This window comes from Dunckerocampus dactyliophorus, chromosome 4 (assembly GCF_027744805.1).
Source record: "Dunckerocampus dactyliophorus isolate RoL2022-P2 chromosome 4, RoL_Ddac_1.1, whole genome shotgun sequence".
Classification (NCBI taxonomy): domain Eukaryota; kingdom Metazoa; phylum Chordata; class Actinopteri; order Syngnathiformes; family Syngnathidae; genus Dunckerocampus; species Dunckerocampus dactyliophorus.
The window spans coordinates 19047646-19624361 of record NC_072822.1 but is presented as its reverse complement, the minus strand read 5'-3'; the positions used below and the strand labels follow the sequence as shown (position 1 = coordinate 19624361).

The window sequence follows — 576716 nt, the reverse complement described above, 5'->3', positions numbered from 1 at the left end:
TAGGTGTTTCTCTAAGAACAGACATGGCCAAACTACAGCCCGTACATTTTTTAAATCCAGTCTGCCTGGCGTTTCCAATTTTTTTTTCTAAACCTTCTACATTGAAGCCGTAGTCCGCACTGGCATTTGCAGTGCTATTATTACATTAAGCTAAGTCTTGAACTATGAAAAGCGAGAGGCTCTGCCTTTTCTAGTGATGTAAGGGTCATTATGGTAATCAGAGGGACTACGCAGCAGCTCCAGGAAAACCAGGCTTTGATAGAAAGCAGAGTGGGGGAGAGTCTGTGTACAGAGCAGCTCAAGACCATGTGACAGAAGAGGGTCAAAGAAGCAGGCTTTCTACGACAAAGTTCTGCAGAAAAGTGCTATTTTATATTTTATTGTTCTTTTTAACGTGTGTGCGTGTGTGTGTGTGTTTCGCCGTGTTGTCGCTTTTTTGCTGTGTTTTTGCTCGATTACAAAACGTGTCGAGGAGGTCGTCTGGGACGGAAACAACGTTCACATACTACTTGATATTCAATGTTTTATAGTTAATAATTCATATCCTTTATTCATGTACATTTTGGGTGTCTTATTCAGTAAAAACCTGTAACATTAAGTTCCGTTTTTGAGGTGGTGTGTCATTATACGCATTTTAGCATGCAGTAAGGCAAAACAAGTGCTCCTGAAAAAAGGGAACCAAGTACTGTACAGTATATACAGCAGATGTATGATATGCTTCCAACTTTGTGAATCAGACGAACTTGGATGAGTTTTCTCACCCCCGTGCACATGGGCAGAACATGCACATGCACATGTTCCAACAATTCAGACCTGGATCTCCACACTGTGAGGCTGACATGCTAACAATAAGGCCACTGTACGGCCCAGTTTTGTGTTTTATTTTTATTTCCATTGAATTTCTATATCAGATTGTGACCAAGGTTTGGCAAGGTGTTGATTAAAGTGTTTCATAATCATTCTCAGATGTAATTTTTTTGAGAAATTGATAAGGGCAAGCATTGATAAATCATGCAAATTACAGTGAATCATTAATGAAGAAAAAAAAATGGCATGCACACATCAATGCACAAAACAAAATCTCAGGTGTAAGGTTGACCTTATGACAAATTAGAGACAATTGTTTGCAAATTATTATTATTATTATTATTATTATTATTATTATACTGCAAATGTGTTTTACCCTTCCTTAAATAATACAAAACAATCGTGTATAGTCATGTCCTGGCTACTGTTACTTACTTCAGTTGTGGGGAACCGCCCACGGCCGGGTTGTCCTGGCTGGGCTTTTGTGGGGGCTGTGGCTTTTGTTGCAGTGGGGGACGTCCTCCTGGAGCTCCCTGCCCTTGGCTTGCAGGTCGTGGCTGCTGGGTGGTGGCCCCACCAGGGCGACCCTGCTGGCCAGGAGGCCTCTGCTGACCCCCTTGTGACTGCTGTCTTGGGGGCTGGGAAGGTCTCTGTTGTGGAGGTTTCTGACCAGCCCCTCCTGGATGAGGTCTCTGTTGTTGCTGGGTGACAGACTGCTGCCTCTGAGCTTGAGGGGAGCCTCCCTGGTTTCGCTGAGGAGCTCCTTGACCTGCGGGTCCTTGATTGCCCTTGACCTGGGAGCTCGGCTCAGCACTGCCCGGGCTGGCTGCAGGTTGCTGAGCCTGTGAAGGAGGTTGGCCCTGAGGCTGATGACGCTGTTGAGAGGGGGAAACTTGCTGAGGACCACCTGAGGAAAAAGAGTACGGTAATCACACTGCATCACGTTGACTATTGGCTGCAAATTGAAATGAGAAAAAGATGCTCTGCACAAAAACAAAATGATTGCGCAATGTCTCAGCTCTCAAGTCGAGCTGACACTTTAGACTTCAAGGGCAAATCGTGATCCGGTTACGGTGCAGCTCACATAAAACTCCACAAATAGCCACAGGCAACTTGGGCCTCACTAGGATAGGCAGATGGGACAAGCTCAATAATGTACTTGTTTGAAACATTTGAAAATAAAAATACATAAATAAAAACTTCAATTGTAAACACATAAATAATTAACTTATTTACCAAAAAGCTCTGACCACATACAATAATTCGCAGGGATTATAATAAGGATGTGTTCTTAAATGCAAATTCAAACTAATTTGTTAACTTTATTTAAAATGTATTTTTCTGGATTTATTATACATTGTCTCTCTGTTACAATAAACATACTACAGAGGGGGTAAACTTATTAAATCAGCAGGGGATCGAATACATATTTTCACCACTGTATATATGTTGTACTCCTTGGAGTGCCTTTAATTTCCCTCATTTGAGAACCGGTGTTATAAAGGTACCAAATGTGGTTTCTTTGCCCAATCAAGGACAACAACAGAGTCAACAATTTAGGACCAATTTCATAATTATTTGAGCTGAATTTATTTTATAATATAAAATATCTATTCATAAAAGTCAGTCACTATTTTTCAAACAATTCTTTGAGTGAAAACACCATTTTATTTGTCTACATTTGATTTGTTATCTGGCCACTGGTTGGCATAACTATAATAACGATCCAAAATAAGCACAGCAGACTCTTTTTAAGTGACACAAAATAAAAGATGTTATGCTTTTGTTCTTACCCTGGGGCGGGGGCCGCTGTTGAGACTGTGGAACTCTGGGTTGGGAGACCGGCTGAGGAGACACTGCTTTCTACAGAGCAAACAGAAAAAAACGTAACAACAATAAATATCATCAATGGCTGCAGATAGCAGTTTAAATGTGAATAGCATTGCCCTATAGGCGCCATGCTTCCTAGCAGGGCAACAGCTAATCTTAATGCTGTGTTCACATTTTCCACTGACACAAACATATCCCCTAAGGAAAAGCTTCAGTGGAGCAAGACCTGGCTCATATGCCCACAGGGCCTGTGGTGTGTAATAACCATCAGTTAAAAAATGTATGTGACATGAGATTGCCGGCAGTAAAAGCATGTGCGAGGTTCATCAAACCAGGACACTGGAATGACGTTGCAAACACACTGCTCTTCCAAATAATTAAATAAAAGAAGGAAGTTTAATAAAAGATATGCATGTCCAATTGAAGATCCCAGACTTCATGAAGAAAATATAACCCTATTGTGCATTTTTAATATACAAAATATATTAATATTTGATTAATCATGCAATTAACTTAATGTATTCATGTGCAGTCTATACATGTTTCCTCAAAGTGTGTACATGTGCCTGAATGTGTAATGTGCCTATGTAATACTCCGTTTGGATTGCTTGTGCACCTGTGCTGCTGTGGTGCGGCTTGTGGAATAGCTGGAAGCAGGTGGACCAGTCTGGTTCATCTTCAAAACCACCAGTTCCGCAATCTGGGCGCGATCCTCATCCAGCTGGTCACCGATCAGCGGCATTGAACAGTCATCCACCTAAGAAAAACAACATGACAGCGCATTCATTTCTCACTGTACTTGTGATGACTCAATTATGCTGCACTCCAGTACCTCTATAATGTAGTCGTTGCCATCTTTGCCATGAAGAGCTTCCACAGCGCAGATATCTAAACCTCCAAAGATGTCGGCACAAGTGTCCACCCACATTCTGTACCTGTGATTAAACAGACAGATCAGTGCTGAAAGAAACTTATAATATAGGACATACAGTCTTGCAAAAGTTATACTTACTTGTCGGACATGGCCACTTGCTCAAGCATCGATGAGCCAGTGTTGGTTTTCCAGTTGCCAGAAATGGATGTTCTCCTGGTTATCATAATAAAAGTATGTGACTGTTTGCATTCTGAGCAGCGATGTCACAGACAGTACCTACACAATGACTTACATATAAGCTTTATAATTTTCACCAATCTTCTGGATGCGGACGTCATACTTGGCATCAATAAAGGGCTCCGATGTGGCGTATGTCTTGGTCAGCGCCACAACGCTGGCAATATCTTGAAAGTCGTATTGATTGTCCACTTTAACCTATGGTAAGAAAAGAGTACAAACGTAAACTTGTGTTGTAATATAATGTGTGGGTATGAGTAATGCCGATCTACCTTTCCCATTCCTGAGTGAGCATGGCCCATCTTTACCACTACAGGAAACCGAGAGGAAGTAATCTATAAAAGGAATGCAAATTAATTATTTCAATCTCTCAGGAGGCACCAGAGTGGGGCATGCAACACACCTCTTGTGTTTCAGTAAGGACTATCATTATAAAATAACCCAAAAAATCCAGTTTGTACGCGACACAGAAACTCAAATTAACCCAAAACTCAGCCTACTATAAAATAAATAACAAGCCCAGAAAATGAGATTGGTATCAGGTGGTACAGGAAATGGAATATTACGTGGAGGTTATTTGCAGAGATGACCCATCTCTGTACCTTGACGGTTTGTTTAGCATGGAGTCTGCTAGTGCTGGTTGAAGGTGGAGTACAAAGACAAGCAAGTAAGCTGAAGTCAAACCTCACCATTTCCTTGTGGTTTGGATAATAAATCTGCTCAATCAGTGGGAATTCTTCTGGGCCGAGCTGCTTGTGTAGTCTAGACATTTGTGCAAACTACAAAACAACAAAGTCATCTACATGTATTTCAGCATTGGACAATAAGGCTTGGGAATAGGAAACAACATACCACCCACGGTTTGTCACAGAAATTGTAGACGGAGTGTAAAGAGTTGACACTTGGCAGTCCTGCGTACTGCAGGCCAATCACTAAGTTCCTGTGGTCTCCATTCTTGTCCATGCTGAAGGCGTGCTGTCTGATCAGCACAAAGTCTGGCTTAAAGGATCTGGGCCGCAAGACATTAACAAAACGTTACGATGAATGCAAATACTGGAGTTATCACACATGTGGTGAGAAAATACACTATATTGACAAAAGCATTGAGACAAATCTTTTAATTGATTACATCGCATCAGCGCTTGGCTTTGACCTCTAACTTCCCCTTGAATTGCAATCATTTCTTTTGCCATGATATTTAGGGCAATACGGTACATCCATGCACATTCAAAATTTAGCAGTCACAACCCTGCAAACTTGCAGATTTATGTTAAAATATATATAGCTATATATATCCAAAAATAAGCCATTTTTTCCACTGAGAACAAATTTTATTCACCCTAAGTCAGTCAGAATTTACAAATACGTGATAATACAGGTAAAATGTGCAGCATACATGTACCACTGTTAAAAAAGCCCACAATTTTTACATATTTATGTCTTTAAGCTTCACTGATAATGTTTCTCCGTCAGGCGTTGAGATTTTGGACAGGGATTAGCAGGGATTTATTGTATCATCACGCCTTGTCAAGGCATCTTCCTTGCAGCACTCCTTTTTTACCTGTATACAATGCCATCAAACCACTTTCTATTTAAGTTACCCCCCAAAAAACTAATTACAGTCCCCCCCCCCCCCCCCGCCACATTGCGGCTCAAATTTCGCTGCTTTACACTATCGCAGTTTTTCAAACATATAATAATCAATAAATCATGCTGTTTCATGCTCGAATACGACCTATTCCTGCCTTATTTTTCAAGTATCTGAGCATACACAAAAACCACTTCAGCATTCCATTCGGTCTGATTATATCTACTATATTGGGCAATATGAATGTAAAGGTGACTATATGGGTTTTATTTAATGTCTAGGATTTTATTTCATGTTTAGAGGGCTCTGATAATGTTAAAAATGCATTTAGAAGATCGGAAACGGGGTTTCTCTATCATAACTGCAAAAATATTCAATTTATTAATAAGGATTCCTACTTTGTGGAAATTCACTTATCACGGTCATGTGTGGTCTCAATTAACTGCGATAAAAAAGGATTGCTGAATTTACAATTTAAAGCAGAGAAAAGATGTTGGCACATGCAAGGGAGTGCCCAACTGCAAATAGGCGTAATGTATTATAATATGAAAAGAGTTTGGGAAAGGTCCTTCTCTGTTCCAGCATGGCTGTGCCCCAGCGTGCAAAGCAAGGAAGGTCCATACAGGCATGTTTGGATGACTGTGGTGCGAACAAGCTTGACCCTCATAAATGTTCTTCTGCATGATCCCTAGAGTCACAGAACGATTCTTTCCCAGCAGAGCAGGCCCTAATTTTCTTGCATTTATGTGTCATGAACAGGGTTGCCAATACTTCCATTCATCCAGTGTCTATCAACATAGGTGGAGACCTGTCTGCCTCTTACTTTCTGCAGCCACCATAAATACGTACTCCACTTACTTAGTAACCTTATGGCCATTTCTAATCGCATCAATGTTGACTGTGTAGGTGCCTGAGGAGTCAGCCACCAGGTTGATTTCGGAAAATTCCGCCTAAAAAAGACAATGAGAGGATTTATGCCCACGCGACACTTCGTATATAATCACAGTGACTGGATGGGGTTGACGGTGACAAACACACGCAGACCAATTCTGCATCAGTGAGACAGAACAGGGTGCAGTCATAAAATGTCAGACAGCCTCTGAAGTATGTTCTTCGTGTTAGAGGCCACAGGGGAAATGATGGAAAAGAAACATTAAAGCTGGGGACAGAATTAGACGACAAAGAATACGCCTGAGGGAGACAGAGAGATTATTTAGCTGTACATGAAGGTGCATCACAACTTTTTGAATATGTCTCTCATAGTCAGGATGTCAGGAATAGTTCTTCAATGTGGAATAAACAGAATCCAGAGTTGCCATGCAGTGGGCTATTGGTGCACACTGAGAAAGCTCTTTTTAGTTACTTGAAGAAATCCCACAATAAGATCATTTCATCTAACATACTGATTCAATGCATTCTCATGACAGCATATAGAAATAGGCTAATTTTGACAAGTGTTTAATGAAGCTCTTACATGATCTCTCAGACAAAGAGCATGATGTGAAGCCTACCTGTTCAACTTTGATGTCATATTCACCATGGACCTTTCTTCCACGGAAAACTCTCACCCTGCAGGTGAAACAAACAAGGAGAGGAATACAACTACTATTACTTTCCCACACAAACATTATGCTCATGTGATGAATTTTGCTTGTGTCGATTACTGCCTTTTTGTCTGATCAATGGGCAAAAGTGGAAACTCCTCCGTTTTAGTGAACTCTATGACTCTCGGGCTCCGAGAACTCCAGGGAGTGGTCTTCTTGCGGGCCAGAATCAGGGCTAAACACGGTCAGGCTCCATTTCAGTTTTATGCTGTTAAAATCTGGCACAGTCTTCTAGAAGATGTGAGGCAGGCCTCACCTTTGACCGTGATCAAATCCAGCTGTGAATATGACAACTGAAAGTATTTTATCTGCACTCTTTACTTTTAATTCTTAATTACTTGTATTTTTTTATGGAATGATTTTATATTTTATGGAATGATTTTATGGAAGCCGCACGGTATATGAGTGGTTAGCATATTGGTCACACAGTCAGGAGATCGGGAAGACCTGGGTTTGAATCTCCGCTTGGGCATCTCTATGTTGTAGCTTGTCGTTGTCGTGTAGTCAGGCAATACGATAACAATGACGTCACCGTCCCACCTCCGCCTCGTCGCCGTCACGTGACCAGAACTGAGCTTTGACAACAAGAAACATAATATCTGAATATATGGACAGACGTAACTCACCCCAGTTGATATTCTCCTCATATTTTGTTGTTTTATACTCCATAATGACTCGCAGAAGTAATCCCACTTCCCGTAAATCGACATGAGCTTGAAAAGTGGAAGACGACGGACTTATGCACATGCGTTCTTTCTTTTTCTATGGTTTGGTGTGTCCCGTGGTTCCGTCCGTGTGTTTGTTCACTACACGCTACACGTAGGTGTGCCTTTTGTATTACATCGTTTTCATTCGTTGTATGGACACGACTTTTTTTTCAAGCCGCCTTAGTGATGTGTCATGTGCAAAAGAGCCGGCTCTAAAAGCCAGTGCTTTGTAGTGAATCAGAAGAGCAGATGCCCATTGATATTGATTTTTTTTTTTTTTTTGCACATTCTGCTCTGCTCACTTGAGAACGGGGCAGGGCTTTGTTTTAATGTGCATGCAGCCAATCACACATGAAGGTTCTCGATCATACCAGAGAGACTCTTGGAAAAAAACTGGACAGATACCCTCAGAAAGTACAATTCACATCAGCCCATCCAAGCTGAAGTATCGAACTTTTCTTAATGCCAACATGCACAAGACTTTTGGTTATACTTTGTAGAGTTTGGTTCAGTTTTTGTAATGGAACAAATACGCACAATGCTGCAACTGCAAGGCCTCTTATAAAAACACTAAATGCAAAATGACATATCAACACAGAAACCTTTCGTATTTGCTAAGTTAGGCAAAAACATGAGGCTACAAATGACACTATAAATAAAAGCCAAAAGAGCTGAACTTCACTATAGCATATGCTGGCACCTCGACACAGGACGACAAAAAAATAGTGTAAGATTTAATAAAAGAATATGCTGGACGACAATTAAATAAATTGTCCATAGGTATGAATGTGAGTGTGAATGGTTGTTTGTCTATATGTGCCCTGCGATTGGCTGGCGACCAGTCCAGGGTGTACCCCGCCTCTCACCCAAAGTCAGCTGAGATCGGAAGCACACCCGTGACCCTCGTGAGGACAAAGCAGGATAGAAGATGGTTGGATGGACAATTAAATAACAAGCTGCGTGCCGAAAATGGCCCCCCGCCAGCATTTTGGACACACCTGTTATACAGTGTACGTTTACCTGCAGCTTTAATGCAAATGTGGAAATGGACTACCCTGTATATTAAACGCTAACTGGCTACTTTAGATAGTCCTTCAGTTGCACTTTGAAGTCCAAAGGGGTTGGACAAATTGATTCTTTTTTGCCATTGGTTGATAGAAGGAATCCCTGTGATCCACAGCTTTTCCAAACACGGATGAATCATACGACCTTCCATCTACCCACGTCTGTGTCTAGACTCGGTTGTACTCTTACCAGTCGGTCTGCATGTCGTCGACCACAAGGAGGATCTTAGCACTGCTGGTGACCCCCGCCCGGTCGGCAGCCTCGGATAACGTGGCGGCGGCAGCGGCCGTGGTTTGCTTGACAGCATTGGAGATGGACGAGAAGAAGCCGGAGCCTCCGCCTGCGGACTGCTGCTGGGTGGCGGGCTGGCGCCTCTCCGACGGCCCCGGAGACACTGCGGGACTCGGCTGCTGCTGAGGCGTGGGCTCGGCGCGCTGCAGGTCGCCCATGTAGCCATTTGGCAGGTTGGACATGAAATTACTGTCCGAAAGTCGTCGACGAAGGTAGTTCATGATAGAGCTCTGGAGTGGAAAAGATGACAGAAAAAAGACCGCCCACTGGATGGTTCTTACAAGTTGTTTCCATATGCAGACACCGAAAAAAATATGGATTGCTGCTTGATTATTCGCAAATATATAATTAAATAGCGACTAAAGGGGAATGATTGTGCATGAAATTGATGCGCCTCAATATGGATTCAAATGAAGGCAAGTACTCAGATTTGTGTGAAATCTAATAAAAAATACGGTCACTGTCTGCGTTTACTCAATGAAGCCACTTGTAATGTAATTCATGAAAATGAACGATGAAGCCTACCTGGGAGTGTGTCCTAAGTGATCCGCCCTAAAACGATGTAATGGCTTATAATATCACACAGTGAAGTCCACAACCGTGCATATATTATATTTGACACGCTTGTCCTCTAAGGTCGTTCATCAGTGAAATATAAAGTCCTTCCTGCTTCACCACCGTGGCCCCTGCGTCCTTACCCTCCAGTCACAGTTTTTCCCTTTGCCCTGCGTCACCACCGAGCATCCTGAGGAGGGGGTGGGTAGCCTGCAAGAAGGGACTTGAGTCAAGTTCCACAGGCGAGGGTGGCACATTTCCGGTCGTTGCTTCTAATGAAAGCAGACGATGATAAGGCAGAATGTGTTTTTTGCGTCTTAATGTTATCGGAATATGATTATATGGTTGGTTCAGTGTGGATTTATTTAGTCAGAAAGCTACACAGATATAACAGAGGTTAATTAAAAGAGCTTAATTTGCAATAAGATATATGTGAATTGGAAGCACTTCCGGTGTAGCATATGGCGTGTATTTGTATCTTGACAGACATCTGTGCAGAGTCAAGTGGTGCTGAGGAGAGCTGTAAAAGGGGCGTCGCGCTCTGTCAGACATTATGCCTCCTGTTGCCCCAACAAGCACGTCGCATGTGGATGTTGGTTTTATGTTGCAGTAGGCTACAGTGGCATTTAGCCATAGAGCCATACACACACCTCCGTTTGCCTTCAGAAAATGCAAACTCACAAATAAGACCGAATATAAGAGATGTTGATGTAAGGTTTACAACCATAAGACAATACCCTAACAGTGTAAATAGTAGAAGGTGGTGCATGATGTAATGCAGAACTACAGCACTCCGAATTACTCTGTGCTACCATTACTTAACACTGTCGTAAAAGCAGATTTTACAGCTGTTATATGAGATAGATTTGTGTTTACATTTTTACCTAACGACATGGCTTGTTGTGAGTATAACATGAATAATGTATTGAGGCAAAATCTGATGGCATGAAGCCAATAAATGTATTTTGATGCCAATCTGTTCAATGTGTGCTGGCTAATGTGCACCATGTTGGAAATGCTCTTTGTTGTTGCAAACCCACTGTAACTTCACGATCAAAAGGATATTTGTGTTGAAGATGAAGAAAATGTTGTGGGTTAACCTTCATTTTCCATCGCTTTTCCTGTTCAGTTTCAGGCGTATGCTTCAATTTTATCCAAAGTACGGCCCGGGGGGCATTTTCAGCCCACAGTTGCTTTTTTCAATTGGCCCTTTGCAAATTGTAAAAATAAAATGTGTGCATTATTAACACAGTGCTTCCCATACATTACAGCTTATTTGTGACGGGCCGCCACAAATACATTTGGCGTTACCTGTCCACCCTTGCTCATAAACACATTATAATGGGACTGTATGCTGGTTAACACACCTCATACGCACCTGGTCTGCCAGAGAATAAGAAGATATAGCAGAAGAAATCAGTGTTACCAACTTGTCGCTATATTTAGCAGGTAATCAGACCCTTGTAAATACATTTATTCAAAAAATCAACTAGAAATAATAGTGAAGAGACTTTTATAGACTAAAACAGAGCAACTGTTATGCTCTGTGTCTGTCGCTCGGCTGCCGCCTGTCTGCCTTATTGTTGCAGTGCAACGCTGTGCTGCCGAAGCGGAGCCACCGGGTCACACCTGCAACTAATTACTCACCTGGTCTTTTTAAAGCATGGCGGCAGCGCTCACCAGTTGCTAGATTGTACCTCAAGCCTGGCCTGCGCACTGCTTCTTACCTCATCCTGTACCCCTGCTTTCTGGCTTTCAACCATGTGTATTTTTGTGAGTAACACTCCTGCTTTGGTGTCTCCAGCAGCGTCTTGGTTTTTTGTGCTACAGCTATTGTGTTTCCTGCTAGGCTTTTCCAGCAGTGAATTGTGTTCTTTCTCTTTGTATTTTTTCCTGTCAGCCTTTTGCTGCCAGTGTTTTTTGTTCCTTACCTGTTGGACTTTATATTTTGTTCACTTTTACCTTCTTGTGAGGACATCCTATTTGTATTATACATTTTTTTTTGTCATTTATCGGATCGTGTCTTCTCTTCATTGGGTTCCACACACACTGGCTAGCGCCAGTCTTGACACTCTCAAAAGGGTGAGATGTCTCCTGAGATTTAAATGGTTTAGAGTAAATCAGGTATGGATGTGTGTGTTCAAGTTAAAGAACACGGCTGTGTGTCTTCTATTTGATGGATTTATTCAGCTGTGGCAGTGTCAGAGGAAGTTGCGTTATAGGTAGGATGTCCGATATTGGCTTTTTTGCCAACTCTCAATTTCCGATTCCGATATTAAACGATACAGTGTATGTGTAACATCACATCTTTTTCTTTAGTAAAATTGTTCTCAAGTAACAATACTCTTAAATGAGTACAGTTGTTTTGTTGGCTACTTCACCCGTCCCTGAGTAGATAATTAATGTATTACATATTTTATGAGAATACATTTGTTTTCTTGTGCCTTGATTTATTTTTGGAAATATTTATTTTTAGTTAAAGGGTTATTGTTTAAAATACATGACTTTGCTGAATATTTTCATAACTTTCATGTACTTATTTTATATTTTATTGCATTAAAACTACTATATCAAACTACTATCTCTAAATCAAAGTTCTTATCTTAGCCATCTTAGAAGATCAAATGCATTGTTTTTGGTGCCAAACTGTTTCCCAAGTATATTAGTGCGCGTGTGAATTTATAAACGAGAGGCTTTAACTTAAATTTCTTTGTAGAAAGGCGCATTATGAAAGTAAATACATTTACTTGTATTCACTTAAAGCGGAGCCTTGCCACATCCAGCATGGCGGCGACATTGACGCAAGGCTCGGTGCTCAATGCTGCGTCTACTTGAATGATTTTGACAACAGCACTTCCTGTTTCCCAGCGTGCTTTGCTGTCCTGTTGTAAATGGCTGAAATGCTTTTGAAATGGTACGAAAATCTAAATTTGGAATGAAAATGGGAGCCGTTTGGAATCTGAAGCTCAACTGAAATGCTGTGGAAATATGCTAAAATGTAGAATAAAAGTAAGAGTAGTTTGAGCTCAACTCTGGAATTGAAATAACAATCTGAGACAGGAACCAACCACTCTACCAGCTGAGCGATTCAACTCTTACAATCTCACCAGAATGGGTGCAGTAGCACCAGAGTGATTCAGTAGTGGAAAATGTGAAACACCAGCTTGAGTGGGTATTTAAATTTTCAACATTTATTTTATATTATTCATTTTCAATATTAAATTACACAAAATGTGGGAATACTTTGAAAAGTCTGAATTGGTAGCAACAGTGTGTGTGTGTGTGTGTGTGTGTGTGTGTGTGTGTGTGTGTGTGTGTGTGTGTGTGTGTGTGTATGTGTAGAGTGAACTGAAGAAAAAGCTGACATGTACTATCATTGTTAATCAAGTGCTGGCTTGAAGTTAGATGGTTGCAATTAGAAATCAAAGTTATCAAACAGAATTTACGGTCTTCTCAGTTAAACTGTTGCCCCTATTTAGTCAACAGGTGTTGGTGATTGGAGGACAGTGACATCTATCTGTACCATGTTATCATGTATCACGCTGCGTTATCATGCTGCACACTGCCTATGCTGAATAAAGCTGTGATATGCATGATAGCGCTGCGTTATGCTGTATAACGCTACATTATTACATTATACAGTACACATCCACAACACTCATTATTCACACTCCTACCGTCAGGCAGACGCTACAGGAGTTTGAAGTCCAGGACCACAAGGCTGACAAACAGCTTTTACCCACAGGCCATCAGGCTCCTCAACGAAGCACTCACACACGCCGCACGCAACACACGCACACACTCATAGCACTTTATTTATTTATTTGTATTATTTATTTGTATTAATGTCTCTTCTGTTGTTGTTGCTTAATTTATTGGTATTTATGTTTATGTGTTTATGTTTCTTATGTTCTTATTCTTTCATTTGTTTTCTTTCTTTCTTGGGAGAATGAACAGAATAAGATTTTCATTGCATAGTATAACTGCTGTTGTACTATGCACATGACAATAAAACTCTCTTGAATCTTGAATTATTATGCATCACTGCGATGCAAGCTGCAAGCTTATACAGCATATCGCAGCGTTATACATAACTCAGCGTTATACAGCATAATGCAGCGATACACATGGCCGCATTATACAGCATATTGCAGCGTTATACATAACGAAGCGTTATACAGCATATTGCACCGTTATACAGGATAATGCAGCGTTATACAGCATATCGCAGCGTTATACATATTGTAGCATTATACAGCATATCGCAGCATTACAGTATACATGATAACGCGTTATACAGCATATCGCAGCATTATACATAACGCAGCTTTATCCAACATATGGCAGCGTTATACAGCATATCGCAGCGTTATACATGATAACGCAGCGATGTACAGCATATCGCAGCGTTATACATAACAGCATAATATAGCATAAAGCAGTGTCATACATGATAACGTTATTCAGCATAACGCAGTGTTATACAGCATAACGCAGCGTTTTAACGCAGCGTTACACAGCATTGTTATTGATTATTTATGGTTTGATCAGATAGCATGTATGGACCTACATTGGATTGGTTTTAGCATCTCTAATCTTACAAAAGTCCAAGTGCAATGCAATGCTCCGTAGATCAGCTCAATATTGTAGGATTTTCTCTTGATAAAACACATTCTGAGCCCATTTTTCCCTGCTTCATTTAAAATGTTCCCTGGTGTTGACTTAAAGTGCTCATGACATCAAGAAATGTTTGAGCGGATTTAAACAAAAAATCGAAATTGGGCATCATACCCTTATAAACGTTTTTGTCACGCCACTGCCACCTGCTAAGTGAATACTTTGTTTTTCAAACTTTGTGTCATGAGCACTTTAAGGCCTAATTGAATGAAAACGTATCTTTACAGTAAGAACATAATATTTCAAAATATTTAGATAAATCTTTTTAACTCAGTTTACGCTCACATGAAATTGTGCAGATATACTTGTACTTCATATGGCCAACACTGAATATACACGGTGTGATGCTATTGCAAAGAGTGTCGAAGGAGGGCGATGTTGAGCTAAATGTTAACCAACATCTTGCCTGTGTCACTTCAGGGTATGAATGAGCAACACTTTGTCATGTTGCTCAGCAACTGACTAAATAGAGTATAATGGTCATATATCACAATATAATGTTATTCTTTAGACTCAAATGCTATAAACTATCTGTTTGTGTTCAACTCACACATTTGTTGGTCATTTTCTTTCTGTGGTCAAAAGCCTGTGGATAAGCAATGAGGCACTGTGCAATGATGTGTGCGTGTATGGGCAGGTTGCAGGAGGGCTTGGAGCTCAGGTGGGCTCAGGGCTCGAAAAAATGCAGTTTGGTGAGATTGCAGTCCACAGCGGAGGGGAGGGGGTGTGCAGCTGCTGCAGGCAACAAACGCCACCCTTCACTTTCTTCAAGCCCCTAGGGGAAATGGAAAGAGATTCACGAGAAAGGTGTCATTTCTACCCAAGAAGGTGCTGTGAATGCTTGCATTATGACATTTTAGAGCAAATGCTCCATTCCCAGTCCTGATCTTGTGCTTGCATTCCTCCAGCAGGACAACAACACAGTGTAATGGAGACCCTTTGATTGGCTCTCGCAGGAGCCAATCGGCATGCAGGGAATGTGTCCCGGGGAAGCCTCATCCTCCGTTTGCACTCACCTGATACGTTACCTGTCTGTGAGCTCAGACCCAGAATCTCATTACCTTTTCCATTAGAATCCACAACTGAGGCTCATTGTGTCCCGCAGGCTGTAGCAGTCAAGGTGTTCCTCTCATTGGACTGCACTTGGACAAAGGCAGGCAACCATGGCTGTGACCAACTTCCACTACATTACACGCATGAGCAGTGGCTTCAAGGTCTACATTTTAGAAGGTAAGTTTGACTCTTTTTTTTTTTTTTTTTTCTTATGAGATCCTTCGCTCAATGTAAAAGGTTGTGATGTATCAGTTTAACATTATGAGCACAGACTTTGTCAAAATGTTATCCTGTTACAGCATTATCACTGATAAATATTCATAGACATCATACCACATAAAAATAATTATGATTACTATCTAAGGAAATGGACAACAATTATTTTCAAATCCACAAGATAAGTTGATGACTTCTGTTGTCACTTATAACATGTGCTGTGTTCCTGATTAACCTTCATTAAAAGAACAAATAAAAGGGTCAGGCACCATTCCCTTCCTAACGGGGAAAAATATCCATGCCCGAGGCAGTAGAAAATCAGCATAGGTGTGGTTAGACCTGCCCCCACCTTCATCCACAATGCCACTGCATGTGAGGGAGTAGCTCACAGGTGTAGGAGATGTTGATTATACCAAAAGAGCACTGAACAGGCGTGGGGACTCTGAACAGCCTTTTATTCCATGCAAAATAGATCATCCTCCATTGTGTTTGAATCAACAAGCTTGTGCTCAGCTAAATGTATGATTTGCATTCAATGACTGGAGTCATCCTGTCAATGTGAGTTTGAACGTGTTAACTGAACGGAACGTCTAAACAATGGACTTGAGACTTACAGTTCTCAATACACAAGCGATGAGCTCAAAACAAAAAACACTGACAAACTCATTTTTGCGATATAACTGCATCATTTATCAGCTATAGTGTTCAAACTTGTTAAACTGCAAATATTCCATCAGTGAAATAATCTGTGTACCCAAAATTGTAGATCTCCTTCAAAACAAAATGTGTTGATGCCCCTTTTGAAGACATGACTGGGACAACTGCCAACATTAAGCCGAAAAACATCATTTACCGTTAGCATTGAATCAGCTGTGTCGTGTTATAACCCTCACGGATCAGGTTGATCGAGTTCTGCAACTTAACGGAGTTTATGATTAACGGTGAGTCCGGGGGGGGGAGGGGACGACAACAACTTTTTCACACGAGTATAGTCAGTCATGCGTCTCAGTGTCATGGATCAAAACAATCCTTCCTTACTCCCAAGTCAAATGATGAGTCTCATGTTTGACCTTTTATTTCATTACGCTCCTATTTGTTTTAGCAAATGAAAACAAAATATCAGGCATAAGTTAGAACAGACTCATACCTGTCAACCCTCCCGTTTCCGAGGGAAACTTTGCTCAAAATTTTTGCTCATCTTTCCCAACACCCTGTGGTTTTTAATAGTTTCCCATATTTTAACTTTCGTGAAAAAAAATCCTCTCGGATACTGCCAGAGCAGCACAGCTTCCGGGCCGCTCTGCAACCCTAACCCTAACCCCAACCCCAACCCCAAGCCCAACCCTAACCCAACACATCCTGCTGTAGTCTGTAAAATAAAAGTAAAATAACATGGCTGAACCACAGTGGGCAGTCATGCCTTAACGCCAGCACCCAAGGGGTTAGAAAATTTTTGTCTCAGGAAATTTCCAAAAAATGGCCCTTATTTTCAAGTGATAGGTATGAGCAAGCTCCCATTCTTATTCTACTCTTTTTTTTTTTTTTTTTTTTTTTCTCTTCAGGTCAGCCTCACCTGAGGAGTGAAGACCGATACAGACATATGACAAATGAACGAGCTCGAACCCCAGCAGTGTATCCTGTCAAACGCAAGCGCAGCCATGAAAGATGTCTAACTTTGGAGGAACGGTTGGTGTCATAGTTGGATTCAGGCACATGCTTTTATTTAAACATTTCTTACCATAATGTAACCTTTTTTTCATCTACTGTATTTCAGGCGAGAGCGGGTGTTGAGCAGAAGCAATGGTAAAGCTGCCCAGACATCAGCGCCTGCACCGGCACCAGTACCAGTACCAGCAGCAGCAATGTTTAACAGCCCTCGAAGTCCCACATCAACTTGGAGCCCAACTCCCAGTCCCACCAGCCCTCTGCCCACTCATGTGTACTACGCCCCAGTCATGGATGAACCTCTTGCCCTCATCAAGAAACCAAGAAAGGATTCAGAGAGCACAGAGGACAAGATTAAAAACACCCCCACCACTCAGATTCAGGTAATGGTTTGGAAAAATACAAGACACCATCCTAATTTCATGAGTAATGTCATGTAGGATGTTACAGTGTTAGTACAGGTTGTTTCTTTGTAGCGTCAGTGTTGCTCCAGGCTACTCACCATTGTGGTACATCGGCCGCATGTATTCAATCCAGCTGTACACATGCAGGCCCGAGCTTGTCTACGCTATGCAATCCAGCAAGATTCGGGAAGAAAATGTGAGCAATGGAGGGAAGGAATGCCATCAACAAGACCAAACAGACTGCTCCCTTTTTGACCTGTTTATGCCACCACACACTGCTGGCGAGATCTGGCCTCCGATGGGCAAACCAGTTAAAGCAGTTTTCACATCATTTTGTTTTCGCATTGATGCCGTACACTATTTCATGCTGATATTTATGCATTGCAGCAACAACAAAGATATGAGTGTGTTTGTGTAACAAAGCTGAAATGCTAAATAAATTCAAGATGTTAACACATGGCAGAATTTCAATTTTGTGGAGTTTTAGAGTTGAATGGTTATAAAGGCAGAATTTAAAAATTAACCTCCTTTTTTTTATATGTATATTTTCAGATGCGTCCCTCCGTGATCACTTGTGTGTCCTCATTAAGAAACCCCACCTCCAGATCTGATGTTGACCACAGCCAGTCATCAGGTCCATCTCACACTTTTAAAAGCACATCTTCACTCGCTGATGGTGCACCACAATACATAATCCCCTCTTATTAACCCACTGGAGGCTCTATGTTAAACATTTCTTCTCTTCTTTTCTAATTTCAGTGATCTCCAAATGCAACTACGATCATGTGGTCGAGGAACATTTCCAGAGGAGTCTCGGAGCGAATTACCAGAAAGCTCACTCCCAGCAGCTCTCCATCAGCGTGTCGGTCGATGACCACTTCGCCAAGGCCTTGGGAGATAAGTGGCTACAGATTAAGTCCAAGTCTTCCTCCTGCTCCTCCACACCCCCCAGCAGTCCAAGCATTACTCACTCCCCAGCCTACAGGCAAAGCCCACATCCGTCCCATAAAGAATCCACAAGCAACTCGTCGCCGACCTCCAGCCACTGGTCCGTCAATTGACTTAAAAATGACCTACGACCCTTGGCGGAGAATTGACTTATCATTTCACTGTCTGCCGCACTGCTTGTTGACCGAATGGGCACTTTTTAGGGGTGATGTCAGATTGGACCACCGTGTGTCTTCACAGGTGCAGACAATTGTAGCATCAACTGAGATCATCTTGTCTTGTTACATTTCTTTCCTCAGCTTACCAATAATATCTGAGATAGATGCTGTTAGAATTAAAGAACCAGCCAAATATTCCTTTACATTTCCTATTTGCATTTCATTGTATGATATTTATATTAATTTCACCTTTACAGTTTATCTGGCAGGTGTCTATATTTGTTGTATATTATCGTGACACTTTTTATGCAAAAGATAGACCTTGAAAGGCTTTGGAAAGTTTGGAAAAAATAAAAATGTAAAACAAATTTTTTTTTTTGTTATTTCCACGAACCCTCACATACCTTGGAGGAATGAACTCATGGACGGCTTATAAAAACTGGGTAGGGCTGTGCACCAGACAAGCTCATTTGGGAAGTGAGTCAGTGTGCGTCTGCAGCACATCCGGTGCACACAGGGTATTTTACATAGGCAGCCGTTGCCACACACCAAGTAGAAATTAAACTGATACATGAGCAACACATTTGGGAATTTTTCCTGTAAGTTTAAGGGAATGTAGGTTGCATGTTACAGCACGCGCAAGGCCTTGTGTTTTGACATTCCTGTCTCCTGAGAAAATGACTATGAGATCCTACAGATCCTGTTTGGCAAGGGATAGGAGGGAGGGAAGAGGGGGAGAAAGGGTTGGGTTTGAGAACCAGCCGCGTACTTCAGTTGCTTATTTGCATGCCCTGTCTTGCCTACCCTTAAATATAATGGCATTCCTAAAGTGTACTGTGATCAAATTTGTCTTTAATTCAATTTATTTAGTCAAAGAAGTGGAGATGCTGTGTGTGTGGATGGGACAAATGTTTTACATTAAATGTGTGTGTGTGTATGTATGTGTGTTTAACTCCACTGGGCAGTCTATTGCATAAAAGGACATCGCTTTTGCTCCTCCAACATCTCCCATAAGCATCTAGGGACTGAACTGAAGACTGTTCGTCTTCACCTCGTGCTAAACTGGTATTTCCACTTGGAACATTACTGTAGTTGGTCTTCAGGGAGTGAAAATGAGCTCTGACGCCATCTACAGACGATTGAATTAATAGCAGCAATTGACATAGCTCAAACCACAACCATAATAACATACACATTATTAAACTAATAACACCCTGACAGTGTCAGTCAAAAGCACGCTTCGTTGTCACTGTGAAGGTACTTGAGTAGGATTCTGCAGCTATACCTAATGCCGTGTCTTCCAATCCAATAACAAAAACAGCGTATATAATTACAGTACTATCTATAAATATACACACAATTTAAACTAATTAAATGAGCTACTGTCACCCGCACACAAAATGATGTAGCCATGAGAAGGACAGAGGACAATATTCTCACGGCAACTGAAAAACACATACTCCTTGTATTGTCAATGAGCAACAGCAGAGGATTACAATTCACCACACCCCGAATACAACAAAAAACAATGTTTAACTGTGTATATAGTGGCAGTAGCAATTATAGTGTAAGCATGTAAAACCTCACCAGGAAAGTTTGACCTCTTTGTCCATTATTATATCAACACATTTAGCATTCAACGGGAAAACGTTTTCTATGGCGTTTTCTATGGCGTTTGGCGGAGTTTACGCCATAGTTCCCTCGAGATTGTCATTTACATCGTAAATATTAGTCCTACATTTATTTTATCTACATATTTAGATTCCATCAGCATGAAAACATTGCGTTAACAATTGGATTCGTAATGATATCAATATAGTTCAGTAGTTATTCACAAAAATCGTATTTTCCGTAATGACGGTTTTCTTCTGGATGTAGCTCCATAGCTTATGAAGATACAGCAAATCCATTGGCCCACTCCAGATTCCACAGTGTTTGTGGCTGTATATAATGGTGTTTGTTGCAATTATAGCTTCATTTGTTGTCTTCCTGTGATAAAAATTCCCAAGGTCCCCTATTTTTATTTCATATTATGGATCATAGTATCATAGAATTATTCCATTATCTGGATCAGTCTTTGTTATTTTGTAGAACCTGTTGGAAACTTGTCCCGGATCCAGACGGTGATCCGGATCACGCCCAATTAAGCTTCTTCCAATTCCTGAAAATTTCATCCAAATCCTTTCAGAACTTTTCATGTTATTTTGAACATAAACAAAGAAAAAAACAACAATTTTTTTTTAAATATATTTTTTTAATAATTGCATATTTTTTGGTATTTTCTGAACCTTTCCTCTCTATATGGTGCCCCTGCACAAAACCCTCCCCTTCTTTCTTCTATATGCCTGACTCACTTATTAAACACATAGAAATTATACATAAGTTTCAGTTTTGCATCTCACAGTAAGTATGTGCGTTCAAGCGCCGCTGAACAAAGTGCGAAATCTCAACACTTAAAAACATTATGACTGATGTGTGAAGACATAAACATGTCAGTAAGTACAGTCAAATAGAGTTGAGCCAAAACCTGTATATAACCACAGATGTTGATTTTGCATGTGTTTGTTTAATTTGCCAAACCACTATGCAGATACAATACAGAGCCAGATAATGCTCCAGCAACGACAATTCCCTATCATTACTGAATAAGTAAGGTTGTTCAGTATGACACCGAAAGCCCTCTTAAATGACCTTGAATACAAATGGGAAAAAGTGTCCATCTTGAAAAACACATTCATTAGAAGAGGTCACATCCTTTGTATGCAGAAAGGTCAAACTATTCCAAATTTGGTTCATCATTTGTGTGCTGACACATCCAGACTGCCTTGTCCAACAGGTGCTAAATAAATGAGTAATAAGGAGGAAGCCATCAGCAGATTTGGAGGCAATGTAGCATTTCGGAAACAAGTCCATTCTGCTGACACTTTTCTCAGTAAGGACTCATCTGTGAGGGAATAACAGGTTGAAGAATAACACATTTTGTGAGGGCATGGTTACACCTATACAGTACATACTACACATGAAGTATACAGAAAACTGCTTAGTCTATAGTAGTTCAGTTGGCATTGGATAGACATTCTGATGAAAAAGAGGAAAAAACGTAATCAATCATAATTTTTGGTATCATTCATCATGGACTTGAAAGTCTTCGTCATTGTGGGCCCTGTAATGATTAATTTTTCAGTAAGTAATGATAATACAACAAATTACAACAAAATGGACAATTACAACAAATGCACAATTTGGAGTGTTCATTTACACAGGGTCATAATAAGACACATACATACAAGGCCAAGCCCTATTAACCTCTTGATAGTGAACATGATTTACGACAGCTGATAGTATCTCTTTGGCAGCACAAGAATCCGCCAATACACCAAACAATGGGAAATGAAACAATGAAACAACAGGAACCAATGGGATTGACACAAATTAGGAAAGTCGCCATTTCTAAACAATTTGCAGATTTCCATGCCTGCACAAAGTGCAGATTCAGATTCACCTCACAGGGTACGGTAAGGTCAACATTTTTCTATCCTACAATCGCTTAATGTCTGAAAGCTTATTCCTTAACATTCAAAGTTACCAGTGTGCTTGAATGCCTCAACACATGAACAGTGCAGTGCTCAGTTGATTAGAGACAGACACGGTGTTGTTCATCATTCTGTGTGAGTCATATGAACAAACATATATGTCAGCCTGTGTGAGTATTTGTTTGCCACTTCCACTGGTCTTCCAGACTAGTGCTTACGAGTGAGTGATTGTTTATGTTTTTGTCACGTTATTAGATAAATATTGATTCTGAACTGCTCCAGATGATGTTGTAGTGCAGAGGTTTGGAGTTGTTTGGAGACAATATTTGAAGATAAAGGGTTATTGGATTTGTTGCTTTGGTAATAATGGCATTCATCCCTGATTCTCTCATGCCACTGACTGGTATTTTGTGTTTTTGGTATTTCATGAATGCTTTGTATAACTGTGACATGACAGCTGTGGTATTACAGTAAGAGATGGCTTTGGTGCCTTAAGTCCCCACTGAAGGCCCACGTATGAAATGCACAGCCCGCCACTGGTGGCTACAATAAGCATTTGATCGAGGTAAAACTTGCTAAGGGACATTTAAGAAAGTATTATATACTGTATTATACTATTATATACTGTATGTACAGTATATATTGTAATTAAATCTGTTAGAATATTTTCTGACCTTGTTTAAATTTGAAAAAAATTAAAACAGCTCCGACTTGTGCACCCATTTGTTTTTAAAAAGGATTGAGGAAGTACATTGTATAATCATTCCACCCTTGAAAAAGAATAATTCAAATAAAGCATTAAGAGCCCAAAATGTATATGACTTTCATTCCCATGACCTGAACTGCACAGGTATACAGCTACTTGACTTAGAGCCATGATAAAATTCTAAGTACACTTTAGGGAGAGTTTGCCATCAACATAACCTGAAAACCAAATATAATAGCCATTACAAAATGCAGTACATTTAAAGAAATTAAAATATATATATATAATTATGAGATTTATGCTTTTCATACAACTTCTGATCTTCCATGAAGACCACTGTAATTATGTTCCCATGGCAACAAAGAAGTTGATCATTATCTGTAAGTCTCATGACCAGAATGAAAAGGCGTGGAGTCAACCTGCTGAATATAAAAAGTGTACACCTTCTCACACTGTAGGCTGGGCCACTCACAGGCACAGCTGGTGTTCCAGCAGCACTTAGCATTCAGCTCATTGAGGCTGCTTGGTTCCTAACAGTGGGACACACAACAAAGAACTGAGAGAGACTTTCACTTCTGGCACAAATGTGAGTACCAACTGTTTTTTCCCACTATTCACATGTGCCCACTTTCTTGTCTTTCTGCCATCACGTTCCTCCATTTGTGTTATGCAAGAACAGCTAAGGCGATTAAAATGTCACTATTTTCTACTGTCATGGTAACTTTGTTCATGAAGACTGACTGCTGGCAACTCTGAAAAGACCAATTATTCTCCTTTTTGATGTTTTGAAGCACATCTATTGTTGGCGTGATTCCAATACTATCACTATTACATAACTGTCACTGAGAAAATGATACAAGAAAGGCTATATTGACTTGTTTGCTAATTTACAACACTGTACTGTTATAAACCCCCTATCAAATGTTGATAACAAAAAAGTACACAAAAGAGGATGTCATCTGATGTGTGCTTCTGGGCACAATGGTTGCTTTATAGCCTTTATCAAGCAAACTTCGCACATTTCTGCTTCATTCCTCATATTTTTGCAGGAAAGTATGAAATTTAGGCGGGTTCAACTAGTCCCACCCAAACTGTTCAGACAGATAACATTGCAGTTAGGCTTTAACATTGTAATGACAATGACATGAACGCTTCTTCAAACATCACTTACCTCTTAAATCATACCTGGAATACCAAAATGTCATACCATTGGACTGTTCACAAAGGTATTCATCATAAATCTGAAAACTAGGATTTATGGCTCTTCTTTTGAAATTATTGTTGAATAACTCATGCACGTCTATTTTGCAGCACATCTCACCGCAGGTTTGCTGTGACAATGAATGTCGTTCTCCGCATCCTGATACCCTCACACCTGAATTTGAAGCCTGCAGACAAGCCATGCATACCAAGATAGTCTTACATTTTCATTGATTCACTTTTATAATTTCATAATTTGTCAGAAACATTTCCTCAGATTAAAAATTCATTTGCAAGATGGATTCCACCACGCTAGCGGCCCTTGCCGCCGCCAGCACCACAGTGGCTCTGGCCTCTCAGTCGGACATGTCCGCCCACTTGTGGCTTTTGGTGCTGGGCTTTGTAATCGCCTTCATCCTGGCCTTCTCCGTGGGGGCCAACGATGTGGCCAACTCCTTCGGTACCGCAGTCGGCTCTGGGGTGGTTTCCTTGCGGCAGGCCTGCATCCTGGCTACCGTCTTTGAGACTGCGGGTTCAGTCCTGCTGGGGGCCAAAGTCAGTGAGACCATCCGAAAGGGCATCATCGACGTCCAAATGTACAATGGCTCTGAACATGTCCTGATGGCAGGGTCGATAAGTGCAATGTGTGGTAAGTAGTCAAATTGATAGTCTACTTCCTATGGTCTTAAACCAAGCCTTTTTCCAGACTTTGAGCACAGGCCATGCCCTACTTTTACAGGCTCTGCTGTGTGGCAGCTGGCTGCATCATTCCTGAGGCTCCCCATTTCTGGAACTCACTGTATTGTTGGAGCGACAATAGGTTATTCTCTGGTAGCCAGAGGTCACCATGGGGTCAAATGGGTGGAGCTTCTCCGCATTGGTAAGTATACTGTATGTGGTTTTTAAAGTATGTGAAATGCACATGTGAAATAAAACTGACGGTGAATATTGTTTGTTGCCGTCTAAAGTGGCCTCCTGGTTCCTGTCACCGATGTTGTCTGGTGCATTGTCAGGAATTCTCTTTTACTTTGTTCGCAAATTCATTCTTAACAAGGTAAGGCAACTCTTTTGCAGGTTACTAAGTGACGTGTAAACTCAATGCTGATATACCGTATTGACCATAATATAAGACGACCCTGTTTTTGGAATAACTACTAGTAGATTGCAATACCAAAGGATACATATTTCCTCGCTGCTTGACAGTTGTTTCATGACTTCTGATCAACATTACAGTTCATTACAGATCTCCCTCACTCTATCGTGGTTTTTCAAAAATTAATTATTTAATATATGATTGCTGTTTTGTGGTTGACTTTGGCCCATTAGTAGTCAAAAAATATTGAAAGACAAGTCTTATGTAGTATTCTGTTTATTAGGCGTTAGTAATGAAATAAAACATTGATGAGACATGACATTACATTGGATTACCTTCACACTGCATGCAGTCAGCCATGGTATGTTGGACATGATAGAGTGAAAAAAGGTTCTCCTCCCATTCTGTGTGGAAATGGTAAGTTTTTGGCTTCTTACTTTGTCCTTCTTCCCCACTCTGTTTGAAACCCTTTCTTAAGTTTAGAGTAAATAAATTGGAGGCTAACTATTAAGTCTTTAGCATGCTATGCTTAAAGCCGTGGCCGTCTCTTGTGTCTTGTGTGTGATCCCGTAGCCTGCGCATTAGCAAAGTGGTGTAAACAAAGAATGACAGGAGTGTAAATGTGACTGTAGTGGTGTTATTTCATGTCTACAGGGCTCTAATAATAGTAAACATTTATAAAGTCATAAACAGGTTTTGTATTCTCTATCTACGAAAATATTCCATTTATTAATACTGAATCCTACTTCGCAGAAATTCTTATCACAATCAGGTCTGGAACCAATTAACAGTGATAAACGAAGGACAACTGTATTGAAAAACTATCATCATAACTCTTCTTCTTAAACTTCAACTCCTAACTTTTTTTGAGAGGGTGTCTGTGTTATGGTTGCATCTCTCCTGTCACTGGTGTGTGTGAATGACAGGAAGAAAAACAATGAGGCAATTAGGGAAAAGTTGTTTGCCGCCCCCTGCTGGTTTGCATGTATTATCTCTAGACCCCGACTATATGACGGGCGTTCTTTTTCAGACTTTTTGCTCAGGAAAAAATGCTTATATTCTGGTCAATACGGTAAATGTATGAATGAGATGGGGTTTTTGTATGAAAAGCAACATTAAACTCTGAATAAACACCATTAATTGACGTTTATTGTAAGTGGTTCACTTTCTTTTCATGTATTACACATATGTGGCCTTTTTGGCAGGCTGACCCGTTGCCCAATGGCCTCCGCGCTCTTCCATTGTTCTACGCCATCACTATGGGCATCAACCTGTTCTCCATTATGTTTACAGGAGCGCCACGTGAGTGATACTACACACCACACACTACCGCAATTCCTCTTTTAACTCGAGTGCGTCAAAGGAGACACTAAGAACAATGACTAAAAACAAGGGCACCTTTGGATGGATTTTGTAGCTGTTTATTATTACCTATTAAGTCTCGTATCTGGCCCCAGAATTAAAAAATATATAGAAATTTTCTCCATTCTCCACTCACTGAGAGAACACCCTCAGGGAGGAATCCAACATTCCTACACAGCTAACAGCGCCATTAAACCGGCAAATAGCAGCAACGAGATCGTCAGGTTACCAAACTATTATAATGAAAAGAGGGCTGGCTATGGCGTTTAATGTGATCAGGTCTGACTTGGCACTGTGAACCAAGCTACAGCTCTGATCGTATAGATATCAAATGCCTTATACAGTAGTAGGAAATAATCATCAGGAAGGAGCATAGAATGTTACACACCATAACTCCTGCTCTGCATAAATAAAGAGTAGTGGCCCCTGTTTACTTTGACATCCTATCTCATTCGCTATCCCCTGCACACGTCAAATTTCTAATGCACTCTATCTCTACGTGCAGTCGATACGTTTTTTGGTCACATGCTTTTTAAAGATGGCTACACCCATACAGCTTTTACAGCACTATTGCCACAGTTTCTAGTTAATTTTCTGCGAGACTACAACGCTGTAGATAAGCAAAGGAATATCTATTTTTGTCAAATCCGCATCTGATGCACATATTTCTCAAAGTGAATCTCTAAAAACACAAGCCATGTTTACAATAAGAATGTGATCTAACTGAAAGTGGAAAAAAAGCTTATCAGGGGGTTGGTGTCTCTTGTCACTATGTGTGTACTTGAACTGATATTGTTTGTCAGTAAGAACAGGCTGTCCAAACAAGGACAGTGCTACATTGTTACTTATGAGTAAAAAATAGTCATAAATGAATTCTAAAATGTCTAAATTAACAAAAGTGCATTACTGTAGTACAAATTATATACTCTAATTTATCTGTTCTGTCAAATCATGCAAGACATGATTTAAAATACAGACTATAGTTAGCTGGGCCATGCAACTCTGCCTTTATGAGTCAATGTATTCATTTTCTACCACCTATGCTGTTCACAAGACGCTGGAGCCTACCCCGGCTGACTTTGGGCAAGTGGCAAGGTACACACCAGTCAATCACAGGGTACATACAGTATAGACAAACAACCATTCCAATGCACACACATATGCTTGATGTATGTTTTTGGACTGTGGGATGCCTGTCTGTCTTTTATGTGACAGCGTTGTTTGTGAGTAGCGGTTGACTTATGTGCTGTGTTTCTTTATGCATAGTGTTGGGTTTTGACAGAGTGCCATGGTGGGGTACAGTTTGCATCGCGGTGGGCTGTGGTGTCATCACAGCATTGGTTGTTTGGTTTGTTGTCTGTCCGCGCCTCAAGAACAAAATCAAACGTGAGTACCGGTACATATTTTCTATGAAACACAAAGGACTGTATTTTGTTTAGACGTTCTTTTACTATGTCTGAGCCTGAAGACCTCTTGTGTGGTTCTTGAGAAGAAGAAACAGGTCCTGCTCCCTGTGAGACTCCTCTGATGGAGAAGAACGCTGAACCACGTGGTCAAGCAATGACCGTGTCAATACCCTGTCCTCCCCAACCTCAGACCCATCCAGAAAGCAGTCAGAATGTTGCTTTCAAACTTGGAGGCTCAGAGGAGGCTGATTTAGACATGGAGACCAAAGACCTGGATGTCAGTACTGGTGAGAAAAGACATAAATACAAATACATTCAGATGAACTAGAAGAAAGTTGACCTATGCTGATTTATTTTTACAGGACTAAATGGCACCGTTGGTCCAATGATGATCACAGACCCTCACAGCGGACGGTCGCACGCAATCCACAAAGACTCAGGTCTCTACAAAGACTTGCTTCACAAGCTCCACATGGCCAAAGTGGGTGACTGTATTGGTGACAGTGACACTGAGGAGCGGCCCATCCGGAGAAACAACAGCTACACCTCCTACACCATGGCCATCTACGGCATCCAGGGAGAGCCCAAGAATAAAGATGCGGATGACTGGAGGAGGAGGTCCAGAATGGGCAGCTACAGCAGCTACAGCTCAGCAATGACTAGAGGAAGCTCATTCAAGGATGCAAGTGTGACGCAGCAGGCTGCTTGGGAGCATCCTCCTGAAGAAGATGAGCTGGAGCTCGACCAGCCAGCTGTTTCGTCCCTTTTTCAGTTCCTCCAGATACTAACAGCATGCTTTGGCTCTTTTGCTCATGGTGGGAATGATGTCAGGTAAGATGTTGATACAACATGGAAATATTGGTACACGCCCTGAAAACTGTGATACAGTGTTGTCCAAAGGGCAGTCGGGGTCCATTTGCGGTCTGGTGCACATTGTCGAAATAAATTAAACACAAAAAAACATCAAAAATAGGGAAAATGTAAAGAGAAAAGGCTGAAATGTTGATACTAAAAACACAAGACTTTGTCTATAAGTATATCTAACTAAATGTGTACAATACAGTGCAACCTTGGATAACATCATGCATTCGCTCCAGAAGGTCCAACTCTAAACAAACCAGATGCTAACAGAATCAGTTTGTCGCCTAAGAAATAAATACGTTTTCATAAGTAAATCCCCAAAAAAAAGAGGTTCTACTGTATAATTAAATAAATAATGATTTTTCAGTATGCTGCCCTCAGTAGAAAAAGTTTGCTGTAAGTTGTCTGTAATACATTCTCTTGCCGATTTCTAGTTGGAATGTACGAAAGCACACAGACAACAAAAAGCCTACATCCGCGGCTGGTCACCAACCCTATGCAAAAGTACCAGCAAAATAATCTGTCAACCAGCCATTTTGGCAAGACAAATGCTCTTGTTCTTTTAGCAGATTATTGTTGCTTATTTTGATAATTATATCTCGGAATTTAGTACATGCTGTATTACTTAAGATAAGTAATTTGGTCTAACATAAAAAGTAACCAGCAAGATAACAAATACATGTTGATTAATCTTGCTTAGGTTTCAGTTTTTGATTCTAAGGTACAATGAAATGTATCAAACATGTTTAAAAAAATATATATATATTCCTAACCACAGTGCCATCTTTTGGATGTAATAGGGAACTACTCCATTTGCCTCTAATGTAAAATCAGCATCGTGTGAAAGTGATTTGAATTGATTCACTCCACATTTTCTTCTATAGCAATGCTATCGGTCCACTTGTCGCCCTCTGGCTTCTATATGAGAGCAGTTCCGTGGATTCCAATGCACCCACACCTATCTGGCTACTGCTTTATGGCGGAGTAGGCATTTGCATGGGGCTCTGGGTGTGGGGCCGCAGGGTCATCCAGACCATGGGCAAAGACCTTACTCCCATTACACCCTCTAGGTATGACACAGAAATACTCTGCTGCCACACACCTATACTGTGACACAGTTAACGCATATTTTATTCCGTTACAGTGGCTTCAGCATCGAGCTGGCCTCCGCCCTCACAGTTGTTGTAGCATCAAATGTTGGGCTTCCTGTCAGCACAACACACTGCAAGGTAATGGAATTACTGAATATGAAAAGTAAGCTGTTATGAACTCTCTTATCATGTTGACACAGGTGGGATCCGTAATCGCTGTGGGATGGCTGCGCTCAAGAAAATCGGTGGACTGGCGTCTGTTCAGGAACATATTTATTGCCTGGTTTGTCACTGTTCCGATCTCAGGCCTCATCAGTGCTGCCATCATGGCTCTCTTTGTGTACGTCATTCTGTGAGCAGAATCCTGCCGCTGCATTATTACATCAATGGATGATCAACCACTAGCACTATTTGTTGATGAGAAAGTTATTCGTAGTATGTTAGTAATGTCTCTACTGTAATTTTGTGCTTAAAACCAAGCAGAACTGTCAAAGATCCAGAAGTCTGTTGTCCCTTGTAATATAATTTTGTACGTGTAGATTTTAAATATGTATAAAATTATTAAATAAATACATTCAGAATGCTGTATGACAAAACAACCACTTCTTAACTCGATTAGGTTAATTTGTGTTCTTATTGAATTGATGTGAAATGTATTATATTCAGACAAACTTTTTAAGTAATATTGAGTGGAAATTTTACCTTGACGTGCTTCGACTGGGCCGCACTGTGGCCGAGGGGTTAGCAGTCTGGAGATCTGGAAGACCTGGGTTCGAATCGCCGTTGGGCATCTCTGTGTGGAGTTTGCATGTTCTCCCCGTGCGTGCGTGGGTTTTCTCCGGGTACTCCGGTTTCCTCCTACATTCCAAAAAATGCATGTTAGGTTAATTGGCGACTCTAAATTGACCGTAGATATGAATGTGAAGGTGAATGTTTGGTTGTCTGCAGTATATGGTATATATATATTGGTTGGCGACTAGTCCAGGGTGTACCCATAGGCTAGTGAGGATAAGCGGCATAGAAAACAGATGGATGTTTCGACTGTCATCTGCAGTCTTCTTCAGAAAGGTCAGACGTGGCGCTTATCAGCTGTACTTCCTAGACTTGGCCAACTGGGTGAATGTGACAGGTCCACCTGGTTGTCAAAAACAAGGAAAACAGAGTAACGAAAAAAAGAAAAACAAAAACCTGAAATAAAAAACAAAGATGTCATACCCTTACCACACATCAGGGGAAGAACAGACCCAATACAAGAGAAAAAACACAGCCTAAACACAGCAGTAACACCATATATGAACTAGGGTTGTCAATCAATCGAAATATTTAATCGTGGTTAATCACATTTTGTCCATACAGTAGTTAACTTATAATTAATCACAGTTAATCGCAGATAGAAAGATGTTTTTTCTATAATAAGTGTTTGAAAGATCATTTTAATACATCAACATTTCGTTTTTGATTCCGCGATCAACACAATTCAGCTTCCTGTGGCATTGCCAGTACTGTAAGTGCATTTCTGCAGCATTACACAACCCGTACCAGCAACGCACTCGGTTTTAGGCATGTGCAGAACACTTCTACTTCCGTCCGGACTATTTTTCGGCAGTCATGTGCTGGGCAAGCCGATTTGTACAATTACGCATGTGGAATCTACGTCATTGTAAACTTTCCTGCTTCACACTGCTTGCACCGGGACTCGAACACAAGACCTTTGTAATGGGAGACGAGAGCGCTGACCACACGGCCAAAAGCCCGGACTGTCGACCACATGTTCAAGGCAGAGGGAGTGAGGTTTACCAACATAGACTTGTGCAGCCTCACAGGTGACGAAGCGCTGTCATAAAAAAGTTGAGAAAGAAAGAAGTGACGTAGGTCTCACGCATGCGTTCAACTGATTGCGTTTCCAGTGCGGATTGCGTAGTGACATGTATCGACAATATGGCTGTCCTACAGAAAGTGGAACAATAAAAGACATAATTTCACAATAAAACACAACTTATGTGATTTCTTACAACACACTTCTTCTTCTTACGTTAAATTAATACATTAATACAGGGGCATTCAATGTGCGGCCATTGCAGATCACGGCTTGTTTTTTATTGTCCCATGGCACATTGTAGAACTAAAATTAAACATAAAAATTACAAAACAATGGAGCAAGAAGGCACAATGTAAAAAAGAAACCACTGAAATGTAGATACTAATAATGTAATAATATAATAATAATAAAACAATAATAATAATAACAATATAATAATTTAACTACAAAAATAACGTTTTTTAGCCTTTTTAAGACATTAAAAAATATATATAAATATATCAAAGTGGTCCCCGTATCCTTTGATTTTTCAGTTTGCAGCCTCCGGTGGAAAACGTTGGACACCGCTGGAAGGGGAACTGGGACAAATAAAGATTTTACATAGCTTTGGATGACACATGAAATATGATGTAGACAAGTGCTCATAGATGCATACAAAATATGTTAACAGTCTTTAACTTCACTCTCGATATCGCAATATGGACGTTAGGATTTAAAGCCACGTGACTGATCACGTGACTGTTGTCTCTGCATGTGTTTTTCAAAATGCCCACTAGATGATGCTGCTGTAGCAATTAGCCAACATACTAGTCTATAACCTTCATAAGAGCATGTAATATAACAAGAGCAAGAGTCAAATCTTCTTTTTCATATAATGATCACCTGATTGACACACAAACACCAATAGCAAATGCAACACTTTCAAAGAAAGCAGCTCGATTCCAAGCAAAATGGGTCAAGGCAAGGAATTAACAAATTGGCAAGCAGTGCTGTTCTTTCCCTTTTGGCGTCAATAGTCATGTTCATAGCAAGCAAAAGTGGGGGTAACATCTCAAGCAAATTGGTTATAGCCTCACTGACTCCATGTTTCCCTTGCAAGAACATTATCTCAACATCAGGTGGTATTTTTTTCTACATGCGCGTCATCAGACTTCAAGTAATCACAGTTTAAGACAGTGAGGTGAGCTGTACCTGGCGGATATGACCTTTCATTTTCAACCGTCATATATTACGATCACCTTTTTCATTCTAAATTAAATTGTCATGCATTTTTATTTCTTTCGTAGTATCTCAAATCACTTCACTGCACAGAAGACCTCACATTACCCCAACAGTGTCCAAACTTTTTCCACCGAGGGCTGAATGCAAAAAAAATGAAGGATACAGGAGCCATTTTGATACATTTAATGCATTAAATATGTTATAACCAGTCCAATGCTGGTCAATAAATGCTTCAGCAGTGATTCTCAGCCACTGTGGTGAAGCACATCAGTCGGCTCTGGGGGATCATCAAGTGTGCTGAGGGCAATTATCTTAAATGGGTTGCTCTATAATATTGTAAAATTATGGCCAACTATTTCGGACAAAGATTTAACGAAAAATCTCCCTTTTAATTCTGCCTCTTCAAATGTTTTATCTGGACATGCAGCTCATGTCTTTAAAGAGGGACATCCCTCAGGTTCATGAACTTGCTTCACTTCTCCCATGCAGTTGTTGGGGTTTGCGTGTGTTTTGGCATTTGCAGCCTTTTTCTTGCAGCTGTTTTTGATTTTGCAGGGCGATTGTATAATTTTTAATTTGCAGCATTTTGTGGTGTTTCCGAGTTTTTGGTGCGTTTTGTGGTCTTTGGAGAGTTTGGACTTTGTTGCGCTATTGGCCCTATGAGCCACCTTAAAAATATATGTACCTTACTCATTGAAGGTTGGCAAACACTGTGTGAGGCTATATCTGAACAAAAGGTCAACATCGTAGAGTGAATTAATTGAGTTAGATGATTTAATTTAATTTTAATAATATGTCAAGGGTCAATAAAAAAAACATGCTGTGGACTGAAAATGGTCCCAGAGCCGCATTTGGACATCACAGCATTAACCCCATATTAAAGTTGCACACATCTTTTACAGTTGTTCTAGACCTCATCCATATTTTTTGTGAAAATAATAACTCCCAAACGGCACTATTTTGTCTCACATGCACCTCAACCCAATAAAATGGACCAGAATGAGTCCATCGAAAGAAAAAAAACCGCCAGTGCTTTTATTCTGAAATTAAACATCGGAAGTTGACGTATCTTACTAAATTGCAATTGACGACTTGGATGGTTTTCAGCCACTCACCATACAGGTGCGCTGGAACATTGGACGTGTTAATTGTTTGAAGCAAACACCGTGTGTTTACCCTTTGAATATGTTAGCATGTTAGACTTGATTGGCACCTTCTCACGTCCTCACAGCAGTCTAACTGGGACGCGAAGGCACTTAAATACGACGGAGCAACAAACTGGTGAAACAAACGGCAATAAGCGACGGCTCTGTTTTCTGCGTTCACGTTAGACGGTTGTTGCGGCGTGCGGCTGCAGAAGACGGGGTTGGGTTTTTTTTTGTTTTGTTTTTTTTATGTTTTACATCGAGGGAATTAACACGTGTGAAGACTCGGGTTCTTTGGAATCTTTTTCAGTCCTCCACTCCCGTTTTATCCATGAGATTTTCGACTAGTAAAATGTAGCCTCTGCCTGACAGATGTGAGGCATCACATCTGCAACCTACAGGTCTGTATGACACCATCAATTCAAACATGGTGACGATGCATGCGAAATGAGCTGAATATGTGTAACAGCAGTTTGCGATAAGATTGTAATTACATGGACTTGGCAAGGTGATATTCTCTCATTGTGATAGCATCAATCACCCCACTCCCACCTGAAAAGCATCACCATTTTCCCCCTTGAAACAGCTGACACACTGGATGTGTGACCACATCCAATAAGCTGATGCATTGATTACAAGCTACACGGTGCTACAGTGTCATGTCTGAGAAAGACATAACTCAACATTTCTTCACCAGTGCACCTTTGTCATTTCTACAGCGGGCACCCCCTCTGTTTACCTGCTCCTGAGGAGGACGGACGCTGCTGCAGCTGCAGCTCCTCACCAACATCTGCCACCTCAGACCCAAGAGGCTTCTGTTTGGATGATCAAGGAGTAGGCAACCTGCTACATGAAGTACCTTGGAGACCATGACTCTTGCAAAGCTCCCTGCTTGAAAGCACAGCACTGAAGTCACTCACATAACCTTTTTTTTTTTTTTAATCCATGGCACTGACGACGATGGTGATGATGAGATTCTAGGGTGATATTTGACTGACGGGTGGTTTTCAGTCTAGCCTGTAAGGGACGATGGCTCGCCCCGGACCAGGCTTGCTGCTGCCGGTTAATGGGCTGGGCTACCCTCCTCAAAACCTGGCCAGAGTGGTGGTCTGGGAGTGGTTGAATGAACACGGCCGCTGGAGGCCCTACAGCGCCGCAGTTTGCCACCATATTGAGAACATCTTGAAGGGGGATTCCCGAGGAACTGTCGTTCTGGGCCAGGTGGATGGCCAGCTCTCTCCTTACATCATTGATCTGCAGTCCATGCATCAGTTTCGACAGGATACAGGTAAGCGACTCATGCGTTACACGCAATATCGGTCATAATCCAGTCGTATTTTTGGTGTATAAATATGCGTATAAAGTGAAGCCTCTCACACAATGTTAGCTAAAAGTCAATGAATGTGGTCACACCTCTCGCTCGCTGGCCAGGTCGAGTTGGCACTGCTGCCCTGGCTCGCCTGCGGACGGGGAGCGTGAGGAGGAAGCGTCAGCTGTCATACCAACGACAGTTTGAGATGCAGCTTGTTCGTTGTCGTTTAGAAATTAGATTGTATCTTAGTGTGAATTTTTAAAAATGGATCCTATAGCCCTACTGGGGTTATTTAATGTGTTGATAATTCATGCTCCTCAAAGTGGCGCCCTTAATGTAAAATTAAAGTGTAGAAGAAGGAAGTCGAAAATGTTGGAGTGTGGAGAGAACTTCGAAGCAAATAAAAGCTGCGTAGTCAACTTAAAAATGTAATATGCAAGTACAGTATGCTGTTATCTCAGTAGTCAATCAGTGATAGTACTTGCCAGTTAGTGATAGATGGTTGTTGGGCCTTCATTTCCCTAATAAGCACACGTTTACTCCTGAGATGTACAATGTTTATTATATTATTGTATTGTATTATTATATTATGAGTAGGGCAAGCTTAAAAACATATTTGTGTTGTCTTAATTGTTACTATATTTAAAGAGATTCACATATGCATGTGTGATTTTTAATATGATCTAATATATTGATTTTTGCAGAATCCTTGATGGTCATCCCTCCCCACTTCGCAGTTAGAGTTTTGCGCTTTCCCTCTATCGTGGTTTTAAAAAAAATAAATGAACAAATCGTGCTGTTTTGTGGTTGAATACGGATTAGATAAGATGGATAGATATGCAGCTTGAAGCAAATTTAAATTTTTTTGCCTAAATTAATCATTTTCAAGCATAAAAATTGCTTAAGTAACAAATGCAAATAGAAGGCATTCAGAAGACCCAATAAAAAAACGCCATGAATGATATGTAGTATTCTACAATTCACTAGGCGCCAGTAATGTTGGGTGAGACACACAAACGCCAGACTTGATCGCAGAGCCACAGGATTCTATTACAGGTTTGAATTATCTCACAATGATCCCTAATAAAAACCCGGGCTTCTGCTGCTGCAAACTGAAATTTTCAACTCTGAACCCCTGACGTCACTTCCTGTCCACCTGCCACTCAGCTCGCTTAGGGAAGACATTTACAGCAATACTTACAAACACAAGTATTATTTACTTTTATGTCTACTATATTGGGTAATACGAGTGTGAAGGTAACTATAGGGGTGTTATTTCATGTCTTGAGGGCTCTAATGTTAAAAACGGTATTTAGAAGGTGGTAAACAGGTTTTGTATGCTCCAGCTACGAAAATATAAAATTTATCAATAATTTATAAACATCTTATTTTGCGGAAATTCACTTATCACGGTCAGGGCTGCAATGAGGGATTACTGTGATGCCATTTTCTTTGTGAAAAAATGATGTTGTTTAATTCAGAAGAGTCACCCAATCCTGTGACCCTGTTGAGGATAAAGTCTAGAAAACAGATTGATAGGCTGGTAGATGGTGTGGCCCGCCTACAGTTGTTGAAAATTACAATGTGGATCTATAATTAGGAGAAACATGCTTCCTCTGCAACTGATGTCACATCATCTCTCTTTGGGACTGATTAAAACCGAGCCAGCCTTGATGTGTTAGCCACACAAGTCTTATGTAGTATTCGAGGGAATAAATGAGAGTCCTGAATGTCCCAGCCTGCTTTGGGACTCCAGCTGAGCTGGGAGCATCCACACGACATGAGCCGCCCAGATGAAAAGGTGCAGCAATCATTTATTCATTCAGGAGCATAGCTGGCATGCCACAACCTTGCTGAAGGGCACCCTGTCAGAGGGGAAGTGCATTCATCAAGTAAAATGGGTCTTGTAGCTCAGAACAAAGGTCTCTTTTTCAGGATGTTGAATTCAAGAAATTTAGTTTGAAGTGGACATAAGAATGCAATTTTATTTATATATACAATTACTGTTTGAACTCTACTCTTTCCATTTGCTTTGCTTTGTTTACTTTAATGTGTGAATTTTGGCTCTGTTTGAAAGGCAGTGTACTGTGCGTCATTTAAAAGAGGTTGAAGAGAAACATGACACGAGGCACACCACGTTACTTGTTTGTCTGTGCGTGTGTGTGTGTGTGTGCGCGCACGCACGCGCTCATTTTGCTGCTGTCCCAGCATCGGTTACGTGTAGTAAAGCAAGCTTTGTTTTTATGTTGAAAATGAAGCAGGGTAAGTGATTCTCTCTTGCCGATGATTTAATGATATTGCATAACATCAGAGGAGCGATACAAAGAGACCCACATGCGATGTACACAAGGTGACCTCACTGTGCATTGATCTGTACTACTTGTATGTACATTTTCATTGAGTCATTTATGGTTGCTTTAAGTTTTTCTGCACAAGAGCTATGTTTAGAATGAACATAATTCTCAGTACAGTTCTTTACCACAAACGACAGCTACATTAATAAACATGGACTGTGACTAGGGATGGGAATTGATAAGCTTTTTACGATTCTGATTCTATTTTCGATTCTGCTTAATGTTAGTGTACCAATTCTCATATCGATTCTTATTTGGAAAAAAAGAACAGGCAGGTTGATTAAAATCAACATGTTTAGTTTAGAAGTAAAATGACCTTACAAACTTTTTTTTTTTTATGTTGCCCATCATCCACCATCATTATGTGAAAAATGAGCACACGTCTTTCCTTTTTCTTTGCGTTCTAAAGAGAGAAAAACAATTGGCATGAGGGAGCTAACAATGCACATCATGAGACACACCTATTTTCACTATAAAACCCTCCAACAACATTTTATGGTTTTATATACAGTGCATGTTGTGACCGTGCAGTAACGGGTACATTCATGATAACATGTAATACTTACATCATTTTTTCGTATTTTGATCATTTTAAACATTATCAGAACTAGTGCTATTTCAGTCAGCAACTGCAGCATGTCAAGCGTGTGTCTGTTTGCTACTACTAATCATGGCAGACTTTGTGAAAGCCGCCGACGTCGACTACTTTTGGGCAAATGAGGATCCAGAACCTTATCTTTTTGAGCCTGAATACACTGAGGATGAGATACAGGTTTTAGAAGCATGACTTAGTGGCGTAAATGTGGAGCTTCCCAAGCCATGCCGATAGAAATGGAGTGTTTATGCTGCACTGAGTGGCAAACAGTGTTATGGATGGAAATGCTTCGTGTATATGGCGAGGAGGACATTGCTGCAACACATTGCATCACAACGAATGAAGAGTTGTTTGCGCTAACAAACCCCCGCAGGGATAGAAACTTTTTTCCACCCAGCCAAAATAAACTGGAAAAAACGGCCCAGACAAGCTGGACCACACGGACAACTGTCCATCGAGTAAGTCACCATGATATTGATTCTGATACATGGAGCACATAGCATAATGGTATCACAACACAGTCCATCTAGCTGTGGATGAACAAAACATGGAATGTGGGCTATTACTTTACAGATAATTTTGTTGTCTATTTGTAGTTGTTCATATGCGTGTTCTTGTTTCCCAGTCAGTACATACAGATTAGTTTCCTATAGCATTGTTTTGGAGTGGGCTCGCTACCTCTCGTTAGTTCGGTAGTGGTGTGAGGCGCTGCTTCACTAGTCCGGAAAAATAGTTCTTTCTTAGCGGCTACAATAACAGTGTCGCTGTAGCTTGGTTTATATACAGCACAAGAAAGCAGCACAAGAAAGCAAAGAAAAGGGTCATGTTTAACATAAGGATTGTGGATGATGGGAAAAATCCCAAACAAAGTAGTTTTCCTTATGAGGCCCACAGCCTAGGGGTACCAGAGTGGTCCTCAGAAGAAAATATTTGTTTTGAAAATAAATATAAAATAATAAATAAATTGAAGAAAAATGTAATAAATAGAACACATCAACCTAACGTAAAATGGATGCAAGCCTTTTACCACAAACTGAGGCTACATTCACACTGCAGATCAATTCCGATTATTTTGCTCATATGTGACCTGTATCAGATTTTTTTTTTTTTCAAAATGCCACCCAGGCCTCTTTCGTATGTACAGTAGATATACAGTATATCTGATATGCATCCGATGCTTACGAGTTGTGGAAAGGTTCTCACAGATCTAGACAAAAGTTATTTTTGTCATTGGAAAAATTATTTTAAAAATCTGTGCCTGTGAAGCGGCTCATGTCTGTGTCCCACCACTCCCGGCTTCGACATTCACCCACATGGTACTCGGAACAGATGTCTCACACTGCCATAACCAAAAGTCTTGCCCTCTGTCTTCTAAACATCCTACGCAAAATAATTTAACATTTTGACTCCAGTTGCACAAAATCATTGAAATTGTCAAATGTGCAAATGGGGTAATGTTTACTTCTGTAATCACAGCACTGTATGTGACGTTTAGTGTGCATGCACGTTATTTCCCACATGCATTGCATTCACATTACAAAATACATTACAAATACAAGTGAAATTCTTTTGGTAATTGGGGGCAGCATGGTGGTAGAGTGGTTGTCTTGCAAACTGAAGGTTGCGGGTTTGATCCACCGTCCTCCAGTGATCATGTCAAAGTATCCTTGGGCAAGATACTGAATCCCAGTTGCTCCTGATGCTGCGTCATCAGTAGGTAATAGGGGTGTAACGGTACACTAAAATGTCATTTCGGTTCAGTTTCTTTAAGTGCTCGGTTTGATTTATTTTCAGTGCAGAAAAAAATTACTTTAAAATGCTTTTATTTGAAAAAATACATAAAAAATATATATTTTTTTAATGAATAAAAGCGACCCATTTGGGTGATATTTCAAATTAGAATGAGTTTAGAAAAATAATAAAATAAACTGTCGAATTTAAACAATTTTTTAAACATAGTGGCGAAATGTAATGGAGAGTTGAAGTTAAATAGCTCTCTGTTGCGCGTGAAGTCCAACCATCTGTCGTGAGTGAAATAGTGGACACGTGATAGCTCACTGACAACATCACTTTTAGCTTTTTCATAAAGTGCTGGTATAACTTTCTGGCTAAAGTGAGGACGTGATGGTATTAACAACTTTAATCATATACAGTCAAGGAAAAACTGACTAGACCACCCTTGTTTCTTCAGTTTATTGATCCACTGTAATGTCTGGGACAACTTATTTGGACAAATATAATGATAACAAATACAGGTATAGCTCATAAGAGTTTAATTTAAGAGCTGATATCTAGCAACTTCCTTGGTTTTCTTGATAATAACCAAAATCACTTAAGTTCTTACATCAGGGGTGTCAAAGTCATGCCATGGAGGGCCGAGACAATGCAAGTTTTCTTTCCAGCCGGTCACTAAAGCAGGTGATTTTAATGATCAACACCTTCGGTTTGAGAGAAGGAGCTCTTCAATTAAATCACCTGCTGTAGAAACTTACTTCATGCTTGCGGTAGGGAAGTGAATGAGGTATCAAATTAAAATTCAACTCATGTTTCATCAGATAGTTAATCACAGACATGATTTTACATATTTCAACATTTTATAACATTCCTAACATATGTGCGCTGCAAAACTTCTGTCAGTGTCTTCTTGCTAGTTGCTGCAGCGTTCTTTCAAATGGCTGCTCTGACCAGGAGGATTATTAGCCCCAAAAAAGCCCCTGCTTCCATCAGCCCGTACAGGTGAGAAAGTTTCAACACCTAATTGAAGATACCATAACACACTGATTTGCTGAAGAATGTGCATAGAGTCCCTCATTGGGTGCAAAGTGCAGGTTTGGATGGCACTATTTGTTGTTGTTGTTATTATTATTATTATTATTATTATTATTATAAATAATTAATCATGGCAGGCTATACCCCCCTCGGTTTATCCTGATTTTTATATTGCATTTTTAACTCACTTTTTGTATTCTGATCATTTATTCTCAAGTATCTCAGCATTATTAATAATTTATGCCTGATTCCCTTACAGAAAACTTCACCTGCACTGTCCATTATCCAAGTATTTATTTCACAGTCACACCGGTTGAATTTTTGGCTAAAAAGTTACTGAATTGATTCGAATTGTGTCATTCTAAATGAACCAATATCGTCCTTAAATTGTATCGGTAACCACGAATTGTGATACGAATCGAATCGTTATTAAAATGAATCATTACACACCCCTACCCTATAATGTAGACTGTTTCCATATAACACTTGAAACTGCATAACTGCTTAACCACATAAAACCTTGAGGATGTTTAACATTAGAGGAAACCTTGAACACCAGTCTGAACTTTACCACCTTTTTTCAGCTTTTAAAAAAATGTTCTTAGCTTGTTAAACTAATTGTATGTCCGTATGGCTGTCAGGCAGTGTGTCGTGGATCCAGATTTGTTGACAAGTGCAGGCACAAAGCAGCACACGTCTACATTGGCAACAAGATGAGCCACACTGCCGTTTGTCAGCCATTAGCACGGCACTGAGGCCTGACATTTATCACCCCTCGTTGTGCTGTTCTGTGTGTTACCTTCCCCCTCGCCTGGTATAAACCTTTCACGTGAAGGCCTGATAGACAGCAGCCAGGTCACCTGCTCTAGTCCTCTTTGTTCTCTTGTGCACGCACCACCCATGTCCTTACATTTGGCTGAGCTACTGTCACACCAGAGCCATTGATCTGAGCGTCTATGATGCTTTCCCAATGTAGCGAGAGCTGATTGGACCGGGTATTGACTTTTGGGTCTCAAGCTTGTGGAGAAGTAGTGAACCCGATGATCTCACCCAATGAGGTTGTTTTTAAGTGGTTTCCTGCAATCCTGTGGTTTCTAAAGGCACTCCTGAGGGTTTGAACTGGGCAGAGTTGCTCCATTTAATGAGATTGTGGCTGTGGTTCATCCCAGATGTTGTGGCAGGGCCCCTTGTCTGTGAAGCATCTGTATTTAGATGCCATGTGCATACACAAGCCACAAAGTTTTCTCTGTACCAGTTGTTATGAAGAAGACTTGCCTTTGGTACAATCCCCCCCCCCCAGTGCTTCATATACAGTCGTAGCTTAGAGGCTTTTGTATAGTGTAGATGAATATCTGACTGAAGGCAGCTTTTGGCTCCCAGCCAAGCAGAATTGATCTGTTCTTCTCCCCGGAGGGATGCTTAAACCTCCAAACACTCGTGTAGACTGATCCCCTTTCACTACCCCCACACCCACCTGCAGAACACATGAGCATATCTACCACATTCATCATGTACCCGCTTTCATGGCCTCTATTTCACAACAGTTATTGCGTTTGCTTCCTGACTTTGTCCTTGCCCTGATGCAGAAGTGACACAAAACACCAAGACAAGCAAGTGTGCACTTAGAAATGCCTGTTAATTTGGCAGGGTGGAGCTAGAGAAAGGTGCGGGATTTTAAGGCTCTCCCAAATGCAATTATGTCCTGGCAGTAAGGGATAGGGTAATGAAAAGTGGTCTGAGAAGGACGTTCCAAAACGGCGCACTAGAATAGGCAGCTACAACTGTCATACAAATAGCCTGTAGAAAATACATAAATATAGACACTGGATTAAAAGTCATCTGTGATTTTTACTGAAATAAAAGATTACATTTTTCATTCCAAAATTCCAATCTAACTTGCGGACACTAGATTTTATCGGGGTTACGTACCACAAATCCGGGTAATCGAGACACCCATAAAATATCTATTTTTTACACACTCAAGCCTGGATTATGCAGCTGTGTCAAGGTGCCACCATACACCACTCGCTCCTCCCCCTTCAGACCCTCCTGCTATCTTGATGTGGACGTTCTCCTCTAATTTCGGACCAACATTTGCAATAAAAGTGACTGCTGTAATTATTAGATTTGATTCAGCTACAGTAACACGTTGTGTCTTTGTGCCATTGTTCACTCGCGAGCAACACAGTTAACAAGCTAAATGCATAGAAGCATAATCCAGCCTTAAAGGGATAGTTCAGATTTTTTGACATGAAGTTGTATGACATCCCCAACAGTGACTTACCCCCCACTTGGTCCTATGAGCCCAGTTCTGTTCGGATTTTGGTGATGAGAAACGAATTTCCGGTTAGTTGCTGGGGGCTGCTTAAGTAAGGAGTTTGGCTTCTCAAAACAAGATGCATTCAAAAGACACATTCGCATAACAAAAATGCCTCCTCGAAAAAAATCAAACATCACAAATCGCTCGGCTTTACTTTCTCTGACGTCGTATTAATGCACGCTATCGGCTGTCCATTGTTCTGTATTTGATGAGCCGCCATGAGTGCCGCAGTCATCTTGTTTACGCATGTGTTCCACAGCGGATAAAGATGGCAGCGTCGCAGCAGTCTTCATCACATCAGAGTTAGTGTGAATGACATGTATTTTTTGTGGACAATTTTGTGCGTTATTTATTTATATATATATATTTCTTAATTTTTGCCATAACTTCATAAGCTTCAGCGTCAGAGGTGGCATTAAATGTGCTGCCTGTTCGGTACTGCAATGACGATGCTAGAGCTAGTGAACTATACTACTATATCCAACCCTCTTTATACTTAGCCATGACTGCTCATTGTCAATAGCTTCTCTGAGATTGCGTGTATGTGCACACTCACTACGGGCATGTGCCTGTACACGAGCCACGACAATCTTTAACACCCCTCCCCCTTTTCGGGCCGCACGGCAAATCTCACTCAGTTTAATCTGTAATTGTGAAGAATATAGACATTTTTTTCACACTGTTCTCTGAAACCACTGTTTATATTTTTGGTGTTATATTTTTTTTGGGTGAAAAAAAAGTGCAGTTTGGAGTTAAGGGGGGGGTAGCATCATTTTAAAATGTTGCCAAGTGTCTTTTGCTAAATGAAAGTTATTTATTTAGTTATTTATTTCTTTTTCATGTTTTATGTTATGTATATTTCTATGTTTGTGTTACTTATCATTGTAAGCTTATAACACACGCCAAACACGCCATGTTTGTGGAGTGTGGTGCAGCAGGACTTGGCATAGATTTTAAATGCATCACTTTGACGGCTCAGGCTGACTGTATGAGAAGGGAGCTCATGCCACTTCTGTGAAGTTCATGTTGCTGGAAATAATCCAGTCTAAACTCCATTAAGGTCTTTATTGTTTGTCCAATATCCTTCACATGAGAAAGACAATGCAGTCCTTTCATGGTTAATAAAACAAACTTTCTGCAAAGGCAAGAAATGTACTTGATTTAAATAAATTAACTCCAGTATAATTACGTTTATCTATCCCAATAACAGCAATTCTTTCACTTCTGATGTTGATGCTGTGGGAAACCTTATGACCTTTTAGAAAGCTATAGAACATAGTTGCTTTGTATGTCCTGTGACTCTATGTAAATTGCTAAGGTGTTAGCATGATTATTGCACAATTGTGAGGACTTTTTTTCTCCTAATTACTGTGATAAAACTAGGAAAGAAGCTCCCACGACTGCTGTGCCTTGCTAAGAAGAAGCAGTTGTGACTTCTAACTTGCTGAGCACAGTGCTGCAGATGATTGAGGAAGGCTGTGTTTTCTTTTCCTTTTTTTTTTTTTTTCCCCCATGTAGCCCATATATGTAGTCAATGTTCGGTGGCACTATTTTGGTGATCTGTGTGTGGAAGCAATTTAAAAGGGGGGGAAAAAAAAGTCAATGTACATGCCAAAGGTCAGGTGCTGCATGCATCAGCACTGCTTGTGTCAGAAAACGGAAGAATGAGCAAAGAGACACTTCAACATAAACAAACCTTCACTTAGTAGCACTTTTTATTCAATGCGTGCATGCGTCTCTGAATTTGTTCAGGTAGACAAATTACTTTGCTTCTCACTTTTAAAGGTTTTTTTTTAAATTGCATGATTAAGGCAGGGCCTTTAGCAGAATCTAAATGATGCTTAGCCAAAGCAGTGCCAATGTGTCACTGTAGCCCCAACCTGGCTGGCTGGATTCCACTGGGACAGGACATGCTTGGGAGCGATGCTGTGTGGAGGAGAGGAGGGGGGTGGTGAGGAGAAAAAATGAACAGGTGGGGGCGTTCACCTGATGGAAAGCGACAGCGAGGGAGGTATAGTGACACAGTCAAGCTGTGCATGTTTGCCTGCTCTTAAACTCCCAAACATGAGCATCTCTTCAAAATGTCATTTCAATGCGTTCGTTGTCGATACATTGGCAATGTATTAGAGCTGCAACAACTAATTAAATTAACCAACAGCTATTTTGGTATTCAATTTCCAGTAAATATCCTCTGATTTCAAATGCCTCAAACATGAATATTTAAAAAATGTCTTATTCACCCATGAAAGCAGATTTACTGTGTTTTAGTCAAAACAAGATATTCACACACACTATCTTTGACGTTGGAAACGTTTGGACTTTTCGGACTTTCTAAAGCTGTTCTGGTGGGCTGCTTGGGACTGCCACCACTGTGTCGTGCGTCTGCTATTTTTTATTTTTTTATGACAAATAATGTTAATATGACTTAATTTATTTATTAACTTATTTAATGTTTTTTAAGAACAAGCAGAACATGAACCAACAACATTGCAAAACTGTTGATTTAATGGCAAAGGTGCTGAGAGCACTTAAGTGAGTTTAAAATGTTGAGCCTCTTTTTGTTATCTGACCAATGACACGTGTGCTCTTGTTTGACGTAAGGATTGTGGATGATGGGAAAAATTCCATCTGGTGGTAGCGATGCTAACTTACTTTTTTAAAGTGTCACTTAGTCATGCTTATAGCTTGTCTTGCAAACAGTAGATGTGTGTCTGGGTTGTTCAACAAACGTAGTGTGTCCAGCTTTAGTATTGTAAGGAGACAATACTAATACTGTGTGACTATTAGTACAAAAGTACACATTGTACTATTTGAAACAAACCTACATTTAAATTTATGCCTGCTTTAGAGTAAGACTAATGCATGGGAAATGAATAGTTCAATAATATGTATTTTTTGTTAAAAATAACACAATTAACAAAATAAAATAATTTCAATATTTTTATCATAGAAATGTGTCCTGTATAAAGAGTATAAATTAGAGTCCAGGGTGTGTCCAACTTGCAGCGCTAGTAAACTATTATAGTTTAATAGCTATTAATCGCTATTAAATCTGCTTGGACAAAAAGAAAGGAGAGGCGAGCTATTTTATGTGACTGCCAACATTTAATTGTAATTTATTTACAAAGTACATCTCCACTCAGTGTGCTCATTTGTCATTAAATACAGGCGTCATGTTTGAATAGAACGCTTATCACGCCACTAAGACGTGGAGCAAATATTCAGCTGGTGAACTACAGTACCTGTTGGCGAGCCCTGTGATAGCATCATTGTCTAAAGCTGGACACACTACGTTTGTTGAACAACCCAGACACACATCTGTTTACAAGACAAGCTATAAGTATTCTAACAAGAGAGCAAGATTAAGTGACACTTTATAAAGTAAGTTAGCATGAATGTGATAGCCAATTGTAGCTCGCCCGTGATCTCGCTCGCTACCGCTAGATGGAATTTTGCCCATCATCCACAATCCTTACGTGAAACAAGAGCACACATGTCTTTTAAAGAGAGAAAAACCGTTAGCAGCTCGCAATGAATGTTATGGGGCACACCTATTTTAACCATAAAGCCCTCTAAAAAAGTCAGTTATGTAAATAGAACATTTGTTGGCCTTTTTTGGAGTTGTTTTGTTATGTGCATTGTTAGCTCCCACATGCTGGGTTTTTTTTTTTAGCTGTTTTTCTCTCTTTAGAACGTGCAGAAAAGAAAAACGTGAGGTCATGTTTCACATAAGGATTGTGGATTATAGGCAATCATTCCAAAACGTGCAGATTTCCATTAACAAGCTTTGAACTCAGTTCCAGATTCTTCAGATTTACAAGAAAGGAGGCTTTATTCTGACAAATGTCCCTGTCAGAAACGACATGACGAGTTTACATCAAAGCATATGGGCTATTTTCTATAGAAAGCAGATGTTTGCGGTGTCCCATGGAGGGCGTGTTTTGGATCAACAGAAGTGCGAGGTCTGACATTTTACAGAAATCATCATTTGACTGAAACCAGAGAGCCACATTCACACAACTCCGCCAGCAATTCTGGGGAGCTGAGAGCATGTCACGTTCTGTTTTGCTCTCTCTCTCCCACTCTCGGGCCGCGACAGCACAGTGGCAGCATCATAAATTGCTAAATCCCAAATTAAAGCCCAAGGTGCTTTTGAGAAAGTGTCATTGGCCCGGTGTGCGCTCTCGCAATGGGCATTTCACACATGCTAGAAACATATGAAAAACCAGTGTGCACTGTGCCTCAGTGTTGGCTCATCGAGCAGCAAGCAGTGCTGGCTGTCACAGTTATTAGTGCTGAAATTCTAATCATCAAATGAGGGTCTTATGTAAAACTGCCAGAGATGCAAAATGAACACTTTCATTAGTCGGACTAAACATGGCGCTAGACATGTTTTTTGAGTGACAAGGCATTTAGGTGTATGGTAAATGGTCTTTCACTTGTATAGCGCTTTTCCACCTCCAAGGTACTCAAAGCGCGTTGACACTGCTAGCACATTTACCTACTGATGACTGGGAGTTCAGTATCTTGCCCAAGGACACTTCGACACGAGGACGGAGGATCGAACCCGCAACCTTCATGTTGGGAGACGACCACTCGACCGCCTCAGCCATGCCGTGAATACATGCATGTGCATCACACCTTCACATTTCCTCACATGCAGGAGCATGTCTAGTTTGATTGTTTGCATTTTCAGCACTCAGCTGAATATCAATGTGACTCCATCGCGTTTTATTATTAACAACTAGGATTTATAACACTGGCACCTCAAGGTGAGTTTTCAAGGCTGAAATTGTTATTGCATCACTTTTTTTCCTATTCAAAGCGTTCACAAATACATTTTTAATACACAAAGTGAAAACTGACAATGCAAAGGGACTTAATGAAGTGTTATTTATTTATTTTTTTAAATCTTACCACATTCTGCTGGTCTAGATCTGAGCATTTGGCATCGCTAATTGTGGGCATCTCCGATACCTCAGGAAGAATAATTAATAATACAATAAACCCTCACCACTTTGTGGTTCAAATTTCGTGGCTTCACGCAATCACGTTTTTTTTTCAAAAATATATTTGTTTCATGGTTGAATACGGCCTATTACTCGAAACTTGTGCACATTTAAGCAAATGCCTCGCCAAATGCCTAAATGAAGCATTTTCAAGCATAAAAATGACTAAATGAACTAAAAAAAACTAAAGTCATTTGGAAGACTTCTTCAAAGACGCTGTGAACGACTAGTATTCTACCCTGGTCATTAGGGGTCAGTAATGTTGATGGCCAGAACAACAGGCTTTTACTACAGGTTTGAACTATCTCACAACAGGCACAATAATCCCTAATAAAAAACAGAGCTACTGTTGCGTCATTTTAGTAACATCATAATAAAGAAATATTTAAAAAAAAAAAATTGAAATCTTAGGACCAGTTGAAAAATTGCTGGAATTTGCATTTTGCACATTTGGATCTTAATGAGGTTTTAAGTAGACCTACAATATGCAAAAGCAAGAAGGGGGAGTGAGACAAAAAAATTTGGAGCTTGTAATTTAAAAAAATAAATAAATAAAAGAAATGGGTTGTTTATCACCTGTTCAAAAGTTTAAGACCACAGGCTATAAAAGCCAAAATCTGCTCAAAATTTTCATTTTCTGTCAAGCATTCACACTGTCATGTCCTCCTGATGGCTAAAGCTAAGAAGCTTTCTCTTTTTGAACGTGGTGGGATTGTGGAGCTGCATAAGTAAGGCATTCTACATTTTTTGAAAAACCCTGAGAATAATAGAACAAAAAAGTCAAGTGGTAGACCCAAAAAAATCACACCTGCGATGAGCCAGAGGATCCAATTTAAGGCTCTTACTGGTGCCGACTGCAGCGCAATAACCATCAGACGGCATCTGTGGGAAAAAGGTTTCAAAAACAAAAAATGAATTCAAAGACCTAGTCTCCTTCAACGCCACAAAACTGTCAGTTTAGACTTTGCCAGGGAGCATCAAACATGGGACATTGAAAGGTGGAAAAAAAGTTTCATTCTCTGATGAGAAAAAATGTAACCTTGACGGTCCAAATGGCTTCCAACATTACTGGCATGACAAGGAGATCCCACCTGAGATGTTTTCTACCCGGCACAGTGGAGGGGGGGTCCATAATGATCTGGGGTGCTTTTTCATTCAGTGGAACACTGGAGCTTCAGGTGGTGCAGGGTGATCAAACGGATGCAGATGTTGCAGCGAGCATCCCTCATGACTGACGGCCCTCGTCTGTGTGGTAACAGCTGGGTTTTCCAACAGGACAACGCTGCAGTTCACAATGTTCGCTTGACCAAGGACTTCTTCAGGGAGAATAACATCACTCTTTTGGACCATCCTGCATGTTCCCCTCATTTAAATCCCATAGAGAACATTTGGGCGTTTATAAAAATGGCCATCAGTTCCAGACAGTTGATGCCCTTCGTGAAGCCATCTTCACCACTTGGAGCAATGTTCAAGCATGCCCAAAGCAATTTTTGAAGTGATTAACAAGAACAGTGGAGCTACTCATTTCTGAGTTCTACTGGGAACATTTTTTGTTCTGGTTTGGAGAGTTTTTGATTTTTTAATCAATGGTCCTTAACTTTTGATCAGGTGATAAACAACCTATTTCAGTTTTTTTTTGTTTTTTGTTTAAATTACAAGCTCCAAATTTTTTTTTGTCTCACTCCCCCTTCTTGCTTTTGCATATTGTAGCTCTACTTAAAACCTCATTAAAATCCAAATGTGCAAAATGCAAATTCTAGCAATTTTTCAACTGGTGCTAAGATTTTGACTTTGTCAACTGGTGCGACTCAAACCACCTGCACCTCAACACCACCAAGACCAGGGAAATGGATGTGGATTTTGGAATAAACAGGACACACCCAGTACCTGTTCTCATTAAAGATGACCGTGTAAAGGTGGTTCACACCTACAAATACCTGGGAGTGCATCTGGATGATAAACTGGTCTGGACTACAAACATACTGTAGATGCCTGTGCAGGAAAGGGCAGAGCCTTATGTACTTCCTCAGAAGGCTGGCGTTCTTCAATGCAAGAAACTGATACAGATCTTCTACCAGACTGCAGTAGCTAGTGCCCTCCTGTATGCAGTAGTGTGCTGGGGGAGCAGCCTCAGAAGGACGCCACGCGCCTGGACAAACTGGTGAAAAAGGCAGGCACTGTCATTGGCACTGAGCTGTACAGCCTGACATCTGTGGCAGAGTCAAGGACACTGAGGAGGCTCCTTTCCATCATGGACAACCAGCATCATCCAATGTTTCAGTGGCAGATTACTATCACTGCCCTGCTCCACCGAAAGACTGAGCAGATCATTCCTCCCCCACGCCATGTGGCTTTTCAACAGAACAGAGGAGGAGCAATAAAAACACACACAGGACTGTACTTATTATCATTATTATGTATTTATTATGTATGTATTGTTGCACAACAAATTTGATGTGATCTGTTCTGTATATATTCTATTTTTTCTTTTTCTTATCTCATGTCTTGCCTTGGTTGTTTTATTTTAGGATTAAGTGATTAAGTTCATGATGATATTTTTGCAGAGCTGCTGGAAAAGCTGGACAATAATAAAGTATCTATCATCATTATGTACATGGGTTGGTTTACAAAATATCCAAGAGGTGCTTGCATCCTTTCATTTTTCAGTATGTGGCTCTTGGTGGAAAAAGTTAGGACACCCCTGTTAACTAATGCATCTGAAGAGCAAGGTAGTTTAACTTAACTGTTTCAACTCATCTGCCTCGCTCAGGATATAGCCAACGGACAAAGACAGAGCACAGAATAAGCTAAATTTACATTTTACATTTTACATCAAAAGGTCAAATGCTGCTGTTTTCATGCAGAGATTAAGTCCTTGTGAATACGAACTGCTCTGTAAGGCTTTTTTTTCATGCAATCCATTAAATCATCAACTTATTTTTAAAATATGGCCTTCCAGAACTATTCAAGAATATTGCATTCATCTCCAGAGGTGTTGAATGGTAGCCCTTTATGTTTGCTTTGTGTAGGGGGCGGCTTTTACAATAGAGTCTAACATTGACACAACAGACAAACAAGCCCATTAAGCAAATGGAGTGTAATCAAGCTAATCATGGCATGTAATACTTTGTTGTGTGTTCCAAAACACCATTACTTGGCAAGGCTGAAGTCGCTGCTGGGAGGCACTCAGAGAAATGGTGTGTGGGGGTGGTACACTGCCTTAGGCCCAATTAATTCCACCGACTGTAGAGCTATAGAAATTGAATTTCAAAGTTGACCCTCATCTGTTCAAGACTAGTTCCCAGAAGTCTTAAATGATTTATTAAGGAAATGTGTGCAATGATTCTACTCTGGAAACCTTTTTTTCTTCTTTTTAAAGATACATTTTTAAAACCCACATCAGTCATAATGCAAATCTCAAAGAATTCATAGTCCAGCACTTTTGTCTCTTCTCGTCACAGCAACAGAGCTGAGGATAATTGAACATTTGATTTTTGAATTACGCAATTCCTTTTTGTGTTCCAGCCTTACTGGACAGCATCTGTGTGTCATTTGTTACGCAACGTTGATTGTCAAGAACAATGACTTTGAATTGGTTCCAGATGCAAGCCTTTAGCCTCAACTACCATGAGTTTGTGTCCTTTGTTACACTCGGCTGATTTTTGTCATAGCAAAAAATGTGCACGCAAGCGTGCTAAACGGTCATAAATAAAGCTGTCAATCGGAGCTGTAATCATTGTTAATTTAAGTTGGTGTGCTTGCACTTGTGATTCCTCAGGGAAAATGTATATTAGCAACTAATTGGGAGAGTAGACCGTATTCTACATCTAACGATGTTTGCTTCTTCCATAAGTCAATTTGAATGCAAGACTCATCACCAAGCGGTGAGGTCTCATGCTCTTTGACCTCTTGCTCAACGGGGCTTTTTACTTGCTGATCCAACAGACTGTTTCCTGTGATAAGACATGACAGCCATGATGCGGTCATAAATGATTGTCTCAGCAAAATAATTTACTGCCTGCTGCCCATGGCAATCAGCATGAATCTCTTTTTATGTGTCACATGTTGTTATATGCTGTCAGGACTTGCAGTCTTTCCGTATGAAGTGGTGATGTCATTGAAGTTAGCATCCTTGCTTGATATGTGCACGTATACCTTGCTGACATTACTTTTAAAATCCAATCCTATAACAAGGTTGTATATTTCATCTCACAGGCCATAACTGCAGGAGCTGTTCCTCAGTCTCCTATGACATTGCACTCCTATCAGTCAGCTTTGTGCAGAGCAGGCAAGATGGTGATGGTGTGTCATCTTGCTGTGTGAGGTCTGACATGAAATATTGTGATTTCACATGCAGGCAAAATCCAGAGTAGCCAGAGTCCTAGGAGAAAACAGAATATTACCTCATTTACGTGGTGTTATGCAGTTCTACATGAATTCATAAACATCACTTTTTGATGCTTATGTATTGGATTCGTTACATTATGCCTGTTGGCCACACAGTCAGGACATCTGGAAGATCTGGGTTCGAATCATCTCTGTGTGGAGTTTGCATGTTCTCCCTGTGTGTGGCTTCCTCACACATTCCGAAAACATGCATGTTAGGTTAATTGGAGACTCTAAATTGCCCATAGGTATGAATGTGAATGTGAATGGTTGTTTGTCTATATGTGCCCTGCGATTGGCTGGCGACCAGTCTCGCCCAAAGTCAGCTGGGATAGACTCCAGCATACCCCTGCGGCCCTAACGAGGACACGTGGCAGAGAAAATGGATGGATTGTGGATGGATGCCTTGTCTGTGAACTTGTGTGTGGCTGTGTGCAGAGAGTACATGTCCGTGTAGACGTTACAATAAGCTCTTTATCCATAATGATGGTCGCGAGAGTCAAGCACCTAAGACAAGTGCGGCCAACGTTGAGCACATAGTGTATTTTTTCATGGTGCACCGCACTGTAAATAGTTTTTGACTGAGTCTTGTTTCCGGACCAAAATTACATTTTTAGCGATGTAACACCGTCTGCTGTAAACCGAAGCCCACCTGTATTCCTAGATAACATACAGTATATACTGTATCTCTTATTTGCCATGTAATGCTAGCCTGATTGGCAGGAGCTGTTGTATTTGTATTAGTTCTGAAGGTTTTAGTTGTTTGGTTGAAATTTCTGTTGCGTAATATACGGTACATATACTAAACCTACTTATTGATTGTTAATTTGGTGACACTGACTGGAGTGGCGGCGGAATTAAAGACCTGCTTGTGTCGAATCCAAGTCATCAGTTGGCTGAAGTCTGGGCAGAGAAAAAAAATATTGTGTGAGATAATAAAGCCTCAGCCTCTGTGCAGAAGCAAGGAGATATACAAATCGACATTTACCAAAAAGTGTCAAAAGTTCTGTTTTAAGTGGGAAAAGTTTAGCTAACAGGACTGTTGTAAAACGTGTTGATGTGACTACAACCAAGAAACCATTTAACTGTGACAATGGCGACGTAGCTGCTACAGCACCAACTGCACATATGTGTGTTTCACTGTCCCCCGATGAGGCAATGGCGTGATGGCATGCTTGCAAGGTTTCAGCCGGACGTAATGTGGCTGTAGCGGCGTGAAAATGATGCCACGGTGCAGCAAAACGCAAATATGCAAGCGATGTGCTTTCAGCCACGCTCAGCTCCTCAACACGCGTCTCTTCTTGGCGTTCATGCAGGTAGACCAGCACATGTGCGTGTACCCACACACAGTGAGTCAGCGAGTGGCGAGGACAGTCACGACATCCACAAAGTCAGAAGGTTGTTTCAGGGTCTGGTGCATGGCTGCACTACTGGAGGCGGCACATTAACAAACCACTGCTTCTTTGTTGTTGTTGTTGTTGTTGTTTAAACCAGTCATGCTCAACTAGTGGGTCTTGACCCAGAAGTTTTCAGTGGCTCGACGATCCTGCCAAAAATAATATGTTAATGACCCGGTGTCCCTGAATGCACCTTGCGTCTGTGCTATTCGCTTGCTACGCTACCACAAGGTGCGTGCCATGTTTATGGGCGACTTGGCCAAGCATGAGCAGGAAGAGAAGGACATTGAGTGTGAACTTAACGTGCCGTCTGTCCGACACACAGCTAGATTGCCTTTATATCTGCTGGAGAAGAGTGCGCTATAAAGAGACGAGCGTCTCACCGCTCCAGCTCACGTTGTCTTGCGTGGGGAATTCCGCCCACAAAGACTCGCAGGTACAGTTTCATGCGCAGTTCAATATATTGACCCAGGCAAAGGGGTGGTCTACAGAAGAAATGGACCTCCTCCATTTGTCCATGATTATTAAACTTACCTGCCAAGTTAATCAGAAAAAAGTTACATTTGTTTATTTTGAATTGTACTTTTTGTTTATCTGAGGAGTTGAATTAGAGCAACTGGACAAGGTTGACGTTCTTAAAGGTGTTTCATCTCTCATCCAGGTCTAAGTCCAGGTCATTCAACCCCTCTGATACAACATGTACTGAAAACCTTTACACACTTTGTTCGAATAGTTTTTGAATTTGTAGATCAAAATGTATTGTTCCTCAAGGGTGTACCTTGCCTGGCGCCCTAACCCAGCTGGGATAGGCTTCAGCATAGTGACTCGAGTGGGGATAAGCGGCATAGAAGATGAATGTATTGTTCCTGAGCAGGAAGAGAGCGGGACAAAGAATGCTTCCAACACGTTAAAGGTAGCGCCCTCTATGCACACCTGCGTCATTGTTGCAAGCAGACCCTTTAAATACAAGATATTTAAGACGTTTTAGTTGAAAAATGTTTGCAATTTGGTTCGCTGCTTGTCATGAAGGGATGATGGTGGGTCCTGCAGCCAAACCAGTTGAGAACCGCTGGTTTAAACCACAGTACCTTGCAAATAAATGGCATGCCTTTCCTTTTCTGTGTGGTGTGTACGAGTTGAAAAAGCAGGGGATGTCTTCAGGTTAAGCCTCTTTTTTTCCCTCCTTTTTTTTTTGGCAGATAAATGCATTAGTAAGAGCCTTTCTACTGCAGTGTTCACTTTCTAGGCTTGGGCCAAAGAAAGACATCCTTTTTTTAATTTTTTTTTTTTTTTTTTTATTATTGTTCCTTGGCACAAATCCTCCACCTATCATGGGCCTCCTCCAGTATTCTTCCTTCCTCAAATGTCTCCCTTTCCTCCAGCTCTGCATGTTTCCTGTACTTTCTAACACTATTCGTCTTTCTTGCCTTTCCTACTCCCCCCCCCCACCTCCTCTTTCTTACCCTTTCTGTCAACCACAGCCAAGGCTTTGGCTTTGTGCATTCGTCATGTTTGCCAACAAAGACACAATAGAGCTTGAGGGGAATCCAAGAGGCAGCTCACTACTGTAGTACATTGCAAAGAGCTGCAAATGAATGTGACATGTCTCAGCATAGAAAATGAGCTTTAATGTGCGATTCTGTGAGAGAAGAGGCGCAGTGCTGTGATATTGAAACCTACAATGCTGTTAAAGCAGCTTAATGCCGACTGTCATCCTCATTATTATGGTCTCTGATCTCGCCTTGGTTGTTAATGAGCAGCTAAATGCTCTCACAGAACATTTTGGTTGCACAGGTATTTCAGCAGCTTATGAGTGGAAGAACTTAAACTCCTCAGTGGTATGTGTTTCAGTGCCACCCACTGTTGTACAGTGTCAAATTTGTTTGGGCCAGATGTATGTGTGTGATGTATTTTTAACTGCTTGGCAGCATTCCGTTTGGATTTATTTGCAGTTTTTGGAAAGAGCTTTCTTCTCCCCCTGTGCTGCACTGTTGGGTTTATGTGCAAACCTCTAATGGGTTTCAGTTATTTTATTTCCTCTCAACTCCATAAATTATTAGCACATTTATCATCTGCATTTGACTATGCATATGTTCTTTTGTGTGTGTGATGTTCTGCATCTTACACATGAAATGATGGGCAAGAATGGTGACTGTGACTGAGTGTTTTTTTTTTTTTTTTTACTATAGTTTGAGATCCGCATAATAAAGTAAGAATGAGATATTCTTTGCCCAAAGAAATGCAGTGTCTGTCACTGTCTGTGAGCGCGCATTCATTTTATTTAAAACCGAAATATACCCACACTGGGGCTGTGGCATTTGCCTTAGAAACCATACGCTAACAATTCATGTTAGCGTATTCTTGCTCAAGAGGCTAACTTGACGCGAGCTAGCACTCACTAGTAGCGCCACCGCCACTACTGGAACAAAGAAGCTGAATGACTGAGAGGTGGGTTCACTCTCTCCGTTCATTCCACTGTAGCACCAATGCACACAGGCAGATGTCGAGTGAACCCTCTTGTCATCCTGCCTATGTGGTAAACGGAGACAAAGAAAACAAACACGCAGGCATGCACATGTCAATTTATCAAGGCCGACAAAATTATCGACCGTTTTTTTCCCCTTATTGTTCGATTAATTGATTTAGCGATTATCGTGTATCATTGTGTTTATCAAACATGTAGCCTGGCGCCCCGGCCAATTTTTATTTTTTTTTTTAATTCGATGCGGCCCGTGAGTCAAAAACTTTGCCCACCTCTGCTTTAGAAACTTGTTGCAAGTCAGTGAGGCTTTGTTTCCCCTCAAGAACTCTGTCTGAAGTGACATTTTTATAAAATTGTCTTTTTTTTTTTTTTCTTCTGTGCCCAAAGTCAAGTTGAAGCTCCTTTTTAAATACAGTGTTTTTAACCTGATGGATATGGGTGTGAGGAAGCATCGGCAGGAAAAGTATTCTTTTGAATTTTGGACAACATGGTTTAACATTACACAAAATCAATCTGCTTTCGAGTAAGCACCTTATTTGGGGTTTTAGTGTAAATTTAGTTCAAAAAAGATAGGAAAGCTCCACAAACTTCATCTTGTTGTGATAATTTCACATAAAACTATGCATGGTTTCAATATCAATCCATGATAGAAAAGATAAGGGGCTCTAATGAAGGCAGAACTTTCCTTTCCTTCTTTTCTATACTGCTTGTCTTCATTGGGGTAATGGGTGACTTCCGTCAACAGGCTGTGTAGACCCTGGACTGTTCACCAGTCAATCATAAAGCGCGTACATGTTTGATTAACGACCATTCACACTCACATTCACTCCTATGGGTAATTTAGAGCCTATAATTACCAGCCTAACTCGTATGTTTTGGGGATGTGGGAGGAAACTGAAGTATAAGGAGAAAACCAACCTTTATCACCGGGAGATCATGTCAACTCTACATAGACATACAGTACATATTGCAACAGAGATTCAAACAGGAATTATCTGTGTGTGGCAGCCATGCTAACCACTAGACCATCTTGCTTCCAGGGCAAAACTATTGATAACATAAGTGAAATGTTAGTTGCATGTCATTTTGTCTAAAGTGCCTTTGATTAATTGGTGTACCACAAGTTGAAATATTGTACCCCTCACACTGCATTGAGCTGGATGCCGCTGAACATGGTCTCCTCCCGTATGAAAGAGAAAATGCTGCCCCACGCTTTAGTCGGCTTAATGCGACCTCTGAGAAATTGGAGGGGTTAAGGATATATCATAAAGCTTATGATTGTGGCGCCTCTCAGCTGCCTTCTCTCTCACGGCGACTGTGACAGGAAGTGTATTAACTAGGTGATACCGACCTAACTCACTGTCAGACTTTTGCCCTCTGTCCAAGAGTTGAGCATTGTGTGGAGCGAGTGGAAAATGTGAGGAACGACTCAGCAAGACAGTGCTGGTGCACAGCCAAGAGAGACGGTGGAATGGGAATGTTAAGGAGTCTGCTGCTGGCACCTGAGCTCAGGGAAAGGACGAGTGGAAACATTCACACATACAGTACTATCTATGATCCTCCCCACTGTATAGCCTCAGGCACAGCTTCCATTACAACAGTTACATTTCATGTTTTATGCGATGGCAACTCGAATGCACTCTCAATTTCCATTAGGTGTGTTTACATCACATAACAAACATTTTCAGAAATGATTTATTACTTATTGTGAGCAGTGATGCAAATCCATTGAGTCTCGGGTTGGGACAAATTGGTATTGCCATGTTTTGTATTGTTAGCTCTTGCAGTACAGTATTGATATGCCAACATCCAGTATCAAGGCTGCTGCTGTCTGGCATCCAGCTGTATTGTTCATTAGTTGGGCTGTTTAATGTGATATGGATCGCTGTTCTGTAGGGGTGTCACAAGATCTTGCAAGATTAAAACATGACAAGATTTCTCGTTCAGAAAAAAAAATGTCTTGTGGGCAGTAGGCCTAGGATAATAACAAATGAATGTATCACACAATAAATGGAAATGAAGTCGATATTTCTGCCAGCTTCAATACATTGCATGTGCATGTGTGTCTCCATCCTCCAAACAGGCAGAAATAGGGTTCACTCTGTGCATTGGTTTCAGCCCCTTGGCGCATTGGTTCCATAGAACGGCAATGAACTGAGTGAACCCTTTTGTCAGTCATACAGTCTTTGTCTCGGTGGGTGGAGGCATACACAGAGTACAGAAAAGTGTAACATTGTAGAAATTAAATTAGTAGATTGCAATATATTGTAATTTTTTTTACTGTACTATTCTTAAAAGTAATGTTAAAATCTCGTCTCGTTTCGTTCTTGCAGGCCCAATCTCATGTATCGTCTTGTCTCATCAACAAGTGTCTTGTGACACCACTACTGTTCTGTCACTGCATATCTAAACAACCAGTGAAAAATTAAAATTCACTTGTAAAAGGGATGATGACAGCTGCTGAGTCCCAGACTACACAGGAAATGTCATCATACGGTCGTTACCTTTCAGTCACATTGAACACAAAAAAAGACAACAAATTTCTATGTACACTATAGACAAAAATACATATTTTCAATGAATCAATCATTGCCACATTATAAACAACCTCTAGCACGCAACTCTGACTGGGCCAAAGCAGTAACACATGGTATTGGAGTTTTTATAACCACAAGATCACGTCCATATTCAGTTGTTGAGAGCGCTGGCTTTAAGTACACCCTTGTTTCTCCAGTTTCTTGTTCATTTTAATGACTAATACAACTAAAGGTACCCTTTGTTTGGATAAATATAACAATAACAAAAATAGCTCTTAAGAGTTACATTTTTTTGGCAGTACAACGCTATAGCTATTCATGTCAGAACTTAAGCGATGTTGTTGAACCTCGCTACGAAATACCATCACGTCCTCACTTTAGCCAGAGTTATACCAAGTTATACCAGCACTTTATGAAAAAACTAAAAGTTATGTCAACGAGCTATCATATGTCCGCTATTTCACTTACGACAGATGGTTGGACTTCACGTGCAACAGAGAGCTATTTAACTGTAACTGTCCATTACATTTCGCCACAATGTTTAAACAATTGTTCGAATACAACTGTTTATTTTATTATTTTTCTATAAAAAATTTTTTATTTGAAATATCACCCAAATGGGTCCCTTTTTTATTAAAAAAAAAAAAAAGTTCTGTTTGCATTTTTTTAATAAAATAATTTAAAGTCATTTTTTCTGCCTTTTCTGTACTGAAAATTAACGGAAATGACATTTTTGTGTATCGTTACACCCCTAGTCAGTATCGGTTATTGACATTTATGAATCGATTGGCAATGTCCGCATCGCGATGCATCTAAGAATCGATTATTTCCCCCACCGCTATTTGACACTCATTGCCCGCATTGTTCAGGCATACAGTAGGCTGCGATGCGTTTGCGGTGCGTTCACGTTGCATTCACAACTAGTTCACAGAAATGATCCATGCCACAAATTTGGAACATTTCAAAATGTTCTTGGCACACTGGCACAGGTTATACATTTTTCACACCTGTTTACGACCAATTGGCACAACAATGAGGGGACAAAATGTGCAAGTGTAAACGAGGCGTATGACTGATTTTGGTGCGGAAGTACTTAAACCCTGACCTCAACCCCATCAAAGACATTTAGGATGAACTACTGTAGAGCCAAGCCCTCTCAGACTGGAAGCTGGTAGAGCTGCATATGGGGTTACCCACCATATTGTCTTCCACTGGTCACTTCCTGTAATGGCCAGCTGTCCCTATATATTTCTCCATATAGCTCGCATAAACTGTACAGCATCTGCTTTCACTTCTTGCTGCAGGCGTCTGAGGACAGTCAAGGGTGTTGCAGTTAAATTTTTCTTGTCCAGCCATTCAGGAGTCATTTGGTCACTTCCAGAGGGAAACCAAACTTTTAGGAATGGAGACACACATGGCCTGCCGCAGCAAACAAACACACACAAGCTTTCCTCTAGCTGAGCTATGGAAGGGCAGCAAAGAGCTGCCTGAAACCTCCTGGCTCTGAGTGACAGTGGGGTTCAAGTCCCTCTTTTGGACCAGACAAGGCAATACATCACACTGTTAGCTCCAGCTGGATAGCGATTACACTGGTGTGCAAGGACAACTGGAGGACACTGAGGGCAGCAGGAAAGAAGGCTACTAAAATCACACAGACCCAGTAAGGAAGTGGACACTTTTTCTCAGTGTCCTGTTCCTGAAAGGGCACAGAGGGTCGCTGAGAACATCAACAACTGTGGACCTTTTGGCCGAGCAAGTGAACGCAACTTTAAATTACAGCAGATTGCATCAGACTACTGGTAGTTGGCCTTTGGCACCGTTGCTCGAAAAGAATCGTATTTTTTTATTATTCAGTTTCACTTTCCACAGATATGTAAGACCTTTTTATCTGCAGGAACACACATCCATGCAAACAGTTACCACATCATTCAAGCTTTATTTCAAATGTAGAACAATGAAATGAGTGAGAGAGAGTGCAGGTGTTTGTAAAGCAGCTTGCAGAGTAAGGTGTGTTGTGAGTGAATGTTTGTTTCACTGAAGCACTAAATGAAATTAGCCATACGAATGAGCTCTTGAAGCAGAGACTGAATGTCACATTACGATTTCTGCTGATGAATTTCTTCTCTGTAGGCCCATACCTGGTTGTTTAAAGGAATTTTTTTTGTAGTATTTATACTCATTGCTTCCTTGAATATAATCCCACCTCACTATTATCACTGTGATTCTTAGACAAACAATTTACCCATGTGGGAAAGGAGCGGTGTCTGGATACGCTTGCTGACATGTTGAACTGAAGATTTTCCAAGTGACTACAATAAGTGCAGGATTTCCCCTAGGATATTTTGAAGCTGTGGTGTTTGGCTGCATGGGAGGGCGGACTGCCGCTGCTGTGTCGTGCCGCTGCTGCATAATTTTTTTTTTTTTGATTATGATAAATAACAATTTTTATGACTTACTTATTAACTTAATGTTTTTCAACGACCAGCAGAACGTGAATCGAGAACATTGCAAATCTGTTAATTTAATGGCAAAGTTACTGAGAGCACTTAGAGAGTCTAAAATGCCAAGCCTCCTATTGTGACGTGACCTAGTCAGTCAAATAGTACCAGGACTAGTACAAAAGTACAAAATGTTGTACTGTTTGACACAAACCTAAATTTAATTTGATACCTATTTTCGAGTAATAAGAATACATGGGAAACTAATACTTCAACAATATATTTAGTTCAAAATAATTAACAATTAAAACAAGATTAAATATTTTTGTTATAGAAAAGTGTCTGGTATGAACGGTATAAATTCACAGTCCAGGGTTATGATAGCACAGGTGTATCCAACTTGCAGCGCTATTAAAGCCACTTTGATAAAAAGGAAGGAGAGGTGAGCTATTTGTGTTTTATGTGATTGCCAACATTTAAATTGTACTTTATTTACAAAGCATATCTCCACTTGGTGTGCTCGTTTGTCATTAAATACAGACATCATGTTTTAATAGAACACTATTAAAAAAACAAAACAAATGCGAAGCAATTATTCTTTGGTGAACGACTCAACATCAGCTGGTGAGCTACTGCTAGCTTACGAGCTACCTGTTGGAGACCCTTGTGATAGTGTCACTTTCTTCAAGCTGGCCACACTGAACAACTTATACACACACCGAGTGTTTTGAAGACAAGCCATAAGTATTATAATGATAAGAGAGCAAGATTAAGTGACACTAACTTAGCTAAACTAACTTAGCATGTATCCCATGAACGTGCTAGACACTTCACTCACCCATGGGACGAAAACGAGCTAGCTAGCTGCCGCCAAAGAGGCAGTGAGAGCCAGCCATAGTGTAAACAAAGATGCCAGAAAGTCAAATGAGATTGAAACGTGAGCAATCACACACGTTGGCATAGATAGGCTTAGCCTATGACAAGCTGTCGTCAATTGATTCCACAATTTACGGACCATTTGTCATTCCCACGATAACAAGAAACAAAGTGAACATCAACACAAGACTGGATGCGTACTTTTATCTGGTTGCGCATATGCATGTGCATGTTTATGAAAATAAAGAGCAGTGACACCCTTATATTTTAAAATGTTTTCAAACTAATTGTGGTCAATATGTGCGTAAATAATAATGTATATATTAGGGATGAGCGAGTACACCACTATCTGTATCTGTTCACCCTTCTAAATGATCTGTACCCGGAGTGGGCGGGGAATAAACCGGAAGTGGGCATAGTTTAACCAGATTTTTTTTTAAATGACGTTTTAAATTTTTTTTTTTAATGATCAGAGTGAAGTTGGTAATTTATGCAAACAGGGAAATCTGTCAGCCTTGTTCACTGTATTTTTATCAAAAGCAGCGCGTTCAATACTAAAAGCAATGTTTTCCAACTGATTTCATATCACCAGACAAATTTGAAGCAAGCACACAAAAAAGAAGCACAGGCAGTGACCGACTTAACACGAGCTGTTTACAGCTCTGTCTTGTCAAATGCACCGCGTATGTAAGATAACAAGTCTACCAAGTAACTTTAAATATCATACAAACCGATAAGCAGCAGCGAGCCCTTATTCAGGCACCGTGAGCGAGCATTGAATGAGCGTGCGCACAGGGAGCTGTCATGAGCGCACGCAGGGAGCAGCAAATTCAGACATCATAAGCATGAGGAGAGTGGTCTTTTATGCACTCCGAGTATTTTTACGGACGTCAATTTTGGGCTAATGTGACTCTAGGCGAGTCTGTCTAGGGCGGAGCGGTCGCTGTGTGTGACTAGCCAATAACAGAGCGTGAAGAGTGAATACATTGTTACATAGTTACCCAATGAGGACTTTCCGTCATCACGATTACGGATAATCACGAGCCATACTCGTTTCATGCTCGTACTCTGCAAAAATGCATTATCCGTAAAGGCTAGTCTTCTAAAACGAATATTCGGCTCATCCCTATTTTAAAAAAAAAAAAATCATTTTTAACTTGTGGTGGCTTTTATTTTGTTGATACCACCTCGATAGCACGATCAATTACATGTAGCGAAACCCTGTAGTGTGTTTTATAATGGAGGTGCAGGTTCATGGCTGTCAGCAGTGGGACTAAGGTGCTTGGAGTTCTACAAAGTAGAGACAGAGAAAGCAGAGGACTATGGTTATGTCAGGTTTCCTGAATATTTGATCTCCCCAGAGATTTTTCTGCCATTGTGCAACCTTGTATGTGATGACCTAGGTGAAATAACTCTTGAACCACTGAATTAATGTGACAATCACTTCCGTATGCATTGACATTTATTACAATTTAATCTTAAACAGCTGCTCACATTGCTGTCTCAGCACTTATTAACGTCTTAATTGGATTAACCCGAGTCTGGATTGAGGTTGGAATGAATGGCAAGGTCAATAGCAATAACCAAATTTACTGGATCGGATAGAAGGCTTGAATGTTAATCTTTCTGAAAAACTACAGTATATGTGCCTCATGTTGAAGTGACTACATTTATTTTAAATTTGCGAGCGCCTTAAAGGTTACCCACGACACACATACTGGGGATGTGTAGAGCACCTTCCCACATGCATGTTAACAGGTTCCAAAACTTTGTAGGCTGCACGGAACTTGAGCAATTAAATTTGAAAGTTGGTGGGCTTCATCAACTCTGTGTAGAGCTGTGACATCATACGAGGAGCGATTCAATTTAAAAATAACGGATCGCAATGGCACAGCATACCGGAAGCAAACCATAATTATAGTGAGGATGGTTTTGTCTGACGCCAATTTTTTTTTGTCAACTATGAAGAAAAAATGTCTCTGACTGATAACGCAACAGAAATTGTCCCTTTCGGCGGCTGGGAATCATGTATACAGTCGTATCAGTGTGAACCGGAGATAGTTGAGTGACATTAGTGTCTGTAACTGTTTACATTTTACCCACTATAGTTAAATAAATAAATGCCACTAGCGTAGCATTTGAAATGCCCTCTTCATACACATGCATGAAATATTGAAATTAGCATTTTAAAAATGCTTTTTATGTGAGTTAGAGGTACTTTCTTCAGGGACTATTTTGTCAAAAATGTACAGTTACAGTACAGTACATTTAAACTGCCAATGACAACAAACTTATTTAATTTAGCCAACATTTTAGAATTCAAAACACAAAATTACACTGCTTTACTTAGTCTAGATCTGTTTCGCTTTTCAACAGTGCCTCAACTTGCATTTTATGCCAAAAATGTTTGCTATTTCCTGACTATTTGTGTGTTTAGAATTTTGGATGACCTTTTAAGGAGACAGGTACTGAGTTCCATTGCACAAGAGGATATGGTGTATTTGTATGTTAAGTGATAATTATTTATTATTAACTGTGATAAGAGAATTTCAGCGTAGTAGGATTCCTTTTTTACAAATTGAATATTTTCCTGGTTATGGCATACAGTAGAAAACCTGTTTACGACCATCTAAATATGTTTTTTTTACATTAGAGCCCTCAAGACATGAACTAACTCCCATATAGGCAACTTTATATTTGTGTTACCCAATATAGTAGACACAATCAGAGAAAATAAGCCGTTTAAGACGTGTGTGTCGCAGTATATGTGTTCTGTGTGGAGGACAGGAAGTGACGTTGAAGGTTCAAAGTTGAGGTTTAGCTTGTTGTGGGTTATGGCCGCAACAGTAACCCTTGTTGTTGTTGTTGTTAGAATTATTATTAAGGTTATGTTATGATTGTACCTGCAATAAAAGGATGTTCTTCCAGGGATCAAGCTTGGTGTTTGTCTCATAGAACCTAGTGAGCAACGTAGAATACTACACTCACAATTTGAATGCGTCTTCTGAATGCCTTATATTTGTATTTAAAATGCTTAATTTAGGCAAATAGGTGGTATTCAACCACAAAACGGCATGATTTATTAATATATGTTTGAAAAACCTTGATAGAGTGAAGCCGCGAAATTCGAACCGCGATGTGGCGAGGGACGACCGTGTACATTGTACAGCGAAATTATAATTCTTTTTTCAGACTCGGGTTTAAACTTTTGTACAAAGTTTCACTTAATTTAGTTTTATTTTTAATCTTTGGGTGTTACTAAAGCTGTGTGTTTTGGAAGTTTTTAAATAAAAAGCAGGATTGCATAACATGAGTCATGTTGTGGACTTTCATTTTTTGCCCAGCTTGAACCTGGGGTTTTTTAATGTCTGTTAAGCATATTACAGGCATACCAATCTATATCTAGAAAGGAAAGAAGAAGGTTGCCATTGCTAACTGTAATCATTGGTAGGCTTTCCACAAAGTTTTTTTTTTCCTTCTAAATGTTAAAATAATCCAAATTGCACCATTTTAACATTCTTACACCTCAGTCTCCACAAAAGGAGCTGAGGTTATAATTTCATAGACGTCTCGTAGTTTGTTGGTAAGATTACACACAATACCCTTTTCACAGAGCCCTGTCGGTGGGTGGGCCGTGGGTCAAAGAAGAAACATTTTGGTTTGGATCCAGGTTTTTTGTTGTTTTTATTGATGTTGCAACAAATGTAAGTATTGTAATGTCCTATTTCTGTTCTTTTTCTTGGGTTTTCAGGCACCATGAGACCAGTGCAGAGGAACTTTTATGAACCGTCCTCTGCCCCTGGGAAAGGCGTGGTCTGGGAGTGGGAGAATGACAATAGCTCGTGGACACCATATGACATGGAGATCTGTGTGACCATCCAGAACGCCTATGAGAAACAGCACCCCTGGTTGGATCTGACCTCTCTGGGCTTCTGCTACCTCATCGACTTTAACAGCATGTCTCAAACAAACAAGCAGAGCCAGCGCAAACGACGCCTTCGGAGACGCATGGATCTTGCTTACCCGCTCATCATGGGTTCAATCCCCAAGTCGCAGTCTTGGCCTGTGGGAGCCAGCTCTGGCCAGCCCTGCTCCTGCCAGCAATGCATCCTGGTAAACAGCACGAGAGCTGCATCGAATGCAATCCTTGCCTCTCAGCGACGGAAGCTCTACGGTGGGGCGGTGGGCAGTACGGGTGCAACTGGAACCCTGACGGCAGTGCGACAGAGTAACACCTTTGCTGGAACCTCCCTCTGGTCTCCAAACTCCTCTGGGACCAATAATATCAGTGCAGGAGGTGGGCAAGCCAAAGGTGAACAGGTGCAGGTACCGCTATCCCCAGCCAACTTCCCATGTTCTCCTGTGATATCATCCCATGGCCACGCCAACGCCAACACCCACGCCATCAATGGCCAGAACAACCTGAACCGACCAGGCACTCAGCGCATCTCTATGGCCACTCCCAGAGGAACCATCCCACCAGGGTAATCTTTGTTACGATACTATTGTGTTTCTCTATATTCTCTGTGGTGATATCCAACTACAGTATTGTAGTTAAAATGCTGGTCAGTGGTTATCCAGAAAATGCCTGAAGTCCTGCTGGAGAATCGCATGTGTGTTTATTGGACATGGTTGTTGCGGCGTAATGAACTCAGGGTTTCCTCTAGGATTTTTTGAAGCTGTGGTGGTGGGCTGCATGGGAGGCCGATGTTGTGCCGCCTCTGTGTCGCTATGGCAGCAATTTTTGTAACATACTTAAATTTACTGTCTGTAATAATGTCAACATTAGGGATGTTTTCATGGGCTTGAACAAGAAATGCAGTAATTAACTTGAAATACAGTAGCTTTCTCTCTGCCTTTTCCTCTCCTTGTCTGTCAAGTGCCAACACGGCAAACGGGCGTTTTTCAAAATAAAGCATAGTGAAACGTTTATGATATTTGATATTATTTCAAACTAATTGTGGTCAATATGTAAATAATACGCTATAGTAGGGCTGGGTGATATGGACCAAAACTCATATCCTCATATATTTAGGTTGAGTATTGATATACGATGTACATCCCGGTATTTTTTAAGTGAAGTGAGTTTAGACAAAATCAAAGCCAAATATGCGTGTCAAGTTGTTTTAATTCAAATAAATACTTAACATGAAGATGTTTTGGAAATGTTAAAGCTTAATGCAAGATGCACATAAAAAAATCTTATCTGAAAATAGCCTCTAAAATAAAGTAGGCCATTCTCTTTTTGAAATAAGTAATGAAAAATTAAAATATTAAAATATAATCTTTTTTAGAACAAACCTTTCGCTATGCTCAAATCCTCAGCTAATAACAAAGAACAAATTATGGAGTGCCCAGTTTAAGAGTAAATTTTAAAATTTCAGCAACTCAAAAATACTTTAAATTGAATAGTATTTTTTAGGTAAACATTTTTAGAAGACACGTCCTTATTTTGTGCCAGCAACCTGTCCACTGCATCAAGCTTAGCAACTGTCTGTCTAGCTTCCTTGTACTGTATTTGTAGTCGAGCTTGTTGTGCTAAATAATTGTGACTGCGAAGCTCGCTGGACATGGTTTTCAGCAGGTTTTTAAAGCCGTTTTTTTCGACTGTTGCAAAAGGGACCATATTTTAGCAACGTGATCGGACACCTCTTTATAGTAGCACACCACTTTGCTTTTCCTTTATGAGGAACACAACAGGAGTGTGTATTGGAGTTTGTGCCAAGTTTTAAGGTGGTGAAAAAGATTTTTTTTTATGCTCTGAATTCAAAGAACCTCCACATTACTGAGCTAGCGCTTATTCCTTGCTGCCCTCCTCCCTCCTGCATGCAGGGATGAGGGAGATACAGCGCAAATCTAGTCTATATCGATATCAACTATATGGTTGGTTTTATATGGGGACAATATGCAAATATTATAAATATTTGTCCAAAACTTGAGAAAAAGATCCCAAAATTCTGGAACAGGATGAAACTATAGACAGGAACACTAATTCAATGTTCCTCACTGATGTGACAAGAAGGAAATAATTGACATTGTTAATAAATGTAATCTCTCTCTCTCTCTCTCTCTCTCTCTCTCTCTCTCTCTCTCTCTCTCTCGATAGATAGATAGATAGATAGATGCTGCATTATATAACAAGATGGAAGTTGCATTGCATTATTATAGTCAGGAAGTACTGCAGCTTTCTTTTGCTTCTCCTTTGAACTAATTTGTCACTATCACACTGTACTGTTGCCTCACGGGATGTGTAAGTGGGTGATGTCATTTGTGGACTTTCTGGATTCATTAGCGGCATGTCTGTTTTGTTTGATCAGTGGTTCTAGGGTAGGCCGTGGAGACCTCTTAGTCATGGAGGTCAGGATCCGCAGGAACAAATGAATAATAGATTAATAGAAAAATTAGGGTTTGAGCTGAGTGTTTTGACCAATTCAGTGGAAGGATGCATAGTGTGTGTCTTGTGGAAACACATACATGCACGAGGGATGTTCTGATCGATTGGCCACCGATCAATATTGTCCGATTTCCATGAAAAAGCACGTGATCGGCATATACAGATAAACGCATTTCAACGTCGATCACAAAAGCCGATCACCTCTGGCTCGCACTATTGCAGCATGCAGCCTGTAGAGATCATCCCCCGCCCGCTTTCCTTCACATCGCGCAGGCGTGCCAAACCGAAAACAAACACGTCTGCCGTGTGGAACTTACCTGCCGTTTGTGAGAATGATATAAATTTTGCACCCTGCAAAACATGCCATGAAAAATATCTCACTATTGTAGCACGTTAAAAAGCTTTAATTTAATACGGCATTTGAAGAAAAAACACTTGACATGTGAGTTTTCGAGGCTCATGATGTGATCACCAGTCAAACGGCAGATAATGTAGCCAAAACGCTGGACAACACTCGCCCCTTTGTGCATGACAGCCAGAAGTCTAATGCAAATAACCCAAAAAATGATTGAATTCATTGGACTAGATGACCAGCCTCTCTCAGCAGTGGAAGATACTGGGTTTGCCGATTGCTCTCACTTGGAGCCCCGCTGCATGATACCTGTAAGTGCTGCTAGAACGCCATCAAACTATGTACTCTCACATTCAAACTCTTTAAAAAGAAGGCGTTTCAAGATTCAAGGGTTTTATTGTCATATGCATAGTAAAACAGGCAGTTATGCTTGCAATGAAATTCTTATTCTGTTCATACTCCCAAGAAAAGAAAGAAAACACAAGAAAGAATAAGAACATAAGAAACATTAATACCAATAAATTAAGCAACAACAACAGAAGAGACATTAATACAGATAAATAATACAAATAAATGAATAAATAAGTAAATAAATAAAAGTGCTATGAGTGTGTGCGTGTGTTGCATGCGGCGTGTGTGAGTGCTTTGTTGAGAAGCCTGATGGCCTGTGGGTAAAAGCTGTTTGCCAGCCTTGTGGTCCTGGACTTCAAACTCCTGTAGCGTCTGCCTGATGGTAGGAGTGTGAATAATGAGTGTTGTGGATGTGTGCTGTCCTTGATGAGGTTGTTTGTTCTTCGTAGGACTCTAGTTTTATAAATGTCTTGCAGTGAGGGGAGGGCTGCCCCAACAATGTTCTGTGAGGTCTTGATCATCCGCTGGAGTGCCTTCCTATCACGTGTTGTACAGTTACCGTACCAAACAGTGATGGAGACGGTAAGGACACTTTCGATGGTGCATCTGTAGAAGCAACTAAGATTTTGGTGGACATGCCAAATTTCCTCAGTCTCCTCAGGAAGTACTCATCTGTAAGTTTCACAAGTGATCAATGTTCTCTTGAAAAAGTAAGTCTAAATTTAAAGTGATTTTATGGTGCCCTTTTTTATATCGTATAGCCAATAGCAGGGGTGCAACCAGGAATTTTGGGCCCCATGGAGGGGGAAAAAAAAAATCACGTTGGGCATTTACGTATCATGGGGTGTTGCTTCTTTAAGAATTCAGTGAACGCTAAGGTATCGGGACCTTTTTCACCTTGTAACACTTTGGACAGAGAGCTTGAGAGAAAAGTCTGAGGTTAGGCAGAGTACATCAGTTCTCAGCCGAGTGGCTTGACATACAGGATGCATGAGGTTTACGTACCCTCAGCAGCACGCTTGCACGTGTGCACAAACACAATCTGAAAAACTCCCTCGCACTTTCTCACTTGAGGGAGGCATACGGATTTCAGGAACCTACACTGAATGCAAGACATCAGATCTTTTTTGTTTTGTTTTTGCCCACACCCAAATATAGAAACAGTTTCGCAGCTTTGCACATATCCATGTTAGATCAAATTATACTGTGATCATTTAATAAAAAAATATGGTATACACTCATATTATTATGGTCTATTAGGTACAGATATTAGGAGCTCACTTCAAATGCCTGAATTCCATTGACTGAATTCAGGCATATGCAGTACATGAATATCTTTGAAGAGTCACAATATGCTGGGGATCCTAATTAGTGTTATTTGGCCTTAGCGGAGGTCTGTGCTTGATGGGTGGCAGAAACCTACACAGAATCTTATGACATCAGATCTGTTTTTTGGTCACAGCCGAATCTAGAAACGTAGATACATGGAACTCGTGGTTTGTTTACATGAGTCCATACTTTAAAGATATCCAAGTTACATTAGCGTGCACATGATTTATGAGAACGTCCTTGAAATAATTGAAATTAAATCATTCTTTTGGTGGTAAATGTGTGTAATAGGATTCAATAAAAAAAAAAAAATCCTGCCACAGCAACGCAGCAGCGGCACAGCATAGCCTCCCATGCAGCCCACCACCACAGCTTCAAAAAACCCTAGAGGAAACCAAGAAGCGTATGTTTTGACCTGGACACGCCGCACTAGATGATGACGTCACTAAGCGTTACTGCTACTTGACCGTAAACTACCAGGCGTACAAAACGTCCTTACTTTGCATATTGTCCCCATAAATGTCACTTAAAAGGAGTTTCAAATAACGACAGACGAGTTAAATATGAATACTGAATGAAGTGAATTACCTGACCAAAAGGCATCACAGACTGAATTTCTTTTTTGAGCAAGTATCTTTGTTGAGTGTTTATCATTAAAAGTGCTAAACACACATTGATGTAGTTGGATCGTAGGAATATAAATTGATGCATCGATGTAGTGAATGAATCTTTCCACCCCTACTGAATTATATTGGATTTTCTCTGATTTACACTGATGGTGGTGCTGAAGTTTTCAGTATGTCTTAACTCGACAAGGCCAAGCTCTATTAATTTCTTGCTGGTGATGATGATTGACTGCAGCTGATAGTTTCTCTTTGGCAGCGTAAAATTTGTAGGATTAGCACTCATTGAATCGACCAATACGAAGAACAATGGAAAGGTCCCAGGAAACTTAGTGAAGATCTAAGAAAAGTCTTTTGGAGTCATTTCTATAAACCTGCAAATCGATTCCAACAATTGTACATATGTTCAAGTTATTTGGATGTGACTACAAGCTTCCGCTGTGGAACACACATAAACACGATGGCCACGGCGCTCCATCGTGGAAGTAGATGCAAGCGTCTTCGTCGCATACACAAGAACGGAGAAGCGACAGTGCGCAGGGATAAAGTGGGAGAGAGATATAACACTGAGCGATTTGTGAGGTCTGATTTTTGTTGTAGTATTTTTGTGTTGCAAATGTATTACTCTTTGGAACGCATATTGGTTTGAGAAGCCAAACTCCTTACTTGCGAAACCCCAGCGACTACCTGGAACTACGTTCTTCATCACCGAAATCCGACCAGACCAGTTTAGGAGACCAAATGGGGGGTGAGACACTGTTGGACTACACTGCTGATGGGGATGTCATACAATTTCATATAAAAAAAAATCCAAACTGTCCCTTTAACCTGCATATCATTGGATGCGTGATGAATACAATTCAACAGAAAAATGGATACTCTCCACAAAATCCCTTTAGCCAAATTGTACTTTTGAGGTTGGATGTAAAACAGACTAATCTGGGCCAAAGTGTGGAAAGCCTTGTAGTTGTTACTTGTGCATTATAAAGTGTTGTACTTGTAATCCCCTGTCTAAATAGTGGGGTGTTGCGCTTGTTTCTTTCTCGGGCTATTCTCATCAATATGCAATTGATTAAGTTCCCTCCATACACTAGCACAAGCCACCCTTTCCTAGCAAGGTGTAACATAGCCTGTGTTTTTTGCCACAGTCCTCAGAGAATAATGGAGTTTCCCTCAGGGATGGATGGATGTTCCTAGTCTGCACATAAAGAGGAACAGCGACCTTCTGGTCCTGACCTGACAGGCCAATAATTAATAAGCTGTTATGGGCTACAACTGCAGGCCTGAATTTATCACCTAATTGTACAAGGTCAGCATTTGATGAGACCACCAGAGGGATTTGTTTGTTGTTGTTTTTTTTACCGCACATAGAAAATTGTTTCATGCGAACATGCAGCGGGTTAGAGTTCAAGTTGCAAAGGAGATGTACAGATTGGATCGAAGAGACGAACGAGACAAAGAGGGAAAGCTAAGGTGGTCAGAGGTGGTTGGGTTCAGCTCGGTTGACTGAATGGGCCTAGGTCAGAAGTAGGGGTGCAACGGTAATGTATTTGTATTCTGATTTTTTATTACGGAGCCTTTGGTTCGGTACCGAGGCCTAGCAAATTCTCACGTGGTAAACATTACAAGAGAAAAAAGGGAAGTGTTTCTTGCATCATGTGCCGCGGAGTGGAGATCCAGACATGCAGGGCACATCTACAAGCCTGGAGAGTGCGCGTTACCGCTGGCCGTGAAAGGCGAAGAGTGGAACTACCAAAATTGTTTTAAAATGGTAAATATTTAAATATTCAAATACACATCTAACACAGGAAATATGTCTTATTTTTCACGGTGCAAATAACAAGATTAATGTGTTTTGGTGTCATGAGCACTTTAAGGCCTTAATAATTTCGGTTCTACTGTACTTGGATACTTTTATTTTAAAATCTTATTCATTTTTTTTTTATTAAGAATTTTACAGTTTTCAGCGTATTCTTTATGTACAGTGTGCACAGAAATTTGGGTGATTCAGCACTGGTAGACTACAAGGAAGTGACATCATAAATCTCAGTGCCCAAGGCCAGACAGGCTCACTTCCTGCTGAGGTGTACATCTAAAGCAAAAAGATAAGCGCCAGAGTGCAGTTTTACAAAATGATGAGCTGCAGTGCAGTGCTGCAAGAGACAGTTCGTCCTGACTTAGTAAGAATAAACAACATAGATGTGTTTGATGCTTGCTTCAGTCTAGCGCACAATGATCATGGTTGGCTGCTGTATGTAATGTTTTGCAGGTTTAGAAATCACAACGTATGCAGCTCTTTTGTCACATTGCATATTTATGATGTAATATTCTCTGAGGCTCATTGTGTGACCTTTGTTTCAAGTGGATTGCAATGAAGATGAAAAGCAACCCTAATTAAAGTTACAAGCTCTCTGCACTGTAGGCTCCGAGAAGTTTGTGCACAGTGTGCACAATGAGCTTTTTCTCTGCTGATGTAAATTATTTGTTTGATCACTGTACTCTCTGTGAACACATAAGATTATACACCCACTCCTGGTGGGTTTTTGATCTAATTTAGGCCTAAGTGCATGTTTTAGTGAACGAGGACCTCTCCAAGGGCTTCAACCTTAAATTCATTTATGTTGAACTGAATATTCTGTTTGAGCTGCATCAGTTTCCTCCAGCATGCTTTTTCTGACTCATGTTTGTTAAAGTGTGTAACTTCCTCAACTTGACAGTAGCTTAAACACATCACTTTCCGGACAGACAGAAGAGCTGACACAAGCATCTCGTGTCTGACATACAATCTGTGGACAAATGTATTAGTACATCTGGCCTGCGCACACACAGGAAGTGAAAATGTGAAAAATGCCGGCATTTATATTATTGTCCAGTATTTCATGTATTATTCATACACTACTATTTATTTAGTTATTGTATATATACTATTTTATATAGCTCTTTTACTATATACTTCATTCAGACTATGAGGTGGCTCTATCTGGCTTTTTCGAGCAGGAAAAAAAAGTATGGTACAGCAGGTCCTGGTCTTTGGTCAACTGCTGTGCTACAGTATCAACAGGACGCAGCAGCCTCAGTGGGGCTCTGTGCTTTTTTATTTTTTTATTTTTATTTTTTTTACCCTCAGCTTTCTGAAGACCTTCTGCTGGCACAGCAACAGAGGCTCGCACTTACATCAAAGCGGTCAGTTGATGCGGATTTATGAATCCCTCATGGTCAAAGAGCTGAGAGATTTAAAAGTTTGTGCTGGTGTGGGGTGGATGAAGTGAGCCACACCACCTTTTACGCATGGATGCTTCCATCAATGGATTTACAGTTGCTTCTTGAAGGTTGTTTTTTCTTTTTTCTTCATCTTCATCAAGAAGTTGGTATTCTTAACGTAAGGTTTTCTGTTCTTAAAGGAAAACTGCACTTTTTTTTTTTTTTTGCCCATCATCCACAATCCTTATGTGCTACATAAACACATACAGTGGTGTGTAAAAGCATACTGTTCCTGACTTCTTATGTTTTGCATGGTTGTCACTCTTAAATGTTTCAGATCATTAAAGAAATGTAAATATTAGCCATAGTCAATAACAACACTAATGAACACAAAATGCAGTCTTGAAACTTATTAATGGAGGAAAAAAATCCAAACCTACATGGCCCCTGTGTGGAAAAAGTGCCCCCTGCAGTGAGCGCCATTATCCACAAACGGTGAAAACATGGAACAATGGTGAACCTCCCCAGGAGTAGGGGTGGGAATCTCTGGCCACTTCACGATTCAATGTGATTATGATTCAGAGGCCAACTCATTTTAAAGCTCGCATAGATGTTGTCCCCATTTTGGGCAGAACTCATGATGGGCAAATGTAGGTGTTCTAACTGGCTTAAAAAAACCCACATATATAAAGACTGGTTGGCTAAAGATTCCAAATGGACACACACAAGCTTCATTTAGCTTTGTGTGTCTTTTGACATCTGCAACATGGAGATGGCTGCGGTTTTGAGTTACGTGCAGGGGAAAGAGCACCTCTGGTTGCCACCTCCTCTGTTGCAGTTTTTTGACTCCGTTTTTGACTCAACCCAGTGTGAGACCAAGTCCGACCAATTCATCTTGGTTTCGTCTTGGTCTGTATGAGCTGCATTACCTATCTATCATCTCTTGGAAATAATATGATGACATGATGGCATACGTATTCACAATAGGGGTGTATTGATATCACACATTGTGCCGATCTCAGGGCGAAAAAAAAAAAGCATCGGATTATATCGGCCTACATCTAAAATCTCAGATACTGGCACTCCAATACATGAAATCTATTCCAGATTCTGCCCCAGCACGTCCAGCCCACACGATCAAAATGGGCCACCACAAGTAAATTAATTTATGGGAAACACTGAGTGTTTCTTGTGTCTCTAGCTGAGGGCAAATAGCTGCTGCTGTTTCACTTGTGCACTATGCTCGAAGGACACTTGCATAGTTCATGTTACAAATGGTGCAAAAAAGTGAACAGTGACTATAGGATACTGTATTTTGTACATCTTCAGAAAAAATCACTCTTTTGGTGCTTTTGTATCCTTGATAGACTTTTTATAGGTTAGGAACATTTATTTTTTTAGTAAAGAAAAGCCTATGGAGTACAGTTGTCTTGTAATCATTGGGCTCTGTTCATCAAGTTGTGTCCATGATCATTTATTTGAATGTTTTCTTTTTTTTGGAGGATTCCTGCTCTCCCAGTCAAGAACCTGACTGGATCTGGACCAGTGCACCCAGCTCTAGCAGGTTAGATTGCAACTAAAATAGTACATTTTGTGGTAAATGGGCAATTGCAAAGCCACTCACAAACGTTGTTCACTTCCTCCATGTGTGTATTTGTGTTTGTTTGTGTGTGTGTTGTACATATGCATCAGGTATGACCGGTATCCTGATGTGCGCTGTAGGTCTGCCTGTTTGCCTGACTCGAGCACCAAAGCCCATTCTGCACCCACCACCCATCAGCAAGAGCGATATGAAGCCTGTGCCTGGGATCAACGGTATGCGCCGCAAGACAAAGAAAAAGCACCTGAGGAAAGGTAAGATGGAGGCAAGCACAGTAGGACAGTTGCAGGTTGGGGCATCCACGGGAGGAAAAACGTACCATCAAGATGCCTTTTCTGTCTGATTAATGGGTAAAGGTCTTGTAACAACTTTGTAATGGTTGCATGACATGCACGCTGAACAAGGCAGACAACTAACTTTTCTTGTCATCAGCTGGTCTGAGAGCAGCGGTTCTGTGGGTCTGAATGAAAACGGGTCGATGGAAGCCATGGAAACTGTGGTCCTCCCAAGGGAATCTTTGTCCTAATTGATCAGTGAGGCTTCCATCCCTATCCCACGCTGCACTCGCCCTCTTAGTCAGCCCTTTAGACTTCACCATTCTATACTGTACAATACCAGTACTATATTTGTTTTTTACCACCATCTCAATTTTGACAGTATTGGAATTTTGCCGAACACGTCAACGGGTCTTCATGGACCAAGGAAGAACCCATTACATTTTTTATGTTGTTCATCTTAAGTTATGTTTGCAAGGTTTACACAGTTTCCCTAAAACCAAAACATTGTATCCCTCTTCACTGTGCCTCAGTTTGTAGTGAGGGTTGGGTCTTTCAACAGGACAACGCTGCTCAATCTACACATAGCCAGCGGCCATTTGATGCCACTGCACAGATGTGAAGTTTCATCTTTGAGCCTTTATCTCGCAGATGCCATCTTATCGGTATTGGGCTGCAGTCAACATCAGTAAGAGCCTTAATTTAGATAAACAATCAGCCTGTCTTCACGGACACCTTCAGAGCAGGTGACATTTTTTTTGGCCTACCACTCGACTTTTTGTCGATAATTTTAAGAAATTTAAAATCTGTCTTACTGCATCCAACCTCAGTATCAGTGGTGCATTGCAAGAGGGATTGCTTGTGTAGTTCAACAATCCTGCCGCCTTCAAAGACAGAAAGCCTTTTTGCCTTTGCCATCAGGAGGTCATGACGGTGTGAATGCCTGGCCGAAAATGACACAAAGACCAGATTTTAGCGCAAACGTTTGATCCTCCAGTGCTTGTTTGCATTTTGATGCTATACTTAGAGTCTGGTTACAACCCACCAGTGCAAAATCCAAATCCTTAAGATTTTGTTCAGGAGTGCATTGTCTCCCATATCTTGGCTACATCACCACAACATCTGTACGTGTGTCTTGGGAAACAAAACATCAGATAATCAGTGATTTATTGACTGTGTATCTCGAGGAGGCAGGCAGGGTGGTGCAGTGTTTATCTATTTATTCCAAGAACCATTTATGTCAGATAACCGGGAGCAACAGTATGTTTGTGTGCTCATCTTGTAAAGTTGTGCTTTTTGCTTGTTTGTGACACTCGCTCCCATTCCTTTGTTCACATCTTGCTGCTCCCTGTCCCTCTGTTTGCCAGCTGAACTGAATAAAGAAACACCCTGGGGGGGAAATAGCCTCCCTGTAAGCGCATCAGGGGTCTAAGCAGTGGGTGTACACTTAGCCATGCTCCACTAGTTGCATACACACACGCACACACACCACGCAGGGATTATCAGAGAATTCATGCTAGATAGTTATGCACTAGTCAAAATGTGACTTCTTTTTCACAGTGGAACTTCAGGTTTTGATGCCACTGAGGCTGTGCATGACGTCACGCAAGAATTTCACATACAGTATCTCGCTAAATATTGCCAAATATGAGATGACCTTATTTCATGAGACATCAGATGAGTAAGCATCTGTCTTCTGCCTTAGCTTATTTTATATGTTAGTTTTTTTGAGTGCACAATGCCACCACAGACGGGTACCATTCTTGGCGAAGATTAGCAATGTGAGAAAGCAGTGTGCACAGTATAGGGACCGCCATTTATTTGGTTTTAAAGGAAAACTGAACTTAGTAAAAATTTTCATCATCCACAATCCTTATGTGAGACATGAACACACGTCTTTCTCTTTTTTCTGTACGTTCTAAAGATTTAAAAAGAGACGGCTCATTACTGCACGTAATGGGACACACCTATGCCGCCTACAAAGACCACTATTAAAACACCTCCAACAAGGTTTTTTGGTTTTATATACTGTACATGCTGTAACCACGTAGTAACAGGTACACTCATGGTAACATGTAATATTTACAGTATTTTGTTTTGGTCCTTTTAAGTATTACCGGAACTTCCTTTCTGGGCGCATTGATTTCCCATCGCAACATAGAAACAAACACCTACACCTAGCATTAACTTTGCCAGACTCAAAAATAAAAACCTCAGCTCCAATATGTAGCGTTACCTATCGGTAATGGCCTGAGGCGCTGAGAGTGCAGCACTGACGCGCCGTGGGTGAGTGTGTGTTGAAGCTAGCTCGTGTGGTAAGGTATCAATATACCAGTGACGTAGTTCAATTGGTCTAACAATGTTAATAATGATAATGGCAATGTTGCTGTAGCTTGGTTAATATGTACATCACATGTGTAAAAGGAGCGTTGTTGGCGCTTTTTGGAGTTTTCTTCAGAAGTCTTTATAGGCGGAATAAGTGTTTCCCATTTATGTGCATACATCAGCAAACTCAACCTTCCTCCTCTGCCCACACACACACACACACACACACACACACATACACACAGAGTCACGTTCATGGCTTCATGGCATGTCGGAAAATCACAAAACTGTAACACTACACATACTGCCAGGTTCCTACAGTATCCTTGAGCATGTTAGAGAATCTGCTCTTGTGAAAGTGACAGTCATAACAAAGAAGCGTAGTGTTCTCTTTTTTCCTTTTTCATTTACGGTAATTGTTGGATTTACTGTTTTTTACTGTATTTTATGTCCTTAATGTGTTCTATGTAGACACTGCAATATGTACTTACTGTAAATGTGCTGGTACGGAGTGGATGCCGATGAAGTTGTTGTCCTTTAAAGATTTAAGCATTATTTCATTATTTTAAAACTGCCATCCGGTGAGTCAGCTTCCCTTTTCTCATAATTGGTGTTTATTTATTTATCTTTTGTGTGACAAGGGAAGACCCCAGAGGATGTGGTCAGAAGATACACTGAGAAAATTAAAGTGGTGCCAGATGAGGTAAGACACACACACACACACACACACACACACACACAGGCATTATAAGGATGTGAAAATATGAAAAAATACACAGTTATGGAGCATGACGGCTAAAGCGTTGGGTTTGGCTGGTGTAGGACTGTACCATCTGCATGGAGAGGCTGGTCATGGCGTCAGGCTATGAAGGCGTCCTGCAGCACAAAGGCATCAAGCCAGAGCTGGTGGGCAAACTTGGCAAGTGCGGCCATATGTACCATCTGCTGTGCCTGGTGGCCATGTACAACAATGGCAATAAGGTGGGTAAAAGCTTGCGAGCCAGCCGTCATGATGTCACTCTCTAGGCTCGCATTACAAACTCGCTGTCTTTCGGCTTGACTGAGCTACATGGTACTGGCATATGATCCGGCGCCACAATTGTTCTATACAATTGGGGATCACTTATTAGATCACTGGTATCCATCTTGACAGCCCGGTGTTCGGACTTGGAGGAAAACTGCTATGAATTCTGCTCATTGTGGCGCACTTGCCTGAAATATTAACAGCAACCCAAAAAGCACATGAATGTGAAGAATCATCAATGACATTGAATTACTATTAAAACACACACAAACTATAACAATAAGATTTCAAAGGAGAAGTTGCAAAAGTTGTTATATTCAGTAATCCCTCATTTATCGCAGTTAATTGGTTGCAGACTCAACTGTGACAAGTGAATTTCCGCAAAGTAGGATTCCTTATTTATAAATGGAATGTTTTCGTAGTTATAGCATAGAAAACCTGTTTGCAGCCTTGTAAATGTTTTTTAACATTGTTAGAGCCTTCTATAGTCACCTTTACTTTCGTAATACCCAATATATTAACTGTAAATTCTAGACTATAAGACATTAACTACTTTCACGTGCTTTGAACACTGCGGCTTAAACAAGGATGCTGCTAATTTATGGCTAATAGAACTACACTTCTCATGATACTTACAGTGCAGATTCAGGTAGTTCAAGTAGTGAATTGAAGTAGTGAAGTATATCTCATTATAAAGTCTGATGGAGCGATTGTTTTGATCTCAGTGTAGAATTACTAGACAAGTGTATTCTATACTGTACATGTACCAATTTTTTCTTTCTCTTTTTTTTTTCCTCTTTAAAATTGGAGGGTATTGAGGTGCTGAGGTGAGGTGATGGTGATGAGGTGCCAATTGCATTCAGGAGTTCTCAATAGTCCAAAATTTACAGCGTTAGACATAAATAAATAAGACATAACGTAGACTCGCACACTGGGAGAGTTCTTTGGCACTGGCACAGGTTACACATACTTTACACCTGTTAACGACCAATTTACTCATTGGCACGCCATTGCCGCGCAAAATTGTGTACCTGCGGGCACCGAGCGCGTGCAAGTGTAAACGAGGCTTTTGAATGCTTCTTCTGAATGCCTTATATTTGTTTGTTTTTTTTCATTTAGCTATTTTTATTATTGAAAAATGCTTAATTTTTCTGCTAATAAGCCCTTGGCAACCACAGAACAGCGATAATTTATTATTTCATTTTGAAAAACCGTGAGAGTGAAGCTATAAAATTTGAAACGGGAAGTGGCGAGGGACGCCTGGATTTATATTTATATATAAACTTGCAGTAGTTTGCCAAAAAAAAAAACAACAAAACAAAATCCATTGTAATAGTTCAACCCCAACAATATTACAAAGCATCACTAGTTGTTATAATATTGCAAGTGTGTACATTTTGCAAATGTAATTTCAGAAAAGGTGAAAAGCCAGTCACACAAAGCTAAGCAAGCACAGAGCATTGGTTTAAAAAAAAAAAAATAAATAAAAAAAAAAACATTTCTGATACATACTGAATTTCTTTGTGACCTGCTGCACGTAAGCAGCCACAAGCGTGTCATTATATAGAATGATAGGGTCTGATTAGAGGCCACCTTAGGCTCAGCCTTGAATCCTGTCTAAACTGCAATAGCTCCAGCTCACATAATACTTGAAATATAGCAACGATGATAATGTGGCAATCATATTCTCACTCATAAGTGCATGAATTTCACCCAAGCAGGATGGTAGTCTCCAGTGCCCAACATGCAAGACCATCTATGGGGAGAAAACAGGCACTCAGCCCCCTGGGAAAATGGAGTACCACATCATCCCTCACTGCCTGCCCGGCTACCCAGACTCCAAGACCATTCGCATCGTCTATGACATTCCTGCCGGTGTCCAGGTTGGAATGATCAGACTTCACTAATCTGTCTTGCTTTTCGTGCTGTGATCCACTGGCTTTCTTTTGCAAAGTGTAAGCTTTACTGCTTCTGCTGTATCCGCTTAAGTTTGATGATTCCTGCAGCAAGGTGAGCCATGTAAGTCGTCTCACAATACCGCTTAGTACCCTAAATTAAAACAATTTTCAGAGGCAAAGAAGGATAAAATTGTCAATCTGCAGCTGATTTGGAATAATCCATTACTCATTTTGTGATGTTAGAGAAATGGTATGTAGTGTAGAACAGTGTAGTGTAGAAGGCTGCTGCCTATTTCATCCTGACTCCCAAGTGGAGTTATAAAATCATCAAATGACCTTTTTTTAACCAGGAGAGCAGGCTCAGTCTCCCAAAGGCGACAGCACTGCTCAGTTGTCACGTCAACGCTGTGCGATGTAGCCACATGCTACATGGAAGCTTTCAGCTATGACAAGGGTGTCCAAATGCGGTCTGTGGGTGACTTTTTTTTTTTTTGTCCAGCAACTTGTTTTTTATTAGCAATTGGCATGCGCTATAAAAAAAAAAAGTAATATTAATTATATGTTATTAGATTTTTACTCCAGTGCCTCTGCACACCCCTCACCCCTCCCCCCGGTGGTGCAATGGGACTTTGGCTATCACTGTTCTGCTGCCGCTAATGTTTGGTCTCTACTTGCTACCTCAGCAGACAGACAACAGATTTTCAATAAAGGCTCCAGTTGAATTCTCTGTGACATTCAACAAACGAAATGCATGCAAACAAATGTATTTGCTCTATGCTAATTTACATTATTACGTTATTGCCAATGTCTCACCACTCCTGGCTCAAACATTCACCCTAACACACCTTGTAACAGATGTGGCAGCAAGTTGTCTACGAATTTCCATAGCCAAAATTCTTGCCCTCTTTCTTCTGAATGCTCTACATGGAATCATTTGGTTGAGAAAATATTGACTACCGTTGCACAAAATCCTTGAAATTGCCACAAACGTGTTAAGGAGAGCACGCTGGTAATGTGAGGATCGAAATATTGATACTTCCGATACCAGCTCTTCATGCTCTAAAGCCAATTCTGAAATCACAATAGTGATACTTTTGATACATCAGATATGATTTTGTCCTGTGTTTTTTCTGATGTTGTATATTAGCTTGGCTTTATTGTAAATCGCTCCACTACTTCAATACACTTCATGGTTTAAAATAAGTCAATAAATTACTATGATCTCTTGTACTCTTTATGCTCTGATTTGAAATAATGTACACTACTTATTAGCACATTAGGTGAATTTACACATGGTATCGGATTGGTATCGCCGATACCAGCCTGAATTTTACCAAGGCCTCAAGCTGAAACCAACTTGGGTTCTGCAGCAGGACAATGATCCAAGACACACTGATATTTAAATTTGATCTGAAACATTTAAGTGTGGCAAACATGCAAAGAAATCAGAAAGGGGGGCAAACACTTTTTCACATCACTGTAGCCTAGCATGTATTGACCAACATCTTCAATGCACGAAGTTTGTCAAATTTTTGTGTATGCGGCCCTCGGTGGAGAAGGTTTGGACACCCCTGATCTATATTGTAAAGGCACCTTTTCTCTCGAACCACAGGGCCACTCCACCAGTGTTTGGAGCTACGCTTATAATAATTGGTATTTTTAGATGCATTATGTAATAAGTGATTTCATCCATATTTTGGTTCCAAGAAAAATGTTATCCTCCATAAACATGGCAAATGACAACCTGATGTGATCATAGCGGCAGGTGTCTGAACATTTAAAATGAGATTGGCTTCCAAATGTGCAGTCTTGGTCAGATCTGAATGAAACATGTTTTGATATTACATCTTACAGCTCTGATACACATTTAAGATTTCAGTCATAAATGTACGGGTTGCCACCCAATTTTAACATGAACATCCTTATCCTCATCGTTAAAAAAACTACCAAGCACCTTAATGGGACAATATGTAAGTTAAGCATGAGTCATTTGCATATATCATAGTGAACATTTACATTGTAATTTTAATAGATGATTGTTTATGATCATTTCAGACCAATGAGCACCCCAACCCTGGGAAAAAGTTCAGTGCCAGAGGTTTCCCTCGTCAGTGTTACCTGCCAGACAACGAGAAGGGTAGGAAGGTAAGAGCCACCTCCAAAAAAGCTGTACAGCTATTTCCAATAACTTGCTGGTACATTGTGCTTTGTCAGAAGAGTCCATGGTTAATACACATGTTATTTGGCACTAATACAAATGTAGTTGTGTTCTGTCTAAAATACTCACAGCCATCTTAAAGGGTCCTCTCCTACATTTGCAACTTTTCACATTTATGTATATGTTTAAAATATTGCACACTTGTTCAACATGTGCTCTCCAGAAGTATCGGAACAGTGAAGTCAATTCCTTTATTTTTCCTGTAGACTGAAAACATTTGGGTATGACATCATAAGATGATTACGAGACCCAAGAGCAACATTTCAGCTTTAATTTCCAAGATCGGATGCACATCTTAGAACATGACACCTTTAGTTTGAATCCACCCATTTTTGATGTGAACAAACGTATTGGAACATGTGACTGACAAGTGTCTTTTCTTCCCAGGTGTGTCCTCTTACATTGCTTATGCAATCAATAAATAGCACTGAATGTCTACACTCAGTGTCAGAATGGGTAGGATAGGTTTAGCCTGTATAGCCTGCATTTAGAGGTGGACACAACATCAAAATCAGAGAGCTGTCTCTTGGTGGAAATACAAGCTGAGAGAAGATGGAAAGAACTAAAGCGCTGGTGGCCAAGGAAAACATCAGTGGTTGATGACAAAAATGGTGAGAGCTGGAAAGAAAACTGTTGGAATGAGGAGTGAAGGTATCGCTATCTACCTCTTCACAGAAGACTTCATGAACAAAAGCTCAGTGGCTACACCAGAAGATGCAAACCACTCTTTATTGAGAAGAATAGGAAGGCCAGGCTGGAATTTACCAAAAAGTACAGAGATGAACCTAAACAATTGTGAGACAAAGGTTTTATGGCCCGATTCAATTTTTCAGGCTAATTTCTGTACTAGCTCTGAATCCGACCAATCGGAGTAGGCGTGGTCTGGGATGGAGGCTGCCTAATCCGAGCGTGTCGGCCAAAAGGAAACTAATGCAGATTGACCCTGTGCGCAACTTGAGATGTATGGAGTATTTAATAAAAATAAACTTACTATAGTACTGGGCTCTAATATCATTTTACAGGCCCATTAAACGAGAAGGATAGGGACCCTTTAAGCACAATAACAGGACATTAATTTGTTTGTAATGTGTGTTTTGTCTGTCCACTACCAACACTTCTCCTCCTCTGCGCCCCCAGGTACTCAAGCTGCTGATCACGGCCTGGGACCGGCGCCTCATCTTTACCATCGGGACGTCCAGCACCACAGGCGAGTCAGACACCGTGGTGTGGAACGAGATCCACCATAAGACCGAATTTGGCTCCAACCTGACAGGCCACGGCTACCCGGATCCCAACTACCTGGACAACGTCTTGACAGAGCTGTCAGCCCAGGGAGTCGGCGAGGACAACCTAAAGGACTGAAAGGCTCCTGAGCAGTTGATATGCAGGAACACAAACCATCACGCTCCACTGTCTCCTCGGTATACGCTGGATGAGGGGCCAACATGCAGCCCCGCTACTCTTTCTCCTCCATACGAGACCCTGTACAAGTGGTGGCAAACTATTAGACTGCTTGATCTTTTTATTTTGATGATCTTTAGCGTTAAGCCTGGAGCATGCTGTGCCCTCAGAGGCTTGAGACACATGCTCAGTGTCTGTCCTGATGCCAGCAAATATGTCAGTGGCCTCTTTTTAGAGTCAAAACGAAGCATCTGCACTTGTAACGCAACAAGGCGGCGTGATGGGGCCAGATTTCATGGCCCCAGCAAAATTGCATAATGAATGTTGAGTGAATTGCTGCAATAAGATGAGGTGCCAATGAAGGACAGTCACCTCTCCATTTTTTTCTAAAACATCTAATATTGCAACACATGTTGAGACTTTTTTAGTTTTTTTGAAGGAGAGGTGTTGGCTCGAGGTTGTGCCCCATCTCTGCGATAAGGGCTAAAAGAAAGTGTAGTGCATGTACTAGATTCCAGTGGACAAAGGCTTTAAAATTGTAATATTTGCTAATAAATGTACGTGGTGGTGTTAATCTTGTGGGCTGCCTCTGAGACGGGCCGTGAAATGAATAGCCCAGCAGATATTTGGATGCTTATGAAGATATGTTGGACGTGCCATTGCTACAGTTCAAGGTTAACCTCATTTGTTTTGTCGACACCTTGATGACGCTAAACTCTGAACAAAAAGCCTCGCGTTATCATTCTCCCCGTTGGAGGAATTTGGAGCCTCGGGTCTATCCGTCATGCTGCTGTGCATGAAGGATGGGGAGTTTGTGCATCGAGGTGCTAAGAGGTTGGAGTTTTCACCTCGGAGATCCATCTCGTGAATGTGAAACTCTCCTCTTGGGAGCAGAGATGCATTGTATTTGACCAAAATGTGCTTGGTTGATGTCCAAATGCTTTATTGCAGGCTGTAGATGCACCAACAGGAACCCTCACCCCCCCAAAGATGTTATGCCCAAGAGCTAAAGTCTTTTGAAGATCCATGTTGAGGTATCTTTTTTTATATACTGTATATATATATATACACATATATATATATACACATATATATATACACATATATATATACATATATATATATATATATATATATACACATATACATATATATATATATATATATATATATATATAACTTTGAGAGGAAAGCTAGGTCAGCGCTGCATATTTTTCCCTGGAATGCGTCTGATCAGCTTTAATTAGCGGGGATGTTGATGTAAAGTTGTTGCGGGCTTCATTTCAGACAGAATCGCAGTCTTCCATAGCAAATTGAGGCAGCATTTATGTTGAAATTGCATTGGAAACATTTGTGTTTCTAAATCAACTTGCAGTGCTTTGAAATATAAGCTGTTATTTACAAAGGTGGTATACCCTACAATTCAAGCTCTGTTTGGAAGTATGGTGTGTGTGTGTGTGTGTGTGTGTGTGTGTGTGTGTGTGTGTGTGTGTGTGTATATCATTTATTTTTATACTCTTCTGTATAAAAGAACACAGACTTGGCCACATATCTACACCAAGACCGATGTCAACATGATTCTGTTGAATGATCTCTGACATGTTAATGATGTCTAATATAACAGGTAGTTAGCGTATGCTACTCATGTAGAATGTGTGTAGTTGACTCTAATAAATGTTGTCAATGTACCTTTCATTAGCCGGGGAGCTTAACGAGCATGAGATGTCATTCTCCCCAAAAGGGTCGGTGTTTCACTTGGCTTGAACACATGGGGGCAATATTAGCTGGGCGGGATCATTTACATTTTTGAATGACAACCTGGTTTTTCTTTTGCTTATATTGCCACACATGTAATATGACCAAGTCTCGTCTGTCTTCGTGTTATGCTGTGAGTGGTATATGCAAATGAGCAATGTTTAACTTTGCTTGCACCCGTGTGCTAATCACGGAGGAGCACTGCAGCTGCTGCTGGACACTCCAAAATCAATACAGCCTGTTGCCATGTTGTCAACTGCAGCCAGCACAGTGCGAGTGCCGTGGCAGTGTTGTCTTGTATTGCTAATATAACATTAGAGAGGTCACCTTGGATGGCCAGTGCGTTCTGATCTTTTGTGGTTCTCTTTTCAGAAAACCTATGTCTGCTTTTTCACTGGATTTTTAACATCTTTAGGCTTTTAATGGAGGGTGTACAAATTGTCTGCAGAGATTTATTGTTAGCACTCTACTGGTAGCAAGTCTCAACCAATCCTCTACCTTATTTCAGGGATTATTGTTTTAATGTCTAAGGAAGAGCCCTATACGTTTCGAATGATGTTGGTCGTGTCAGCACATTTCAGTGCTCGACCGGCCGCAATGTTCAGCCCATCTTTTGGAGGAAAGGTAGACCACCAGGTATTGGATGCCATTACATTTTGAAAGTGATTATAATGTTGCTTTATTGGTAAGATTAAGCAGTGGAACTTAAGTCGATCCTATTTCTGTCGCCAACCTGTCTGTTGACTTTCTCATCAAGACCCGGTCCACCGTGTTATTATTAAAAGTATATGCTTAGTTTATTTTTCAGACAACTTTTTTTTTAGGTATATTAAATGGTGTTTTACCTTGATATGTTTTGGAAAGCTCAGAGGATGGCTGTAGGTGATGGTCGAAACATGCCAATGTAAAACACCATCGAATATACCGAAAAGGAAAAAGTTGTCTGAATATAAAAAAACTAAACGTATATTCAATAAGAAGACAAAATGAATCATTATTAAAAAGTGTCCACGTAAGCTCATGTAAGTCATCATGCATGGTCGACCGCTTTTGTTGACATAAAATAGGAGTAAAAGGAGTCATTTTTATAACAAAATGGGTTTATGTTCACGTGTTATATTATCAAGGGGACATATAAAAATGGGAAGTCCACATTTAAAGTTTAGAACTGAAGAAGCCTTTTGGATTAAAGGTAAAACGTTTTCAACCAACAAGAAGCGTCCAGCTGTCTCGATTCAACCTTGGACCTGGATGACGGGGAATTTTCACAGACATGTTGAATGATCAACTTCTGCATTATCGCTAAGCTTGTTAAACAACAAAGTAAGTACGGTCTACTTACACAGCATTAAAACGTGCACACAGTGACTTCCTGTTCAGTGTAAAATAAGCATCAAATAGAAGCATGACGGTATTTAACCATACATTTTTTTTTCTAGATTGTTGGTCATCAGAAGACAAATATGCGCACGTACGAAAGCTTTAGAAATTACCGCTGCAGCTCTGTTTGATAAGAGCGTAAAATATTGTAATGTCGGAGGAATGTCAACGAGGCATCATGAGTCTACAAAACAGCACACTATAGCTGCTCGAACTAGCAGGCCAACACCAGTGCCCCCAATAGCTTAATCAATGAATCACAGCTCAGAACTATACACAATACTCCCGTCGCTACAATATCTTGTGAAAACGGAAGAATCCAAATAAAAATATTCCCAAATGGAGGAAAACTGCTGTAGGTTCAAAATCCTTTATGTCCCCTTCGGCATTCGCAAGTAAGTGTGCAAGCAATGGTTAGCATCGATTTTGATTTCGACTGTTTCGACATCCGCTTACGTTGACATCAGTCGGGAGGCCATTGAGATAAGTGGGTTTCACATGTACAGTGTCCTAAATTGGACGATACCTGGTGGGATGCATTGTAGTCCTCTACGACTGTGCATTTCAACTTAGTGAGTGGCAGTTGGTCAGACCCACACTATGTCTGGAGTAACTGCGCTGAAAGATCAGAACCTCATCGCGGTTTTCTTCTTGTAGTCATTAAAGGTCATACAGCGTGCTGTGCTTATTCCTTGTGGCATATCTTAGGTCATACATGGATTTTGCATCAGCCTTTGCAACCTTCAAGCGTCTTCGCTTTCTCAATGTGTTGAAACAAAGGGAATTATCGTTTGGTCCAAAGTGGAGCACTGGGTCTCCTCTTGCTTGCTCTCGACACGTGTCCTCATTCCCACTGAAGGACACAGCTCTTGTGTCTCTATATGCAAAAGTCTTTCTAATTAAACCTTTTCTAGCTGATGAGAAACAGGTCATTACATTTCAAAAAGGCTTGAGGAAAGAATAATAGCTGTAAATGTAGACGTATGCTACATGGAGATTTGCTGGTTATGAATGACCCCACCTGCCTCCCTTTTCATGTGTTCACATCTTCCACAATGGCCAAGAATAACAATGCAAGTTTATTTATGATCTGACGTCCAACTTTCTGGCACGTATTGAATCTGAAAGACAGTGAAAATGAGTTGTTTCCTCCACTTTCCGCGGCCCTTTTGGAACTATCAGGGACTTTTCCATGTCGAGATCCTTCCTGAACATTCTGTCGGCCCTTTAGACTTTCAGGTGTGTACAGACTTCTATGAAAAGGTGGTTTATGAGAGCGCATTGGTGTTTATGCAATTTACTATTTTTGACATGTGAAAGGCAATTTGTTTGTAGCAAGGTGTTTTCTCCTCGTGTGTACAACTAACAAAAGAAGACATACTATAGGTGTTGAAAAGCATATATTTTTGAGGTATTTTCTGATCAATGATTGTCTTAATATAACCTTTTCCATTGGATTAGAACGTGAAGATGACTCAACATTGTGTAGTATTTCCAGTTGTAATCCCACGTCCTAAACGTTGACTGCAAAGTGTTTCAAGTATAAACATTTAGTGTGTCCCTTTGTACGTCGTCGTCTGTTTGAGTGTGTACTGAGTGTGCATCACGTCTTTAGTGTTCTCCTGGAGATGCATGCTAACCAAAGCGGGAGCCGCCCTTAACGGCAAAGGTCAACAAGATGATGGACTCGTATTTTTAACACGGCGGTCTGCATCTTGCCTCAAAACTCCTTTTCATTTTTTTTTTTTTTTTTGTTTTTTTTTTAGTCGAGTGTGGAAGACCAACAGCGTTTAGCTGTTTTTTGGTTGTTTTTTTTTTTTTTTCCCCCACTCTTGACGTGTTCAGCCTTTGGACTTTTATTGAGAAAACGAGTCACCAACTGCAATCGGCTAAAAGCTAAATAGAGACTCTGATTTGACTATAAAGGGCTTCTTAATCCTGGTCAGTCTTTATTGAATCGTGATGACCTTGTTGCATGTTTGTGTCTTTCCTGTAGACAAATATTGACAAATAAATGTGCCCTCAACAGGGATGACCTTTGGCACTTTGGCCTTGTTTTTCTTGCTTTTAACACCAACATTCCCGCATCTTATGTAGATTTATGGGTGCTTTATTGGTCATTTTGTGTCTGACTATTGTACTGTGTATGCGTTTGAAAAGTCTGTGGGACCGGGGGTGTCCAAACTTTTTCCAGTGAGGGCTGCATACAGGAAAATTGAAGGATGTGGGGGGGCACTTCGATATATTTTGTATAATTAAATTCAGTGTATTCACGACCCTGCAAAAATTAAACATTTTGGTAAAAAATAAAAATTCTCTCTGCAGAGAAATCAGTAATTTATAAATATGTAACAATACAGGGGAAATGTACACCATACATGTACTACTTACAAAGATCACCATTTTTACATGTTTATGTCTTATAATATATATATTTTTTTTTTTTCTTGGTCAAGTGTTGAGATTTCGCACTTTGTTCAGCAGTCCCACACAGCTGTGTGCTCTGGGACGCAAAAATCTGTTTGGCTATGGAAGCACAAGCTTCAACAGTCATTCAGGCCACAACTTGCAGCGAGGTGAACACAAGTTCATATATAATCATGACTGGAATCTGCGTGGATTGTGTAGACAGGGCTTGGAGAAGTACCATCTCACTGGTGTCCAAACGCATACAGAAAAATCAAAGGATGCGGGGGGCCCCGCTCTAGCACTAGCCTGCCGACCAGGCTAAAGGCTACACCATGACTCCAATTCCATCTGTTCATCCATCATCTTACATTATCATTCATTAGTGGTGAGTTCCTTTACATTTTCTTTTTGCCTTCCGGCTCAGCTCTCTCTTCACCGCGACAGTCCGATACAGGGACCGCATTACTGCAGACGCTGCGCCGATCCGTCTGTCGACCTCACACTCCATCCTTCCCTCACTTGAGAACAAGACCTTGAGATACTTGAACTTCTCCACCTGGGTCAGGACCTCACTCCTAAGGCCCCCAAACCGGACCCTCTTCATGCCGTGGCTGCACCTTGAAATTGTCCATGAAAATGATGAACAGAGTCGTTGACAAAGGGCAGCCTTGACGGAGGCCGGGCTCCTGCTGTGATTGTACAAGCACCGAATGGCACGTAGTAGCGCACCACCAATCCCGTACTCGCGGAGCAGCCCCCCAGAGGACACCGTGAGGGCCACGGTCTAATGCCTTTTTCAATTCTACAAAGCACATGAAGACCGATTGGGCAAACTCCCACCCTTGCAAGGGTGTAGAGCTGGTCCAGTGTTCCACGACCAGGACAAAAAACACATTGCACCTCCTAACCGAGGTTCGACTAACGGCCACACCCTTCTCTCCAGCACCCTGGATTAGACGTTCCCAGTTAGGCTGAGGAGTGTGATCCCCCTAACCCCAGCCCGAAGAAGCCACACGGGATTCCCCCCCATAGACCCACCACCTGCAGGGGCAAGCATAAGGGTCCGGTGTAACGTGATCAGGGTGACGATCGAGGGCGGGCGCCTGGGCGACCTGGTCTTCGGCAGCCAAATGTGGAGCGAGCCATGTGTCAAAAATAGACATTTTTATGGGTGCACCAATTACAGTACCTGTGGTTTTTTGCCAATCCCCGGTGCATCCCAGGAAAAGCAGGGATCTACAGTACCTCCTTAATAATGAATTAATTATATTTTTAGAACATGCCGAGAGCTAATAATAAATGAGCTGCGGGCCTAAAATGGACTTTGGACACCCCTGCTGTCTCAAATTGGTCACATGTGAGAGGCAGACGTGTAGGGTGGATGAGTCTGCTGCATCACTGCAGGTGGATCAGCTCTCACTAGCATTGAAATACAAACATGGAAGTTCAATTACATGAAATCATAGTAGTGTGTAATAGACACGGTACTTGCTCGAGAAGGGTGACGTGTTCAGTTTACAATCATTCCATCATGTTGAATGAAGTAAAAAAAAAAAGTTTTTCCGTCGCAAGTTAATGGTGTCTTTCATGACATGCCTTCACCTTATGAAGAGGTGAATCTTTTTAAACATGTGAAGACAGTTCAGACCAAATAGTTCACCTTTTGCCTGAAATAATCATTTGATGATCTACCACGTGTACGAGGATGAACGTGTCTTCTTCACTGTCAGAAATTAAACACTCGGTGTGTTGGAAGTGTTCCCAAAATAATGCGCTTGTGTTGAATTCACAGCTAACAGTTCACTTGAAACAGCGTATGCAGTCATACTGTATCAAAATAAAAGCGCGCATCACATTTTGTATCCCTTGTGATCGCCGTGAATGTTTGCGGTGTCGTAAGTCTGGGGGAAAAAAAACGCAACGCGAAAATACGAACGCTCAACTACTGATTGTCATTCTGCTAATATTCTACAGCACATGAATGTACTATTTAAAAAGGTAAATATTACCCACTGACTAGACAATGCATCCTCAAGCACAAGGATGCCAATTCCTAACATTTGGTTGCTGATAGCACCAAACAGAAGTTTAGTTTAGTCACAAAAGGCCCAACATTTACACAACCGTAAATTAGTACTTGTGCATGGTGTGGCACATTCATATGATGATCACTTCTGGTCAAATTGAACCAATGGCAAAAAGCAATATACTTGTATTAAAAAAAAAAAAGTGAAGCTCACATTACAAGAAGCGTTTGCATAAAATGTGTGATACGGTGGGTGTCCTGTACAAAATGTCCAAATATAAAAGCTTCTTTTCACATTTGACCACAAGAGGTTGCAGGCCATGCGACACGTAACAAAACATGAAATCCCTTTCAGAAATTGTCTGCTGCATTGTTCAAGTCAGTGGCACTCACAGAATACAAAGCATGGCCTACATAGTGGGGAAAAAAACACTACAAAGGACGCACCCTGCATCCATTTTTCCTCCATCACCACCCCCAAGTGACACTGGTGCCTGAGAAAGATTCATGGGAATCCCTGCCCCAGTCCGGTCTAAGCGTTCACAATCACACTGGTGGAGGAGTCCTCTTCTCTGGGCTGGAAGCTTGCGTGAGCCTCTTCTAGATCCTCAATCACCGCTAAGAGGCGAGAAGCAAGGCCCTGACCCGGCTTCACTTGGTTACATTCTGCACCATCTACAGTGGAAGAACATGTACAACATTGGAACATTTACAGTCGCTTTGCACAAGAAGAGACTCCTTAGATCACCTGGGTTGATGTCAGAGTTGTCGGCCATTTGATCTGCATCAGCCTCTGGAAGATGTTTTTTCCTGTGGGAATATCATGACATCACAACCCTTCCTAAGGGACATTCATTACTTCAACTGTGTGCAACACCGCCCTCTACTGTCTACTCAGGGTACTGCACCCACACTGGCTTCTAGGTGGACCACTGACCTTAGTTTGTCTCTCCCCTGGAGAAGCTGCTTGTAAATGGTCTGAGTCTCTACATCGGGATCAAGGGGGTCACTCCAGTCCCCCAGAGTCACAGCTGAGTGGGTTCTACTGCAGCCTGGAGCTGGAAAACAAGCACACGACAAAACTACTACATTATGTGGACATGTCTGTATCACTTCAGTCATCATTCAGGGGTTGGACAAGCAAAATTAGAAGGCCAAAACACTTGAAACAAGTAAAATAGCATCAGTTATGTTTTTTGCTGATTATTTTTGCTTAGTGTGAGTAACATACCTCACATTGTAGTAGAAATGACCTGAAGTAAGGCAAATAGTCTAACATACTGAAGGCGATACAGGGAGTGTACTGTCTGAGGGACTTGTAGGAGAAAAGATATGATAGCAGGCCAAGCAGGGATTTGTAATTTGAATGTTTTCATATTTTTTTGACTGGAGTTTATCTATCTCAGAGTTCCGTTTTTACAGTGTGTGTATTGGAAGTAAACGACATGGGATTACCAGCGCGGTCCGTCTGCAGACAGCACGTCCACTTGCCACCCCGATATGTCCCTGGATGGAAGGAGGGCAGCATGCGCTCATTGTAGATGCTGACTTTCCTGATGGCCGACAGCCACTGGTTCAACTCATTCACATTCTGCGCAGACGCATTCACACCAAAAACAAATAACCTTTAGTGGTGAAGGTTAATTACGGTGGTGGTAGTGTTTGTCCCCTCCCTGATTTTTTGCATGTTTCAGATCATCAAACAAATTTAGGTGATCGCCGTTAAAAAAAGCATGCTAATTCACGGAAATCGGCCGATACTGATCGGTGGCCGATCGATCGGAGCACCCCTACTTTATTCCCATAATATTTTGACTTTATTAATAACATAACTTTTGCTCCAAGCTAATTTTCCAAAAATGTTAACTTTCTTTTGTTTATATTAAAGAAGTAACTTTTATAAAATATGTCTATGCTACTAAAATGACATTTTTCCTCATAATATTCCAAGTTTATTCTTGTTTTTGCCTCGTTAGAATACTACTTTTTCTCTTAGTATGCTGACTTTATTCTTGTAAAATTACTGGGGTTTTTTCATTTCTGCTGTTTTCTCTAATCTCTCCAACTATTTCCAATTTATTCTTGTAAATTTTCTTCTCATAATTTTGACTTTATTCCCAAAATATTTCGACTTTATTCTCGTAATATTATAACTTTGTCCACAACTTAATTTTCCAAAAATTACAACTTTATTCATTGGTTTTTTTTTGTTTTTCATAATATTACAACTTTTAAAAAAATTAACAAATTTTTTTAATATTTCAACTTTATGCTACTAAAATGACATTTTCAGCATAATATTCCGATGTTCTGGGCCTTCACAACGTTCTCCTAAAATTACTATTTTTTTCTCTTATGTATGTTGACTTGATTCTTGTAAAAGTACGGCTGATTTTTGCATTTTTTTGGTTGTTGTTAAATTCTATCTTTAAAATGTGCCGCGGGCCAATAAAAAACAGCCCTGGGCTGCACTTTGGACATCCCTGATGCAAGGAATCAGTGCTAACCAGTCATCCACTTTGCCGCCCATGATTGGATATACAGTACAACAGTCTGGTGGAGGTAGCAAATGTGCACCTTGCACTGGATGTACATGGTGTGCAGCTGCCCATCATCGTCCTGGGTGATGACCTGCATTACATTCTGCTGCTGGAAGGCGTTTTCGTCCACCCTCTCCACCACGCACACACAATGAATGGGCAATGAGGAGCGCACCTGCAACAATTGAGCCACAAACCACAGCACCAATTAAGATGAGCAGCTGATGGCAACGTGTGTTCAGGTTTGAGTGAAATAAAAATGGTCACAGCAAATCAGTCAAGCAAACTGTTATTTTTGTAGGAAGTGTGTGAGAAAAGGATGTTGTGAAGATCAGATCAGCTCGGCAGCGAAGGACTTTTAAGTGTAAATCAGACGCTTGACGCACTGAGACTGGAGAGCTCTAACGTGGAGGAAAAGGGCCAACACATTGTTTACAATCTGATTTGCAATGTTAGCATGAATATCCACTACCTTCAATTAACCCTGGCCTTTATTCCAGTCACACAAAGCGGAGACTGGCTCAAAGAGAACGCTTTCTACCGCTCTCTTCTCTGACAGGCTCTGGCTGGTGAATGAGAGGAGATCATTATCACAAGGTTAGGCACCACATGGTTATAACGCTAATGATGATCTCACAAGGAGGGCAACACAAATCCATTCAAAGCCAGCTGAGGATGATTCAAATGGTTCCAAGCTGCTAAATGTCCTAAAAGTGTCAGCCAGTCATCATCAGAAGCCACACCTCCTCCTGTGTTAGGGTGTGGTCCTTTCATAACATTTCATTTGTTTTTACTCTAGTTTGACTTTAATCAATCCAGTTACATGCCTCATTGAATGACTTAAAAACAGAAAACAACCCTTTATAGGGCATTCATTAAAACACAGTGGAACTTCCACATTGGAATGCTCCAAAATGTACAAATTGGACTTAGTGCCCTCAAAGAGTGAGTAGTTTTACTATTATTAAGTGGTTCCCGTCTCTCATAAAGTACTTGTATAACAGTTATGGAACAGATTGTATTCAACTCTGAAAGTTCCACTTACTTTTTAATTTTAACCCGATTCAGCAAAACATTCTTCTTCCTCCTAATGGGGGCTGCAGGGTTTGGACCCCATTTAAATGACCAAATACCGCATGTATTCAGCCTGGTAAAAGGTTGTAGCTGACTAAAAGATAAAATAAACATCATACGCACCCTGAAAGGTGGATGCAAAGGTCTCCTTTATTGAGCCGTTACCTACCTGCCAATCAGGTGCCTTGGCGTAAGATAGGGTCTCACTCGTTAACCAGAAGTAGCGTTTCTTGAAGGCAAAGCGAGATAGAAGTTGAGCTCCTTCAGCCTTGTGTTTGTGGAGGTAACCTTCTTTGACGATGACTGAGGGGAGGAACACAGCCCTCTGTGGCATTTCAGACACTGCAGAGAAGAAGACAAAATTATCAAACCATGTCATACACACCTTATGGACTTATGTATAGGAACACCTGGCCATCACACCTGCAGTAAAAGGGAATAGTCTGCTGGGTTGGGGCACATTTTCCCAGGAGAACACCAGCGAATTGCTAGAAATCGCTAGTAATTGAGACGCCCATAAAAATGTCTATTTTTAACACACGGATCACGCCTGCTCCCTCCAAACTCTTTTGCTAGCTTAACGCTGACCTCCTCCGATTTCAGATCAACATTTGCAATAAGAGTGACTCCAGAACCCTCCCCCGTCTCTCTTCAATATGCCTCAAACACTTATTAAACACATTTGAAGTATAAAATGTGTAGTACTCGCCACTCATGAACAATATTGTTAAGAAGATCCATGAACAGACCATCAACAGTTGGAATCGTGCAGAAGGAGGACAAAACACGATAAGTCAAACGGGAAAAATGTTTGTCAGCACCAGCAAGCGTGGCACGTGTCACTCTCTGCCAACTCATGAGCTGCATCGCCTCTTTTCTATGCTGATTAATATTTCACCACTGGGCTACATGTTGTTGAACCCTCCTGTTATGTCAGGAAGTTAGAAAAAAAAATGAAAATCTAAAATCTACAAATCTAAGACAACAGCTTGGATAAAGATAGGTCCTCTGAATATTTCTCAGTTTATGGCCAAGCGTCTCAATTTTGTACACCACCCTATGTAAAAATATATAATGTTATATTTAGAGTATAAAATGTTATGTGAAAACAGTTGTTCAATTATTATTTCTGGGATTTTGCAATGTTCATGATGTTGATGAGGTTTCTTCAACATGAGTTACCAATGTCATGATCGATGTCAATCAACTTGTCGAGGAAGTCCTTGACAGAGGCCACACTGCGAAGGATGATGGGATGGAGAGGCGCCATCCACTGCTCTTTTCCATGACCTAACTGAAGGCCCAGGTTCCCCACACTTTGTAATGCCTTTGTAACGACAACAATAAATGCACAATGTTTATTCACATTTAATGATACCAAGATGCTCAATGTGACCTCAATTTGACCTGCCTGCTCAATAAGAGCAACCGTATAGCATATATCTCAAAGTCACATATCAAAAAGCGTCCCTGTGGTCAAGCATGCAGTGAGGCCCTTTGTCCATGCCCCATCTGGCCGTGGGAGAGGAGGAAGTCTGTCTGCCCCCTCTCTGATGCTGTCTTTGAACCACACTGCTTGCTGCACATACACATGTAAAAATAGCCCTTCCCTTTCATGGCAAAAGGCCCATGGCAACAGCACTTCAGCACCATGGACAGTGGCCATGAAGGCCACACGGGACCAAGGCTGCATTTCACTTGTGCCTCTGACACCCTTTCTTATGTTTACCGTTTGTGTTATACTGTACTCAGGTGGCATTCATCAGCTTCAGCTTCAGCTTTGTCTCTCCTGGACGAATGTAAAGTCTGCACATGAATGACTGATGCGTGAGTGTGTAAGTGTGATGTAAATGATACCTTGGCCAGCAGTAACAGTGTCCTGCTTGTACGTGTATCAGCGTGCTGGTCCCTCAGCTGGAACAGTTTAGGTGTGAGGATTGCAGGAGCAAAAAAACGTAGGAAAAAAAATCCACTGATGGCGAGATATTTCACATCCTGTTCAACATAAGGTGAAGATAGCAAGCGTTACTGAATTGCAAATTTATACCTGGGCTCTCGCATGTGATAATATTTCACATGGCACGTTTTCATTCGCTGCACACTGACCTCATTTTCAGGTTCAGCAAACTGCTCCTCAACACGCTTGTGCAGCTGTTTGAAGGCCACTCTCATGACAGGAGGGCATTGCTCAACCGAGCCCACGATTGATTCAATGATCCTGCTTAAGTAGCTTTGCAGCATCTCCACACTGCTGTCCCGCACCTCTGCCTCTGACACTGCACCTTTAAATGAAATCCGTCTTCCCAGAGAACAAGGCACTTATCAAAGGACTCTGTCCAAGACGGTTTGCAATCATGACTATGGATTGGCATTAGGCAACATTTCCTAGATCGGCACATACGAGACTATTCTCAACTCCCGTTTCCGTTTCCGTGCAGCAGAATAACACTATCACAGCGCTACATCACTGCAAGAGCACCTATAACAGTACTGATTATATAGCTGCTAAATGTGGGAGCATCCTGCTCGCAATAGTTTCTACACATATGATCCCAGCCTTTCAGTATTTGGTTTATGGTGTCTGGAGAGATTTATAGACAGGGAGTGGAGACATTAAATAAAATGACAGCAGGCACAGCTACTGCACAAGTACAGGATCCTGGATCTCCCTCCATGTCATAGATTGACATCTCAGGGGGCTCATAGCAGTTGCCAGGCAACAGCCATCCCCATTCTCACATTCTTTTTATATTATTTTATTCTCAGATTCATGTAATGCTTTCAAGAGGGAAGTGTAAAGGATGTGGCACTTTCCTATTGCCGCATTTTTGGTTTTGTACATTTTCACACATAAATTCATGTATACAGTATATCGGTATCCAACAATTCAACGTAATATATAACAATTGCCTTTCTGGATATGATTTGATGTGCCGTAGGTCAGATTTACCTTGTGTGGTTCAGGTCAATCTTACACGGGTCCAGTTCAATGTACTTCTTCTCATCAAAGATGCGGTTGATGATGGGCTTCAGTACTTCATGTAAATACAGCATGCCAACAGCCTGAGAACAATGTCATTTTTTTTTTTAATGGTCGTTTACATCCAGCAGGGAATGTTGCCATTTTGATCAAATGATACAGTAACATACAGAAATATACTGTACTCTATATTTCTATTAAATACACTACTTTTAAATTGATGGACTATAATTGAGTGGTTTAAAAAAAACACACAACTCACCTTCATGAACTGCTCCATGGCTTTGGAAGCAAGAGAGTTGGAGCGGAAAAGAGTGTTTGGATCAGCTAGACAAAATAAAAAACAAATTATTCACACATTATAATACAATTAGTGGGATTATGTGTTATTATGTGCAACATTTTCCCATGTCACTAAAGGATTTTGTCGTGTTTTTTGTCAGTAGTTTGTCACTGCCGCTGCATTTTTGAGCAACTGAAAGAGGATCCGTTGCAGATTTTAATAGGAGCAAGATGATTTCATGGGATAATAGTTTTTTATTCACACAAGGCTACCAATTATTCCTGATTTAAACAAGCATCTGGATCGCCACTGACGTTTCTTACCAAGTGCTATGATGGTCATGCAGCCCTCAAAAACTATCATGTAGGTGTGCAATGAAATGTGTCGCATTGAATGCTGTATATTCCAGACAAACAAGTTACCGATATGCTCCTGCTGAGTTGCCATGGAAACTTTGGCAAGATGCTCATTATCTCAAACTAAACAAACAGCACACAAACACCAGAGCCCAACTCTGTGTGAACTATACACGGTCATGTGATGCGGAGGCAGAAGCATGACTAACACAGACTAGAGAGGGAGTCTTTGGCATAGATGGTTGTAAATTTAAATTTTCCTTCAGACCATGACAGTAGCACGTAGTGGTCTGAAAATCAATTTATAGGTAAACAGCAACAACCTACCAAGAGGCTTTGGAGAGTGGAAGTAGTAGGCGTATCCCAAACTCTGACTAACATCAATACTGACTCATAGAGACCAAGATAGGTCTAACACACGTGTTGTATTTTGCCATCCCAAGTCCAAAAATCAAAGATAAAGCCAATTTAGCTCAGTAAAGTGTATCATTTTTTGTAGAATATCAAAATAACTGATCTATACATAGTAATCCCTCGTTTATTGTGGTTAATTGGTTCCAGACCTGATCGTGATAAGTGAATTTCCGCAAAGTAGGATTCCTTATTTATAAATGGAATATTCTCGTAGTTAGAGCATAGAAAACCTGTTTACGACCTTGTAAATATGACTTTGAACATTATTAGAGCCCTGAGACACAAACTAACACCCTATAGCAGTGGTTGTCAATTATTTTCTGTCATGCCCCCACTGGGGGACAGAAATGTATTAACGCACCCCCCCATTTTGAAATGCTACTGTCAAACTGCTAATATCTATTTATTTATCCGTACTGTACAGACTAAACTTGAAACTGTAACCTGCGAAATGCAACAAAATGGAGAGCAGTGAAGCATACAAGCATATTTAAGAGTCACATTGTACGACAAATTCACACATAGTGGCAGGTCTGCACTAATATTGAAAGTCCTACAATAATAAGAGTCACTTAGCCATTTAAGACATAAATAACACTTACGCTCATGTGTGCTGCTATGAATATGTGGGAAGTAGAGTTACTGTAGTAGCGGACAGAAAGTGACGTCGGAGTTTCAGAGTTGAGTTTCATGTTGCCATGGGTTCCGGCCGCAACAGTTGCGTGTGTATTTATTAGGGATTATTGTGTCTGTTGTGAGATAATTCAAACCTGCAATTAAAGTCTGTTGTTAAAGGCAATCAAGTCTTGTACTAATCAAGGCTAGCTTAAATATGCATGTGTGAAAACCGTGATGAAGCCGCAAAATTCGAACTGCAAAGTGGCGAGGCACGACTGTAGTAACATTTTCTTTCACACGGCCGTCACCAACACTGAGGTTCCCGAGATCTGGACGTCTGTTGGTTTTCCTCTGAGGCAAACGCTTGCTTCATGTGTGTATATGAATGGACAGACATACTGTATGTGCAATGTGAAAAACAACGTCAAAATTGAAAAAGTACATCATTCCAGTTAGACTGTGTACCACTACGATACAAGACGTTACAGCTCATCTCAATGAAGCATTCTATTAACAGTTCAAAAGAAAGTTATTGTGGTCACATGCAGCTTTCGAAAGAATTCACTCAAAGAGTGAGAGAGTTTATCGTTGTGAAACTGAACTTCAGCATGTTGAGCTGTTTTCACTTGTTTCTGCTTCCATCTTACTTGTGTGGTTGACCTCCCGGGTGTTTAGATAATCTAAGAAAGGAACCACCAGGCCTTGACCCAAGTAGATCTTCACCAAGGTCATGGCCACGTCTTGTCGGCTCTCAACTGTGGTCACCTCCTCCAGCATGGTCAGCGCACTGCTGTCCTCCACCTGGGGAGAAGAAGGCTTATGTTACGGTGATGTGGCAAAATAATTTTTTTAAAAAGGGAAATAGAAAAATCTCCTGACATGAGCATTTATTGCACATGTACACAGTACTTGAGTATCTGCTTTAAAAAGAAGACACTGACCTCAGCAGGGGAGATGACTGACTCAACCAAAAGGTCAATGAGGGGCTGATAGTACATAGATGGCAAAATCTGATCCTCAACCAAACGCACCTTCAGACGCAGTGCTCCCAACTTGCCACTGAACACAGACAAGAAATGAATAGCAGGGCTGATATGTCAATTTTGTGAACGTCATAGCACAGAGGGTTTAGGAAAATCTATGGCACTTAATTTAGTAGCACGGTATTTTCTGGTCAAGAAAAAGTAAATCTGATCATACAATACAACAATACTCATGCTCACACGTTATTTCCTTACTCTACTAATATGAATGTTGGCTTCTGTTATGATTGTGCACTGTGATGCTTTGCAGTTTGATACTATTATTTTGCAGTTTGCTTGGTCTTCCTTTCTTGCATTTAATTTTTTTATTACAGTCGTCACTTGCCACATCGCCGTTCGAATTTTCATGGCTCGATCACAGTATTTTCAAAATACGGTATACGGTATGAATTAATAAATCATGCTGTTTCGCGGTTTAATTCAGCCTGTCAGCAAAAATATATGCATATTTAAGCAAATTGTACATAATGTTTGGCCGAGTGGTTAGCATGTTGGCCACACAGTCAGGAAAAGACGGGAAGACCTGGGTTCGAATCTCCACTTGGGCATTTCTGTGTGGAGTTTGCATGTTCTCCCCGTGCATGCGTGGGTTTTCTCTGGTTACTCCGGTTTCATTCACATTCCAAAAACATGCATGTTAGGTTAATTGGTGACTCTAAATTGTCCATAGGTATGAATGTGAGTGGGAATGGTTGTTTGTCTATATGTGCCCTGCGATTGGCTGGCGACCAGTCCAGGGTGTACCCCGCCTCTCACCCGAAGTCAGCTGGGATAGGCTCCAGTATACTCCCGCGACCCTAGTTAGGATAAGCGGCATAGAAAATGGATCGATTAGTTTTGACGTGTTTAGTCGTGTTTTTAATGAGATTCCGCCATGATTGAGCGGCCAGTTTGCGTGGGGAAATACTTAATACGTTCCCTCTTCTCACGATGAAATAATTTCATCCACGTCACTTTCCACGAGATTCCCCGTTTATAACAGTAGATTACATTTTTATTGGCCAATTTCCTCGATTCCGTTAACGCAGAAATCATAGGGCCCTACTCTCTTCAACGCAATAGTAATTGACCGTCCATAATATAAACAACAAGCAGTTACAGCGGCACTTCCCATGACACAGCACGGAACTACCACTGTAGCTGTGGAGCTGTGTCCAACGTCCAACATGGACAACTTCAACTTCCAACTTCACCACGGTAGACCGCGCACATGTCTGCATGGTAGTGTTGCGTTTTCTTCTTCTTGCGAGTGGCGGGAGTCGAGAGGCAACCGGCTTTAAAGGCGCATTACCGTACCTACCATGCTGGAGTGTGGCCCACTTACGGACATTATACGGCAACCGGATCGTGGCGGAATCCAAGCTTCAAAAAACAGCGGATTGGCAATCCTGAAGATTGCATCGGGCCATCCCTACTAACAACTTACATCACAGTCTAGCAAAGGAACCCGTTTGCAGTATGCTGTCCAATGGGAATGTTTAAAGATAATGACCCCAAAAGGCTATCATTCATCAAAGTGTGACAGAGATCAAACAAGCGCACCAATAATCCTCACCCCACATCCACCTCATTGTTTCCCAAGGGTAGCAAACGAAACCAGCTGTCTAACAGAGAGGTCTTACGCAAACAAGCAAAAGGGATTTCCACCTGCGAACAAAAAGACTGATCAGACTCATACAATGAACATGTGAGATGTGTAATATCATAATATCACAACATATCCTCACCTTTCCCAGGAAGTCATTTTTTCCCACCATGTCCCAGTCCCAGACCTCCACAACAATAGCCCCCTCCTCACTGAGCTCCTGAGGATCCAAGTCCAGCTCCAGGGTCTCTCCCCAGTGAGGGAAACGGGTTTTCTTAATAATCTGAAAACCAGAGGGTGTGTCTGATTTAACCTCATGTCCCTTTCATTTCTGCTGCACATGAATAACAAGAGCTCACCGAGGTCTCTGCACTGTGGTTGTTGTAAATAACTCTTGCAAATGGATCGGAGGTTCCAGAAATGTCTCTAGGAGCCAGGTCTCTGTAATGTCACATGACCAAAAGACAGAAATGTTGATGCATCAAACAAACTGATATTACCAGTTCTCGTCACATGCAGAAAGAAAGTAAACATTTCATTTGACCTCATTCTTTCAAACAAATTCCACTTCACTAGGACAGGATGGAATAACACTGTCAAGCCCTGAGTGATGTGCTCATTAGCGCCCTGTCTGAGAGGGCGAGTGTGGAGGAGACCCACAGATGGGGCAGTGAGAGGTGTGATTGTGGGCAGATGACTCAGGCGGGAAGAATGGAGGCCTACAGCGTGACGATTATTAGATTTTAGCACAAGAATGACATTCCCTGAGAAAAGGACATAATGAAAAAAAGATGTCGCAGCCCTCAGAAGGGAAGCCTTTAATGACAGTTCTCCCCAGAAAACACAGCTCATACAATACCTGGCTTCAACGACATCACATCGCAGGACAATCTTCTCTGTGTGCTTCAACAGCTGAAGACTCAGGTGGATCTCCCCCTGGACTTCTTCATCAGGATCGAGCCTTGTCAGGTTTATCCAACTGTCCAGCCCTATGAATTCACCACAGAGAGTTATGATAGCAAGATATAAGACAATAGCCATGATATATTCAATTAACTGCCTTCAAAGTACCTAACTTCTACAGATTTGAGGTATGTTTTATATACCAATAATGCCAAAAAGACAACAAGCATAGCATTAGGAGAGGGCGGCAATTAAACACAAAATAAAGCGTTAAATGTATCTGTTGTTTTCATTACATTTTCAAAAGTCTACATAAGATGGTACATAAGATGGTTTTAATGTAACAGATTTCTGTGAAGGCGATAACTGATCACTATCAGTGAATCGCAAGCATTGAAGACCATGCCAGGACACCTTCAGGTGAGTTTGGAATGCACCCCGAATAAACTGTATATGTAATATTATACTACATAAGCATGTAGTTTATAGTGCATGGGCTGGCACTGAATACTCTGTAATACTTTACAGATACTTTGATTGCCTATTCGTAGTTCTTCATATGCTTGTTCTTATTTCCCAGTCAGTACAGATTGGTGTCCCATCGCATTGTTTTGGAGTGGGCTTGGGTAACTCTCGGTAGTGGCGTGAGGCGTTGCATCACTACGCCAGAAAAATAATTCTTCTTCATGTTAGCTGCTACAATAACAATGTCGCTGTAGCTTTGTTTATATACAGGTCAGTTATGTAAATAGGACATTCTTAGAAATGTTTAAGAGCTTTGAACATTGTTAGAAGTGTTTAAGAGCTTTACTGTAAAGTCGAAATAGTTGTGTCCCGTTACGTGCATTGTTAGCTCCCACATGCTAGCTGTTTCTTAGCTGTTTTTCTGTCTTTAGAACGCACAGAAAAGAGAAAGACGTGTGTGGTCGTGTTTCACATAAGGACTGTGGATGATGGGCAAAATTCCCCACAAAGTTCAGTTTTCCTTTAACCAGACATTGTCAGTAATCACAATTGTTAGAGTAAGCAATATGTCCATGAGCATGCGAGTTAGTCAAATCACTGTACTTTAGTAGTGCATTATTCACACATTCAACCAAAATACTCATTCCCGTGCTTGTCATGATCCCTGTGTAGTATGACTCATATTACAAATACACTATAGACCCAAAAGTATTAATTCATCCATCAAGAATTGGACAAGATTACTTATTTCGACCTGAATCTTAATTCTTAATCTTACCGATACATTTTGAACAATTGTATGCTTCCAACTTTGTGGGAATAGTTTGGAGAAGGCCCTTTTCTCTTCCGTCATGACTGTGCCCTAGTGCCCAACCATTTCCATAAAGGCATGCTCAAGGCCATCAAAGATACTTGTGATGAACTATAACAACCAGCAGGGTTCAAGGGTCCAACATCGTTGACCTTTGACATCACAAATATTCTTCTGGCTGAATGAGCAGAAATTCCCACACTCTAACATCTTGTACAAAGTCTTCTTAGTAGATTAAAAGCTGTTATAGCAGAAAAGTAGGTACCAAATATCAATGTTTTCTTGCATTTTCCCTTCCTGTAGGTGTCCAAAAGCATTGTCTACAGTATAGTTCAATAACATGCAGTACAATTGGGAAATTGTATGAACAATGCACAATAAAATGAAAATATTCACACGCACATGCAATGCAATTCAAAATGACAATGATTCTTTTTACCTAACAAGCTGCATCATAAACAAATAGGGGTGTAACCATTCATCCACTACATCGATGTATCGATTTATATTCCTATGATCCAACTGTTCTGCAAGTTGCCATTCCAGACGACATATATCGATCTAACATTGTTTCAAAGGTAATCAATCGATTGAATCAATACTAGAAGATCAAGCATTGGATTTAAGCATGGCAGGCTTTATATGAATGTGTGTTTTTCTAGCACTTATAATGAGAAAGACATTAAACGTTACTCGTGTAACATCTTGATTTGGCGTAAAGGTGATTAGTCATGCCTGTTGCGTGGGGCGCACGGATGACGTCATGTAAAGGGCAGCTGTTGTGTTTACTAGGTGTTACTGTGTGGTTGGTACATGTGCAGTTGAATAAACGGAGATGACACGTCCTTTCCAAAGAGCACAAGTTTGTGAGTTTTTTGTCCTGTAAAGAGTCACTGTAGATGCCCTACACCTTGGACGCTACACTCAATTCAGTCTGCCTGTGATGTCATCACCACGCTTTATACTGGATATCTACTTAAAGTATATACCGTACTTTATATAGTGTTGGACCACATCGAGTCATACGAGTGCTTCAAAAGTCCAACTTTAAGCCTTTCAAACTCATGGATTGAAGCTTCAGGACAAGATAAAAGGTATGTAGGATATAACTTCACTTTGATAGCTATCTCTAGATGAAATTTCGTAAAAATCTGATGGTGCAAAATCACTATTTCCCATTCTGAAATTTGCTCTAACTTCTTCAATACTTGGGGTAGAGAAGTGAATGATCAAATTATCAAATTAATGTTCAAGTCATGTTTTATCAGATAGAATTAATCACAGACTTGATTTAATTCAATCAATGTTAATTGAACCTGAAGTGTTGGTTGCACTTCATTCAAATAAAATGTGAATGCATTTGCCATTAATTGTTGCTTATTTGTTGGTTTATATCCATAATTAATTTGTGCCTGATTCCCTTACCAAACACAACGGGAAACTTCACCTGCACTGTCCAGTGTCCAGGTATTTATTTCACAGTCAGGCTGGTTGAATTTTTGGCTAAAAAGTTACTGAATCAATTTAAAGCTACTGAATCCTTTTGGATTGTATCGTTCTAAATGAACCAATGTCGTCCTTGAGCCATATCGTCAACCACAAATCGTGATACGAATCGAATCATTATTAAAACAAATCGTTACACCACCGCAAACAAACCGTACCGTTTTACTCAAGGACACACGCTGAACCGTCATTGGTATGACAGCCAACACTTCCTGCTCACTCTCCCCGTCCCCCAGTGAGCCTCACCAGCCGGGGCGAGTCACCTCCACTACTACTACTACACAGTGACGGCGCAATCGCATTGATGAATTTACTTTTCATTTGACTTGTCTTTATTATGTGCATGATTGCACTGTCAAGTGAGCAAGTATGCCATGTTTTTGACTAGATACATTTTTTATAATGTATTTTTATTCATTTCTATTAAAAAAGTCCCCCCCGTCAATGGTCCTTCCGGATCCTCCCATGGCAAATGTTAGAAAGACCATTGGAATGTCTTTAAAACAAATCAATACTGTACAATGAGCAGTTTAATAATAATGAGAATAATATATACATATATATATATATTTTTTTTTTAAAGGTTTCTTTTAAAAACATACAACATAGCCCATAGCCTAACATGGTGTGTATGTGTGTGTACACCCGAGCGTGTGGAAGAAGTCGTCCCAGACAACTCGAACCATGATTCACATTTTTTTGCGGAATCATGCATGAACAACACATTCAACACAACAAACACAATCAAAATATGGTGTGATTTATAATACAGTTATAAGAGGTTATTGCTTTCTGTGTAAACACGGCCACTGAGTGTGTTTTTTAAGTTTGCAAAATGAGCAAGAGCATACACAAGAAACAACATTCCCAGAGGCTTGGTTTAAAAAAGGCGCACGCTTTGACTCATGACTCCTGTCATGTAAATCTATATCCATCTAACCTCAGAGCTGGTGTCATGCACTGCTCGCCCTGCCCTTCCATGTACAGGAGGCTTACCTTTAGCTTGAGAGCCGATGGCTTCTTTGGTGAGCGAAATCTTTCCAATAACATCATCATGGCTGTAGAAGAAGATGAAGTTTCATCAGATAAGATCAAGTTAAGAAGTGGTACAGTTGGAAACTTATGGTGACGTGATTAAGTGGTGAGACAACCTTTGGACTGGTAACTGTCTGCATGATGTTTGTTTATTCTGAGCCTTCTTTCCAAAACATGCAACTGTACATGAGGCTTTAACCTGACTACATGAGTTGATGAGCCAAGTGAAGCAAACACTGAAGTCTTACAGGAACCACATGGGACACATGGGATGCTGACATAATTTTGACGTAATGACTTTACCCAATCGTATCCTCATCCATGACATGGAAGGAGAGGGAATGGAAACCCATTGGGAGATGCAGCGTGTACTCTTCACCCCAAAAAGGATTAAGATTTTTCCACACAGTAGCAGTCCTGAAAAGAGAGGTTACACTTGCTTGCCAGCTAGCAAATTTACATCACTATGCACTTGTGCCACCATAATAACCAAAATGCATATAACTGGAGTCACTTTGAATATGGCAGCAGTATGTATTATTTCTACTTATATTAGAATAAAGACAAATCTACAATCTACGAACTTAATAGTTCTAATTAGGTAATGCGTCATCCAAATCCAAATAAAAACAAAACACTGCATCGGAAGACTCCATAAGCAGTAATATATATATATAAAAAAGACTTTCATAAGAGAGGGATGCATTATTGGGTAAAGTCAACAGCATCACTCATGAGTTAGGAGTGAGTGTTTGCAGTGAATCATTGTGTCACTTCTCAGATTCTTCCAGATGGAACAATTACCACTGAGTTCATAACGTGTCCTTGTCCAAACCCACTGCAGATTCATAATCAGAATCTTCTTTGGAAAAAAAAGCCAATGCTTTGGGCTCGGAGAAGATAAATGACAAAAGTGCATCTTCAGCTACTGGAGCTGCATGCAACTATTGATGCATCCTCTCCATGGTTACCTACGGTCTTAAAGGCCAGACCAGTATCAGGTTCTCTGTGTAGAAGGGGCCACACTGTACCCGCCACCACCTTGATCACTCTCCTCTGTCTGGCTTACAAGTGTGCAGAATAGCAGGTGTAAAAAGTAGATAAATATTGGTAATATCTCAAGTGCAGGTGAACAGCAGATAAATGAAACTCACCTGGCCACAATTTCATTATCAACTTTCACTATGCAGTATGGATCACTGGTTCCAGACCTTTAACATGGGAAGAAAAATATATGACAGACTATACATGAATTAAATATGATGCTGACTATGGACAGTCTTGACTTTCTATCGCTTTCTATTTATTTTACTAGGCAACAATAAGCAAGAATGTCAAATATAAGAAGAACTTTTCTAAATTGAAGAAAACTGACAACTACCCTTTTATTCAGTTAAGATAACACAAAACCACCTGCCCTGGAACCTATGCACAAATTACTTACACGTCTTTGGCTGGGAGGTTCCTGCCCTCGACAATGCGAAAATATAAGGATGTATTTTTGGCCATTTTGCCGGTGACAAAGCTATGAATCCAATGCTCCAATGCGCGATGCCCTTGTCAAAATGTTTGCTCCTGCATCGTTTTCATCTCGCTGAACCTTGAGAGCATGTCACGCACACGCACGCCCCGCCAGTAGCGGCAGCGCGCGACACGGGTGAGGTAGCCTGCGGGGTCGCAGCGCGGGCGTCGGCTCGGTAGGGTCTTAAAACTGCCCGGTTTTTATTGGCTCTCCTGATTACCTTCACCACCACCAAATAAACAAAAACAAATATTTAGACTCGTGCTTCTGATACCATTGTGACAGTATTTTTTCACCAGGGTAAGCGAATTCACATAAAGTGTATTCTTGTGCCACCTGGCGAATTCACGGAGCCACTACATGTTTATTTTGACTTTACATGCAGGCATCTACAAGGGCAGCTCAGCGACACGCTGGGGTCTTCTTTTGAGCCTGTCAGAGCTAACATGTCTAGCAAGTGTAACGACTAACACACATACCGCACAGTTTCTAAAATAATTTTCCCCATACCGAGTAGAATATATGGTTATAGTGTTCTCACCTATCATACATTTTATCCAGAAAATAGCTCATTGAGTTGAAGTGTTACTTAGTCGCATGTATTTGATATAATTTCGATGATGGAGGGCTATCCTGTAGTTACAGACGGTGACTCTACCAAACAGCAACAGCGGCATTACTACCTCTTGTCAGAGTTACAAACTCTGGTCAAAGATTTACCAAGGTACTGTCACTTCAAGAATGTGTGTATAGGCGTGCTATGTTGACTGCTTTCATTAACAACTGATTCAGTGTTGTCTGATGCTATTTGTATTGTTTTCATTGGTAGCTCCTTCCAGCAACGCCTGTCCTACAGTACACTCGGTGACCTTGCTTTGGCTCTCATAGATGGGACTGTTTATGAGATAGTGCAGGGCCTCTTGGATATTCAACATCTGACAGAGAAAAATCTGTACAACCAGAGACAAAAGTTGCATTGTGAACACCAAGGTTGGTTCTCAATTAGAATATGTACATCAAAGAATGCCATCTTGCTGACAGTTATAACATTTTTATATCACATTTTGTATTTGTAAAATGTGAATTTTTACATGTCTTGTACAATTTTTGCATGCAGCCCTCAAGCAAGATCTCATAAGGAAGCACAAGGATGCCCTGCTATCATGCAAGTCTCACAACCTTGCGCTCCTCAAATCAACTCAGCAAGCTGAGCTAGAGGTAACGAGAATTTTTGGATAACGCGATATATAGCCCCATTATTCCCTCCTTTTGTAATAAAGTATTTTCTTAAAGGCGTTGGAAATTCGTGTACGAGAAGAACAAATAATGATGGATAAGAAGATTGTGGTGGAAATTGATCAAAAAGTGATAGACCAACAGAATACTTTGGAGAAGGCTGGAGTTCCTGGATTTTATATCACCACTAATCCCCAGGTTAGCAGGGTAATGCAGCTTGATAGCTAGAAGGAACATTAAGGATTATTCAGTGATTGAAATAAATATGGAAAGTGTCTGAAGCATATCCTAACTTAAGTCTCTTTGTGTTTATGTCAGGAGCTGACAATGCAGATGAACCTTCTGGAGTTGATCCTGAAGCTTCAACAGAAGGAGTCCCAGGCTGGACTTTTATGACAATGAGGCACAAATCAGTTATAACGATATATAACGATATATTTGTATATTACAGTTTATGTTGGATGCAACATTACGCATTTCAAATAATTATAAAACATCTTCAACTCTACAACAATCAATGAATGTTTACCCCTCGCAAAGGTGTTTGTCAACTACTGTGCATAATGTCCCTTCAAAACGCTGCTTGAAAATATGTCAATACATCAGTAAGACATGGATTTTAGTTGTTGTAGAAGTCAGCCCTTCTACCCCAGATCAGTGTAGCTTTTGTTTCTGTACTACAATTTCCTGGTGACTTTAGAGAGGCCTCAATTTACAAAGGGTGAGTGTGACGATGCCTGTTTTGTTTTGATTGATTTGATGGCATATTTATTTTCATAATAATATTGCGATACACTTTTTGCACATCTTTTGGTAAAAATCAGTTTTATGTTAAGTTATGGTACAGATTGAACCAACTTGAATAAATATTTTTGATACCCTTAAACACAGTGTATTGTTTTTGTCTTTTAAATGCTTGTTGTCAGTGGTATGTGTCTAGGACACAAAATCATTGCAACATTTTTTAAAAGTATGTTTCAGGACAGTTTTTTTCCAGGATGCTTTGCTACTATCCTTTGTAGCCTCTCATATTACAATAAGTGAGAATGAAAAATATATAACCTTGGTAGCCTAAATGTTACTTTTTGTTTTGTTTAAAATGCATTTAAAGATCTAATACCAGATACACCAAGCATTACAAATCTTAGGAGTCTACTAAAACTACTTAAATTGGGTTAAGACAGGGGTCACCAACGTTTTTCCTTGTGAGAGCTACTTTTACAAAATGAAAATGGCCAAGAGCTACTCATTTTTGTAACATTTCTTTTCAGAGCTTATTTTAAACCCAAACAAAGCGAATATGCTTGTTTTACCAGAACATTAACAAAATGCTGGTGTCCACAACTCACATTTTGTATTTCAGAATGCATTTCTTTCTACTGTTCTTTCAACTGAAAACCTGAATGAATGAAAACCTGAATGAAAAGCATGCTTGCGGGCACCTCATGTGGTTGTCGGGGGCTACCTGGTGCCTGCGGACACCACGTTGGTGACCCCTGGGTTAATAACTGTCCAACACATTTTTAAGAAATGGAAGGACAGTGGGGAAACGTTGCACAGTGGTTGGATACAAGGTCTTGACAAAGAATTAATGCAACTCCGGACGACCTACAATCTTTGTCCTGTGATTTATTATAATTATAAACATGATCAACAAATTAAAGGCAGAATTAAAAAAAAATCAAAATGATTTTTAAAAAAATCATTCAATGACCTTGAACATGTTCAAGTAAAAAAGTATTGATATCGAATCGATACCAGAATTTGCACAATCGCCCAAACTACTCTTTGATGAGTGTGGCCGGGGCCATGTGGTCATGGCCTTTAGCGGTAACTGGCCCTTTAAGACGCGTGTCATGATGGCTTTTAGTCTTCCACGCTCATCCTGCTTCCTCCATCACTGCTCGATTCACTCAAGCACCCTCCCACTGAATATAACACCTGCAGGCGCAGATGGAAAACAATGAACTGCAGCGGTAAATTGATTTTTTTTTTTAAATATTTACCAACATTTGTAATCTTACAAAAGCGCTATGATATTATCGGCTTTATGTAACTCGCATGTTGCAGGACAGCTCGTTTCCACCCAGGAGTAAGCTTACCTATAAGATCCGTCTCCACCTTGTTGTTAAATATTAATTTTCAATTAAAACGACGTTTTTGTTGTTCTTGTGCAAACCATGTCATGGATATGCGCGCATATGAAATGATGTGTATCAGTTGTCGTGGCGATGACAGATATCTTACTTGCATCAGTGACGCGTTACGTAATTAAACTGTTTTCGTCGAGAGTAGGAAGAGAACGTTACATGCAGAAGGCTTTGTGGTAATATTCTGTGGTCAAATAAATGTGGACGAAAAGATACACTGTATATGATCAGTTTTTATTGCATGATAGTATATAAGCTTGATGACGTGGCCTATCGTAGCATAGCCACATATGTTAGGGTGGCTCGCTCGTCGTTTGTTTTTAATAACGTCACAATGTTATTATCCCAGTTTTTTAGCACAACATTCAGGCCTCATATCAGCTGCCAGGTGATGAACTAGTCCCTTTAGACCCATGGGTGTGTCAGCCGCTTCCCCATACAGTTCAAATGATAGCTCTTGAGAAACAATGAACCAAACCATATACAGTAGACAATACTAGGTCTATTTTACGTTGGCTTGAGCCATGAAAAGCCCCTTATCCCACCCATTCTTATAGCTGAAACGTTTACGGAAGTAATAATACAAGTTGTTGTTTACACAGTGACATCCTGTTCAGTACAAAGTAAGCTTCAAAACAAAAGGATGCCATTATTAAACTGGACTGTACCACGCTGGGCGGACGTTTCGTGTCATTGATTTTTGTTTAAGCAAAGGTAAAGATCCTGAAGTCGCCAATGGGTTTTTATTTGTTAGAACACGACTACATTAGCATCCAGTTTTTCACCTATGAAATTGTAAGTTGATGTCAGGATTTGTTACTGTTATGTAAAATGTACCTGTGTTCACTAGGAGAATAAAATGTGGTGGCTCAGTGTTTAGATAACTAACTAATAAATAATATCCTGAGGACATAGGAAAGGAAAGGTAGGGAGTCTTCGAGGAAAGACAATGAAGGAAAAGATAGTGTGCAAAATAAAGTCCTGATAAACACTCTTCCAATAATGACTTAAGTAATGAAGTTTGATAAAAGCTCTTCCAATAATGACTTAAGTAATGAAGTCTGATAAAAGCTCTTCCAATAATGACTTAAGTAATGAAGTCTGATAAAAGCTCTTCAAATAATGAATTAAGTAATGAAGGCAATGTTGGTGAGTGGTAAAAGTTTAGGCTTGCACATTCTTGGATACACACCTACTGGCTACACTCCTATCTGTAATCCACAAAAACAACAAAGTTGTAATATAACTTCCCACGTGAACCTGTCGTCAACATATGTAGCTTTTGATTGGGCTTGTGCTCTGTGCTGTTCCAGGTCAGCTTATTAGGATGATAATGGATCAAGTGTGACGACTTCACCCTCCTGCCCAGTTGGCCTACCTAACTCTGTAACTATGGCAACTTGTCAGAGGGGCTGCGCACCAGCTGTGCGCTTTTGCCAGAGGCTAAACCGACTCAAGACACTTGATGACGACATGATGGCCACATCACTGAAACGCTGTCTCTCCACCCTGGACCTGACGCTGTTGGGTGTTGGCGGCATGGTGGGCTCTGGGCTCTATGTCCTGACAGGCACGGTGGCTAAAGACATGGTCGGACCTGCTGTCATTGTATCCTTCATTTTTGCAGGTATTGCCTCTTTGTTGGCAGCCTTTTGCTACGCAGAGTTTGGAGCGCGCATTCCCAAAACAGGATCAGCCTACATGTTTACTTATGTCTCTGTGGGAGAGGTCTGGGCCTTTCTGATTGGTTGGAATGTCATCCTGGAAAATATGATTGGAGGTGCTGCTGTGGCGCGAGCATGGAGTGGATATCTGGACTCCATTTTTAACCACACCATCCAGAACTTTACTGAAACCCACATAATGCGGTGGGATGTGCCCTTCCTTGCCCATTACCCAGACCTACTTGCTGCAGGAATTCTGGTGGTTGCCTCTCTTTTTATTTCCTTCGGCGTTCAAGTGTCCTCTTACCTCAATCATATTTTTTCCACCATCAGTATGTGTATCTTAGCTTTCATCCTGGTCTTCGGATTTATACTGGCAGAACCAGCAAATTGGAGTCAAAAGGAAGGAGGTTTTGCCCCTTTTGGATGGTCTGGAATCTTGGCTGGCTCCGCCACCTGCTTCTACGCATTTGTAGGTTTTGATGTGATTGCATCCTCAAGTGAGGAGGCCAAAAATCCCCAGAAGGCTGTACCCATTGCCACAGCAATATCCCTTGGACTGGCAGCAGCAGCCTACATCCTGGTGTCCACAGTGCTCACATTAATGGTTCCCTGGCATACTCTGGACCCCAACTCAGCTCTGGCAGATGCCTTTTTCCGTCGAGGTTACAGTTGGGCTGGGGTTATTGTGGCTGTGGGTTCCATCTGCGGTGAGTCAATATGTAGTACTACTACAAGTACTTTTCACTTAACAGAGATACTGACTTTCTAGTGCAATGCAGTGGAACCTCTAAGGTACCTAAATAAAACCTTTTATTAATGGTACAGGCAATGTTGAAGTAAGATGAAGTCTAAAATATATAGCATATAGTATTTCACACCTGTCTGTTTTGGGCCAGATTTTGAATCGTCCTCCATTTTGAATCGTCCTCCATTATACCTGGGGCGACCATTCAAACTTTGGCCCATAACAGACAGGAGTGGAATGCCTTTGTTGCCGTCCTACATGCCAGACGGCATTGCGGGCATAAGTGAGTGAGTGACGAAAGTGTAAAATAAAGTTAATCCCTGTTGACTGTAAACCGTAAAACTATTTACTCATCCTGTAATAGTGAGTGACGGACAAGTTGACAAAGGGAGATTACTGTTTGTGTGTTATTGTTGTCTTAGCACATACAGTATACAGTATACTTAGCAACCAGTACAGAGACATGAGTACAGTGGAAGCGCGGTTTTTGTATTCCCCGGTTTTGGTAGGATTTGGTTTCCAACAAAACTTGTTGCTAAGACTGTGGTTTTCAGACATTGTCTCGGTTATAGTAGGACCAAACAACGCGTCTAACAAACAAGTCGAGTGCCCAAACGTGGCATTCACGCGTTGGTGACTCAGCCTCTGTGAAGAATGGATAGTGGTTCTTTTAGAGCTGGGACACAACAGATTCAAGGCCAGGGAGTCATTTTTATTATGTGTGTGTTTGGGTGGTTTATTTGTTCATAGAACGCATACAGAAGAATGACCAACTCGTATCTGTCCCCTTCCTTCCTCCTAATAGTCACAGTACGCCGATAGCTGATGAGGTGTTGTGAGTGCTAGACGAATCTGTGGGTTTTTTTTATGTACGGCGGCAAAAAACTTGCACTATTGCATTCAAGAAAGAACTCGCAGCAAAGTATGAAGGTAGCGTCTGCTACAATAGGACTGTAATGTAAAGGTAGGAACCTCTAACATAGGTTGCAGGAGGAACGGTTTAAGAGAGACGTAACAGAAGGAGAGCCGGGACTGTGTTTATGTTTGTACCTACTGCTGAACTTTAAGTTCAAGTGCGCACGTATACAGACCTAACCATCCACTCTTTAAAGTTACATTTGTAAGACTAGAGCAGGGGTGTCAAACTCGTGCCATGGAGGGCCGAGACACTGTAGGTTTTCTTTCCAGCCAGTCACTAAAGCAGGTGATTTTAATGATCACCTTCAGTTTGAGGGAAGGAGCTCATCAATTAAATCACCTGCTGAAGAAACTGGTTTGTGAGAAAACCTGCAGCGTCTCGGCCCTCCACGAGTTTGACACATGTGGACTAGAGGCTCTGCCGTCCCCTCCCTTCCTCCCTCCACTCATCACCGTGTTCACTAACAAGTCTTCAATAAAGATAAAAGTGATGTTTAATGTTGAGACAGTATATCAATTTCATTCGTCATTGATATGTATTTAGTTTTAGTTTCTGTATGTATAACTATATTTATTCTCTGTATAATGTGTTTAGTGGTCATAATGTGTTTTGTGTTTGGAACAGAATAATTGGATTTACCAAAATAAATGAATTTCTGCGAAATAGGAGTCAATATTAATAAATCCTTTCTCAAGTTCATGTTTGCTAATGGCTTTCTGTCCCCCTTCTAGCCATGAACACTGTGCTGCTGTGTAATCTCTTCTCCCTCCCTCGGATTGTGTACGCGATGGCAGAAGATGGATTGTTCTTCAAAATCTTTGCACGAGTCAATCCTATCACCAAAGTCCCCGTCAATGCTATTCTGGTTTTTGGATTCCTCATGGCCACCCTGGCTCTCATCTTTGACCTGGAGGCTTTGGTTCAGTTCTTGTCCATTGGGACCCTTCTGGCCTACACCTTTGTGGCTGCCAGCGTCATCGTTCTTCGCTTCCAGCCGGAGAAAACCAGCTCCAAAGGGACTTCATCCACATCTCCAAACACTAATGCGGAACCTTCTCCTGCCCCGTCAGAATGTCAGAACATATCAGAGGACAGTGGTGAGCTGAAACAGTATGAGTCCTTCTCTGACAAGCTCCAGTTGGTAGAGAGGCAGAAGACAAGGGAGCGCAGAGGAGTGGGCCAGCTGAGGGCCTACTGGGAACCTTATCTGGGCAGGCTGCTTGGCAACTGTGAGCCCGGCGAGGTGGTGGCCCTGTGTGTGCTGGGTCTGATCGTGAGCTCGGTGTCCTTTTGTGCTGTGGTGGTATTCGGAACCAACCAGATGCAGCTGCCACAATGGAGCTTTGCCACTCTGCTGGTGATTTTCAGCCTTGCTTATGTTATTTGCATGGGACTCATATGGGTTCATGAACCACAGACTAACGCCAAAACATTCCAGGTAAGCTCCATTTATCATGTAGTTTGGCACACAGGCATTACAGTATATTTAAATAAATACAATAATTTATACAAATGATATGTATACCTCTGCATACACTTTGTGCGCAAAATGACATAAGGTCTTAGGCCCTCTTTGAATCACCCATTAATATCAGTGTGGCAGGTGTAGAACTTTTATTTATTTATTATTTTTTTAGGTACCCGTGGTTCCGTTGATACCAGGGGCCAGTATCCCCATTAATGTGTTCCTTATGATGAAGCTCAGCCCTCTAACCTGGATTAGGTTCACTGTATGGATTGCCATAGGTAAGTGGATACCTTCTGTTTTTATTTTATTACTGTTCGGACCACATTCTTGTACAACACCACAACATTGAATATATAGTCTCTTGCTCTCAAGAAGCGCTTTTTCTATCGGAGTGTTATGCTAAAAAATATTTTGTCACAACTCAGGAATCACTAAATACCTTAAATCTGTGTGTGTGTTTTTTATTAGCCCTCAGCATATTCTAAATTACAATTGAACAAGAAAATTTCAAAAAAAACAACAGCAAAAATGGAAAAAAGAGCAGTAATTGTAACAAGAATAAAGATAAAATATTAGGAGAATTAAAGTCATAATGTTAAGAGGAAAAATGTCTAAGTTGAAATACTAAAGTATGTCATTTTTGGAAAATTAGGTTGGTTAAAAGTTATAATATTATGATAAAGTCAAAATATTATGACAATAAAGTCACAATATTACAAGATACAGTAAAAGGTACGGGAAGAAAGTCTTGCCTGGGCTGTTCTTCAAATCCAGGCAGTGCTGGCCTTGCTCTCCCTCCGGTTGTCTTCTTGAGAGGCATCTTGTAGCAGTGTTGTTCGTTCGCTGACAATTTGGCAAATGCCGGGACTAGGCACGCTTTTCGCACTGCCGAGTGCGTGAAATCAATCTAGATTATGCTAGTGGCAAGAAGATTATGTATGCCAGGAATTTTCAACATTTCAAAATGTTCTTTACGGACTGGCACAGAGCCCTGCACAGTTTATACATACTTCACATGAGTTGACGACAAATTTACTCATTGCCACATTGTGGGGACAGAGTTTGCGCAAGTGGCTTTAATCTTACAAACATGACATGTAACATACGTTGACTTAAATCAAAAAGTTCATGTTTTCATGGCTTTGCAGGTCTCTTGGTGTATTTTGGCTATGGGATTTGGCACAGTAAAGAGGGCATGAGGGAGCTGCAGCCGAAAGACATGGCTGCCCGGTACGTCGTGCTCCCCAGCGGCAGCCTTGTAGAAACCATGGAGTCTGTCCAGCCCGATGCACCATTGGACGCCTCGGCACCTCAGGTGAAACCTTCAACTGCCCTGACAACTGAGGAGTATTCCGAAAGGAGGTGATGTGTAACCAGACAAACTGCCTGCTGTCTACTATCCTTATCACTGTTTATACACTTTGTATGTCACACCTGACTGGCCTGCTGCTGGTGTCTGTACACATCGTTCTGCAAGTTTAAGCACACCAACGGATGGGGTGTAAATCCTCTCTTATTGTGAAGTTCATTTGTATACTGTATCTTGTAATACTTCAATGCAAAGTAGAGCGCTTTCTTACGAACCTGCATCTCTTTTGTCACATATTTCAAAACAATATGAGGTTGTAGGTTATGTGCTGTGAGGGTGCTTTTTCTGTGACAACGTTTTGTTATAACCTTTGACACTATTTTGGATAAAGTTGGGAACTTTAACATCAAACCAAAAATATCATGTTGAGTATAATCAGCAATTATGTGTTAAATATTTTTAGTCGGTCAGAGATTTTTTATTATTTTCCATAACATCTTCATTAAACCTCAAGAGGAATTAAAGGCTCAAAGAATGTGGATCTTTATGGTACATTCCAACTGGTTTGAATTTCGTGGATTCTCACAAATTCTTTAACTTCAGATGATAAACGGTTTGTTTATATTTATATTAGAATTCATTTTGATTCCTATTATTACTTTTTTGGGTCTGTTCATGAATTAGTGCTGTTTTACACCAACTTTTCCCTGAAAGAGGAACACTTCGGTGCTTCACTTTAATCTCCTAAATCTCATCCCATGACCCTGATCTCTTTTGTGTCACAATGAGTTTATTTCTTCATGCACTGCTAAATAGCACTCATTTCTCTTGCTACTAACATACTTACAGATATCGAAGCACAGAGGTTAATCAGCCTGTTTAACGTCATACATCAAAACTGATTTTAGATACAAGGCGAGCACAAATTGACTGATATTAAATGTTTGCAAGGGGAAAATTCCCAGACGGTCGGTTGTGCTAAACTGCTTTGTCTGTAATCCAAGCTAATGTGCAGCAGTTTGACCTCTGCTCCAGATGTCTCCTTATATACATTCCCACAATCTAGTATCTGATGTATACTCTATTTGTTTTCACTTCTTGTCTGCGTTTGAAACCGATGGCCTTAAACATATAAATCAAGGAAGCTTGATTTGTAAAGTTGAAGTGGCCAGGGTGTATATGATCGTTGTACTGCACAATAGATTGTATACTGCAGCTATAGCATGTTACATTACAATACAATCCTGGAAGAGAATGTAAAAGGTATGGCTTTGGATGGAGGCCACATAGAATTTGCACACTATTTTACAACCCGTTTTCCATGCTTGTTTTTGTTTTTGTTGCACCCAAAAGCACAGACATTATTCTAATCCTTTCCAATGGTGTTGCTCCTGCACATTACAGTCTCCATTTGTCGATTCTGTCTGTATGAAAGTGCTGTGTCCTATATGTGAAATAAATGTTTTGAAGCAGTATTTATACAAATCTTCTTGAATAATATTGATGCAGTATGCAGTAGCTACTTTGATACACTCGTGATCAACATTTTAAGAGCAGTCGAAAAAAAATTACAAGAATTTACACTTTGCACTGTTGGATCTTAAGGAGGTTCTAAGTAGAGATTCAAAATGAAAGAAGAAGAAATGGGAGTGAGACTGCCATGTTCCGCAGGTCAGGAGCGAACACTTCCTGTCCTGGGCTCTTATTTTGGCGGGCTGTACGTCCTGTTGGGAGGAAGAGGCAGCTGGAGGGCCAAGCACGTGACAGAGACAAAAAAAAAATAATTTTGAGTAAGCAATTCATTGCAAACAAACAAACTGAAATAGGCTGTTCATCAGCTGATCAAACGTTTAAAACCATAGCTAAAAAAAAAACCCTGAAACTTCCCTAAAATAGAAATAAAACTCAGTAATGAGTACCTGCACCTTTCTTGTTAAATCACCATAAAAATTGGTTTGGGTATGCTTGATACCGGTGTTTCCAGTAGGCTAGTGGAAATGTTGCTGCAGGTGGTGAAGAGGGCATCCACTGTTTGGAATTTATGTCCATTTTTTATAAACCTACGTTTCCATCCATCCCCAAATGTTCTCAATTGGATTTAGATCAGGGGAACACGCAGGATGGTCCAAAAGAGTGAGGTTATTCCTCTGAAGAAGTCCGTTGTCAGGCAAGCATTGTGAACTGCAGCGTTGTCCTGTTGAAAAACCCAGTCATTACCACACAGACGAGGGCCTTCAGTCATGAGGGATGCCCCCTGCAACATCTCCACATAGCCAGCTGCCGTTTGACACCCCAACACAACCTGAAGCTCCATTGTTCCATTGAAGGAAAAAGCATGATGGTGCCCCCTCCACTGTGCCGTGTGGTGAACAACTCATGTGGGATGCCAGTAACGTTGGAAGCCATCAAGACCATCATAGGGTGCATCAAAAAATACAATTTTTGAATTTTGATATGGCTGGGTGCTAAAAGTGTTCCAATATATGTTTTAACACGACATGCAAAATATTTTTCCAATAAATGAAGGTTTAGGGGTGCCAGCTCACATGTGTTTCTGTAGATAAAAAGGGGCAACAGTGCTAACCGGTCACCATAGAACTCTGACGTTAAAAAAAAACAAAAAAACTGCACTTCAGGAATACTGAGGAGATATTTATATTTTTGTGTTGGGTATGTATACTCTCATTACAAATATGTACGCAGTTGTTTCTTTGTGTATTGAAATACTTACAGTGAAATTTAGTCATATTTCGAGGTTTTTGGTGCTCGTTACATCTAAGATTAGCGTGCTAGCAACAGTTTGCTAGCCACAGTTAGCCAGCTCTGTTAGCTAAGCTATTAAGCTTATCACCAACAGTATTTCAGAGTAGGCAATATCATGTTCAGAGTATTCAAATAACATTTTAAATAAAGGTTTATTTGTCAGTGAAGCTAGTTACTCTGGTAGTGATGTTACTGTAATTGTAATGATGAAGTTAGGCTATGTAGAGCTTAGATTTGAGGCTTACGCATGCATGGTACATCATAATTGAGTGATATTAGGTATGCTATGATATGATTGTAAACCCTATCCTTGTCCTTGTATCCTTTCTTTGTATTCTCAGGCACTCTACAACACAACAAGCCCCAGGATTCAGCTAAGATGCTGCCCTCACCTACTGGTCCCAGCCAGACCCAGTGTGGTCTTTGGTGTGGGCCCGAGCATCACCAGTGAGGATGGCGGCATCACTGGCGCCAAGCTGGCAAGTGGTTGCCAGATCTTGAGATGCATGCTTGTCAAGCAACCTGGTGCAAATGGAGGATTGTCACAGTTTGAGGCAGCCAAGGTCGTCCTGGAGCAGGTGCGGCCATTTTACAAGAAGGCCAACATCCCAATGGTGAGCGATAAACGTGCATGCCACAAGATGGTAGAGTTGGTCAGTTCCAACAACAAACTGCGGAAGATCCCCGAGGTCGATCGCTTCAGTAAGACAGGCAGGCAAAGTATAAAAAAGAGTTCGAGGAGATGACTGCAATGGCCAGCATGGTGATGGATTATGATGAGGAGCCATTTGAGGATGCTGATAGAGATAACACAGTCTGTCCACCATCTGAGAATGCACCATCCCACAGGCATAAGAAGACTGGAACAAGTTTCTTTGCTCCATATGACATCCTTAGCCGACCAAGGGTTGTGTCACTGGCTGCAAGGTTGAAGGTGTCTCCGATGCAACATGCTGCCTTCACATGCGGCCTGATCGCAGAGTCAGGCGGTAATTGTGCAAGTGTCTCAAATAGTCCGTCATACCTTACAAACTGTTTCCTTGTATATGCATGCGCAGTAGTGCTAGGTGGCAGAATTCGATGAAGGCACACGTGTCGTCATTCCACCAGTACGGCCGCGCGGTTGTCGTCATTGTCGGTCAACATATTACTCAGGTTGAGGGTCATTAAATGTGGAGATGGGTTATATTAAATAGAATGAAATGTAGAATGTCAAAGATCAGTAAACTTGATCTTAAAACAGCAAACGTTATTAATGCCAGTGAGGTCATTTACAAATTACAATGTACATGTTATATTTACACAGCATGTACTGTAATAACAACACAGGGTGAGAAGCACTGTCATGCAGGAGAAACTCGCAGTAGAACCGCTGCTCCTTCGCATTGAGCGGATCCAGGTGAGGTGGCTCGGACATCTGGTAAAGATGCATCCTAGAAGGGGAAGTGTTCATGGCACGTCCGACCGGTAGGAGACCTCCGGCAAGACCAAGGACATGTTGGAGAGACTATGTCTCTCAACGTCGCGGGATCCGCCTTGAGGAGCTGGACGAAACAGCCAAGTCTGGGCTTCTCTGCTTAGGCTGCTGCCCTGCAGCCTGACCTCAGATAAGTGGAAGATGATGGATGCATGGTAAAAACAACACACAATTTGAGAGGCTCCACAGTTGGAGGTTCAAGTCTGTTTGGGAGTTGGTCTTCTGCTCGTTTAGTCCAAAGATGTTTTTTTTGGTCTCAGGCCACATTCTTGTCAGCCATGTTTTTACCAACTTTTACCACAGAACTCACTTCAAGTAGAGGTTCATTCATTTCCATTTTCATTTTTTTCTCTGTTTGATGCTCCTGGTTTGAGGTAAATAAGAGCTCTTGTGTGTCAAAGCAGTAGAACTGATGTTGAGATGGAGGTTTTGAAGGTTCACACAGGAGGGGTAGACACGATCTGCTGCATGAGTCTCCCTACCATGAGCATCTCTTGCGCTACCTCCTTTGTCACCCATCCATGAAGCACTTCTGGTCTTTCTGCTGCTGGAGAGGAGAAATTGAACAGTAGCAGAAACACTGCATGATGATGAATCATTTATTAACAACATGGAACAGAATGGAGCATGACTCAAGTGAATGAAGTAATACTCACAATGGACTCCATTGCATCTGTGTAAGGTGCTCTAGTTGTTTTTCCACCAGTGTGCTGGCCAAAGAGTGGCTACATGTCTGCGGAGGTGAGCTGTCCTGTTTAATAGTTTTATTAAATTAGAACAAAGCACAACACCACCTAAGAGTACTTCTTTCTAATCAATTTGTAGTGCAAGGCTAGGGACACCCCACATTACATTCACCACAAAGACAGTGAATAGAACAGTACAGTACAGTGTAATACATTCACACTGCACATACTGTAGTATGAATGTACAGTTGTCTTTTTTTTGCCTCACGAAACTTTGTGGGTTAAGGTGCACCTACTACTACAACTACATTGTCTCTCTCTCTCTGTCTCTCTCTCTCTCTCTCTCTCTCTGTCTGTAAATTTAGAAGAAAAAATTTGTAATATTACAAGAATAAATTCGTAATATTACGTGTCATCCTGTCATAGGGAAAAGAGAGCATAGCTCTTCAGGAAGGAAGGAAACTTTCCTCTTGCTTCAGGCAACACCATCTCCAAACGGTGAATGCACATGTCCAACTGTTCATTGTTTCAGTAATTTTATACAACTTGCTGTTGTCTAACAAGGAGCTAAACTATTAAATTTATAACAGGTGTGTAAATTACCTTTCAGTAGTGTGATCTCTACAAATATGGGATCAGGACAATCCATCAAGCATATTCAGTACTAGTTTTACAAAAATGCATTAACGTTACCTTAACAGCATTGGGTTGTGTTGCCTCCCTCAATTTCACAAGGCTGCTGTGAAGGGTAGCATTCTCCTTCTCTAGGACTCGAATGCGTATGTAGTTTGCCTGTCTCTGTTGCTCCATATCCAAAAGCACGTTCCCTGTACCTTTAAGAAACCACATGATATCATTCAACCAAACCTAAATTGATTATTCACAAGATTCACATTACAGTGGATCCCCACACATTCGCGATTCAGCATTCACCCCGCAAATTGGCAGACTTTTGGTAGAATAATAATGGTAAATGTACAGCATACATGTTCCACTGTTAGAAAGTCCGCAGTTTTTACATGTTTATGTCTTTATGCCTCACTAATAATGTTTTTCGTCAAGCACTTTGTTCGGCCGTCCTTGTACGCACCATAGCTGTGTGCTGTGAGACTCAAAAGTTTGTTTGGCTACAGAAGCACCAGCTTCCGAACACAAGTTAATATATTATCGTAAAGTTGAAGCAGTGTGGCTTATGTAGAGGCGGCTTGGAGAAACGGCTTCTGTAGCCTGCTAGTCTCTAACACTAACCCGACATCGTGCCTCCAATTCCATTTGTTCATCTATCATCTTACATTATCATTCATTGGTTGTGAGTACCTATACATTTTATACTTTGAATGTGTTAAATAAGTGTTTGAGGCATTTAGGGCTTAAACCTGAATTATGTCACGGGTGAACAATGGTAACTGAACAGGGTGCAGGAGCTGAATTGAATCTAATAATTACAACAGTCACTTTTATTGTAAATGTTGATCTGAAATTGGAGAACAACATCAATGTCAAGCTAGCAGGCGGGTTGGAAGAGGGGGAGTGATTCGTGTGTCAAACACAGACATTGTTATGGGCATATTAATGACTTGCGTTTTTCCGCCATTCCCTGTTGGGCCCGGAACATAATACCTGCATATCTACAGTACTGTATACTTTTCCCTATAGGTGCAAGAGATCATCATCTTGTACATTGCAAAGATGGACTAATGAGATAAGTGCATACTCTGTGGTTGGGTGTGTGCCAGGGGGCTGAGCTCAGGGAAAGCCACCAGCAACCTCTCCCTGTCCTTCAAGGATTTCACACTTTCCTTAAGGGTAGTCACAGTGCTCTTGAATTCGTCTAAGTGTGTTTCTAGTGCCTGCTTTTCACTTTGGAGCTGTGAACAAATATCCTGAACAGAGAGGACACCACACATTCATATTGGGTAAAACAAAGGTGATGAATTGAGGGTGCTCTTTAAAAAAATACCTGATGTGAAGTGATTTGCACTTGTAGTTGTTCATTAACCTCTGACATCTGTTGAAGTTGATTGTGGAGGTTGAGCTCACTTTCCTCCCTCTGTCCCAACCGCCTTTGCAGGTCCTCACATTCTTCATCGAGAGCATAAAGTCTCTGCAGCAAAGATGTCTGCTTTGTTTCCATTGACTGTACAATGAAACAATAACAGTGCAAACATTGAGCTATTTAAAAACTTTACTGGTCTGACCGTCAAGTTGTGCAGAAGAAAACGAGGTGTGTCTTACCTCCTGGTGATGACATGCACTGTGGTATTTGGCCTTCTCTTTCTCCAGAAGTAGTTCAGTTACAGAGATTTGACTTTCTAACTGCTGGATCCTCTGATGTAGTTCCGAACAGACCTTTTCTCCTACTTGCAACATCTTCAATTTCTCCTGGAGAGCATTTCGTTCACATTCTGAAAAGAAAGTATTACTGAATCATGTTGTGATTAATATCATTGGATATTGTGAGGAAAACACACCAAGAGCTTGCAGTCCATCTTGCTGTATTGCTATTTTGTCTTCCAGACTGGAATTGTACTTCTTTAGGGATGCATATTCTGAAAATAAATGAACCTACTCATATGTAAATGTTTCCCCATTGCATTTATTTGATTTGTGATGTTACCTCACCTCTCCTAAGTTGTTGATACTCCTCTGATAGCCTTTCCTCTGTTTCTTTCATGGTTGCCTGTGCTTTCTTTAACAAAAGCTCCATCTGAAGAACTGTGGATTTATGTTTTTCCACTTCTCCCTTTAGTTCCTTTTCTGCACTTTCCATGTCATATCGTAATTTGATCTGCTCTGCTTCTGCTGCTGCTAGTTTGTTTGTAAGAGGATCTACTGTATTTCGGACCTGCTGTACATGTTTTGCGAGTCGTCGCATATCTCTGAGCTGCTCGCTGGCCCACTGAGCAACATCACCCGATGACATTTGCCCCTTGTCCACAGTGTCCTCCACAGCAATTAAGAGTTGCTGTAAAGAGGACGGCAGGCCCTCACCTTGAAGAAGTTCTACCAATGCATTGCCTGTCTTTCTAATAGTAGACTGCACTTGATGACATGCACCGCAGGGAGCAGAGGCTGATTCAATAGTCTGGGAGCTTATATTGCAGGTGTGAACTTTGGGATTGTATAGGAGGCTGTGAATATCACTGGAGGGTGCCTCATCTGCTGGCAAAAACTTGATGGAGCTCGTTGAAGACCAGGCAGAAAAGTCATTGATGCTGCTCTCGTTCCGTAACTTCATTTGTGGTGATGTTGATGTTACACATTCATCCCAATCCAACATCTCTGTTTTTAACTTGTTTTCCATGCACCTCACCTGGCAAAAATTAAAAAATTAAGATACATATGAGTTTTTCACATTTCAAAAACCTTGTGAGAATACAAAACCGTGTCTACCTTCATGTCTGCAAACTCAACTAAATGTCTCCAGTATTTTTTGACAACAAGACCAACTGACATGCAGTCTTTCTGATGGTGTTGTTGCTTTTTCTTCTTAGTGCTCAGTTGCACAACGTACGCACTGGAGGCTTGAAGAAGAAGTAGTAGTCTTGTTTGGAGAAAAGGAAAGGGTGTGTTATGGTTAGATTTATTTTGAACATGCATACAAGGTTACATTAGTGCACATCACATATCAGTGTAACGATTAAGCATGTCCAAAAGGAGTAGGAAAAAGCAGAGCTTCTTCTTCTTCTGTGTTATATTGTACATCTATACCAGGGGTGTCCAAACTTTTATCAGCGAGGGCCGCATATGGTCAAATTTAAGGATACTGGGGCCACTTTGATATTTTACATTTTGTAAACCAACCCATGTTGATAAGCTAACAAGTTATATCTATTTAAAGAAAGAAAAAACAGCCTGCATCTCAGCTTTGAGTTATAGGTGACAGTATATTATTACTTTTTGTCCACTGCTCGTTTTTACATGTTTGCTCTTGTTTTTCAATTTTACAAATATTTCAACTGTAATTTTTTTTCAGAACACTGTGACTTTATTCCCATAATATTTTGACTTTATTCTCATAATATCACAAGTTTTTCTCAACCTAATTTTCCAAAAATTGCAAATTAATTCTTTGTTTTGTTACTATCCATCCATGCATTTTCTATGCTGCTTATCCTCATTAGGGTCACGGGGGAATGTTGGAGCCTATCCCAGCTGACTTTGGGGAAGAGGCTGTTTTGTTACTAATATTGCAAAAATTATTGCCGAAATTATTGTGAAAATTATTTTCTCCCCTCATAGTACTGCGACATTATGCTTGTAAAATGTACTGTTTGTAATGTTACAATTTTTACATTAATATAATGACTTTATTATAATATTTCTACTTTATTCTAAGAAAATTACTGCTCTTTTTTCATTTTTGTTTTTGTTAGTTTTCTTGTTTAATTGTATTTTTACAATGCCGAGGGCCAATTAAAAAAAATTAGCCATGGGCCACACTTTGGACACACCTGGTCTATACCATTGACCTCATTGGATGTATTTTAGGGGTGGCTTGAACCTCCCTAAAAATTCCAATGCACCACTATAATTAGCTTGATTTTTTCCTTTTAGAAATTAGTTCCCATGACTTAACTCCATTGACGACGTCTCTGGCCGTACAAATATTTACAAATGTGCTGTAAAGCTGTAATTACCTGTCGATCACCAGCTCCAGTAAAACGACGTGAGAATGCTGGTTAAATTCATCCTCTCCGTCCATAAAGTCATACTGCTCCAGATCCAAATCGAGATTGCTTGACAGTTTGTCCGGAAATTTCCACGAGAAAACGCGCACCTGACCAGTTGTTGAAAACACGTCCAGAATGGCAACTTGGAGGTCGGCGACATCTTTCTGGAGACTTTCTATACAGTCCTTGCGACCTAGTAACTGAGACATTTTCAACATTTACCGTGCGATAGTTGCTTGTTGATACCTCAGCTCCTTGGTAACATTGGTGTTAGGCACTCCCAGTCCCACAGTTCTTTGCGGCATGTGTCCGGAAGTTATACGCCGCCATTGACGGAGGGTCATCGAAGGTACCACGCAGTAAGTTTTCAACCACCAAATTTGTTTTAACATATATTTATGAAATACCTGATTGCATATGCATCCACTTAAAGCCATACACTGTCCAAATCTATTTTTCAGGTTTGGCTTTAGGTCAATAAAAAGACGCAGTCATGCCGCCTGGCCCTGTTCAAATTGTTCAGCCGGAGCTCAACAAGGTAACGATACCAGTGCTAGTTAGCCGATGTAAGCTAGCTAGCCAGCTGGCTAACCTACTGTAAGAATTTATACAATTTATAATTCATGTTGTCTGTATCAACAACAATAGGGATAATTGTTTACGATTAATTTGTTATCCAAGTAATTTACCAATAATTCTACGTCGATTAGCATAAATTGTTTTAAGGCTACCGCCATTCTTTCGCTGTTTGGCAGAATTAACATTACCGCTGTTTATTCATCATCTGTAATGTATCGTATTTCTTTCTTTAAGGTGTGTTTTGACTGCGACCTGTAGTACCTTTCATGATTAAAAAAAAAAGTATATGTGCTTCCGTGCGATATTGGCTATTGCTCAGGCCCACTACATGAATCACACTTGCAATGAAATCTGATACTAAAGTTGATAATATCTGTCAGAGATGTATTAGGGACACCTTGATGCTCCAGATATATAGGCATTATTAGATGTCATAATAGTTCTCTTGTCAGACTTTACGGGCGAGTGTGTGGTGAAGCTAGTAGCTAGCCCGTGTGGAGTGCCAAGGTTTCAATACATGAGTAACGTAGTTTGATCTGCGTCACTATGTTAATAATAATCATAATAACAATGTGTCTGTCGCTTGGTTAATATGTATGTCACATTATATGTAAATAGAGCATTGTTAGTACTTTTTGGAGTTTTTTTCAGAAGGCTTTATTGGCGGAATAAGTGTTCCCCATTATGTGCATTCTGATATGCGTCTTTTTAGCTGTTTTTTTCCCCTTTAGAACGCACAGAAAAGATGTGTTCATGTCGCACATAAGGACTGGTGATGATAGGCAAAATTTAAAAAAAAATGTGCAGTTTTCTTAAAAAACACATGAAATATTAACGTTGCTATAATAATGTAATGCTTTTCTTCTTTCATTGTTAATTTTGTTGACACAAATATAATTCTGTTCTACAGAATGATGCAACAGAAGAAACCCCAGCCACTAAACCCATCGTTGGCATTATATACCCACCACCAGAGGTCCGAAACATTGTCGACAAAACAGCCAGCTTTGTCGCCAGGTTGGTTTGTAGTTATAAGTAAAATGTACTTATATTGTTTACATGTGTATTTGTATTTAAAAAATATCTTCATAATGCTTAATAAAGTTTTGTCAATTTTCAGGAATGGGCCGGAATTCGAAGCAAGAATTAGACAGAATGAAATCAACAATCCAAAGTTTAATTTCCTCAACCCAAACGACCCATACCATGCTTATTACCGACACAAGGTCAATGAGTTCAAGGAAGGTAAAGCCCTGGAACCATCTGCAGCTGTGCCTAAGGTTATGCAGCAGACCATGCAGCAGACCCAGCAACTTCCTCAGAAAGTAGGACATTGTTTTTCAAGGGTTTCTTATATTAGTTTGCCAATTAAAGATATAAAACAAATATCATTTCATGTTGGTTATTTTGCTTGTCCAAAGGTGCAGGCAATCCAGGAGGTACCCAAAGAACCACCTCCAGAGTATGAGTTTATTGCTGATCCTCCATCGATCGCTGCATTTGATCTGGATGTTGTCAAACTTACCGCCCAGTTTGTTGCCCGCAATGGCCGCCAGTTCCTTACTCAGCTCATGCAAAAAGAACAGAGGAACTACCAGTTTGATTTTCTACGGCCCCAACACAGTCTTTTCAACTACTTCACAAAATTAGTTGAACAATATACAAAGGTGGAAAAAATGTTGCCTCTTTTTCCTCTATATCTATTTTGACTGTATGATTTTCATGCAAAATTAATTTGTGTTGTCCGTTGACTTGTAGATTCTAATACCTCCCAAAGGCCTGTTGATAAAGCTGAAGAAAGAGGCAGAGAATCCCAAAGATGTTATGGACCAGGTAAACAATGACTGTTTCACAAATTAGTGTTTCTCAGCTTGGGTTTATAAATCAGTGTTTCCCCTCTGCACAACAACCAGGTAAGGTACCGTGTTGAATGGGCAAAGCACCAGGAGCGTGAAAGAAGGAAGGAAGAGGAAGAAAGAGAGAAGGAACGAGTCGCTTATGCTCAAATCGACTGGCATGACTTTGTTGTGGTCGAGACAGTGGATTTCCAGCCTAATGAGCAAGGTAATGCAGTACAATCATTATGTTTAACTCTTAGCATAGAGCAAAAAAACTGAACTGAATGGAATTTGTTACTGAATATTGACCTTTGGATATGTTTTTTTGAAGGCCACTTCCCCCCACCAACGACACCAGAGGAGCTTGGTGCCCGCATCCTAATCCAAGAGCGTTATGAGAAGTATGGTGAGAGTGAGGAGGTTGAAATGGAGGTCGAAAGTGATGATGAGAATGATGAACGGGAGGTACGAAATGCAGGCCACGCCATACAACCTGATCAAGACACACAGGTTCAGGACATGGATGAGGTAAGAGGATGCTCAAAAGAATTGGGTCTTGGCAATTAGTAGGGATGTCCGATCTTTGCATAAAAATTAGATACCAGATCATATCGGTATTGTTTCTTTTGCTGATAATGATATAGTAAGTAATGAACAACAAAGAACAACAAGCTCAGTGTGTTCGCGGTGTGGAATTATTTCCTAGTTTGGCCTTCGGATGGTAAATATGCCTATTTGCAATGACTGTAAAGTGTTACATTTTGCTATTTGCGCATAATGCGGTTCCACCTACTGCAAATTGTTGCGTTGACTACTACTACTGAGAAACAGGTACAGCTGCACGGGCTGTGTTATAACTGCAAAGCAGCTGCACATAGCACCAAACATACAGAAACATACATACCTGTACTTACAGAAGAGCAAAATACGAGCATAAAACAGGAAACATAAAAACGAAGGAAAACAAAGCTAGTGGAACATGACATAAAGCAAGGTAGTGATACAGCTTCCTTCAAGACTTCTGATCTAATAACACACCTAAGGAAGAATCACCCGGAGTCACACACTTCGCTTTTTTTTTTTTATACCTTGCATTTTTGTCTATCGAGACCATCACATTTTGCACTAACAGTGTTTTATTTGTAAACATCACAGTAAAAGAAGCATAATGTGTTTATAACATGAAATCAGTTTGAGGGAGGTGCTGCTTCCTATTCAGTATAGGTTGGTAATGAAGTACTGGACAACATCGGTAGTTGGTAGTTGTATAAGAAGCAATCTTTTGCCAATATTGTTTATTATGGAAAAAGAACCATGGGGCTGTAACAATATATTTGTCAATCTTTCATCCTAGGGATCTGATGATGATGATGAAGGCATGAAAGCACCACTGCCACCCAGCAACCCAATGCCACCCCCGCTACCCCCAACCCCAGACCAAGTTATTATTCGTAAAGATTACGATCCAAAAGGTAACATTTGTTGCTGTTTATACGCTCTCACTAGCTTGCCACTACTAAATTTCACAAATTATTAAGTGTATGTTGATCTGTTGCTATCATTTCATCAGCTTCCAAGCCTCCAGCTCCAATTGCAATTTCTGATGAGTATCTAATCTCGCCTATTACTGGTGAGAAGATCCCAGCTAGTAAAATACCAGAGCACATGCGTATTGGTCTGCTGGATCCGCGCTGGCTGGAACAAAGGGACCGTAGCATCAGAGACAGGCAGACTGAAGATGAAGTTTATGCTCCTGGTTTGGATATTGATAGCAGCCTGAAACAACTGGCTGAGAGGCGTACTGATATCTTTGGTGTGGAGGAGACAGCCATTGGTAAGAAGATTGGAGAAGAAGAAATTCAGAAGCCAGAGGAGAAGGTGAGTACAGTTATGGTCTTGTATCAGAAAGGCAACATGTTTGTTCTTTTTCATCGTTTTTCTTTGTTGCTTTCTCTTCAGGTTACCTGGGATGGCCATTCTGGAAGCATGGCACGCACCCAGCAAGCAGCACAAGCTAACATCACCCTCCAAGAGCAGATTGAAGCTATTCACAAAGCCAAAGGGCTGGTGGGAGAGGATGACAATAAGGAGAAAATCGGTCCAAGCAAGCCCAGTGAAACTCACCACCTGCCTCCCATTCCATCATCTGCACCCAGTTTGCCTAAGCCCACCCCTCCAATCACAGCACTGCCTCGCCCCCCCACCACTGTATGATGTGTATACAAATGGAAGGTTTATCAAACAAAAGACAGTTGTTGCTTTACAACAGTCCAACATGTCTGTTTGCAGGTGGGCCCTCCAGTGCGTACAACTCTTTTGTCAGCTGTACCAGTAATTCCAAGGCCCCCAGTGGCCCCTGTGGTCCGCCTGGCTCCAGGACAAGTTATAGCACCAATGCCTCCCATGATTCCTGCTCCTCGCATCAATGTGGTTCCCATGCCACCATCGGCACCTCACATGATGGCTCCCAGACCACCTCCCATGGTCGTTCCAGCTAGTAAGATATATCTTTCTTACACATGTATTAATCTCCCTGCTGCTAAGATAGTGACTTGAACTGTGTAAAGTAAATGTTCCCCTCGTTGCATTCTAGCATTTGTTCCTGCTCCACCGGTACCACAACCCCCAAATATAGCTCCGGCACCACCATCCCATCCACCGCCACCTCATGAGGATGAGCCACACAACAAGAAGATGAAGACCGAGGACAACCTTATTCCAGAGGTGGAATTTCTTCGACGAAACAAGGTCAGTGAGAGTGGTGATACTCTGTTTTTAGTTATATTGCTTTATACTTAACATGCAGACACCCCAGAAACTGTTACCCCTAAAGTTCATAAATACAACGTTAGATGCACAAGATAGTAAATGACAGCTACACAATTATCAATATGAATGGTACACATTTTAAAATGTATTTATTTGATTATGTTTGTGTTACTCCTACTTTTCATCAGTAAGTCGTCCTTCGTAACAATACACATCCCTACACTATGGGGGGAATATAGTAAGAATATGTTAAGGCAGTCCCAAATTCAGACTTTAATTGTTGTATTGTTTATTTCAAGGGTCCGGTGGCAGTTAAAGTCCAGGTCCCCAACATGCAGGACAAGTCGGAATGGAAGCTAAATGGCCAAGTGCTCAATTTCACTGTCCCACTCATCGACCAGGTAATCCATACACTCCTTTTTATCTTGAATTATTTTTTAAAAAGTGCCTTCTTACCACTTATGTGTCATTTCTCAAAAGGTGTCTGTTATTAAAGTCAAAATCCATGAAGCTACAGGCATGCCGGCGGGAAAGCAGAAGCTACAGTTTGAGGTAAAGTCATGCTTGAATTTAGGGTAATAAACTACATTCTATAATATATAGTTGCAATATAATTCAGGCATCATCCTTATTGGCCCAAATGTAAATACTGTATGAGTGAGTGACTAATGGTCTTTATTTCTATCTTTAGGGCATTTTCATCAAAGATTCTAACTCTCTGGCTTATTACAACATGAACAATGGATCAGTCATTCACTTGGCATTGAAAGAGAGAGGTGGAAGAAAGAAGTGAACAAACCATCTGAAAAGATCTATGTTCAAGCATTTTTTTGTTGTTTTACTTTATCTTGTCAAGATTTAATTTTCAGCATAGTTGTAGTTTTAGTCCATATTGTGTAGAGCTTGTTTACATATCCATTGTCATGTAATCTAATTGAAAGTGTTGTTGTAAATCACTGACTCAATTCGGTTGCTCAATAGTGCTTTTTCATTAAATAAAGCTGGTGGGAAACGGTATGAACTGGTCAGTAACATCAATATGTGTGTAAATAATAATAGTTTGGTAAATGTATGAAGTACCAAAAAAAAAAAAACATTTTCCAAACACAAATTGTCGTAAACAAAGTAGCCACTAGGTGTATCACAACCATTTCAATCCACAGACTGTAATCACAGCACCGCTGCACAGGACTGCTGGTCGAAGCAGAATTTACTGTGCGATGACAGGACATAGAGCTCAGCCATCACTGTTAGAAGTTGACATGTTTAACTTTGTAGTCGGTTAGTTTCTGGCAATGAATTCCAATATATCATTACTGGACTGTGGAGGCCACGTAGAAACACTCGGAGCGCGATTTCGAAGCTGTTAATGTAAGTTTGCGTTAGCTTCCAAGCCAGCTAGCTAACCTTAAAGCTTTTTTTTTCCCGTTGAAGTTGCATGGTTCGGTTGTATAATTTGATTTGTGGTCGCGTGACGCCCGTTTATGATTAGATGGGGGGAAGCTTCAGTTACATACAGAAAGAATGGCGTCGGGGATGTTTGCCTCGATATTATGTGCTTAAGGAGCAGTTTTGACTTGGGCTTGTCAACAGACTCGCTGGCGTTGGCTAACCTCGGTAGCCTGTTAGCCGCCTAAGCTAGCATGGCCAACACGGAGAACGGTCGTCACTCCGTGGACTCAAGGAGCATCAGGACCATCAGTAGCAGCCGCATCGACGACGAAAGCTCGCTGGGCTCCGACTCCGAGATCAATGGCTTCACCACCGACAGACAAACTGATAAATACGGATTTATTGGTGGAGCTCAGCAGTACACGGAGGCTTCGTAAGTTTTGAGTTTAATTTCTACCTAACAGTTCTGTCCTTTTATAGACTATCTAATGTATAATTTGAGGTAGCCCAAGTAAAGCTGTTTTGAAAGCATAAATGACAGCAGAGTAGGGAAAATATGGATATCTGAAAATGGGTGTGCTATCTGGAAGGCAGTCTGCGAGCTGCGTGGCACAATGCGGTTTATTATACTCCGTGTTTGCCTCGCTCCAAAACAATATAAGCACTTTGTGGAGTCCATTTCCGTCTTCATTCAGTTATTGCACCGTTTTTTTTTTAGGAAAAACTATTCTGTTCAGTGAGTCTGAAGTGGCTTTAAACGCAAAGAATGTAATTTTACAGGGTACATTACATTACTATACTCAACTACGGTGGCCGATGGAGGCCAACACGGATGCAAAACCAAAAACTGAAAAAAAAATGCTGCGAATGCCAAAAACACACAAATCACCAAATGACAAGGTAAATTTGTCTTTGTGAAACACATTCTCATTCTAAGACTAACATTAGCCACTTCAATCAGCTGTAACCAACATTTTTTTTTATTATGGCCAAGTAGTTTGACAAAAGAAATACCTTTTCATTCTTGCTCTTCAAAAGTCAGACAACTTTCAGCAGGGGATGCTAATCATGTTTTTAAAGATGACGCTCCCTCAGGTTTGGCTCCTCAGGTAGCCTGGCAACTTCTGTTTTGTTCCTTCAATTTGCAGGATTTCTATCATGCAGTTGTTTTTGGCATTTGGAGCCTTTGTCTTTTGCATGTGTGTTTTATCCGGCAGCGTTTATGTGATTTAAATATTTGCTGTGGATTATGGTGTTATTGCATAATTTGTGTGTTTGGAGCGTTTGGCTATTGCTGCGTGTTTGCCACTGAATGCCACCATACTTTTCAGCAGAAGTTGTATGAATAAACTTCTTTTTGTCTACCAATTGCCACAGTTTTGCAGATTCAGATTTCTCAGAGTTATCCTGAAGCTGCACTGTAGATTTCAGAAATGTTATTTTTCATGATGCACATGTTCCAATAAGACTTTGTAAATAGGGAGTCACCTAGAAATAGCCCCTTTTGAGGCAACGTAAACCTTCAATTACATGCTTTGCTGATGAGATAATTGCATAGATTAAAAAGCATCAGACCTCACTGGTAATGTTACGTTAGAGTTGTCTTCATTTTCCTTTTAAGTCGAAGCGTTTTATGTGGGTGTCTATTTTGGTGTAGAAGACTGTAAATACTGTTCTTGAGTTGTAGAAAAGACAGCAAATACTGCAAGTCTTCAAGTTTTACCAAAGTTTATTCTGACATGTTTTATTGTCTACTTCAAACAAGCCTTCAGTTGTTAAACTGGCTGCCACACTTGAGCAATTACCCCAAATTCAGCTGTGAAATAAAAATGTCACAATTGCAGTTCCTTTTGCTTTTAACAGACATCTCTGAATGTTTACACTTTACAACTGACAATTACCTAATGCTTACATCAAACCTTTTATAGTTCTGTTTGTTGAACCAAGTAACATGTGTTTACATAGCGTGAACTAATTTATTCTCTCTCTTCATGTGTACCTCCAGAGCTCTGGATGTGCCTCCAGCAGTGCTGAGGCAAAGGGAAGTGAAGTGGCTGGATATGCTCAATCACTGGGACAAGTGGATGATCAAGAGACACAATAAGGTCAGGCCTTAGTGTTAACTATATAACGCAACATGCAATGTTGTTTGCACTTTGCACAGGTTCAACCCTTTAGGTATGACTTGCTTCTGCACAGCTGTTATCTTCAACACCATCATCTCCAGTCATTTTTGTGCAACAGTTTATTCATTCATTGCAAAAAGCCTGTATATAGCTATATTTTGTTGTCATTGCACTCAACAATACATTCAGCCCATGTTTTAGTATTAGTATTATTTAGTGTTAGTATTATTAAAGGGTTTGTGTGTCACAGCAGGATACTGCATTTTTTTCAGTTTATTGTTTCATGTAATAATATGAAACAGGTTCACATTGTCCGGTACAGTACATGTAATTGATCGTGGCGGTGCGCCACTACAAAATAAACGCCGCCAAACCTTAAAATTAGGTTTTATTTTCAACTTGAAAACAATGTAAAGTAATATATTGTATGAATCTATATATGTTCTATACAGATACCTTTGTAGCATATTATTTATTCACATATTGAACACAGTTAGTTTGAAAACCATTTAAAATATCATTAAAGTGTTTCACTGTGCGTTATTTTGATAAGCATGCACCGGAATCGCCTGTCTGCCTGGCTGGCAGTTGCACATGTGACCAGATACGCGACACGTCTTGTGTTGACTTTCACTTTGTTCCTTGTTATCGGGAGAATGAACAATAGCCCGTAAAATGTGTACTCAATTGACGACAGCTTGTGACATACTAAGCCTATCCATGCCCGCGTGTGTGATCGCTCACATTCCAATCTCATTCCACTTTCTGGCATTTTTGTTGACATGCCTGGCTGGTGGCATCTAGCTAGCTCGTTTTTGCTGAGCTACGAGCATCATCACAGCTTACTTTTTGAAAGTGTCACTTAACAATCTTGCTCTCTTGTTATCGTTATAATACATATGGCATGTTGTCAAAACACTAGTTGTGTGTCACTAGTTGTGCAACAAAAACACGCCGTGTGTACAGCTTTAGACAGTGGCGCTATCACAGGGTCTCCAACAGGTAGCTCTTATGCTAGCAGTAGCTCACCAGCTGATCTTGAGTAGTTCACCAAAGAATATTTGCTTCACCTCTTACTATTTTTATAAGTCTTCTATTCAAACATGACACCTGTATTTAATGACAAATGAGCACACTGACTAGAGATGTGTTTTATAAATAAAGTGCAATTCAAATGTCGGCAGTGCTCTCAGCAACTTTGCCATTAAATCAACAGTTTTGCAATGTTCCCGGCTCATGTTCTGCTAGTTGTTACAAATAAATAAATATTTGTTAAATTAAAATTTGTTATATAAAAAAAAAATGCAGATGCTGCAGCGGAACAACACAGCGTCGGGAGCCCGACCTCCCATGCAGCCTCCCACCACAGCTTCAAAAAACCCTAGGGGAAACCCTGTTAATGGTTGAGAAAACTGTAAGAACTGCAGTGTTTCCCACAGGACAACAATCTTAACTGTGGCGTTGGGTGGGGGCGCAGAAGACATCGTCGTCAAATTTGCATAATTGGCCATGGTGTAAAACTCCGGCCAGAGGGGCGATTTTCAAAAATCCAGTCCAATAAACTAAGTATTCGTCCTACATATCTTATTTCAGCCGGCTGTTGAGACCCTTTGAACTTGAGCTTTACTTTTGTCCACTTGCAATCGCTATGATTTAAATTAATTTGCTACCAAATCGAAAGGGAAAGTTGAACAAACATGATAAAGCAGTATGCAAAGCACAAAAATATAAGCAGCGATAAAGCCTAATTTTCAGGGGAATCTACACTCTGTCATCCTGACAAGCACATACATTGACAGGTTTTCACAAACCAAGTACAACAGTTTGTTACGTACACCATATTGAACGCTAACCAAGCGGGTGAACAAGCGGGTGCCAAGGCAAAATTTTAGCAAAAATTTTGGATGTTAATGGGAAAACGCACAAATTCGAGGTGCCACTGTATTATGTAGTATTCAGGTCACTAGGTGTCAGTGATGTTACATTGATGAGACATTTCTTTACATTACAGTACCTTAGTTTGCAGCCATGGATCCTTGCAGTCCGACATGACATAGTGAAAAAAAGTTCTCCTCCCATTCCATGTGGTAGTGGTACGTTTTTGTTTTTTTACTTTGTCCTTCTCGACTCAGTTTCAAACCTATTCTTAAGTTTAAAATAAATAAATTGGAGGCAACTAGTTAGCTTGGTAGCTTGCTATTATAAAAGTAGCGGCTCTTTCTTGTGTCACTGCAAAGATCCGGTAGCCTGCATATCAGCGGTGTGCAATATGGTGCAAACAAAGCTAGCAGTATTGTCAGTTTGCATATATGTATCCCAGATTCATGTTAACTTGGCTGTCTTGTATGTCACTCAAGTGACAAACATCATAGTGAGGATGGCTGTCAATATATATATTTTTTTATGCCATGCGATCGACCCACATTACGTACAAGATACTACTACTACAACAAGAAGGTAATGCTAACGGTGAGTTATGTTACTTAATGTTAATGTAAAAAACTGTTTTTAGAAGGTCATGAACAGGTTTTCTATGCTCTAACTGTGAAAGTATCCCATTTATTAATATTGAATTCTACTTTGTGGAAATTCACCTATCGTGGTGAGGGCTGGAACCAATTAACTGCGATAAACAAGGGACGGCTGTAGTGCCAAATCTGTGGTGGTCCATATTTATTTGTGGGAGGCCACCACAAATAAATGAATTTATGGGAAACACTGAACTGTAAAACGTCTCCGCTAGGTACACTAACATCACTGTTACAACCTTTTTATTTCATTACTACTGGTAGGATAGGTAGATATTTCATTTAAGAAAATTGTATACCATTACCAACATCTACAGGCAGATTAATTATCTTCGAAGTTCAATTAATTGATCCTAAAAAAGTCATAATTTCAAATCATTTTTCTGTTTGTTTCAAACAAAATCATCATTTAGTGCTTTTTTTTTACTCTGAATAGTGCAGGCCTTTACTTAATCAAGGGCCAGATGGTTTGGTTTGGTTTGGTTTGGTTTGGTGAAGTTTATTTGAACATGAAGGTTACAATGGAATACATCTCATGAATCATTCTTTCACAGTTCCACATGTCCAAAAGGAGTAGGAAGAAGCCCGTGCTTTGCTGGTTGTATACGACACTAAGCAATTTAACACAGAGCTGCAACTTTACATCATTCCCATGAGTCAGCAGCAAGGCAGGACTTGACCTATCCCTTCTTTTTTACAGTACCCATCATGTGACAAAAAATACAGTGTCATATTCAGGGTGGAGCTCAAGTGATTTAATATGAAACTGGTAGGACAACATGCTGGTCAAACTGTGTGTGTGTTTTCCTAGTGCCAAGACAAAAGTGGATTGAACTGAACAATGGGTTAATTTGCTTATTGTGTAGCTGCTCATGGTTCACCTGCTCACATGCCGCCAATATCAGGAAGTAAAGGTCACACAACACAACTGTGTTCTCCTTTTTAAAGATATGTGTGTTAGTAGACTTTTAATACATGCAGTTTTAGAAGGTCAACCATTTTATTATGTCAACACTGATTTATGCATGGTAATAAGCACAAACTGCACAAGTAATGTGCAGGTTTGATTTTGTACTTTAACAACAGGTCTTTCTGATTGGTGAAATATTCTTTTTTTTTTTTTTTTTTTTTTTTAAACACCTATTGCGTACACTTTTGTCTTGTGGTTTGCTTTATTTTGTGACTCTGTTTTTCTCTTGGGTAAAGGTGAGGCTTCGTTGCCAAAAAGGAGTTCCTCCTTCCTTGCGAGGCCGTGCATGGCTCTACCTTTCAGGGGGGAAGGGAAAGAAAGAGCAGAACCAAGGAAAGTTTCAGGTCAGGGATGTTCTTGTTCCACTTCCTACTCAAAGCTCCCATTCATGTTATGGTTTGGACTCATTTCAAGGTAATTTGAAAGTGTTTCAGAAAGTATTGTATTGTTGTACAGTAATGCTCTATTAATGTTAACCTATATAGGTCTTCCATGCTCTAACTACGAAAATGTTCCATTAATAAAGAATGAATCCTACATCTTAGAAATCCACTTATCATGGTCGGGTCTGGAACCAATAACGGCGATAAACGAGAGATTACTGTATGATACCTTAATGCAGTTATTCCTTGGTAAATGTTGGTGAATAGTCTCATTCATCCAGGTCATTGTGTTCTCAGGGCATTGACTCAGTCACAACAGGACTTCCTTGGTAAATCTCACTCTAGAAAAAAGTTTTGAAGTCACTTTCACGTGTTCCATTCTAGGAGTTGGATAGCCAGCCAGGCGACCCCAAATGGCAGGATGTGATTGAAAAAGACCTCCATCGACAGTTCCCATTTCATGAGATGTTTGTGTCACGAGGAGGACACGGGTAAGCTCTCTAACCAGATGGGAAATGACATCCATAACAGTTGGATGTATGATTCTAAATACTCTTGTGTATCTGTACACAGGCAGAAGGACCTTTTCCGTGTTTTGAAGGCCTACACTCTATACAGACCCGAGGAGGGATACTGTCAGGCACAGGCTCCCATTGCTGCTGTGTTACTCATGCACATGCCGGCTGAGGTACATCACTCCCACACTTCACCACCAAACACTTGCACTCAGTATCGTTTTTATAGGAATGTGCTGTCAGTGTTTTTTGTTGATATTGCACAGCTCAGATTTAGTGTGACCTTGATACAATTTAAGCTTAATAGCAGAAACAAATGATGTCATCTTCATACAAAATCACTTTGCTTTGGGAGCTCCAGTACTCAGAATCAAATCTTAGTGTTCTTCATCTACTGCTCTTTTCTGGACACAAGAGACACTGGTAGCCTAGGAGACCATCTTGCCCTTTACCAGCTGCCGCCCCAACACTCAAAAGTTTAGATACATCCTTAACTTCTCACTTCCACTGGATTGTTTTTTGACAGCTCCAAATGTTGATGAACTTAAATTGCAGCTATTCTCATTTCTTGTTCACATTTTTTTTGTAGACCAATGTGACCCTCTTTGTTTTTTTTGTTTTGATAGGATAATCCACAGCGCTTTTTTTTTTTCCATTTCTGCTTTATATTTTGTTCTACATACACGTTATCATGTAAAAGCAGTTTTTAGTGATTGAGCAGAATGTGTGACTATGCATTCATCACCTGTAACTAGATGTCCAATTGCAGGATCTAATGAAATTCTATTCAGAATGTATATTTATATATAGGGCCATGACAAGGGCAAACTATAACTACCATTAATAAGCTTATCGTTAAATGAGTGTCTCTCTGGCGTACAAGACAGTGTGGAGTCTTCACTATGAATACAGATAAATAAATGGATTCAAACCACAAACCTGTTTCCCACAGGATGCCTTCTGGGGGTTGGTGCAAATTTGTGAGAAGTACCTTCCTGGCTACTACAGCCCAGGCCTGGTGAGAAACACTGCAAGCATAACAGAGAAATATGCTAGTGGCTAGTACAATTACACTGAAGCAACAGTACATTTTGCAGCACATCCAGTAGTTTGGTACAAATAAGTATGATACAAAAAACATAATTGGTACGCATAAGTATGATACAAAGAACATAATTGTGTAACAGTCATGTGGTTATAACGAGAAACCATTTGGGTGAATAATCCTACGTTTAGATTTCTCGTAAAGCCGTCACTGTTGTCCTTTGACATTATTCATCTCAAGTGGAAACAAGATATACTGGTAGGAAAGATGATGTTATGTAATCGCCACTGTCATGCTAAAGCTTGCTGCAACATGATGCGTTTGGACTGGTTTATAACGGTGCAACAGTTTCAGGCAGGCCAAATCACGTTTGATTCATTTGATTCCCTTGTTAATGCCTTTTATGTTTGTCTCTTAGGAAGCTATACAGTTAGATGGAGAGATCCTATTTGCTCTGCTTCGACGCGTCTCCCCACTAGCCTACCGTCATCTGGAGAAACACAAGATTGACCCCATCCTCTACATGACTGAATGGTTTATGTGCGCCTTCTCCAGAACGCTGCCATGGTCTTCAGTGCTGCGTGTCTGGGACATGTTCCTTTGTGACGGTAATTCTTGATTTTGTTTTGTGAATCCAAATGATATCGGACAGAGGTGCTCACACTTTTTCAACCTGCGAGCTCCTTTTAAAAATGACTCAAGTCTCAAAGCTCTCCCTCCTTCCCTCCTCATACATTGACGCTACGTGTGTAAGGTTTATGGAGGGTCACTCGTGAAATTGAGATGGATACTTTATCGTCCTGTGCAACGACAGCGACAGCAGGGTTAGCAAATGTCGAGAATGGTGGCTTCTCGTCGTGTCTTGGTTGTTTCATGAAATGTTTTTTGCCCTTATGATGGACAATCTTAATAATGGCATTTTCCGAATTACATATTTAAATGACTAGTAGTAGTTCTGAAGTATAGGAGATGTCACGAGATTGGAACATGACCACACCAGGCATCATGGGAAATGTTGTTTTTAGCCACATATTTGCCGCACGGGTATAAGCCGCAGGGTTCAAAGTTTAAGACAAAAGTAGCGGCTTATACTCCGGATTTTACGGTAATAAAAGTATATATTATCTGTGCTGATATCGGATTGATATTGGTATCGGTCGATATTCAAGGCTGCAATTTTGGAATCAGATCAGAAGTAAAAAAGTTGTATCTGGACACCCTTATTGCAAATGTTGATCCAAAATCAGGGAATGTCAACCTAGCAGAATGGGCGACTAAATTACTTGTGGTTTTTCTTTTTTAGTATTCGCTGGTGGTCCCAGAACATAATCCCCCCAAAAGCTACGATCTACTGTATCCTACAAAATAATTTTTAACAGGTTCCACCCTAAAGTCACTTGTTCTTCTCACAGGTGTGAAAATAATCTTTCGAGTGGGCTTGGTGCTACTAAAGTGCATGCTGGGTAGTCGTGAAAAGCTGAAGGCCTGCCAGGGCCAGTATGAAACCATGGAGCTTCTCCGAACCATACTGCCTCGATACATGCAGGAGGGCTTCCTTGTTCGAGAGGTAAGAACAGCAATATGGCAGATGGTATAAATAAGATTTGGCCTACTATTAAGTCCATGCAATCCAAACAAATGGGGGTCATGCTTCTGTTTCACACATTCATTGTTAAGTTTTCACTGGAACTTTCAGCCAGTGAGTTCTGACTAGCTACTAGTGATGTTTCACTGGTTCAAGATTCAAGAGAGTTTTATTGTCATATGCATAATAAAACAGCAGTTATACTATGCAATGAAAATCTTATTCTGTTCATTCTCCCAAGAAAAGAAAGAAAACACAAGAAAAAGAATAAGAACATAAGAAACATAAACACATAAACATATATACCAATAAATTAAGCAACAACAACAGAAGAGACATTAATACAAGTAAATAATACAAATAAATAAATAAAGTGCTATGAGTGTGTGCGTGTGTTGCGTGCGGTGTGTGTGAGTGCTTCGTTGAGAAGCCTGATGGCCTGAGGGTAAAAGCTGTTTGCCAGCCTTGTGGTCCTGGACTTCAAACTCCTGTAGCGTCTGCCTGACGGTAGGAGTGTGAATAATGAGTGTTGTGTGTTCTGCGTAGGACTCTAGATTTATAAATGTCTTGCAGTGAGGGGAGGGCTGCCCCAACAATGCATGACCAATAAGCTGTCATGCAAGCTTTTAATATGCAACATACGGCGTCTCCATTGCATCATGCATTTTGCATGATGCACTAATATATCACACACATATGCAGTGGTAATGAATTTGCACAGCAATAATTACATTTTGCTCTTTAGAAAAAAGGTTTGTGCATTTATGTCAGGAGTATGTCTGTTTAATAAAAAGAAATACAGCATCTGTACTTGTAACAACACAATATTTCACTTTTTTAACAGTGGGGAGTTTCATGTAAAGCTGGGTATTTAGCACTAGTTATTTACTGTCTTTCTCTTGTACTATAATACGATTTAGGAATACTGTAAATGTCATGCAGCATCTCCTGCAGGGCAGAAGCTCACAGGCTTTAGTTTATCATTCTTAGTGAAGTGATGGACTAGAGAGAATAAGGGGTGTTCATATCCAAAAAGGCTCACCCAGTTTTTATACTGCTGCTGTGAGTGTCCACCCTTATAATAAGCCGTCTATGTGACTTGACAACTGGTGACCCTGCCAGAGGCCTTTGGCATTCACTTGAAGTTACAAAGTTTAACACAAAGGCCATACATGGAAAGAACTTGCTGTGTTTCCTGGGAAGGGTTGGTCTACCCCTCACAAATGCTCTCAATGATTCAGTTGTGTCTGAATCACGTGTCTTCCTGGCACAGATCCTGGAGGTGCCAATTACGGCGCGGGATGTGGAAAGGGAGCATCACACCCAGCTCAAGCGCTGGAAGAAGAACCACGGAGAGCTCAATTTCAAATCTCCCCCGAGGATGCACGGCGCCCGTCTCATCATGTTGGCTGACCCGCCGAGGCGCCAGGACCTGCAGCAGCACCCCACTATTTTAGTGGAGGAGGTGGAGCTCAGCCAACAGCTAAAGAATGCGCAGAAAAGCAAAAAGAAAAGTCTGAAGAAGTCCCAGCTCCCCGAGGAGATCCCAAACCCTTATCCTCTTCCCAGTGCTACACCACCACCACCTGCTTATCCACCAGCCCCACCTCCAATTCTAAGCAAGCACCCAGAGACTGTGCCACAGACACATCCACTTCAGCAGGGGCACATGCTTCCTGCAGAGGTCCCCCCTGCCAAAGAGACTCCCCTTCAACGATCTACACAAAGCCTTAGCAGCACAGAGCAAGATACCTACCTGTAACTCTGAAGCTGTGTGTGTGTGCGTGCGTGCGTGCGTGAGTGTGTGTGTGCGTGCGTGTGTGCACGCGCGTATAAAAAGCACCAGCATCCTTCAGCTAATGACCAGCCATGGATGAGTGCTGGACTCATCTTTTAGCATGAAGTGTACAACTACCATGCAAAACTGTCACTTTCCTCTTGACTGGTGCTGTGTGATGCTCTCTTCTCCAAACATATCCACAGTATGTCCTCTCCAGGGGACAGTTGTCACCGACTTCCTGGGAGACTGTCACCACTTTTTGGTGTTTGGGAACAAACAATTGCCAAAGCTAATCTGTTTCATGTCCACTCAGATCCAACACTACTGTGGTATTTTTGAAACTGAAATCCTGTAGGAGTGAGTAACCTTGAATGGTTTTCACAAAGGGGGCAACCTGGTAGCTGCCGTTCCTTCTCTAGTCCCTGTTTGTGAAACTTAACACATCCAAGTTGGGAGACAATATTTATCTTTTCAACACTTTTTTTTGTAGTCTTGCATTTACATTCAAATCTGTCTCAGTATTGTACATCTGTTGATTTTTCCATCAGTTACTCATTCTGTATTCTGTGTCACGAAAGCCTTGCTGATGTACAAATTGCCTTCTGTCCTTCCAAGACTTAAGTGTTCTTTGAAGTGATCCACTTAAAACCACACTCACTGTGCCATGTTCTGCAGCTTCGGAGCAGCAGAAGTTGACTTTACCAAGAAACTTAGCAACAAGAGCACCGCACAAACATTCTTGTCATCTTAACAGCTAATCAGCCTTAACATGCTTGCTTGCCAAATGCTAATCAGTATACTGTAAGTAATGACTTCATGCATGCATTTCCTGGCACAACTTAGACATTTTATAATGGTGCTGACCTTCGTTTTGGGATTGCTTCGAAATTCTCCACTTGGAGCATTTTTTTTTAATCTTGCTGAAAATCCCAATGCAGATCGAGCTGTTGTAGGCTTTCATTTGTACAATAATTGTGATTTCAAGCCTTCCTGGTGGGTTTGAAGCCATTTTTGGTTTCTTTCTTCAACTTTGGTTTGGTATATAAACTTGAACAATCTTTTTTTTTTTTTTTTGGATGCTTTTACAAAGCGACAGGACAGGATGTTTCTTTTCCACAGTAGTTTTCCCTGTCTCTTCTACTACAGACACATTTTGCTTTTGTTCCATGAACTTAACATTCATTATGTAGAACTGACAGGATATTTTGTGATGAAATCTTTTATTTTAGTGTGTGTAATGCAAAGCAATCAGAAATGTCATTTCTACATTTTCTACTTTGTATCAACTTTATGACACTAGGGGGATAAAAGCATGGATGTCACGGAGTGGGCAACAATCATATGTACTATAAATAAATCTCTTTGTGAAAGATATTCTGAATATTTTATATTTTACTTTCCTTACAATGACGTGTGGTCATTGAAAAACAAATAACCTAAAATAAATATAAATATTTGTCCATTTAACTGTTGAAAATGTATTGTCTGCCTCATTCCGATCGTTTTTTCACATTTTCTAAAGTGAAACTCGCTTCATTTGCACATTTCCTCATCAAATACAGGGCAGAAATGTGAGATGAGACTGCGGCGGATCTCTCCTCTTGGCTTAAGTGTGCGAGTTGATCCTACCGTCTGAGTGCGCATTTCTGTTTGTCCACGTCGCCAATAATAACGTTGAAATGACATTTATTATACACCACGACTTTCTACAGCCCGTGTAATGCCACGTTAATGTGTGACATCATTCTTGCAAAGCAACAAAATACAGAGAAATGTAATACCCTGCGGCACTGCAGTACTCCACCTCACCGTGAATGAAGGGAGGCGTGGTTGAGCTGGAAGGTGCGTGCCCCTGCCGTCCTTCTATAGAGAGGATAACCCTGTGCTAAGCTTTTTGTTTTTACTTTACTGAAATACACAAACAGTAGCATCAGCTAGAGTCAGCAACAAGTCAAATGCATTCAATATTTTTATACTCTGCTGAATGAATGAATTTGACTGCCAAGATGGAGGATTATACATCCAATATCAACAGAAAGGGATCAACAAAGTAACAGCTTTTTTCTGGAGAAGGTTAAGGTGCATGTGCTTCATATGTAGATAAAAGGTAAGCCCACAAATGTTTTGCAGGTTATAAAAAAAAATAATAATAAATGGGACTAAGAAGTATTTTAAAGTGAATTATCCTCATCTTTTCTTGTTATCCTCTAAAGAAAAACCAGCATTAACATTTAAAAAAGGAGTCTGTGCACCTCACTGCTTCCTTAGTTTAGATTATAAAACAGACGTAAATGACAACCAAGAGACACCAAGAATCACATTGTTGTTTTTTTTTTTTTTTAATAAAATGTTGTTTAAAGCTATTTGAAAACATCTCTTTGACGTCAGTAGAGTTTTTTTTAACCAATAATGTAGCCGGAGTTGCACTTTTTGGTTAGGCGCCATGTCTTGTTTTTACCAGCAGATGGCGCAGCGTAGTCGCTACTGAAACTTAGCCTTGGGTGTTTGATGTGCGCAAACATTAAATATTATTTTTCCAAAAAATATATACAGTATGTACGAGTAAAGCTTTACTTGCGAGTCAAGAGCAACAAAAAGCTCAACAACAACATCAAACATTGGTTTTAAAACCAAATATTTGCATCCTGATTATCTTGATCACAGCCTTACGCTTAACTGGTTTAACATCCCGGTAGGTGCTCCTTATCCAAAGATATGTTTGTTTTTCTGAGAGGTGCATTTCCAAGCATGCCGTTTTACAGCAGTTGAGACAAGATGTACACCGGCTGACAGGTGAGTGTACTCATTATTCTCTTTACTTTTAGAAAAAAAAACACAGATTGTATGTGTATTTTTATTCTATTTTAACTTTAGTGATCAAGAATGATGCGGTGTGATGTTTACTTTAATAAATGGAGCCCTTGCATCATGAAGGAAGTGCACCGTGTCAAATGTGTCATCTCAGATACTGCTCATCCTTATACTGAAACATTAATGTTTGTGTGTGTGTGTGTGTTCATTTGTTGCACAAGTATTTGACCTTTCAACACCAAGAGGCTCTGTCCCTCATGAGGTCAATCCTTGTGTCTTTAAACTAACGACAGCCTTCAATTCTTGTCTTAATTCACTGTTTGAATAAGTCCAACAGCCATTTTCTCCACTTAGAGGTGTGGGGCACTTAGTGTGCTGCCCCAGGCTACAAAGAGTTCACTGCAAGTTGCCACCGTGGTCTTCTAGGTAAGTCGTTTCTAATTGTCCGGCTCGGCGTGAGTTGCAGCTGTTGACCTCTGACCTATGGGGCTCAGGTTACAAGAGATTTCCGAGAAACGGCAGCGAATTCCACAATCATTTTTTGCTTCCATCGTGTTGACAAACTCCTGTTTTCTCATGGCGTCCTTCCACTCCGGCCATCACGGTGTGTGTTTGCCTTGTGTCGGCGCGTGGCACCGCAACAGTTAACGTCGGGCAGCCCCAGAGGAATGCATGCACCGTCACGCTTTGCCCCTTTGCATGGGACACCTGGCGCTCTTTCAGTGCCACCGTGGAATTTACATGTCAAAGGGAGAAGGCTCTCTCTGTGCTCCAGAGATGATCTGATTTATCTCTTCATCAACGGAAATATATCCTTCGAGTGGGCCATCCCTGCCTCCCGTCTTCGGCCAATAGACCTCGGAGAGGGAGCAGTCAAAAGAGAGACTTGTGATGCTCCGTGTGATCCCAGACCTAACGGACCGCTGTCACAATGCTTGATTCATGTGATGCAAGGGACGATCTCAGTGTGTAAAAGCACTGTTATGTTTGGGGGCTTGCAGCTCAGGTATCCCGTCGGCCGCTTTTGAACGAGCACGACAGGTTGAAGTTACAAACATAGTGCATGTGAGCGCTGTCTAGCAGAGGGAATACCAAGTTATTTATTACCCCAAGGGGGAAACATTTGTCTTTGTGAAATAAGAATGAAGATAAGATCTGAACCGTGAGAGCCGGGGAGGATCTTTGAATCATCCCAAATCTGCTGCAAAAGGAAATGTCAGTACTTTTATATTCCCTCACAGTGTCTTTATCAGGTACTATGGAGTACATATTACTTCCAGTATATTCATTGTACACAACCACCAGCAGTAGTGCACACACATCCTCTTGCAAATTTGCACATTTTTTCTCTGAAAATAGGCTGTTTTTATCCGCAGAAAACACCTTTCATTCACATTCAACTCGGTAATCATTTATAGATGCGATAATACAGGCAAAATGTTAAAAAAAAAACAAAATTCTTACATGTTTTATGTATTTATGCTTCACTGATAATGTTTTTTCGGCAAGCGTTGAGATTTTGCGCTTTATTCGGCGGTTCTTGAATGCACCGTAGGTGCTGCGAGACCCAAAAGTGAAACGTATATATAACAATCCAGCCTCAAGACTTGTAGCGAGGAGAACACAAGTTAATATGTGATCATGAATCCATCCATTTTCCCAGCTGACTTGGGGCGAGAGGCGGGGTACACCCTGCACATATACTGTAGACAAACAACCATTCATGCAGGAAACCGGCGTACCAGAGAAAACATGCAAACTCCACACAGAGATGCCCAACAGAGATTCAAACCCAGATCTCCTGACTGTGTGGCCAACATGCTAACCACTAGGCCACCGTGCGGGCCATTGGCATGCATCTTTACTGGAATTACAACAGGCAATATGTTGATGTGGCTTGGAGCAACCCCTTATCCGACGACCCAGCAGCCTGCAGAGCAGAGCAGAAGAGCCTCGTGCTGCCGCTAGCCGCTTCAGAGTGAGGTGGAGGCGGCCCCGTAACAGACGTAAACTCGGTTGTCGTTCGAGCCCGTGACTCCAGTTCATATGTTCTCTTGATCATCTTCCATTATCATTCAGCAGTGGTGAGTACTCGAACATGCGTTGAATATGTGTGTGAGGCATATTTAGGGCTTAAACCTGGATTATGCATTTAGCTTGTTAGCTTCCGCCACTAGTGAACGATGGCAATTGAAGAGAGAAGGGGAGGGCTCTGGAGCTGAATCTGATATAACAATCACTTTGATTGCAAATGGGACTGTTTGGAGCGGCAGGATTGAACCGTGTGGCAAAAATGGGCATTTTTATGGGTTCTTCCCACAGATAATGTGGGCAGATTTACTGCAAACATAGCGTCCGTTTCACACGCGAACAACATCTTGTTGTTTGTCCTTGCGACCAGCGTGTTTAAACATTTCTCTTGCATTTCTGCATGAAAACATGACATCTCTGTTCACATGACTATATCTCCTTATCAATATCCATGTGCTTTATCTGGCTGCCTCAAACAGAGACTGTACTGTGACATGTTTCTTTTATGTTTAAGTCTGGAGCAGTAATTCCAAATGGAACCTTTGAAATGTAGTTTTAGCACCTGCGATGTTTCCACTGTGTTGCTTCGCTTCCATTTATGGTCTACAAATGGCCGCACATATGGCTCGTGGATGGTAAATTTAACGTAGAATAACAACCTAAGATTCTCATGGGTGCATTCAGCAGAGTACTTTAAATGTCATCATGGCTCTCTGTTCGCTTATTCCCAGTAGAGACGTGCTGCCTGGATTAGAATGTTGTTGGAAAAGATGCTTGATTTTTATTGTTGCAGTTCATTTCAAGCAATAAACAGATCAGCTTTATTTATGTTGCCATAACACAGGCGTGTCCAAAGTGTGGCCGGTGGCTGTTTTTTATTGGCCCTCAGCACGTAGATAAAAATAAATGAAACAAGTTAGCTGCAAAAAAAAACAGAAAAAATGGAAAAAAGAGCAGTAATTGTAAGAAAAAGACATAATATTGATACCTAAGAATAAAGAATACAAGAATAAAGTCAAAATATTTTGAAAAAAAAATGTAATTTTTGAAATATTAAAGAAAAAAGATGTGGTGATGTTATGAGAAACAAACAAAACCGTTAATGAAGTTGTGATTTTTTGGGGTGGAAAATTGGGTGGGAAAAAGTTATAATATTGCAAAAATAAAATCAAAGTATTATTTTAAAAAAACATAATGTTAGAAGCATAAAGTGGAAATATTAAAGCAAAAAGATGTCCTAATATTATGAGAAACAAATAAATAAAGTTGAAAATTTGGGGGGGAAAATTAGGTTAGGAAAATGTTATCATGTTATAAGAGTAAAGTCAAAATATTATAAAGAAAAATGTGTAATTTTAGAAGCATAAATTTGAAATATTAAAGATAGACGTCTTAATATTATGAGAAACAGACAAAACCATGAATAAAGTTGTTATAATATTTATAGTTATAATATTACAAGAGTAAAGTCAAAACACTATGAAGAGAAATATTTCATTTTAGAAGCATTAAGTTGAAATGTTAAAGAAAAAATGGGTCATAATATCATAACCAAAAGAAAGAATAAAGTTGCATTTGTTTGGGAAAACCAGTTAGGGTTAGCAACCAGTTTTTGCTCTACGTGGAAAAAGTATGGACACCACTGCCTTAACACATAATTTAAAAAAAGGTCTTATGTATTAAGAGTAGTCATTTTTATGTCTTATATAACTTTGTATGATTTTGTATGATGAAAAAAGTGTTACCTTATGGAGAAAAACAACACAATCTTTGCAGAGAATTTGTTCCAGTTCTAAAGAGCCACACCCTTTACGCTTGTGCGTGTGCGTGTGCGTGTGCGTGAGCAGCAAGAAGGCAGACGAGGCAGAGTAAATGTGCAGGCTAATTACGTGCTCGATGCCGTGCCTGGAGGATATTTTCTCTCCAAAAGATGGGCGTGTGGGGGTTTATGTGTGTTGCACACCTGCACTGCTCCTTGAGGACTTTTAGGCATTTCATTTCATCTCCGTCAGTGCACCCCCATCCGCCCCACTCTCCCTATCATCCCTCTGACCTCTTAGCTCTCCACACCTCCTGCCTCAGCAGTGCCAGAGGCAAACACGCAACCGTGCCTGGAGGTCTCATCAAGTAAATGAAGCGTAAGCAGCCGACACCTATTACCTGACACCCGCCAAGGCTAAATGGCCTTTGCCTGACACATGTAGTATTTCTCAAAAGATGAGGCGAACTAAGCCCTAATTCACACATGACAGTCCAAACTCTCAGTGGACACGAGGGACATATTTTGCCTTTACAAACCTTTTACAGTAGATCCTCACTTTTCACCAGGGTTATCTTCCGGGACAACCAGCAAATGGGAAAAAACCACAAGTACTTGATATGCCCGTAAAAATGTCTATTTTTGACACACGGCTCGCCCCACCATCCTCCATACCCTTGTCCTCGCTTGACGTGATGTTTTACTTAGATCAATATTTGCAATAAAAGTGACTGAGTCATTGCTAATTACACTTACACTACAGAACCCTTACAGAACCCTGCCCTTCTCTCTGTTAACTCGCAACCCAATCCAGGTTTAAGCCCTAAATATGCCTCACACTCTTATTAAAGGCGTGTAAAGTATATCATATGTAGGTACTCAACACTAATGAATGATAACGCACGACAGTGGTCACCCACTTTTTTGAGATCCCTTGTCTAGGCCGTGAACCTAGACGAGCCATTTCCATACATGTGCCAGCGGTTTCAGTTGTTTTTGCACTCCTGAATGGGAGTACTTTTAAAATGGATTTCTTAAAAAGTTGATAGTTTTTACTTGTGTGCTCTCAGGTAAACTTCCCCTGGAGGGAAGGCTGGATTCATAAGTGTTTATTTTAATGTCTGTAGTGATTGACGTGGCTGTGTTTGCATTCACTCGACTCTTGCAACACCCACCTCAAATAAAGTTCTCCAAATAAAATTCTGCCGAGGGCCCTGCTTCCATCAGTCTTTCTTCGATCTTTGATCTCTCCAAATGCAACTGGTGGCTAGGCAGGTTTTTTTCCAGGTTGAGCATTGTCGTAAGAGTCGGTGTCCTCAAAGCTGTTGCTCGAGTGGTGTTCTATTTGGCCTCTGTATGGTCGGAGGCCGGCATGTCCAAAGTGTCACCCGGGGGCCATTTGCGGCACATGGTTGTTTTTTTTTATTGGCCCACGGCATGTTCTAAAAATAGAATTTAACAAGAAAAAAAAAAAAACAACAACAGCAAAAATGGAAAAATTCTGCAGTAATTTTACAAGAATAAAGTGTAAATATTAGGAGAAAAAAGACGTGGCAATATTATGAGAAACAAACAAAACCATGAAATTTAACAAGAAAAAAAGAATAACACCGTAGTATGAGGAAAAATAACATCATTTTGCAAGCAATAAGTTAAAATATTAAAGAAAAAAAGACATGGCAATATTATGAGAAACAAACAAAACCATGAATAAAGAAAAATAAGGTTGGAGAAAAAGTTCTAATGTTACAAGAAAAAGTCAAAATATTAAGAGAAAAATATCGTATTCTAAGGGGGGAAAACGTCGCAATTTTACAAGAATAAACAAAAATAATGTTATTTTAGTAACATATTGTTGAAATATAAAATAAGTTGTAATATTATGAGAAACAAACAACTAAACACAGTTTAAATTTTTTGGAAAATTAGGTTGCGGAAAAGTTATAAAATTATGGGAATAAAGTCAAAATATTATTCCGATAAAGCCATAATGTTACGAGACGAACATTTACAAAGCTTATTTAAGACGGAAGTTGACATATTTGGAAAATTGAGTTCATAAAAAGTTCATGCTAATAATAAGCTTGTTAACCTACCGTGTGTCACAAAGCTGACATGCAGTTTTTTTTATATATCAATAACTTGTTAGCATATCTACAGTACATATGTTGGTTTGCAAAATATCAAAGTGGCCCTTGCATCCTTTCATTTTTCAGCATTTGGCCCTTGGTGGAAAAAGTTCGGACACCCCAGGTCTAAGGAGTCTGGTCCTCAACTACTCCATATGAAAAGTGCCCACAATGTTGTTGTGATTTGTCTCTATATATTAATAACATGAAATAAGTCCGCTCTCTGCCGGCTCCAGCCCTCCTGCGCGTTGAACAGCGCTGATAATGACGAACTAACATGTGGCCAGGTAGAGAATTAGCCTATAAATGGTTCTCTCCGGGTGTTTGTTTACTCCAGTGTGAGCCTGCGGAGGCTCCAGGCCGGTGGGTGATGAGTAACAGACACAGATGGTGGGCATCAGCAAGCAGGTTGGCGGCAGATTAGCCGCCTCTTGTGTCTTTGCAGTAGCCCCCTTCCACTGAGCCCCCGAGGAGTGGCTGTCTGTAACTCTACTCGCTTTGGCAAGCCTCATGTGTTGATGGAGCCCAACCATGGGCTTATCTCGCCTCATTCCACCACTGCTGGTCCAAGCGAGGTGAGGAGGGGATGGCCTTCTTGAGGAAAACATACTTGTTTTTCTACATTTTGCCTTATCTGTAAAACATTTATAGTATTCCTCTGCGTGCTTCGTTATTCATGGGCCAACTTCCATCCGCTAACCCTTAGTGTGTAGGAGTGTGCCACCTCCATGGGGATATGTTGGTAATCTCCTCTTCCCATGTATAGAAAATGCAGACAGTGCATATTTGACCATGATGCCATGTTGGTGGCGCACTGGACAGGAAGCCTAGTTTAAGCAGTGGAGATCAGAGGTCAGCCAGATGCAATGTAGAGGGCTCAGGTGGGAGGGGGACCGGGCAGGTTAGTGTTCAGGGCCCTGTTTATTTTATAAACAGTGAGAGAAGATTAGTACTGGAGCCAGACTCCCCCCCACATCACCTCCACCATATGGGGAGGATGTCCTCTGTGTGAGGAGGCTCTCAGCAAGCCATTGTGTTCTTTCACTTGGCATCACCACTAATGATGAGATAATGTACATGTGGACCTCGGGATGTGGACGTGTCTCCACTACTTCCATTGTGGGCACGACTGGCTATTGAATGAGTGTGTGAGCGGCGCCTTGCAGGTTTTGACTCATTACTGGCGTTGGCACACGCAGGCCGTCGTCGCCGCTTAAAAACAGGAAATGGAATGACCCACCACGCTCTCCTCCAAACTCAGCGCCAGTTTAACAAATCGTGCTTAAAGATGTTGATGTGCGGCTTGTCTTCTGAAGACTTATAGGCCCTTCCTGCCATTGTTTGGGGCTTTTGTCAGATACGTGGCAGTAAAGTCTCTTTGATGACTCTCACTGTCGACGCTCGGCTGGACCGATGACCGTCTCTCTGCACATTGGAGGATTTACGTAAACATGCGGCTATTTGATGGTTTGTGCTTTCATTAGCGTAACAGGAATGCATATTTTAGGAAGAGAGGCTCCAACCCACCAGCATGACTCACCAAACAGTAATTGTTTTGCTGATTTGTCCCCCTGCTAGAAAACAGCCACTTGCAAATTCTTTGTAGCACATTGTGTTGTGATGCTATTTTTAACTCTCTATACCATCCTCTTAAAAGATCAGATGTCTCATCCAAATGCACCATTTTGTCTCATGGGTGTTAAAAGAAGACTCGAGTTTCACTGACTCACGGTTGCTCAAAGAGGACTCCAGTTTCACTGACTCATGGGTGTTCAAAGAAGATTTGAGTTTCACCAACTCACGGCTGCTCAAAGACGACTCCAGTTTCACTGACTCACGGTTGCTCAAAGAGGACTCGAGTTTCACTGACTCATGGGTGCTCAAAGAGGACTCAAGTTTCACTGACTCACGGTTGCTCGAAAAGGACTGCAGTTTCACTGACTCATGGGTGTTGAAAGAAGACTTGATTTTCACCAACTCACGGGTGCTCAAAAAGGACTCGTTTTTCACCGACTCAATGGTGCTCAAAGAGAACTCCAGTTTCACTGACTCGTGGGTGCTCAAAGAAGACTTGAGTTTCACTGATTCACAGGTGCTCATTGAAGACTCGAGTTTCACTAACAGGTTGACAGAGACTCGAGCTTCACTGACTCACGGGTGCAGCTTGTTGAGCATGGAGTACCTGATTCACTGGGGGGCTTGTGTGGCACATGTGTGAGATTCTGCGTCTGCACTTTGTGACTCAAGAGTGACTCAAGAGTGACTCAAGCGAATAAGAACTTGAGTCAGTAAAAGGAATAAAATTTCCTATCACTGCTACGCCAGGGGTCGGGTACCTTTAAAAAGAGCCATTTGGCCTCCTCTTCGGCTTCTGCCATACTAGCAGCTGTTGTTGAGTTTGGAGCGTTCATCAGCTTCTTGAAAGCATGTTTGGTCTGCTCAATCTCCCATAATAGCTCCGAAATGGCTCTCTTACGCCCATCTGCAAACGAAGATTGCATTTTTGTTGTGATAAACACATAACAGATAACAAAAAGAAAATGGTCAAAATGCTGGATGTCCTCTATTGCTGCTGATACAGTTAGCACCATCCTGCTTACACACCCTCACTCTGAAAACATAAGACAATAAGATCATATGTCTTCATGCTGAACCAAACTTGATGGAAACATGGCTAAAGTACAGAACGAGGCGGACTTTGGCTTTCCTGGTGTTACCATTAGGGTTAGAGCTGAAATGGTATCCAGTGTGTGAGCACAGTGAGCGTTATGTCTTGAGAGCTGCATGCACAGAGACTTCACCTCCAGGCTGAGGTGTGATTAAGGAGGTTCAGGATGTGTTGAGACCCCTGTTTTAAGTTATAGCCAGTGGGCTGGTTTGGTTTGTGGAATATGGCTTGATTTTATACTCTGGATTATGACTCACAAAGATTGATCGTTAAATAAGTCTATTTTAAGTACTCTCTGGAAGTGCATATTTCATTAGCACGCCTTTTATGCCAAATATATGAACTAGTCTTTGTATGCACTCTCAATGCAGCCAATGTTTCTTTATGTCAGAGCAAAAGCATTGTGGTTTATAGAAGGATTAGGCTGTAGAGCAAGAACTACACTGTTGGAGGAGAGTCAATCCCCCAAACTACCCTCTTATCTGAATGTTATAAATTCATCACACATCATGGTAAATTGTATAAACACTATAAAACCCTTATTCATACCAAGAGACGATGTGTTTCAAAACACGTACGAAAGAATTATATTTAAGGTGATTATTCATTTCCATGAATGCCCGTATGGAAATTCCAGTTGGGTTTTCGATATTAATGGCTGACATCTTTGACTTTTATATGCACTACATGATGAAAATAAACCTCCTTCGAGGACCTAATAGCTTAAATCAAACCATAGACCTATTACCAAAGCACATGCATGGAGTTCAGGTTTGTTTGTGTATTCGTAAGAACTCATTTTTGCTTGTATATCATTTTTTCACTTAAATGTAACCCTGACACTACAGCTGCTTGGGATCTGTTCTTTAGACAAATGTAACAGTCTTATTGCTACAGATGACTATAAAGTCATATTCCTTAATAACACAGTTACACATAACCATATGGCTTTGAATTGTTTTATTATGTATTTACAGAAAATACTACATACAATTACTGAATTATACAGTGAAACCTTTTCTTAATTATCACACAAGTGTACTAATAATTGAAAAACTGTTCATCACAAAAATTCCTAAAACACCAGTGAAACCGTTTCCCACTGGATCGCAATGTATTTGTGTCAGTCGTCGGTTTGGGCGGCCCAATGACGTCATCGTCTAATTTGGCTAATTACCCATGAAGCGTTTACATGTGCTGAATTTTGTGGCCGGTTTTTCAAAAATATATTAATTAATTAATCCATCCATTTTCTATGCAGCTTATCCTCATTAGGGTTTGTGGGGGTATGCCAATTAACCTAACATGCATGTTTTTGGAATGCGGGAAAAAAACGGAGTACCCGGAGAAAACCCACGCACGCACGGGGAGAACACAGCAGAGATTCGAACCCAGGTGTTCCCGATCTCCTGACTGTGTGGCCAACATGCTAACCACTCGGCCGTGGTTGAATATGTCCCATTATTAGTAAAAGAAAATATGCATATTGAAGCAAATAAAAAAAAAAAATTGCCTAAGCATTTTCGATCATAAAACTGGCTAAACGAACTAAAATGCAAATACATGACATTCAGAGGAGGCATTCAAAGACGCTGTGAATGATATGAAGTATTAAACACAGGTCACTAATCCCTAATAAAAATCCCTAAATAAACTACTGTTGCGGCCGCAACCCATGCCAAGCTAAAACTCAACTCTGAACCCCCGATGTCACTTCCTGTCCACCTGCTACTCCGTTTAAAACATTCATAACAACACAATTTATGTCTGAAATGGCTTATTTACTCTTATTATGTCTACTATATTGGGTAATATGAGTCTAAAGGTGACTGTGGGGGTGTTAATTCATGTCTGGAAGGCTCAAATCATGTTAAAAAACTGTATTTAGAAGGTTGTAACCAGGTTTTCTATGCTATAACTACAAAAATATTCCATTTATAAATAAGGTATCCTACTTCTCGGAAATTCCCTTATCGACTTATCGGTCGTGTCTGCAACCAATTGACCGCAATAAATGAGGGATTACTGTAATTGTAATGGACGCTGTAGGAGAGAAGAATAACGTGGGAGACAAAAAGTGACTGAAAAACTTGGAAAGCACAACAAATTTCTTTAGAACTGTCAACTATGGCCCCACAGCAGCACCTGCTGCTCGTTGAGAAGAGCAATACTTGCTTTCATGTCAGAGTCTTTGTGAGAAAGCCTTTTTCAAGTCTTTTTTTATTGACAATGTTTTTCATCAAGCATTATGATTTAGCATTTTGTTCAGCGGTCCTTGAACACTCCACAGTTATGTGCCATGAGGCACAGAAGTGGGACCTATACTGTACATAACTTTCCCCGACACTGGCACAGCTTACTAAATTGACCAAATTGAAGACATGCCTGTTCTTTTACTTGAACACACACACGCGTACATGTAAACCAGTTCAATCCCAGGAGACGTCTAAATGGATTTGCGTGTGATGATGCTTGAGGATAAGCGGCATAGAAGATGGATGGATGGATGATGATGCTGGAGTCGTACTGATGTCAATTATTCGCCTTTTGTCACAATCTTCTTTACACCCCTTGATGAGAAAAAGCTTTTAAAAAATCCAAAGAAAGAGCAAAAACAAACAACATGTTTGTGATATGATGGCGGTTTGATGTCAGTGTTTTGTGCGGCTTCACATGGATATTTTTTTGAACATTTGTGTCAAATTCTGAATCGTACGACTTGAGGATCGTTCAACTCTATAGCTTCCACTCACAAGGTGAAAGCCTGAGGCTGTAGAGGAATTATGTTGGGATGGCGTGCGAGCGGCGCCGGACATGGAGATTAGAACGGAGAGGAGAGCAAGGTGGCGCTGCCAGTGATAACACCAGGAAAGATTATAGAGGAAAGGATGTTTCCTGTGAGTGTTCCCACCGCTAAAATGATCTTCTGTTGACGCTTTTGGATTTATATGAGGCTAACATATTGATGTAGAGTAAACGCATGCAGGTGCTTCTTCATCTGGTCTGCTGAGATCCGGTTGTGTGTCACATCCAGCCAAGAGTGACAATGACTCAGACGGTCCTTGTCCCTCTCCTGATGATATTCACTATTGTCCTCATGTTCCGCTTATCTCAAGATGAGCTCATGTTATTCAGCTTCAGCCTGTCCAGATGTCACAGGTGCTCCCGAATGCTCTAAAAATGAGCTGCTCAGATGTCTCACCGCTAACTTCTGGGGGGCAAAATTTCATCTGAAGCTGCGGCGCACAGAAGAAAGTTTGTTTGCTTTGGCCGTGTTCTCAAACTGTTGGTTCCAGTCGAGAGAAAAAGCACGGCCCGGATGACTTCTCATCACACTCACCCGACCAGTGGCTGGCTCACTTGGTCATGGACGTGTAATTAGATGACAAAGGGCCCCTAGTTGCTGCACATATTGATGGCTGACAGGTGAGCGTAGAATTATTGATCAAAGAAGGAGGCCCCAGGAAAGGGGAGTGCGGTGAAACAGGTCCGCTAGAGATGCTTGGCGTGTGAACAACAGGTGGCAAACATCTTGCAGGCTCAACTGGAGCTTCTGTGAGTAATTAGACCGTAAAAGAGAACTTACCACCCAAGAAAAAGCGCCTGTGGGAAGTTAAAGTTGTTAAAGTTTAGAATGAAATCAAATTGAAATGCTCATTATTTGCCAATAAAAGGGGTGGAACAGGTTCTCGATAGATGTTAATAGAGATGATTTAACAAGGAAAACCACATTCAGAACTTTAATTTGGAGCCAGATGGTGCCAATATATAAACCAATGTGATAGTTTTCTAGTATACATTATTGTACAGCGGAGCCAGGCAACATAAACTAATGATTAAAGTTAGCAAAGCTGTGCAGGAAGAGAGTGGGTCGTGGTTGTTCTGATCTGAGCCTCTCCTACTGAGCAGCACACGACAATTACACAAAAATATAGTGGAACCTTTAACGGTGAATGCAGTCTGTAACAGCACGCTGGTCAGATTCTGTTGTCAAAGGTCAGATGAAAACCAAAATATACAAAAACTCAAGCAATTTTTATAAATGAATAAATATAAATAAATGCAATGATTTCATTCCAGACATCCATAACTGTTAAGAAAAACAAAATGCAAAATAATGCAAACAATGCAAAATAATTAATGGATAGATGAACATGAAACATAATTTTTAGACTCTTGATGGCGAAGACGGCAAGAACCGGAAAGGGAGCAGGAGAGGGGAACGCCATCTTTGTATGCAATGAGTTCTTTCTTGAATTTGATCTTCTTATCTATCAAATTGCTGACACTTGCAACTTTCTTTGGCAGGTTATTTGGTAGTCACACGCAATAAAAAAAATGCACGGACAATGAATTAGCAGGGCCTAGGGTGCTTTGTTTATAGTTCTACGATAATGAAGACATTCGTAAAAACAAACACCGTAAACCAGGGGTGTCCAAAGTGCGGTTCAGGGGCCATTTTTGGCCGCAGCTTGTTTTTTGTTCCTTGTAGTGAGCTGTATTATTAGATATTACACTAATTTGCTTTGTCACCGATAACACAAAGCTTACTGTAATTTGCGGCGTATAAGACACACCGGTGTTTAAGCCACACCCACAAAATTTTGTCTGTGAGGACCTGGCAGCTTTTTATTTGACAGGAGCCAATCATGAGCTATGAGAAAACTCACAACGAGCTTATCAACCCACTGGAAATCGCAGGAGGTCATTAGTCAATATAACAGTCTCACTCACGATGTCGTCTTAGATGGTAGACTAAATTCATCACACAGCAACTTAACACTCAAAGGTAGCTAATATACAGGACAAGTACCAATTTGAGTTTAAAATAAAAACAGCAACTTTTTAAACTTCTTCCCATAATGCAAATAAGCATGTTAGGTAATTGGAGACTCTACAGGTATGAACGTGAGTGTGAATGGTTGTTTGTCTATATGTGCCCTGCGATTGGCTGGCGACCAGTCCAGGGTGTACCCTGCCTCTCGCAGTCAGCTGGGATAGGCTCCAGCATATCCCCGCGACCCTAGTGAGGATAAGCGGCATTGAAAATGGATGGATGGATGGATGTTTGTCTAGTCATATTTTTGCTTTTTTTTTTGTCCTGCCCAGTCAATGGGTCAGAAGATAGTATTGTTGATCTAAATGCCCTTACCTGCTAAACAGATTTGCTCTGTCAGGGAAAAGTGTAAGATACTCTTCCCCTGGTATATACATTTTTATCTGACTTCATTTGATGTTTTGTTGTCATGTAAATTTGGGGCGGCCGGTCCGGAGCAGGAGGGGATAGAAAAGGAAAGAAAAGCGCACAAAGGGGGGAGTGCAACGTTGTTATTGCAACGACAATAAGAAAACAACAGGAACAAACAGCACTACATCAGCAAATGTCTATGACGGCTATAAAGATTAGAATGGAGAAGAGAAAATCATATGAAGAGCCAGAGTGATCATGCTGAATTGAAACAGTCCAACATGTTAGTGGTAATAATAGTAATGAAAATATTAACCATGATAGTTCTATGATAGTCATGATGATAGTCATATTTTTTCATTGTACTTTTCTTAAAATTAATGTTAAAATCTCATCCCCCAATCTCATGCATCGTCTCGTCTCATCAGTTAGACGTCTCGTGACACCCCTACTCCTTATCATTAACGTCTTTGAATGCATCTTCTGAATGCCTTATGTTTGTGTTTGACTAAATGTAGTCATATTTATGCTTAAAAATGTTTCATTTATGCAAGAACATTTGCTTAAATATGCAAATTTATGACTAATAAATGACCGAGAAAAAGCATAATTTATTTATTGATGTATTTTTTTTAAAACCGTGACAGAGTAAAGCATGTGAAACGAAGTGGCGAGGGATGACTGTACATCATATTATAGCTAAAAGTAGCAAAATAATGAATTTAAAAAATAAGATGCGAGAAGTGCGGCATTTTGTGTGGAACCTGTCCTGTCCATACTAAGTTGTAATTGTATAGTGTGCGATGAAATCTACCTGAGAACCGTCCACACATTAGGACGGTGCATGGCCAAGTTGACTGTAGTAGTATCACACTGTGCTGCTAACACCTGTGTCTTTCCTATTTATTGTTTTACAATGTCAGAATGACTGCCGTCTAGAGAGTGTCTAATGTCCCATTCAGCCATGCTTACCTTGACTGTGGGCTCCCCATCTGGTGTAAAACAGTACAACCTATATTATCACTCTCGCTAAATTGGAAAAATAAACACATTTCCTCGTCTTTCTATTGAGAGACTGCAGTGAGTTACTGAAGCTAATGAAGCAGAGAGCAAGCCAAAGGTCATGACATGCTCTCTGTAACTATCAGTGTCATGTTTCTATCTGGCAGAGGTAAGGAGACAAGGCTTCCCTAATTGAAAACAACCATTATTGTAAAGCTGCCTGTTTTGTGGTCAGCTGCATTAATACAATGCAATGAGCTCATGGAGACAAATGTTGCTTTATAGAACATCCAGGACCACGATATGATTTCTTTTATTTGATTTTAGAGCAAAAAGTGCTCTTTATTTAGCTGTGTCATCTGATTCATCGATGAAATGATTCATTTAATTTATGAATTGAGTGTTCTTTCACACTTATTGGTCTTCAGCATTAACCAAAGTAGACCCAAAGACGTCTGGTACACATTCATCACCTAGCAGTGGTGTCTGTTAGGTGCTGAAAATATCCGACACCAAGTAAATAAAGAATAGCATCAGTATTGCCGATACCAGTAGTGATACTGATACCTTTTACATGAAATTTCCCCAGAACATTGAATGTTTTTGTGATTTTTGCCTTGAATTTGTTGATCCTGATTATAATCAGAATAAAACACAGGACAAACAAAAGTCAAACATAAACATCAACAAACGTATAGTATGTGAACAATTTTACAATATATAAATACAACAAAATAACACGACGTAAATGATATATCAATAAAATAGTCAAATGATTCCCTTGTTCTCTTTTATTGAATACATTGTTAAATAAAATACATTGCTAAATAAAATACAAATTTATTATTCGCTCTCTTTCAAACCCTTTTGATTTTTACGACGTAAATGATATAGCAATAAAATAATAAAATAATCAAATGATTCCCTTATTCTCTTTTATTGAATAAATTTTTTGCTAAATAAAATGAAAATAAGAAATTATATACAAATTTATTATTCGCTCTCTTTCAAACCCTTTGGATTTTGTTCCCCCCAAAAGCTCTCCTGTGTCCAACAACGCACTCCCAGAGTTTGTAAACCGTATAGCAACATATATCTATCATTATGAACGCAACAAAAGAAAACAGATATTGGTGAAAACATAAAAGAGAGCTAATCTACACTAAAGAAAACATCACGCTTGTATCGATCCTGTAGACACTATCCTTGATATTGATACTGATGTTCATATAAGTATGTGCACTTCACTGAGCAAGATGTGTAAACTACAGTAGCTCATTGCAGTATGACTAATCGAGTGTTGGTTGCATAGATGTGGGGGTAGCTGCAGCGCACATGTTAGTGCTTTGTAAGGAGGCCTGGACCCAGATGGTGTGGTGGAGGTGATCCAGCTGTGGTCTCACGTCTATCCTCTTTAGACATGTGAGATGGAGTCCCTCCTGTGGCCTGTCTTCTTCACATGTACCTCCGATACCACAAGAAAAACAGGCGTGGGTTGATCTGGGAGCCTCCATTGCTTTTGAGTGGAGGTGAGAATGATGCATAAAAGCGGAAGGGAAATAAGCTTGTTTCTATTTTTCCTTCTTCTTGTGGTATTACTAAAACTAAAATGAATACCCACCCTTAACTTTGATGACGAGTGATGAATTTGCAGAGGGAGCATTACAGTTTCTGCTTGGGAAGTGAGTCTTTTCACATCAAGACTAAATGCAGCTCAGTCTGCGTTCTTCTCCTCTTGGCCGCCATGCTCGCATTCCACAGCTGTATAGCGACAGGCCTCCCTAGAACAGTAAAGAAATGGATATTGGATATAATTGGATGAATATTGAAGAATATTGAAGTCGCTACACTCCTTTTTTTTTGCAAAAAAGAACATTCCACAGAGAAAACAGTTATAATCTCTGTCAATGTTTTGTGATAGTCTAATTTATTCAGTGTGTCTGCAGTCTTTATGTCTGTAGATGAAAGCTTGCAGCGTCTTCATCTCTTTCTGCTTTTATGTGGGTAAACCATGCGTGTAGAACGTCACACACATTTGGCCCATTTCATGACGTCAATCATGTGTACTAATGTTCCACAGATTTTGTTTTCCTCCTCAGATGTTCACTTACCATCCAGAAGAGGATCTCAGACATGCATTGTGAGTTGTTCACAAACCCATAAAGAAAAGATATATATAAATATTATAAGTTTGTAGCTCTTTTGTGTGAAACGTGTACTCAGAAAAATATATGAGAAATGATTATCTTGTATGAAAAAAACGCAAAAGTGGCCACTTTCAAGAATAAGCCTTATATGATGCCCAATATATGAAACCTAAACTGAAGGTGACTGAAAGTTTTTTCTATTTCTTTTCCATATGGGAAGATACTGTGCGGTGTATCACTTTGTACGGTAACATTTGTGACTTTGGTTATACTTTAGGTCGGACAGCAGTTTTTTAACTCTACAAATCGGCCTTACTATGCTCCTTTCGGCTCCAAGCGGCAATAAATTCCTACCACCTGGAAAGCAAAGATAGACTTTTAGAAGCTTAAAGAGATATGTGTTATCCAAACGCAAAGGCAGATATTAAACTTACATTGACCAGGTGGACAGACATTAATGATGATGGATGACGCTCCAGAACTGCCTGATGTAATCCATCTGTTTGCCAACTGTTCTCTCGCCATAACAACAATAATGGTTTCATCAAGTAGTACAGTTTAAGTCTTGGTGTTTCTCACTGTAGTTTTTACTTTTACTTCAGTGGTGGCACTAGCTCAGTCCGTAAGGTCTTGGGCGTCGGAACTGGACAGTCCTGTTTGTTCCCCACAAAAAGAAATTGCAACTACCTTTAGTTGTTGGAGAGATGCTACTCTGCTAGCTGACCAGCATGCCTGCATGTGTGTGTCCTGTTTATCTGGAGTGCATCAACTTGACCGAAGTGTACCGTTCACTACCTTTGACCCTGGATATTGGTGTACTGAACTGGTGGAAAATTAGGTGGATTAGAAGAGAAAATTTGGCCAAGTAGTGTGCCTCCACCCACTGAACCTACACAACACAATAGACTGACATCTCAGCTTTGTGATATACAGGTAGGTGAAAAAGCGTATTATTAGTGTAAACTTCGCTATTTTGCTGTTTTTTTTCTTTATGGTTGGGCTTCAAGTCTCGAGCATCGATGAGAACCGGGTTTAACGTTGCGATTCTCCCGGGATTGTTCACATTTTGACTGTTGACTTTTTCTTTACAACTACTTGTACTTCAGCTTTGTTCTTGTAAATTTTCTTCTCGTAATTATGACTTTATTCCACAACATTTTGACTTCTCTGAATTCTCGTAACATTGTAACTTTTTCCCCAACCTCATTTTCCAAAAATTCCAAATGTATTAGTTGTTTTGTTGTTTCTCATAATATTATGACTTTTTAAAAAATGACATCTTTCTTCTTTAATATTTCAATTTTATGCTACTATTTTTCCTCATAGTATTATGATGTTATTTTCATAATATTACGACTATTTCTCATTAGATTACATCTTTTTCCTTTTGACTTAATTCTTCTCATTCGGATTTTTCTATATTTGCTGTTGCTCTTTTTTTTTCCAGTTTTCTTGTAAAATTATATTTTTAGAGTGTGCCGCGGGCCAATAAAAAAAAAAGACTGCAAATAAAGTATCCAAAGTGCGGCCTCCAGGGTGTGAAGTAAAGCATGCAGCATGAATATACATGCAGCACAGTGACATTTGAATTTCCCCCTGGATAAAAATTCATTAACTTCTTTTCTACGACTTATCCTGTTCACGGTCACAGGTGAGCAACAGCCTGTTCTCCTGTACACAATTTAGGGCCTCCAGTCAACCTGACATGCTTGTTTTTGAACTATGGGTGAAAACCAGAGTACCCACAGTGGCCCCACGCAAGTTTAGGCAGAACATGCAAACGCCAAACTGAGATTAAAACCCAGCACTTTCTTGCTATGAGGCAGACTTGCATCGTGCTGCCATGCATTATATTATGAAATATCCTGTGTTCATAAGAATTAAGTGGACAAACATGAATGATCCACCTTGCAGTATTGCATCTAACCCCTCGGCCTCACCTTCACCCTTTTCACCTCCATTACTGCTCCCATTCTCCCCTTGTGAAAACAGGAAGAGGGCGTGTTTGGAGAAGCAGAGTCAAGCCGTCCACCACTCACTGACCGTATGTGTGTGGGTGAGCGTGCGCGCGCGTGTGTGTGTGTGCATGCCAGTATAATTGCTTTCAGGGCATAATGCAGCCTCCGAGTGCACCACGCTTGTTTCTGCAGTACCTGCCCCTGGGCACTGTGCCCCAAAACATCTTGAGCTTTGTGAATTTGACATGTTACCTGAAATGTGCTCAGGCATGTGGATCTTACACATGCAAGGTGGGAGCAAACTGTCCAATCGCTCACATGAATATTTTTAACTTGTTGACTATCATGTCTTTCACTAAGTAGCTCCACGGGGGGTTTTCCTGTGGTCTAACAAGAGCTTCTGCACTGTTGGGTTTTGCAGGAATGTGCAGCAACGTAGGCTGCTACCGGCCTGGTAAGGCCCCCTCCCCTCCCAGTGGGTGCTGTCATGTCAGCTGTGGCATCTTGCTGCTGAGCTTGAGTCCCACCGGGTGGTGGTCAGGGGCCAGCGTCAGGTCACTCCGCTGGTCACATGGCCGCCTCTCACACAACGCACCGCAGCCAGTGTCCATACGATGTGACAACCCACGCCTGTGCAACAATAGAAAAGAGGGACGGGACATTCTCCATATTCACTACTGTTGGAACGCATTTGTCTGGGCCATTATTGAGAATCTGGAGGGTTTTCTTTTGTGATTCCGACTGGTGTAACTGCAGATAAGCCATCAAAATTGTACACAATTTCCACACGGGTTGGTATGCACATAAGTAGTTTTATCACAGCAAATTAACTTTGTACTACTGCATTTTTTGTGAGTAAATGACCGAGCTTGGTAGCTAATTGCATGCTGTCGGTATTTTGTGTGATAAGATGTTCCTCAGTGGGCGTACCTCCCTGTCTGCCCCATGGTGCTTGTTAGCTGTGGAATTTGGTGGGTCTGTTGGTGCGAAATGGAGGTCAGATAGAGGCTGAAATGGAATGAGAGATCTGTGCACATTTTTCCAGAGGCAATGGACTGCAATGGCGATAGCGGTAGTGAGAATGCATGGAGTTGATCTGCTGCAACAGCTGTCTGAAACTTCAGTGGCCCTCATTAATGGCAGACGGCGGCTGTATGGAAGAAAGGAAATCTCCACATCTGCCTTTGAGCTTTGCTGGATGTGATCTAAAGTCTGCCTGCTGGAGCATCCCCCGAACAATACCAGCAGCAACAGCCAAGCTATTAACAGAACCGTCCTCTACTAGATCCACACTCACTGTCACTGCAGTAATTGTTCCTGTGAAATTTATTATGAAGACTATAAATCCTGCTAAGAAAACCTCTTATTCTCTCCCTTATGCACTGCAGCTGGGAAGAACCCGAGTCTTGTGTCCCTTTGTTGGACTAGTCAAAATGTTTGCTCTGATGACTACGGAGACAGTCTTTTACTACATTTTTAACCGAAAACAGCAGGGGAAATGTATTGTGATGGACCCTGAAAGCATTTGAAAATGTACCTGGAATTATTCGAAAATATTCCAGCATATGTCAACACCTTTGAAAATGGGAGAAGGAAAGAACGCATGTTAAATGTTCAGTCACCAACAATGACCCATGGAACACATCGTTGTACAGGTCGGTGTTTGTTTCGTGCAATTCTGACAACGGTGTAGAATTGATTGTTAATGAATTCCATCTTGAAGGAACTGAGGCAAACTGGAGTGCAGTGCTCAGCAGAGGCGCTTTGATTTGTGCTCATAAAATGTGTTTGTGGTCTAAAGAAGAACAAGCAGACTGCAGCGAAGGCCGACCTCCAGGCTGATCAATAAAACACTGGCACGGAAACAGGAGTTCAGAACATTCAGATTGTTTCATCCCATTAGAAATAATTTTTAAAAATGAAATTGATTGATGAATTGAGTGAGAATGGCCCCCGTTGTCGTCAAAGGGAATGCAGCCAAGTACATGTCCTTATTCCGAACCCACTCATGCTGTGTGCCAACGAAGACTATTCATAATCAGCTTTTCGATACATGTGCAGTCGTCCCTCGCCACATCGCAGTTCGAACTCTATCACGATTCTTCAAAAATATTAAAATTAATTAATTAATGACGATCTTTTGTGGTTAAATACAGCATATGACTAAAAAAGTAAGAGCAAATTTTTTTTGTTTCCCAAATGAAGCATTTTCAAGCATAAAAATGGCTGAATGAACTAAAATACACATATAACACATTAAGAAGACGCATTCAAATTGTGATATGCAGTATTCCACACTGGTCACTACATGTCAGTAGGTGAAACATACAGACTCGATAACCGGACAAGCAGGCTTTATAATAACACGGGCTACTGTTGTGGCTGTAATCCAGGTAAACTCAACTCTGAACCCCCAACTTCACTTCCTGTCTACACATCCGGAACACATTTATTGCAACACACAAGTTTAATGATGTCTTAAACTGCTTATTTTTTCTGATTATGCCTACTGAGTAATGCCAGTTTACAGGTGAATACTACAATATTATTATAATAAGAATATTATATATCATGCCCAGAGGTCTCTAATAATGTTAAAACCCGTATTTAGAAGGTCGTAAACAGGTTTTCTATGATCTAACTCCAAAAATATTCCATTTGTAAAGAAGGAATCCTACTTTTCGGATCATGGTTGGGTCTGAAACAAATTAACCACGATAAATGTACATGTCCATATTGTCAACTATTGGCCAGCCATGCGTGTTTACTGTGTTCTCACTTGTTTTTTGTGTTAACCAGGATTGTTTTTGGCAATATTGTAATCTGTACATGTAACTTGTTTTTAAAAGTAAAGTAAAAGTAAAAAAGTAACTATTTTTACTAGATTGTTATCGTGTAAACTTACCTGTTTAAAGACATAATGGCATCCTCCCAGCCATTTCCTCCTACTGTTTTCACATTTCCCACCTTTTCTGATTGACCTCATTCAGACGCTCCTTGAAAGGTGAGAGGTCACAACAGAGGAATGGAAATTATCGCCTGTAGTGATTGTGATGGAGTCCTGCTGACCCCGGCATTGTCTAAAGCCCACTCAGGTTCAGTCCACTGTCAGTTGAAGTAAATGGTCAGTGGTGCGCCATCACTTAATGCACTGGGAATGTACTTTGTGCTTCGGTAAAATTGCATGCCTGCCGGGGACACTTCAATCTTTCTGTCTTTGTCAATGATAGTAATAATCATGACCACTAATACAGCAGATCCCCACTTTTTGTAGGAGTTATATCCAAAAACCAATGGTGTAAATCCGCAAGTAATTAATCCGCCCATAAAATGTTTTATTTTTGACACACGGCTCGCTCCCGCCCTCCAAAACCTCCTGCAAGATTGACGTTGACATCTCCGATTTCGCATCGACATTTGCAATAAAGGTGACTGTTCCAGAACCCCCTAGCGTTTTTGACTCGGAACATACAGCTAACTTAGGTAAATGCTAAATGCACAATCCAGGTTTAAGCCCTAGATACGCCTCATGCACTTATTAAACGCATTTTCAATTATAAATGTACAGGCACTCACTGCTCGTGAACGATAATGAAAGATGATTGCTGAACAGATGGGATCAGAGTCACAGCGTAGGAGCTATAGTTTACAGTTACAGTACATTTATTCTATTTATAGTTCAATTCTGAGTCGCACAGCACCTATGGTGCATTCAAGGATCGCAGAACAAAGTGAGAATTCACAACACTTGACGAAAAAACATTAACAGTAAAGCATAAAGACATGATTTTCACGTATTTAGAAATTATTACCAACTTAGGGTGAATGAGATGTGTTTTCTGTGGCCTATTGTGTGGCCTTAAAACCGCCTATTTTGGAGGGACAAAAATACATTAAAATTTATATTTTTTTACCAAAAATCTGCGAATTTGCAGGGCTAACTACTTTTTTTTTTTTTTTTTTTTTTTCACCTGTCCTGTCCAGCCTTTAAAGCAGATAGAATTGTAGATCTAAATGCTAACTACTAAATGCAGGGCTAACTACTTATACAATAGTTATTCAAAAATAATATATATAATAATATAAGACATTATTGTTTGGCCTTTGTAGAGGTGTGCATATGTGATTCTGTTTTACAAATTTGCCCTTCTGCACTTGTGTCATGGATTTTAATGTCTGTATATAAGCGCGAATATCTGCTGTATAATGTGTTTTGAAAGAGCAATCATAATGGCTTTCTTAGCGTGCAAGCCCAATTTATCACCTCTGAGGTTTGATTGGAAGGGAAGGAAAGCAGCCTCCTGTCCAGAGACCAAACTGCAATGACAGCAAGACCAGCTTTGTTGTTAAATGAAATCGTTCCTGTTTGTAAATTCTCCCTCGCTATTTTTAATGGAAGATCACCAGTGCCAGCACAGGAGCAGCACTCCCTGTTAATGTAAGGTTACACCCTTGGTAACATCTATCCACAAACAATGTCCATGCAGCACAATAGACCCGGCAGACCGTGACACAGTTTCTCAGAGGCCATCGTTCACAGTTTGGCCTTCCAGTTGACACTATTGAGTTCAGTCTCCAGACCTTGTGTGATTTCCGCCACCCGCTCAAGGAGGATGCCTCACTACTTCCTGTTTATATTGGAGACCAAAGAAAGTTTAGGTGGACCGAGGAGGAGAAACTGCTTTAGCACAAAAGGAGCAGCAATCTGTTTGTAGACGGCAGCCCTGTGGGTGCTGCACCCAGGAGAAAAGCTACACTGCATGATAGAACAACCTCCTGGCTGGAGATGATGAAGACTCATGACATGCTTGTTAAAAAAAACCCTCTGACCTCTGTGAGGCTTCAGGAAGTTTAGTAAATGTTCAAAAACAACACAATTTTAAAGATTGCTAATAGTCCAAATGTAAACGTAACTGTTGCTGTGTTCCACATTGAGTGTAACAATTTTTTTAAATTTATCTCTACCAATAGCAATGGCTGCTTTTTGGTTAAGGGTCAGTTTTTAACTAAAAAAAGGACAAAAACTGTTGTTTGTGGCTACTCGTTTATACTTTAACAGGGTTTCTGAGATTGAAAATACAAGTTTGAAATTGAGTATAAAACACTGAACTCGAAACTGAAACCAGCGAAACAAAATGGAGAGCAGTGAAGCATACAAGCGTATTCAACACTCAAATTGCATGCTGAGTGCTGAGTACTACAAATTCATACACGTTGGCAGTTCTGCACTAATAACAAAAGTTCTCCATGCCTCTCACGCCACCCTGACAGTTCACCGCGACCCCCGCCCTACTATTTGAGAAGCACTGGGCTAAAAGGTGTGAATGCATGTATGAATGGTTGTTTGTTTGTATGTGCTCGGAGATTGATGCGTTACCAGTCCAGGGCGTAGTTTTCTATAAAGTTTTATTTTCATGACTTAAGACATGTATGCGTACTATATATGTAAAACGTCAACCTGAAATTTGTCAACTGGTACCAGCAAGTTTCCTTAGCGTATGCATGCACTACTAATTAATTTATTAATTAGTTGACACATTTAAATCTCTTTTTTCCTACTCTATATTTCGCTTGCCATAAGCACAGACTGGGTTTTTTTGGTCCTTGTTGTCCAGGGTAAAAGTGGCATGGGTGCAGACTTTGTTTCTATGGGATGGCTTTTGTGGACATCTGACCAATGCCCACTTCTCTGCTCCGAGGAGGTCTGACTGATGGATGGCCTCTAATCTGCAGCAGACAGACCTGCCACAGGAAGCAGCTCCCCATCACGTTTACGGAAACCAGTCCTCTAGAGACATGCTGATTGCCATGGAGGATGAGGGGGAGTGGGAGGACAAAACAATTGCGCTCTGATTTTCAACAAACTCTTAGTTAATTGTAAATTTACTGCGTGGTTCCACCAAATAGTATCACTTGTAGTCCAGTAGTTGGACCAACTGCAATCAAATGCAAAAATGATTAGATACATTGTGCTGATGTTCCAATGCTGGCCATGCAAAATCCCTACAACATTTTGGAAAAGATGGAACGATAGTTTGCACTGTATATATCACCTATAACCTATCAACTATATGGAGATTTTTTGAGCAGGCAAAGAAGTTCATTCCCCACAATACACCTGACTGAAAGAATGTAACTGTTACACGTAGCAATCCAGTATCCTATGAGATCCAAAACAAACGCTCGATCAAATATTCTCCCTTTACAGAGCTGATAATGCTCATATTTCATGACTGGGGGTGGAACTATTCGTTTTAATAACAATTTCATATCACGATTCGTGGTTGCCAATACAATTCAAGGACGATCTTGGGTCATTTAGAATAACTTTACTTTAAATCGATTCAGTAACTTTTTAGCCAAAAATTCAACCCGTGTGACTGTGGAATAAATACCTGGATACTGCACAGTGCAGGTGAAGTTTCCTAGATTCCTGTTGTTTTCTGTTAGGGGATCAGGTATATTAACATGGTATGTTAATATATGGTATATTCATTATGGATATAAACTAACAAGTAAACAACAATTAATGGCAAATGCATTCACATTTTATTTGAATAAAGTAAAACCAACACTTCAGGTTGTATTAACAGGAGGTAAACCTGTTCTGCTCTCATTTTCAATATTCAACAGAGTCAACAGAGTATCCATTTACATTTTTTTGATCATCAAAAAGTCCAGTAATGACAATCCAGTAAAAAACATTTGGATAGTCTTTTTCATGACTCGCACACACATCTCCACCCTTTCATTTGATCAATAATCAGCATCTGTCCTGTCAGATTTCGTTAGGTGCCTCATGTCTTGGCCTTTGGGCTTTCTTACATTGACAGGTGAGGCCCCATTTTGGACCACCACCCCCCAGCTCGCGTCAGGACGAGCAAGGCGATGAGTCGCCAGTCACTCTGCTTATGAATAGACGGGTCTGCCTGTCATGTTGGAATGTTGAAAGCTGTTTGCCTTTTTCAGGTCCGTGAAAGCAGGTCACTCTATAGTGTGGAAGCTGGAGATTATCCCTGAAAAGAGACTGGGTGTTGTCCTTTCTCTCCTATCCATCCCCCATCTTGTCATCCTTTGTGGCCTTGATCTTGCTTCTCATACAGCCTCCTGGCTTCACTTGCATGTTTAAGAGGAATGTCAATGCTTATTAATGGCTTATTTTTCCCAAAAGAAGGTGACCATGGGACGTTTATTTTCTGCATCATGGCTGTATGAGTGCATGTGTGTGTTTGCAGGCTTGTGAACAGCAGATCAGGTTTAGACTTGCCCTCTAAGCCCTAATGCTAAAAAGCCCTCGGGCTTGTATCCAGCTCAACCTTCTGTTGAGAAAGCTGTCAGTTTCACAAAAAAATAACTTCAGCCAGGTTCTGCTCAATTTACAAGTAAAATAGACCAAACGTTAGCTGACAGTACAATACAAGGCAACGGCTGATCTTTCTGGAGGAGCCTGTAGAGCAGGGGTCATGCGCAAGGCCGCCCCTGGTTGATGAAGATGTACCACCCTAAACAAAGTCCAACAAAGACAGGAAGGGCTGAGCCACTGAACCTTATACCCAAGCCAAATCCTCCCTACCACAGTTAGAGGGTCTGAGTGGTGTGTGATGGGTAAGGAAGATTGTTTTTCCTGTTGTAGAAGTTATTCTCAGAGGATTGCTCATGTGAAAGCACAGGCTAGAACGTAAACAACCTGACCCAACAGCCCGACCATCTTAAAATGGTCTCACATTTGAATGCTTTATGGGTGGAGAACACTAGTGTCAGATATTTTATGGTTCTGGAGGGACAACTTGGAAGAAATAGTTAAGAGCATGCGTGAGCATCCTGGCCGTTATAGTCTCCTTGCATGCACTGGCTTTTAACATGGGAAAGGTTAACTTTTATTATTGATGTGTGATTTAGTGCCAGCCGCAGGTCAAAGTTTTATGTTGTTGAACACTTGACTACATTAGTCTCAGTAGACATTGGTGCTCTGTGCTTTTGGCACTAAACGTTACTGCAAACCAAATACGGACAATCTCGGTTTCTGAGTCAAACATGATTCTTGAAGATGTTACAGACGAAAGCAAAGGAAGTGACAGAGAAAGTATTGATAGACACTAATGTTGGAGATGAAATTCTCCACAACCTACTAAAGGTCAAATGACCACTTCGGAAAATTCATTAAGCCAATTTCACCTCCCCCTTACGTGTTCGTTAATCTCCAGTTATGAGTAGGAAAGAAGACTCACACACCAAATTAGATTTATAAAATGTATTGAAAAATATATCAGACAGAATAATTTCGCAGTTACAGAGTTACGGACCCCGTCTCATGCACCGGTTCCCTGCTCCTCCAGCTGAATGAGAGAGCGTGCCCCGATCGATCGTCCCATCTGCCGTAACATTGCCCCGGATTCCTTGACATAGTAGGGTGACGCCAACAGGTGAAAGTGCCGAGTTGTTTTTACTCCATTCTGGACCATGTCTGGCTGTTGACCCTGGCTGGTGCAAGCTGTTTATGCATTGATATCTTTTATGCTCCCTCTTCCCCTTTCACCTATTTAAACCAATGTTCATCTGTTCAGATGACAGCGTAATAAAGCATCATTTCTATAAACTACTTGTAATCACTCACTAAGTTAGTGGATTAATTGAATAACACTTGTATCTATACTGTACTTATTTTAAGGCACTCAACAATAATTCAATCAGTAAACATCAATGTAAGCAGTTATTCTAAAAACTACATGTAATAATTACTTAGCCACTCAGTAAATTACATTTTTGTCTACACTAAGTATGTCTTTTTATTAATGATCTTTTGTGCAATGCTAATAGGTTCATAAGAGGCTACACTAAACTGATTGTTGTGAACGTTAGCATCCTATGATGCGAATGTTTGCGATGTTTCATGTGTTTGCGTCCCCACAGAGTCACACAGAGTCTGACAGTTTATTATAACTTTATCCTGACACATCAACAGCAGCACAACTCCAACACAAAACACAAGATCCAACACAAAATGCGTATCGCTGCTGCGCCTGACCACTCAAAACATAATGTGACTCATGTTGGTGTTTGTAAACTACTGGAAGGTTTTTAGTGTGTGTGTAAAAGCCTGCTAGCGTGGCTGAAGGCGATATACTGTAGCTCAGACAGACTAAACCCTGGTCTTAGTGTTAGGTTTAAACCGTGCACGATTTGTTACAGATAAAAGTAAAAAGTGAAACTGAATCATTGCTCGGCTGTAGTGAATATGCCTGCCCACAGCAGGATATGGAGATTGTCTTTCAAAATAGTTCCTCCAGATTGCTTCACAGCTAGCTGGCCATATGGTCAGCATATATTATGAGTGAGATGTGAACCATATCTCGTACAGTGTGATGTACATGTATATGCAGTACAGTATCACACTTGAACAGTACATAGGTCCATAAATGATAAACTATATGAACGGAAGTATTTGAGAATTGGCCATACGGCGGTGTTCCCTAACTTTGTAGCTATAACTGCCCCAAAAGAACATTTTTTGAGGTGATAGGTCACTGAAGTTGCCTCACATCATTACACCGTCTCTGTTCTACTTCATTCCAAAGGTGTTTCTGTTTCAGGGCGTCTAGTCACTTCCACACCAAACTTTGTATGGACATTGTTTGCACTGGGGCACGGTCATATATCTAATGCAGTGATGATGTCCATCATCTGTTCAGTAGATTATAGGAATTATACACCAGCCACCAAACATCTCTGCAAGAACTTATTCAACATCCCAGCAGCTCAGGGATTAGAGCACATGCTGAATTAGTCTGTGGTCACCCTCCAAAATCTTATCATAAAGTTAGAATTGCTGTCTCTATTTATTATTGATGCAAGACGTCTCCTTAAATCCCTCTAGCTGTGTTTTCAAGCCCTACGTCCCATAACGAGGGAGTGCGACAGCATGTGCCGAGTCACGAAGATGTGGATCAGTCCATTTCAGAGGCTGAAATAGCACACAGCTCTGTACAAATATTTTCTTAGAGTCCCAGCTTCATTTTGGAGGCGGTTAGCAAGGTTCACAAGACTGACACACGGCTTTGACATTGACTCTGTGCCTGTTTTGGGATCGTTAAAGGCCAATTTGTCAGCATTCACCACCAGGGAGACGGTGAGATGTGTTTCAAGGGGCCTCACATCTGGACCTTTCTGTGTTTTAACAGTGTCCTGCTTTCCCTTTTAGAAACCTAAAATACTTGTGTAATGGGAAGGCCACGTTCCACAGCCCCTTCATGCGCAATCCTACCCTGGTCACCTGGTCACATCGTGTCATAACAATCCCTAATGTCACTATCAGCTGATAAGAGAGGTTTGGTGCCGGTAAGATTGAACATGAGTTGTACAGTAAGAAGTGGTGCAATCTTGTGTGGCAAACAGTCACTGCAAAGGCGATTTGATTATAGGAAATGGACTGCGTGGAAACTTTGAATGTGTTTTCAGTCTGTCTGGGTGATAGCAACAGCAAAACAGATGCCAAAACAATTAGATGGAGTCAGAGGATGTTTTCACTTCCACACCACACCACACTACCACCATACACACACAGACACACTCTGATTGCACATCAAAGTTGTCAACAGAGTGTAAAAGTTGATTTTATTGTTTGCTCCCTAAAGCAGTTGTCAGAGGCCGGGGCCTTGGCCTCTGTCTGTAGACATGCTGAGAGGCCAGACAGCCTCAGAATAGAGCAGCCCACCCGCTATGGGGCACAATGTCAAGGCTCTGGCTAGCTCAGCTCTTATAATGCCTGCTTCAATGAGACAACTCAACTTTCATATCATCTCAAAACTTTCATCTTTCGCAACCCTGCTTGTCCCGCATGATGAAGAAAGTGGACGGCACACTGTCAGGCAGAATACACAAACACACACACGCGCACACACACACACACACACACAAACACAGTTTGTTTGCCGGAGTGGGACAGGGCCAGGCTAGTCTCAGAGGTGACTGATTTACAGTTTGTTGCTGTCTGTCAAACAGCTGACAGATGGGAAACATCACAGCCCTTGACACAGCGTCACCCCTGTGAGACTCTTGAAGTTTCCAGCAGTGACAAAATACGGTGCTGTCTTTCTCCAAGACATTGGCCCATTCATCCAACTTTTCTCATTTACCTGGTATTTTGAAAAACCTTGACAAATTTCCACCGACTTTACCCAGGTAAAAAACGTTTCCCCTCCGAGTACCCAGTGGGTATTTTCAGAATCCCAGGCACTTTTCAGGAACTTTGAGGTACAGTGGAAACGCAACCCACACAGATTACCAAGAGTTATCTTACGTTTCTGATAATAAAAGTTCCTGGGTTGAGATCAGGGTTCTCAAGTTCTTCCACATCATACTCATCCAATCACATTTCGTGCACTGAGGGATAAAAAAGATCCTTCCCCAAACTGGTCCCACAAAGTTGGACGTTTTTCCAATATATGACTGAGAGGAACCCAGAGGTCCAACCTAACCCCTGATTGGTTCATAAAAGCAAGAGTGCATATACTGAAGCTCCTTATCTGCCATCACATCCCCTGGGTGTAACTTGGGCTGTTTTTACTTTATTATAAATACTCTGCAATATTTCTGGAAGATCCATGTCACAAGACCTCATTTTAGCTGCTTTTTAAAGTTTTCTCTGGCAGAGCTTTACATGCCATAAACCTATCTGCGCTTTTAGTCTGCTGCAAAGAAAGCAGCTGTGTAAATCATTTCAAAGTGTCACTGAGAAAGGAAAACATATAAAGGACACAAGTTTGCTTAAATTCATATTTGTGGTTTGGCTCAGGTGTTGGCTTCTGGTCTTTCTCAGTGTCAGTCAGCTCTGTGACAACTCGTCCATTCTTGCCCTGAAGGAAATCATTGCATTTACAGACCAAAGCTGCGGTCACATATTGGGAGACTTTTTCGGGGGTTGGAAATTCTAAGGAGCACCTGGTGTTCACATGGCCCCCTGTTCAGGGCTTTACCTTGACTTCTTCTCAGGCTTGGGATGTTAGGGTACATTTAAAAAACCAAAGAATCACAACTGGGGCATGAAGTTCTCATTGATCATACAATCCAGATGCTTCCTGTCTGAGCAGAATAAGCACATACTTTTACAAAAAGAGTTCAGCAATATTTATTTCTGTGGGTCCCCAAAATGTGTCCCCTGCAAATGTGTAGATTTATGGTAACATTTTTCTCCAAAAATGAGCAGGTTTTTTTCCACAGAAAAGGCATCTTATTCATCATAATTTATAAATACGTGATTATACACATATAATGTGCAGCATATATATACTACTGTTAGAAAGCCCACCGTTTGTTTTTTTTCATTTTTATGGCCCTCTCAGTTGCTCCCATTTTTTTGCCATTCGCGGGTTGTCTTGTAAGACTTAACGAGATATTAAAGCAATATCAAGTATTATATCAGTATTACAGACGTGCACACAATGTCAGTAACAGTGTTGATGTGAGTGAAGCCCAATCTTCCCCTAATTGAGCCACATGGTTTTTGTTTTGTCATGAGATTTAAGGCCAAATGGAGTCAGGTTCCCGCAGGTCTCCTGAGGTGGGAGGGCCCAGCCGGAGTCTAGCAGAGCCTTGAGATCCCAGCAGTCCCCGGCCTCTAATCCCTGTCATTAACTCAGCCTCCCCAGCAGCAACTACCCTGTCATCAGCTTCAACACTGTCCCTTTGTCCCTGTCTTTCTTCCCCAACATCCTCTCTTTCATTTGACTCATCTGCCGCTTCTTTATTTTCTCCCGTGTTACTGTTTCCTACTTTTTCTACATCGTTTCCTTCCAGGTCTTCCCCTTCACCCCACACATCTCCTGTGAGGCACCTCAACAACACGCTCCAAAACGTGTGTTGTATGTACATCTGTGTACTGTTATTTCTTGTCTTTCTGGCTTGTCCTACTATAAACACCTGTAAAACACAAGTGCCGAGGACAAACTGTCCTATTATAAGACATCCTGTGGTGCTCACTGTTGAGTCTATTGATTCACACATAGGCGCATATATCAGGGAGAGGACGGGCACGGGGGTGGCCGGGGTCCCCGAGTGCAGAGAAGGGAAACACCTTGTGACCCTCTTGCCCCTGGCCGAGCTACCATGGGTGCAGAACAACAAGGATGGATGGACGCTGCAGTTATTGCAGCAAAAAAGAGAAAGTGCACACTTTGAAGTGCTCAGAGTTGAAAGGTCACAAGAAAAAAAATACATACCTCTTGTAGCAAGTCAACAAGGAAGAAAGACACATATTAGATCAACAGTCATGGTAAAAACAAAAACCAGCTCTTAAACTGTGTTGTTTGTATTTTCATGTGGACGTTAAGCACATTTGTCTCCCGACATGTGGACAGTAACAGTGTTCCTCGGAAAATGGTGTGTGAATGCTGAGAGATGTTGTTGCAAAGCTGAAATAAAATGTTTAATGCATCACACAGGCATCTCCGGATGACCATCATCGTCTGACATGCAGTGGAATGAGCTGACCCGTCTATGTCAAACAACTCGTAAAGTCCCAGTCCGCTGAATTATTACAGTAGATCCCCGCTTAGACCACCCGCAAATGGGAAGGAGAAATGTGTGTTTTTGACACACTGCTCGCTCCGCCTCCCACTCCGGCTAGGTTGACAGTGAGGTTCTCCTCTGATTTTGGTTCAACATTTGTAAGAAGAGCAACTGCAGAACCCTACCCTTCTCTTTTTCATTATGCTTCACACTAAACACATTTTAAAGTTTAAAATGTATCAGTATTCACCTCTAATGAATGATAATCTAAGATGATCCATGAACAGATGGAGTCTGAGTCATGTTGTAGAAGTTTTGCAGCTCACAGCAACTATGGCGAGTTCAAGGACAGCCAGACAAAATGCCAAATCTCAACGCTTGACAAAAAAACATTATCAGTAAAGCATAACAACTAGGGATGTCCAATAATATCGGCCTACCGATATTATCCACAGTCCACAGTCTGGAAATATGTCCAAGTTTCGCCTTTTGTAAATATGCAATTTGCAGTGATTGTAAAGCTCTTCAAAGGGGGAGTAAGGTGTCTGATTTTTTGGTCCAGGAAGCAGAAATGATCAATTTAAATGGAGTGGCCAAGTGCTAATTGAGGTAAAAATATTGGTGTGCATTACAGATGACCTCAAGTTTAAGACTAGGACCAACGTGACAATAGCCTGTGTAGGACCTTTACCGTTTTTATTAGGTGATGCCTAATTGTTATTGCGCTGAAAACGCGTACGCACATTAGTACAAGTTATTAGACACAACAAGAAAGGCAGCAGTGCAGGTTAACAAGAGGCTCTGCCAATCAGCAAATATTGGTGCATGCACATGTAAGGGTGTGCCGCTGGCTCCGCGGCACGCCAGTGTGACTTGGTCTGACACAGCAGAGTCGGCACTTAGCAGGCTCATGTGAACGGTCCGTGGCTGTGACTCCAATCAGGATTCAAGCCTAGCTGAAAGACAAATCAGAGCAGCGTGAATGATTGTTATTTTCATCTGATAGAAAGTGTTCAGCAGGCGCAGAATGTGCACGTCGTTACCAGCTTGATTCAAGTGGCACTGCTCTGTGACCCTGGACCCCCATGCAACCTCTGACCTATGTGAATGATTTGTGGGCGCTCATTGGCCACAAATCACATACAGGGGAGTGCGTGCACCACAAACAAGTCTGACTTCAAACAATCCATACAGCAGTTATTTTATCTGCTTCTCTGATCAGACTGGAGTTTACATGCAGGTAATATAAATGTTGGCCATAATTGAATATAGATGAATACTACCAACTTATAATATACTTATAATAGTCTTTGCAGCAGCGCTATGGTCAATGCAGCTATAGCAAATGACGTACACTAATGGCAGACTCTTGTCATTTGGAAAGAAAAGTGAGTAAATCCTCACTCCCAGATAAAAAAACCACACTCCCACTGGTGTAAAACTGACCTGTGGATCAGCAGCAGGACCTTATCTGACCACCTATCGGGGCTATGATTAACAAGTAAGGAGGTCTTCAGAAGATATTCAAGACAACGGCCTAATCTGACCATCTGTTTCTTATCTTCTTGCTTTTATTTTTGAAATCTGCAAATTTATTTGTCCAAGGGATGCGAGCAGCAGGCGGCCAATCCTCTCCCTGGGGAGGGAGGTTGAGGTGGGACCCACCTGGTGGGTGGCTGCTTGTGGCCGTTATTGCGTGACAGAAAATGGAATCATTTCTCAAATGAGACCATAGGACAGGGGTGTCCAAAGTGCAGACCGGGGGCTATTTGTGGCCCACAGCTGTTTTTTCACGGCCCACAGCGCATTGTAAAAGTATAACTGAACAAGAACACTAAAAAACAACAGCAGAAAAAGATAAATCAGCAGTAATAAAGAAATAAAGGAATAAATAGGAATAAACAGGAATAAAGTCAAACTATTAAGACCAAAAAGTTGTATTCTAACAGGAAAAAAGTCACAATATTATGAGGAAAAATGTCATTTTAGTAGCATAGAGCAGGAATAAATAAAAAAATGTTTTTTTTTTCCAAGTCGTAATATTATGAAAAACAAACAAAATAAAGTTGTTGGCTATTTTAGAAAATTAGGTTAGGGAAAAAGTCGGGAAGAAAATTTACAAAAAGAAGTTGAAATATTTGGAAAATTTTAAAAACAACTGCAAAAATGTGGGAAAAAAAGAGCTAAGACCAACATTCATATTAATAATTGGCTTTTTCACCTACATCACAAAGCTGAGATGCAATTTTTTCTTGAAATATATCAAACTTCTTAGCATATCTACATGTGTTGGCTTAGAAAATATCAAAGCGGCCCTTGCATCCTCTCATTTTTCACTACGTGGCCCTCAGTTGAAAAAGTTTGGACACCCTGGCATAGAATTTGTGCTTTCTATATTACATTATTATGACCTCAAAACGTCTGTGACCATCAATCTATGTTGATAAAACAAAGACTGAGAATAAAGTCCTGTGCAAATGACTCATTGGCTGCTTACATCAGGGGCGGAGTTACCATTAGCCAAACACAGGTCTAGGGCCCTGAGATTTCCAGGGACCCCCAAACGTCTCATAAACCCTCTTGGAGAAAAATGAAGCGGAGTTACCCCAGTAGAATGAAGAAGACAAGGCAAGAGGAAAACAGCTTTTGTCAAACAACCGAAAGTGTCAACGTTTTTCACAGTCACAACAATCGTAGACACACAACGAGGATAATGCAGTAAGGATGATGCATTCAATCAAATTAATTATTATTGAGATATGTTATTAGTAGGGATGTCTGATAATATCGGGTGATGAATACAAGTGATGACATGCTCCACACAGCAACAATCTTGCTAGCTCAACATGCCCGCGGCGTGGAATTATTTCCAAGTTTCGCCTTTGTATAGTAAATATGCAATGTGCAATGAAAGTTCTGGTTATGCAAGAGGGCAGTAAGGCATCAACCCTGGCATGCTGAATAAGCATGCCAGGGTGTATTCATACACAGGGTGTATTCATACACAGCTGCTTGCAGCTTCCCAAATTGTATCACTGCTTGCATTATTTAATTGAATTCTTATTTGTGAATCTATTAAGACTAACCTGTCTTGCTTGTTGGTAGTAAGAGAACACGTCATTTTTGTTGACTATTGGTGGACTTCTTGAATGACTTATGTTGAGACGTAATGTTTAAAAAAACTGACACTTTTTCTATAACTTAAATTGCATACTGCAGTATTTGTCTTAGTTTGCACAATGAGTGTTTATTTGTGAAATGCATCCAGTGGCATCACAGTAAAAGCAGCATAATGTGTTCATTACATGAGATGTGACCTGACATTAGTTTGAGGAAGGAGCTGCTGCCTATATCGGCATCCACTGATGTCATTTAAAAATACTGCTGGACAATATATCAGTATATTGGTCTGTTTTGTTCAGATAGCTTAGCATATATTGACATACATGGGATTGGATTTAGCATCTTTAATGTATGAATGTGGCCCTGCATCCTTCAATATTTTTCTGTACAGCCCTCGCTGGAAAACGTTTGTGGACACCTCTGATGACAAGGGTTTAAAAAGCACATCAAAACCACAGTGTCAACGTGAAGTTTCCTTTTGTTTTTGTTTCCAACCTTTGTGTTTGTGTGCTCTTTTCTTATGGAAATCAAACCCCAGACTTGACAATTCAATTCACACACATCCTGTTGACGTTTAATCTAATCTTCAAACACTTTGCCATTCTACCTGCAATGACATCACTTTGCAATATTTCCTATAATTTCAGGCTTGCTGTCGTCTGTGCACAATATTTATATATATATATATATATATATATATTTTTGCATCACTTACTGGCAAACGTCTTCCTATTACCACTTTTAACAAGCGACTAATTGGTCTTATTGTAATGGAAAAGACCAGCACAGGAAAAGTCAAGACATGTTCTGCTCAGGTGCAGAATCACCCGCAAGACTGAACATCTTCAACATAAAGTTGTCCAATACTAGTTTAAAGCTTATTTTTCAACATTACGTATGTTGTTTAATTAAAATGGTGATTAAAGTTAATGATCTACAAAATGATTTGTACAAAATAGTACTAAAGTAAGATCGTTTGTGGAGTTTAGTTCCTATTCCTAAATTATTTATTGTAGGAGAAAGCTGAAGAATTAGCATATGACATGAAAGGGCTGACTCAATTAACTTACTGTAAACTACTGCAAGTTTATAAACAAATAAATAATTCCCAATCATTTTGGCAATGTTAATCCAAAATCCAAATTACTTTTTGAGTGTTTGGGGAGCAAAAACACAATCCAGATCTGGTTTGACCTGCCTGAACAAGAAGAACATATTCCTCAGAGAACGAGGGAGGGCTGTAAGATGTTTTACTGCAGAAGGGGGAGGGGAGGAGAGGAGTGTTGGTGTGTGTGTGTGTGTGTGGGGGTCATCTTGGGGGGGCATGGGGGTGTGTGTGTGGGGTGGGTGGGGGGCTGGGTTTAAAAAGGCAGCCAGCCGCCAACAGTCACTCACACACAAGTGTCCCTCTCCTCCGATTGCTGGCAGCAGGACATCCAGCTCCTGTTGTGTTTGCTTCATCTCAGAGGCCTTTAGGACCTGTGCAGGACTTGTACTTTCCAAGGGGATTTTTGCAGCATGGAGACCCCCACTGCGGAATACATCGATAACTATGAGTACTATGACTACAATGAGACAGTGTGTGACTTCTCAGAGTGGGAACCCTCATATTCCCTCATCCCTGTCCTCTACATGCTCATCTTCATCCTGGGCCTGTCGGGGAACGGCGTGGTCATCTTTACCGTCTGGAGGTCCAAATCCAAACGTCGGGCGGCAGACGTCTACATCGGAAACCTGGCGCTGGCTGACCTCACCTTTGTGGTGACCCTTCCTCTGTGGGCCGTGTACACAGCTCTAGGCTACCACTGGCCCTTCGGCGTGGCTCTGTGCAAGATCAGCAGCTACGTGGTGTTAGTCAACATGTACGCCAGCGTCTTCTGCCTCACCTGCCTCAGCTTTGACCGCTATCTGGCCATCGTGCACTCTCTGTCCAGCAGCAGACTGAGGTCGAGGGGCACCATGCTGGCCTCACTGGGCGCAATATGGCTGCTGTCCGGCCTGCTGGCTGTGCCCACGCTGCTCTTCCGCACCACAGTGAACGACCAGAACAGCAACCGGACCACTTGTGCTATGGACTTCAGCCTGGTGACCATCAACCAGAGGCACGAGTACCTCTGGATCGCAGGACTCAGTCTGTCTTCCTCGGCTCTGGGCTTTCTCCTTCCCTTCCTGGCCATGACCATCTTCTACTGCTTCATTGGCTGCACCGTCACACGCCATTTCAACAACCTGCGCAAGGAGGACCAAAAGAAGAAAAGGCTGCTGAAGATCATCACCACACTGGTGGTGGTGTTTGCCATCTGCTGGACACCCTTCCACGTCTTGAAGAGCATGGATGCCCTCTCCTACCTGAACATGGCACCCAACTCCTGCGGCTTCCTGCGCTTCCTGCTGTTAGCTCACCCGTACGCCACCTGCTTGGCCTACGTCAACAGCTGCCTCAACCCGTTCTTGTATGCATTCTTCGACCTGCGCTTTCGCTCACAGTGCCTGTGCCTGCTCAACCTGAAGAAGGCAATGCACGGCCACATGAGCTCCATGTCATCCACACTGAGTGCCCAGACTCAGAAGTCGGAGATTCAGTCTCTGGCCACCAAGGTGTAGAGAGGAAGGCCGAGCACATTGAGGGACCGACCCAGCTCCAACCACTGGAACACTTGTCGGAAAAAAATACAAACTTTACGTGTCCCTTGCCCAACGCTGGTAAGACGAGAAGATGAACTTTGACTTGCTCCCACTCGTGGACTTGGAAGGCTGGAGCCAGCTGGCTGAGCTCCTTCGCTGCGTTCGTCCTTACTTTTCTCAAACTGTCATTTGAAAGAGGACGTAGTAATGAGCTGTTTGAATGGTGAAAAAAATATAACACTGGATGAAATTAAAAAGGTGTACAGTATTTTCTTACCACAGCATTTCTCCAGAAGTCTTACTGTTTTGTTTTAGAAGCACTTGTTCTGAATTAAAAGTCACGAAAAAGAAATAAGAGGAGCAAAGGTGTTGCAGCTTAATGATATAGTTTTTGCAGGGGGCGGAGGGGGGTGCAGTGCGACAGATGGCAGTTGACAAATGTTGTTGTTGGGGAACAGGAGTGGAAGGGGTGGGTGCTTCTTAAGGTGTCCACAGCACTGAAGGGGGCATCAATTTGTATATATTTTATTTTTGACATCACTGTAACTAACTACTGTATTAAAGATGTGTTCTATGAAACCAACATCTCTCATTCATTGAGTGTTACTCACTTTCCCAGAAAACTGCAGAACAAAATGTAGTCATTCAAAGTTTCATTAAACATGGAGTTTCACATCAGTTTCATGACACCATCCTCTTATTTGGATGGTAAGCATCTCCAGAGGGTTCAAGCTTTGTTATGAATGCCTTGCAGTTGCTTTACACCTTCAGACTAATAGATCTCTAATCTCTATTGTTTCACAGTCAGTATCCAGACTGTAACCAGATTATGCAAAGGACGGGCCATCCTGAACGTGTGTATTCAGTGCTCACCTGTGACTTCCATCACAAGGGGCTCTAACTTGGATGGGGCAATATACTCAAATACCTTTAGTATATCCATCAGAAAACATTTTATAACTATTTTTATCCACACTTATTTTTTTTAATGGATTCAACAAAAATATATAAAAAAAAAAAAAACATAAATCAATATATTTAGTAAATCAATTGGAAAGGATGTTATCTCCAAAAACATTAAATTAAAAATTTGTATCCACATTTTTTTTTTTTATGTTTTGAAGAAATGGATGAAAACAAAAATGAAATAAAACATTTTAGATGGGGCAGTATATTCAAAAACATTTAGTAAATCAAACTGGATGGATGGATTTTTATTCACATTGTTTTATTTTAAAAAAGAGAAAAAATGGATTAAACGTAAAAGAAATAAAACATTTTAGATGGGACAATACATTCAAATATATTTGGTGAATCAGTTGAAAAGGATGCATCCGCAGATACATTCTTATTAACTATTTTGCCCACATTTTGATTTTTATCTAAAACATTTTAGACGGGGCAATATATTTAAATACTTTTAATATATCGATTAAAAAGAATGTATCTCCAAAAAAAAATTCTAACATTTTTTTCCACACGTTTTTATTTTAAACAAAGAGAAAAATAGATTAAACAAAAATAAAATTAAAAACTTAATCAGTAGAAAACCAGGTAATTAATTAATGCTTTAATTAAGTTGCTGAGACAGATGAGTGTTTATAGACACTGGGAAGGGAGGAAGTGGGACTCATCCTGGCAGAAGCTGAGCCACTGAACAAGTCAATATTTGTCTGTGGTGACAAGAGATAGCAGTTAGAGCGGTTGTTGGGGTGCAGGGGCAGGGCGGGGCAGGCTGACGAGAGAGGGTGGGGGATTCACACATGGGAACGCAGGAACTCAGCAAAGGAGAACTTCGGGGGGAACAGCTACACACCTGTGTGTCTTGCATCACATCTGAAGTCAGCAACATGTGCATGCAACTGTCAAGTCCAATCATTCATCTGGTCTTTGGTGCATGATTGCTCACATGTTACGTATTTGTACTTCCTGGTCAAGGCGGCGGTGGATGTTGAAATCTCACATTGTCCACTCACTTGAAGGCCTTTTGGTTTGGGATTTATGAGCGCACTGCCATATCACAAGTTTAAAGGCAAACAAACTCCAAACACAGGGTTTTACAGCACCCTTAAACAATATTACCATGAGAAAGCCCTCATGTGGTTCATATTTACACTTCACAGCCAATATCATATCAAGTGTGAGGCCTTGGGGGAGAGGGCGGAGCCAATCATGCAGGCAGGACAGGATGAACTTGATGTTGTTGTTAGCGGGATAAGCTGGACTCGCAACTTGTCTGATGCTGTTAGCCTCGTGAGTTTAATTTGGGCTAAGTCACCCAGAAGACCAGCTGACCCAAGCACTGTGGAAGGGGTGGAGGGGAGGGGAGCAGGGTATAAGGGAAATGGCCCTGCTCAGAAAAACAACAGTTGTATGCTACAGAAAACACTTAAATGTTGTCTATGCATGTGTGTGGTCTCAGCGTGTGTGGGAGAACAATCCCAACACTCTGTGATGGAGTTCATCTGTTCAAGATGATTAGTTCAATTTCAATTTGGAGGTATTACTTCAAGCCAGGGAGTTTTCCTCAATGTTTTTTTGTTATTTAACAAGATTACATTGAAACTAGTTAAGTACTTTTCATGAAACGTGCCAGAGTAGGGCCAAAGAAGGAATTCCATTTATTCACATCAATATTTCAGGAATAACATATTTCACCCTGCTCCTAAATCTATGATCAATCATTCATTACATATTAACATTGGTTTCAAATGTGCAGGAACATCTCCTTGATGACATCATGTGAGAATATGCTCAGTTTCCAAAGACTGATTGCATACATACTGTATACATTTCTGCCTACGTGGTACTGCAGTTACATCCATGTGACCTAAAGATGTTTCCACGACAATCACACGTCATAATATCCAATACGTACGATACATTCTCTTTTATTAATAGCAACAAAACACACTTTCAGGCATGTCTGAGCATGTTTGAATGGACAATGAAGGTGTCCTATGGCTGTCAATACAAGTACATATACTGTTCAGTCGTCAGCTGGGACAGGCCCCAGCACACCCCCACGATGCTGGTGAGGACAATCGGTATAGAAAATGGATGGATGGATGCAGTGAAATAATCAGTATGTAGTGTCTTACTAGTATTGTACTAGTATTTTTCATGACTGTAAATTATTGTAGCACCCTTATAAGTTTTATAATTTTGAGACAAATTGTCAATGACTTATAAACAATGAGTTGCTAAATCCCACCCAAAGACTTTTGGGTTGATGGTGACCATATTTGTCAACCATGTATTTTACACACATGTACTTGTCAGTCCCTAAAGGTTTGTAGAACAAATTGAGCCGTGTGAGAAATTTCAAGTCAATCGGTCAAACTTTGGCGTTTAATGATAGCGCCATCTTGTGGTGTATCATTAAGAAAAATGAAAACACAGGCAACAGTAGGGGTGCATGTTTTGCAACTGCTTTTTGTGCAGTTCTTCAGGAGTAGAAGAGTCAGCCTGTGGGGTGTCTTTAAGTTACTGTTACAGTTACTGTTATGAAAGTAATGTGATGAGCACTTCTTGGCTGTACATTTGCGTCAGCAGTGCAGCTAATGAGTTGTTAATAGTTTTTGGACAGCAGCAGAGAATGTGGAGGCCAGTGTGTGAGAGTTTGACTAAACAAACGCACGCAGGTGCCTGCTCCTGTTGTCGTCATGTGCGTTGTCACAGCCCAAATGGGCCTTGTGAACTGTGCGACCAAAACACAACCGTTTGCCTCTCCTCAGATCTCCCTGCTGTTCTATCCCACCCAAGCAGCACCAAATGCACCCTTTGTGAGCGTGTGTGTGTGTGTTAATATGCACATGGACACTAAGATCTGATACATTCCGCAGGCTGTCAACACTAACCCGACTTTCTCTGTAGCGTTCGTCCACCTGTTGCCAGAACACACGCACATGCAGACACAATTAGCACCTCATTCCTCCAGTTTAGTTTGGGCTTATATGTAACTAAATGTGTAATTAAGTTTCATTAAAGCTTAGTTGTTGTCATCATTTAGCTCACAATTGAGGGAAATCCCTTTCTTGATTAAGGATCATCCATTTTGTAGTTTATCCACCATATTATAATGTGACATAATATTATCATTATCATTATACTCTATTAACTCTACCATTACACGTCTTTATCCTTTTCTTTTATTATTAAAAAAATGCTAAACTGGTACACATTGAACACAGGAAGTGAACAAATTATTAGTCATTGCTGTCACATGGAGAAGGGGTAAGATTAAAATAAGATCTGCTTCTGCCTACTCCTTTTCGGACATGCTGAATTATGAAAGATTCCATGTAACCTTGTTATGCATGCTCAAAATAAACTAAACTATTAACATTACCATTTGGGGTTTGGACCAGTTTAAAGAATGTACATTTAGATAATTTTGTCATCAGCTGTTGTTTTGTCAGAGGAGACTGCTTCTGCTCAGCGAGGGACTGACACCTTGTGATGAGTAACTGTCCAAGGGATTAAGACTCACAATGTACAGTTAATAACATAAAGTGTCTTAGCAGGGGGTCTGGGAGAGGGGGTCCAGTGGCAGTCTAGACAATAGAGCATCTCATCCACCAAAACAAGTGCTCCCATCCTGATGCAGACCCCTCAAAATAACATTTTCTATCCGTCATAACCGAACCTCTTCATCCTAGGGCCGCCATTTTTCCAGTTTTCCTCAGGCAGTCTACAAATTATTATGTATATGTTTAAGCATCATTGCCTTATTGCATTATTGCCTAAACTCTACCATTTGTTGAATGGTAGTCTTTACTCAAGTAGTTGATGTAGTTGATACTTACATTGTGCATTGGAATAAAGCAGAGTGACTGTTGAGCTCCACAACCGTCCCCTTCTCTCTCCAATTGCCATTGTTCACTCACGACACAATCCATGTTTAAGCTCTAAATATACCTCACACACTTATTAATCCACATTTTAAAATATAAAATAGGTAATCACCACGAATGAATGACAGGGAGTCACGGTGTAGCCGGTCACAGCACACAACTATGGTGTGTTCAGGGATCGCCGAACAAAGTGTGAAATCTCAATGCTTCATGAAAAAACATTATCAGTGAAGCATAAGGACATAAACATGTTTTACGGTGGTAAATGTACAGTATGTTGTACATTTTACCTGTATTAACACATATTTACAAGTACCACCGCCTTATGGTGAATTAAATGTGTTTTAAATGACATATTTTCAGAGAGAGAAAAGAATCTATACATATTTGAAATGCAGTTATTGGAAAGTGAGACCAACTATGGTTGGACTATGCTGCATGTGCAAATTCGCACCCTTTTGCAAAGCTTGTCTGTTGACCTTGAAGCCACTTATCACCATTTATCTTCACACACTTTCCTGTTGATTGTATCAATTAATAGCGGTGACTGCTATTCTTGACATCTTTGAAACCAAAAGCAAAATTGCTGCAAATCTTATCAATACTGTATACTCAGGTAATAGGGTCCGGTACATGTCTAATCATGCCTTAAAAACAGCCTTCTCACGAGCACACAAATATACATACCACCTTCCTTTTTCCCATTCGATGGCAACGCAAGGCTACCACATCTGCTTGAGAATCACAGAAATCAACACTTCCATAAAAAGAGTTTAGGTCTCAAGAATAGCTGAGGAACGTGAAGCATTAGCATCAGTTTTAATGGTAACTTAGCTTTTTGTGGGCAGGAAATCAGGCTTTTCAAATAATCTAAGTGGTCCCCTCCTATCATTGTCATTCAGGGTAAGGATCACTCCACCCGTTGGAGTGATAAGTGGTTCTACATTAGGATTGTCAGATGATTTATGATGACAAATGTAACTAAATATACATTCTAGAGTATCTCCTTCCCACTGGGGTCATTTGTTAGCACTTTAGAACTCAACATGGGCTAAAAATGGCATCTTTCTTGATTTTTTTTCCTAAAAGATTCATTGTCTATAGACAAGAATCATCACAAGAATTTGAGCTGTAAGAAAGGTGACAACGACCGCAACATTAGGCACAGAAACCACATTTCAGGGAGTAGAAGAAGCAGCTACCATGAGATGCAGGACTAGTTTGTGACAAAATGCCAAGTTGTTTCATAAAGAGTGTAAAGTGTGTAATCGCACTCATTCTTTTTAAATAAACAAATGTAGACAAGCCAATTTGAGGATGCATAATCAAGAATTATTACTACATGCAAGAAGCAACATCCTGCAAACTATATTATTTGATTAGTATTATTGGACCCTGATTGCACATATATCATGCAGTATATAATGCATTCATAATGCTATAATTGGATTGTTTTAGGTTAAATGTTCTGCCATCTCTTTGAAGGAGAGCCCACAGAGGCGCTGCATGGTAATGAGCAGAGCTGCTGGTTATCATTTAGGCCAGAGATGTTGCTTCCGAAGACAGAAATGGCTTGGCCAGACCTGAATGTGCTGCCCTTGCGTCTCTTCCGGATACGGTTGCTCTCTGGGCTCATCATCCCTTAGGACACAAAGATCCTCTTCACGCACTTCTCTATCCAGCCCATTGTGGGCCTTGCTTGCTCCAGGCCTAAATGCAGCTTCTGTCACTATAGCTGGCCCTAAAGCCAGTTCAGCTGCTGGGTGGTGCATTCAGTGCTCAGGTCTCCATGTTAAATCACCAGAGGTTAATAAGGCTGGATTAACTTTTCAGCATAAACTATCCTGAGCTTTAATGGATGTATTATGACCACTCATGCATTGGCAGGTAAATGTAGTATGTCTGTTTCAAATATCATATTAAGGGTCTTTGCATATTCGGGAATAGTGAGGAAAATATACATCTAAGAATTTTGTAGGTTGAAATCAGTGGTATTATTTATTCGACAAGAGAAGAAAGAAAGCAAGGTCCATCCGTGCATCTACATGAAGTCAAAAGGTGAATGTGATCTACTTACGCCAACAATCTGCTGCCACCTGGTGGTAATAGAGGAGATATACATCAACATTGTTTTTTTGAGAGGTCTTTGTGAAAATGAAAGAAAATATGGAATTCTGGGATAGACATTTTGAAGTGTCTGTTTGAATTTTTGTCCAGAGGTCACGCAAGAAGGTGTTTGATGGGTTTGAGGTCAAGGCTCTCAAGTAAGCACAGTCATGCTGGAACAGACGTCCCACAAAGTCGAAAGCATACAATGGGCCAAAATGTCTTAATAATTATTATGATTCAAAGAGAACTACAAAAAAAAGCTGATTGAGAGGCGTGCCCCAGCACTCAAAACACAAAAAGATGAGCGTCTTTGTTAACAATAATAAATAATAAAAGGTCAAAGGAGGCTACAGATTATTATTTAGGTTAGATATTGTAAGTGTGTCAGTAAACAGAGACTTCTTCACAATAACTACTTATAGATGTTTTCCCATGACATGGCCTTTCATTGCCTATCAAGGGTCAAGATCTGTACCCTATTTCTATTTAGATCTCTATTCTATGTCACACGATACGACTCATGTCGCCTGGCTCTATTACTGTATATTGGTGTGTCTTAGGTCAATGGTAATCAGATCATACAGGGAGGTAAAATGAATGTAATAGTTCTCACACTTTCTAAGGACTGGCGTGAATGTCAAATCTGTGGACATGCACCAGAAATTACCCTAAAATTCAATTTGCAGCTAGCAGGTCTGGCAAGTGTCAATTTTTTTCAACAGTGACAAGGTGTAATCTGCAGGGGCCCCCTCTTGGACTGGAATAAAGCCCGTTTCATAGGTGCGCTATTTTTCGTTTTGATATCTTCGCTGTTGGGTCATTTATAGTGTACTGCGGTAATTTCCCAACCGCTTTGTCGTGGTACATTAAACGTTAGGAAACACTGGTGTAGTGGTTCACATGGCTGACTTTCATACAGCCAGCATGGGACTGATTCCCACTCGATGACCACAGGTGTGACTGTGAGTGTGAATACTTGTTTGTCTATACATGCCGCGGTGCAGTATGTCTTGGGCCCAGTCTGCTTTTCTGGTAAAAGCTGGCGCCATTTTCAACTTTTGGTATTGTTTCTACATTTTTTTACAACTTAGAAGGCTACAAAAGATAGATCTGTCTTCAGAATGTCCAAATAATATTATCTTACCACTTACGTTTCCCACAAAGTGCTCATTATTGTTTCATTATTGTTCTTTTCTTTGTCTCGATGAAAAACATTTGTATTTTGTTTAATAAAACCGACTGCATTACGAAAGATGGAAGACATTTTAATTTAGATCAGATTTTTATTGATTTTTTATGCACTACATCACTAACTCCAAAATAATAATGTACAGTATGTCTTAATATCAGATGGCAAAGCAGATAGTTACACTTACATGCTAACACAGCATCAAAGAGTTATTTCAGTTGTTTGTTTGTTGTTATTTCAACGCCATTGCATGGACTGCTATCTCGTCAGTTGCATACTTTAGGTTTTGACCTGACGCTCCTAATCTGGTGCAATGGTGGGCAAGTGGGTGGGAGGGGCTTGCGACTCTGGTAAGACCTGCTCCCTGTTGAAGAGACCACCGGACCTGTCAGCAAAATTCGAGAGTTTTCCCTTTTTGAAGAGGTCAGAGTCTCTGATTTGGCACGGGGGCCAACAATGACAGACACACAAGTCTTGGGGATGATGGTGGTCATGGTCCGGGTCAGGGCCCGCCCTCTCCTGGACAAAGTCGTTGCTGAAGGCTTCTGTTTCTTGTCGGGACCTTTTCCCTCTTGTTCTTTGAGCGTGGCCCTCTGCAGCTTACATTCCAAGTCTTTCAGGGCACTGTCAGTGTAGGCTTGCAGCTCTTTACGCGCCTGTGAAATCTGCTCTTCAAGCTCATCTTTTAGAGACTTTTTGGTGTCTTCAAGCTTCTTTTCAAAAATAGCACACAACATATCCTCTTTGGGATCTGATTCATCCTTGCGCTCATCTTTTTCTTTCATGTCGTCACTCATGACCTCCTCCAAAGACTGTCTGTCTTTGAGTCGGTTCACCAGCTCTAGTATGCTGCTTTTCGATGTCCTCACGCCCACTTGTGATCGGATCTGGCAGCGTACCTGCTGGAAAACAGACTGCACTTTTGCCTGCATCTCCTTGTCTGCAGTATCGCATTCATCCACATTTTCCATATCCGGAATTAATGTGTTGCTCCGCTCCGGCGCCCTTCCTGCTTCTTGCTGCTCTTCATTATTTATCTGTATCTGTGGATACATCTCAGCTGATGGTTCACTCATGTCTCTTTTAAGGATGTTAGGCGTTTACCAGTTGTTCTACTATGATATGACTACTGTTGGCTTGGGAGGAGTCGAACTGTTATTATTCCCTAGGGAGGCTGAACACTCAGGGATTTGTCACTACAGTCTAGTGTAATGCAATATGTATTAAGATGAATTAAATAGACATTAAGTGTCAGTTTAATTAGAATTATAAAAGCTAAAACACGTTCCATGTATCATTGTGTAATGATTCCTTCCATAATGTAATGTTGCTTCACCTGAATGTACAGTTGTGAAGTGTTGCGTCCCATGACAACAGATGGCCTCCTGGTAACAACGGGAAAAACAAAGATCCCGAGGGACTTTGGTAAGAGAACGCTAAGGCAGTTCAGTGGTGGTTTCTGTATGGTTTGTGTTTGGAATCAACAGAAATATTGGTTCAATCATGGGTTTGTTTTAAATGAACACAAGTAAGTACATATTGTATTAAGTCTGCCTTGGGTTTAGTGTCTTCCTCCCTTCTCAGTTCTTGATGGATGCTTTGCATAATTCAGAAGGATTTATTCGGATTTTTAATAATTACTGTTTGACTTCAAGGATGGGAAAACCTGGCTTTGCTATTTACATTTTTACTGTTTTTTTTCTTCTCACGCAGAACAGATACAGTGCATAGGGCCCCACAATTCATGGAGCCCCATTTTGCATGCAGGCTTGCATTCTCAGCAAACGTGTAAACTCTGTGCATCGCTGTCCGCACCAAGTCTGCCCAAGGCAGCAAAGGCAAAAAAAGAGACGTAGCCACAATGATTAACAGCATACTGCTAGCAGCCCTCACCTGTCAATCAGTCCCTCGTAGTGCAGCTTTTACCTTTCAAAACGGATGTTGTGGGTTTGATCCTGGCCCTGAACAGTTTTTTTTTATTATTTTGTAGTTATTTTGCACAAAAAATAATTTCTTGAACAAATTACTCCCCATGTATTTTGTATTACTCCAAAACATGCTTCTAACTAAATTCACATTGAAGTCGAATACTGTGGTATGAAAATGCTCTCCCAGCAATCCAGCTCACCCCTACGCGTTCTTCTCTCGTTGCCTGTCTCGCTGCTGAAACTAATTGCAGCATTGGAAATCGGGAACTATACTGGCTGTCATTCTGGCTCTTGGCTGGAGGGATACATTCAGCCTTTCGATGTTTCCACAACAACCTCTCCTAGATCTGCTTTGCTGAAAGGATCAACTGCCACAGCTGATCTTGTTTCTTGGCCATTTTAATTTCAACTTTACATACACCGGAGTCCTGCAATGGCAAACCCAAAGCTCTGATTAGGATGTTCTACCTGCCAGAGACTCACAGTACAAGGAACTTCTACACTCGCCCTCCGTTATTGTTGGTTCTCTATACAGTGGGAGGTGGAGAGGTGTGTGGAAGGCGGAGCCAAGAGCCTGCCATTTCCTGATGCTGTCCTCTTCACTGGCTGTTTGTTGTTCTCCTCATCTTTGCACCAGAGTGCTGGTGTGAGGCCCACCATTCCTGCCATCCCAGCACAGGTTGCACCTTATTCCTCCTGAAACAAAGGTCCTAGTGGCCCACCTTATCAAAGGACACCAAGGCGTTCGGTGCTGCCTACTCTGCCTGGATCCGGAGCAAGACCTCTAATCAGCCTCCTCCCTAGTCACATATATCCCTAGACTTCATTACTGGACAGTCCTGTTCTAAGGCCTATTCTTACTATCATGGATAGGTTTTCTAAGCTTCCACCATAGAGACCACCAATCTACTTGTCAAGCAATGTTTTCCTTCTCATTTTCGACATTTTCCTGTTGCATGTGTTTTATGTTGTTTGTGTGTTTTTGGTTTTAGATCATCTCTGTGTTTGGAACGTTTGGACGTAACTGCACGTTGACAGAATGTTACAATGAGCACTATATGAGCACTATATGAGCACTATATGCTTTGTACGGAGGAGTGAGCTGACAGAGAGCCAATGAGAGTCCTGAAAGGGTGAGCCTCCTCTCCCCGCTAAACACTACCATATGGACTTCTAGAAAAGCTTAGCAGTAATTCTAAACCTGTGTGTGTCTACAGACTTTTTTATGCAAACCTTCCACACACATAATATACTTGGCTCATTCGATTTTTACCTTGTTATTATTATTTTATTATTATATTTATCAGTGTCAGACTGACACAATGTGGTGGTGAAGCAATCAGCAAAATTTGTTTTGGATGAGCTCTTACTTGCATGTGGACTTTTGTCGACTCTTAATAAGACGATTCTCAGTTTCTCATCAGTCCAATGGGTAACTAGTGTGTGTTGACATGATTTCCATTGTCATCATTGTGTAACATAGAGTGTACCACTTAACATCAGCACTCTTCCTCATCTCCACTCCTCCTCCTCTCAATCTCCTCCTCACTTTCTGGGCATAGGTTTAAAAAGGTTCAAGTCAGCTAACTTAAATTCACAAGTTCATCCTGACAACCTGGAAAAACATGGTGAGTGATTTGAGATTATTTTGGATTATTCATTGTATTTACCCACAACTGGTCACACAGTTGCTTTATTTTGCTATTTCATTAATAGACTGGAATTTTGATTTTCTTTTTGTTTGCAGACAACATACACTGACAAAGGCGAGAAGGTAAGGAAATGCATTGTGCATTTTATTCTTAATGTTCTTTATATAACATTTATGAACCAGTGTGGAGTTTATCTATTTAATTATATATTTAAAGGACTTGCACTTAGAGTTACCATTATGTTTCATTGTGTCTAGCATGAGCTGGGACAGTTCCTCTGCTTTGATCACTTGACATTCTGGGTTGGGAATGCAAAACAGGTATGTCATATTGGGTCCGTTTTTATTGGCTCAGTGTAGTGGGGAATCTTTCTTAGGCATACTTGTTTTGTTCTTTGTGCATTCATTTGCCCATTCATATGTCAATTGTGATGGTAATGTTACATATTGAAAAAGTTTTGTTTCACCAATCTCTGTGTTTTAACTATTTTTGGGACCCACTTTTCACACAGCTAAATAGGTATACAGCATCACTATTGGCTCTCTCAAGGGGTGGTGGGGGGGACCCAGCAGCATAGAATTTCCGTCATCATTATCAATCTCACCTACCACCGGAAGATGGCGCAATATGTCCGTTGAAAATCAGCTACTGTATTTGCAATTTTTTCTTGTAAAAGACAATGTTAAGCACAAATCTTCTTTCTTTCAACAGGCAGCATCATATTACTGCAACAAGCTAGGATTTGAGCCATTGGCTTACCAGGGCTTGGAGACAGGCAATCGAGACGTGGTGTCCCATGCAGTCAAACAAGGAAAGGTAGAGACTTGGAAGCACGCCATCACTCCTGGAAAATAATGAAAATAGAATTAATTTCATTCAATTCGTCTCCACAAAAGTACACCCGTTAGTTGAATTTATGCTGTCCACTGTTTTTTTTAAATTGTGAACACAAGTAAAGGGATTAAATAAAAAAAAAAAAATAATAATAATCATAAGTGTACTTTGTGTCCACAGATCATATTTGTGTTCTCATCTGCCTTGAATCCTGGAAACAAAGGTACAACAACTGGCTTTGTATGGGATCACAAATACACAATTATGAAGACTCGTCATAATTATATATGTATATTGTATCCATGTTAACACGAGTCAACTGATTTGGTTTTAATTAATGTCTGACGTTTTTATGCATCTTTTAATCGTACTGTAATGAGATGCTGCCACGACAAGCTATTTTTTGCAAAACAAAGAAGTTACATTTCACAATGACAAATAAACTTAGTAACTGTTGAGCAAGCTACGTTAACGATGGACATAGTTTTAACTGTGCCCTTTTCACAATGTGTCAGAAATGGGGGCTCATTTAGTCAAGCATGGGGATGGAGTGAAGGATATTGCATTTGCAGTGGAGAATTGTGACTTCTTAGTGCAGGTAACGCAACATTCTTTTGCAAGGGCATTTATGACTAATTTACTGAATACTCACCTCACTGATATTTTGCAGAAAGCCAAAGAGCAAGGAGCAGTAATTGTCAAAGAGCCCTACAATCTGGAGGACAAGCACGGGAAAGTCAGACTTGCTGTGCTGCAAACAGTAAGAGAACAGTCATTCATTAGGTTAAATGTTTAAAAACTCTTGCCCAACATGATACATTTGCTTGTTCTGCAACAGTATGGCGACACCACACACACATTTGTGGAAAGGACAGGATACAGTGGTCTCTTTCTGCCTGGCTTCCAACCGCCTCAATTTAAGGACCCCTCCTTAGCCAAATTGTCAGTATGAGTATGTTATTGCAGTGGTGATGGACACATAATATGATCAGATGTGTGAAATGCTTGCTTGTCTTCGTTTTCACTACAGACCTGAGGGAAAACTGAACTTCATTGATCACGTTGTAGGAAACCAACCAGATGATGAAATGGTTACAGTGGTGGAATGGTAAGTGATGACTTTAAATAAAGGTGTTTTTAGAGGCTAACTTGTGGTTGTAGAATTATACTTTCAGATCTACAATGGCTAGAACTTGTTTTAGAGATCAGCGTGACTTGGAATTTCTTTTATGGGCCTCCGGTGGCTCTCCACATCTGGACCATGTTTAGCCTGTAAAGAAAGGCAGTTCTCTAAATGAAGCTGATGATTGGCTGATCCAGTAAGGAGGTGGTGCCGCAGAGGGATGCAGGTTCTGAGGCATTAAAAGTTCATGAGGGCAGTCAAAATGACTCATGTGTCATTCAAGTAGCAGCCACGGTGGAACTCTGGACAGTTTGAAGACAGAACCAAAAATACATTCATAATGTGTTTGGGCTGACCTCTTTTACCCCCTTTAACACCCAAAAGGTACCAGAAGAACCTCCTCTTTCACCGCTTTTGGTCAGTAGATGACAAACAGCTGCAGACAGAGTTCAGTGCTCTTCGTTCCATTGTGGTGGCCAACTATGAAGAGACTGTAAAGATGCCCATTAACGAGCCTGCCATGGGCAAGAGAAAGTCTCAAATCCAGGTCTGATTTATGAAAGTGGTCGATATAGAACCAAAATGAATTCATTATTGCATGTTCTTGTAACTTACAGGAGTATGTAGAGTACTATGGAGGTCCAGGAGTGCAGCACATTGCCATGAACACGTCAGATATTATCACAGCAGTGAGTTCATAAAAACTGAATTTCATTCCCTAGAAAACTGGGGAAAAAAATTATTTGAATGAAATTTTTGCAGATTATCAACCTAAAAGAGCGTGGAACAGAGTTTATGTCTGTGCCAGACACCTACTACGACCAACTGAGGGAGAAGTTAAAACACTCCAAGGTGAAAATTGCAGAGGACCTGGATGTCCTGCAGGTAGGACAAAACATTTGGGGAAACTCCTTACATGTTAGCCAACAATCTGACCAGAAGGAAGTGTTACATTATCGATCCAGGAGCTGAAGATCCTGGTGGACTATGATGACAATGGCTACTTACTTCAGATCTTCACCAAGCCAGTTCAGGACCGCCCCACTGTCTTCTTGGAAGTCATTCAGAGACATAATCACGAGGTTAGCACAATTTTGGCTATATGGGCAGTATTGTAACTCAGTATTACTTATTCCTTATTAGTAGTACATATTGAAATGGCAAACCTTCCATTTACTCACAGCTAAGATACATTATCTTTGACCTACAGGGTTTCGGTGCAGGAAACTTCAAGTCTCTTTTTGAAGCCATTGAAGCAGACCAACAAGCCAGAGGAAATCTGACCATACTGACACCCAATGTGTGACCAAGAGCATGTGATCCATCAACAAACAATATGTTAGTAGTTAAAAGTGCTTTACTTTTTGAGCATATTATACAAGTATGGTCGCGCGGTGGCTAAGTGGTTAGCATGGAAACCTAAAAATCAGTGTTTCCATGTTCTCCCTGTGCTTGTGTGGGTTTCTCTATGTACTCTGGCTTCCTCCCACATTGCCCAACTAGAGACTCGAAATACTCCATAGGTGTGAATGTGAGTGTGAATGGTTGTCTATATGTGCCCTGTGATTGACTCGCTACCAGTCCACGGTGTAGCCCACCTCTCACCCAAAGTCAGCTGAGACAGAGTCCAGCTCACCCGTGACTCCAATGAGGACAAACTGTAAAGTAAATGAATGAACAACTGATTCTGGTACTTTTTGATCTCATGTTTTCTTCTAATACAGTGTTGTGTTTCTTTTACATCTCTGTGGTTAAAACAATTTAAAACCTGAAACAACTGAAAAATATCACTGAGTCTAGACTCAAGGAAAACACAACTGAAAACGGTGTGTTATCATTTTGACAATAAGGCCAACACATCATTCAGTTATGAAGCTACATACATACAGTACATACTGTGGTTTACAGCCAAACATGCCTTTATAATGTATGACCAAAAAGACAGCTTTTACATAATTAAATAATTTACAAAAGTCAGGAGTACTCATCAACACGTATTACACAATAGCTTATACTGTAAGTGCTGGTCAGAATAGTCTATTAGATCCTGATTGGTGTAGCTCTCATCTTTTTTTTTTAAGTCCAGTGAGCGCCTGCACTTGTCTAAATATTACTTAAAAAGTACATCTTCAGTGGCTGTGTTTATTTTGTACAGTACCTCAGGCAACGTGTGCTCCTCTCTAAGATACAAGCAGGACACTCTGGCTGTGATTAGTTCAAAGAGCCCCGACAGCTTTCAACTCCACACAGACAAGGAATCTTTGTGTCCTCAATGGGAAACTTGTAGTCGTACGTAATTTCTTCGTTGATGCCAATCGGCTGACGCGAGTAAATCACTATCTTCTTCTGAGACTCTACGGTGATGATCTTTGCATAGCAATTGGGCTGTAGGACAAATATACATAATTTTGGAATGAAGTTACACAATATTTAAAATCTAATGGAACTTCACAAACACAGCAGTAGCAAGTCGTACTCACATTACAGCTGTGGTTGATGAATCTGGCTAAATTCCCACATTTAGTGGCGTCAATGATGGTGTCTTGATCGACCCGAAACAAATAGCTGCTTCCAATACCCTGCTCTTCATATCTGTGCTCTCTCATGTCAGCGATGTTCTGAGGAGAAAGACAACACACAAATTAATTTCCTGACAGTGTTGTTAAAATCAAAATCATGGAAGGTCCTCAGTACACTCAGGAGTGACAGATAAACAGCAACGGGACACGTTCATAACTAATAACCAGTCTGTGTTATTAAATGCAACATGGCTATTTGTAGTTGGGGTTTGTACATTTATTGTGTCTCACCTGTCTGATAATTTGGCCTACATATTCAATCACCATTTCATCAGCTGCTATATGCTCCATGGCAAAGAGACCCCAATTGTGGATGTGACTTTGACCGAAGCGAATCCTCTTCTTTCTGAACTGAAAGATAAAAATATAAACACTACCATAAGGAGGTCAATATGCAAAACCTACATTGTGATTCCCAACTCACTGCATCTGTTAAATCCTCTTTTACCAATTAACACATCACATTCATTTATATATTATTAACTACATAATTACAACAAATAAATAGCCAGTGATGTCACAGGTAGTGAAGCCTGTTATACCATTTGGGATAATCTTTGACTGCACAAAAGATGTATCTTGTTTCACTGCTTCCTGTTAGGATCAGGATCATGCTTCATCCAAATTGTTTGTGTGTGTCACCATCCGCTCACTAACCTTGAGCTGGTTAAACTTGACCAGGTCACTGTCACAGCCGAACGATGACAGCAGACGACGCTGTTCCGACCTGAAGTCCGATCCAGCACGAAGTAAGGTGGGCTGTGTCGAAAGACCTTGCTGGGACACGACACACACTTATGTTACTACAGTCAGAGCGGCTGGCCCACAAGGCAACATAGGCAGCTGCTAAGCAAGCCGTGGCCTCCAGAGGGCGCCAAAAACGGAAGTTAGTTATTACTAGGAACTCTTAAAATGTAAAAGTTCACATTGATTCAAATGAAAAGCAATGCTCAATTGGTATTAATTTTTGTACATAGTTCATGCATTTAATTGTAAATAGGTCACTTTTAAATAGCTCTTGTATACAGTTACTGCATCGTGTAAATTTAGCTTATATAGAGTGTATTGTGCACAATCTGTGTGGTTACTTAAAGTGTTTGATATTGATTGTTGTATTGTAATTTATTGCTATCATTATTTATTCACATATATAGGATTTTTGTTTTGGGGGGCATTTTCATCGTATTTCAGATTTTTTATTTATTTGTAATTTGTTAACCATGTAAATTGGATGACTGTCTCGTATAAACATACATGCCTGTAGAGCGTGCACATATACAAAACCAATCTCAGAGAAGCGACGGACAATTTGATTTGGAGTTCTTGTGTGGTTATGATAGGCTATACATTCAATGATTGTGAACATAAGCAGCTAAAGTTTGCCAAATCGCTGATAACAAACATAACTAAGACGCGTCTGTGTGTTATGTGGGGAGTGACTTACAATGTCGGAGCGGAATATACACATTTGAAAGTTAGAGCCCGATGCAGTACCTAACCAAGGCACATAGCACCTTTAATACCTGAGAGATTGCAGAAGGAAGCTCAGTGCTTCTGGCTTTGTTGAGGTATTCAAGTTTATCCCTCCAGTGGATTTTGTAAAAGCCTTCACTGCGGGCTGAACCTGTTTTGTGGTTATGCTGCCATAATTGGAGTCCTTCATTCTTCTCTCTAACTTTAGTCAGTGAGTAGCAGTTAAGTGTGCCAAACACAAAAATTGAACTATGACAAATCTACTAAAATCTTGTATGTGTAAACTAGAGACAACATACAAAAGGAAAATTACGAAATAATTACTTCATGCTCACAAGAACTTTGAAGAATAAAAGGATATGTGGATGGGGAATCCAGAGGGTGTCACTTAGCCAGCTGCAACCATCATCCTCCTCTTGTAGCCTTTCATAAGTGCACTGCAGCAGCCTCGCATCCTCTTCATCCAGACCGTCCTTCCATACACTCTGAAGTATCCTGCTCTGCTGATGCACTGAATTCCACCTAGGAGACCGATTGCAAGAGAAGCGGCGCTTCCTCCAACCCCTTTTTCGTTTGTTCCACAGTTTACGCCTCACTTTTGTGTCTCTCCAATTTCCCTCATTGAGAAGACCCGGCATGTTCTCCAATCCTTGGAGGGGTATCGCTCTCACACCTAACGAGGTTCGCACTCCACTGCCATCAGATGAAGAGTCAGAGAGGCTACATGAAGATGATGTTCCAAGAAATTTGTCATCTAAAAGGGGTTGTGAGGTATTCACTATTTGAGTCGTTTGCCTGTGTACTGCAGCTCTTCGTGGCACAAAAATATCTCTCCCTGGAGTCTTTGGTGCCGATAAAAATGGATTGCTAATTGATGAATTAGACAATGGGTTTCTAAACTGTGGGTATGTTGGACTGGTATTCTCTGGTGCAAGTTCCTCGCATTCTGCTGTGCCTGGGCCCCCAACCTTATTATTACACCGCCATGGACTTGTGTCTTCTCTACCTGGGGTTTTGGGTGTTTCCTGGAATAACAAGGCTGCTGTCATCGATGACGACAGATGGAACTCGCTGTTGGTTAGCAAGAGGTCATCTGCTGAGTCTTCATTTCCCAAGTGAACTCCTGTGCCCTTGCCTGGTGTTTGTGGTCGTTCGACTTCCTCAGCGGCTGGAGATGTTGGTTTACTTCTGATCCCAAGGTCAGGGTCACTGTCAATCATGCTGCCAGTGGGAGTGAGAGGTCTCATGATGTTCTCTGGAGACCCCAAGGCCCATTCATGGCCCTCCATCTCTGCATCAAGTTCAAGATCAACTAATGCAAAAATGATTGACAACAGCACATCATACAAATGCATGTTGATATCATTAATTACTTCAATCTGCAGACAAATTACCTGGAAGGCCAATAGGTGACTGGGGCTCTAACTCGTGAGATCCAGTGGTATGCAGCCCCATTATTACATCTTGTTGGTGCATGCAATGGTTCACCTCTGCTTCCTCGCTATTATCTGACCACTCCTCTAGGATCAGTTCCAGCTGAGTGCCAGGAGTGAGGGGGGCTGAAGGAGTTACAGGGGGCTCAAGCTCCATGGTCTCCTCATCTGATGATAGTACAACACATTTGTCAACTTCACTGTTCATTATATAGTCTTCCATATCGTCATCTTCAGTGTACGGTGAATCCTCATAGCTCTCTGAGGTACAAGAGTCTGAGGAGTCTAAGTTGGACAAGCAGTCACTTTCCTCTGAAGAGCTGCACTCTGAGTATGTCTCTACAAAGACACAACAAAAATAGGTCAACTTACTGATCGCAAGGCATTCATTTGTGAGCCATCAGCATGCATTAAACATACCACTGCTACAGTACAGCACTTCAGAAGAAGCCTGAGACAAGTCTTCCCCCTGCTTGTGTTTTTCCAGTTTCTCTTTCTCTTCTTTATTGTTGGCAAGATCTTTTCTGTCAAACTGATGTACAGAAACATTATCGTCAATAACCTCTGTTAGCATTTGTTCAGATGAACATTTGTACAAAGCAAACAATACCCTTGCTGTTTTGTTTTGTAACTGCTCTTCTGAATGTATGCAATCGTTCCCTTTTACACACTACATGGACAAAACTCTTGGGACACATTTCTTCATCCTTTGATTAATCAATCACGTTTTGAACTCGACACACATGAGTTCACCCGTAATCTTAATTATTCTCTTCTGGACAATCTCCTCTCTTCCTACACTGTGAGATACTTTTAAGGAAGGCCCTTTTCTGTTCCAGCATTACTGTGCACAGCTACACTAAGCAAAGTCTATAAAAACATGCTGGATGAGTTTGGTGTGGAAGACTTTGAGAACACTGATTTCAAGCCCAGAAGCAGATCAAGGACTGTGAACCAGCAGGCTCTCTCTTGGGTCCAAATTCAGTGACCTCTGACCTCACAAACGTTCTTCTAAATCAATGTTACTTTCATTGACAAATCATTTTGTTATAGTTTTCGTCAACGAACGTACATTACAAAAACTACGACAAAATTAATGGACGTTTTTTTCGACAACTAAAAATGAGATGAAAATGTTGACAGACATGAAATCCAATTATACGTAACTAATTTTGTCTTTTAGATGGTAGGTCTGTTGTTCATTTACATGCGTCTATGAACACACCACGACCGGAAGGAAGTGTCTCTTCTTTGTCGAGACTGACTTATTAACATCACTAAGGTTATGAGTACAACTCCTGGTCACATTAGGTATTACAGTCAGTTTAACTGCTTTAACATATGAAAAACTATTTCAATGTTTCTTAATTTCAGGTAAAGTAATATATTCATAACAATAACACATTAAGGTCAGTGCAAAATTAATGACTTATTGATACAGTAATTGACAGCAGGTCAAATTTTAATGATACATTGTATTATTGACATGCTTTGCAGGTTGTGTAAATAAAGGTAGTTTCAAGGAAATGTTAAAGATGCCTTAACCTTTATACTTTATATTTCAGTTGATACGATATTACATTTTAGTCAAAAGACTATGACTCAAACTAAATTAAAACCTGCAAGTCAAAATTAACACTGTTAAATGAAGTTGACCAAAATTCCCCCAGACACACTCCAAAATCTTGTAAATAAAGTCTTGCAGAAAGAGTGGAAGCTGTTACTATTTATAGCACCTTGGGTTTTCCACAAACTATAACATTGTATTCATATAGCTTTGCTCCTTTGCATACACTTGCTTTTGTAAACAAAAAACAATAACCAAGTACAGTAATCAATTAATTTATAGTTACTTTTCATGCAACTCTTATATTTACCATATTGTGGATATTATCAACTATGGGCCCAGTTGGTTCGTCTTTGTCTTCTATACTTTGCCTTTCCTCCTCTTGATGTGCTTCATGGTCTCTATCTCCATCATCATCATCACTATCAAGCTCAAGAGGTCTTGCATGTCTGTGTTTACGTTTCTCACATGTTGGTTTCACCATAATGTCCCCTTCAGTCCTACCTAAAAACACATGGAACACAAACAACATATCAAGAAAGGTACTAAACATGGTAGTTGAATTAACTGAACTTACCAGAATGTTCACTTTCTATTGCTTCTGATATTTCAGGATTGACTTCTCTTTTCTTCTTTACCTGCATTGCAAAACATTTAATGATCAGTTCTTGTGTTTTTCGGTTTTCAGTTCCAATACAAATCTTATGTTGCTTACCTTGAATGAGGGGAGTGGAGGTTTTTTGCGCTCACCAGTAATGTCATTCAAAGGATTTCTAAGTTGTTTTTTCTTATCCACCAAAGGCAAAATTCGTATCTTTGGTAGAACAAAAATTCATAATAGTGAGTCAAGCAAGAGGTGTATCCCTAACCAAAGTGGCAAAAGACACCACTGACGATGAAAGGGAAAATAAGGATGAAACAGTTACCTTTGCTTTCTTCTCTTGATTGTCCCACCAGTATTCAAACACCTTAAATGCAACGCCCTCAATCATTCTACGAGTGATGTCCTTCTTGATGATGGACTTCAGTTCATCCATGAGCACATCTAAAACTTTTTCAACTGTTGCTTTATGAGGGTTTTCCCTCATATGTGGGTAGTCTGGTGGGGGCATTGAAGGATTGAAACAAGGGAAAGGTGGAGCAATCCAGGGTGGTGCACAAGGCCGTAAGGAGACACTTCTAAGCCTTGGTGAATTGCCCTTGTCCAAGTCACTTGGAGGTTGGAGGGATAAGGGGTATGTGTGCACAGAGGGTGACACCAAAGGAGCTGGGGGTACCAGGAAATTAGGAGGTGGTAGAATTGAGGCTGGGCGTATGCAGATGTTGTTGTGATGGCCTGGAGGCAGGATCCAGCCTGGAGGTGGAATGGGAATTATTCCATTTGGGAGGCGAGGTGGGGCAGGAGGAAAAGAAGGAATGGGGAAAGGTACAGGCGGACATGGTGGACAGAATCTGTCAGATTCAATGGCAGATGGAGGTTTGGACTGGTGAGTGTTACAGGGAGCCTGAGGAAGAGTTGCTGTCAAAAATTCGGAAGGTCCTTTGTCTTCATTTGATAAGTGAAGCTCCTGAAAGAGACAAGATTTGTGTGAACTGACAACTTAAGCAAGAGAATACACTGACTAAATATAACCCCTACTTTTGCTCGTGCGATATAAAGAGAAGTATTACCTTGGAACATGATGCCTGATGCCTTCCTGCATGTGTCTTACTGTTTATACCCTCCATTCCTTCAGACTCGGTGATATCTAATGCAGAGGGAGACTCTGTATAATTTTGGGAAGTAAGAAAGAAAACAGCTTGGGAAGTTTCATCATCTTCAGGAAACGGTGTTGGACTGACATCTTCCAAAGAAAAGTATGGGGATGAACAGGGTGAAGTTGGGCTGTCTTCAGCGTACACATCAGCCTTCAAGGTATTCCCAAGGAAACTGTCTGAACTTTGGCTGTTTGTCAACAAACTTTGAATGCGGGAGTCCAAAGTCTCTGCCTCTGGTTGGGGGTTTCTTGGGATACAGGTCTCAAGTGACTGAGGCAACTCTGCTCTGCTGGTTTGTGTGTCAGGTGGGATGATCGCTTCTGTCTGCTTGTTGGCTAAATCAACGCTCAAGATGCTCAAAGAGTTTATATGTGAAGCTTTTGAGGTAGTGCCAAACACATTCCTGGACTCTGCACCAGGGGATAGAAGTTGAACGGAATGTTTTTTGTCACTGCGACCAGATGTATTTCTATTGTCAGTCCATTGTGGAAGCCCCTGCCTGCTGCTTTGGGTAAACAGCGGCAAGGAAGGTTGGGGTTGGCGGTGCTTCAAAATAAACTTTACCTCAGAGACATCACCAAATCCCTCCCGAAACCTTGACAATTTACGACAGCAAAGCTCTCTTCTGAATGATTTGTGAATACTGTAAGTCGGGGGTTCGCCCTGTAGGATTGGAGTGCCCTGAAGACTGGAATAACATGAGTCCTGGGAGAGGGGAGTAGCAGACAAGCAGGGAGTATGCGGGGTTCCCTGTGAATAGGGCGTCAGCCCAAAGCTACAAGGCGTATCCTGACAAATACTGGAATAAGCTGTGTCGAGAGAGAGCGGGGTGGTGATGCTGTTTGGGCTCCCTTGTCCCTGTGTGGCTGCATTACACTGTAAGAAATGGGTAAATAAGATTTTTAAAAATCCGCAATGTTATCCTTAAAGATAATGTAGATAAATAACATAAAATCTTGGGATGTAATCTGCAGATTACCAGTAAATTGTCGATTAAGTTTTGGAGACTTTGCTCACTGCTGCCCACTGGTAGGGTCCGCAGAGTGTAGAGGTCACTATAGAGGAGCTGGAGGTAGCGCAGCCTGTTTTCACCTATGTAGTGATAAACAGTGGATCACCATCACATCACAAACATACAGTAGTAGCATTTATTCTTTCTGACATAAAACATACAAACCACTTCTTACATTACCTTTCGGATCAATTTCCACATGAATGATGTTGCCCATCACTGACGTTTGATTGAGGTGAAGAACAGAGTCCTTTGCAGCACTCACAGTGTCAAAAACAACTTTAGCGATGCCTAAATGCTTCTTGTTCTTTGGGTTGTAGAAAATCTCCACTTCTTCAGTGTTGCCATATTTCATACACATATTAGTCAGGAAGTCCTTGCTTACATTGTCATTCAATCTGGAAAATGTCACTTCTTTGGGAGGAATAGGGCCAACATAGCACTCATCTATCTAAAAGGACACATGTGAACAACACCACGTGTTACTATCACGTGTAAGATGTTTATTATGACTAATTATGCTGTCATAAAACTACCTTAAATCTAGGAACTACCAGGTCAGTCTGGATGCATTTGCTCCACAGGCGGCAGATGCGTGGATCCTTCACTGACTCCACTGGAAACAAGCCTATGTCGTCAACCTGAAGTGCAAAACGTCCGTTATATGTTTGTTTGTGGCGAACAAGTGAACTATTATGAATAAAAATTAATGTTGTATAGCGCTCACGGGTATATTAAAGTAGTGCCCATCGTAGCGGTACACTTTGTACAGTCCTTTTGTCAGAGCAGGATCAATCATCAACTTGCAGCTTCTCCAGGGCTGATGTGGCGAGTCTCTCTCCAAAACTTGTTTTTCGCTTTCCATTACGTTCGTGAAAACCTGCAAATATTATAAATACATAACACGAGCTGTTATTTGGATGAGGATAATTAGCGGGTAGCTAGTTCTAGCGATACACGCCCCAACAGGTGATGCGCTGATACTGGGATTTTTCACAAGATTACCACTTGATACATAAAAACGACACCTTCCAAATAGAGTATATTAACAGGCTTACCTAAACAGGCATTTTATCCCTTGATGGACCAGCATTCTTTTTCGGTCGTAAAATTTTTCGGTAGCTTTTCCGTTGCCCAGGTTGTTACAGATCCATCCGCCAAGAGTACTGTACATCTGTCATGTAGGCGGAGGAGTACACTAACTTGGAGGTGCTAAAAGGTCCTCTAAAGTCAAAGGCACACTATAGGCCACTATAATAGACACACTTGAAAAAGAATTGAAGATAACTTTATTGTCACTATTACAAGAGCAATGAATATCATTTCAGCATCTCTTCAGATTTAGCAGCATTCAAGATAAAAATATAAGATCGAAAACACACAATTATTTACAAGTTGAGAATATAATTATCTAATAACAACCAGTATATTGTCAGATTGTAGTTCGCAGTGTAGAATTTGCACTGCATCATACTGAGACGGGTAATAACTTAAATGACCCTGTAGTTAGATTAGTTAACCATAATATTAGATATTATATTACTATAATATTAACACTTCCATATGAGTTATAGTCTAAGTATTTGTGAGTATTATGGGAGTATTATATCTTCATACAAATTCAACAGGTTTTACAGGTGATTTTTGTAGCTACGTCAATTTGTTGAGCCCCCAAAAGTACAATTAACTAAACATTAAAAGCCATATAGTTATCCATCCATCCATCCATTTTCTATACCGCTTAGTTATGTTATTCATTAATACCGTAACGCTGAACTGTAAATGACATTTGTGGCGGCCCCTATAGGTTGTGCTCAGAATGCTTTGAAAGCTAGGCTAGCACACATGTAATGCAGATGAGGTACCTATGTATCCTCCTAGTGTTATAATCATTAGACAAATGGTCAATAACAAATAATGAGTGACTATGGGTTGCCCCCATGCCCCTGCAAATATATTTTGGTAGATCGCGGCCGTGTTATTCAACCAATCTTGCTCAAATTTTACAGACAAGTGCTTGTCAGTCCCCTAAAGGTGTGTACCATTTTTTTCCCATTTGACCTAACACCCTGAAGTTATAGTGGGTGTTTTGTAGAGGGCATTGAGCTGTTTAAAAAAAAAAATTCAGGTCATCCAACTTATGGGGTTTTAATAACAGTGCCACAATGTGGTTTATTTGTCTCAAAATTAATAGCAAAAGCAACACAGCAGGAGTGTATGTTTTGCCAATTTTTTGTGCAGGAGGTTCAGGAGCAGCTAACACAAACAAATTAGGACATCCCTTAGTAGTATGCAATGCAAATACAACATATTCTTATATGATAATAACATTATGAGGTGGAAGTGTAATTTTCCTCTAAAGACTATGGTCCTCTGCAGTGAGCCATTTACAGCCTTGAATATGTATGACAGCAGATGGAATAGAGTTCTGCAGAGTGTCTTCAGCGGGCTGCATTTTCTGTTTATCTCTGGATCAGTACAGAATATACAATGGCAGGAGCACGGATTTAAAGCACAGACAAGCCAGAAAGAATCTGAAGCAAACAGAACACACATCAACAGGAAAACATCATGTTGTTTTTGAACACTGCATGCAAATGAATGGTAACTCTGGACAGAAATAAATGTTGGGACATCACAGAAGCTTGTAGAAACTATGCCACGACAAATACATAATCAAAGCTAAAAAAAAGTCCAAATAAATATTAACGTGCTACCATGCCCAAATATGTTGACTTTATGGCTATAGTTTATAAATATGAGAGCCCCATCAGACGGCAGTCAGAGAAAACATGAACCAAAAACAGTCAAAAAGGAAATGTATTTTTGTTGTGGATTTTTTCATGATTGATTCCATTAGCATGTCTCTGGACATATGTTCTTTTAATGCAATTTTTAAAATATGTGCTGGTGTATGCAGGTATGAAAGTACCAATTCAGCTTAGTTAACTCCAAATGTGTTTAATTAAGAAATTGGCAACAAAAAAAACCCTGGTAAACCAAATAAGCTGCAGTGTCATCATACACAGTAATATATGTATTCAATTCTGTATATACACAACACAGTTGAATAAATAAACCACACATCAACTTAAGGAACAGGGCAATGTTCAGTTTGAAAGAAGGCGCATTAGTTGGGCTGAGAGGCTCTTTATCCACTTGATACAATAAGTGATTTTTATAATTGCATATATGTACTGTATATTTCATTTGAGCATAATCAAAGGCGTTGCACCCACACAAAAAACAGAATCAAAACACACAAAAAATAGCATCAAAACACTGTAACACAATTCAACAACAAACTCATACAACAGTTCCACGACATTGCTAATATGTGGCACGTAAGCATGCTGAAGCATGTAAACAAAAAACTACACATTAGAAACATTTCCAACGAACAAGCATGACTTTTTTTTCTTCTGGCTATGATGTTGGGTATCATTAACGATCAGACGTTTTTGATTCATTTGAATAATAAACTATTTGGATTACGAATTTTAGAAAAAGTAAAAAAAAAATTAAAAAGTGCTGCAAAGTATACATTGCTCAGTGAAATGAAGACAAGTCTTACTCAAAATAACGTACTCGATGAGACTGCATTACATTGAACCCTCCACAAGGTCACGACTTGCTCTGTAATTGTCTTTTTGGGTTGACTTTTAAAACTGTGCTTCAAATATAATTTATAAAACAATAATGTGTGTTGGTAAATCAGGTTTGATTTTGTAACATTTATACTGACATTTAAGGAACAATAAAAATGAAAAATACTAATTCCACCCACCATGAGATATTAAGTAACACATTGATACACCATCAACAGCAGTGGTGTGCTGTCAGGGCCAGCAAAGCATTCTCTGCTGGCCTAAACACTATCAGAAGCACTGAACTACAACTTAAATTCTAGTATTTGTTCCATGAAATTGAATAAACGCATTCCCCAGTCTATTATCTTCATTTTGTAGCATGTCTCTTGGCTGCACTGCTTCCAGTACGTGAATGCATATGTTCAATTTTTTTTTTGTCCAATCAGATTGTATTGTCAATCTGCCCACTGAATAATTTTTTGTGCACTTCACAATAAAAATGTTTGCTTGCAATGAAACTTTACACCACCATATTGATTACTTTCTACTTTTAACCAGGAGAAATTCATTATTAGTATATTAGTCGTTGTGAGGATCCTTCTATTTTGCACATTTTAATGTTTCACCAAGCTGCCAGCCCTTGCTCCAAAGTTAGAACAGTCCAGGTATTTTCCATTTGTGGTGCTTTAGCTGTCGGCATTCATAGCCTCCTTGAGATTTGGCCTTCATCTCATTTCACTTCTTTGTCAGGTATCACCTGTGTCAATTTGCAGACTTCACAACCTTTCCACCTTGGCAGAGGTCTTCACTCTACTGAGCTTACTTTTCCAATAGCATGAGCCATATGAAGCTATGTTGCTTTTTTACTCTTAAAACGTTTTGAAACTTTTTAAAATCCATGCAATCCTGTTTCTTTCATTAAAACAGTATTACATTGACTATAAACAATGCTCACTAATGTGGATGTGAAGTCCTTCCATGGGGTTTTGTAGACATGTTCAAACTCATAACAGGTTCCTATCAAAGCTACAGAAATAATTCAGCATGACCCAGGACTGAAAGGATTTTCCTACTAATTAATATTCACAGAAATGTGAGAATTCAGTGCTCAAAAGATGAAAATAACCAAAAAAGCCTTGTCCTTTAACTAAAAGCATTGGTGAATCTCCCAAGCTCTTGCAACTTCCAAACAAGCAAACCAATCAAGCAAAATGGCCTGCGGCCTTCAGCTCATCATTTTCCGTCCTGTGGTCCAGTTGGTTCTGCAGCCGAATGACCTGCTCCAGCTCTCGGATCTGCCGGTCCGTTTTGTGACTGACGAGTGTGCGGTAAAAGTGAACAGCGAACATAATAAAAACCACTCCAAAAGGCACCATGATGCAAGTGGAAGCGATGGCTGCAGCTTTGCCAGAACTTATGGTGCCGTTGTTTTCCGTGTTGCTTGTAAGGGGTAAGAACTTGACCCAGCAGAGCAGCATCACCTCTGTGAGGAAGAGGAGGGTGCCAATGACAGTGGAAAAAGCCCAGGCCAGTTCTATGTGGCGGTGCATACGCTCATGTGGAGACTCATTCACTGAGTTGAGGTTGTGAACATTGCTAACAGCCTCAAGATTAGGGAGGATGCAGGTGCTGATCATGAGCGCAAAGAGGTGTACTGCTACTAGCACTGTGGTGCAAGCACTGAATGCTATCAGCAACCCTGGAGGATATGTATAATCGCTTTCCAGTTGAACCTCCACCATGGCAACCTGGTTAAAAAAAAATACATCACATGAGACGACTGGAACCACAGTACAGTCTTCAATCACTTGAGTCTTCAGTAAGTGAAAAACATGCTCTATTGCAGGGGTCACCAACGTTTTTTCTTGTGAGAGCTACTTTTAGAAAATGAAAATGGCCACGAGAAATAAATATATATACACATATATATATGTAAAGACTTCCTCTAAAGACTATTAGAATAGAAATATATATATACATATATATATATATATAAATCCCCAAAATAGGCAATTTTTTCAGGAGAAAGCACATCTCATTCAACTAAGTCGGCAATAATTTATAAATAAGCCATTATCACATTAAAAGTACAGCATACATGCAGCACTGTTAAAAAAAAAACTCACAATTTTTACGTTTATGTCTTTATGCTTCACTGATAGTTTTTTGTCAAGTGTTGGGATAAGCCTATACTAGGGTTGTCCAAAATGCAGCCACAGTTAATTTCTTATTGGACTGTGACATATGGTAAAAATACAATTACAAACAACAACAAAATAGGAAAAAGGCATAATGCAAAGAGAAATAGTCAAATTCTTAATACTAATAACACAAAGCTGTCACACCAGCTGTTTTTTTCTTTCAATTTATATAACTTATTAGCATAGTCCAGGGGCGGCTAACAGCGGCCCCTGGACCTCATGCGGCTCTTCAGCCTCCTTGTTGTAGCTCCCTTCACAATGCTCAAAAAAATGATTAACTTAAGAGCGTTTTTTAAAAAAAGACTTTATAAATATCTGCCCTTTTGTAAGACAGGCTGAGCTCTGACTGGTGATTGGATGAGCGCGAGGAAGGGTGGGGGAAACGGTGTTTGGGTGCTTGCGTTCGTTGAGACATGACAGAGATACACTATATTACCAAAAGCATTTGCTCATCCAAATGATCAGAATCAGGTCTCCTAATCACTTGGCCTGGCCGGAGGTGTATCAAATCAAGCACCTCGGCATGCAGACTGTTTTGACAAACATTTGTAAAAGAATGGTTAGCTCTCAGGAGCTCAGTGAATTCCAGCGTGGAACTGTCATAGGATGCCACCTGTGCAACAAATCCAGTCGTGAAATTTCCTCGCTCCTAAATATTCCACAGTCAACTGTCAGCTTTAATATAAGAAAATGGAAGAGTTTGGGAACAACAGCAACTCAGCCACGAAGTAGTAGGCCATGTACTGTAAACTGCGCCTCAACAGATGCTGGGGCGCCTAGTGCAAAGAGGTCGCCGACTTTCTGCACAGTCAATTGCTACAGAGCTCCAAACTTCATGTGGCCTTCAGATTAGCCCAAGTACAGTACACAGAGAGCTTCATGGAATGGGTTTCCATGGCCAAGCAGCTGCATCCAAGCCATACATCACCAAGTGCAATGCAAAGCGCCGGATGCAGTGGTGTAAAGCACGCCGCCACTGGACTATAGAGCAGTGGAGACACGTTCTCTGGAGTGATGAATCACGCTTTTCCATCTGGCAATGTGATGGACGAGTCTGGGCTTGGAGGTTGCCAGAGAACGGTACATTTCAAACTGCATTGTGCCAAGTGTGAAATTTGGTGGAGGAGGAATTATGGTGTGGGGTTGTTTTTCAGGGGTTAGTTCTGAAAAGTTCAAGTTAGTTCCAGTGAAGGGAACTTTGAATGCTTCAGGATACCAAAACATTTTGGACAATTCCATGCTCCCAACCTTGTGGGAACAGTTTGGAGCAGGCCCCTTCCTCTTCCTCTGCACAAAGCAAGGTCCGTAAAGACATGGATGACAGAGTCTGGTGTGGATGAACTTGACTGGCCTGCACAGAGTCCTGACCTGAACCCGATAGAACACCTTTGGGATGAACTGGAGCGGAGACTGAGAGCCAGGCCTTCTCGAACCAACATCAGTGTGTGACCTCACCAATGCGCTTTTGGAAGAATGGTAAAAAATTCCTATAAACACACTCCTCAACCTTGTCGACAGCCTTCCCAGAAGAGTTGAAGCTGTAATAGCTGCAAAAGTTGGACCGACATCATATTGAACCGTATGGGTTAGGAATGGGATGGCACTTAATTTCATATGTGAGTCAGGGCAGGTGAGCAAATACTTTTGGCAATATAGTGTACCTTTCCCCCCCGCGGTAAGCTAGCAATAAATATATACACCCAAAAGAGGAACATGTCAGAAGAAAACAGAATTTTCAGTTAAAATTAATTATATAGAATAAATGAATAGTAATTTTATTCTACACAGACAGATTCCTTTGTCTTCTCTTCAACGATGCTGGCTTACCTGTATGCATTATATGTGGCGAGAAATTAGCAAACAACAAAAAAAGACTTTCTGAAGAGTAGTCATTTATTACAAAGTAGACCTCCATGTGCAACAGTGATTAAGCGTTAAATCGAGCAGCGTTAAGTCAAACAGCGAGTCAGCGAGCTATAGTAACAGGTTGTTAATTCACTGTGCTGCACATTTCTTAAGACGTCATCTAGTGAAGTTTAACATACTATCACAACTCTACCAGTTGGCATCCATTACACATCCACACTGAACTTTTGTTTGTTATAACTGGTAAAATTAAGATTAGGATTAAAACCTTTAAAAAACTGTATAAAGTGTTATGTTTTGTGGCTCCAGACTCCTTTTTTTTGTAGGCGAGGGGACAACATGGCTGTTTTGCTCGTAAAGGCTGCCGACCCCTGGCATAGTCCATTGGTGTGAGCCTTTGTTCACAAATTGGGAAAATGTGGGCACACCAGGCATATACTATTTTTTTGGCAGTACAACGCTATAGCGTAAGAACTTGTGATTTTGGTTGTTATCAAGAAAACCACGGAGGTTGCTAGATATCAGCTCTTAAATTAAACTATTCTGAGCTTTATTTGTTATCATCATTATATTTGTCCAAACAAATGTACCTTTAGATGTACCAGGCATTAAAATGGATCAGTAAATTGAAGAAACAAGGGTGGTCTAATATTTTTGGCTGTATATGAGTATTTAAACAAGTTTGTTAAAATAAGGAAACATGCAAGGAAACTACATTATATTCATGCACATAAAATACAAGATAAATGTATGTTTTAAATAAATGTGCTTGCTACTGTACAATTCACAAAGGCATTTACTCCCTTACTTATTGCTTATACGTATTACTCCCTTATGAGCTTGTCATTAAAAAAAAAGATCAGCGTATGGCAAGATAATTCAAGACTCGTGTGGAATGAAACCGTGTTGTGTTCACATGCACTTCTGCTTATGGTGAAACTTGTGAAACCAAGTGACGAAACAACTGCACTTGGCTTGGGCACCGCATTTTGTATTGCAATGTAATTGTTATTCAATTCAAAAATGCCTCCAGTGTTCACCCAAAAAACACTTGCTAGAGTACAATATTTAGGCCTGCAGAATGACAAGACCTTGAAAGCAGTTGTGTGCGTCACAGTCTAAGTGGAGTGGATCCACTTTGGTCCTCCAGGTAGAAAAGAAGAAATGAACTTACCATTGCGAATCCGGACAAAAGAGCTGAAGTGCGGCTAGTAGCTTTCAGTTTGGCCCGACTCAAGTACAATTTTCTCCATGACAGAGCCTGCAACGAGTGCTCGTTCAAACTCATTGCGAAAGTTGCGGAAGCTTTGTTTGGGGAAGAGTTCTTCTACTCCTTTGTGTCGATAAAAGCAAGCAGTGAAGAGCGCTATAGCTCTGCAGGAAGCACGTCCTGTCGAACAAGAGTTTGCTAAACGAGGAACAAAACGAGGTCGAGCTATCACAACATGTTAAAACTTTCCTGCAACAGCTGACTGTCAGAAACATGAGATACCCAGTCGGGGGTAGGCGGGTCGCTCCATATCGGTCACATCGATACCAAGGGTGGTATCAGCGCATACCTGTCAACATGGCATTTGAAAGTAAGAGAAATTTTTAAAAAAGGGAATTTCTGGTTTTGCTCCCCTTAAGGGCGTTGATGAAATGATCTTTGTCTTGTGTTATATTCTGATCCAAGGTATGATCAACAAACTAAAAACAAAACCATTCGATTATCTTGAATAATTGCAAGTAAGAAGTATCGGTACCAGTATCGGTTTTGGAACTCTGACCCTGCGTATACTTGGTATCGAATTGATATTAAAATTTGCAGTATCTCCCACCCCTCATAACCACGATTTAAAGCGTGCACAGTTGCACCAGAACGCCCCCTTGCGTCCGGACGGTGCAACATCAACCATCTGAGAAAAGTTCGAATTTTATGTCTGTGAATGACATGAACTAATCAGACTTGCATAAATGCAACAGAATCACATAATAATAGCTGCATCACAAATAATTATTAATTTGCAAATAATACTAATTGCAGTTTGGATCGACAATGCCAGAGGGACATTCATTCAATATATTTATTAATGTGGCTGTAGTATGCAGCAGTGTAAAAATTTGCTCTTCATCATATTCAAAGCTGGTTTTACTATTTTGCCCTGCAGTTAAATAAAGCAAGCAAATATTTGAAACAGTTCTCAGTATGATGCAGTGCAGTATTATGTCACTGCAAAGTACAACGAGAATAATAAACATATGTAAAACATCTATGCAAAGCATGTATTATCATCTATGTAAATGCAGCATTGTTTTGTTACCGCTATGTAGACTAGGTAAATGTGGTGAATTAAATGTCCAGTGAGTATTGAGCAAAAAAGGTCAGGAGCAAATCGGTTCCAAGATTTCACAATTAGGGACCCAATCTCAGACGAGACGAGACAAGATTAAATCTTGTCTCGTCTCGTTCTTAGACCCAATCTCATTTATCATTTCATCTCGTGTACTGTCTCGTCATCACTTTATGAGAACTAGGAAGAGTGCAGCTCTAATAATACTTTTCCTAACCTTACTTTTAGGAAAAGTACAATGAAAAAATATTTTAAAAATATGACAATATATTGCAGTTTACTAATTTAATTTCTACTACTTTAAACTCTTCTGCACACTATGTGTGTATGGTACCTGCCCCGCCTCCACCCACTGAGACAAAGAGACTGTATGACTGACAAATCTCCCTTCGTTCATGCCGTTGTTCTACGGAGCAAACACACCAAGGTGCTGAAACCAATGCAGTTAAGCCTCTTCCTGCTGTTTGGAGGTGGAGACGAGAAAAACCACTACGCATGCACATGGCAATATATTGAGGCAATAAATTATCAAGTTCAGCAATAATTATTTTTTAGCTCAGGATAACAAAATTAACAGAATAAAGTAGGACAAATAAATATTTTTATTAAATGTCCTGCTTAACTTTAAAAAGTATAAATTCAGTGTCCAGGTTGCAGGTTCTCTAACTTTCATCACTATTAGAGCTGTCAACTATTAGTGTTTTTTTACTGGCAACATTGAAATTGTACACTACTTTATTTACCAAGCAGAGCTCCACCCAAACAGTGTCTTTATGCTATTTTGTGTACATTTGTCCTTATGTAAAGGCATAAAGTCTGAATTCAACAGTTATAATTTTAAAAAGTACTACGAGTTAATGCAAAAATTCTTTGTGAGCTACTCAAAATCAGCCTGTGAGATAGGAGACCACTGTCAAAGTATCACCATCATAAGGCTGGACACACTTTGTATTTATGTTAATTAAACAACCACACACAAATAGTGTCTTGAGTGCAAGACATAATTAGTATAATGAGAGTAAAGTTGTTCAGTGACACTTGAAAAAGTTTGTACGTACCCCATGAGCGTGATATCCACTTGTGGCTTCCCTGTGGGACAAAAATGAGCTCTGAACTAACCGCATTGCTTGTTTGTTTTAAAAACAAAATGTCACTGTGGCAAACAGTAACATCTGGAGTCCAAAGATCAGAAGCTAGAAAGACAACGCTAGCTAGCTAGCCAGCTGCCGCTAATGAAAAGTACAGCCAGTGACAGCTAGACAAAGCATGTAAACAAAGATGCAAGAATAGTTAACCGAAGATAGGTTTGGTAAGGGAGTGATAAAACACGCTGGCATTGATTGGTTTAGCCTGCGTCAAGCTCAATACGAGACATGCCATTTTGTTGGCAACCCTACGTCACACAGCAGACATGTAGGATTTGCTGCTGTACGCGATCGTTTTTTGTGATCGGCTTTGAAAGGCTTTTATCGGCATACGCCGATCACATGTTTTTTTTAACGGAAATTGGCCGATATTGATCAGTGGCTGATCAATCGGAGTATCACTAGTCCTTAGTGAATCAGTGAACAGCGAGGAAAACTGGTTGGAAGTTGCACTGATTACCTTTGATCTTGGATATCACAAGCATCATTGACATGATTTCATCAGTTATGATCTGATAAACACAAATTACTGCTAAAAAAACTGCACGGACACTGACTTCTGACTGTGTGTCCTTAGGAACAAGTAGTACATTTGATGTCTATACGTATTCAATATAGTCTTGCTGACAGGGGATATGTCGCCTGTAGACAACTTGCCACATCCTAATGCTGAAGTGTCACAACTGTCACTAAGATGACACAGGCTGACAGTGACACTTGTTTTCTCACCTTGACGTTCCTGTGATCCTGTGTCTTTCTTCTGCAGTGTTGGATTCCACCCCAAGTATTAATGAGGTTTTAATTCAGATTAAAATGAGGCTAATTATAGGTGTTATTGATGTATTCCAAAGAATAAGGAAGACCTGACAAAAGCCAAAGCTGATATCACTGAAGTACATCATAGAGGCCAGAAAACTCACAAAATAGAAACACCATAAAGGTATCCTGTCACAACTGTAATGTAATAAGTAATGGAAGAGACATACTTCAGTGAATTAATTAAAAGCAACATTGTGGTGGCCATTGTTTGGGCCTTACTCTGCAATAATGCTAAGCAATGTGCTCATCTGCTTCTGTCTTTTTTCATTTTCCAAAACCGCCTTCAAGTAGTTTTTTGAAAACAGCATCTGTGTTTTGCCCGTGGGCTATATTACACCTGAGCCAGATTAGATGTGCACATTTCACAATCACCAAGTTGGCCTCAAAGGCAAAAACCACAATCATTCAGTGATCTTCAAGCATGGCCAAGTCAATCTGTGTCTATAGCAGTATCAGCTATACTAAGCCCTGTATTTACTTCGTATTAGGATCGATACCAAAATTTGTAATATCGACCACCTGTTTGGTATATTGGTGGAATTTGCTGCTGTTTGCTTAATTCTTGTATTGAAATAAGATTACATAAAACAGAGTTTGAAAATGACTATCTCTTAAGTGATTCAAATAACATTCATCGACCCATGCACATGAAAGGCCAAGGGGTGCGGTTACATAAATCATAACGTGTGGTTGGAAAGAACTATCTTTTGTTAGGTCGCTGTCTTTATTTCCTCGTTCATGCTACTCATGCTACGTTCACGCCCCTCGGTTACGCTGTTAGGGTCGTTTCATCGTAAATTGTTCAGATTTGGTTGGTGCATATCTTCACTAGCGTAAAGTTTTAGGTACATATGCTAGGTGTAATTACTTTTTGGAACATTTTATGTTATCGTTTTTTAAAAGTGGCGGCCGTGGTCATCGGTGATTCCGACGTTTCGGTCGCGTCTTGAACTCAACCTAATGCACTCTGCCAGCTGGCTGCATGTCGGCGAGATGGAAAGGAGGAGGGAGGAGGAGCCGGGAGGGGGGAGTGAGCTGTGTTCTCGCCAGTCGTGTTCAGCCATGTTAGATTTTTCTGCTTTTCGCCAACGATGAACGAGGAGCCATGGCCTTGTCATTAAGCGGAGACGATGAGGAATATGATTCAGAGTCCGAACAGGTCAGAGCTTCTTATTTAACCACTATCGTTATGTGATTTTTTTTTTACAATAATTGAAGCATAAATCTAATTTATATTTTAGCTGAGCGTTGTTTTCCCTCAATTAACGCTCTATCCACAAGCTTCACCTCGCTACCATGACGAATTGAAAGGAGAAATAGGTGTTCAGATTCGTTATGTGTGGGTTATATTTACTTGTACGCGTAATACCAACCGTTTAAGTGCGTTTTAGATGAAAGGAACCCGTTCGAAACACGGTGTCCTCTATGGTCACCGTTTTATCTGCTGCCACTGACCCATTTCGCACTGTCCACCTCTGAAAACAACACACAAGTTGGGTGACATAAAGAGTCACATGTCAATGGAACCCCGACGAATTGCTGCTGCTATTACTGTCTGTTTCTTTCTTCGATTTGTTGTTATTCACGTTTCCTCTGGAAAACTATGCATTTCCTAACACTTCCTTAAGTTGCACTGTCTTATAAGAAGGCATCAAGCCAAATGTTCAGAAAGCTGGGGCCATAGAGGGGGATGGGGAGAAGGAACAATGAAGTGTGTCTCCTTCTGTTGCATGTAGAACATTGGTCCAAATACAACCAAGTGACCCATTGGGCACAAGAACAAGTATACCCCCCCCCCCCCCCCCCAACACACACACACACACACACACACACACACACACACACACATGATTCCATGATACACTGGAAGGAACATTACTGGTGAAGTGGTACTACTGGAACTGTGGAACATTACTGGTGAGGTGTTACTACTGGAAGTGTGGTACTGTATGGGGACAAAGGTCATGTGTCCATAGAGCATCCATGGTTTTTATTAGTTATTCTTTCTCCCTTTTATAAAGCAGGTGAAATGTGTTACAGCATGTGTTTTACATAATGCACAATAAATACCCCTAAGGTAGGAATGCACTGTTTATTGCCAGATTCCATACTAAGCATGTTTGTGTGTTTACATCTTGGACATAGCTCACATGTAACATGTAATTTAACATGTCCATGCTGTTAATACAAAGTACATCTGTCTACTCATAAGGAAATTACTAACTTGTGTGAGTCATGTACAGTATGAGTGTGTATAGTATTGTAACCACAATTTGCAAATGCTTTTGGCAATCCATCTTCTATGAGGGTCGCGGGGGTATGCTGGAGCCTATCCCAGCTGACTTTGGGCAAGAGGAGGGGTACACCCTGGACAATCATCCACACTCACATTCATACATACCTATAGACAATTTAGTCGCCAATTAACCTGATATGCATATTTTTGGCATACTCGATTTCTCAGGGTTTCACGCATGCACGGGAAGAACATGCAAACTCCACACAGATGCCCAAACGGAGATTAGAACCCAGGTCTTCCCGATCTCCTGACTGTGTGGCCAACATGCTAACCACTTGGCCACCGTGCGGCCTTTTTTTTTGGCAATCCAAAATACATAAGACATGAATTGAGCATTTAAAAGATGGTTGATGCATAATAACAAACAACAATCCTTTTCACTGTGAGCAACATGGGATTTCATCACATCAATGTAATTTGACATCTAGTAAATGCTGTAATCTTCTGACGATTGACATGTCACCGAAGAATCGTCTGACTTAAGAAAAACAATTTTAAGTGAGCTAATTATTTTGTTCAAAGTGTAGTATTTTAAAACAATGTGGATGATTACTCAATAAGCAGGGATGCAAATAGAGCATTTGGTTTTAGTGTATCCTTTTTAAGAGTAATGATATTTGGGATAATTAATGTTTTCTCTCTCCCTACACAACACCCATGTACAGTGAGTTATATCACCTTCTCTGTTATGCACCATTGTCCCCCTGGTGTTAAGTGCAAGTATACGCGAGAAGCAGATGATGGGCCTTGTGACCTCGTTCCTCTTAAATCCACACTTAAGCAAAGTCAGAAGATCGCTTAAAATATTGGCCATTCTGTTGGTCATCGGCGTCCCCAAATTCTCAGCATAATAATGCAGATCTTTTGTAAAGACAGCTGATAACCTGCTTTTGAAGATCAGGATCGGATGCATTTCTGCATATCTAGAACGACAAAAGAAATAATGTGGTGACGGTTGTGGCAAACCTTGGAGCTTCATCCCTTCACAAAACGATGTCAGATGAATTGAAAGTTTGCTATTTGCAATACTAAACACTTTGATACATACAAACTTTTATATTCTGCCGATTTTCAACATATCAGAGCCACAAATCATTTCAATATGACACAGTGCACACCACACCTACTATGACCTCAGTTGTAAATATATAATAGAACATTGGCTTCCCAAGTGTGTGAAGAGAAATATCATAAAAAGTGTCTATGGTATTGGATGACAGTGTATTGTACAGGTGTACACAAACTATCCTAACTTCTCCTGAGGGCAAATAGGGAGTGTTTCTGTTACATGAAGGAACATGTTGTTCATTTAAGATAATCAGGGCAACATAAATAAGCCGACTGAAGCAGGACCGGCTTTTGCTGTCTTCCTACGACATGCCACCTAAACACAATGCTTTTTTTGTCGTTAGCCTGGAATGTCTTGACTGGTGGGTCAGCTGACAAGACATCTTTTTGGCTCAGCTCTTTTTCTCTGTCGGGAATTTGGATTGCTGTTGGCCACAGATAAAATGCAGCGACTCGTAACTTGCTAACCTGCTCAACCAATTTAACGTCCCATTGTTATACAGGAGGCTGTCAACAAAATCAGATGAGTGACAATGACGTAGCGACCAATAAACCACTGCTGTATGGGGAAGTATCTGCTTTCCCAGGCTTTTAAATGTCACTTGTTGTCAAAGAGTTGCCATTATGTTTGTAATAGTAGTTATACAACAATAGGTGAATGCTCACTGTAAAACAAACCTCTGCAATATCATTTTTCACGCATCCCCTGCAGTCCTTAAAAATCATATCCACTAGCAGAAAGGCGAGCGTGTTGCCTAGGTAACGTCTCCAGTTGGAATAAGGATCTCTGTAATGCCCTGTGATTTGTCATTTTTTTTCCCAGTGATTTACCATCCCTCCACAGCAACCACAGCGGTATTAAAAGGGATGAGAGAAATCCACATTATACTTGAGTGGTGTGTGTCATGATTTAGTCACCATTCTGCTTTTTGTTAATGTTATTTGTTTTGATGAGTCACTTAACCTGAGTGTAATTCATCATCCTGCCAAGAGGATCATAGCAGTCTCTTTCCCTTGGAGACTAAAATGCAGAATAATGGCAACAAAGAGTTAATTTTGAATGAGATTTTAATATTCGGCAGATGTATTTATAATCCTGCATTGTGTTACACTCTTGCAGCAGCGCGCAGCCAATCGTCCAAAGCCCAAGATGGCGACACCGTCGGCTGTTAAGCTGCCGTCCAGTCGTAGCTCGTCAGGAGCCAGACGGAGGAGAACGCGTTGCCGAAAGTGTGAGGCGTGCATGCGGACCGAGTGTGGGGAGTGTCACTTCTGCAAGGACATGAAGAAGTTTGGGGGTCCAGGCCGCATGAAACAGTCCTGCATTATGAGACAATGCATAGCGGTGAGTCAGCAGTTTTTTATTGTAATCGGAGAGGTAACACTGACAGTGTGGCAGTTGTGTGACATACTCAACAGCAGATTCCTCTATTAATAAGTCACAATAGTGTGAATAATACATGCAAGACATACAGAATTCCTATTCACAAAAAGAAGAATTCAAACATTTTTAAGTAAAATAATTTTTCTGCTCTCTGCGCTTTTTCCATGCAGCCCGTTCTGCCTCACACAGCAGTGTGTGTAGTGTGTAAGGAGGCTGGGAAGGAGGATACGTTGGAGGAAGAGGAGGACAAGTTCAACTTCATGCTAATGGAATGTTCCATCTGCAATGAAATTGTCCATCCCAACTGCCTCAAGGTAACAAACAAACCTGTGAAAGGCAGCTCCTTAGTCAGATCACTCATCTGATGACTCATTAGTTTCAGTTAGTCGTATGCCAGGAATGCCAGGTCATTGTAACATTATGGGAGTGACTCTGCACTTTTGAATTAAGGCGCTTGAGCAAGAACATCATTTTTAACCTGAGTGTGACATCATCCAGTGCTTCATCACATCACATGGCCAACTGTATCACAACAAAACTGAAATTGTGTGTGAAGGCGTGAAAATGTCACAGTATGATAGTTTAGTGAAACGAATCCAACCACACCCTGATTGTAATTTGTATATAAACACAACAGGTTGTTGCTAATATAGGCATGGTCAAACCAGTTCAACAACCAGTGTGGTCCTTTTACAGTGTGCTCCCACTTTGGTATCACTGACAGTTTCATATCTAACATGACAGTCTAGACCTCACCCACTTGTCTTTTTACAATGTGCTTTGTCAACTTGCACATTAAGTTTGGCTGAGGTTTAACTGTCAAACAGACACCACAGTCACTTCAACTTCCTTTGTGGTGCTTGCATCAAAGCAAACTTTACACTAGGGCAGCAACTAATTATTTTCTTACTCGATTAATTTGAAGCTTGTTTTGATTAATCAAGTTAGCAGTTAGGTCCTAGACGGACCAAATCGATAAGCCAATCAGACTGCAAACTATGGCATGGCTACTATGAATGATAATAAACGTAATATGGAAGTGGCAGTGTGCTAGGCATTATCGGAAGTACACATTAAGTGCTTTACACACACTTTAAACCCTGCAACCCGACCTAGCTTGGTGTTCCCAGCATCAGCGAGTGACATGTGGCTGTTTATTGATCGGCGTTAAACAGCTGCCGTGCGTGTTAATATCCAAGCAGAAGCTGTAGTAATTCTACATTTGATCTAAGTTACTAGATTTATCGGACCAAAACAGCTTGATGTTCGGACTGCACCCTTAATCACCATTACCATTAATCGTCATGAACATTAATAATGGCAGCACCAGGTCTGCTCAGAGCAGGTGACCGACTACCGTGCACCATGGCAACCACAGCAGGTGGCTCTCTCCGCTCTATACTCTGGTTCTCCTGACCTGCAAAGTGGCACCGGGGCTGCGTGGAGCACGTGTCCGACATGAAGGCTTAACGTGGCGACCATAACACACCTCATATGTAGACGAGATCCGCGTTAACAATTGAGCAACTAGGGGTGTGCATTAAAAGTGAAATCAGGAAGTGTTTCTTGCATCATGCATTTATTCGGTAATGAAATACAAGCGGTCCACAAAGGTGAAGTATCTGCCACGCAGGATCTCCACCTCTGAGAAGCAGATGCACTCTCCTTCACCTAGCACAGTGCTTCTCAGATAGTGGAGTGAACTGTCAGGGGGTGTGTTAAGGGCAGGGAGTATTTTCAATGTTACTGCAGACATGCCGACATGTACAAATTTATTGTACTCAACATGCACTCTGGAATACGCTTGTATCCTGCACAGCTCACCATTTTGTTGCATTTTCCTGGTTTCAGTTTCGAGTTGAGTCAGTACAGTACAAATGGATACTATCAATTTCTCAATAGTATTTCAAATCTGGGGGCGTGAAAACATTTCTGTCATGCCAAAAAATAGAATCACTGACCTAGCAGCACCTGCCTTCCCGGTGAAAAATGCAATGATGTCCAAAGTGTGGCCTAGGGGCCATCTGTGGAACATGGCTCATGGCAGACACAAAATAAGATAATAATAACCCACTAGGTTCCAAAATAGCCCGCAATAAGTGAAATCCGTGAAGTAGCCAACTTTATTTGTTTACAGTTATATATGTTTTAAGGCTGTAAACTCCTAAAAATGCACATTATACACTTTTCTCAGACAGGCATTAACATTTTCTCACATTTTAAACACTCTCAAAGTTCAAATTTTAATGATCAATTTTAATGATCAATGTAATAGGTTGGACACAATTCATTAATTGACTCGCGCTTATTCACTCCTCTGACCATGATTCGTCCTGTAACGTTTTTGTATCCTTGTTAAAACCTATTGTTCCTGCCGTCGTCCTTCTCGTCCTACTCCTTGAACCGAAGATCAATTTAACCGGTAAGCTGCCTCTTCTATTGTTTATTGGCGGTTAGCAAGCAGCTCACGCAGTTAGCTAGTTTGCTAGCGACAGCATGAAGGAGATTGAGTGACTGACATTGTCTACAACCAATCAGGACGCAGAAGACAATGGGCGGGTTCTACCTTAGCCAATAAGGACTATTGTGGCTCTATAATTAGTCGGTTATTGTCTACTGTGGGTTCCTAATATGCTCGTACAGACACATAAACACACTGAGATGATGTGGAGTTGCACACGTCTTCAACATGAGTGTACAACACCCTCTACTGGTAGCAGTTTTAAATACAATAACAGACACATACAACAGAGCACCGATAGATCACTCTAATACAACACAAGGACGCACAACACAATGTGTGTTCATACGCCGTTCAAAAAAATATGCACTTAACTCTTTCAATGCCAAAGAAGTCTACTGACGTCTTTTCAAAAAGTAACTGACTGCCAAAGACGTCTATTGACGTCTATTGCCTTTTTTTGCGGGAGATCCAGATCAAAGTCTTACTCATCTTGTGTGTGAATTTCTGACTTGTAGGCAATGTATTTCTGTTCCAGTAGGGGGCAACAGTTCTACAGTATTTTCCTCCAACCGACAGCGACAGCTTCTCTATGAAGAAGACGGATTTTGGGTTGAGAGAGGAAAATGGCGAAACACAATCAGAAAAAAAATAGGGGCAGCTAACAAGTTTCTTTAGATGGGTTCAATGTTTATGTAGTCCTAAAACTCAATATTCTGTGGGTCTTGAAAGTTCAGCAAAAATGCCCAAAAACTCTGGCAGTATGGAGCTCTCTGCTCTGAACATGGCTGGAAGGCAGTGACTTAAAAAAATCTGTGAAACTGCGAACTCGCAGGTGAACCGCGATGTAGCGAGGGGTACACTGTATTGCATTATTCTGATTTATTCAAATTTTTTATTACTATCATTACAGTAATTTATTTGGTCTCAAAAAATGTAGAGAATAATATCCTTTAGCGTCAATTTGACTATAATAAACATTCTTGGTTAAATAAAAACGTTTGTTTGTCCAGTCATTTTTTTAAATTGTACTTTTCTTAAAATTAATGTTAAAATCTTGTGTTGCGGACCCAATTTCATGTATCGTCTCGTGAGTTGGGTGTCTCGTGACACCCCTATTACCAATTAATTGCATAATTGATCAATCATTGATTCATCGATTAATTGTTGCAGCTCTACTTTACGCAGAACTCTGTTGAACCTTTTTGTTGTTGTTTTTAATGTGAATGTTCTCAGGTGAGCGATGCATCTGGCGTAGTGAATGACGAGCTGCCAAACTGCTGGGAGTGTCCTAAGTGCAACCATGCTGGCAAGAGTGGAAAAGTGAGTACAAATATGTGGGAGGCTTTCCATTATGAAACACTGAGATGAAATATGAGATGATTCTTAGGTCAGGTATTTTCTCTGTTATACTGTCAAAGAAGAGTTGCTTGGTTTGAGCTCTGTGGAATATACATCAGGCTATATCCACACAAACACACATACCCCCACCCCACCCCATGCGGAACGTCCTCTCAGTATGTTTAAAACCAGCAATGTTATTTTTGCCTTGGCACAAATGAAATTATACTTATCTAGTATGGAAATGATGGCGCATATGTCATCTTTATCCTGGCCAGCGTTGTCCAGAAGCTCTTTTTTTAAGGACAATAACATACGTTTGTGTGTGGACGAAAGGCCAAAACGCATAGAAAATAGGCGTGTAAAAAACAAAATCTGTATTGGTGTGGAGCCTCTTTAATAAAGCACTACTACTATCTGTGTTTAAGACCAATTTAGTATATTTAAGCTGTCTTTCGGCGGGACGATAGGCTAAAGGTATAAAGTTGTCTCGCACTTTTCGTCCCTTTTGGTATTAAAGCAAAAACGGGGTCCAGGGTTCAAGTACGCCTCCAACCTCCCTGGCTCTCTGCTGAGGGAACAAAAGCCTGTGAAGGAGGATGGGGACATGTCTGCATCATTCAAAAGGAGACCTGATAGAGAAGAGGTGCCCCGGCAGCGACCTGAGGAGGCTCTCCTTCGGCAGCCACCACTGCTGTCCCCCAGCAGTGTGCCCCGACCAAGGCTTGAGGACAAGCTGAGGAAAAAGAGGAAGCTCTTTGAGGATGAAGAGGAAGAAGACCTCAGAGCGAGAAAGAAGGTCCGTGTCAGTCTGAAATCCAAACATCACATACAAGGAACATTAAAAGCCTAACAATGTTTTGCACCAATGTTAATAATTTACTAGCAAATATGTCAGATGCAGTGTGCAGGGAGTTTACTCCAATTAATTTCTGTTCTTTTTCTGTAGGAAAGGTCAGACAACCCTTGTTTTTCTAAACTCTTGCAGCAGATTAAAACTGAAGAGGAAGATGCGTATGAGGATGAGGATGAAGATGGAAGGGAACTTAATTTCCGCAGTTTTGGGGAGAGAAACGGGCGCCTGGGTGGTGCTGAAGACTTGGCGGATGACAGAGACTTGAAGAACGAGCTTTTAAATCCTTCTCTCAAAACGCCTGTTATGGACAGCGATCAGTCGCACTGCAGCTCTCCCCAAGCTGGCCCCAGCAGCGAGGGCGGAAGCGAGACCCAGGAGAAAGGTCCTCGACCCAAAGCTCGCCGTAAACGCCGTGTACCTAACAGGGAACTAAGCAGAGAGCTGAGCAAAGCACTGAACCAGGAAATTCTGAAGACTGAGGACTGCCTGGCCAATGAGAACCGCCAGCCACTCAAGGTGGAGCCAGAGTATGAAAACGAAGAACCCAAGAGGTTGTTCCGTAACAGCAGTGACCTGGGCGAGCAGAGGCCCCACCTCAAGACCAAAGAGATGAATGGGACCCCCTGGGAATTGCGCCACTTCTACCCAAGTCAGATCACTCCGCTGGGCTTCAACAGGAGCACGCCAACCACCCGACCCGTGCCTCCACGCTCACCACCCAAGTGTGTCCAAATGGAGCGGCATGTCATTCGGCCCCCGCCAATAAGCCCGCCTCCGGACAGACTGCCCCTGAAAGATGGGAAAATGCATGCCCTCCAGCGTGAGGTTTGGATGAAGATCTTTAACCATCTCACACATAAGGAACTCTGCTGCTGCATGAGAGTGTGCAAGACCTGGAACAGATGGTAAGGGCAACACGCTTAGCTAAGAAAGCAATTAATTAAGCATGTTTAATTTAGGAAGAGTCCTTGTTCTGTCTATGTTGCAAGTAGGGGTGTGGCGATACAACTTTTTCACTTCCGATCCAAAACAATATTACAGCCTTGAATATCATTCGATACTGATACGAATCTGATATCAGCACAGCTCGTACATATTTTTATGACTTATTTTGTAGTGTGGAATGTTACAAAAGCTTGATCAAGTTGTATTACACACAGAGAACAATAATCAGCAGTAAGTATGAGAAAAACGGACCCATTTACTTCTTTATGCATCTGGGATATAGTTTTATCCACGAGGTTTGAGATGCTCAATTGTGTTTTGCATTTAAACCCGACTTGACTTTACTCACCTCCAACAGGGCCTGGTCATCTTTTATGTTATCGCTAATGACTTCTTGTTGTGCCGTGTGACTTTAGTTGTATTGAACTTCTCCGGTTCTGTGCCACCATGGGAAACTTGTGCATGGCAAGTTTTGTAACGACTATCAGACTTTCATGAAAAATACACACTGCCAACACCGCTCCTACTCCATGCTTAACACGTTAGCACCCGCTGTGATCATGTGGGCTCTATCCGGTGGCTGCTGGATAGACGTGCTGGGGTGGAGTCTGGAATCGACTTCTTTTTTGGAGTGCCAATATCGGAGATTCGCAGGCCAGTATTATCTGATACTTGTTTTGTTTTTTTTGCTGATATCGCCCCGATATCAATATCGAATCGATACACTGCTAGTTGCAATTAATGTCATCAAGTGTTACCGTCACACCTACCAACATCTGTACAGCAAAATAGAGCTGTACAGTTCACTATGGTAAGTGGTTGGTAACTGAAAGGGAGGAATGAAATGTTTGTGAAAAACTAACAGCAGAGTAAATCTCAACAATAGAAAACATGATTAATTATTTTTGAGCAGCTTGTGAGATGCAAGACCAGCTCCCTCACACCACATACAAAGCCAACTGTCTGGTTCTGCTGTACAGGTGCTGTGATAAAAGACTGTGGACCAAGATTGATCTCAACCGCTGTACCTCAATCACTCCCCTCATGCTAAGTGGGATTATTCGTCGACAGCCACTCTCCTTGGACCTCAGCTGGACCAACATTTCCAAGAAACAATTAAGCTGGCTTATTAACAGATTGCCAGGTAACAAAATGAGGTCTATTCTCTTGATTTGACTCTGCTTCAGTGTGTTAAAAGTGCTGCTGTGTCTGTCAGGACTGCGAGTGTTAAAGTTATCAGGGTGTTCGTGGGCAGCCGTATCTGCGCTATGCACCTCCAGCTGCCCGCTACTACGAACACTGGACGTCCAGTGGGTGGAGGGGCTCAAAGATGCACAGATGAGGGACCTCCTATCACCTCCTACAGATAATAGGCCAGGTAACTCAAGTGATCAAAATCGCCTGTTTTCATGAAAGAAGGATCTAGTTTGATCATCTAATAGAGATCAAATCCATGTTTTATTCCTTTAAAATTAAGCAAATTGATCTTGTGACAGAGTGAAATGGATTTGTCTCAGTGATTATTTATGGCTTAGCTGAATTGAAATATTTTGTGTGATACCGACGGACAGGCCAGCTGGATAACCGTTGCAAGTTGAGGAATGTGGAGGACCTGCGTCTGGCGGGTTTGGACATCACCGACACGTCCCTACGTCTCATCAGCCGCCAGATGCCTCTGCTGTCCCGGCTTGACCTGAGCTACTGTAACCACGTCAACGACCAGTCAGTCAACCTGCTGACGGCGGCGGGGACCACCACTCGAGACTCGCTCACAGAAATCAACCTGTCAGGTAATGACAGCAATTGTGTCATACAAAGCAGTCAACACTTGTTAGACAAAGGTTTTGGACAGAACCTTTTAGTCATTGAATTTCGATTCAGACATATTTCTAAAGTCCAACTGAAGTTGTTGTAAAAGAGCTCACTGTATTGGAATGGGATGCAAAAACAAATAAAAAAGTCGTCCCATCTAAATAGTCCACGATCCTCTGTAAGGGTTATTATTGCAAAGCGCAACTGTAGTGTCAGGCCATGTAAAGTTACTGAGCAGAGTAACTGCTAACTGCAGAGGTCCACACCTCCTCTGGCATTAAGCTCAGCATACAAATGTGTGCCTGGAACTTCATGTGACAGTTCTCCATGGCATTGGATATGCTAGCCAGCTTTATGGTGCAATGCAAAATGCCACAAGGAGTGGTGTAAATCACACAAGTGGAAATATGTTCTGTGAAGTGATTAAAAGTGATTAGAAGTTGTTCTTATTTGACAAATCTGTCTGTGGGAACTTTGGCGGAGAAATGGAAAATGCTGTCAACTTGTTTTCCTTGGATTGGTCGGGCTCCTTGTTTCCAGCGAAAGCATATCTTAGTTTTCAATCGTAAGACATTTTGGACAATTTTCAAGTTTTCAACTTTGTGGGAACCTTTTCTTTTCTTGACATGACTTTTCTTCATGACAAGCCCAGTATTCATATTAGGATACATAAACCCTTTCCAGCAGAGATTGTGAGTCAACATCTGTAACCAATGACCTGACCTCACAAATGTCTGAATGAATGAACTTGTACAGTCTTGTTATACTTTATGGGAGACTACATATTATGGTTTCCCAGTGTTTTAGATTACTCGCTAAATATTAGGGGTGTTGCACGATCTCGTGACATTAAGACATGACAAAATTTCTCGTTCCGAAAAAAAGTCTCGTGGGCAATAAGTTTGGGAAAATAACAAATTAATTAACCCCACAATAAACGAGAATGAACTTGATAACTTTGCTGGACTCGATATATTGCCATGTGCATGCGTGTCTGTTTTCCCCGTCTCTCACCTCCAAACAGTGTATTGGGGCGTTTGTTCCATAGAACAACGGCATACACGGAGTGAGCCTTTTTAATAATAATGGATTAGAATTTATATTACCCATTATTCCAGTCACACACTGGTGGTGGTAATCTACATCTGTATCCACAGCTGCCCTGGGGTAGTCTGACGGAAACATGGCTGCCAATTCACGCCTACGGCCTCTCCGACAACCACCAAACATTGATTCACACACCAGTGTGGGCAGCACTGGAGGCAGAGGTGAAGCGTCTTACCCAGGGACACAACAATGTGGAGGGAGCGAGGCTCAAACCGCCAACCTTCCGGTTTCTGGACAGCCTGCTCTACCTCCAGAGCCGCTGCCGCCCTTTTGTCAGTCATACAGTCTCTTTGTCTCGGTGGGTGGAGCCGGGCTGGTAGCATACAAACAAAGTGCAGAAGAGTGTAACGTAGTACAAATTATATTACTTGACTGTAAAATATTTTCATAGATTTTTAAATATTTTTTTCATTGTACTTAAAAGTAAAGTTAAAATCTTGTCTCGTTCTCGTATACCAGTGGTTGGCGACCTGCGACTCCCACGCCGAGATTTGTCTTTTTTTTTTTTTAAACACTGGAGCAGAGGAAATGTGCATTTTCAAAAAGAGTATGAAATATCCGACTCACCGCAAGTCCGTGAATGCATCTACACTGTGTTCTGACTGCTGATTGGATGAGCAAGGGAAGGCGGAGGAGGGCCAATGTGATAATGACATACAAAAAAGACGTCTTGAGTGTGCGATCCCCACGGTAAGCTATCCATAACCTATGAATTTGTCCCTAAAAAGAAACATGTCAGAAGAAAATAGAGTTTAATTCTGAATTCACATATTTCTTTCCCTTGACTGCCAATGATGCTGGCTTACCCACCAGTGTACTTGAAATGCACCGAGAAATTAGTAAAGAACAGAAAATGTAACGTTGAAAGACATTTTTAAAACAAGCAATCAGCTCTTTCTGAAAATTACCCAACTGCAGATGGGCGTAAGGGAGCAATTTTGGAACTACTGCGGAAGGTTGAGCAGAGCAAACATACTTTCAAGAAGTGGATGAAGGCTCCACGGTCAACCACAGCTGCTAGTGTTGTAGCTGACTCGCTGCACTGGAGATTGTAAGGAGGAGGAAGCCCTTCACAGATGGAGAATACATGAAAGAGTTGTTCGTAAAAATATCACAGTATCTATTCTACGAATGAAAAAAAACAAAGAAATTATTCAGAAAATTATTCAGAAATGCTCCTCCCTGTAAAGACAGTCAAGAGCAGGACTAATAAATAGAATGGTAACAAACATCAGCAGTAGGCAAACTGATGACATGAATTCAGTGCAAGCATATTGAATTACCTGTGATGAGTCAAGTGATGGAAAGGATATTGAGCAGACTGCACTGATATGCAGATAAGTGAACTCTTGATGGGTTTTTTTGTGTTAAGGTTGGCTACGTTTTCTTTTCATTTGACACAAATACGGTGAAAAAGCCTACATAGTTAAGTGTTTAAATTATTTCAAAGTAAGCCTAAAAATGCCGTTTGTACTTCTGTTAGTTGAATTCTGTGTTATAACAGTTAAAAGTTTATAAGCTGTGCCATGTTTTGCAGCTCCAGACCATTTGTCTTTACTGGAAGAGGAGGCAAAATGGGTCTTTTGATGCCGACCCCTGTCGTGTATTGTCTTGTCTCATGAACTGGACTATGAAATATAGTGGCGAAGATGGCAACACTGGTCCCTCCTGTTACGTCTTTGCATTTTATTTCTATGGCAAACAAGGTGCGTTGTGCGTTTATGAGCAAGGACGAACAAGTAGTGCCAATATATTTGTGGCGGTCGCCCAATGTATGGGAAGCACTTTTAATGCCAATGGATTTGGAGTACGACTCCATAAAAGCTTCTCCAGTTAGTTGTGGAATTCAGAGAGAATATTCTGAAATAAGAATCTTGTATTTTCTTTGCAAAGAGGTCAGAAGAAGAACAGTACAAAGTGTTAAAGCAGTCTGATAAAAGAAAAAGCTTTAACATGGGTTGTTGTAGACGTCTAATCATTAGTGTGTGTTGCTGTAATTATGTGTGTTTCATTTTAATGAGCTAGTGGAAGTTTGATCAAGGCCTGGTCACACAGAATAAATGAACAACATACTGTAACAAATCAACTGAGATGAAAGTGAAGTGAAATGCAATATAAAATGATGAGTAATGTATAACAAGTGAATACTACATAGAACTTGTATTAGTCAATGTCTTTCCATGACATGGTGTACTGTGTAGGGCACCCTATAAATAGTGTCGTTCTCTCTAGTTCTCATGACAACCACAACAGAGAGAACATTTAGTACAAATGTATGAGACTATTTTGCTGCTTTTTCATGCATACTGTACATATTCAGTAATTGTTGTTCTTTCTTTGCTGTTGTAGTTTGTAACCGGGTCACAGATCATTCCCTGAACTTTTTCAAGCGTTGTGGGAGCATCTGCCAGATCGACCTTCGCTTTTGCAAGCAGGTGACCAAGACGGCATGTGAGAGGTTTATCGCCGAGATGTCGGTGAGCGTCCCATTTAGACTGAACGAGGACAAACTGCTGCAAAAAGCCAGCTAGTTCACAATGACCAAATGGATTGGAAGACGATTTGCACTTATTGGGAATATTTTTGGGGGCCTACGGTAGATCTGGAAATGGATGTCAGTTAAAGGAACCAACAGACAGAAACTGGACTAGCATGTGTTTGTGTTAAGATTGTATTTCTATAAAATGTGTTGTTTGTAACTCATGAGTTGGTGGTTTTAATTTTTGCTCCTTTTAATATTTGAAAGCAGTATTTTTTATAAAAACATGAGTTTGGCGTGTGTCCACTCCGGCACCCAGCCATGCTCCAGCTTGATCTTTCTCACTGGGGCCCAAAATCTGTTTGACATGAGGACACTTAACATCATTCTAAAAAAAGAATATGTATAGTACATATAATACATTCAATTTAAGTTATGATAAAGTTCCTGGATATGAAAGATGTATTTTAAAAATGGTGTCTAAAGCTTGTCATCAATTACTTTTTTTTGTTGTGGTTGATGGTATTGCCTGACATTTACACATTTATTTATTTTTTACTTCAGTTTGTATTTATTCATGTGTGGAGCAACTAGTCTTCGGAGCAACTAGTTTTCGAAATAACTTATCGGCAGAGTTGGATCAAATATTTTATCCAAAGTTGTTTGATAGTTACAAGTGTATCGGTTAAGCCAAGTAGCTGGAAGTTGACAAACACATTTAGCACAGATTTAACATGATACAGTGAAAGCTACATATCTTGTTCTGCACACAGGTTCCAAGAAGCAAATATCTACATCACCAGTGTAAATAACTCACATTTAAATGACTCCATGCAGTCGGTGTTGTTTTTTGGGATGTCTTGTGCTGTGATCGGGTGAATGTGATCATGTTTATATTTGTAAATTCACTCAGTACTAATATGCATTAAAATACATGCATTTGTACCATCTAGTTGTCTTATTTTTCTGCCATTTAACAACAAATGTGCTGATTGGATACATTCATTAATAACACTTTTCCAAAAACAGACTTTAATTAAAATCTTTATTAAAATAAAACGTTCAACAGTCCCAAATACAAAGACAAAACCTTTCACACAATGGTTGCCCCTCTAAAGGAAAAGTGCCACCTGCTGTGATGCAGTTGTAATAGCAGCATTTGTGACATTTGTGCAGGTAAAGTTCAAAACTGAATGCAGTGAAAATGGAATTTTGTGAGGTAAAAAGATAGGAAGAATGTTGGATAAAGATGTTCTGGTGCAAGAGGGACAAACCAGATTAAACTCCACCTAACAAGAAAAACCCAATAGTAAACAATTCCAATCCAAGGGACATTTCAATCATTTTACTTTACACAAGTTAAATGAAATGGAAAAAAATATAGATTTTTACATCTCATATGCATTAATAATGTACATTAGCAAGTCATACTTTCTATATATCAACATGTATATCTTTGAATTGTTCAGTTCATTAGACCAACAGCAAATAAAAAAATAATAGACACTTCATTCCACTTCTGACAGTAAACCAAAATAAAAAACATTCAGATTATATCCAGCTGGACTAGAAAACTGTGAGGATGTTTAGATGAGTTTAGCACCAAATTTTGTCTCCAGTGTAGAGACAACAGAGGCGACGAAGTATTGCTGTAATGACAGACCTTATGTTATCACTGCAGTAATGCATTTTGACAAAATAAGTGCATACAGATTTTAACTGGCATTCATCAAGTTAGTGGCCTGCACGACACAAAGTGAGTATTCAATAATTAGTAAACATGCCATTCCAGTCTCCTCTACTGTTCAGAAACCGATGAGTGAGCAAAGCTTACTGCTAAATAGTCACAAAGCCACCCACTAGTGGAAGAATGTGATGGGTTAGAATTCTCGCCCACTGTTTGGCACCTTTTGCGTACCCTCTTGTCAGTGTGTGTCCATCCTTGGTTGTTACTAAGATATGTAGTCACTTGCAGTGATTATGAAAAGAGGAGCTCTATCTACATGTCACAAGACTTAACATTCATTTGGTGGGAAAACAAGGAAACTTCTGGATAAAGAAAGAGATATGTTTACCTCAGGAATGACTGGAGGGAAGTATCCTAACTGGCAAAAGTAAAGAATACTAAAAATGAGGAAATCCAACCGTGATAAAGAAAAAAATTCATTTGAGGATGAGAGTTGCATGGTTGATTTAAGGTACCGTCTGAGTCTGAACTGCTTTGTCGAAGTTGTGAGGTTGCAGGGCTGCATTAAGACTTGAAGACATGCACGGCCCTCACGACGTACTGCCTGCAGATGGGGCACTCGCTCATCCTCTTGCCACACTTGGTGCAGGTCACCATGTGGCCGCACTCAAGCAGAACACAGTCGATCACGGCGTCCATGCAGATCCTACACAGGTTCTCGTCGTGGAACATCATGGGACCCTTCTCACCATCTACAAAGAAAACAATGAAAGGAGATATTTGTGAGTTGTTTTTGTGGTTGCTGTTGCTATCTTGTTTGACTAGAATGGCAATGGTCATTTTGGTGGGTGCTGAAAAATTAAAAGCTCATTTATAAGAATACTGAAAATAAATCCAACACATACAGTAGAGTAGAACAGTGGTTCCCAAACCTTTTAGGATCACGTATACCTTCAGACATTTGACCTGAATCCATGTACACCATACTCCTGGACACTGAAAACATAAACCTTTTTATCTTACGTTGAAATACTTAACATAAATAATTGGTTAATTCATTTTATAGTACTTCCGAGTCAAAAAATGTGTATTTTACATGGTCACATTTGGATCAAGTCTGACATGAGCACTGATAAATAGATAAGTAATCATCCTACATAACTTTTACCTCAGTCTGTTGTTGGCATTCTTCTGTTTCAATGGGTTGAATTTAAGCTTCACTTTTTTGTCCACTCACGATGGCCATGGTTTAAGTCTGCATATTCATTTACTACCAAAATGAAGTGGAACGTTTAACAATCATGATAAAGTACAAAAAGTAGTACAAAAATACACACAACCAACGATAAAGCCTCATTTTTGGGGGAATCCCCATTCACAGTGAAGTGAGGTTTTCACTGCTGCGCCGTGCGGCCCGTGGAACACCAAAATCTTCAAGATTAAACACTCTTAATGCACAAAATATATTTAAAAAATCATCAAACTTACTTATTTGTTCATATGATGCAAACAGAGCAATGAACTTCATGCTCCGTCTTTCTGCTCCGTTTTCCTTGTGGGCCTAACACTCACAATTACGAGTGTGCCTGAATGCCTTCACAGTGCAAAGCACACAGTCAGAGCAGGAGACAAAGCATGAAGTTCTTCATTGCTGTGTGAATTATATGAACAAATAACACACACTGAAAACCTGTCTTGTGCGTGTCAGGATGAGGGAGTGGGGAGTCCCCCGAAAATGAGGCTTTATCGTTGGTTGTGTGCATTTTTGTACTTTGCATACTGCTTTGTTAAACCTTCCCTTTCAATTTGGTATCAAATTAATATGCAGACTTAAATTATAAGCGATTGCAAGCAGACAAAAGTTAAGCTTTAAAAGTTCAATCATTCAAACGGAAGGATCACAACATCCAGCTGAAATAAAAGATATGTTATCAATTTATCAGTGCTCATGTAAAACTTATATCAAAATTTGACCATGCAAAATACAACATTTTTGAACCAGAATGACTTACTTACCATAAAATTAATCATGTTCAATATTTCAAGTTAATAACGATTTGAAAAAATGCTTAAGTGTGCAGGACTCGGGGGTACATGGCTTCAAGTCAAATGTCTGAAGGGGTCCGCAAATGTGAAAAGTTTGGGAACCACTGGAGTAGAACACTGGAGCTGCCCCCTGTTGGCTACATTAAATAAAACATCTTTAAAGCTGTTTGGTGTCATACCTGTCAAACCTTTTCTTTTACCTGGGAAACTCCTGTATTTTGTCCGTCTTTCCTGGTGCCCTCCCGTTTTAATAGTTTCCTGTATTTTAACATTCATGAAAAAAAAATCCTCTCCAGTACTGGCGGAGGGCACAGCTTCCCGCTCACCCAGCATACCAGAATTTCCCTTATTTGACGGAAAATATCCCTTGTTTCAAATGCAAATGTTGACAGGTATGTTTGGTGTTGAGAAGATCATGTTGAGGTTTCTAAGACAACTGTGAAGCAGTGACTGAAAACAGGCAATAAACGTACACTGCAGTTCACGATATGATTAGCTTTGTAGATGCTAACATGGTGACCAATGTTTCATGATGGACCATCACGGTAAATCACATTATGCCACATGCAGGAATTTCACATGGAGGGATGTTGTGATAATACACAGAAATGGGTTTTCTAATAATAATAATGAGGAGGAGGGCAATAGATGCGGTTTATAGGATGACACTGACCACGATTAGTAAATGACCTTACCTCCAATGGCCCCATTGCAGATAGGAGAGGGGAAGGCCACCACTTTAGTGTGGGAGGAGAAATTTGAGCATCATTTAGAAAAAAAACCTCAGCTGAAAGACCCCGTTTGTGTAGAAGCTTTAGTTTTGAATTAGTAATACAACAGTGTACTGTATCTCACATGAAGGCACACTCACACGGGTGCTTACCTTTGGTTACAGTACTGCTCACATTTTCCACTGTAAGAAATAAAAAAAAAAAAAAAAGAAAAAAGAACCAGATGTAACATTCAGCAAAAATCTAAATAATATCCACACTTTTTAAAATTGTGCTTGGGGTGGGTTTTCATTTGGATCAATGGTACAGCTACAAATAGTATTCTATTCATGGACGTATATGCATAATGCATTATATGAAGTAAGACAACTAATGGATGGTGTATTGAGCTCATACAATAATGCTAGTGTCACCATGCTGCTGCAGCAGTCATGTGTTGCAAAAATTCAAGGACACACATTGTCAGTCAAATCTAATTATATTGTGTGTGTTTTAGTGTTAAAAATAAACAGAAAAGGGCTTATTCTGAGTAACCAAAGAAATACCCACATGATTTCCTGTTCTCCTCGGTTTCTCTGTAGAGTCTGCTGACTCGCTCTACCAGCTCCCACTTCTCGCAGCACCCTGAATAGTTGACAAAGTTTCTAGCCAGGATCTCCTTCAGCTGCCTGACAGAGAGTCCTTCAATGTCCCTCAAACTGGAGATGTCCGACAGAGATGCTCTGAGCCTACGGCGCGTCTGAGGACTCGTCTGTAGTGGCAAAACAGTACAAGAAAAGCACATGAGCTGCAGCATGTGTTGCAGTAAAAGACCTCTATTGTTTTCATATGAGCGTCAAGCCACATCCTGCACAAGTCTCAAAAAACAAAACAAAACTGTTTGCATTAAGATTAGCAAGAAACCATGCACCATTACCTCAGGTGTGTTATCACTCGGATCCAAGTTTAGGAGCGACACCGATGTTGCATCACCTATGTCCTGCATCAGAACAAAGAGCAGATATTCAGATTATGCCATAAAGCAGACAGCACACTGATTAAGTATTAGTCATTCTTAAGCAGGATAGTAATACCTGGGGTACAACAAAGGCTGGCTCCTTCCATTCATAGAAAAGCTTACTGGTCCCTCAAGCAGTCCAAGTTCACATATTAATAATGAGACTTGACAGCTCAGAGCTCAAGCTCAGCCTCTTTATCTTCATTCACTGCTTTCAACTTAGCTGGCTTACACCACCAAGAACAAAAAGGTCATAACAGCAATTGTTACCTGTCAAAAAGGTGATATCATTGCAAGCAACAGCATGGCAACAGTTTTTAAAACAGAATCCATGTGATAACTAAATACATTTTTAAAAATCCCCACCTTTATAATGGGGGAAATGTTTCAAAAAACATCAAAATTTAAATTCATTTTGTAGGGATGCACGGTATTGTTTTTTCAAGCAATAACTTCTCAATGTTTCTCATGATTGATACCGATAACTTTTTACATGTATATCTATTATTTTTTAAGTTTAGCTTCAACTGTAGTTTGTGCAAACATGGAGGTAAGAACGACTCAAACAAAGTTGGACTTGACAAACTACACCTGTGCATTTGTTCTTACCAAATATCATGACATTACTACTATTAAAAAAAGCATAAAAAAAAATAGCGGCAGCTCAGAAGTACAAACCGTGGCTCCAAGGGCAGGGTTTCCGCTACATGTAATAGATTGTGGCACACAACCACGGCAAAATAAAAGCCACCACACCTTAAAAATTAGTTTTTACGTGAAACACTAAAGTTATCATACAGCAACTTAACACTCAAACGGTATACCTAACAAATATGCAGAGATGTACCAATAAAAGATTTAAATGAAAAAGAATTATTTAAAAGTTTTCTCATAATGCCTTGCATCTGAGCAAAGCATTTCATTGAAGGACAAGTGGCATAGAGGGAGGGAGCGAGGCATGGATGGGTGGATGGATGGATGGCGCGGCAGGCACCAATGAATGCTTTGCTCAGATGCAATGCATTATGGGAAAACTTTAAAATAGTTGTTTTTTCCCCCATTTTAAACTCGTATTGGTACTTGTTTGTATATATCATAGGTATTCCTTTGAGTGTTAAGTTACTGTGTGATGAGTTTAGTGTTCTTTGATGATACCGTGAGTCAGACTGTTATATTGAGTAATGACCTCCTGCAATTTCCAATGAGTTGACAATCTAGTCGTGAGTGCAGTGGTAGCTCATGGTTGGCTCCTGCCAAAGAAGTCTCGCTCACGACACAGTATTTAAATGATTAGTCGTAGTTATGAAGTAAAGGAGATGTCACAAGATTAAAATTGTGCTATAAGTTAGCCGCTGTATAAGCCACAAGGTTCAAAGTTTAAGAAAAAAGTAGCTTGTACATCGAAGATTATGGTAGTTTGAAGTAAAATATCAAATCTCAAATATCTGTCCATCTTCTATGCCGCTTATCCTATATGCTGGAGCCTATCCCAGCAGACTTCGGGCGAGAGGCGGGGTACAACTGGTCTTCAGCCAATCGCAGGGCACAAATAGACAATCAACCATTCGCACTCACATTCATACCTATGGAAAATTTAGTCTGCAATTAACCTAACATGCATGTTTTTGGAATGTGGAAGGAAACCAGAGTACCCGGAGAAAACCCACACACACACGGGGAGAACATGCAAACTCCACACAGAGATTCGAACCGAGATCTCCTGACTGTGTGGCCAACATGCTAACCGCATTAAACTTAAATATATAAAAAATAATTAGTCTGGCTCCCTTTCAGCCTACCACCACAGCTTCAAAAAATCCTAGGAGAAACCCTGAAGGGGTTTACTAGCAGAGAAATGGTATCTTCAGCGATGGGCTAGTCATCCAGCACCATAATTTCCATGATGAAATCACAAATCGCATTAGCCTTAGGGTCGTCTCTGGCAAACTTTTTTTCCACTTTTCAAACGCTGCAGCAATTGGAACAAGCCTCGGGCCCCAGGCGTTGTAGCGATGCTGGCGATTCACATGGCTGATGAGGTTTGATGCGTTGAAGCTCCATGTCCGCCCACCCCACCCCACCTCAAACGCAGAATGGCTGCAGAACATTTGGTGAAATGTCTCTCTGAAGCAGTGCGTCCCACGCGATCGACAACACCACTTGCAGTCCTGCGGGAAACACTGCTGCTTCACATCCCCAATTAATTTCCAATTATCCTTCATTGATCAAGATATGACTTATTCCAGAATCATCTGCTCAACGCAATGAGGTCATACAAAGAAACACATCGCCCCATGCTTCTGTTATTAATTCAACTTTGGCAAAGATCTGTGTTGAATGCTATTCTAAATGTCATTTATTGATTTGGCTAGTGCCAAATCTTTACCCTTCACAGAGGTCTGCCCTTTCTCTTGTATTTGTTAAATGAGAAGTTATTTAAAAAATGTAAAAAAGGGATCGATGTGCTGACCTGGTTGGTATCAGAACTATCACTCCTGCTGAGAGGCTCCTCTTGAGAGGCAGCGAGGGTGGACAGCTCCGAGGCAGACTGTGTGGTAGAAGGGGTTGGTGTATACATGGAACGTGAGTGGAGGCTACTTGTGTCAGGCTCATCCTCTCCTTCACTGCCTTGGTGACAGAGCACCAGGTCCACCAGGTCTTCTTTTTCCCTGCAAGTGTCCGTCGGGACATTGTGGAGCAGCAAGTATTGTCGCAGGTCCCTGACCCTTAGACGCATGAGCCGCGGCCGCTGGAAGGAAGTTGCCTTCAGCAAATGACACGTGGCACAGATGCGCACATTCTCCAGGAGCACAGAGCACAGAGAGCAGAAGCTCTTCTTGCAGTCACAGCAGATGTGCTGGAAAAAAAGAGACAGGAGAAAACAACATTTTAGAAATTGTACATACAGTTGCAGTCAGAAGTTTACATACACTCATCATAGGCAGTGTTTCCCATACATTCATTTATTTGTAGCGGGCTGCCACAAATACATTTGGCCCTACATGTGCGTCCTTGCTCGGAAACACATTATAAAAAACAACCGTCTATGACTGTAGCTTGTAGTTACAACTCCATACAGTAGATGGCATCGTAACTCTGCTTCTTAACACACCTCATATACACCTGGTCTGCCAGAGAATAAGATGGACAGATCAGTGTTGCTAACTTAGCATCTTTTTAGCAAGTATTCAGACCCCTCTAGATTCTGTTTCTCAAAAAAAGAGACAACCAACAAATCTAGGGACTTTTTCTGGTCTTATTGGACACTTTTGGAGACTAACAAGGAAGCATGTATTGCTCTTCTCAACGCTGCTGTGTCCCTCCCATCTAAATCACTCACAGGTGGCTCAGTCTTGCTTATAACATAAAAAAACAAACAAAATGAAGCAATATAAGAAAGTTAATTTGTATTTCTAAATTTTCATGTTTTTTGCCCACTTTGTCTACCACAACATCCATAATATTACACACATGCATCATGACCAATTATGCAAATTAGATAATGAAGTCATCATATCACTGTGGGAACATCTCTGTGTGGAGTTTACATGTTCTACGTGTGTTTTCGTGTGTTTTCTCCAGGTACTCCTGGTTCCTCCCAAACTTGCATTTTAAGTTACTTGGAGACTCTCAATTGCCCATAGGTGTGAGCGTGAATGTGAATGGTTGTTTGTCTACATGTTTCCTTTGATTGGCTGACAACCGGTCCAGGGTCTGCCTGGATAGGCTCCAACTCACCCATAATCCTAATGAGGACAATTGCTATAAAAAAAAGGGATGTATATGGATAGCTGGTTAGATTATTTATTTGAACCATTCTTTCTTTAGAGTGTAATAATTATACGTACATTTTCAATGATTGACAAGATTCGGGTGCACAAGTTTTCATGTGTAGTATTTTTAACATATTTTAACAATTTAACATTTACACAGAGTCAGACGTATACATACATGATAAAATATATACATATATCAGCACTACTATTGAAATCACTTAGCAAGTTTCACCTTGGCCAGACGCTTGTAGCCATCAACAATTTTGCCCCTAAAAATGAGGAAAAAAATCCTAAATAAATTCAAACTTGTGTTCCCAATTGTTGTTGTTGTTGTTGTTTTGTTTTTTTTTTAAACATTGAAACTGTACAGTACATTGCATAGCCATTCCACCCTGGAAAAAAACAAATAATTAAGGGCCTGAAATGAATATGACATTTATGCCCATGATGAGTCTATGTAAACTTCTGAACTGTACACGGCCTTCAATGAAAGGGCTGGTGTCAAAAAATATATATAAATATTACCAAAAAACATCTTATTAGTAAACTGCAATTGGAACAACTTTTTTTTTTTTTTTTATAAATAACATCCGAAAGGCATATCTAATTAACCACTCAGAAAAGTGCTGTTCTGCTCAAGCTCTCTAGGCACACTGAAAGCAGGTTGCACGTTTCTTTTAGGTGACCAAGATCAAAAAGTAATAAATGCATGGGTGGGGATTCATTTGGTACTGAGTGCGACAAGCTTGGGGTCTTGACAGAATGAGACCCTCTGCCATACATGAACATGAGCACTCTGTGAGGATGAGATCACACTGCCAGCATGTTCCAGCATCTGTCTCAGAAGTCCGCTGGGAATGCACTGTGCTTGCTGAGACGAGATTACCTATACTGTGCAGGTGAGCAAATCAAGTGCTCCTTTTTTCTCCTGCCTATACTCCGGTTCTCCTGGCCTCCGTAGCACACCGGCTGCTCGGACCATGTGTCCAAATAAAGTGGACTTTGCTGGGCCACAGCAGGTGGCTCCCTCCGCTTTATACTCGGTTTCTCCAGGTAGTAGTGATGTGGTAGTAATGTCATGACATTTTAATAAGCAAATTAACAGGTACAGTTGGTCAAATCCAAATTTGTTTGAGTCCTTAACTCCAGGTGTGCACAAACTACAGTTCAATCTAAATAAATAAGCAGATATACTGTAAAAAAGGTTATCGGTACCATATCGGTCTTGAAAAGCAGAAAGTTATTGGTTTGAAAAATAGATATTGTGCATCTAGGCCTGTCACGACAATCGATAAATCAATTAAAAAAACAAAGTTGAACAAACTTTTGTCTCGTCAGACCACACAATATTTACCCAAAGGTCTTGGGGATCATCAAGATGTTTTCTGGCAAAATTGAGAACAGCCTTCATGTTCTTTTTGTTCAGCAGTGGTTTTTGTCTTGGGACTCTGCCATGCAGGCCGTTTTTGCCCAGTGTCTTTCTTATGGTGGAGTCATGAACAATGACCTTAACTGAGGCAAGTGAGGCCTGCAGTTCTTTGGACGTTGTTGTGGGGTCTTTTGCGACCTTGTGGATGAGTCTTCGCTGCACTCTTGGGGTAATTTTAGTTGGCCGGCCACTCCTGGGAAGGTTCACCACTGATCCATGTTTTCGCCATTTGTGGATTATAGCTCGCATTGTGGTTCACTGGAGTCCCAAAGCTTGAGAAATGGCTTTATAACCTTTTCCAGACCAATAGATCTCAATTACTTTCTTTCTGGGATAGGGACATATAGGTTTGGATTTTTTCCCCCCCTTAATAATAAAAAGTTTCATTTAAAAACTGCATTTTGTTTTCAGTTGCATTGTCATTGACTAATATAATTTTTTTTTATGATTTAAACATTTAAATGTGACAAACATTCATAAAAATAAATGAGGAAGGGGGCAAACACTTTTTCCACACCACTGTATACACACACGCACACATTTAAAGACAAAGCTTTGTGTTATTACTGGTTGTTGGTGTCAACATTTCAGCTTTTTCCTCATTGTTCCTTTTGCTCTATTGGCGTTCACTGGCACCTCCAGCCGGGCTTTGTGGACTGCGCTCAGGGCTGGGTGCGTGCCTGGAGAGCGGTGAGGTGTAGTGGCATGTTCCATGGTCAAAATGCGTGTCTGATGGTCACTCTCTGGGAGGGGAGGGCACTGATGTGATAATGCATTTATTTTTCCGAATATTTTCGCAATTGTAGCGGAGAACTACGACTGTATGTGATTTAAGCAAATTGGCTGGAGCACCTCATCCACACAGCTGCTCCGATCACAGAGCCAGACGGAACGTTCAAGGGATTTATTAATACACAGATTTTCATTCAACTGCCTGATTTGGCATTGATATAATGTCTGGTATCTTTTATCACCAACACAGACAGAAATAAACATATATGTGAATTTCAACAACAGCTGCCCAGATGGCTCGGATGTAGAGGTGCAACGATTAATCGATTATCCAATTAATCAAAAACTATTTTGGTAATCGATTAATCATTTCATTTAAAAATGTACTCTAAATATACTGATTTCAGCCTCTCAGTTGTGACTTTTTTAAAATTTCCATAGTCATCCATGAAAGCAGACCTATAATCTTTGCATTTCAGGCAAAACAGGATAGTTACATCAGCTTTGGAAAAGAACAATCGACATTTCTGCCTCTTTCTGATATCTTTTAAAGCAAACCCCTGAAGAACATTCCCATGCAAAGTATGGGATTTATCCACTTGTACTTGTGCATAGGAAAATGCATACATCTATGCACAACTCTTACTATGCGTACACATCAAACCTAGTGGTAGAAGAGTGAAACTAAAAATAGCTATGGCTGTGCCTGTCCAACGCAGGCCATATCATCTTGCTACGTGCTTCACAACTTGACCATCAAACAAGGCACCGCCCCTCCCCCAGAACAGATGAGCCGATGCCAAACACAAAGCCTGCCTCTAAAGTTTATTTGTTATTTCTTCTTTTGTTATTGGTGATGCTCATGTAGCAGTCTGTGCCAGTGACTTGTTGATTTGGAGTAAAGAGTTTGTGAAGTTTGTCAGTTTTTTTTTTTTATACTTCTCTACTTCAATTTCAGCGTCTGAGAAATTCCTCTTCCTTGCCGTCTTTGCTATGATTTTGGGGAGGGGAAAAGTCCATTCGTGCATTCTTAAAGGGAGTGCTGCTAAGAGGCGGAAATTAAAAATGTGCTTTTTTTTTTTTAATACAATTCATCGATTAATCGAAAAAATAATCGACCAATCAATCAATTATTAAAACAATTGTTAGTTGTAGCCCTACTCGGATGAGCTATTGGTTCTAACAAGGACCCTCAGTTGCCCTGCAAGGTGTCTGGCGTAAAAAAAAACAAAGTCCACCCTGAACAGTGCCTGCGCTAAATATAAACGTATAATGAGGGAATTTACAACTATGACAGACCAGGCAAGTCCCAAAGCTCGACTGGTCGATCACAATCGTCGAGTTGGCGACCACTGGTCTGGGGCCAAACCAATTACTGGATTAATCAAAACAACAAGAAAATAATTGTTAGTGGCAGCCCTAGTACAGTCTAAAAGGTATTTTGTGTCTTCTCTAGTACTGTCTTAAAAATATTGTTTTCCATCATCTTAATTTTGAAATGCTTTCCCATCCATCCATCCAGTCTTCTATACATCCTGTTCAGGGTCACAAGGAAGCAGAGCCTATCCCAGCTGCAGATTACACCAAAGTACAGGGCACACACGCACACACACATGGGCAAGATGGCTGCATGGAAGTCATCCAAGTAAACCACTATACAATCAATGACTGTTGGAAATGATTTTTTTTTTTTTTTTTTTAAGAAAAGCGGGTCTACCATGATGTCTTCCAAAAATAATGTTCAAAACTGCACAGACAAGCTGTAATATGTCTGTAATTTAATATGCTTCCTGTTCACAACCACTAAGTAAATAAACCAGTACAGGCATGGAGCCAGTACCTACCTTCCTCCTGAAGACTGAGAAGGCCAGACCACAAGACTTGCACACAAGGCTGGGACTCCCTGAGCTGGTCGGCGGGTATGTGGAATATCCCGCACTGGGGGCAAACCTGAAGGGGCCAGCACCGGTCCCAAACCCTGGTTGCTGACCTCTGACAGCTCCAGTACCCATAACTTCATTCAGCAGACCACAGCATGAAGCCCACACGGACGAAGCCCCTGCCTGACATATACAAAGGAAGCACATTGTTAGCTTTTCCTGTACTAAAATGCGTTTTTCTGACATGAAGGACTATGGGTGCATTCACACTTGTGGTCCGTACCAGAGATACTTGGCGTGCACTTGAGTGTCATTCAGTTAGTGTTTACGTTAGTATTTTTCTCAGCAGATATTTTTGAATGCATTCACACTTGACCAAACGAACCGTTCTAGCAGAGCCAGCGGATAAAGTCCCTTCTAACTGGACCAAAAATGACAACGCACCCAAATGAAAGCATCCTATAACAATACGCGTCAGTGACATTAAGCAAACAATCACATGATTCATACTTGTTAATTATAGATTAAATAACTTAAAGCCCTGAGTTAAATTAGCCCAACAGACTAGAAGGGCTAGCAGCTCACAAGCCAACCAAGATCAGATAAATATTTACTTTTGGATTAGTAAAACAAGTAACGTTTCCAAACAATGAAAGTACACATATTCGTGGACAGAATATCGATATTTTACGCTTAACGTCAGTGGCAAGATACAACTGTGACAAACATTACATTCGCACGGACTAATATCAGTAACATTGCCACCGATACCAAGAGCTCGGTTTACATTGCTAACGCTAGCTAGCAACCTCCTGGTAAACGTCTAAGCAGGAAGCGAAGCTTTAAATGACACATAGGTTACATGAAAATGCACCTTCATTGCAGCTCCGGCGTGTCTACTGACAATGGAGCAGTTGACAATGTATTCATTGCAAGATGGAGCGTCTCTTGGTAAGATGAAGTGACGGGAAGCTTCTTGACGTGATTAAAGCAGCGACAGAGAGACGAGGATTCTTTCCTCGTTTTCTGTACACGGGAAGAGGACACAACTTTATAGTTCTTTATCGCCACCTACTGGGTGAATACAATCAAATACATACTGTACTGTAATGAAATAATACCAAAAAGTAATTGCAATTCTAAAAGACGAGCAGTAAGCATATGATTGAAATCATAATATTCTATTTAATTAATTCAGGACCATCATCATGATAACATTTAATAGCTCGGTTGTCCTACATTGTCCCGTATACATTATTTTGTTTTTAAGTTTGAATATGTTTAAAAATGGCAATGGTATTAAACGTTCAGCATTCTCAAAACATAACAAGTGTCAATGTTTGACTCTCAGGATTCAGACAAGAGGATTAGTTTGAATGTCTTGTTCTCAACAATTTTTTGTCAGCATTCACGCAATAATATAGAGGAGACTGCACACCCTTGTCATAAGTCTCAAACCCTGATGAAAATGTCAGGTAGACTCTGATTACTGTTTTTTTTGCAAATTAACATGTTGTCATATCATACATACATACATACATACATACATACATACATACAGTATTATTATTGTATTTATTATTTATTGTATACTGTATAGGCTCATACACATAATACATCTAAACTTGTTTGCCAACTTTGTACTTTCGACTTTTGTATTTTGAGTTTAGTAAAAAAAAAAAAAAAGGATTCATGAAGAATATGTAGATCAACATATCATTCTATGGACTAATTAACATTTACTGCTGGGGTGTTCAAACGTTTCCTGCCAAGGGCCACATATTGAAAAATCAAAGGATGCATTGGGGCCACTTTGATATTTTGTAGATATTTTTAAAATTTTGCAAAAATGCAAAAAAAAAAGTTATACAGTATATGAAAACAATTATTGTTATTATTAGCTATAAATGTCAACATTTCTTTACATTGTGCCTTTTTGCCATTTCCCCATTGTCACTGTTTTTTTTTTTTTGTTTTTTTTTTTACATTTTTTTCATTTTAATTTAATTTCAACAGGGTGCCAATAAAACATAAGCACAGGCCGTAAATGGTGCCTTGGCCATACTTTGGACAACACTGATTTACTGTTATCGCCCTCAGTCGCCATCATTTTCAAAGTCTCTCAAAATGGACTTAAAGCGGCCACCCTCTGTTTTAAACGCTGAAATCAAAAGAGCTATATCAGACAGGGGCAGAGGCCACTCTTTGGTGATTTTTTATTACAGTTTTTCCATTTGAGTTTTTCGTTATTTATTTTTTAGTCATTGTTATCCATTCATTATAATTTGCACAGACTGCTACCTCGCAGTTTTATTATTTTTTTAAATCATTTATTGTGTTTTGTTTTTACATTTTTTTATTACATTTTCACCTGCACGCATACCTTTTATTGTATCTATATTTTATTATTCTCGAGATTGTATCAGTCTAGCTATCTAACCTTTTTGCTTCTTTTTTTAATACAAAAACTTTATTCACAGTCAACATGGCAAGACAAGAAAGATCACTGAATATATTCATATAGGGACATAGGAGCAACCATATTACAAAAATAAAAAGCATATAGAAGAAGAAGAGAACAAAAGAAACAAAAACAATAGACAAGAGGTAGACATAAAATGAGTACAGAGTATGGTCTTTATCAGTTTGAGGGATATCAGATACAATTTATAGTCATTTTTAAAGGCAATTATGTTTGGGAGAGCAAGTAGCTATCTAAACTAGTGATGTGTCGGTCGCGAACGAATCGGCTCTAAGAACCAGCTATTTGAAATGAACAACAGGAGCCGCCTCGCGTCGACGGGAGCAGATTCGTTTTTTCCTCGTTTTTTTTCTGTTAAAGGCAATGTCATTAGTCAAGATGTGTGGCTGCTTCTCTGTTTCCACACTGAGCAGGGGGAGGGGCAGGGTCAAACACACGCTGCTGTGCTCTTATCGCCGATTCGTTTGTGAGAAATTTGCATGAAGATATTTGACCTATTTTGACTTAATTTGTCTACTGAGATGGGTCTTTGTTTTTTGTATTTTATTTATAATATAACATTGTATATATAACATTATTAGCTGCTCATTGAGGTTTAAATAAATTAATTTAAATAATAAACATTTTGATATAATGCGTCTGTGTAGGCTCTCAGTCGTACAGGAGTTGTCCATCGAGGAAAAGGCTTCTTGAGACGTCATCTGTACTTCTGTGAAGAAGGTGTCGGACGTTTCGCTCCTCATCCGAAGAGCTTCGTCAGCTGACGAAGCTCTTCGTCCGACACCTTCTTCACAGAAGTACAGATGACGTCTCAAGAAGCCTTTTCCTCGATTTTGATATAATGTATTTTTACTTTAGTAATTAATTTTACACAATACACATAATCTGGTAATAAATCGATTTAAAACAAAAAAATTTGAGGAGCCACTTGGGAGCCGAAAGAGTCGGCTCTTTTTAGTGAGCCGGACCAATTACCGGCTCTCTAAAATGAGCCGAAATTTCCATCACCAATTTAAACTTGAAGCGCCACCGTCCCCTTCTGATGACGTGGAAGACCGCTTCTGTTTTTAAGTTTGAGCGCGCGCGCGTGTCGCCTAGGCGAAATCAGTGAAAGTGCTGTGTTTGTGTCGCGTGTAATGATGGAAGCTGACAGCTGTGTTCCCAGTTGGATGGTCATGTATGAGGATGAGTCTGTGGATATTTGCTATAAAAATGGGACACGTTTACAATTTTCCCCGTGTGGTTGCGAGTTCATGCTTGTAAAAGGCACAGACCCTTCTGGACATCCTCTACAGACTCCCGCGAGAGCTAGACAGAGAACCAGGTTCACCATCAGCGCCTACAAAGTAAAAGCTTGTTTTAAAATTATACCTGTTGTTTTTATGAAATGGCGTTAGTCCCTAAAGCGTTGTCATCCATAGGACCTGATAATAGCTGCACTGGCATTCAGGAATAAGTATGCCAGTCGGCCATATCTGCCAGAGGAGCTCATCCCTGTTGGTCAAAAACAGGTACCATGACTTACTGTGTCCGATCATGTCAGAATTTCTATCCACGTTTTTGTGTACTGATTCCAATACATACTTTCTCCACCTGCATAGCCTTTGTTTAATATTAACGTAGATGTACAGTGGCCCAAGTGGTCGTCCTGCGAGGCAGAGTTGGGACCTGGTGGTGAGACCACCATCAGGTCAGAGGACAAACGGACTGTGTTGATGCTGGCGCCGTCAGGGGAAGAGTTCTCTGTGGAGTTTTTATGTAGGCTCAGCCAACCTCTTCATCAGCAACCACAGCATTTGAGCAGAGATTCTGAATGCAGCCCAGATAGTCGACCGCAGCACACAAGCAGCTTGACCCGTAGGACTGTAGACTGCTTGCAAAGCCCCAGTGATGACACCCCAGATGTTCATCATGGGAAAGGAAAGAGAAGGGATGAGTCAGTTCGGGCGAGGTCATGTTCTCCTCAAATGATGATGACCGAGTCTCAGGTAGGGTGTTTACCTATGCTAACCATTTTCATTGTTGTGTTTGTGTGCAATGTCTACATTTTTTGATAGATAAGGCTATTTCTTTTAAATTCACCACAGAAAGAGGATATCGCACTTGTCACTTATACAGTATTATTTTGTAAACTTATTACATTTTTTCCAAAATAAATTCTTAATTTACATACCCATCTATAGCTGTTAAGGTCCCAGATTCATAGCTGTTCACTTACTGATTTCAAAATGGACAAATGTTTTTCCCTAGGTGGAGGTCTGTGCTCTGTGAGATATTTGAGTGCAGCTTTGATACTGTACAGTATTTTACTTGGCTTGTTTTTTCAGCCAGAGGGGAAGTACCAGTGTACCACACTCATCCAACATCACTCCTGCCATGTAGTTGAACCCACTTGGCATTATCCTCTCTCCTTGGCCCGCCGTCACTGGACAGCTCGTCTCTCCAACCCTGTTGATGGCGCAACAGAGCGAACCAGACATTCAAACCAGACAGATGAAATTCTGAACACATCAAACTTGGATAGTGAGAGAAAGTCTCTCCTCCCTCCAGCTCTACCTCTTACCTGTCCATCCCCTCACTGGCACAGGTTTACTGTTAAGATGTCTTGAGTTTGAAATATTAATTCTATTTCACTTCTTCCTCTTTTATTGATTTGTGCATCTCTTTTTTTAAGCTGGAGGTTTCAAGACCCAGTGGCCGAAAAGGAACAATCCAATCAGCCCTTTCCAACAGAGCTGGTGAAAGTGATCTGGCATCAAGGCGTGACCTACAGGTGGGCAGAAATTTGAAGTTGCCCAAAAAAAATGAAATGCTTTGCAGGTGCTTTCAAATGATGTGACTCCAGTTATTTTAATATTTGTTACATTTTTCTTAATCTCTTCCCTCTTGACGAAATGCTTTCAGTTGAACAAATACAATAATTTTCTCTAAAGTCCTGTAAACATGTAGAAGTATATGTACAGGGTGTCCATAAAGTCTCTTTGCAATTTAACACATATATTATAAAAGGAAATTAATGGACAAATCATAATTGTTTTCTTTTTGTATTTTTTTAAATTGTAAAGAGACTTTATGAACACCCTGTATATAAATATAAAATACAGTGGAACCTCAGTATTTGTTCGCTTCGGTTTTCATAGGATTCGGTTTCCCACGTAAATTATTGCTACAAATATGTCTCTGTTTTTGTACAGCGTCACAACTTTGTTTCCGTCGCCTTTCCTTCCTCCTTTCAAGCACACGTGCGTGAGTTTGAGAGGAATCTGTGCTTTTTAAAAAATATTTAAAATGGCTGCAAAAAAAGCCACTGTGCGGCCCAGTGGTTAGCATGTTTGCCACAGTCAGGAGATCTGGAAGATCTGGCTTTAAATCTCCATTAGACACCTCTGTGTGGAGTTTGCACGTTCTTCGCGTGCATGGATTTTCTCTGGGTACTCCGGCCTCCTCCCACATTTCATTTGGCGACTAAATATTCCATAGCTATGAAAGTGAGTGGTATGAATGGTTGTCTATATGTGGCGACCAGTCCAGGGTGTACGACCAAAGTCAGCTGGGATAGGCTCCAGCATACCCTGCGACCCTAGTGAGGACAAGCGACGTAGAACAGTAATGAATGCAAAAAAAGTTGCAAGTGCCAGAACTTTGATAAAAAAAAGAAGAAGTATGACGATAATGTCTGTTACAATAAGATTCAAGGTATCAAGGTTCCATAGCTAACACAGGTTCCAGGGGAAATGTTTAACAGAGACACATAGCAAATATTGAGCTGGGCCAGTGTGTGTAACGATTGTGTAATGATTTACAGTAAACTTAAAGTGATATGGCTCTAACATCCACTCTTTAAAGTTAAGTTTGGAACAGACTAGAGTGAAACAGGATTCGCGTGGCTCTTCTGTCCCTTCCCCTCTCCTCCCTCCACTAATCTCTGTGTTTGCCCGTTTTCAGTGAAGGTGACGTCATGTTAAATGTTCATTTATCCATTTCATTTGTCATTTATAGGTATTTTGCGTTGTTTTCTGCATGTCAAAGTGTAATTATTTTGGGTGTCTGAAACGAATGAATTGGATTTACAATTTTTCTTATGGGAAAAATGTATTCGGTTTTCGTATGTTTAGGATTTCGTCTCATCTTTTGTAACGGATTAGTGATGAAATCCAAGGTTCCACTTCATATTAGACTCATTGCTCGTGTCCAGTGACATTTCTATGCGTTTATCACGCATATGAATGACATTCACATTCTTTATTGGCATTTTATGTATGATTGCTATGGAAATTGAGACTCTATGTTTGTATTTTAACTTAAATTTCCTATGAGAGGCCCTCAAACACACACTCATGCCAACTGCTGTATCCTAACTTGCGCTTATATCTTTTGTGTAGGATACTGGGCAAAGATGTCTCGATCATCGAGGTCTTGCCAGGTGATGGATCTGTCATCCGGTCTAATGGAGTCCTCAGCATGTACTTTACTCATTACAAGCCAGATTGTCATTCAACGCAGGCAAATGTCAGCATTGTATTTTGGATCTATTGTATATTTCCACTATTTATTTATATGGGATCTTAACATGGTGTTTAACCTTAATTTTATGTCTTCATTAAAGGTCAAAGAGGTAACATATCACCTTAATAGCCTACCACCTGACATACCTGGACAGTTGTATTCAATTTGCTCTGTTGTGAGTTGCGCAAGCAGGTAAGCTGATGCATTAGTCTGATAATGTTGCTGCATTGATTCCACGTCTCTCCTACTTTCACAAGGATTCTTGCAAACTACAATGAGGCTAAAACATCATTGATGCTCTCTGCCACACCCAGCTGCTTGTTGCAGGTGAAGATTTTGATGCTTCTTGTACATTATAATGCACAGTGCACACCCTTGTTAATTCATGTTATTTTTTTAATAGGAGAGCGTCTTCTCCAAACTAACAATGCTTGAAGGAAATCCTTCACCTGTTGGACAGCATAAGAATGACATAGAGGCACAAGAAACTTGGTGAGTTGATTATCTTCTCGTATTATTACATCAAAGTATGTTTTAAATCTTATTGTTTCTTTAACGTTGTTGCTTCTTCACACTCACCTCAGGTCAGACTTTGCTGCTGCAGAGCTTGCAAAGATAAAACCATTCAACTGTATCTTTCAGCAATTAAATACTGGTAAAAGAAGGCACGGGCATCCCATATCTGTGTTATTTTCAATGTTAAAGGGATATTTCGGATTTCTTGACATTAAGTTGTCCACTGTGTTTGCATGCGCGGATGAAGACCGCTGTGATGCTAACTCTCGCATTGCAGCGGTCTTCATCCGTGCATGTAAACACTGGAACACATACACATCAATGGACAAGCGGCAGCGAGCAGTGATACGAACAGAGAGAAAATAAAGCCGAGCAATTGACTTTTTTGTGGGCAGTGGTTTTGTGATGCAAATGTATTACTCTTCTGAACACATATTGTTTTGAGAAGCAAAACGCTTAACTTAAGAGACCCCAGCAACTAGCAGGAACTACTTTCCTCCAAAACGAAAACCGACCATAACTCTGCTCACGAGACGAGTTGGGGGGGAAAACTCACTGTTGATGCACAACACTGCTGATGGGAATGTCGTGCCACTTCATGTCAAAAATCCAAACAATCCCTACAGTGAAACCTTGGTTAGCATCCGCCCCATGTTTTGCCACAGTGCCACATGCCACAGTTTTGCCTCGGTTTGCGTGAATTCTCTATTTAGCATACATTATGGTGCTCGTCTTGTTGTGTTGTTAATTAATTAATTATTATTATTTTTTAAATTAAAAAAACATCTTTCCTTGTTAGCATTCTGTTAGCGAGCTACCAAGATGCCAACCGAAACCGAAGGTCAGCGACGTTACAGCACCCATCCATGATGTCATCAGTGGTTGGCGCCCAAAACGCAACCTCATAGTTTTATAATTATAGTTTTACATGCATAAAACAATTCTGAATGCATATAAATGACAAATGGAAGGGATCAATTAACATCTAATGTTACTTTTACCTTCACTGACTGACTTCATTCACTGTTCTCAAAGTCACGATGTGGCAGCAAGATCAACCACCACCACCTTCCTGTTTTTCCATGAGTTATTTCTTGAATTCAATAGTGTGTCTCGCCTTGTATGTCAAAACGCTGGCACTTGCAACTTTCTTTGGCTCCATTTTGAGTTACTGGGTTGAGAAACACTACTAAATTCAAGAAATAACTCATGGCAAAACAGGAGGAAGGTTGATCGTGCTGCATCGTGTTATTGGAGGCAGTCACGTCAAGAATCACGTCTTCAATGAAGGTAAAAGTAACCTTAAATGTTCATTTATTCCTTTCATTCATCATTTTTATGCATTTATAATAGTTTTAAGCATTTAAAATTAAAACTATAACAATTTGGTATAATAGTAGAATAGTTTTATACATGTAAAATTAAAACTATAAAAATGTGTGTGTTAACATTTTTGGCTTTCTGGAATGGATTAATTGGATTTACGTGATTTCTTATGGGAAATTGTTTCGGTTAGAGTCAGACATGGCACAAATTCATGACGCTAACCAAGGTTCTACTGTATTTTTTTATCTGTGTAATTCCAACTTCATAATGTGAAAATATGTACTTTAACTTGATGTGCTCAGTTCTGCTGGAAAACAGCAACTTGCAAGGAAGAAAGGCAAAAGGATGTGCACAAAACGGCTTGTCTGGAATCCCTTCTGAACCTGTGAGTGAGGGCAGCGTTGCAGAAGCTCTTCAGAGGACCTCCGCTGCCATCCAGGACATCGATGCTTTTATAACTACAGCCAAACAGACTTGAAGAAGCATGATGTTTGAGTTATGGGACTTCAAAGACATATTTTGTTTTTGTTCAAGTGACTAAAATAAATCAAATAAAAGAAATAAGTATTTAATTTATGTTGGCCTGCGTTGTCCCCGTTGTAGATTGTTTTTCCCCTTCAAATGACCCTTTTATAACCAACAGCTGATGAATGTTTACACACTTAGCAAACTTATAGTATGTTGTAGTTTTGGTTTTCTGTTCCTAGAAATATGCAAAATTATGCATTGGGTTGATTTTATTTATTTATCTGAGTGCCTTGCCCCACACTACTGCTACACATCAGTGAAAAATGTAAAATGACCAAACAATTGTAACTGTTGTATGTTCATGTTTTTATTTTTTTATTGTATATATTATTGGCTTGATTGCTGTATAAACTTATTTTAAATTATTGTATTGTGTATAATGGTCCTGTGGTTGATATTCCTATGATTCATAAAGTGTTAGACGAATTAATAAACACCTGTCAACAATTAACAAATACTTTCATTTATTGAGAATTTTATTCAGTATCTGAGCAAGTCAAATAAATTATATTAAGTGGGAAACGATATATCGACTTTATGTGACACTGAGGTGGAGTGTAAGCTACATTTCAAGTTGCATTTGAACTGGTCACGTTCTTTCTTCACAAACCCAAACTGTCACTAGGTCGGATTCACAGTTGGAGCCTTGACAACGTTTCAATGGGGATTAAGCCGGATTCATCTGATCCCAAATCTGTGAGACGTTATGTTGTGGCAACCCCGTTGTTTGTTTTCTCGCGAGAAGCCACGAAGTTTCCGGTGTTGTGGATGTTCCTGGAAACATGGCGGCCAGCTTCCGCGGCCGTCCTATCCGGAGTCTTCGGATGCGAGGTAAGCATGAAAAAGCCGACTCGGTGCTTTCTTTGTTATTGGGATATTGCAAATATAGATATTCTCAGGCAACTGATGACCTCGGCGTCTTCACTCTCAATGCTCGCGGTGTGTGTTTTTGACAGGTCGGAATGACAGCGGGGAAGAGAACGTACCGCTGGATCTGACCAGAGGTAAGTCTTGTTCACATCACACTGAAAGCGATTATTGTTCAGTATGGATGGGGACATGTTTTTGTTCCAAATACAAGCCATGCAAAGCCGAAGACAATATAGGGCACTTGTCATTTTCTCCTTTATGGCATTTAGTTTGTTTGTCGTTCTGTTTAGAGTAACAACATTACAAGACACATCAGAATAACAGGCGTTCGTAAGCTAACTAACTAGCTGAGTTAGCGTTAGCTAGCTGCCACAGCTAACCACCCATGACGACATTGTTTTGATTGAGAGTCTGCAGGATAGGCTGTTAGTAATTCAAACAGCCGTAATTGTTGCTGGTCTACCTTGTGAAATTCGCTTTTAATATTGACAGTTGAGCAGCATTCTAACAGCACATGGTGTACAGAGGAGATCTGGTGCTACGGCGTATTGTAGAAATGCACAGGGTCTTCTTTACACACCCTCTCTGGTTGTTTACATTCTACATACAGTATAATCTTTAGTTTTACTCCATAAATATGTATATTGTTATGCTTGCAACTTCAATTTATACTGAATGCACACAGTACAAATCAATTTCTAACACTTTGTTGTTAGCACGACTGTCTGTTGTGATTGGAGATGGCCAGCTAATGTATACTGGATGGGAAAATCAACCAAAAATGTATTTGGGCAGCTTGACACGCTTTACAGTTCTACGCTATCTTCAAACTCAACGGCTAATAATTGTTGAAAAGCTTTGAAAATACATTCTACCTGTTAAGATTGTTGAGATTTGCTGCAAATTATCCAATATGTTATAAATGGTTCGGTATAGTGTCTTTGTTTCGGGCATTAAGGAACATCACAAGGTTATATTTGCACAATTCAGCATGTCTGAAAAAGAGTAAGAAGAAACAGATCTTATTTAATCCTACCCATTTCTCACATCTGTTTCTGATAATTAATTTCCATCATATCTTTTGTTGACACTTACAATATTACAACATTTCATGGATGGATCATAATTGAACGGTGTTGCATAGCAATGTAAGGTTTTTTGTGGCACTAGCAATTAGATTCAAGTCTGAAGTCTACCTAAACCACAAGACTCTGAACCTCTATTATGGTCCCCTTAAATATGAGGTGATTCATACATACTTGCACATATTTTCTTCTGTTGAAATATTGCTATTGTCCTTTTAATTTATCATCAGAGCCCAAAACGTTATGTTGTTTTACCTCGTCCTCGTATGAGTTCCTTTTGTAGACCGTGTTGTAAGTCGAGTTTTGGTGTAAATCTGTGGTGTAAATCAATGTTCACACACCGCATGAAGGCCATACAATACAGTAAGTACAGGTCTTTCTACCGTCTTAAAATATTTTCTAAGGCTGGTCTGGAAGGATAACCTCCTCTTCCTCTAAGAGATCTCCTTGTGCACAGAATCCATGACCCTTCTAGCATTCATTAGCATTTAATAGTCTTTATCTTTCACTTTGGTCGTGACAGTTGAACGGTTTTAAAGAGCGATCAATATTGGCGGGCGTTTCTCCTCTCTCTGAGCTTTTTATGATGTTCATTTTCACTTCCATGGTGATGGCGTTCCTTTTTTGGCACACTGCTGCTTGGCATAATGCCCTTGTACCGGCGTGCTGTAACTAGTTCTTGAGCGAGTCTCGTGTTTATGGACCAAGATAATTAATTTAATTAATTTAAATTATTTTTTATTAATTTATGGGAGGGCATTTGTAACCACGAAACGTTGTAGCATGGAATGTCATAAACAGAGACCTACCTGTACTGTATCCCTCTTAACATCCATCTAGTTGTTGTTTTGAGCACAATAGGATTTCTCTGACAAAATTTAAGGATTTCATTTTGGTTTTGTGATAGTTAGCTCATGAGCCTTATATGCTCACTCATTCAGCAAAGTCATGCAGCCGTTTCTTATTGTTAAATAACTTACCATTTTAGATCTACATACTGGTAACATCTTGCAATATTTATATTTCTAATTTTTGCTCAAATAGCAGATTGCTAGTAATCCATGGTGTACCCTAAATTATCTGGAAAAGACCCTATACTGTAAGTGGTGTAGGAAGGGGGATGGGCCTCACTTCTTAGCTCCGATTTGAGGTAAAGCTGTCTTGGCATTTAATTGACATTACAGTAAGCATAAAGTAGACAAATGACCTGAAAACAAAAAGCCTTTCCCTTCTCAGGCTTGTCTTTTAGTGTCTAGACTTTGTGTACACTGTACATGCAATACAAGGTTTTACCTTCCTGCAACATTTCAATTACAGTTCACTGACTGATATTATGACATTACAGTGGCCCAATACTGGTATTAGTTACATTGTATTTTTTTTCTTTGACCTGCAGAACCGTCAGAGAACTTGAGAGAAATCCTTCAGAATGTGGCCAAACCACATGGAGTCAGTAACATGCGTAAACTTGGCCACCTGAACAACTTTGTCAAGGTAATGCTCTCAACTCTTTTCATTCTGTTGTAGTAGTGGAGTAACACAATGCATTGTAATGTAGAATTGGCTCATGAGTTTGCGTTAAATATATATGCTACTAAATTGTGTATTTGTCAGAAAAGTAACATTCGTTGCCATTGTGTGTGAGATGACAGCAGAGGTTTCCACGGCTGTCTAATCAGAAGACTTAATCATTGTCCCACTTAAAACGCAGGACTGGTGATCAACTGATTTTTGAAGAGCTTCAGATGCTTTTCCTTTGTTTGAATGTTGTAGTATCTAATAAAAATATCGTCAAGATTCTCAGTTCTTTAAAAAAAAAAAAAAAAAGAAAAACAGATTAACAATAACAGAAAAGCCAAGTTCAAAAGGACAACGTGGAATGCCTTGAATAGGTTGAATTCATAGAACTGGCCATTTCACCAATCCAAGCAAATAGTTTCTTTGAAACATTTGCTGTTATTTGTTGAGTGAGTCCCTTCTTTAAAATCTCATTCGAATGCCAGTTGAGGACATATTTTGACTGCGCCCGGAATAGGTTGAAGGCTGAGTGAGCGTCTTGATTTGTGAGTTTGTAATAGATCTTATTAATTGTGTTGTTTACAACAAGGCAGGGGTACATCTTCCATGGCTGTCTGAATGTTTTTCTGTTGCTTCTGTTTCCTTAAAAGGGTTCTAGGACAGTGAGAGTGACCTAATCCCCCCGGAGAGTGTCACATGCCCCTTTCGCGGTCTCTTCTCCCCTCCTCCTGCCTGCTTGGGCTCTGACATCAGAACTGGTTCAAAACAGCTCCCTTCTCGTCACCTCTCTGATTCCTCATCCCATCCTATCCCGCTACAGATTTCCTCCCATTCCTTTTCGAGACAATAGTGCTGCTTTTGCTTTTGGAGATATTTGTTGAGCTCCAAAGAAAGGTTTCACTGGAAAAATGACATGTCCAATTTACTTACAAGCTGTAAAGGAGTAGGTAGATAGTGCTGGATATCTCATGGGCCATTGTCTCATATCGTCTGTATCTGTGCAGTCAGTGATATCAGTGCTATCTGTATATACAATTTTGATTTACTAACTTTTATGTTATTTTGGAAATTAGCTTGGCCATCTATGTGCTGTTTCTACTGATGAAAGGGGCATAAAAGGGCTTATCCCTAATTCTAGCCTTCATCGATGAACAATGAAAGCAAATTGGTGCAAAGAAATTGATGCTGTTTGCCCTTTGGGAAGCTTTTTGTTTGGGTCTTGCAGATTACAATTCATTATGCTTATGCCAAATACTGTTTAGATGTGAGATGGTACGCGAATGCCAAAGTGACAGCGCTATTTGTTACTGATAATAAACCGCATGTTCTCTCTGTGTTTTAGCTCCTCTGCAGCATCGGTCATCATGAGGAAATTTTTGGGTTTACATATGAAGAAATCATTGTTTGGTGAGTGCTTCCTTATCTGACCCTTATAATTATTTTAAATGGATGGGAAAATAAAATGATGCATTTTGTTTCTTTTTGTTTTGAATATACTGATATACTAGCAAAATTACTTACATTTTTTTTTTTTTTTTTTTTTTGCCATTTGGACTGTTTTAATTCCCAGTCTGCGACTAGCTTTACTTAATGAGGCTAAGGAAGTGCGTGCTGCAGGATTGCGGGCACTCCGCTACCTCATTCGAGACACCATTATACTGCAGAAGGTCATCAGACTACAAGTGGATTATTTGATAGCCAGGTGAGACTACTGAATTTAATGTAATAATGCATTTATTGATGAATGGTGGGGTGGGGGTTGTTGCTTTTACCACCTTCCCTCATCCTTCACTTGATAGTTTCAAATGATGGTTCATGCATGTTTTCTCCGACTGTGTGCCTGTGTTAAAAAGACAGTGTTGTTTGTTTGTTTAGGTGCATTGACATCCAGCAGAGCAACGAAGGGGAAAGGACTCAAGCTCTAAGACTAGTCAGAAAGGTAGATTTAGCCTCTGGTCTTCCACAAGCATCCTGTATGTAATGAATTTGTAGGGTTGCTGTCATGTCGCTGGAGGAATGTGACTCCTGCACTTACTATGCAGCCTTCTGCCAGCTTATTACCATCACAAAGATCACTGGGTTAGCAACAATGTCAGTGCGTGGATGATCTGCGCATTCTCCGGTCAAGGCTATTTATGGCTCTTTCTGCACTTTACCGTAAACCTTCTCCACGCATACACACTTACATGCACATACACAGCTCTGTACTTAGGGAGGGTTTGCCGGGCTTAGATGACACCATGTGATGTAGACATTTTTCTGGTACTTCAGATTTGAAAATTCACATGAAACCATCAAACCACATTATCTTGTTTCCCAAAAACAATTTTACACTTGAAAGTGACAAAACATTTGTTCCACCTTTTTGTACCACTCTTTTTCCTCTGTAGATCATTACTGTCAATGCAATGCTCTTCCCCACCTCTGTTGCAAACTCTCTTATTGCTGTGGGGACTGATGGACTACAAGAGAGAGACCGAATGGTCCGTGCAGCCATTGCCATCATTTGTGAGCTAGGTATGGACTTGTGTATCGCACATGTAAAACAGGCAATAGTTTCAAAAGTGCCTACTAGAAGATGAAAACTTTGTAAATGCCCGATTAACTAAAATGACTATGTGCTTTGAATTTCCTGCGGGATAATAAAAGTATCTACCTGGCTACAGTGCATATTTGCATATTTGTTGTTTTCCATAGCCCTGAAGAACCCAGAGGTAGTTGCCAAGCGGGGAGGCCTCAGCACTATCTTGAAGAGTGTGATTGACTGTCAGCTGAGTCGCATCAATGAAGCTCTGATTACCACCATACTACATCTTCTCAACCACCCACGTACCCGTCAATACGTGCGCATCGATGTAGAGTTAGAGGTAAACCAACGCACATACACAAATAAAACAAACACACCCTTCAGGAGAGGTAAATGAGCCAGTGTGGTGGGTGTCAGGATTAACATCTCACCACGGTCCAACTAACTACATGGATGTCACATGACACCAGTCCAGGATGCCAGAGGATTTGTATGAACTTTTGAGAGGGATTCCACTTAATTTCTGAGAACAAGTAAATAGTTAAGTTGGTAGAGGGTCAGCAAGTTTGCATGATCTTTTACAGTTGTTTTCTGTGTGTGTTCTGTCCTCTAGCAAATCCTCGCGCCTTTCACAGATTTTCACTACCGTCACAACGCAGACATGGCTGACGGGCAACTCAAGTGAGTGAATGTGTGTGCATTATGAAGGAGAAACAAAAACTTTGTATTGTGACCTTTCTGTTTATTGTTGTTATGGTCTTATCTTGGTCACTGGTGTGATGTGTTGAAAGGTTTGTGACACAGCCCTTACTGTAAATCAGGCAATGACCATTAAAATCCCTTGAAGTTGTTCTGAAAGATATTTAATTCCTTCTCCTGATTGACCAGGATTTGTTTAGCTCTGCTGTTGTTCACGTTTGCTCTTGTATTCAAAGTTTTGTTAGCATTCAGAATGATGTTTTGTGTGCAGAACATGATTTTTTGTTTTAATGAGTGTATGAATATGTGATGCAGAGAGGACAAAGAAGCACGTTTCTTATCGAGTAGAATGGCCATAGTGGCAGCTTTCCGCTCTTGGTCGGGTAAGCCCTCTGATGACATTAAAATTTACATAGGCTAAAATTGCACATTAATGTATTTACTTGTTTTAAAGTTGCTGCTTTTGAATCATTTTTTTTTCTTAACAGGGATTATCAACCTATGCAAGGCTGGAAATTCCGGAATCCAATCTTTAATTGGTTTACTTTGCATACCAAATATGGAAGTTAGGGTGAGTATTGCACAACTGCAAACATTACAATACAGTATGTTCTGAAGTAAATATTTGATATCAACCTTTGTTAAGCACCTGTGTGATTTTGTTCATTGTCATTTGCGAAGCTAGTATTTTTATCCGTGGATGGAGCACCCCAAAAATATTTTCAAACAGACTACATTATGAGTTTTTACATTGGCAGCCATGACACTGACAGATCAAAGATTTACAGATCCTGTTTGCTTATGAAAATTGATAAACCATTTCCTGTCTTCATTGACGGTATAATGAACTCTACTTACTTGATGGCTGCCTCCTGGAATTTGAATCAATAAATTACATAGCAGTAACATTGCTGTTTTGGAGGCATATTTTAATCCTTTTAAAATGTTAAAATGTTCTGTGTGCTATATATTTTGCAGAAAGGCTTGTTGGAGGTGTTATATGAGATATTCAGACTTCCTGTGCCCATTGTAACTCAAGACTTCACTGAGGCTCTTTTAAGTGTTGGTAAGTAACCTTTTGTAGTGATCGTCTTATACCTATCTTTTACCTATGGTGGAAGTTGAGCAGGAACACATTTGCAGGGTTCCTACTCAAGTATGGAAAGTATGGAATTTGAGTTTCTAAATTTCCAGGTCTGGAAAAGTATGGAGTATGGAAAATACTTGTATTTCCAAAACTGTTACCACTGTTCTATTTTTTAAAAGATAAAATTATGAATAACTAAAAAACAAAAGCTTGCTAGGACAGCTAACATGCTTGTGTGAGAGCACACAATTGCTGACGCATCCCGGAAAACATTTGGGAAGATTGACAAGTTGAATGGGCGGCCCTCTGCTCTAATCCTCCTGCAACCCTTTGTATGAGCTACATTACCTAGCCAATATCTCCTGGAAATGATATGGTGACATTTACATGACACTAGGGCTGCAACTAATGATTATTTTGTTAGTCGATTAATCTGAAGCTTGTTGTTTTGATTAATGGACTAATCAGTTAAGCCCTAGACAAGGGGGTCGACAACCTTTATTTACTATCAAAAGAACCATTTTATCTGCTCTTTCAGTAAAGAAAAGTCTCTAGCCTCAAAACATTACACATCTATCATATAAAGTTTGAAAAGGTTTCAAGTTTTTAAAATTTTACCTGTTCCAACAACAGAATTCAACTAGCGACATCTGTAAAGTCACAAAGGACTTGAAATTGGTATTATTTGCAGATGATACAACCGCATGGTGTTGTGGAAATAGCACACAGGAACTAATTAAAAAAAAAATCACAGAGGAATTAACTATGCTACAATGATGGTTCAATAATAATAGACTATCCCTAATAGATAATAATATGAACTGGAAATCTCACATTAAAAATATACAACATAAAGTGGTTAGAAATACCTCAATACTGAATAAAACAAAATTTGTTGTAGACCAGAAAGCACTTCATACTCTCTACTGCTCTCTGGTATCTAGGGTAATAGCTATAAAAGTACACTGCACTCACGAACTGTGCTACAAAAATGTCAGTTAGGATGATCCATAATGCTGCTGACAGGGAACGTACAAACCCGTTATTCCTAAAATCACAATTATTAAAATTTGCTGATCTGATAAACTACCAGACAGCTAAAATGATGCATAAATCAAACAGTAACATGTTACCCAAAAACGTAAAAAAATTCTTCTCAACAAGAGAGGAGAAATATGATTTTAGGAAAAAATAAACCTAAAACACTTACATGCACGAACAACGCTAAAAACCTTCAGCATTTCTGTGTGTGGCATCAAATTATGGAACGGATTGTGTAAGCAACTCAAACAATGCACTAAAATGAGCGAATTCAAGAAACAGTACAAGCAGTTGATGTTTAAAAAGTACAAGGAAGAAGACACCTGAACCACTGTACATATACAATGCTATGTCTAACCAGTCTTACATTGACGATTAACTCTTCATTTCTGGTGAGTACATTGTCTGTGCTCACTCATTGTCAAAATGTGTCTCTGTTAATTATTTCATCAGCTATTATCAATTTATTAGCATCATTAAGTCGGTTGTACATTGAACAAGTGTATTGCAACTGATGTGAAATGGATGAGGGGTAGGATTTAAATAAGCTTTGCTTCTTCCTACTCCTTTTTGGACATGCAGAACTGTGAATTGTGTTATGTGTTGTGCAGTGTAATTTGTGCGCATGTTCAAGATTAATTAAACCATTACCAATGACTAGGTGGGGCAAAGAGTAGTCTAACTGGGTAGGACAGCCCTAGTCTGATACAAATAGGTCTGCTTTCATGGATAATTAAGGAAATTTAAAATATTCACATTAGAAAGGCTGAAATCAGAGGATATGTACATTTTTAAATCAAACCACTTTTTTGGGAATTTTGCCCATCATCCACAATCCTTACACACAAATCTTTCTCTTTTCTGTGTTTTCTGAAGACATAAAAAGAGGCAGGTAATTAAGGCACATAATGGGACACACCTATTTCACCTAGAAAGTCCGCAGTTTTAAAACACCTTCAAACACCTCCAAAAAGGTTTTATGGTTTTATATAAATGCTGTAACCATGTAGTAACAGGCAAATTCATGATAACATATAATACTTACAGTATTTTGCCAAGTCTTGGTCATTTTAAGCATGACCGGAACGTGGAACTGTCTAGGTGCATTGATTTCACATACGTAGCAACATAGAAACAAATGCTACACCTAGCTTTAACTTATCCAAACTCAAAAACACAGCAGCAGTGGTGGCAGCTCCGATATTTAGCCTTACCTTTCAGTAGTGGCCTGAGGCATTGTGAGCGCAGCACTGATGCGCCGTGTGTGTGGTGAAGCTAGCTGGCTCGTAGCTCACCAGTGTGGTGTGGCGAGCTGTCACGCCAGTAACATAGTTCTTCGGTGTAACAATGTTAATAACAATAATAATAACAATGTTGCTGTAGGTTGGTTAATATGTCGGTTGTTGGTGGGTTTTAAAAGTTTTTTCAGAAGGCTTTATAGGTGGAATATGTGCGTCCCATTACATGCATTCTTATCTGCCTCTTTTTAGCTGTTTTTACAGTATATCTTTAGAATGCTCAGAAAGGAGAGACGTGTTCATGTCTCACATAAGGATTGTGGATGATGGGCAAAATTAAAAAAAATTAAAAAGTGCAGTTTTCCTTTAAGATGAAGTATGTCCATATTTTAGACACTGTACAATTCATTCTTTTAAATTCTTCTCTCTCAGACCCTGCCAGGTTCCAAGATACATGGAGACTCTCTGATGGGTTTGTTGCTGCTGAGGCCAAACTTGTTCTGCCCCATCGGGCTCGCTCACGGTAAGAGACAGCCTTATAAAAAGCAGATTTTTTTGTGCTAAGATGTCTAAGCCTTCATATAAATCATTATGTTTTTTTTTCCTATCTCTTTTTTTTTTTTTAATTTATTTATTTTTTTTTTTAACAGACCCGATTTGATGGACAACTACTTAGCATTTGTGCTGTCTGCTTTCATCACCAGTGGGCTGCTAGAGGTGAGCCATTGTTTTGGGAATAATAGCATATATAATCCATTCATAGTTGTCCATGTATTTGCAACAGTGCTATTTGTTAAAATTGATAAAGTTATGATATATTCCTTTTTTTTCACAGAGATTAAGTGCCGTTCAAAACAGTTAACAGTTTCCTTTGAGTTGACTTATTGATAGAACATTAATGTTTTGTTGAATAAATGTTGTGGTACATATCTTTGATATACAGTAACCACTGATTTATCATGGGTAGTTGCTTCCAGACCTGACTGTGATAAGTGAATTTTCGCGAGGTAGGATACCTAATTGATAAATAGAATATTTTCCTATTTAGAGCATAGAAAACATGTTTATGACCTCCTAAATACAATTTTTAAGATTTTGAGTCCTTTATACATTAAATAACACCCCTATGGTCACCTTTACCTGTATTATCCAATATGGTTGGCATAATAACACAAAATAAGACATCCATCCATCCATCCATTTTCTATACCGCTTCATCCTCATTAGGGTCGCGGGGGCATGCTGGAGCCTATCCCAGCTGACTTCGGGCGACAGGCGGGGTACACCCTGGACTGGTCGCCAGCCAATCGCAGGGCACAAAATAAGACATATTAGACATAAATAAGAGATAACTTAGACTCACACGTTAGCTTTGGGAGAGTTTTCTGGACCGCGTACTTCCTGTGGTGGCTATTGTCTTATCAATGCAACATTACTGACACCTAGTGACCACTGTCGAATAATATATATTACATCTTTGGATGCGTAGTCTGAATGCCTAATTTAGGCCAAGAATATGTAAAATTTGCTTAAATATGCATATTTATGACTAATGGGCCATAATCAACCATGAAACAGCAATAATTAATTTATTAATTAATTTTGAAAACGTGATTGAGCGAAGCCACAAAGTGGCAAGGGACGACTGTAGAATGAATTGCAATTTACCTGGTGGAGATATGCTGTGGTTGTCTACCACCATGTGTTTCTAGTTTTTGTGGTTCATCTCATCCCTGCATACTTATTGATTTTCTACATGGCAAAATTCACTTTGGTTCAAATGCATTATTGTTGTTGAGGTTATTCCAGGGTTTGAAAAAACCTTTGAATGTTGTGATTAAACCATATCCCCTCATCTCATTTCAGGGTCTTGTAGAAGTGGTGACAAGCAATGATGATCAGCTTGCAGTCAGAGCTACCATCATCTTGGGCGAGCTTCTGCACATGGTAATATAAAAGAGTCTATATTCCTAAGTTGGTAATAGCTGTTTGTCTCTACAGACAGTTTTGTAAATACACAATACTACATTGTATGTATATATATATATATATATATATACACACACACACACATATATATATAAAATCAAGGCTTTTCCCTCCACCTGTGTCGCCTATGTTTAGGCAAACACCATCCTTCCACACACTCACAGTCACCACCTGCACTGCCTACCAACCCTTATCAACATGGCTGCCTCCTTTGACATCCCACAGGAAAAACGGCTGTGAGTGCATTCATACTTTCAACGCACTCTTGTGACAGTGAACTGGACTCAAATCATGATTCAAGATAATCATTTCTTTCAGTCGGGCAAGTGCAGCTGTCAACAATCTGAAGCGTTTCCATGAGAGAAAGAAGAAAGGTCTGAAACCACACAGCCTCTATCTGGACCACATTATCCGCAAGTCTGTGTCCTCACACAGCCGCAGAGAGTCACACTCTCGTGTACAAAGGGACATCTATGTCATTAAGGTAATCTGCTCATAGATGTTCATCTCCCCCTTTACCGCAGTGACACATTGTGTGGGTTCTAACAAACGGAAGTGCTGTAGTACTTGACTGGAGATTAAGGTCAAATGATCATGCAGTAAAGCTAATGTCTGCCACCTGCTAAACTTTTTATTTTTTATTTTTATTTTTTTATAACATTTAGCTAAGTATACCATAGTTTTTTTTTTTTTTTTTTTACTATTTCAGAATTCTGACAAACCACAGTTGAAGTCTTTGTGCTTTATTTATACAGGCAGATACTGTATCTAAAATAAATCAATAATTTCTGTTTTTCCCTGTGTTTAGGACACAGAGGAAGCACTGATGATGAACTTGAGAGACAGTCACATTCTCAACCACAAGCAGAACCTAGAGTGGAACTGGTTACTTATTGGAACTATCCTTAAGGTCAGGCAACCATCATGTTGCACCACAGACTTTATCTCTCCAACGCACACACGCTGTTTTCATTTTTGGATCTGAATAGTATTTAAATTTACTTCTTATCCTCCTAGTGGCCACACGTTAATCTCAGGAATAACAAAGACGAACAGATGCACAAGTGAGACCTCTTTACAACATATAAATCATCAGACATGGCTATGTACCTCTGGTTCTGACAACTGCACTTGTTATTGAATGTGATGCAGGTTTGTGCGGCGGCTGCTGTACTTTTACAAGCCCAGCAGTAAATTGTACGCAGGGCTGGCATTGGATCACCTTAAAGCGAGACAACTCACTGTGGTTGGCTGCCAATTTGTTGAGTTCCTCATGGACTCAGATGAGGTTAGGAGAATGCAGAAATAATCATTATTTCCATTTTTAGGGTTCTTATGTGCTTTTCTAACTTGCCTATGCTATTGGATATCTCTTTGTCTTTTGGCTTATACTATTTTTCTAGGATGGCCAGGGTTACCTGGAGGACCTGGTGAGGGATATGGTATTATGGCTGTCTTCTTCTGCAGGCCTAAAGTCTGAACGCTGCCTGCAGAGTAACGGCCTGCTCACCACACTTAGCCAACACTACTTTCTCTTCCTGGGGACACTCTCTGCACACCCTCAGGGAGTCAAACTATTGGAGAAATGTGGCCTGTTTCAGTGGTGAGTGTATAGGAACAGCCTCACAGCTTTTCTGAGCTTTCCAATCTACCCAAGTTTACATAGCTTTGTTGAACATTTTATGTTCTGTTGTGCTGTTTTTGCAGCCTGCTGAATCTGTGCTCAGTGAAGAACCAAGATGCTGTGCTGAAACTTGCTGTAGCCACACTGGACTACAGCAGAGATGGTCTGGCAAGAGTAATCCTCTCCAAGATACTCACCGCTGCTACTGATGTAAGGCAACAAGATAAACACACAACCTCACACATCCTCACTGACAAGACTGTGATGAAGACGGACAGTGGGCAGTTTGTTTTTTGTTGCTAATTAAAGATTACCTTTCGTACTTTCTGGTATGTGGGTTCAGTCCCAACTTAGAAACATGTAAAAATAACAAAACATTGTATACGTTGGCAAAACATTAAAAAAAAATAAAATAAAAAAAATTCTGTAATTTTAATTATTCCCTTTGTCCTCACCCATGTTTATTTTTGGAGCAGACCTGCAGACTGTATGCCACCAAGCATCTCCGTGTACTGCTGCGAGCCGGTGTGGAGTTCTTTAGCAGCTGGGGCATGGAGCTGCTGGTCACACAGCTCCACGACCATAGCAAAGCTGTGTCCATGGAGGCCCTCGACATTCTGGATGAGGCCTGTGAGGACAAGGTAACCACAGAGAGAGAGAGACACTTCACAAGCATAGTTTCAAATAGTAAACTATCACGCCATACATTATTATTTGAGGCAATGAATGGTCAGTGGTGTTTAATCAGTCAGTCATCGTAGCATCACTCCCTCTGCCAGAAAGCTGATATTTTAGTCCTAAAAAAGGCTTTTTACCAAACATTGGACTGTTTTGTCGTGTTTGGCAGGCCAATCTTCATGCGCTAATTCAGTTGAAACCAGCTTTGTCCCACCTGGGTGACAAAGGCCTCTTGCTGCTCCTCAGGTTAGTGATTCCTTTATGTCCAGAGGTTTCATTGACAAACTCACAAACAAACGTTTTATGTCGACTGCAGGTTCCTGTCCATACCTAAAGGTTTCTCTTACCTCAACGAGAGGGGTTATGTCAGCAAACAGCTTGATAAATGGCAGAAGGTACAAGACAGTGCTTTCTTGAAGTTGATCTATTTTGCTGTTATACCATTTAACAACCAGATCCTTTAATAAAGTGTTAAACTGCATTGCAAGACAAGAATACATGCCTTTTGAATTGCAGGAATACAACTTAAAATACGTGGACCTGATTGAGGAGCAGCTCAATGAAGCACTAACAACCTATCGCAAACCTGTTGATGGGGATAACTATGTCAGACGCAGCAACCAAAGGCGAGAGGCTGGTTTCACAATTAATCTCCAGCTTAAATCGACTTCAGTCTAATTTCACTGATTTGTCTCCAGGTTACAAAGACCAAATGTCTATCTCCCTGTGCACTTGTATGGTCAGCTAGTCCATGATAAGACAGGCTGCCATCTGTTGGAGGCTCAGGTAACTGCACTGCACTGGAATGGAATTTTAAGCTGCAGCACGTTGCCTTTTCCGATTTAGCATATCTGTTTTGGGGTGCAGTACTTGTTCATGCAGATTTATTATCTAACCTTAGTTAATCACTTTTCTTTGTCTGTCTTCAGAGTATAGTTCCTGACCTCAGCTACACGGTTCGCTCCCCGATGCTGGACACCTGGGAGGGCATCAAACAGCTGAAGGCTGCTCTTTGGGCTCTGGTGAGCAATACTATTTATCAGTCAATGTATTTTAGGAATGGCTTCTGTACTTTCATTTTACAAGCTTATTGATGCTAATACTCAAAGTCCTGGGCACAGCATGCAAACAGCTTCAGTGACACATCTTTTAAAGAATACTAAAAGGCTATATTTATTTTTATTCAATATTTTAGCAAATGTAAACATATGTTTGAGATCTTTCATCGTAATTACATATGCCTGAAACTAATGTCTGGAATGGTATTTGTTGTTTTATTTTAATTCCATTCAGGGCAACATTGGCTCCTCAAACTGGGGCCTGAATCTCCTCCATGAGGAGAATGTCATCCCTGACATCCTTGCATTAGCTCAGCAGTGTGAGGTGTTGTCAGTACGAGGGTAAGGCCTAACAGTGAGCTGTATTATTATTTTTATTTATTATTATTATTATTATATAGTATATTATCATAACAGTGCTTTATTTCGTCTAAAAAAATGTAAATATCTTTGAGCGTCAATTTGTGGAACAGTAAACATTTCAAAACGCACCTGCATTTTGCAAAGTCAGTGTGTCCAGTCATATATTTTCATTGTACTATTCTTAAAATTAATAGTAAAATCTTGTCTCGTTCTCGTGGACCCTATCTCTTGCATCGTCTCGTCCTGTGATTTAATTGTAAATTAAAAATAAGAATTATAAAGCTTTCACTAAATCTGCCAACCTCACATTCCATCTTCAGTTTCAAAGCTTTTATCCAATTCTTGACATTTTGAAGCATCAAAAGGCAATGAGAAAAAATTATTACATTTGTTTTTATTCGGCTGCATTTTTTGATATTGTAAAATAAGTTGTGAAAACCATATGCAATAATTGTCTTAATTTGTTGACAGTCCAATGTTGATCATTGAAAGTTGATCATAATATCACCTTTTTTTTGTCACTTGAATTTTTATTGACATTTTTTAATTTTATTTTCCATTATTCCATTTCCGTTGCTCAGTTCCAGTGTTCATTATATGTTTGGTCGCTGTTTGAATGTAAACATTGCCCATTTAGTCCATTTGTCATCGAACTGGGTCTCCTGTAGTCGTAGGCGGTGTGTCAGCCTTTCCGTCACGTAAATTTCCTCTACTTTCGCAGTCCACTGTTCCTGTGTAGGGGTATCCTCCCTCATAATACCTCCTTTTATATATTTCTATCATCTTTGCTATCAAAAAATGTGTATGTATGATAGTTTTTGCTGACCCTCTGTACTCTGTGTGTGTATTAACAATCTGTTTGTATCCTCAGTACATGTGTTTATGTGCTGGGAGTGATCTCCAAGACCAGGCAGGGTTGTGAGCTGCTAAAGCAGTATGGTTGGGATGCAGTCAGACACAGTCGCAGGACGTTGTGGCCAGTCACTCCAGATGAAGTCGAAACACAGCTAACCTCAGAACTCTCGTCGGTGCCAAGCACGCTCAGTCTCAACTCTGAATCCACCAGCTCCCGCCATAACAGTGAGAGCGAGTCTCAACCAAGTGCGTAGGACTAATTTATTATTATTTCCACTGTTGATTGTTGGAAGATTAGATTAGTTTAGATTTATTGGTCCCCAAGGGGAAATACGTCTTCACTGACTTAATATTACAGAAACAACATTTCAAAACAACAAAGCACATCGCATACCACAACAGTAACAACATACAATCAACATGACAGTAACAACAACAACAGCAGTACAGTAACAGGCTGGACAGAGAGATCAGCGGTGTCTGCTATTCAGGGCTCTGGCTGCAGGGATCAGGCTTTTCCCAACGGGCCCTCCTGAACTTAATTGTTCTGCGATAGTGGGATGAGGTATTGATGCAGTGGGTGGGTGATATCCTGTGCTATGTTCTTTGCTATGCAAAAGATGGACCTGTTGTTTAATTATATTTTATAATTATTATATTATTATTATGATTACAATTATACCTATACCTATCCTTTTCTTTGCACTGTCAGACATGTACATACTGGACGATGACAAGTGTGATCTTCTGGACCAGTCAGATGAGGCGCCATTCTATGTACACTCCAAGCCTGTCAAAGACCGCAGCCCCTTCACGATCCTGGCCTCCACACGCTTTGTTCGTGCACGCTTCCTCAACTCCCTGTCTCTTCCAAGCAAGAAGCTGCGTTCCACTAGTGATCCCAAGACCCCCACAGGCTCCCGCACCCCAACTGAACTCAAGACCGGAGGTATGAGGCGTAACCGGACAGTGACAGAGCCCTCCGTTTACAGCCCAAACCAGAGTGATGTCTTCACCACTGTGTTCAATGGCAGAGGAATGCCAAAGAGTCCTACTGTCAGCCTGGAGACGTCATTTGTAGGGACCAGAGGGGGATCTGAAGAGCATCTTGTGGATGGAAGGCTGGCAAGGGGAGGAGGATCAGGGCTGGGACTCAGTGGCCTTGGAGGTCACATGGAGCATCCCAGTCGAGAGCGAGAGCAGAGCAGTCGAGAGCGTCTAACAGGAGGAGACGGTGGTTCCTCGTCGAGCGGCGGTAATGTGGGAGGCGGAGGAGGCGGTGGGGGAGGCACGCAGTTCAAAAGCCGCAGTCAGAGCTTTAACACGGACACCACAACCAGCGGCATCAGCTCAATGAGCTCTAGCCCATCCAGGGAAACTGTTGGGAACCCTGAACATTCCGAACCTGAACCGGATTCTTCTGACTGTGTTAGCCTCAACACAGTTGTATCAGCGAAGACTGTCAAAACCCTGTCCCCCTTGGCTCCCCAGGCTCAGACCAACCACATGTCTGCATCTAAGTCCTCCACTGTCTCTTTGGTACCTCCCGGCTCCTCGCACACACTCCCTAGGCGAGCTCAGTCTCTGAAGTCCCCCTCAGTGACCACCATCAAGAGTCTGGCTGACTGCAGCTTCATGTATACCAGCCCAAGAGATGCTCTGGGCTACGCCACCCTGAAGCGGCTGCAACAGCAGAGGATACACCCGTCTTTGTCCCACAGTGAAGCACTGGCTTCACCTGCAAAAGATGTGCTCTTTACAGACACCATCACCATGAAGACTGGTAGCTTGGACTCTAGGCTAACACCTCGCAGGTAAGTCCTTGCTTTGGGGATTATGTAGCAGCAAATACTACATTAACATTTATTAAACTATTACCGTTTGCTCGTGATGGGATGATTTGGCAGCAAAGCACACAATTTGAGGCGTCACAAAAAGGGGCTGGGCTTGACCTTTTGTTCTCCCTGAATTATATTTATTAATCTTAGTGACATTACGTACTTCCAACTGGGGGACAGTTTGGCAAAGGTCTTTTCTTCCAACAAGACAAAAACAGTAAAGTCCATGAGTATGATATAGACATATTTGATAGCCCTGACCTCAGCCCCATCATACACCTTTGAAACAAAGATTATGAGCCAGTGAGTCCTCTCTTGTTTATCGATGCCCACTGAAGTCACAAACATTCTTCTGGGTGAATAGACATGAATTTCCCCAGATGCACTCCAAAAGCTTATAGAAAGTCTTTCAAGAAGAGTGGAAACCATTCTAGCTGCAAAATAGGGGAGCAGCTGCATTTTTTCTCCTATTTTCAAGCAATGTGGTGATGGCCAGGTGTCTCAATACTGTTGTCCATAAAGCATGAATCTTTAAGGGGAGGATGTAAATGGAAATTTCTAAATACATCACCAGTCACGGGTCTGTTTGTGTTTCGTGGACATTCTGCTGTGTCTATCAGGATATCAGATAGGAGATGTACCTGCCCAGACTCCAGCATCTTAAGTCCTTACCGCAGACTATCCAGAACACTGGTGCCACGGTGGGTGGACCTAGCCAGTGTCTTCCTTTAGTAGATATGTAGAAACTAGTGCAAGTCTAGTATCAACACAATATGTCCTTGCTGCTTGTACTGTCCTGTGTGTGTCTTTGCCTACGGGGGTGTCACCAGTGCGTTGACCCCTGTAGAGCTATAGTGAGTAAGTCCCTTGTAGGTTGTCGTGTTGCTGGTTGCTGGATGTTAACCACTGAGCATATTTACATAAAGCGTGCTGTCCAATGAACCAGTTTTGTATCTGTTAAATAGAATGCAAGAGCATTTCACAACAATTTATTCATTTCTATGAACTCTGCCATAGTCATAATACATTCACAGTAAGTGTTCCAGCAGCTGCTACTACACACAAGAGACGCACAGCAATGCCCCAATCAACCCTTATTTTTCTGCTGTGTTTTCACTCTTATCAAATGTTCCGCTTTTACCACCTGTCTTGTCCTGCAGCCTAGTATGTTGAGTCTTCAACTAGCTCTGAATGTCCTCTTAAATGTTAGATGCCTTTGAAATAGGTTTGGGCGATAATTTTTATATATCGTTATAATATGACATACCTGTTGGAGACCCTTGTGATAGTGTCACTTCTTAAAGCTGGACACACTACGTGTTTATGTTGAACAACTTGGACACACAACTAGTGTTTTGAAGGCTAGCCATAAGTATTAGAATGATAACGAGAGCAAAATTATTAAGTGACAGTTGAAAAAAGAAAGTTAGCATGTACACCATGAATGTGATAGCCACTTGTAGCTTGCCCGAGGGACAAAAACTAGCTAGCTAGCTGCAAAGAGGCAGTGAGAGCCAGGCAAAATGTGTAAACAAAGATGCCAGAAAGTCGAATGATATTGAAACGTGAGCGATCACACACGTTGGTATAGATAGGCTTCGGCATTGACAAGCTGTTGTCAATTGACTCCACATTTTACGGACTAGTTTTCATTCTCACATTAATAAAGAATAAAGTGAACATCAACACAAGACAGGACTTGTACTTTTATCAGGTCACACATACGCAAGTGCCATCAGGGCAGACAGGGGATTCCTGTGCATGTTATATGAAAATAAAGCGCAGTGAAATATTTTTGCTATTTAAAATTGTAATCAAACTAATTGTGGTCAATATGTGCATAAATAATCAACTATATGTGTATCCATATAGCATATCCATTCATACAATGTATTACTTAACATTATTTTCACATAAAAAAAACCTTAAAAACTAATTTTTAAGGCGTGTGGCGGCTTTTATTTTGTCATGACGGTGCACCACAATCAATTACATGTAACGGAAACCCTGGTTTTACATGCATAAAACAATTCTAAATACATATAAATGACGTATGAAAGGGATAGATTAACATTTAAGGTTACTTCTACCTTCATTGAAGATGTGACTGTTCCCAAAGACATTATGTGGAAGCGAGATCAAAACCTTCCTCTTCAACTCCACCTTCCTGTTTTGTCATGAGTTATTTCTTGAATTCAATATGGTGTTTCTCACCTTTATCAAAATGGTGGAACTTTCTTTGAGTCCATCTTGGGTTATTGAGGTGAGAAACACTATTGAATTCAACAAATAACTCATGGCAAAACAACGTGGTGGTGGTGGTTGATCTCGCTGCCGCATTGTGTTTTTGGGGACATTCAAATGAAGAATCTTCTTCAGTGAAGGTAAAACTAACCTTAAATATTCATTTATCCCCTTCATTCATCATTTATATGTATTTATATGCATTTGTAATTGTTTTCTGCATGTAAAACTATTAAAAACGTGTTTTGTGTTCATTCTTTCGGCTTTCTGGAATGCATTAATTGGATTTATTTATTTATTATGTTTATATATTTATATTTATTACACTTGCTTACTTAAGTCGCTAAGTTTGCAACAGTCATCCTTCCTGCTGTGTCTTCTTATTCTCTGGCAGAGACTGTGCATCACAATGTGTTTGTGAGCGAGGGTGAACAGTAACGCCATTGTATTTGTGGCGGGCCTCAAATGAATGTATGGGAGATACCGCACTACCTGCCGTTGAGTAAATACATACGAGCCTGGGCAACTATATGAGGAATACAATAACAGTACTTTTGTTGTGTTGAATCTTGTCTTTTCCTCCATTAGAAACGTAAGTCGTCTTTCTGCGCTTACATTTTAAAGCTTTTTGTATTTTATATTTATGTACTGTATAATCATCACATGATGTCAACATGCAAAATATCTTGTATATGACAGCATGCTGCGTTCTGACGGTTTTTGAGTGCTTTTGTCCAACATCTTTGTCACTCTCTTGTCACTAAGACTCTGTCTATGCTTTTATCTTCCATTTGTGCTGCTGTTCCCCTTGCATTCCTTTTTTGTCCCAGTCTCTCCCCCCAGATCCTCTCACGCACCTCTCCTCTTGCCCTCCCTAGGTTTCTGAAGGCCCTCAGCTTTGCCTCTCTCGATAAAGAGGAACTCCTCAGCCCCATCAACCAGAGCACCCTTCAGCGCTGCTCATCAGTGCGCTCCATGGTCTCTAGCGTCACCTATGGGTGCAGTGATGACTACATCGGCCTCGCATTGCCAGTGGACATCAATGATATGTTCCATATCAGAGACACAGCGTACTTTCAACAGAGGATCAGTCCACCATCAGAGGAGAGGAAACGCTTCCTCTTTGGCGACGGAGATGGTAAAAGTTGCTTTTTGCCTGAAAGAAAAGACAAATATGTGATGTTTTGAATCTACCAAGTTGCCAATACACCAAGCGGTTATCAGATAGATTGACTGAGTTCCTTCCGTCATCACTCCCTCTGTAGGCGATCGTCCTGCGGTACCAATACTGAAGCAACAGTTCAGTATCTCAGAGCTCATCGTGAATCGGGGCGACTGCCCGAACCACACAGTGGACTCAGATGAGACGGGACTGCAGGATCACACGGAGGAGAACTGCCTCTACTGTGTAGGAGCCATTGTCCTCGGATATCCTGCACAGCCACCTAGCAACAGCACACGGCCTCGAACAGGTCAGCATCCATCAACACTTATTCAGAAATAGTTGTCCCTCGCTACATCGCGATTCGAACATTGCTCCCTCACTCTATCACAGTTTTTTTTTTTATCAATTCACTATTAAATGACTGCTGTATTGGGGTTGGCTATGAACTATTATTAGTCAAAGACAAGTAGTCACAGCAACCCCCTTATGGACTTGGGCCCCCTCAAGAACCACGTACATCCTACAGCCACGAGCCAGTCATGATAGACAGTGATCTTAAACTTAATAAACAAATCAATGCCGTTGTAAAATCTTGCTTTTAACATCTTCGGCTTTTATCTAAAATCAGATCATTTTTATCTTTGCAACATTTTGAAGAAGTCATGCATGCTTCTATTTCGTCACGTCTGGACTACTGTAATGCACTTTACTCTGGAATAAGCCACAGTGCACTCTCTCGCTTACATTAAGTCTGCAGCACGGCTTTTAACAGCAACCAAAAAAAGGGAGCACATCACCCCAATTCTAGCCTCCCTGCTGGCTGCCTGTACGTTTTAGAATTGATTTTATTGTTTTATTTTTAAGCTGTTGAATGGACTTGCCCCTCAATACATCACGGACCTCACCCAAGTTTACACTCCAGCGCGCTCTTTGAGGTTCGAAGGCCAGCTCCAACTAGTGGTGCCTAAAATGAGACTTAAGACCAGAGGAGACCGGGCTTTTTTGTAGTCGGCCCCAAGCTGTGGAACACTCTCCCTCATGTAAAAACAGCCCCCACAGTTGAGTGCTTTAAGTCTCGTCTCAAAGCCTGCTTTTATTTTCTGGCTTGTAGCTCGCAGTGAGTTGTGTGGTCCTGTGTCTTTTATTGCTTTCTTTTTAGTTTTTGTTTGGTTTTACTCATCTTGGTTTTTATTTGTTTGTTTATTTTTTTTAATCTATTTTATTTACTGTTTTTATAGTAAATGTTATTGTTTTTATTTGATTTATGAGCTTTTATTGTATGAATTTATACTTCTAATTATTTATTGTTTTACTCGTTTTAATTTGTGCAACACTTATCACGGTCGGGTCTGGAACCAATTAAACGCAATAAACAAGGCTTGTGTATAACCTTCTTATTCCAGACTATGTGGACTTTCCGTCCTGGGGAGGCCAGAGCGGCCATCGTCTGGAGGTGATGCCTCAGTCCAAGTACTCTGGTGTGTCCGGTTGCAGCGACGCCGCCGTGTCACAAGGCTCCATCTGTGGCACGCCCACGGCGAGTGACATAGTCATCGGTGAGAATGCGATCAAGCACAAGGCGTTGGAAAGCAGGATGTGTCACATACTATGTTATTAATATGTGGTACTCTGTAGACGGCAAGGCCATATCAGAGGACGGGCCAGCCTCGCGTGTCCTGCTGAGGAAGGAGGTGCTTCGCCTCATTATCAACCTCAGCTCATCTGTCGGGACCAAAGGCCACGAAACAGGACTTCTCACGTAATTGTTGCTTGTTTACTCTCCATGCTTGATTGTTTGTACTTCCCTTCTTTAAAGCATGTCAATTTTTCTCTTCAGGATAAAGGAGAAGTTTGCATATGCCTTTGATGACATCTGCCTGTACTCCGAGGTGTCCCACCTCTTGGCCCACTGTATGTTTCGCCTGACCTCCAGACGTTTCATACAGGAGCTTTTCCAGGATGTACAGTTCATGCCAGTAAGACTTTTCCGCCTTTTCATCGCCTCTCTCAAATGTCTTACTGTTTGTAGATGCAATGGTAATATTTTTTATTTTTTATTTTAGATGTACGAGGAGGCAGAGGCAATCCTGATCAAGCTACCAAAATCTGTTGAACTAGATGGGGAGCCTCCTGCAGAATCCTGATCATCATCCTCCCCTCTGTGTATCCCCTGATCACGCCACCCTACACACTATGACCCATGAAGAACTGAAGGGGTGGGAGAACGTTTGGCGTGTTTCTGTTGCTCAAAACAGTACAAGTAGCCGAGGAAGCGATGGGGGAGGAGGAGGAAGGAACATCATTCGCCGTTCTTCCAGCAAACAGGAGCTGGAAATGAAGAAGATCAGTATCTTGTGTTTTTCCCAACACGCCTAATGCTGTTTGTGTTTTTTTTAATGGGCGAAAAAGAGGAGCAGTTGAACCAAATACTGTGTTCAGATGGGGTCGGCAATCATGAGTAACACTCAATAATACGTCACAATAACAAACTGGCTCAAAAGGACAAAGGACTCATGCTGTTTCAAAAGAAAAAAAGATTCTATTGCCATTTTCTCTCCTTGCAGCGGTTGTGACATATTGTCTACCCAGTGATTCCTCACATCATGCGTGCTTTTCTCCTTCTGAAACAAAACACTAAAAAGGGTCCTGCTGTTTTGGGGTTTGTTTTTTTTTAAACGTATCTGGAGCATTGTTTGTGTTTCACATCCCACTTGCCGTCTGATCTGTACTTTCCTTTTCTATTTCTTGTATCTCAGACAATCAAGCATCTGTACTATTGTGTCATCTTCAGCGCTATACAGTATACGCCACCCTTACGCAGTACATGGGGAGAATAGCATGTTATTTTATGCTAGTTATTACCATCCTTAATGTTTTTCTTCAGCCGTTGCATTGTTGGTAAGCATGAGTTTTCTGGTCAGGGGCGTGTTGATCTTGGCTTGACATTGTGTAGAATGACTTATGACAGATTTAGCACCTCCTGCCTTCTTACCTCTGTGCTTCACTTTGTCTGCATGTGTAACACGCATGGGCCAAGTTGTCACCTTAACTTTTTTTTTTTTTTTTTTTTTAAAGATAGGTTGCCATTAAATGCTGCCATTACATTGTCGGAGTAGAAATACCCTAGACTCTTGTTTCCACAATGCATTATCACTGTCAGTGGCTGAGATGGAAGAGGAGGGAAGGGGAAATGATCCGGACAAGGTTTCCATGGAGACAGGATGCGACTCATCTCTCTTTCCATTGGCTTGTTTTTTGCTCTAATGCTGCTACACAAATGGACTCATAGAGAGATGATTCATAGATCGGCTGAGTGATGCCAGATCCGATCTATTTATTATATGTCTGTACCATAGAGTGAGCTCAACCAGAGAAGAAAAAAAAATTATTTATATTTTTCCTCAAGACTGTATTATAATTTAATAAGGTTTTTTTTGCCTGAATTGTGGTTTCCCCTGTATATTGTGTACAGTATGTTTTGGGGGGCATTGATGACCTAAAGAAACATACGATCCTATCAAAGGGATGCATTGTTAATAAAAACAAAAATTTAAACATATTTGTTTCAGTTCTTGAACCTGAACTGTAGTGTGACTTTTTTTTTTTTTAATCTGCCATGACCAGGAAATAGATATTTATTCAGTATAACTTCCAACATAAATACAGATTGTATCCGATATCTCCAAACACAATCTTTCATAAATGAGCCAACAGCTATGGTGCAAAAGTATACATTTCTACCTCTCAAAGCCGAGAGAGTGTGTCAGTATATCATAATTAAAAGATCCTGCAACCCAGGTTTAAAAGTGCCAAGTCCAACTCAGTTTTTGCAAAAATGCTGGAGTGTGTTCATTTACTTAAAAACAGTGCTAATATTGCGTACATACACAAGATATTACATTCAATAAAAAGTAGAAAATTCAAGAATATTTGTCCACTTGCTGTCCTGACAAATATATTCATTAGTGTCCACTAGTGTAAAGAGAAAATTGCACAACTGTGACTTGTGTTCTGTTCATCTTTTCCACCTGTGATTGAGGTGCATAGGCAGGTTAATTACTTCCAGTTGGAGACAAAGATGAGCCCCCCTATAGGTTTGTCCATCTCCACATCTCCACATCTCCAGTTCGCTATTGAGGTATTTACTCATCTGAGCTTAAAACCCTCTGTTTAGTTCTTCAGCTCAGATGTTGTCAATTCTCTCCTACTTGTGTTCCATAATGTCCATTGGGCCGTTGGTGTCCACAGGAGCCTTAGTGGTCTTGGAGTGTACCTGCTCCTTAGTCTCATTGTCTTGGTAGCTCATGTTGTCATAAAATTGTCTCATGTTGCTTCTCAGCTCCAGCTCCTGGCGAGCTTTTGCTTTCCCTTGTTGGATTTGCAGCAGCACTGCTTTATTCACACCAGGTCCTGCATCAAGCAACACATGAGGAATGAGTGCACTCATCAGTTTGTACAACACCAATGGTCACGAAGAAAACAGGAGACACACCGAAGTAGCTCAACACCACGGGGAGGAAGATGAGTCCATGAGCCATCCCCAAAAGTGTAATGACCAGGTTGAGGCGGAAGAAGAAGATCTGGATGAGTTGGGCTTTGGCAAAAGCCAACACCAGAATGCCGGGTAGGTTGGTCATGGCAACACCAGCAAACACCTTCAGGGTTCAAAGCAAACACGGTAAGACTGTGGTGGATACATACATTCTCAGCAATTGGCGAATTTCTGGTATAAAAATTATTTATCTTTTCTCTGAAAATACCTTTACCATATATCATTTACTGTAAGTCAGTATGAAATTGATAAATATGTGATAATACAGGTAAAATGTACAGCATACATGTACTAGTACATGTACTAGTGTTACAAAGCCCACAATTTTTACATATTCATGTCTATGCTTCACTGATGTTTTTTGTGTCGAGATTTTGCACTTTGTTCAGCGGTCCTTAGTTGTGTCCACACCATAGTTGTGTGCTGAGAAGCAAAAGTGAAACTTATATAGTACAGTAAGTAATACCTCGTTTATCTCAGTTCATTGGTTCCAGACCCAACTGTGATAAGTGAATTCCTGCAAAGTAGGAGGATTCCTTAGTGGAATATTTTTGTAGTTAGATCATAGAAAAGTTTTTATGACCTTCTAAATATTGTTTTTAACATTATTAGAGCCCTCTAGACATGAAATAACACCCCTATAGTCACATTTACACTTGTATTGCCCAATATAGTAGGCATAATAAGAATAAATAAGCTATTTAAGACATAAATAAGACTCTCACTTGTGTGTGTTATATAAATGTGTTACATAAATGTGCCATATATGTGCGTCTTTGAGTGCATGTTTTGAATGCCTTATATTTGTATTTTACTCCATTTAGCCATTTTTATGTTTGAAAATGCTTAATCTAGGAAAAAAATACATAAAATGTGCTTCAATATGCATATGTTTGACTAATAATCAGCCATATTCAACCACAAAACAGCATGATTAATTAATGAACACATTTTTGAAAACAGCAAAATTGTTCTAAATCGTCAAAGTAGCGAGGGATGACGGCATACGACGTTCTCAGACACTGCTACAACTTAATAAATCCACCAAATAGAATACAAAGTGCTGTGTTAATGGTGAGTACCTATTCATTTTATACTTCCATTATTTTATGCTTTAAATGTGTTTAATAAGTGTGTGTTGCATATTTAGGCCTTAAATATGGATTGTGTCACGAGTGAACAGTGGCAACTAAAGAGAAAAGGGTAGGGTTCTGGAGTTGAATCTAATATAATAATTATAACAGTGGCTTTTATTACAAATCTAAAACTGGAGGGCAACATCAACACCGAGAAAGCAGGAGGGCTTGGAGGGGGGGAGGGAGCCGTGTGTCAAAAATGATTACGGCCACCTTCATAACTCAGTGAAAAACAAGAATCTACTGCATTCCACAAATTCAACTTACTGCACTGCCCATGTTGGCTGTCGCCTCCTTTGCTCGCTCCACACGGGTGGGCTTTGTGCTGAGTGCAAACGATCTTGTCATGTGGGACACAAACTCCACAGAGATACCCACCGCCTGCAAGCAATTGAATTCAAGACGTGACTGACCTAGATTTTAAGGCGTGCTCTCACTGAATACCAAAAAAGAAATGAATGAGTGAATATTGTACATCACAAAGTAATGACTCTCATGAACTCATTTCATAGAGGCCAAAATGCCAAGGAAAGAAATACACTGGGGACTATAATGCTGGTTAATACAGTATACATCACAGTATATCATAGCAATCTTCTAATGCCATGCAAATATGGCCCCTAGAGGCCAAAGCAGCCTGGTTGGGAGTTTATGAGGATGACATCATTCATCTATCTCATGAATAATTAATTAATTCTATTTTTAAAATATGCCAAAGGAAACATCTCTGTGTGGATTTTGCATGTTCCCCCTGAGCGTGGTTTTTTTCCGGGTACGCCGGTTTCCTCCCACATTCCAAAAACATGCATGTTAGGTTAATTGGTGACTCTAAATTGCCCATAGGTATGAATGTGAGTGTGAATGGTTGTTTGTCTATATGTGCGCTGCGATTGGCTGGCGACCAGTCCAGGGTGAACCCGGCCTCTCGCCCAAAGTCAGCTGGGATAGGCTCCAGCATACCCGCGACCCTAGTGAGGATAAGCGGCATAGAAAATAGATGGATGGGTGGAATATGCCAAGGGCCAACAGGAAATGAGCTGAAGTCCGAAAATCGCACACTTGCACTTACACGTACAACCCTGGATTAAGGCTGGTTTAGGATGTGTCATGAGGTGCCATGCACATACCGTAACCAGGTTGATAAGGGCAACTGCATTGTAATGGATGTCCCAGAGTGTCATGACCCCGACAGTGTCCACGGTGATCATGATGATGGTGATGAGGTTGAGCAGACCCGAGCGCAGGTCCAAGCCCAGCAGCAGACAGCACACCACAAACGTTGGCAGCAGACACAGTGAGATGTTAAAGAGGCCCTCGGGTACGATAGTCAGGTATTGCTCATAGAACACATTGGTCACCCTGGTAGGAGGACATTGCGGAACAGTGTCAAGAAGAAAGTAGGGCAGTGCACCAACACATCCAGCAGATGGCACTGTGGTGTCTTTCCAACATGTCTTTAATTGTAGATACAGTGTAGTAGTTCAGCTGTCTATAACTACTTGTATAACTATTTCTCACATTTGTTATAATGTTGCTTTTGTAGAAATGAGTATTTATGTGACTTTGTGGTCTGTTTCCAACTAAAAACAATAAATACACTGTCCTGATGCCTGTTTGTTTGTGCAACAACAATGTTTTGGAGCCTTAGAGTTTGAGAGTGTCTAATTAGCCCTGGGTCAAACAACGCTGGCTGTAAGCAACCTCCTGATGTAGTTTTATTAACTCCACACAATGGCAGCAGCCGCACTTGAAGTCAGTGCATCTACTTCTACCTGTGCCTCAAAATGTTGATTGTGTTACTCATCTGCTGGTATGAAACTCATACGTGTTACACTTGCTTTACTGTTGTTTACAATGGACTCATCAGCAGTATTAGTACTGACTGAGCAGTTTGCTCATTACTGATATTACAACATTGGTTCTGTTGCTGCTGAGTGGTGCAATATACTTATTAATAAATGACCATCACCTTTCCACTTCCTCATGCACTCCAAATCATGCTTAAAGTCTAAAAATGAAGAGAAATAACAGCTTCTCTACAACTATTACCTGCTTCCAATTAGCGTGCTCTTTGCGGTTTAGGTAAATATTTTTCATTCCTATGGTACTGTGGTTTGTAACCCTCCATTTTTTTCATATAACAAGGTGAGTGATTGACAAAGAGTAAAAGCTCTTACGTGTAAGGGAAGACTTCAAAGTCTGGAGAGGTTCCTGGCACCTTCCTCATGCTGTCAGTGATGTCTTGAGCCAGTTCTCTGGCTTTCAGTAATGCTGCAGTGAACTCCTGAGAGTTGGTCAGAGGCGTGTGGTAAGCCATGAAGCGAGAAGCTGGGTGCGCAGGCAGAAAAGTTCCATCACTCCCAAATGTCTTTGAGAAAATGGTGTGAATTTCTAAAAGTCTCACCAATAATTTCTCCATTTTCGTCTTTCACCACAGCTGTGTCATAGGCTCCTAGTCCACTTTATTATGGAAGAAGCACAGATTATGAGCATGCGGTCATTGGCATTGTGGTATGTTTGTGTGGACAACACCCACCCTTTGGGGCACTGCAGGTCAGGCCTGTTCCCCAGGAAGTTAGGTAGAAAGCGATTGAACTGTTCCACGGTGGGCCTGAGGACACCGTTTGGGGGGTTGGCCATACACTTGCGTGCACAGAGGAAAGCAGCTATGACAGGACATGTGGGTGATTAGAAAGTCCTAAAATCGACATGCTTTGCCATATACTGTATCTCAGCAGCGATTCTCACATTCGTTTGCAGGACAGAACTTTCCAAAATTTTGACCATAGGTGTAGAGTCTACAACATTTCGATCCAGGATTCAGCCAGTCGATGAAATCATCCACCCAGGAGTTTGAGGAAATGCCCAAATAGGATCTACAGACCACATAATAACAAGACTAATCATTCATAATGATTGGCGATATACTGAAACATTTTACATTTTACAGATGAATGTCATTTACAATGAGGACTGAATCATTTTGAGTGCAAATGCATGTTCGGTTAAAACACATTACAATGAGGAACATAATGCGGTTACACTTGAACAACTCTAACAGATCTGACTAGAAAAATTCTCACGGACATTTTTAATGGGCCTGCCACATGTTTTAAGACCGAATTTTTAAACTATTTAGCGGAAAATGCAAACAATGCTAACTTTCTGCAATGTTCAATGCAACCTGTGTGGATACATTGTGATAACATGGGCACATCTCTTGCTACAATAAATGGTTGTTCAAGTGCTAAATCTCAATGTGATACACAAAAACACTCAAATGCTAAAGCTTAGCAAGAGAGGTACTGTGTACGTAAAGTCCCGAAACAAAAATTCTAAAATGCTAAAGCAAGCGCCAGAAGTGCAGTTCTATGGTGATTTTGCTTCATGCCATGTAAATCAATTTCATGTATGCAATTTCATTTTGTGCAGTTTCAATGGGGCTGCATTGCACTCATCGCTGGTGTACAGCAGCGTGTGGCTGCGTTGCACCGCATGCAGGCCCATAATAATATCACAACATTCATTTGCTAAGACCTCCCTGTGGCAATATACTGCGATACAATAAGGAAAAGGACAACCGCACGTTTTGAACATACAGTATGTTTCTCATCACAATCAGTGAGAGGTGACCTTTATCAGCTAATAGCAGATGACATAACTGACATTCTGATTATCAGATCCGACTGTGAGGGTGTGAAAGGTGCTACAATGATATGAGCAGGTTCAAGGATCTGTCAGGGAAAAAAGAAGATAACTGAAGGCAGACATCTACCAGTCATGTGTTGCACCGAGGGAGGGTATTGAAGAACTCACAAATCAGGGTGATTGGTGGCGTACTGAATCTTCTGGGTCATGGAAAACTGGTCGCAGCCCACACTGGAACACACCGCATTCATGCCCGCCTTGGTAGTAAAATCGAAGCCACGTCTTGTCACAAAATAAACGGGGACTCCTACTTCCAAATATTTGTATAGGTACTTGAAATAATCCAGCATATAAGAGCCCTGCGACAGAAGAAAACATATTTGTAAGGTCTCATTAAGACAGCAATGAGAATGAGTATGCATGATGGACTGACCTTGGGCATGGCCAGCTCCTGATCCAGACCGACGGTCACATTGAACATGAGGTATAGAGAACCGCTGAACATGAAGAAGAACACCAACATCTGGAGAGAAGGTGGGCCATAACGCCTTTAGAACATAGTGAACTTACAGTACGGTTTAAGAATAATGGATCTGTCGTACCACTAGGAATCTAATGTAACGGTTCAGCAGTACAGGGGCGTAATATTTCCTCATGAGGGGTAGCAGGAAGCCCTCGTTGGGCTTGTTGGACCTCTGGGTCGTTACGGTGGTGCAGCAGAACAGCTCACATCGGTTGTTGTCTTGGCGCCGGGCATCCAGCGACAGGAGGGCCACAAAGGCTGTCATCTGGAGCACAAAGTCCATGAGCACAGCCAGAGCGGCGTATAAAGCAAAGGACTTCACTGCAGGCATGGTGGACAGAGCGCCTTGGGGACAAAACAACACAACACATTGGACGCAAACTATACACTCAGAACGTTAGTCATTACGCTTAACAATGGTAGAAGCATTTACATTCTACAAGTCTTAATTGCGCTTGTGTACCGAATGTCATCATTGTACAAGTGTACCTAATGTTGTGACCAATGAGTGAAAAATAGTAGTAGTAGTAGTAGTACTTTATTAATCCCACAGTTATTTTATAACCCAAAAATGGGTTATAAAATAAAATCAAAAAAGGTTTACTTGCTGCAATGTACAGTATATACTGTAAATGAATTGTATTTAAATGTATTATGGTAAAAGTGTGTGATGATGACAGGCATCACATATAAAAGAGAAAAAATATGCATATTCAGAGATTTTTCTAATTTATCTTTCAAATGCATAACTTTTTTGTTACTTTTTTCCACATACTAGTGGCGTGCAGATGTAATTCCATCGCTTGAAACATTTTCTTAAGTAAAGATCGCTAAATATGAACGTTTAGGGCATACACCAGAGATGCAGTGCGCTCAGTACACTGAGTTGGATGGGAAGTTTTGTTTGTCAGCATGTTGCCAATACAATGGTTGCAGAAACATTTATTATACACCACGACTTTGTACAGTTTAATGTCTTTAATGTAAGTGTGCCATACGCTGAGGCATTGCAGTACTCCAACTCACCAGCCACAAAACTCACCGTATACCCATTCCAATACCCACTATTACTTGAAGACTCTCTAAAAAATGTGGTCAAAAGGTCCTTGCCTAGAAAGAAGCAGACGGACTCAGAGAGACTGCAAAGGAGCATGCTGGGAGCCACGTTCCCAAGCACACGGCCAATCTGCTGCTCTCTCTTCTCTCCGGGCCTCCGGACATCTCTCTGGCAGAAGGTAAAACCCCCCAATGTTATTGCAGACGTTGTAGAAAACAATAAACAAACATTAGATTGTAGATCCACTGTACGGAAAAGATAGACACCTGGTATTCCAGAACAAAGATGAAGATGTTGTCAGCTCCAACCGCGAGCACCAGGAAAGGCACGACCTGCAGTATGACCAGTGAGGACGGAATGCCGATCCAGGAGTAGAAGCCCATGGAGGCCAACACTGACCATGCAACCACCAAGATCCCCCCCAGACCAACCAGGAACTTTGAGTCCACCTATAAAAGACAAGGGTGAAAGGAAAAATTGTGAACTTACTCTTTTCTTGATGTCACATGTTCTGTATTGCATAAGCAACTTAATGGCCAATACTGAAACGCTATGCGAGCATGCAGATGTTTGCAGAGATAAGCACTATATGGCTGACACGTTATGTCATAATGTGGTCGGGGCAGGGGTATCCAAAGTTTGGCCTGTGGCTGTTTTAAAGGATTAAAGAATATAATTTGACAAAAAAAGTAAAAAACAAACAAACAACAACAGCATGAATGGAAAAATCAGCAGTACATTTTCAAGAATAAAGTCAAAATATTGAGAGAAAAAACTAATCTAATGAGAAAAAGTTGTAGTTTTATGAGAATAACGTAATATTATGAGGAAAAATTTGTAGCATAAAGTTGAAACAAAGAAAAACATGTTTTTTTGTGTGTTTTTTTCAAGTTGTAAAAATATGAGAAACAAACAAAACAACAAATAAAGTAGTAATTTTTTGGAAAAATTGAAAAATTGGAAAAAGAAAGTTATAATGTTACAAGAACAAAGATAAAATATTATGGGAGTAAAGACAAGAACATTTACAAGAAGAAAGTTGAAATAGTTGGAAAATTTAAAAAACAACAACTGCAGAAATGGAAAATATTAAGTGAAAAAGTCGTATTCCAATGAGAAAAAAGTGGCAATTTTACAAGAATAAACTTGTAATATAATGAGGAAAAATAATGTAATTTTAGTAGCATAGAGGTGAAATAGTAAAGAAAAAAATATATATATTTTTTCAGTCACAGTGTCAAAATCCCAAATGTATTAAAATGCCAAAATTTGAGTATGTGCCACAATACTCAACTTTGGCAATGTTCAAATCCAGGCTGAAAACAACTGTGCATATGACAATTGAAAGTATTCTATCTGCACTCTTCAATTTTAAATCATTTTTATTTTTTTGTTTTATGGAATTTTATGTAATGATTTTAGAATAATTTTATGTTTTATGGATTGATTTTATGAAGTGATTTTCCCCTTCTTTTCTGCCAAGCACCTTGAATTACCTTGCCCTGCCTTGCCTATTAAGAGAAATAAACAAAACAAAATAAAATTACTATTTTAGGTTGGGGGAAAAAGTTATAAAATGGGAATAAAGTCAAAGTATTATATTTTGTCATATTTTGAAAAGAAAATTCATGAGGCTTATTTTGGGGCGGCATGGCTCAGGTGGTAGCGTGGCGTGGCCTCCCAACCTGAAGGTCCCGTGATCGTGTTGAAGTGTCCTTGGGAAAGATACTAAACCCCCAGTTGCTCCTGATGCTGCGTCATCAGCAGGTAAGTGTGCTAGCAGTGTCAAAGCGCTTTGAATGCCTTGGAGGTGGAAAAGCGCTAAACAAGTAAAAGACCATTTACCATTTATTTACGAAGAGAGTTGAAATATTTTGAAAATTAAAAATAGCAACAGCAAAAATGGGGAAAAAAGAGAAATGACCAAAGTTCATATGAATAATACACTTATTCACCTATGATATATATCTATGATACCTGTATATACTGTACATATACAGTACATACATGTAGAAGCACATCTACATGTGTTGGTTTACAAAATATCAAAGTGACCCTTGCATTTTCTACTTTTTCAGTATGTGGCCCTCCATGGGAAAAGTTTGAACACCCCTGATACATAGCATAAGGACTGCTTTCGAATACAGTTGATTCTGCAATGTTTAGATGAAGAGTCTCGGTGAATGTCTGCATTGCGTGATAATGAGGTTAGCCAGATCTTACCAGTATGCGTCTCCATGATGAGTACTCCCCAAGTGCAACAGCGATGTACACAAAGATTACAGCATAGCTGATCATGAAGATGGGAATGTCCTCTGCGGTTGTGCGATTAATCTCATCCTCCAGGGACCTCTGTGTATATTAACACATGTGGTTTGAAGATGAAAGTGAGTGGAAATAATAATGAGATAGTGTAATATTGATCCATAAAGATCTCCACAAGCTTTGATATTCTACTGGAACATTAGCTTTAGTGACTTTGGTGTCCGTGATGTGCCATACCTCGGCCATGTATGCAAATGTGAAGTTGGCAGCAGGGTCTCTCTGGTAGTCTTGGACAATTTTCAGATACTCTTTCTCCCACTGCATGGCCACGTTAAATTTGACGTGAGTTCGTGGATAGTTGTTGAGGGAGAAAGTCAAGATGAAGGCCTCTGCATTGGTGTAGTCATCACCTGGGAGGAGCAATGTTAGGAAATGTCCTAAGTCTATTGTTTTTTCAATATGCATGAGATCCGATCCAAAAACTACAGGAAAATAGCAGTTTGCTTGAGGGCTGTGTGGCACATCAGATCTGTAACTCTAAGGGCAAGTCCACTTGTTTGGGGGTGGGTGACATGTGGATGATGTGATGTGTGGGCCAGCGTCAACAACGCAGGATTTTACAAGCAGTGCAAAAGGGGCTAGAGCTGTAACAGAAAGCGCAACTCGCAAAAAAACGAGAAATGTGATTTTTAACAGCCGAGAATCACTTCTCCAGCCTCGCAAGTGTTTTGCATGTCACACTTGTCATGCGGGAATCCATGTCGCTGTTTGAATGTGCATATCGTTATAGCAATACCCCACTTAGCTGGGTTCTGTGTGAAAGGCACCAACAAATAAATGTTCTGACACGGCACTTGTGCAGGATCTGTATGAAAGAGGCTAGTGTCATGGAAGAAGGTAGAAGAAGGAAACCTGCGTCCAACTCTGTTCTAGTGATGGGGAACTCCATTCCTTTTAGTGACTCAAGTTCTTATGAGTCACTCACTGAAGTGCATGTGCAGAAACTTGCACATGCGCAACAAGTTGCACCTGTGAGCCACTGAAATTCCAGTCTCCATCGAGCACTTGTGAATCAGTAAAAATCACGGGCTGAGAGAATGAATCGTTGCTTTTGTTGAGTCTGTGATGCAGCTCAGGCAGGAAGGGGAAAAGAGAATTGATTCGGTCTGTTGCTTTTCTGTCGGGTGCTAATACATTTACACAAAAGCAGCTAACAGTTGCACAATTACTGACATGTTAACTGGTCTCTCACCCTGGTAGCCTCCTACGGCCAGGAAGGGAAAGACTGGAGCTCCATAGTCAGCCATGCAGCTCATTCCTAAATCAGTGATGTCTTTGAAGGACAGAGGCGAGCTTGAGAGGACATAGACAAGAAAAGTCTCTGAGCAAATGATTTTGCAATGTTCAGTGTCGTTCATGAGGAGGAGTGCTTACTTGAGGCAGTATATGAGGTGGTCCCTCCAGTCCACTTCTTTGGTGACCCCCAGCTCTGTCATGTTCACCTTTGCATGGATGTTATCAAGGCTGTTCTGGAAGTATTGCGGCAGGCTGTTGACTGCACAGTCAGTCTGGGTTGAGTTGTTCGGGTTGAGCGGTGCGAAACACACATCCTTCAGACTTGCTGTGCGGTTCAGGTCCTCTGACCAGAACTCAATGTTCTAGAAAAATTTGATTGAGGATTTAACTGTGTGGAGAAGTTTGGAAATGCTTGAAAGATGTCGTAATGGTTCTGTGGACCTTACTTGTATTCTTTTCTGGAGCTGCAGCAGTTCAATGATGAGATCTTTAGATACAAGGCCGCTAAAGTTCTGCGACCCGAAGAGCAAAGAGTCGTAAACGTGTCCTTTTCTCCCCGGTGCTGTCAAGATCAGCTGGTTGGTTCTGAAGAATGGGCCGAAGTGCTTGTCATGGAAGTCCTTCTCCTGACGGGCTCGGCTGTTGGGAGCCGACCACAGCTCCACTGGGTCAGTGGTGAGTTCAAGCCACATGAGGCCAGTAGAGAACGCAGCAACAATGACGGCCGACACCAGGAGAACCTTAAATGAGGACGACACATAAAGGACTCAGACTACCTCATGTGACAACCAAGTTGTATGCGTACAAATCTATGTGAAACACTGCATCCAGAATTTAAATATAAACTATTGGTAAACACTTCAGACAAAAAGACATTTGCTTTACGTTTCAAAATGTCATTATGGTCAACTCAATCCGGAACATATACTGTACTTTGATCTGGTCGCACATGCGTGAGGAGAAGAAAAATTCACTCGCAATGTCTCATATTTTAGTTGCAAAATACGACCATTTAATCACAGTCTGAAGCCCTGTTAGCATATTTTCCATTAAACTATATGGAGTGACACATGTGTGATGCCACGATGTGGTATATATTCGTACATTTTTCACAACATCCATCCATTTTCTATACCGCTTCTCCTCATTAGGGTCGCGGGGGCATGCTGGAGCCTATCCCAGCTGACTTCGGGCGACAGGCGGGGTACACCCTGGACTGGTCGCCAGCCAATCGCAGGGCACATATAGACAAACAACCATTCACACTCACATTCATACCTATGGACAATTTAGAGTCACCAATTAACCTAACATGCATGTTTTTGGATGTGGGAGGAAACCGGAGTACCCGGGGAAAACCCACACGCACACGGGGAGAACATGCAAACTCCACACAGAAATGCCCAGGGGAGAATCGAACCCACGTCTTCCCGATCTCCAAGCTGTTACTGTGTTGGCCAACGTGCTAACCACTAGACCACCGTGCGGCCTTTTTCACAACATGTGTTGATGAAAATATCTTTTTCTGTTTGCCTGAAATCTTTGTCCTGTGTTTTATTCTGATATGTTATTATTACTATTATTTTATTATCATGATCCAGAAATTAAAGGCAAAATCACAAAATCATTCAATGAGCTTGAAAAATGTTCAAGTAAAAAGTATAAGCAATACTGGCCCTGTAGTTACTTGGTATGGGATTGATACCAAAATTTGCAATATCGCCATCATGTAATGTTAAGTCATGATGGAGGAGTTCACCCCATCACAGAATCAAAATGGTACATTCCCATCTGTCAATTTCTAATGTACAGTATAGCATCATCTTCCATGAACCAGAAAGTGGCCTGCTAACATATGGACCGACAAACTACTTATTATTATTAATCATTGTCTTTACTTGGCTGAATATAAACCATTCATCCATCCATTTTCTATCTGAGTTGGAGCCTATCCCAACCGACAGAAGACACAAACACAGGGCACATAATCACCCATGATTCCACCACACTTTTCTCATTTACCAGGGATTTTGAAAAACCTTGGCGCGTTTCACCAAATGTACGGTACCTAGAATTAACCATATGGGCGAAAGTAAAAAACTTTCATTTGAAAAAGTACACTGCAGAGAGGGAGGTCTTTTCAGAAACCCAAGTACTTGTGAGGGGGAAAACGCAAACCACACAGATTACCAAGAATGATTTTACCTGCGTAGTTCCAGGTAATAAAGGTCTTGAAAGGCTGTTGGAAAAAAGGCTACTAGCAGCTATACTAGGGCTATACTAGCAGCGCCCCATAGTACAACATATAGCCTCCATTTTAACAGTATGAGTTACCAAATAGTTCCTTAGCCAATAAAAGGTTAAAGTAACATTTGTGAATGTAATATTAATTGTAGAAACTAACCGTGAGGGGATAAGTGGCCATGAATGTCCCCCACGTCTGAAACACAGAGCTGAGGAAGGTCTGAGCGGCCATACTGTTCCTGTCGGCGCATGTCACCTCTGAAGGATCAATGACCCGCTGAGTCACATCATTACTGTTCTGGTCTTGGTTCTTGCTCTTTCTCTTTCCTCTGTCCTCATCCTGCTTCTTCTGGGACTTCACAAGACAAGAGACCAACAGGAAGAAGAGGAAGGCAAATATCAGGAGGCAGAATAAGATGACAGAAATGACAAGGAAGCCGTCTGTGCCCAAAAGTCTGAAGGGTCCCGGTGGGAGTCGGGGCGGCGGAACAATAGGACACGACTCTTTGCAGTCCTGACACGAGCACGCTTGACCTCCAGAGGGGGTGATCTCGTTACACTTCAAGGCTTGTCCACTGTAAGGAATCACACCCTCAGGTACTCCCTCTAGTTCTGCCTGCTTTATGAGTCTGAAGTCGATGTCCAGCGGAGCCAGGCCGTTACTCGTATCTCCCTGAAAGTCGTACCAGCGCTGGGGGGTGCACAGCTTGGCGCCGTAGCGGCCACACATAGTACCGATGGCGAAGCCTCCCGTGGCAGGGATCCTGACACTCTGACATGACTGGAAGGCCGCATCTGCAAAGCTGGTGGAGAGGTAAGCCTGGTACGCCACCACGGCCTCTTTGGTCTTCCCCATGTAAGTAACATTCATGACTTTTGTGACCTTGACTGACTGGCTCTGGTTTGGACTGCAGGTGTTGATGCAGTGCAGGTGGGCAAAGTTTTCAGCACATGAAGGGCAGCGCACCAGCAGAGGCTTGGATAGACCCAAACTCTTTTCCAGGGACGACAGCTGCTTGATGGAGCAACAGGCAAATGTGTTGCCCACTCCTTTGTCTAACATGGGACACACCTGCAGATGAAAAGCCTTATTAATACATGCACACAAAAGTGGACCCATGTGATAGAGCCACGTTTCATGTCTCACTGCAGACCTGTTTGAGTTTCCTGTAGTGCTCCCCTGTCAGCTCCCGAGCACGGCTGTAATTCAAACAGGGGACAATAGGGGTGATGAGGGTGCCCCCCACTGAAGGGTTCTTGCCACACTCCTCATAGAAAGCACAGTACCCGGCCTCATGCTGGGCCTGTGACAGCATCTGCACAGTCACAAACACAATCTGAATGAGTATGACTGAAAACAACTCTGCGTGTGCCACAGAGGTTTTTTGTGCTGAATATCTAAACACGGACCAGAATCGGTTCTCACATTTTAGAAGCACTGATCCTACGATTGGAACTTGATTGTTCTGTTGAACGCATTTAATAGAACATACACAGTGTAGTATCAAACAGAATGCCTGGTGGGGTACGTTGTGGTGTCTACATCCACGCTTTTCTACTTCTACTGCACTTTTTGACATCACCTTACCAGGGTCTCTGCATGTTTCAACAAGTCAAATTTAAGACTCTTTTTAAGGCCATAATAATCACATTTTTGAATTTAAATTGTAATTATTGGATTCAAACCTTACCGCAGACACCTTATACAAATTTTCTTTTAACAGTTACTATTACAAGCAAAAGAACCCGATGGACATTTGCAGCTAGAAACAAGATTTAATAAGGGCCACCGTGTTGTATGTCTCTTTACTCATCCAATAAACATATTAGCAGGTTATCATGACTTTGTGGCAGCTGATAATGTCTGCGCCCAGAGATTATCAGCCTTAATATTGCTTATGATGAATATGGAAATGTCAAGGTCAATGACTTCAGGCTAATCTTGTTAACATGAATGACTTGCCTTTATAATTCCTGGAATCAATATTCATATGAAATATTGTGTTTAGGATTATATTGTGTGTTAATTGTCCAGCAGCTGCTATGTTCTAAAGCTGAATTTTGTACCACACTCGACCATCAAATGTATTTTTTCCTGCCAGAACACACTCAATAAATACATATTCAAATACTATCTCAATAAAATCAATCAATAAAATAATGATAATATGCATGTTTATTTATATTACATGTATGTTAACTACCATCCATATGAAGTGGATTTTATGAAAAAGCTTACTTATACACAGGTCTCTCAGTCAAGTTTGTGAAACTGTAAGCAGAGGAGCATGAGAAAATGATATTACTTTATAGATATTACTTTACTGATAAAGATAGCCTCACCGTGCAAGTCAGAAAAGTGATCAGGGCTGCCAAACGACACATGACTTTTGGTGTTTCAGCACAGAATAGTCCTCAGGCACACTCAAAGTCTATCAATCACTGCTGCTGCTGCATTTCAACGTCCACTGTCGGGGAAGTTGTCCTTTCTGTCCTGTCGCCCCCTCAGCCCGTCTAACGGCTCAGTGCTGGCGATGCACAAACAACGTCCTATGATGTCACACCTTATCTGGTCTGATGCAGAGCTTGGCCAATGGCGGCTATGGATGATCAATTTCTATGAGTGATCATTAACTTGGATGGTACTTGATAGGGTTGCCAGGGAGGTGCAAAGCATGGGAGAAACTGTAATGGCAACCACACCCTGTTGTGCTGCATATCCTCTTCACCTCAATCACACCTGAACTGGTGGACTACCTTTCTGCAATTACGGGGATATCAAATATAATCAGAATACATCCTGGATGAATAATAGATGCGTGTGGACAGATCACAACATTATACTTAGACCGGGGGTGTCCTAACCTTTTCCGATGAGGGCCACATACAGAAAAGACACTAAAACCTCTCCACTGTAGGTCAAGATATGCTAAGCTGTTAAATGTATTTAGGAATGATTATTGTTAGTGTCTGCTCCAAATCCTCCTAATGTGTCATGTTTAATTCTATGTATAGAATATTCTCTTGGGGCTGCAAATGTCCACCCCTGCTTTAGACCGGCCAATTGCATGATGGTGATTCTGTGTGATCAATTGTGAGAAATAGCTATCTTTCCCTCCGCACAACAAAAGTGCTACATCATACAAAACAAGACGGTAGCAAGCAGCCATGCCAAGTCAGTATTATTTATCACTACCGGGATCGCATCCTCCAATCAAAGATTATATCTGTTATTGACATTGTTATCACATGTCAAGGTCAAAGCCCAGATAAAAGTGAAGACTCGAAGCTCCACTGTTGCAAGCGCAATAGGAGCAAAGGTGCGCACGTATTTGGAAGGATGATAAAAAAGAGATGGTAGAAAAAGACAAGAAAAAAAAAGCACTCCTCTTTTCTCATTTAGGTACAGAGAATTCACTGCACAGGGCATCATTTTTCAATGTGACAAACACTTATCCAAATGTGCTATCAGCATCGTCATGTGGCCTTGACAGGATGGTAACGTTAAAAAACATGTTTTATGCTGAATTTTTATGTTTTTTTTTAACAAACACTATACATAACATTTCTACCAGCCACACTTGTTTATGTACGTGTTTGGATTGATAAATATATATATACAGTATATATGTATATAGTAGTTTATAGTTGTCTTAAAACTCTATAGTCACTGGTGTTTTTAATATGTCAAAAAGCCAAACAAGATATAAAATATGAAAAACACCTCTTAGTGTATGATATGTGACTTTTATTCCTACTATTTTGGAGAAAAAAGACAAGGGATGAAGAGACACAAAGCTATCTAATCAACACTCAGATTATACTGTTGCCATGACAACCAACACCATGTAACAGAAAAAAAGTAAAAATTAAAGATCGATGAATCCCAATGAATAAATAACTGGATTTGATTTGATTTTATTTACAATTTGATTATATTGAATATTATATTTTAATTGTATTAAAATTGTCATTTGGTATTTTTACTGCACAATTTGTCACTGACAAGGTAATAAATGGCAGTTAATTTTCTTAAATCCACTTTTGATGTCATATTTATCAGGCGCCTAAAATGATTTTCTGTTCTACAGAATAACTTTAAACTAAAATTGAAAAAAAAAAAATACAGTGTACAGTCATGGCCAAAAATTACGTGAGTGACTTAAATTTTGTGTTTCAATTACTGGGCAGCCTCAGTATTTTTAAGGAAAACATTTTACGTGTCTGTTATATCCTGAAAAAACAAACAATTCTTGCAGGGATCACAAACATGACAAATGACGCAATACAGGATTAAATATGACAAACAAGTTGTGAGGTTCAAAACGTGTGTGCTATTTTTAAAAATATTTCTAAAATGTACAGGATATTTACGACACTTTTATCATTGGATTGGTCATTGTAGCAAAGGCTTTCTCGTGTATTACATGCTTTTTAGATTTTTTTAAATCAGCCTTTGCATAATGCATTAAGATGAAAAGTGAATTTAATTTTGTAACTTCTACTAAAACTGTGCAGCGTCTGAAGTTCCATAATACATGATAAATTAGTAAAAATCAGCATGAGAATGTGAGATTTATGGAAGAATAGTGTATTTTGGCATCAATCCTCCAAATGAGAAAATGTCTTCTTTTTAAAACAATGCAGTTCCCCAGATTGTGTAAATTTCACATTTAGATAACGCTTACTTCCCCTTGTTTACAATCTCATTCATGATTTTTCCAGCGGGGTCTTCTATGCATTTTGTTAGTCAACTTTGACAAAGCAGCAACGAGATGACACTGAATTATCTGCAGTTTCCATCAAATCGGTCATGTCTGCCAGGCAGAGTTCCACATTTTTGGAAAAAAAAATGGTGTGCAAGCCTAATGGTTTTAGTGGTTGTCTCACCTGACTTCTGAACAGGCAGTGTTGGTTCACTTCCCACTCAGTGAAGGTGTGAATGGTTGTCTGTCTACAGGGGTCACCAACGTTTCTCCTTGTGAGAGCTGCTTTTACAAAATGAAAATGGCCAAGAGCTACTCATTTTTGTAACATTTCTTTTCAGAGCTTATTTTAAACCCAAACAAAGCGAATATGCTTGTTTTACCAGAACATGAACAAAATGCTGGCGTCCACAACTCACATTTTGTATTTCAGAATGCATTTCTTTCTACTGTTCTTTCATTATTAACTGAAAACCTGAATGAAAAGCAGGCTTGCGGGCACCACATGTGGTCGTGGGGGGCTACCTGGTGCCCACGGTCACCACGTTGGTGACCCCTGGTCTACAGTATGTGTTCTGTGATTGACTGGTGAGTAGTCCAGGGTCTACCTCGCCTCTTGCCTGTAGCCAGCTGTGATAGGCCTCAGCCTCCGAAAACCCTGCATACGATAACAGGTAGAAAGCAGATGAATGGATGGAGGTGTGTAAGCTTGTATTTACTGCTTTTTCTTACTGTATACTTGAGTCCCATAATATTGCTGTCCAATAAAAAGCATATACTCCATCTAAAAGTTAATCTCAATTGAACACATTCAAGGCACACATTAGTGACTCATAGATTCCCCTCAACTGACACACCTTAGGGAACACCAGTCATTATTTGATAAGTTTCCTGCTACAATGCTTCCTAATACGGAGTGTAGACGCCTCCTGATCAATGGTAGCTGTAATTATTAATCGCACACAAAGTAGAAAGCAGAAAATATATATATACAGCTATTTTTATCAGTCCACAACTGTAATTTCCCTCTCATGACTTCAATCTACAACCCACATTGTTAGTTTTATTTTCATATTGCCGTCACTTGTGCCATTCTGGACCTGTAAATGATTAATCAGGGCCTCAGTGAAATCAATACATTAGTCAGTAATCCTAACCCAGCTCACTGCAGTGCATTTTATTTTTTTACAAGAAAGAATAGAGTATGTGTCCCGTGACTAATGGGTGTACCTCGCCTCTTGCCCCAGCCTCCCAAGACCGTGAGAGTTATATATATATATTTTTTAACATTGAATACAACTAAATGCATAAGTTTTTAAGCAAGACTAGCAATTTCAGAATAACCCCATGAATTCATTATTTTTTAAAAACGTTCTACTGAAGCCACCCAATAAATAAAATACCTTTAATGCGACTTCTGGTGCTGCATGGTTTTGCACCATACTCCATAGCTTTCTTTTTGCCATCTTCTTCACAAGGCTCTGCCGAATTACCTAGGTGACTATTTGATCATAGGACAGCTGGCATTGGCTCTGGCCATCTGAATTGCAGTAGAAAATGGATTGATGGATGGAAAAAAATGTATAAGTTTTATATTTTGAATGTTATTTTTAACACTGTGATTTCTGTCATGTTTTACTTTTAAATGTCAGCAAAAAAAATATTTTTTATTGTGTTAAGAGCCACATCTGGCTCCCGAGCCATAGGTTCCCTACCCCTGGGATAACAGGTAGAAAGCAATGAATGGATGAAGGTGTGCAAGTAAGCTTGTATTTACAGTTTTTTTACTTACCGTCTTTGAATCCCATCATACTGCTGTCCAATAAAAAGCATAATTTCATTTTAAAGTTCGTCCCTACTGAACACATTGAAGACACATTGATGACTGTTTCCCCTCAACTGACACACCTTAGGGAATACCAGTCATTATTTGATAAGATTCCTCCTACAATGCCTCATAATCTGGTGTGTAGATGCTTTCTGATCACTGGTGTCTGTAATTAGTAATTGCACACAAAGTGAAAAGCAGAAAATATATTTTTACCAGCCAACACCTGTAATCCCCCTCTAATGATGACTATGACAATCTACAACCTACATTAAGTTGTGTCATCCTGTGAATGATTAATCAGTGGCTCAGTGAAATCAATACATTAGTAATACTAACTCAGCTGACTCCAGTCCATTTTATCTATTTATTATTATTCTTTTTTTGTTTTGTTTTTTTACAAGAAAGAGAAACCTTGAGTCTCAAGCGAGATCCTTTCTTGGGGAATTTAATACAGAAAATTCCACAAGACAAGGAGTCATTTTCTATCAATGAAAAAAAGTAAGAAAGTAACCCATGCCAAAAATGGAGTTTGGAGAAATAATTTCTAAAAACATCAAAAGCACAACAACACAAGGAAAAATAAAGATACATGCCACTTTTTAAACAAAAGTAACTCTTGATGCGTGTGAACTTCAAAAAAACTAAAGTTGAGTATGCAAATTGGAAAAAGGATGTGATTTAAAATCTGCGCTGCTTGTTAGGTACATAGTCTCCAGGTCCAGGGAGGCCTCTGGGGAAGCCGCCCTGGCCTCCGGGCATGTTGTTGTTGCCTGGGCCCGCCATGAGAGCATTGTTGTCTGCACCCATGCCAGAGGAGCCCATGTGCATCCTCATGTCTTGCTCTCTATTCTCTGGGAAGTTGCTTCTGAAGCCCTCCTGCTGCCGCTTCATCATCTCTTCATTGCGCATCCTCATCTCCTCTTCCCTCCGCCGGCGCTCCTCCTCCTGCCGGAGCTCGGCCTGCTTCCTCTTCTGCACCTCTTGGCTGTGGAGCTCTTCCATCCTGCGCAGCTCCTCCTGGCGCCTCAGCAGATCTTGTCTCATCAGCATCACCTGATGCTCATGTCGGGCTGCCTCCATCTCCGCCTCCAGCTTCTCCTGAGCCTCCTTCATGTTGCGGTCCACCATTTCATACTGTTGCTTCTCCATCTCCATCAGGGCTTTCCAGCGCATGGCGTACTCGTACTCAAAGGTGCCCGGCTGAGCAAATCGGGGCGGCTGCTCACGCTCTTTGTGGTACTGCTGGTTTTTGTTGATGAGCTTCTCTGTCAGACCCTCCTCATCGTCTAACTGCTCCATGGGCTCCACAGTAATAGGCCGAGGGAAGGCAGTGAGCAAATAGGCGCTGTCTTGACATTTGTCCAAAGCCTTTCTTGCAGCTGGCTTGGAGGTGTACTCCACTATTCCCTTCCCACTGGGCCTCCCTCTGTCATCCACGATGATCACAGCTCGCTCAATCTGCCCAAAGACTGAGAAGGCCTCCTCCAGGAGCTCATTGGACACAAACTCGGGTAGATTTTTGACAGACAGAGCAGCGCCGTGTGTTGCAAACCTAATCCGAATGGGTCTCCCTCTGAAGAGGGTGTCATCCAGCTCAGCTCTGGCTATCTCAGCAATGATCCTGGTCTCCAGGCGGATGAAGCCGAAGCCCCTTTCTTTGTTGACAAAGATCTCGGAAGCCTTGCCGTACTTTGCAAACATCTTTTCAATGTCCTCCTCTGTGACTCCGGTAGGCAGGTTTCCTACAAAAAGCCTGCTACGCTGGGTGAAGGTTTTCTCGCCGGGCTTCCTGAAGCTTTGCAGGTCCAGAGTTAAGGCCTCGTTAGGGCGTGTAGCATCGCTAGGCTCCTGGCCATTTGTATTTCCTCCCTGGTCGCCGTGCCCAGACTGACGGTGTGCACCATGATTCTGCTGGAAGCCCCTGTTTCCTTGCATTTTTTTGTACTATAATTAAAAACCGAGTCGAAAATTCACTCAAATCTCTTTGTAGAGAACGGCGTGCTGAGACTTGAAAATGGCGAGTGTGACTATTGAGGCAACGGTATTGTGACGTCAAAACAACGCGACGGATATATTTGAATGGAGGACGTAAAGATATTGAGATTGAGGAAAATATGACCGTTTCATGTAAAATATATTTACATGTGCTCATTAAATAAAAATCATGTTAAGCCGATGTTATAATTGTTTTTGTTTGAAGCATACACCGCCTTTCGAGAATGTGTTTTTTTCCTTTCTTCTTATGTAGCTCTCGTGAGATCACACATGAGCCCGGAAACACATCCTAATGGAGATGTTTGAAACAGAAGAGTGTCTTCAGTTACGCCACCATACTAAATAGTGGGTTGCAGCGGGTTATTGTTGTACGGCGATTTGCAGAGTGGTATAGAACTGTACTTGAGCATACGGAGAGATGGATTAGTTTATAATTATTAAAGGCAAGGGCTACTACAAGACCACATTCATACATAACAACCTATAAAAACATTGCCATATCTAATCGGGAATTTCCAGTGGTTTATCGGTCAACGAAGCTAACGTCACTTTTTAATCTATCGGTCGCAGTGAGGGTTACTCTTTCACTGTGACAGAACATCTTTGGCAGAGCGGGGATTTCGCGGGAAGTAGTTGTAAATGCGCAGTTTGAAAAAACATTTGATGAACACTTTTAACATTTAATTTAACTCTTGGTGTTTGAAGCAACCATTTAAAGAGGACCAGGTAAGTAAGGGCGTTGAATGCTAACGTAACCTTCGTGGTCATATTTGGAAGCCTTAATTTTTCATTTGGCTAACCTCGCTGCTGCCTTGCTAATAATTTGCCATAACCTTCGTGATGCGTAGATAGGATCATCATGTTCTCCGATCTGAGCGCTCCAAGAGACGGCTCCTCTCTACTATGCCGCCCAGCAGAGGACCAGGCCCCCGTGTTTGAGAGGTCTTCCCCGGCCTACAGCTCCCACTCTGAGCGCTTTGGAGTCGGGGATCGCAGCTTCAATCGCCAGTATGCTCATATTTATGCAGCACGACTCATGCAGATGACACCTTTGCTCACTGAAAAAGCCCAACAAAAGTGGGGTAAGAATGCACGTGAATGTGCTCAAATTTACGGTATGTATTTAGTGTTATAAAATAAATCTGTTTTGTGTGTAGGATCGGATGTACTCGTCCGGAAACTGTGTGATCTTCAGACAGGAGAACAGTGTTGCATTGTGGGAACGTTGTTCAAGCGGATGGACTTGCAGCCATCCATTCTAAAAGAGATCAGTGAGGAGGTTAGTGCATTTCAGTTTCACTAGTTCCAACCAAGGGTTAATTGTAAGATAGTTGGGTGTGTTTTTCAGCACAACCTGCTGCCCCATCCTCCCCGAGCTAAATATGTCAGTGACACTGACGAGCTGATCCTGGAGGACGAGCTCCAGAGAATCAAACTGGAAGGCAAAATTGAGAGAGATAAGTGTGTGACAGGTGAGAGGATTGTTAGACATGGAAAAATGGACTGCATGCAAATAAGTGATAACTATTGCATGCAGGTAGCGTCATTGCAGTATTTGGAGCAGAGAGAAATGATGGCAAGTTCACGGTGGAGGACTTCTGCACAGCTGATCTTCCTTTGCAGACTGTAAGACCTGCTCTCAGCACAGATAGGTATACTGAGACACACACACACACACACACACACACACACACACATACGAAACAGTCATCCTGGTAGCTTCTAATGTCTTGTACCACAAATGTCCATCCTTTCCCTTTCCCTGTGTAGATTCGTGCTGCTGGTCTCAGGGCTCGGTCTCGGCAGTAGTCATGCTGACAGCATGCTAGGACTACAGCTGCTGGTTGACATGGTAACGGGTCAGCTCGGTGACCAGGGGGAGCAGAGTGTGGCAGCAACAATCTCAAGGGTGTTGATGGCGGGAAACCTCCTAAGTGAAAGCACACAGGATAAGGATGCCTCAACCAAGGTGAGCTGCACATATGTCCTACCCATGTAGGCTGCAGGTTGAGTAACCAGTGATCACTTCACTGTGACATGCCTATAAGCCCTTAAACGCAACACGATATACAAATGAAAACTCCTCTCTGGGAGGAATCAAGTACAATAGGCCCTGGCAGTTTAAACAGTTTGAACAACTCTGAATTCAACCAGAAAATGAGAGGAAAGTCAGGTCTAATAGTTAGACCAAGGGTGTCCAAACTTTTCCACCGAGGGTCACATACTGGAAATCAAAGGATGCCGGGGGGCACTTAAAGACAAAGCTGATTTATTTTTGAGTCTGTAGTGGTCCATTCAGTACCCAACGCATATGCACATGTTTGCATACATACATACGTTTAAATACACGAAACAAAATCAATATTATTTGAGATCATAGTAAGACTTTTTCCAGTATTCCCTCCCCTTATGTGTGGTGCAACTCAGCAAAAATGTCATTTCCTCCATATTGTATTTTTCCCCATTCAACGATTGTTGGCTGTTCATTTGACAATCATTTTTTAGTTATTGTTTTCTTACTACCAGTCAGTCATATCTGCAATAAATATATATCCCCCTTCATCTGGTATATTTCCCAAGTATATAACCACAAAAGTAGAATTGATATTGATTCTGATGATTTATCTAATTGCAGAAATAACATCTGCCAAATACGAGGAGGTGATTGAACAATTGTGTTGCATACATGCTTGTCCAGTCTTCTTCAGTTAGCTTTATATTTGCATCTTTTTCCCACCTACTGTACTTTTGACATACTGTATAGAGAGGCTGTTCCCTTCTTGTATGGAAGAATACATTGTAGAAATCATTTTTTTAATTAGTTTTGCCATAAATAATATTGACAAAGACATGCACGTATTTCCTCACTATTTTTACTATTTTTTTCAAAATAGGTTCTTAGCTGTAGGTATCTGTAAAAATCATGTTTCTCTAAATCAGGGGTCACCAACGTTTTTCCTTGTGAGAGCGACTTTTACAAAATGAAAATGGCCAAGAGCTACTCATTTTTGTAACATTTCTTTTCAGAGCTTATTTTAAACCCAAACAAAGCGAATATGCTTGTTTTACCAGAACATTAACAAAATGCTGGTGTCCACAACTCACATTTTGTATTTCAGAATGCATTTCTTTCTAGTGTTCTTTCATTATTAACTGAAAACTTGAATGAAAAGCAGGCTTGCGTGCACCTCATGTGGTCGTGGGGGGCTACCTGGTGCCCGCAGGCACCACTTTAGTGACCCCTGCTCTAAATGAGTTTCTGTAAGTTGTTGAAAGGTATTCACCACCTCCCGGGTACTTTTACCATATTTGCTGTATTTGGTTTAATTTTATTTCTACAATGTCCTGTGGGCCAATAAGAAAACAAGCTGCGGGCTGCAAATGGCCACTTTGGACATGCCTGAGTTAGCCAAAAACCCAGAACCTGAACGAAAACAGGATGAGAGGGGACTAGTCAATGCCCGCTCCCTCACCTCGATCCCTCACCTTGATCTGAAAGTGTTTTTGGTATGTTTGTACACTTTCACAAGGACATTAGTGACGATAATACAATGGTAATGACTCACGAGGACGATGGAACTAAAAAATGAATTAAATGTAAGGTTCTTCAAACTTCCTGAAACTTACATGACACTTAACTATGTTATAATTAGGGCTGGAAATCTTAGGGTATATTTTGCAGCATATTTTAACCAGAGTACAAACAGCAGCAATACTTGTACATAGAAAATTACAGTGTTTTGGTTTGGTTTAATTTTATTTGAACATGCATGCAAGTTACAATGGAATACATCACATGATTCAATTCACATCCTACCCCTCAATCCATTCCACATCTTGTGCAGTACATATTATTCACTTCCTGTATTCCATATGTGTTTTTTAATGCATAGAATAATGATGGGGTAATGTAACCTAAGTGCAACTTAAGTGTAATCAGGATTTTATTTTAGGTGTCTGACAAACAGTGACACTATTTTGAACTCATTCAGAGAAAACAACATCTCATGTCTCTCAAGTAGATCAAATCTGTTAAATAGAAGCGTAACAAAAATAAATATTTAGTGTATTATAGTAGTAGTGATGTAACCACCTAAAACAGGGGTGTCAAACTCATTTTCATTGAGGGCCACATCGCAGTTATGGCTGCCCTCAGAGGGCCACTTGTAACTGTCACTTTTTATGAATGTAAATATGAATATAACCTCATAATATTATTACACAGTTGCTCATGCATTAGATTATTATATTTTTACAAACAAATTGATGGATAACATGCTTCGAAATGAGAAGGGAAGTGAGAATGTCATGGTGACAAGCAGACATTCAAGTATTTGTTTTTGAAAAATGCTTGGAATATTTTGCTGCATGATTAGATAATACTGACGTTTAGAAGAACCGCATGCAGTACAAATTTTCTGTCAAAAGGACAGATCAAATACATTTAGAAGGGCAAAGGTGAAGTGCATCATTGACATGCATTATTCCAAGGGTTTCGCGGGCCGCATAAAATGTTGTGGCGGGCCACATCTGGCCCCCGGGCCTTGTGTTTGACACCTGTGACCTAAAAGATACAGAGACCGACCTGGATGAGGTTGAGCAGCATGAGGATGATTTTGACAGTAAAAGACGTAAACTAAACACGTTTCTTAAGTGAGCAGCACATTTAGCATTTCAATGGAGAAATCAACATTTCTCTTGCTAGACACAGTTTTCTCTTGAGAGCGTTGTGGCGAACGAGGTGCCTGTGTTTATTGTTGCCTGTGGGTGTCATATTTTCGTGAGACACATCTTAGAGCCTGTTAAGTCCTTATCCAGCTTTGTCCAATCCAAACTATTAAAGCCAAAGTGAGCCCACACGTTTGATTTCAACTATGCTGGTAGATCTCTCCGTTGAACTTCACTGCCCGAGTCTGCCGTAGTGCAGCATTTGTTTGTTTTTTTCTTCATCTGTGACTTCCGCACTATTTTATAGATTTTTTAATTTTCTCCTAGATGACAAAATGGTGACTCAACTCACTGAGCAGGAATTGTGAAAGAAGTTCATAGCGGCTATATTTTAATAAAAAGCAAAACAAAAAAAACCAAAAACAATACAAGGCGAGAGCGTATCGATAATCCATACGGTTAAATATCACGTTTAATATATTGATTTTTTTTTTTTTACACTACTAGTTACAATATTACTCATGTACTCATGTAAATGACATGCATTTAAAAGCTTTATGGTAGCCAAGTGGATATAGTGGGCATATTTTATTTCCTTTTATTTGGAGGAAACTGAATCTGAATAAACTGAAGGTCGAGCCATGAACATATTGGTTCAACCTTGGCCGATGACCTCACTTATGACCTATAGGTGGCAGTAATATCCATGGCTTGTGTGGATGACAAGTTTTACAATGATAAAACTTATATATAAAAAGCCTCTATCCCCTGTTCTGATCTGCTGGTAGTAAATGCTTACTGTGCAAACACAGCAATGCTTTAATGTGCTCTGTTGGGTTTAAGTTTGGCAGTGATAACAATGTCAACAACAGTAAATTAACTAAAAATGAATGCTACTTTGAATGTAACTTTCTGTTTTGTGCGTGAGTGAAGGCCAAATACCTGACAAAGAAGACTCAAGCTGGCAGTGTGGAGGCCATCCGCTTGTTGGATGAGCTGCTGCTACAGCTTGTGGTGAGCCTTCCTACGTCCCCTCCACCTTCTTTTAGTTACAACTCATTGTTGTGCAAATTAAGCATGAAATTGCATGTTTGTCAACAAGTGTGAGCGCAGATTAACGTCACTCCTGTCCTGCTAGACATCGGTCCCAGTGGATGTGATGCCCGGCCAGTGCGACCCCACCAACTACACGCTGCCTCAGCAGCCTCTGCACCGCTGCATGTTCCCCTTGTCCTCAGTCTACCCCACACTGCAGCTGTCCTCTAACCCGTACCAGGCCACTGTGGATGGAGTGAGGTGAGGAACAAAACACAAACATTGGTTAGACAATTGCTTCAAAGCCTTGTGTTTGCTTCCATTCAGGTTTCTGGGCACCTCGGGTCAGAATGTCAGCGACATTGAGCAGTACAGCAGCATGAACAGTCACCTGGAGATCCTGGAGGAAACACTGCGACTGCGCCACCTCGCTCCAACAGCACCGGATACCCTCGGTGAATCCTGCGCTCTGTTGCAATTTAGATCAGTGGGCCCCACATTTCTTTGCCCACGGACTGGCTCGTGTGGTGTCAAACCCCTGACATACGGTGTGCTGGCAGATCGTATAATAATCTAATGTAGTACTCTAATACTATTGTCATTTAGCTATGTATAAAACAAAGTAATTATCCAGCCATCCATCCCTTTTTATATACTGCCAGTCCTGGAGGCTATCCCAGCTGTCTTCGGCGTGAGGTGGGGTGCACCACATCAAATTAAAACCACAAACTGAATACTGTTGGGTATGGCAACGCACCTTCAGTACCATTGTGGAAAGTTCTGGGTAGTTCATATTCAATTTTAATTCGAAAATATCCCCCTGCACACAGCGCACACACAAATGGTTTGGTTTTGGCTCATTAACACGGACATGACGAGCAACATGATCGCCCAACTTTGACCCTGATGTGATATCAGTGAAATATAATTACAGTACGTAGCTATATAAAAAAAGTATATATATTTAAAAAAGTGTGTTTTCACAGTAAATGTCTTTTTATTAAAGGCACTGTTAGCAACTGGCACAGAATTACACGGTGCATGTGTGTGTTACCTGGAGCAGCAACACATTCAAAAGTTAGCGTACTTTAGGCAGCCGCGTAACTTGCAAACTGTTCCTTTTTAAAATAAAAAAAATTTAATAAATGTAATTTATTAAATAAATATTTGGAAGTTTGCCTTCAAAGGTTGATGGAGGGTGATTATGATGATGATGATGCCAAACCAGTTTCTAATCATTTCTACCCCATCTGTGTGTTTTCAGGTTGTTACCCATTTTATATGAAAGATCCATTCATCTTGGAAGAGTGTCCCCATGTTTACTTTAGTGGAAACGCCCCCGCCTTTGACTCAAAGCTTCTTACAGGTCTGTATTTGAAAATGAGCTCATTTGCTTCTGGAAAAAAGTATTTTAGTTCATCATTATAACTAGCTTCTGTGTATGTACATTATATTCATCATTCAGTTTTAAGTATACAAAAGGATTTGCCTTTTCACTGCTAATTCAGTGTATAAAACACTCTTCATCCTCTGGCATCACCAGGTCCTGATGGCCAAGAAGTCCTCTTGGTCACCGTCCCAAAGTTCAGCAGCACCCAAACAGCATGCCTTGTCAACTTACGCACTCTTGCATGTGAGCCAGTCAGTTTCTCTGCCTTTTCCGCTGGCGATGACGAGGAGAGCGAGATGAACATCAGCCACTGAGGGTTCCGTATACCATAAGACCTTTTAAAATTGGCAAGCATATTCAGTCGGTGAGACAGCATTATACAAGGTTTACTTGGTAATATGACATCTGCATCCTTTAAAGATGCGTTAGAAGTGGCTGACATTTGAAAATATATTCCTTACACATGCTGTATGTATGAGGAGCCGCTTTCAGACTTCAGTTAATGTAAAGCACAGTATTTTGTTTTGTGAAGACAGTGTAAATAATTACATCTGGTGTAAAAACAAATCTTTTTTTTAATGTGCATCTGCAATAAAATTCATGTATAAAAAGACTTAATATTGTGTCAGAGAGATCCAGCATGAACAATCCAACTGAAAAAGATGCTTAATTTTCAGTGAAGAATTTTCAAGTGTTACAGTATACAATTATTAAAGTTAAAGAAAGTTACAGACGTGACTGAAAATTGTTTTACATTAGACACAAAAGCCATGTTCAAACCAAGCAGTACAGTTTGTCACTTTGGGGCAGTACAATCTTCTTTTTGCATGTTCTTTGCAAAGAATTGGTGAAGGGCAAGGTTGGATACCAACAGATGTGATATGGTGCGCTACAATAATGGTCGGTTAGACACTTAATCGTAGCTAAATATATAAAAAATACTCTGGAATAAGTATGAATGCTCTTAGCACACAGCACCGTACTGTGATATGTTTGTTGAATTCATTGACGGGTTACACTGTGTGGCTATGATGTCACACTGTTCTCTTAGCTGTCATTGCCATCGTGCCTACAAACACGTGGTGGAAAGTAAACAACCAACCAAATTATGGCTTACTATTCTAAATTGTACAATACTGTACTGTTTGGTTGAGCCAGCTTTCTGGATTGTTGTAGTTATGAGAATATGACGCTGATGAATGCAGTGAGTGGTTTAATAGTCATCAATCTTGTACTCATAGTTGTAATCCAGGGTGGAGTCTGTGAAGGCTCCAGGCACTGACGATTGTCCCTCCCCAAATAGCCATGAGTCATACCAGGATGTGGTAATCTCTGGCGTTGTGGGAATTGTGGTAGTTGTTGGTGGTAAGGTGGTTGTCGTCGTTGTCGTTGTCGTTGTCGTTGATCTTAACCTCATTAATTTCTGCTGCCGAAGACGCCGAATACGAGCAATTTTGAGTCTCCTCTGCTGTTCCTTGCTTAGTGGTGAATTTGGTGGGTTCCCATTGTTTCCGTTAACCACTCGTCCATTGCCGTTGACAACTATGGGGGGCGGGACTCTGGTGTTGCCATGGCTGACCAGGCGGATTGGCTTGTTGCCATGGAGAGCCAGAATCTGTGGGCAAATGTCACAAAACGTCTCTTCATCTGAGTCCAAAATATACTCAGTTGTTGTGTTGTCAAATGATGACATCATTGCCTCACCTGTTTAATGCGGTCCCAGTTGGACTTGGCCAAGTTGAAGCTGCAGGTGGTCGCCCCTGCCTGGTAACCCACTACACACATTTTGGTCAGTGAGGAGAAGCCATCCGCTTTTGCCGTCACACGGTACTCGCCAGGGTTCAGCAGCCGCCAGTAGTCACCAGTTGGAGCTACAGAGCAAAACACAGGTTGGCTTCAAACACGGGGGGGATTTGGCAGTCACACGGTAAATTGTGCATTTGACCTGACCCGTGGTGACGTCATGGTTTATCCCCTCTACAGACACAGTGGCGTTTGCAATAGGGTTGCCCTGCTGATCCTTTACAATGCCTCGAATGCCACGGTGAACCTAAGCACAGCAATGAAATAACAGTTAAATGACTGATACGAGGTTGGCAGGTCAACCTACAATAAGAACGCTTAAGCAGATTACATGATCTTTATTTCCGTTTCAGTAGATTGTAAGTGTGTGTGCATCTGACCTGCTCCATAAAGATAAGCATGGCCTCTCTGTTCTTCTCCCACTCACGCTGAAGCTCACTCTCATGAGGGAACTTATCACAGCCCAGGAAAACGGACAGCTCCAAGCAGTTGGTGTGCAGGTAGCTGAAGTCATTCATGCCTGTGGAGAGAGATATGCCTTAAAGCCACAGAGCTTGAGTGCTTTGGGCATATCATAGAGGGGTCCAGTAAAGAGCCAATGAACCTACTGGTCTCTACTCACTTCCGGTGACTGGCTTCCATTTGGCCCGGTTGATGATGCCATGTGCTCCTGAAGTGATGTCTCCATGGCAGGACCCGTGGTAGTTATGTGTCATGGTCAGATGTGTGGAGGCGTAGGACACGGCCAACCATCTGAAGAGGGATTCATCTGGGATCTCTCTTTGCTCATCTTCGGGCTCAGCGTAATGGTAGCCACCACTTCTCTCTCTGTCGTCCTCTTCTTCCTCCCTATGACCATAACCCTGGTTGTAGCTGGGATCATAGCCATGCTCGTATCCTTGGTTGTGGTCATAGCCGTGTCCATGATCGTAACCTTGATCGTAGCCGTGACCGTGATCGTAGCCGTGACCGCGATCGTAGCCGTGACCGCGATCGTAGCCGTGATCGCGATCGTAGCTCTGGCTGTGATCGTAGCCGTGACCCCTCCACTCCTCATGCTCTGGATATCCTCTGTCTCTCCAGTCTTGTTCCGGCTCCTCACGGTATCCGTGTCCCCATTCTGTCACATCAAAGCCCTCTTCTTCATACCTGCGTGAAAGAATTTAAATAAGGAGGACTGATTCAGGACAAAAAAAGTTGTATGAGCAAGAGGCGTAAGGTCATACTGTCTCTTCTTGCGGCTGTGCGGCTTGTTCTCAGCAGGCTTGTTGACACGTAAACTGTCATAAGGATACGCCACAAATGACTCGCCACCCTGAAAGTTTGCGCCCAGCACAAACGGGTGGCTTTCCATCCAGGAGATGATGGACCTGGTTTCTACAGCAATCTGGGCTCAAACAGAAGGACCCAAACACACACACCAGTGACGTGTTTATATCAGGACACTACCTCCATGTAGAAGGAAACCACGACGCCTTACCGAGCTGTTGGACACAAAGTGTTCAGGAATAGCAATATGGTGGTTGGGGGCTAGTTTGGGCACCATGCCCCTTTCTTCGGTATCCCAAAGGATGCTGTTCAGATCAGGAAAATTCTGGAAAATGTCAAATCCCAGGTTGGTAAAGTGACCAGTGGTCCATCCACTCAACTCTGAGCCCTGCAAGGAGGAGAAAGAAGTGGGGCGCATGCAGCCAAATTACTCACCACTCACATTTCCTCATCCTTTTTAAGATGTATTTTTCAAACTCACAGCTTCAAATGCTTCTTCATGTCCATCAGGGTTGAGCGAGGGCACCAAGTGGATGCGTATTCCGTCCACCAGCCGCTGAGCTCGAGGGTTGCGGTCCCTGTATTCCTTGCACAGGTACTGCATGAGAAGCAGTATCATTTCCCGGCCCACTGCCTCGTTACCATGGAGGCCTGCTGTGAAGCGGAACTCTGGCTCACCTGCAGAGATTGCCAAACAAGACTGTATAGTGTTTTATCAACAATAAACGGATTGGTGATAATCTGTACGAACAGGAAACAAAAGGGAGCACCATAGATTTAACCTGATATGTTGGTTTCGTAACTTGTAACTCTAGTGTCTTACACAGTCTCACCTATTTCATGCTCTGTGGGATTGCCAGAGATCACCATGGCCATGATGTCCAGTCCTTTGGAGCTCCTGCCCAGGCTGTAGACGCTGGTGATGTTAGGACACTCTTCGTGCACTGACTTCATTAGCTGAACAGAAAATAAAAAGCCATGCTCAGCAGGCTCAATGTTGTATGTTTTTATTTCACTGAAAAAGATACTCACTGCCGCCATTTCTGAGTAGCTGTGATGCTTAAACTGCAGGTAATCTACTGGAGTGACTTCATTTTGCCTGTATTGGACAACATCTGGGTCTGCTTGTGACAGGGTTATGTATGTTATGTGTACTATATATCCTTGTATATGCTTCCCTTTGTGTGTGAGTCTCACCAGGCAAGGGGCAGCCTAGAATCTCCAGTCTCATACACAGAGTACCGTTCCAGCTTTGAGGGATGATTCTGATGTAACGGGCCACTACTGGCTCTGCCAGCTGGTTCATGACTGGAGTGTCCTTGTCACTGTTTCCAAAGAACAGCTGTACAGAGAAGAAGAGGGAGAACATAAAGCGGAAGCGCTCTGGAGAGTCGCATCCTTTTAGGCGAGCTCACCCAGTCGGCATATCCATCGTGGATGGTGGTCCACTCTCTGCTGTCATTGCTGAAAGCCAGGAAGTATGATGTCACAAAGTCACTCCTGCAATGACACAAGGGAAGTTTTTCAATTCAAGGAGACACAATGGGAGACATGCGTGTTTTCATGCGTTATTTGTGTCTTACTCATTCAGGGAGTCCCGACCCTGAGTTATGATTGCAGTGAACTCGGTCTCCCTGCGAGTGTCAATCTCAAACCAGTGGACTTTGTCCTCTGTGTTGGCGCACCATGCTCCACCTCGAGCGTTATCTTCATCATCAGAGCCCTAGAGGCCAAGAAACAGGTCACATTACGACAGCCGTGGTAATAAAACACAGAAGAAAATAAAAAGCATTCTCATTACTAAACTACAAGTATTACAAACTGTAACTAATACCGTGTGTCAGGGGTGTCCAAACCTTCCCCAAAGAGGGACACATACTGAAAAATGAAAGGCTGTAAGTGTCATATTGTATAACCCAACACATGCTAAGAAGCATTTTTTTCCATTTTTGCTGTTTTCTTTTAAACTTTTTTCAAATATTTCTTCTTAAATTATCATTATAAATGTTCTTTTTATTATTATTATTAAAAATAATAGTATTGCATCTTGTTAGATTAAGAGTGCAGGTGTGTTACACTCAAGTGTATTGCAATTAGTTTTTTACTTGATATTCCTTGATGTCAAAAGTACAAAATGTCACTTGCATAAGTGTAACCACAGCAAAAAGTTTCCCAGTGTGCTAGAAAATATCCACTTATTGAGTCTGCCGTTACTTCTTTTGCAGCATGTGTCTCGATGACTGGGCGGCTAGAGTGTGTTTCCAGACGTCAGTGTGTGTAAGTGATGCCTGTGCTGGTGTGTTCGGCCTGATTGATGCGTACCTGCATGTTGAGGCGTGCCCTCTGAGGGGCAAAACCATACTGAGACATAGAGGAAGCGGAAAGCTGATCTGCCTCAATCCTATGGGACTCCATGCCCAGGGGAGGACATTCTGACACACACAACACAGGAAAGAATTGTCATATGTGAAAAAGCAAAGCCTCCGAGATGTTTTCCAGATTGTGGACAGCCTTTGACTTACTCTTGGGCTCTTTGTACACACGTGGTCTGTTCCTGGCACGCTCCTCAGCCTCCTTCAGTCTCTGTGCTCTCTCTGGCAGAGGTCAGAAAAACAGTCTTTATGCAAAATAAATTCACCATTGGCTCCTAAACGTCCCCTGTCTTTCGTAATCCAGAATCCATCATGGGAAGTCATTATTGTTGCAAGTTATCCATCCCAAAAATCCTCATGAGGAGAAGAAAGCGCTTGAAATAACAATAGGAATCTTGAATACACTCCCAGTTCTAGTGTGCTGTGGTGACACTTACATCATTGACATTATTATTAATCCTCCTCCTTCCTGAACATGTTAGAATAGGGTTTTTCACGGGAATTTTTTTATTATTGTTCTGTTTTCTGTTGCCCTTATTAATGCACTATAGTTACTAACTTGGATGATAAAAATAATATTTAACAATAACAATTGTATTTTTTTTCATTAGTAATTTCTCACACTTTATCCTAATAGTGTCCCCAATGAGCTGGAGACAATCCCAGCTGACAGGGCTATGTTTTTATATAACAATAATAATAATAATAATCCATTAGATTTATTATAAGCACCTTCCACAACACACATAAACATCTTACATGGGTTAAAATGACCAAATGTCTATTACCACAGAGTGAACATTTAGAATTTCTTCATTAAGAAAAAGAAGGTTCATTAAGAATTGATGCATTGCGTAAAACTGTTAATTATTTGCCTTTTCAAAACAGTGTGCACTACTGGCTGCAACCAGCAGAGGTGCTGTTGATTCAGTCTGTTGCAGTCTTGAAAAAAATAACATGATGCCAGCTATGGAAAAGTACACTATGGCACAATCCCAATTAATCTAATCAACAAATATCAGTAATCAGGGCAGAATTCTATTGTATTATATCTATTATATTATTTTATTTTCTAAAATTTGCCATAAAATTTTATGTAAAGCGCCTATCTATTTTCCCTCTTTCCTTTTTTTGAAAACCAGATTTTATTCTTCTTTATCCTTTCTTGGTGCAGCTACTGAGCACGGTCAGCAGCAGTGACTGCTCTCAGAGAGGACCAAACCATTTCATGCACATATAGGGGGTTGGCCAGTCAATATGGGTGTTTACTTTTTGGTCAACGTGCATATTTAACTTGTACTGCCAAAAACAAGTTAAAAACAGAGATTGTTCTCAACCCAGGCAGCAAAATCATATTAAAATATTTACCTACTTTTTTGGGGGCCTCATCAGTCAGTGGCCCTTGGAGTCGTCCTAACCTTTCCCCTCCCCATGATTACGCATCCTTTTTTTTTCTTTCATGCCTCAGGCTGACTTGGTGCTCTATGCCTCATGGCAGAGATGCACATCCTTTGCGCTTTTGCCGAGAATGTGCCCACTAATGCAAAATGGGAGCCCATATGGATCGTGTGGCCCTAAGCACAGCATGTATTCTGCGTGTAGGGAGGGGCGCCACTGTCAATAGTCAATTTAAGGGTACATAAAATAGTAAACAACACTCAATCAAGGAAATGTGGTGGAATTGCCATCATGTGTGTCAATTTGTTGTTGTTGCGTTAATGGTAAAAATATTAGTGTAGATACACATAAGAATTACTGCCAAGTGAGCTAATATTGCTGACTTATCAAAAGCCACCAAACCACCATCTAAGCTCAGCGCACTCCGATGTCATGTGGTGAGCTAGTGAGGAAGGCTTTTGGTATTGTAGTGCACATTTGCATAGCGGGAAATCACATCTGTCTTCTCTTACGTGCGAAATGTGATCCAGTGGGAGGGAACATGCTGTTATCTGTTATTACTTTTGCACTTATGTCGTAGGCCACGTTCACTCTGGCAAGCACACTATCATATGTAATGTCGTCCGGCATGGTGGTGCAGCACGCTGATTAATCTTTTTTTTTTTAAAGGATTTAGAATGAAATAAAAGTTCCCAGCTTTGCTGTCTTACCCCTGTCTTCCCTCTCTCTTTCTTTGCGTGCTCTCTCTCGTTCTTTCTCCATCCATTTGTCATCAGTTTCACCTTCTTTCCTCCCTGCAGACAATAAGAAAATGGAGGATAATTAGGTTTTGTATGGCTGTGTATGCCATTAGGCGTTGCAAACTGTAAAGGAAGGGTGACACCATTTAAACCCATTTGGAAAGTTGCTGTCTAGACTTGACGTGAAACACTTGGTTATGGAAAGTGTGTGTGTGTGTGTGTGTGTGTGTGTGTGTGTTCACATACTCATTCCGTATTCGTCGTACTCATCATACCATGTCTCCTCAAAAGGTGGATCACTTGTAGGCTCCTCTGCATAAAAAAACAAAGTGGTAAACATGGCGTTTATGGGATGGCACGGTTTATTTTGCTGTGTTTTACGGGATGGTGCTATCTGTTCGTAACAATGTAGACACCATCCAAGCCATTTCAGAGTTCAATCTTCCATTTCATTTTACAGGAATGATAACAAAGTTTCGATCTGACCGCAGACTTAAGAAAGCCCCAACAAAAAACACACCACCATGGAAAGTTTGCGCTGTGAAGTGTGCACCCACCCCCTCCTGTCTGGAAAGTAGGACAGACTCACTATAATGTTATTCCCATGTGCTGAATTAGTCATTATTTCTCACATGCTCTCATCCTTGCAGCACAGATGGAGGAGGTGTTGGATACATTTGCATGGACAGTCTCCTTGTGCGTCTAATTATAACGCGGACGTGCTGATTGACGAGCTTCATCTCACTTCACCTCTTGCGTGTTTGAGTGACAGCAGTTACCTGTGAGAGTTTCTACTTTGATCTCTGGGCTGACTTCTTCGCCATCTGGGAATGGAACTTTTTCTGGCACCTCGACTGCATCGAGAAAAGATTAGGTCAGGAATTAATCACGTCCAAGAAGCTCTTGCAAAACAAGAGTAGAGTTATATATTGAATTGGAACAACTAGTTTAGTTTTCATGTACTGAGTAGTGATATACTAATCTCCCAAATACTTGCACATACATATCATTAAAAATTGCAACTAAGTATACACTTGAATTATATCCAGAGAAAACTGGCATATCTGAACTTTTCCCCACACATTTTGTCATATTAGAGTTGCAACAGCACATATTAGACACACTCAGACAACAGTAGCAGTCATGATCATAATAGATTACAGTTGTAAAAGTCATATATTTACTGTACAATATAAAGGGATCTTATAGTCTACTCAGGATACCCGGTGTAGAGTCATAGTACCGTCAAACCTTGGTTTTCATACACCCCAGTTTTCATATGATTCGTTGTTTGTTGAAAATGTTTGCCAAAATGTTGTCTCAGTTTTTGTCTTGCATTTAATAAACTAGCCCGTTTGCTAGGAATGAGCGAGTACACTACTATCTGTATCTGTATCTGTATCTGTATCTGTATCTGTATCTGTATCTGTTCACCCATCTAAAGGATCTGTATCCCTATCTGTACTCGGAGTGGGCGTGGTTTAACCGGAAATGGGTGGGGCTTAAATCTGTCCATTATTTTAAGTCTGAAATTGACATGGATTGATCAGAAGTTGCTATATTTATTGTTTATTATTCAGCTATATGTGTACTGTGTACGTGTGCAAGTGATATGTAAGACTATCATTTAATTATTTTTTGATGATCTGTGTGAAGTTGGTGATTCATGCAAACATCCAGTGATGGCAAACAGGAAAATAATCTGTCAGACTTGTTCACGGTAGTTTTCTCAAAAGCACTGCGTTCAGTACTATGAGCAAAGTTTTCCAACTGACTTTATATCACCAGCCAAATTACAAGCAAGCAGATTAAAAAAAACAACACTGGCAGTGCCCGACGCAACACGAGCCGTTTACAGCTCTGTCTGGGCAAATGCACTGCATATTCCTCTCTCTGGCTGTAGGGAGTCTGTCTGGGGAGGGGTGGTCGCTGTGTGTGACTGGCCTATCACAGAGCGTGGAGAGTGAATACATAAGTAGTGACCCAAAGAGGATTTTCCGTCATCACGATTACGGATAATGACGAGCTGTACTCGTTTCACGCTCGTACTCGCCAAAAAGGCATTATCCGTAACGGGTACTTGTCTAAAACGAGTATCCGGCTCATCGTTACCATTTACCCTGTACTGTGTTGTTGCGTGAAATGAAGCTCTCAAACAAACGTTAATTGGATTTACATTACAGTTGAACCTTGGTTAGCGTTGAGGAAAAGGCTTCTTGAGATGTCTTGAGACGTCCAAAGAGCTTCGTCACCGAGCTCAGTTCGCTGACGAAGGAGGAGCGAAACGTCCGACACCTTCTTCACAGAAGTACAGATGACGTCTCAAGAAGCCTTTTGGACAACTCCAACTCCAACTCGACAACTCCTGTACGACTGAGAGCCGACACAGACGCTTTGTTCTTGAAAGGCCGACTCTAACCAAAACGGTTGCTAACCAAATAAATTCTTCCCATAAGAATGAATGTAAATCCAATAAATTTGTTACAATATATTGATAAAGATGGTGAGAAACACCATTTTGAATTCAAGAAATAACTCATGACAAAACAGGAAGATGGTGTCCGTGCGGTGTCTTGCTGCCACATCATGTCTTTGGGAACAGTCAGTGAAGGCCTTCACTGAAGGTGAAAATAACCTTAAATGTTCATTCATCATTTACTGTATATGCATTTACATTTGTTTTATGACTGTGCAACTATCATTGTAAAACTATAAAAACATGTTTGTATAACATTCAGCCACTGATAACATCATAGACGGGCGACGTCCCGGTTGCCTTTTTGTTAGCAAGCTATGCTTAACACGGACGTTTGAGATAAAAATACATTAAGAACACAATTGGACTCACGCAGTGTATTGCTAACACAACAAAATGTGCGCCACATTGCCTGCTAACCGGAAAATGTACTTAAACAAAGGGAAAATGTTGGTGTAAAGTTAACTGACAAACACGCTAACCGGGGTGGACGCTAACCGAGGTTCCACTGTATTTCATATGGGAAAAATTGGCTCGGTTTCAGTTTTCGTCTGATTTTTTGGAACAAATTAATAACATAAAGATACCACTGTAAGCCTACTACTTGATGTAAATTTAGGATTTATACTTCAACTCTACTGGAGTTTTCTTTGTAAATAATGTGAATGCTAATGAATAATAACACTACTGCAGTGAAAATAATGGAAAACATGCTGTAAAACAAACAGGTGACATCCAAGCATATCAGTTCAGTCAACTCACACACAAACTAGGGTTCATTGACCAAACCTCCAGGTTAACCCTTTATAAGGCACCGATAGTCACAAGAAGGAAATGCTATTTGAATCTACTTTTATTTTACGATATTCAATTTTAATTTTTCAATTTATTTTCTTCGCAGGTCGGCCGGGATAAGTTACATCATTCTACTGCGGTATACTGAGGCGTGTGGGGTGCATTTCAAGTGTCTTTGACCAGATATGGTTCTTATTGCTTACAAGTTTGAATGTCAATGTACAGAAAGGTGGATGTGACAACTATTCAGTTTGATCTCACATTCTTCCCCTGAAGGGCTAACTTATCACTATGCACATCCTCAATGTAGACATGCATGTACACGATACTGGAGTGCAGATAATTGGAAAGCCAGTCAGGGTTTGGTGTTCAAGTGCACATTTAAAGCATCCACCTGTTTACTATACTGTAGGGTCGGGGACAAAGACACACCCTAAAATAAATCAAATAATTGACACAACCATCTACCTGCACTTAACTTACAGGTAAACTACTGTAGCGTATAGAGGTTTTTTGGTCCATATTTGAAAATGATAGTCCTGACTGCTACAGTCTATAACCCCCTGCATTCACACCCTGCAAACCTCTTAGGGATGGATCCTGGTAATGTTTACAGAGCCATTCTTTAGTCACTAATAGCTGTTAAAAGTACAGTATATGAAGGGAAGACTCCACCCTTCTTTAAATCGAGCCTTCTTATTAATCAACAGTAAAGTTCAATGGCTTAGAAGTACAGTAAGTGATGCCAACAACAGTACCCTTCATTTTGTTGTCAACAATGTACTTGTAAGGTTCCGTGTTTCACTACTTTGACAACCTTGCTCCACAAACATATACAAAGTGCAATCATCTGCCAAATCAAACGAGAATCAAGAAGAAAGAAAACATAAGACATACATGTGGCATCCCAGTAATCACCGTCATCTGTCGCAGTCTTCCCATCAACCTTCGTGGCAGCGGATGTTGGATCCACTTCTTTCCAGTAGATGTCATAGTCATCGGTCTCTGGAGGGGATGGGTCTTTGTCCTCTGGTTTCCAGTACTCTTCATCTATATCGGTCACTGGAGGGGATGGGTCTTTGTCTTCCGGTTTCCAGTATTCTTCTTCAGTGTCCGTCACTGAAGTGTATGGGTCTTTCTCCACCGGTTTCCAGTACTCTTCATCTGTGTCCGTCACTGGAGTGTAGGGATCTTTCTCGTCTGGTTTCCAGTACTCTTCATCTGTGTCCGTCACTGGAGTGTAGGGATCTTTCTCGTCTGGTTTCCAGGACTCTTCATCTGTGTCCGTCACGGGATTGTATGGGTCTTTCTCTTCTGGTTTCCAATACTCTTTGTCAGTGTCTGTCTCTGGAGGTGATGTTTCTTTCTCCACTGGTTTCCAGTCGACATTGTAATCTTCTGTCACTGAAGCGACTGGATCTTCCTCTTCTGGCTTCCAGTAGTCATATGGAGAATCTGTGATCTCTGACTCTGGCTTTGATGGAGTAGGATCAGCATCCCAGTAGTCTTCATCCGGTTTCCAGTAATCGCTGTCTGACAGGAGAAAACATGGAGAGGCTTGTCTATATGATATACATAATATATTGTCTAAAATATTAAAATATATTGTTGAAAATTTATGAGAAAAAAGTTGTAAATTTAGGAAAATAAAGTTGTAAATTTACGAGAAAAAAGTCGTAATATTAACATTGCCCGAGGCCAAAGGTCCCCTTTTCATAGCAGTGTCAGGCAATGCCTGTTATGAGGGTGTATTCAAATAATCAGAGATTTTGAGAATAAAGTCGTAAACAACAAACAACAACAAAAAACTCGTAATATTATGAGAGTAAAGTCATACATTTATGACAAAAATCATGTGTCTTTATGCTACAGGCATTGCCTGAGACAGCTATGAAAAGGGAGGACTTATGTGAACTTTGGCTGTGGGCACGTGGAGGGGATGGGGTAGGGAAGGCGTAAGTGAGAAGGGCTAGACATGCTAATGTAAATGCTAAATGCTCAACTGCTCTGTTTTGCTGCCACGTTATAAAAAAAAAGCTTGCCTGACACGATGACACGTAATATTACGACTTTACTGTTGTAAATTTACGACTTTATTTTCCTAATGTTACGACTTTTTTCTTGTAAATTTACGACTTCATTCTCGTAAATTAATAACTTTATTCTTGTAAATTTCCAGCTTTATTCTCATAAATTTATGACTATATTCTCAAAATCCCAGATTTTTTTTTTTTCCTTGTGGCCCGAATACTCCGTTGCACAATATAAACAAGGTCGTTAGTGGTGACTCTTCATTTGCTGCTTGAGTACTTTTTGTGTATCATCAGATGAGAAACCCAAAACCACAAATTATGTCTGAATAAAACATGCATATCCATTCATTTGATATACTGCTTCTCCTGCTAGTGGCTGGCAAGTTTAATGTCAAGCGCACACCAGCTACATAAAAATTTCGCTATATGAACCACGACACAACACTACCAATGGAAAAAATGTGCACATGCATACCATTGGGAGTTCAAAGTGATTTCAAAAGGTCCAAATTCACCCCTATTTTCCCCAAATTCCTGGTAAAAGTACACAGTACCTCACATAAGTGAGCATACCCCTCACGATATTTTATATCTTTTCATGGAATAACACTGCACAAATGACAGTTTGGGTTTTTTGACTTGTGCATTTTTAAGAACGCACATTTGTAGTGCAAACCCTTGTACCCTTAACAGTCCTGCTTTTGTAGCCTTGACACTTCACCCTTTGGCAACTTACGCACATCTTCCAGTATGTCTTACAAACAGTTCTAATAACTGTTAGACTTGTTGTCTTGTTGTGTCCTCTAATTATCCCCTTCACATATCTTCAATAGTCCGGTTTAGTTCAAATCAGAATAATGTTATTGATGTTTAGATCTGGATGGTGTTAACTTACCAATGTCGGGGTAAGCGTAGTCCGTGTAAGGCTCTGGCTCTGTGGGCGCTTCAGTCGGGGGAGCTGAAGGCAGCACAGACACAAAGTCAACAGCCTTGACATTTACACACTTCCAAGTACAAACTTGTCTCCTGCAGTCTCACCTGTTGTGGTGGGTGGAAGCGTTGTGGTCGTTGTTGTTTGTCTGTCCTTCTTCCTCCCCTTCTTGTCACTTTTGGGCTTCTTGGTGGCATAAGGGTCTTTAGGCTCTTTGTTCTTTTTCTTGTCCTTTTTCTTCTTTTTGCCCTCCTCCGGTGCTCTCTTCACTCGCCCTAAATTCCCTGTTTATATACAGTGGAACCTTGGTTAGTGTCATTAATTCTTTCCAGAAGGCCAAAAATGTTAACACAAAACACGTTTTTATAGTTTTACATGCCAAAACTATTTGAAATGCATATCAATACATGTAAATGATGACTGAAAGAGATAAATGAACATTTAAGGTTGCTTTTACCTTCCTTGAAGACATAACTGTTCCCAAAAACATGATGTAGCAGCAAGATCGAAATCGACACCACCTTCCTGTTTTGTCATGAGTTACTCACTCAGTGACCCAACATGGAACCAAACAAAGTTGCAATTTTGATAAAAAAAAGGTGAGAAACACTATTGAATTCAAAAACTAACTCATGACAAAACATGAAGGTGGTGTCCATGTTGATCTCGCTGCTTCATCGTGTCTTCGGGAACAGATCTGTTTTCAATGAAGTTAAAAGTAATATAATAATACACATTTATCCCTTTCATTCATCATTTATATGCATTTAGAATTGTTCTATATACATAAAACTATAATTGTAAGACTAATATAACATGTTTTGTGTTAACATTTTCGAATCAATCGCTGATGACATCATAGACGAGAGGCAAAGCTAACTTCTGGTTCCCGTTCCCATGAACGAGCAAGCTAATAGGATGCAAACAAGGATGTCTTGTGTTAAAAATACATGACAAGATGCGTTCCATGTTGTACGCTAACCTGAGAATGTATGCAAACCGAGGCAAAAGTTTTGGCGTAAATTTTCCATGTTAACCGGGGTGTACGCTAACAGAGGTTCCACTGCATATGAATATATCGTTTTCATTATGTAACTAATTGAGAGACTAAACAGACGCCAAAGGAATAGTCTAATTCAATCCTTCATGGGAATTAGACTCATTAGAATCATTTCTTTTCAACAATGTTAAAATAGAACTCTAAACAGCTACAGCCATTTCAGTGTAAAGGTTCATCACTGTTTGCACTGGTGGCTGGATGGGGTCTTCAGACAGTTCCCTGGAAACATTTTCCATGAAGCACACAGTTTTTAATCACAAAAATCCCTCCAGTTTTTCAATAAACACATCACCAGCACCTTGGTGACATCCTTCCCGCTGAAAGGTACACCCATTAGTGGGATACATTAAGCACCTACTTGGGACTGATGCGTATTACATGTGGCTGACGTTATCCCCTTTCTTCTTCCATCCTGCGCTGTGAGTATTTAGCAACAGCAACAGGAACTTAAATCTGTAAGATAGTCTTCTTCTCTTGTCCAATCTGAGCCAAAGAAATTCACCCATCTTTTTCACTTTTCAAAGTGTCTAAGTCCAGACACTATAAACTTCACAACTGATACACATTTTGCATATACCTGTACATGCAAAAATTGGCGTATGCCAGCCACGCCCACCGATGTGATGTAGGACAGAGAGCCAGCCAGCAGGAAATTTCACAAGTGAGTCATTACTCTGTATTGAATATAAAATCTGTATTGAGAGGATACACTTTCAAAGTTACTGACCTGCCTCTGCTGTGGCCTCACTGCCGGTGCTCTCCCCTCGGCCTACCTCACTTTGACGCTCATCCTGAAGCAGATCTCCTTCTCCCTTGTCTCCGTTGCCCTGCAAGAGGGAAACGATCCCCCCGGCGCTCTCCCCTTGCCTGGGGGTCAGCAGGCAGCAGAGGGCCAGCAGAGCCACAGACACAAGCACAGTCTGACTCCTCATGCTGGCAGCAGAAATCCTTTGAGTTTGCTTTGGAGTTCCTCCAATCACAATCTTGATGCAGCGTATCACAAGTTTTATATGAAAGCTTTTCTTCTTGTGTGTCCTGATCCAGCAGAGGAGCCCCAGTGTCGGTCAGGCTCAGACTGGGCTAGACCCAGCAAGAGTGGGAGGGGGGTGTAGGGATGGACGGGGGGTGAAGGAGGCGGCTTAAGCAGAGACACTGGTGAGTTAGACCGTAAAGCGAATGAAAAGCTTCTGCTTCTAACTGCCTGCAGTTTTGGTCTGCTGGAAAAACCACGAGTGACCACAGGAGTCACTTGAATGACGAGTCACAACAGGTGCAGGGCGAGGGTTGGGGCGAGGGTTGGGGCGGCAGGCAAGGCTGCGTTTTAGGATGACGCTTTTTTTGGATTCAACCATGGAGAGCAGTCACCCAACAGAGAGGACTGACTTGTGGGTCATTGAATTCCACAGGAGGAAGGGGAGAATTGAGGGAGAGGGAGAAGCATTAAGTGGGATGATAGGGGAGTGTGTTTGTGCGTGTGTGTGTGTGTGCGTGTGTGTGTGTGTGTGTGTTTTAACAAAACCATAAATCAGCAAACATCAGAGCAGGGATTGAAAATAAATGAAAACAGGCACACATTCTTTTTCAGTGCAGGACGTTTTCTTCAAAGTGCAACAAGAGCTCTCGCAGCGCTGCAGCATTGTTTGAAGACAGCATTGTCACCTTTTAGAATGTGTTGTTTTCTTTGCCCTCAGCCACTCGGCGACCTCCTCTAGTCCACGTCTGTCATACAATAGTAGACTTCACGTGTGACACCTACAGCTAGTCTTCGTGAGTCTTTCCTTTCCATGGAAATGTTGGAGGTGAAAATGGAGGAAAATAGGGATATGGTCCCATGTTTGGAGCTAGAACTACTCTATGTATTTTATGAGGAGACTTTGTACAAGAGTTTGGAATGTGTGTGGGGGGGGGGTGAATTTGTGTCCAGAACGTTTATGACGTCAGCGGTCACTGATATTGGACCCAAACTCAAAGAATGTGTTATCACCAGGAGTGGGTGGGACTGCAAATTCTGGTTCCTATCCAGTACCAAGTAAATACCCGGCCAGTGTTGTCCATACTGACACCTGGCATTGTTTAGTCCTCTTCAGCTTAAAGGATTTTTCACTGTCAAAGTTGTTCCTTCATTTGTTTCTCATGTGAAAGCTAATATAGAATTTTTAGTCTTTTCCTTACAAAATCACAGGTGTACTTTGATGTGCCTGAACAAAGCCCATTTTGCACATTTTTGTGTGCCATGTTAGTAAGATGCTTTTCTCAGTCTTTTTGTTTTGATATTTGTTCAATAATGAATTACTCTTCAACAAAGTTCCCTATAGTAAGTATACAGAGGGAAAATCACAACCATTTATAGCAGCTTTCGCTTTCTCCTTCAATTTTATTGCAACAAGCACCTTAAAAAACAATGCATAAACTACGAAAACAGGCATCTCAAAAAAGGCCCGTGTGAACCCGGAATGACTGGTAAATTGCTGTCAGTGTTTAAGAATGTGCTGTGCACTTGAGTTCAGTATGCAAATGAAGCATATTTTGTTAGATTTGTGGATATCCAGTGCTTTTTGGGTTTAGGCTTACAAACAACATGTAAAACACTGATAAATAAAAAAAAATCACAAGCGGCTGCAATGTTACTGAAAACAAGCCTCAAAACATTGCAACTTTTGCTATAACTTTGTGAAAAAGCTGCCGGTTTGTATCAATACTAACGATATTTGGATCAATTATATCGTTGTGGGTTGGGAAAGTTGCTGTTTTGCGGTTGAATGTGGCCTATTATTAGTGAAAAATATGCACATTGAATCAAATTGTATGTATTTTTTACCTAAATTCAGCATTTGCAAGAATAAAAATGGCTAAATGAACTAAAATTCAAATAATAAACCGTTGTGAAGATATGCAGTATTCTACACTGGCCACTAGGTGTCAGTAATGTTACTGTAATGTTCGTTGAAACATACAGACTTAATCGCCAGAACGACAGGCTTTTATTGCAGGTTTGAATGATCTCACAACTGGTACAATAATCCTGAATAAAAATCCCGAATAAAAACACGGGCTGCAGTTGCTGCAGTAAACCTCACCAAGCTAAAACTCAACTCTGAACGCCCGACGTCACTTCCTGTCCGCCCATAGCTCCCCCAGGGAACACGTTTATAGCAACACACACCACCTCGAGTCTTATTTACGTCTTAAATGGCTTACTTTCTCTTATTATGTCTACTATATTGGGTAATACCAGTGTTAAGGTGACTATAGGGGTGTTATTTCATGTCTAGAGGGCTCTAATAATGTTAAAAATCCTTTTTAGGAGGTTGTGAACAGGTTTTCTATGTTCTGACTACGAAAATATTACATTTATAAATAAGAAACCCTACTTTGCATTCATTCATCACGGTTGGGTCTGGAACAAATTAACGGCAATAAACGATGGATTACTCTATTTTGGAGTAATTATTGTAGTGTTCAGCTTGTATCGGAGTACAGATTTACTATTCAGTGAAAATGAGTCAACACAGCCATTACGGTCTAAATAGCTGGCGGTTTTCCAACATAACGAACCCAAACACACCTCCAGATGCCCTGCTGAGGAAGGTGAAGGTGATGGAGTGGCCAAGTATGTCTTCTCCAGACCTGAACCCAAATGAGCATCTATGGGACATCCTCAAGCGGAAGGTGGAGGGGTACAAGGTGTCTAGCATCCACCATTTTTGTGATGTCATTATGGAGGAGTCGGAGAGGATTCCACAACCTGTGGAATTCACCTTTGGTGAATTCCATTCCGAAGAGGATTAAGGCAGTGCAAGATAACAATGGTGCTCACACTAAATGTTCACACTTGTGTTGCCAGCTATTTAGACAATAATGGCTGTGCGTTGACTCATTTTCATCCATCCATCCATCCATCCATCCATCCATCCATCCATCCATGCCATTTATCCTCACTAGCTTCGCGGGGGTATGCTGGAGCCTATCCCAGCTGACTTCTGGTGAGAGGCGGGGTACACCTTGGACTGGTCACCAGTCAATTGCAGGACTCCTTTTCAGTGGATAGTAAATCCATACTGCTATACAAGCTGTACACTGACTACTCTAATTTGATCCAAATTGCATTCCTTTAGTATTGTCCCTTGAAAAGATATAAAGTAATAAAAGGGTTGCTGAAATGTGAGATACTATAGCAGACCTGTATGAGAGGCAATAATGTCCATAAAGTGAGTCACTTTAGAGGAATATGATCACATCAGCACAGTAAATATGTTAGCAAGTGCTTCACATTCCCATTTCTGCCCATTTGGTGAATAAAAGTACATTATTGTCTCTCCTACAGCTCCAATTCAGTTGCTCCTCAACTACGCCAACTTTCGCATCTAAGTTGATACTTTTCAAAGGGATTTAAATATATAGCACGACACATTACAGAAAATAGTAGCCTGCTGCAACCGAAGCAAACAATCAAAGCAGCTGCATCCAGACAATGTGATGAAAACTACCATAGAGACGGAAAAATAACTTTTTTAAAGTTTAAAACACTCTGAATTACACCTGACCATTTTCAGTGGACTGAAAATGGCCCTGGATTTGCTTTTTTGAAGGCCTTACATGTCCTTTTTGTCTTCCATAGAAGTTGTTTTGACCCATAAGAACAAAACAAATAAAACAATACATAAGTTCCGGCTTTGCTGATGTTATTGCTGCTGCATGCTTACTGTGTCACATACTTTTAGGAGTCGCTGTGCTCTTTGCCAAAATACCAGAATCCTAATGGATCATCATTTAACTGTGCAAAGTTCTCCAAAAGTGAGAGACGTGTGAGAGTGTACGATGAGCATGGGCACTGAGTGGTGCGGTGAGCGTTGCACGGCGTCTCGAGTGGAGCGTCAGCATCCAGTGGGCAGGAAACAATGACATCAGGGAGAGAGAAGGAGGGGGGTTGGGGGTGGGAGGACGGCAGTATGAGTGAGAGAAAAATGCTGTAATCCAGCAGGCTCACTAGGTGCAAATGGAAACAGGTCTACAAACCTCCATCTCGTATTGCTCTGTCAATTCACTGTGGATGCAAAGATGCACTCGTGCGGCATACATGAATGATCGATATCATCACTAATACACGTGAGTCTGTTATGCATCATGTGCATTCAAGGCTAGAAATAAAATACATGTGTAGAAATCATACAAATGACAGCAATAAAAAGTAGTTTACTTTGACTGAGATGATAAATGCCTGAAATATTTTTCCATGGTGTGTGTGCAGTGATTCAGCAGGTCCACCACAGCACAGTCATCTGGTTCTGTGGGGGCTGCAGCCTGATGAAGCACAGATGTAGAGTGGAAGCACTGCACAGCAGCAAGATTCCTTTGGAGGCGTCCCAACTTCATTGACCCTGCACCAAAATCACCCCCTCTTCTCAGATTCGTCGTGAAACGGTACTGAACGGGAGGCCATGGAAATGCATTAGAAGTACCCTTACGGCGTGCTTTAGTGATGTCTGACAGATTTATTTCCCTGATGAGAGAGTGAAAACCCTTGAACTGTGGCTGAGACCTGAAAGTGTGTTGAAACAGCAACATATCAGTGCAGCTGCATAATGATCCTCAGGAACTTACAAGGGTCACGCCACAGGTCAAAGTCTGTTTTGTAAAGAACAATGCAGGGCAGCCTTAAAACTTACCTTTCAAACAGCTTGTAAAATACTGGATTTATTATATTTGACTATAGTAGTCAAATATTGATGCAGTGCATCAATCACAATACAACAATCACAAATATATATTTATTGTAAAATGAATATATTTCAGTGTCAATCAAAACTGAGCATTATTATCTTTCGAAACACAATATTGTTGATACATCTTTTGCATAAGATGCCATTCCAATGTTTACAGAACAGTACATTTTATTTGTGGCACTAGCATATTGTGCCCTCTGGTGCTTGGATTGGAGCATTGAAGAAGCCTGTTACGACCATTTTAAGTCCAGTTCAGGGGGCCAAGCTGTGGTTTAACATTTATGTCTGCAAATTTCCTTGACCAAACTTTCGTTTTTTGACTTATCAACGTACAATTTCAAACAGCAAAACATTATGTAGATTTTTTTTTTCCTGCATTCATTGTGAGTGGCGTTTTAAAGAATCTGCATTCATCACAACTAATGAGCTTTAGAATGCTTGCTGTCTTTTGAGACCAAATTGATTTTAGATACACCCCTCATATGTAACATTTTCTCATAAATCCTGTGTGCTCGGTAGATTTGAATTGTATTTTTTTTTTTTTTTTTTTTTTTACAAATTTCTGGAAAAGTATCATTCTTTGGAAAAGTATTAGTCCTTCCCCGCTTTTCCTGGGTGATACGTTCCAGGGCCACCAGCAAATGGCGAAAAACAAATAAATCATAATTATATGCCCACAAAAATGTCTATTTTTGACACACGACTTGCTCCCCCGGCCTCCAAATCCTTCCTGTTTGCTTGATGTTGACAATCTCCTCCGATTTTGGATAAACATTCCCAATAAAAGTAATTGTTGTACAACAATCCCTTGCCACTTTGCGGGTTCACTGTCACGGTTATGTTAATTAATAAATCATCTCTTTTTTGTGGTTGAATACGTACTATTAGTCAAAATATATGCATGTTTAAGCAAATTGTACACATTTTCTTCCCGAATTCAAGCATTTTTAAGTATGAGAACGATTAAATGAACTGAAATGCAAATATAAGGCATTCAGATGACACATTCAAAGACGTGATGATATGTAGTATTCTCCAGTTGCCACTAGGTGGCAGTAATGTTACATTGATGGGACGTGAGAAGTATAGTATTATACTGTAGTGTACGGAACAGGAAGTAAAAAAAGAACAACAAAAAGAAACTCTGCCAATGCTAAAGTGTGAGCCTATATTATGTCTTATTTTGTCTTATTATGTATACTGTATTGTGTAATAGAAGTATAAAGGTGACTTTGGAGTATTATTTATGTCTAGAGGGCTCTGATAATGTTAAAAAAATATCTAGAAGGTTGTAAACAGGTGGCCTGTGAGTTACTGAAAACAGAAATATGAAATATGTACATGTTGGCAACCTTGGGTCTTGGGAGACCATCGGAACGCACATCCTGGAGCATCAATCAAGTTATCATTGGCAACACTGGGCATGGCTAAAAAGTCAGATGTATGAGTGACAATTCTTCTGGCGCCGCAAACAGACAGTTAATGATTAGGGGAGCTTCTTCAGCCCCTTCGTCTTTCTCGCTGGGCTTCCGGTTGCTGGGCATGTGACTCTCCAAAACTGTAGAGACGGGTATTGACTGTCGATCTTTAGCCATGACCTCCCATGTGCTTGTGTTGATGCCTAGGGCCTTCAAGTCCCTCTCACAGACATCTTTGTAGCGCAGTCGTGGTCTACTGGTGCGTTTTTTGCCTTGTGTTAGCTCTCCATATTGGATGTCTTTACGGATCCTGCCATCATCCATACGTACAAGGTGACCAAGCCAACGCATGCGTCGTTTCTTCAGCAGGCTGCATATGCTAGGAATTCCGGTCCTCTGCGGAACAGTGGTGTTTGCTATTCTGTCTTGCCACTTGATGATTAAAATACGTCGTAGACAACGCATGTGGAATGTGTTGAGCTTGTGTCCCTGCGGCGCATATGTTGTCCAGGATTCGCTGCCATATACTGTAGCGGGGTGCTCAAAACACAGGGACTGAAGACTTGAATATTTGTATGTTCTGACAGTTTATCATTAGTCCATACTCTTTTTTCCAGTCTGACCATGGTGGTAAAGCTTTGCCTATCCCTTCTATAGCTCAATGTGGAGATGTGTCAGAGATGGTGGAACCCAGGTACACAAAGTCCAGTACAACGAACGACAGCCAGTACGTGCTTGAAGATGCAGATGTTGGAATGAGACTCTGCACCCGATGTCTGTGTTTCGTGTGGAAAATAGCGGCCTATTTTAGACTTAGACTTTATTGACCCACAAGGGAAATTGCTTGGTTACAGGAGCTCAATTGCAAAATAAAATAAAATATTTACAAATAGTGCCTAGAATGATGTGGTATGGTAAAAACAAGTAAATTTACACTTTTAATTAGGTGGTGAATTATATTTTACAGAGAGGTGAGGTACTGTAGAGCTGGATGGCATGTGGAATGAAGTCCTGTAGCGTTTGCTGTGGGAACGGAACTGGAGTCTGTTGAACATTTTTAACAAAAATCTGCAAATTGTGCGGAGCCATGAGTGCTGAACCGTGAACATGGAGGGATGCACTTTTCGCAGCAAAAATCACAAAAACGCACTTTCATTTTAAACAGCATTTATTTAGCTTTCTCCATACAACACATTTAATGTACAACAGCACATACTGTATTCTGAAATAACTCTCAGTATAAAATAGGGCGTCTACAATCAATTACAGTCATAAAATGCTCTGAGGGACATGACAAAAACAGACGGCATAACAGCTTCATACAGTATAAAGCGCAGGGTGTTGAGAGACGTGATTGTATTTGCTGAGCCACTGCTGGATCGTAAGCAGAACTTTAGACCGCACCTCCTCTCAGAGCATCTGAGAGCCTGCAAAAAACCCGTTTGTTTCTTTTCTCTCTTCTTATAGGTTTTGCAACTGAGAATTTGAAAGCAAAAATATGATCTAGGACAGCTGCTGTAGAATATATCGTTTGGTTACACTTACTCTGCCTCGGTTGGATACTTGCTATACACCATGACCAAAGCATACAGTATAACAGCCTTAGCCTTACAATCATATGGTGAGCAGTTTGTAGCTCTAAAGACTTGAATTGTTTCTCAGTGTTAACTTAAAAACACAGCTAATTATACACCACTGTCACTGAAGCCACAAGAAAACCAGCTCATTCCAACATGGTCAATATAAGTCAATTAAAAGTTGACTAAAAAGTGCTACTTTTTGTACATTTGTAGATGTGTACCAGAGTGCGTATGGGCCCGTATAGCGCTCATACTGTAAATGTCTAGTACACACATAACAAGGACCTGCTGCTTGGATAAGTTGCCACTATGTAGTGCTTTGGCTGCGGAATATACATTATATGAGTCCAATTGGTGAGAGAGAAGGTCAGAGTACAAGAGAACATAGAAATAGTTACGGTGAGGCCAAATGAACAGGAGAGAGAAAGGAGAGATTTGTCTCAAGTCTTGAGGTAAGCAGAGTGTTTTAGTATAATGCCCTACAATCATACATCTTACAATCATTATTCTCTATATACAAACTTCCTGATTTACATACACTGCACTGCTCCTCAGCTTCAAATACAAGAAAACCAAAGCGCGCAATCAGTGTGGTGCAATGTTTGGAGCGAGGAGGTTGAGGAGAAGAACCTGACTGGATGAGGTGGCCGCTAATGAACAGTATGGCTCCTGAAGGTGTCTGTTTCTTTTGCATACGACCCATAGCTTATCTACAACAGTGCAAAGTTCCTCATCAGTCGCACGACACTTGCAAACGATTGGCCAAACTGCGTTCCATGAAGAATGGAGATGTCCTGGTAACAACGTGAGTAGGTCAGTAGTTGTGACCTGCCTGAGGTCAGCGGTCTACTACCATGCAAGAATGGAGGTGGCTACTGTGGCACTGAGGCTGAAAGCAAACAAAAGCAGTAGGCGAGCACTTGAGCTTACATGATTATATGTGATGTAGGCACCATTATTACCGTTACCTTCTTAGAAGACAAAGTTGAGCTCATTTACTGTACATGTCAAGCCATCTCCAAAAGCGCCGATCAACAGCTGCGCTGCCTAATGTGTATTTACAGAGGGATGAACTATGAATGTGCTATAGGTATAAAGGTTTGCGCACTCATTGACACGACAGACCAATGGCGACATGACATCAACAAGCTTTACCAAGGAGGAAGAGGAGGCTATAGGATGCTACAGTACTAGTGCTACCTGAACATGCTACAGATTGAGACCATAACCATGGGAGACACTTTCACACAAGCACAAAGCACGAACCTGCTTTGCTGAGGAGTCCTAACCCATTCTTGGCTCATGCCATGTTTTTATTTATAGAATTTGATTTAAGTTCCAATTTTTAGTACCACCTTAAATCCATGAAAGTACCATTTTTGCAGCTTGATCAAGTACTTCGTAAAGCTGGCTTATATTGTGTGGAGGGAAGCACCCCATCCCTATTCACTTCCTGTCGTACAAGACACACGCAATCACACATGCACACTTTGTATGGGAGGTCATTTATTCTGCCTTTAAGAGGCTAAGCCGGACAACTCAACCACTGCCAAATGCCCTCACCACACATTACAAGTTTGTTAACTTGCACAAGCACACAAGCCCTGAAGTTAGGTCACACAGCACTGACATTTTGATTATCATCGAGAGCTGGAATTGCATACTGTCCCAAACATCTCCTCCAGGAGAAGCGCACCTCATCAATGTCAGCTCAGTCATTTCAACACACACACACACACACGCACACATGCACACTTTACAAGCCAAAAACAATACCATCACATGCTCACTAATGGAATGTCCACAAAGCTTATATTAGACCTTCAACTTAAGTCATATCGAGCTTTCATGGTGAAAAGCTGAGTATTGGTTTAGGACTCTAAAATCTGTACTTCATTCAAATTCTATAAAAAAACAAAAACAACAACAACAACAACAACAAAAAAAACAGAAACAGACAAAAGTTTTTTTGACCAAATGAAAACAGCTTTTTTGTCACTTGAAAATGATGGACCTGTAGACCTATTCCATCAGACCTAGACAGTCTGTTGTCTCTGGACTGGGATGTCCTTTCTTTTTTGACAGATCCTGAATCACACGAATAAAGACTGCAATGACAAGCTAATGTGAAGCCACTTCCCTGCTCAAAGGTTCCTGCTTGTGACCTATTGTGCTGCCATTTTGACCCTGTGAATAGCGCTGACAATATGCCTGATGTCCTTCCGTTGCATCACAGATGGGTTGTAGAGTGCAAGTGAGTCTCTTTGAAATGCCAACACAAGCAAGCTGAGGTCCACAACTGCAAACAGGTGGAGTTGTGACCACAAGAACATGGCAGCTATTCATTTAGCTACTTAATTCTCAGAAAAGTGCAATCATTCACTTTCTTGATTTGTGAAAACATTTTTTCCTGACAGTTGACTGTTCTGTGCTAAAATAAATAATTAAAATAATATAGCTCTGCCCCCCCCACTCCTCGGAAAAAAAAGAAAAGTGCAGCACCCCAGCATCACAGGAAGGGGGGACATGTTGAAAAGATTGGTAGCAGGGTTGAGTGTTCTTCAGCTAGCTCTCTGGGAGGAAGTTACACACTCACACTTAACAGATACAGTACACACACACATACAGCACCCTCACATACACCGACTCTAGCTTAGATGAGTCTGGCGTTGCCCTCCATGTCAGAGGTTAGATCACACACTCCTGTAAAATGCATCTCCTTTTCCTTGCTTCCCTGGGCTGTCGCAACTTTGGCCACTCGCTCTCCCAGGTTGGGAGAAGGCTGCTGAGCATGTGGCTCTGGCGACATCCCACGGGGTATTCCAACTGCCCGCCTCTCTTTCAGGAAGACCTCTAGTCGGCGAAGCATCTGCTTGGGGTTCTTTTTGGCGAACAGCTCCACTTCTGAAAGGTTAGAATGCACACCGACTGAGACTCACGTTGAGAGGACAAGCTGTAAAATAACCGTGTGAGCAGTCTGCACCATTTATACGGACAACACGTACTGGGAAGTTGTTGTGTTTTTCTTTACAGAGACAAATTAAATGCATTGATAAATGATAATCCCAGTTAGTATAGATGAGATATAACACTTTAAAAGCTGGATATCGCCTAGCACCAGAGCAAATCTACTGCTTATGCTTTAATATTGTTGTTAGATGGTCAATGTAGTGGGAAAGTTGCACACTTGTTATGCAATTCTGGGCAAGCAAGATGATGCAGTTTTACTTACCTTTTAGTACAAAGCCAGAGTCAGCAATAGTTTTCTGTTGGGTCTTCCACAGTTGGTACAGGTGCAGATATGTGGCCACATAAAACTCATTCAACACACCAACCACTTGTTGACGACGATTGCACTCCCTGGTGATGTCAAAGGCAAAGAAAAAGGTTTACATGGCTGATGTGCTATGGGTTAGGATGAAGAAAAAGAAATGGAAGACTCACTTGGACAAGGCCTCTTCTCGGAGTACTTGAAGAGCAATGCGGGTCATGTTGATTGACATCACACTAAATGGAAAGTTCTAGGAATGCATAGACACAACAAACCTTACAAATCTTTGCAAAAACTAGAAAACAACGTTCTTACAGTGTGTCCTATACATTCATTTCTTTGTGGCGGCTTGTTTCGGACATAGAAAAAAACGGCAAAAAAAAGGGAGACAGAAGAACGTTAGGGCACGGAATTGGCCAATAAAAATGGAATCTACTGTTAAATACGGAACTGGAGGTGAAAAACAGAATTAAAAATAAAAAAACGGAATTTGGGAAAAAATAAAACTGATTTCATAGAACCCAAAAAGTTCATTTGCAGTTGTAAACATACTTGTTTTACTTGTTGTGCTTTTTTTTTTAACTCACTTTTTAAAAAATGCGTTGTGGACAAATATGCAAATTTGACAACCATTCCCCACCCTGCCACAAGTAGCTTGCAGTCCTGTGGGAAAAGCTACTGACAATGTATCCCACCAGACATTTTTCAGATTTTCTCATCCAGTGCAATATCTAAATGGATGAAACACCCCTACAGAACCCTACTGGGGAAGTTAGTAGGTGACCATTTTACCATTTCTTCAACCCTTTGACAAAAATGTAATAAATCCTTAAAAATCATTTTTGTCACATATTGACAATTAAGTTTGTACAAAAATGTGGCATGTGAATGTCCAAAACAAAACTGATATGTGTTCTGTTGCACACAAAAGATATGGATCTCCTCTAAGTCACATGCATCACAATTGAAAACAAATACTTGGTTACATCTGCCAAGCACAGCGAAAAGCGCAAGCACAGAGGTTGTTTATGCCAACGTTTATCTGCTTGTTTGTTTGTGTTCAAAATAACTGATAAAGATTTTCAGGAATGGTCGAAAATGGGATATGGAAGAACTGATTAAATTTTGGGGGTGATCCGGATCACTGTCGGGATCCAGGAATTTTTTTTTTAACATTGCAAGATAGGACCATTTTCGGCATTTGTGCATATAACTCCACAAAAAATGGTCATAGCACTTGGGGAAAAAAAATACAGAATAAGTTTCCAACAGGTTCTACAAAATATCAACGACTGATCAAGATAGTGGAATAATTCCAGATGCTATGATCCAGAATATGAACAAATAGGGGACCTTTGGAATTGTCATCATAGGATGACAACAAATGAATCTATAAACATGAAACAAACACCATTATATATAGCCAAGACACTATGGAATCTGGAGTGGGCCAATGGATTTGTTGGATCTTCAAAAGCTATGGAGCTAGATCCAGAAGAAAACCGCCATTACAGAAAATGCCATTAACTACTGAACTAATATTGATATCATTATGAATCAAATTGCAAATGGTATTTTTGCATGGTCAAGGAATCTAAATATGTAGATAGAATAAATGTAGGACTAATATTTATGGTGTAAATAACAATATATAATAACAATAACAATATATAAACTATGGTCTGCGGTTTTCTAGTTTCATATTTATTAAGATGGGCATTAGGGCAGATAGTATTGTTGTATTGTCTCAAGGCACAGAGGGGCAGGGGACCCTGGTCGCAGACCCACAACCCAGAGAACACGGACCGCTAGGGAGCATGAAAACACGAGGCCAGCCCCCTCACCCCACCACAACGGTCGGAAAACCCCAGCAAGGCAGACAAAAGAGCAGGCAAGGGGTAAAGCCAGCAAGTGAGCAAGTGGGCAGATGAATGGTCGAGCAGCAAGGCAACCCACCACGCCGGCCGACACCCGCCGGGCAGCAAATCCCCGGAAAGGGAGTGCCGCGCCCGAGACCAGCAGCTGAGCAGCCACTGGGCCCCACCAGCCACCGGATACCAAACCGTTCTCCCTCCCCCAGAACCAACCGCGCACCGCCTGCCCATCGGAGTGACAACCCCGACAAGCCCGCAGCCAGATCGGGGAAAGGCAAAGACTCGGAAAACAGCCCAGCGAAAAACACAAAGACAGGTGGCAACAAACACCCATGCACCCAGCAGAGCACCACAACCCCCGACACACTGCCACTGCAGCCACTGCAACGCAGCATCCCCAAGATCAAGATCAAGATCAAGAGAGTTTTATTGTCATGTGCATAGTAAAACAGCAGTTATACCATGCAATGAAAATCTTATTCTGTTCATTCTCCCAAGAAAAGAAAGAAAACAAATGAAAGAATAAGAACATAAACATAAACACATAAACATATATACCAATAAATTAAGCAACAACAGAAGAGACATTAATACAAGTAAATAATACAAATAAATAAATAAATAAAGTGCTATGAGTGTGTGCGTGTGTTGCGTGCGGCGTGTGCGAGTGCTTCGTTGAGGAGCCTGATGGCCTGTGGGTAAAAGCTGTTTGCCAGCCTTGTGGTCCTGGACTTCAAACTCCTGTAGCGTCTGCCTGACGGTAGGAGTGTGAATAATGAGTGTTGTGGATGTGTGCTGTCCTTGATGAGGTTGTGTGTTCTGCGTAGGACTCTGGTTTTATAAATGTCTTGCAGTGAGGGGAGGGCTGCCCCAACAATGTTCTGTGAGGTCTTGATCACCCGCTGGAGTGCCTTCCTATCACGTGTTGTACAGTTACCGTACCAAACAGTGATGGAGGCGGTAAGGACACTTTCGATAGTGCATCTGTAGAAGCAACTCAGGATTGTGGTGGGCATGCCAAATGTCCTCAGTCTTCTCAGGAAGTACAGTCTCCTTTGGGACTTCTTCATAATTTGTTGGGTGTTGTGAGACCAGGTGAGGTCCTCGCTGATGTGTGTGCCAAGGAACTTGAAGGTTTTCACCCTCTCCACCTCAGTCTCATCAATAAACAGGGGTCTATGTGGCTCCTTTTCCCTTGTTCTTGGGTCAATGATCATCTCTTTAGTCTTATCTGTATTGAGAAGGAGATCGTTATCACGACACCAAGCTATGAGGTCCGCCACCTCTCTTCTGTATGATGTTTCAACACCACCAGTGATCAGGCCAATGACTGTAGTATCATCCGCAAATTTAATGATGCTGGTGTTGTTCTGGGAGGCCACGCAATCGTAGGTGAAGAGCGTGTAGAGGAGTGGACTCAGCACACACCCCTGTGGGGTCCCAGTGCTCACAATTCTAGACACTTTTGAACAGCGGCAGGGTTCACCATGAACTTTCATTTAGCCTCTCAGACTTTGCCTTTCTTCTGCGCCGGGAGAACGCAGCAGCCTGCGGACCTGGTGAGCTTAATACCCGGCGAGCAAAGCATCCGAGGCGTAAACGAGGCAAGCGAGCCGGCCTGCATGCTAGGCTAAAAGCTAGAGCGACGAGGCCACCGCTACTAAGCCTGCTGCTAGCCAACGTCCGCTCTCTTGAAAACAAGATGGACGAACTACGAGCAAGGATTACAGCTCAACGTGAGATCAGGGAATGCTGTGTCCTCACCTTCACAGAAACCTGGCTGACGGAGGATATACCGGACTCGGCGATCCAGTTGGAATCATTTGCTGCTTACCGGGGAGATCGGACTTTAGCGTCTGGTAAACACAGAGGTGGCGGCGTCTGTGTTTACGTAAACAAACGGTGGTGCACAGACGTACAGACGATGGAAAAGCACTGCTCGCAGGACATTGAGCTGCTGATGGTGAAATGCAGACCTTTTTATTTGCCTCGTGAGTTTAGCGCTGTGTATTTAACTGCTGTTTACATCCCACCACGAGCTAACACTGCTAATGCACTAGGCCTCCTGCATGACATCATTGATAAACACGAGACCAAACACCCAGACGCTGTATTTATTATATCTGGCGATTTCAACCACTGTAACCTCAGGACTGTCCTCCCCAAATATTACCAGCATGTGAGCTTTCCCACAAGGGAAAATAACATCCTGGACCAAGTCTACTGCAACATGAAAGGTGCTTTGAAGGCTGTTCCAAGACCCCACTTTGGAAAGGCTGACCACATCTCTATATTCCTTTATCCAACATACAGACAACTTCTTAAAAAAGCTCCCCCTGTAAGTACAGCAGTTAAAGTGTGGAATGAAGAAACTGATCAAGTACTTCAGGACTGCTTTGGCTGCACAAACTGGGATGTGTTTAAAACTGCAGCAGGGAGGGAAGATTGTACTGTTGATTTGGATGAATATGCTTCTGCTGTTACTGGCTACATTAGCACATGCATAGAGACTGTTACCACCACCAAGTATTACAGAAAATACCCTAACCAAAAACAGTGGATGAACTGTGATGTAAGGGCTAAGCTACGTGCTCGTTCGACTGCATTTGTCATGGGCACCACTGATGACTACAAAAAGGCCAGATATGACCTGAGGAGGTCCATACGGGAGGCCAAAAGACAGTACAGACAGAAGCTGGAGGGCTACTATTCCACCTCAGACCCTCGGCGCATGTGGGCGGGGCTCCAGCACATCACAGACTATCGACAGCAGAGTAGCGTAGCCACGTCCAGCCAAACCACACTTCCAGATGAGCTGAACGAGTTCTATGCCCGCTTTGACACCCAAACTCCTGATGAGCAGAGAGGGTGGCTGAACCTGGGGAGCACACAGGACTCACCTCTCATGGTGACATCAGCTGATGTGCGCAGGGTTCTAAACAAAACAAACCCACGAAAAGCAGCAGGGCCAGACAACATCTCAGGACGTGCACTTCGGGTTTGCTCATCAGAGCTAGCTGATGTGCTTGCTGACATATTTAACCTGTCGCTTGCACAAGCATCTGTACCGACATGCTTTAAGTCCACCACCATAGTGCCCGTACCCAAGAAGAGCAACGTGACCTGCTTGAATGACTATCGCCCTATAGCACTCACTCCTATTGTTATGAAGTGCTTTGAAAGAATAGTCATGACCCACATCAAAAAGAGCATCCCGGCGGCAACTGTGGACCCTCTACAGTTTGCATATCGCCAGAACCGGTCCACGGATGATGCAGTCAACACTGCCATCCACACAGCCCTTTCTCACCTACAGGGCCAGGACACATACGTCAGAATGCTATTTATAGACTATAGCTCTGCTTTTAATACAGTCTGCCCCCACAAACTCACAAATAAGCTCCTCACACTTGGCCTGTCTCCCTCCTTCTGTAACTGGGTGTTTAACTTTCTCACAGGCAGGCCCCAGTCAGTCAGAGTCCACAATCGCACATCCCCCAAGCCACCACAGCGCCATGCAGGCTGCCAGCAGCATGGACCCCACCCCCTGGAGACTGCCGGAACCAACCCCAAGTGCACAGAAGTACCCACGTCCCAGGTTGGTCAAAGCGAAGCGCCGCAAACCGCACCCCTGGATAAAGCCCCAGCATCAACCGGCTATCACTGTTAACCCCAACCACAATAGCCCTCAGTAGTATCAGTATCAATCAAAACATATATTGGAAACGGCTAGTCCTAAGAAGTGTAATGTGAGGCAGTGATACCTGAGTAGGGTGTTGAGATAACTTGTAGATATCTCGAGCCAATGGCAGAGTCTCTGGGTCCATCACAAAGTACAGAGTGTGCATAAGTCCCAGGAAACCAGTGCCACGCAGGTCAGTGGCTGGGTCTGTACCTAGAATTATACAGATGCTGCTTTAAATACCTGTTCCCTGGATGTTAAATGAAGTGCAGTATTGAGGCATTTTACCCTGAAAGCCAATGTTTTCCCAGTGCGTCCCATAACGAGGACAGTCGAGCCTGCAGCCGATGAGCCTTTTATAAATGGTTTGGAGAACTCGCATGTGGACTGTCTGACTGTTGTCCACGTGGCCTATAGTAAACATACGCCAGCATGTAAGGTCTGTGGTTACCAATTTAACCTAAGAATGACTGCACAAACAGGAATGATTAACACATGCTCACATTGCGCAATGGCAAAGACAAGATCTCGCTCCTCCAGGAGTTCCCTATGCAGTCGAGGGGGTCCAAACAGAAAGTGTGTGATAGCAGCGAGACCTGTCCTGCGAATAGTTGGCTGGATGTTCTTCTAAAAATGAGTATGAAGACAAAACAAACAATCTATTGTATTTACCGCAACACACAGAGCTATCAAACAACAGTTTATCTCAATACTTATTCTAATTTATATAGGTCTTTTCATTTACAACACCACTTATCCTGTTGGGGGAGCTTGAGTCTATCCCAGCTAACTTCGAGTGAAAGGCAAATTACTGGTTGCCAATCACAAGGCACATGCTAGTATAAACAACTCATCCATAGAGTCGTCAATTAACATAACATGCATGTTTTTGGAATGTGGGAGGAAACCGGAAGTATAATTCATTCACACTCAAAAAGTCACTGAGTGGGCACGTAACCCACACTGGCAGCACTTACGTCATCCAAGTGAACCACTACAATATTGGTAAGTTTTTTTTCTGAATAAATCTAAAGTCTTCAATTTATACATTCTGCATCACAGTAAGTGTACAACCCTGTGAAAATATAGGGATAATCCAAAATATCCTTAAAGCTTAGAAATATTAGAGAAATTGTCAATGACCTACAGTATGGTTACTTAGTCTCACCCATGCCCCAGCAAAGATGTGTCCGTTAGTCCGTTAAAAAGGTGTGTACCAAATTTCTTGGTGATTTGGCTTAACACTTTAAAGTATCAGTGGCTATTGAGTTGTGTTAAAAATCTTAACTCAATCTGAGTTAGGAGGTCAAACTTTGGGGTTTGAGAACAGTGCCACCATGTGGTGTATTTGTTGGTGCATGTTTGGCCAGACTTTGCTCCTTATGTATGCAGTGGTTTAAGAGTAGAGCTGTAGAGTAGGGAAACAAATGCCTACGTCATGGAAAAATTGAAGATTACAGCACAAACTACGTTTAGTATTTAATACCAGCTCCACACTTGCTGTGTTTTTCAGATGAGGTTCATCGGGTGTAGTTTCACCTAAAAAGGTGGAGCCATTACAAATATATTTTTATCAGTTGCTTACAAGCAAGTCCCCGAGATCTGTAGTCTGGAAGTACTGTAGGGCTTCATTGAAAGAGATGAGTGGCGTAGGGTTCGAGTCCTCAGTGATAGCTGTGAGATTTTTGACAAAGTATTTCATTTAGCTTGCCATATTCCAGACATCAATGCATTGATGCAAACGGATTAAACTGTGTGATGCCTCTGACCTGGTTGGATGTTCTCCAAAGCTTCCCACTCCTGTCTGGCCTTTTCCAACTCCACATTTTCATCTGTGGAGATACACACACACGCACAAAAGTGAGAGGTAATAAAATATTGCCACTGACCGTATAGTCTAACGCACTCCTCACACAACAGTCATACTCCCTGTCTGAAGGACTGTATGATTCAGAGGCCCTAAGCTTTCTCCAAACCAACAACCTATATCCCAGAGGGTGTGTTATCCGCACAGCAGCCAGGTATCTAGGATACATTAGCCATTTCCTGTGGGAAGAATATATTAAACAAAAGAGTGTGTGCGAGTGTGTTACCTGCAGGTTTAGGCTGGTCCCCTCCTGCTGCTAGACTTTGCAGGAGACCATTCTGCTTCAGTGCTGAAATCTGAACACAAGTGCACCAACAGTCACCTTCCATGTAAAAATTATTCTTTTTTTTTTTAATGTGATTATAGTGATTATGATTTCGTTTGCTAAAATCTAAATGAACAGGACTTAAGCACTTAAACACTTAAACAGTCGTAATTTAGATCAGGACCAAAAAATACGGAGTTTGTGCATACCCACTTATCACAAAGCTTTTTTGATGCAACTGGACCCCTGCTATCAGCCCTGCCGACGTGTGTGCAGGCAATTAAGGAATGCAGCGCCAAGTTGGTTTGATGTATTATGGGACATAGCACCGCAGTCAGTAGAAAATAAACACATCTCTGTCCTGTCCTCACTACATTTTGGGATGGGGTCGATCCAATCCAGTATCGGTATCGGGTTCGGATACAGTATCGGTATCGGGTTCGGATACCAGCGTAATTCACATATTGGAAATGCAGATCCATGAGCCACATCTGTGCTTCAATGTTGTCAGCAAGCGCACCAAAAAAGTATCAGTAAACATAGCTGTCTCCACACATGCACTGCAGCTGTCCTACTCACTCCTGCGAATTTGGATCGGTGCATCCCTAAAGCCTAGGTCATAACCGGTCGTACGGGCTCCTACGGCCGGTCTACGTGCAAAAATCCGCAAGAAACGCATGACAGGCGCGCATGTGATGTGCTGATTTTTTAAATGTTTTTTTCAGGTTGCAAGACAAACTTCCGCACCTTGTACGTCTTTGTGTGTCGTCCGTACGGCCAACGTATGTCTTTCGTACATTTTGCTGGTGTCAGGTTTGGGCAAAATGTAATTTTTTTCGTACACCGCACTTGCGGACCCGTATGTGAGTCGTGCGCCACACATACGTAATTAGTGCGGCCAACGCACGTTCAGATATTTTGTATGTCCTCCAGGCATGTCGAGATCTTACTCCTTCATGGTCACCACAACTACATTCTCCATACATTAAGTACATTGCAAAGTGAGCTGCGTAGTCTTTCTGCAGAGTGACTTGCAGTCTGCATCCCTCGACAGGTTAGTGTCAAAGATATGGATACCTTTTTTTTTTTTTTTTACACTTGTAAGAGTCAGGAATGTTAAAATTATGAAAACATTGCCAGTAGAGTTAAAAAAGCTTTTAAGAATTTCTATTTCTTGCAGGAAAAATCATCTTGAAATATGAATAAATTGGACGTTGACCAACAAACGACAAGGACTATGATCAAACTTAGGGGTTCCCACTCTGATAAGTTCTTCTGATGGCGCTTTCACCATCACACAAATCAAGTACCGTTTGTACTATCCTGCTTTGAAACAGTAATGAACACTGTAATGTAAATTACCGGCAGGGATGTGAGGGGAGCATTGCCGTTGGTGTGGTCTTTGACATTATGACTGATAATCAATCCATTCATGATCTGGAAAAAAAAATAAAAAAAATATTAGCAGTTTTAGACAAAGATATAGCCACAAAAGACGGGTCTACAAGAGAATGCATCATGGCACAGTACTCACAGGCTTTTGGTTCAAGTGTCCAATGGTAGCCGCTTCTGATGGTTCATGAGACAAACCATTGTGGCCCTAAGAGGAAGAGGTGGCGCAACACACAGCAGGTGTTTATGAAACAAGTTACAAATAGAGCAAGAGCTGTTTTTGAGAACTTATGTATAGCTCATTAAAGCAAGATACCAGTTCATCCAATTGTTGACTAAAGAAAAAATATACAGGATAGTAGCGGAGGCCAGAGGAAAAAGGAAAGTTACAATGAGAAACCAAGCTGAGGATAAGAAGTGCTTTGTCAGCTGCCGCCATGGTAACGCAACAAGTGAGCCAGACCAGAGATTACAGCTAAAGCAGTGGAGAGAGCTGTTGACCTTAGGTCTTAAATTAAACACATGTGGCTGAACTGCTTACAATAAATGAGCTCTTAATTGTTTGACATAAAAAAATTGCAGTGCAAGAAGGAAAAATGTCCCTGGTAAGAGGGACAAAACAGTCTTGATTTTCTTTGAGCAGTCCAAATAAAAGGTGAGATATTATTTGGAAGGCCATATGTATTACCTCAAGGTGGAAAGTGACATCAGTGTCTTCTTCCATTGCATATGAGAGTGTTGGCTGGCGAGCGTCTTCCTGATTGTGGCCTCTAAAGGCTTGTGAAATCCTGGACTGAGATGGGCCGGAAAGCTGCTACAAAGACTAGCATGGTTTCTTTAGTCATGTGTAGTGACTGCTTTAGCTCTTTTCTTCCTCACATACATAAAATGTCCACGGTCACATTAGACTTCACCAAGCTGGCAACAGATATCCAGGTAGTGCACATCTCTTTTTTCCCTTGGAATAGCAACGATTATTATTTCTCCTCCAAAAGTCTAACCTTGAGTGTGCACACAGAGGAATGTGCAGATATCAGTCTACCGCCTAGAGGAAATGGCACGTTTCCCGGAACCCTCCCTACTTCCTCCCCTTCGCAGATCTGCTTGGCCAGTGGGTTTGCTCCTCATCACCATCAGAGGTGCCCAGAAGCTGGATAATGACATCGCTTTTCAGGCTTGAGCTCTCCTCATAACAGACACTTCCTTACTTTGACTCTCAAGACGGATCCAATAAGGACTCAGAGCTAGCCGTACACTTTAATTGACTTGCAACAAAACTGTGTTGTCTTCAGCGTTGTGTGAAACAATGACACGTCCAGTAAGAAGTGCAGGTGTCCACTAGAAGTTGGATCTTGGGTGGGCTTCTTTTTTGCCAGAAGGAGGGGGGTCTCACATGCATTCAAATCTGCAACGTAAAGTTAGAAAAATTTCACTTAATGATAACTGAGATTTGTTATAGCTCAAGGCAATATTCTTTGACAAAGGCTGATGGTGGTAAAGTTGTAATGTATGCATAATGAGGCATATCGCACACCTGTAACGTGATATCAATTACCAGAGACATCATTCAAGAACTTTTACAATAAATACTTACACCACCACTGCTGAAATAAAAGTAAAAAAAAAAGACAATAGACAATAAAACGATACTGTATAATAGCCCGGTTAACAGTTAAATTAAAATAACTGTGTCAAGACAGGATGATAAAGCGTACAGCAGAAATTGACAGATGAAACGTCGACACAGTTCAGTAGCTGACAGCTAGCTTGTAACCAGCAAGCTAGCAATATGTCAGCTAGCAACCCCGCAGGCACAAAGACGCAGGTACAGCTTCATCTCCTGCAACGGAAGCCGTTGTCGTAATACTTCAGAAGAGAGCTGTCCATTATCACAGTGCATAGCAAAATTGAATCATGACATGAAAAGTATGTGCAGGAGTGCTTGAAACCGCCTAGCTATCACAAGAAAGGCCAGCTGTCAGGCTAACTTAAGGGCTAACTGTAGCTCTATGGAACTGAAACGGGGATGCAGTCTGAATCCAAATCCCAAATGCAAGAAAATGTCATTTGTTCTCTAGGTTACATTAAGACGCAACAAAAAAGCGCACAGTGCACTCTGCCAGTTCCCATTATGTAGTATGACAAATTTAAAAGTACCTCAGTTTCTGATTGTTTCTCCCTCCAATCTCAGCTTCCCTTCCCCCGTCCAGTGGCCACTGTAAGTGCAATGCATCATGGGAATTGTTGTTTCCTGTCGCGCTCTGAATTCATTACGTCATTGGTCTCTGATCTTTTTTATGCTGGCTCTGATGGCGTGTTCCTTTTTAGAACACACGTTTCTGCACACTTCAGAGTAAAAAAAAGTAATTTTCCCAGGCCGAAGCTATTTGTCAGAATGTTGCAAATATGGATGTATATTATGGTAAACAGGTGTACCTCAATAAATTCGAATCATACTGTACAAAAGGTATTTTGATTCCGTTTAGACTGAGACCAACTGAAGGCTCAGGAAGTTTTTGCAGTTAATTTGCTGAATATGGTGCAAATCATATTGAGCTTTATGACAATTTTTCTAATTTCATGAGATACTGATCCAAATTTGGTATTTTTATTAGCTGTAAACCCAGGTGTGTCCAAAGACATTTTGCTACCAGCGGCTCATTTCTTTATTGGCTCGTGGTACAGTGTAGAAAAAAAAAGAAACAAACAAAACCAGCAAAAATTGGGAAAATCGAGCAAAAAGCCACAATGTGAAGAGAAAAGGCTGAAATGTTGATACTAATAACTAATAATAAGACACTCTGTCTTTATAAAAATACGTTTTTATTTTAGCCTTTTAAAAAAATGAATGTGATGGATGTGCTTTTTTTTTGCACAGTACAATTCAACAATTCAATATACGGTATATTATGTTTAAAAACAACGTTAGTTCGGAGCGAAAAAGCCCTGAAATGCATTGTAAATTAAAAAAAAAACACAAAACCAGCTAAAGCTGAATAATGAAAAACATCAATGAAAGTTGCACAATTAATAATGAAGACCTAACATTTACCGACCAGTCCACGGTGTACCGTACCTCTTGCCTGAAGTCAGCTAGGATAGGTTCCAACTAATGAGGACAAGCGAAAATAGATGGACCTATATAACAGTTTTCCAGATGTCTATGGAAGTTTATTGGTAATTAAAACCCCAAACTCATTTGTTTCTGCTTTTTCAGCTTTTGTAAAAAATTACAGTACCACTTTACAAATAATTATTTTGTATATTTTTGGTGAATATATGCTGTAGCCACAAGCCTAATGGGCTTTAAACAGTTTGGATCAATTGGTCGCATGCAAAAAGCTGCAAGGTCATACAAGTGTCCATTAGTTGATTTGCTGTCAGGGTTGAAATCCATTCTTACTTGATCATCTGAGAGAATGCGCGACTGGCTTTGACAAACACCTGTGCTCTCTGGCAGGCTGTCAGTCTGAAAAGCTATTAAGGAGCAGCAGCCCGTCATTTTTTTTAAATAGAATTGGATCTCTCCCCTTGCAGGTGAAGAAGAGTGCGTGCAAAATTACACTGCACATCTTCTGCAATGGTGCTGGCCTTTGTAACCAGCTTTGTAAGTACGGTATTTAACTTCAATGTGAAGGAGGATTACTGAATGTTCTTTTAGCATTTAAAAGTAATCATTCTCCTTGGTGCTTTTTGCTTCTCTGACAGCACAATAAAATCAAGCAACCATAAATAATTCTTTATTCACATGGCAGCCATTGTAATGCAATGCAAGTGCACAATATCAATAAATAAAGTACTGCAATAAAATTTCACTGCAGCGTAATGGGCATTACCCAAAATGTTATCCCTTTGAAACAATGCGTTTATTAAACTTAAGACATTGGCGTGGTTCAATGTGAATGGACATGATGGAAATAGTCAACGTATGATTGGTGTCAGAGCTGCAAAATCTCAGGGAAAGATTGCCTATTAAGTAATAGCAACACACATTTGTAAACTGAAACAACATGTATTCTCAGACTAGTCATCTAATCTCCCTAATACCTCACATTGTGTATTATTACTATGATCATAGAGCGTGTATGATTTTTCATACATGATACATGAAGCAATTCTCTTCTGCCAGTACTGAGGCATGCCGTGTCAGCAGGCGTGAGCCATCTCCACAGAAACATGAGTGGCCATCCTTTGCCTGAGGTGGTTGGCAAAGTCCACCTGGGTCTGAGAGAGCACTTTATTGATGATGGTCTTTGGGATCCAGCCCTGCACATAACAAACACAAGACATTCTCACTGGAAAGAAATCAAAAGCTATGAAACAAGCAGGAAAGACTGCTGTCTACCTTTAAATCTATGTTGAGTAACCAGGTGAACTTGGTCTTATTCGGGTCTTCACTGCTGGGCTTCATAACTATACAAGTGGGCCCATTCTCCGCCCTGGCAAATACAAATGTGGTCAGTTAAAGCAACAATGCATAATGGTGCAAGTCATTAACTCGCCCAGTCATTCCTCACCGGACCACACCGCTCTGTTCTGGCATCTTGGGGTGCTGAGTGGACATTCCAGCCAGGAAACAGGAGGAGCCGCGGCGTTTGGCACAGCGAACACTGACAAAGTCCCGAGGCCCTACAACGTTGCCAGGTGTGTCTCCAGCTATCTCGTGGGTCACCATTGTGTCCTGGCCGATCTTTTGAAGGATCTGTTGGATGGGAAATTTTAGCACACCCTCTCTCAGTGAAAGGAGATCCAGAATTATTGCAGAAGCATAGCAAGCTTACCTTGACCTGCTTCACATTTGGGTTCCACTCCCCCATCTGCTCCATGTTTCCCACCAGCTCTTCATAAAGACTGTCTGGATGTTGCTCAAGCACCACTTCGAGCCGGAACACTTTACCAATGTCAGGCAAGACTTTACTCAGGACTTTGTCTCCATTTGCCTGAGGAGCATCACAAGCAAGTCACTTTATTAATTTTCTTTCATTCTTTATATTATACTAAAACTTATCCTGTTCAGAGCCACGGGTGAGCTGCAGGGTACACCCTGAATATGGGACCAGTCAATCACAGGCAGGGGCATAGTACCAAATTTTTGACCCCACCATAGCACCCCCACCACCTCCCATACAGACACACTGTAGTCTATCCTCAAGTTGTTTTAGTATTGTTTGTGAAATGTGTGGTGTTAAGCTTGAGGTTACAGTATTGGGATACCACACACAACCACACAAGACTCACCGGTCAGTCAGATTTGACTTTCAAAAGAAATGCAAACAGGTTTCAATATTACAACTCTGCATCAATAAACAATAAACATCAATAAAATACTACATACTACAAATTGTACAACTAACCTTTCTCTGAAAAAAACTTAGTAAGCATTTGGCTGCCGGCTTGTAGCTTTCATTCCCTCTGCTGTCTCTCCTTTCTCTTCTGGCAGCCAGATTTTTTCTTTGAGGGGAACATCATGCTGTGTCACCCAGAGCAGTGTGTACGAATGCGTCGCTTAGCAACAGGCTGTAATAGCAACCCTTAAAAACAACCTTTCGTGATTCCTACCATGTGTAATGAACCGTTCTGCGTTTTTGCAAGGTGGGTGTAAGTAGCCTCAGACAGTTTTAATTTGATTAAAGCAACCTTATTATTCAACTTTCACAGCAAAATGTAAACATTTATGATGTTGTTTTTTTATAACTAACATTTAAATGAAAGAAATAAAATCTTCAAAACAGATCGGGAAGACCCGGGTTCGAATCTCCGTTGGGCATTTCTGTGTGGAGTTTGCATGTTCTCCCCGTGTGTGTGTGGGTTTTCTCCGGGTACTCTGGTTTCCTCCCACATTCCAAAAACATGCATGTTAGGTTAACTGGCGACTCTAAATTGTCCATAGGTATGAATGTAAGTGTGAATGGTTGTTTGTCTATACTGTATGTGCCCTGCGATTGGCTGGCGACTAGTCCAGGGTGTAGTCCCCTCTCGCCCATAAATCAGCATACCCACGTGACCCTAATGAGAATAAGCGGCATAGAAAATGGATGGATGGATCTTCAAACCTTTACAAAAGCCCAGAGTTTTTTCTAGTACTTCAGCCAATCGTCACTGATTAGCTGTGCGGTTTCCGTATCGTACTCACAGCAACAGTTTCAACGGTCCAGCCCTCCTGCTCACCGAGGATGCTGATAGCCTTCTGCAGTGCATTTTCACCTTGCTTCACATAGGACATTTCCTCCTCACTGTATCCATCCTCCCTAATCTGAGAACCTTAGAGCAAACATTTATTCAAATTTAAAGCAGTTAGCTTGAGCTCTAGTGACAGCATTAAATAACTCACTAAGAAGGGAACTTCGTCTGCGGACTTGGCTGATCCAGTTACTCTGGCCTGGACCCACAAGTCGGTCCAGCTCATGGTGAATAGCCACAATAGCATTCTTTCTTAGACCTTGAGATGGATGCACAAAAACCCAAATGACAGCAACATTTTTTTATTTCAAAGCAGAGTTTTACGAAGAAAGCATGTATTTTATAAGCATAACAAGAGAAAAGTGTTAGCCTGTGAATTCCCTCACTCACCTCTCATGTTCCTCATGTGGCGGTAGGAGATGCCAGCACACAGTTTAAAGGTCGCAGGGAGCATTTTTGCTTGAAGAGAAAAAAAACTATAAGAGTAAATATATCACAATATTGATATGATATTCAAGTTTGTCAAATGTAACTGAGTTGACAACAGTGTTGTCAAGAGGACTTGGATTTCTGACTGTGGATGTCTGACTCAGCCTGTATATATACATATTTTGCCCACAAGGCCACTGCGCTATCACCACAAAGATAAACACACACACACACATCACCTCACTCTTTGCCAAGGTTGCCTGTACACGATGAGCATTTCTTCAACTCTCACACGTTGTTAGATAACGTCCAGTGCCCAAAGCCCACCGGATTGCTCAGAGAGGTCAGTGGGGGAGTGACTCATCATATCCCTTCACGGTATGAAACTGTCCAAACATTTGGGGGAAAAGTCTGTGGTTGGTTTGGCTCTTTTCCGGCTAACCTTCATCATAACTGATATGTTGCCCTGAGCTACACGCACTTGTCACTTGTAATTGATGGTGAGCCATTAACCCTGACGTTCTCTGCGTATCTGACACTTCATTACCTTGATACACTGTGGACAAAAGTCTAACACAGCAAAAATCTATGAATAAACTAATAAATCAGGTATTATTACATAATAAAACACATGACAAAGATTTTAGGTAAACAAAAAAAATATCAACACAACACTTTGAGGGTTTATAAATACAACAATATAAAACAATGTAACAATATCAACAAAACGGTATTTCCTGATTACATGTTTGTACATACAAGTGTTTGAGCAAAGTCATTAGTATAAAATAACTAAACTAAAGCAAAAACTACTATTAAATTTCATTCAAATCCCAAACCCTGCTATCTCCAATGATTTATTCCCTTACTTTGTAAATAATATAACACAAACCACACAGATATATCGCGCTTGTATTGATCCGATACCGATACTGCCCTGGTAGTTCACTGCTTAACCAACCCACTTTATACATTGAGGTTGAGGTTGGAGTATTGTTGAAGTGGAAGCCTGTTCCATCATGTCACTTCACGTTACTAACATCTTGATGAGTCTGCTGTAGCCTTCCCATCTGTGCGGCTGAATCATGCTCTGAATAAAGAATGCCCAGTGGCGCGCTGTTTTGTCAAGCATCTCACATGTTTTGACAACCTTGTTCGGCCCTGCGAGCAAAAGCAAAACTATCTAACAGTAATATTGCCGCAAAGGTTTGCTCGTCAACACTGCACATAGGAACAGCAATGGAAAAGAGAGGCGAGTCATCTGATGAGTGTACGAGAAGATGCACAATAAATCAGGAATGTTGTACTAAATCCCAATGAAAAACCGGAATCCCCTTGGCCTATAACCTGGTGTCACACCAACTGGATTGTTGGGATTACCCATCAGTCTCTGTGGCCTTCTGCAGGGAGTTTCTCACTGAAAATGGAAACAAAAAGGGTCAAACCTGTATCAAAACCATTATTCAGTCAAAAACACTCATTAGCATCGCATGTCTTATCCAAACGTGTATTTGTAATTGTCTTAATCTTATGTGTATTTGGGTGGGAAATTTGAGTCTTTGCTGATCACATTAAATGCAAATGGGGAAGATAACATTGGTGGTTTCAAAGCACTTATTTTTCGGTTATTTCCTACACCGTTCACGGGTGAGCTGAAGCCTATCCCATCTGGCTTTAGGCAATAGGCAGGGTACGTCTCGGACTGGTCAGCAGCCTGTCGCAGGGTACACGTAGAGAAACAACCATTCATACTCACAGTCACACCTCGGGACAATTTTGAGTCTCTAGTGAATCGAAAATACATATTTTTGGAATGTTGAAGGAAGACTGAGAAAACCCATTCGTCCACCGTGCAGCCTGGTGTTGGTGGTTTTACCCACAAAAGTGATGAATGTATGCTGCAGTATTCTGCTGATGAAATATCTGAAATCAAGATCAGACACGCAGTTGTCCCTCGCCACTTTGCCGTGGTTTGTGGGTTCACTCTATGATGGTTTTTCAAAAATATATTAATTAATAAATTAGGTTTTATGGTTGAATACGGTTTGTTATCAAGGTTTGTTATAAGTGCCATATAAAATGGATGGATGATTGGTTGAATACGGTCTATTATTAGTCAAAACATATGCATAATTAAGCAAATGTTACATATTTTTTGCCTAAATGAAGCATTTTCAAGCATAAAAATGGCTAAATGAACTAAAATACGAATATAAGTTATTCAGAAGATGCAAAGATGTTGATGTAGTATTCTACACTAGTCACATTAGTCACTAGGTGTCAGTAATGTTATTGTAATGTTCGGAGACACACACACCCACCAGACTACGTAGATGGCCAAAACAACAGGCTTTTATTGCAGGTTTGAATGATCTCACAACAGGCATAATAATCCTTGATAAAAAATCCCTAATAAAAACACAGGCTGCTGTTGGGAGCGTAACCCACGGTAAACTGAAACTCAACTCTGAATCCCTGATGTCATTTCCTGTCCGCCACTCACTCTGCTTCCCTAGGGAACACATTTATCGCAACACACACAGGCACGAGTCTTATTTGTGTCTGAAATTGGTTATTTACTGTTATTATGTCAACTATATGTGGCAATATGAGTGCAAATGTGACTATCGGGGTGTTATTTATGTCCAGAGGGCAGTAATAATGTTAAAAACCATATTTAGAAAGTCGTTGTATGCTGTAACTACAAATTCAATTTATAAATAAGGATTTATTTGTATTTTTGTACTTATAAACAATAGATGCCAGCCTGCATGGCTGTGCAAGAGTACCTTGGTAAAACTCACTCTCTGACATCTTATGAGTCGTGCTGGACATCGAGTTGACAGTTCGGGCTTTTGGCTCAATGGCGAGTGCCCTCAACTCTCATTCTGCAGACCATAGGTCAGGGCAGGGCAAAATGCGGGGCTGGCTGGACCAAGCAATTCTTACTCCTTTTTTTGATGTGTTTGGAAAGTATTGTTTTCAAAATTTTGATTTGTGTTGTGCCTTGTACCATTCTAATATGTTTAAAATAAAACCTTCATTCATTCATTTATACTATGCAACACAATCGAAGTTTAAGTACTAAATGTGCCTCACACACTTGTTAAAATGTATATTATATTATAAATGTATATTACCATAGTATTTTACCATTGCATCACAGTCTGGGCCTCACATCAAGTTCATGCACTAAGGTTGAAATGTCATTCTATGCTAAAAATGATCAACACTGATCAGTCATTACAACTTACAAACATGAAAGAGATGAGCGCTGAGATAATCATTACTGATAAATATACTGTACAAATATGCACCTCTTATTGTCTACTCCTGTGGTGTCCAAAGTGCGGCCTATAATTTCACACACACACAAAAAAAACCCAACAGCAAAAATGAAAAAAACAGCAGTAGTTTTACACGAATAAAGTCAAAATATTAAGAGAAAAAAATTGTAATCTAATGGGAAAAAGTCATCATTTAAGAAAATAACGACATATTAAGACAAAAAATAATGTGCCTTTAGTAGCATAATGTTGAAATATTAAATAAAGATGTTTTAATTATTATGAGAAACAAACAAAAATAAAGTTGTAATTTGTAGAAAATTAGGTTATGTTAAAAGTTATGTTACAAGAATAAGTCAAAATATTATGGGAATAAAGTCACAATTACGAGAAGAAAGATCAAAGTTTAAGTAGTTGGAAAATGTAATTAAACAACAGAAGAAATGGGAAAAAAACAGCTCTAATTTTACCTTTAATAAAGGTAAAATTAAAAGGTAGTAGCAGTTACAATATTAAAGAAAAACTAAATTATTTTAAGTAATATTGTAAAAAACAAACAAAATAAAGCTGTAATTTTTGGAAAATTTGGTTGGGTAAAAGCTATTATACGGGAATAAAGTCAAAATATTATTGGAATAAAGCCCAAACCCCCCCCCCCCCAGAAAACCCCAGCAAAAAAAGGCGCAAAGACCAAAGTTCATACTAATAAAACGCTTTTTTTTTTTTTTTAACCTCCTCTATATCACAAAACTAAGATGCAGTTTTTCCTAGAAATATATAACTTCTTAGCACACGGTTTGGCCCTCGCATCTTTTCATTTTTTAGTATGTGGCCCTCAACTGAAAAAGTTTGGACACCTCTGGTCTACTTCTACTGTACATACTTAATGGATGAATAGGAAACGACGTCGAGTGAAGAGACGGGCATACAGGAGAGTACTCAAACTAAAGCACAAATTTTATTGGGCCATGAAAGACACAGTGGGTTTGGCTTTCACATGCACTCAGCACACCTTCCGCACAAACTTCCTCTCTTCTTGTGTATTGTATTGACTACTCCACGAATGTTCCCCAGTGACACAAACATGAGTATGACAGTCAGAGAACACACAAAGTTGTCGGGGAGATTATGCAAACGAGGCACTTCAGTCTGATTTTTCTTGTTTTTATATGACATATAGTGAGGGTCAGGCTTGCAGGATAGGTACATTTCTTCACAGACGTTCCAAAAAAACACAATAACATTCTTAAAAAATAAGACAACGAGGTGAAGCTCGTCTTTTTAAACTGGCTTTTCTGCTGCAGGAAGGCCACTTTATCTTTGAGTTGTGAGTTTCTTCCAGCGTCTTCCTCTTCTGGACTTAAATGACGTGGACCAGATAAATAAAAATGCTAGTAATATATCAACCATTCATAGTGAACATCCTCATTGAGTCTTGAAAATATTACAAGAGGAAGGGCCTTTAGACAGCATGAGACATTTTAAACATGTCAAGGAACAAAACAGAAAAACCAGTACTTGTAACAATTATGCAGCAATATTATTGAAATGGAAAAGGCATAGAAGGAGCAAGAACACTTACATTTCAGACGTTGTAATTCAACTGTAGAAAATACAATGCAATGGCAATACCGATATAATAATGTGCCTTAATAAGGAGGTAAAACTTTCATTTTGGCGACCAAAAAAACAGCATGACATTATTTTAAATTGTGCAACATTTAAGTCAGGCTGAGTGCATGTGTTCCTCTCCACTTCATGGGGACTGTGCAGGAAAAAAAAAAAAAATCAACAACAAAACAAAATATTTCAAATTCTGTACAGCATATTCTTTTTTTTTTTGTCAAATATAAAGTGACACTGTAAACTGAGGGAGACGTCTGTGTTGCATGGTATACAATAACATCAGTGGAATGAGGTATGCAGAAGCAAAGGGATACAGCTGTCCATACTTATACTTTGTCCATGCAATGACAACACAACACCATTCTCACAATGCTGTCTGACACATGTCTGTATGTGTGCTATATGATAACGCCTGCAGGCTTGTATATAGAGAGAATGTATGTATTCATCTGAGCACATAATGATCCCACGTGGTTCTAAATGACGACTTCAGACCACTAAATAAACATGACAACAGTATCACAAAAATGAACTGTAATCTTTGGCCTGAGTGTACGCGAGGCGATGTCCATTATGTGCTGAGGTCACGGACGAGGCGGTCTGTTCTGAATGTTTAGGAGTGATTTGAGGTAAGACAGGAGGAAACACAAAGAAGGTATCATGAGTGATATACAGATGGTGACAGTATAGATAGAAAGCTATTGGTACAAGATACAGGCCAGAACCTAAAGAACTTTTTTGGAGAAAAGAAAAAGGAAACATCACTGAGACCCACTTCTCTATTTCGTGTGATGGGTCTACTGTATATTATACGGTGGATCCCCTGAATATGCTTCTTTTTTTATCCTTTAACGCTTCCATCAACACAAGTTGCTCCATTCTGTAGTCCAACAATCCTGAGGATAAGGGGGTTTGTCCAAATATTTCCAGATGTCTACGACCACCTCACTAAGAAAAATGGCCCGGGTTTCTGGGCCCGGTCAATCCCCCATTATGGGCTGGCCGGTTAGACTTTAGACAGGCTGTCTCAGGCCCCAGCTGTGAACCAATCACCAGAAGGGAAGCCCTCTGAGCTCCTTCGCTTTGCATGTATGGCTCCCACGCTGTCACTGCACCACTAGGGGGCAGAGTTGGACATGGAGTCCACAGAGTTTACGCTGGAAGACTGCACACGGCTGTGGGAAATAGGCACCTCTGGGTGCTAAAGCAGCCGAAGAAAAGATGTGTTTGAGTTAGAATTACTTTTTTAAAAATCATCAAATGCCCAACTGATTGTGTTTACTCACGTGCCTCCTGAAGATCCTGTCGAGCAAGCTGCGTCTTGGTGGCTCTGGAGGTTGACTCCAGTCAAGGTCTGGAGGTCTTGCCCCTTGAGGGCCGAACACATTCAAATCTCTGAAACACTCCGTTTCTATCATCTGGAAAAGAGATCTTTGACCTTACGCAAACATTGCTTCCATTGTTGATGACATACAGGATAATATCCTATGCTTTGACATCACAAATGAAGAAACAACAGATGTTTTAAAAGAGAAAATTAAAAAAATAAAACTTTAGCAAGAGAGCTGTTCCTGAAAATGACACGTACTGCACAAAGTATTTTTATTAAAAAATTGTCTGTTAAGGCAGAGACGCTTACCTCATTCTGCCATGGGATGGAAACACTGCCTGTAGCAAATTTGGAGTAGAAGTCATTGTCAGTTTGGTCCAAATTCACTCCCTTGACTGTGGAGAACTGCTCAATGTCCAGCACGTCCTTACAGTACACTGCCCGAGGCTGCAAGAGGCCGATGGTCATGAAACGCATGCGACCAAGCAAACACAGGTTTTACTTCAGCTCAGGGAAAAATTGCTTTTGAATGTTGTTTTAAAAGCCCTTAATCTCACTGGCCAAAACATTAGGTACACCTTCAACATCGGTATCAAGGCATCTTGCTACAAAGACAATCATACTGAATAAGTATACTGCACTGTTAGGGTCAGTTAAACTACAGAACAGTAAATACACATAAACATTAAATACAACTGTCCACTCAGCCGCGAATGCACGTAACAGAGTGTCGTATGCCATGACGCAGAAAGTCCACCATGATGGGAAGCAAGTGTGCTGGGTGAAGCTAGGCGCACAACAGTGTGCAATGTATTCACTAGCTCTGAGCTGAGTGTAAAATAAAGTTATGGCCTACATGTAGATGTCGATACAAAACCTGAGCAGCAGGTGAAAGACACTTTTTCTATCTTTGTTTTACCTTTTTCCTTCCTTACAGTGCAACCAACACTTACAATTAACATACAAAATAACATTTTATCACATTTTAGGTAAAAAAAAATCAATGTATTTAGCTTTTTATTTTTTTAGAAAATGTTTTACCCCAAACCGCTATTGAAAATGCACTATAATTTTGGACACAACATTTTATACACAGACAATAGACCATACACAGATGAAATTGTCAGGGAAACAATCACCATAGATTTACTCTATTGACCCGAAAGCGTCGGTAGGACAACACATGGCATCATTAATTACCATTCCAATAAACCATTAATAACTATTCCAGTAAGTTGATTAAAAAAATCTGGTATTTTTTTCATGACCAAAGTACTTACATTATGTGGATAAATAACTTGAAGTATTTACACAAAGCAAAATTTATTTCATACATGATAAGACTATAGCCTAAACCAGTGGTTCCAAAACTTTTCACAATAGTGTACCCCTTCAGACATCTGACTGGAAGTCATGTACCCCCTACTCCTGCACACTTAAAAAACATAAACCACACAATGAAATGTAATTATATATTATTAAATATATATTACGACATTATATTACAAAAATCATAGCCTATGTGTTTCAACTGCACACATAGGCTACTCATTTCAAACGGAGAGGATTTTAGAGGGGTACGATATTTCCTGGCAGTTTTGTCTTCTGTTTGGTGAATTTATTTGCATTTGTATGTGTATTGAGTATTTAAGTGGTGACAAGCTGTGGTAAGATGTGGTGAACTGTGATCTTTCTGTTCTTTTGCTGTGCTTTGTCTGCAACAACATGGAAATAATCAGTACAATGCAACTAATGTTACACGTGAAGGTAGTAATTATAAATAATTATGAAAACAAAGGTACATAACTACAGAAATCAATTAGGAATTTAATTCAATACGAGGCTTATTACTGAGCCAAATGGACATATGAGCAGATACAGTATGAGATTATGCACCAAGCGAAAATGCACAGCAGCACAGAGCTAACATTATAACCTCACCTCTGTGCATTTATGCACAGCATTAACATCTGTGAACAAGGACGAGGTGAAAAGAAGAATAGAAAATACGTACACGTCTGTCTGTGTGTAGCGTTGTCCTACACCTAAGTCTCAATCTGTGTCACACACGGTGTGTTCAAGGACCCCAGAACAAAGTGGATGCAACGCCCGAAGAAGACACATTATTTGTGAAAGCATAAATTTACTTATGCATGCAAAATAGTCAGTGCATCCAGTCAACAAACAAATGGCAGGCTCATACAGCTAACAGCAAACAGCAAACGCACTCATTAGTCACAGCGACACGTAAGACCAGCTCTCATTTAGCACACAATATCAATGATTTAGAAAAATCATCAAGATTAAACACTTTTAATGCACAAGGTCATCATCAATTTCGACTTTGCTCACCTAACGCTTAACTTTAAGCTACATTGTGTGGGTCTACACTTTGAGTCTTGGCCACTGTCCTGTTTAATTACAACTACCAGTGTTAGAAATCTGCAAAGTTTTTATCATACATACCTGTCTTTGGGAAACCTGAAACATGCCAAATCTGGTCTTTTGGACCGACCGTTAGCGCAGGTAATGGCTGAACAGTGTGGGGAGTACATGTTCACAATGCAATGTTTCTAAATTTCTGCTTCGCATCATGGCGGGCAAACGTGCGCAGGGCGTACTACGACAGTGGATGTCAAGTAACTAGTCTTATCTTTTACAATCACTTGTACTGGCATTCAACAAGACATTTAGATGCAGTATATCAATATATCAAAGTACTCACATCAGGCACAAACGGAGGCTCCACTATTCCAGCCTCTAGCCTTTTGAAGTTGATATTTTTGAAGAAGGAGTGGGCCTTGACGCCTGGTGCTCTGTCGCCCTGGCAGCACAGCCTCTGCTTTGGGTCTTTGGTGAGCAGCTAGTTCAGTTAGAAGCAGCGATTAATCTCTACATTATTATTATTATGGTAAACCGCTTACCATCAACTCCTCACCCTTCTACAGATGTCCTTGGTGTCCTCTGTAAACTTGTCATTGTACTCCTCCTCTTCCTCCTGCACTCTCCTCTCCACCTCCTCCCGCTTCACACGCTCTTTGCGGGCACGGAAGGGCGATCGCCCAGCCGTCATCTCATATATGAGGCAGCCCAGCCCCCACCAATCAGGACTCATCCCGTACTTTTCATTGTTGATCACCTCTGGAGCTAGACAGAAAGAAACCAAATGTCCACTGAAGACCTTGCATGAGAGAATGGAGATGTAGATGATATTAAGACTTACCCATGTAGCCTACTGTCCCCACCCTTCCTCTGATTAGCTCCCCTTCAGGCACTTTAATGGCAAGGCCCAGGTCAGAAATACGGATGTGTCCTACGGTACAATAACAATAATGGACCTTGAGGAAACTAGCACTTTATCACGATAAACAACATTTAGGAAAAAACATCGCACTGTATCTACAGCCCTGAAGGTTTTAAACGACATCATTGAAGCACTAGATTTAAAGAAAGTGTGTGTAGCATTATTGCTTGACTTATCAAAGGCATTTGACACCGTCAATCACAATATCCTAACTGATACATTGCACAAAGTGGGCTTATCTGAGCATGCAGTTTCTTGGTTCAGAAATGATCGGGTAGATCACAGTGGGTCCAGATGGCAGAATCCTCATCAACATTTTTGAGGATTTCAAAGGAGGTACCACAAGTGTCAGTGCCATGCCCCATTTTGTTTTTAATCTATGTAAATGATCTTTGCAATAATTTGTCAGATGCTCTTTATCATTTTTATGCAGGCGACACAAAAATGTATTGCTTTGCATAGCCTGTTGTACAAGCTGTCACTATCTTACAGTCGGCCTTTGATGTTGTTCAGGCCCATCTGCAAAGGTTGAACACCAAGAAGAGGGCTACTATGCAGTCCAAAACGCTCCCTGTCTTAACCTCTCAAGGTACAGCCATTGAGCTGGTCTCGTCCTACAAGTACCTGGGTTTCCATATCACATGTTTCCATGTCTAACTTTTAAGTACCATATTTCAAGCCTAGTTTCTAAACTTAAGATCAAATTGGTCTTGACTTTTGGAATGGACCTTGCTTCTCTTTTGGAGCCAGGAAACGCCGCAGCATCTTTTCTTCCACTTGACTATGGTGATATACTGTATATGCATGCTCCAGTCACATATCCACATTCTGTGGACGTTGTGCATCATTGTGTTTTGATGGTTGTCACTGGATGCAAAAATTTGACCCAGTATAGCACTTTGTATAAAAAAGCTGAATGGTCATCCCTGTCTGAAAGGAGATCCACTCATTTGCTGAGTTTTATTTACAAAGCTCTACTTGAGACGGTCCCATCCTTGCTAGGAACCATGGACATTACTGGTTACGATACACTGGCTTTTTTACTCAGACTGTTCCTCGTGTTTTCACAGAACTGGGGAAAAAGGCATTTGGTTTCGCCCCTTCCTTTGCATGGAACTCTCTGCAAGATGAATTAAAATTGTTGGACCTGATCCCCCTTGATAACTTAAAATTCTTTAAACTAAGGAACTCAAAGGCATTGGACACTGTCACTGTTTTTAAATCAGATGCTGCACTTCTTTTAACTGATCCCTGATAATTTTACTTTTTTTTTAAAAATATGTAACTATTGTTATTTATTTGTATTAGTGCTTCTACTTGAAATTTTGCAGCCTCTTGGCCAGGTCGCTTTTGAAAAAGAGATTCTATATCTCAATAAGCTTCAACTAGTTAAATAAAGGTTTAAAAAAAAAGACAACCCATACAAACCAAATACAAACTATTACCATTTAAATTAAAGGCAAAAGTCCACTCACTTTCAATTTTATTGCCTGTAACTTGCCAGATATTTATTATTTTGTTAACTGTCAAACTGCTGTGAAAGCTTTCATTAAAGCCTAAATGACTCGGGCTGGCATTAAATTGTACCTATTCTACAGCAAAACCAAAAATCTGCTTCAAAACTCACCATTGTCGTCTAGCAGAATGTTCTCTGGCTTCAAATCTCTGCAAAAAAATAATTGAAACTCCACATTAATCAGTTTGCTTGATTTAAATGAGTTAAATTGTTTAGCTTGATACCTGTAGACAATAGATTCCCTGTGGAGATGCCTGAGACCACAGCAGATCTGAGCAGCATAAAACTGGACCCTGTCTTTCTCAAAACCCGGTGTGCCCATATTGTAAATGTGGAACTTCAGGTCTCCTCCATTCATGATAGTCAGCACTAGACACAGAGCGTCTTTGGTCTCGTATGCATACGCTAAGCTCACCTAATAACCAGGAGAATGTTAAACAGTGAGAAAAACTGTAGCAAAAATGATCCGCAAAGGTTGAATCTTCTTGTTTGTTGGAGACGTTTCACCATTCATCCAAAGGCTTCTTCGGTTCTAAAATTGTAGGTATGGTGTGTCCCCTAGGGTTGGTCATGATAGGGTTGCTGTGGTGTTTGTTTGTTGCACGACCGCTCTGATAACAAATAGCTCGTTTGCCTGACTGGTGGCAAAACAACTCGTTAGTGGTCACTCTTCTCGTGGGATGAGACAATTTTGGGGAGAGATGTTGGAACATTATTGGAAGCAGACAATGACACAAACCTCCTCCTGTTTAGACGGGGTCTTTTTATTTTGAGGAACTTTATGAGGAACTTTCCTATTTATCCTGCTAGTTGGAAATACTCCCATGTTTCCACCAAAATCTACCCAGGTAAAAAATTTCCTCTAGTGGGGGAAAAAGTTCGTCTGAGCCACTAGGTCCATCCATGCTCCATCCATTTTCTATGTCGTTTGTCCTCACTAGGATTGCGGAGATATGCTGGATCCTATCCCAGATGATGTTGAGCGAGAGGCAGGGTACACCCTGGACTGGTCGTAGCCACTGACAAATGCTGATCGGCTGAACACACATATAGTGTCTCTACTCAGCCGCCATGTTTAAATGAGTATGCGATTGCAAACTTGTTAATATTCATTTTTACAAGCTTTGTGTTGATACGCGAAGCTATGAGAAGTGGATGGACTCTTTTGAACGTATTTACAGAGGAATATATCCTGCGTAATTTTCAGACAGCAACTCAAAACAATCAAGTCTGTGGAAGAATAGGCGACAAGCTGGTAGGTCTAAATGTAGGATAAATGCCCACACAAAGTGGTGAAAAGCTGAAGAAACTAAAGCAAGATTGTAAGAAGATGAAGAACAGTCGCAGTATGTCCAACCACTGTATTACTGGAACAACTGCTGCAACAATGTACTCAGTGAGCTCGTTGCTTGAAGATCTGTGGCGAAATGTAATGAAGGTAAACCATATTAAATATTCACAGATGAAATGGACCATAAGGACTCATCTGACACTCATGAAATCATTGTTCACTGAGAGGACGTCTTTCTGACTATGTTGGACACTGGATGTGGACACTTGTTAAGAAAACCCTAACCCTGCACTGACTTTTTGTAAAACCCAGACCACTTTGCTTTTTCTTGTTTTGAATATTTTTACTTTCTATTTTATTTACTGACATTGTTGTCCTCAAAGGAAAGTCTTTTGTTTTTGAGATTTAAATGAACTTCTGCTCTGAATATGAAGAAACTGCTCTCCTATGTTGTGCCAAGTGTTTGTACAAGGGTTGCTTGGTCTCTCCAATGTAGGGGTTATTGCACTCTTCACTACACTGCATAAATAACATGCAGAGTTTGCGTCTCTGGATTTTGTTTCGCTGATAAATCATCCACGTAGGGGAACACCACATTTCGTCTTCTGTTTCTATCCTAAGGCTCGGGTGTAGTGGCCTTCTCTCCTTCTCCCAGGGGATTTGAAAAAGACCCAATTAGGATACCCACAGTTACAAAGAGCATTCCTGAGCATTCTGTCTACATTGGAGAGAGCAAGCACCCCTTATACAAATGTACATAGGAGAGCAGTTTCTTCGAGCCCAGAGTCAGCAGTTCATTTGCATCTCAAAAAGAAGGAACATTCCTTTGAGGACAACGATGTCCAAATTCAACAACATCCCAACATCTTTACTCCAAATTTGTCTCATCCCACGTTGTTTTGCCACCAGCCAGATGAACAACCTATTGTTATATAGTACGGCCGTTCGCCAGCCACGCCGAGCCACAATAACAAAAACCCTACTGTGACCACTCGAGGGGACACACCCACTGGGAACATAAATAGAGAAACTTCACACCTTTTAGAACTGAAGAAGCCTTTTGGACAAAACATCTTCAACAAACAAGAAGCATCCAGTTGCCTCGATTCAACCTGTGTGGATTACCATTACCTGGATGATTTAGAATTATGGATGTCCGATAATATCGGGCCACCGATATTATCGGCCCGATATTGGCATAGAAATGTGATACTGGTATATATAGTTTTTATCCTGATAATGAAAACCTATTTTTAAAAAATGTTGTAGAGATGGACATTTTAATGTTCACAAGGCCAGGATGACACCACAGTTTGTTCACGTACAGTGCAAGCCCACCTCCTTTGCGCTTTCCACTCTCTTGTGTTCCTGTCCGTTTTGACTGCTCTGAAGTCGGCTAGCTTCATGTTAGCATCTGGGATATCTGGGATATCTAGGTGTTCAGTGAAGCACAAATAAGCTGCACTCCCTGAAGGTCTTGACGTTCTTGCCAGCTCATTGATATTGCCCGGTAGTGAAGTCACTTTTCCCATGATAATAGAAGGTACTAAAGGCTTGAATCTCCATGTCATTGCTAGCCGCTTGACTTTCATGTTATCCCCGGCTCTGCTGCCTCGATATCAATGGGTAGACAGGGAATCATACCGATGCGAGATGATGCTCTCATGACACGTAAAAATGTGCTTGAAAAACAAACAGATAGACATATCGGTATCGGTATTGATATCGGAGTCGGAAAATAGAGTTGGACAATTTTGGCATATCGGTTATAGGCAAAAAAGCCAATATCGGACATCCCTACGTAGAATCTACACAGACATTACAAAATGATGCACTGATGATTTTAAGTGTTTACTCACAACAAATCTACTGTTAACTTTCTCTAGGATCTGCTTTTCATTGAGTGCCATTGACTCTCCTTTCCTCTTCTTGATCCTCTTTTTCTCCAGCTTTTTGCAGGCATACATCTTTCCTGTTGCTCGAACTTGGCAGGCGCACACCTGAGATGAACAAAGCGGCATCACACATTATTTACAATAAAACTCACAATAAATTGATAGTGAATATATCATCAGTACACTACATGGACAAATGTATTGAGACACCCATTCATCAGCTTTTTCATTAATCAGGACTTGCACTAGAGCTCTAAGTTCCCACAGAATTTTAATTATTCATGTTACAAAGACATTTTTGACAATTGTGGGAACAGTTTAGGGAAAGCCCCACTGGACAAACTAGATCAAATTAGATTGTATATTGTGAACCAGACCTTCTCACTCAGGCCCAACATCAGTTACCTCTGACCTCACAAATGTTCTTCTGGATGAGTCGAAAATAAAACATACAGATACACTCCAAAATCTTCAGACATTCTCTCCAGAAAATTCAAAGCTATTATTTTGTCCATTTTCATGTCTTGCCCACATAGCGTATCACAAAGTAGTATCTCTCACCTCTCCAAATCCTCCCTTCCCGAGCACTCTGTACTGTCTGAAAGTGTCTTTAGTGATTGGTTGCCTGACAAAACACAGACACAGGAAAGGCCATTAATACATGCTCATATGCAGTATTATTGATTAGGCCAGAGATATTATCTGCTAAACTCAATACCATCCTGAGTCTGTTTCCTGTGCACAGGGTGGGGCCTCTTGCGTGCAATTTTACTTTCCAGAGACGGATATTATCAAGGATGCTCTGAGAGCCTGCCGTTTACTTCTAGCTACATCTGATTATCAGAGATGTTCGTGCCAAGAGTGATCAGCTCCTTTGAGAAGCCCCCACAAGTCCTGTTTTCCAATTATTAGCTCTTGCCTTCTAAAACTGCTTGTTGTATGTTATACTTTACCAATAAAAGAATATAACTGTGTATAATGCTAACCACCTCATTATTTCAAGTACTGTGCAAAAGCCTAATCAGTAGGGGTGTCACGAGACGACATGATACAGGAGATTGGGTCTACGAGAACGAGACAAGGCGAGATTTTAACATTACTTTTAAGAAAAGTACAATGAAATATATGACAATATATTGTAATCTACGAATTTAATTTCTACTATGTTACACGCTTCTGCATTGTGTGTATGCTACCGACCACACCACCACCACTAAGGCCCTATGATTTGACGTTGACGGAATCACGTAATTGTCCAATAAAAACGGATTCTACTGTTAAATGTGGAATTGTGCGGAAAGTGACATGTGAATGAAATGATGTCATCGTGAGAAGAGTTAGGAAAGTTCATGTGGGGAAGTATTTCCCCGCCGGGTCACTCAATCATTGCAAAATCTCATCACAAACACTACTAAACATGTCGAAATGGCGGCGAAAAATCTTGGAAACTCCTCTGTTATGGAGCGTGAATGGAAGTTAGCAGGGTTAGCACAGCGTGCTAGTGCAGCTGTGTGTGTGTGTGTGCACGACTCAGGCTGAATGAGTACATTTTCACCGTGTTGTGTTTCACCGCTTTAATGTAAGGACTATTTTATAATATAAGGACCATTTTACAATGTCCACTGACGACGTGCAGGTTCTGAGTGAAAAAAGACAAAAGGCACGTTTATTCTTGCACCCAGCTGTTATCAACCGTCAATTGCCATTCTCAACACACACAATACACTTCTAGCCTTGAAAATAAGAGTGCTCTTTGTCACATTTGTCTAATTGTGTAAACAAAATAAGGGTGTCATAAAAATATCTTACATTACTAACGTGATTGGAATTACATCTGTTACTACATCTTCCTTAATCACAAACATGGCCATTAAAGTTTGTTGAAGACTTTGTAGCAATATATGCTGAGGCTGACATCCATCCATCCATCCATCCATCCATCCAATTTCTATGCTGCTATCCTCATTTGCGTTGTGGGGTATGCTGGAGCCTATCCCAGCAGACTTTGGGTGAGAGGCGGGGTACACCCTGGACCGATTGCCAGCCATTCACACTCACATTCATACCTATGGACAATTTAGAGTCGCCAATTAACTCTGAGGCTGACATCCCATTACAAAAGTTAGCCAACCTACACCAATTTCTCAATTACTGGACAAAAGGGCCAATGATGTACTGCATCAATACATCATTGGCCCCTTTGGCCAAGACAAAGAGATGCTGCTCTTCATGCCGCTGTTCTATGGAACATACACGTCAAGGTGCTGAAACCAATGCACAGAGTGAACTCTCCTCCTGCCTGTTTGGAGGCAAGAGACAAGGAAAACAGACATGCATGCACATGATAGTATATCGAGGCCGGCAAAATTATCAAGTTAATTTTAATTTATTATGTGATTAATTTATTTACATCATCCCAGGCCGAGTGCCCACGAGACTTTTTTTTGTCTGAACCAGAAATCTTGTCACGTTTTAATATTGCAAAATCTTGTGACATGAGATGTTGTGACACCCCTATTTATTAGGCACCATTACATGTGTTTTTTGCAATGTTATGACGGCTGTATACAATGGATCCCTGCACATTTGTGATCCCGCATTCATATTCCTGCAAATATGCAGATATTTTGACAAACAATTATTATTTTTATTAAATTAAAAATTTAATATTATTAGGCTCCAGAACACCCCCGCGAGACTAATGAGGATAATTGGCCCAGAAAATTTATGGATGGATGAATTTCATATTATATTATATAATTTTTTTCACTGAAAAATAGGCTTTTTTTTGAAGAAAAATACACACGTCTGGTTGTCAAAATTTTTTTTATGGATGCATCAATTCCAACAATTTTTTCGCCATTATCTGGTGGTCTGGGATTATAACCCCCACAAAAAGCAGGGATCTGCTGTATTCCTAAAATTTCATCCAGTAGAATGCTGTTAACTACAGGTGCATCGATTACAATTTTCTGGCCAATCACCAATCTTTGAAAAGCCTGACCTTCCGTTTCTGATTTTGGCCAATACCAATGTTTTTATTATTAGAACTGACAGCATACACCTTCACCGTTTCAATTTTGTTGAAAAACATTGAACAATACCTGTAAAACAATACAAACTTGTTTTAACTGCACATGAGGTAGTTCTCTCAAATTGCTGAAAATTGCTGTCCAAACTACTAAGTTATATCAGTTCCTTTGGTCTTTTATTTTTCACATTTTAAATACAAACAAAACTTGCACAACAGCTTACACTGCAGACCTCATTTGAGCCTCTTATCAAAAATAAAGTGCATAGCGACCGAAAACGCCTGGTGCTCAATGCCATGAACTCCATAATTTTACTTCCTTTTACGGAGGTAGATAAGATAAGATTGGTGGATAAGATCGGTTTCATACGAAAGCATCGGCTGATCCCCCAAAATTAGGGAAAGCTGTGCCGATCGATTGGCTGGCCAATCGGTGCACGTTTACTGTTAACGTTAGTTGGGGTGGACAGTTCCATTGATGGCATAGTGATTCCAACAGTAAAATAAGTTCCTGTATGCACATCTTTATCTATTATAGCCCTCACTAAAAAAGTAGAGTTGAGCGTAAATCTGTATTTTACATTTGGTGTGATCCTGCTAAATGCGAGTGGTGACCTTAAAACTTTTGCACAGTACTGTATTATTTGATTTTTAAATTACATGTTGATATTGTTGAAGGTTAAATATTATTATTTTTTAATTAATTGAACAAAGAAGAGGAATGTGACACCACATACATAAGATAACAGTGGCTATTTATGATGAGACAGGTGCTAGTGCCATTCAACTACAACAGGTAATGAAACTGACAACGGAAAACAAAAGATTGTGTATTGCACTGAACCAAACTGTACTCTATAATGGTTACACTGCTGAATGGTGATCTATTGAGTTCTATATGCAATGTCAGCACTCTTAATGCCTACTCTGCAAGTTTGATGCTGAATAGAATACAACTGCTAAAGGCTAAGTGGAGTTGACTTCAATTTCTGGTTAGAATAGCCAATGGAAAAAAAAACACAGCACCATAACTATTTTAAATTATATATTCTTTTAATTCAGTTTGTAAAAAAATTACACCTGAGAGATTATGAAGCATTACATAAGAATAATGTTGCTACATTTTGGTTTTATGTGGAAAAAATGTTAAACCTAAGAAGTTTACCCTCCGATTGAGATTTTGCCCACTCAAATGCTGTGACTTTTGCGAGTATATGCGACTGACCTCTCCAGCATCTTCCATTGCAGGAAACGGTCAAAGTACATGCTATTCTCAAAGTCTGCGAATGGAGCGCCGCTCAGGTAATCGTGGACGGCCCTGGTCCCAAAATACAATACAGTAACAAGTCAGCAAATAACAATTACACTACACGCAGGCATGATGTGAGAGGGTGAGGAAAAACCAGGTGAAAGGAAGTAAAGACGGACAGGTCACTCACTTGCGGCAGTTGCTGAAGATCTCCTTACATGGACTGAGCTCCAGGTTCTCTCTGCACTGATCTGCAAAGACCTCCACTATGTCGACTCGTTGAAGTGACTACAGGACACAGGACAACATAAATGCATATACATCAGTCTTTATCAACGCACACACTCAACAGGACATTATTCATCTACACCATCATTTGTAGCAATCCATCCATCCATCCATTTTCTGTACCACTTTTCCTCACTAGGGTTGTGGGTATTCTGGAGCCTACATGTGTAACAATGTTTGTTGTAAATAAAAACATCCCTACAGGAAAAATTTCATGTGCCTTGCGTTAAAGAAAAGACAAACAGACAATGGTCACTGAAATAACTTGAACCTGACCAAAGTGTCACTGAAAATTAACTAATGAATATCAGACGCCGTCATGTGACTAGAAGTGAGCTGTGACGATAAGCCAACATAATACCTGTTTGTTGTAAATAAAAACATCCCTACAGGAAAAATTTCATGTGTAACACATTTGACCACTCCCACCAAAAATGTGATTAAAAATTAGGTTCATATTAGTTTAGTTTTTTCTGCCGATAATGAGTGATGACTCCACACATCAACAAGCATGCTATCTCAGTGTGTTCGCGGTGTGTTCATTGCAATTTGCAATCAAATCACTGGTTTTACAAGGGGGAGTAAGTCATTTTCCTTTAATATTTCTAATCTAACATGTTTTGTTCATGCTGCACTCATGCGTGATATGCTGAATAAACCCAGTTTATAATTTCCTGCCAACATTAGTCCAGCGTTTCATACTCTGCACTTTACTTTGGTCTTATATGGATGTTTGTGCCACATGCAAATATGCAGCTTTCCAAATTGTATCATTGCCAGCATTATTTAATTGGATTCTTATTTGTTAAGACTAACCTGTCTTACTTTTATTTTATTTTTTATTTATTATAGCTGACTATTGGTCATGACTTCTTTTTAAATTAGTTTTGTTGAGACAAAACGTTGGCACTTGGCACTTTTTGAAATAACCTATAATGCAGTATTTATGTAATTTGCACAAACAGTGTTTATTTGTGAAATGTAACGAGTGGCATCACAGTAAAAGAAGCATAATGTGTTCATTCATTACACCTGACAGTAGTTTGAGGGAAGAGCTGCTGCCTTTATCGGTATCATAATGAAGCGCTGGACAATATTGATATATCGGATATCCAATAGCCAATATTGAGCATCTCTAATGGTAACAGGTGGAAATATACTCACTTGTTTGGAAAGAAAGTTCTTGATAATCTGGTCCCCTCTGCTTTTTCTTTTTTCATCAGGCGTCACCTCGTAATCCTCCTGTATGACATAATAACATTAATATCTATCATCCAACATTACCAGTCTCTTGATGAACCTGTAAAAAAAAAAATCACTAATTTATAAAAAATACAACTACACATACTGGTCCAGGATTATTGTTGGTCTCTGTGTTTGCCTGATAGTGCTAAAGAGGCGAGACCACGACCAAGGCTACAAAGTAATATGGAAATCAGCCATGCAGGAATGTTTGTGTAATCCCATTGGCACACACACACATTTTTTTTTAATTAAGGGACAGCAGAAGCTCATTCTGTAAGGACTTGGGTTAGAAGTTTTGCCTTGGGAAGAGAGGCTGACAGCTTGAAGTTAAGACAAAAAAAGGACAAAAAACATTGGACATTGGGATTGTTTATTGCTGGGGAGGTACCAATTCCAAGTTGCCCTGAAGCAAGGCACCCAGCCATTTCTGCACCATTTCATTTGTGAAATCCCTTCATTTATATCTCTCTGTTGTCCGCAAAGCTGTCAGACCTGTTTGCGCATCTTTGTAGATTTTGGATGTGTATTAAATGCAACTCGATAAATCAATTTCTCTGTAAAATGTGTTGAATAAATATTACCATTGTTCTCCAAAAGGTCCTCAAATGCTTCTTTTGATGGACACTCATGAAAGGCTGGATGTAATCATTGCCATTAAACTGATTACCAAAATAAAACTTGGCAAGTTATGTCACAGTTGATAAATTGTTTTAATGAAGCTATTTAATGCATCATAACCAGAGAGTCTTGTGAGTAGAGATGATTAGATTCTTCAATTATTGGTTTCTCAGATGTGTGAGTGAATTTTAGGATTTAATATCTTTGAATTTTGTGCTGGTTAACTGAAATAATGTTACCCAAATTAGGTGTATAAATTAAATACATACTTATCAATAAGCAACATTAAATTCATAGTAGTTGCGATGTATGTATCATGTTCATGTAAAAGCTCTCAAAGGAAATTTGCATTGATGAAATGATTATACAGGCCTGTCAAAGAATACACAGTCTGACATGAACATGGCATAATGAAACTGCAGCAAAACACCTATCATCATCATTAAACCGATATAAGCCAATGAAACTGTCAATGAAAAATACACATAAACGGACAAAATGTCAGGTACACCAACCCAATACAAGGACTGTGTCAAAAAACAGACATTTTCAGTTTTGATTGATTAGACTGGTATTAATATATGTTTATTTTTGTGGTTGTAGTTTGCAGCTGTGTAAAACCGTGAATCATACTGACACTCATAATGTTTCTAATATTTTGGTTGTTTCTACTATTTTGGTTGAGCGACACTTGGACAGAACAGTTGAGAGCCTTGCGTTAAAGAAAAGACAAACAGACAATGGTCACTGAAATAACTTGAACCTGACCAAAGTGTCACTGAAAATTAACTAATGAATATCAGACGCCGTCATGTGACTAGAAGCGAGCTGTGACAATAAGCCAACATAATACCTAAATATTTGGACGGGCATAACTCACCCAAGTCAACATTCTCCTCATATTTTGTTGTCGTATACTCCTTAATAAGTCGCAGAAGTAATTCCACTTCTCGTAAGTCCTTGAAAAGCGGAAGGCGACAGATTTTGTCTTTCTTTTTCTATGGTTTGGTGTGTCACGTGGTTCCGCTGGCGTGTTTGTTCACAGCTCCACACATAGGTGTGCCTTGTGTGTTACATCATTTTCACTCAGTGATTTGTTCCCGTCTGGATGCAACTATTTACTAATCCGGCACTGTATGGACGTAACTTTTTTTCAACCCATCGAAAAAAAATTACAAAGGAACGTTCCGATGTGGACAGTTTGACAAGTGCAGAAATCCCTCGCCACTTCGCTCTTCGAATTTCATGGCTTCACTCTGTCATAGTTTTTCAAAACTATATTAATTAATAGACCATGCTGTTTTGTGGTTAAATACAGCCGATTATTCGTCAAAAATGTCCCGACATCATATACGTATACCATAATAAACACATAAAAAAACACATAAAAAATCTTCAACACTTTCAATCTCCTAAAATCAGCCAATGCTTTTGTCTCCTTTCAGAACTCTGGTGAAGTAGCTGATCCTTAGTAATTCCACTATCTGTAACTGACTAAATGTGTTACTGTCACTCTCACATAAACATATGGTGCGCTTGACTATGTGTGTGAACATATGTCGGCATTCACACCGACAGGTATGGCTGTTAAAAGCTGCACATATTGGGTGTCTCAAAGACATGACAAGCACTATGCCACATTTCCGAGGGAGCACTTTTAACTTTCACAAAAAAAAAAAAGGATGGAGGGCAACAAGGCGCCCAGGCGGCACACTAGCTTGACTCTTTCTATCAGTGCCTTTTTCCCCCCAACAAGGCCCTGTGTTGCCTGGCGACCACACAGAAAACACGGCAGGATTCCTCGAGGTCCTGGAGTGTCACAGCGTGTCACACCAGCGTCACCAGCTTTCCACTATAAAACACACACACACACACACACACACACACACACACACACACACACGCACGCGCACATATACATACAGTACATACACACATAAGCCTGGAGATTTAGGCTTTAAAAAGCAGCAGCAGCGTTACTGACACTTCAGAACAAGGCGGAAAGGACATACGGCTTGCTCAGTATATACTATGTATATGCACTCACTCTCTGAATTATTCTGTACACAGCGTTTACTCTCAACATTATCAACATGCTATATTAGGAACACTTCATGGAACATTTATTACAACGACTGATACTACTTTCATTTCCTCTACCTAATAAATTGGCAGTGAGTGTGCCCAAGATATATAACCTCAATCATTTGGCTAGACCATACCTCAACCTGACGTCAACGTCATTCTACAGTGTAATCATTTACATTGTAGGGACTCGGCCAAATGGAAAAGGTGCCCCTTTACCCTTTGGGCAGCAGGGGTGGGGGATCCAGCACGCATGCACAAAATGCACGCGCCCTTTCTCGTGGAACCCCTGAGCACATTCCTTCCTCTGTCGCACAAACTGGAAAAGCTTTCGTTCCCTCTCTCTCTCTCTCGTACAAATTGCCCTGCTCATGCTTTTTTACAGCTTTATTGCTCCATATGAAGAAACCAAAACAATCCTTGTCACACGTCTCACTAATTTCCTTCTAAGATGAATAATTAATTAAACAGTAATCTACTAAGCATGCTTATTTGTGTCTTTTAGTCACTTGAGGCAAACACCAGCATGGTTGTAATCACTCAGGTCTTCTTTGTTCTCAGTCAAGTGCATTTGCTTGTGGCCTGTGTAGAATCATCTACAACATGATTTTGGTATGACTGCATTTATAGTGGCTTGATTGCAGTTGTTACTGCTAAGGGTGGCCCAACCAGTTATTAGGTTTAGGGGGCAATCACTTTGTCACACAGGGCCACGTCGGTTTGCATTTGTTTACTCCCTTAATAATAAAAACTTTCATTTAAAAACTGTATCTTGTGTTCAGTTTTGTTGTCACTGAATATTATTTAAATTTGTTTGATGATCACAAACATTTAAGTACGACAAACATAAAAAAAAAATGAAAACACAGGAAAAGGGCCAACCACTGCATGTGTGTATATGCGGAGTGTATGTTGGAAATGGATGGTGTGTTGTGGGAAACAATGCTGCCCTTTCTGTGTGGTCACATGGCCACAAAGATATTCTGGGCATAGATAAAGACTTAAACGTGTCATGTAGGAGGTATTCAATCTCGACGCAAACAGAGGGGTGTCTGTAGCGTAGTGGCGTAAACAACATGTTTTTTTAGCTCCTTTTTATTAATTCAGGATTTGAAGGAAAGTCACACAAAAATATAGATGCATATAATACAAGGAGGGTTATGTGATATGCAGTTGCTGTTGGTTGCCAGGCAACCTTTCAACGATGACAACACTCCAGGAAGTCACTGCATCCCAAAAAGCAATAGTTGGGAATGCCAATAAAAATCCTAAGTGTCGCATTTGGTCCCCCTTGTTGTTACTCTTGAGCTACACAGCTGCTGGGTGTAACTTCATTTTTTATTGTTAACACATTGAAAATCAAAATCAAAATTTAAGTGGTTAATTATTACATGGGAAAAAAGAAAGCTGATGTTTCCCACATTTCACAGGGTTATTGAGGGAGGGGTTGTAGTAAGAAGAAGCTCCACTCTATGTATGTGTGTGTGTGTGCATGTGTGTGTATGTGTGTACCATTGCGTCCAGGAGCTGGATGCAGCGTTGCAGTTTGGGCCTGGTCTCACAGTAAAGACGGAAGAGCTGCCTTCCGATAGGTTGCTTCTCACATATGCTGACATAGTCCTTCACAACTAAGAGAAACACGATACATTAAAATGCAGACAGATACACTTTGGTGACACTTAAAGGGACTGTATGCAGCAACTTTCCCAGCTGCCCAAGGGGCACTCGCGTTCGAACGCACTGCAAGCATTATATCCTTCCCCTTGCTGCTGTGAGTACATAAACCACGGCCACGTAACATGTGCACTACCTATGTATCGTAGGTTGGCAGTTAATGATAGTGATTTAGCTGCAGCCCAGGGGTGTCCAAGGTGTGGCCCGGGGGCAATTTGCAGCCTGTGGCTGTTTTTTTTATTGGCCTGCAGCACATTCTAAAAATATTATTTAACAAGAAAACTAAAAATGGAAAAATAAGCGGTAATTTTTCAAGAATAAGGTCAAAATATTAAGAGAAAAAAGTTGTACTATAATGAGAGAGATGTCATGCTCTACTGTGACATGTCGGCCTTTTCTTTATGACTGTATTGTTAGTAGAGCCTTTTGTGACTTGGTAGCGCTCCGTGCTGCTCAGTGTTGTGGTGTGTCACTCAGATGCTGGTTTTGCTGAGGTGGGCGGAGCCACTGGATGAGCGCAGCTGCTTCCCATCAGCACTTCCATTTATGCTCCTCAGCTGCTGCAGGAAGGCGTAGAAGTACGTATTCCTCCGTTTGGATGCTTCTGACGACGCTTCGTGTCAGCCGACTCGCTAGTCATTTACCTTAGTGTCCTTGTTGTAATTTTATCATGTGCTAGCCTTCCTACCTGCTCACCCAGTGGCCCGCCTGTCTCTCAGGTAGTTTTTAGTTCCTCTTTTTGAACTCCGCTTGTTCCCTTTTTATCGCGGTGCATTCGGACTCTTATTTTGCACCATAGCTTTGAGTTGCTGTGTTTTTGGTTGCACAAGTGTTCAGTAAAACTTTTATTGTTACCTGGAAGTGTCTTGCCTCTGCATATGGGGATCCACATTAGAACTTCCACACACCAGGCATGACAGAATACTCCTACCAACTGCATGGATCACGTAGAGCAGGAGCAATTTCAGTTGGCCCTCAAGGCCCAGCGCCAGATGCTCAATCACCACGACCAGGCTTTGGAGAACCTTGCAACCCTGGTACGGAAGATGCATGCCCACCTGACAGGCCCTTCTGCGCCTGCGCAATACTCCTGCTGGCGACGGGTACACCTGTTCTTCTGCAAACAAGCCCTCCTCAATGGGAGCCCAATCTACCCCACCCTGCAAGGTATGAGGGGGACTTTGGAGGGTGCATACCTTTTTTACATCACTGTCTCCTGGTCTTCAACCAGCGGCCCCACACCTATTCCGCCAAAGTAGCATACATGATTGGCTTGTTATCGAGCCTCACCGCCAAGTGGGCTATGTTGGTATGGGAGAGCAAGCCAGAACTTCTTGCGTGTTCGATCACCCAGTGAGGGAGTGAGAGGCGGGGCTGCAGCTTTTGGCTGTGCGCCACGGCTCCGGCTCGGTCGCAGATCATTCCATCTCGTTCCGCATCCTGGCAGTGGAGAGCAGCTGGGATGAAAAAGCCCTCCGCTGCATGTTCTTGGCCAGCCTCAGTTTTCGTATGCAGGACGAGTTGGCCGCCCATGATGAGACCAGGACGCTCGAGGAGCTTATTTCCCCTTCTATCCGGCTGGACAATCATGTGGGAGCGAGTCCGACAACAGCGGGCGTGGCCGCTCCACTTGACCAACCTACCTTCACCTTGTCGCCAGGAGTTCCATCCACGCACCCTTTCCTCTTACTGTCGGGAAATCATCACGAGTCCATCAGTTTTTTCATGATGCCTTTCCGTTCAGCTCCCGTGTTGTTTGGTCTTCCTTGGCTGCACTACCATAGTCCGTCTATAGATCGGTCCACCTTTAAAATTAGTAATTGGAGCATTTTTTGTCATTCGCACTGCTGAGGCTCGGCTTCACCTTCCATCACACTCTTCAACACTTCCTCACCCATTCCTGCTGACCTCTCTCTTGTTCCCAAAGTATATCACTCTCTCTGTGAAGTGTTCTGTAAGGATCGAGCCATGACATAGATCCCCCCTTCCCTCAAGACGCACCCGGTGTTTCATGTGTCTCGTCTGAAGCCAGTCGCAGCCAGCCACCTTTGTCCGCCGCCAGTGCCTCCTCCCCCTGGGATAGGGGTGTGCAGTACCTCATCCACTGGGAGGGGTACGGCCCGAAGGACCGTTCTTGGGTCTCTCGGTCGCTCATCCTTGATCTCACCCTCCTTTCTGATTCCTACCGAAAGTTCCCCGACAAACCAGGTAGTCGGCCAGGACAAAAGAGTTGTGTTTCCATGAGAATAATAATTATATATAATAATATTATGAGGAGTAGCAAAAAGGTGAAGTATTCAAGAAATAAGATGTTTTTTAAAGTCGTGATCTGAACCAATCAAAATTTTGTCATTAAAGTTGTAATTTTAGGAAAATTAGGTTGGGGAAAAAGTCATAAAACTGCGAGAAGAACATTTATGAAGATTATTCAAAAAAGAAGTTGAAATATTTGAAAATTAAAAAAAAAAAACAGCACCAAAAATGGGAAAAAAGAACAAAGACCAAAGTTCACAAAGCTGAGATACAGTTTTTTCTTGAAATACTGTATGTAGTACCTGTATATAACTTCTTAGCATATCTACATGTGTGGGTTTAAAAAATATCAAAGTGACCCTTGCATCCTTTCATTTTTCGGTAAGTGGCCCTCAGTGGCAAAAGTACAGACGCTCCAGTACAGCCATTGTAACAACAGCATGAATGCAAATCGTCAATTGCCAGCTGCATACAGTCCCTTTAAAGGAGCGTACACGCACACACACACATCAACCGTACCAATGCTGTTGCCCAGCTCAGTGCACTGACTTATGTGGGGGAAGCGAAGGATCTCCTTCCATTTTTTGCTCCTCCCTTTCCGCTTTCCTCCTCCACCTGCAGCAAGAACAAAATAAAGATGTGATCATTTTGTAAAAGAAAGTTTATCTTTCTCAGCAGAGTGCAAATGAAGGCCTCATGGCCACAAGCAGAGGAAGAAAACAAGAGGGAGGTGGGGTGGGGCTGTTGCAGGCTCTTCGCTGAATGAAATCATAGTCTTAGCGTGTATATATAATTCATAGATTACGTCGTACTTCCACTCTCATCTCTCTACTGGTTTTTTCTCAGTAGCTTTTCTCAGAGTGGATCTGTGTGTGTTTAAAGTGTGTGATTGTGTGTGTCTATGTAGACAGAAAGCCCATTCTGACCTTCTCATTTCCCATCAGAGTCCAAAACATGACTGCCAGACTGGATTCCACTGCTGTGAATAATCAAGCATCTGCTTCCTCCCGCATCAAAAACTCAAACCATTTTCATCCACTTCTATTTGTTCTTTAAAGACGCCACAGTGCTTTATTAAGGCAATATTATTGATTAATCCATGGCTTAATCATGCCCTTCACACTTAAACGTGACTTTCCAGCTCAGTGTAGTCATCCAAGCCTTGTTAACATCACGTCTGTCATTCCCTACAGAGAATGGCATAATCGTGACTGCTTTTTATCCATCCCAGCTGTTGTGTCCCATGTCATGTTTGTCTGCTTTATTGATTTATATCCTCTCTCACGAACTGACAAGAGATTTCCTTAAACTGCTAAGCACAGTGGAAAACGGCTGCGAGCGTCTCGACCACTGTGAGAGGCCATATTGCCAGCATGAGAACAGGAAAAGCAATGACAAGCAAACATCTTTAAGTAATAAGCCTGGAATGTAAGCAGCACCACGTCATGCTGGAGCCTCTGAGGGAAAGCTTCAGCACTTTTGTCTTCACATTACCGCCTCATCCTTCCCTCCACTGCTGTTCCACTTCAACTGTAACTCCTTTGTTACCTCCATCACGGAGGTTATGTTTTCATTGGCACAGCTCTGTTTGTGTGCAAGTATCTGTCTAAAGAGCTTGATAAATCCACAATGTGTAGAAAAGATTCTGCCAATATTAACTCATTCACTACCAAAGACGTAGTTATAAGGTTTTTCTAAACCCAAACGCCCAATCCCAACAATGTATTTATACGTCTTCTACGTTGTTTTGCACGAGAGGCTAAAAGAGGTGATGACGCAACTCCCCACTAACAGATTTGCCAATTTTAAGCCATAAAAAAAATGGCCCCTCGGTGGCAGAAGTGCATTTGATAAGAGCTTGGCAGAGACCATGTGGATGGAAGAAACACACATGACAGGAAGGAGGAAGTGGGAGAGCAGGGAGGAGAGCAGTGTGCTGAAGTTTATGCATTGTAGGGAAATTTTAACACATGCACACACACACACACACGCACGCGCACACTTAGTTCAGCTCCAAATATGAAATTTTAACAAAATCATTTTTTACAAAATTTTAAATAGTTCATGGTGCTATATTTGTAAATAAATTATTTTGATGTAAAAAAAAAAAATTTTTGCGTTATGTTGTGGTATACTTGTTTAGATAGTTGAGCTGTCACAAAAGCAAAAAATATTTGTCTCAAAGTGAAAGTTATGCTTCAAATGTATCTTTTCACGAAAAGCTGGTTTTCTCCCTTTTCTAGTTGGAAACTAGTTCCTGTTGGATATTTTCCTGAAACTCACCTATGTTCTACTGATGATTACTAAAAGAACAGAAGAATGTAGAAAAAACATTTCTGATGAAAGACGTGCGTCTAATCTTTGTTTTGGTAGGTTCCATGTTTATATAACCATAGAACACAATATTCTGTGTGCCTTGAAAGATCAGCCAAAATCTCCTAAAAGGATTGTCTTTCGAAAAATGGCTGTGATTGTATGAGTCAACATCAAATTTTGTTGACAATCCACACAATATCAAAAATTGTGTTCCAGTTGGATAAAATTAAGTATGCGCCTGCGAGGTCAGAAGACGTAATGTCAAACCATGTTAGACCCAGATCTGATCAATATCAGGCATTTGACAGCAATTTACACCCCATTAAGTATGTGTAGCATGAAGTATGTGCTTACATGCAATCCGAAATGTATTCACAGTGCTTCACTTTTTCAATATTTTGTTATGTTATAGCCTTTTTCCAAAATTGATTTAATTGTTTTTTTCCCTCAAAATTCTTGACACAATACCCCATAATGACAACATGGAAAAGTTTTTTTTTTTATGTTTGTTTTATTATAAAGGGTGTATCAAACAAAGTAGACTCCAAAAAATAGCCATAAAAGTTACAATTGGATATTTTCATGAAACTTCTTTATTTGCATATATTGGTATGTTGGCATCATCCTTTGGTCCATACCAAAATTTATTGCATAATTGCATGCATGACTGAGCATAGGCCCATTTTCCGGTGGGCAAAAAAATACATTTCCTACAAAAAATTAAAGGGTTAAAATTTAAGGAAAAAGTTGTTCTTCTACGCCGCAATACCCAGATTAACCCTTTCACGCTATTTGCACAGGGGTAATGGATGTAAGTTTTTGTCAACTTAGTCCTCGACATGACCTCCATTTCTTTGGATGCACAGTTCTCCTCCGCCGCATGTCCCCAGACCCTCCGAAGGACGTTAACTTCAGATTTGGTTCGCTGTTCAATGTCGTCAAGGTCATGTGGTGGTGTCACATACACTTTTGATTTGAGATGGCCCCACAGAAACTGGGCGTTTCAAAGCAATAACATGGTCACCAAAAAGCTCTGTCAGCCGATCAGTAAACAGTTCTCCTCCAGTGTGGTGGAGCACATTCTTGGGCCCACTAAGCACGTGCCAACCTACCATTTCCTTGAAGACGAAAAAGCGGCATTCCTCTGAGAGTCATTCAACATTCGGATATAATCGGAAAAAGTACGGTCCAACAATTAAACCATTTCTGACAGGACCATTCTTGTTGGAATAATCGCAGCGTGGAAGAACAAAAATTCTCATTTTGTATTACAGTTTATGACTTTTCCTTAAATTTTAACCCTTTAATTTTTTTGAGGAATTTTTTTAGGCCTGTATTCAGCCATGCATGAAATTATGCAGTACATTTTGGTATGGACCGAAGGATGATGGCCATTCCAACATATTGTATGCAAATAAATATGTTATAAAATATAACATAATAATACAAAATATTATATTAAATATGGGTGGTTGCGCCGCACGGTGGTCTAGTGGTTAGCACGTTGGCCAACACAGTAACAGTCTGGAGATCGGGAAGACCTGGGTTCGATTCTCCCTTGGGCATTTCTGTGTGGAGTTTGCATGTTCTACCGTGTGCGCGTGGGTTTTCTCCGGGTACTCCGGCTTCCTCCCACCTTCCAAAAACATGCAGGTGAGGTTAATTGGTGACTCTAAATTGTCCATAGGTATGAATGTGAGAGTGAATGGTTGTTTGTCTATATGTGCCCTGCGATTGGCTGGCGACCAGTCCAGGGTGTACCCCGTCTGTCGCCCGAAGTCAGCTGGGATAGGCTCCAGCATGCCCCCGCGACCCTAATGAGGAGAAGCGGTATAGAAAATGGATGGATGGATGGGTGGTTGCCATGTTGGCCACCCAGTCAGGAGATCTGGAAGATCTGGGTTTGAATCTCCGCTGGACATCTCTGTGTGGAGTTTGCTGTGCGTGCGTTGGTTTTCTGCGGGTACTCCGGGTTCCTTCTACATTCCAAACATATGCATGTTAGGTTAATTGGCGACTCTAAATTGGCCATGGGTATGAATGTGGCCAGTATGTACTCCGGCAAGCAGTCTAGGGTGTACCCTGCCTCTCGCCCAAAGTCAGCTGGGATAGGCTCCAGCATACACTTGCAACCTTAGTGAGGACAAGTATAGTGAGAGCACAGAAAATATTGGAAGGCCTGGAAATATAATAATAATGTAAAAAAAATACTAAGAAATCAAACGTGCATAAGTCAGCCTCAAGACTTTTCAAATACAATTTCACATACTTGGCACACTTATCTTTGAGCACTTTCGCCCATTCCTCTTTGAAGCATTGCTAAAGTTCCATTGCTAAAGTTCCATCCATTATATTAGATGGGAAAAGTCTGTGTACAGAGATGTTTAATCACATGACTCAAGTCTGGGCTCTCGCTAGGCCACTCGAGGACATTCACAGAATTGTCCTGACGCCACTCCTTTAAGATCCTGGCTGTGTGCCTAGGATCGTTGTCCTGCTGAAAGATGAACCGTCGACCCAGTCTGAGGTCAAGAGCACTCTGGAGCAGATTTTTAACCAGGATGTCTCTGTACATTGCTGCATTCATCTTTGCCCCTATGTTGACGAGTCTCTTCCCCAAAAAACATACCCACTTCATGATGCTTCTACCACCATGCTTCACTGTAGGGACGGTATTGACCAGGCTATGAGCGGTGCTTGTTTTGCTCCACATATGATGCCTGGAATTCATGCAAATGACTTCAATCTTTGTCTCATCAGAGACAAGAGAACTTAGTTTTTCATGTTCTGAGAGTCCTTCAGGTGCCTTTTGGCAAACTCAGGTTGCCATCTTACTTTTATGAAGATAAGGTTTCCGTCTGTCCACTCTACCATACAGGCTTGATTAGTGGATTGCTGAAGAGATGGTTGTCCTTCTGGAAGGTTCTCCTCGCTCCATAGAGCAGGGGCCTCCGGAGCCGGATGCGGCTTTTCAGCCTCCTTCGCCGAGCGCTGTAATTTTTTTTTAACACCGAAGTAGGGAAAATGTGCATTTTCGAAAAGAATATAATATATCCGACTCACTGCAAGTCCGTGAATGCATCTAGACTGCATTCTGACTGCTGATTGGATGAGCAAGGGAGGGGAAGGTAGGCTCACTGGAGATGAAAAAAGTGAGGGACTTTGCAAGTTACTGCACAGTAAACTATAACTATATAATTAACGAGAGCATAGCACTATGTTTTATAATGAGAAGCGCACTGTAGCTATATGCTCAAAAGCAAACGCTGAGGTGGTGACTCAGGGAGATGCAGATAGCGGGAGCTGACTGTGCACTGACCGCTTGTGAATGCTGTGAGGTGAGGCGGACCTCTTTCACTTTTACGTCTCCAAATATCAGTACTTACATTTGTCGCTAGCTTTTGGGAAAATAAGTCGCCGAGAGGGTTTGGAAAGTCACCAGATTTTGCGAGAAAATGGCCAAGTTGGCAACACTGGGCTTCACAGGAGATCAGAAGGAGGGGAAAGCCGTTCACAGATGGAGAATACGTGAAAGAATCGTTCATAAAAATATCAGAGCATCTATTCTCCCAATTAAACATAAACAAGATATGATTCAGAAAATGAAAGGATGCCTCTCTCTGCAAAGACAGTCAAGGATAGCACAAATAGAATGGTTATTGATGACAATTCAGTGCAGGCATAAACGCTATCGAGCAAACAACACTCTACACTTATTACTAAAGAACGGAAAAATGTAGAACTTTTTTTTTTCTGATGAAAGACGTGTGCCTAATCTTTGTTTTGGTAGGTTCCATGTTTATATAGCCATAGAACACAATATTCTGTGTGCCTTGAAAGAAGAAGCGTCTTTTGAAAAATGGCTGTGATCGAATGAGTCAACATCAAATTTTGTTAACAATCCACACAATATCAAACTTTTAGCCTGTACTGTACCTGTATGTAAAAAGTGGGAAAGTTTCTTCAAGGCACACACACTGTCAGAAACAGGAGTGGACAAACACAGGGCATTAGCATTGAAGCTACAGACACACAAAACTTTATCATCTCAGTAGGGCTTACTAAAGCACTTTTAAACTGTCCAAATTCCAGCGTACATTTTGGGCACCACATTCAAATACACTATTGTGGGACCTCTAAGACTTAGAATTAAGAATTAGACGAAAGAATACCTAGACTAACAATTCTTAGTTTAATAATGGACTTTTGAACGCGATTTTATGGCTCACATTTCCCCATCAAAAGAAAGCTGTGCTCCCAACAGTGTGGGAAAAGTTTGGGGAGGGCTTGCAGCATGACTGTGCCACAGTGCAAAGCTTTGATGTCGACAATTTTGTGATAAACCAGAACATACAATTAAATATAATAATACAATCATAAAATAGCAGCGACATACTCCAAAATCTTCCAAAAAACTTCTTCCCAGAAAAGCACGAGTTATTACAGGTACAAAATCTCCATGAAAAAATCTCCAAAATCTCTATGAGGAGGACTGTGACTTGGTCGAAATTGACCCAATGCGGTAGAATGTTTGGCACACATAGTACTACTGCTATATTAGAAGCAAACATTTTCCTTTTGCAAAAATGCCGTGTTGATGCATGTCTAATGCCACCTCGACGCTTGCACGAATTTTGCCTCTGTATTGTCCCGCAATTTGCCGCGGAAATGCGTGCCATTTAGATGTTATGCCTGAAAAGTGTAAAGACTCGTTTGCATTCTGTTTATGCATAAGTTACGTACATCGTACACAATTCGTGACCAAAAATGGTGAGCATTGACACGAAATGCCACACTACCGCACAACTTATGTATACATTAGTCAAGGACGGTGTACGACATGGTACGCACAACACATTTTTGGGGATTTTTTAAATTGGTAATATTCAATATTTTGAAAATGAATTAATAAATATAAAAGCACCCAAACTAATTGTGCGTATATTTCTAACTTTACTGCAGTATGAATCTAAAAGCATTTGCGCGTGGATTAGAATGTATTTGTATGTGGATCTGCAAGGTGGAATATTAGTGCCAAAAGTCACATGACACTTTTTTTGCAGTTGTAGAATATATATATATATATATATATATATATATATATATATATATATATATATTACTTTTTCTTTCATAGTTGAATTGTTTTGTACTTGAAGGATTTGTTTCTACTAAAAAGATATTTTTTGTTATTGAAGAAATATGTTCCTTTGTATGTGTAAAACACGCTATATTTGTTTCTGAAGCAGGATGTGTTTGTTTGATAGGTGCATTTCTTATTTGCAAAACAAAACGCATTAGTTTGAGAATTATGTTTTGTACTTGCAAACCACACTGAATTTGTTTGTGAATCTTCGGGTGTGAGTAAAACGTGTGTTTGTTTTGGCATGATTTTAACTCCATACTCACGCAAGTGGCGCAAAGATTATGTGTGCCAAAAATGTTTAACATTTAAAAATTTTCTTTGCACACTGGCACGGAACCCCGCACAGTTTACACATACTTCACACCACAAATTTACTCATTGGCACGCAACATTGCGTACCACTGCGGGGACAAAGTTTGTGCAAGTGTCAAGGTGGTTTAAGTAGAAGTGTTCTTTGTAGAGGACCCAGCTTCACCAGAGTAGACACACAGAGAGAAGAGGTCATATGTCCCCAGACAAACACCAGGCTTGAATGTATTAATAACCCAAGTCGAAATATCCCCTAAGAGAATCATTAACTCCCAGCACCTGCTCCTCATCAACATTGCTGTAGACTCCATAAGCTATAAGCAGTCAGGCTCCCCGATTTAAGCCGGTGGAAAACAGTTAATATATAAAGCTATGTTCCACATCTGCGTGTCATACTGTATTCCTGTGTGGTCCAATAATTTAATTTCCTCCAGTGAAAACATGACATCTGCACAGTGAACACTCAGTCAAACCCACACTCAGTCAATCCCCACTGCGGCCACCGATATACAAATGAAGCTACTGCAGGGCGATTTTGGAAACTATCAACCGAATGACTTCATGTGGCAGGTCAAGACCATGTTCAAATAATTGTAGTAAACATGGGTCACACATTTGTGGCAATCAGCTGTTACACATTGGCATGTTTGAATCTGTATCCAATCTCTCCGTTCTAAACACAAATCTTTTGCCCACTTTTCAAACAAAATTTATTAACCTCACTGAAGGCCTCCACAAACTTGTCAACTTTGAGTCCGTATTGTGAATGTTCTGCTTTCGTCATGTCTTAAGGCTCAACGACCTCATTTGCTGCTTCGAGTGAAAGGACAAGTGAAATTAATGTCACATGTCAACTGCTCCTTGGGCCTGGTACAAAGATCCCCATAAATCAGTTGTTCCATGCTCTATAGTCTTTTAACCTGATGAAGTGGTGAAAGAAATGTATCTCTAGGCCAAAAAGGTATTTCTCCTTCCTTATTTTATTCTTTGGAAATGTGGAACAAACTACCGTACTCGATTGTGTCGTCATTCTCACAAAGACACAAATATGCATTTATTATTATATTGTATTATATGCAATTGTTCAACCTCATTTAACAGATTCATCTGCCTGTGCCTAATTTGTGGTTTCCTGTTACTCAAAAGGAGTGCAAATTCCATTTTGCATTGTCGTCTACACCCTGAAGGGGAAATATTCAGGCAGGATACAACAAATCAGATCAAGAAGGTTGTGTGTAAAGGGATGGTTACTATCACCACAAACTGATAAATGAAAGACATACATACATCTTAATTCACACACTCAGTTGGGTAGGATTGCTTGACAAAGCTGTTTAATCATGTGAAAACATCTATGTAAACATGCATGTAAAGGCCATGTCCTCTATGAACCATTTTGTCCTTGCTCCCAGCATCTACTTATTTACTTTGTCTATTAAACAGAGCTCATGCTCTCAGGGCCCATCACTTACACAGGAGCTGAAATACAAACTGCACTGAGGCGTTGCTGCACACAGGAACATGTCAGTCTAATTTGTTCCATGCGGGCTGTGTGGTCACTGCCCTTTATTTATGTTCCTCCTTAACAGCTCTGACATCATCAAGGCATGTCAAGTCGAGTAAAAATAAGGTTAAAGAGGGAACGACATCCTCCTGGCGCAACACCAGGAGGTTAACAGCATCCAAAATACGGATGTGTGCAACTGTGTGAGTGTGTGTGTGTGTGTGTATGCGTGCATGTGCATGTGTGTGACGGAGTTGCTCCATAATCGGCTGGAGGTGACACACATGACTGCACACACAGCATCACATACACGGACCTACTCCGGTTCCTGCTTAACATTTTATTAGTAGTTTTTCTTTTGCATCGAGGGTGCACACTCGATGTCTCTGACATTCGTTTCTGGTTCCAACAAACTATAAGCATTCAAACTTAGCACATTCGCGGCATCCGGATTCAAACAGGGAACACGTCACCAGATACCTTATGTTTATTTGGTGGTGTTGTGTTTTTTCTTGTCCTGGTGGGAGGGACTTGGGGTTTAGAAGGAAACCTCTTCCATGCATTAGAGTAGGAGTAGGTTGATGGACTTGGTGAGAGTTGCAAGAGCTGGTATTGCATTATAAAAAGGTAATGTCAGTCCTAATACACTGTAAATGAAGTCCTGTTTTTTTCATCTGTGTAAATACTTTGCACTTCCACAATTTTTATATATTTTTTTTCTTTTTGTAAATTTTTCCACTGCCTTGAGAGCACAATCTTCCCTAAAAGTTATCTTTTTGACTCCACCATTGTTTTTCCCCACTGGACAGAGGGGCTTGCCGTAGAACCCCGCTACAGTGTGTGCATGCACATAATTGTAATGTCACCTTTCTTTTACAATGTCCTTATGCTCGATTTTAACCAACTCCAGCAGAACTGTAGGCCTCATCAACAAATTGAAATACATCCCTGCTCGACTGTGGTGTTCAAAACTGCCGACACACAAACTAATCCACACCATTAGCCAGGTGGGGGGGGGGGGCACTGAGCACACATCCTGTACATACAATTATGCACATACACACCACATACTGTATACACCCATCAGAAGCCATCTCTACTTTCTTAGCAGACAATACCACAACTACATCTGGCAAACGCTTAGCAGACACGTCATTACTTGCACAATTCTGCCCAAATCCTCTCACTATGATGCAGTGCAGCTCGCCACCACTGCACAAAACAAAGACAATAACAAACATATTGTTAACTTAGAACTTCTTAACCAAAACAAAACATTATCTTACTAATCATTGTGACACAGCTCTTGACACAGCAAGACTGGTTAGATGTGCACAGTGGTTCAGGTGTCTTCTTCCTTGTACACTAGGTCCCCAACTTACGAATACAATTGCTTCCATACGACCATTCGATTTGTTCTTAAGTCGGAAAAAAGGTAATATTACCAATTATATAGGTACTACATGTACGTGTATACATATACAGTATATGCGTATGTATGTAAATATGAGTTTGGATGTAGTTGTAATATTAAACAAGGATAATTAATGAAAAAAACAATAATAAAAATGATATAATAATACGTAATGATAAATGATATTTATTATTTATTTATTTATTTATAGTGGTCAAGCAGACATCGTTGGTGGTAATGGTGGAGGAGGAGGAGTTATTGAAATAAGTAAAAATGGTCGTCGTCGTTAGACTCTTCTAAAAGAGGTACTGTTCTGTGGGTGATGTAGAATTAAGCAGACCTATTAACTCTTCATAAACTTTAATCACACGCTCTGTCCGGGTTATATCATACAACTCTTAGCCTTTCTCTCTCCTCTTCCTCGTCTTTCTCTCCTGTTGGTCCCATTAACAGTGTCACAGTGCCCTCTACTGGTCATGTAGCAGTATAAATACTGATTGAGCGACTACAAGGCAAGATTCAAGAGATTCAAGATTCAAGAGATTCAAGAGAGTTTTATTGTCATGTGCATGGTAAAACAGCAGTTATACCATGCAATGAAAATCTTATTCTGTTCATTCTCCCAAGAAAAGAAAGAAAACAAATGAAAGAATAAGAACATAAGAAACATAAACACAAACATAAATACCAATAAATTAAGCAACAACAACAGAAGAGACATTAATACAAGTAAACAATATAAATAAATAAATAAATAAATAAATAAAAGTGCTATGAGTGTGTGCGTGTGTTGCGTGCGGCGTGTGCGAGTGCTTCGTTGAGGAGCCTGATGGCCTGTGGGTAAAAGCTGTTTGCCAGCCTTGTGGTCCTGGACTTCAAACTCCTGTAGCGTCTGCCTGACGGTAGGAGTGTGAATAATGAGTGTTGTGGATGTGTGCTGTCCTTGATGAGGTTGTGTGTTCTGCGTAGGTATCTGATACAAGATACATGAAAATATAGACCAGTCGGCTTGTGTTCGTATTTCCGAATGTTCGCAAGTCGGATGTTCGTAAGTTGGGGACCTAGTGTACTTTATAAACATCAACTGCTTGTACTGTTTCTTGAACTCGCTCATTTTAGTGCATTTGAGTTTGAGTTCCTTACTTAATCCGTTCCACAACTTCATTCCACACACAGAAATGCTGAAGGTTTTTAGTGTAGTCCGTGCATATAAGTGTTTTAGGTTTAATTTGTCAGCAGGGGTGGCCTGCGTGCTAGTCTAAAAGCTGAAGTGACTGGGCCACCGCTACCGGGCCTGCTGCTGTCCAGCATCCGCTCTCTCGAAGATAGGATGGACGAGCTGAGAGCAAGGATTGCAGCTCAACGTGAGATCGGAGAGTGCTGTGTGCTCACCTTCGAGGAGGCCTGGCTGGACGAAGGATATTCCGGACTCGGCGGTCCTGTTGGGGACATTTGCCGCTTGCCGGGGAGATCGGACTTCAGCGTCTTGTGGACACAGAGCCTCGGGACTGTTCTCCCCAAATATTACCAGCATGTAGGCTTTCCCATGAGGGCAAATAGCGTCCTGGACCAATTCTACAGCAACATGAAAGGTGCTTTGAAGGTGTTCCAAGACCTCATTTTGGAAAAGCTAATGTCTCTTCTGTTGTTGTTGCTTAATTTATTGGTATTAATGTTTCTTCTGTTCTTATTCATATTCTTGTGTTTTTCTTTTTTTGGGAGAACGAACAGAACAAGAATTTCATTGCATAGCAGAACTACCTGTTTTACTGTGCATAATAATTTTAAAGGTCCTAATACTTTCCTCTGCATGTGATCTTTTGAAGATCACAAGAAGATATCTTCCTTCTCTTTCCTTCTATCTTCCCTTTTTATAGTTTTCATTATAGATTATGAACACTGGAAGATGATCACTTATATCATTAAATAGCAGCCCACTAGTTGTATTGTTATTAAAATCGTTGGTGAATATATTATCAATTAATGTTGCGCAATGATCTGTAATGCTACTTGGCCTGGTGATTTTAGGATATAGATTTAAACTGTGCATTGCATCAATAAAGTCGTCTTTTCTGTTTTGCTTATTTGAATTCAGGAGATCAATATTGAAATTTCCACATACAAAAATTGTTCTTTGACTGATATCTGTAAATGTTGCTTTGATCCCGTCCTTGAATGTTTCAATACTTGATTTAGGTGTCCTATATATACACAACTTATTAATAATTTTTGCTTTTTTCTTTACTAATTTCTATGGTTATGCACTCTAAAATGTTATCAATAGCCAATGACATGTTCTTTACCACTTTGTAGTTCAGATGTTTATCTACATACACGGCCACTCCTCATCCACCTTTGTTGTTCCTATTGACGCAGTTCATGTCATAACCTTCAAGCTAAAAATCCAGGCTGTTGTCAGCGTTGATCCAAGTTTCTGAGATTGCTATTATTTTGAAGGGTTCCTTAAATTCACACCACCAATTCACACAAAAAAGTATTGTCTGATATTGTTATAATTTGCACACATATTTCTGCTATTGATGTGAATGATGGACAACTTATTGTCTATATGAAGGTTATTATTGAATTGTTCCTCTGTGTAGTAACTGCAGTCATTTCTGATATGTGAGAAGAAGTTTGTATCTGGATCTACATGTATATTGTTCTCCAGTTTCAGTTTATATTAATTGGCTGTTCTTTATCGACCTATATTGACCAGCAACCATTATCATGAGGTCCGCCAAGAGTGACCATATACAGTATAAAACAGAGTTATGTAAGTTTATCCAAATCCTTCAAACTTCTGATCATTAGTACTTTTGCTTGTTCTGGAGTGCCATTTAACTTGCAGTTGGAGGTCCATGTTGCTTGAATTTTTTTCTCTTTACGCAGATGTCTAGCTCTTGTTGCTATGTCCACATTGTTTTTGGTCAGGTGTTCATTGAGGTACACATTTGTTCCCTTTAGCATCTTACCTTGTCTTAATAGTTTGTTTAGAAATGTTCTGTTGGTGAGCCTCATGATAATGGCCGCTGGTTTGCTTTTGTCTTTCTGAAGGAATGGGTGACAGGCTTCTACTTGTATATTATAATTTTGTATGTTAATACCTTTGTCCTGCAGAAAGTCTACTACTTGCTGTTCAATCAAATCCAAATCCTGATTTCCATAAACGTATCCTTCCCCCCTGGGTATTACTGCAGCAGCAAAAGACCGGGGTCGTGTTGGCAATCCAGTAACAATCACATCGTTCATGTGGGTACATTGTTCGAGGTCAGACAACCTACTTTTTAGTTTTGCAATAATTATATCTTTCTCTTCATTTGTCTTTTTAATTCTTTTATCTCCTCAATCATATCAATTAGTTTGTCTTGTTCACTTGTCATGTCTTCCATTCGATGGCTCAAAAACTCCACTGACTTTCTTAGCTCTTCATTCGACCCTTTTAATTCTTCCATGTCCCTTTTGGTAGCCATCCTCTCTCACGTCCTGGCCAGTTACAACCTTGCCTCTTGATTGCAGCTGTGATCCCGGTGGTGAGGGCAGAAGTCTAGCAGCAGCTGCTTAATCACCACGGCGAACGGCAGTGGACATTCCAGCTAATGCTAGCAGCGCTAGCCGTTGACTGCGGGGCCGGCGGTGGCAGTTGTCAAGACCCAGCGACCAAAGTCGGAGCCCGGTGGCCGTTAGTGGGGCCTGGTGGTGAAGGCCGACGGCCCAGCGGTAGCTGTTTCAGCAGGGAGACGTCGACGCTAGGACAGAAGCAGAAAGTGGGAAGCGAGCCGTAAATCCGGAGCTAACTCTACTAGCAGGCTGTGCTACCGGTGCTCACCTCAGGAACTAGGGAAAAAAGATACCAGCGGCCAGTACAATTCTTCATAATAAGTACCACTGCTGTAATGGCAGATGATACTTCCAGATGATGGCACAAAACGAGACTTGCACACGCGGGCTGCGAATGGTGATCGATGTACCAGCCAGAGGAACGCATCGAAAACTTACCGACACAGGCCCAAAAACTGGGCCTGCTGAGGTGGATTTGGCTCCGGTAAGTGTCACTTTCTCGGAATAGTGTTCTTACTGTCGGATAAAGTCGGACACAACTTTTTTTCAACCCACCAAAAAAATCCTCAGGGATCGTCCTCAGTGCACTACTAATACTCTCAACTGTGAGTATCAACATTCTCTAAACCAACTATACTCAACAAAAATATATACATGAGCTGAACTCAAAGATCTAAAACTTTTTCTATGTACACAAAAGGCGTGTTTCTCTCAAACATTTTTTGTACAAATCTGTCTAAATCTGCGTTAGTGAGCATTCATAATTCATTATTCATCCACCTCACGTGTGGCATATCAATGTACTGATTACACAGCATTATTGTTGCACGTGTTCCTTATGTTGGCCACCATAAAAGGCCATTTCCAAAATGTGCAGTTCAACTTGGTGGGTGTGTGTGTGTGTGTGAGAAATAGGCCTTTTGTGTCCATAGAAAAACCTTTTCATCTTTGAGTTCAGATCATGAAAAATGTGAGCAGAAACAAAAATGTTGCATTTATATTTTTGTTGAGTGCACACTTTTTGTTCACAAACAACTACAGATCCAACACTGATTATCTTGTTCTCACAGATTCTCACATCATCTCCTTTGTCTGATCTGTTAAATGTCGGCCTCACAGTTGAGTCATTCCCGGGTGGTCAGCAAGGTACTGATGCAGTGATGAAAAGCAGCACCATGATACAAATGGCTTTGTTTTCAAAGTCTTCCTTTTCCTGCTCCCCCACAAAGCCCAACGGTTTGTGAGACACAAACCATTGGCATAGAGCAGGTATTTGACCAAAAGGTACATAACACAACAAGCTCATTATCAAACATTTAAGAAAATTTGTATTATGATTTAAAATACATTTATAACAGCATTTGTTTGAAAAGTAAACCTGTCCAAACTGTAAAAGGATGTGTGTGCAATAGGAGAGGCAACAACTGATACTAAGATGAACAATAAAAACCCAATCAATAGATAAAACAATGTTGTCCAGCACTGCAATAAAAACCCTACGGAAGCTTAAAAGGTTTGTTATTGAAAGAAGACGTATTAGGGCCTGTCCTAAAACTTCCTGGGGTTTTGTTTAAATGTAGTTTATATTTGTGTGCCACAGGAAGCTGAGGGAAACACTGCCCAGACTTGAGCGCAAAGGGAGGACTATAGCCGGAAGACGCGCTTTGTTGGCCTGTTCCACAATGATGTCATTTGGTCCCTCTGCAGCCTTATTACCATCTTTGAACTAGCCTCTCCCACCATGTACTTGTCTTTATCTCAATAAGCACATGTGCTAATGCACTCAAAGCAAACATTAGTAATGTACATCTTTCACCTGGAAATTCTGACCCTAACCCTCACTGAGCAGCTGGGAAGGTGTTACCTGTTAAACCGCATCATGCAAAGTCAAAACTATCAGCACTAGCATGCAGTTGCATCCTTTCAAACCTTACAACAGAGCTGCATGTGGCATGATTCATAGATACATTCTGTGTGAAACCTGTTGTCACATTGCCACAGAGAACATTGTGACGATTTTTTCCTTCATGTCCTTGTAATCACTGCTGCTAAAAATAGCAACCAGCCCAAGGGTATGAGTGTGTTAATACACACCGGGGTGGTCAAACCGGTCCATGACCTCGCAGCAAGTGAGGCCACAGTTGTCGCTAGAGTGATTTTGCGCTTGTTTGTGTTCATAAGGGGAGAAAGTTGCAAACAAGGACTGAACCCCAACAAGAGTGACACCAGGCAAGGCACATTTCCTGTCTAGGAAGAGTCAGGTGCCGCAGGTTTCCTGTTCTATTAATACATGAAATTTGGAATGTGGAAAGGAAAACGCATTACAGCTGCTCACATATTCTATATTATGTAATTACATAATATACCTGTCTGATGAAAGCAGAACATGCCGTGGGGCATAGTGGGGAATAGCGGCTATTGGCTCACCCACAGACTCAAAGATGGAGCATAATCTGCAAGAAGGTAGCCATAATAAGACACTCCTGCACACTGACACGACCTTTGTGTTTACACAACTCATAAATGTTTTGGTCATTATAATCAATATGTGGGATCTGTAGTTGAATGATCAGTTACTTTATTTCTCGTCATCCAGAGTTCAAACTCTGTGATATCACAGGTGACTAAACATGAAGGGTAGTGTCCCTAATAAATACAACAGAGCCAGTTTACTAAACTGATGCAGCACATGGTGCAGTACATGCAGATAACTGAATGTCTGTGTGTGTGCCCCTGAAATAGGGTTAACGTGGTTACATTGGCCTTCTCTGGCTGTCTCTGTCCTCTGAAGTTGCTCACACACGCGCCCACACAACACACACCATTAATATGTTTGTTCCACATTTTGCCACTATGTTGACATTCCAAATGCTTTTGTCCCTGTTATGGCAACATATCTGGAAAAAAATGTACATGAGATTTTGTTGTAGACTTGAACTGTTGACCTGCTGTTTGTTGTTTGTATGTACATTGTCGTCCCTTGTTTATCGTGGTTAACTGGTTCCAGACTCGACCGCTATAAGTGAATTTAAATGGAATGGAATATTTATGTAGTTAACGCATAGAAAACCTGCTGATGACTTTCTAAATATGTTTTTTTTTTACTATTATTAGAGCCCCGTAGACATGAAATAACAAACGTATAGTCACCTTTACACTCCTATTATTATTTGTTTACACCACATTGGTAATGCGCAGGCTATTGGATCACTACAAGGACACAACAGACGACCACCACCAAGTATAGCATGCTAATGAGCTAACTAGCTAACAATTTATTTATTCTAAACTTAAGAAAGGGTTTCAAACGGATTGGGGAAGGAGGACAAAGTAAGAAGCCGAAAACTTACCACTTCCACATGGAATGGGAGGAGAACTTTTTTTCACTTTCATGTCAGACATGCCATGGCTGACACCATGCATGTAATGCAATGTCATGTCTCATCAATGTTTTGTGCCATTACTGGTGCCTAGTGACCACAATACTACATAAGACTTGTCTTTCAATATATTTTTACTAATAGGCTATAATTAACCACGAAACAGCAATCAGTAAGGGAGCGATGTCAAATCGCGATCTAGAGAGGGACAACTATACAACTCAGTATTTCTGTGCTAGAACTGTTGGATTTGTTTCTTTTTTCCTGCTCTCAATATATACTTTCGTGCAGACAATAATAATGACTTTACACAATTAAATATAGTTTTGTCTCCAAATGAACTATAAATAATATTTGGGCCATATGCTCCTGTAAATAACACTTAACATTAACAATGTGAACTTACTCTTTATTTTATGGCAGTTTTGAGAAAAATGTACACAATGGAGTGCCACACCAAGCACTTGTGTGACTGCATGTAAAAACAGCACAATCTTACATGCATCAGCTGACTTTAGCGAGGGGGCTGTAAACATGCTGGAAATATTGATTGTTCTCAGATTAATACATTAATTATTAATTGGATGTTCCAGTAAAATATGGCAACAGCACAAGGAGCACATGCTCAAGACACAATAAAATTCTGCTGGAGTACTCAGTCGACAATGGGGTGGTTCCTGGATGTATATTTACATAATTGACATTTTCTGCTTCTTTCTTCTCTCCACCTATCACGTCTACTTTAGATGATTATCTCCTCTATTTCCCAGAGTTCCATTCGACAACCCCCCCTGGAAGAACAGGCGTGAACTTGGTGGATCCAGAGTTATGTATACTGTATGTGTGGGCAGAGGCAGCAATAACAATAGAGATAGCAAGTGCCACAGAGCTGAATATTTCCACTCAAGAAAAAAATGAGTCACACTCCCACTCAAAACACAGAGAGCCTTGTGGTACATCTCTGCTTCTTCTCTGGTTAATGCCTTCATGTATATCTCCTAGTACAAGATGAACAAGTGAACCAAGACTTTTAAAACACGCTAATGTTGTTAAAATATGTTAAAACATGTTAATGTTGTTGTTAAAGTACCTCACATACGTAGTATTAAAATAATCTTTTGGTCATTCAGCAATCTAAACATTCTGTACATTATAGATTAATATCGTATCATTGAACTCCTACCTCCACAGAGTCGAGTATAGAGCTGCAACAATTAATCAGGGTAAAATGTAAGCATCCTCCGATTTCAGCCTGTCAAATGTGATTTTTTTTTTTCCTTAGCTTTCCATCAGCTTTGACTTTGCAAAACAGTGATCATGCCTCTTACTCGTGATTACTCGATTAATTAAAACAAGCTTCAGATTAATCGATTAACAAAATAATGGTTAGTTGCAGCCCTAGTCGAGTAAATTGTCAATCTCTGCTACATTTTATTAAAAATAAATTAAAAATGAATTGACCAATAACATAACCCTCCATTACCTAGTGTATGCCTGTATAGTAAGTATATCTCTATTAAAGTAATGCATTTAACAATGTATAAGCAAACAGCATGACATATACAATAAGTGTCTGCTACTACCGCCTGGTTTGCTTTACACTTGTATTTTTGTCAGCCGACCAAATAATACTCTCACATTTTTGTCAGCCGACCAAATAATACTCTCACTTAAGCATATACATAAGGTCGCTCCTCTATTGGATGGCGTATGCAAGGTGTACTAACCTCCGCACACAAAACAACCTGATGTCTTCTAGGTTACATAAACTTGTCAGACTTTCCTTTTTATGGCTGATTTTTTTTTTTTTTTTTACCAGCGGAGATGTTACGAAGAGGATATAAATTGTATAATGACGTCAAAAGGGTTTCCGGACATGTGCTGCAAGGAAACGCAGTTTCTGATGACTTCATCGAACTGTCATGGGCAACAAGACACCTTTATTGAAAAGAGGCAGGTATGTTTAACTGCTGTATTCACAATTCTGGGCTTACATTTCACTTAGGTTTTCTGTTGGGTGTTGCTATGGTTGCGCTCACATTTGGTGACATCATATCTAGATTCAAGAGTTTTTATTGTCATATGCACAGTAAAACAGGTAGTTCTGCTATGCAATAAAATTCTAGTGTTTTGGTCTGTTGGTGCAGTTGGTGTTCACACGTGCCTCAGTCTAGACTACACTACAGCCCGCTAGAAGGCAAACATAGACCCATCGTTCAGACGGTCTCCGTCCCCCTGCATTCGCATTTGACCAAACAAACCATACTAGCAGATTAAAACGGACTGGATGTAACTCCGTTTTAATTGCACTTAAGTGCATTTTACTGAAGTGTGAGTGTCCATCCATCCATCCATTTTCTATACCGCTTCATCCTCATTAGGGTCGCGGCGGCATGCTGGAGCCTATCCCAGCTGACTTCGGGCGACAGGCGACAGGTACACCCTGGACTGGTCGCCAGCCAATCGCAGGGCACATATAGACAAACAACCATTCACACTCACATTCATACCTATGGACAATTTAGAGTCGCCAATTAACCTCACCTGCATGTTTTTGGGAATGTGGGAGGAAGCCGGAGTACCCGGAGAAAACCCACGCGCACACGGGGAGAACATGCAAACTCCACACAGAAATGCCCAGGGGAGAATCGAACCCAGGTCTTCCCGATCTCCAGGCTGTTCCTGTATTGGCCAATGCTAACCACTAGACCACCGTGCGGCCCAAGTGTGAGTGTATTGTTAGTAAATGTAGAGACAGGAGGTCTAACATAAGCTTCCCACAATCATGCAAGCAAGACAAAATCTGTCATCCTATTGTGTATTTGACACTCCCCTTCTTTTCCTCCATGTATGCTCTCCAGTCGTCCACCCCCCAAAAAAATCAGTAGCATGACATGTCGGGGCAATCTTGTGAGACTAAAACACGATGAGATTTCTCGTTGAGAGAAAAGCTATCATGAGAACAGGGCAGCCAGAAGCCAACCAAGACTGAACTATGGCATCGCTACTATGAATGATAATACAGTAATATGGAAGTGGCAGTGTGCGAGGCATTATTGGAAGCACACATTAAGTGTTTTAGGCACACCTTGCAATACAACCTACCTCTGTGTTCACAGCATCAGCGAGTCACGTGTGGCTGTTTGTTTTTTTTCCCCATTGGAGTTAAACAGCTGCTTGCTACTTGTTGATGTCCAGAAGCTGTAGTAATTCTACATTTAATCAATTTTACTTTAGAGTTGTCAAATCAAACCACGTTGATGTTGGGACTTGCCTGCACCTTTGATCACCAAGCAGTTCTATTGACACTCATTGCATTTGGCTAAGCGGCAACTTTCAAGACCAGCGATCACCGGTTCCATTTCATAACACGCCTGATAAATAGAACAGATCTGTGTTGACAATTTAGCGACATCGTCTTTATATTTAGCGAGTAAGGGTGCGCATATAAGTGTTGCGTCATGCATTTATTCGGCAATTAAATACAAGCAATTCACAAAGGTGAAGAATCCGCTGAGCAGGCAGGCGGGAGTGAGCTCCACCCCCATACTGCCATAAAAAGAAATCCCTCACAATGCAACTCAGCCTTTGACCAACAAAGCCTAGAAGGTAGAGTTTGGACACAATCATTGCCTTCCTGGTAAAACACAGAAGGGTGTCCAAAGTGTGATGCAGGAGCCATCTGTGGAACCTGGCTCAATACAGAAATAAACAATAACCCAGCAAAAGTGGAAAATAGAGCAGAAAAGGCATAACGTAACTATTAAAAGCTAAAACATTGATACTATTAACTAGTAAAAAACACAAAGATTTGTCATTTAATATGTATAATGTATGTACATGGATATGTTGTTTTTTTTTATTGAATATCAAAGGACAGCCCTGGCGTAACTAGACAAAGACAAGTAGATGAGAGAAATACAGTGAGCTGTATTTTTACTATTATTAGTGATTATTATTATGCAGTATGTTATCATAACAGTGGTTTAGTCCAAAAAATGTTGACAATAATATTTTTTAGTGTGAAATTGTGGTACAGCAAACATTTCAAAACGCACCTGCATTGTGTTGTGCCTCGGTTGAATAAAAAAGTATGTTTACCCAGTCATATTTTTTCCATTGTACTTTTCTTAAAATTAATCTTAATTTGCCTCCTCTCGTTCTCGTGGACCCAGTCTCATGCATCGTCCCGTCTCTTTGACATAATGACATCTTTCATAGGGATTCACGCGGGATAAATGTTTATATACACATGGACGTACTGTATATTATTCCTACTGATCAATCAGGCAGAGAGAAGTTAAGTCAGAAGTTATCATTTTGCACAGGTTGCATGGCTCTTTTCAATGAGTATTCAGTTAGTACCACTGACAGTATCTCCCCAATTCTTGCTGAGACTTGTTGCGCACCAGCCTGGCTGCTGATGCAGAGTTTCAAGGACACTGTGTGTGTTTGAAGCATGCACAAATCACATGTACGGACAAATACCCCACGGATGTTATCTTGTTCTCCTGTTATCGCAGGTAACCTCCACCCTTCAGTTGGGCTACAATGTTACTTCCAATCAAAATATCCACTTGAAAGGGCAAATTCCACAACTGAATTCAATCACTGCATGATGCAATCTCTTTGATGCACATGAGAGGACGCAAATCACTGGATATGATCATGTTACGCATCATGTCAGGTTTTTATGATTTGCGTTAAGCACATCGTGCTTCATTTAAAGCCACACATTTCAAGTCTGATGCTGGTGTACTCTGGAGTGCTATGACAGCAAAAGGGTCTGCCATTAGGTGATCCAAGCATAAATAGGACTCTGAAGCCAGATTTCAACCAAGTGGTTTAGGTCATTTTATCGCTATAATTTGCGATGGTTAGCTGACCATAAACATGGCTAATGTGTGTGCCTGTGTGTTTCGTGGCTTGCAGTGTGGGAGCAGGAAGTGCTTTTGGTTTGGTTTGGTTTAGTTTATTTGAACATGAAGGTTACAATGGAATACATCTCATGAATCATTATCATTATTTCACAGTTCCACATTCCACAGTGGGCGGAATATACAGTTTTCGAGAGACAGAATATGGCATGTGATTTTGGTTTTGAATGTTGCTTTGACAACTTGCAATGTCTATATGGACTGAGTGGTTATACAGTGGAGAATGCCTACTACATCACCACGCATATCTAGAGAATGATGTCTCCGTTTGCATATGGGAATCGTTTGCAAAACGATTCCAAGGAATTGAAACACTGGAATTCTCACGCCCTAGATGGGAGTATTACGTATGGTTCTGCGCTGTGATTCAGAGGGTTTGCCTCCTTGTTAAAGCTACTGTGTGTCACCGTCTCAAAATTATTCTTTTTTTTTATACCAAAAAAGAGAAGCTTGGTTGAGACATGAGTTGTTTAACGTAGACAAGTTGGCATCATACGACTTGACTTAAAGTGGGTACCACTGTATTTCTTGGCTTGTTTGAGGCATGTCTGATAGTCAACATTTTACATTTTACAAAGTATCTCTATGGGCTTCTCAAACTTGTAGGTTGGTAAGAAACGAAGCAAGTTAGTGCATGAATGGGTGCATGCTTGCCCTTGAAGAGAATAGTTAAACATCTAATTTCATTGTGGCCTGCGGCACATTTATGGAAGCACTGATACACTTCATGGACAGAAGTAGGGGTGGGGTAAATAATCGATTCTTAGATGCATTGCAATGCTGACATTGCCGATTATGCATCAATTAATAAATAATCCATGTTAACAGAACAACAAAAAAAACAGAACAAAAAGATGAAAAGTGAAAGTGCCGCCAGACAGTTTATGGTGGTGCACCTAAATGTAATGTGCGCCACACACAGCAGGTGACTAATAACTGGCGAAAACTAATCGCCAACTCGTAGCAAACCCTGCACACGGGTGGTGACGAGTGGCTGTGACCAGCTACACTGGTGAGTGACGCGTTCACATCCAGAGCAAATTGTACAAGTCTCCCACGGTTTTGATTGACTGTCAGATGTGGATGGAATTTGGGGGTGTCAAAGTAGTTCAGAGAAAGAAAAGCGGCCGGTGTTGATCGAGTACTCTTGCTAGTGCCGGATCTTACTAGTATTGAAGATAAACTTACATAAATGTCTGCTTAGATTAATGTAAACTTATCCAATATGTTTACTCTGGCGCCAACGAGTTCCCCTGCCACTGCTTTTTTCTTTATAGTTCTATATTCTTTTTTTTTAGAAATGTCAAACAGCCGTGGCCCTAGTGAGGATAAAGATAAGGCATAGAAAATGAATAGATGTCACACAGCTCTGGGAAATGTATCTATTTCATGTTTATTTTAATTGTGGATCATTACAAATATGCTTTGTTTTAGTAGTACAAAGGGAGTAAAAAGAAATTATATATAGAAAAAAAATTATGCTTGAAAAAAATCGACAAACTATTGATCACAACAAAAGATGCATCGAGATGCATCGATAAACGTTTTATCATCGCATCGCAGGCCTCTGAATCGTTATCGCATCGAATCGTGAGGTGGCCAGAGATTCCCACCCCTAGACAAAAGTATTGAGACTCCCGTCTGACTTAGTCGGGACAGTTTGGTTGGCTGAAGTGACAAAATATTCCCCTTCAATGATGTATTTGCTTGAGAAAATGAGGTATGGGTATTTTCTCCACTATGCAGGTCAACATAAGGGCTAAAATGAACTATTCTTTGATCTGCTTGTGTCACTCAACATTCAAAACAGAAAACGGAAGCAGAAAGACAATGCCAGCAGGCAGCAGAAGAGTGGAATTCAATGGAGTAACCCAAACTAAATACTCCTGTTCTGTTACCATAATTTAGTGAGGCCATCTGGATGCAGAACTGCAGTTTCCCCTCCCTTACTCTCATTCATCTCAACAGCTGATGACGTTTGCTGGTTTTGGAATCTACAACCGCCGCCAGAAGGAGCTGTGAATGGGGAGGCTAGCACACATTCCATCAGATAGGATTGTGGTTACATTTGAACAAAGGAATTCACCCTACATCCGCTGACAGATGCCGTACACGTAGCTATTAAAATGGGAGCTACCAATAAAGCAGTGGTTCTCAGTTGTTTTCTGTCTTACCCCACTGGGGTACAGAAATGTTTCACGCCCCCCTCCCCCTGATTTGAAACACTATTGAGAAACTGTTATCTATTTATCTGTACTGTACAGACTGAACTCAAAACTGAAACCAGCGAAACGCAACAAAATGTGATCAGTAAAGCAAACAAACATATTGCATGCCGAGTACAACAAATTCCTACATGTTGGCATGTCTGCACTAATATTTTGAAGTCCTCCCTGCCTTTCAGCCCCCACCCCCCACACTACTTGAGAAGCACTGCACTAAAGAGGCACGTCCAAGCAGACTTCACTGTCTGTCACACTGTGCGAAAAACCATGTCAGGACTGATTTAAGTTTCTTTCTGTTGATCAGCTGTCAACCCACCAATTTCCTCAGCAAATGCATAGCACACACACACACACACACACACACACACACACACACACACACAGTGATGGCACTGTCACAGCATTGACAGTGGCAGTCAACTCATACACAGATGACCACGATGGGAGTTGAGGGAGTTTTGTTTCACCGCATGCAATCATCATCCATAACGGACCCTCTACAGAGATCGGCGAGCTGCTCCACAGGAAGATGGAGATCGGATGGCAGTTGCCCACTCAGTTTGTTATATAACAATCAATCTGATTAGATAGCTTATGGGCTGCATCTAACCGATAGAGAGAGCACAATACCATTCTGTGTTTTATGTAAGACAGTGGTCAGTCGTGATTGCTTTGTTTTTCTGGTGGTGAGTAGGCAACTGGAAATAGCAAATGAGTCATATTTTCTTCAAAATCACATCAAAAATCCATCAACATTTTTAAAAAACTGTTCACATGGATCATCTTGAGCAGGGTTCTCCAACTGGTAGCTCACCACCTGATTTTTTTCTCTTTAAAAGGAAAACCTTTGACTTTTGCACGAACACACATATTTCTTTCCATTTTCGAAAACGAGTTTGCATGAGGGAGCTAACAATGCAAGTCATGGAGCACACCTATTTCAACTATAAAGACCTCTAAAAAACCTCTAACACATGTTTTATCATTTTATATACATGCTGTGATCATGCATTAACAGGTACATTAACATAACATGTAATACCTTAGCATTACATACGGTAATAAAGTATACAGTATTTTTTCTTATTTTAATCATTTTAAACATTAAAATGATGATTTAAATCATAGTTTATCAAATGTATGAACAATGGCGTCACTGAAATAAATGCTGCATTGTGTAAATCGACCTATAATACTTTATAATACTACATAACATAATATAATACTTTGAAATCAAATTTCTGTTGTTCCTTATGGTCATGAAAAAATAACCAGATTTTTTTTTATCAACTTGGAATGTAACAAATGATGCCAGATATTGCAGCCTTAAATGTCAGCGGATACCAACATTGATCCGATACTGACACAAATCATACATACTTTTATATATTCTGTAGTGTGGAATATTAGAAAAGCACAAATGATACATACTTTTATGACTAATTTTGTAGTGTGCAATGTGTGAAAAGGCTTGATCAAGTGATATTACTCAAACAACAAAAAAAACAACACCCATTTACTTCTTAATGCCTGCGGTGTATAGTTTCATCCACAATATCGTGGCAGATAAACATAATATAGCCAAGTTTGTGGTGCTAAAATGAAGCGTTTAAACTCGACATTACTCACCACCGACAAGAGCTTGCTCTTTTCTGCTGTAGCTAATGACTTTTTGCCATCCCATGTGAGTTTCCTGTGTAATGTAAGGTTCGATGTATTAAACTTCCCCAGTTCTGTGCCACAAAAAGAAACTTGTGCATGACAAGTTTTGCACTCAGCTTAAAATCCTTTTTACTGCCACACGGCTGACATTTCTCCTGTTCCTTGCTACTTTGTTAGCACGCTAGACAGCACAGCTATCACTAGGGCTCTATCCGGTTGCTACTGGACAGATGTGCTTGGGCACCCTGGAATCGACTGCTTGTATCGGAGTGGCAATGTTGGAGATTTGAGATGCAGGCTGATATAATCCGATATTGGTTTTTTTGGGGTTTTTTTTTGCTGATATAGGCCTAGTATCCAATATCAATATCAGATCGTGACACCCCTAATTATAATGCATCTCAATATAGATAAAAATAACCAATATTACTCAATATCAAATCAATATATAGAATAAAGTGCATATACTTACAAGGAGCCCAGGAAACATGTTTTTTGCATATGCACATGCATCTACCACTGCACAAAATGAAACCAACACCTGTAACTCAATAACTTTTGCTTTTAAATAATGTTTAAAAAAACACAAGAAAATTTCGTACATTTCTTATGAGACAAACCAAAAACCTCAGTTTTACCCATTCACACACAAACACCAAGTCTGACTTTTGTGAAAACTTCCACTCTGGACGAAGTTTTGCATCATGGCCAATTATGCTAACTAGATGTCATCATCATGCCCTCCCGGCAACCCAACACCTCAGATACATTGCAGTCCGGTGTGGAACACTGTATGTCAATAGATTTGTATTTCTAAACCTCATTGTACACTCAGTGTTCTTTTCTGATTTGGAGGGCGTAAGGATGCTGGCATCACACAATGGCTTGAAAGCAACACTCACTAACATAAATTTCAAATCTTTATTCATTCTCCCACTGTTGGTGGTATGTGACCTAAAAGACCTTTGTGCAAAGCTCTGCCATACATACTGGGCTGTATGCCTGTATGATGAAATAAAACCTTAAATCATGTTTTGGATGTTTAAAAGACACACGGCAATAACACATTCTGATCTGCGTTGGCACATTTTCACATGGACATAGTTGCAGCACACAAGCTGTAGAGAATACTGAGCTCAAGCTAGTTACTAAAGGGCCATCTCAGCCTTGTATGTGGGGCTGTCCACGGCCTTTCCTCTCCCACACACAGCCGGAGACTGGATGAGTACCAAAGGAGCAGCTGGGACAAGCAAGATCTGTCATGGGTCATTAACTGCTCTTATCAATTTGTAAAGCTTGATTCACCCGGCCCAGTCATGCTCTGCTTCCATAAAACAAATGTCGAGTCTGACCTGTATAGCGAATGCATCCGTTGGATGGGTTTTCACAGCATGGAAGCTTCCCGTTTCACTTTTATTATTCCATTAATTCCCACGCAACTCACTCTGCGGGCTACCCTTCTTCTTCCAAAGTATGTCATCACTGCGAGATAAATGGGCTGCCTGAAGTACACTCACTACTCCTGCGTCATGCTTTAACTCCTCAGAGGCTTTTGATACATGAATCCATGTGCTGCAACAACACTTGCATTTGTGACAGAAGGGTGATTTTGACACAACACAACAGACTGACTTTGAACTCAGAGCAGATTAAAGTAAAGTGGACACTAAAGGGATTTGCTTTAGTTTACTGGGAAAATAAGAGTTGCGTCAAAACAGTTGGTGTACTGTCACAAAATGTGTTTTACATTCAATGCAGAGCAGTGACTCAGTCGTGGATCGACCTTATAAGCTCTCATTCAGAGGAATAGCACTGTCAGCCTCTAGTTTGCCATCCAAACAGTCTAGCCATGACATTGTTTCCATTAGCCTGTGGGGCAGTTATGACTGAGCCCTACAGACGCTGCCTAGCAACAAGCTGCAGCAACCATGTGACCTAAGCAGAAAAAGAATCTCAACCATTCTGTTGTACTGTGCTGTGTTCTGCTAGTTAAAATGAGTTGTAATGTTTTATAGTGGCATATTAGGCTGTGCAGTTAATAACATTGCTGGTGGAATGGAAATCGAAAGTAGACTGTAAAAAAAAAAAAAAAGAAGTGGTTGATGCTGCACCTTTTTTAAACATTGATGCCCTGGTTAAAACCAGTGTTAGAGAAGGTGCAAAGTTGTGTTATTTGGTTTGTAATGTGATATATTGATATTTTGTGTGACAGTGAATGGAAAGCTTACATATCACCAATCATGTCTTCATGAGGAGAAGTAATTAATCAGATCATCGTTACAGTGCCCTCTGCACACCCTACTGGTTCAGTTCTCTCAGACAGTACATGTACTTGCTATATTTCTGTGCAGGCCTCAGGTGTGCATTTTCAACACCAGTCACGTCGCTGGATCACCTTGCAAACGCCAACCAGGCAACAGAAAGTAGTTACTCCCTGCAACTGTGTATTGTATGAGTGTGCATGCGTGTGCGTGTGTGTCCCTGCCTGCAAGCTATTGCGAAAGAGTGCATTCATTTGCACAGGGCGCGAAGGCGGACGTGGGGAAACGCATAATATTCAAAATGATGAGGACAAAGTGGATGCAGTGTATGCTTAAGACTGAGATTATTGTATAATCTGATCTCTTCATTTATCTCTCCAATATTGGCCGTAATATTGCACAAGGTGTGGGCTTTACCTGCCATAGTGAGATGTCCTGACTATTATCTATTTCACCGAGCAAGGCCCATTGACAGCTTCATATTTGGTGCGTTCACTTACCCTCTCTGGCTTTAAGCAGTACAGTGTTGGCCACTATATTCTCCAGCTCCATCAAAAAAATCCTGAATGCAGAGGTTGACGGTACACGAACGTCTGCAGCGGAACCACCGTCCTTTGGACTCACGCCGTCCGGGTAAAAAAAAAAAAAAAGAAAGTCTTCACTCCTCGTTGGTATCCCAGACAATGTCACTCATATCAAAGTCGTATGAGATGAAAGAGTGTCATGGGTCTGCATGCAGTGCAACACGGGCATGGTTCTTGTGGGATGAAAGTGCGCCTCTGCATTTCTACTCCAGCAACACCGTTCCATGCGTGATTTTGCTACGGAAGCTCCCCAGGGCTGAGAAGAAGCAGACTGGAACCACTAGTGCTAGCGAGGCGACTCCCCTCGGTGGATTGTTCACGGCGGTACACCAGCAGGACGCCAGCAGTTTTACGATTGAACGGTAGAGGTTGGCTTGGCTGAGTGCCGCAAGAAACGACGTCAGCGCGCCTCTCTGCCCTGTTTCTACGTCGCCAAAATGGGTTGGCCTAACACTTCCAGCTGCGTCAAGCCCAAGAGACAACTTCACGCAAACACCACTTGATCTTCAAAATAAAAGCCATACATAAGTTTATATTTCCGGTATTGTGGCGATGCATAGCGACAAATAGTGGGATAAAACAAAGCTTAATTTCTCGTCAAAATCCACACCTACATGATCAAAAATGTGAGGCTTTCAGTGACGTTAGGTGTGTATACATTTAGTACCGTGTAATTACTTGAAGTCTTTGAGCATTTGTAAGGTCACAGGTCAATGATGTTGGGCCTGACAGAGGTCCCACTGGCTCATCACCTCTCTTCTACTTCATTCCAAAGATGTTTGATGGGCTTTATGTCTGGATTCTTCAGTGGAAGATATATACATTTTATTTTTTTATTTATTAATTAATTTATTTTTTTTTATACTTGTTTATGGATGTTGCTTTGTACACTGCGACACAGTCATGTTGGCAAAGAATGGGGCTTTTCTTAAACGGCTTCCACAAAGTTGCAAGGTTACAATTGTACAAAGACCTTGGTAAGATGAAGGGGAAATAAGAGGTCTAGGGCAACTCTTGAAGCTGAAATGATCAAGAAGTGTACCTGGATACCTTTGTCTATCTAGTTCAGGAGTGTCCAAAGTCAGCAAGTTAGCAGCCCACAGCTCATTGTCAGCTTGCAGCATATTCTAAACACAAAATTAAAAACAGACCCAAATCAGAACAATTGCTTTGTCACCTATAACTCAATGGTGAATTAAATACATCATTTAAGTTCATAGCATATTTTGCCCATCAATGCATTGGTTTAGCATGTAACCAAGTAAAAATAAATCAATAAATAAAAAAAGAATAGTCAATAAAGTGGTGCCAACATGCTTTAGTTTTTCTGTATGCAGGCTTGGGTGGAAAACGTTTGGACACCCCTTATCAAATGATCAAGTGTGTTACACACTGAATTTTGCCCCCTGGTGGTTTGCTTATAGGAGGACTAACGTGAGGTCTTCACAGGCTCCAGAATACGTAAAACATCCAATTGTCAAGTAATTTGGAAACTTATGGAAATTTTACAGAATGGTAGTTTATTCTTACAAGTAGTGCCTGCTACCATTTGTATAGGAACGCAAACAAACCATGATAAAAAATAACATTCTATGACAGCATAGCTATTTGTTGTGAGTCAATAGCAGGCCTTTACATCTCCAAATAAAAACAATTGGCATAGAGTAACACAAGGTGCTGCTGTAAAATAACTGCTATCATAGTGATCCATGACAAACATGTTTTGCCACCACTGGCCTGCAAAATTGAGAGCAGATAATTGAAATTAAATTCTACAGTACACTACAGTAAGGAGGCAAATCATAATGCTGCCCAGTGCTCATAAAATCATGCGCTCTTAAATTCAACTAAGATATCAGTCTGATACAAACTGAAGCAACTTGTGGGATTTACACTGTTAATATTCATCCAAGTTATCAGCTTTGGGGATGGAGAGGCCTCTGTCTTTCAGAACCTGCATCTTGACCTTCTCTGTCTCCTGTTTGGTTTGCTGTTTTAATCTCTGCTCCTCCAGGATCTCCTCAATGGAAACCTGCTGCAGGACTGTGTCACATGGTTTTTCCATGTCCTGAAACGAGACATGCACACATAGGGAATACCTTCTAAAAATTATATTAAGATTATAGATTAATATTAGATTAACCTGAAATCCAAAAGACTTTAAAACATTGTGATTAGATGATCTCAAGTCATAAGATTCATCCAGTCTTTTGCTCAGGTTTGGACATCATTTGGCTCAGACTTGTTACTTGGCACAATTGTTACTCATAATAAAAGTCAAAAAGCCTGAGCACTTCGGGTTACCTAGGGTTTTTTAAATTTTGTTTTTGATTCTAGTTTGTTATCTGATGTTCTTTTTTCCCCATTTGCACCAAGATACAGTACTGTTGAAGTTGCAACAGAAAGACAGTCTGGGTTGATATGCAATGTAAAACAAGTATGTTGTGGTCCCAATAAAGTTCACAAATCATCCATGATAGCTCACGAGAGCTCTGTCAATGTAAGCAAGCGGTGTCAAAATGTGAAGGGCTTGGTTCAAATCGAAGGCAAGCCCTATCTACACCACTTTCATTATCCATGGGGAACAGTGTCATTGCATCACGGGAGGCATAACCTCCGATGCCTGTGGCACCTTGATCATCGAAAGCAAAGGTTCTGCATGAACCTTAGGGCCCTGTCACACCTTGACGATTTAGGCAGCGCATGCCTGACGTGATCATTTTGATGGCATACGTTGAACTGCCAACGTTTTTTTTTTCTTCCAATTTTGGGCGTATACATAGCGTATTCATAACGAGTTCTACGTAAACATGATGTATTAGTAACTTATATAGAACGTTTCTCTAACTTATAGACAACTTATATCAACGAATGCGTAGCGTGTTGCCGGTGTTCACAATTCATGCCCAACGCCTGTCACACCTTGACGATTTAGCCAGCTTACGCAAACGTATGACAAATTTGGCCATTACGCTGGCGTACGTCGTAGTGCGTCTAAGTCGTCCAAAAATTTTGTGCATGCATAAAACTTTTCCAAGTATATCAACGTATGATTCATACGTCCCGCATGCACGGGCAATAAGTTATGCGATCGTTGACGCCCGTTCACACACGTTATTTGTAAGTTACGTGCAAGTCGTAATACGTCAACATACCTGAGACAGAACTGTCTTCTTGGGGAGAAGAGAGGAGATGGAGGCTGTCGTGTTTGCATTTGCAGGTAAGTTTGCAGCTTGACCAGTAGAGGGCACTGTGACACTGCGAATGGAACCAACTTTTTGGGATTTTCTATCAACTTTATTAATGCCTAGCGAGTCACGAATCCATGAGTGGTAGCGTATGCAGCCTACACCAGGGGTCTCAGACTCGCGGCCCCCGTCTTAATATGAAAAATTTATATTCGTGTGGCCTGCAAGTTTGATATGAATGACACTTGTCGTGTGCAGAGCTGAACGAACCAATCATGCTGAGGTATACGGCTCTCGAGGGCGGGACCTCGGCTGAACAAACCAATCAAGGTGAACCAACCACTCAGCTGGGCAGAGGAGAAGCCGTGAAGCCGCTGACTCCGCTCTGTCTCCGAGGAATGAATGAATGAGCGAGCGAACGAGGTATGTTGACGTATTACAACTTGTACGTAACTTACAAATAATGTGTGTGAACGGGCGTCAACGATAGCATAACTCATTGCCCGCGGATGCGGGACATATGAATCATACGTTGACATACGTCGAAAAGTTTTATGCAGGCACAACATTTTTGGACGACTTAGACGTACGTCAGTGTATTGGCCAAATTTTTCATACGTTGGCATAAACTGGCTAAATCGTCACGGTGTGACAGGTGTTGGGCATAAATTGTGAACACCGGCAACACGCTACGCATTCGTTGATATAAGTTGTCTATAAGTTGTCTATAAGTTAGAGAAATGCTCTATATAAGTTACTAATACGTCATGTTTACGTCGAACTCGTTATGAATACGCTATGTATACGCCCAAAATTGAAAAAAAAAACGTCAGCAGTTCAACGTATGCCATCAAAATGATCACATCAGGCATGCGCTGCCTAAATCGTCAAGGTGTGACAGGGCGTGCTTCCGCGTGCTGTTAACATATACAAAACGTACCCATAACTTATTCGACGTACGCCAGCGTATTGGCCAAATTTTTCATAAAATCGTCAAGGTGTGACAGGGCCCTTAGGAGCCTAACCCAAACCCACTCAGAAACACCCATAGAGGAAAAGTGCGTCCTGTCAAGTAGAACTGGAAGAAGTGACAGGGGGTGTGCCGCTCTATCAATCAAGGTTCAAGTAAGGAAAAGAAAAAGTTCCCAGGCAATCCTGATTTCTTGAAAGGACCCAACTTAACTAGATGCAGACCTTACCCAAGGATTTATGTGAGGATTAATGTGTGGTTTTGGCCTTTCTTACCCTCCAAAAAAAATCGAATTATCAGGGCTGATAGAGGCAAATACATAGCAATGTTCAAACACAGAAATTATCCAAAAACACACGCCATAAAACAAGTGTAACTGTAAAATGCTGCAACCACAAATGCAACTGCATGAGAGAAATGCTGCAAGTTCACAGAACAAAAATGGAAGTTTGCCAGGCCACCAAAGGAGCCAGACCTAGTTGTTTTGGGGGTTTGAGTGTGTTTGGCCATTTGCAACATTTTTCTTGTGCATTTTTGATCCTGCAGCATTTATGTGATTGCAATACTGTATAACGGATCTGCAGCATTTTCCCTGTTGCATCTATTTTATGGTGTGTGTGGAGCATTTGGACATAGTCTTTTGCCCGTCGGCCACTTTGTTATGATGACAAAAACACAGATGCAAAAAACGATATTTCAAAAAGTGAGTATATGCACAGCGCTACCTATACTACGTACAGGTGAACGACACAAAAGATGAATAAAATACACTTACTATTTCGCCAAGAAGCACCACATTTTCTCCTCTCACAATGAAGATTCCTCTGGGGATGTCACCAAACTTCTTCCCCACATGGATGCGTTCAACTGTCTGATGGAAAACCAAATTGGCTGAAGGAACAGAGAAACTAATTAGGATGCGCGTAATTTGCATTTGGTTTCTGTTATTCACATTTTTGCGTGAACAGTGTAGTAGCGGAGAAAAACAAATATTTACCGAACTGGTCAATGCTTCTGAGGTACCCGATCAGTGTTCTGCCATCTCGGAGGAGAACCAGGTGTTTTTCTGCCAAGTACAAGTAAAAGACGTTACACAACATTGGCAGCTCATAGTGTGTGCGACACGATGCCACAGCTTCCTGTCTTACTACCAAAGCCGATCCTCTTCTGCAACTTACTGTCGATCTCGTCGATGAGACTCGCCGTCCCAGGTACGTAGTTCATCGTGAGCCCTTCTTTAATACCTTCCTATATGCCACAGCGTCACGCCATGAATATTTCTAAAGATTACTTGGAAGGAAGCTGGCAGGAAGTGTCTTTATAGCCGCCACGGATAAACTTCCGGGTGACGTTTAACTCTTTAGCGGCCGGAATCTCGTGTATTGATGTCATTTACATTTTTTTAGAATGCCCGACTACTTTGCAAATAATACATGTATATATAAAGTAATTACTTTTAAAGCGGCTCCGGGAAAACGAAGATTGTATATGTTAATTAATAATTTTCATACGTATTTAAGCTTAATGCTTACATTTTAAGGAAACACAATTGAAAATGGAAATAGATAGATAGATAGATAGATAGATAGATAGATAGATAGATAGATAGATAGATAGATAGATAGATAGATAGATAGATAGAGTTTAAGTAAACACTAATATGGATAGTAGTGTTTTTTGTGAAAGACGGTTAAACTCATTTGGTCACGATGGATACGGTGCCCTTAAAAACGTCAGAGTGAGCGGTCTTTCCATTCATTCCCTATCCTCTTTGAGAACACAAGGAAAAGCTAAGGCGAGCTCAGTGCCATTCAATAATTTCCTGATTTTTGTGTTGAGCTCTACTTCTGGGAACAACGGAAACACCGTGGTTGCCAGTCCCTTCTAGTCGGCCAATATAATAAGTAGGATGACGACTGCCAAGGAGCGCATTTAGCTGGCTTATCACCGTCAGATGCAGTGAATGTTGAAATCTGCCTGGCCCTTCCTTGACTTGCAACTTGGACCATAACCTCGGGAAACTGCCATATAAGAAAATGGTGAGTGGCTTGATACAAACTAACGCTTTCCTTTTATCTAAATGCTGCCTTTGAGATGTTACCAAAATTGACATAAGACTAGTCTCAAGCGAGTCAACGTAAAGCTCTGTCCATGCTAGCTGAGCGGCTAACGAGCTAACTGGAGTTATGTAATAGCTAGCGGTCCCCTGCTTGTTCTGTTAAGTTTGCACGTAGTAGGAATGTTACAAAATTTCGAAATATGTAAAATCAAGTCTTTGATTAATTCTATCTGATAAAGCGTGACGTGACCTTTTAATTTAATACCTCATTCACTTCTCTATTCCAAATATTAAAGAAGTTAGAGCAGATTTCATACCGGATAATACTGTACTGTAGTGCCTTTGGTCCCCATTGCTTTAACAATGAGTCAAGACAAAAGCTGTGATCGACCCACAGACCTTGAGAAGCACAACCGTACCACTCAATACAGTATATCATAACTTAGGCTGTGAAAATCTGTTTTAAAAGTCAACAGTGTCCATTTAAATTTTTTCGATAATCAAAAAGTCCAGGGAAGAAAATCAATTGTCAAATTTTTTCATGTATGCCTCGCACTCGCAGCTGCAAGCAGTGTATTAGTTTTCACCCCGCAGTAACCACAAGAAATACCTAGCTATGACAGGATGACAGGAATGTATAAAATCCACCTACATCCACTCCATATTTGAGAAAATCAATGTTTCTTTAGCATGATTTTATTATATCTAAACTATCCATATTTTATTTGCTTTTATATTTACAATCAAGGCATCCATATTGAAAATAGGACAATGCAAAGACGACATGTAGTAATTCTGGGTAAAGAAAACATTTTGCACCATCAGATTTTCAGGCAATTTCATCGTCAATTTCATCGTTAGTATCGTACATAAATTTTATCTTGTCCAAAAGCTAAATTTTTTTTAGTTTGAAAGGCTTAAAGTTGGACTTCACATTCAAAGCACTCGTATGAGTCGATGTGGTTCAACACACACAGTATAAATCCAATATAAAATTGAAGAGGAAGGAGTAGTCTACTGAACAAACATGTATATGAATGAAAATACACCCGATATAATATGAAAAAAAATGTGTATTTTTAAGGACGTCCCCACAGACTCTCCAAATTGAGCACGCATGTTCGGTGTCAGATTTTTGCATCGCTAAAATACGGGTTTTGTAACATTCCTACACTCAGTCAGGTTTAGCTTTACTACACGTGATAACATCGTTTTAAATAATTTGTCATGACCTAAACACACACAGCCTGATTGCTGGTGCTAATAGTTGCTAATGGTATTTGTATGGGTAAGTAGGACTAATGAATGACCATTCCCATAGTACAATATAATGTATTGCCCCATTGAAATTTTTGAGATTGTGTTGTTGTGCGTTCTTAGGACGCTCCACAGTATCCAGGCTACCCTTCACACTACTGGTACCCCCAGTCTCATTCCACTGGACACTATGCAAATACCTACCCCTCTGGATCTGATGGCCAGCCACAGTATAATCCACAGGTAGGCTTCACAATGCCACATAACTCGGTCCTATAGTTGCAAAGGTGCAGGAGTATCACAATCCTTTTGCTTTAAGCACTCATTTACATTGCCTAACCATAAGCTTCTGTACACTGAATAGATTTTAATGCAACTTTTATAGTATCCAACAAGATGAGAAGAACAGCTTAAGAAGAAAAACTTCAATTTATGTGTGCTACATTCACATTGGATGAGATAAACTGTAGACATAGGCATGGTCCGTGGACGGGACTTCAGCATGCCACAGAAAACTTTCAGAAGCAAAGATAGACATCCATCCATCAGTCTATCTTCTTTGCAGCTGGTCTATTCCAGCTGAATCTGGCCGAGGTACATCCTGGACAGGTCGCCAGTCAATCGCAGGGCACATATCAACAATCAATCATAGCCAATTAACCTATCATAGACGCTCATGTTTTTAAAAATAGTTTTGTAAAGACCTTTTTCAAATACATATTTTGTAAATAAGGGTGTTCATTATCCAGGGTGTACCCCGCCTGTCGCCCGAAGTCAGCTGGGATAGGCTCCAGCATGCCCCCGCGACCCTAATGAGGAGAAGCGGTATAGAAAATGGATGGATGGATTATATTTGAAAAATAATATACTAAGACATTTATTGAACTCATCTGGGTCAAAGTTGGGCGCATGCGATCACATTGCTAGTCTCTTCCATGCTAATGAGCCAAACCAAACCATTGTGTGTTCGATGTGCTGGGTGAAGTTGGTTGTTTCATCTTTTTGGATTCAAATTTGAAAGGAACTAACCAGAACTTTTGACAACGGCATTGAAGACATTGTTGCCATTCCTGTCCGTAGACAGTAAAAACACACTGCACCTGTGTTTTGGCAATTTTTTCTAATCAATTAATATTGTCCACAGAAACAAGTTGTCGTTTGTGTATTTTATTATCGAAGCTTCGGGTCACCACTGAAGAGAGGCAGTTAACTATCCAAAAGCGCCATCTGTCCAGAAGTGCAAGGAACAAAGACACAAACAGTCATATATCAGTGCGGGAAGGTACGGGAGTGAAGAACTTTTCCTTTTTCCTTCTTTAAGGAGTGGACACTACCCCTATTCAAAAGACGCCAGCTGTGCAATAATATGGACAGGCCGATCTTAACACATCTAGCTAGTTCAAAGAAGCACTGAGAGGTGAAAAGTCCACGCAAAAATAATTTGATCAAAACAGAGCAAAAGTTAATTCATTTTTTTTTCTATGCCACTTATCCTGTTAAGGTATGTTGGAGCCTATCCCAGCTGACTTTGGGCGAGAGGCGGGGTACACTCTGGACTGGTCACCAGCCAATCGCAGGACACATAGACAAACAACCATTCCCACTCACATTCATACCTATGGGCAATTTAGAGTCGGCAGTTAACCTAACATGCATGTTTTTGGAATGTGGGAGGAAACCAGAGTACCCGAAGGAAACCCACGCACGCATGGAGAGAACATGCAAACTCCACACAGAGATGCCCAAGCGGAGATTCAAACCCAGGTCTTCCCGATGTCCTGACTGTGTGGCCACCATGCTAACCACTCGGCCAAAAGTTCATACAATGGAAATATTGATTTCACCCACACTCATCAAACCATGCTATTCTCATCTTGTCTATAGAAAACAAACTTCAGGCTCGTGCAGGTGGTGAGACAATATTAATTTTGTGGTTTTTATTTGATGTGCTTTTCTTTGTTTTATATATTGGTAAATGACAAAAGCAATTAAATTACAATATTAGTTTACTATAAGATCTAGCTTGATATGCAAACAATTTGGAGGTCTGGAAAAGATTGTGTGACCATTGAAGTTCGCCTGCAAGTTCAGAAAGAGCGATTTGGACATCCAAGTATGCAGTAGAGCCCTCTAGGTGCCTAGAGGGTGCCAACATTAAACTGCTTGAATAGCATTTTATCCCGCCTCTTTTTGTTTTGAGTAAGACACACGCACATTGTTATGTTTGTTGTCAGCTAATAATAGTGGTGTGGATAAGTTTAGCTATCATTGACTCTATATCCTAACATAACCACATTTTGACTACAAATTGTCAGTCGCTTCTCTGAGACTGCCGTTGTGTATGGTCATGCGCTACAGACATGTACGTGTATGCCAGACCTTGGTGAGTGACAGCCATGAAAGTCAGTTGTTTTATTCAGGCCTAATGAAAATTTACGACAATTTTTATGCAGGTTAATTTGTGAAAAATATTGACTCGTTTTTTTTTTTTTTTTTTTTTTTTACTACTATTTGTATAATACAGTATATGCCGTCTGGTGCTGGTGTTCTTATCTTTTTTTTTGGTTTCAAAGACTTTAATGTGGAGCCTGTTACATGTTTTATGCAAAAGAAACATTCTGTGATACTGAATACCCCAATACATTTTCCTTTTTTATCTTCTTTTTGTAGGTACTGCCTGGAGGTTTTCCAGATGGACACGGTGTCTACAGCCCAGCACAGAGTCAGTATTCAGCAAGTGGTTTCCATCCATCCAACCCTTTCTACTGTGCTGACCCTCAGAGAGCACCTCCAGCACCTTACCCCAACCAAAACTGTCCAGCAGAGCAAAGCACTGGGCCAGCTGGACAGCCACACTCCCAAAACCAGCACTATGCTGGTATACACTGTCAAGGAGTAAGAACATTTAAACTCACGCCGAGGTCTAGTGTGGAGTAGAATAGCAGCCTTTAGTAAAGCCTGGATGGTTTTTGCATCACATTATTATACTAATTTTATATTGGTGCCATATTAGTGTGTCATCTCTGTTCTCAGGGTCCTGGATATCCTCAAGGGCCATATTCTCACTACAATGAAGGTGGTCATGCAATGCCTCCGAACACCCTATATCCCACTGGCCAGTCTCTGCATCCCAACCCCCAGGCTGAAGCTTGGACACACCCTGGTGCATATACATCCTCACAGCAGCAGTGGCAGCCAGGCCAACAGCCTCCCCAGAGCCATTATGGAAATCCTGTTCGTCCACTACATCCTCCAGCTTGGCCAGGGACTGGAACTGGTGCACCACCACCTTATCAACCTAAGGTATTAAGCAAAGGGAAGAAAATCTGTATTCGATACAGAGGCAGCACAGTGGAACGATGGTTGAGACCTGCCACCACAAAAGAAAGAAATTTCTTCTTTGGTAATCTTGATTCTTTTTTTAGGACTCAAAGCTTGGGATGTGAGGTGAAAATACTTTTTTCACTCTAGCTTAATGTACATTAAGGTTTGCATCTTGTCCTGGCACATAGGTTTTTAGAAATATAGGCTGTCTCCTATTCATTTAAAATGTGAAGCACAAATTCATTCAGATAGGAATAAACCATCTTGATATGTTAAGGCCTAGTGGACAATATCCAAAGTTGTATGCAATTCTGTTAGACAATTTTATACAGTATGTAGGGCACGCCCACACTAATTGTTCGAAATAGCCCTGTAAGAAATTCATAGTAAAGTTTATAAAAAGATCATATCCTTAAACAATTCATGGAGATGTTCAGACATTTGATCCAAAAACAACTCTGGTTAGCACCCTCATTAAATCATGCAAACTTTTATGACCCTACCTTTTAAAAACATCGTAATCGAGAATCGTTATGGAACCGTAATAGAAACAAGGTATCGGAATCGGAACCAGAATCGTTCAAATTCAAACGATGCCCAACCCTACATATAATCACTAGAGTTGTTCCTACTGCTAGTTATGAATGATAACTCACACCTTGCATCATAGAAATAAATGTAACAACTAAAAATAAACCGCAGTCAGATCCGCAACACGGATGAGTGCTGCACGGTTTAGCTGGCCAACAGTGGACAATCTATCATGCCAAAGGATATTATAATAGAACTGCACCAGTTAGATATAAATTTTGACTTTGTGTATCACGTAGTTGTGGTCACATGTTTACATACACTCATCAAGGGCATGAATGTCATTAATTTTGGGTTTGTATATACTGTCTGTATTTGAATAAGTTTTTATGCAGTGAACATCTTCAATGATCAATATCTCACTATATTGTTGCGTCGAGGGAGTTGCTGTTGGGAGTACCCAGCATGCCTTGTGGACAATTCCAAACTAACTCCTATGGGGGAGTTCAGTATGGGAGTGGCAAAAAACCTCTGCAACATAGTCATGAATAAACACACTTTGCAACATGAACTCGAGGACTTGCACCAGGGGAGGAGAGAAAGGGAAGTGAAGGGGTTTCCAGCGCAGGCCGGCAGCAAATGCAGCCATATTTCGGTGCGAGTTGTGGGCCCCGCCTACCAGCACTGGGGGGGGATGATGGTGAAGGCATGGGATAAGGGAAGGGATGTGTGTGCGTATGTGCATGTATGCAAGTGTCCTTGAATGCATGTGTGTGTAGGCCTGAAGAAGCTCGACCATAACACAGCAGATGCGCGGAGACGTCTGTGAGTGGGCCCCAGACAGAGCCAACAAACAGGTGTTCCTGAAAGAAGAAGAAGAGGTGACCAGAGCGTCTCATTGCAGCGTGAGAGGCTCTTAAAAGTATGAGACAGGACTAAGAAAGAAAGACGAGACATGAGAAGCGGCGCAGGGAAGATAAGAGAGAGGAGAGGGAAAAGATGCGACCGCCTTCGTTGAGAGCCAGCAGAAGAAGTGTTTGTTGTTGGCTTGTTGTTACCCTTGTAGAATGGTAGTTTATTGTTGTTGTGTGTTAATGTTCTGGTAATGTTTTGATTCACACCGTGAGTAAGACCGTAATTCTGTTTAATGACCGACTGTCCTTTTGCACTGTGTTGTCAAGCAAGTAGTTGGCTATCGCTTGCACATTGAAGAGTGCCTTCTTTAAGCAAGCTGAAGTGACCCGTTAAAGAAATAAAACATTTGGTAAAAACAGAACTATGTTCTGTTTTGTCATTACAGGACCAGCTGCACCAGCGTGCACCACAAGTCGGACCAAAACCCAAGCCGAACACATCCCCAAATCGTACCAATGGGAAACCTACAGAAATTAGTTCACCTCCCCAAATCTACAACAAAACAGGGAGAAGTGATCCCTCACAAAGTGAGGCCCCACCCTCTGCTCCAACCCAATATCCTGCTCCGGCCAATGCTGGATCTCAGTCCCAGAGCGATAACCCCAGTTTAGCTCGGGTCCAACAAGTAATGGCTAGAGTGTTTCTGCTTCAGGAAGATGTTGATGAGTTTGTGGGCAAAAAAATGGACAAGAGTTATCGATGCCTGGAGGAACTTCTGACCAAAGAGCTGCTGGAGCTAGACTCTGTGGAGACTCAAGGACTTGAAAATGTCCGTCAAGCCCGAAAGGAGGCTGTACAAAGGATCCAGGCCATTCTGGACCGGCTAGAGAAGAAAGCCTTCTAAAGTGGCTCCTGTGTCAGTTTGTTGGTCCCTTTTAGATCCTGAGCTTCCTTGAAGTAGAGTCTTCTAAACAGATTCCCAAGAAGGATTCTGTAGGCTCAGATCTGCTGGTATGTGTGATGCAGTGCCAAACTATCAACATACCGATTGTACATATCATTAGGGAACTTCAGTTCAGTCGGTGACTGAATTATGAACAGGAAGAGGGAATTATTCATTGTCACTTTCATTCTTCATCCTGCTGCCCCTTCTTGTATGTCAGTTATAATCTGGTCTTCTGCCCCTTGCAACATGCACATTACGTCAACTGCCTGTCACAGTCCAGTTGCATGATCATAAGGTCATCCACACTACTCACAGATCTACCACTATCACAGAACAAGTTCAGTACGTTTCTTCATAGTGCACCCTGCATTGCATGTTCACAATACTTCCGAATTCAATGAACTCATAATTTGACCTTAAATAAGTAAAAAGCTCTGAAAATAACTCAATTTGTTTTGGGCTTCTTTGATGAATTAATAGTAATGACTTTTATTTACAATATACTGTATTAAAACATTCCTTTTTCCTCATACCTCAAGCAGTGAAAGTATATTTTCCAAAATCCAATGTGATTTGAATGGACTTGTTTCTGTTTCTGTTTTATCCTCATTACAACATAAAAAAATCCCCACACACCTAACTTCCAAGTAGAACAAGAGATAGTTTCCCCGTGAACATTCATGATGTGTTGATTACTACATAGTGCCATGCATGGCACGGATGTTTAATATAGCTATAGAAAAAAATATTGCAAGTATTGCATGAAAAACAATCATCTGTCTAATGTGTTCATTTTCTTGTGCTTTACATGGATCCCAACTGTAAAATTTCAGGTGTGATGCATGTTTCCAACACAGGATGGGAATATTTGCCTGATTTAGGGGGAAAAAAAAGTTCCATTTGAGAATTCTCTCAGAAATAATAAATGGTGAGTATATTTTTTAACTCTGCTGAAGTCTGTATCGTTTGTTACTGGCTTTGTTGGTGCAATAAGTAAGATCTTCGAATATTCAGTCTTCATTGCTTTCAGTGCTATAAATAATGTTCATTTGACGACGAGAGAAAATGATGCTGTAGTTGTGCAAACTGCTGCATGGCCCTTTGCACTGTACATTGGCAGCAAGCATTCAGATCTTTAAATAGGCTGCTATTTTGATGCAAAAGCACAACAGCAGCTCCTCAAGCGTTAGGGGCTAGATTTGATACAGGGATCCGATTCTCTCACAACACAGGATGAGCTGCTGTGAGTGCATCAAAGTTCTGTTAAAGGAAAGTGACTGCACACTTGCTTGGAAATAATCTTAAAGAGTCAGGAAAGCTGTTTTTGCCTGAGAGGACCACTTGAATCCAGCACTGGAAAAGGGATGTCTTATACATCCAAACTTCCTGCATCCTGGAATGACAGACCCACTCCTAGGAAGGTGGAAATTGACCTTAGTTCCCCTGGTTTGGCTGTGTTTGAGCTGGAACGACTCTTGTTTACTGGCAAAGCCATCATGAGCCATGCCGATGAAGTGTGGCCAAGGATCTACGTTGGTGATCAGTAAGTAGCACCATAGTATTTCTTTTAAAATATGAAAAGACATACCGGTCCTCTAAATATATTTAGAATTTGCTTTATTTACAAATATTATGAAAGTGTTTAATTGAGTGCACACATGCAAGGAACTGGTCATAAATCATATTTAAGTGCATGAGTAATTCTAGACCCCTCAAGATGCATTCCACATTGTGACAGCTGTGCCATGTGAGATTGACCACCAATGGCTTGGCATTAGTCAAAGTCAAACATGTAGTACTGTTATTTGTTTGGAAACACCTACAAACCTTCATATGAACTGATCTGTACATTGAACGGCTTTGTGTTTTCCACAGACACAGTGCAGAGAACCGGAATGATCTGTCCAAGCATGGAATCACTCATATCCTGAATGCAGCTCACAGTAAATGTCGAGGATGTCCTGAGATCTACCAGGGATTAAATATTACCTATATGGGCATAGAGGCTCATGATTCATGTGGCTTTGACATGAGCGTGAACTTCCAGGCAGCTGCAGATTTTATCCACATGGCTCTTAGCAGGGGAGGTGAGAATGGGCAAAGACGCCTACACTTGAAATGATTAAATAACAGTTAAAGTGCCATCTTAACCTGCTTTTACTTCCTCTCTTGTGTTTCTTAAGGCAAAGTACTGGTACATTGCCATGTAGGAGTGAGCCGTTCTGCCACCTTGGTCCTTGCATACTTAATGCTGAAGCAAAGGCTCACCCTTGTGGAGGCAATTTGTGCTGTGAAAGAGAACAGGGGGGTCATACCAAACCGTGGTTTCCTCCGACAACTTATCCATCTAGATGGGCAACTTTTTGGCAAACATTGCTGAAGCCAGACTAATACTAAAGCGTTCCCCTCACATTTCAGCAACAATTTTTCTTACAATACCTCCTCAAGGGACAATATTGTACAAACGAAACTTAGATATAGTACTTTAGAGGAGTCAGCATAACATGTATAGAAGTATGTTAAGTATAGTACAATGCACTGAAAATGACTCAACACTGTTTTTATTGCCTAAATAGCTGGAAACACAAGTGAATAAGAAGATAATTGTCTTACAATCAAATGTGGTGGTGGTGTCATGGTCTCTGGCTGCATGAGTAATTCCAGCACCAGGGAGTTGCGGTTCATTGGGGAAAACATGAATTCCAGCATGTACCTACTGTGACATTCTGAAGCAGTTTCCTTTGGGAAACGAGGCCGCACGACAGTTTCCAACACATAAGAAGCCCAGACACACCTCCAAGATGACAAGTTTACAGAGGAAGGTGAAGGTAATGGAGTGGCCAAGTGTCTCCTCCGGGCCTGAACACAACTGAGCACCTGTGGGACATCCTTTTCCTGCAATGCTTCCGAACATTCAAGACAAGGCACATATTTTACCTATAAAAAAAAATCTCAAGGCCCACCACCAAAACTGCCATAATTTATTCTGTTGTATGAATGGCAACAGGTGGATACAAAGGTTACTTTCTACATTATGCCATCTAGTTAAAGAGCATTTTATAGTTCTGCTTGTCACTATGCGTCCCTGGCAAAGATAAATGAACAAAAATACACTGTTTTGGTTTTTGGCTTTTTCACACACACACACACACACACTTTGATTTGGGTTAGTTTTTACATTGAATGTCCTCCCATTTATCTGGGAGATAGATGTCATTACTACGGGTGTAACGGTTCACATAAATGTATTGAACCATTTCGGTTCTGCATGTTCGGTTCGGTCCACTTACGTACCGTTTCGGTTATATTTTATGCTATTTTTCTCATAAAGTTTATTACTAGAGTGATCTAAGCGCTTCACACGGAACTAAAGAGTTTCTGCACGGACGCCTTTGAGTGTCGAACACCACTGACTGAGGGGGAAGAATGCTAATAGCTCGCAGGCGTGACAAATGCCATCATGGCAAATGCAAGCGAGAAGCCTGAGCTGGAAGACCCTCCCATCTCACTACGGTCTGCTGTTGGGGAACACTTTGGCTTCCCTGTTAAAATTACAGATGGACAAAACAAGTGGATAAATCCAAAGTTGTGTGTCGACATTGTTCCACGGATACCAGGTATGCTGCAGGAGGCACATGTAACATGTTAGCGCACTTAAAACGGCATCATCCGGCAGTGAATGTTACATCTGCAAGAAAGAAAACCAGATTAGTTCAAACACCGATAACTTCAGCATATAAACAACCTCTAGCAAGCAACTCTGACTGGGCCAAAGCAGTAACACATGGTATTGGATTTTTTATAACCACGATATTACATCCGTTTTCAGTTGTTGACAGCGCTGGCTTTAAGGCCCTGTCACACCTTGACGATTTAGGCAGCGCATGCCTGATGTGATCATTTTGATGGCATACGTTGAACTGCTGACGTTTTTTTTTTCAATTTTGGGCGTATACATAGCGTATTCATAACGAGTTCGACGTAAACATGATGTATTAGTAACTTATATAGAACATTTCTCTAACTTATAGACAACTTATATCAACAAATGCGTAGCGTGTTGCCGGTGTTCACAATTTATGCCCAACACCTGTCACACCTTGACGATTTAGCCAGTTTATGCCAACGTATGAAAAATTTGGCCAATACACTGACGTACGTCGTAGTACGTCTAAGTCGTCCAAAAATGTTGTGCCTGCATAAAACTTTTCCACGTATGTCAACGTATGATTCATACGTCCCACATCCGCGGGCAATAAGTTATGCGATCGTTGACGCCCGTTCACACACGTTATTTGTAAGTTACAGTACGTACAAGTCGTAATACGTCAACATACCTTGAGACAGAACTGTCTTCTTGGCGAGGGGAGATGGAGCTGGAGGCTGTCGTGTTTGCATTTGCAGGTAAGTTTGCAGCTTGACCAGTAGAGGGCACTGTGACACTGGGAATGGAACCAACTTTTTTTGATTTTCTATCAACTTTATTAATGCCTTAGCGAGTCACAAATCTATGAGTGGTAGCGTATGCAGCCTACACCAGGGGTCTCAGACTCGCAGCCCCCGGGACGATAGTTTGCGGCCCCTGTCTTAATATGAAAGATTAATATTCGTGTGGCCCACAAGTTTGATATGAATGACACTTGTCGTTTTTCATTCGAAACCAGGGATCTTGGTCTCAAAATGGTTGGTGACCGCTGCCCTAGACCAACGGTCACATAAGTGCCCCCTTTTCATAGCTGGCTCAGGCAATACCTGTAACATAAGTTACGAGGTTTTTCTCAAAAATGTAGGACTCGTATTATTACAATTTTTTTCTAGAACATTTCCGACTTTGTTCTCGTAAATTTATGACTTTATTCTCGAAATCTCCAATATTTTTTCTTTTTTTTTTTTTTTTTTTTTTTTTTTTTTTTTTTTTTTTTTTTTTTTTACTCTGCCAGAGAGAAGTGTGATATACACTTCCCCTGTCATACAAAATTTATTCGACCTTGATGCTTGTTATAAAGCAAATTTGGAGCGCCCGGACCGGAGCAGGAGGGGACAGAGAAGAAGAGAAAAGGAAAGGGGGGGGGGGGGGGGGGGCGAGAGGGGACAAAAACAAAAAAAAGAGAGACAAGAGACAAGGACAACAGCAGCAACAACAACAATTGTGACAGAACAACAGAAACATACCGAACGACATCAGCAAATAAATGTCCGTGACAACTATAAAGACGAACAAGGATAAAGGACAAATCAATATCAACAACCACAATGACAAAGCTGTCAATGACAATCAGACATAATAGCAGTCATGAAATGATGACCTATGACAGTGATCACAATGACAATACTGCATTGAAACAGTCGCACACAATAGCAGTCATGAAATGATGAATTATGATAGTGATCACCATGATAATACCGCATTGAAACAGTCACACATAACTGTAGTAATGAAATGATTATCCATGATAGTGAATAGAATCAAAGTTACTGTAATGCACATCATTGTAAAAAAAAAAAAATACATATACACACATATATACATACATACACATACATAAATACATATATACATATATATATATATATATATATATATATATATACACATATATACCGCACATACACACATATATATATATAGTCATACTGCTGAAATCACCGTCGCTGTAATAAAACCAACAACATAATAACACCCTGGATAACTCAGTGAGTAATGTGGGGAAGTACGTATGTACTGTGAGTGTGCATATGTACAGGTATCTCTGTATGTAAGGAAGACTTCATATATATATAAAGGTGCAGGAATGTGTGGGCGTGTGATTGTCACTGAGAGTGCATGAAAGGAAAGGGGCCGCCTTCCACCTCCCAGAGAGCCCCGCCCCAAATAGCAAGGCCGGGCCCCGGCCGCCAGAAGGCCACCAGGCCCATAGGGGCAGGCAGCACAAAGAACAGTGCCCCAAGAGCCAGCCCAGAGAGCCCCCCCCCCCCGGGAAGACCAGTAAGGGGCCGAAGAGAGGTAATCCCAGCCAAGGACAGGGCGCCAGCGGGCCGGAGGACTGCCAACCCCCGAGACCAGCGAGAGATCACACCCCACAAAGGCAGACGGGTACCGGGGGCCACAAACCGGCAGGCCCAGAGACGCCTCCACAGCTGGAAAGAAGCCCGCCCGCGCCGGAAGCGCCAATTCTCCCCCACCGCCACCCCCACCCCCAGGGAGCGGAGCCCGGCCCGCCCCGGGCCAACCCCCGCCCGACCCCCGACACAGGGCCGCCCCGCCAAGGGATGCAGGAGGCACACCCTCCACCCACCCGGCGGAGGCACGGGCGGCAGAGATGTATCGCCCAGCACCTGACCCCACGGAGCAAACCCCTGTATGCCCCCCCCAAATAAATAACTAAAATAAATAAATAAATAAAAATACACACACGCACGCACATACACACTCCTACGCACCCACACACACGCACATAAACGCTCCTACGCACAAACACACCCCTATGCGCACGCTCATACACACTCTTACTTACTCAAGCGCGCACACACACACACACACACACACACACACACACACACACACACACACACACACACACACACACACACACAGTGGTCGACTGCCCGACACCCGGAAGCCCCACCCTATCCCCCGTTGGTAACCCAAGGAGCAGCGGAGCCGGGGACCCCGGGGTCCCAGACATACGATTCAGAACCCAGGGGCGGAGAGCGCAGACTGCCGGGGAGCAGGAAGACACCCGGCCACACCCCCCCAGCGGTAGGACGCCGCCAGCGAGGCAGACAGGGGAGTCAGCGAGGAGGAGAGCGGGAAACCGAGCAGGCAGGCGGGAAAACGGGCGAGCAGCCAGGCGAACCACCACACAGCGCCAACCGAGACCCGCGGGCCAGCAAACCCCGAAGAGAGAGCGGGAGCACCACACCCCAAGCTGCAGGGAGGCCAAGCACCAGCGCCGAGAAGGCGAGACCAGCAGCCGACCAGCCGACGGCCCCCACATACCACCAGAAGCCAGACCAGCCACATGCCACCAGAGCCGACAGCGCACCACCCGCGCACCGGAGCCCCACCCCCGACAAGCCCACAGACAGACCGGGGGAGGCGAGGACACAGACAGCGGCCCGGCAGCGCACAAAGCGCAACGGCGACAGACGCCCAAGCGCCCGGCAGAGCACGACCCCCCCCAGCGAGCCCGGCCCCAGGGCACCCGCCCCCCCACCCCCACCCCGCCACCCAGGCCCACAGTACCCGCAAGCATGACCAAGCCCCAACCCACCAGCTGGCCCGGCGCCCCAGCAGCCGCCACAGCGCAGCAACCACCGGCCGCCGCGACAGCACACGGGCCACCCGAAGCACCAGCACCGCCCCCCGGAGACCGCCGAACCCGCCCCAAGAGCGCAGAGGCGCCCGCGGCACGTGTCAGTCCAGGGGGGGCACCGCAAGCCGCCCCCCCCGGCGCAAGCCCCGGCATCAACAGGCCCCAGAGGGCCACCCCAGGGAAGGGCAGGCGAACCAGACAAGGGCACCCCACAGGCCAGGCCGCCCCGGGCGAGCCACCGCGACGGCCAGGCCCCCGGCCACACCGCCGACCCTGGCGGGCAGACGCCGAGGTGCACGAGGCACCCCAATCCAGCCCGCCCCACCCGTGTATGTGATAAGGTGTGATAGTGTCTATGATGCAATTAAAATAAATAAATAAATAAATAAAATAAAATAAAAGAGGATGGTGTATCTGTGTGCATGTATATGGAGTGTATGTGGATGATAGCTAATGATGCAATTAAAATCGGGGGACAGCTGCCGCTCGGAGGGCCCCTCACCTGGCCAGCCCCCCCAAACCCTAAGTGTCTACTCTGCGATTAAAATTGGGGGGCAACAGGTCAGTGGCACAGCAGGAGCAAAGGAGCCCCGCAAGGCAGCTCCCCTCCCCAATCACGCCCGACCGTAGGCCACCCCCCAATGTCCTATATATATGTGAGGTGGTGCAGTGGCACAGGAAGGACGGGGGCCCCACACCCCAACGCCGCCCAAACCGAGCAGGGGGGGGACCAAGGACACATGACCGACCGGCCGCCCACCACAGCCCAGGCTCGGGCGTGCCGCAGGACACACCACAGGCCCTACCCGGCCCGCCAGGATGCCCAGTCCGGCCCACCCAACCCCCCAGAGGCGATACCCCCAGTGCCCCCCAACACCGGAGCCCCACCGGAGGTAGCGTTCACAGCGCCACCCCCAAACCGCCAAACACCACGGACAAGCCACACGCCCCCAAGGCAGATCCGACCGCCACCAGGACAGCGGGAGCCGCGCCCACGCGCCCCCCGCATACCACCACGGCCGGCAAGGGAGCAACACCACGACGACCACAAGAGCACCGGACCCCACATAGAGCGGAGCACGGCCGCACCCACGAAGCACGCAGGCCAGAGGCGCCAGGGAGGGACAGAGAAGCAAGCACCGCACGACCGGGCCCGCGAGAGGAGCGGCCCCCGCCCGGCGCCCAAGCAGATGCCCCCGCCCGCCCCGCCCACCGCCACGCCACAGACCGGCCACCGCCCCACCCCCCGCCCATCCACCAACACGCCAAGGGGGAAACCCCGGAGGGAGGGAGACAACCGCCGGCCCGGAAGCAAGGACCAGCCCGACACCAGCAGGCAGCAGGGACCGCCCGCCAGCCCCCCGCCAGCCCGACCCCCAAGCCCCCGGCCAAAGCCACCCCCCGACCGCCCCACCCCGGAGCAAGCATCCTCCCGCCGATCCCGGGAAGCACCACGCAGATGGACACCACGCCGCCCGCCCCACCGCGCAACCCGCCCACGGCCCCCACACGCCCCACCCACCGAGCCACAGCGGCCCCGTCCCTGAGGGGAGAAAGCAAGGGATCCCCCCCACCCCAGCACCACGCACCCCCCACCCCGAGCCCAAACCGCACATCCGCGACCCCCACCTCCGCGCCCCCCGTCACCCGGGGGACAGCCACAGGCGCCGGAGGATAACAGGCAGCTCCCACCTATCACACATACACCACACACATAAATCAGCGAAATAAAATAAAATAAAATAATTTTTAAAAAAAATAAAATAAAAATAAATAAATAAAAAGGGGCAACCCAAACCACCCTCCCACCCAGGGGAGATGGCTCCGCGGGGGCAGCCGGGCTCAGGCACCCTCCAATATTTTTTCAATGCAGCTCTAATTCTCCGTCGTGCTCTGTTGTACTTTTATGACAATAAAGTCATAAATTTACGAGAAAAAAAGAGTCATAATATTACCTATGCCCAAGGCCAAAGAAGTATTAAAATAATCTGACATTTTGAGAATAAAGTCGTAAATGTACGAGAAAAAATGGTAATATTATGAAAATAAAGTCCTACATTTATGAGGAAAAACTCGTAACTTGTTACAGGCATGTTATATTACAGGCATTGCCTGAGACAGCTATGAAAAGGGGGGAATTATGTGGCTGTTGGGGTAGGGCATGTGGAGGGGGCAAGGTAAGGAGAGCAGAAGTGAGAAGGGCCAGACACGCTAATCTAAATGCTAAATGCTCAACTGCTCTGTTTTCCTGCCACAACATACAGTAAATAAAAGCTTGCCGGAAGCAAGAGGAAAGTTTCCTTCCTTACTGAAGAGCTATGCTCTATTTTCCATCTGACACGTATGACACGTAACATTACCACTTTATTCTCGTTAGTTTATGACTTTATGACTTTATTCTTGTAAATTATGACTTTTTACTAATAAATTTACAAATTTATTCTAGTAAATTTACGACTTTTTTCTCGAATCTCAAATTTTTTTTTTCAATGTGGCCTTTATACTCCACCGTAGTATTTTATATAAATGTATGTACAGTATTTTACACGTTTCACTTTCTTCAGCTCTACCTGTATGGCTCGACTAGACAGAAGTAATATTTTGCAGATGTGATACATGCACACGCTGCTTCTGTTTTTTGTTTTTTTTAATCTGCACTGTGCAATCTTGTTTTTGTTGTCACAGTCAGACAGCCAACATGTGGAGTTGTAATGAGACATAGTGGCTACAGCACGCAAACACTCACGGTACACAGTACACTCACCTAAAGTTCACTGGATCAAGTTGGTGTGAAGAGAATAGAGAGTATGAACCTATTTATTTAGCAAAACATTAATGTAAGAAATATGTTGAGAAATATTTAAAGTTCTGAAATGGAGTGTGCTAATTATTTGCCTGAGTGAGGAAAAAGTGATTGAGCCAATTAAAGCAAGTATAAGTGTTTTGCATGATGATCCCTATTCTGCTTCCACTGCTCTATTGGAGGGGACAAAGAATAACATTAAGCAGGCCAACAGAAGATGGGGTCATCCCACTCACAAAGTTATATAAATAAGACACTTCTCTGTCCTGCCTGTCCTGTTGGTGGCTGTGATTTTTGAGGCAGGAGAACCGGCAAAAGATTGGTAAGTTATCCAGATATCTGGATGTCATATAGCTTTTTCCATTCCCCAAACATATGAAACTATAGATGTTTCACAAATTGTGTTAACTGCCTAACAATGAATTAAAGCTTCTCTTTTGTGAAGTTATGAGGTTAGTCAAGACTAAATAAGTAGAAAAGATACTTCACTGAAATCAGCTGGCACAATGAGAATCTATATGAAGTTACAATGATGATAATTGGAAATAAATACAGTTTTAGCCACATATCCTCTTTTGTTAAATATAACAATGTTGTATTTATTTGCTTATTATTTAGCACAAAATATGCAACAATGAGAAAAATGGGAACACTTTTAAGGGCATATCATACTGTATGTAGTATGATTAAATTAGTAGTATATAGTACTAATTAAACATTAAAAAACCATGTACTGAAACTGGGGAACCAGACAGATTGGTAATTCCAATATATACAAATGTAATTACATCAATTTAATAAATTAAGCTTTTACATTATCAAACAATTAAACCATAACATGTATGGATTACCTGACCAGTGACAAGCAAAAAGTAAATCAATATCACTGGAAAGACGTTACCAACTTCCCTGACAGTTTGTACTGTGATGATATAACTGAAATAATTATAATAATCCAAATTAAGTGTTATTCTTATTATTTTACATTTTTATTTTATTTTACAATTTCAAATTAAGTTTGAATCTCGGCTCGTCTCTGTGTAGAGTTCACATTTTCGGTTTCCTCCCACATCCCAAAAACATGAATGTTAGTGAGGAAAATATTTTTCCACCTGACTAGAATAATGTGTCGCGTCTGCGTAGACGTACACACTATTCTTCTCAGAAAGATGTCACAATATACCACTGCACGGTGGATGAGTGGTTGGCACACAGTCACACAAGCCACACAGTCTGGAGATCGGTAAGATCTGGGTTCGAATCTCCATTGGGCATCTCTGTCAAGTCAGCTGGGATAGGCTCCAGCATACCTCCGTGACACTAATTAGGATAAGTGGCATAGAAAATGGATGGATGGACACACACATAGTCTAGTCAAAGGATATCTCCCACTTAGACATCTTGGGCACATCCACTTTCTAAAGTGGCGTACCCCTTCAGACATTTGACCTGAAGCCATGTACCCCCTACTCCTGCACACTTAAAAAACTAAAACCTTTTTATCTTAATTAACTTGAAATATTGAACATAATGAATTGGTTAATTAATTTTAATACTTCCTGGTCAAAAACGTGTATTTTGCATGGTCACAGTTTGATCACGTTTCCCATGAGCTCTGATAAATAGATAAGTATTCATCCTACATATCTTTTATTCTAGTATGATGTTGGCATCCTTCCGTTTGAATGGATTGAATTTGCGCTTCACTTTTTTGTCCGCTCACGGTGGCAGTGGTTTAAGTCTGCATATTAATGTAATACCAAATTTTAGGGGAAAGTTTAACAATCAGGATAAAGCAGTATCCGAAGTACAAAAATACACACAAGCATAGATAAATCCCCAATTACAGTGACAGGTTTTCACTGCTGCGCCGTGCGGGGATTCGAACACCAATATCAATGAAATATTAAAAAATTAAACAATAAAAATGCACAAAATAATCATCAGACGCACTTCTTTGTTCATATGACGCACACAAAGCGATGGACAACTTCACCCTCTGTCTGTCTCCTTGCTGCTCCGTTCTCATTGCGCCATGAGGCGTCATGCGCACTCGTAATTGAGAGTGTTAGGCGCTAATTGTTTTTAATTTTTTATTCACGTACCCCATGACAATTTGGGTACCCCTGGGGCTACGCGTACCCCACTTTGGGAACCTTGGGCCTAGTTGAAGGACATACCTTCTGTCTTGTGAGGGGAGACAGCAGTAGCTTTGCTCAAGGAATACAAAAAAACTGTATTAGAAACAACACCCAACCCAACACCCAATGGGGAGGGGAGTATAAGGTAGGGATGCTCCAATCAGTGTTTTATGCTCCCGATTCCGATACCGATAATCCATGAGTGAAATTGTCTGACATGGATACCGTTCACATGGATTAATTTAAATTTTTTAAATTAATTTTGATGATGATAAAGAGGGGAAAAGTCAGGAAAATTCAAAGGTCCCCTGACTGCCATGGGGCCCAAAAAATAGGTAATTACTAATGAAATTAGTTACTAATTAATAAAACGGGGGTAGGGGCAACGTGATTTTTTTTCATGGGGCTCAGAATTCCTGGCTGCACCCCTGCTATTGGCTATATATGAAAAAAGGAACCATAAAATCACCTTAATTAAAAAAAAAACATTTTAATTTTTCAAGAGAACATACAGTATATCACTTGTGAAACTTGCAAAGGATGGGAGAACTTCTTTAAGGAGACTTTGGATGTGAGATCGAGTATATTGATGGAACCCCATCAGGACTTCCAGGTAGGACATAGGTGGGCTCCAAGAGAGCGAGCACTCGCTGAACCCGGTGTCTTCCACCACTGACGAAGGCTCGTCATCTCATCCGATGAATTCAATTATTTGCCAGGTTATTAGCTTAGCCTTCTGACTGTCAAGTACATGCGGTCGAGTGTTGTCCACATGGCTGCGTTAGCTGCCGTTTGACTGATAATCACACCGTGAGCCTCAAAAACTCACCATACTCGTAGTAAATTAAAGCTTTTAAAAGATATTTTTCGTGACATGTGTTGGCAGATAAGTTCCACACAGCAGACATGTTTGTTTTTGTTTCGGCATGTCTGCGCAGTGTGAAGAAAAGTGGGAGAAGGACGCTACTCTAGAAGTTAGGGCAATACAGTAGTAGGAGCCACAGGTGATGGCCTTTTGTGATCGCCGTTGCAAGGCATTTATTAGCATACGTCGATCACATGCTTTTTCGCGGAAATTGGCCGATACTGATTGGTGGCCTATCGATCGGAGCATCCCTAGTATAAGGATCAAATGCTAATGGCTTCATCAAGCTTCGGGTTCGCGACAGCTGACTTCCCTCCAGCATGCTGACATTGCAATCGCTTTGCACCCATTCCAATTTAGATTAAATTCTTAAACTTAATTTTGGGGTTTATAACATCATTTCAACAGCTGGTAGAACAAAAGAATCTGGGTGGGCCTCCGATCCAAACATTAGGATAATTGAAGACACTTGTCCATTGGTGTTAATGTGTGTGTGTGTAAACAATTGCCTGTTTACATACTGTATATCCATATGTGCCCTGTAATAGTAGTGACCAGTCCAGGGTATAATACACCTTTCTCCCAAAGTCAGCTGAGATAGGGTCTATCTGACCAGTGACCCTGAACTGGATATGTGGCAGAACATGAATAAATAAACGAATGAATGAAAAGGCTTGAGTGCTTAAGTTCATCCTTTTCATTCTTAAAGAGGGTTGAACTGATTTTTATTGGCAGTATTCAATCAGTGAGCCAATGCCAAATTTAGGCTGCTCTTAGTCATTCTACATGCTCTTGATGCTACATAATGCTCTACATGTTCTGCTCTTAATCATGAAAATCATCTGTATTTGATATAAGTATTATATATATATATATGTATATATATATTTTGATACATACTATAACAATGTAAAATGTACTTGTACATTTTTGGCCCCAGAAAAGGTAGTTCAATATTTAGTCATGCAATAATGTACATTGTACCCTGAGGTATACAGTGTATATGTGATAATACAGTGCATGTTTGATTGTTGATTGATAAACTGGGGTGAAGGGCCTTCAGTGTGGCTAACAGGTTTGTGGACTATCTTGTGTATTTTCTTTAGCAAACATTGTGAAAGCAGAAGATCAATGTTGCACGTTTAAACTTTTGTCACAGTCCACCATGATGCATGCAGCCCTGGGTGTCTGGATCTTATCAGCATTGGTCTGCGTGGGAAAAGGCCACCACCATGAAGGTCACACTGATGACAGCGGCGCACAGGTTACCTTAGCAAACAAGGAGTTTGCCTTCCATCTGTACCGGAGGATGGCAGCTCATCCTGTCACGCAAGGCAAGAACATCTTCTACTCCCCGAGTAGTGTGTCTGTCGCCTTGGCTGCATTGTCGGTTGGAGCCCGGGGAGAGACCCGCCAACAGCTGTTCAGTGGTCTGGGTTACAACAGCAGCCAAGTTACGCACACAGATGTGCATCAGGCCTTCAGTACGCTCCTGAAAAGCCAAGATCAGTCACCAGACATCAGCGATGGGACTGCCGTGTTCCTGGATAACGCCTTCGAGCCAAAACCCGAGTTCATGAAGGTTTTGAAAGAGTCCTTTTATACAGATGGGTTCAATGTCGACTTCCACCAAACAACAGAAAGTGCTAGTACCATCAATAAGTATGTAGCGGATAAGACACATGGCAAGATTGATAAACTGGTGGAGAACCTGGATCCAAGCACTATCATGTATCTCATCAGCTACATCTACTTCAAAGGTACATGGCAATACTTGTTTTGTGTAGCTTCTCTCATTTGCTCTCCAACTTACTGTTGTCTGATTTCTGCTCATCCCTGTCACACAGGAAAGTGGGACACTCCTTTCAATCCTGAGCTCACAAAAGCGGACACTTTCAATGTTGATGAGAATACCAAGGTTCAAAGCAAAGTTATTATGCTGATGTCGGGATAGGAGACATGCTCTGTAAGCTCATTTTCAATTGTTTCCCAGGTTTCTGTCGAGATGATGAATAATGAGGATAGCTTTGATGTCTATCATGACCTGGCAGTCAACACAACAATCCTTCGCCTGCCTTTCAACAGCTCTTACTCCATGCTCCTTTTGTTGCCTGAACACATGGCGGAACTAGAGAAGGAAATTTGTCCACAACATGTTGCTAAATGGTCAAAATGGATGAAATCCAGGTTTGAGGAAGTCAAATTTCAATTTGTAATTTCTAATACAGAACATTGACAGGTAACTGTTTACCTGTTTCTTTAGGACATATGATGTATTTGTTCCGAAATTCTCCATCAAGACCTCCTATTCTCTGAACGACGTGTTGGCTGAAATGGGAATGTCTCACATGTTTGATGATCGAGCAGATTTGAGTGGAATTTCAGAAGGGCAGAAACTCAGAGTCTCCAAGGTACACATACATTTTCTACTCATTACTCACTTTCATCCATCTCACTCTGCTTCCATTTTACTCCAGGTTGTGCACCAAGCGGCCCTTGATGTGGACGAGGCTGGAGCCACTGCTGCAGCTGCAACAGGCATTGGCATCACTCTGATGTCCTTCCAACACATCCCTGTGCTGAAGTTCAACCGTCCATTTATGGTTCTCATCACTGAAAACACCACAGGCCACATCCTCTTTATGGGAAAGATAATCAACCCAAACATGTGATGGACAACAGTCGGTGCATCATAATAAAATGAAGAAAAAAAAGTAATTCTGTGGTCTTTATGATTAACTTGAAAAGTTAAGTTTTTTGTTCAATGCTATGTGTAGATATTGATATATATAGATAGATATATGGGCGCCGTACAGATTTTTGGCAAAAATGTACACAAAAATTTTGCCCCAGTTTGTGTACACTGGTGTATGAATGTGAATGAATGTTTGATTGTGGTCGGAGAGGCCATAGGCGCAAAATGGCAGCCACGTTTCCGTCAGTCTACTCCAGGGCAGCTGTGCCTACAAATGTAGATTACCACCACCAGTGTGTGACTGAGGAGTGAATGCACAATGAGTTCACTTCATTGTGAAGTGCTTTGGGTGCCTTGAAAAGTGCTATAAAAATCGAATCCATTATTATTATTATTGTTACACTATCTTGGTTGTCGAACAATATGCCGTGCGTAACAAACTGTTAGATTTCACTTACAGTACGTACAGTACGTACTTACATGTACGTATATACAGTATATGTATATGGATGTTAACTCATTTGTTAATTGATTTATCCATTTAATTTGTAATTTATAATGGTTTTGCATTGTTTTCTGCATCTATAAAATTTATTTTTGGTTTTCATACATTTCAGATATTGGCGTGATTAAGAAATGAAAAACTACATTGCTGAAATAATTAATAGAATCTGTGGAATATAAGAGTTTACCTATTTGAATTGAACTACAATATTGAAATAAAATAAATATTCTATAAATTACAATACTGTTGAAAATTTACAACAATATTGTAATTTATAGAATATGGGGGAGGGCGTGGTCAGTGGGGGCGTGAGAGGCAAGGAGGACTTTCAATATTAGTGAAGCATGTACGACATGTACGAATGTGTTGTACTGAGCATGCAGTTTGACTTTTGAATACGCTTGTATGCTTCGCTGCTCTTCATTTTGTTGTATTTAACTGGTTTCAGTTTCGAGTTCAGTCTGTATGGTAGAGATAAATAAATAGTAGGGATGTCCAATAATATCATCCCACCAATATTATTGGCCCGATATTGGCATAAAAATGTAATATTGGTCAATATCGGTGTCATTTTTTTTCCCTATAATGAAAGCCGGTAATGGCCCTTTAAGCGCCACAAGCAAAATTGCTGTTGCCATAACAGTCAACACGCAGCATATACTTGAGCCGATGTTTTGCTTAACTGTGTTCGAGGTGGCAGGGTTGTCAAAACACCACTAATGCTGACATATATATGTAGACACCTCATTGAGCGCTGAGCTGTATGTCAATGTTGCCGCCATATTGGATGTGGCAAGAGTCGGAGCGGAGAAGATGCCTCATTCACGTGCTGCAAACCAAATCCTACAGAATGAAATTTCACAGGTGACACTTAACAATTACATTTGATAGTATTTGGCTCATAGACTGCATGATTTGGCCATTACAACATCGTTTTGAGAGCATAATTTGCAGTCGTTGTGGAAAACACTGTATTCCTGCGCACAATTCATTCATTCATACTATGGCAGCCATCACCAAACGGCGGACCTCGGTCCAGATCCGGACCCAGTCATGGCCCTTCATGTACCCGTGACCAATTAAAGTGAATGAGAAATAATAATGCTCACGGACCAATCGCAGCAGCAGTTTACGGGACTAATTACTTCAAGTATTATGGTTAACGTGACAGCAAACGCGGTGACGTCACTCAAAATGAGCCAATGAAATTGTTTGTTTACTTGCCGGGAACCATCCATCCATCCATTTTCTGCCCTGCTAATCTTCGAATAGAACCATGGCTGGCTCAAAAGTAAGAAGTTGATTGAGAAAACCGAACATTTAAAAGTGAAATGACGGACCAACATATGTTCATTCTTCTAGAACATGGTGCCAAACTGCTGTGTCTCATATGCTTTGAAACTGTAGCACCCAGTATGAAAAATCTACAGGAGTCATAGCACATTAATTGACTTTATCTCAGGATTTACGTTAGGATCTGCGGCTCATTCACCTGCTTTGAGACACTTCCTTTCAGCCTGTACAAGTTGCTGATGTACAGTACATACTGTCTGAGCTGCTCAGTCTGGACACTCATAAATCTCCAGGCCTGGATGGGCTACAACCATTCTTTCTGAAAGCTGGAGCTCACCACATTGCAGTTCCCATCTGCAGACTATTCAACCTTTCGCTGCAAACTGTTGTGTTCCCCAAGGAGTGGAAATCTGGTGCAGTCATCCCACTATTCAAAGGAGGTGACAACACAGATTTGAACTGTTTCAGACTAGGGATGCTCCAATCAGGGTTTTATGCTGCCAATTCCGATACTGATCATCCAGGGCTGAAATCAGACGATACCGATCACATGGATTAATTACACATTTTTCACTTTATTTATGATGAGTGCTATTGGTCAGGGGTGCCATATAAAGGGGAAAAGTCAGTGCGTTAGCTGCCATTGTTTGACTGATGATGGCGAGCTAGCGATGATACAACAGGAAACAGGCTACAGCCAATCAGAACGCAGAACACAATGTGTGGGTTCTCCCTTAGCCAATCAGACTGTTGTGGCTCTATAGTTACTGAGACAAACTGGACAGTCTGGACACATCTTCAACTCTCACATGAGTATGCAACACCCTCTACTGGTTGCAGTAGTAAATACAATAACAGACACATGCAACAGAGCACATATAGATCACTGTAATACACTACAACAGGGGTCACCAACATGGTACCTGCGGGCAGCAGGTAGCCCCCCACGACCACATGAGGTGCCCGCAAGCCTGCTTTTCATTCAGGTTTTCAGTTAATAATGAAAGAACAGAAGAAAGAAATGCATTCTGAAATACAAAATGTGAGTTGTGGACACCAGCATTTTGTTAATGTTCTGGTAAAACAAGCATATTTGCTTTGTTTGGGTTTAAAATAAGCTCTGAAAATAAATGTTACAAAAATGAGTAGCTCTTGGCCATTTTCATTTTGTAAAAGTAGCTCTCACAAGGAAAAACGTTGGTGACCCCTGCACTACAAGGACACAGAACACAATGCCCGTTCATACACTATTAAAAAAAGTGTGCAAAATTGCACTTAAAAAATCTGTGAAAAAGCGAATCCGCAAAAGGTGAACCGTGATGTAGCGAGGGAACACTGTACTACACAAATATGATAAAAACCTGAGCAGCTGTATGAAAGAAACTTTTTTCTTCCTTATTTCATTTTTGTTCTTCATTACAGCACTGCCAAAGCTTAACAGGCAACAAAACAATAAAAATAACAAAAATAATAATACAGTACTTACATTATATGGATAATTAAATCAAAGTATTTACACAATGGCAATGTAATACATTTCATCATCATCATTTGTCTTGAATTCAATTAATCGCCCAGGAAAACAAAGCAGATTTAAGCTACATTGTATGGGACTACACTTTGTGAGTCTTGGCCACTGTTCTGATTATTTACAACCACCAGTGTTATAAATCACACGTTTTTATCACACATACCTGTCTTTGTCGTTGGGGAATCTGAAAAACGACATATCTGGTCTTATTAACCCTCTGTTGGCGCAATTAATGGCTGCAAAGTATGCCCAGTAGCCTACTTGTGCACAATGCAATGTTTCTGGATTCTGCTTACCACCATGGCGGCCAAACCCGTGCATTGCGTACTACGGAAGTACTGAGTGTAGAGACCCTTCCATTTAGAGTCCTTGCTGGTGAGTTCGGCTTAAACATGGCGGAAACAACAGAGGAGGCACTGCTGGCTGGAGAATATTTTCACAAGGAAAGAAAAACGTTGACTCCCGAGGAAGAATCCAGGCTAGAAAGGCAACATTTTTGGAGGATAATCGACTCTTTTAGATTTTACAGGTGCAAATAAATATTAATAAAATACGTTTTCATACAAACGTTGGTAGCCGACTGACAGCGTTGTACGTGAAACTCTTAAACGAAGTGTACATTTATCTCTGTTAATTTACAGTAGCTTGCTGTAAATGTTATTTTGTAATTTATCTGCTGTTTAATAGCTCCATTCGTGGTCAGAGCATTTTTAACTGAATTTCTATAGTAGTGTTTAACATGAGAGGGTTGTAAAGACGTTTAAAGACGACAATGTTTTGTTAGACTTTTGGATGAAAGGCTGTACTGTACATTTTTAGATTTTTTATTTATTGTAGGGATTTTCGCATTTTTCATTTCATATTATGATTTTAAAATAATCCCAAAGTACAAGTAATCACAGCATAAAATAGAGCTGGCTATTTTGATACACACACACACACACACACACACACACACACACACACACAGAAACAGAAACACACATATACTGAAAGTCTGTAAATCTTATTGCTCCTTCTTGTAGATCCCATGTCCAGGAACAAGTCAATCGAGCCGAGCGTCAGTTTCTTCGGCTACCTCAACACCACCAAGACTTACTGCCATCTGTACTGTCCAACCTGGCCCGCATTCGCCAGTGTGCAGACCATAACCATGAAGTCCTGCAGGGCATAGTGCAGCACAGCATCCACATGTTTGAGAACATTGAGTATGGAGAGAGGGTAAGGCTTTTGTTGGTTGTATTGCAAATATGTTCTCTTTGTACGTGTGTGGGGCAGGCTTCCCTCTGGTTACTGTGACTTCTATCTACTGTACAAAAGGACGTAAGTCATTTAGCATTGAATGGTTATGTGTCTGTACAATACATGTCAACTTTGCAGTTGGAGAACTAGTTTTACCCTAAGTGAGTTGGGATAGGCTCCAGCTTTGCACACTGATGCATACAGTGTAAGTGTGGTTTTATTTCCTATTCAGGAGGATCAGAGAAAGGTGCAGCCCTCCTCAACATTTGACATGGACAAGCTGAAGTCCACCATAAAGCAGTTTGTCAGAGATTGGAGTGAGGCGGGTCAGGCTGAGCGGGACTCATGCTATCAGCCCATCATCCGCGAGATCCAAAGACTGTTCCCAAGTGACCAATAGTAGGAAGCACACATGCTCACACATGAACTGCCAAAAAACAACAAATTCAGATGAAATGTGTATGATGTATATTAATACTGCATATGCTATTACAGTATCTTTGTCATAATTGTGGTATTTTATACTAGTGAGTGTTTCCCATTTGCTATGTGGGTTTTATTATGTCAGTGATGTGTCCAAGGTTAGTGTGTTGGTTCCGGGAGCTGGTCTTGGTCGGCTAGCCTGGGAAATTGCTCGTCTGGGTTATATATGCCAGGGCAACGAATGGAGCTTCTTCATGCTTTTCTCTTCCAACTTTGTTCTCAACAGGTAGATAGATCATAAACAGACTAAATCCTACATAAGTTTATTTGTTGATTACTCCCCTGTAACCATCATTATTTTGGACTGTTTGACACAGGTGTGAAAAGGTGAATTGTCTGACATTGTACCCCTGGATTCACCAGCTTAGCAACAATAAGAAGTCGTCAGATCAAACACGGCCAGTCAGGTTCCCTGATGTCAACCCTCAGGGCCTACCACAAAGTTCAGACTTCTCCATGGTAGCAGGTGACTTTCTGGAAGTGTACTCTGATGCAGGTTAGTAAACAAAAGCTGAGTTGAACAGATGTCTCATTACACAGTTGCACACGTACTATATCAGCTTTTTATTTGACAAATTTGACTTAGTACACCCTGTTGTGGAAAAAAAATTACCCTAACTAAGAAAGAGAATGCCTGAAATAAAGAGCATCTTATTATACCTTTGTGAAGGGGTCAGACAACATACAGAGTGCACGGTGGTCTACAGGTGTCTGGCCAAGAGTGGGTTTCAGACTCCAATCCTTATATTTCATTGCATGCAAATTAATTACATCCTAAAAGAAGCCAAACACCACTGATGACTGTGTCTAGGGACGGCGGTCACATTAAAAGATAGTACTTGGGTGTCAAGTTGGGGTGTCACAAGATCTTGCGGGATTAAAATGTGATGAGGTTTCTTGTTTGGAGAAAAACTGTGGCGTGACAATAGGGCAGCCAGAAGCCAATCAGACTGTCAACTATGGCATTGCTAGTATGAAATGAGAATACAGTAATATGGAAGTGGCAGTGCACTAGGTACTACTGGAACTGCACATTAAGTGCTTTATGCACACCTTGCAATCCAGCCTACCTTGGTGTTATCAGTGTCAGCGTAATTCTGTGACGTGTGTCTCTTTTTTGTTGAGAGGCTGCCTCCACCTTAATGTCGAAGCAGAAGCTGTAGTAATTCTACATTTGATCAAAGTTACTTTAGATTTGTCAGACCAAAACACATAAATGTTCAGACTTGTCTGCACCCTTAATCACAGAGCGGTTCTATTTACGCTTGCGTCTGTGTAGGCTCTCAGTCGTACAGGAGTTGTCCATCGAGGAAAAGGCTTCTTGAGACGTCATCTGTACTTCTGTGTAGAAGGTGTCGGACGTTTCGCTCCTCATCCGAAGAGCTTCGTCAGCAAACTAATAAGTGCTGGTAGCTTAGGCCTTAAATACAGTAAGAGTGGGCGGAATTGGTGTGCCAACACCCTCCTCCTATTGGTTCGTTACACTAAGCCTGGGCGGAGCAGTGGTATAATCCTATCCTGTTATTCACCTACGATAAAAGGGAAGTGTCGCTCCCTGAATTGGGTATGAACGACTCTGATACTGGCTTGTTAGCATCTATTGTTCTGGCTCGGCCCTGCCTTCACCTCATTTGCAAGACTAAGAGCTGTGGGTTTTGGTCTCAAAAAGGAGACACAACATGTCCAGAGAGCGCTCTCAACCTGTGGGTACCCACGGTGGGCTTTTAACAAATGTCAAAAGAAGAGAGTAGGGAAAGAAACCCAAAAGCCCACAGAAGCAAAAAGGAGAGGAGTGGTAGTCCCTTATGTAGCGGGGGTCTCCGAAAAACTCCAGAGGATCTTATGGCAACACAATATTCCTACCTATTTCAAACCAGTAAATACCCTGAGACAAAAATTAGTGCATCCTAAAGACAAGGCTCCAAACCAGAAACAGAGCAATGTGGTCTATTCCATCCACTGTAAAGATGAGGAATGCAAAGAGCACTACATTGGGGAAACTAAGCAAATGCTCCAAAAAAGGCTTTATCAACATCGCAGGGACAATGCTAGTGGTCCTCAATCAGCAGTACATCTACACCTGAAAGCTACCAATCACTCTTTTCAGGACAGCGAGGTAAAGATTTTGGCCAAAGAAAACAGATGGTTTGAAAGAGGAGTAAAGGAAGCTATTTTTGTCAAACAACAGAACCCATCATTGAATCGGAATGGTGGTTTGAGGTTTAATTTGGACCCTGTGTTCAGCAGGTTACTGAGACCAAAACCCACAGCTCTTAGTCTTGCAAATGAGGTGAAGGCAGGGCCGAGCCAGAACAATAGATGCTAACAAGCCAGTATCAGAGTCGTTCATACCCAATTCAGGGAGCGACACTTCCCTTTTATCGTAGGTGTGAATAACAGGATAGGATTATACCACTGCTCCGCCCAGGCTTAGTGTAACGAACCAATAGGAGGAGGGTGTTGGCACACCAATTCCGCCCACTCTTACTGTATTTAAGGCCTAAGCTACCAGCACTTATTAGTTTGCTGACGAAGCTCTTCGGATGAGGAGCGAAACGTCCGACACCTTCTACACAGAAGTACAGATGACGTCTCAAGAAGCCTTTTCCTCTATTTACGCTTGTTACGTTAGCACCAACTTTACAAGCAGTGTCTATCACTGGTTCCGCTTCATAACACAACTCATACTGTACGTGGAAGACATCCGCGTTGACAGTTTGGCCACATGGTTGCTATATTTAGTGAGAAGGAGTGCACGTTAAAAGTGAAAGACAGGAAGTGGTTCTTGCATCGTGCATTCATTCTGTAATTAAATACAAGTGGTTAACAAAGGTGAAGTATCCGCTGCACCTCCGTACCGCCGTCCAGTGCAGGTCTGAAAGCTGTAAAAACCTCCACAATAGAATCCAACCCCTGACCAGCTACTGAGTCTAGAAGGCAGAGCTTAGCTCCTCAATCCCCTGGCAACACCTCCTCTTCCTGGCGAAAAATACATGGATGTCCAAAGTGTGGTGGCACAGGGACCATTTGTGGAACGTTGCTCATTGCAGAAATAAAATAAACTAAAACCCAGCAAAAGTGAAAAAATAGAGCAAAAAGACATAATGTAACTAGAAAAAGCTAAAATGTTGATACTTATAACGAATAAAAACACTAAGATTTGTCTTTGTCTGAATATATGTAGAACTTAGTTTTTTATTATAAATAGTTTTTATTTTAAATATTTAAAAAAGAAATTATAAATACGACAGCTGGACAGCCCTGACGTAAATAGACAAAGATAAGTAAGCTAAGACAAAAACAATTAGCTGGCATTGTTCAACTACAAACTGGAACTGTTAATGCTGACACAAGAAATGCTGCAAATGCAAAGGTTTGACGAACAGTACAAATTTCCAATGAGAAAATACATGTCACAAACACCAATTCCACAACTTTACAGAGTGAAAGATAACATATTAAGGGACTTATTGCATTATTATGATACATTATTTATTTGGTTTTAAAAAAAGTTGACAATAATATTGTTTAGCCTCAATTTGTGGGACAATAAACATTTCAAAACACACCTGCATTTTTTGTGACATGTTAAAAATGTTAAAATATCGTCTCGTCTCATTCTCGTGTGCCCAATCGTGTGCATCGTCTCTTCTCATGAGTTGGGTTGGGTGTCTCCTGACACCCCGAGTGTGGCACTTAGAGTCAAGTTAAATGGAATGCAGGATGTGGTCAGATACAAGAATCCAAACTATGCAAAAAAGCTATTAAAAAGTAATGTAATACATAAAATAAGATCATGTGTTATCTAAGTTCTACATGTAAACTATACATTTTCCCATCACAAATCATAATTTCATAAATTGCATATCTGTGTTAGATTCTTGGGACTGTGTGGCGACCTGCTTCTTTATCGACACAGCCCATAACGTCATACAGTATGTGGAGACCATCTGGAAGATTCTTAAACCTGGAGGAGTGTGGATCAATCTAGGTGAGTCTGTAACAGTTTTTTTTTTACATTGGAACAAATCCATTGTACGCACCTCCTATGGTAGTAATTCCCAACCACGGTGCTGCCACATTTGTGCACTGTGAGAGATCATCAGGTGTGCCATTAGAGATGATCCAGTTTTACTTAATATGTCAAAAAATTATTTTTATAGTTTTGTACAAATAATGTATATTTGTTCTTCTGTCTATGGCAGTGACGTATTGTGACAGGCAGAACAATTAAATGCTCTTCCACGAAATGGTAGAATCTAAGGAGTATTTCAGTGTACAGTGGATCCCGGCACTGTCATTATTCAGCATTCACAGCACTGTCAAATTTGCTGAATTTTGGTCAAAAAAATATTTATTCTAACTTTTTTTTCTCTGAAAATGGGATGTCTTTTCCGCACAAACACATCTCATTCACCAGTAAAGTCGGTAATAATTTATAAATAAAAATTAATAAATAAGTGATTATACAGGTAAAATGAACAGTATACATGTACTACTATTAAAAAAGCCCACAAATTCTACATGTTTATGTCTCTATTAGGGCTGTCAAAAATAACGCGTTACATTTTTTTTGCGTAATTACGCATCATGGCAAGCCATGCCTCTCCGTTGTGACGACAGACGGTGGCACAATATAGCTCCCCACAGAGTCACACAGAGTCTGTCACTCTATTATAGTTTTATTCTGACCTGTACATATCAACAGCAGTGCAATTCCACCACCATGTATGTGTGTAACCCGCCTTGTTTCGCACTTGCCCGCACCGGGGCTCGAACACAAGACCTTCGTAATGGGAGGCGAGGGCGCTGACCACGCGACTAGCTCTTGAGGCGGCGGGAGTGAGGTTTTACCAATGTACGCTTGAACAGCCTCACAGGCGGGCATCAGTTACACTCACCCCCTTAAACCTCACTCCCATCTGGGTCACGGCACCAATGTAACCCGCCCTGTTTCGCACCTGCCCGCACCTCGAAAAGCGGGGATCAACTCTGTATACTTTTCTGTTTAGTGGTGTGCCACGTGTTTTTTTTTATGTAAAATATGTGTCTTGGCTACGGGTGTCACAACATTTGGCGAGATTAAAACGTGACAAGATTTCTCGTCAGAAAAGCTGTCTTGCGAGAACAGACTGTGAATTATGGCATCGCTATTATGATTGATAATACAGTAATATGGAAGTGGCAGTGTACGAGGTATTATTGTAACTTAACATTAAGTGCTTTATTCACACTTTAAGCCTTGCAATCCAACCTACTTTGGTGTTCCCAGCGTCAGCGTCAATGAGTGACAGGCTGTTTTTTTTTCATCAAAGTTCAACAGCTGCGCTGTTATAATGTCCAAACAGAAGCTGTAGTAAATCTACATTTGATCAAAGTTAATTAACATTCCTCAGATCAGTTCCTCAGTTCAAATTAACACTCGTTACATTTGGCTGAGCACCAAATTCATAACACACCTCATACGTAGAAGAGATCCGTGTTGACAATTTAGCGACATGTCACTATATTTAGCATGTAGGGGTGCGAATTAAAAGTGAAAGACAGGAAGTGCTTCTTATTTCATGCATTTATTTGGTAATTAAATACAAGCGGTCAACAAAGGTGAAGTAACTGTCGCACGGATGAGCTGGAGTGGAGCTCCATCTTTGTACTTCCGTGCAATGCAGGTCTGAAAGCTGCACAATGCAACAGAACCCCTGACCATCTTTGTACTTCGGTGCAATGCAGGTCTGAAAGCTGCATAAACCCCTCCACAATGCAACAGAACCCCTGATCAGCATCAGAGCCAAAGAGCAGAGCTTGTAAAAATTATAACAGGGGTTTATTTGGTCTCAAAAAATGTTGACAATAATATCGTTTAGAGTCACTAGGACAATGAACATTTAAAAACACAACTGCATTGTTTTGTGACTTGTTTAAATAAAAAAGTTTGTTTGCCCAGTCATATTTTTTCATTGTACTTTTCTTAAAATTAATGTTAAAGTCTCGTCTTGTTTTTTGGACACAATCTCGTGTATCGTCTTGTCTCGTGAGTTGGGTGACTCGTGATACCCCCAGCCTTCGCTCAATAAAGATTGGGAAACACTTCTCTATATGAATACCTTCATATTTATTATGTAGGGTTTTTTTTGTTTTGTGGTCACTTTTTAAGAGGTTTGAGGCTAACAAATGTAGTAAATATTGTATCTAGTGTTTTTGTCATTTGTCTCTTTACAACACAATGGTAATGCTTTAAGAACTGCAAGACGAGTATCCTAAAAAAACGGTGAATGCCAAGATTTTACCAAGTCAAAGTCATAGTTGGATACGATTTAAAAAAAAATATATATATATATTTTTAAGAGTGATTTTTTTGGGGGGGAGTGTCCATCCATCCATTTTATATACCGCTTGTCTTCACTAGGGTTGCGGGCGGGGAGAGTGTCTCAATAATATTTAATTTTTCCTCAGGGCCTTTGTTGTACCATTTTGAGAACATGGCCAATGAGCTCTCGGTTGAACTCAGCTACGAAGACATCAGAGCAGCAATGGTGCAGTTTGGCTTCCACATAGAGGTGAACCAATAAATTTACATGCATCCCTTCACTTTGTGCCTTTTAAAATAGTAAAATATTGGTTGTGCTGCAGGTGGAGAACGAGTCTGTACATACCACCTACACAGAGAACGAGTGTTCGATGTTAAGATACATTTATGACTGTGTATTTTTTGTGGCCCGGAAACCTGGAGGTCTGTATTCTAACTGTCAAGAGGCTGACCAGCAACACAGTTCACCTCCCACTGCCAAATCACCACGACAAGACAGCTCAGGGTGTCGTACGTGACTGGAATTTATTTCCCAAGGACTGTACACTTTAATGCAAATGAGAAAAAGGTGAATTGCCAAGAAAATGACATTGAAGGAAAAAAAACAATTACAGCAAATTTTTTGTTCTATTCTTTTGAGTAATAAGTCACCAAAAATGTAACCAACTTAGGAGGGAGAAGCACTAAGTAGCTGAACATGATTCAAAGTGTTAATGCATAATTTTTTTATTGTGCAAATTGTGCAAAAAAGTGTGCTACCCTGTGGTTAAAAAACAGATTTGAGCACTTGCACATCTGCTTAAGTAGAGAGCAATTTTCCAATTATAACAACATGGTAGAATTTATCTCCTGTCTTAAAAATAATTATTGGGCAAATCTACAAAATGATTCATCTGCTATGAGTGGAGCTGTTATAATATGCTCACTGTGAGAACTGTACAATATTCGTTATCATAATGCTGAAGTGGTTGGCCATGGAGGTGAGCCATGCATAGGCATTTATGAACCTTGGTAAACGTCCCTCTATAATGCCATCACTACCGAGGAATGATTGCTACTTTAAGAATGTGTGTGATTGAATGACAGGAAGCAGATATTTGCTGTATTCCGATGCAAGTGTAACAATAGTGTTGTATTTGCATGGACCATCACATATGTAGTCAAAGCTTGTTGCAGCTTTTCAGGAATAAACAGTTTTAACATGTTTTTTTTTTAAATACTTGAATAAAACTCCATGTTTTAAATATGATCATCTTCTTGAAGTGTTCTATATTTCTAAAATATAAGATTTAGGTTCTCCTAAAACTACTTGCAAAGTGTATTGTAAAAGTTGTACTCTGATAAGAAACAATCAGTACAGATTGATTGAATATCAATTTTATTTATTAGTACTCTACCTGTTCGTCAGTGTCATGCTACTGCTCATATTTAACTTGATTTGAGAGGTAGTGGCTTACTTTTTATACGCTTGCAGACAATAAGTTGACCTCGCAGTGTTATTCAATTAAGTGTAATCAGCTGACATCAAATGTCTCACGTGAACAATTTCCCTAATTTTAATTTTTAATTATTTTAGGGATTTTTTTTATTATGTAAGAGGGGGCTGGTTAATAAATATTTGTCTTGTTTATGTATACTGTATTTAGTACATAAATATTAGTTTATAATGAATTAATTCAGCTTATTGATTGAACGTGGCACCCTTGTTCCCTCAAAGTCCCCAGAATAATGACGCATATTGCAATTACAAACTACAAACAAACAATAAAAACAAAAACAAATGATCAGAATACCATTCCAGAATACAGCGGCCTTATTACGTGTACCTAGTGGAAAGGCAAAGACATAGATCGAATGAATAAACGAGAGGAATGAGGAATTAACTTAAATGTCTTTGTAGAAAGGCACTTTATGAAAGTAGGTACATTTACTTGTATTCATTTACAGCGCAGCCGTGACACATCCAATATGGAGGCGACATTGACCTATGGCTATCTAGGTCTATGGTGGAAAGGCGCTTGTCACTGCAATACGTACCCGGAACGCAATCGGTCCCGCGCATGCGTAAGGACAACATCACTTTCTTCTTTGGCTAAGCTTTACTACAGCTGTTCTGCGACGGCACGTGCTGTGGTTACTAATTATTATGAACATAAATAGTCAATAAGCATACTTCATTTATGTAATATGTTGGGAAGTTATTTTATAAATTACTCTTGTTAAAATACTTCATTAGCATGGGGATGTTTCTCTCGTCTTAACTACCAAGACTGAGCTACGTAAAAACTTACGCAAAGCACGTAGCGCAGTCGTTAACGTCATATCCTGTTAAGTGTAGCATACATAAATAAATAGAATAAAACACATAAAATGCAGTTATATTTCAATGTAAACAACCATAAGTAGAGTGCGATGATGGATTAATCAGATTTCAATTCAGATTTTTCAGTTTTTTTCTAAACGGGGAAATATAATCCATCCAAACATATCTTCATAGCAAATGCGTTTGTATGTACTTTTTTAGTGGCGAAAAAAAAAACTAAAATAAATTATGAACTGTCCACTTGCACCATGGATATGATATAAGAAAAAACGATTGATTATGTTGTTATTTCTCACATTTCTATCTATCGTAACAACGTGTTTGTGAGCGGAGGGGGGACGTATATTACACATGCATAACATGTGACTGCCGAAAAATAGGCTGACCGGATGTAGACGCGTTTTGCACATGCGTAGAACCCAGCTGAATCGATTGGGTTCCGGTACGTATTGCAAGGTGACAGCATTTTAAAGACGCATTCACTTTCCGTCTGTCACAGGAAAGGCGAGCAATGCATGTCTTTATGGGCGGAGTCAAGCTCTGGTACTACGCTTCCATTGGCCATTTTATAACTCCGCGCAAATAGTTCACTTCCGGGGTCTTAATGTTTTGCGAATGAATTTGTCGGAAAGTAAGTGTGGTTTTGTACAATTCTAACTGTAATTTCATGGCGAAGAGACACGCCGAGGACACTTTATTTTCCAAACTACCGGCCAAGCGAAGCTTCAAATCTCTTTGCCGGGTTGACCTGCAGTTTGAGAGCATAGCTCCTCACCGGGATGTGAGCCCAACGTGCACACCAGCTTCGTCGGATGGTCATTGCAGAAAAAGGTTGTGTTGCTTAGAAAATCCAGATGTGCAAGAAGAACGAATAATGTATCCCAACAAGACCTTACAACTTGACTCTCTCAACAAAAATGCGTCACATGCGCAGACGTTTGAAAGTTTCTCCATCACGTCGTCATGTTCCAGGAAACGACGCCGAGAGGAGCCAGTTGATTTAGAGACTGCAATTGCTAAAGACAGCGATAAAGTAAGTCGAATGCTATCTGCGTAGCAGACATTGGAGCAAGAGCAATTGTAAAACTATACCGCTAGATGTCACCCTTTACCCATTGAGGGTTTGTAACGCGACTACCGCCAGCGGATTTAAATCACTGGTTCTGAAATGGGGGGCTCGCACTCCCGGGTACTTAGGCTCTCCAGTTGGTACTTCAGATTAAAAATATGTGCTTTATATACAGTGGGTTAAATAAATATTAGATCCCTAACTAATTAAGTAAATTTACACCCTTCTGAAGATAAGAACAGTACAGAGTTTATGTTTATTGCAACTGAGAGAGACAGAAATCAAGAAAAAAACAAAAGTTTATTAATTAATTTGTTTTTACATTTAATAACACATCTTTACTTTAATCCCAAAGTAAGGCACTATCAGGTGATTATTCTGCAATGTGCACAAGGCTTTTTTTTCGTAATTAATTATTTATTTGTTTACAATCTAAGTTATTTTATATGTATTTTTTCCCCAAGTGTTTCAAAAAAGACCACGACAGTTGAGCACTGTTTTGGACAATAATAAATCACATAGTGATGCTACAGCACTCTGTTTGACATCTTTTTTTTTTCTAAAAAAAAATGTTCTTTCTGGCTATGGGTTGGCTGGCTGAAATCAATATTCCACAGGGGGTACTTGGCTGAAAACAGTTTGTGAATGACTGGTCTGAGTATTTCCTTTTTTTAGTGAACGTATGTGTGTCTTGTAACTCTCTTCTTCTGCTGTGTTGTTTTCAGGCAGACACTGATCCTGAGGATTGCACTTACAACTCTTTTCAGTTCTGGAGGGCCCCTTTGCCTGAGCTGGACCTTTCACTGCTGGATGAGTCCAGTGGACAGAGCCAAACAAAACACAGTTCAAATGTCAAAAACTCTTGTGATGCAATGGAGACCTGAAAATGAAGCATGGCAGCAAGGTTGTTGTGAATGCACCTAGAGAAAAACAGTCTGCCAGCATCTTATGACTCAAATGTGAAAAAGTTGTAACTGTAGATCATAGTGCTCAACACATTTGCCCGCTATTTTATCCGTCTCTAAGGTAGTTCTTTTTCTGCTGTAAAAATAGCGTTGCATCTTTGTTCTGTACAACAGTGACGTATACCTTTCATTTTAATGGATGAGCTTCTGGTTATATACTGTAGAACATATTGACAACAGTTTGTGCTAGATATTTAGATACCATCACATATGGGCTGAGTGCATACTATCCCGTTGGATAAATGAGAGATTAATTAATCTGTTGTTTTCTAGTTAGGATAAAATCTCAGTCATCTTTGCCAATCAGAGCAAATTCTACCATTGCCTGTTTTGATTGACAATAAAATATTTCATTTTTATTACTTTGAAATGTAAGTGATATTTCAGTAGTGCATGGGTGTGTAGTGGTTAGCATGTTGGCCACATGGACAGGAGATTGGGAAGACCTGGGTTTGAATCTCCGTTGGGCATTTCTGTGTGGAGTTTGCATGTGGGTGTGTAATGTCCTTTGACCTTTTTATAATCAAAAAGCTGCTTTTTGGTTATAAATAGTTTACCATCTGTCTAGCATGTTTTAGACACAATGAAGTCAACAGGTGCTAATGAACTAAATTGCCATTATATCTGTGGGTCTGCAAACCCTTCTCTACTGGCCTAAACACTATCAGAAGCACAGACTTACATTTACAACTTAAACGAAAGCAATGCTTCTTTTAGAACTTTGCCCATCATCCACAATCCTTATGTGACATATGAACCCACATTTTTCTTTTTTCTTTGCGTTGTGGAGACATAAAAACAGCTAAAAGAGGCAGGTAATTAATGCACCTAATAGGACACACCTTGTCCGCCTAGAAAGCTCGCTATTAAAACACCTCCAGCAGGGTTTTATATATTTGCTGTGACCATGTAGTAACAGGCACATTCATGATAACATGTAATACAGCAGTATTTTGCTGTGTTTTGGTCCTTTTAAGCATTATCAGAACTTCCTTCCTGAGCGCATTAATTTCACATAGCAACATAGAAACAAACGGCTACACCTAGCATTACCTTTTCCAAACTCAAAAACAAAAACACAGCATCAGTGGCGGTAGCTCCAATATGAAGAGTTGCCTTTTGGTAGTGGCCTTAGGCACTTTGAGTGCGGCACTGACGCGCTGCGGGCGAGTGTGTGGTGAAGCTAGTTGCTAGCTGGCAGCCGGCTAATAGCTAGCCGGTGTGGTGTGGCAAGGTGTCAATACACCAGTAAAGTACTTCTTTGGTGTAACAATGTTAATAATAAGAAGAACAATGTCGCTGTTGCTTGGTTAATATCAGGTCACATTATGTAAATGGAGCGTTGTTGGCGCTTTTTGGAGTTTTTTTCAGAAGGCTTTATAGGCGGAATAGGTGTGTCCCATTATGTGCATACTTAGCTGTTTTTATATCTTTAGAACACAGAAAAGAGAAAGACGTGTGTGTTCATGTGTCACATAAAGATTGTGGATGATGGGCAGAATTCTAAAAAATGCATTTTTCCTTTAAATTCTAGTATTTGTTCTTTGAAATTGTGTTAATGAATTCACAACAGTCTATTATCTTAGAGTGTACTTTTCTATTATTTTGTACCATGTCTCTTGCTTGCACTGCATCCAGTACGTGCATGTGTATTTTCCTTTTTTTTATGTCCAGTCAGATGTCAGCTTCTGTGTATTGGCTGAGGAAGAGCACAGGGTCAAGGCAGTGGCGCAAGGGCAGCAGGGACGCTGGACAACGTGGAAGGGGGTCGTGAGTCGGGTGGTAAGCTGGGCAGACTTCTGGAACCTGCCACAGGCTCGACTCAGCTTCCTCCTCAGGGCAACATGTGACACGCTGCCCTCCCCCCAAAGCCTCCAACAGTGTCTGGGCACTGAGCAGGCCTGCGACCTCTGTGGGACAATCAGTGCTTCCCTACAACACACCCTATCAGATGCAAGACCGTGCTATCTCAGGGCAGGTACAGATGGCGGCATGACCAGGTGTTGAGGAAAATGGCAGAAATGGTAGGGAAGAGAAGGCAAGAGACGAGTAATGGGAGCAAGCCGGCATACAGCATAATGGAGGTGGACTTGGGCAGGCAGCTCCATTTCCCAGGAGTGATCTGCAGCACCACACTATGGCCAGATATGGTGCTGTGGACTAAGGCGGAGAGGTCCGTGCGGCTGGGGGAGCTGACTGTGCCATGGGAGGAGGACAAAATACACCCACCTTGCTGCAGAATGCAGTGAGAATGGTTGGAGCACACAATTCTTCCCAGTGGATGTGGGCACCAGGTACTTAAAGAACTGGGGCTGAGCTGCAAGGAGCTGCACAAAGCCACTAAGAAGCTCGCAGAGGAGGCAGAAAAGGCAAGTTTTTGGCTTTGGCTGAGGAGGTGGGACAAGGCATGGAGAGTGAGAAGGCTATCTGCAGGGGGTGGCTGGGAGACGTCCTTGTTCACTGCCCCGCCACCAGGGGACATTCCGGGTTAAGGGGCGAAACATCTGTGAATGGTGGTCCCCGGCCGATGACCTAGCTAGCACAATGGGCACCGGTGGAGGTGTGGCAGGCCTAGAGCCTAGCAGGTGAGAACACCTACCTGTTTAAACCAATATTGCCATCTCAATGTAATCTGCTCAGGGCCGTCAGAGTTAGGAGAGCTGTCCCAATATCACCATTAACACTATTAGCAAAGGGGCTGTTTCTTTAACCAATCAGATTTCAGATTCACCTCACAAGGCCAGCTAGCAGGCCTATGGCAACAATACCTTTTTTCCGTCCTTTGATTGGTTGATGTCTGAAAGCCTATTCCCTAACACTGGGAGTTTCACAGCGTGCTTGAATGCCTCGTCACATGAACAGCAGCACTTTATTGATCCTGTTGTGACAGGAATAAAGGAGACATGCAGAGTGTTGTTCATCGTTGTTAGTGTGCTATATGAACAAATAAGTGAGTTTATATAAGGAAAGTATTTGTTCGCCACTGCCCGTAGAAAACTTCCAGACGAGTGTTATTAGATGCATATTGATTCTGAACAGCTCCAGATGATGTTGTAATGTAGAGTTTTGGAACTTGGAGTGGTTGAGAGACAATGTATTTGAAGATAAAGGGTTAGCTGGGTTTCATGCTTGAGTAATAATGATGTTCATCCCAAATTCTGGAATGCCACGCATTGTTTTATTGCGCTTTTGTATATTATTGATGTTTTGTATACTGTGACGTGATTGTGGCGGTATTTAGAGGTGGATTGGGTTGCTTTAGTCCCCTATTAAGGCCCTGGTATACGAAACGTGCAACAATTTAACAATATACACTATATGAATACTACAACATAAGACAATGTAACAATAGCAACAAAATAAAATACTGATAGTACAATGTTCACATATTACCATTTTCTAATAGGGGTATGTGTAATAATCGATAGCTAGTTTATTAAGTCAGAGCATGATCATCTTTATAAAGGCAAAATGATTTGATGCAATTATTAGATTGCACAAGTGTAGCTAAAATAAAGTGGCCGTGTGTACTGCAGTGGGAGCAAGACAAGAACTTTGGAGGAAGAAAGATAAGTTGTTCGAAGGCGGAACTCTTGCAGTATTTGAAAAACTCTCATTGCCCTTTGGACTTCTAATAGCTGATAAGAAATACTCTAGGGCACCAGTCCTATTTAAACAAACATGTAATGTACCCGTCTTAAGCTAAAGTATTCCCATAGCCATGGTAAGTTGTTTATTATTTTTATTACTATTATTATTATTAACTTTATGTAGTCCTGAAAAGAAGTGTAGTTTGTGAATTGACGGCTGAAACTTGATGCTGTTTAATTGCCTTTTAGCTGTTACTACCAAATCGCTAATGTCAGCAAACATTTTCTGTTATTATTATTATTATTATTATTACTATTATGTTATGTTAAATACTTTTAACGATGTAAATGGCATTTATTCTGTCAAAATTAACCATCAATATTCTTATTAGTTGTGATGTTTAAGTGTCAACATGTTGGTCTAATAGGGTTGTCCAAACATTTTCTGCCACAGACCACATAGCCTACCGAAAAATTGAAGAATACAAGGGCCATTTGATATGTTTCACTTTTAATTTATTTTTTAATAACCCTCCTCCTGTGTAGGTCAAGAGATGCTATTCTGTGTAATTTACTGTATTTCAGTAATTGTGGTTCCCACAGGACTGCAGCCTATTTGTGGCTGTGGAGGGTTTGAGGGGAATGACATAATGGCGTGATCCTCAAATTTGCATAATTGGTCGTGACCCATTTGCATAACTGAGTAAAAACATAAAAAGCAAAACAAAACATCGCGGTTCGATACGTGTTTTCATGTCAGGCTGTTTAATAGTCTTTTTAAGATTGGCTGCTAGTCGCTTTTATGAGAAAGAATATCTCAAGAGGTCTGATTACTTGCTAAATTTAGCGGAAAAGTCGCTAAGTTAGCAACACTGATCCCTCCTGCTCCGTGCTCTTATTCTCTGGCAGGCAAGGTGCATTATACTGTAATGTGTTTATGATCGAGGGTGAAAAGGTAGCACCAAATCTATTTGTGGCCAGCCGCCACAAATAAATGAATGTATGGGAAACACTAAATGATTATTATTGTTCGTACCATATCTTGTTTAAACATTCAATCTTTCAATGTTTTCTCTTTTCATCACAACCCTAATCCTTCTTTATAAACTTCCATGTTGAATTTTATGAATAGAATATATCATGGGGGCCAATAAAAACCAAGCTTTGGACACCCCTAGTCTAATCTAATAGTGCTTGTTGACTCTCCTGGGAATTTAATGACATATTAATAATTGGTCAATCGAAAAGATAATCTTGATACTAGGGGTGTCATGAGATCTTGCAAGATTCATTTGTGATGTTATTTGTCGTTTAGAGAAAAGCTGACTCGTGAAAACAAGGCATTACATTACTTCTTAAAAGTAATGTTAAAATACAGTCGCATCTCTTCTCGATCTTGTGAACCCAATATCATGTATCATCTCGTCTCAAGTGTAAAGTGACATCCCAACTGTTCACTAGATTTGACAAACATGTTGTGCCTGATGCTCCTCTTCTCAAACCTTTATTTTTAATAATAACATAGTGTTAGTGGAAAGGGTGCCTTCTGTTACATTCAGCTAAGAGTTTGTGCATCGTTATCCCAGATGCACCGACATGGTGGCAGGTTGGTTCAATAAAGTCTTTAGTTAAGAAAAGATCAGCTCATACGGAGCGACACGACACACAAAAAAGCTACGTACCAAAATAACAAAGAAGGCTGGGAGGCACAGCTATAGCTAGGGCTAACATAAAACTCACCATGGGAGATGGAAACAAGAATGCGCCCAAAAAGGGGAATAATACCAGGAAACAGGAAAACAGCTAACAGAGATGCAATGGAATGCACCCAATACACAGGTAACAAGAGTACAAGGAGAAGTAATGAACCAGCAACTAGAAGAACCCCTGCAGAAGTAAATAGAACTCTAATTACAAATCTAAGACAGGGTAACCAGAGTAATGGTAATGCATACTGTCCAAATATGAAACAGCCGTAACAAAATAAAAGCACCGAACAGGAACTAATGCCGCAAGAGAGCATTAGTTCTGACTGATATTGATTTTCATGAACATTACTGGAATTAACACAGCTAATTTCATTTGTCACATTTACTGTATTAAAACTATTTGGGGTTTGGAATGTGTGTGTGTGACAGAGAGAGAGACTCAGGGAGGGCGCCAATCCCAAACATGCATACAAATCTCAGGAAGGGGATGTGATGTGTGTATGTTTCCGACCAACAATACATCATTTCGGGCCATTGTTAAATGTTGCTGCGAAACGGTGGTCAGGAGAGACACGGACTTGAAGACTTGAAACTGGTTGAAGTGTGAAGAAAATACCACAGTGAACTTGGCTTTTACATGATATGTAGCTTGTGGAGATCAAAGATGCTGACATGAACTTCATTGACAAGGTCATTGGGGTCATTTATTGGGAATATTTTTGCGTTTTTCTGAGAAATATGGATGTGACAGCAAGCTGCTGTAGAATTAGTGTAACAAAACATTTTCCTTCCTTATTCCAGTCATGCAGGTCTTGGATTGAAGAAACGTTCTCCAAGAGAGAATGTGTGAAGTTTATCCCTTCCTCTCGGGATCTGCACAGGTACATAACAATTGTTTATCTTGTTGTTTTAGTGATTCTCAGTGGTTAGTGTAATTTATATCTGTGTGCTAATATTTTTATGAGAGCGGAAGGGTTGGATTTGGCACGCAGCCCTTCTTTTCAGGAACAGGCGTGATGTGGACGCTTTTATAATGTGTGATGTTCTATTTCTTACAGATGCAATCCAGTATGTCAAGTATGCCAAAACTTGATCAGGTATGATTTAAGAATAGTTAAATGTGTGTGTCATTACTACATGTTTCAGCCAACCACAAGAATGACTCTCCATTCCAGTGAATATACAGTATAGTACAAGACTAAAGGTTTTTACATTTCACATTTACATTTACATTTTTTACATTTTTACTACTTTTTGGTCAGTGTAAAAAAAAACAACAACGTATTTCTTGTCTTGACATACTCCCTTACTAACCTACTAATTGTTAAACAATGAATTGTCTAGGTGCTGTTGTGGTCGCCTGATGGTTGAACACTCTTGGCAAGAGTCCCCACCCCCTACAGTCAGCTCTCCTGATCCTGGACAGGATGGGACAGAGGACTGGTCCATGGAGCTACACACCAGAGTCAGTCCCACAGACGCCTATGGGACCATAGACTTTCAGGACAGCGCAACACGTGTCTGTCGGGCCAAGGTCAGTGATTTGACAGTGCAGTACGTGGGTTCAAGGCCAATAAGACTTATTTCCTCACTGTCCATCAAATCAGTCCATACTCTCTATTGTGCTCTGGTATTACCATATCGAACTTATTGTGTGGAGATTTGGGGAAACAACTATAAAAACACACTTCACTCGCTAAAGATACTACAAAAAAGATCAGTTAGCATAATCCATAATGCCACATATAAAGAACCCACAAATCCCCTATTTCTAAAATCACAATTATTAAAATTTGATGATCTAGTTAATGTTCAAAGAGCTCAAATTATGTAATACAATTCTTCTCAACAAGAGAGGAGAAATATGACCTTAGAGAAAAATTTAACTTAAAACGTTTATACGCGAGAACGACGCTAAAAACCCATAGCATTTCAGTGTGTGCAATCAAATTATGGACCGGACTGAGCAAGGAACTCAAACAGAGCACTAACGTGAGCGATTTCAAGAAACAATACAAGCAGTTGATGTTTGCAAAGTACAAGGAAGAAGAGTCCTGAAACACTGTGTACATACAATGCTATGTCTAAACACTACTACACTCACTACTAACTCTTCCTTCTGGTCAGTTATTACTCTTCATTCTTATGTGAGTACATTGCCAGTACTCACCCATTATCCAACGATGTTCTGTTCTATTTTATTTGTCAATGCTATGTCTGATCACTGCCACACTTATTACTAACCCTTCCTTTTTGTGAGTTCATTGTCAGTATTCACCCTTAATCAACTATATTCTGTTCAGTTTATTTCATACATACAGTATTATTTATTATGATTGTCACATGAAGTTGAAGTTGAAGTTGAAGGGGGGTTGGATTAAATAAGTTTTGCTTCTTCCTACTCCTTTTGGACATGTGGAACTGTGAATTGTATTATGCGATGTATTCCAGTGTAACCTGTATGTTCAAATAAATTAAACAACTACCATTCCTCTACAGTTTGTGCGTGTGGCTGTGGACACAAAGCCAGAGGCACTTCTTCAACTGATGCTGAAGGAGTGGCAGATGGAGAGACCCAAGCTCCTATTTACTGTTCATGGAGGCTGTGAAAACTTCACCCTTCCTCCCAAACTGAAACAATCCTTCAGTAAAGGCCTGATCACAGCAGCACGCAGCACAGATGCATGGATACTTACTGATGGTATCAATACTGGTAAGTGTTATTTTAACAGTGGCAGGCCATGGATTTGGTCCCTGGGCCAAATGCTGCGGTTTGAATGCTGCGGTGAAACATTATTGTGGCATTTTGAGAGGGTACACCACCCGAACTTTGCTGTAGCGTCCCTTGAACGGTAGGAAGAGGGGGCCAAATTTTGACAACGCTCGTCACAAAATGGGAAAAAAATAGAAAACACGGGTGTTGTCCTAGCGGTGCACCGCTGAAGCCAGCGTTGCTTTAGCCTTGATTTAACGGTAGCAAATGTTGGTTTAGCGGTGACGCGAGCGGTGATAGAGCGGCGTTCTGCGCATGCGGATCAGTTATCCATGTATTGTACATAACACAGCATTGCTTCAGTGTGAATTTGAATAAACTCCAACGTTGTATTGTATTTTACATTTGCAATGTTTTAATGGAAGCTTAGGTTAGCTTCAGTGTATAAAGAGATCGTTTCACTGTGTGAAAATACAGACAGCCGTCAGATAAGTTAGTTGCATACACTAGCATTTTCAGCAACTGTACAGCAGAGGGCGCTAAAGTCAAAGCAACTGTCTGACCCACAGACGGCTATTCTGAAATGGACTTCTTGTCAATTTGTGCGTCTGGTCACAGACCTGTCATCGTGTATAAACCGTACCCCGATTTTTTGCTTCTTACCAGTGGAAAAAAAGTGCGGTTTATACACGATGCTTTACGGTATTTTAATTTGTTTGCACTTTGCACTTATACATTGAAATTTTGTTATGCAGGAAGAAGGGATATTTCATGTTAACATTTGTACAATTGGAAAAGCTGGATGTTTGCGGTAGAATCATCTATTTTTGTTAACTTCTTTAGGTGTGTCCAAGTATGTAGGTGAGGCAGTGAAAACATTTGGTGGCCACAACCTGAGGAAGAGGAGCACAGTTGGGATCACACCATGGGGAGTGATTGACAACAACACAGACCTAATAGGACGCAATGTGAGAACCCCAATTGACTTTGTTATTGATAATATTCAATATTATTTCAAGGAGTTTAACAATATACACATTTTTTGCACCATGCTCGTCATGATTTAGGTCTTCAGGCCTTACCAGCCACTGGGGAACCCTTTGAGCAAGAGGGCCTGTTTTAATAGTTTTCACTCCCACTTTCTCCTCGTGGATGATGGGACTTTGGGGAAATCTGGTTGCCAACAAGGCCTCAGGAGGAAGCTGGAGAAACACATTCAGCTGCTGAAGATCCACCCTCGTGAGTAGTGTGTGTTTTTTCACAACAAAAGAAGTGGCAAAAGCAAAACACTCTTGATATCACTTCCTTGCCTGTCTTAATTCCCCTTAGCAGTGCGGTTGTCATAACTGACATTGCTAATTGAATGAGAAGACCACAAAACATGCATTATCTCAAATAAAGAATGTTTTTTCTTATCTTGTCATAAATGACAGCATTATAATAAGAACACAACTTACATATCCTCCATTACTATAGTTTGTCTACTGGGATTTGTTCTTCTTTAATTCATTGGCAAGACATATACAATGATATTACACCGTTTACAGTGAAGTAGCTATCGTCATTCCGCCTCCACACCGTGCTGTGGAAACTGCTCCAAACCATATTATTGTGAGGTAAACTAAACTGCATAATGACTTGACAATGCTTTATTGTATTATCTTCATTCTGTAGGATTGAACCAAAGAGTGCCGATGGTCTGTGTGGTAGTTGAGGGAGGCCCTGCCATTGTATCAACAGTGCTGGACTACGTCAGCCATAACCCCCCTGTGCCCGTGTTTGTGTTTGAGGGATCTGGCAGGGCTGCTGACCTGCTTGCCTTCTTACACAAGCAGACAGATATTGACAGGTGTGTACACTAATATTATTGTACCTGCTGGAAGATCTCATAGTTTTGTGATGTTAACTCCTTGATTAATCAAATGCACAACATTTGCAAAACATATTTACATTGAATACTTGTGTTTTAGGCAGTTAGATGAAGATATTAAACAGGACTTCCTTGTAAGGATTGGAGAGGTGTTTGGAGTAGATAGAGAGGAAGCCTCTCGCCTCTGCACTCTCCTCCTGGAATGCATGGATCACAGACAATCTGTAGGTGAAAGCACAGTTGTATTCGATATGTTATGGCTGTCACTTGGTTGTCTTGAATCCACTATTATCTTTCACTATGTATTTCAGATAACCATATTTGATTCTGAGTCAGAAGACCACTTGGCCCCAGATGCGGCCATTTTGACCACCACGCTCAAGGGTACTGAACTCTACTTGTTTGATCACAACTGACATTTAAACACACCAGAAACCGTTTAGTAAATGAAACAGCAAACATCAAGATATAAAAGAAGTATGTACATATTGTATATATGTTCCATGTATCGGTGTAATGAACAGGCACAAAGGCCAGCTCTGCAGAGCAGCTGAATGTGGCTCTAGCCTGGGACAGGGCTGACATTGCGCAGAAAGATGTTCTAGTGTATGGACAAAATTGGCAGGTAAGACTGAAAACTGAAGTCTTAATGCCAAACTCTGATCTTGTGTCGATATCTATTTTTTTGTCTCCAATATCACTGCACTATTACACAACCAATGTTACACTAAACCTTACTTAATGTTTAAGTCCTCCCACAATAGGCTCAAAAGTCAGGTATTTTAGCACTACTCATCACCTTCAGCCATCATTTCATGATTTGCAGGTATATTGTTTGAGTAAATGTGTGTAAAAGCTGTTATTGGTGCATTTGATGATGTACAGCAGACGACCATTCACACTCATTCACACATTCATTTTTATGTTCTTGCTACCATCCCATACACATCCAGTCAACCCAGCTTTGTCAGTCTTCAGTTTGCCCTCTCGAATCTTCAGCTTCCAGTGAACCAAATATACCACTTGTCGGGTTAGCGGTTTTACGTTGGTGAGGAACCCATGCCAACAGTATCAGAAAAGTCTGTCAAGATTCTTAGGCGTTAGTATAATGCCACCCTCAGGGTAACAGAACAAGTCCAGCTTAGGCAGGATACCATCGGTGGACTGGAAAGTATCAACAAGACCATGCTCCCAGGCAGGTTGAAGCTGTAGCGTATTCAGTTTGGGCTGCTACCCAGGTTGATGTGGCCTGTTACCATCTGTGAGGTCCTAATCTCAAAGGTTGAAAAACTGGAGAGGTTGGTCAGCTCATTTGCCAAAATTTGGCTGTGACTCCCCAGATGCTTCAACAACATTGAGTTGTATGGAAGAGGCATCCTGGAGCTTCCTGTTTCCAGCCATGCAGAGGAGTTCAAAAGTTCCAAAATAAGGTTCCAAATGACACTGACATCCTGTGACCCATGTGTAGCCCAAACAGCTCCTACCCTAGTGACTGGAAGGAAATTGACCCCATCTGCAGCTACTCTGCAGGCAAAGGCAGATCTCAGGCACAGAGACACATTGGCCTTGTGCAACAAGGGAGAGGAGGCCTTGGCCTTGGAGAGGGCAGACCACCCTGGAAGAGGAGGTGCGGCAGCAAGAGCAGATAGCGAGATGTGCAAAGGGTGTCTTGCCAGCGAAGCAAGGACAGTGGATGAGATGGGAGGGAACTGAGAGGAGAAAGTTCTCTTGGAGGGAGCTGTTTGGCATGGAAGCATTTTGCATCAACTTCATCCTATAGGCCACAAATGATGTCTTGCCTATCCCCTCTAACCTCAACCAATGGTACAGAGAAGATCCCACATGTCTCCTCTGTCCATATCCAGCCAACCTGTAACACATTCTGTTTGGCTGCAAGACAAGCCTGGTACAAGGCCGCTGCACCTGGCGGCACAACCATCCTCCTCAAGTACCGAGCGCTACTCTGGAGACCATATGCACAAAGATCAATGTCCTGCCTCTTCCACCACTCCATTCAGCATCTGCAAGAGAGTTCATCCGAGAAGGTGCAACACCAGCTGTAGTCCACACAACATCGGGCATCAGCCAGCTCGGCGGAGCACCTGACTGGTGGCAGATCTCAACCAAAGGTTCTGTTTTCCATCTGAGATTGCCACAACAAACCTCAGATCAGACCTCTTGATCTGGTCGTCCACACAAAAACACAAAAACACAAAACCAAAAGCAGAACACGTACTGCTTTGTCATTCTGCATGTTGTAAATATTTTCGGGCAAAATGTTATGAAATTGTCTTATTGGGTATTGCTAATGCCTGTTATGGGTGGCTGCCTGTTGACCAGGCTGTCATTTGATATGAGAATTGATTCTCAACTAACCTAGTCACCTTTAATTATGTAATTCTTTGTGTCAAGGTTGGTTCTTTGGAACAGGCCATGCTGGATTCTCTGGTGATGGACCGTGTCAGTTTTGTCAAACTGCTGATTGACAACGGCATGACGATGAGTCGCTTCCTCACTGTGGATCGCCTGGAGGAGCTTTATAACATGGTTATTATTCAATATTAATTCATCTATGAGCAATTGCTGCTCTCGTTTTCATATTTTCTCCTCACTTCTGCTTGGGTAGTTATCTTTTTCCCCTTTTGTTTATATCTGTCCTTCTCTTTCTGTACATACAGAGGAAAGCCACGTCTGTTGTTTGTATCTCTTGAACTACAAATTGCAAACAGTGATTTTGACTGAAACTACAATGATGAACAGTAACTAGTGTCCCAAAGATTTTTTGTGCATTTGCATTAAGCCGTTGTTTAGGATGCTTTTGAGATCATAGGACTCTTTGTCATGTGTTCCCCTGCTCTACCCCCATTTTCCCTTGCCCGCATCTTTTGTGTGTTAAGACATGTTTACTTATTCATAACCTTGGGATAATAAGTCCCCATAAGAAGCAAATTAGTGCCAGGGCTGCTGTTGCATATACTGGTATTTGGACTTGTGTGGATTTGTCTTATTGCCATATAATTAAAAAGTAACCATTCTAGTGTTTTTGTCCAGACAAGACAAAAGTATGTGTTGTTCATTAATGTTGTTTAATTTATTTTCAGCCTTTGGGTCAGACAGGCCATTTTCTTCACCACCTTGTTGAGGATGTGAAGCAGGTAATTGTTAGGATGATACCCATTACACATGTCAAAAATGTTACATTTGTTAAGATGCTGATTTAAGCAGAATATGTGTGCTTATATTTGTTTTAGATATTTATACTCTTTATTTACATGTTGTGGTGTGCATGTGTACTGTATGTGTGTATGTGTGTGAGCAGACTTCCCTACCCTTAGGTTACCGGCTGACTCTCATTGACATGGGACTGGTTATAGAGTACCTCATAGGAGGAGCATACCGCAGTACCTATACACGTAAACACTTCAGAGCTACCTACAACCAACTGCAAAACAAAGTGAACAGAAGTCATTTTCTACATGTGATTCTTTCGTGTTATACTCCCCTTTTTATTTTGTTATTTTTGTTGTTGTAGGATGGCAGACGAGTCAGTACGTCTTCTTTGTCCAAACAAAAAAAGGGATTGATACCAAACTTACAGAGGGGCAGAAGTCCTCAGGACCCTCATTTCTTTAGAACTGCTCAGCCTTACAAAGGCAAGGTAGGTGGGGGATTCTTTTAATATTTTCTATGAGCAAGGAAGATAATTGTCATATCAGGCATGCTTATCTGGAAGAAGCCTGATTCTGAGAGCAGTAGAACATCACGGTCAACATTCATTTATCGTGGTTTCTTTCTTCCACAAGATATCCTGTAGAATTCTCTCGCTTGGATTCTAACTTCATATCTGGAGTGATGTATGCAATTTAGCTACTGACAATCAGGCAAAAATGCATTCTTACCCTTACAGATTAGATTTTCGATTCAGTGTCTGCATGTTCACAGTAATGTACGGTGGCTGACAAGGCCAAACGTGCATGGCCTAACACTCCAAAAACAGGAATGATCCAAAACCAAAAACACACAAACACCATGAAACAGATGCAGCGGGAAATGCAAATACAACTGCAAATGAAAAATGCTGCAAATCCCCCAAAACACACACAAATCCCCAAAACAACTTCATTGTAGCCTGGCAAACTTCTATTTTGGTTCATGAACTTGTAGCATTTCCCCTTGTGCAGTTTTTTGGGGATTTACATTTTTCTTTTTCATTTGTTTTGATCTTGCAGTGTGTGTTGTTTTTTTTTGCCTGTTTTTGGTTTTGGATCATTTAGTTTGGACATTGCTGCGCATGTGCCCCATGGTAATGTTATTTTAAGTGGCTTGTACGTTATCATCATATTGCCATTATCAGGTTTAAAAAACAGCCCCTTCTTGAAATAATACCTTTTTACCCTTTTACATTTTTTTCTGTAGCCCTTTCCCCAATTTATTGTCTTTTTGTATTTTGTCCATATATTTCAACCTAGGACCAAAGTATGCCACATGGTACCAGTGAAGAGTCTGTGTGGAGCCCTGGTCTTTGTGAAGCACCACTTCTTTGCTTCAACTTTAACGACCTCTTCGTGTGGGCTGTGCTTCAGCAGCGGCAGCAGATGGCGCTGTTCCTGTGGCAGCATGGTGAGGAGGCGCTTGCTCGGGCCACGGTGGCCTGCAAGCTTTACCGCTCCATGGCCTTTGAAGCACGGCAAAGCAGCATGAATGACAACATCGAAGAACAATTCAAAACATATTCACTGTAAGTCTGAATGAGAGTCTTACAAAATATTTGTCTTGATTTTGTAACCCTTTTAATTCATTGTTGCATAATTTAATTCCATCCCAATGTGTCTTCAAAATCAATAATTTATTTTCTAGGGAGTAGGTCAACCCACTGTTATATTTAGTACTAAAGCTCTTGTGTTCTGTTTGTCTTAGCTTGTTTTGGAAATGAATATGCTTGTATATCTGTTGTGTGCTTTATGCCGTAGTGAATTTGGCCAGCTGGCGGTGAATGTCTTAGACTGTGCATTTCGCCAGAATGAGAAGATGGCCATGAAGTTGCTCACTTCAGAGATGGAGGCATGGAGCCACTTTACCTGCCTGCAAATAGCAGTTTCTTCTTGTCATCGACCCTTTGTGTCGCACTCTTGTACACAGACCCTTCTCACAGATCTCTGGACCGGTCCACTCAATATGACGAAAAACTCCTTTCTTAAGGTAAAGTAAGCATGGCCAAATTTGTATTGAACTTGGTAAGATTCATAGTACAGTCACATTTGTTTGAGATGTAACAATCGTGATATATGTGATCACTGAAAAGAGAAATATGATGTGACTATCACTTGCCAGCTGGGATAAACTGTGGCTCACCCGTAACCTTGAGCAAGATAAGCCAAAGCGGTAGAAAGTGAATGAAGGTTATCAGCCTCGGCACAAGGTCTTAGTTATCATTGTGGTTGCATTACATATCAGCTGCATGGTGTCTGAACCAGTACTGTCTTTGGGTGAGAGACGGGGCACACCCTGGAATGATCGCCAGTCAATGACAGGGCACATACAGTATAAACAACAACCACTCACACCTGTGGACAATTTAGAGTCTTCAGTTTGCCTCGCATGCATGTTTTTCGACTGTGGGAGGAAGCCCACGCAAGCACGAGAAGGGACATGCCAACTCCATAAAGAAATGTTTCGAACCCTTGAAATCCTGTGAGGCTGACATGCTAACTAGACCCCCAATGATGTAGTGTTACATGCAAAATCAAGTTTCATTTGTTTTGTCAGGTGTTGGGACTCTCAAACATTTTGGACTTTATCGCTTTATTTCAGATCATTTTGAGCCTTCTTCTGCCTCCTGCTATCTTGCTTCTGGAATTCAAAAGCAAAGCTGAAATGTGCCATGTCCCCCAGTCTCATGAAGCAATTCAATTTGTACGTGACACTCTAAAGACAGGAGCAACTCATGAAGAAACCAATCATCTGGTAAAATGACACATCAGTCATCCCTTGTTTATAGTGGTTAATTGGTTCCACACTCAACCGTGATAAGTGAATTTAGGCAAAGTAAGACTCCTTCTTTATAAACATAATATTTTCATAGTTAGAAACCGGTTTCTTTCCAAATACGGTTTTCAGACTATTAGAGCCCTCTAAAGATGAAATAACAACTCTGTAGTCACCTTTACACTTGTATTACCCAATATAGTAGACACAATAAAAAATAAGACATAATATAGACTCACACATGTTAGCAATTGGTCTTTCTTTTTTTTTTTTTTTTTTTTTATTTCCGGGACTTCTTGCGGTGTCTCGTGCAATAGCGTTCTTATTGAGTCACACAGAGTCTGACTTTCTTTTAAAGTTTTAGTCACAAATTTAATGCCAATACGAGTGCTCAATTCCAACACAGAACACAGTTCAGCTCGCACACTTCTCCTCATCCCCCCCTCGCTCTCTCGCCGACGACAACACCTCCTCCTTAGCCACCAATAACATTAACAGCGAGGTTCACGAACATCAGAATCTAGTACATCAACATTACAGTACAACACCAACTGGTTGTTACAGTAACATTACTGACACCTAGTGACCAGTGTAGAATACTGTATATCAGCATGTCTTTCCATGAGTTTTCTGCTTTATTTGTATTTTAGTTCATTTAGTCATTTTTATGCTCGGGAATGCTGAATTTAGGCCAAAAATATGTAAAATGTGCTTGCTTTGACTAATATTCGGCTGTATTCAACCACAAAACATAATGATTTATTAATTAACATATTTTTTAAAGAACGTAGAAGCTGTGAAATTTGAACCATGATGTGACGAGAGACGACTGTACTGTACACGTCAGACTGTGACACAAATATGACACGTTTTCTGAACCTGCAGACTAAAAACCTGATAAGGGAGTCAAATTTTGAAGTTGAGGTGAACTCAACACTTCCTTATTTTTTCAGTGTTCAATCATCATCATTAAATCATCATAAAAGACATGTTAAAAGATAACTGTGCGATGTTAAGTTTGTGAAAAATAAAACCTCGTGCTCACAGAAATATCATTGGGCATAAATATCATTATCAAATATCATTGGGCATCACATGATTTTTAGATATCAATATTCAATTAACTTAATACCGTTTAACTCACATGGACTAATTTGGCCCCATACCTATAGCCTATATATAGCTATTATCTGTGTAGCAGAAATTGTGTGCGTATTTTGCAAATAGCACATCAATAATGACTTCAACTGCAAATCATTTTATAGGGTCAATTACCATTAATTTCCGCTCAATATGATATGAAACCATGATATTTGTGTCAGATTTTTGTTTCAATGTATCAATTGCACAACAATTAACAATTGTCTTTTATTTCCGCTACGACGAACAATATATAGAAAATATACATTCTACAGAAGGTCCTCTGAAAGATTTCTGCATGCTCAGAGAATGTGTCATATATTCATAGCCTTAGCTTTTCGAATTCCCTCTCACAGGCTAACCAGGATGCTGAGCATGGAGTGCCATTCCAGAACCGATGTTGCGATTCAGTTTCTGAATGCCTTTCCCCATTCACCATGCACTGTCTGTCCTGGATCACAAGACTCTATGAATTCTACACAGCTCCCGTTGTTAAGTTCTGCTTCCATACAGTAGGTGACCTGGATATAGAGTCAGGCATAAAAAATGGGAAATATGAGTTTGATACAGCAATAGATGCAGTAGACCCATACCCTCCTTGTCTTACCTATGTGTTAAAAACCATACTTCTTTCACTATACAGGTATATATTAAGCGTGCATGGAAGTGATCTGCATAGCCTTTTAATCACTCTCTTCTCCTGCGACTTTGTACACTGTAGATGTCGTACCTAGCCTTCCTGATGTTATTCTCCTACACCATCTTAGTGAAGATGGATAATGAACCCAGCGTCCAGGAGTGTTTGGTCATTTTGTATATCCTGTCGACTGCGGTGGAGAAAACCAGAGAGGTGAGGATGCCCCCAAGTAGTGGGGCTTGGGGAAACGGCTTACGAAGTGAAGTGGGACACATTACATTTCAAGTAATGTGGAAATAAAATGATTTCTAATAAATATCATAAATGTAACTCCTTTATCAGGTGCTAATGTCAGAACCAAGGCAGATGAGACAGAAGCTGAAGATTTGGTTCTCAGAGTACTGGAACCTATCTGACTTCATTGCCATCATTCTCTTCCTGGCTGGTTTGGTGATGCGTTGCCATGCTGAGCCATACCGGACAGCTGGGCGGATCACCTATTGTCTGGATATTGTATTTTGGTTTGTAAGGGTTATGGAACTGCTGGCTGTCAATCAACATGCTGGTCCTTACCTCACAATGATCACCAAGATGGTGTGTATATACTGTACATATACAGCATATTATATAATTTCACACATTACAGTATTATTTTTTGCTCACGACTTCTGTCTTTTCTCTATGTTTCCATCTAGACGTCTAACATGTTCTTTATTGTGGTCATGATGGCGATAGTGCTGCTGAGCTTTGGGGTGTCCAGGAAGGCCATTCTATCACCAGATGAGGCCCCATCATGGAGCTTAGCTCGTGATGTTGTGTTCCAGCCTTACTGGATGATCTTTGGAGAGGTCTACGCTTCTGAGATAGATCGTTAGTTGTTCAGTAATAATTTGATCCTATTGCCTTGTGTGGAACCCTGACACAACCTGATATAACCCTGATTACAATGGACATACTACAAAATACATAGGCCATGATTGGGATGAAATGCAATATGAATGCATAAGCTAAACGAAAATGCTAAATGAAATGCCACACTTAATTTCACAATCTCTCATTTTCCGATATTGAAGTGTATTCATGTACGCGTTGCATTTGTTTGTATTAACAGCATGTGATGATGGTCATCCATGTCCTCCTGCTTCTTTTCTCACGGCATTCCTTCAGGCTGTCTACATGTTCTTTCAGTACGTCATCATGGTCAACATTCTCATTGCATTTTTTAAGTAAGTACATCAGCAAAAGAAACATCCAATTTTGGGGAAGAATTTTTAACATGATTGTTATTTGTCATCATTAGCAACATCTACTTTGACATGGCATCAACGTCTAATAGGTTGTGGAAGTACAATCGCTATCACTACATAATGACGTATCAGGATAGACCGTGGCTGCCGCCACCCCTAATTCTCCTCAGTCACGTGACTCTTGGTTTTAGAGCCATTTACAACCACTTTAATGGTGATCCGGAGGGGGAGGAAAAAGGCTCTGGGCTTAGTGAGTACTAGAATGTACAATATTCATCAGTTATACTCACGTAATTTTCTTTTGACAGCAAATGTTTGTTAAAACAGTGGCTTCTCTGCTCTTACATGTTTCACCAGAGCTCTACTTAGGCCACGATGACCGTAAGAAGCTCCATGAATTTGAGGAGAAAGTTGTACAGGCCTTCATCCATGAGCAAAATGAAGATTTCCACAGCAGTCAGATGAAGAGGATCAGAGCGACAGCCGACAGGTTGGACTTCAAGTGATGATGTAACTTAGATAAATCATAGTTTGTGCCATTATCAGGGCATGAACACCAAGTGGTGCAAAATCCCTATTGCATGTGCATTAAGGGGCATCTAAACATGCATGAAAACTCACCACAGTTTGCAAGCATGTCAGGTCCGGTGAAAAATATATTTCAACCCCCAAAACCCACTCAATAGCGCCCCCTATACATTTTGTAAAAAATGTACCCCTTCCACCAGTTTCACCAATTGTCACCAAATTAAGTGACGTATGTCAAGACAGGACACATAAAAAAGTCTCAAGAACCCATGTTTGCAAACAAACAGCAAGTTGACAATTTTGGTTTAGACTTGCCATTTTAGGCCAAAACCGTAGGTTGTATTTGAACAAACTACTCCGAGGGACTTTGACCAAATGAGCCCTAATCAAAATCACTGATACTAGACAGATGGACAATGACAAATTCCAAAGCATTTTAGCATATGTCGAAGGATGTGGGCGAGAGAGGACATGGCGACAAACTTTGATGATTAGTCTGATGATTTGCCACAAAAATGTAAACATTAATAGTTTGGGTCCACAAGGTGAGATCTTCATCATAATTGGTATGTATGATGAAGATGACACCCTGACATTATGCAACGGTCACAGGTGGCAATAGGAAATGACAAAAAACTGTACTTACATACCTGATCCTTCAGTTGCGTGTGGGGGCAAGGGCCCGTTAAATGCAGCTCGCATCTTAAACTGCACAGTTTGTGCAGTATTAGAACTGTTACCAGTTGTTTTTCTGTGCTCGCTTTAGTACTCTGCAAGAACAATATTACTGTATTTGTAACATCAGTGGTAGAAATTCATTCATACCAGGGTCACCAATGATTTATACGGTATTTCCTGTATACCACCACATGTAGAGCAGAAGAGATGTGCACCATAGTGGGAGAAGTCTCCGAGAAGGTCAGCATCATTCAAGACAGTCTTGTGAACCTGGACTGTCAGCTGGGTCGACTACAGGACCTGTCAGTGCTGGGAGTGGACACAATAGCCCTGCTTTCTGCTTCTGACAACCTGCAACAAGAGGAGGCTCGCCTGGTTCAGTGCCAACCGATCGCAGCATCCCAGCACGTCTTCCCTCACAGCTGGACTCTTCTCCACAGAAGTGGTGCAGACTATGATGTGGCTAATATGAGACGACTGGGGTCCAAGCCTTATAAAAGTACTCCGCCTTCATTGCTCAAAGGCTACACACTTACACGTACATCACATGAGTCCCACCTGGGAGTCAGATGGAGCAGTGGAGGAAGAGAAGGACAGACTGAGGAGAGAAGTGAAGAAAAAAAGGAGGTATTGTTTAGAATTGTGCATTTGTGGGGTAGCAAATTGTGAGGTTTTTTTTAAATTGGTACACAGTATGTTGATGTTCAACCAACAACCCTTTTTTTTTTACGTAGGGATCACCTTTGGCTGATGCTCACCATTCCATTCCGGGCATTTCTCGAACTTCATCCCACTCATCATGTTTGCACATTCATGCAGTTGGAAGCCATTTCAGCGGTTTGAGTGATCAGACACCTGAGTCATATGGACCATCCCGCTGTGGGTCTCCTCTTTCTCTCAGGTTTAGTGACAGAGGACTGGAGTCATTGCATTATAAATTGTGGTGCTGTGACCCACTCCTAAATCGTGAGGAGATTGACATGGAAGAGGAGGAAGAAGAAGAAGATGGCAAAGGAGGTGATGAAGAAAAAGGGCAGATGGAGGAAGACCATGAACATCTATCTGGGCCAATTGTTGTTTTGCAGAGTTTTCCAAAACCCACCTTCCGTCAGGAGGATTGCCAGCTCGATTTCCAGACCAGACCTTCTGTAAAATCCTCAAGGGGGCCCTATCTGTCAAGAAACCACCCTTATGGCTACAGCAGATCTTTGTCATCCAGTGTGGAGAATATGACATTCTCTGGGGCATCCCCGAGTCCGAGGGGATCAGTTCCTAACCTTATGGAACCAATGAACAAGCATCTTGCAAAAAGAAGTTTCAGCAATGACACGTCATTACAGTGGAGCAGAGGAAGAGGTACTGTTGTGTGTATGATGCCTGAACATACATTACACGGAAAGACAACATTGATAGTACAAGTCATGTTAGTCAGTTATGTAATATTTTAAAGTTCTTTTGTATTTCTGAGCTCCTTGTTAAATGTCCTGGTCCATGGTTTCTAATATTTGATCCTGCAGAGTGGTCCATGTCGTCTGATTTCACCCAAGTCTTCAACAGAAGAAGAAGTCCAAACATGAAGACTGTCAAAATACAAGAGAGTTTTCCACACAGTGTAAGAGTTGCTTTGCTCTTTTAAGTATACATTTTGCTTCATGCACGTACTTTGCACCTGTGCCTAATCCCTGCAGTCTCTTACTGTATGATGCCAATTTAACAATAGGGAACGGTGCCGACACATTTGTATGATGCTTGCTGGAAAAGATGGAGAAGGTTGAGAGGAGAACCTACATGTTGGTCAGCTTCAACCAGTCTTAGTCAGCTCAGTAAGTAAAGGGTCGGGTTTTAACATACAGTGCATACATAATGTTAGCTTTCAGCCAGTTAAGGGCATTGTAGCACAATTACATGATCTACGAAATAAGATGGTAGCAAAATGCATCTGTTATCGAATATCTGTTGTGGTTTTAACATGATCTTTTTTTAGATTGTGAACCCATGGATTTGCAGAAGCACATTTTTTCTCACCAGGTACTGTAAATCTGAGCAGTGTTTCAATATATATTATTGAATTATTAGTTGTGGAAATGTTTGGCAGATAATTGTAGTCATCCCAGAAATCTGTAATTGTAATTAATTATTTTTTTACCTTTGGCATTCAGGATGTGTTTAACCCCACTCATTCAGGATGGAATAGCTGGGCTAGATCATTGAGCTGCAGGTCTTCGTAAGTCTCCGTCTTCTTTTGGCCTGCCACAACATGCGTAGACACTTGATTATCAGATAAACTACACTAATTTTTTTTGTCTCTACTCCAGGCTACAGAGCTGTGCTGTCGCTGAAGGTATTTCTGAAGTTGATTTGTGTGTGTGCGTGTGTGTGTGTGTGTAAAAGGTTTGTACTAAATTAATGTTCTTTGATTGTTGCAGGTAAAGGCTCCTCATTCCAGTCCACTGATACATTGTATCCACATTATTCAGGTATTGATGAAAAGAAGTTGTCCATATGATATGCTGTTCACATAGCATAGTTACCTGTTATTGTAGGATATGAAAGACCTTAAGAAGTATCGATTGCATTGCGTGTGTGTCCACAGCCATGGAGAGAAACAATTTGATGCGACTGGCTCACACCATCCCATTTACTCCAATTTCCATTCTTGGTACTTTATTTGTTGCTCTTCCACATCAATCATTTATAGCCCCCTACTATCCTTTCACATGCTAAACCGTACACGGTATTCGATAAATTTAGTGTCATCCTCTATCTTATTTTCATTGTTTGCAGGTGGTGAAGAGGTCAGCATCTATTCTTTGGAGGAAGTTTGTTCAGAGGCCAATCCTGAGTCCTGCACATCTTCATGGTCTTCACTGGGCCTGTCTGCATTGCTTCAGCCCCTCCCTAGTGAAGAAGGATCTTTGGATGGGGGTCTGCGGCAGGGCTGCAGGGTGCTGTGCACATGGGCTGAACAGGATGTACTCATACCTGGTCTGGTGTATGTGGTCAAAGCCTTCAAACCAGAGGTGGTGTGTGCCTGGCAAAGGTACTTTCGTGGTTGTACAGCACTCCAGCTTTGTTTGAGGGTGAGTTCACTGAAAAAGAAAAAGATAAAAATTGGTCAATACTTGCAGTTAGAGGCAAATTGAGAGAATTCTGAAGTTCACAGATATTGTGATTAGCAAGTGCTTGTTGGACGGTAGTGACATTTATGCATACACGTAGTCTAAACGTATCTACTGTTGTCCATTGCTATTACAGTGTATTTCATGTTACATTTTGTATGATTTCTATATTTAAAGGAAATCCAGCAACAGAGGGCAGCGCACAAGATGATGCACGCTTTCAACCAGATCAAACCTGTTGGCATTAACCATTCACCAAGGTATGGTTGTAGGAGTGTCTTAGTGTGTTTTTTCTTGTACTTTATCAGTTATTGCTTCAGTATTAATTTTTTGGCAACCTCACCAGATTTCTAGATGTTTCATTGGTCCTTTGGCATTCAAATGGAGAGTGGCTTACTATAGAAAGGAATATGTCTGGTAACTTCAGAAAGTACAACAACAACACGGGGGAGGAAATCACACCTTCCTCTTCATTGGAAGAACTACTCTTAGCATTCTCACACTGGACTTATGAGTATTCATGCAGGGAACTGCTGGTGCTTGATATTCAAGGTGGGTCTAACTAACCACGGCCACTTTGTCACTTTTATATTTGATCTTACTTTTATAAACCGCTTACTCATGACAGGAGTAGGTGAGGAGCTGACTGATCCAACAGTCATTATGGGAGAAAAGCTCAGGTATGACACCAACTTAAACAGAACAACTTCTCAAGCTCAATTTCTCCGGAAGATATATCAAAAATATTTTACGTGAAACACATTTGTCATTTTTGATGTGGTCTCTGCTCTTTGCACAGTGGTAGCATGGGTGAGATGCTGTTTGGGCCCGACAACTTAGGAGATTCTGCCATCAACGCTTTCGTGCAAAAACACTCATGCAGTGCCTGCTGCCACATATTGGGCCTATCAGGTTAGAAATGTACATGAATACTCGTACCGCAGGTCTACAAGCTGTCTGTGGCGGGCGGGCATCTAGTTGGTTTAATTGTCTAATTTGCAGGATTGGCATGACGCATGTAATTTTTATGGACGCTGTGGGAGAGACAAAAAGTGAGCAAAAACATGAAAAGGAAAACAAATATGGTTAGAAAAAGAAATAAAATTTCTTCTGTCACTTCTTTTTGTGATTTTTTTTAATGTCACAAGCAAGACGGAGCCGCCTGTGAGTGCTTTTAGATGGAGGCGTGGGTGGCACAGCAGAACCTGCGACACATGCTTTCATGTTAAAGAGTCTCCATAAGTGTCCAATAAGACTACTGTAGGAAAAGTCGCTGGATTTGTCCCTAGCCGCTTTTTTGATAAATACAGTCTAGAGCGGTTGGCAAAACTGATCCCTCCTGCTACGCATTCTTATTCTCTGGCAGACCAGGTGCATATGAGGTATGTTAAGAAGCACAGTTACAATTCCATCTGCTGTACGGAGTTGTAACCCAAACACCTTTACGTTGTGTTCATAAGCGAGAGCGAACAGGCAGGCCAAATCTATTTGCGGGGGTCAAAATTTATTTGAGGCAGGCCACCACAAATAAATGAATGTATGGGAAACATTGGTAACATGATAATAGTTAGTTATGTGAATACGAGCTATGTACATACATTGCACCATGCACCATGTCACCTCAGTGTTGTCACTCAGGAGGCCCAAGTTGGCTCCAAGATAAATCCCCAGCATCTTCAAATGAAGACAACACACATCAACAGCCAGCTAATTAAGCCGCGAGTGTTCGTTTATTTCTATAACAACAGTAGTGTTCGAGGCGGGAGTGGCGGGTGGAGGGGGGGGCTGCTTTGTGCGTTTGCGCTGCACAGCCTTTGATTACGTATTAATCATGTCTTTGTGCTGGCGATGTGCTGCTGAGACATTAGCTTTGATTAGCTATTAATTAACGTCTCTGGGTAGACACGATACCAGCATCTGGAGGATAACTTGCTCGGAAAGAAACTGTGCTCAAAAACAAACAAGCGTGGCAAACAAACACACAAACATACAGTCACAGTTGTTTTGATATTTCAAAGGTACGTTGTGTTTCCTCTTCCTCCTCTTATGTCCTCTCCAAGATTTCGCTAACAAATCAAACCAAATTATTCATGATGGATGCATGGACTTCCTCAAAGCCCTGTCAGTATTCTCTTTCTTGTGGTAATGACTGTGATATTGGAGCAACATGTCGCTTACTGATGTTCCTCTTGTTCAGATTTAAGGAGGCATCTGGACACATGCAAGAACAGCTGTGAGGCAGAGACCACATCAGAAGAAGCAGAAGAAGAGGATGGCTCAAACCGGCATGTAACCTTTGAGCCATGAAGTAGGAAAAAAGGACACTTGCACCATAGCAGGTCATGTACAGAGACAATTCTGAACTCACACTATGGGATGAGAAGATTTTGGTTGCTGTAGTTACTGTCTTTATTCCACACACAAACATAAAAATGGACATAGGTGAGTCTTATCAAGAGTTAAAATTAGTCACTGAGAGTCAGAAATGTACATACTGTATCATCAATGCTATCATTGGGAATGGCATCATTAGGAATTGTGTGTGAAATGTGAAACTTTCGGTAATACTGTGCATGTGCGAGACAAAAGAACGAGGCAGAAATGCACCCATAAAATTTATTGTATTTTTTTTCTTCCCACAACAAAATGTCTACAAAAGCGATAAAATATAGAATTTAACAAAAATCACTTCAGACCTTCACATTATATGTACACATATCAAAGGAGGACTCAGTAAAGGGCCCTGCATAGCTCTGAACTTTTACCCATTCTTATCCATGACATGTGGGTGTCTGTGACTCAATTAAATGCAAATTTATACATGCACACACACAGGCGCGCACACACATACTATCATTCTGATGTGAAAATGAAACCGCACACAGGAGCTCCTGGATTGATAGAGTCAGAGCTCAGAGTCCTGCAGAGTCCTCCATTACCAAATGAAGAAAGCATAAAATGTAAAAACTGTTTACCAGTGTAATCAAATGCACATTTTCCTTGGAGTTTCCCCTTTGAACGATTGGTTTCTCAAGTAAGCTCGGACAGTAAAGCATCTACAGCCCAGTCTTCCAATCATTCCTCCTCTCACTAGCTATGGCACTTTGAAAACAACAGAAAAAAAATGTCCTTTTTTTGTATATACTTTTTTTGAGTTTTGTTTCATTAGTCGTGTGTAAAAGAGGTTCTGTAAGCTCAATCACCTTATTTAGGCATTGGTTACAGTGCTACATTTTGTTTTATTTGCTCTTGCTTGAACGCAAAGACATTCTAAACAATAAATTAACAATTTTCAACACTACTTCAATTGCACGCGTCTGTAATGCATGGAGAAAGCTTACAAAGCATTGGTCGAGAAAACATCATCTCAGTCTCACAGTATCTCTGTCTCTCTCACACACACTCACTCAGGTTCTTTTCAAAAAAAGTCAGAGGGCTTGTAGGTGGAGTGTGTTTGACAAAGTGTAAAGAAAATGTATTTCAAAACAATGTATTACAATGTCTGCGCAGTTTGTCTGAGCCACCGCTTGGAATGTCACTTTTATTGTGCGCGTTGCAATGTGTCTGTCTGTGTTGATGGAGTGGTAAAGGCGTATTGCGTTCAGTCTGAACACTGAACCAACTACTCCATAACATTCAGAAAAGTTTACCGTTCCCACATCATTCCCTCCGTCTGCAGGGTAAGGGTCTCAGATCCGGTTCAATAAGGCCAGCATAGAAAGGGCCGTTCACTGACTGGTGATGGCAACTCACACATTCAGAGGTTTAAAGAAAAAAAAATCATCCATTTCAACAGTATCTTTTTAAATTGGTTGTATATAAATAAGAACATTTTATTTAAAAGTCCTTCAGATTGTTGGAAAATGACTTGACTCGATTGGTGATCTGGTCCTAAACCCACCCTGCCAATGATCCCGCCCAGAACCCCACAATATCATGAGAAGAGAAAACACAAATATGCCCCAAATGTTTCATTGCAATGAAACGTCATGCAAATAGAACAGAACAACAATAGGCTAATAGTAATAGAAGAATAGTAGACATAATAAGAACAATAATAATAGTAAATAGTAATAAAATAAAAAATAATCTTACAATGCAAACATGACAGTAGTAAATGCCTCCAGTTCTTATTGCTACAGTATCTTACTTACAGTGTTGCGTTACCACTCGTTCTTGCCAGCACATCCTCTCTCACAACCCCATCCCACCCCTGTGATTCACAGTCTAACAAGGGAAAAGGAGAACATCACACACAAAAACTTTATAGTCAGAGTCGGAATTCACTGTCCAGCGATGTTGCGACGGTGCTTGATTCAAAGTTTGCTAATGAACTTCACACACTATCCCAAAAGCAGCAAAATAAGCAGTAAACGTAAGTGTACACAGGTGATGACAAGCGCACACCGATGTAGAGCAAACATATCTCTAACAATGCTTATCATATAGTCTGGATACTAACGACAATTGGACAGTGAATTCATGCTCTGTAAACACATACACACACTGATCAAAGCCTTGTCTGGGCAGATTCCATTACCAGCCTATGCTGCGTTTTATCTCAAAAAGTAATGCTATTATAATTACATTTTTGTAAATTTGCAAAAATATGAAACCCTCTTCTAATGCAAAGTCAGAAAAAGAGCTGCTCCCTGAGAGATGCTATGTAGTGCATCAAGTCTTAATGAGCAAGTGATTGTCTTACACAGTCACCGGCCACTCATCTGGGTTGGATCCAAACGTTCACTTAAATCTGATGTACTGTAAGCGCTGAGCACTAATTTGACGAGCAACTAGGCAAGGTCAACATTTGGCCACTGTGTAAGGAACATTTGTATTCAAATACAAGGGAATGCCATACAAATCACTTCTTGTGCACACACAGTATTCAATTAAGTGCTGTCCCAAAAATAGTGCCAAAACGACTAATACTAGACATGCATTTGCATGTTCTTGTTTTCATTAATGTGGTCATTTTCTGAGTGTCCAGTTTTAAAAGGTGATATGCCACCCCAATAGGAAACCCTGATAAAAACTAATGCATATGGAGCATCTAGTGGCAGGATGTAGCACTGCACAAAGCCAAGCCTTCTGTGTCCTACCTCAAATAATTAAATGGTGAATTTTGGTAGGTTGATGTTACACAGTGACCAAAATGTCATGAACATAACATTAAGGCAGATCAATTCAAAACAAGAAACATTTTGTAAGTGCTTATAAATATGAAACAGCTAACAAAGCAACACAAGTGATTGTCTATCACATTTTTCTGGATGAATTGTCACATACTTTTGTTCAAACCTGGCAACCAGTGCTCTGTGTATACCATAACCACAGATCATATATTGTCTCGTTGTCCAGTCTGTGGTGGAATTTCCAACCATTTGTAGAAATAGGAATCAAGTATAGTGCATTTGTCTTAAAATTGCTACCCTGTTCAAAACAACAGAAAATGGAAAAGGAGATCATCATGATCAGAAAGGCAGTGTAAAAGTTATTGCTCTCTGGGTTCCTTCATAACATAGCCTGGAATGGTTCAGGACATCCAGGGACTAGATTGTGCAAATGGTAATGGGAGAAACAATGCTCGTCTTTTTAGATTGGAATGTCACAAGGTCAATTCTTCTGTCTTGTCTCTCTTTTTTACTCTCTTTTGCTGAAAATTCTAACCACTCTACAGTCAATGCCCTTTTACATCAGGATTATATTGGGAATGGTAAGAGGAATTTTCGGTTGAGATCAGTTTTATTTTGAAGTGGTAGCTCTTGATTGGTTCTTCCTGTTTGATTGTCCAGCTTTTTTGGACCTAGTTATTGCAGGAACAAAAAATTGTGATAGAACAGCAAATCTGATCGTTTTTTCTTTCAAAATAGAATATCATTGTATGCATCTTCACTGTGAAAAGTAGCAGTTATTTAAAAAAATCCTTCATATGTTCTCTTTACATCTTTATAAGTTTGCAAAAGAAGGATGCTGTTCCTTCTTGACATATTAACAAAATCCAGACAAGGCTTCTATACATCAGCAAACCCAGATTGACTCCCAGTTTTAGCCATATTCCTTTACAAATCTAAACTTTACAAATTCTGTACACAAGAAACCGTCAGTTCAAATAAAAACACATAGACAAGGAATAATCAGCCACAACTGACTGTGTATTTAAATTAGGACTAACTTATTTTAACAGAAGTAATACTGGAATCCGCCCTGTTCTAGAAGAATATCTACAATAGCTTCTCTAATTCCACCGTTCCCTCCCCCATCCAGCGTTTTAAAACAATTTCTTCATCTTGGAGCAAAACCAACATAAAGTTTTTTTTTTAATTGAAAAGAAATTTAACTTACCCATATTTTAAGATTGACAGCATAAAATGTTCCTAGATTTTTAAAGTCTGTACATTTCTGGTCAGTCAGTTCAGGTCAGGAGACAGTCGGACGCTCCCGCTAAGGTTGTGGCTCGGGCGTGTTTCTTTTATATATACATTCTTCAGACTGTATCGGTGAACAGGATGGGATAAGTGCTGGACATTCCTAGTATTGTTGGCGGTAACTGTAAGTTTCTGGCAGGTGAGCCCTCGCCTCCCCGATCTCACATGAGCCGGGGAGAGCTACGGAATCTGATGAGGACATAGTAGATAGTGCCAATGTTGTATTGTCAAACATCACTTTTGTTTCTTGGTCCTCCACTGACGTTGTTTGTTGCAGTCACTTGGGCATGGCCATGGCAGAGTTCGGGTCAGGGTTGAAGAGTTCTTTATAGAGTGGAGGGAAGAGTACGTTGACTGTTTCTGGATGAAGCTGCTGAAAGGCTTGGAGCTCCTCAGTGTGGAGCGTACACAGAGCCGACAGTGTCGGGATACGACTGATGAGCTGAGAGAGAAGAAGGACAAAAAAGAATATTTAGAAATGCTGGTACAACACTAGACAGTAATCCCTTGTTTGTTGTGGTTAATTGGTTGCAGACCTGATCGTGATAAGTGAATTTCCGCAAAGTACGATTCTATATTTATAAATTGAATATTTTCTTAGTTAGAGCATAAACACCTGCTTACAACCTTCTAAATACCGTTTTTAACATTATTAGAGCCCTCTAGACATAAAATTACACCCACATAGTCACCTTTACACTCGTATTATCAAAGTAAATAAGCCATTTCAGACATAAATAAAACTCCTGCTTGTGTGTGTCACGGTTAATGTGTTCCAGATGTGTTGGAGACAGGAAGTGACGTTGTAGGTTCAGAGTTGAGTTTTAGCTTGGCAATGGACAATTTAGAGTCACCAATTAACCTAACATGCATGATTTTGGAATGTGGGATGGGAGAATCGAACCCAGGTCTTCCCAATATCCAGACTGTGACTGGCCAACATGCTAACCACTAGACCACCGTGCGGCCATGATGATGATTATTATTATTGTGATTATGATAATATTATTGTGCTTGTTGTGAGATAATAAAAAACATGCAATAAAAGCCTGTTGTACTGGTGATCAAGTCTGGTGCTTGTCTCACCGAACATTAAAGTAACACTATTGACACCTAGTGACCAGTGTAGAAAACTGTATTCACAATTTGAATGTGTCTTCTTAATGCCTTGTATTTGTACTATATTTTTGTTCATTAGCCATTTTTATGCTTGAAAATCGGTTATTTATGCAAAAAAATAGGTAAAATTTGTTTAAATTATCTTTTTTTTTTTACTAATAGGTCGTATTCAACCACGAAACAGAATGATTTATGAATGAATATACCTTTGAAAAACCATGATAGAGTGAAGCTGCAAAATTTGGACCACGAAGTGTACATCTAAAAAGGTCATCAGACTCCCAAAACCGAAAACCGGGTTGTGTTTAAAACACTGGATTCTATTTTTCGTATCAGACAATAGTAGCTTGATGTTTTTTAAGAGACCAGCTCACACTGGCGTGATCAAATCACATCACGACATTGCAGCATCACATTGACCTATGCCGTCAACGTCCATCACAATTGCTGGCCTGGAACCTGGCTATGCAACAAATATGCATTATACATTTGACAAATATACTGTACAACTGCATGCATAGATATGTAATTTATTCATCTGATATCTTTATTTATAACATACTTACAATAAAACAACTAGGTGCATTATGTTAAAAGGACCTTGTGTAACCTTTATTTTTTCATGTGTTGTTCTTATGTCATATTATGTGTAGTTAATATTTGTTGAGCTAAGAAAAACTGTTACTACAATATCTGTACCCAGACATCTGGGAGTCCTCTGTCGTTTATGTATTTGTGGATTACTGTAATCCCTAGATCCCGTGGGTTGATGCATGGGTCGGACGGGACTGTCTGCTCTTGTCGCTCTGGGAGCGGCTGATGCTCCGATTAATTTGTTTTCTAAGAGAGGCAATTGACAAGAGTGAGCAATCCAGTGAAACTGTCACAGTCATGCATGTCTTGCGCACACTCTCACCCACTGTGCATATTCAGCTCATGCTTCATGCTTCGAAAGCGCTTCCAAATGAGCACAATCTAAAAATCGGGCACTCGATTACTTTTCGAGCAGAATTTGACTCGACATTGTAGACCAACACGTGCAGACTGGTACAGTATTTAAATGTACGATCTGTTAGCTCTATTGAGTAAATGGTGCTTGTATAGAGGTAGAAAAGGCAGAATCTCTCTTCTCTAACCACATATCTTAGACCAACTACAAATCTGTCTTGCATATAACTGAGAGCTCATCTTCTAGTATTCTACCGAATCGCGGTTCCTTTTGACACCGGTGCAGACGTAGTAACCAGACCGAAAAACTAAGTAGCTTATTGATGCCTTATTATTATGGTGCTAAATGAATGCGGATTGGAAGTGCTTCAAGGTAATATTGTGCAAGTGACGTCTTGTAAGTAATGCAACGTCTTGACAGAGGTATACGTTTAAACTTTACTGCTGACCTCAGTGCGCCAACAGCAGCTCTCAGTTCCAACACCGCACACACATTTCGCCATAGGGTTGTCCACAGCAGCAACACAGCAACATTGCCTCATTATCAATCAATCACGGTCACGGCTCTGAGCGAGGTGCATTCACAAACAGCGGAATTTTGAATAACACAAGCAGGACGGTTATTTGTTCATTGTGTTCTGTATTGTTGTTAGTTTTGTGGATATAATTATGATAATTTTTTGTGGATTTTATTTCATATTGGCAATTTTATTACTTACTTATAGGCGGGTAGTGAGACACCCAACTCACGAGACGAGACGATGCATGAGATTGGGTCCACAGGAATGAGACGGGACGGGATTTCAACATTAATTTGAAAAAATATGACTGGACAAACTATCTTTTTTATTTAACCAAATCACAAAACAATGCAGGCGCGTTTTGAAATGTTTATTGTTCCACAAATTGATGCTCAGATATTATTGTCAACATTTTTTGAGACCAAATAAACCACTGTTATAATAATATATAATAATAACAACAAATAATTGTAAGAATAATACAGCTCACTGTTTTTCTCATCTACTTGTTTTGTCTATTTATGTCAGGGCTATCCAGCTGTCCTGTGATAGTTATAATTGAAAAAAACCCAAAACACATTAAACATATAATTAAAGACAAATCTTTGTGTTTTTATTAGTTATTAGTATCAACATCTTAGCTTTTTGTAGTTACATTATGCGTTTTTGCTCTATTTTTCCACGTTTGCTCTGCCTTATTGGCGCTCTTGATCAAGGGCTAGGGTTGCATTGTGCAGGGATTTTTACAGCTTCCAGACGTGCATTGCACGCCATTACGTAGGTGGAGCTCACTCCCGCTCGCCTGCTCGGCGGATACTTCACCTTTGTTGATGGCTTGTTTTTAATTACCGAATAAATGCACAATGCAAGAAACACTTAAATGCGCACCCTTACTTGCTAAATAAACCGACCATGTGGCTAAATTGTCTCTTTTATGTATGAGGTGTGTTATGAAGCTGATGATTGCCAGTGCTTGAAAGTTGGCACTTCGCCAAATACAATGAGCGTCAATAGAACCGATCAGTGGTTAAGGGTGCAGACAAGTCTGAACGTCTACATGGGTTGATCTGACAAATCTTAATTAAAATTGATTATATGTAGGAATTACTACAGCTTCTGTTTGGACATCAACAAGTAGCAAGCAGCTGTTTAACACCAATGGAAAAATAGCCACACGTCACTCACTGACGCTGACACTGGGAACACCAAGGTAGGTGGGGTAGGTGCAGTGCCTAAAGCACTTAATGTGCGCTTCCAATAACGCCTTGCACACTTTCGTATTACCATATTATCATTCACTGTAGCGATGGCATAGTTCACAGTCTGATTGGCTGTTCTCGCAATACAGCTTTTCTCCAAACGAGAAATGTCGTCACGATTTAATCCCGCAAGATCTCGTCACCCCTACGTATATACAGTGTCATTTAAGATATGTTATTAAAGCCTTTAAATTACATGCCACAACTTACATGTCATAAAATTACGTAAAAATAAAAAGGCATTGACTCATGCACCCTTTAAGCACTGGCACCGTGTCAGAAGTACCGTTTTGGCACCAGTAACGGATAAAGTTAAAACGGTACCCATCCCTAAAGAAGACGGGTTAAAGAGGAGAGCCATCTTGCTGTCATCTCCACATACTGGTAAATCACCTGCTGTTGTTGCCTGTTGGTTTTGTGGTATGATGTTCTGCCTACCTTAGCCAATGCATCTTCGTCCATGTGGTTCTTCTGCATAATGTGCTGCAGGGCAAAGTAGATCTTCTCCTGGAGCTTTTGGACTTTGCGGGGCTCCATTAGCCACGGACGATCTGAATAAGGTGTTGATAGATATTTTGGATTGATATTTATTCTTCTGCATTGTATTTTAATCATTTGATACTGTTGGAACAGTGTGTCCACTCCTGTTTTAGCTTCTTTGAGTATTAAAAATTAGGGGGTGTTCACTGACCTGTGGAAATGAGGACAGCTGCCGAGAAGAGAGCGATCTCCTCCTCTGTCAGTTGCAGGGAACACAAACTCTTGGCAAAGTCAAACACCGCGCTCACTAAGTCATCGCAACCTTGAAGGCAAACACAAAGATGGGGATTGAGGAGAGAACAAAAAAAGAGTCATTAATCTTATTCTAGTCCTTAATGCTCAGAGGAACGAAACATTTTTACAGCACAAATGGTTCTACATATTTTTCTATTAATCAGCCCTTCATCTCGATCGTATCAGACAAAAATGCACAGCTGCTAACATATCTTACCTAGAGCTTTGAACATCTGCATGCCTCCATACTTGCCCTCAAAGAGCACTGTGTTGTTGAGAGGATTGAAGGCCCGGCACATCCTCACCAGGACGACCTCTAAACAACCTGAAAAGGCCAAACAAAGATTGTTTGAGCCTGAAAGAAAGAATACAAGTTGAGTATAACAAACCTATAGAAGTGGACTCACCTGATTTGAGCAGGAGGATCTGGTCATTTTGACAGAGCTCCATAAACCCTGAGATGCGCTTGGCGAACTCCACCACATACTGGATCGCGTGTGTGATCTGAATGGCACACTGCTGCCATAACACGTCCCGAGGCTAAACCGGAGAACATTTACAGTTGCTTGGTTAGAATTCTTTTATTCTTGTCATTGCATAGCTTTCATTGAAAACGCATTTAAAACATCATCATTCATAAAGAAGATGAAATAAATGAACTTAAAGCCATAATTGTATGACATGACAATGACATATTGAGCATATCCACAGGAGCTGTTCAAGCAGGAGCAGCTGGGAACTGCACACCTTCAAATTCAAATTTTCCATGTCCAACACATGGGAATTGTGTCATAATAAAAAAAAAAAAAAACCTCACCTTGCTCTGATACATTTTGACCTCCTCATAGGAGTGTGTCTGCCAGGCCAGCTGCTGCAGCTCCTCTGTGGTGTACTGACATGTCTCCAGATGAGACTTGATGATATTCTGAGCAATGCGGTCTGGAGGAGAGGATTGTAAGTCAATACATAATTTGATTAACACTCACTACATTCATTTATTTGCTAATGCATATGTATATATATTTGATACAGTGGTGCCTGTTGTGTGCCTTTTAAGTAGAGCAGACGGTTCAACAGGTTAATTAAATTTACATGATTTCCAATCGGAAAAACTGCCTCAGTGTTTGTATGTTTCAGTTTTCGTCTAACCTTTTTTAGAACGAATTAGTAAAAACAGAGGTACCACTGTATTAGCTATAAGGGTTCAACATGATATAATGTAAGAGCAATGAGATACTTTCTATGTAGAATTGTTCTTATATTTTGGGTTTGGTTGTACTTACAGCTTGAGCGATATACACAAACAAGACACAGTGACAATTTATCAGGTATCCGTATAACCCTCTTGAATTTCCTGTTCTGCTCTCAGATTATTAGACTGTTTTTACACTGCATTGTGGATAATTTCCCCATATAAATGTGTCTTGAAGATTCTATTGTGATCATGTGATGATTACCTAGTTCTCCCATGCTGACATTGTTGTGTCCCAGCTGACTGTCCTGGTAGCCTCCATAGCTGAACAGGTTGGGTACTGGCGTCAGGTCATACACTGGCTCCTGTTTAATGTGCTTCATGCCTGACATGTCCAAACCTGACTGGTCTGGAGACGGCTGGGTGGAATCCATCCCATAGTATCCACCTGGAAGGCCACCTCCATTGACATGGCCACCTTTAGGCAGCTCAATAACATGACCGTTGGCATAGGTTCCCCCAATCTCGTGGTTGAGAGTTGACAGTCCATTGGTTAGGCTAGATGAGTAAACACGCGCCAAAGCTTCCGCTTCCCCTGTCTGTTGCTGCCGCTGCTCCTGCAGTCGTGCTTGGTGCTTCTGGACCTCCGCGTACAGACTGTCACGTTGTTTCTTGGACATGCGGCCAAACTTAACAGCTAACAAAAAAGGAAGAGAAAGACACTTTTTGATGAACCATACCAAAATCCTGCTGCTTTTAATACTAGGGGTGTCACAAGATACCCAACTCACAAGACGAGACGAGACAAGATTTTAACATAAATTTTAAATGTTATACATACTGTACAGTATATTTAATGACAATTCTATGCTGTGGGCTGCTGGAGAGGGGGCAGCACGGACAGGGACAGGAGCAGGATTAATGGACTGATCAGGAGAGCGAGCTCTGTCCTGGACGGTCCTCTGGACTCCATGGAGGAAGTGGGGGAGAGAAGGATGTTGGCTAAGCTGACATCCATCATGGACAACACCTCTCACCCGCTACATGACACTGTGGGTTCCGCTAGCAGCTCCTTCAGCAGCAGACTGTTACACCCACAGTGTAAGAAGGAGAGGTTCCGTGGGTCCTTCGTGCCGACCGCTGTCAGGCTCTGCAACACCTGCACCACTTGAACCATGTGTCACTATGTATTCTTTACTTGCGTATCTTGCTTGCTGCTGTAACAAGTGAATTTCCCTGCTGTGGGATTAATAAAGTACTATACATACATACATACAGATCTTTGTGTTTTCATTAGTTATTAGTATCAACATTTTAGCTTTTATTACATTATGTTACATAATGTTAGTTACATTATGTCTTTTTGCTCTGTTTTTCTACCTTTGCTGGGTTGGTGTTTATTCTATTTCTGCGATGAGCCACCTTTCACAGATGGCCTCTGGGCCACACTTTGGACAACCATGTGTAGTTTGCCAGGAAGGGAAAGTGTTACCAGGCAACGGAGGAGTGTGTCCAAGCTCTGACTTCTTGGCTTTGTCACTGTTCAGGGGTTGGGTTGTATTGTGGAAGGGTATATGCAGCTTTCACACCGGACCAGCATTGCATGGCAATACTTATGTACAATCAGAGGTGAAGCTAAACTCCTGCTCGCCTGCACGGCGAATACTTCACCTTTGTTGACCACTTCACTATATTATAATAATTATTATTATGTAGTTTTTAATTACCGAATAAAGGCATGACGCAAGAGACACTTCCTGATTTTCACTTTTAATGCACATCCCTACTCGCTAAATATAGTGCGTAGACTACATGAGGTGCTCGCAAGCCGGCGTTTCATTCAAATTTTCAGTTAATAATGTGAGACCACTAGGAAAAATTGCCTTCTGAAAAACAAAATGTGGGTTGTGGATACCAGCATTTTGTTAATGTTCTGGTAAAACAATCATATTCGGTTTGTTTGGGTTGAAATACGCTATGAAAATAAATGTTACAAAAATGAGTAGCTCTTGGCCATTTTCATTTTGTAAAAGTAGCTCTCACAGGAAAAAACGTTGGAGACCCCTGGTGTACAGTGTGCGTTAAGCACTTAATACTGCCTTGCACACTGCCACTTCCATATTACATATGTTCTCCAAACGAGACGTTTTGTCACGTTTTGATTTCCCAAGATCTTGTGATACGAGACACCCCTGATAGACCTAATATGCACCGTTAATAGATACGATTCGAGGGGCTTTCATCCATGCAAGTGATCTGCATAGACACACTATGCCCCCTTTCTGATTTCTTATTTTTTTGCATGTTTATCACACTTAAATGTTTCAGATCATCAAAAACAATTTATATTAGTCAATGACAACACAACTGAACACAAAATGCAGTTTTTAAACGGATTATTATTATGAAATGAGAAACAAAATCCAAACCTACATGGCCCTGTGGGAAAAAGTGATAGCCCCCTAAACCTAATAACTGGTTGGGCCACCCTTAGCAGCAACAACTGCAATCAAGCGCTTACAATAACTTGCAATGAATCTCTTACAGCGCTGTGGAGGAATTTTGGCCCACTCATCTTTGCAGAATTGTTGTAATTCAGCCACATAGGAGGGTTTCCAGAACAAACCGCCTTTTTAAGGTCATGCCACAGCATCTCAGTAGGATTCAGGTCAGGACTTTGACTAGGCCACTCCAAAGTCTTCATTTTGTTTTTCTTCAGCCATTCAGAGGTGGACTTGCTGGTGTGTTTTGGATCATTGTCCTGCTACAAACCAAAGTTGGTTTTAGCTTGAAGTCACGAACAGATGGCCGGACATTCTCCTTCAGGATTTTTTGGTAAACAGCAGAATTCATGGTTCCATTTATCACAGCAAGTCTTCCAGGTCCTGAAGCAGCAAAACAGCCCCAGACCATCACACTACCACCACCATAGTTTACTGCTGGTATGATGTTCTTTTTCCGAAATGCGACGGTACTTTTATGCCAGATGTAATGGGACACACACCTTCCGTCAGACCACAGAGTATTTTGCCAAAGGTCGTGGGGATCATCAAGGTGTTTTCTGGCAAAATTGAGACGAGCCTTAATATTCTTTTTGTTCAGCAGTGGTTTTCGTCTTGGAACTCTGCCATGCAGGTCATTTTTGCCCGGTGTCTTTTTAATGGTGGAGTCATGAACACTGACCTTAACTGAGGCAAGTGAGGCCTGCAGTTTAATTTTGGTTGGTTGGCCACTTCTGGGAAGGTTCACCATTGTTCCATGTTTTCACCATTTGTGGATAATGGCTATCACTGTGGTTCGCTGGAGTCCCAAAGCTTTAAAAGTGGCTTTATAACCTTTTCCAGACTGATAGATCTAAATTACTCTCACTTAAGTTATGTTTTAACAGGGGCACAATCACTCTAGGTTTGGATTTTTTTTCTTTTTTGTGTGTATTCAATCATGCAGGATATTTGTTCAGTCAAATGTCACTCATCTTGGTCAGGCTTACAATTTGCCTTTGCCTAGTTAATCCCAAAATGTTTGGTGGGGTTCAACAACTGTTCCCCAAAATGTCTTGGCCAGATGAAGAATGAAGTGAATAATTAAGATTTGAGTGTAACTAAAGTATTTAAGACATAGCCTTTTCCATATTGTGTTCTGCATGTACTTGTATATTAGTGTGTGTATTAGTTGTTACTTTCAGGATACAAATGGGGTCTAACCATCTCTGGACATTCCTAGGGCAAGACATTTCTGCAGGCGGCAGTGTTGACATCGGTTGCGGTTTGTTCTGTCGATGAGGCAGTTCCTCTGGCGGGGGCAGGAGTAGGACGCATTGTTCTGCTGACTCCTTCTGAAGAATCCCTGGTTTCACATCAATTCAAAGAATGAATACAGACTAACAGGTATCTGAGCAAAAGAACATTTTTTAAAATGAAGTCTTACCTTACACCCCTCACATGTGATGACTCCATAGTGGATACCTGACGATTTGTCTCCGCAAATTTTGCATGGTATAACTTCGATTTGGGCTGCAATTAATGGAAAAGGAACAATGTTGAACATTGGATGTGCAGTAAAGCGCAGTGCAAAGACACAAGATGTATGCATCATGTATGCATGCGTACATGGCCACCTGAGTGTACTTGAGAGTGTACCTGAGTGTATTTTTAGAGCTTTGTCGACGAGCTTATTGGAGGGTTAAAAAGAAATGGCACATAACCTAGTTGGCTGTAAGTCTGTGTATGTGTGTGTGTCCTACAGTATATCTAAGAGTTATGAAAAACAACTTAACAGGGGCAGTTTGACATGTGGACCTTGTTTATGTCTTTGCAGGAGTTTTTCTAATGACTGTGACATGGAGGACTGCATGCATGTTCACAAGCACAGGCCCACTCAAACACCTTGGTGACAAGGCAGCATTAAGTGTGCATCTCTTCTTTGGGTTCCACTTGAAGGAAAGACCCCTGCAGGTTAGTAATGTTGCTCATGACAAAACATGTTACATCACTTAAGGACTACCCTTGCTGTTTAACCACTCTCCTGTTTTCTCACTTACGCAATCAAAAATATGTCCACCCATACACATCCATACTTACTAATCAAACTACATTTCATTTTAAAATCTTACGGATTTCTTGGTAATATTACTCACTGTGTATCGGCAGCTCCATGTACAGCATATAAAAAACAGAAGCTGTTTCAATGTAACATCTAAGCGCACCTGTCGCTTGTGTATTTGAGCCTATCATCCATAGTCTACGGAAAGAGAACGCTGCCGTTCCAGTTAAGTGATAGATGTAGCCAGAGATAGGCAGGTGTGTCTGCTGAGATGGCACACTGTGTAAAGAGATTATACAGCCTATCTAATCCTAAATTATTTCCCAGCGAGCTGGATCTGCTGAACACCGTCTTAGTCTGAGCTAAGAAAGCCGTACACCTGGAAGCCCCATGCATATTTCAGTAACAAATTCAGCAAATCCATGAGTAGCTCAAATAGACATTACTGTTTCCCTATTTAGATGCAGATTGAATTATACTTAACTCTTCTGCACAAAAAATAAAAAACTAATTTCTGTCCAACTATAGTTTATAGGAGGTCTCTTCCTGCATTACAAACTGAATGCATTGCATATTGTTTAGACAGCTTTTGCTGAAATAGCTTTTATTTGTAAATGTGACCACAACATTAGGTACACATGCACATTATAATGAGATCCAAAACAAGAGCTGTGTCAATAATTCAGCCATTCTTGTCAGAGAGGTATTCATTTGTCATATGTTAGGAGTTTCCAGGGATGTAGACGTGCTCTGCCTGAGGGAGTCATGCTTTACTCCTAATATACAGGAACCTCGATCGGGTAACCAAAATATTGTAATGATATCTACCTCACATTGTGACGAAGTGGCTCACGAGTGTGTCAGTGCTCCAACATTTTATTAATGCAGACGGTTATTTATACAGCATGTTTAAATGTACACGAGCTCACAACTTAAACAGCTGTGTGGATGAATGAGTGTGCATTGTGCAGCATGTATAATTGGATGATCCCATATGCGGATCACTAAACGACTTAGTATTTCCAGACAGCAGGAGTTTTTTTTGCTCCAACTCTGGTGTGTAATTGAGCGACGCTTTCATTTTACATGAGTGTGATGCACGACATACGTTTACATTTAACATTTTGGAATCCCTATTGTAAACTCTCAGACACCTCTTGTTCATCCACTTGCCTATTTATCATCCCCAAGTGACCAAAAAACTGAAAGTCCTGGAATGATCCATTCTGGTTTTTTGAAAGGTGGGTGTAAGTAGTCTCAGACATTCTTAATTTGATTAAAGCAACCTTATTATTGAACCTTTATTTATCTTAACATTTATGAAGTGACTACGGGTGCGATACAGACACAGAAAATTCAATTTGATTCAATACTTTAGTGTTACTGTTCAATATTTTTCAATACAAGAAAGACATTTTCATGCTTTATTTACCCAGTATTTTATTTAAATGACCAACATTTGTTTAGAACCATATCAAACTAAAATAGCACAATTCAAATCAACATAATTACACATAATTTATCAATAGATCTGTTTATAGATTTAATAGTATTTCACTTAAACTATGGAATTGGCCACTACAAATGCAATGAGGACTTTTATTGTGTGTATATGCATCTTACCGTACCGAATTTTTAGCAATAATTTGGAAAATAAAGATTTTAAATGCAATTTTGTATGCCGCTTGAGATGCCGTCGGCCACCAGCCAACACAGAAGCCGCTGATTGCTTCTACCTGCGGGGACTTCATTTTTGCTGCGGTGGAGCAACAGTGAGTTAAGGCGGGACCTTGATGTCAGCTGACTGATGTCATGTTGCATTTGTGACTCGGTTTACAATATCATTTGATTACTACTGCTATCGAATCGAGAACCCCGTGCTGAGTGGTTTGAAATAGATACATGTGAGCGATGCACCCCTACACGTAGCATATTTAAATAAAAGAAAATTTCAAAAACATCTAAATTTCCCCCTTACTTTGATGACGGCTGTCACCATATCATGGAAGACTGCATAATTTTGCTAAATCTAGCATTGCTCATGCTGCGAGTTGTGGTGCCGCCAAAGTCCTGACCCATTTCCACCCATTCCTGCCCAACTGGCTCCAAAATGGGTCAGAGCAGAGCGTGGACTGGGATGATACACTACACAGACTACACATATGTGTGGAAGTCAATAAAACTGGCCTGTAAGATGCTGTATTAATAGCCTCTAAGCAGGTCAGCTGTCTCCACGACCATACAGAACTGTTAGTAACAGATGAGTCTCATCTGAATCAGTGTTTGGTGTTTCCATTTGTCTTCCCTTAATCTTAAGATACAGTTTATCATGCTGTGATGTGGATATACAGTACATAACATTTGTGTTTATGTCCTGCAAAGGCTCTCTTCTACCACGGGTGAGGATGTGTTGACAGCTCTGCTCCAGTGATTACAGTATATCTATATTCACTGTATGTCTTCCTACCCCATGGGAGATTGTACTCCTCTTTGTACTACATAATTATGCCCAAAGGAGCACAGGCGTGTGGGCATGTGCATTGTTTCAGTGAGCGTTTGAGTAAGTTTTTCCACAAATAAAGACACGAGGAAGGTGTATAGCACGTGTGCATATTTGCAAATGTATGTGTGGGTGTGAGCATTGTCGAAATTGTGCGTGTGTGCTGCGCTCATTGCCTGTGGGGACTGTCAGGTAGGATACAGAGAGACGGTCATGACAGCATTGCTGTTGCCAGGGTGACCACCCACTCGCTGCACTCGTCTGGCTGTCACGGCAATGATGTGCTAAGCTGTCACACTCTTAAAGGAAGTGATGTCACTGCATGTCCTGTTTGCCGCCTCCCCTTTCTGTCGCTCTCTATCACAGCTACTGAGGTCTTAGGGATTGTTAAGCAAATGACTCCCACTTCTTCCTATAAAAACAATATTTGCTTTCAGGTTCTGCCTTGTTGTACTTGAGCTGCACTGGTGGATTATATCAGAATTAAGATTTTTGTGTGCCCAAAGGGAGCTTCTTATTTGAAAAGTTAGTAAGTGCATTACTAAAATAGAGGGAAACTTTAGGCCAAAAAATGAACATGGCTCTTCTCCAAACCGCTCCTCACAGACATCTACATATCGAAAAAAGAAACAGTAGTCTGTAAATCTGCTTTTTATCCTCCACCAAGGAGATTATGTTGCCATTGCTGTATGTTTTTGTTAAATTAGTTAGCAGGACTAAACAAAAAACTACCCCGCTGAAACTTTGTGAAGGACCAAGGAAGAACTTATTTAATGCTACTGTCGTGTCAGACTAGCACAATTTAGTTTTCATTTTAACAAAATGAAAGGGCATTTTTCAACATTTTCCTTCATCTTTAAAGCCATATCCACACAAATACAGAGATTTTTAAAACACGTTTATCGATGCGCTTTGGCCTCTCATCCTCGTGCAAACTTAGGTTTTTGTCCTTAAAAACTCATCTTTTGAAAACTCTGGCTGGAGTGTAGATTTTCAAAAAAACTCCAACGTCAGTGTTTGTATGTGGGCGGCTAAAACAGATCTTTTTGGTTCGGTCAAAAAATTGTGGGACATTATCTTATGTGTTTAAACCTTATTTATGACATTTTTGTCTTACAGGTCTTGTTTTCATTTGCACCTGCATGTGCCTTATAACGTGCACTGGAGATTTAAAAAAAACATTCACAATGTTCCATAAAGTGTGATTTAAAAGATAATGTACACGTCATTGTGTATCTAATACCACTATATTGATAAGCAGATGCGTTATAATGTGTGATCAATGGTAGCATTTTAGGCTTCTGATTGGCTAAAATGCAGACGGTGTTTTTTATGTGGACAGATTTCTTTTTTTAACTCCATTTGAATGGAAATTTTTTTAACACTAGAGTGGAGGAAATGTGTGTTTTTGAAAAGATCCATGTTTGAGTGGAAATAGCCAACATTCAGGCATTTATAGTAGATGGATCTGGACAAAGCTGCACAGTTCGGTGCTGTTCCTGCTTCCTGGAAGTTTGCATTCTGCTGTTGGAGAAAAATGTGCTCTCCTCCACTGAGAAGGAAGGTAGTCTGAGGTGAATGACTGACAGCTTCGTTGACCAGCGCGAGTGTAAGTGTTATCCTGAGGTTATGTAAGAGCAGGACTGCAATGCTGGCGATTCCTCAGCTAAGAGGAGGATCAGTCTCAATCTCATGAGGGAGAGAAAGAGAAAGACAACTTCAGAAATAACAAGGCCAAATAGCTGTAGTGTTAACTGTGTGCACGTGTGCAAGCTGATTGTGGCCATGAGGGCTATATTGCACCAGCACATGTGTTATTATAATTGATTTTTAATGAAGTGAGGATCTCCTGTGTATTTCCTGGGCTGCCCCTCTTTAAATAGAGTCCTAATTATCTACACTGGAAAAAAAAAAAGCAACCGCCCCGCACTAGTATTGTCTCAGTAATTCATCTTATCGCACACGGTCGTTAAGGGTTATGAATAGAAATGCATGTACACAGTGCCATGACATTAATGTCCACAAAGATGATGCAACAGCAAATCTAGTCCACTAGGTGTTGCTGGAAATGTTTAGCTTGGGTGTGAAGCTGAGAAGAGGCAGACTGGACATGCATGTTTCATTCATTCAGCCTGCAGGATGATGGCTCCAAAACAGAACACCCAAAGCAGCACACACGCAATGCGACAATAACATGAGCGAGCTTGGTGGTGGAGTATCGCAGTTTAGGGAACAGTTGAAATCACTTTCTTTCCTAACTTTTGTCAGCGCGAGACACTTCAGAAAGGCAAACAAAAACTCCTGAGGTCCCAGGGGTTGACTTGTTGGGGATGAATGTGGGTGGTGTATGCACTTTATTAAAAATATGCATTGCTTCTTTCTAAGCTAACTAGATATCTTGTGGGAAAATAAAGACGATCAGCACTTTCCTATCCCCCAAAACCTCCTTGTTAAATGTGAACAAGTCTGGCGCTGGCCTTAGATGTCTACGTACTCTGAATTATGTTATCACTATTCGCCATCCCTTCCACTTCAGTCTGTTTGACATCGTCACTCGTCTCTGAGTGTTCCGCCACGCTGTAAGTGGCTGTGTGACTTGGAAATCATTTCAGCTTCTGTTTTTCATGATCTATTTCCATCTCGCAGCAATACTCTTCCTTGTCTTATATAGCCGAGAGAGAAATAAGCTTTTTTCCCCCACCCGCTGATGATGAAAACACTGCAAAAACTTCTGGTGGCGTGATTGCTGAGTGAATTAAGACACACTGCTGGGAATAGCGCACAAGACTGCTGCTTGGGTTATCTCCCTTGTGTCTCCTCTCATGTTTGCACATCATACTGTCCCATTAAACTGCCACTGCCACTGCCGATGGATTCAAATGGACTTGAGCAGCGCATCCGTCATCTTACTTGCTGTGTGAAACATCTAAAACTCAGTGAAGAGCGGTGGACTATCTGCTCCTCTTGACAAACTCATTTTCAGTCACTTTCATCCATACAGCTTGTGTTATTTTACCTCTTTTTGACTCAGATGCCTGCCTTGTTCTATGATTGTCTGTCATCACTGCAACTGAACACCACGCGTTTATTATATACAGTTTTTTTTTTAATCCTCGTCCTCTGCTATACCTGGCAACTCCTATGTACCCAGTTACTTGCATTCAAGGAATACAAATCATCTTTTCTCTCAACACAAGCTCCCTCAAATGTTAAATATTAACAACCATTCCAGCAACATAAATCAAGTGTGGTCTGAGACTGACAAATATAGGGAGTAATATATAGTTAAAACTACCATACCGACCATCGATACGCCGCCACTCTTCATACCAAACAATACAGTACACTTACATTTGAGCCAATTGGTACGGTTCCCTTCCGTTTGTCATGGTTTGGAACAGTAAATGCAAAACACGATAAACACAGGTCAACAATGGAAGGCATTGAGCATTGTGTGTGCTTTTTTTCTTGCCACAAAAAGAAAGGAATTATTGAATAAAAAGTGAATTATCTTCCAATTAGGGGACTCCTTTGTTTCTAGAGCCACCATTTAGGTCATACGTATCAACCCTCCTGTTTTCCCCAGGAAACTCCCGTATTTGGCCCTTCTTTCCTGGTGCTTACATTAAAAAAAAAAAAAAATCCTCTTCGGTACTGCTGGAGCAACACAGCGAGGGCAATGTAGGCAACTCCCACCCTTCCAGTCTGCTCAGCAATAAAATTTCCTTTATTTCCCCTTATTTTGCAGAAAAAAAATCTCTTATTTTCAAATGCAAATGTTGACAGGTATGATTTTGGTACCGTTCCACTTTGGTTGGTACCCCAATGCGAGATTATACAGTAGCTTTGGACAATGAAAACACACTAAACTAAACTTGCTGGAGACTGGTTAGACTTATATTATTGAGATTTACGTAATATTTTGATTGCAAACAAAGATGAACCTGACGGACGCACACTGCCATGCTAGTATAAGGCTTGACAAAACCTTGTGTGTGTGCATGTGCAGCCTGCTGTGCATTGCAGTAATTATCATAATACTGGACGGTAGCAATATTTCACCACCCCTCCTTCCCTGGTTCCATCCCTCTTCTAAAATGTAGATTGTCACACGCTGCATGTTGTGCGTGTATATTGCTTCTCCCAACCCCCTAAAAGTCTATCATCATCAGACTCCCTCCCCTCCTCCACACTTTGCCAGTACAACCGTCTTCACACATATGTACAAACAGTCAGAAAAACAGTCTCTACTGCCCTCCCCCTAATGCTGTGTGTCAGAGGGCATGAGCCTGTCCAGCTTGCCATGCAGCCACAAAGCACTCTGGGTAATTGCTCAGATAGCAGGTCTGGGATCAGCTGGAGTTTGCTCATAGAATATTGTGCTGGAGCGTGATTGGACACCACAGTGAGGGAACAGAAGGGGGCCACTGGCTGTTATCCAGTGCATCGATTCACACACAGGCACACACACACACACACAGACGCAGATATGCTTGAATGCATACATTACTGCAAGCTGCTTTTGAAAAAACAGACTTTACAGTATGACGTTCTATGCTTAACCCCCTCTCACCCTCCAAACACACACACACTCCCACCCAATGCAGCATGTGTCCTCAGATGGATAAGAGGAGAAGGAGGCGTGGGAAAAAATCCACAGGGTAAACCCAACCCCTGCCCCAACACAAATACACACACACACACACACACACACACACACACACACATACACATGCACACACGCATGGAGTCTGCCCATCTGCCCCCTGTGATCTGCCTCTCATGGTCACTGTACACACTCACACATAGGCGTGCACTCACGCCCTACAGTCCCCTGGGTGACCCGTAGGACCCTAACAGCCTTTGACCTTTCCTTAAGGACCGAGTGAGTCCATCGGAGTGGAACAAACGAGTCCAAGTGTGAGAGGTCTGCATCTGGTCATTATCATCCTGAAATCAGCCATGAGAATGCACACACAGAGACACCACACACAATTAGGAGTACTCACACACACACACTGCTTATAGCTCTGTCTTGTATCGCTCACTGTCACGCCTTGGCCCTCACGTCTGCAGACATGCATGTGTTCACACTGAGCTGAGCTGAAACGTTGATGTAGTGTCCATATTTTGCTTGGACTGAGGCAATGAATGTACAGGAGATTATGTTTACACACACTGAGCACGGTTGCTCCTTCCTGGGGTGGGAAAATAATGTTTGTTGGCGTTGGCCATGTCCTCATCCTCCTTCAACGCTCCTCCTATGGTGTTTCTCTTGAGTCTAATTGTAGATGACAGTGTGTGTGTGTGTGTGTGTGTGTGTGTGTCTTTGAGGGGGGAAGGGAGAGCAGAGGTGGCTACCCCAGAGAGTAGAAGATGAGAGAGGGACATCCATGCAAAGACAAACAGAAAAGTCTTAATTTCTTACTTACGGCTGAAGGACTTTAAAAAAACACACACGCTTTGTATAGTCATGAATGCAACACAAGTAGCGTGTAAGGAGACATACTCGCGAATCAGCATTCAGATTGCGATCCCCGCAAATTCAAATTTTTATTTACTTTTTTGCCAAAAAAAAACATCATTCAGCATCATTCGAGTCGAAAATAATTACAAATACGTGGTAATACAGGTAAAATGTACAGCATATGTGTACCACTGTTTAGAAAAACCCACAGTTTTTACATGTTTATGTCGTTATGCTTCACTGATGTTTTTTCGTCACGAGTTGAGATTTCGCACTTGGTTCGGTGGTCGTTAAACGCACCTCAGTTGCTGCCAGACACAAAAGTGAAACTTATGAATAACTTCTACACCATGACCCCGAGTCCACCTGGGCATTGACCATATTGCATTATCATTCATTTGTAGTTGGTACCTATAGATGTTATACTTTAAAATGTGTTTAATAAGTGTGTGAGGCATATTGAAGAGACATGGAGGAGGATTTTGGAACTGAATCTAATCTAATAATTACAACAGTCTTATTACAAAAGGTGATCTAAAATCGGAGGAGAACGTCAACGTTTGGTGTGTGTGTCAAAAATAGACATTTATGGGCGTCTCAATTACTCGCAGATATTTGCCATTCGTCTTGGAACGATCTACTGTGTTCACTAAAGATTTTATTGTAATGGTAATAGAAATGGTTTCACTTATAAATTACATTGGAGTACATCACATAGTACAAGTCACAGTTCCACATGTCCAAAATAGGAAAAAGGTGGAAGAAGCAAAGTAGGAAGAAACAAAGCTTGTATAATCCTACCCCTAATACTACCCCGCATCAATTACAATGCATTTGTACACTTCCTGTGTTTTAAATGTACTCTTTGACAATTTTAAATACATAGGAAAATGATAAGCAGTATAACAATATAGTAAAAAGAGTCAAGGTTTGTAGTGACTGTATATAAATTTTATTACATTCATAATAAATAATAATAAATATTATAACAACTGATGAAAGGGTTAATAGTTGACTGTTTAGTTGGTGTACTTTTATAGTTATTCCCCCATATCTCCACACAATAAGTTAGATATGGTAATACCAGAGAGCAATAGCGTGTATGGAGTGATTTTTTGGTCCAGAACAAATTTTGCTTTATTTAGTATTGAGGCATTTCTTGCCACTTTATGTTGTATATTTTTAATGTGAGATTTCCAATGCATATTGTCATCTATTATGACCCCCAGAAATTTATTTTCGTTCACCTTGTCAATGTCCACGACATCAATTTGTATTTGTGCATCAGTATCCTTTCTGCTATTACCAAATAGCATTATTTTAGTTTTACTTAGGTTCAGGGATAATCTGTTTTTATCAAACCATCTTTTTAGTGTAATCAGTTCGTCTGTGACTTGTTTTTATTAGCTCTTGTGTGCTTTCTCCAGAATAAAATGCAGTAGTATCGTCTGCAAATAATACTACCTGTATGTCTTTTGTGACTTTACATATGTTATCAATGTATAGTTCGAACAGTTTTGGTCCCAGTATTTATCCCTGGGGTATGCCGCATGATATATTTAAACTTACGGATGTATTTTCTCGTAACTTCACATATTGCTTCCTGTTTGCTAAGTAGCCAAACAGGTTCAGTTCAGTTCAAAACTAACCCTCTGATTCCAACCCTTTCTAGTTGTGAAATTAGGATATTGTGATTAATTGTGTCTAAAGCTTTTGTCACATCCATAAATACTGCACTTGTGAACTTTCTGCGGTCTCCAGCGTTGGTAATTTCCTCAGTAATTTTGATTAGTGCCATGGAAGTTGAAATGTTAGCTCGGTATCCGTATTGACGGTCCATGAGTGATTCATTCTTATTTATAAATTTGTCCAACCTGTTGTTGAATAGCTTTTCAATCGTTTTTGGAAAATTGTGGTAATAAGGAAACGTTTGTAAATTGATGTTTTACGATGTTTTAAGATAAAAATTCCACCCGCCCCCTTTTTAAAAAAATAATGCATTTATCATCATTCACACAGCAACATGCGGGCCCCGCCCCCCGGAGACTGCCGCATCCCCCCCAAGCGTGCAGAAGTATCCACAGCCCAGGTCAGTCCAAGTGAAGAACCACACTCTGCCCCCCCAGCGCAAGCCCCGCATCAACTGGCCCCGAAGGGCCACCCCTGGGAAGGGCAGGCGAACCAGACAAAAACGTCCCGCAATCCAGGCCACCCCAGGTGATCCACCGCATCGTGACGGCCAGCAGACAGGTCCATAGCCACAGCCCCAACCCCGCCCCGCGGACAGGCGCCGCAGAATAGGCAGGAGACACCCCGATCCAGTGTGATAAGATGGGATTGTGCCTATTATGCAATTAAAAATATAAATAAATAAAAGAGGACAGCTCTAAAGGGCTGGCCTCTGTGTCCCTGAGGGGTGTATTGTATGTGTGTGTATGTATATGATAGGGATGTATGTGGATGACAGCTAACGATGCAATTAAATTGGGGGACAGCTGAGGTATGGTGGGCCCCTCGCCTGCCCAGCCTCTCCAAACCCTAAATGTTGTGGGGTTAAAATTGAGGGGCGGCTGAGTCAGATGCATGCCAGGGGAAAAGGAGCAAGGCAACCCCACACCTGCGCCATGCCCGACCGTTGACCACCTCCCAAAGTTCTATATCTATGTGAACTGGTGCAGCGGAGTAGGAAGGATGAGGGCAACACGCCCACCGCCCAACACCGCCCAACACCGCCCAAACCGAGCGAGGCGGGGACCGAGGAGACACACGATCAACAGGCCACTCACGACAGCACAGGCTCGGACGAGCCACGGGCCTCAGGACACACCCCAGGGACTACCCGGCCCGCGAGAACACCCAGTCCGGCCCAACCAGCCCCCCAGAGACGGTACCTGAAGCACCCCCAACACCGGTGTTTGACGCCAACGAGGACGGCTTCGAGGGCTGGCTCTTGGGTGGCTGGTCTTGGTTCTGCCTGCCCCTGTGGGCCTGTTGAGCACGTAAGAGCATTTAGATCAACAATACTATCTTCCCTAATGACTGGACAGGACAAAAAAAAGGAAGAAAAGGCTGAGAGAAAGGCATTTAAAGTTAATTAATGCATTTGTTGTCCAAGTCTGTGAAAACGACCCTAATGCTGACATTATTACAGACCGTAAATTTAAATATTTGAAAAAGAAATTCCTGCCACAGCGACACAGCAGTGGCAGGACACAGCGGCGGCAGTCTACCTCCCACGCAGCCGACCAACACAGCTTAAAAAAATCCTGGGGGAAACCCGGTAATATTGTCAATTGACACCCTTATTATGTTTTACTTCACCTTGTGCAGGCAATCAGCAAACTACATAGAAATTTATCATTTTATCACCCAAAAAAATCACTATATCACATTGCAAGACTTAATCATGATGGTTATGTTTATAATATCGATATACTGATATAGTATACTCAGTCTTTTAGTATTACAAACATTTCCTGGTTTTCATGACCTTTCTTTGCTGATTGGCTGGGAGCATACAGATCAACTCACACTTGTTACCAAATATAGTGTCTTGGCCTGTAAATGGCGACATTACATTTGTAAGTGACAGGACCAGTGTTTCCCATGCATTCATTTATTTGTGCTACAAATAAATTTGGACGATCGCAAACAGATTTGGCGCTGACTGCTCGCCCGCGCCCATAAACACATTACAGTGGGACTATCTGTGAATGTAGCTTGATATTCCAACTTTGTGCAGCAAATGGCATCATAACTCTACTTCTTAACATTCGTCATACGCTCCTGGTCTGAATATGAGAGAGAATGAGAATAAGAAGACGTAGCAGCAGAGATAAGTGTTGCCTACTTTGAAACATTCGACTTATCGAGTATTCAGACCCTTTGGATTTTGTTTTTTAGAAAAGCGGCAAATCTAGCTACCTTTTCTGGTACAACACTCTACCATCACAAATACTGTAGATTGCAGTCCAGTATTTTTCGGTTACACTTTTGGGGGAAACTTGCATTATGCTTCATTGGACACTTAACATCAAAAAACTTATTGAGTGCACAATTAGTTTGGCAATAAACAGGCACAAACTGCAGTGACACACTGCGCCTAACTATTAAGGGAAAGCTACAGTTCAAACTATTTAGCCAAGATGTTTTGTAGTAGTACTTTTCACAGTCAAATGCCACTGTTTGAAACACATTTTTACCTGCAGCTGAATCTTTCAAGAACCTCAAGTTAAGGTTCTTCCTCACGGCTTGTGTGTTTATGTATTCCTGCTCCAGAGTGAATGCGAGCATATGAATGAGAGCCCGTTGCAGCTGATGTGTGTATTTCAATGCATGTGTGTGTGTTTCTGTTTAAGTGCAGAAGCATGCGATATGTGTGTCCTCTCTCAGGGATGGCCACTAATAGCTCGCCTCGGGCAACAATTTAACTCAGCCTAACAAGGTTCTCCCCAAAGTGGCCCCAGGGGCATCTCTCGCAGAGGCAAATTGATCACAAAGACTCGCGCAGAGTCTGCTCTGCTCTTCACCTGCTTTCTCTATCTCTCTCTCTCGCTCTAGTGGCATGATTTAACAGAATACATTAGCAACCCCAAATTGGAGTTGAGTGAGTAAAAGCAGCACCAGTCTTGATTTCATAATTTCATTCTCTTTGCAAAGGAGAGATAAGAGACCTCACATCAACTGCTGTACATTGTGTGTCCTGAGCAGTAGTTGTTGACACACACACACACACACACACACATGCACACACACTTGGACTGTGAGGTTGCTCAAGAGCGAGGGAGGGATGAGGAGAAGGAAAGATAGGCCTAATAAGAATCTCTTCAATGGGATTACAAGCACTAAAACAGGCTAATCTTTGTCATTAAGAAAAGATGCAGTTGGCTAAGTCACAGGCTTATTGTTGCGACGTGCGTGCTTTGCACCTGGCACCACTCAATACCTTCAGCCAGCAGAGACATTTAGAGACATGCTCTTAAGTTACACATCGCTACTAATTGCATCCACTCTCTGTTTGCCACTTGACGTAGACAAATGCTTCTACGCAAATCACTTTTTTTGTGTGCATTCAACTCACATTTTCAAAGCAATTGTAGGATTTACGATAATGCTACATGCATATTAAGAAGAAATGTAACACTGACACAAACCTGCATTATAAGGACTAATCTGATTTTGTGTTAGATAAGTTTGCAAGTGTGGACTTTGGATGCTGCTGGTATGGGTGCACTGCTGAGGACAATTACAGCTTGCAGATGTAATCTGATCACAGTATCTACTGTATATACAGTGTGTGTGTGTGTGTGTGTGTGTGTGTGTGTGTGTGTTTACCACACAGACTTCATACCTACACAGTGCATGGAAATTAGTATCTCTATGCATGACTTTTCAGTCCTTACTTTTGGCATACTTTCTGCTTGCAGACGCACTCACACATGCTTTTGCTTTATTATATAACTTTTAAGTCTTTAATTGCTCTCCTTTCTTATCTCAGAGTGACTCTCCCTTCCCTCCTTTCTCTTTTATCTCCTGCTCTTAAATGCCCGGCTTTAACATTTGTTCACCTCAAATCAGCTCTCCATCTACAAGTGCAGCAATGGAAATCATTTCACCCATAATCTGACTGAAATGAAGAAGAAAGCAATAATCGCTGAAACAAATCCTACCATTTTTGTGTTTTCACCCTTGTTTCCTCTGGCAGAGTGACTGGCCAACTTTTTATTTTGTGTTCATACATATTAAGCGCTTGAACTGAGCACAATAAAACTTACATTTTTACAAATACTAATGAAAAGCAATAATAGCAAATCCTGTTCAGCTGGTGTGCATATGAAAGTACTCCACCCCCCCCAAAATTAGTGATGCTCGATATCGGCTTTCTTACTGATATTGTCCAGCATTACATTTCCGATACCGATACAGGCAGCAGCTCTTCCTTCAAACCAATGTCAGGTCACATCTCATGTAATGAACACATTATGCTGATTTTACTGTGATGCCACTGGATGCATTTCACAGATATTCGTGCAATATAAGACAAATACTGCAATATGCAATGTAAGTTTCAGAAAAAGTGCCACATTTATTTGAAACAATTTGTCTGAATAACAAATCATGACCAATTAAAATAATATAACAACTAAAATAACACATTTCAACTAAAATAGCATGTTCTCCTATCAACAAAGTATAAGACAGGTTAGTCTTCACAAATAAGAATCCAATTAAACAAGGATGGCAACAAAACAATTTGGAAAGCTGCACATTTCTATGTGGCACAAACATCCATATAGAAACAAATTAAGGTGAAAAGTACGAAACTATGGACAAATACAATCGGTGAAATTATAAACTGGGCTCATTCACACACACGACACACACATATCCGCTCAGTTATTACATTGCTGCAGGTACTCTAGCAAGTGATTCCTCCTGAGATGTGATATTAGATTAGAAGTATTCAAGGAAGATGTCTTACTTACTTACTTAACAGTCATTGCAAATTGCATATTTAAAATACGAAGGCAAGACCACGGACATACTGAGCGAGCAAGCTTGTTGCTTTGTGGAGCACGACCTCATCACTCATGCGACAATATCATTTTTGGCAGAAAAAACGATACCGATATGAACCAGTATCTCATTTTTATGGCAATATCGGACATCCAATAATGTTTTTGTGATTAAAAATCGCAGTAAAACAAAAAAAAGTGAATATTGAATATATTGTAGCTCCACTGAGACATACTTCCTTCACGAATAAGTAAAACAGCAAGAGGACTCTATGACTTCAAGGCAGATTTAGAGTTTAAGAGTGGTTCGGGGCTGAAAATCCCTCCTGGCGTAGATAAAGTGGCGACACAAACCCAAGTGTGCCGTAGCCCACACTTTGTGTGCGTGAAGATAAAAAAAAAAAAGCGACTGTGGAGAAAAGGGCAAAGCAGTTCGCCTCAAGTCCCCCAGACAGCTACAGAGGGATAAAACCAACAAGGAGTCGATGCTGAGCGCATGCTAAACAAACAGGAGCTATGATAGCGGCTCAGTGGGACCACAGGACTGCCACCGGGCCACACACACACACACACACACACACACACACAGGAGTAGACTGTGGCTCCTGTTAGACAAGTGTATTGCCAGTTGAATATGAGTCCCAAATGTGTGTACTGCAAGAGCACTGAGGCCGTGGCTCAGTCAGTAGGGCTGTGTTGAGGGATTAACAATGTGGCATCCATGGGCTTGAGGTAATCTCTCCTCTCTTCTTACATAACACTCGGCCATTAGTCAGCACAAACACACAATAAACAACACAATTGACATTAACTGAACCCGAAAACGGACCACTCACACCCCAGCAATGGTGGACATAGTGGACTTTAGAGCATAAAATAAGGTCGTAGCAGTGATTTATGTGGCTAAAATGAACCTGCTTTAGTCATCAGTTCACCTTGAGATGAAGTCTCCTCGTTTAACAATTCTGTTTGGATTGTTGTAACAGTATCACACGCGTCCCGCCTTGTGTGACAACGAGAAAATTGCTTACATTTATGGATACAGATGAGTTCATTTTGTCTGAGTGATGTGCCATCGATGTTTCTGAACAGACTGCTTCCGTTGGCTTTGGCAAAAAATTGACCTCAGGATGTGTTGCAATCGGACAGATCAATGTTCACACAAGCCTCCACAGCAAAGCAGGGTAGGACTAATTCTATTGGCATGAAGCCGTCATGCATAGTATTGGTGAGTGTGTGTCTTTCAAGTGATGTTTGTGTGTGAGCTCATGAGAATCAAAACCCAAATTGGACAGAAACACCACACCTTACAGACGTACTGTTCTGACCTCAGCTTGTCTTCACCTTACTCGTGTACAGTTCCTCTCTTTCCATCATCATATCGTTTCCCATGGTGATTGGTATTGTCACATATCGCTAACACAGAAGATCGAATGGCGCTTTGACCACCTTCACCTCCCCGCTGCTGCACGCTGAACTCTCTGACCTATAGGGTCATTAACGTAATGCAAACTCTCCCTTTTGCCTATGCTGTATATGCTAATGTGGTGCCACATTGTGTTGTTTTGAAAAAAAATATTCCCCACTCATTGATGACATTGCAGCAAGTGGAAATGCAATCATACAAGCATATCTACAATTATTTTGTCTTGCGTCAAAAAGCTGTTTCATTTAATTCCTGCAAGCATCATGTTGGAGTTAATTACACAAACTATTTTCCTGTTTACATCATCCGGCAGAGCCACATTGAAGGGGAAAACACACACATCTTCGGAAATACAGAAAAGATCTCGGTGATTTTATGTTTTTTTTCCTGACCTGGTGATGAGGTGACATCATAGTGTGAACTTCAGAAGTTGTGGCTATTGTTAAATGATAATTACCACAACACATGAGGGGCCTCTATTTTTTATAACCTTGTGCTTGTGAGCACATTTCTATGTAAGGGCAGCTGAGACCCTCTCTCTCTCTCACACATACACACAGGTTGAGAGTGGGGGGCATGCAGCCCACTCTGATTTAATTCTATCTGACAAAACCCTTTCGGGCGTGCAGAGGGAGAGAGGAAGATGGAGAGAGATAGAGATGGAGAAAGAGGGGTGAGAGAGACGCTTCAGGGGCCTCCACTGCTAACCACGGCTGTAAAGTGAAAGCCGGACTTTCAGTACCGTCCCCCCCCCACCACCACCCCCTCACCCCCGGACCCCCCCTCCAAATCCTCCCATGCACAAAAGTGGTCATAAGGCCTGCTACAATGTGGATAAAATACAAGGTGCATGACAGAAGAGTTTGGGCGAAGATAACCGAGACAGAGGTGGGCCGCGTTTGGCCTTTTTGCTTTATCTGGCCTGCAGCTGCAGACAGCTTAATATAACATCCAAACACATAAGTTAGCTCCATGCACATAGCACTTCATTTACACCTCATAATCAAATCAAATTATTCACTATTTCCTGTTTATCATTGACATGTTCTATATAATATTATTTTGATGTAATATCATGCATAACTAAATATCCCTTTTTATCAAATATATTAAATATATTAACCATCCAAAGATATATACTGAAGATCCATCATCATCATCCACTTTCATCCACTCTAATTAGTGAGTTACTTAGCCAGTATTTTTCAATAAATTCTATATTAAATACATTCTATTCTATACCAATAATATTACACAGATGTGCCAACAAATTAAAGTTCAGCACCTTTTAAAAAATGTTTTGTCTGACAAGGTTGGATATAAATGTTAAAAAAAAATTTAATAAATGTAATAATAATACTAATAATAATGCTAATAATAAGAGTCAATAATAATAATAATATAGCATCATATATATAGTGGGTGTGTGTGTGCGTGTGTGTGTGTGTGTGTGGATGCAAAACATTAGCAAGGGGTTTGGTGAGAGTGGTGGTACGCAGGCGTGTGTGTGTGCATGTGTGGAAGAGAGAGAGAGAGTGACAGAGAGACACGACATTGACATTGATGCTGAATTTCAACATGCCGGGCGCCTTGCAGAGAAATGGGTTAGTGGAACACACGACAAGTGGCTCTGGAACATCCAGTCAACTTTTAGCATCAGGACTACACAAAACAAGACTTCTCCCCTGCAAAACTTCATCACGTGGACATTTCCGGCACGGCGGTATGGACTGACTCAGATGATTAATCAAATATCACCGCACCGCTTTTCATTTCCATTTTTTTACGTGATTGTGTTCAAACTGGTGACGAACTTTTAAATATTACCTTCACTGTGCAACGTAACAAAAATGGTTTTGACAGCTAAGACAAACTCCCCTAATAAAGTTTCAAGGTCCAAGGTGAGACTAATCCCGCGTCAGCGTGTGTTTGTGCGTGTCGGCTTGGAGTTGTGTGCTCTTACCTCGCATGGTGTTGCTGTTGCGGCTCTCTTCCCAAAGCAGCAGTCATGAAGAAACAAACATAAACACTAAAAATTGGGCTTCTCGTAGGACAAGATCCTCGGTTAAAAACAACAACACTGACAACTAAAAGAGTGTCGATGATCTGTGTCGACGTCCCCTGGCTGCCCTGATTGGAGGCGGTTTGTGCACTAAAAGCATCCCAGAGCGAGGCACAGGGAGGCGGACTGAGGTCGCTCGGTGTGTGGGTGCTCGCGCTCTGGTCGTGCGGTGGCTGTTCTCATGACATCTGCGCTCTCACCTCGATGGCAGGTTTCACTCTTTTCTGCCGGCTCAGAGAGGGGAGAGCGTATAGGAGAGGCTTTACCCGCCAGCCCGGATTGGACTGGAGCACTTTCCGCTCCTCCCACTCTCTCCCGCTCAGCCTGCAGCCTGTACACATGCCCTGCATGCACACGTACACACACGCGCGCGCACACACACACGCATGCTGAGAGCACGCAGGCTCTAATACATCACCCTCCACATTTAATCAGCCGCGTACAATATATTGTTAGTTATTTTCATACTAAAGAAATTGTGTTAAGCCTATCACAGAATTTTGATATTTCTGTTTCCATAGTTTTAAAAGCGACCCATGTTGATGTGATTCAACAGATCACACATGTAATAATTCAAACCACATTTCACATAAAGGGCCAGATACACATGTGCAAAACAATAATATAATAATAATAACTAATACGTTCATTTACGCTCTTGTCTAACATGGGAGTACTAGTGATAAATACATTTAGTCTTAAAATACTTACAGTTATTACACTTTTTTTTTATTTTGTGTCATGTAGATTTGATGCTATATAGTTTACTATATTGATATGCCAGGCAGATCATTCAAGTTGACAATCATATCATTGTTTCTTTTGGTTTCAATTAATGTAACTTTCAAGAATATTCAATATTTGTTGTTATTTCAGTAGCCACTCCCTTTTGTTTTTTACACTGACTGGATACTGCATTACCTGCACAAGCTGTATCAAAAATTCAACCCTTAGACAGTAATAGTTACCTCGGATTATATAGATAGATGGAATGATTCAACGTTGTTGTTGTTTTTTTTTTAATTATCATGTCCAAATTGGCTAAGCAACTTATTAAAACAGTTGCCAGTATGATGCACTGAAGTTCTACGTCACCAGTGCAACCTACCACATCATTTTTGCTACATGTCTTGTCCTGGAATTCTTTAGAAAGTCGTGTGCACATCAAATTTGTACAGTAAAAGCTGTGTTTATTATCAAAATAATCAATAATGTGTCATTGTTATACAGTATTACAAGGAAAATGGCCATAAAAGTTATGAAAGATACAGTAACAACAACAAAAAGGTAACACTGAGGTTATCTACTGTATATGGAGGTTAATAGATCTTATGTCACAGAAATAAGAGGAGCTCCGATGACACGACTTGTCTCAGATGTCCTTCAGGATGGCTTTCAGGGTGGGGTCCTCTCCTTCCTCTGAGAAACACTCAAATACTGACCTGGAAAATGGAAAAGTTGGTCCACAATGACGACCTGCTTCTGGCTTCAGGGGATTCTATTCATGTGGCAACTGTTTAGAGCCACTGCACCTTTAACTGTACCTTTAATTACCGAACTTTGACTACTCATTAAAAATGCATCACAGAAGCAAGAAATCATTTGAAATTAAGTCAAAACACATTCAAATACTTATAATGGACTGACTAACAACCATATAAAATGTACCCTTGTGTATTTCTTAGAACCCACACTTAGAAAAAAGTACATGATTATTTATTTAGGGGTAAAATGATTGGTCGCTGTAGTGGTACTTTAAAACCCTTGCCACTTGACCTTGACTAGAAACATATCTGTACACTTTTGGACCTTGAAAAAATTCAAGCAGTTGCTGTGGAGACCAGTGATTATCACTATGGGGTAAATTTAACATAATTGTACCTTGAGAGACAGAAATCTTTGTGTCTTTCTGTTTTTTACTGTGTACTTATACAACTTGACAAATTCAACATGTTACAGTGGAACCCATTTAAGTCGGTCCCACTGATGTCACCCACTCATCTATGTGAAACTCACCAGTGCTTGGTCCACCGGGTTATTATTATTGTTATTATTATTTTAAAATCCTCAGAAAAGCAGATGTCGACATACCTGGTCAACCGTTTTTGAGACCCAAGGAGGTCATTTCAATAAAAATTGTTCTGTACACAACGTATATCAGAACAGTTCCAGGACTGTTGATGGCATTCTTCGATGTGAGGGACATCGTTCACTGCGAGTTTTTTGCCACAGGGCCAGTCGATCAACCGGCACGTCTACAAAGAGATCCTACGCCGTTTGCTTCGTTCAGTGAACTAGAAGAGGCGAGAGTTGTGGCAGGACAACCTGTGACTGCTTCACCATGACAACATGCCTCCCCCCAATACCCTGAACATCCAACAGTTCCTGGCCGAGAAGCACATCACCGTGCTGGAGAAACCTCGCTACTCACCCGACATGGCTCCATGTGATTTTTTTGCCTCTTTCCCAACCTCAGGGTTTACAAAAGGGACCCGTTTTGAAGATGTGGATAACATCAAGCTGGCCGTGACGACAGAGCTGCGGACGATCCCAGAAGAATCCTTCCAGGAGTGCATGAAGGTGTGGCAGATGTGTTTGAAACACATCTTTTGTGACACCAGTCCCGGAACGTTTCTGATACTCCTCGCATGTGGACATGTGTCTTAGTATTGTCAACTTCTTCATTATCGCTAAGCAGCCTACCTATCGTCTAGTTACACAGCATTTAAATGTGCGGACAAGAACTTCCCTTTCATGGCAAAATAAGCGTCAAAATAAAAGCATGGCAGTATTATCCTACACCCATTTATTATGTGTGTTTTAGATTGTTAGCCACCGGAAGAAAGATTTGCGCATGGACAAAGGCTTTATTTTCATTGTCATCAAGACATAGTAGCACCTCTGTTAGATAAGAGTATAAATATTGTAGGCGGGATGACCTTGCACCAATACGTTTTTGGTGTCTACAAAACAGCCTTGTGTACCTTATAGCAAGACACACTCCATGCAGAGCTCTAGAAGTCTTTTTCTTTTTTGGTCTGGTTCTAACTAGCAGGCAAACGCCACTGTCCACTATAGCCCGACCCCTGAATCACAGCTCACAAACATACACGTTACTCTTGTTGCTTCAATGGCATATGAAACAGAAGAATCAAAATAAAAAAATGCAGAAACGGAGGAAAAGCATGTCAACAAACTGCTGTAGGTTCAAAAATCCTTTATCGCCCATTCTTCTTGTGCTTTTGGCCAAAGTCACAAGTAAATGCGAAAGCAATGGTTAGGTTCTGTTTCGATTTCGGCCATGTCGGCAACAGCCTATGTGGATGTCAGTCAGCTAGTCCGAGGGCTGTTGAGATAAGCGTTGTGCCTTGCCTCTTTGTGGTTTGAATTTCGCAGCTTCACTCTAGCACAGTTTTTCAAAATAGATGAATTAATAAATTATGCTGTGGGTGAATACGGGTTATTATTTCTCCAAATATGTATTTTTTGGCTTTATAAGGCATTTTCAAGTATAAACATGGCTAAATGTACTAAATTACAAATATAAGCCATTCAAAAGACATATTTAAAGACGTTGAAGATACGTAGTACTCTACACTGGTCACTAGACGTCAGTTATGTTACTGTAATGTTTGGTGAGACACACAAACAGCAGACCTGATCGCTGGACCAACAGACTTTTATTGGAGGTTTGAATTATCTCGCAACAGGCACCATAATCCCTAATAAAAACACAGGCCATTGTTGCGGGCGTAACCCATGGCAAGCTGAAACTCAACTCTGAACCCCCAACGCCACTTCATGTCCGACACTCGCGTAGCTTCTCTTGGCAACACATTTACACACAACACACACAAGCACGAGTCTTATTTATGTCTTCAATGTCGTAGTTACTCTCATATATACTATATTGGGTAATACAAGTGTGAAGTTGGCTATAGGGGTGTTAGCGCATGTCTAGAGGGTTCTGATAATGTTAAAAACTGTATTTAGAAGGCCATAAACAGATTTGCTGTTGTTATGATCTAACTACAAAAATATTTGATTTATAAATCAGGAATCCTACGTCGCAGAAATTCACTTATCACGGTATGGTCTGGAACCAATTAACCGTGATAAACGAGGGATTACGTATCTGGGTTTGAAAGCTTCTCTTTCCATCATACCCTCCATTCAAATCAAGGAATTATGAGAGCTAAAACGGAATCACTTCATTTCAATGTGGCTGATGGTCAGTAACCCCTTTTCACCCTGCACCGACCCCTGGTGACCTCTAGGGGTTTTTATTGGTGAAATATTTGAGAAGTTAAAAGGGGATCATATCATGAATGTGCAGAAATGAGCGTGAGTCCTCGGTGCTGAAAAGATCTCTTCCTGTCACACAAGGTTACCATCACGCCTGGTGCTCAGCGTCTGCCATTAGCGTCGTTGTCTGAGAGCTAACACTGTGGATGCTTCTGTCAGTCGAGGTAGCAAAGAGGCAGGTGTGGGTTGGAGGCACTTTCTCCCTCAGTCTCTTAGCCTCTTTAGCTGTGGCCCACGGAGAGAGAGACTCAACGAGAGAGAGAGAAACTGCCCCGAGCACATCTCCACTGACCTACATTTTATCTGTCGCTTTTTTCCACTCCTCCTTTTTTTTCCATCTCTTATTTCTCCCGTACCAACAGCTCCATAATTGTGATGTAATGACCAAAGCAAGCGTGATCAAATCCCAGACTGGTCAGGATGAAACCACTCTTGAAGACAGGCAGACAGAAGAGAGAGAACTAAGAAAAGAGGAGACAGGAGCAAGAGAGGCTAAACTAAAGGGATGACTGATAGTTGGCACTTCCACATAAAATGATCACATATCCGATGAAACGTGTCCTTATATGATCTGTGTGCTGTGACGTTTGGGGACTCCAATAAGAGGGATTACCCCTCTTTGGCAACTCTTCACTTTTCCTCCACAGTGTAATACAAATAATTGACTTTCATCATGACCAAGAATGTAGATAGTGTGCTGGAAGTGAACATGGAAGCAGGACTTGATGAGATCTGGAGTGTCCATATGGCGGTAAGAAGGAGGAAGGGAGCAGGAGCAGCAGACTGGGCCATGCCTAAGGGCTCAACTTGGAGAAGAGGAAGCTGCACGCTGCATAGAGATGCAATCTCAGTTCCCTCTGCCTTTATGTTTTTATCTGTGTTTCTTTTTCTTCTTTTTATTTTTGTTTTAAGGATTTGTCCTCATCAGTCGTCCTACCTCCCAAGTCATCCCAACACGAGAACAGCAGAATTATTCATTTGATTATCATTCTCCCTGCATGATTGTGCTGTCTACTTTACTCTTCCTTCCTCTCTATTGATTGTGCCTTGTTCCAGAAATTTGGGCCAAACCCAACTGGCTTAATTAATGTACAGGCTGAAGCTTAGGGCCCCCACGTGTGCTGCAGGGCCCCCAAATGGTCATTGAAAAAATACATTTGGATAGAATAACCTCAATCTCAATGAAGCCACGAAAACATTTGAATTGAAAAGCATGCGCACAGAAAAATTGAATCAGAATCCGGATGGCATTATTAAGGTCCCAATAAATGTCTTAGTGTCTTTTGATGTTAAAGTAGTACTTTAATATTTTTGAAGATGTACCGTCAACAACCTCAACTTTAGGTTCATCCGCACAGTCTAATAAGAGCCTGATAATAATGTTCAGTGAGGTATTTACGTAACAATATTCTTCTTATTGTTGTTGTGTTTTGCAATAATGTGGAACTGCATTGTATCATACGGTGCCCAAAATCTTAAAAATGCACCGCTTTAAACTCTGCAACTCAGACTGAACACTAACTAGAATAATGGTGCGAACACAGCACAACATGTAGCAGGTAAGTAAACACATAGGGAAAGTACTGCTGCAAATGGGAAATAAAACACAGCAACTATGTTAACTCTAAATACATAACTTTAACAACTCTGAGCTGGGAATCTCACATCAAAAATATACAACATAAGGTGGCGAGAAATACTTCAATATTGAATAAAGCAAAATTTGTTCTTGATGAAAAATCACTCCACACTCTTTGCTGTTGTCTGGTATTAGCATATCTAAGTTATTGTGTGGAGATATGGGGTGATAACGAGAAAAGCAATCTTCACTCACTAAATGTACTCCAAAAATAATAATTGATAATGCCGCATATAGACAACATACAAATCCCTTATTTTTAAAATCACAAATATTAAAATTCACTGAGTTAGTACATTTTCAAACAGCTAAAATAATGCATAAAGTTAACAATAACCTGCTACCCAAAAATGTCATACAATACTTTTCCACAAGAGAGGAGAAATATGATCTTAGGGAAAAACTGAACTTGAAACACTTATATGCCAGAACAATGCTAAGAACCCACAGCATTTCAGTTTGTGGAATTAAATTATGGAACGGATTGAGCATGGAACTCAAACAAAGCAACAAGACGAGCAAATTCAAAAAAACAGTACAAACAGTTGATGTTTGCAAAGTACAAGGTAGAAGAGTCTTGAACTTGTTTTGTTATGCTTGTTATTATTATTATTAATTTATTATATACTGATTATTATATTAACTGTGGAAAAATCATAATAATTACAGCATCATATTGTTACGTTACCTTATCATTATTCTATGTATTAAAAAAATCACACATGGAGTACAGGAAGTGAATAAAATGTACTGAACAAGATATGGAATGGATGGGGGGTAGGATTAAATAAGCTTTGCTCCTTCCTACACCTTTTGGACATGTTCCATGGAACTGTGAATTGAATTATGTGATGTATTCCATTGTAACTTCCATGCATGTTCAAATAAAATGAAACCATAACCATAACCATCTTTACAAAACAGGTGCCGCAAGACATGCACCACCGGTGATGTTGTGTAAGAGGAAGTGCTGACACCTTATTCTTGCTATGACAGCACTGAGCCATGCCTGCTGCCCTTATAAAAGCTTTTTGTGAGTAACATTTGATGTCATGTTATCTGATCATGATAGCTATTCACATAAATCCTGTAGAATTATTGAATACCAGACACCTTGGTTGCGGTATAAATGTTACCACATCCAAGTACCGATGTCTGTCTGTACGTATGTGATTATGCGACGAGACTAAAGATTTTTAAAGCTCCTTATTCATACCAATCAGTGCTGCCCTTGAATCGACCACCAGGAAGTTAACTTAAATATAATTAGATAAGTTTCCTCTTGAAAATAAGAAATTAGGCCACAGGTCTCTGAGGAATCGTCCTCTCCAATCTGACATGTTCCGCACAGCCTCTCTTTTTCCCGCTGAAACAAGCAGGTGATATTTATCTGTAAAAATACAATAATAAAAAAACATTCTTGAGCTCCTGGGTGAGTTTTAGTTTATGAGTTTATTGTTAGGTTTGTGTGTTTGCACTAACTTGCTTGACTGCGTTTTTTCACGTGAGTACTGTACATGAGCATATACAGTAGTACTTCAGCGACTTTAACAAGAAGCTGGGCTGGGGTCAGAAGGAAAGGTCTCAAGTAATATGACATTGACACATTGACATGTAAAGTGGGAGCTCAGGGAAAGAGAAAGAAAAGCAAAGAGGGAGAGGCGGGAGATGAAGCGAAAGGAGAGGAAGAGATTGAAAATACACTTGAGAAATTTGCCGAGAGATACCACAAGTGACATAGGCAATTTCTGTAGAAAAATTACTTCATCATAATTTCAATCCCAAGAAGAATTGGAAGGAAAGCCCTGAAGGAGGAAGGCCAAGTCACCTTGAGAGGCATTAGGGGAAATGCTCACCGACCCCCCCGCCCCCCACACATACGCACACGCACTCAAAAGAGGAGTTCAATTTTATATGTTCATGCAAAATCTCAAAATTGATCCTCATGTCTTTCATTAATGAAGTTACCGCAATCAGATTTTTCATAATAGAGTGTAGTGCCATGAATGCATCACGGTTCAAATAAATAGTGTTGTGCCAAAGTCATATAAGACTTTTTTTTAATTTTAATGACCATTCATTTTGACATTGTCGCACGGCCGCACGGTGGCCTAGTGGTTAGCATGTTGGCCTCACATTATCTCTGTGTGGAGTTTGCATGTTTTCCCTGTATGTATGTGGGTTCTCTCCGGGTACTCCGGATGCATACTATGTTAATTGGAGAGTCTATATTATCCATAGGTGTGAATGTGAGTGTGAATGGTTGTTTGTCTATATGTGATTGGGCGGCGACCGGAGTGTACCCCGCCTCTCGCACAAGACAGCTGGGATAGGCTCCAGCTCCACCTTGTGAGAACAAGCGGTATAGAAAATGGATGGCTGGATAATAGAAAACATGTCAAGGGTGTGGCGCATAGACCACAATTTATTACCGTTGGCAAACAAACACATTTTTATAGCAAGCTGAGCTATATGCACTATATTATACAATCAATCAGTGTGCTACGTTCGTCACCTAATCAAAGCCTTACAGAGTTCACACGCATTGTTTCATGGCCGTACCTCACATTGCCAATCATCTGTTTTTAATTAAAAGTCTCTTCTTTTTTCCTCAGTGAACCGTTAGGATATTGAATGTAATTTTACTTTGAGTCAGTCATTTTCTTTTTCTTATTCCTCCTAATATACAGTATACAGTAAAACATTTTCCCTCAGTAGGCAGGCATGTTGAAAATGTGTCTCTTGCCCGAGGCACTTCTCAAAATAATTTAGTCGTCGCTGATTTCTTTGCGAGGGCTTAATAACTGTTGGCGTGCAAATGGAGAGGAAATTGCAAACTGTGCGTGGCTTTCATGTTCTGGGCTACTTGATAGTTATGTTGATTTTCTGTTGTGGTTTGTAATGATATAAGCCAATAGAGAATACAGCAATGGCTGCAAATCATTTAATATTCACTGATGGACAGGCCTTATTGGAGAGGACTAGTATCTATGACTAGTGGCCGTTTCAGGTATAACGACATGTGTTTTTTAAAATTTCACACTCAGTGTGGGTTATGCCACATTTTAGAGATTCGATAGATAGAACTTTATTGATATTTTGGGCGTGTGCCCCCAGGGAAATTACGGTTCCAGTAGCAGCAACACCGTATTCAGTATAAAGGGCAGTAATAATGACAGCAGCACACCACGCTATAATACAATAGAAAATGCAATAATAAAGGTGTGAAAATCGAATAAAATAATATGCAGAGCAACAGCCTCATTGTCCATTTAAAAATGTTGGACTTGATTGTGTTCTAATCACACTTTAGTCATTGAATTTTAAGCTGTTTTCCACCTTATTCCATCCAGGGATCACCGGGTTGATGTACAATAATCCCCCTCACCAAAACAAACAGATGTATGTTTTACAATTTCATAGCCCTCTCACCATATGACCCTTGACCTCTAACCTCTATCTATCTGGAGGTGTTCAGTCGGGGTGGGGAGGGGGTGGGGTGCTTTTCTAGAAGACCAATAACGGAGCCCAGAGGGACGCCACCCAGAGATCCTCTTACTGTCTGTCACACAGAAACAGCACTAAGCAGTATAATCTGAAAGGAGGGGATGGTGGGCTGGGGGGATGATTGTGTGCGCGGAACGATGATGATGATGATGGTGTGGGGGTGGGTCTGGACGGCATGTTTTTAACCCCTCCTTTACCCTCATCTCCATCCCCTCTGGTTAATCTGGAGTCTAGCATGTGGATTAGTGAACACTCTGCAGCACCACTGTTTGACACAACGCTACATTTTCCACAGTGCCTATAAGATTACGTCTTTAAGCAGTTTACATTCACAGCTCGCTGAGAATATTGGAGTTAGCACATTGGCTAATGACTCACATGCAATCACAGTGCTGGTGCGTGCTGCAATCATTCACACTGAACCACACTGGGCTTCATCCGGCTGTGCTTTTTGCCATGAAGGCATAGCGGGATTACAAGTGCTTCACAACAGGTGCTTTTTGTTTTTTAATTCTTCCTCTTGAAGCTGATGCCAGCTAGGCCACGAGCACCCCCTAACCCCGCACCCTGCGCCGCCCCACAAGCACGCACACCACCGTCTCATCATGTTAATACGATCATCACCTTTAGCGTTGGGTTGGATGATTTGACGTCTCTCTTTGTTTGGGCTGAGGTAAAATGAGTCTGTTAGTCTGTTAATCCACCGGGATTAAGAAACAACAACAATCCCCCATGGACTGTGTGAGTTTCTGTTTTGCATGTGTGTGCAAGTGAGAGAGTGAATCAGTGCATGTACTTGAATTTTGATTTAGACTCTTCCTGGGATCAAATATAAAGACAAGCTATTTATACAGTAGACGTCGGGTGGTGCTGATGTTGATGCTGCTGATGATGGAGAAGTATAGCACAAGAAAGGATGTTGTGGGGGGGGTGTTAAAGGGTAGAAGAGTATAGGGATTAGTTGATATTTCCCTGGCATTACGTACGCTTTGGCGAACATCTACTTAAGTCCTGCCTTATGTGCCGCTGTCTGGAACACACACACAAAAAGCCCTCTGTCCCATTCACACACACAAAGACTATTAGTACAGTCCAGCTCATCCTCTCAATGCGCAGAAGAAAAGAGAGAAAAACATGTTAAGTCTTTGTCCTCTTCTGTCTGGGCTCATTCATTCTCCCATCCATGGGAGGAAGAGTAATGGGGAGAAGAGAAAGGAAAAAAATTGGAAAGACATAGATGATGATCTGTTCATTGAGGTTGAGATGGTCAAGTTACTTCAGAGCAGCTTCACTGGATGTGTGTGAAGCGCGACAAAAGATTCACAGTAAATTACAGTGGAATTATAGCAAATAACCTTGAATTTGGTGGATTATGACACGACTCGACAAAGTAAACCGAAATAAACATTTGAAGGAGCACACTGAACTAAAGAAAGTCAGTGTCATCATTTTTGTTATTTGGTAATTTTCCACTAACAACACAGCAGTTTTCTTCCGAGACAGTATGAAAATGCCACATCACTGTGTGATAACAACGACTATCAAGTAGTACAAGAAAAAAAATCAAGTTTCACAACATACAGTGGAACACAAATAAAAATGTATAGAACAGTTGTCTTTCGCCACTTTGTGGTTTGAATTTTGTGGCTTCACTCAAGTTTTATTCAAAAATACATTATAATATATATATATAATAGATCATGCTGTTCTGTGGTTGAATCAGGCTTATCGTTAGTGAAAAATATTTTACTTACCGTAATTTTATTTTTTAATTAAAATTTACTTTTTTCTTACATTTTGAACCCTGCGTCTTATACAGCGGTGTGGCTAATTTATAGCTAAATTCTAATCTTGTGACATCTCCTTGACCGCAGAACTACTACTAATTGTTTAAATACTGTGCCGCTCACGAGTCAGTGAGGAAATGGTAGCTCTTTCTTTGGCAGGACCCCTCAGTGCACTCATAACGAACTCGTTGACCCATTGGAAATTGCAGGATGTCAGTATATATAACAGTACAACAATATAACAGTCTGACTCACGGTGTCATCTTACAAATAACACTAAACTCATCACACAGCAACTTGACACTCAAATGGTATACCTGGTAAATATACAAACATGTACCAATACAAGCTAGAAAATAGACAAACAACAACTCTTGTGAAGTTTTCTCATAATGCAATGCATCTTAACAACGCAACAATTGGGGTGCTGCAATGACCTCAGTGTCCCTCTGGGCTCCTCTGGCTCCCTCTGGTGGACAAAGACATCATTGCATCATCATCCTTCTTTTTCTATGTTGCTTGTCCTCCAATGAAATGCTTTGCTCGAACAAAATACATTTTGGGACGTTATTGTTGGGCATCATGAGGTATACCTTTTGAGTGTTAAGTTGCTGTGTGGTGAGTTTAGTGTTCTATGGAAGTGTGAGTCAGACTGTTGTATTGAGTAATGACCTCCTGCAATTTCCAGTGGGTTGACAAGCTCGTTGTGTGTTTTTTCATAGCTCATGATTGGCTCCTGTCAAATAAAGAGCTGCCTGGTCCTTACAGACTTGTGCGCACCACAATATGCCATTTTATGGCGTGGGCATGGATTATACACCGGTGCAGCTTATATATGTATGTATAATATATGTATTTATATACCTGTATGTAATATATGTATATTATGTATAATCTGTTCTTTTTCTCTAAATTTAGGTGGTGTGGTTTATACAGCGGAATTTAGGGTATTTTTTTGTCTAAATTAAGCATTTTCCAAGTATAAAAATGGCTATAGCAACTAAAATGCTAATAGAAAAGACACATTCAAAGACGCTGTGAATGATATATAGTACATATCTCTGGTCAATAGGTGTCAGTAACGTTACTGTAATGTTCAATAAGACACACACAAGCCAGACTTGATTGGCGGAAACACAGGCCTTTATTGCAGGTTTGAATTATCTCATAACAGGCACAATAATTCCTAAAAAAAAATCCCTAATAAAAACACAAGTTACTGTTGCTTCAGTAACCCACATCAAGCTAAAACTCAACCCTGAACCCCCAACGTCACTTCTTGTCTACTGGCCACTCAGTTCCTCTAGGGAACACATTTATAGCAAAACACACGAGCACGAGTCTTTTTTTTTATGTCTTTAATGCTTTATTTACTGTTATTATGTGTGATACATTGGGTAATACGAGTGAAAAGGTGACTGTAGGGGTGTTATTTCATGTCTAGAAGGCTCTAATAATATTAAAACTTGTATTTAGATGGTGGTAAACAGGTTTTCTATGCTCTAACTACAAAAATATTCCCTTTATGAATAAGGAATCCTACTTAGCAGAAATTCACTTATCATGGTGAGGTCTGGAACCAATTAATCGCGATAAACGAGGGATTACTGTATATATGTACATTTTTTTTACTTTTATTATTTTATTCAGACTTTTATTTTCACAAACGACTGTAGCTAGTCGTCTGAAACTAGATCTGTCCTAGCTAGTTTTTGAACATGAACTGATGATGCGATGAGAGGCAAAACGTTTTCTAATACAACCTGAACAGTCCAATACAATGTCATGGTGAGAATATTCACAGATACACTACATTCAAAATATTGTGCATTTGTCAATATGTTTATTCACTGATTGGCTGAGACAAATCACATGATTCCACTGCCTTTCACACAAGTTTAAGTCACCGTTTAACTTTTGGTATCGTCCCTATAAAGGACGACAACACAGTCCAACCTGGGATGCCAATCCAACTCCCATTGCTTCACATTTTTCACATAGGTAACTATGGAAAGTAAATTGATAGGAAAATTTGTACCATTTTCGCATTCTTAATTGTCATACAAATGTAAAGTAAAGTTAACCACTGTATAATAAGACTCTATAAAAACAAATCTAAAACAACTTGCCATTTGATGATACTTGAGAAAGTTATTGACTTCATGTACCACGCTGTTTAACATTCTTGATTGTCATACGAGTGTAAAATGAAGTTAACCGCTACATAGTAATACTATTAAAAAAAGAAGTAAATTGTGTACTCACCAGTGTTGGGCAATTTACTTTAAAAAAGTAATTAGTTATTGTTACCAGTTAGTAATTGAATTAGTAACAAAATTACTCATTCATAAATGTAATTAGTTGCCAGGGAAAGTAATTATTGTGTTACCTTATTTAAAAAATCGTCAAATATCTGGCATGTGCTTACCTACCTACCTACATGCTTACCATGAAATTGTAACTTTGTGTTTTGTGTTGATGTTCAGCGTTCCGATGTATGTGAATGCACCTCGTGTGAGAATGTGACTGGTGGAGAATGACAAAGTGTTGTGTGGATGTAGACAGGACTCAGAGACGGCGTGTTGGAGATATACGGTGGCGAAACTGAGCAGTGCTGTTGATTTCACTCTCTATTTAGTTTAACTACTTTAACTATTTAGTTTGTTTGTGTGCTGAGTCTCATAACACACGATGATGGTTTGACTTGTGGGTTTATGTACGAATCAAGAGATTTTATCCAAATTTTACGACTGCAATGCTTTTGAATTCGGAGGTTGCAGTTAACACTATATGATATGTTATTTGTCATGACAGCTTTGCCACTTGACATCATGTTTTCCAACAATAAGGATTCATGCACTAAGACAGCTTGAAAGCAGAAATGCAGACTTTGCTCCCATACAGCCGAGTTTAAAAGTTCATGAATTGTTAATTGATGACTGTCCTCCTTAAAGTACGTAAAATATGTAACAATGAATATCATAATGAGGTCTGGGTAATAATAATGCGTTTGGATGTATGTTCTCAGTGCAGGCCTGCGACATTACAGCGATAATGGGATGTGTCTGCTATCTGCCACCTGGGATTCTTTTTCAATTGTCTTTTCTGAGTTTCTTTTCCTTCCCGTACTGTACTTAGCCATCGCGCTGCTTCACTGGCTGCCACTTTCAATCTCTCCTCCCATCCCTTCCCCCTTTTAACTCATTCTGAATTATCCATAGCGGCATTGCTGCCTCGCTTTCCACCAACGCCATCCCCCCGCACTCCCTGTCTGCACGTTTGCTCCCTCCATCTCTTTTTCTATCGCTTCCCCATCTCTCAATTTATTCTTGTGCTTTCACTCTCTGCACTCTCCCCTCTCGTGTCTTCCCCCTCGTCGTTCTCTCCATTCCCTCGCTCTGCCTGTTTCCCTGTGTCTCTCGCTTAGTGTAACTGTAGGATATAGGTCAGCAGGGCGGCTTGGCTGACTCGTGTCTAGACTCAGCCTCAGTCTTGGGGGCATGCAGTCACACAGTGGAGCACATTGACCAACGCAATCAGCGCACCACACTGGAGCTCCATTGACTGCCTTGCAGTGCGTGAGTGTGTGCATGCTCACAGGCACACACACAGTCAGGCCGAGGGGCAAAGTTCTTCTAAGGAGCCTTTGCGACACGCCGGGCTTTACCAAAAACATTAACGTGATCTGTGAAGGAACAAGAGTGGTAGAAATGTCATTGCAAATGTCATTTAGCTGTGAGTTGATATTTCAGCATGGACACGTATGACCACAGGCAGCTGATTTGAATTGCACAGAACATTTCAGAAATGCACAAATGCAAATTCAACACAGAGGAAAGGGATTTTTATGTCACAGTATAACTTTTGAGAATGTAAAATTCAAATTGCATTTTATACAGTGTACATGTGGAGGCTCCATGTTAACTGCTGTAAAAGGGAGGTGGAGTGGGCAGATGTGTAGCAGTGGGTGCTGCAGGCCTTGACGTGCTGTGGGGAAGGGTACATGGGATGACGATGTGCATGCGTGTGTGCGCGCGTGACTGTGTCTAAGGCCAGTGATTCATTCAAGTGAGTCTATGTCCCGCCCCTCTCGCTTAGGCTGGTCCAGATGTGATCTCCCCTCTTTCTCCCTGGATACTGAGTCAGTACTCCCGCCCAGCTTGCCTCTGCCTACCCACCCAGTAAGGTTAGACAATGGCGTTATCACTTATCACTCATCACACATGCAAAACATCTCTGTCTCTATCTATGAACATTATTTAATATTATTGCTATACCAAAGCCGCATAAAAGCATGCAACTTGTGCTGCTGCTGCTTTCATTTATTATTAGCAGTCACAATTACCTATCTCTCTATACACACCTTTGTCATTACTTGATATTTATTTAGTTGACACAATTCTTTTATTTGTCATCATCTGTGCAGTGACATCTTTTTCACAACTTCTGTGCCCTGCTGAAACACTGATAGATGACTGGCGTTGAGAGTTGTCTTATTGTGCTGTCAACAGTTTCAAAGTAAGAGATGATGCAGGAGACAAGCGTGTGTTCACTTCTGTTTTCATGGGGACGGATCCAATCAGTGATGTGGCTGCAGTAGGTTACCTTACTCCCAGCCCATAAATAATGTTATGTCTGCTGTCTGGCCCGTCTGCACTGCGAACTGTCCTTATTTTCTCTTCCACTTTCACTCTGCTTGACTTTCTTGTCCTCAGTTATGCTGACGCACTAGATTACAGCGTCAGTAATTATATGGGCTTTCTCTTTAATCCCCCAATTTTGAGTGTCATAGGTTAAAAGCAAGAACCAGACTTTTTTTTTAATAATGAGAACTTTTGGTAAATATGACAAATATAGAAAGAAGTAAGTCTCCAGTCAATCCCCGCAATTTGCTGATTTTTTGTCAATTTATATACCGTAATTTCCGGTGTATAAGCCGCTACTTTTTTCTTAAACTTTGAACCCTGCGTCTTATGCAGCGGTGCGGCTAATTTATATCAAAATTCTAATCTCGTGACATGGCCTTTACTTCAGAACTACTAGTAATTGTTGAAAATACTGTGCTGCTCGCGAGTCAGTGAGGAAACGGTAGCTCTTTCTTTGGCAGGAGCCAATCACGAGCTATCAGTGCACTTACAACAAGCTTTTCAACCCACTGGAAATTCGCAGAAGGTCTTTATAGTATAACAATATAATAATCTGACTCACGGTGTCATTTTACAAAGAACACTAAACTCATCACATAGCAACTCAAAGCTCAAAAGGCATACCTGCGAAATATACAAATATGTACCAATACGAGTTTAAAATGAGAAAAACCACCAACTCTTTTAAAGTTTTCCCATAATGCATTGTGTCTCAGCAACATTCATTGGTGGCTCCCTCTTGGCTCTGGGCATCTCTGGCTTCCTCTGGTGGGTAGAGGTAGCATTGCAGTGCAATCTATCCAGCCATCCATTTTCTATGCCGCTTGTCCTCCAATGAAATGCTTTGCTCAGACGAAATGCATTATGGGAAAGCTTTAAAATAGTTGCTTTTTTCATTTTAAACACATATTGGTACATGTCTGTAATTTATTAGGTAAACCTTTTGAGTGTTAAGTTGCTGTGTGATGAGTTTAATGTTGTTTTCTAAGATGACACAGTGAGTCAGACTGTTATACTGAGTAATGACCTCCTGCAATTTCTAATTGGTTAACAACCTTGTCATGAGTTTTTTCATGGCTCATGATTGGCTCCCGTCAAATAAGCGCTGCTTGGTGTATTTTATGCAAAAAATGTGTGCTATTTCCTCACATTATCTGTGTTTAAGAATGTAGGAAGACCTTTAATATAGCTTTCACTATACTAATATTGACATCCTTCTCAATTATCAAAGCTTACCACATCATCCAATTTTCACATACTATATTCTGACACATGTACGCTAACACATGCATAAATGGCTGTGTGTTTACCAAAACAGTCTGAGAACATCAGTCCTTTGTCTCTGTCTTTGATTTTTTTCAAGAACCTCTTGGTGTCAAAACCAATTTCGCTGTGTTCTGTCTGAGAGGGTGTTGACGGTCAGCAAATCTCATTACAAGGCATTATTAGACAGATACTGTATGTGATTAAAATTACACTGGCTTGTGTTGCCTTTGCACACACTCACAATAATGGGAGAGCCGAAGGACATCATGTTTGGTAGACTCAATCACACATACTGTATGTTCTTGGAATGAGAACAAAAAACTCGACTTTCACACTTTGTTGTGTTTTTGAGGAATTAAGGAGATACAGTACATTGCTGTAAGGTCATTGTTTTTCCAAATGTGTGTATTGAGCACCTTCCGTGCCCTTGAAGGGACGGTTGTTTTGTTTACCAACAGTAGTAGCAGCACAGGCAACATGACAAGCTAATATGAGGATGAGGTACAATGCTGTAGATCTTGCAACTAGGGCTACGTTCACACTGCAGGTCAATTCCGATTTTTTGCTCATATGTGACATGTATCTGATTTTGTCATGTTAGTGTGAACAGTACAATTCAGATTTTTTCAAATGTGACTCAGGCCCCTTTTGTATGTTGATATAAATCCAATATGTATCTGATCTTCTGCAGTATGAACGGTCAGGTCGCATATAACTGATCTTTCCGTCATCTAAAGGTTTTTGCTGTGCGAGACTTGGATAAAGATACAATCGTCCCTTGCCACTTCGTGGTTCAAACATCACTCACTCGCTGTACTGCGTTTTTTCAAAACTTAAACTAATAATAAATGATTGCTGTTTTGTTGTTGATCGAGGAAAAGGCTTCTTGAGGCGTCATCTGTACTTCTGTGAAGAAAGTGTCGGACGTTTCGCTCCTCATCCGAAGAGCTTCGTCAGCGAACTAATAAGTGCTGGTAGCTTAGGCCTTAAATACCGTAAGAGTGGGCGGAATTGGTGTGCCAACACCCTCCTCCTATTGGTTCGTTGCACTAAGCCTGGGCGGAGTAGTGGTATAATCCTATCCTGTTATTAACACCTCCGATAAAAGGGGAAGTGTCGCTCCCTGAATAGGGTATGAACGACTCTGATCCTGGCTCGTTAGCATCTATTGTTCTGGCTCGGCCCTGGCTTCACTTTCAAACCATCTGTTTTCTTTGGCCAAAATCTTTACCTCGCTGTCCTGAAAAGAGTGATTGGTAGCTTTCAGGTGTAGATGTACTGCTGATTGAGGACCACTAGAATTGTCCCTGCGATGTTGATAAAGCCTTTTTTGGAGCATTTGCTTAGTTTCCCCAATGTAGTGCTCTCTCAACATCGCAGGGACAATTCTAGTGGTCCTCAATCAGCAGTACATCTACACCTGAAAGCTACCAATCACTCTTTTCAGGACAGCGAGGTAAAGATTTTGGCCAAAGAAAACAGATGGTTTGAAAGAGGAGTAAAGGAAGCCATTTTTGTCAAACAACAGAACCCATCATTGAATCGGAATGGTGGTTTGAGGTTTAATTTGGACCCTGTGTTCAGCAGGTTACTGAGACCAAAACCCACAGCTCTTAGTCTTGCAAATGAGGTGAAGCCAGGGCCGAGCCAGAACAATAGATGCTAACGAGCCAGGATCAGAGTCGTTCATACCCTATTCAGGGAGCGACACGTCCCCTTTTATCGGAGGTGTTAATAACAGGATAGGATTATACCACTACTCCGCCCAGGCTTAGTGCAACGAACCAATAGGAGGAGGGTGTTGGCACACCAATTCCGCCCACTCTTACGGTATTTAAGGCCTAAGCTACCAGCACTTATTAGTTCGCTGACGAAGCTCTTCGGATGAGGAGCGAAACGTCCGACACTTTCTTCACAGAAGTACAGATGACGCCTCAAGAAGCCTTTTCCTCGATGGACAACTCCTGTACGACTGAGAGCCTACACAGACGTTTTGTTGTTGACTATACCCTGTTATTAGTAAAAAAATATTTGACTAAGCGGATTTCAGCACGGCTCTTTTCCACTCGGCTCGTTCGAGGGGCTCTAATAATGTGAAAAAATACTTATTTAGAAGGTCATAAACAGGTTTTCCAAAATATTCAACTTATTACTATTCAATCCTACTTCGCGGAAATTCACTTATGGCGGTAGGGGTCTGGATCAAATTAATAAATGAGGGACGACTGTACTCACAGAAGTTGAGTATGACGCCATGTTTTGCCCTTTCACATCACTTCGCGGACGCAATGGGTTCACATTTAAACTTTGGATTTTTTCGTTAATGTGAACGACCACATAAAAGATTGCATTTTAACAAAATATCTGAATTGGACATCAGACCCTGCAGTGTGAACGTAGCCCTATATAAACAATTAGCGTCTAAAATACCAATAACAATAATTATTTTCTCTCAGAGAAGTAAAGTTCATTTTAAACAATGATTCACATACTGTATGCCAAACGTGCGATGAAATGTATTTTAATAAAACCAAATGAATAAAACAAAAACAAAATGCAGCAGTGACTAAAGAGCTTTAGACTCTGCAAGAAGTCATATATGTAATGTACCTGTATAATGTGCATGCTACATGCACAACACTGATGTAACAGTACAAATCATCCCCGCTTCCAAATCACTTTTCCATCTCTGCATCCTCTTCCTCTCACGTTGCTCCAGGCACCAATGTCATTTCCCATCATGCTTTGCTTAAGCAACAAACATGACGACATGTCAGCGTGGTCGATGGTGTATGCTTTACTGACAGGGCAAGGTTATTTTCATTGGTTTATCTCTCGATGTACATCCGTCCTTTTTAAAAAATGAGCTTTCCATGCTATAATTTCAAATATGAAATCAAACATTTTGTAATCCAACACGCAATTGATGTTGTGAAGTGGCCAGGGTATAATTCACATTACTGGCCATCAAACAGCAACTTTATATTTTTAACTTGTTCCAAAGCACATTGATCTGTTCGTTCATGAACAGGCCTCATGGGAAAAGCACAGCTGCAGACAATCAATGATGGTCAATTTACAAGCCAACCATAGCCATTATCCATCCTACCGTTGAAGCAAGAGTTACATATCACACTCACTTCCATCATCAGTGCACCTAATTATTCATCTGTATCATATAGATTACACTATGATTCATTCGTTTCAACGCAGATATACAGTACGGTACATTGGCATGGTATGGCACTGAGCACACTTACTATATGCTATTATATGATGAGGATGCTGGTATGTGAATGAAACTTGTATTTTTCCATGATCATTTTTAAAATTCTTCCTTAATTGTTCCTGGTTTTATGTATAGGGGTACATCTTAGGCCAAAGTCTTAGGCCACCACAAATTATTTTTAATATTTTTGAACAAATATCAAGAGAGCACCTTCTAAAAAGCCATTACAAAGCAGCAAACAGGTACTTGAAGATTCAAGATTCAAGAGTTTTATTGTCATATGCATAGTAAAACAGACAGTTATACTAAGCAATGAAATTCTTATTCTGTTCATTCTCCCAAGAAAAGAAAGAAAACACAAGAAAGAATAAAAACATAAGAAACATAAATACCAATAAATTAAGCAACAACAGAAGAGACATTAATACAGATAAATAATACAAATAAATAAATAAGTAAATAAATAAATAAAGTGCTGTGTGTGCGTGTGTGAGTGCTTCGTTGAGGAGCCTGATGGCCTGTGGGTAAAAGCTGTTTGCCAGCCTTGTGGTCCTGGACTTCAAACTCCTGTAGCGTCTGCCTGACGGTAGGAGTGTGAATAATGAGTGTTGTGGATGTGTGCTGTCCTTGATGAGGTTGTGTGTTCTGCGTAGGACTCTAGATTTATAAATGTCTTGCAGTGAGGGGAGGGCTGCCCCAACAATGTTCTGTGAGGTCTTGATCACCCGCTGGAGTGCCTTCCTATCACGTGTTGTACAGTTACCGTACCAAACAGTGATGGAGGCGGTAAGGACACTTTTGATAGTGCATCTGTAGAAGCAACTCAGGATTGTGGTGGACATGCCAAATTTCCTCAGTCTTTTCAGGAAGTACAGTCTCCTTTGGGACTTCTTCATAATTTGTTGGGTGTTGTGAGACCAGGTGAGGTCCTCGCTGATGTGTGTGCCAAGGAACTTGAAGGTTTTCACCCTCTCCACCTCAGTCTCATCAATAAACAGGGGTCTATGCGGCTCCTTTTCCCTTGTTCTTGGGTCGATGATCATCTCTTTAGTCTTATCTGTATTGAGAAGGAGATTGTTATCACGACACCAAGCTATGAGGTCCGCCACCTCTCTTCTGTATGATCTTTCAACATCACCAGTGATCAGTCCGATGACTGTAGTGTTATCCGCAAATTTAATGATGCTGGTGTTGTTCTGGGAGGCCACGCAATCGTAGGTGAAGAGCGGACTCAGCACACACCCCTGTGGGGTCCCAGTGCTCACAATTCTTGAGCTGGATGTGCGATTGTGGACTCTGACTGACTGGGGCCTGCCTGTTAGAAAGTTAAGCACCCAGTTACAGAGTGTGGGTGTTTGTGAAGCTGCCAGTGCCTCTGAAGTCCCATGAACCTCAAGGTGTAGGATCCTCCAGAGGCTTACAGTTATCCATAAACCTACTCTTTGGCCACCCCTAACCAATACTCACAAGCAGAAACATTTGCAGTGGGCCAACAAATACATTTAATTAATTTTCAAACAATCCTGTTTACTGACGAGGGGTGTGCAACCTTGGGTGGTCTGGATGGATGAAGTAGAGTAAGGCCAGCATATCTCAACGAGGCTGTGACGGCAGCAAGGAGGTGGCTGAGTCATGTTTTGGATTGGAATCATTGGGAGAGAGCTGGTAGGCCCCTTTATTGTGATTGAAGGTGTGAAAATGACCTCAGCAAAGTATGTAGAGTTTCTGACTGGCCACTTTCTTCCATGGTACAATGTGAAGAACTGTATTTTCTGTAGCAAAATGACCTTCGTGTGTGACAATGCACCGTCTCATGATGCAAAGAATACCTACCCCTCCGTCATTGCCTGTTATGGGCATAAAAGGGGAGAAACTCATGGTTTGGCACCCTTTTTTCCCCTGAATTCAACTCAATTGAGTACCTATGGAGCATCGTCAAGCAAAAAATCTATGAGGGTGGGAGGAAGATCACAACAAAACAGCAGCTGTGGGAGGCTATTCCGACATCTTGCAAAGAAATTCAAGCAGAAACGTTCCAAAAAAAGTTCAGTCTAATTATTGTGAAGGTTATATATCAATGAAGGGATCTCATGTTAACATGTAAGTTGACCTTTTAAAATGTTAGTGATTGAAATTGCTTTTGCTTTCAGTGAATATGACATCCTTATAAATGCGTTAATTACGATAAAAATGTAAACGCAATTAATTAAAGATTGACGTTAACGCATTATTTTTGACAGCCATATTAATAATAAATGAGTGCGTCGTAACTGTGAAAAGTCGTAACACGGAAGGTTGTAAAACGAGGACCGCCTGTATTGTGTATCCACCTTATGCATCCTTCCTTCCAGCTATCCTTCCTGCTCCCAGAGTCATGGTTGTATAAAACATTAAAGGCAAAGTCAGACCATCCATATTTCATATAGCATTTTGCAAGCATCGGATAAATAAATGATACCTTGAAAGTGGGCACAACCTCTGCATCAGCAGATCACGGTGCTGTGGCCTATTTCTTTGCTTTTCTCAATGGCGAGTGTGGCCGTGCGCATTTGCGTATGTGAGCGGTATCCATACGTGGGAGTGTATGCTCACCCCGTGTGTGTTTCATTGTGCGTGTGTGGTGCTGTGTCCATGTGCGCTCAGTGTGAGAAGGGTCAGATGTGTACTCTTGAAGGATTAATGAAAGCTCGGCCATGCCCTCCTGCATGAAAAAGAACAACATTGTTATATTCACCAGCTTGCCATCACCTCTGTCCTCGACCATTATCACCTCCATAAAGCCTCTCTTATATAATATGTTGGACCATTAATGGAAAATAACACTCCTCTCCAACAAAGAACAGACATATAATTACCAGTGTGAATGGCACTGCTGCTCCTTATTCTTCCCCAGCGAGAGGAGGGAGAGAGAACACCAGAGTGACACAGAGGGACAGAAAAGCAAGACAAGATTTGAGAGAATTGATAAGCATTTAATGAAAGAGGATGTTTGAACCAATTGAAGGTAAGGAGGTTAATAGTAACATAGAAGCACAGATGAGTAATGAAGCATGTATCACTGTTCCTCTTTTTGACCTTTGTGTTTTGGTTCTTTGGGCTTTTGTGGGGAGTGCAGACTGAGTCACACCACTGTGGTAGGATCGAAGTGGATATGGAGGTTCATGAGGGGCACAATGGCTTGCACTGGTTATAGCCTAAAAGCCACAGTAGGCCTAAAAATTTCAAATCACTGACTATTTCTCATCGGAAATGACTGTTTTGTACCTTTCCATTATGCCTGGACCCTTAATGAACCAAAATAATCTTCCCCTTCTAAAAACACCCAATGAATACTACTTACTGTACTTACTAATTCTTTTTTATGAAGTAAGTACAACACAATGAGCTGACTCACTAAGTTACAAATTGACAACACACACGCACGCACGCACACACAAGTTACTTACCACCTGGTTCTGTTTTTTAGATAGCTGACTAGTAATCAATTAACCAGCTGACACCTTCATGACTGAATAACTAACACATTTAAGTTCTCAGATAACTAGTGAAGAAGTTGCAGTTACTGACAAGTCATGTGTGTATATATGTTATGTGGGTCTCTATACAGTATGTCTATATTATATATAGTAAATGACATTGGTGCAATCTGATTGATGATATGCTTATGTACAATGCCAATGCACATCTTACCTGACTAACAAACCAACAATAACTTTATTCCGCAGAGAAACAGGATATGCTGGCGTAACTCACCATGTAATGTACACAGTTCAGTTTGTGACAGGTTTCACCAGAAATAAGGTACAATACGTTCTTATATTGTCATATAATTTCACTCTATTGTGAGAAATAATAAACAAACAGTATTCATGCTTCTAAATGCATATAAATGCATATAAACGACGAATGAAAGGGATAAATGAACATTTAAGGTTACTTTTACCTTCAATGATGGCTACTGTTCCCAAAGACACAATGTGGCAGCGAGACGCCACACGAACACCATCTTCCTGTTTTGTCAATGTGAAGTTTTTTCTTGAATTCAGTAGTGTTTCTCACCTTTTTTTTTTAAGCAAAATTCTGGCACTCGCAACTTTCTTTGGTTCCGTTTTGGGCTACATTAGTGAGAATTCTAGAATTGAATTCTAGAAACAACTCATGTCAAAACAGGATGGTGGTGGTGGTTGATCTCACTGCCACATCGTGTCTTTTGGGACACATCCAGAGTCACATCTTCAATGAAAGTAAAAATAAACCTAAATGTTCCTTTACCCCTTTCATTCGTTAATCATGTGTATTTATATGCATTTCAAATTGTTTTCATGTCAAATTATAATTGTAAAACACTTTTTGGGTTAAGATTTTTGGATTCCTGGAACATTTAATTGGATTTACATTAATGCTTATGGGAAAATTGTATTTGGTTTGCGTCCGTTTCAGTTAGACTCAGATCTTCTGGAATGAATTAATGACACTAACCAAGGTTCCACTGTATTAACACAGACTGTTGTATCAATTTCGGTAACACTCTGAACACGTGATAATTGTGGATTAAAATACAAATCATTACTTCCTACACTTAACTACCATGCTCAGATGGGATCATGTGGCTGTCACTATTGTTGAGAGAAGAAGGTCCTCCTGGTCATTGATGACTGGCAGATGATCGCAATGACAGCTAACAGCTGAAACAGCGCCCCCCAACAACAACAAAAAAACAAAATATGCAGAACATGTTGAGGGCACACATTAACTGTTTGCGTGTTTGTGTGTGTGTGTGCGTGTAAGACATTTTCTGTCAAAGTGCTTTACCAAGCGTATATGCGTGAGTAAACATGCCACTGGCAAAGACATTGCCATTCCAACACACTGTTCATGTCCAGGAGACGATGGACTGACAACAATTTGACTCACACAGTGGGGGGCAGGTGTGCCTCCACATGTGTATGTATAAGTGCAGTGTATATGTAGTGTATGCGCAGGCATTTATCTAATATGCATCCTGTCCGCCTGTGTTTCTTCAGTGCCATGCATCCAAATGCTTATTATGCTGAACAGCAGTGTGCATGGCTGCTTTCTGACTCATCTGTGTGTTACAAATCCCCTTCTGAACACATCTAACCTTCATGATTCAACTTCTGGGTGAGTTCATGTGTGTGACCCCGACTGTGTAACTGGGTGGAGGGGTGGCATGTATCGCACACTTGCAACATTAATCTGCAACATTTGCCTTCCTCTGCTGTTCATTTTCTGTATCGCGAGGAGACCCACTGAAAAATACTCTGTCGGTCTTCATTAGGCATCGACACAGAGGAGTAATCTCAATTGGCACACGACTCTGCGTATATTACATTAACATCACTATTGCATTTCATTAATGTCAACTAAATATTTTCACTTCCCTCTTTTGGACCCTTTGTCCTCCCGTTTTTCATGACTTATTTGGATGAGGAAACACTGATGATTAAAAATTAAAACATCATTTCTTGAATAATGTATCAGTGAGTGGCATATGTTAAATATGTGTTGAAAGCATACATTAGATTTGTTTTGTATACAAATCAGCTGCAGGCATTCACCCTTAGGGAGGACATCGTAGCCTGGGAGATTTGGCATATAGTGATGGTTGTATTATTTAGATTGCATTCTTTTATTCTTTTGTAGCATCTGTTTCTTTTTGTCGTTTTCAAGCTGTAAAGTGAATTTTGAGTGAGCTTGGTTAACCTCAGTGAGATGCATATGTAAGAAAAACATGCTCAAGTGATGTAAATTGTGTATGAAATGGTGAACTATTTAATATGGTGCAAGAACTTTTACTGTTTTTCAAATCCCAGATGAAATTTTGGAGAAGGATGGGTGATTAAGATGGTGTAATTTAAGCAGAGATGAGGTTGTTGAAAATAATAGTCACTGTGTTTCCCACAGGATGGCGATCTGTTTGTGGCGGTGAGTTTGGGTGACGTCGTCATCTAATTTGCATAACTGGCCATGACGCATATACATGTCATTTTTGTGGATGCTGTGGGAGAGAGCAAAAAACATGAAAAGCAAAGCAAATGTTTCGAAATACAGTTGAACGTTCTTCTGTCGCTTCTTTTGTAGTTTTTGTGAAGCAAGACGGAGCCGCCCGGGGTTGGGGGCACAGCAGGACCCGCTGCTTGTTGAGGAGACTGATATGTGCTTTCATGTTAGAATCTCCAAAAGCGTCCAATAACACCAGAAAAAATCGTTACATTTGTCACTAGTCGCTTTTTTGAAAAAGACAATCTAGAGGGGTCTCAATATTTGATAAATCTAAATCTAAATCTAAATCTAAATCTAAATCTAAATCTAAATCTAAATCTAAATCTAAATCTTAGGGATGTCCGATATCTGCTTTTTTGCCGATAACCGATATTGTCCAACTCTCAATTTCCGATATCAACTGATACCGATATCAATATGTGTAACATCTCCTGGTGTGGATCAACACATATCTCATTCAGTTCGCTACCCCAAATATTAAACATTCATGGCGGGAAATAGTGCTTTTGGTTCCCATCGCTTTAACAATGAGTCAAGAAAAAAGCTGTGATCAACCCACAGACCTTATATAATAACTTCGGCTGTGAAAATATGTTTTTAAAATCAACAGAGTAGCCATTTACATGTTTTTGATCATCTTTCCAGGGAGCGTCATATTTTTCACTTATATGCCCAAAACTTGCTCACACAGCAAGCTGTGTATTAGTTTTACATCGGCCCGATATTACATTTGTATGCCAACATCGGGTCGATAACGTCGGTAGGCCGATATTATCGGACATCCTTAATAAATATAAATATAAATATAAATATAAATATAAATATAAATATAAATATAAATATAAATATAAATATAAATATCTAAGTTGGCAACACTGATCCCTCCTTCTACCGAGTTGTAACGACTACTTTCACAGACAGTTCCATTATAATGTGTTTATGAGCATGGGTGAGCAGGTAGGCTCAAATCTATTTGTGGCAGTCCAAATGTATTAGTGGCTGGCCACCACAAATAAATTAATAAAACACTGAATAATAATAATAATGAAACACTGAATAATAACACTTTTATTTCAATGGGGCTTTCAGAATAACCAAAGACACCGTGTTGTACATAAAGCCAAACACTAAGAATTATTTGATCATTATTACTCTTTACTCAAAAGGTGGTCCCTGGTCTGAATGGGATGGACATGCAGATACAGATAAATCCACAGGGCTAAATTTGTTTGCAATTTATTGGTTTTATTATAGTATTCACAGGACAAATGTTACATAAATAGCATCAATGTCAGATGAAACACTGCATGTGGAGCATATACAGCGCACAGCTGAGGCTTTATCACTTTCATTGCAAATGTTGCCAATGTCATATTTTGCAGTCACAACTCCTGCCAAATTTTTGTACCATCTGTGCTGATTTTAACGGGGACTGATGGATGGCAAATGGCAAATGGCACAGACATTATGAGCCTTTTCAAGATGTTCAAGATGAGCAACGGAGTGTTGAACTTCGAGTGAAAGTGATGGTAGAAGTAATAAGAATTGTTGTTGAGGTTTGCAAGTCGGTGTGTGTGCGCGTGTGTGAGCGCGTGTGTGAGCGCGTGTGTGTGCGTGTGTTTGGGAGAGGGGGGGCTTCCCGCACTAACACAGATCATGATCATCATGTTGGCAGGATCTGAAAGATTACACACATCAATAGTTGATGAATCTCCACAGAGTTGTGCTCAATTCCCTCTTCTATAAATTACTAAATAAGGGCATTTACATCACAGCGCCACTGCAAACTTTTTCCTTTTCTCTACAGTTTCTTTTCATCTTTTCTCCTTTTAACTTGGACACAGTCCATTTGACCCTTGTAAACTCATGAATAGTAGGGAGGGATAAATTGCAGAGCACTTCTTTAGCGCTGTTTTAATTTGTGAGAGAAGATAGACAGGAGGAGAGGAAGAACGACTGAAAGGAAAGGAAAAGAAGGCACGGTAGACACAAACACCTAAAAGACTGACATAATTAATAGATGTGGCCCGCCGATACACATGAATTATGCAACTGCTATATTCAAGAAAATTACAAACACAAGCCATTGGGACAGAATGGAAAGGAATTATTATCTGCAGACTTGAACCTTTGTACAAGGCACCAAATTTTTAATAATTAATCCACATAAACAAATAACACATTAATAAAGAATACTTTAAAAGCCACCCAAGCCGCAGGAGTTGTGCAAACTTTCTCTGTAACTTTCCTTGTTCGCTGAGAGGAACAGCACAGTGAGTGATTGCAGTGATCATGTCAACTGACTAAGTAACACTTAATTTCCATAATTATATTGCATCCTTAGATTGTCCATTGGCTGCAATTCACCTTGAAGTAAGCTCTTAATAAGTAAAAAGATAAAAAGTGGAAGGGATCATTGTGTAGTGTGTAGACTATGTGTGTTATGTTGGGTATTGTTGTATTTACAGGCGTTATCAGTCAGAGTGAGTCCTATTGTGTGTTATATCAGCTGATATGTGGTGTGTGTGTGTGTGTGTGTGTGTGTGTGTGTGTGTGTGTGTGTGTGTGTGCCTGCACGCATGCCTACAACCTTGGAACCTCACTGGACCGCAGCTTGAGAGGGTAATTTATTAACCACACTGAGGGAAGAACAAGCCTTCAATTTTTGTCCTTGTAACCTGAAGTAATTTAGACAATGTCCACACAAGTACGAATACTTAAAAAAAACACATTTCCCCCACTTTGGTGTTAAAAAATGTCCATGCACACAAGTTAATTAAAATAAATATCTGTCCACATAACGCCACATATACAGGCTGTCATGCTCATTTTGCCCAATCAGAAGCCTGAAAAATCAACTACAACGGACTTGGTCGTGCATTATAATTAACACATCTGTTCATCAGTACAGTAAGCTATTAGATGTGCAATGACGTGTATATTATCTTTAAAATAAGCGCAGTTCCACAAAGCCAAGGAAACATTACGAATGTTTTTTTAAATCGCCCGTGGGTGTTATATGGCGCATGCACACTTGTCTACTTAGTGACAAAGTTACGATCCATTTGGAAGTAAGAGATTATAACTAGGGATGTCCGATATTGACTTTTTTGCAGATAACCGATATGCCGATATTGTCAAACTCTCAATTTCCGATTCCAATATCAACTGATACCGATATGTATTACGTAGCATATCATTTTTTTGAGTACAGTTGTTCTAAAGTAACAATACTCTTAAATGAGTACAGCTGTTTTGTTCTCCACCCATCTCTGAGTAGATAATTAATGTATTACATATTTTATATAAGAATACATTTGTGTTTCTTGTGCCTTGATTTATGTTATTTTTGGAAAGATTTAATTAATTTTTAGTTAAAGGGTTATTGTTCAAAATACATGAATTTGTTGATTATTATTTTGATTGATAACTCTTATTTTATTGCATTAAAACTACTCAATGGGATCAATAAAGTTCTTATCTCAGCCATCTGAGAAGATCAAATGCGTTGTTTTTGGTGCCGAACTGTTTCCAAGTATATTAGTGCGTGTGTGAATGTATAAACAGGAGGAATTAACTTAATGGTCCTTGTAGAAAGGCACTTTATGAAGGCAAGTACATTTATTTATTCACTTACAGCGCAGTCTTGCTACATCCAACATGGTGGCGATGTTGACGTAAGGCTCAGCGCTCGTCTAAGTAATCAACATAGCTGTTGATTATTCCCCCTCCAACACACCTACCCCCTGCGATTTCTATGGAACTGGTAAGTTCATTGTGAGCTCTGTTGTTACTCTGCTTGCTAAATAAATTGTTACTTCCTTACAGGCTTGTGAGCAGCACACTATTACCTACATGATTCAGTAATGTTGCAATCTTGCGACGTTGGCTTTCAATGTGGGGAAAAAAACTATATTGATGTTGGCCGATATCACATTTTTATGCCAATATCGGGCTGACAATTATCGGTGGCCGATATTATCGGACAACCCCAATTAAAACTAATGGTGATTAATTACAAATTCTTACATCAGAAGACAAAAATGTCTGCTATGTGTAGCTGTGGTTATTGAACAACTTGCCTTACATGAATTTTAGCCATTCCTTTTATTATTATGTGAACAAGCACACACACATTCGCATACACACACTAGCAGCGTACCCACAAGAGCAGGACAGTGAATATGTCAGACAAGGTTAGAGTGTCTGTGGCTGAAGTGAGTGGAGGACAGGAGGACGCCCTGCAGTGACCACACAGCAATGCCCTTCGGGGGCTCTGACTGGAAATGAGCAACAACTGCAACACAAACACACACCCACACAGACAAGTACACACACCCCTGCGTGCATGGACTATAGTCACCTTCAACATAGCATATGTTTCATACTGAAAAACAATCTCATGCGAGCCTCCATTCAGCGATGTTTAAACTTTATTTTAGCATGAAAATGCTGTTATACAGGGTCAGGCAAAATGATCTGACACATTTGTAGGTTAAATAAAAGGCAAATAAAGTAAAGAAACAAAAAAGTGTTTTTATTTTCGAAAGTACATAAAATGTCATTTTTTTCAAATAATGCCATTTTGCTTTGTTTCTTTATAATGCCATTGTTTTTCGTTTCTTTTTCAGTTGCTGCCACGAATTGGACTGGTTCCGTTTGCACTTCAATCTTGGTAGACATGATCCCGTACCAGCAGCAGAAACAGCAGCAGGCACATGTAACGGTGCATGTTTTACTGATTGTAACTTACATTTATTTTACAAACGTGCAAGCATTCTACTATGGCGCGTCCAGGCAGTGCTGAACAAAGAGCAAACGCTTGATGAAGCAAAAAGACATAAACATGTAAAAATGGTGGGCTTTTTTAACAGTGGTAGATCCGTGCTGTACGGTTGACCACGTAACACGTAAAATCACCAAAAATCACCAAACATCAACAAATCTGCCGGGCCGTGAATGCTGAATCGCAACAGTGATCCATTGCACAGTCTTGTAAATTGTTGCAATGATTGCAATTGCTGTGTCTTAATGACATCATTGGTTAGCATGTTACCAGCATGCTGCAACCACTTTAATCAGTGGCAAGACAAATAGCCATCCATTCCCATTACCCTGGAGACGGCATGTTTCTTGCACAAAACTAATGTTTATGGTTTTGAGTACATCTGTTTCATACAGTATGATGGCACCTATTCTCATCTGATTTATCAATCAAATGTTATTTGTGGTGCTGTGATTCACATTTGCTGATCAAGGACAGGAGAAAAGAAAATGAACGGATGCATGAATGTTTGATGGCATTGCGTAAGGTTTACAATTTTTTATAATTAATTATTTATTTAGCAGGTTACATTTGCCATGGAAAGCCTTGGGGGTCGTCCAATTCAGGATTTGATCCAAAGTCTTTAAGACAAATATGACTATGGAGTTGCACAAAACCTTGGGGTTGGAGCCACCGTCATGCATGACATCACGTGAGACCTCAGCTCAGCAAGTATCACATTGCAGGTGTTTTGCTTTTTCTTTGGCATTATGGGTTATTCTTTTGTGTGCAACACTCAGGTTTAGACTCCAGCGGTGTCCCAATAATTTTGGCCAGTGTGACCACATCATGTTGCCGCATGACAAGTTATTGTTTTTACATTTTACAGTGCAAACTTCTTTTTACACTTGCCTGACAAGTAAGAATGTAAAAAAAATGCCTGTATTGTTAATACAGTTAAAATAGTACATTTTCTTTGGGAAAAAAATTGCGAAATTTGAAGAGATTGAGATGTGAATTAGACCCTGTGTTTCCCCTTTCGCAAAGCCAGCCATGGTTCCATGTAAGAGGGCCGAGTCCAGCTCTGGTCTCAGTGGAGGGCAGCGGTTGTGTGCTTCCTAATTGCTGTGGGCCAAAGAGACTCAGGGAGCCAATCAAAATGGTCAATCTCTAAAGAGGAGCCAAAACTAATTTGTTAGCAATATACTTCTCTACTCTTCTCTTTTTCTCTGCACGCCCTCTCAGTCTCTTGGTGGCAGTCAAAGGTTCATTTCAGTGCTGCTCTGGTCATGACCTCACTCCTCCTCTGGAGCTTCACGCTGAGTTCATCTCTCGTGCCGCTTTGGTCACGACCCAGATGTCTACAGTATATCGGCAAATAAAATTCTATGTTTTCTTGATAGGACTTCAACCACTGCCTTGTAAAATGATTATGTGTGTGTGAGACACCTCAGGGGTGTGAGAATAGAGCATATGCACCCTTAGAGAGAGCACACATTACAGCTTTGGATTTCATCCATGACTTCTTCTCCACTGTGTGTGTGTGGTGAGAAATGATGTCTGTCCTGTTACACACTCAATTTGCTTTGCCTCCATTATGATCCATACACTATTTGCAATCATTCTCTCATTTCTCCCCTTTCTTGGGGGATCAATAACTTCAAAAGGCAGCTTGAAAAGATATGTTTCACACAAGCACTGCAGAAACACACACATGCTTCCCAGAAAGCACACCTTGCTCACTGACTGTACAGGACACAGACGTTTCAGAGAATAAAACAAACAGAGAGTGTTGTATGTTGCAGTGAGACTGACGTTTAAGCCTGCTAAATCACTGAGGAGCTTCCCTGAGGCAAAAAGGAAAAACTGAGCAAAAGCAGAATAGATTTTCTTGTTAAAACGCCAATCATGTGTGGGGTGTGCATCCTCTTAGAGACGATAAGACTGAAGGAGATTGGTTGTCTGATTGGTTCCCTACACAAACACAACTGAGCTCCATGACGTGCACATTGCTCAGGCGTTGTCTCATATAAAGTTGCCCAAGCTTCAAATGTAATCATGCAAACACAATTGCAGTGATGCAACCTCAAAGCAACAGTGCACCAGCCTAGTAAGCAGGTCATAATCAGATGGAGAAGGTGAACATTGCCATGTTGAAACCAGCTTTAAAGGTGTTACAGAATCACTATCAGCTGGAGTAGAACCTCAAAACTTGGAACACCATCTTTCCCAAGATGCCCGTCGACCAATTTGTTTGGAAAATGTGGGAAATTTAAGATCATTATCATAAATCATAATCATGCTGCCTATCACAAATCTGCATGGAATAGGTTTGAACAAGATGATGTGCAAAAAAACAGAGTCTGCATGCAAGCAGAACTTTGACTAGTTGACTAAAGAATGGAAAACAATAACATAACCATCTGAAAAGTGGTCAAACACTATTAGATTTTAGAACAGACAGTACAGCTCAACGTAATGTATGGACAGTTTTATATTATTGGAGTTGTAGTGTTCAATTCAACTCATTTACTCAATTGGATACTGAGAACCTTTTGAAAGGACAATAAACAATAAACACTGACTGAAAAAATCTGTAAATCATACATATTGATTTAATTGTTACATGATGTCCTTCATGATGCAAATTGAAATGTGGTAATTAAAAAAGGTGCACGTTGACACTTGAACACTATTATAGGTAGAAATGATTGTAAACTGTGAAAATAGCAGACGTACATGCTCAAAAAACATCACGTTGCACCATGTGACTGGTAAGTTTGGAGATGTGCAATGTGGCTTAATTTTGTGAAAGTATCACGTAAGTGCTTCATAAAAGCAATTCATCAATTAATATAGTATGCTTATTGTTTTTCCAATACTTTCGATAACTCGATTTAGTTGTAACACACTATGCTGCCATGTATTATGTCCGTGGATGGAATTTTTATCTCAGAAGTGGGCGAGCTTGAATTCTGGGGGAGTTGGGAAGCAAACACAAGTACACACGTACACACACACGCACGCACACACAGGCACAGATTTAAATGTTATTTAAATGAAAACTCCGATATTAAAATCCATCTAGCTAAAGTGTCCCAGGCAGTTCCAACACCCAACATGTTAACAACTTACGGTTGGACTCCAGCCAACTCATAAAACACTGGTGCGCAAGTGCAGCCGCTCAAGGAGTGACAGCGGGGCCGGCTAATCACAAGATTAGCAAGCTTTGGCAGAGCCAATTGATGAGCTTGGGGGTGGTCTATAGGGAGACAGGCTTCAACTTGAGCGACCCTTTTCCGCTTGGTTTTAATGCATGGCTTGTCTTGATTTACATTTAATATAGCGTAACATTGCAAGGAGCAGCCATACATAAACTGCCATCTGATTTTGGTCGGCCCACCAGAAAAACTCTTGGTATTCCCAATGGCCAATCCATCCCTGCACACACCTGACTTGCTCTCCAGAACAACAGGCTTTTATTGCAGGTTTGAATCATTCCACAACATTTGTAATACTCCCTAAGAAGAATCCCTAATAAAAACATGGGTTACTGTTGCAGCAAGGTAAACCTCAAATCTGATCCCCGATGTCACTTCCTGTCTGCCCACCACTCAGCTGCCCTATAGGGAAAACATTTATAGCAACACAGGAGCATGAGTCTTATTTATGCCTTAATTGTCTTATTTACTCTTTTTATCTCTACTATATTGGGTAATGCGAGTGTAAAGGTGAGTATAGGATTGTTAGTTCATGTCTAGAGGGCACTAATAATGTAAAAAAAATGTTTTTAGAAGGTTGTAAACATGTTTTATATGCTCTAACTACAAAAATATTCCATTTATTAATAAGGCATCCTACTTTCTTGAAAATGCACTTATCTCTGGTGCTCTGTTCTCATCACTGCATGGACAGCTGTTTCGTGAACAAAGTACAGGTGGATGCAGGATTTATATATTATTCATCCAATTGTATACAATATCTATTCTTCTTTAACGCTTTAACGTGTCTCTATGCACCTCTGAGTGATGGTGAGGGTTGGGGGTGGGAGTAGGGGAGCTGGAGCCGACCCTTAACCCCTGACCAATCACAGAAGAGCAGGCGTGGTTGAGGAGGAAGCAGGGGAATCGAGAATGTCAGCCTAGAGGAGAAAAATGCAGATTTACCGTGTACACAAATTGAATTTATGGAATATTTTATTCAAAGAAAGTCAATATAGTGCCCCACAGGGATCCAATATCATTTTAAAATCCCATGAAATGAGCAGGATAGGGTCCCTTTACCGATACAGACGATGCTTCAAGTGCATTTAACATCCTGTCATACAAGTGGAAAAATATGTTAACCGCTGATGATATATAATTAAAAAAAAAAAACAATTAAGTGTGCACTCACCTTTTCCTGATGAATAACATACACGTAGTGTATAGGGCAGGGGTCACCAACGTGGTGCCCGCGTGCACCAGGTAGCCCCCCACGACCACATGAGGTGCCCGCAAGCCTGCTTTTCATTCAGGTTTTCAGTTAATAATGAAAGAACAGTAGAAAGAAATGCATTCTGAAATACAAAATGTGAGTTGTGGACACCAGCATTTTGTTCATGTTCTGGTAAAACAAGCATATTCGCTTTGTTTGGGTTTAAAATAAGCTCTGAAAAGAAATGTTACAAAAATGAGTAGCTCTTGGCCATTTTCATTTTGTAAAAGTAGCTCTCACAAGGAAAAACGTTGGTGATCCCTGGTGGAGGGGCATGGAGAGAGTTGAAGTGCTATACAAAAATTCAACGATAAAATTATTTATGTATTTCTGTGATTCTACACTTGTATAATATTATATGATTCAAAATGCAATTATATCTCCATCACTATAATGACTTTGACCCACCAAATGCGCTCATACTTTTTAAAGTCTCCTGTTAAGAATCATTCCTACTTTTGGGAGATAATAATGTGTTTAGTATTATGGCTGCAGTTTGCAGTGGTGAGAAACTTCACAAAATCATACTGAGAACTGTTTCTATTATGTTGCCCATCTCATGCGGCGCTGTATGCCAACTTATATAAATATAATGACAATACTAAGTTTCAGTATAATATTGTGATATTCTTACTGCAAAATACAACAGTGAACACACCGTGCACTGGATCTCATTACGGTACAGTTGTGCCTATTGTTGTTGCTAGTGTAATTATCACAATTAAAATGAAGTCAATGGTTATTTTTGGAAAAATGGCTTGATTACACATGACTGTGTGACATAATATGAAATCAAGTTAATATGTAGTTATGAGTTCAAAGTGGGTATTTAATTTGAAATTCAAACAGAGCATCCTTATCTTTCATGTTTTATTTGAAATTGTGGTTGCATAAAAAGATCCAGCTCCATTGTTCAGTCGTGACTGGAAGTATAATAAAACCCCAACCTTAGTTTCCTGTCCAATGTGGGACTTGTCACTAATCTGCTATCACATTCAGCTTCTGTTCCGTCAGAGCAGGAAGTAGATAATTGCAGCTGAAATTGCAATGGCGGTGGTGGTAGTGATTTTTTATTACTGTAAGTAGAGCATTTGATTTGACAGTGATAGTGTAATGAGAAAAAGTAAGATGAAGCATGTTTTAAATGATCAGTTGAAAGTGCCAATCTATTTTAATCTATTGTCACCTTGGGAGCGCACTGCTCCGTTTTTGTGTGGACTAATTGGATTTCAAGATTTATATTGAAAAAAAGTCTAATTAGATATTCATCACATTGGGGGATCCAGTGTAGGCACATGCTAAGGAGCATGTCCCTTTATGCAGGTAATGTTCCTTCACTGTCATTGAGTGCTCTCTGTTGCCGCCACTCTGCTTCCAAACATAAAGGAGGACTTGACCACTTTGTCACGTTCAACTAACGTGTAGTTCGTAACCCCAGTGCTTTTAAAAGATGACAAGCCAGTTAAAGACCTGTTTCCACCTCATCACTGCCACTTGTTCACTTGTCTCCCAGCCCGAAGGAGAGCCTCTATTGTTGGGTGGTCAAGGGTCTTGACAGAGGTCTGAAGAGGGCAATACTGGCATGGCTGACCTTCAGTCAGGTCAGCAACTTTGGAAATCAAAGTAGACTTTAGCAAACATGGAGAGTGATGGAGAATGAAGCGAATGCTTTTTGTGACATTCTTTTATACTTAGATGTTGCATTCATCTCGTTCAAATACTTGTTCCCTTGCTGTTCTTTAGTTTCATTTGTACTGCATTAGTAATGCAGTAATGGATCTCAAAGCTTATCTTGGAATTGGAGCTTAAATTGAGGACTTTAATGGCGCACGGTTTTAGTTAATAACCTTATTGGTGTATGTTCCGCCCTGCTTCGTCCACTCACTGGCCACAACATTAGGTACACCAACACAATCTACTGAGATGCGGTGCAAGAGCTGTACAACACGTCCTCCTGTGCAAAGACAATACTGCAAAGTAGTGACTGGCCCTCTCAGATAGATATTCATTTAATTATAGTTTTATTATTGTAGTTTGCAGTAGTGTCAAAGTGTACTGCATCTGACAAATGTTTCTGATATTTTGGTTTATTTTTTACTACTGTTCATAAGACATGAAATCAAAATGAAAAGTTAAGTATAAATATAATTCTAAATATAATAACCATCATTAAATGACTACAAACTACAGCACAAAATATTGTCAAATTAATACCTCTCTGACAGTGTCAGTCAAAACTGACCATGATTATTAATCTATTGAAATGTCTCACAAGTGTAAAAAAGTGCACAAAATCCAGTGGTACAGGAGTGAAATACGCATGAGTGACTTAATAGTTTCTTGTGTCCGACCTGTAGGTTGATCATTAAAATTCAAACGAAGGTTTGAACTTTTTTTGAGTGTTTAAACAAGAGAGAATAATTGTAAAAAAATGAAGTCGGCTACTTCGCAGATTTCACTTATGGCAAGCTATTTTGGGAACCTATCCCCTGTGATAAACAAGGGAACACTGTACTGACTAGAAGACATCGGTTCAGGCATTATAATTACTTATTCACAAGAATTCACAAGGAAGATCCAAGAGGCTACAGAAATTACTTGAGAGTTCCCCATGACTTGCTCTTAGGGGGGTGGAAAAGTTAACCCATTCATGTGAATGAGACACATTTTGACACGCACCGCCCGCACCGTTTGCTCATAGGTTCCGGTGCATTCACAACTAATTCACTGAAACTATGCATGCCGCAGATTTTGAACATTTCAAAATTGTCTTTGCCCTGCACAGTTGACACATCTTTCACACCTGTTTACTACCAACGTACTCATTGGCATGCAAAATTACTTACCACAAGGATAAAATCTGTGCAAGTGTAAACTAAGCTTATGTCTGTTTGCTTCTTCTTCTGCACCGCATTTAAATGTACTTTGGAGTAAAGCATTGCTCTCATCAAGCTCAAAAAGGCCAGACTTAAATTTCTTACTTTTTTGTCAGAAACAGACATAATTTACTTGAATTCTCTACTAATTCTCTACTAAATCTGTCATTTGAAGGAAGAAATGATTACAGTAGTCGTCAGCAGTAGAAATGTTTTACTCTGTGGGTGTTTTGATATCCGATTAAAGGGAATGTGCATGATAACCTGCCATTTGTTTGGATTTTGATGTCAGGTTCCTGCTTCCACACCATTTGAAGTTTGAAGTTAGTAAGCAAATGCACCATCACAGTCTTTGTGAGGAGAGCTTTGAGTGTTTCTCTATGAAAGGCAACAATCACAAGCTGCATGTGTAGAGCCTGAAGTGGAGTATGTGTGTATGCTTCTCCCTGCAGAATGGCTGTTTAAATGGGATTAGTCTTGACAAGTGAACTTCAGCTGGTAATAAAACCCCTTTTTATCTGTAAAGCAAACATTAGAGCCGCCCACCCGAATGAATACCTAACTCCTGAATTACCATAAGAATAGCTCAGCTGAGTACACTCCTGATGCCTAAACTAACAGTGCAGGACACACACATACACACACACATACAACTCGTATGTGCACACACACACACATCAGCCGTGCTAATGAGTGGTTTCACTGTTTGAGTTTGGTGCCCAGTTAGGGGTGGCAGCGTCACCGTGACGATGAGCAGGAGGAATGCTGAGAAGCAGACGATATTGTTCTGCAGCGTCCATCCAACACTCCCACCATCCTTAACCCCCACAAGGTGTCACACCCCGCCCTCCCAAAAAATCCATCACATATCCTTCTTTTGGAAGAATTTGTTAACTTGCAAAGTTTGTGACCTGGTGAACATTCATCATCTATTGTTGGAAATTCTCCATCTGAAGACCTGGGACTCCTCTTCCAAATCATCCCATCATCCACACATCTCAAAACCCAATGGATGACCCTCAGACCATCTTTGTCTCCCTCCACTGCTCCTCACGGTCTCCCCAGTGCACCAAGGACCCACTCACACACACAGGACCCCACGGGACCCCGACAGGACCACAGGCTGACCGGAGCTGCAGCAGGGTGCAGAAAGCAGGCCGTTGGTTCCCAGGACCACTGAGCACTTGTCATGTAAATGAAGAAGTCACAACCAATTAGAGTAATTGCAGCGCGTCGCCCCGTCTTCGCTGAGCTGAGGAGGGGCATGGGAGAGAGGGGGTAGGAACCAAGGGGGGTGAGGAAGTGAAGTAAGGGATGGCAACATGGAGGGAGGGTATGGTGGGGTTGGGGCGACAGGATAATGAAAGAGGGAGCAATGTGTTTATGTATGTGTTGAAAAATAACATAAAATGTGTTATGTAAGACCAGTTGAAAAATTGCAAGAATTTACATTTTGTACTGTTGTTATAACAAGATTTTAAGTAGAGCTTCAAAATGCAAAAAGAAATGGGAGTGAGGCAAAAAAATGTTTTGAGTAAGGAATTTATTGCAATTTTTTTTTTATTGCACCATTAAAATTAAATAGGCTGTTCTTCAGCTGAACAAAAGTTTAAAACCATAGCTCAAAAAAGCCCAGAAACCCCACTTAATTAGAAATATTTTTTTTAAAGGACTCAGTAAAGAGTAGCTGTGTCATTTTTGTTAATCACCACAAAAATGTGTTTGGGGTATGCTTGATACAGTGTTTCCAGGAGGCTGGAGTTGCTCCAGGTGGTGAAGATGGCTTCATGGAGGACATCCACTGAACCGATGTCCATTTTTGTAAACTTCCCCTGCTGTCCGTCCCCAAATGTTCTCAATTGGATTTAGATCAGGGGAGCACGCAGGATGGTCCAAAAGAGTAAGGTTATTCCTCTGGAAGAAGCCCGTTGTCAGGCGAGCACTGTGAACTGCAGCGTTGTCCTGTTGAAAAACCCAGTCGTTACCACACAGGTGAGGGCCTTCAGTCATGAGGGATGCCCCCTGCAACATCTCCACATAGCCAGCCGTTTGACACTCCTGCACAACCTGAAGCTCTATTGTTCCATTGAAGGAAAAAGCATCCCAGATGACGGTGGCGGATCTCCTTCTCATGCCAGTAACGTTGGAAGCCATCAGGACGGTCAAGGTTCCATTTTTCCTCATCAGAGAATAAAACTTCCTTCCACTTTTCAATGTCCCATTTTGGGGGCTCCCGTGCAAATTCCAAACAGCCAATCAGATCCTCCAGCACAGGGCCAATGCAATGTTTTTGTGTCTGCCACTAGACCTTGTTCTTCCATAACCCTCAGGCTCTTTTAAGACGTTTAGAACGACTGTCTTACTGTGTCCAACCTCAGCAGCGATGGCATGCTGTGAGTGGCCTTGCTTATGCAACTCAACAAACTGCATTCAAAGACAGAAAGCATTTTCGCCTTTGCCATCAAGAGATCATGACAGTGTGAATACCTTACAGAAAATGACATTGAATCCACATTGTTGCCAAGATTTTGGCTTTTAAAGGCTGTGGCCTTTTTTTTTGGATCTTTTGATCAGCTGATGAACTGCCTATTTCACGTGTAAAAAAATTGCTTACTGAAATGTTTTTTTGTCTCACACCCATTTCTTCTTTTTGCATTTTGAAGCTCTACTTAGAACCTCTAACATCCAACAGTGCAAAATGCAAATTCTTGCAACTTTTCAACTGGTCTTAACATTTTGATCAGGCGTGTATATGAATTCATATCTTTGACCTTATCGGTAACATTGCTGATGTTTTGTTGAGTTGCACTTCAAAATTTGACAATTATGAAAAAATACTTGGAAAATTGGATCCAAACATTCAGAGTAGTAAATATAATATTGAATTATTATTTGCAAGTTAAAATAACTGTTTGCAACGGTTACGAGACTGCCTAGTGTGCTAACTTTCACACCATATCCCGCCCACGCCGCACATTACACACACACACACGTGCATTAGTTATATTTGTTGGCCATGTTAATAACATCTGCTAGCCGGTGACGGTCTTCTTATAGTTTTCCGTTTTAAAAAATTTAATTTTGAGTTGCAAACAATCCCTTCAATGCAAAAATAAACAATGTATATATTATGCTAAACATACATTTATAATTGATGGCATTTAATTGGTTACCTAGTAAGTGTATAATTTTGTCAATAAGATGACAGTAATTGTGCATCAGTGAAAATACACTTTGTGTGTGTGTGTGTGTATGTGTGTGTGTGTGTGTGTGTGTGTGTGTGTATGGACAGAGGACGAGTGAGTGTAACACAGCAGGTGGTAGAGGCTAATGGAACCCCCTCTGGCCTATCAAGAGTAGGGGGTGATGGCGCAAATGCGTGTGTGCGTGCGTGTGTGTGTGTGTGTGTATGTGTGTATGTGTGTGTGTCTATGATGTGAAAAATAGACAATTTGGGAAGCATGCACGTTGAAAAAGAAAAGATGAAAAGACAACCATTGTTTTGTTGTTGGCTTGACAAGAGTGACAATGTCTTAGCAGAATTAAACAATAGACTTTAGGACATGGGGGCCACAACTAGGATTGTGGCTAACGTTTCTGGGAATGTGGAAACTTGGATCTGGCAATTTTGAAATATAGTAAAAATGCATTTTAAAATGATGGGAAGTGATGCTTTGAGAGGAAAAACAACAAGAAAATGTTTAGACTGACAGAGAAAGGGCCTGAGGCTTCGATCTCCATTTCTGTGGTCAGTCAGCATGTAATGTAATGCTTCTCATCAATTCATCATCCATCTATCCATCCATCCCTCCATCAATGCTCTCTGTCTTTGGGGTTGAGCATGAAGCCTGAAGGCCCGAGGCAACCTGTACAGTTTACACAAACACAGCATGGGCATTTTGTTCAAGTGGTGTGTGCATGTGTGTGTGTGTGTTAGAACGACAGGGAGGGAGTGAGGTTTTTTTTTTTTATGTGTATGTCTGAATAAAAGTCACTTGTAGTGTTCTGCGGCATCCCACGAGGTCTAGACAGCTAAGCTAAAAGAACACTTGCTTTTAGATTCCTTCCCCCTTCCATCCTCTGCCCCAGAGAGGAACCAATGCTTCCCTTCTTAACACACACTTACAGTCAGCGCTCCTATAAAACATATTTAAACAAGCAGCAGAGCCAGGCTTTGGTTACATGTGCACACTGAAGCAGTAACAAAATACCATAATATGACTCATATGTGTTTATTGCTTGACTATCTGATGCAAATGATGCTGCAAAGTCACAAGATGAACCATAATGTGACAATGAATGCAATCAAAGATGTTCGGGTGACCATATTTTGACTACTGAAAACCAGGACACTTGGCCTGTCAATGAGATACTCAAATCATACCTTATCATTTCAATACATTTAAAGATATACTATAATATTAAATGGATATAGTATGATATTAAATCTCTGGAGTTAAATAGAATTGATAGAGCAAGGTCGCTTCTGTATTTAAAAAAGTAAGAAAATAATAGCTCTCTTTTTAAGCCTTACTGGACAAACAAATAACTAAACTAAATATAAAATAATATTAACTAATTTAATGGCCCAACGAAAATCACTTTCTAAAAAAATAAAAACCAGGTGACAAACAGGTGTGAAAACAGAACATGTCCTGGGAAAACAGGACCTTTGGTCACTTCAAAGAGGTATCACTACTTTTAGCTTAGTAGTTGCTCTGTGTATGTAGTTCTGTGCGAGCAACGCCAGCACACAATGGCTTCGGCTGTAGTTTTGGTGTTGTAACAGAGGCGGAAACGGCGTCTATGTAAAAGCATACTCCCCTTGGCAAGTGTGATGTTTAACTACCATACTGTTGTGTTGAAAGCAATTGTCGAGAGAACGTGTGAACACAGTCACATCTATGTTCTGCTTCATTGGGTTCTGTGTGAAGTCCACAGACAGATAAATAAGCCATAAGCTATACTGTTATGGCTGCAATTAACCAATTCAGCAGGGTCTGTGTGTTTACCTTTACCTTTTGCCTTTCTTTCCCATCCCACTCCCGTTTTAATAGTTTATCGTATTTTTATGCATACCAAAAGTTGGTCCCGTAATGGCACCGGTGCCGACGTAAACAGTAGTAACCAGACTTGTAATTAATGCAGTATCCTGACAGACTCACACAGAGTATGGGGCTTTTTTAAAACTCTATTGCCAACTTTAACACGCCAATAGCAGTGCTCAATTCACATTTCTCTGAACCTCTGAGGTCCAGCAACACAACACTTCCTGATTATCCACCAGTCACAGCCAAGGCAAGCGAGGTGCATTCACCAACAGCGGAATTCTGAACACCAACACAAGCAGGTTATTTTAGTCCACATTTTCTGTGTTGCTGCTGGTTTTGCTGTAATAATTCTAATGATTTTTTAAAATTTTTATTTCATATTGGTGAATTTATTCCTTAGTTACTGAACTTATTACTTAGTTACTTAAATTGCTATTCTGTTGAAAAGGCATTATTTTTGGACAAAATCTATATGTTTTCCTTTTGGGCACCGTTTAAAAAGTACAGATTTTGGACCAGTATATATGCTAAACCCTATTATTTTCCGAAGAATTTCCCTTAGCTTCAAATGCAAATGTTGACCAGTATGGTTTTAGCAAGAGCACAGAATTACATAACGGTGGGCATTTTAAAATTTCAGCTGTGTTGAATTTAATTTTTAATCTGAAAAGATAAACATTGGTTAAATACTAATTGATGAAAAATGGCTTTATCACGGCAGGGGGATTTCCTTAGCTGCAGTTAATGAGATGATTATGTGCTGTGTTATATTTTCAACCATGGAGGGTTACACACACACACACACACACACATACCATATTTGGTATTTCTCAATCCATTATATTTTAATGCTTAGTGATGCTTAGTGAATATTCCCAAACAGCACTTCCATGTGTGTGTGTGTGTGTTTATGCCAGAGGCCTTTCTCAAGGAAGAGTGTATGTGTCAATATGTCTGCCTCCATTTAGGCACTAAAACATTCATGCAAAGCAGCTTCCAGTACTGGTCTGCTATACGGAGAAAATACCTCATTTTCATTATCCTAAAACTTGTAAACACCCGCTGCCCTGAATAAAGATAAAAACAAATTTTCACACTTTTTAAAGTCAGATTTTTACACTCTTGATTTCAGGAAACATTGCAATGAGCTCCAACTTCCTCCCAGGGTTTTAGGGCCCAGGAAGTCACAGCAATGGCTGGTGTATATGTTTCTCCTCTTATGAATTATGAACACAGTTAGCTCTTTTGTGCATGAATTATTACTGATCTTCCTGCCTCTCTCCACAGGATCGTCACCAGAACAAATGCATTTACACTGTAACCAATCGCTTTATTACCTTTTTATTTTCAAACACGCTTGTTTTATTGAGCGCCAGCAGTTTGGGGTCGAGCGCAAAACAAAACAGCTAATTTCAGAAACATGCCTTTCATTAGGAGGAAACAAATGTTTATTTTACCAGCACTTTGTGGGAAGTCATGAATAAATATGGTGTTTGTCTCTGAGGTAAATAAAACAACAATCTAGAAGAACAACAGACGAGATGGAGATGCAACAGAAATGTTGACTGGTGGTTTGGTTCTCAGTGGAGCTCTGGTCACAGCCCCATGTAAAAAGATGTTCTTCCATGTGTGCTGGAGATTAGATTCGTAGCAGAAGGAAACCTTAACTATGATATAAATACACAGAGAAATGCATGATTGGGGGGGGGGGGGGGGGTGAATCCCGACAGGAGAGAAAAAAGCAAAACAAAAACACAGAGGTCATGAATATGGAGTTTGTGTTCCTTGTGAGTTAAATATTCATGACATGACGATTAGTATGTCATAACGGTATTATCAGCTTCAGCAGCCAAAGACGAGAAAACTCAGGCTTGATTGATCTCATCAGGACTTCATCAATAATGGATAACTCCAATCACTGGATAAATGGGAGATCGTGCACACACACACACACACACACGCACACACACGCTACACCTCAGAATTCTTTGGCAATTATAACACTCACATTTAAACCTGCATAAATCAACTTTAAATGCACCATCATACTGCGATTCACCATATTTGGCTACTACGACAGAGGCATTTATTTGAAAATGATATATTTCTAATTCTTTAATTGAGCTTTCAATTCTAGAATAATGACTTGCACACAAACAGTGCTCATGGTCTCAAATTAAAAACGCTAAATTGTCAGAATAAATCAAACTTTATCTGATTTCACTCTGTTAAGTTAAATAATGGTGCTTCACTGTTTCTTACTCACTTTGGCACAAAATACAATGGGAAGATCTTTTATTATGTATAGTGTAGAGAATATGCCATCATATATTCCATGTTTGTCAGCTACACTTGCAAAGTTTTCTGTAAACAACATAGGCTACAAAAGTACTTCAGTGAATGAACTATATCCTGCGTATGGGCCATAAAGGCTGTGCACACATCACATCTCGATGGCGTAGCTTTTGTACACATGCCTATATTGTTTGATATCATTGCTGCTGATTCAAACTGAACGGAAACAGCAGGTCTTAAATAATCCATGAAGTTGCGATGCTGTGCCTCGTGCCTAAATGCTAAATGTGCATAGTGTCTCACTTCATGGGGCGACGCACTTATCATTTCTCCTGAGGGGGGTCGCTGCAGGTACTTCATGAACACCTAATAGTCTACTCCTTGAATAAAGGATGAGCAAAGATTTGAGCAACAGGACTGAAGATAAAAATCCCCTTTAACAGAAGTGCGATGCATCCATTTGCTTCAACTGCTCGGTGTGACAGTATGAGACAGAAGACAGTGGGATGGTTGATATGGGAGAACTAGTGGAGCACTATTGGTCTATGATATGCAGTAGTCAGTTTACTGTCTGCTATCTTGGATACTTACTAAGTACTTAGAACACACAATATGAATATATCATCTTTAAATTCCAAATGATTCCCGTTGCATGCCACTTATCACATAGAAACACAACGAAGGAGATATTTGTACAGTATACAGTATATAGTATATAGGAGGTTAGTATGGGTTGTTTAGTGCCTCCTAGTCTGTGGACCTGTAGCAGTTGTTTGGTCCAACTGGCCAAGTATTGAGCCTTTTCACTCTTAAGGACCGTATCTTTGTTTCTGGCATTACACATAATGTCCATCCATCCATCCATTTTCTGTTCGGAGTCACAGGGAAAGCTAGAGACTACCCCAGCTGACATATAGTTGAAAGGGCACATATAGAGACAACCGCTCGCATTCACACTGTCACAGACTGGGGGTAAGAGACGGCCGACACCGGGGCGCCCACTGTAACTCTTACAATACCATCACCATAGTTCACTGATGACGTAATGCTCTGCCCACTTGATTCTGTGCAGGCAGCATCGGTTCAAGTTCCCACTCAGTGACTTTGTGAATGGTTGTTTGTGTATACACGATGTGCCCTGTGATTGACTGATGACACGTCCAGAGTGTACTCTGCTTCTCACCCTGAGTCAGCTGGAATAGGCTCCAGCTCACACGTGACCCTAAACAGCATATGCTGTAGAAAATGAATAGATCTGTATTGTTTTGCTTCTAAATTGTCTGTGAAAACGGAAGACATGCGTGTTCAGTCAAAACAGCAACACAGCGGCGAAAGTTTGTGCTTATAATACTTATAATACTTATAATACTTCTCCTGGAAAGTGTATATTAACTGCACACTATTATGTAGTAGTACTTGTAGTAGTACTTTGTAGTAGTAGTACTTCATTCACATATCCCATAAACAATGAGGAAGGTTGTTTAGGTACCCTGTAACAGCTCTGGTAAGATAAATGTGTGTGTACTTGCACTGGTGCATGTGAGCGTGTATTTTTGAGGCAGATCTGGCAGGATGAGACTGGAAGATGTTTTTTTTTTCCTTTAAAGTGCTCCATCTGTCCTCTGAGGTGTCCTGAGTGTCTAGACTAACCTACATGTGAAGCTCTTTTTTTTTGCTCGTACGTCAACGTCTCTCGCTCTCTCTCTCTCTCTCTCGCTCTCTCTCTCTGAGGCCCCCAATCTTCCTCTGTCTTGCGGGTCTAATGAAGATGTATTCTATTCTATTCTATTTACTTTACTATTCTATTTACTACTCTACTTTACTTTACTCGACTTTACTTTGATGTGATCTAATTTAAATGAGGCCTAAACACTAATAGTCTTATTAGTGTTAATAGCAATGTTACAATAAGATGAAACACAAGCAAATTACATCAGGAGGCTTGTATTTTATGGAATTAAAAATAGCTAAAAATGAAAGTGAACTATTCAAAACATATAAGTTTCACCTCTTCACTTATCTTTCCCTTCTTCATTGTGGTTGTTCATATTAGACTGTGCCCTGTAGCCTGAGGATGAATACCAAAACACTATCTAGTCTCACCACAGCTGGCTACAAACACACACACACACACACACACACACACACACACACACACACATATTTACATAATACAATATCTTTTACTGGTGCAGCTATGGAGATGTACAATACAGTATCTCAAAAAAGTACACTCCTCCCATTTCAGCAACCATTTTTATTACACTGTATCTTTTCAAGGGACGATACTACAGAAATGAAACTTGCTTCAACTTTAGAGTAGTCAGTGTGCAGCTTGTATAGCACTATTGATGTACTCTCCACTGAAAACAAGTCATCATATAGTCATTATTGCGTAAATAGCTGGCAACACTAGTGAGTTCCAAGGTAATTGTGTCTTGCCTACAGTCAAGCATGGTGATGATAGTGTAATGGTCTGGGGCTGCACGAGTGCTGCCGGCATTGGCAAGCTGCGATTCATTGAGGGAAAGATGAATTCCAACATGTACATGACATTCTGAAGTATAGCATGATCCCTTCAGTTGGGAAAGTGGGCCGCATGGCAGTTTCCCATGAAACAACCACAGCAACAGCTTTCTTGCTTGGGGAAGCTGAAGGTGAAATTGAAGGCGATGCAGTTGTCAAGTACTGTATGTCTCCAGACCTGAGCCCAATGGATTCCAATAACAACCTATGCAACTCTGGTGAATTTCATGCCCAAGAGGATTAAGGCAGTGCTAACAATAGCGCTCACACTAAATCTTTACACTTCAGACACTATTTTATTCATTGTGAGGTGTACTCACTTGTGTTCCTAACTAGACAATAATGCCTGTGTGTTGAATCATTTTCACTGAATAGTAAATCTATACTGCTGTACAAGCTGTACACTGACAAATCTAAACTATATGCAAGTTTCATACTAATCTAAAATGACAAACTACTACTGTACTGACTACAACTGACTGCTAATACTAAAATGAAGACAATAAAATGGCATAATGTGAGGTATGGATTGTATATGTGAGTGTAGGCATTTGAAGTTGTGTGTCTGTCCTTAGAGATTGAAATGAATACAGAAATCCCTTTATTGCGACTAATTGGTTCCAAACCCGACCGTGATAAGTGAATTTCCGCAAAGTAGGGTTCAACATAAATAAACAGAATATTTTTGTTGTAAGAGCATAGAAAACCTGTTTAAGTTTACTTTGTAAATATGAGTTTAACGTTATTAGAGCCCTGTAGAGCCCATGAAATAACACCCCAATAGCCACTTTACACTCCTATTATTTTTTGTTTACATCACACCGCGCAGGCTACGGGACCACTGCTGGGACAAAACACTGCTAATGCTATCATAGCAAGCTACCGAGCTAACCAGTTAGCCTATCCAATTTACTTATTCTAAACTTCAGAAAGTTTCAAATGGAGTGGGGAAGAACGACAAAGAAGCCAAAAACTTACCACTTCCACATGGAATGAGGAGGAGAACCTTTTTTTCATTGGATCTCAGCCATGGCATGTCGGCTTGGCTCAGCCGGCTCAGTAGCCAGTCTCCTTGTGGTATGAAAGGCAATCTAACGACATGTCTCATAACATTACTGATGCCAAGTGACCAAAATACTACGTATAACTTGTTTTTCAATATTTTTTGACTAGTAATAGGCCATAGTCAACCACAAAACAGCTAGCATTTATTAATGATTTTTTGAAAAAAATGCAATATAGTGAGGGAGAAATATTTGAGCCAAGATATAGGGACGACTTTAAATAAATTTTCATGACGATAATGTGAGATAATTCAAACCTGAAATAAAAGTCTGTTGCTCTGGTGGTCAAGTCGACTGCCATGATTATTGAATTCTAATGAATGCCAGAGGGGTCATGGATTCAGTGTGCTGTTATAAGGAGCTTTGAGAGGTGGTTATCAATATACGGTATTGTAGTGTATGTCTTTCATGTGTTCTGTGTACAGTGTGAGTTCATTATATGTAATTTAGGTATCAGACAGTTCCAACTTACGCTAAAACTCGACAGACATCACAGTTTAGGAATGGAACACATTTGTAAGGCGAGGACCACCTGCATTTACAAATATTTGAAGCCCAGTTTTCTATGCATTAACTGTGTGATGTTGACTTTGATCATATACGTCATGTCACACAGGAAGAAGTGTGTGCATGTGGGTGTTGGTGTGAGCGTCTGTTAATGTGCATATGTCACAAACAGTGTTGTTTTTGTTTCTGTTGTCCAATGTAATAGCGTCTTGCAGTGTCACACTGTGCATGTGGGGGTGGGTGTCTGTTTGTTGTATTTTTCTGTGTCACATTGAGTCATCAGTGCACTTCCCATTGCCATAGCGACGCCGGAATGACTTACGCCCGCTCACTGACTGCCTGTCTGACAAGTCTGATACTGTGGTAAAATTCAAATGTTGGAACAAATTAAGTCTTCTTCTTTGCTCATTTAGTCATCCGTGCTTTTGTTTACAATGTGTGCTGCAAGCTTGAATAAAATACACATGACAATCAATCTGTCAGACAGATATTAATGCAATATTGTGGTTGTGGTTTACAGCATTTATGCACCCACAAAGCAGAACAAACTCCTGACCCTTCAGAAAGAAGCTTGGTGAGAAAGAGACTATTGTTGGCATGATTTTGAAATAACTGTAAACATCTAATCTTGTTTAAATGGAAGATAATACAGTAATACAAGAACTGTGAATCACCCTGGAGCTACATGCATGATTTCACCTCATGGGGTAAGGGTGATTCTGAGAAAAATCAGGCATCAGACCAGAATTAAGATTTTATAATTATATCAAGGGAGCTGGGACCACCAGCTAAAGGAAATCATTCGTAATAACACTTTGCCATACTGACTGATCCTCCAATGCTCAAGAAGGCTGACGTACAGGTCCGTCTTAAATTTGCCAGTGAAGACCTGAATGACTCAGAAAAGGCTTGGGAGAATTTGATGAGACCAAAATTTATCTCAGTGTTTGGAGGGCCAGAAATTCTGAATATGGTCCCAAGAACACCACCTACTGTCTAACATGTTAATATCCTGGAGTGTCCTTTCGTCAGACAGACTTCAATCGTGTAGAAAATCTGTGGAGGGAGCTGAAACTTTGAGTTGCCAAGCAACAGCTTCAAAACCTTCAGTATCCGGCAACAGAAATGGACTAAAATCCCTCTTGACTAACTACAAGAAATGTCCGACCTCTGTGCTACGCCACGTTTTGCGTGAGGATCAAATACTTATTTGACTTAATCAAGTACAACATAATTTATTACCTTACGTTCATGTTTTTTCCGGATTTTTTCTGACAACTGATTATATTAATATATATGAATATTGAAAGTGACATGTATGAAGCTGATAAACAAACTGATATACATGAAGTCTCTGTTAAAATAATAAATAATAATAAATAGGCATAAACACGATGGACTGGTCATGTCTTTGTGGGGGGGGTAAACTTACAAAAACAGCAGGGGATCAAATAATTATATCATACTGTATTTATTAGGACTGTCACAACATCTCACAAGATTAAAATGTGATGATATTTCTCATTTGGAGAGAAGATGTCTCACGAGAACAGTGCAGCCAGAAGCCAGTCAAACTGTGAACCATGGCATTGCTTCAATGAATGATAATAAACGTGGAACGTGGAATGATAATAAACGTGCGAGGCATTACTGAAAGTACACATTAAGTGTTTTACACTCTCTTTAAACTCTGTAATCCAACCTACCTTGGTGTTCCCAGAGTCAGCGTGTGACGTGTGGATGTTTTTTCCATTGGAGTTAAACAACTGCAGCGCGTGTTAATATCCAAGCAGAAGCTGTAGTAATTTTACATTTGATCAAAGTTACTTCATATTCATCAGACCAAAAACCGCAGATGTTTGGAATTGTCTGCACACTTAATCACCATTACTATTAACCACCATCAACATTAATAATGGAGCAGGTGTCCGACCACCATGCACTGTGGTGGCCACCGCAGGTGGCTCCCTGCACTCTATACTCTGCTTCTCCTGACCTCCGGGGTGGCACCGGGGCTGCCCGGAGTGTGTGCCTGACTGTGGCGATCATAACTCCGCTCCATAACACGCCTCATACGTACAGGACATCCGTGTTGACAATTTAGTGGCATTGCTATATTTAGCGAGTTGGGGTTGGAAAGACAGTGTCATTTAAAGACAGGGTTTTTTCATCATGCATTTATTCGGTAATTAAATAGAAAGCCAGCAGCAGTGCAATGCCGGTCCAAAAACTCTAAAACCTCTGCAGTGCAACCCAATAGAGACAGAGAGACACACACTCCTCCTTCGCTTGGCAACGTTTCCCCTTGCTGGCAAGACACGCATGGGTGTCCAAAGTGTGCACAGGAAAATGTGGAAAGTGGCTCATTACGAAATGAGCCTCGCCATCCTTTTGAACCCACTCACATACAAATATGACAGAATGGAAGTTGGTCTACCTTAAGTTCTTAGGTGTTGGACAGGTGCGATAATACAGTGTGCGCATCTGATGGTGCTCACAAAGGTCGAAGGAATTAGTGTGTATGATCTGACACTTGAATAATAAGGGGGACATTACTTGAGACTTACTTAAAACTTGCAAAACACTGACTTTCTCCCACCTCTGCTGTAAACTACAACTACGAGAACTCCACCATGGTTGAAAATGGCAAAATTGTGGGGAAAAAAGTGAAAAAATAGTTGAAAGTAACTTCGTAAAGGCAGATTTTATTAGATCATGCAGGTGTATCGAATGAATTGCCCTGTGGTTGCACATATAAAACAGTGTGTCACATCAGCATGACGCCTGCCTTTTACAAATCCCAACCAAATGCATCCTCAGTGACACAAAGAGTGTGTGTGCTGCTCTCTAATGGGAGGACAGGCTGTGTAAAGAAACAAAATGTCACCAGGCGGTCTGCGCTCCCCTCCCAGCCATCTCCACACTCAGGGCATACTTAGCATTTAAAGCCTTCACCACCCCGCCCTGAAAAAGGCGTGCTAACATTTAGTGGTGGGGGAAGAGAGGCTATATGGATGCACAGACGGGCCTCTGCCAGGCAGGCAGGCAGGCAGCCGGCAGATTCCTCGGGCGCTGTAGAGGAGCCGTGGGGAAGTTTTTAATTCCTCCATCCTTATGGTTCATTTGTTCCCCAGATCCCCCCATGTGAGGCTCGCCATTGACCACTCATGTGTGCACTGCTGCTGAATTATTGACAAGAGATGGAAGGGAGGAAGGAGGTGAAGGGGAAGAGGAAGAGGAGATGGAGGTGAGAGGATGAAGAGGAGGTGTGGAGATGTAGAGGAGAGGTGAGAGGTGAGCTGAGGAAGATAGGGGCTAAGAGACGAAGGCGAGAAGAGCGATGGGAGGTGGGGGAGAGATGGCGGCCGGGTGAGACAGGGGAGGCAACCAGGACTGTAAAAAGGTTTTAAGATATCTTCGGTAATATTGTAATTGTTTAAAGCTTCAACTGCTCCTGCGCTCTTGTGCACTGCTCTTACTTGCCAAATAAAAAGGGATGGACACAAATGTGGCTGTTTATATATATATATATATATATATATTTATATATATATATATCAGCTAGCAAATCTGCGAAATGCTTCCTAAAAATGTTTCATTAAAATTGTAGATCTTATTTGATATTGTCCAGTGCAGGGTGTACCCCACTTCTCGTGATTCTGTCCTGTTTTCAGTTTTTTTTGTTGTTGTATATTAGCTTGGCTATATTGTAAATCACCCCACTACTTCAATATACTTCAGGCTTTAAAATAAATAAATAAATAACTTAAATTAATTATTAGTTTATTTAAATTATTAATTTATTAAATTGTCTTGTATTATTTATGCTTTGATATGAAATACACTACTTTTTAACATTTACCAGACACATTAGGTGCATTTGGAATCTGTGACGGATCGGTATCGCCAAGACCAGTCTGAATTTTACTCCGGATCGGAAATGAAATCGGTGGTATCGCACATCACTAGCAGGTAGATAGTCAAGTGTACAACTGCAGTACTATAATTTATTTTAAAACGGTTTGGGTAAAAAAAAAACAAAAAAAAAAACATTGGCTTGCATAAAATAATATTGAGTTCAAAGTGAAGAAAATTTGCAGCACACACTTTGTGATTATTACATATTTATATTTTATGTAAAATGACACTAAAGGTGGTTCTTAGTTTATGGTGTTCTGAGGAGGAGGTTGATCAGCAATCTCTTTATTGCAAAAACAAAACATGCTACTGTTGGCTGAACCATGCCAAAACAACATCAGCAAACTCAACTGTCCTCTCTCGACGCAGCCGTCCGTTCACGGCTTCACTGAGTGTCGAAAACCCCAAAACTTCTTAACACTACACATAACTGCCAGGTTGCTGCAGTATCCCTGAGCTTGTTAAAGGATCTGCTCCTGCGATAGCGACAGTACTGTAATAACCAAGCTGTGTGGTTGTTTTTTGTTCTCTCGTATTTTACATTTTATTTCTGTTTCATTTAATTATTGTATTTATTGTTTTTATTGCTGCATTTTATGTCCTTCATGTGTTCTGTGCACAGTGTGAGTGACTTACAGTGTTAATTTAGGTACGAGTTCCGACTTACAATGCGTCGTAGGAATGGAACTCATTCATAACCTGAGGATCACATGTATTTCTCTGTGTCGTCGCCGCTGATGAAAAGTGTCTCTGATCACTACTCGGAGATGAGTTGCCTAGTTGCCTTTGTACAGCAGGTATGAGAGGTTTTGTTTAATTGACATTGCACTGTCTTAAGCTCCTTTGTCCTTTAAACACACGTTGCGTCCATTGCGCATTTGGCACTGCCTGCGTTATTTCCAGGCTTTCACGGGCCACATGAAGAGACGTCGCAGGCCGGATGTTGAGTCTAAAACATGTATTTTTTTTTTCAGTGCTCAATGAAATGAAGTCTTATGTGGTTTGCTTAAACCTTGTGTGACATCATGACGGATGAAGTTTTTGTACAAAGTTAGGCGCCTTGGACAGTTGAGGTTCCATTGCAGTTTAAAAAACACTGCTGGTAGATATAAAGCTATGACGGGATGTGTTTCGAATTGCTATATAATACAGACAAGAGAGATATTTGCAGCTGTGTAAAAAGTAACAAGAACATATTATTTCCCTGAGTGTGTAACCAGAGTAAAAACATGTTGACCCAAATAAAACATTCCTCTTCCTGTGCAGGAATTGTATAAGACATATTGCCATGTTTAGCTATTTGAAAGGTGATACACTCAGTCGCACAGTGACCCATTACTTTTCACTGTATAGTCTCATAGCAACCCCATTGTAACCGTGGGAGCCCGACACGTCACCCACATTCATTGTGCTCCACTACTGTATACTCAAAGAAGGCGCTGGGTCACAAGGAGGCAATGTGACATCATCACTTACAGATAGTTACCTGAGTATGTGCAGCACCCACACACACCTGCTATAAATTTCACACAGGTGAGATTTGCAGTCCATGTACATGTCATGTACATACATGTTTGCGTACAATTATGTCTGATTATCCCCACAATGACATCTTAGTACAAGGCAGATGAAGGAGGGTGATGATTAGTCTGGAAATGTGTGTGAATTGTGTGTGGGGGGTGGCTATCATCCTAGAGAAGAAGCCAAATAGAAATCCCCTCCCCAAACACACACACACCCGGTATCTTGGGAGCATGCTACAGTAAGCCCAGGCGGATTTGTAGAAAGCCCCGGATTGTTCATTAATAAAGAAAGAATGAAAACAGTGTAGTATGTGTGGTGTGCGTGTGTGTTGGGGGCAAAGAGAGTGAGAGAAGGGGGGGGGGGGGGGGGTGCACAGTATTAGACAGTAATTAAATAATCATCTGTGTTGCTCTCGTTTGTGCCCTCCCCTCTTTTTCCTCCGCCTTCTCCTGCAGCACTAGCGGCCACAACACCTGTCACAACTCATCACCCTCACACACACACACACACGCACACACGCACACAATTTTTTATTAAGTATATGCACTCATACATAACACAGACTGTTGTTCATGTGCCTGCACATGAATGTGTTGATAAAACACACAGAGGAGGTGCAACGAAGGCAAAGGTTTTGGCGGTGAAGAGGTTATCAGATGAATTTAGCTCACATTTAGGTCACATTTTCAAGTAGTCAAGTAGTCACTTAATCCTCTATACCTGACCTTTCACCTTCATCATCTTCCCTTTCCTTCAATGCCCTACAACCATCCTACTTGACCCACCCTAGAGTCCTTGTCCCCTAATATGCCACTCAGGTAGATCCTAGTACATGTGAACCATTAATGGCCTTCGCTGTATATGAGTTGAGATTTTGCACTTTCTTTTCCTTTATCCTCCTACTACTTGTATTGGGACTTGTACAGGCCTCCCTCTAAAATTAGCTTGAACATACATTTAGTCCTCTACATGCAGAAATATTTTATATATAATGAAAAAATCTTCTTTCTATACAGTGCATAAAATAGAAAAGCTCAAATTATTGTCACTATACCTTTAAGTCGGATATCAAATACCAAAACATTAAAGGCCGACATATAAGGCAAAGCAAGTCCAGTTTATTTATAGAGCACAATTTGTACACAAGGTAATTGAAAGTGCTTTGCAGAAAAGAAGGGTAAAACCACTTCATAAAGTCATTCCAAAATCATTAAATAACATTAGATAAATCATTCCATAAAACAACAAATGAAATAAAAGTGCAGATAAAATACAGGTGTCATATGCACGGTTGAATCGAAGTGTTTTCAGTCTGGATTTGACCATTGCCAAAGTTGAGGATTGTCGCACAGCTTCCGGAAGACTGTTCCAGATGTTGGCAGCATAAAACTGAAATGCAGCCTCACCATGTTTAGTCCTGACTCTGGGCATCCGCAGGGGACGAGCTTCACAGGAAGCGACAGGAAGCCAGTGTGGAGACCTGAGTACTGGACTAATATGGTCATATTTCCTGATTCTAGTCTTTACTCGAGCAGCAGCTTTCTGGATGTACTACAGCTGTTTTAAAGCTCGTTGAGAGAGCCTGGTGAGAAGACCGTTACAGTAGTCTAGCCTGCTGGAGATAAAGGCATGGATTAGTCTCTCTACATTTGTCTTGGACATTAAAAGCTGCTGTTATTGATTTAATGTGGCTGTTAAAGTTCAGGTCTGAGTCAATTATTACTCATAGATTTCTAACCTGATGATTAGGTTTTAGAGAAAGAGTCTCAAGGTGACTGATAACACGTTCTCTTTGGTTCTGTGGGCCAAAGACAATGATTTCAGTTTTGTCTGAGTTTAGCTGGAGAAAGTTGTTTTTCATCCCCATACTGATCTGTTTGATGCAGTGACAAAGTAAATCTGCAGGACCCTGTATGTACACCTGCCGTCAGTGACACGTAGATCACTGCATAGCTGTGGTCGGACACGTTGCAGCTGCTTATGAGCTGGCCTGAAGGAAGCCCAGGAACCCCACAGGTCATAACCATTTGCTCTGAGCCACAGTTACCAATTCCTGTCCTCCAGATAGGACTTGAATCCGTTTATGGCAGTACCGGAGATTCCCACTCAGTTTTCTAACCTCTGTAGTAAGATCACATGGTCAACTGTGTCAAAGGCAGCGCTCAAGACTAGCAGACTTAAAAGACTTTTCCTGCATCTGTGTTCTGATGGATATCATTTGTCACCTTGATCAGAGGTGTTTCAGTGCTGCGGTGGGGCCTAAAACCCGATTGGAAAGTATCAAACACATTGTTAGAGAGGAGAAAGTCAGTAAGATTAATACAAATATTACTATTATAATATTATTACTATTATAATATTTGTATTAATAATACTATTAATACAAATATTAGGCACAGTGACATAAAGCGAAACAAAAAATTCAATAAAAGATTTGTTATTGTTATTATAGTTCCCAGACGTGAAGAACTGAAAACTTTGTCGAATATGTTATGTGGATGGTTTACCCAAATGCAAAGTGCATTAGTATCTTTGTAAAATTCAGAATTTTTGCTACAGCTCTTGTGTTAGAATCCCATGAATTTAGCAGGTGTACCTAATGCTGTGGCCAGTGTCAGGTCTCACATTGTGTTCGTCAATCTCCATCTCGCTTTTGATTTACTCGTGATATTCTGCACTGGACATCCACTCACTACATCCACTCCAAAATGACAAGAACACAGTCAGCAGGAAACATTATTACAGTCAGAATATACTGTATGATGTGTAATTACAGATTAGAACCATATACTGTAACATTCCATAGCGTTGCTGAGGATTCAGTGGCTCATTCATCGATTCATCATTCTGCGTGCAGCCTCCCAGAGAGCCCTCCATGGCTGAGTTGTAAGGCCATTTATTAATGACCCTCAACAATGTGTGTTGCTGTACAGCAGGAGGTAAACAGGATTGTGATTAACATCTGCTGGGAATTACTCATTGATTTTGTCTCCTGTTTTTGTGGTGATTATAATGTTGATGGAAACAATCAATCTGTCCTGTGCTGACATTAAGAGCCAGAACAATTTGCACAACCAATTGTAACTCAAGAGCTTGTTGTAAATATGAAAATATAGAAAATACTGTACGATTTAAGATTTCTGCCGATCCCACGTGGACTATAATATTGGTGGATCAGCCAGAACCTCTTACAAGACAGGGCAGGGCAAACAGGAAGTGATGTCGGGGGTCCAGAGTTGAGTTTCAGCTTTGCGTGGGTAACGGCCACAACATTAGCCCATATTTTTACTAGTGATTATTGTGCCTGTTGTGAGACAATTCAAACCTTACATTATAATAACATTACTGACCAGTGTAGAACACTACATTTCATCAACATCTTTAAATGCATCTTTTGAATCCCTTTTTTTTTAATATTTTTGTTCATTTAGCCATTTTTATGCTTGAAAATGCTTCAATTAGGCAACAAATATTTGACATGTACTTAAATATGCATTTTTCTTTCCTAATAATAGGCTGTATTCAACCACAAAACAGCATGATTGACAAAAAATGCATAGAAAATGAATGAATGAACTTCTGAAATACCGTGATAGAGTGAAACCGCAACATTTGAAGCATGAAGTGGCGAGGGACGACTGTATTATTTAACCTTCAATGATTAATAACAACATGGAAAGATTAACGTTGCTGTGCAAAAGTGTGAGGATGTCACTGAGTAGAGCACAGGCATTCTGAATTGTTAACAAAATTGAAAATGTACTTACTGTTTCATTGATGATGACAAACAGACGGGGGTGCCATTTTAATTCTGGGCAGGTGGTGGCATAAATTTGAAATACGATTGAGAAACTGATTATTTACCTGCATTGTACAGACTGAAACAAGCAAAATGCAACAAAATGGAGAGCAGTAAACATACGAGCACATTCAAATTGCATGCTGCGTACGACAAATTCATACATGTTGGCAGGTCTGCACTAATACTGAAAGACCTCACTGCCTCTCACGCCCCCCCTGACAGTTCACCGTGTCCCCTCCAGGGGGGCCCGCCCCAATATTTGAGAAGCACAGGTTGTAGGGTGATGTGCAGGGTTTCATTACATTTGATATTCAAGTTAAATTGAAGACCCCTGGCCTATATTATTACATTGAAGGTTTTTTTCCCCAGGTCCATGTGTCACCCCCACCCCCATGTGCTATTTGGTAAT

The 576716-nt window shown here is 40.8% G+C and overlaps 33 protein-coding genes across 72 annotated transcripts in view; 19 read left to right on the top strand and 14 right to left on the bottom strand.

Moving 5' to 3' along the window:
* Positions 1-9758, bottom strand: part of syn1 (synapsin I) — a 10848-nt gene extending 1090 nt beyond the window's left edge. Inside the window, exons 1-13 of one of the 2 annotated variants that reach the window (XM_054774480.1) lie at positions 9529-9758; positions 8902-9233; positions 6848-6905; positions 6195-6286; positions 4601-4757; positions 4438-4527; positions 4021-4083; positions 3804-3946; positions 3650-3724; positions 3470-3572; positions 3254-3394; positions 2601-2670; positions 1243-1714 (exon numbers count right to left, since the gene is read on the bottom strand). In XM_054774480.1, coding sequence (XP_054630455.1) covers positions 1243-1714; positions 2601-2670; positions 3254-3394; positions 3470-3572; positions 3650-3724; positions 3804-3946; positions 4021-4083; positions 4438-4527; positions 4601-4757; positions 6195-6286; positions 6848-6905; positions 8902-9224 — 1787 coding nt within the window. In that variant the 5' untranslated portion in view covers positions 9225-9233; positions 9529-9758. The remainder of the gene's footprint in view (positions 1-1242; positions 1715-2600; positions 2671-3253; positions 3395-3469; positions 3573-3649; positions 3725-3803; positions 3947-4020; positions 4084-4437; positions 4528-4600; positions 4758-6194; positions 6287-6847; positions 6906-8901; positions 9234-9528) is intronic. The other variant, XM_054774481.1, reaches the window with a different exon arrangement.
* Positions 9759-14946: 5188 nt separating this feature from the next.
* Positions 14947-19029, top strand: vgll4l (vestigial like 4 like). 2 transcript variants are annotated; one of them, XM_054773712.1, is made up of 7 exons: positions 14947-15063; positions 15147-15269; positions 15341-15465; positions 17067-17190; positions 17279-17552; positions 18126-18207; positions 18333-19029. In XM_054773712.1, exons 3-7 carry the CDS (start codon positions 15399-15401, stop codon positions 18632-18634), a joined length of 849 nt encoding a protein of 282 aa, XP_054629687.1. In that variant the 5' UTR covers positions 14947-15063; positions 15147-15269; positions 15341-15398; the 3' UTR covers positions 18635-19029. The 2 variants fall into 2 exon arrangements, with proteins under 2 accessions (XP_054629687.1, XP_054629686.1); XM_054773711.1 differs by lacking the exons at positions 14947-15063; positions 15147-15269 and having other exon boundaries at positions 15277-15465.
* A 4312-nt stretch (positions 19030-23341) lies between these two features.
* slc20a1a (solute carrier family 20 member 1a) lies at positions 23342-30515 on the top strand. The gene is made up of 11 exons (XM_054774985.1): positions 23342-23504; positions 24230-24767; positions 24858-24998; positions 25087-25172; positions 26417-26513; positions 27840-27959; positions 28066-28266; positions 28342-28810; positions 29725-29910; positions 29985-30069; positions 30132-30515. Exons 2-11 carry the CDS (start codon positions 24416-24418, stop codon positions 30285-30287), a joined length of 1893 nt encoding a protein of 630 aa, XP_054630960.1. The 5' UTR covers positions 23342-23504; positions 24230-24415; the 3' UTR covers positions 30288-30515.
* Positions 30516-34063: 3548 nt separating this feature from the next.
* On the top strand, positions 34064-90761 carry dtx1 (deltex 1, E3 ubiquitin ligase). Of its 2 annotated transcripts, none has more exons than XM_054772831.1 (10): positions 34064-34517; positions 34836-35404; positions 66343-67075; positions 76344-76405; positions 76564-76695; positions 79683-79744; positions 79864-80022; positions 81787-81948; positions 84019-84108; positions 85319-90761. In XM_054772831.1, exons 2-10 carry the CDS (start codon positions 35146-35148, stop codon positions 85541-85543), a joined length of 1884 nt encoding a protein of 627 aa, XP_054628806.1. In that variant the 5' UTR covers positions 34064-34517; positions 34836-35145; the 3' UTR covers positions 85544-90761. The 2 variants fall into 2 exon arrangements, with proteins under 2 accessions (XP_054628806.1, XP_054628805.1); XM_054772830.1 differs by having other exon boundaries at positions 76534-76695.
* Positions 90762-93322: 2561 nt separating this feature from the next.
* On the bottom strand, positions 93323-110508 carry LOC129179515 (rasGAP-activating-like protein 1). Of its 4 annotated transcripts, none has more exons than XM_054772828.1 (22): positions 110210-110300; positions 109920-109976; positions 109737-109825; positions 109069-109182; positions 108727-108788; positions 104905-105034; positions 104405-104486; positions 104188-104328; positions 104016-104107; positions 102359-102476; positions 102065-102218; positions 100009-100073; positions 99717-99829; positions 98873-99065; positions 98624-98761; positions 97949-98093; positions 96936-97108; positions 95730-95867; positions 94608-94743; positions 94090-94210; positions 93901-93962; positions 93323-93827 (listed from the first exon to the last, which is right to left on the bottom strand). In XM_054772828.1, exons 4-22 carry the CDS (start codon positions 109116-109118, stop codon positions 93685-93687), a joined length of 2256 nt encoding a protein of 751 aa, XP_054628803.1. In that variant the 5' UTR covers positions 109119-109182; positions 109737-109825; positions 109920-109976; positions 110210-110300; the 3' UTR covers positions 93323-93684. The 4 variants fall into 4 exon arrangements, with proteins under 4 accessions (XP_054628803.1, XP_054628804.1, XP_054628801.1 ...); XM_054772829.1 differs by having other exon boundaries at positions 109741-109825; XM_054772826.1 differs by lacking the exon at positions 109737-109825 and having other exon boundaries at positions 110210-110508.
* A 205-nt stretch (positions 110509-110713) lies between these two features.
* Positions 110714-112399, top strand: dgcr6 (DiGeorge syndrome critical region gene 6). 2 transcript variants are annotated; one of them, XM_054773941.1, is made up of 5 exons: positions 110714-111011; positions 111117-111277; positions 111405-111505; positions 111581-111721; positions 111842-112399. In XM_054773941.1, the coding sequence occupies exons 1-5, from the start codon at positions 110905-110907 to the stop codon at positions 111917-111919; spliced, it is 588 nt and encodes a 195-aa protein (XP_054629916.1). In that variant the 5' UTR covers positions 110714-110904; the 3' UTR covers positions 111920-112399. The 2 variants fall into 2 exon arrangements, with proteins under 2 accessions (XP_054629916.1, XP_054629915.1); XM_054773940.1 differs by having other exon boundaries at positions 111581-111730.
* Positions 112400-113401: 1002 nt separating this feature from the next.
* slc7a4 (solute carrier family 7 member 4) lies at positions 113402-121256 on the top strand. The gene is made up of 5 exons (XM_054773186.1): positions 113402-113499; positions 114987-116047; positions 117736-118442; positions 118642-118750; positions 119621-121256. The coding sequence occupies exons 2-5, from the start codon at positions 115066-115068 to the stop codon at positions 119836-119838; spliced, it is 2016 nt and encodes a 671-aa protein (XP_054629161.1). The 5' UTR covers positions 113402-113499; positions 114987-115065; the 3' UTR covers positions 119839-121256.
* Positions 121257-121319: 63 nt separating this feature from the next.
* ccdc157 (coiled-coil domain containing 157) lies at positions 121320-129678 on the bottom strand. 7 transcript variants are annotated; one of them, XM_054773180.1, is made up of 11 exons: positions 129348-129678; positions 128101-128251; positions 127330-128020; positions 127179-127256; positions 126943-127112; positions 126668-126844; positions 126422-126590; positions 125401-125540; positions 124678-124772; positions 124504-124568; positions 121320-124385 (listed from the first exon to the last, which is right to left on the bottom strand). In XM_054773180.1, the coding sequence occupies exons 1-11, from the start codon at positions 129596-129598 to the stop codon at positions 124345-124347; spliced, it is 2028 nt and encodes a 675-aa protein (XP_054629155.1). In that variant the 5' UTR covers positions 129599-129678; the 3' UTR covers positions 121320-124344. The 7 variants fall into 7 exon arrangements, with proteins under 7 accessions (XP_054629155.1, XP_054629153.1, XP_054629154.1 ...); XM_054773178.1 differs by having other exon boundaries at positions 121320-124568; XM_054773179.1 differs by having other exon boundaries at positions 121320-124565.
* On the top strand, positions 129663-135575 carry sf3a1 (splicing factor 3a, subunit 1). Its single transcript, XM_054773177.1, has 16 exons — positions 129663-129739; positions 129842-129918; positions 130870-130976; positions 131080-131284; positions 131381-131626; positions 131718-131792; positions 131873-132023; positions 132129-132325; positions 133152-133269; positions 133368-133675; positions 133757-134005; positions 134087-134294; positions 134391-134545; positions 134866-134967; positions 135047-135118; positions 135258-135575. The coding sequence occupies exons 2-16, from the start codon at positions 129874-129876 to the stop codon at positions 135357-135359; spliced, it is 2340 nt and encodes a 779-aa protein (XP_054629152.1). The 5' UTR covers positions 129663-129739; positions 129842-129873; the 3' UTR covers positions 135360-135575.
* Positions 135576-135723: 148 nt separating this feature from the next.
* Positions 135724-148346, top strand: LOC129179673 (TBC1 domain family member 10A-like). Of its 2 annotated transcripts, XM_054773188.1 has the most exons (10): positions 135724-135937; positions 136160-136391; positions 137964-138063; positions 141819-141926; positions 142350-142456; positions 142539-142653; positions 143433-143498; positions 143944-144133; positions 144938-145092; positions 146384-148346. In XM_054773188.1, the coding sequence occupies exons 2-10, from the start codon at positions 136210-136212 to the stop codon at positions 146870-146872; spliced, it is 1512 nt and encodes a 503-aa protein (XP_054629163.1). In that variant the 5' UTR covers positions 135724-135937; positions 136160-136209; the 3' UTR covers positions 146873-148346. The 2 variants fall into 2 exon arrangements, with proteins under 2 accessions (XP_054629163.1, XP_054629162.1); XM_054773187.1 differs by having other exon boundaries at positions 135724-136391.
* A 38245-nt stretch (positions 148347-186591) lies between these two features.
* On the top strand, positions 186592-188322 carry aplnra (apelin receptor a). Its single transcript, XM_054773613.1, has one exon. It carries the CDS (start codon positions 186728-186730, stop codon positions 187811-187813), a length of 1086 nt encoding a protein of 361 aa, XP_054629588.1. The 5' UTR covers positions 186592-186727; the 3' UTR covers positions 187814-188322.
* A 10160-nt stretch (positions 188323-198482) lies between these two features.
* hpdb (4-hydroxyphenylpyruvate dioxygenase b) lies at positions 198483-203651 on the top strand. The gene is made up of 15 exons (XM_054774167.1): positions 198483-199049; positions 199479-199544; positions 199664-199690; positions 199826-199888; positions 200280-200384; positions 200583-200625; positions 200918-201000; positions 201073-201162; positions 201241-201344; positions 201433-201510; positions 201910-202072; positions 202143-202214; positions 202288-202410; positions 202491-202607; positions 202736-203651. The coding sequence occupies exons 2-15, from the start codon at positions 199542-199544 to the stop codon at positions 202829-202831; spliced, it is 1167 nt and encodes a 388-aa protein (XP_054630142.1). The 5' UTR covers positions 198483-199049; positions 199479-199541; the 3' UTR covers positions 202832-203651.
* On the bottom strand, positions 203222-212563 carry LOC129180095 (histone-lysine N-methyltransferase SETD1B-A-like). Its single transcript, XM_054774166.1, has 18 exons — positions 212406-212563; positions 212075-212227; positions 211884-211988; positions 211528-211798; positions 211315-211427; positions 210249-211211; positions 209504-210145; positions 209293-209391; positions 209155-209215; positions 208888-209081; positions 207431-207542; positions 206972-207349; positions 205942-206889; positions 205628-205791; positions 204762-204881; positions 204336-204455; positions 204006-204143; positions 203222-203910 (listed from the first exon to the last, which is right to left on the bottom strand). Exons 2-18 carry the CDS (start codon positions 212210-212212, stop codon positions 203737-203739), a joined length of 4740 nt encoding a protein of 1579 aa, XP_054630141.1. The 5' UTR covers positions 212213-212227; positions 212406-212563; the 3' UTR covers positions 203222-203736.
* Positions 212564-212838: 275 nt separating this feature from the next.
* Positions 212839-222699, bottom strand: LOC129180097 (calcium release-activated calcium channel protein 1-like). 2 transcript variants are annotated; one of them, XM_054774170.1, is made up of 2 exons: positions 222396-222699; positions 212839-216685 (listed from the first exon to the last, which is right to left on the bottom strand). In XM_054774170.1, the coding sequence occupies exons 1-2, from the start codon at positions 222459-222461 to the stop codon at positions 216140-216142; spliced, it is 612 nt and encodes a 203-aa protein (XP_054630145.1). In that variant the 5' UTR covers positions 222462-222699; the 3' UTR covers positions 212839-216139. The 2 variants fall into 2 exon arrangements, with proteins under 2 accessions (XP_054630145.1, XP_054630143.1); XM_054774168.1 differs by lacking the exon at positions 222396-222699 and adding an exon at positions 220179-220534 and having other exon boundaries at positions 213443-216685.
* Positions 222700-224311: 1612 nt separating this feature from the next.
* Positions 224312-240001, top strand: kdm2ba (lysine (K)-specific demethylase 2Ba). 5 transcript variants are annotated; one of them, XM_054774329.1, is made up of 10 exons: positions 224312-224460; positions 227789-228013; positions 228223-228366; positions 231750-231836; positions 232375-232653; positions 232804-233615; positions 234636-234799; positions 234872-235033; positions 235227-235445; positions 238924-240001. In XM_054774329.1, the coding sequence occupies exons 1-10, from the start codon at positions 224407-224409 to the stop codon at positions 239103-239105; spliced, it is 2328 nt and encodes a 775-aa protein (XP_054630304.1). In that variant the 5' UTR covers positions 224312-224406; the 3' UTR covers positions 239106-240001. The 5 variants fall into 5 exon arrangements, with proteins under 5 accessions (XP_054630304.1, XP_054630305.1, XP_054630301.1 ...); XM_054774330.1 differs by having other exon boundaries at positions 231750-231838; positions 232368-232653; positions 232843-233615; XM_054774326.1 differs by having other exon boundaries at positions 231750-231838; positions 232368-232653.
* A 101-nt stretch (positions 240002-240102) lies between these two features.
* On the bottom strand, positions 240103-253351 carry rnf34a (ring finger protein 34a). Of its 3 annotated transcripts, XM_054774593.1 has the most exons (8): positions 253206-253351; positions 252296-252514; positions 246985-247371; positions 244434-244496; positions 244067-244268; positions 243670-243699; positions 243482-243523; positions 240103-241492 (listed from the first exon to the last, which is right to left on the bottom strand). In XM_054774593.1, the coding sequence occupies exons 1-8, from the start codon at positions 253209-253211 to the stop codon at positions 241305-241307; spliced, it is 1137 nt and encodes a 378-aa protein (XP_054630568.1). In that variant the 5' UTR covers positions 253212-253351; the 3' UTR covers positions 240103-241304. The 3 variants fall into 3 exon arrangements, with proteins under 3 accessions (XP_054630568.1, XP_054630569.1, XP_054630570.1); XM_054774594.1 differs by lacking the exon at positions 243482-243523; XM_054774595.1 differs by lacking the exons at positions 243482-243523; positions 243670-243699.
* Positions 253352-255906: 2555 nt separating this feature from the next.
* Positions 255907-262092, top strand: c4h5orf34 (chromosome 4 C5orf34 homolog). The gene is made up of 11 exons (XM_054773838.1): positions 255907-256159; positions 256235-256324; positions 256415-256801; positions 257141-257400; positions 257488-257586; positions 259196-259322; positions 259420-259511; positions 259577-259646; positions 259723-259811; positions 259904-259950; positions 261464-262092. The coding sequence occupies exons 1-11, from the start codon at positions 255950-255952 to the stop codon at positions 261637-261639; spliced, it is 1647 nt and encodes a 548-aa protein (XP_054629813.1). The 5' UTR covers positions 255907-255949; the 3' UTR covers positions 261640-262092.
* A 366-nt stretch (positions 262093-262458) lies between these two features.
* LOC129179463 (rapamycin-insensitive companion of mTOR-like) lies at positions 262459-287121 on the top strand. Of its 4 annotated transcripts, none has more exons than XM_054772718.1 (38): positions 262459-262520; positions 262646-262693; positions 265041-265138; positions 266505-266569; positions 266733-266864; positions 267038-267101; positions 267553-267679; positions 267860-268029; positions 268303-268370; positions 268704-268771; positions 268877-268959; positions 269367-269454; positions 272187-272277; positions 272405-272471; positions 273621-273701; positions 273879-273979; positions 274062-274227; positions 274552-274653; positions 274761-274807; positions 274896-275031; positions 275147-275346; positions 275451-275577; positions 275844-276008; positions 276215-276291; positions 276362-276440; positions 276562-276671; positions 276744-276831; positions 276975-277067; positions 277339-277445; positions 278338-278567; positions 279034-280135; positions 280780-280860; positions 283282-283541; positions 283669-283875; positions 284972-285124; positions 285204-285327; positions 285406-285544; positions 285632-287121. In XM_054772718.1, exons 1-38 carry the CDS (start codon positions 262472-262474, stop codon positions 285710-285712), a joined length of 5274 nt encoding a protein of 1757 aa, XP_054628693.1. In that variant the 5' UTR covers positions 262459-262471; the 3' UTR covers positions 285713-287121. The 4 variants fall into 4 exon arrangements, with proteins under 4 accessions (XP_054628693.1, XP_054628692.1, XP_054628696.1 ...); XM_054772717.1 differs by having other exon boundaries at positions 283234-283541; XM_054772721.1 differs by lacking the exon at positions 280780-280860.
* A 61-nt stretch (positions 287122-287182) lies between these two features.
* npc1l1 (NPC1-like 1) lies at positions 287183-302787 on the bottom strand. The gene is made up of 21 exons (XM_054772722.1): positions 302633-302787; positions 301444-301605; positions 300450-301361; positions 298492-298785; positions 298184-298407; positions 298002-298102; positions 296987-297159; positions 296708-296836; positions 294751-294933; positions 294538-294652; positions 293507-293772; positions 293338-293427; positions 293073-293263; positions 292005-292132; positions 291793-291922; positions 291661-291716; positions 291434-291584; positions 290384-290615; positions 289524-289637; positions 288061-288223; positions 287183-287978 (listed from the first exon to the last, which is right to left on the bottom strand). Exons 1-21 carry the CDS (start codon positions 302672-302674, stop codon positions 287773-287775), a joined length of 4062 nt encoding a protein of 1353 aa, XP_054628697.1. The 5' UTR covers positions 302675-302787; the 3' UTR covers positions 287183-287772.
* A 1430-nt stretch (positions 302788-304217) lies between these two features.
* Positions 304218-309031, bottom strand: nono (non-POU domain containing, octamer-binding). The gene has a single exon (XM_054772726.1). The coding sequence runs from the start codon at positions 308759-308761 to the stop codon at positions 307505-307507; it is 1257 nt and encodes a 418-aa protein (XP_054628701.1). The 5' UTR covers positions 308762-309031; the 3' UTR covers positions 304218-307504.
* Positions 309032-309080: 49 nt separating this feature from the next.
* On the top strand, positions 309081-316864 carry pold2 (polymerase (DNA directed), delta 2, regulatory subunit). The gene is made up of 11 exons (XM_054772725.1): positions 309081-309547; positions 309670-309903; positions 309979-310100; positions 310170-310293; positions 310359-310473; positions 310592-310790; positions 314423-314503; positions 314628-314785; positions 314852-314979; positions 315789-315890; positions 316068-316864. The coding sequence occupies exons 2-11, from the start codon at positions 309681-309683 to the stop codon at positions 316226-316228; spliced, it is 1413 nt and encodes a 470-aa protein (XP_054628700.1). The 5' UTR covers positions 309081-309547; positions 309670-309680; the 3' UTR covers positions 316229-316864.
* Positions 316481-331993, bottom strand: aebp1b (AE binding protein 1b). Of its 2 annotated transcripts, none has more exons than XM_054772724.1 (22): positions 331519-331993; positions 329839-330015; positions 329696-329758; positions 327686-328300; positions 324276-324350; positions 323743-323808; positions 323467-323550; positions 321509-321580; positions 321309-321418; positions 320570-320709; positions 320402-320486; positions 320184-320328; positions 320019-320107; positions 319820-319943; positions 319468-319664; positions 319198-319374; positions 318944-319104; positions 318340-318866; positions 318098-318237; positions 317865-317964; positions 317619-317785; positions 316481-317529 (listed from the first exon to the last, which is right to left on the bottom strand). In XM_054772724.1, the coding sequence occupies exons 1-22, from the start codon at positions 331721-331723 to the stop codon at positions 317128-317130; spliced, it is 3921 nt and encodes a 1306-aa protein (XP_054628699.1). In that variant the 5' UTR covers positions 331724-331993; the 3' UTR covers positions 316481-317127. The 2 variants fall into 2 exon arrangements, with proteins under 2 accessions (XP_054628699.1, XP_054628698.1); XM_054772723.1 differs by having other exon boundaries at positions 327665-328300; positions 331519-331990.
* A 7099-nt stretch (positions 331994-339092) lies between these two features.
* elmod3 (ELMO/CED-12 domain containing 3) lies at positions 339093-354116 on the bottom strand. The gene is made up of 13 exons (XM_054774484.1): positions 354021-354116; positions 352552-353268; positions 352006-352071; positions 351834-351908; positions 350433-350502; positions 350109-350171; positions 349925-350013; positions 348843-348966; positions 348628-348750; positions 348422-348552; positions 342957-343033; positions 342745-342872; positions 339093-342416 (listed from the first exon to the last, which is right to left on the bottom strand). The coding sequence occupies exons 2-13, from the start codon at positions 352585-352587 to the stop codon at positions 342166-342168; spliced, it is 1233 nt and encodes a 410-aa protein (XP_054630459.1). The 5' UTR covers positions 352588-353268; positions 354021-354116; the 3' UTR covers positions 339093-342165.
* Positions 354117-355590: 1474 nt separating this feature from the next.
* star (steroidogenic acute regulatory protein) lies at positions 355591-358605 on the bottom strand. The gene is made up of 7 exons (XM_054773360.1): positions 358434-358605; positions 358195-358302; positions 357997-358124; positions 356645-356803; positions 356381-356565; positions 356209-356302; positions 355591-356129 (listed from the first exon to the last, which is right to left on the bottom strand). Exons 1-7 carry the CDS (start codon positions 358495-358497, stop codon positions 356010-356012), a joined length of 858 nt encoding a protein of 285 aa, XP_054629335.1. The 5' UTR covers positions 358498-358605; the 3' UTR covers positions 355591-356009.
* A 4090-nt stretch (positions 358606-362695) lies between these two features.
* On the bottom strand, positions 362696-415528 carry grk5l (G protein-coupled receptor kinase 5 like). 5 transcript variants are annotated; one of them, XM_054772342.1, is made up of 16 exons: positions 415514-415528; positions 385684-385779; positions 382750-382865; positions 378454-378531; positions 377192-377289; positions 376978-377070; positions 373283-373346; positions 372686-372826; positions 369760-369950; positions 369647-369684; positions 367939-368028; positions 367654-367862; positions 367441-367578; positions 365025-365162; positions 364672-364803; positions 362696-364586 (listed from the first exon to the last, which is right to left on the bottom strand). In XM_054772342.1, the coding sequence occupies exons 3-16, from the start codon at positions 382750-382752 to the stop codon at positions 364503-364505; spliced, it is 1497 nt and encodes a 498-aa protein (XP_054628317.1). In that variant the 5' UTR covers positions 382753-382865; positions 385684-385779; positions 415514-415528; the 3' UTR covers positions 362696-364502. The 5 variants fall into 5 exon arrangements, with proteins under 5 accessions (XP_054628317.1, XP_054628314.1, XP_054628316.1 ...); XM_054772339.1 differs by lacking the exon at positions 415514-415528 and adding an exon at positions 414380-415492; XM_054772341.1 differs by lacking the exon at positions 415514-415528 and adding an exon at positions 412971-414370.
* lsm1 (LSM1, U6 small nuclear RNA associated) lies at positions 385707-419979 on the bottom strand. Of its 2 annotated transcripts, XR_008569937.1 has the most exons (6): positions 419800-419979; positions 419619-419687; positions 419397-419512; positions 416357-416531; positions 415514-415590; positions 385707-385779 (listed from the first exon to the last, which is right to left on the bottom strand). XR_008569937.1 is itself a non-coding variant. In XM_054772347.1 (4 exons), exons 1-4 carry the CDS (start codon positions 419843-419845, stop codon positions 416361-416363), a joined length of 402 nt encoding a protein of 133 aa, XP_054628322.1. In that variant the 5' UTR covers positions 419846-419977; the 3' UTR covers positions 415625-416360. The 2 variants fall into 2 exon arrangements, 1 of the variants encoding a protein (XP_054628322.1); XM_054772347.1 differs by lacking the exons at positions 385707-385779; positions 415514-415590 and having other exon boundaries at positions 415625-416531; positions 419800-419977.
* On the top strand, positions 419815-428493 carry bag4 (BCL2 associated athanogene 4). Its single transcript, XM_054772344.1, has 5 exons — positions 419815-420660; positions 422061-422180; positions 424608-424832; positions 424971-425240; positions 427093-428493. The coding sequence occupies exons 1-5, from the start codon at positions 420658-420660 to the stop codon at positions 427549-427551; spliced, it is 1077 nt and encodes a 358-aa protein (XP_054628319.1). The 5' UTR covers positions 419815-420657; the 3' UTR covers positions 427552-428493.
* A 227-nt stretch (positions 428494-428720) lies between these two features.
* On the top strand, positions 428721-430925 carry LOC129179293 (dual specificity protein phosphatase 26-like). Its single transcript, XM_054772346.1, has 3 exons — positions 428721-429136; positions 429469-429680; positions 429777-430925. The coding sequence occupies exons 1-3, from the start codon at positions 428958-428960 to the stop codon at positions 429971-429973; spliced, it is 588 nt and encodes a 195-aa protein (XP_054628321.1). The 5' UTR covers positions 428721-428957; the 3' UTR covers positions 429974-430925.
* A 6967-nt stretch (positions 430926-437892) lies between these two features.
* Positions 437893-443436, top strand: LOC129180489 (alpha-1-antitrypsin homolog). The gene is made up of 6 exons (XM_054775014.1): positions 437893-438034; positions 441878-442478; positions 442566-442636; positions 442712-442905; positions 442982-443129; positions 443196-443436. The coding sequence occupies exons 2-6, from the start codon at positions 441884-441886 to the stop codon at positions 443388-443390; spliced, it is 1203 nt and encodes a 400-aa protein (XP_054630989.1). The 5' UTR covers positions 437893-438034; positions 441878-441883; the 3' UTR covers positions 443391-443436.
* Positions 443437-447127: 3691 nt separating this feature from the next.
* On the top strand, positions 447128-456023 carry carnmt1 (carnosine N-methyltransferase 1). Its single transcript, XM_054774853.1, has 8 exons — positions 447128-447271; positions 447768-447963; positions 448217-448383; positions 448553-448693; positions 448785-448963; positions 452345-452458; positions 454921-455024; positions 455098-456023. Exons 1-8 carry the CDS (start codon positions 447135-447137, stop codon positions 455290-455292), a joined length of 1233 nt encoding a protein of 410 aa, XP_054630828.1. The 5' UTR covers positions 447128-447134; the 3' UTR covers positions 455293-456023.
* A 1521-nt stretch (positions 456024-457544) lies between these two features.
* Positions 457545-459501, top strand: wu:fa19b12 (uncharacterized protein LOC560551 homolog). Its single transcript, XM_054774110.1, has 2 exons — positions 457545-458130; positions 458892-459501. Exons 1-2 carry the CDS (start codon positions 457765-457767, stop codon positions 459048-459050), a joined length of 525 nt encoding a protein of 174 aa, XP_054630085.1. The 5' UTR covers positions 457545-457764; the 3' UTR covers positions 459051-459501.
* Positions 459502-461684: 2183 nt separating this feature from the next.
* On the top strand, positions 461685-488184 carry trpm6 (transient receptor potential cation channel, subfamily M, member 6). 9 transcript variants are annotated; one of them, XM_054772710.1, is made up of 40 exons: positions 461685-461716; positions 465232-465311; positions 465489-465527; positions 465775-465964; positions 466930-467143; positions 467987-468111; positions 468211-468382; positions 468818-468992; positions 469114-469237; positions 469325-469397; positions 469538-469638; positions 471426-471560; positions 472115-472168; positions 472333-472467; positions 472546-472671; positions 473483-473751; positions 473984-474212; positions 474825-474977; positions 476495-476650; positions 476860-476988; positions 477118-477369; positions 477471-477645; positions 477887-478001; positions 478076-478272; positions 478380-478512; positions 479426-479855; positions 479963-480584; positions 480746-480840; positions 480949-481051; positions 481213-481256; positions 481388-481452; positions 481544-481569; positions 481655-481705; positions 481822-481887; positions 482013-482308; positions 482525-482607; positions 482694-482899; positions 482976-483027; positions 483147-483259; positions 484545-488184. In XM_054772710.1, the coding sequence occupies exons 4-40, from the start codon at positions 465794-465796 to the stop codon at positions 484652-484654; spliced, it is 5775 nt and encodes a 1924-aa protein (XP_054628685.1). In that variant the 5' UTR covers positions 461685-461716; positions 465232-465311; positions 465489-465527; positions 465775-465793; the 3' UTR covers positions 484655-488184. The 9 variants fall into 9 exon arrangements, 8 of the variants coding, with proteins under 8 accessions (XP_054628685.1, XP_054628684.1, XP_054628681.1 ...); XM_054772709.1 differs by lacking the exon at positions 461685-461716 and adding an exon at positions 464984-465120 and having other exon boundaries at positions 473597-473751; XM_054772706.1 differs by lacking the exon at positions 461685-461716 and adding an exon at positions 464984-465120.
* rorb (RAR-related orphan receptor B) lies at positions 484950-517365 on the bottom strand. Of its 2 annotated transcripts, none has more exons than XM_054772716.1 (10): positions 517002-517365; positions 498516-498601; positions 498293-498434; positions 494854-495285; positions 494214-494335; positions 493804-493936; positions 493614-493721; positions 493314-493424; positions 493061-493173; positions 484950-489217 (listed from the first exon to the last, which is right to left on the bottom strand). In XM_054772716.1, exons 1-10 carry the CDS (start codon positions 517006-517008, stop codon positions 489053-489055), a joined length of 1419 nt encoding a protein of 472 aa, XP_054628691.1. In that variant the 5' UTR covers positions 517009-517365; the 3' UTR covers positions 484950-489052. The 2 variants fall into 2 exon arrangements, with proteins under 2 accessions (XP_054628691.1, XP_054628690.1); XM_054772715.1 differs by lacking the exon at positions 517002-517365 and adding an exon at positions 499225-505706.
* Positions 517366-576716: the final 59351 nt, after the last annotated feature.

Coding starts and splice junctions, on each gene's coding strand:
- vgll4l (XM_054773712.1), top strand. CDS start 15,399: ATGGCTGTGACCAACTTCCACTACATTACACGCATGAGCAGTGGCTTC. Junction 17,191..17,278: donor TGTCTAACTTTGGAGGAACG/GTTGGTGTCATA, acceptor ACTGTATTTCAG/GCGAGAGCGGGTGTTGAGCA. Junction 18,208..18,332: donor TGACCACAGCCAGTCATCAG/GTCCATCTCACA, acceptor TTCTAATTTCAG/TGATCTCCAAATGCAACTAC.
- slc20a1a (XM_054774985.1), top strand. CDS start 24,416: ATGGATTCCACCACGCTAGCGGCCCTTGCCGCCGCCAGCACCACAGTG. Junction 24,768..24,857: donor GTCGATAAGTGCAATGTGTG/GTAAGTAGTCAA, acceptor CTACTTTTACAG/GCTCTGCTGTGTGGCAGCTG. Junction 24,999..25,086: donor GGTGGAGCTTCTCCGCATTG/GTAAGTATACTG, acceptor TGCCGTCTAAAG/TGGCCTCCTGGTTCCTGTCA.
- dtx1 (XM_054772830.1), top strand. CDS start 35,146: ATGGCTCGCCCCGGACCAGGCTTGCTGCTGCCGGTTAATGGGCTGGGC. Junction 79,745..79,863: donor TTAAAGTGGTGCCAGATGAG/GTAAGACACACA, acceptor TGGCTGGTGTAG/GACTGTACCATCTGCATGGA. Junction 80,023..81,786: donor TGTACAACAATGGCAATAAG/GTGGGTAAAAGC, acceptor TCACCCAAGCAG/GATGGTAGTCTCCAGTGCCC.
- LOC129179515 (XM_054772826.1), bottom strand. CDS start 110,274: ATGGCCAAAAATACATCCTTATATTTTCGCATTGTCGAGGGCAGGAAC. Junction 104,487..104,904: donor TGTGATGTCGTTGAAGCCAG/GTATTGTATGAG, acceptor GTGACATTACAG/AGACCTGGCTCCTAGAGACA. Junction 98,762..98,872: donor TTGCTGAACCTGAAAATGAG/GTCAGTGTGCAG, acceptor TATGTTGAACAG/GATGTGAAATATCTCGCCAT.
- dgcr6 (XM_054773940.1), top strand. CDS start 110,905: ATGATGGAGGGCTATCCTGTAGTTACAGACGGTGACTCTACCAAACAG. Junction 111,278..111,404: donor GTTGCATTGTGAACACCAAG/GTTGGTTCTCAA, acceptor TTTTGCATGCAG/CCCTCAAGCAAGATCTCATA. Junction 111,506..111,580: donor CTCAGCAAGCTGAGCTAGAG/GTAACGAGAATT, acceptor ATTTTCTTAAAG/GCGTTGGAAATTCGTGTACG.
- slc7a4 (XM_054773186.1), top strand. CDS start 115,066: ATGGCAACTTGTCAGAGGGGCTGCGCACCAGCTGTGCGCTTTTGCCAG. Junction 118,443..118,641: donor CTAACGCCAAAACATTCCAG/GTAAGCTCCATT, acceptor TTATTTTTTTAG/GTACCCGTGGTTCCGTTGAT. Junction 118,751..119,620: donor CACTGTATGGATTGCCATAG/GTAAGTGGATAC, acceptor ATGGCTTTGCAG/GTCTCTTGGTGTATTTTGGC.
- ccdc157 (XM_054773178.1), bottom strand. CDS start 129,598: ATGTTGAAAATGTCTCAGTTACTAGGTCGCAAGGACTGTATAGAAAGT. Junction 128,252..129,347: donor CTGGAGCTGGTGATCGACAG/GTAATTACAGCT, acceptor TCTCCAAACAAG/ACTACTACTTCTTCTTCAAG. Junction 128,021..128,100: donor TTGAGTTTGCAGACATGAAG/GTAGACACGGTT, acceptor AATTTTTGCCAG/GTGAGGTGCATGGAAAACAA.
- sf3a1 (XM_054773177.1), top strand. CDS start 129,874: ATGCCGCCTGGCCCTGTTCAAATTGTTCAGCCGGAGCTCAACAAG. Junction 132,326..133,151: donor AGGTTCAGGACATGGATGAG/GTAAGAGGATGC, acceptor CTTTCATCCTAG/GGATCTGATGATGATGATGA. Junction 135,119..135,257: donor AGCAGAAGCTACAGTTTGAG/GTAAAGTCATGC, acceptor TTCTATCTTTAG/GGCATTTTCATCAAAGATTC.
- LOC129179673 (XM_054773188.1), top strand. CDS start 136,210: ATGGCCAACACGGAGAACGGTCGTCACTCCGTGGACTCAAGGAGCATC. Junction 141,927..142,349: donor AGAACCAAGGAAAGTTTCAG/GTCAGGGATGTT, acceptor GTTCCATTCTAG/GAGTTGGATAGCCAGCCAGG. Junction 145,093..146,383: donor AGGGCTTCCTTGTTCGAGAG/GTAAGAACAGCA, acceptor TTCCTGGCACAG/ATCCTGGAGGTGCCAATTAC.
- aplnra (XM_054773613.1), top strand. CDS start 186,728: ATGGAGACCCCCACTGCGGAATACATCGATAACTATGAGTACTATGAC.
- hpdb (XM_054774167.1), top strand. Junction 201,001..201,072: donor ATTGTGACTTCTTAGTGCAG/GTAACGCAACAT, acceptor GATATTTTGCAG/AAAGCCAAAGAGCAAGGAGC. Junction 202,411..202,490: donor AGGACCTGGATGTCCTGCAG/GTAGGACAAAAC, acceptor TTATCGATCCAG/GAGCTGAAGATCCTGGTGGA.
- LOC129180095 (XM_054774166.1), bottom strand. CDS start 212,212: ATGGAAAGCGAAAAACAAGTTTTGGAGAGAGACTCGCCACATCAGCCC. Junction 210,146..210,248: donor ATCAGGCATCATGTTCCAAG/GTAATACTTCTC, acceptor TGTCTCTTTCAG/GAGCTTCACTTATCAAATGA. Junction 207,543..208,887: donor TTGATAATATCCACAATATG/GTAAATATAAGA, acceptor TCTGTACATCAG/TTTGACAGAAAAGATCTTGC.
- LOC129180097 (XM_054774168.1), bottom strand. CDS start 220,292: ATGAGTTTGAACGAGCACTCGTTGCAGGCTCTGTCATGGAGAAAATTG. Junction 216,686..220,178: donor TTTTGTCCGGATTCGCAATG/GTAAGTTCATTT, acceptor TTTTTTAACCAG/GTTGCCATGGTGGAGGTTCA.
- kdm2ba (XM_054774326.1), top strand. CDS start 224,407: ATGGCCTTGTCATTAAGCGGAGACGATGAGGAATATGATTCAGAGTCC. Junction 224,461..227,788: donor ATGATTCAGAGTCCGAACAG/GTCAGAGCTTCT, acceptor ACACTCTTGCAG/CAGCGCGCAGCCAATCGTCC. Junction 231,839..232,367: donor GCTGGCAAGAGTGGAAAAGT/GAGTACAAATAT, acceptor GTCCCTTTTGGT/ATTAAAGCAAAAACGGGGTC.
- rnf34a (XM_054774593.1), bottom strand. Junction 247,372..252,295: donor TCTCAGTCTTCAGGAGGAAG/GTAGGTACTGGC, acceptor CTTTTTTTCCAG/CACATCTGCTGTGACTGCAA. Junction 241,493..243,481: donor CTGCAATGGGGCCATTGGAG/GTAAGGTCATTT, acceptor TTTTCTTTGTAG/ATGGTGAGAAGGGTCCCATG.
- c4h5orf34 (XM_054773838.1), top strand. CDS start 255,950: ATGATGGAAGCTGACAGCTGTGTTCCCAGTTGGATGGTCATGTATGAG. Junction 256,325..256,414: donor TCCCTGTTGGTCAAAAACAG/GTACCATGACTT, acceptor CCACCTGCATAG/CCTTTGTTTAATATTAACGT. Junction 259,951..261,463: donor AAAGATAAAACCATTCAACT/GTATCTTTCAGC, acceptor TGATGTGCTCAG/TTCTGCTGGAAAACAGCAAC.
- LOC129179463 (XM_054772717.1), top strand. CDS start 262,472: ATGGCGGCCAGCTTCCGCGGCCGTCCTATCCGGAGTCTTCGGATGCGA. Junction 266,865..267,037: donor GTGGATTATTTGATAGCCAG/GTGAGACTACTG, acceptor TTGTTTGTTTAG/GTGCATTGACATCCAGCAGA. Junction 276,441..276,561: donor AGCTTGATAAATGGCAGAAG/GTACAAGACAGT, acceptor TTTGAATTGCAG/GAATACAACTTAAAATACGT.
- npc1l1 (XM_054772722.1), bottom strand. CDS start 302,674: ATGTGTCGTTTGGCAGCCCTGATCACTTTTCTGACTTGCACG. Junction 291,923..292,004: donor GTTCTGTCCTGCAAACGAAT/GTGAGAATCGCT, acceptor GTCCTGTCATAG/CTGCTTTCCTCTGTGCACGC. Junction 291,585..291,660: donor CGAAAATGGAGAAATTATTG/GTGAGACTTTTA, acceptor CTGCGCACCCAG/CTTCTCGCTTCATGGCTTAC.
- nono (XM_054772726.1), bottom strand. CDS start 308,761: ATGCAAGGAAACAGGGGCTTCCAGCAGAATCATGGTGCACACCGTCAG.
- pold2 (XM_054772725.1), top strand. CDS start 309,681: ATGTTCTCCGATCTGAGCGCTCCAAGAGACGGCTCCTCTCTACTATGC. Junction 310,294..310,358: donor GAGAGATAAGTGTGTGACAG/GTGAGAGGATTG, acceptor TATTGCATGCAG/GTAGCGTCATTGCAGTATTT. Junction 314,786..314,851: donor GCCACTGTGGATGGAGTGAG/GTGAGGAACAAA, acceptor GCTTCCATTCAG/GTTTCTGGGCACCTCGGGTC.
- aebp1b (XM_054772723.1), bottom strand. CDS start 331,723: ATGAGGAGTCAGACTGTGCTTGTGTCTGTGGCTCTGCTGGCCCTCTGC. Junction 321,419..321,508: donor TGTGTACAAAGAGCCCAAGA/GTAAGTCAAAGG, acceptor TGTGTGTGTCAG/AATGTCCTCCCCTGGGCATG. Junction 318,867..318,943: donor CACAGCCGCAAGAAGAGACA/GTATGACCTTAC, acceptor TCTTTCACGCAG/GTATGAAGAAGAGGGCTTTG.
- elmod3 (XM_054774484.1), bottom strand. CDS start 352,587: ATGGAAGAAGACACTGATGTCACTTTCCACCTTGAG. Junction 351,909..352,005: donor GACACTTGAACCAAAAGCCT/GTGAGTACTGTG, acceptor TTTTTTTTCCAG/ATCATGAATGGATTGATTAT. Junction 342,873..342,956: donor CGAGAAGAGGCCTTGTCCAA/GTGAGTCTTCCA, acceptor TGACATCACCAG/GGAGTGCAATCGTCGTCAAC.
- star (XM_054773360.1), bottom strand. CDS start 358,497: ATGCTCCCTGCGACCTTTAAACTGTGTGCTGGCATCTCCTACCGCCAC. Junction 358,125..358,194: donor CAGACGAAGTTCCCTTCTTA/GTGAGTTATTTA, acceptor GTTTGCTCTAAG/GTTCTCAGATTAGGGAGGAT. Junction 356,130..356,208: donor TACTCAACATAGATTTAAAG/GTAGACAGCAGT, acceptor TGTTATGTGCAG/GGCTGGATCCCAAAGACCAT.
- grk5l (XM_054772339.1), bottom strand. CDS start 414,431: ATGGAGCTGGAGAATATAGTGGCCAACACTGTACTGCTTAAAGCCAGA. Junction 377,071..377,191: donor ATCTTCAGCAACTGCCGCAA/GTGAGTGACCTG, acceptor TTTTGGGACCAG/GGCCGTCCACGATTACCTGA. Junction 372,827..373,282: donor GGAAGGGAGGATTTGGAGAG/GTGAGAGATACT, acceptor TGTTCATCTCAG/GTGTGCGCCTGCCAAGTTCG.
- lsm1 (XM_054772347.1), bottom strand. CDS start 419,845: ATGAACTACGTACCTGGGACGGCGAGTCTCATCGACGAGATCGACA. Junction 419,513..419,618: donor CAGAAGCATTGACCAGTTCG/GTAAATATTTGT, acceptor CTGTTCCTTCAG/CCAATTTGGTTTTCCATCAG. Junction 416,532..419,396: donor TGGTGCTTCTTGGCGAAATA/GTAAGTGTATTT, acceptor GTCTCGTTTCAG/GACATGGAAAAACCATGTGA.
- bag4 (XM_054772344.1), top strand. Junction 422,181..424,607: donor AGCCACAGTATAATCCACAG/GTAGGCTTCACA, acceptor TTCTTTTTGTAG/GTACTGCCTGGAGGTTTTCC. Junction 424,833..424,970: donor CTGGTATACACTGTCAAGGA/GTAAGAACATTT, acceptor CTCTGTTCTCAG/GGTCCTGGATATCCTCAAGG.
- LOC129179293 (XM_054772346.1), top strand. CDS start 428,958: ATGTCTTATACATCCAAACTTCCTGCATCCTGGAATGACAGACCCACT. Junction 429,137..429,468: donor AGGATCTACGTTGGTGATCA/GTAAGTAGCACC, acceptor TGTTTTCCACAG/ACACAGTGCAGAGAACCGGA. Junction 429,681..429,776: donor CATGGCTCTTAGCAGGGGAG/GTGAGAATGGGC, acceptor GTGTTTCTTAAG/GCAAAGTACTGGTACATTGC.
- LOC129180489 (XM_054775014.1), top strand. CDS start 441,884: ATGATGCATGCAGCCCTGGGTGTCTGGATCTTATCAGCATTGGTCTGC. Junction 442,906..442,981: donor TCAAAATGGATGAAATCCAG/GTTTGAGGAAGT, acceptor CTGTTTCTTTAG/GACATATGATGTATTTGTTC. Junction 443,130..443,195: donor AGAAACTCAGAGTCTCCAAG/GTACACATACAT, acceptor ATTTTACTCCAG/GTTGTGCACCAAGCGGCCCT.
- carnmt1 (XM_054774853.1), top strand. CDS start 447,135: ATGGCGGAAACAACAGAGGAGGCACTGCTGGCTGGAGAATATTTTCAC. Junction 452,459..454,920: donor AGGAGTGTGGATCAATCTAG/GTGAGTCTGTAA, acceptor ATTTTTCCTCAG/GGCCTTTGTTGTACCATTTT. Junction 455,025..455,097: donor AGTTTGGCTTCCACATAGAG/GTGAACCAATAA, acceptor GTTGTGCTGCAG/GTGGAGAACGAGTCTGTACA.
- wu:fa19b12 (XM_054774110.1), top strand. CDS start 457,765: ATGGCGAAGAGACACGCCGAGGACACTTTATTTTCCAAACTACCGGCC. Junction 458,131..458,891: donor TTGCTAAAGACAGCGATAAA/GTAAGTCGAATG, acceptor TGTTGTTTTCAG/GCAGACACTGATCCTGAGGA.
- trpm6 (XM_054772706.1), top strand. Junction 468,993..469,113: donor AAGCAGACAGATATTGACAG/GTGTGTACACTA, acceptor CTTGTGTTTTAG/GCAGTTAGATGAAGATATTA. Junction 482,309..482,524: donor CACTCCAGCTTTGTTTGAGG/GTGAGTTCACTG, acceptor CTATATTTAAAG/GAAATCCAGCAACAGAGGGC.
- rorb (XM_054772715.1), bottom strand. CDS start 499,321: ATGATAGGCTCAAATACACAAGCGACAGGTGCGCTTAGATGTTACATT. Junction 498,435..498,515: donor TCACATGTGAGGGGTGTAAG/GTAAGACTTCAT, acceptor ATGTGAAACCAG/GGATTCTTCAGAAGGAGTCA. Junction 493,174..493,313: donor AGCTGTCCTCATTTCCACAG/GTCAGTGAACAC, acceptor CACCTTATTCAG/ATCGTCCGTGGCTAATGGAG.